General features: G+C 44.4%; 26 protein-coding genes and 32 non-coding genes across 102 annotated transcripts; 30 read left to right on the top strand and 28 right to left on the bottom strand.

The window, feature by feature from the left end:
• Positions 1 to 887: 887 nt before the first annotated feature.
• kdm4b (lysine (K)-specific demethylase 4B) lies at positions 888 to 17,588 on the bottom strand. Of its 7 annotated transcripts, none has more exons than XM_085927896.1 (22): positions 17,431 to 17,588; positions 16,053 to 16,512; positions 15,446 to 15,621; positions 15,158 to 15,272; positions 14,397 to 14,590; positions 13,100 to 13,149; positions 12,067 to 12,170; positions 11,623 to 11,760; positions 9,606 to 9,802; positions 9,268 to 9,515; positions 9,004 to 9,149; positions 8,772 to 8,907; positions 7,931 to 8,094; positions 7,368 to 7,572; positions 6,574 to 6,650; positions 6,392 to 6,447; positions 5,859 to 5,967; positions 5,201 to 5,389; positions 4,817 to 4,993; positions 4,481 to 4,600; positions 3,868 to 3,960; positions 888 to 3,266 (listed from the first exon to the last, which is right to left on the bottom strand). In XM_085927896.1, the coding sequence occupies exons 2-22, from the start codon at positions 16,482 to 16,484 to the stop codon at positions 2,691 to 2,693; spliced, it is 3,702 nt and encodes a 1,233-aa protein (XP_085784022.1). In that variant the 5' UTR covers positions 16,485 to 16,512; positions 17,431 to 17,588; the 3' UTR covers positions 888 to 2,690. The 7 variants fall into 7 exon arrangements, with proteins under 7 accessions (XP_085784022.1, XP_085784027.1, XP_085784029.1 ...); XM_085927901.1 differs by having other exon boundaries at positions 7,931 to 8,091; XM_085927903.1 differs by having other exon boundaries at positions 8,772 to 8,892.
• Positions 17,589 to 17,823: 235 nt separating this feature from the next.
• On the bottom strand, positions 17,824 to 25,833 carry uhrf1 (ubiquitin-like with PHD and ring finger domains 1). The gene is made up of 17 exons (XM_085928675.1): positions 25,640 to 25,833; positions 23,906 to 24,068; positions 23,533 to 23,799; positions 23,021 to 23,172; positions 22,244 to 22,459; positions 21,930 to 22,045; positions 21,642 to 21,828; positions 21,443 to 21,566; positions 21,111 to 21,218; positions 20,862 to 20,966; positions 20,599 to 20,705; positions 20,345 to 20,507; positions 20,125 to 20,262; positions 19,931 to 20,030; positions 19,368 to 19,516; positions 19,064 to 19,162; positions 17,824 to 18,966 (listed from the first exon to the last, which is right to left on the bottom strand). Exons 2-17 carry the CDS (start codon positions 24,056 to 24,058, stop codon positions 18,820 to 18,822), a joined length of 2,331 nt encoding a protein of 776 aa, XP_085784801.1. The 5' UTR covers positions 24,059 to 24,068; positions 25,640 to 25,833; the 3' UTR covers positions 17,824 to 18,819.
• A 428-nt stretch (positions 25,834 to 26,261) lies between these two features.
• LOC147046911 (uncharacterized) lies at positions 26,262 to 32,340 on the bottom strand. 5 transcript variants are annotated; one of them, XM_085927818.1, is made up of 10 exons: positions 32,121 to 32,340; positions 30,836 to 31,810; positions 30,096 to 30,518; positions 29,900 to 29,995; positions 28,965 to 29,383; positions 28,729 to 28,870; positions 27,932 to 28,042; positions 27,716 to 27,843; positions 27,411 to 27,480; positions 26,262 to 27,056 (listed from the first exon to the last, which is right to left on the bottom strand). In XM_085927818.1, the coding sequence occupies exons 2-10, from the start codon at positions 31,775 to 31,777 to the stop codon at positions 26,772 to 26,774; spliced, it is 2,616 nt and encodes an 871-aa protein (XP_085783944.1). In that variant the 5' UTR covers positions 31,778 to 31,810; positions 32,121 to 32,340; the 3' UTR covers positions 26,262 to 26,771. The 5 variants fall into 5 exon arrangements, 4 of the variants coding, with proteins under 4 accessions (XP_085783944.1, XP_085783945.1, XP_085783940.1 ...); XM_085927819.1 differs by having other exon boundaries at positions 30,836 to 31,792; XM_085927814.1 differs by lacking the exon at positions 32,121 to 32,340 and having other exon boundaries at positions 30,836 to 31,898.
• Positions 32,341 to 33,259: 919 nt separating this feature from the next.
• Positions 33,260 to 35,391, bottom strand: ccdc124 (coiled-coil domain containing 124). Its single transcript, XM_085927377.1, has 5 exons — positions 35,244 to 35,391; positions 34,633 to 34,810; positions 34,358 to 34,547; positions 34,123 to 34,228; positions 33,260 to 33,966 (listed from the first exon to the last, which is right to left on the bottom strand). Exons 2-5 carry the CDS (start codon positions 34,789 to 34,791, stop codon positions 33,762 to 33,764), a joined length of 660 nt encoding a protein of 219 aa, XP_085783503.1. The 5' UTR covers positions 34,792 to 34,810; positions 35,244 to 35,391; the 3' UTR covers positions 33,260 to 33,761.
• Positions 35,392 to 36,069: 678 nt separating this feature from the next.
• On the bottom strand, positions 36,070 to 44,336 carry LOC147046903 (clusterin-associated protein 1-like). 2 transcript variants are annotated; one of them, XM_085927376.1, is made up of 14 exons: positions 42,170 to 44,336; positions 40,266 to 40,403; positions 39,804 to 39,845; positions 39,547 to 39,658; positions 39,120 to 39,204; positions 38,842 to 39,021; positions 38,456 to 38,551; positions 38,286 to 38,369; positions 38,068 to 38,201; positions 37,679 to 37,820; positions 37,298 to 37,370; positions 37,062 to 37,199; positions 36,862 to 36,911; positions 36,070 to 36,380 (listed from the first exon to the last, which is right to left on the bottom strand). In XM_085927376.1, exons 3-14 carry the CDS (start codon positions 39,823 to 39,825, stop codon positions 36,210 to 36,212), a joined length of 1,287 nt encoding a protein of 428 aa, XP_085783502.1. In that variant the 5' UTR covers positions 39,826 to 39,845; positions 40,266 to 40,403; positions 42,170 to 44,336; the 3' UTR covers positions 36,070 to 36,209. The 2 variants fall into 2 exon arrangements, with proteins under 2 accessions (XP_085783502.1, XP_085783501.1); XM_085927375.1 differs by having other exon boundaries at positions 40,266 to 44,336.
• On the top strand, positions 41,420 to 41,533 carry LOC147046909 (U5 spliceosomal RNA). Its single transcript, XR_015068083.1, has one exon. It is a non-coding gene; the product is annotated as a U5 spliceosomal RNA (small nuclear RNA).
• On the bottom strand, positions 42,039 to 42,254 carry LOC147046908 (small nucleolar RNA U3). Its single transcript, XR_015068064.1, has one exon. It is a non-coding gene; the product is annotated as a small nucleolar RNA U3 (small nucleolar RNA).
• LOC147046907 (U1 spliceosomal RNA) lies at positions 42,719 to 42,882 on the bottom strand. The gene has a single exon (XR_015068081.1). It is a non-coding gene; the product is annotated as a U1 spliceosomal RNA (small nuclear RNA).
• On the top strand, positions 43,051 to 43,161 carry LOC147046906 (U5 spliceosomal RNA). Its single transcript, XR_015068105.1, has one exon. It is a non-coding gene; the product is annotated as a U5 spliceosomal RNA (small nuclear RNA).
• Positions 43,543 to 43,655, top strand: LOC147046905 (U5 spliceosomal RNA). The gene has a single exon (XR_015068096.1). It is a non-coding gene; the product is annotated as a U5 spliceosomal RNA (small nuclear RNA).
• LOC147046904 (U1 spliceosomal RNA) lies at positions 43,983 to 44,146 on the bottom strand. Its single transcript, XR_015068076.1, has one exon. It is a non-coding gene; the product is annotated as a U1 spliceosomal RNA (small nuclear RNA).
• LOC147046902 (U5 spliceosomal RNA) lies at positions 44,315 to 44,423 on the top strand. Its single transcript, XR_015068106.1, has one exon. It is a non-coding gene; the product is annotated as a U5 spliceosomal RNA (small nuclear RNA).
• Positions 44,424 to 44,804: 381 nt separating this feature from the next.
• Positions 44,805 to 44,917, top strand: LOC147046901 (U5 spliceosomal RNA). The gene has a single exon (XR_015068095.1). It is a non-coding gene; the product is annotated as a U5 spliceosomal RNA (small nuclear RNA).
• A 327-nt stretch (positions 44,918 to 45,244) lies between these two features.
• On the bottom strand, positions 45,245 to 45,408 carry LOC147046900 (U1 spliceosomal RNA). Its single transcript, XR_015068075.1, has one exon. It is a non-coding gene; the product is annotated as a U1 spliceosomal RNA (small nuclear RNA).
• Positions 45,409 to 45,576: 168 nt separating this feature from the next.
• Positions 45,577 to 45,685, top strand: LOC147046899 (U5 spliceosomal RNA). The gene has a single exon (XR_015068104.1). It is a non-coding gene; the product is annotated as a U5 spliceosomal RNA (small nuclear RNA).
• A 381-nt stretch (positions 45,686 to 46,066) lies between these two features.
• Positions 46,067 to 46,179, top strand: LOC147046898 (U5 spliceosomal RNA). Its single transcript, XR_015068094.1, has one exon. It is a non-coding gene; the product is annotated as a U5 spliceosomal RNA (small nuclear RNA).
• Positions 46,180 to 46,506: 327 nt separating this feature from the next.
• On the bottom strand, positions 46,507 to 46,670 carry LOC147046897 (U1 spliceosomal RNA). Its single transcript, XR_015068072.1, has one exon. It is a non-coding gene; the product is annotated as a U1 spliceosomal RNA (small nuclear RNA).
• Positions 46,671 to 46,838: 168 nt separating this feature from the next.
• Positions 46,839 to 46,947, top strand: LOC147046896 (U5 spliceosomal RNA). The gene has a single exon (XR_015068103.1). It is a non-coding gene; the product is annotated as a U5 spliceosomal RNA (small nuclear RNA).
• Positions 46,948 to 47,328: 381 nt separating this feature from the next.
• On the top strand, positions 47,329 to 47,441 carry LOC147046895 (U5 spliceosomal RNA). Its single transcript, XR_015068093.1, has one exon. It is a non-coding gene; the product is annotated as a U5 spliceosomal RNA (small nuclear RNA).
• Positions 47,442 to 47,768: 327 nt separating this feature from the next.
• LOC147046894 (U1 spliceosomal RNA) lies at positions 47,769 to 47,932 on the bottom strand. Its single transcript, XR_015068071.1, has one exon. It is a non-coding gene; the product is annotated as a U1 spliceosomal RNA (small nuclear RNA).
• A 168-nt stretch (positions 47,933 to 48,100) lies between these two features.
• Positions 48,101 to 48,209, top strand: LOC147046893 (U5 spliceosomal RNA). Its single transcript, XR_015068102.1, has one exon. It is a non-coding gene; the product is annotated as a U5 spliceosomal RNA (small nuclear RNA).
• Positions 48,210 to 48,590: 381 nt separating this feature from the next.
• LOC147046892 (U5 spliceosomal RNA) lies at positions 48,591 to 48,703 on the top strand. Its single transcript, XR_015068092.1, has one exon. It is a non-coding gene; the product is annotated as a U5 spliceosomal RNA (small nuclear RNA).
• Positions 48,704 to 49,030: 327 nt separating this feature from the next.
• Positions 49,031 to 49,194, bottom strand: LOC147046891 (U1 spliceosomal RNA). The gene has a single exon (XR_015068082.1). It is a non-coding gene; the product is annotated as a U1 spliceosomal RNA (small nuclear RNA).
• A 168-nt stretch (positions 49,195 to 49,362) lies between these two features.
• Positions 49,363 to 49,471, top strand: LOC147046890 (U5 spliceosomal RNA). Its single transcript, XR_015068100.1, has one exon. It is a non-coding gene; the product is annotated as a U5 spliceosomal RNA (small nuclear RNA).
• A 381-nt stretch (positions 49,472 to 49,852) lies between these two features.
• On the top strand, positions 49,853 to 49,965 carry LOC147046889 (U5 spliceosomal RNA). Its single transcript, XR_015068091.1, has one exon. It is a non-coding gene; the product is annotated as a U5 spliceosomal RNA (small nuclear RNA).
• A 327-nt stretch (positions 49,966 to 50,292) lies between these two features.
• Positions 50,293 to 50,456, bottom strand: LOC147046888 (U1 spliceosomal RNA). Its single transcript, XR_015068074.1, has one exon. It is a non-coding gene; the product is annotated as a U1 spliceosomal RNA (small nuclear RNA).
• A 168-nt stretch (positions 50,457 to 50,624) lies between these two features.
• On the top strand, positions 50,625 to 50,735 carry LOC147046887 (U5 spliceosomal RNA). Its single transcript, XR_015068107.1, has one exon. It is a non-coding gene; the product is annotated as a U5 spliceosomal RNA (small nuclear RNA).
• A 381-nt stretch (positions 50,736 to 51,116) lies between these two features.
• On the top strand, positions 51,117 to 51,229 carry LOC147046886 (U5 spliceosomal RNA). Its single transcript, XR_015068090.1, has one exon. It is a non-coding gene; the product is annotated as a U5 spliceosomal RNA (small nuclear RNA).
• A 327-nt stretch (positions 51,230 to 51,556) lies between these two features.
• Positions 51,557 to 51,720, bottom strand: LOC147046885 (U1 spliceosomal RNA). Its single transcript, XR_015068079.1, has one exon. It is a non-coding gene; the product is annotated as a U1 spliceosomal RNA (small nuclear RNA).
• A 168-nt stretch (positions 51,721 to 51,888) lies between these two features.
• On the top strand, positions 51,889 to 51,997 carry LOC147046884 (U5 spliceosomal RNA). Its single transcript, XR_015068098.1, has one exon. It is a non-coding gene; the product is annotated as a U5 spliceosomal RNA (small nuclear RNA).
• Positions 51,998 to 52,378: 381 nt separating this feature from the next.
• On the top strand, positions 52,379 to 52,491 carry LOC147046883 (U5 spliceosomal RNA). The gene has a single exon (XR_015068089.1). It is a non-coding gene; the product is annotated as a U5 spliceosomal RNA (small nuclear RNA).
• A 327-nt stretch (positions 52,492 to 52,818) lies between these two features.
• On the bottom strand, positions 52,819 to 52,982 carry LOC147046882 (U1 spliceosomal RNA). Its single transcript, XR_015068073.1, has one exon. It is a non-coding gene; the product is annotated as a U1 spliceosomal RNA (small nuclear RNA).
• A 168-nt stretch (positions 52,983 to 53,150) lies between these two features.
• Positions 53,151 to 53,259, top strand: LOC147046881 (U5 spliceosomal RNA). The gene has a single exon (XR_015068101.1). It is a non-coding gene; the product is annotated as a U5 spliceosomal RNA (small nuclear RNA).
• Positions 53,260 to 53,640: 381 nt separating this feature from the next.
• Positions 53,641 to 53,753, top strand: LOC147046880 (U5 spliceosomal RNA). The gene has a single exon (XR_015068087.1). It is a non-coding gene; the product is annotated as a U5 spliceosomal RNA (small nuclear RNA).
• Positions 53,754 to 54,080: 327 nt separating this feature from the next.
• Positions 54,081 to 54,244, bottom strand: LOC147046879 (U1 spliceosomal RNA). Its single transcript, XR_015068077.1, has one exon. It is a non-coding gene; the product is annotated as a U1 spliceosomal RNA (small nuclear RNA).
• Positions 54,245 to 54,412: 168 nt separating this feature from the next.
• On the top strand, positions 54,413 to 54,521 carry LOC147046878 (U5 spliceosomal RNA). The gene has a single exon (XR_015068097.1). It is a non-coding gene; the product is annotated as a U5 spliceosomal RNA (small nuclear RNA).
• A 1,100-nt stretch (positions 54,522 to 55,621) lies between these two features.
• LOC147046877 (U1 spliceosomal RNA) lies at positions 55,622 to 55,785 on the bottom strand. The gene has a single exon (XR_015068080.1). It is a non-coding gene; the product is annotated as a U1 spliceosomal RNA (small nuclear RNA).
• A 2,273-nt stretch (positions 55,786 to 58,058) lies between these two features.
• Positions 58,059 to 69,244, bottom strand: slc5a5 (solute carrier family 5 member 5). The gene is given in 17 exon segments (XM_085928033.1): positions 58,059 to 58,619; positions 58,621 to 58,680; positions 59,066 to 59,151; positions 59,408 to 59,505; positions 60,399 to 60,595; positions 60,693 to 60,779; positions 60,941 to 61,011; positions 61,166 to 61,278; positions 61,466 to 61,554; positions 61,805 to 61,934; positions 62,087 to 62,227; positions 62,956 to 63,110; positions 63,257 to 63,324; positions 63,391 to 63,442; positions 66,939 to 67,004; positions 67,420 to 67,789; positions 69,033 to 69,244. Coding segments are annotated over 16 exon segments (1,854 nt in total). The 5' UTR covers position 67,789; positions 69,033 to 69,244; the 3' UTR covers positions 58,059 to 58,547.
• A 1,963-nt stretch (positions 69,245 to 71,207) lies between these two features.
• Positions 71,208 to 80,099, top strand: jak3 (Janus kinase 3 (a protein tyrosine kinase, leukocyte)). Its single transcript, XM_085928032.1, has 24 exons — positions 71,208 to 71,241; positions 71,739 to 71,973; positions 72,066 to 72,183; positions 72,496 to 72,613; positions 72,724 to 72,869; positions 73,043 to 73,346; positions 73,597 to 73,713; positions 73,802 to 73,959; positions 74,024 to 74,135; positions 74,210 to 74,390; positions 74,539 to 74,663; positions 74,863 to 74,994; positions 75,099 to 75,186; positions 75,577 to 75,701; positions 75,782 to 75,920; positions 76,105 to 76,256; positions 76,330 to 76,480; positions 76,601 to 76,728; positions 77,477 to 77,666; positions 77,848 to 77,972; positions 78,574 to 78,746; positions 79,377 to 79,494; positions 79,574 to 79,687; positions 79,769 to 80,099. Exons 2-24 carry the CDS (start codon positions 71,775 to 71,777, stop codon positions 79,955 to 79,957), a joined length of 3,402 nt encoding a protein of 1,133 aa, XP_085784158.1. The 5' UTR covers positions 71,208 to 71,241; positions 71,739 to 71,774; the 3' UTR covers positions 79,958 to 80,099.
• Positions 80,100 to 80,390: 291 nt separating this feature from the next.
• On the top strand, positions 80,391 to 83,460 carry LOC147046874 (uncharacterized). Its single transcript, XM_085927748.1, has 2 exons — positions 80,391 to 80,671; positions 81,379 to 83,460. Exons 1-2 carry the CDS (start codon positions 80,479 to 80,481, stop codon positions 83,274 to 83,276), a joined length of 2,091 nt encoding a protein of 696 aa, XP_085783874.1. The 5' UTR covers positions 80,391 to 80,478; the 3' UTR covers positions 83,277 to 83,460.
• Positions 83,461 to 83,715: 255 nt separating this feature from the next.
• Positions 83,716 to 87,626, top strand: LOC147046873 (uncharacterized). Its single transcript, XM_085927747.1, has 2 exons — positions 83,716 to 83,967; positions 84,339 to 87,626. The coding sequence occupies exons 1-2, from the start codon at positions 83,775 to 83,777 to the stop codon at positions 86,267 to 86,269; spliced, it is 2,124 nt and encodes a 707-aa protein (XP_085783873.1). The 5' UTR covers positions 83,716 to 83,774; the 3' UTR covers positions 86,270 to 87,626.
• Positions 87,627 to 87,740: 114 nt separating this feature from the next.
• On the top strand, positions 87,741 to 112,204 carry palld (palladin, cytoskeletal associated protein). The gene is made up of 21 exons (XM_085927755.1): positions 87,741 to 88,195; positions 89,149 to 89,973; positions 97,202 to 97,377; positions 97,520 to 97,589; positions 97,662 to 97,779; positions 97,865 to 97,927; positions 97,995 to 98,136; positions 98,320 to 98,343; positions 99,608 to 99,727; positions 100,178 to 100,532; positions 106,092 to 106,769; positions 107,256 to 107,400; positions 107,532 to 107,633; positions 108,599 to 108,823; positions 108,922 to 109,071; positions 109,294 to 109,382; positions 109,726 to 109,858; positions 110,464 to 110,671; positions 110,883 to 111,048; positions 111,150 to 111,283; positions 111,531 to 112,204. Exons 2-21 carry the CDS (start codon positions 89,150 to 89,152, stop codon positions 111,692 to 111,694), a joined length of 4,086 nt encoding a protein of 1,361 aa, XP_085783881.1. The 5' UTR covers positions 87,741 to 88,195; position 89,149; the 3' UTR covers positions 111,695 to 112,204.
• Positions 111,613 to 115,036, bottom strand: LOC147046871 (centrosomal protein of 135 kDa-like). 3 transcript variants are annotated; one of them, XM_085927753.1, is made up of 8 exons: positions 114,809 to 115,036; positions 114,521 to 114,696; positions 114,285 to 114,436; positions 113,979 to 114,075; positions 113,763 to 113,847; positions 113,421 to 113,697; positions 112,957 to 113,091; positions 111,613 to 112,831 (listed from the first exon to the last, which is right to left on the bottom strand). In XM_085927753.1, exons 2-8 carry the CDS (start codon positions 114,631 to 114,633, stop codon positions 112,575 to 112,577), a joined length of 1,116 nt encoding a protein of 371 aa, XP_085783879.1. In that variant the 5' UTR covers positions 114,634 to 114,696; positions 114,809 to 115,036; the 3' UTR covers positions 111,613 to 112,574. The 3 variants fall into 3 exon arrangements, with proteins under 3 accessions (XP_085783879.1, XP_085783878.1, XP_085783880.1); XM_085927752.1 differs by having other exon boundaries at positions 111,672 to 112,831; positions 112,957 to 113,095; positions 113,425 to 113,697; XM_085927754.1 differs by having other exon boundaries at positions 112,644 to 112,831; positions 113,425 to 113,697.
• Positions 115,037 to 117,165: 2,129 nt separating this feature from the next.
• sh3rf1 (SH3 domain containing ring finger 1) lies at positions 117,166 to 136,631 on the top strand. 2 transcript variants are annotated; one of them, XM_085927745.1, is made up of 12 exons: positions 117,166 to 117,802; positions 119,045 to 119,520; positions 130,000 to 130,275; positions 130,619 to 130,714; positions 130,932 to 131,234; positions 132,608 to 132,718; positions 133,871 to 133,998; positions 134,494 to 134,664; positions 134,949 to 135,235; positions 135,362 to 135,645; positions 135,774 to 136,109; positions 136,185 to 136,631. In XM_085927745.1, the coding sequence occupies exons 2-12, from the start codon at positions 119,152 to 119,154 to the stop codon at positions 136,347 to 136,349; spliced, it is 2,526 nt and encodes an 841-aa protein (XP_085783871.1). In that variant the 5' UTR covers positions 117,166 to 117,802; positions 119,045 to 119,151; the 3' UTR covers positions 136,350 to 136,631. The 2 variants fall into 2 exon arrangements, with proteins under 2 accessions (XP_085783871.1, XP_085783872.1); XM_085927746.1 differs by lacking the exon at positions 132,608 to 132,718.
• A 2,775-nt stretch (positions 136,632 to 139,406) lies between these two features.
• rpl5b (ribosomal protein L5b) lies at positions 139,407 to 142,226 on the bottom strand. The gene is given in 9 exon segments (XM_085927756.1): positions 139,407 to 139,567; positions 139,645 to 139,733; positions 139,826 to 140,003; positions 140,827 to 141,029; positions 141,220 to 141,354; positions 141,427 to 141,542; positions 141,621 to 141,709; positions 142,130 to 142,202; positions 142,205 to 142,226. Coding segments are annotated over 9 exon segments (1,005 nt in total). The 3' UTR covers positions 139,407 to 139,467.
• evi5b (ecotropic viral integration site 5b) lies at positions 141,389 to 156,913 on the top strand. 6 transcript variants are annotated; one of them, XM_085927738.1, is made up of 21 exons: positions 141,389 to 142,828; positions 142,904 to 143,132; positions 146,668 to 146,882; positions 148,216 to 148,405; positions 149,324 to 149,548; positions 149,664 to 149,738; positions 149,833 to 149,958; positions 150,049 to 150,192; positions 150,366 to 150,455; positions 150,528 to 150,625; positions 150,718 to 150,778; positions 150,854 to 150,907; positions 151,570 to 151,602; positions 152,147 to 152,293; positions 152,787 to 152,918; positions 153,085 to 153,225; positions 153,434 to 153,592; positions 153,681 to 153,827; positions 153,894 to 153,989; positions 154,705 to 154,800; positions 155,113 to 156,913. In XM_085927738.1, the coding sequence occupies exons 2-21, from the start codon at positions 143,115 to 143,117 to the stop codon at positions 155,437 to 155,439; spliced, it is 2,574 nt and encodes an 857-aa protein (XP_085783864.1). In that variant the 5' UTR covers positions 141,389 to 142,828; positions 142,904 to 143,114; the 3' UTR covers positions 155,440 to 156,913. The 6 variants fall into 6 exon arrangements, with proteins under 6 accessions (XP_085783864.1, XP_085783866.1, XP_085783865.1 ...); XM_085927740.1 differs by lacking the exon at positions 151,570 to 151,602; XM_085927739.1 differs by having other exon boundaries at positions 141,389 to 143,132.
• A 1,060-nt stretch (positions 156,914 to 157,973) lies between these two features.
• Positions 157,974 to 162,045, top strand: gfi1ab (growth factor independent 1A transcription repressor b). 2 transcript variants are annotated; one of them, XM_085927751.1, is made up of 5 exons: positions 157,974 to 158,115; positions 159,070 to 159,306; positions 159,447 to 159,805; positions 160,260 to 160,397; positions 160,519 to 162,045. In XM_085927751.1, exons 1-5 carry the CDS (start codon positions 158,040 to 158,042, stop codon positions 160,861 to 160,863), a joined length of 1,155 nt encoding a protein of 384 aa, XP_085783877.1. In that variant the 5' UTR covers positions 157,974 to 158,039; the 3' UTR covers positions 160,864 to 162,045. The 2 variants fall into 2 exon arrangements, with proteins under 2 accessions (XP_085783877.1, XP_085783875.1); XM_085927749.1 differs by having other exon boundaries at positions 159,444 to 159,805.
• Positions 162,046 to 169,910: 7,865 nt separating this feature from the next.
• Positions 169,911 to 171,933, bottom strand: c13h1orf146 (chromosome 13 C1orf146 homolog). Of its 2 annotated transcripts, none has more exons than XM_085928597.1 (5): positions 171,244 to 171,933; positions 170,824 to 170,917; positions 170,550 to 170,706; positions 170,307 to 170,385; positions 169,911 to 170,206 (listed from the first exon to the last, which is right to left on the bottom strand). In XM_085928597.1, the coding sequence occupies exons 1-5, from the start codon at positions 171,301 to 171,303 to the stop codon at positions 170,099 to 170,101; spliced, it is 498 nt and encodes a 165-aa protein (XP_085784723.1). In that variant the 5' UTR covers positions 171,304 to 171,933; the 3' UTR covers positions 169,911 to 170,098. The 2 variants fall into 2 exon arrangements, with proteins under 2 accessions (XP_085784723.1, XP_085784721.1); XM_085928595.1 differs by having other exon boundaries at positions 170,550 to 170,712; positions 171,244 to 171,925.
• Positions 171,934 to 172,269: 336 nt separating this feature from the next.
• Positions 172,270 to 179,143, bottom strand: btbd8 (BTB domain containing 8). Of its 11 annotated transcripts, none has more exons than XM_085928592.1 (7): positions 179,044 to 179,123; positions 177,385 to 177,613; positions 176,847 to 177,293; positions 176,178 to 176,256; positions 175,999 to 176,111; positions 174,313 to 175,923; positions 172,270 to 172,960 (listed from the first exon to the last, which is right to left on the bottom strand). In XM_085928592.1, the coding sequence occupies exons 3-7, from the start codon at positions 177,214 to 177,216 to the stop codon at positions 172,479 to 172,481; spliced, it is 2,655 nt and encodes an 884-aa protein (XP_085784718.1). In that variant the 5' UTR covers positions 177,217 to 177,293; positions 177,385 to 177,613; positions 179,044 to 179,123; the 3' UTR covers positions 172,270 to 172,478. The 11 variants fall into 11 exon arrangements, with proteins under 11 accessions (XP_085784718.1, XP_085784709.1, XP_085784714.1 ...); XM_085928583.1 differs by having other exon boundaries at positions 172,271 to 172,960; positions 175,999 to 176,114; XM_085928588.1 differs by having other exon boundaries at positions 172,271 to 172,960; positions 175,999 to 176,114; positions 177,435 to 177,613.
• A 1,606-nt stretch (positions 179,144 to 180,749) lies between these two features.
• ephx4 (epoxide hydrolase 4) lies at positions 180,750 to 185,632 on the bottom strand. Its single transcript, XM_085928407.1, has 7 exons — positions 185,130 to 185,632; positions 184,698 to 184,783; positions 184,049 to 184,206; positions 183,597 to 183,725; positions 183,299 to 183,402; positions 182,468 to 182,616; positions 180,750 to 181,155 (listed from the first exon to the last, which is right to left on the bottom strand). Exons 1-7 carry the CDS (start codon positions 185,373 to 185,375, stop codon positions 180,915 to 180,917), a joined length of 1,113 nt encoding a protein of 370 aa, XP_085784533.1. The 5' UTR covers positions 185,376 to 185,632; the 3' UTR covers positions 180,750 to 180,914.
• A 167-nt stretch (positions 185,633 to 185,799) lies between these two features.
• brdt (bromodomain, testis-specific) lies at positions 185,800 to 193,852 on the bottom strand. Of its 8 annotated transcripts, XM_085928400.1 has the most exons (20): positions 192,994 to 193,361; positions 192,718 to 192,771; positions 191,534 to 191,795; positions 191,304 to 191,441; positions 190,646 to 190,784; positions 190,349 to 190,473; positions 189,881 to 190,210; positions 189,566 to 189,700; positions 189,131 to 189,343; positions 188,853 to 189,022; positions 188,396 to 188,772; positions 188,157 to 188,279; positions 187,960 to 188,012; positions 187,752 to 187,884; positions 187,585 to 187,643; positions 187,391 to 187,451; positions 187,099 to 187,202; positions 186,834 to 187,006; positions 186,544 to 186,751; positions 185,800 to 186,435 (listed from the first exon to the last, which is right to left on the bottom strand). In XM_085928400.1, exons 3-20 carry the CDS (start codon positions 191,714 to 191,716, stop codon positions 186,370 to 186,372), a joined length of 2,790 nt encoding a protein of 929 aa, XP_085784526.1. In that variant the 5' UTR covers positions 191,717 to 191,795; positions 192,718 to 192,771; positions 192,994 to 193,361; the 3' UTR covers positions 185,800 to 186,369. The 8 variants fall into 8 exon arrangements, with proteins under 8 accessions (XP_085784526.1, XP_085784528.1, XP_085784527.1 ...); XM_085928402.1 differs by lacking the exons at positions 192,718 to 192,771; positions 192,994 to 193,361 and adding an exon at positions 193,626 to 193,852; XM_085928401.1 differs by lacking the exons at positions 192,718 to 192,771; positions 192,994 to 193,361 and adding an exon at positions 193,412 to 193,578.
• A 4,935-nt stretch (positions 193,853 to 198,787) lies between these two features.
• tgfbr3 (transforming growth factor, beta receptor III) lies at positions 198,788 to 352,473 on the bottom strand. 3 transcript variants are annotated; one of them, XM_085928128.1, is made up of 19 exons: positions 352,068 to 352,473; positions 293,766 to 293,911; positions 245,262 to 245,390; positions 223,973 to 224,145; positions 216,340 to 216,530; positions 212,058 to 212,195; positions 208,893 to 209,079; positions 207,969 to 208,131; positions 207,729 to 207,876; positions 207,431 to 207,620; positions 207,054 to 207,349; positions 206,815 to 206,970; positions 206,196 to 206,339; positions 205,810 to 205,998; positions 204,963 to 205,226; positions 204,703 to 204,829; positions 202,373 to 202,414; positions 202,144 to 202,254; positions 198,788 to 201,194 (listed from the first exon to the last, which is right to left on the bottom strand). In XM_085928128.1, the coding sequence occupies exons 4-19, from the start codon at positions 224,034 to 224,036 to the stop codon at positions 201,055 to 201,057; spliced, it is 2,550 nt and encodes an 849-aa protein (XP_085784254.1). In that variant the 5' UTR covers positions 224,037 to 224,145; positions 245,262 to 245,390; positions 293,766 to 293,911; positions 352,068 to 352,473; the 3' UTR covers positions 198,788 to 201,054. The 3 variants fall into 3 exon arrangements, with proteins under 3 accessions (XP_085784254.1, XP_085784253.1, XP_085784255.1); XM_085928127.1 differs by lacking the exon at positions 245,262 to 245,390; XM_085928129.1 differs by lacking the exons at positions 245,262 to 245,390; positions 293,766 to 293,911; positions 352,068 to 352,473 and adding an exon at positions 226,069 to 226,280.
• On the top strand, positions 278,442 to 282,286 carry barhl2 (BarH-like homeobox 2). The gene is made up of 3 exons (XM_085928283.1): positions 278,442 to 278,994; positions 280,202 to 280,427; positions 281,932 to 282,286. Exons 1-3 carry the CDS (start codon positions 278,442 to 278,444, stop codon positions 282,284 to 282,286), a joined length of 1,134 nt encoding a protein of 377 aa, XP_085784409.1.
• Positions 352,474 to 352,795: 322 nt separating the features above from the next.
• lrrc8db (leucine rich repeat containing 8 VRAC subunit Db) lies at positions 352,796 to 362,930 on the bottom strand. Of its 4 annotated transcripts, none has more exons than XM_085927860.1 (2): positions 357,512 to 362,930; positions 352,796 to 356,902 (listed from the first exon to the last, which is right to left on the bottom strand). In XM_085927860.1, exon 2 carries the CDS (start codon positions 356,895 to 356,897, stop codon positions 354,390 to 354,392), a length of 2,508 nt encoding a protein of 835 aa, XP_085783986.1. In that variant the 5' UTR covers positions 356,898 to 356,902; positions 357,512 to 362,930; the 3' UTR covers positions 352,796 to 354,389. The 4 variants fall into 4 exon arrangements, with proteins under 4 accessions (XP_085783986.1, XP_085783984.1, XP_085783983.1 ...); XM_085927858.1 differs by having other exon boundaries at positions 362,494 to 362,930; XM_085927857.1 differs by having other exon boundaries at positions 352,796 to 356,899; positions 362,494 to 362,930.
• A 229-nt stretch (positions 362,931 to 363,159) lies between these two features.
• lrrc8c (leucine rich repeat containing 8 VRAC subunit C) lies at positions 363,160 to 368,217 on the bottom strand. Its single transcript, XM_085927861.1, has 3 exons — positions 368,035 to 368,217; positions 367,112 to 367,258; positions 363,160 to 366,558 (listed from the first exon to the last, which is right to left on the bottom strand). Exons 2-3 carry the CDS (start codon positions 367,247 to 367,249, stop codon positions 364,330 to 364,332), a joined length of 2,367 nt encoding a protein of 788 aa, XP_085783987.1. The 5' UTR covers positions 367,250 to 367,258; positions 368,035 to 368,217; the 3' UTR covers positions 363,160 to 364,329.
• An 824-nt stretch (positions 368,218 to 369,041) lies between these two features.
• LOC147046858 (kynurenine--oxoglutarate transaminase 3-like) lies at positions 369,042 to 372,321 on the top strand. The gene is made up of 11 exons (XM_085928240.1): positions 369,042 to 369,348; positions 369,513 to 369,654; positions 369,798 to 370,028; positions 370,108 to 370,230; positions 370,303 to 370,423; positions 371,009 to 371,085; positions 371,203 to 371,292; positions 371,353 to 371,539; positions 371,635 to 371,714; positions 372,031 to 372,117; positions 372,215 to 372,321. Exons 1-11 carry the CDS (start codon positions 369,251 to 369,253, stop codon positions 372,281 to 372,283), a joined length of 1,305 nt encoding a protein of 434 aa, XP_085784366.1. The 5' UTR covers positions 369,042 to 369,250; the 3' UTR covers positions 372,284 to 372,321.
• Positions 372,322 to 372,835: 514 nt separating this feature from the next.
• Positions 372,836 to 377,348, top strand: LOC147046857 (kynurenine--oxoglutarate transaminase 3-like). The gene is made up of 13 exons (XM_085927905.1): positions 372,836 to 373,284; positions 373,866 to 373,935; positions 374,011 to 374,075; positions 374,150 to 374,294; positions 374,489 to 374,725; positions 374,805 to 374,927; positions 374,998 to 375,118; positions 375,403 to 375,479; positions 375,753 to 375,838; positions 375,912 to 376,102; positions 376,320 to 376,393; positions 376,497 to 376,583; positions 376,686 to 377,348. The coding sequence occupies exons 2-13, from the start codon at positions 373,867 to 373,869 to the stop codon at positions 376,752 to 376,754; spliced, it is 1,344 nt and encodes a 447-aa protein (XP_085784031.1). The 5' UTR covers positions 372,836 to 373,284; position 373,866; the 3' UTR covers positions 376,755 to 377,348.
• Positions 377,349 to 416,199: 38,851 nt separating this feature from the next.
• lmo4b (LIM domain only 4b) lies at positions 416,200 to 424,482 on the bottom strand. Of its 2 annotated transcripts, none has more exons than XM_085928733.1 (5): positions 424,101 to 424,482; positions 422,387 to 422,645; positions 418,281 to 418,377; positions 417,780 to 417,935; positions 416,200 to 416,810 (listed from the first exon to the last, which is right to left on the bottom strand). In XM_085928733.1, the coding sequence occupies exons 2-5, from the start codon at positions 422,638 to 422,640 to the stop codon at positions 416,802 to 416,804; spliced, it is 516 nt and encodes a 171-aa protein (XP_085784859.1). In that variant the 5' UTR covers positions 422,641 to 422,645; positions 424,101 to 424,482; the 3' UTR covers positions 416,200 to 416,801. The 2 variants fall into 2 exon arrangements, with proteins under 2 accessions (XP_085784859.1, XP_085784860.1); XM_085928734.1 differs by lacking the exon at positions 424,101 to 424,482 and adding an exon at positions 423,715 to 423,802.
• Between the last annotated feature and the right edge of the window lie 12,190 nt (positions 424,483 to 436,672).

Here is a 436,672-nt window from a genome sequence, read left to right as displayed (position 1 = left end):
CGACAGTCGTGATGACAAGTTGTTTTTTAAGCAGTGTTTACCTGGCTTGTTTGTTGTTTTTAGATCAAGTATAGACAATGAGCAGTAATTGCAGGGGTTGCCTGCCTATGCACGCTTCAATGTTTTTGTTTTTCTGTCACACACACGGGAATCTACGGAAGAGGATTAGGGCCAGTGAAGAAAAAAAAAACGAGGGTGACAGGTTTCTGACTTTTTCTCAGAATTCCGAGAATAAAGTCAGAATTCTGACTTTAAAGAATTCTGAGAATTCCCACTTTTTGACTTTAAAGTCGGAATTCTGAGAAAAAAATGTCAGAATCCTGTCACGCTTCGTTTCTAATTTCTTCACCGGCCCTAATCATCCCGTAGGAATCGAACTCATCGTGTCGGCACTCAAGACAGGCAAATGTACCCCGACACCGTCTGCGACTCCCAGAACGCTTCAGTTTTTTTTCTTGTTTTTTTTCTCAGTTCATATTGACACGGGAATCGAACTCACGGTGTCTGCACACAAGACAGGCAAGTGTACCCCTGCACCATAAGCGACTCCCACAACCTTCTATGTTGACCCTTTTCCTCTTCAGGCTGTGACGTCATCCGGCCGAGCAGTCTAAAAATAGCATGTGCTGTACTTGTTTACCATCCAACAAAAACATACTCAAAACCTAGATTAATCTTTTTATCTACACGAGGCTACTATTATTTTGAATACTATTGTAAATGCATCTTGAGGATTGTCCTTGAAAATGTTCAGTTTCCAAGTTCAATGAAATTTCTTATATGTATTTGAATTATGAATTATTCATCTCCTCTTCACTAAGAGTTTTTGGTCCAAGGATATAAACAATTTTGACATCATGAGACCGTACAGACAGACATATAATCTGTTGATGTTCAAGCCACTTTAATTCCTAAGAAATAACTTTTTTTTTATGGTTTCATTTCAATTGGACATAAAACCAAACATGTTCTCAGTTGAGAGTGTATGGGGGTGGTGTTCATGTTTGACATATACAGATTTCAATCACAATACACAAGACCTATGCTATGTACAAGATGAAAGTGGAAAATAGTCCATCAGTAGTTTAAGATCTCTGCAACACAAACGGCCGTAGAAAACAAACACATAGGTGCGGCTTCAAAGTGATCTGCCTCAGTAAAGCCTGTAAAAAATTGAAAACGTCCATGTTTGCAACATCGATCCATAATATGATTAGAAAAGATACATGGTATAATCATACGACATAGAAGTTATACATTGCATCATACCTTCGGGTTCCTTTGTTTATACAACCAATTTACAAAAGGAAATCGATGATTTTTAATGGACTAGATCACCAGAAGATCCTCACCAGTACAAAGCCCTCAACTTTATTTTGTGAATGTAGGAACCCTGAGACAAGTATTGCAAGGGAGTCACCAAATGACCATTAAATAATAATACATACGAGGTCTTTTTTTATGAACTACCTTTACATGTTCACAATGCATTCTGTGGACTGCCTGAATATCTGAATACATAATCTATTAGACTTCATTCAATATCAAGACATTTAAATACTGACTTTACCAATACGATTTATACCCATTGTCCTATTTATTTACCCCTTGCTGGAAAACACTAGTGAAAATGTTCTGGTAAAGAACATTGTATATATGCGACTTTAGTTTTAAAGTCACAATTTGCTCGACTGAAAAATAGATCTTTGAGTTGCTGGTTACTCGTACATTTAGAAACAAAACGATTTTGTACAGGACGCCGCCTAATTAATAACTACCAGATCCGGCAAAATGATCTGACACATTTGTAGGTTTAATAAAATGCAAATTAAAGAAACAAAAAAGTTTTTTATTTTTATTTTTGAAAAGTACGTATAATGCCATTTTGTTTTGTTTCATTTCCGTTTCGTTTCAGTTGCTAACATGAATTGGACCGGTGAGCATCGCGCTTTCATTGTGGAAACGTTTATCAAGAACGAATCAGTAACTGCAACACAACGAGCGTTCCGTTTGTGCTTCAGACTTGGTAGACATGATCTTGTACCTGCTCGAAACATAATCTTGTTATGGGTTACTAACGTCAGAGCCAGTGGATCAGCATTGAAACAAAAATCAACTGGCCAACCTCGCACTGCCAGAACTCCAGAAAATGTGGCAGCGGTAAAACCAAAATAACATTATTCGAAAACTAACCGAAAATGAGATGAAACGCAACAAAACAAAATGGCATTATATGTACTTTTCGAAAATAAAACCTTTTTTCGTTTCTTTAATTTATTTGCATTTTATTAAACTTACAAATGTATTAGCTTTCTGACACCAATAAAGTGAGCCAACCATTAATTAAACATTGTAACGAGGTACTGAGTTGATACCACCCAGAGGCAACACAAGTAACAGAGACAGTTCAAAATAATAATAATAATTAAAAACAACTGGAAAAACTGCCTTCCACCACCACCAACAAAAATAATAATTTTAGCAGAACAAAATGGCGGGGAGAACCCACCCCCACCCCATCTTGCTGCTACAAAAGCGTCACTGCAATGAATTTGTCAAAACGTTACATGCATTAAGAGTTCTTTCATGTCTGAGCGCTGTTGAAACACACGTCCAGTGTTTGCAGCACCCGCCACACTTTCCCTCTATTAGCATCCATTCCATTGATAATAGCAGAGTGGAGCTGTTGTCTAAAACAGAGTTCCTGGCGCCTCGTCCTGGGGGAAATGTGAATGCAAGAGGGTCTCCATGTAGGACACGTAGCCGCTGCTCGGTATGTAGCTGTCCGACGTGTTCTGCGCGGGTGGGGGCAGTACAGAGGATTGTGCCGACAAAAGGGGATCAGAGTTCAACTGGCACTGGAAAGGGTTGGTCTGGGGAATAAGTGTTGGGTCAGAGGCCAAGTTCAACTCTGTCAAAACGTGGGACAATGCGCCGCCTGTGTCCATCGGAGCCGCCTCTGGAAGCATGGGAGCAGCACTGGGGGGCTCTGGTATCGTTGATGCTCTTGCTCTCGTGGGGGACAGAAACTGGGAGACTGGCAGTTTACTTGTGCTGCTATACTGCATTGATGCTGGTGTTGCTACACGGGTGGTCGGGTGGGGTGAAGATGTCGTCGCCGAAGGGGTGTTGGCGTGTTGGGTGGACGTAGATGGCAAGGCGCTGGTGCACTGAATCGGAGTGGAGTGAAGGCAGCGACGCTTGGCTGCTCCGGCTCCGTTCGCTCCATCGGCTAAGGAAGTCTCATCTTGGGATGTGGGAATGGCCTAAAACACCCAATCGTGCAGTAGTTTGAATACATTGCGTCCATTCGTGCATTTTTGCCAAGTTTATATAGAGAAACAAGAGCAGCTAATAAATATGTTCAAAAGCTTGACGAATAAGGAGATTGTGCATTTATTTCATCTAAAACACCTGATGTGATGTCATAAGAGTTATCTGACCATCTGCCCTCTAAATAAAATAAGGATAAATAAGATTTTCCTTAGGGCGCCTCGGTAGCGCACTGCCGCCTCATAGTTAGGAGGGTGCGGGTTCGATTCCACCTCCGGCCCTCCCTGTGTGGAGTTTGCATGTTCTCCCCGTGTCCGCGTGGGTTTTCTCCGGGCACTCTGGTTTCCTCCCACATCCCCAAAACATGCTTGGGAGGCCGATTGAAGACTCTAAATTGCGAGTGCGGATGTTTGTTCGTCTCTGTGTGCCCTGCGATTGGCTGGCAACCGGTTCAGACTGCTGGGAGAGGCTCCAGCACGCCCGCAACCCCCGTGGGGACAAAGCGGTTCGGAAAATGGATGGATGGATGGAAGATTTTCCTTACTGGGTCCCAATTAAATAGAAGCAAACAACAGCCCCCAGAGAAATACTCACAAGACGAGTCCTGACCCTCTTGGGCAGTTCTTGGTCCAGCAGATGGATCTCTGATTGTTTTAGCAACAGCTGACTTTTGTCCTGAAACTCAACCTGCAGATTATAATAAAATGTAATTGGATGATGGTAAAAAGAAAAAGATCAAGAACATCAAATTATTGTTACATAATGTGAGATGATCAGCTGACTTAAACAGTGGCAGTCATTGAGACCAAAGAATTATAAAAACATAGTAACTCATTTTCTGGCGGCTCGGTGGTACACTGGTTAGCACGTCCGCCTCACAGCTAGAAGGGTACCGGTTCGATTCCACCTCCGACCCTCCCTGTGTGTAGTTTACATGTTCTTCCTCCGGGCACACCGGTTTCCTCTCACATCCCGAAAACATGCTTGGTAGGCCGATTGAGCACTCCAAATTGCCCCTAGGTCTGAGTGCAAGTGTGGATGGTTGTTTGTCTCTGTGTGCCCTGCGATTGGCTGGCAACCAGTTCAGGGTGTCCCCCGCCTACTGCCCGATGACTACTGGGATAGGCTCCAGCACGCCCGCGACCCCCGTGTGGACAAGGCGGTACAGAAAATGGATGGATGGATAGTAACTCATTTTCTTTTTCACCTGGTAAAACCTATGGTTGTGTTGTTTGACAAAGGAAGCATTGAGATCTTGCCCGTCGATTGTGCTGACCACGATCAACTCCCCCACATCAGGAGGACCTCGACACAGGCAGTCATGACTCTAACGGAGAAAGGACATGAGAAGATGAGGGGTCATTTTCTAGAGGACCTGATTCACTTGCACTTCACTGAAGTGCTATACGATGCCGTGTTCTGCTGTTTAGGGCTATTTTATTTTGTGCTTTTCGAAAACAGCTACAATGACACATTTGTGTTAGTTTCGGAAACTTTGGTTTGTCCCTACGATCTAACACTCCCTCGGCTGTAAGGCACTCACTGTTATGTTTTCTGGGTATATGTTGTCACAGTACGAGCCGTCGTCAAAGTTGACCTCGTAGAAGGTTTGCGTTGCCATGCCGATGATGGTACAATGGTAATACCAGCTATCGGTGTTGCGGCCAATTACCCTTTGACCCAGTGTCGGGCTCTTGGGGATTTTGGCTGGTGCCCGTGGCTGGGGGAAAGAAAAAAAATACAGTACTATAAAAACATTTCTTCAACAATGCATCCAATGCAATGATGTAACTATAAAAATGTCTGGAAAAGCTTACTAGAACAGCTTAACTTCATTTGAGGTTTATTAGAGGCATTGTGAATGTTGTGTGAAAAGTTGCCATTTACATCCAATTAAATGGAAAACTGCTGTTAGATTAACCCTTACCTTTGGAGTTACTTCTCTATGCCTGTGACAGGTGACAGACACGACGTAAGGCCAGTCGGCTGGTGTCATGACAACTCCAGCAATTTGGGCGCAGGTCACATGAAAAGATGTTGCGCAGTTCTCTTCCGAACACTGGATGCATGCACCACGGTTCTTATTTCCACTCGTGCTATAGCAGAACACGCAAATCTATGATGGGGACAGAATGTAAAGACAATAAGCACACTGTCAGTTTTCAGAATTCATTACTGCCATCATGCCATCAAAGTAAGAGGAGATTGTCCATCTTGATGTCCTTTTTGGAAGACTTGCATCACATGTTCCATCACTGTTACCAAGCACCCCTTGGAGAGAGTATCCATTCTACAAATTGCTTCATTTCCTCAGAAGATTGAGAATATTAAACCCAGCCCAAGCCTGCCACAATTCTGGTTTTGCAGCAATTTGAATCTACTTTTAATAAGTCCATGGCGCAAACATTTTCCAGTCACTAAATATCCTTTGGTGTCTTTAATGCTCCTTTACCTGCCTTATGTCAGCTCAGCAGACCCGCATCTTTAACTTGTACCTTGATCCATGTTTAACCAGAGGCTAAACTAGGGTGGAGGCTCAATATTGTTGAAATCAACAGGTGTACTCGAATTGCATGTTCACTTACCAGATTTTTCCGTGTTTCTGGAACAGCACTGACGTCCACTGGCTCCCTCTCACTGGGATTGAGGAAACGAGCTTCGGCCACAGCAATAACACAGATGATGTGGACCCATCTGGAGCAGACACGCCAATGGAACTTTAACAATAACCACTGGTCATATAAAGTGAAGCCCCGCCAACAACTGATGTTAAGATGTGCCAGTAGTTTTGCTTGCATTACATTACCAATTTTAAAGTCAAACCTCAAATGGCTGACAGGTTTAAATTTTGAACGGTTCTACAGTTTGACCTTGAAAAAGATGAGTCTTGTTTCCATTATTTCCTATGAAATGCAAATAATTGTTTTTTTACCATCCAGGATAGGGTCTTACCAATCTGTGTGAGCGAGTGAGTGAGCGAGTGTGCGAGAGAGAGAGTGTGTGTGTGTGAGAGAGAGTGTGAGTGTGAGAGTGTGAGTGTGAGAGAGTGTGAGTGTGAGCGTGGGCGAGAGAGCCACACACAGTTCCCTTCTTGGCAATGTCGCCGACCACAACCTACCTGTTGTCATTGGTAACCTTCAAAGCTCCTCCCCGCAAGTTGCAAAGACAACACTCCTGAAAATGTAAATACATTGACAGGACAGAAATGTGTATTAATTCAGTTCATCCAATACTCCATATCTTGGCCTTATTAAAAACAGTCACATTTGCTTTGGGAATTAAGTAGTAAGTGTCACATACCACTGCCCAGGCGCCTACGACACATCGAGAGCATGTCCACTTTTTTTGGACTGTGTCTGGGTTGACGCCATAACAACCTTTGAGGGAGAAAGGTAATGTGATTTAACTGAGCGACTGCTTTCATCAACAATTTAGAACAAAAGTAGTGTTTGACAGTCGTTCGTAGAAGTGCTGTCTCCCCCCCAGCTGAGTCCAGCTCAGCCGTTGACTGCTAATGAACATGTATTTTCAAGGCCTTACTGCACCTTGAGGTGTAACAGCTGAGGATTGTTGTTTGTTTGTGACACTGCCTCAGCCTGAATGTGTTTGGTCAAACACGCATTTTTGCCGTGTACCAAGGTATGACTCAATCTGAAATTACACTATGCCTGCCATTTCTTTTCCAAATATAAGACAAGGAAGAGTTTTCTAAGCATCAGGGTTTTTTTATTTTCCTTTAGCCGCTTTGCTACTAAAGTCAAATAAAGAAGGACATCACATCACATTCGTGGCTCCCCATCAAAGGAGCTGTTACGAATCTTCTAAGTTTCTAAGTTTCAGCCTGCCACCTTAAAATTCAACACAGGCAACATTACAAATTTCCATGTCGGGAACACAAGATTGGCCTCTCAGATGTCCACAATTCATGCATAAAACGCGGTCCATTGAAGAACTGTGTAATACCGCCAGTGTGCATCTTGTTAAGCCATAACAAAAGCAAACAGCTATGTGTCACAGATGGTCAGAAAATTTTATAGGAATGCCGATGAATCACAAGTGGTCCTTCTGGTTGTTTGAAATTCTTTAATACTTACTGGCATGAACCTGCATGTTGCATGAGGAGCAACATATCAAGACGCTGGTTCCATCCTCCTCAATGTAGTTGCTAGTTGGGAGAGGCTCAGTGCTCCCTGTCCCAACACTAAAGCACATCTCAGGGACGATTGGACGAGTACGATCTCCATGGCATGGAATAGGGGTGGGTTGGCTGTCATTTGCATCGGTGGGCTCATTGTGCGGCTAAAAAGACAAGACAGAAATATAAATGTGTGTACTTAAGGTGCAATTTATACAGACGACAAAATATCAGGCTACAAAAGTGGTTAAATGTGACCACTTCCTATTCTGATTTCCAATTATTTTTTCCCCCCGCAAAAACACTATTGATATGGTGCAGTCCTTTTTCCCTTTGGAGTGATTGCTAAGCGCAAATGCAGCAAGAGTAATGCACCCCAGGTTCCAGGAGCAACATTCTCATGAGATTAAAAGAATTGCAGAAGCGTTCGATTCCCGGATCATTTGTACCTACACACCATGGCTCGATAAAAACACTATTTTCCATACGTAACCACAGTAACTTGCAGAATTGTGTAGGTACCTTTTTATAAGGACAGAAGAGGGAGCATACAGCGCAGTATGGCTGAAGTATTGACACAGCAGAATTGAAGGCCTTCTCAGCCAAGAAGTTGCGGGAGCGATTCTGCCAGAGGTGCTCTTGTTTCTCCATGCTGCTTTTCAGTGCCTCAGGTGAGGAAAGCTCTGCTGATAAATTGGGACAAAGTTAAGTATCTGAAAACGGTAGCAAGCATTCAGCAAGAAAAGCATTCCGTTTGGGAATATGGGACACTTAAATATAACTAGCTAATGGATGACAAATAGCAGAGGCTTCAACAACTCGCTCCCATCAGTTGAGAATCAATTTTTTTGTGAATCCCCGGAGCTACTGATCCAGACAATTTGTCAACTTTGAACAGGACACAGGAAGATTTCTCAGGTTTCCATTTAATAACAATTTTCTTATACCAGTCATGTTCTCATTTTCGTTGTCGTCCATCCACTTTCTTTAGGACAAACCTTTAGTTGGGTCTGCAATCACAGATCTTAAGTGACTTTTCTGGGAGTTTATTAGAAGTTATGAACCCTAATTTAATAGCTGACAGTCAGCACACAAAAACAAAACATAAAAAGCCAAGGCCTTTTCAAGATGTTAAGACATCTTGATTTTATTGTCACTAAAGAGAGATGAGACTATCGGTAGTTTGTTTTTCTCGCTCTGAAATCAAAAATGGGGGTGAGACAATAGCCGTAGGTGGAAAAAAAGAAAATCAAAGATGAGGAACAAGTAAACAGTTTAATATGGGTTAGCAGTAATCAAGGTCAAAGTTGAATTTTAACTTTCTATGAGAGTAACAGTAAAAAAAAAAAATATTCAATCATACCTTTAGAACCACTCGGATCTTGCTTGACAACAGACAAAGGAGACCGCATGGGTGGTTTGGTGAGAGGGTGGCGTCGGCTCTTCTTAACCTCTGTGGTCACCTTCATGTTAGGGTAGGTTGCCTGAGAAACAGTTTTCTGTTTCATTTGTAACAAACCACAAATCATCAAATTTAAAAACATGCTTGTATACTACAATCTATATAATAAATTAGAGGAAGACTTATATCATACCTTGTCGCAACTTATTTCTTCTGTGTCATCTGACAAGACAGACCGTGACGCAGCAAACTGTTCGAATGCTTCTTGAAATCCAGTAATGGCGGTAGTTTTGGACATTACATGACCATCCTCCGTCGTGCTCTGCTGTTGGGCCTCTGCTTCAGGCAAAGATGAGTGAAGAGGAAAAGAGTGTCTTATTTAAATTTTGCAAGGAGAAAAAAAAAAAAAAAAAAAAAAAAAACCTTTCACGCTTAGAATAGCTTTCAAACTCCTTACTCTCTTGAGCTGAGGTTTCAGTTGCTCGTGAAGCCGCTTCGGCAGCCTCCTGGTCCCTACGCTCCATGGCCTCAAGGGTGATCATGGCCTCTCTGGCAAGACGGTTCTCTCTCTCCTGCTTCCGCCGGGCTTCCCGCTCTTCTACTTGACGTTGGTAGTCAGCAGCGTTTAACTCAATGCCCTCTTCTGCCAGCACCTTCACCTCCTCAATCTTGAGACGGCGGAATTGTTTCATTTTATGCATGGCCCTGGGATGGTGAAGACAAAGTCAAACCACATATACATACAACTTGTATTTTCTGTGCAACCACACACTTAAAATAGAGACGCGGCTTCACCTCCGCAGAAGGTTGGCTCTGTATGCGACACGATGCTGTCTCCAGCGCTCCAATTCTGGGCTGCTCAGCTCTGTGATCCGACTGTGGTCCAACGTTATGATGTCTTTTCCTTGCTTCCACAGATCATAGCGATTCGGTTGAAGGCAGCGTACAAAAACATCCATGGAGATCTTGACCATATCTTTACGGCAGGTGCACTGGAGGAGAAAATAAAAAGTTTAATCAATCACTTTAGAAAGAAGTGTCTATGAGGTTATGTCACGCCATTCTCAATATGTTTGAAGTCCCTGTAAAGTGAAAAAGAAATGTCTTCTAAATTTGACACACTTTGCCAACTCAAACAACATCAACAACTTGGAGCAGCACCAAATTGTCCACACATTCTCTGATGCTATGTCTTATTTCTCTCTGATGTCTTTTACCTCTCGGATGTCTTGTACCAATAGGAATGCTCAAGTCTGTTTCACCAAAATTATAATAAGACAAGAGTTTCAATAAAGTGACAACTCTCGACTAGGTCCCAAAATTAAAAATCCCACCTATATTCAACCCTCCAAAACTATAGATGTGTTAGTTTGCGGCGGCATGCAAGAATCTTCTTCACTGCTGGAGGAGGAGGAGGAGCAAATAATCAGTTTTACTGTCCAAGAGAAGCACAAGTTAGAAATGCTTACTCTGAGAGTGTAATATCAAAAGGGCAAAATCTGAGCTATAAGGAAAAACATCCAAATGAAAAATACAATTGGGAGAGAAACGGAGACAGATTAAAACAAGATGGAGGACTAGAGGTGGATGAAAATATTTTGTTTCCTGGCTTGCTGTATTACATTCAAGTTGTATCAATTCCTGAGCTGTGCAGAGGAGCCTTGTGTTCAATTACAGAACAACAGAAGGGGCTGCTCTGCCCAGCAAAACAATATCTAACCTACACTGCATTTGAACACCACTTGAGTGGCACAAACATTAATATAAGCTGTCTTGTGGATGATGAAGGAAAACGGTGTGTGTGGGGGGGGACAGAAAGAGACAAATGAACATTGTTTCCGTCATTTAGTTGGCACTTAAAAAAAGGATTATTAAATGCCTCTCTGCTCTCCAACACAAATAGTCTCTTGCAATACTCTGAAATTGGCATCTATCACTGGCCATAGAAAAACTGGAGCATGCCACACAATAAGCCTCCACTTCAGACACTTGAGTGTGGGTTTGGTAGATTTCAAATTATTTAGTTTCACTCTTGGGGTGAATAAATAATAAATCTGTCAATGCATCTAAATCAATGCCACAGCTTCTCAACTAGCCACACCCATCTGGAGAGTACGAAATGTTGACTACAAGTGTAAAGAGAATATAGTCTTTCATAAGGTACGGGATTTAAAAAGAGCACGGTTTCCTCTCAAGACCACATAGTCCAATCGAGGTGGTCTCAAGAACAATTCCAATTCAGAAACTGCAAATTAAAACAGCTTCAAGTCAGATTTGCAGTATACAGAGTTCTAAGAGACAGGATAATTCTTTTTGTTTTATTAGGCTACAAATTGTATGTATGATATACATTTTGGATCATGACAACCAGCAGTACATCATAATCAAAGTTCACAGTAGGACAATATGTTTTGATGTCATATATACCGTAATTTTCGGAATATAAGTCGCTCCGGAGTATAAATCGCACCAGCCATAAAATGCACAATAAAGTGGAAAAAAAACATATATGACGCACCAGAGTATAAGTCGCTCTTTTGGGGCAAATTCATTTGTCAAAATCCATCACCAAAAACAGACATGAACGAGCAACAACAGGCTAAACGAATCCTTTGTCCCTTATGTAAACAACCGCCGTGCGGCGCCGGTGACATCGCTTGCAGTTCAAATTACAGTAATCCCTTGTTACATCGCGGTTCGTTTATATAAGTCGCTCCTGAGTATAAGTCGCCCCCCCAACCAAACTATGAAAAAAAAAGTGACTTATAGTCCGAAAATTACTGTACCTAGAAAAAAATCTGTATCATCTTACCTGAGAAGCTGTTTTGCCGTAGTCAACCCAACGCAAAGTGGCAAAGTTTGTGGATTCAGCACAGTTGAAGCCATGGTTGAAGCCAGCGTGGTAGCCATAAGGAAAAGTTATCATGAATTCCCCTTCATTCTGAGTAACCTGCTCACACAGACAAAAATGTACTTAATTAGATGCTGTACACAATATTTACTGAATGCACACACAAAGCTTCTATGCATATACAGTCAGTGTCAGTGTGCTCACTCCTGAGAATGTTCTAAGTTGGCAGTTGGTGACCACCCAATGCAAAGGACAGTTGTCAAACAACACAATTTTGCCAACCTCAATTATAAGTTGAAACAAGTGCTGCATGAATTTTGGCTGAATGAATTGTAAAGAAAATTTAACCATAAAATGTGATGATTACAGAAATGTCAATTTCCAATTTTTGAAATTGCTTCTTACCCTGTCAAAGGGAATACTATATTTCTTCAGGATTGATGGAGATATCAAAGTCATCTTGTGGCGAAGAAAAGCATCACACCCTTGGGAACTCCCAGGGAAGAAACCTGCAAGGGAATACAAACAACACAGGGTGTTGTTCAAGTCTATGTCACTTTGCAAAAACTCTGATCTTGGCAACTGGGCAAGAGCAGCAAGATAATTCCGGTTTGGCTTGAAAAGTGAAATCATTTTCTTAGCGGCAATCTTGCCAGGCCACTGTTATGTCACAATCAATGTTTTTTTCAGTTTATGTAAAACGTGGTTTGCGCTGATTTCATTGCTATTTACTAATGATGCCATTCTCTGGAAAGAAGGTGTTTTGTGTCTTAGAGTGTGATAGGAAGAATGAGTCATGGAAACGTGCAGAGAAATCACTCACTGCACTAGTCCCCAATTTCTGCCTACTACAGCCAACTGGTAGAATGTAGATATGTGAAGGAGCAGATGAAAAGATAAGGGCAACAACTGCCATTGTGGCAAATGCCAAAGGGAGCTTACAAGTAACTAGACCATTGTCACAGCCCCATTAGGCAATCCTAGGACACTCGTAACTGTCTCTTTTAGGATCCCATAAACCCTGAGACAGCCAGAGCAGGCCGGGGCTTTAATAGGTCAATGGATGCTTGTTAAATAATGTTGGTGCCCCTTTCCTTCCACTTTGTACTTTGCACTGCCAGCTGCTTTGAAACAAAGAGGAAGGTCGTAATCGGCATCTACCTAAAGCCTCTCTGCCAATATCAAACCTGATTGCAAAGTTCCTCTCGATATACACACCTAAATCTCAATTTTATGCAGATTTTGGGGTCCAGAATCTGAGATTCGCATTAACCCCGAAAGCGCATTGTATAGAAAGTATTTTCTTTTTTTTTTTTTTTTTTTTAGAAAGGCATACATTTAGACAGCCGAAAGGGTCCTTTGTTACATTAATTTAAGTCAGGAATGTTGCTTGTCGTGTTACAAAGGATTAGAATAAAAACAACAAATGGTGTCTTACCTTGTGCAAGTCTCTCCAGTCTTTTGCCATGCTCTGGTGGGATACAATACCTGCAAAGACAAAAGGCACTTCAAGTTTTTGGTTAATATTATTATGCATCATTTTAACTTAAAGAGCAAAAGAAATATGTGTGCTCTATACGACAGAGATTGTGAGACAAAGCGTCACACTGCCATCTATTGGCCTAATAAACAACTTCAGCTTTCCAACTGGGTTTGTTCAACAGCGTTTAACTAAAACCATCCTGTGGAATGTTTGGGACTATTAAAATGTAATATTGTCTGTGTCACCTTTTGTGCGCTTGATGAATAACAATGGTATAACACTGTGTGATATACCCAGAGGTAAAAAGTTGTGAAATTTATAATAAATTAAATTAATATAATTAAATAAATCAGATGTTTGATTTTTACAAATACAACAGTCTAAAAATAGACATGAGCTACACATCAAATTTCCCCAAAGAATTTAAAAAAGAAAAAAAAAAAAAAAACATCAAACCATTCCTGCATTCATGCTTAGGGCCACAGTTGCTTGGCAACCGAATGTCTTGATCCTGACTTTAAAGACATAGCACAAGCTTGAACTTTTACAAGTCTCTGAGGTTCTTTCTCTGTGGAACGTGTACTTTAAGTGCAGGTCATGAGAGGTGGCACAGCAGGCTATGATGTGCTTTTCTACCCTTCCAGACATAAAACAGACTGTCCACACTTGCACAATCAATACAGTGTGTAATAGTGTACCGATCCCTGTGATTACAGTAAACTAATCCCTTTTTTTTCCCCAAACTATCATTTAGTGAGCGAGACTGATTATCTTGGTGTTTAATCAAAATAAAACATTTGCTTTTACTTTGGGAAAACAAAGATCAACATTTTGGCCTAATTTCCAACATGTTACGGACAAAACTGAGTCATAATTGATCTAAGTTTTTTGTACAATAAATTTGAAATAATGTATAAAGTATAATAAAAGGGATGAAAATTACAAATAATTACTTGACTCGTCGATTGTCACAATAATTGGCAGATCAATCATTTATGAAAAAAATCATTAGTTGCAGCTCTATTTCCAAACAATTGTCGTCCACATACTTTTTAAATTCAATGTTTCATCTGGAAATCAAATCACATTCAACAACTTGTCTTTGGGGTTAGTAATTAGTAAATTAATATATGCTAAATAACACAAATAACTTTAATACTAAACTTTACTTCACTTGCTCCATGAAGCTACATCCCACTACTGTAGCGCAACATGTAGATATTGAGCTATCCAATAAGGAAGAGGGACTGACCAAGACTTGGACTGGCCAAAATGCAGGTAGTTGATGCTGTAGAGATCCATGTCCTCAGTGTGCCAGGCAAAGGTGGTCTTCCACATGCCAAAGTACAGATAGGGAGTGTTCACGCCATCGATGACAATACCACACTCCTGCTCCACCATGTCGAGCAGCGTGTTCAGGTGGCCGATGTTCCACTCATTAATGTCCTGATGAGGGAGGGAAGCACTCTTAACAGCATCAAACCAAGCAATAGGACAAATACACTTTATAGTCTACAGATTGGGCTTTCCTACCAAGGTAATCATAGACTAGATGATGTTTCAGATACTCCAGATATCATGGTTACTCAAAATGCCGGTGCAGCCTGTACGTTTGTAGTTTTACCACTAGATGGTGCAATAGCTTTGAAGATCCTTTATTGGGATGGTGTTTTAGGGCAGGACTTTTTGTATTTTGACCCCATTTCGACCTCTTGAAGCGCCTCCACATGCATATCCACAAAACCCTGACTCGTGTCTGGGCTGCCGGACCTTAAAATAATGCAGTGGGCCTTTGTTTATCTGGTAACTGGCTCGTATTCAGTCATGTTGAGGGTTGTACAGACATGACAGGGAGCTCAACATTGAGTCACATTATTGACTGATAAAAGGGTTATGCTTTGTTTAAGACAGTGTCCAAACCATTTTTTTCTATGCCTTAATTTAATTTGTGTGAGAATGAATGACATCCTAAAACTGACTGATGCACGCACACACACTTGACCAAACACAAACCTCATCATAGATGGATCCACTAACATCCGCCCCATAGATGGGAGAGACAAAAGTTAGGTTCTTCCAGTACTTTCTCTCTAGGTCATCAAAGTCTTTATGACGTGGTGTGCAATACCTAAAAACAAGACCCATTAAAACATATTACTGATGAATGGGCTGAGGTTTAGAGCAGTAAGCGAAGCATTTCAAGAATTTGAATGATTTAGAAAGAAACAGCAACAACCATTTATATATCCAAAAAGAATATCAAGTTGGCTTTGAGACCCTGTTGTGTGAATGCTAACTTACTTTTTACTGTTGGCCAGCTTGCGGTACTCGCCCACTGTCATGGATTTCTTCTGGATGTTGTACTGAGTAAACAGACCAGACTGACCAGTCACCACTTGCATGATGGGTGCTGGGATCACCATATCCTCAATGGCCTCGTAGGACTTCCGTGGTTTCCAACCTTCCGGTGGAATCACCTAGTTGGGGACATGATATTTAGCGTTTTCATACATTTATATTGTCGCCATCAGATGAAACATGTCTGCAGAGTGGCAATTTATTTAGTTGCAGCCTTATTTAGGAATTTCTCAAGGAATATATTCAAGCAGTTTATTCCCCAACTCCTCTCAAATTGAAGGTTGTACCCTGACGTATAAATTGAAGATGGTGATTTGAATTTGGCACCATTGAGACATAGGATTATGTATCATTGTTTAAAGACCTGCTCACATTGTGGTTGCTACACGCCCACTCTATGTGTGTCTTGACACGTGAAGAAATTGACGATAAAGCAGACTTTTGACTTTGAAAAGGAACCTGACCTGCCTGTTGGAGGTTTGCTGGAAGCTGCTTGGCTATCAAACATTGAAGTTAAACAACTAAATATGTGTTTGTGTGTTGTGCTCACCTTGGCCAAACCAGCACGATGAGCTCCTTCACTCTCCATGTAGACAATATATTTGGCAAAGTCTTTAAATTCCTCCATGGTTGGACGAAAAGTCATGATCTTGCAGTTGGGGTTCTTAGTGCAGGACGGTGGTGGTGGTGGTGGTGGTGGTGGTGGCGGCGGCGGCGGCGGCGGATCCTGGGGCAGCTCAGAACCAGAGGCAAGGCTATTAGCAATATGTGGTTGTGGAAGCTGAGGCTCAGTGGCAGCCGGGCCAGGAATGGAGTAGGAGGTCACCACTGTCTCGTGTATTTCAGTTAGCAATGGCTCCTGGATGGGAATCCCATTTTGAACTTCTGGCTCCTGGACTGGAAGCCCTTTTTGAGCTGCAGCCCGTGATGCTGGAACAGGGTGAGGAGGCACCATTGCATCCATGGCTATGTTGTTCGCCATTGGGGACACCTAAATGGTTGCAGGTAAACTTGAAAGAGAAAATGTGGACAGTCAGTATTTTTCAGCTTGCAAATTGCCCAAAAAAAAAAAAAAAAAAAACTACTAAGCACAGCAATTAAAACAATAAAAACTGTGCAATACCATTTCATGAAACAAATCAGACTTAGATATATATAAAATATATAATTTTTGCATTTTTGGACATAAAGAGACGACAGCTATTCAATGCTGATGGCTTGTGTTGTTGCCAGACCCATGTACTTGAAACACAAGAACACGCACACATATACATATATATATATATATACACACACATATATATATACATATATATATATATACACACACACACACACACACACACACACACACACACACACACACACACACACACACATAAATATACCTTATCTGCCTTTTAAATGAGTGGCGTTCCCCGTTCTTTAAAACCAAAACAAATGAGGGCCTACACCAGCTAGTTAACGACGATTCAACATAGTGAGTCGTTTAGTCAGTTACGAAATATTTTCAAACTATAGAATTGACCAAAGTATTTGATTCCAATTTAGATCACAGTGGGTTGGACGTTACTTTTAAAAAAAAAAAAAAAAAAAAACAGTTGCTAATGATAAGACTAGCAAAGGGGAACTAGAACTACTATGAAAGCTAACGGTGTACAGGACAAACAACAAATATCAGTTTAAGGCAGCTTCTGCTTGAAAAGCATGCATTTCAAACACATCCTACATTCCAATTAGAATTGGTCATGGAATTACGTTTGACGGCGATCTTCCATTGCCAACTGAGGTTAGCTCCCATTTAGCACAGCCGTACGGGCAGTTAAATGGAAGGAGGGGGGAAAAAACAAAACATCACGACGACTACACGTCGATTAAACAATAAAGGGGAATGATGAACATGATGGCACAATTTAGAAACGTGTTACCTCCTGCAGCAGCGTGTCCCTTTTCTCTTTTTTTTCTCAATAGATTAAATGTCGTTTTCTACCAAATTTAGTGTGCCGAGCTGCTTCTAGCATTTAGCAAGCTAAAGCAATTCGTGTCACGCCCACACCTAGACCCGAATTTTACAATTGGCTGAATTACACCAATAATACGAGTTTACCACAAATTTGTCGTCAATACGATTGGCTCTTTGGATTGCAGACAGAAAAGGTAGCCAATGAAAGCCGGCGATGATATGCCACTTAACGGCGTATATGTCGTCAGCTGCTGATTATGCCGAGCACGTACACACTTCACAAATCTTAAAGAAAAAAAAAAACCAATACGAACACGTTGAGTTTAAATTTCAAAGGGAAACAAACGACACAAAACGATTTCTTCTTTTATTTTATTGAATTACAATGCAACGACAAATTTGCAAAATGTGCAAGCAGTTCTAAAACTATATCAAAACTAAAATGGACATTATACAATTTCTGACAATATCAATTCGATCCATTCTGCAAAACGTAGCCTCAATAACAAAGGCCAGCTGTCGGATGGTCGATGGCCAAACTGCTGCAATTCATTGCAAATTATCATCGAAGGCAAGCATGTAATTCTGGTCCCTTCAGGAGGGCAAATGACTGGATAACAACAAATTAATAAATTGTGAGATAGAAAAAAAAAAAAAATACACAAGACTTCTCAACTCAACAAAATAACAGCTAAATGAGGGTTTGACACAACACTTTAAAAGCACATGTTTTAGGATTCATTCCAATGACGTAATTCAGTCAGAGGGAAAATGCAGTTTAACAAGCTAAAAGACAGCTGGTCTAGTTGTGACTTGGTTTCTTAAAAAATAAATCAGAGCAGGGTAAATAAAACAAAATATTAAAAAAAGATGAAATTAAAAACAAATTAATCAGTGAAAGAGATGCCTAACAGGATAGTGTAATGTGCCACAGCCAGTTAACTCATGCCTGTAAAATTACCCGTTATAAATGAAATGGAAAAAAAAAAAAAAAACATTACAGAGATTAAGTTGACATCTCTTAAGACCAGAGAAACAAAAAAAATGTCACTACTATCCCAGTGGCGTTACCAAGATCATGGACCAAAAAAGTGTCAAATTACATTTTACGGTTGCAACGACATAGGGATACAGGCAGCAAGTAACAAGGGGGAAATAAACAAAAAACAACAATTCATCATTACCGACATTTCATGGAAGATAGGAGCACTGAAGTCCATAGCCATGGTAGATTTATAATTCAAAAAAAATATATTAAGAGGAACAAATTCTTTATCGTCTCTAAATGAAAATTGCCCTTACATTTTGCATGTTTTTTTAAATTCTACCAAGTCCGAGTTGGAGGAACTCTTGATCATCGGCCATTGCTATAACCTGGGAAAAACTGATGAAGGATCTTTTGCAGATTCTTGTTGACAGTCATGGAGTAGTTTTTACCCAAGTCATGTCTGCAGGCCGGGCAGGTGTACACATCTGCCCTGAAGGAACGCTGAAGGCATTCCTGAATGTTGAAAACAAAAGAATTAGCAAGTTAAGAAATTCTTTATAGCCAGCTTTTTTTTTTTTTTCTTTTTACAAACGTTTTTTCTTTGATTTACCTTGCAGACATTGTGTTGGCACTCAGTAGTGATGGGCAGATAGACTACTTCTTGGCAGCAAATGCAGAGGAAAACCTCTTCGACTTTGTTCAGAAATTTCTGGAGGAGCAAACCATTAGGATGATTACGAACAAAATTGCAACACTATTTTTTTGCCAACAACCCATTTATTTTGCATTTGTCATTCTCCTATCCTGTCCAAGAAAAACTTGAATCTTCACAAATCTTGACCAGTTAGTCACTTTCACCAACTACCTTGCTGCCTTACCAACGTTAATTGTTATGTGATTGAGCAGAAACTGACCGGGCCGAGTGACAGCGACTCCATGGCTTCATCCCACACTTTCTTGTTTTGCCTGTCATCCTTGATGAGCGCTTTCTGCTCTCCAGACAGCTTGTAAACTTCCACTTTCACTTTCTTGGGATTCTTGGCTGGTGAGGTCTTAGTGGATTCTGTCAGATGAACAGGAGAATGCTGAATAGTAAGTACATTAAGAAATTAATTAGCACTGGGAGTATTAGACTTTTTCTTTGAACCCATCACTGAGGTAATAAAAAGAACAGATTTGTTTTGTGCACAGGGAAACTGATCATCCCAATAAAATGTTTTCAACTAAATGTCTTACTATAGAATTGTCTTTTGGGATGTTATCATTGCATAACATTTACATACATTCCTGAATGTATGGATTATAATCACATGAGGATGGGTTAAATGCAGAGGACAAATTTCACCACACCCAGATGTGTGTGTGACGATGATCATTGGGGAGGACTTTAATATGAGGTGCTGATCTTTTACAATTACACTCAATTTAATGTTAGGAAATATTTATCAAACTACCCAAATGGAGAAAGTCATCTTACCAATACTCTGAGACTCCCTCTTTCTCTTTGCCTTGCTGGGTGTTTCCTCCTCTTCGCCTTCATTTTTGTTCTCTTTCTCCTTCTGATAACCAGCAGGATACTGTCACAAGATTGAGAGGATTCAACATTGAAGCAAGGAGGACAACAGTGTTGTAAACATCAGAATATTGAGATGAACAGTATATTTTATTTACCTGCATGACAAGACCAAGTTTCTTGATACGGTCTTTGCCATCTCTGGTCCATGGTGCTGGCTCATCATCATCCCGCTTAAGGAGGTAGCGCCAAACCAAGAAACCAGATTTACCTTTGGCTGGCCAGTATTTTACGATCTGAAGTTAAACACACACCAATAAATATATGAATACAAATCTGTGAAATAACTGCTAGAAGCATTCTGAATTTAAATCTCACTTTGTATATCCCATCATATCTGTTTCCTTCCTCAGGGCAGTATTTACTGTGCTTGCGACCCTTCCAGCTGCGAACCACTCGTACTGGTTTGCCATCCTTCCAGTTCTTTGCCTGAGCACCATTTTTGCAATTGACAGGAACATTGCAATTGAGAGCAAGTGCACTGCAGAGGACCAGAGCAAATCATTTGATATATACATTTGAAATGTGGCTGATTAAGATTTTGCTTACGGTAGAGCATACTGAAAACGTACCGGTTCATGTGAGTAAGTGTCTGATCACATGATTGCTCAGCAGTCCTCTTGTTTCCAGAGAGATCTCGACCTCCAGAACCAGTGTAAGTAAACTCATTTCCATCATCCTGCAATTCGATCACAAAACATGGCAGTTAATAAGTTTAAATGCACAGGTCGATATTAGGGTAAAGTAGAGGAATGAAAATGACAACATTATCTGGCTAGCTTTAAAATCACTGTTAATATTGTATTGATATTTTGGGAGTGGGGATCAAACATACCACATCATCCTCATAGCCTCCTGCTAAGACCAGAGAGTAAGCACCGTCATTGTTTCTGCCATGGATCCCAGCTACATGTGGTCTGTGGACACCAGACTCACTAACCTGGAAACAACAAAAGAGTAAAGTGAAATCCCTCGAAAAGATCACAAAATCCGTCAGCATGAACGACTAGTAGAGCCAGGGCCGATTTTATTTAGAGCTGATATTGCTCTAGAACACCCTCAGATGCAGCCTTGATAAACTTACCTGTACTCGGAATTTCCACAATGAACCAACAGGAACACCAGGGATTGGGCCATAGTGGTTCGATGGGACAATGGTACACTGCTTGGTTCGACCAACGCAGGCCATTCCCTATGGAGAGGATACAATAAAAAGTGTATCAAGACAAAACTTGATACAAAACACTTGATACAAAACTTGATACAAAAAAAGACAAAACACCCTAATTGTCTAGGAGAGGTTGGCAAGCCTAAATAATTCAAAAAAGCCATTGTGGACATTGCCCACAGACAGAGAAAGGATATTAAACCTTTTATGATTCAATAATTTGAAAGAGAGTGAAGTTATGGACTCACCTTGCCCCAGTCCCTCTGGCTTGAAGAGCTGGCAGAAGCCATTTTGGCTTTCTTCTTACTCTCCTTTAGCTTCTCTCCAGCACGCACAACCTCATTGGAGTCAGTGCGGCATTTTGGGCAATACCTGGGTCCAGTCACACGGGAAATGTTACATTATGACTCAAATTCAATGAATGACAGAATGTTTGATCATACTAACCAGTCTTCATCCTCTGGGATGGTGGTGAGTGGTGGGTTTAGGCAGTATGTGTGGTAGGCATAGTCACATTCGTCACACAGCAGCTGTTTGTCAGGATCTTGCTTGATGCCGCAAATGTTGCAGTTACACAAACGGCAATTTTTATCGGGATCGTCCTTGCAGTGCTTGCACTCGGGTCCATTTGTTCCTGGAAGACACAAATGTGGCCTTACGCTGCAGCCTTGATACCAAATAAAAAAACACGTGTCCATGCTACATGCTTTAAATTGAACCAAAAGTAATTCTTACTTTTTGGTGGACTCTCTAATCCAACGGGTGTATCATTTTGAGAGCCAGGTGCCTCAATTTTGTAAATTTCATCTACAAACACAATTCGGCAGTCATTGAGCGAGTCCCCTGCATCTCTACAAAAGAATGAAACACATTCTTACATTGTCTCAGTTGTATGCAACAAAACAGCACAATAAATTTGACAATTTGAAAGTTTTCAATCAAAGTTTCGCAAACAAATCTTGAGATTTCAATCAATTTACAGTTGAGCAGATGAAACCGTAGCGACAATCTATTATTTGCAACATCACATTTCACAAAATTGAACCCACCCTAAAATAATCTTTGCATAAACCTCTCGCAGGGTACGTGTCTCCCTTTTTCTCTGGATCTCAGCATCGTACCAATAGCCACGCTCCGTGGGATCATCTGGGTTGTAGTTAATCATAACGACCATACCAGGCTCCAACTCATGCCACTGATACACAGACCGGGCCCTCGGGCGAACATCCTTAGCCAAAAGAGGTATCACATCGTTGTCTGGATAACTGTGAAGGAAAATCGTAACACTGTCATGTTAATGGTTCATAATCACTAATGAAATCAGATTAACACACTGGCAACACTTTAACAGATGACTGTATTTCAGGTATGGGCACATAGGGTTCAATCACAAATACAAAATGTGGCCATAATTTAGTGCAGTAGTGTGAAAGAAATGTGATGTAAATGTGTTTAACTGTTCAATGCAACACAAATTATTAGGTAGAAAAAATGGTCTCCATTTACACTTTATCCAAACAAGAGATCAAGCTCAAGGAGTATAAATTTCAAACAGTTGGTATAAACGGAACGGTTCCGCAGATCCTTCATTCCCTCTGTTGTCAGACTTTACAACATGCGTGGCACCTGATAAAATTAATGCGTTTCGTCTCTACTAGCGGCTCTTGTGTTTGTCCTTGTCTGTTATCTCCCCTTCTTTGGAATTTTGGCACTTGCTTTATTCTTGCACCCATATTATTCTTGCACTTATATAACAAGTGAATTTCCCTGCTGTGGGATGAATAAAGTTCTATCAATCAATCAATCAAATTCATATTTACGCTTACTCCTCATATTTGACGTGGTACAGTATCTCGTCTTCGTCCTTCACCTCAACCACATCCTCTTGGGGAATGATGGGGCTCTTAGTGACTTTGACGATCTGGCCTTCAAACCACGCGCCCATACTCAAGTCCCTTGCGTCCACCATTTCATTGACCTTGAACAAATAAAGAGATTTAAGCATGAATCCAGAAACATCATGCAACCTTCCAATATTCTGCTGGGATTAGTGATGGATAAAATAATTGATTAGTGGTTTGAAAAAATGAATGATGGCGTGCCACAGAGCCAGGAAGTTGCAGACGTTATTAGAACGCTGGAATTAATATATTACAAACATGGAGCTGGCGGGCTCTCCTGCAGCGAGGTAATACAGTTATCGATTTTAACACAAGACAACTTAAATGTACCTTACTAGTTTTCCACTCATTGTTTATTAAGAAAACATTCTACACTGTTTCTATAAGGGTTAGGTGTGAGACTCCAATATAATTTTAATTCCAGGTTTAAAAATTACCTTATAACATCCAAATCCCGGTTCCAGGAGCTGCGGGGGGCTTGTTTGGGCTGAGGTACCAGCGGTCTGAACCTCCATCTCACCATGAGTCGAGCTCTTGTCAGACTCACTCTGGGTGGAGCTGCAGCCAGAATCAGAGTCGGAAAGCTCCGCTTCTTTGTCTTTGTTTTTGGTAATGCCAACACGGGGTGTGTTCTGTCTAATGAGCAACTGCACGATGTCATTAAGGCCCACACTGTAATCAAATATTGTGTGGCCATCCTCCATCTAATGAAAAGAATTTCAGACATGAATACAGAAATGTATGCAACAATACAGAAATGTATGCATGTCAATTAAAACATTCCTTAATTCTAGTGTGATCACTCCTTACCTGCTTGCCACGGTAAAACAACCTCTGCCTTTCCGGCTCCACTTTAAATAGCTCTGAAATCTTCTGCCGCAGCTCATCCACCTTTGTAAGTTTGGACAGCGAATCCACCCTATGGGTTTCTTTGCCATCCATTGTTCGCACTTGAATCCACATTGCAGCTGCCCTGTGTTGAGATGGACTCCAGATTAGCTCAAAAACATAACTGCCTACTTAACACCTTGCAAGACTAAATTGAAAGAATAAAGTATGATTTAAACAACAAAACAAAAACGATGAACACCTTCAGAAGTGCCAAAGTAATTTCCACTGTTTACACAACCCACATGGCACCCAACAGAAAGGTGTTTACGAGAGGCACAGTTTTGTCAGTCACGACACGAGTAGTTTAAGATTTGAAATGAAGACAGGCGGCGTCTAATGTTCTGTCGTCAACAAAGCATAAAATGTACCTCCCTCAAATGAATGATGCAGCCAAGAAATACCAAATGCAAAGTGGATTATACTTGCTTCGAGTTCTGCATCGGTTTTTGAAATAGGGATCAGCATTGTAACATGCAAACCGGGAATGCATTACGCCTGATGCTGCGCAGTAAACGGGCTTTTCTTTGCGCCTGCCAAATCAGACACGTTGAAATGCATTGAATTACATTTGATTATCTGCACTGTGGAGGTAATTACAATTGACAGTTTGATTACATGTGCCAAATGAACATTTTATTGAGGGAATGTCTCTCTTTCCACAAAACGTACAGGCATTCAGAGCTGTATTGTGCATTTTAAAATTTCATAAACCAATAGAATGTTGTCCCCATACAGATGGAAATATAGATGGTACTTAAGCGATCGTTCTCATTATCCCTACACAATATACAGTACATTAGTGTGACGCAATGAAAAAATGGGCTGTCGCTTTTACACACCACAAAAGGAGGGCCCAATCTCATTTAAATACAGTGCGGGAAACTGCTGAGACCACGCCCAGATATTTTTAAAAGCAAGGACATCCGGACGCGAGGGAACACCAGCAAATAATGTGGCGTCGCCCTGACAATGAAACCAACCTAAATATTACTTTCCACTCCGATTAAAACGACTTATCCCAAAAATGAAATGACCGACGGTGAATGTACGGAAAACCTCTCGGGATGTTTGGCGTGCACTTTAAGATCCATTCTCAAGTGGTCCGCTACACCCAAAAGCAGAGGATATAAATTCGGGACACTCGTAACAATAGAATAGCCCATTGATTGCCATGATTATGGACGCATTTCACTTGGACGTTATTTCGACTGCATGGGTAATTTACGTCTTTGGAAAAAGAGCAAATCAGCATTTTTTTCTTAAGAGTGTTTCGCTTTCACGACAGGCACAATCGTGTGGTAAAACAAGTACATTACATGATTCTTATTCATTAGTTAGTAACCGTAAACATAGCAAAGCAATTCGCGACAGCGGATCATTCACTCATTACGAAGTTTAACTTTACAACAGAGTGACTCGCACAAAGTTTTAGGCAGTTTGTTAGTTATAAATATCAGCTTTCGATACACGGCTAGAAAAATAAAATAAAAATAACTGGAGCAAGCGATGGATCATTTGTCTTAAGTTTCACATTAGTAAGTCATTGTGATAAGTTCTCAAGTAACGATCAAGTAAGCTAACTAGTGTGGTCGGCTCTGGCTTTAAATATCCAAAACATCAAAAAGTGGTAATCGACGCAGAGCAATAGGATACCTGTTTGAGTGTCCACGTGAAAAAAGAGAAATGGTGATTAGTTTGTTTAATTCCTGTGATTTATCCGCAGCTCCAACAAGCCCAACTCCTTGTTGGCTTCCTTTCAATGAGTAGTTCTTCAAGACTTTGATATCCCGCCTGATTTTACCATTGCTTTTCAACTATTGGCTGCTTGTCTCCCACTCGATCACTTCATTGGGTGGCAGCACCGTCAATCTTTAAAGTAAATGGCGGTCAGTTTCAGCGCGCGAAATAAAATTCTCGTGGGCGCAGCTCACGTCAGAGGACTTATCGCGAGATGATGCGGTACTCTGTATCAGCTATGGCAGATGGTTCACCCTGGTTGTGGTAAACAACATTATGGCGGATGCGTCGTATGGCGTTCCAAGGCCGCAAGTTCAAGTTTCGCATTACAGCTGTCTGGCCTCTATCTAACAGTTCAGTTAAAAAAAAAAAAAAAGAATTCGCAAAACTGTCAACAGTCTTGATTGTTCTTAATCAGCACCGCACCGTTTTGTGTTTGAATATATGAAATGTTTAAATTTACTTCAATCGTTCCTCATTTTATGTCAGTAATTACACACACGAGATATACAATAGTAATTTTAATTGTAGTCACCAAATAACTTGAACATTATACAAAATAATATAAAACATTGAGATGCATGACAGGATTAAATTGAGTTTAATCATTCCTTATTTTATGTCAGTAATTAGACACACTAAAAATATATCATAGTATTTTTAATTCTAGTCACCAAATAACTAGAACATTGCACAAAATAATATAAAACAGTGACCAGGAATGGACCAATAATGTTCTTAAGTTAATCGCAAACAATCATGTATTTACTATTTACATTTAATGCAGCCCTTGCTATTGGTTTAATGCATTCAAACAGTTTACAAAATAAGATGACTACCGTATTTTTCGGACTAAAAGTCGCTCCGGAGTATAAGTCGCACCAGCCATAAAATGCCCAATAAAATGAAAAAGAAAAAAACATGTATAAGTCGCTCCGGAGTATAAGTCGCACTTTTGTATGTTGACTAACTTCTCAAAGTTTTCAGAATGTTTTTGTTGTTGTAAAGTTATCCAAATCATAAGTTCTGCCTGGGTTTTTTATTCCTATCATCCATATGGCGTCTGTGACGAGATGGAGCCTTGACAGAGTGGCCTGGCGGGAACCGAGCAGCATTCAGAGCTTCGGGAGGACGATAGGAGGTGGACACGGCAGACCAAATCATCTAAAAAATCTTTTTGTATCTTTGTTATTGCTTGAGAGAGCACATCGGGCAGCGAGTGCATGTTGAGAAGCATCAAGTCCAGTTTGTCTTCCAAGGCCACAATCCTCCTGTCTAGCTCCTCACTTCGATGCTGCAGGTCCGACACCAGATCGTACATCATGTTCTGAGTCTAGAGAGTGGAGAAAATATGTGGAAAATTACCCATTTACTGGCCATGAAGCTGTACTAGCAAACTTGGAAGAGCTTTAAACGGGATCATCCATCCATCGTTACAGAAAATTCAATTATCATTTGTATACGTACAAATAGTTGGTAGTTAAACTGATTAAATAGTCTAGTGTGTGCCTAGGGCAAGACAAATAATAAGGTGTGCAAATTGTACTATAATTCTTGATCCTAGAGTATAAGTCACAGATATGGTATTAAGACAGCTGGGTACTGGTTTAAATTGTGATTTAAAAAAATAATATATCCCTTTAAATGCTTTAAAAAAAAAAAAATACAACATTGTAGATGCAAGTACCTTTGCAAGATCAGCAATGGTGTTGGCCTGGTCAGTTAGTTTCCTTTGCTCCATTTTAACTTTTCGCAGTCTTAAACATGAAAAATAAAGTGCACTTATTTTATTGCTGTCATACTTTTGACTTAACTGTAAAATATAGTCAAACAGTTGTATAATCATATTTTAATATATTTTTCAGCAATACTAAAATTTGGTAAGATACAAATTTAATGACCTCATTAACCTTACAACCAAATTACAGACATTATATTATGTACTGTACATGGTACACGGTACACAGACTGGACTGTGACAAGTTTACCCACTGGTGAATAGCTTGCAGGAATTTACGTTGATGGTGGCGTACCCTCGCACGATCAACTTTCTTCACCAGCTTGGTGAGTTTGTAAATGAGCCATGTCTCTCTCAACACATTGGCTGCAGTGTTTTTTACCTGAGGGCAAACAGGACTAAAATTACGTTCAATAAAAAAAATAATAAAAATATATTTCTCGGTGTTTGTACAATAGAACACAACTGACCTTTTTATAGAGCTGAGTGTCCATCATAAAGTTATGGACGTGTTTCTCAGCTCTGGTGAGCTCTGACTTCCTTGCAACCACGGCAACCACTAAAGCTGTACAACCTGCTCCCTGAGAAAAGGAGCAGTGGATAATTAGATTGTGACTCACTGTTCACAGTAGAGATGATTTTGCGGAATACATTTGCTTAATCGACTGGGGTAGAACTAAATGATCAAAAGTTTTTGTTTTATTTTTAATATATTTCATAGGTTTTAATCTTTTCCAGCCAGTCGTGAATTCAGGAAGGGGATCCGGCTGCAGTCAGTTAATGCCTCCGCCATGTTGATAGTGAAAGGAGCTAACTGTGTTCTCTCTCACAGCGGCGCAAAAGCCCGTTTGTAACTGTGCATGGAAATACCAAAAGAAAAAAAAATGTGTATGTGTACATTTAGACCATGCTAGACTGGGCACAAAAATAAGGCCTTCGATTTTCAGGAAGGAAGGGCAAAATACAAACAAAAAATTGCCAACCTTACTGAAGGGAAAAAAAAGTGGCAACATTAGAAAGAAGACCAGAAATAAAAATACTGCTGGTCCAATTCCAAAATATGCACAAAAAGGTTTACTCTTCATGTTTTTGTCATTAAGGGGATATTTGTAGAGCAGATTAGAATACCAATATGAATCCTGTTCTGTATGTGAATTTGATTCCTAAGTGTGAACTGTTTTTTAAGCGGCCATTGTGGGATTTTCTCCCTTTAATAGAAGGGGACCAAAAACTTCTGCTTCCGGTGAATGGTTGTCATAAATCCTACCATGATGCCTGTTAACAGGCACACTCCTTTTCCGCAGTAAGTGTGAGGCACCATGTCACCATAGCCGATGGACAAGAAAGTGATAGAGATCAGCCACATTGCTCCCAGAAAGGTGCTGGTCACTTCCTGTGCATCGTGATACCTTTTGGAACGTAATAACATCATGTTAGAAGTCTAGCAATCAATTTAGTAGCGTGTACAATGAGGAAAGTAAATAAGAAATAAACACTTGATACCTCTCACAGATGCGTACAGTCCATGCAGCAATAATCCAACAGGATACGCTGAACACGAGTAGGACAGTGCCAGGGCAGATGGTCATCAGAGTTTTCATGACAAATCGAGTGTCAAAGCTGATCTTGTTTAGCGCCCCGATGCTGCGAGAAGATGCATCTGTGAAGAGCTTGCTGTGGAGTAGCATGACCCGGCCAATCAGGTAGAGGCGCAGAAACATGGGCACGGACAGTATAATGTCGACATCGGCGTCCGCCACCAATGTGGTGTAGTTGAACGCCAGTCGAGTAGTCCAGCTGAATAAATATCGACCTGGGATGGGATGGATGGCACACACGAGGAGCTCCAACAAAATGAAGAGAATTCGCTCAAAGGTCATGGCGATCCGCCAGTCATCTGCACCGTTGTTCACCATGAAGAGCTGAAGGAAAGACGTGAATGTTTCTTTTGTGTACTTGTAATTTCCTGATCCCAACAGCAGTAGAAGATCATTTACTAAATAAATAATTGTTTGAAAGAAGGTTTTAGTCCAATGTAAAAACTTACCATTGAGTTTAAGATGAGTTTTAGCATTCAACACAAACATTTTGACATTCATTGTCAACTTTAGCTTTTGAGATTAAGATCTCTCAAGTATTGGATTTTACTTTGTACAATGGAATTCTGGATCTGTATTTAACATAAAATAATGTCCTTAGAACAAAGGAGAAACATCAACAGCACTTTCTATTGGCCGACTTCACCAAATGAAGAATAGCCTCAATGTGTTTTTTCAAGTTTGGTTTGTAGTAAATCCATCAATTTTCCTTTCCACAGGTTTCCATTGAGGGCACAGGTGAGCTAGAGCCTAGATCCCAGCTGACATTCGACCCCCCCCCCCCAAAAAAAAACTTTAAAAACAATGTCTACAGATAACTAACAATGTTTGCATATTTACCTGGATTTCCCTCGCATGGTACATGAGAATAAGGCCAAGTAAAATAGTCGTCGAAACACTGATAAGACCTTTTAGTACATATGAATATGTGGACTCCTGGAAAAAAAAAAAAAAAAAAAAGACAAATAATTACATTAACACTGTGAGTGTAGTTTACACTAAATGTTATCTCAATTAAAACCTGTTTTTTTAATACCTTGCTGTAAAATCCTCTTGACAGCTCAGTCTCAATCACCATGACAACAATGCCAAACATCCCACAGACCAAAGAGTAGTCACTCAGCTGTTTGCGCTTCCCAAAAAGAGCTCTACGTTGACCCAGTCTGAAGTTGATGTCCTTCTTCGGCGGTACGCTACCATCCTCTCTAATGGCGTTCTCACAATTGGTCTTACTTGAATCTTCTCTGATGACTTTGGAGAAGGCATCCTCCAGGAGGGTGCTGTGAAGAAGCTGCTGGCCCGATTGGATTTCATCCGCAGTGGATCTCGCAGTTTCATGGCTGGCCAGCGACCCCACGGCATCACCATTGCCGAGAACGCCTCTTTCTGTGATTTCAGATGGAGTGATGTGTTTTGTTGGCGAGAGTTTGGATCCACTGAGATGCTTATTGGTGTTTGTCTGCAAAAACAAAGGACAATCAGTACATAATAATGCTTTAACATTGTTTATAAATAGGGGCGGGACTAATTTGTGGAGTCGAATGTTAGTACAGCTGCCTCAGGAAAAAGGTTTCTGTGTTACAAATGAAGATTTAAGAACAGAGCTGGCCGGGCCATACTTAGCTAACCACATCTCTGCTACTTCACAAGTATCAAAATGGTTCCTTATCTAATGAAGTGATACATCAACTTCAGGGGTCAAAAGGATGCTGACCCCCTGAACTGGTTAAAAGAACGAAATATAATGACTTCATGCGATTGAAAATAATCGTGTACCTGACTATATCTTCTCGTTGCCTCCTCTACTAAGTCTTGATGGTCAAAAGAGCTATACTGACTGGTGGAGAAGGACTGCACACTGTGGTTAGTGGCTGGTGTAGAGGACCTCTGGGTACTGGGTGTTCTGGTCATATGGTTGGATGAGAGATGTTGACATTTGAGGATGATGGGTGGATCGTCGTGGGACTTCCAGGTTTCGCCACCACTGACAGAGTAACGTGCGTGTTGCTTTTCACCATCCTGACATCTCTCTCTCCAATTGGGCTCGCCACTCCCGGCAGGTAGAGAATGTTGGAAAGGTTTCCCGATTTTCACGGGACATTCGTTGGCGGCATGCAGTGGGATGTTGAAGTTTGAATTGGCATCTTTGAAATGATTGCAAGTTTGTTGTTGTGGATGAGACTTTTGCTCTTGTTGGTTTCCGTACTGTGGTATGAAACAATCGGTACTAAACTTCTGTACTGAGGCATGGAAGATAGACGTTTCAGGATGTTGCTGCTGTGCACCAGAACAGGAACAAGCACACGTGTCATTGTTTGGATGTCCCGTACCTGTGCCTGGTCTCTGGACTGAGGATAAGGAAGAATCGGCCCCTTCACCGCTAACTTGGCCACAAAGCAGCAGCCAGTCCTGATTCGTCCTCTGAGATATGGTTACGTTTTCTGTTTGTAGCGGTAACATCTGAGCGGAGACTTTTGAGGATGGAATGACTCCATTGTAAGTTTCATGGGGCATTGAAGGAGCATCATTTGTCTCGTGCGTTAGTGAAGTCGCCTTCATAAATGCTCCTGAGTGTTGTCCATGTATCCCCTCAGGAATTTTGGTCGGGAGTGACTGACCTCTTGAGGTGCAACCCTCACGTTGGTCATCACGGAATACTTGACCCGTTGTATCGAGGCGTCGGGTTGCATTTGTGGGTTTAACCAGAATCAACCGCATGGTATTTCTGCACAGCTGAAACAATAACGCAGTCTATATGGAAATAAAAGAACCATCTATTGCAAGCATGTGTTCTACTTTGAACTCATCAGAATATGCAATCAATACTAATATACACATCTCTCTCCAAACAACACAATTCTCACTCTATCTTTGCAGGTTTTCAGTAATTACTATCTGAATTACTATCTGTACTATCTAAATTCACATTAAAAAAAAATAATATATATATATATATATATATATATATATATATATATATATATATATATATATATATATATATATATATATATATAAATAAATAAAAGTAACAATTATGCGCACTAAAGCTGGTGCCTACCTTCGTTTAAATCAGTAAACAGGGTCCCCAAAAAAGACAACAAAAAAAGTCACAGTCTATTTCTTATTTTTCAGACGAGAAATGGAGGGTTCCTGCTTGGAAAAGCTCCGGAACCAAAGTGTTCAGAAGAGGCGAGCGAGGGCGCGCTTCCTCCTATGTGCACACTTGATCCTGGTACTTTGGAGACGGTCTCCTTTGAAAGTAATGATTAGAATTCAGTGTGAAGAAAGAAAAAAGGGCAGCTGGTAAAGGGTTGCCATGCAAATTGACGGGAGTGGGCGGGAGCTAAGTTAAGATGCAAACAACAGCGTGCATCAGACTGGACAGACTATGAAGATCACAAGTCCAAGGTAAAAACCCATCAGCGTTTCCACTGATCAGCAAAACCACCTTGCTTTCAAAGCAAAGTGGCAAATAAAAGATGAGTTGCGCTCGTCATTGATGCGTCATGGTTCAAAGGCCTTTGCCAGATTCTCTTATCTGCCCGGACACAAGCGTTAAGGCTGGACAAAAGTGTCCCATTATTAAATCAGCTTGTGAATGCATCAGATGGGTTAGAGCAAAGCCGACCTGCAATGAGTAAATGTTGCCACGAAAGCGGTTATTTATACCAGGGGATAAATCCCAACTGTGATACCCAATAAACAAGCGCATGAAACATTTTCATTTTTGTTTTTGGTGCTCGAACATTTGCCATGGTCATCGAATAATTTCACCCAAATTTTTGTCATATATATATAATGCAAGTTTTAGTGTGATAGCTGTCAAGCAATTTTAATGTCATGTTCTTTTTGATGTCCAAAACGGAACACTAATCATTTTTGTCCACTTAGTATGAGGCAAAACGACAATGCATGCAAATCTGCTGCCTCAGCAGCTATGTGTGTGTGAACGTTGTCGTGTTGTAGAAACAAACAGAAATCTTTTGTGACGGCAACACTGTAGCTGACCTTTCATGAAACCCATTCAGGATGTATGTTCTTTTCTTCAATGTTTGGCAAATACACAAATCTTTTTCTACAGGCGAATTTGGTGGCACTAGAAGGGAAAGTGGAGTCTTTCAAATTTAAGATGTTTACCCACCCCTTTAATCTTGTATTGAATAAGTAATCGGTCAATAAGACGTTCATGCAGCAGAATTAGCTCAGATGTCAACGTCCACTTTAATCTCTGGTAAAATGAGATTTTAAAATCAGAGCAAACTAATGGCCACAGTCAGGTAGAAGATGCTCAACTCAGCCACTCAAACACAAAGATGATCTTAAAGGGAGGGGGAAAAAAAAGTTCATCATTGAATTTATGACAATTTGTTGGCTGAGACAGATCATTCTTTTGTAAATTAAAGAAAAAAAATCATCATCACACAGTACCAAGCTCAGCATTTATCCTCACCTTTGGATGTTTCACTTGAACACATTGTTGTCAAAGCATGTGAGATCAACCTCTTACTCTTTAAGTGTTAACACGATGCTGTGCGAAAGTCATCTCAGGTTGGTTTGACACATAGTGGCAAGTATTAGGACGACCGATTTTTGATGAATGAAGATGATCTTGCACTAAAAGTCTCCAAGGTGCAACAGACAGTTTTCCAATGGGAGTTGGGGCGCTTCAGGGGAAATGTGAATAGGACGTTCAGTGCCTTCACTTTGAGTTGTATGCCGCAAACTTTTGATTAAGGGGATTCTCGGGAGACTTCATCCACTCCTTCTTCAGCAGCTGCTTCAGCTGAGACAATCTCATGTTCGGGTTTTCTTTCTTCAAGCGAGGCAAGTTAGTCTCCTCGTATAACGTGTAAGCTGCTTTTATACGCCGCTCCGGGTGGCGGTCCAGGTCCTCAGGTGTAATGCTGAAACAGGAGAAAAGAAACACACCTATCGGGTAAGTAAATATATTTGTACAGACATCCAAATAATTGGGCTGAACTTGACCACGATTTGCCACCTATGTTGTGAATGAGAAAAAAAGCAAGTATGAAGGACGCTGTCATGATTGTTATTGTTACCTGAGCACAGCGATGGCATCTTCTACAGTTCTAGCTTCCACAGTTCCTTCCTCCTGGAGAATTCTGTTCACGTTTTCTTCCAACGGAATCTCCAGATGGCTCTTGTCTGTGGATTTAATGTGGGATTTATTATTTGAAAATGTTATGATTTGGAAGATGAGCTAATTTCATGGAAATACAAACACACGAAATAAACAGTTGGTTTTACATCAACTTCATATTTGAGTTTGTTTACCTTTTGGCTTGAGCTGCTGAGGTTGGGGGACACTCTTAATAGACTCCTCTATCTGGGCCCGGGTCAATTTTTCACCACCTCCACCCTCCTTCAGGGATTTGCCTTTTATTCTGGCATTCTCTTCATCCAGGAGTCGCTGGGCCTCCTTTTTCCTCTCCAATAGCTCAATCCTCTTTTTCTCCTTATCATCCTGCAAATGCAGAAAAAAATAGACTAACACGTGTTATTTTTCAGAACAGTTAACAACTGGCAAACCTTCTGGCAACTGGGTTTACCTTCCTCTGCTCTTTTTTCAGGACATGTTTGTCAGTTTCCTGCCACAGGGCATCATCCTCTTCCTGCTTCTTGCGTGCATCCGCCACAGCCTTGGCCTCAGCCTTGCGGGCTCTGGCTGTGGCCGCCTTGGAGTTCTCGCTCTGGAACTTCTTCGGCATCCCAGCAGCCCCCGTTCACCTGACATGAAATAAGAACACGCTATCACTCACCATGATACGTCTTTGATCATCTAAATAAATTGTAAATTAATCTAAATGAATTGTAAATTGATGAATGATACTGTACATTTTATATAAAGGTTCCTCGTAGCATTCTATCATTTTTGAAGTCGTTCAACGTTGGATGTTAAAATGCGAAAAGGGCAGTTACAGCCTAACGCTGTCACAAAATAATGTCAAAATATAACCCCAAAAACAGTCAACACTCCAATATAATATGCTTTTGTTTTCAAACTGAGGCATCAATTCCATTTGTCGAAATGGAGCTATTGCTCGCAGATATTTACTGAATAAACATGTCAAGCTTGTTTACTTGTCACTCTTCTTTCCTGTTCACGCGAATTTAGTGACGATAAGAAAAAGGAAATAGAACAAGATTTAGTATACCATACCAATATGAAATGAAATTCAGGTCGTAGCTAGAACAGTCGTTTTTTGTAGAGGCATCTGCCATATCCCGTCGACGCTCGTTGATGACGTAATGGGCAACGGAGTCCACTGTTTTTAACGTCAGAAAATCCGGTCACTGAATAAAAGTGACAATGAAATAGTTTCTTGTTGGCTCCAGTGCGTGTGAATTAAAATGTTTAAATGAAACTATTAATTCATTTTCTGAAAGCTCGTAATGTTTTGCTTTGTCGTGGCTCAAAATTACAAAGAAGAAAAAAAAGTGACAGGTGCCATTACGCAACAGCAACACCTAGCGGCAGCAGCGCTTTTCTTTCAATATGACGCTAATGTCAAGGCAATAATGCATCAACAATTACGCAATAATGCATCAACAATTACATTTCATTACGACGTCAACGCCAAAGAAAAACGTCACAAAGATTGTTGCGTGGTTGATTTTGCACGAAGATCACATAGTGATGGGAAACCCCACATCCCTCGAAGTCTAATTGTTACTACTGAACGCAGCAAGTCAAGGTAAAATATTTTAAATAAATTAATCGTGGACTAAAGTTCATAAATAGCAATCCTCAGATCTGATGCATTGAATGCAAATAATTAGTAATTTCAGGAGTTTTGAATCAAGTCTATTTGCTTCAAATATTTTCTGAACTGCTAAAGAAAGGCGATCTAAAAGTTATATACCTAATTACTGCTCCTGTATTGTTATGATGTTATGACATTAATGTTTATGAAAGTAGTACACTTGTTTTCCTTATGCTAAACCGGTGCAGTATATAAGAGCGTCAAGGTACAGAGAACCGATGCTGTGCTCCCATAATGAATTCTTTAAATTTTACAAGTCAATACAACAAAAAAATAACATTTACAATGAGCTGAAATACAAAATAGAATATATGACAGACCACATCTGTATTTGAGTAGAAATAAACATTTGTTTTTGTAGTTCAGAAGTCGTTGTCACTCTCGTCGAAAAGAGGGGGTCTCGTGCGTCCCCTGGAGGAGCGAGGTGCTCTGCCCACACGGTCCTCCAAACTGTCATCATCTAATTCTTTGCTCTCATCCTCGCCTTCCTCCTCTTCATCATCTTCATCCACTTCTATCTCACTGTCTTCTGACTAAAATAGAAAAAAGACAGAAAAGCCATTAAAAAAAGGCCATATCGTATTTCATAGTTGTATCTTGACAGGAAACACACTAGGGAAAAACAAGCACTATTGATGGTAAAGAATTTTTGCTCATATCCTGAAACTACAAGTGCAAATTAAAGTGTATACTAATTTAACGGGGGAAATCTTACATGGGAACTCTTATATGATCTGGATGACAGAAAATGTCAGGGTGGATAATCTAATTGAATTGCACAAAAGTATAAGAATAAACTACTAGGCCTTGGCCCTGCACAAACCTGTCCTTTCAGTTGTTTTGGCCTTCTGGAAATTGCTAACGCAGGCTTTAAACACAAAGGTGGGTGCAAAGAGATTGGTGAGATAGAAATAAAAACGCAATCTTTGAAAGAAAAATACTTGAGGAGGTTGTTCTTTGGATAGAGATAGCAGCTGTACGTGCTGGAGACGACTTTGTGAAACTACTATTTACCTCATCACTGTCACCCCCCTGCATGTTCCCGGTGAATCTTGTTCCTCTTCCTGGAAGAAAATATATGGACATAAGTTAGTGATAAATCAAAACATACACTTTTAGTTTTGCAATTTACATTTGGATTATTCTAACATTCATCAGATTTCGACCCACACGATCGTTAACGCTCAACAAATAAATAGCTCAAGATGACATACTGAACAAATCGCTCATCTGTTTAGCAGCCATCGAGCCATTTCGAGTGGGTCGCGGATTCGAGGGTCGAGACTCTTCCAAATCACTGTCCATATCCCCTTCATCCTCAAGAACATCCATGTCGGAGTCGACATCTTTCACTGAACAAAATTCATAGAACGAACGCAACATGACACTTGTCAACTTCATCCTATACTTAAGTGGCTGCTTGGATATCAACGTTATTGAGAGTTCTCACATGAGCTCCTCATTAGATCTCTGTCTTCCTCCTTCAGATTTTGCTGCATCATCCTCAGAGTGTTTTCAGCTTCCTGCGAGGGGGAAAAAAAGACATCATACAATAGATAGTAAGAAAAGTGAGGACTTTAAATACACTCTTGGAAAAGTTCCCATCTTATTTACTACTTTGAGTATGTTTCTGTTTTTAAATCTTTCCCATACATCCCATCGGTTAGTTTAGATAGCCGTTAAAACTCAAATGTGACACCAAAAGAAAACTCAAATGTGCCACTAAAAGAAAGTTGGACTTAGGAGAAAATACAATGAGTGCCACTTAAATGGAAAATTCCGATCTGTATCTGATCTAGAACCACCCACAATGTGAAAGCAACAAACCCACCTCAAACCGCTCTTGCTCTAGCTGATGGTAATCCTCAAGTTGAGACTCCAGGAAACAAAGGTTTTTAAACTTTGCCACGTAGATCTCATACTGCTTCTGCAGGTCTTCTTCGATCTTTTCATATTCATCCATGAAAGCTGGTCTAACACAGACAAGCATGAAGAAAAAATATTTTAAGAATGACTTCTGTTCCTATGGACCCATCAGACTTTTTTCATTTAACAATAAATAAAAAAAATGTACATTTTTATTTTCATTTTCTCTCATAGGAAAGACATTTATCAATTCATTTAAATTCTCATTTGCACATTATGCTCTTTCGTTGGCTTTTATTGTGTGAGAGGAGAGCTCTGCTATCTGATCCATTTACGGCAACATTGTTAACTGACCGCACGCTTTGCAGCGTTTGAAGTCTTTTCCGACTCCTCTCTAGTTCCTGTTTCTTCTTTTCGATTTTGGCATCTAGATTGGCTTCATCAGACACAATGTTATTCAGCATTTCTTTGGTTTTCTCCACCGTTTCCTTGAGAACAAACACAGAATACATGTCAATTCCCAATTTTAAACATATTTAGAGAAATGGCAGTAAAAGAAAGAGAATACTGACCAAGGCCTCCCTGATGGCTATTCTCAGGGCCTTTTCAGTCACGTCGATCTCCAGAGGTCTCGCAATGGCCGCAGTTCTCTTTTCCTAAACAATACGCACACACAGGGACATTCTTAAAGATAACAAGGAGTCAACATCGATTAGATGAGATACTGTGTGGTTGCATTCACCCTAAGTTCCACCTCCTTGCCCAGTAAATCGTACAGAGATGCTCCTTTTGATGTGACCTCCGAGGCTAGGTGCCGAGCTTCTTTGAGGTCAGAGATCTAACAAGAAGACAGAGGGAAAAGTACACACTTGTGATACAATTCCAGATGTTACAGATTTTAAAATAAGAACAATGTGGGTGCGTGCGGGTAGGGGCATACAATGTGCAATAAAAAAATTATTCATTTTAAAATGATCTGATTTGTTTTAATTGTAGTAGTTTTCAGTGGTGTGTAACTATATTAAAACATGCAAACTCTCTTGGAAATACTGCACGAGAAATAGTTCTTATTGTTTGGGTGGGAACCCAACTGATTAAATGGCTTCATATTAAAAACAAGCATCTTACCCTTGAACTAATGTCAAACTTAAACTTGCTGCTGTCCTCTTCTACTTGATCTTCCAGCCCCATCTGCTTGGTCTTCATCGCGCTGTACAGCACTGATGTGACCTTTATCATCTCTTTGACTGCATAGCCGTCAGCCTGGTAGAGGCGCTTGGTGTTCAGCTTGATGTGTGCTTTGGTTGCCTACAACAAGTTCAGAGAAGTGAGCAACAGGTCCAACATTGCACAATGTTAAAACAAGTTCCACTGTATTGTTTTATATGCTTAAGATGACACATTACCATGAACTGAGCCACGGCCTTTATGAAGAATACTCGGTCCGACTCTGTCTCTACATCTGGAGGAATATCCATCTGAGGTTCATATCTACATGTTGGAATAGGGTGCAAAATGATAAATTTCTTCATGGGGACCTTTTACAAAAACGAATTAATTATGTGTTTACACTCCTGCCTCTAGTCTACATATAAGATTAAGATAAATAATTATTTTACAATACATTTTATGTTTTGATCTAATCACAACAATGACTCACTCCCATAAGCTGCAATAAAAATGCGCCAATGATCAAAACAATGAGGTAGAACATAATTTCAGTTTATATTAACCAAAGTGTTAGTCCTTGTTTCAGTTAGAGATGGACTAACATTCCGATTAGATGAATGGATGAGTGGATGGATCAATTGACAGAGAGGCAAAAGGATGTACCTTTTAACGAGCCATAACATGATTTCTGCCACCAGATTGAAGTTAGGTGTTCTGAAATTCTCCATTGAAATCAAGCGGGGATAGCCCAAAGCTCTCATCATTTCTGTGAAACCTGCCATTGGAAAGCGTTGAACATGAACAAATGTGAGAACATACGCAAGAGAGCAGAAACATTAACAAATGTGAGATCACATGCAAGAGAGCAAAAACAAACATTTCTTGGGTCTGGTATGTGACAGATGGTGAGGATGGCTTACTTCTCAAATCTCTGAAAGACATTGTGACCCGTGTTGTCCTCACTGGTTTGCAAAGGGGTTGGAAAAGCACAAGTGTAAGTGACAATGAATTTCAGTTCTAGCAGATGTTAATAGCAATTGATATGTTCTATACTGTATAGAAAGAATGCTATCCAGCGAATGCTTGAAAGCCAACGTAAAAACATCGCTCGATCGTTAACACGTCAACTTTCAATGCGCGAAAACAATATTTTTTTTATTAAGACGATTTTGTGGCCAAATACATTTTTAAGGCACATTACCGCATGAAACTATAGAGACGTTTGTGCCTTTCGAGAGACAAGGTTCATGGAAGAAGCGAATTGAACGCGTAGTCGGTGAAAATGCACAACCGCCTGTGTACAATTTAATATCCTTTTAACCGTTAAAAATTTGTTAATAGTCATTTGAGTGTACTGTTTACAGGGAGTCGCTAGGGGTTACCTGTTGATGATGAATCTGTCGGTCAGTCGCCCTCGGAGATCTCTACACGGACGAACAGTGCCGCTCGCCCAATCAGAAATTGCTTTGCTTCATTCGAGTCCAATGGGAGACGAGGATATTGAGCTATGCACTGTGTCACTGTTTTTGGAATTGTGAGGTAAGATCAAGAAATCAACTCAAATGTTTAGCGTGCCTATGCGTTCCATATTTGAAACATGTTTTGCATACAAGACATATTTATTTGTAAAGCGCATCTTACAACAGCTGAAGCTGCAAAAAAAAAAAAAAAAAAAAAAAGTTACATGGCCCACCCTAATACCTAATTTGAATTAGGGTGACCAAATTTGGTTTCTGAAAAAGAGGACACAATTTTTTGGGAGGCAACAGTGTAGGAGGGTTGCCCTTTCTAGTGGTTCGACATCTGGTCACCCTAATAATTAGGCCTAATTTAAGGGAAAGCCAATCGGGTATGTTCATACCCGGTGCAACAAAAATGACATTAACCCTCGAACGCCACCATCGCAGTGGAGGTGAATTACACCCCAACCCATGCCAGAAACTCAACCGTTTGCGTCTCAAGTTAGATACATAACATTTCTGAAGACTGGTTTAAATTATCTTGGTTGACCAAATTACGATTGTATTTTGTTTCCAGATTTGTGTAGGTTAAAGTCATGAAAGTACATCAAATACCAGCCGTTTTTTGTTTTTACATTTTTTTTCTTCAAAAGAAAAGGTTTGATGTTAGTTGTTTTAATACAGCAAAACAAAAAATCGGATCATTTCCCCTTCTCCATTTACCTACACTATAAAGAAAAACTAACGGTCAAAAGGTACGTGGACCCGGAGATAGAACTGGGTTTACATGCAATAGTTAATCGATAGGCGACGCTGTTGAACAAAACAAACAAACAAAAAAACCCGAGTGACGTCATTGTGTACCCACTATCCATTGCGCCGACAGTTTACGAGAAGGAACTACATTTCTGAACACCAAATACTAGTTTAAAGTTGAGTGTTAAGCCCTCCTAAGTATAGCAAATATATGAAGATCTATTATTTTTATTAAAAGGAAATGGTTGGTGGTGTAACACCGCTTGTTAATTTGGTGAGACCAGCAATGGGGTGGCTCGTTCTGGCAGTCTGGTTTCAGTTCACTCTTGTTTCTCTTCAGATCGTATAAATCTTTCGCCTTTTACTAAAGATTTCCGTGGGGAGGAACAACAAGAGTCTATCTCAATTTTTTGATGCTCTGCGAAAGCGGAGCTTCCTAAATCTGTCAATGAAATTTCAATAGTTATTCAGAATCAGATCTGCAGACCAAAAATCATGTTTGATGTTGTAAGTAGGTCCAGTGATATCGGTTAAGCTTTTGAGACAGTTTTAGGGACATCCACCCATTCAAATATAAAACTGTCAATTATACTTAAAGCAATAAGTTAATACATTTTCTACAAATATGTGTAAGGAACAATAATCGAAGCCATTTAGCTATTAAAGCATTAATTATTAAGAACAGAAAATATGCCCTCGTGTGGCACAGAAGCTAACTGCAAGTATTATAACCTGCATTTACAACATGGTCAATTCGTCTTTTTAGCATGTGTCGATGTTGAAGTTGTAAAATTTAAGCCATGTACTTATAGTTACGAGGTAAAAGTACTTCAAAAACACGACAGGTTACTGTCATTGTTACTTGAATTTGACAGTACAGAATCATAGCGTGATTTTGCCCTAAATACCCTTTTCTTTTTATTTAACCAGTTTCAAAGAATTACACCGATAATGTTCTCTCCCTCAATGCTCCACAAGGAAACAGGACGTTCATTCATCATTAGAGAAGAACGCGTCAAACCCATTTTTCTCCACCAGTTTTACGCTCAGAATGAAACGTCATTACTCACCATCGTAGTTGATAAGACTAAACGTTGGAAGCGTATTTCTCAAGTCAAGAATTACTGGAAAGAAAAATTTCTGAAATAAACCCTTAACTCTGATGGGCGGCGGAAACTCATCTGCGAGTGTACTAATTTTACCCAGGGGGAACTGTTGTCCAAATTCACTAAACCACGACTAGTAAAGATTTAGATTGGATTAGAAAGGGTGCCAACGTCATTAAGGTATTTGGCAACACAGCTATGATTGGCTGAGCGCTCGATCACGTACCCACGATCCTTTGCGCCAATATTTAGAACAACCACATTTTTGAACACCAAGTACACTTATTTAAATTGTCTAAATTGTAAGGCTTTGAAACTGACTTTAGGCTTTTATTTTTAAATGACCATGTAAAGTAAAGGTTTTAAAAAAAACGAGGCTTTTAAAAACGCCTAAAGTAGCCAAACAAGCATTGTAGACACGTTTCAGAAACCACCTGCTGTGAGCACTGATAAGCATAGTCATCAGCTTCTGCTTTTATACAATTGAGCTAAGTTTGTTGTTCACATTTTGATCAGGGGAGAGCGCGTACGCAGTCCCCCACTATCAGAAATTGTGCAGTCGAGATTCCCACATTTGGGGAATTCGCAGGGGTCAGCACGACCGGAGTGCAATGGTTGGGCCTCACCCTGGGTGAACCACCTGCTTGATCGTGGTATCGCCCCTGCCAGGTAAGTATGAGTTGTTTACGTCGGCAGGCCGAAGTCTTTACGGCACACACAGTCTCCAGTCATGGTCCAATCCTTTTATTATTTTTATTAAAAGGAAATGGTTGCTGGTGTGACTCCGCTTGTTAATTTGGTGAGACCAGCAATGGCGTGGCTCGTTCTGGGGGTCTGAGATCAATTCACTCGTTCCTCTTCAGATCGTACAAATCTTTCGCCTTTTACTAAAGATTTCCGTGGGGAGGAACAACAGTCTATCTCAATTTTTTTTGATGCTTTGCGAAAGCGGAGCTTCCTAAATCTGTCAATGAAAGATTACTTCAATAGTTGCTCAGTATCAGATCTGTTCTACTCATGTTCTGCAGACCAAAAATCATGTCCGAAGTTGTAAATGGGTCCAGCGAAATCGGTTAAGCTTTGGAGACATCTCTAGGGACATCCACCCATTCAAATATAAAACTGTCAATTATAATTGAAGCAATAAATGAATACATTTTCTACAAATTTCTGAACACCAAATACTAGTTCAGGTTGAGTGTTAGTCCCTCCTAAATATAGCAAATATATGAAGATCTATTACTTTTATGAAGAGGAAATGGTTGCTGGTGTGACACCGCTTGTTAATTTGGTGAGACCAGCAATGGCGTGGCTCGTTCTGGCTGACTGACGTCAGTTCACTCTTGTTTCTCTTCAGATCGTACAAATCTTTCGCCTTTTACTAAAGATTTCCGTGGGGGGGAACAACAAGAGTCTATCTCAAATTTTTGATGCTCTGCGAAAGCAGAGTCTCCTGAATCTGTCAATAAAAGATTACCTCAATAGTTGCTCAGAATCAGATCCCATCTACTCATGATCTGCAGACCAAAAACCATGTTCGAAGTTGTAAATGGGTCCAGCGAAATCAGTTAAGCTTAAGGAACATCCACTCATTCAAATATCAAACTGTCAATTATACTTAAAGCAATAAATTAATACATTTTCTACAAATGTATACTAGTAGCCAAACAATCACTGTAGCCAAGATTCAGAAACCACCCGCCGTGAGCACTGATACGCATAGTCATCAGCTTCTGCTTTTATATGATTAGGCTAAGTTTGTTGTTCACATTTTGATCAGGGGAGAGCGCGTACGCAGTCCCCCACTACCAGAAATTGTGCAGTCGAGATTCCCACATTTGGGGAATTCGCAGGGGTCAGCACGACCGGAGTGCAATGGTTGGGCCTCACCCTGGGTGAACCACCTGCTTGATCGTGGTATCGCCCCTGCCAGGTAAGTATGAGTTGTTTACGTCGGCAGGCCGAAGTCTTTACGGCACACACAGTCTCCAGTCATGGTCCAATCCTTTTATTATTTTTATTAAAAGGAAATGGTTGCTGGTGTGACTCCGCTTGTTAATTTGGTGAGACCAGCAATGGCGTGGCTCGTTCTGGGGGTCTGAGATCAATTCACTCGTTCCTCTTCAGATCGTACAAATCTTTCGCATTTTACTAAAGATTTCCGTGGGGAGGAACAACAGTCTATCTCAAATTTTTGATGCTCTGCGAAAGCGGAGCTTCCTAAATCTGTCAATGAAAGATTACTTCAATAGTTGCTCAGTATCAGATCTGTTCTACTCATGTTCTGCAGACCAAAAATCATGTCCGAAGTTGTAAATGGGTCCAGCGAAATCGGTTAAGCTTTGGAGACATCTCTAGGGACATCCACCCATTCAAATATAAAACTGTCAATTATAATTGAAGCAATAAATGAATACATTTTCTACAAATTTCTGAACACCAAATACTAGTTCAGGTTGAGTGTTAGTCCCTCCTAAATATAGCAAATATATGAAGATCTATTACTTTTATGAAGAGGAAATGGTTGCTGGTGTGACACCGCTTGTTAATTTGGTGAGACCAGCAATGGCGTGGCTCGTTCTGGCTGACTGACGTCAGTTCACTCTTGTTTCTCTTCAGATCGTACAAATCTTTCGCCTTTTACTAAAGATTTCCGTGGGGGGGAACAACAAGAGTCTATCTCAAATTTTTGATGCTCTGCGAAAGCAGAGTCTCCTGAATCTGTCAATAAAAGATTACCTCAATAGTTGCTCAGAATCAGATCCCATCTACTCATGATCTGCAGACCAAAAACCATGTTCGAAGTTGTAAATGGGTCCAGCGAAATCAGTTAAGCTTAAGGAACATCCACTCATTCAAATATCAAACTGTCAATTATACTTAAAGCAATAAATTAATACATTTTCTACAAATGTATACTAGTAGCCAAACAATCACTGTAGCCACGATTCAGAAACCACCCGCCGTGAGCACTGATACGCATAGTCATCAGCTTCTGCTTTTATATGATTAGGCTAAGTTTGTTGTTCACATTTTGATCAGGGGAGAGCGCGTACGCAGTCCCCCACTACCAGAAATTGTGCAGTCGAGATTCCCACATTTGGGGAATTCGCAGGGGTCAGCACGACCGGAGTGCAATGGTTGGGCCTCACCCTGGGTGAACCACCTGCTTGATCGTGGTATCGCCCCTGCCAGGTAAGTATGAGTTGTTTACGTCGGCAGGCCGAAGTCTTTACGGCACACACAGTCTCCAGTCATGGTCCAATCCTTTTATTATTTTTATTAAAAGGAAATGGTTGCTGGTGTGACTCCGCTTGTTAATTTGGTGAGACCAGCAATGGCGTGGCTCGTTCTGGGGGTCTGAGATCAATTCACTCGTTCCTCTTCAGATCGTACAAATCTTTCGCCTTTTACTAAAGATTTCCGTGGGGAGGAACAACAGTCTATCTCAAATTTTTGATGCTCTGCGAAAGCGGAGCTTCCTAAATCTGTCAATGAAAGATTACTTCAATAGTTGCTCAGTATCAGATCTGTTCTACTCATGTTCTGCAGACCAAAAATCATGTCCGAAGTTGTAAATGGGTCCAGCGAAATCGGTTAAGCTTTGGAGACATCTCTAGGGACATCCACCCATTCAAATATAAAACTGTCAATTATAATTGAAGCAATAAATGAATACATTTTCTACAAATTTCTGAACACCAAATACTAGTTCAGGTTGAGTGTTAGTCCCTCCTAAATATAGCAAATATATGAAGATCTATTACTTTTATGAAGAGGAAATGGTTGCTGGTGTGACACCGCTTGTTAATTTGGTGAGACCAGCAATGGCGTGGCTCGTTCTGGCTGACTGACGTCAGTTCACTCTTGTTTCTCTTCAGATCGTACAAATCTTTCGCCTTTTACTAAAGATTTCCGTGGGGGGGAACAACAAGAGTCTATCTCAAATTTTTGATGCTCTGCGAAAGCAGAGTCTCCTGAATCTGTCAATAAAAGATTACCTCAATAGTTGCTCAGAATCAGATCCCATCTACTCATGATCTGCAGACCAAAAACCATGTTCGAAGTTGTAAATGGGTCCAGCGAAATCAGTTAAGCTTAAGGAACATCCACTCATTCAAATATCAAACTGTCAATTATACTTAAAGCAATAAATTAATACATTTTCTACAAATGTATACTAGTAGCCAAACAATCACTGTAGCCACGATTCAGAAACCACCCGCCGTGAGCACTGATACGCATAGTCATCAGCTTCTGCTTTTATATGATTAGGCTAAGTTTGTTGTTCACATTTTGATCAGGGGAGAGCGCGTACGCAGTCCCCCACTACCAGAAATTATGCAGTCGAGATTCCCACATTTGGGGAATTCGCAGGGGTCAGCACGACCGGAGTGCAATGGTTGGGCCTCACCCTGGGTGAACCACCTGCTTGATCGTGGTATCGCCCCTGCCAGGTAAGTATGAGTTGTTTACGTCGGCAGGCCGAAGTCTTTACGGCACACACAGTCTCCAGTCATGGTCCAATCCTTTTATTATTTTTATTAAAAGGAAATGGTTGCTGGTGTGACTCCGCTTGTTAATTTGGTGAGACCAGCAATGGCGTGGCTCGTTCTGGGGGTCTGAGATCAATTCACTCGTTCCTCTTCAGATCGTACAAATCTTTCGCCTTTTACTAAAGATTTCCGTGGGGAGGAACAACAGTCTATCTCAAATTTTTGATGCTCTGCGAAAGCGGAGCTTCCTAAATCTGTCAATGAAAGATTACTTCAATAGTTGCTCAGTATCAGATCTGTTCTACTCATGTTCTGCAGACCAAAAATCATGTCCGAAGTTGTAAATGGGTCCAGCGAAATCGGTTAAGCTTTGGAGACATCTCTAGGGACATCCACCCATTCAAATATAAAACTGTCAATTATAATTGAAGCAATAAATGAATACATTTTCTACAAATTTCTGAACACCAAATACTAGTTCAGGTTGAGTGTTAGTCCCTCCTAAATATAGCAAATATATGAAGATCTATTACTTTTATGAAGAGGAAATGGTTGCTGGTGTGACACCGCTTGTTAATTTGGTGAGACCAGCAATGGCGTGGCTCGTTCTGGCTGACTGACGTCAGTTCACTCTTGTTTCTCTTCAGATCGTACAAATCTTTCGCCTTTTACTAAAGATTTCCGTGGGGGGGAACAACAAGAGTCTATCTCAAATTTTTGATGCTCTGCGAAAGCAGAGTCTCCTGAATCTGTCAATAAAAGATTACCTCAATAGTTGCTCAGAATCAGATCCCATCTACTCATGATCTGCAGACCAAAAACCATGTTCGAAGTTGTAAATGGGTCCAGCGAAATCAGTTAAGCTTAAGGAACATCCACTCATTCAAATATCAAACTGTCAATTATACTTAAAGCAATAAATTAATACATTTTCTACAAATGTATACTAGTAGCCAAACAATCACTGTAGCCACGATTCAGAAACCACCCGCCGTGAGCACTGATACGCATAGTCATCAGCTTCTGCTTTTATATGATTAGGCTAAGTTTGTTGTTCACATTTTGATCAGGGGAGAGCGCGTACGCAGTCCCCCACTACCAGAAATTATGCAGTCGAGATTCCCACATTTGGGGAATTCGCAGGGGTCAGCACGACCGGAGTGCAATGGTTGGGCCTCACCCTGGGTGAACCACCTGCTTGATCGTGGTATCGCCCCTGCCAGGTAAGTATGAGTTGTTTACGTCGGCAGGCCGAAGTCTTTACGGCACACACAGTCTCCAGTCATGGTCCAATCCTTTTATTATTTTTATTAAAAGGAAATGGTTGCTGGTGTGACTCCGCTTGTTAATTTGGTGAGACCAGCAATGGCGTGGCTCGTTCTGGGGGTCTGAGATCAATTCACTCGTTCCTCTTCAGATCGTACAAATCTTTCGCCTTTTACTAAAGATTTCCGTGGGGAGGAACAACAGTCTATCTCAAATTTTTGATGCTCTGCGAAAGCGGAGCTTCCTAAATCTGTCAATGAAAGATTACTTCAATAGTTGCTCAGTATCAGATCTGTTCTACTCATGTTCTGCAGACCAAAAATCATGTCCGAAGTTGTAAATGGGTCCAGCGAAATCGGTTAAGCTTTGGAGACATCTCTAGGGACATCCACCCATTCAAATATAAAACTGTCAATTATAATTGAAGCAATAAATGAATACATTTTCTACAAATTTCTGAACACCAAATACTAGTTCAGGTTGAGTGTTAGTCCCTCCTAAATATAGCAAATATATGAAGATCTATTACTTTTATGAAGAGGAAATGGTTGCTGGTGTGACACCGCTTGTTAATTTGGTGAGACCAGCAATGGCGTGGCTCGTTCTGGCTGACTGACGTCAGTTCACTCTTGTTTCTCTTCAGATCGTACAAATCTTTCGCCTTTTACTAAAGATTTCCGTGGGGGGGAACAACAAGAGTCTATCTCAAATTTTTGATGCTCTGCGAAAGCAGAGTCTCCTGAATCTGTCAATAAAAGATTACCTCAATAGTTGCTCAGAATCAGATCCCATCTACTCATGATCTGCAGACCAAAAACCATGTTCGAAGTTGTAAATGGGTCCAGCGAAATCAGTTAAGCTTAAGGAACATCCACTCATTCAAATATCAAACTGTCAATTATACTTAAAGCAATAAATTAATACATTTTCTACAAATGTATACTAGTTGCCAAACAATCACTGTAGCCACGATTCAGAAACCACCCGCCGTGAGCACTGATACGCATAGTCATCAGCTTCTGCTTTTATATGATTAGGCTAAGTTTGTTGTTCACATTTTGATCAGGGGAGAGCGCGTACGCAGTCCCCCACTACCAGAAATTGTGCAGTCGAGATTCCCACATTTGGGGAATTCGCAGGGGTCAGCACGACCGGAGTGCAATGGTTGGGCCTCAACCTGGGTGAACCACCTGCTTGATCGTGGTATCGCCCCTGCCAGGTAAGTATGAGTTGTTTACGTCGGCAGGCCGAAGTCTTTACGGCACACACAGTCTCCAGTCATGGTCCAATCCTTTTATTATTTTTATTAAAAGGAAATGGTTGCTGGTGTGACTCCGCTTGTTAATTTGGTGAGACCAGCAATGGCGTGGCTCGTTCTGGGGGTCTGAGACCAATTCACTCGTTCCTCTTCAGATCGTACAAATCTTTCGCCTTTTACTAAAGATTTCCGTGGGGAGGAACAACAGTCTATCTCAATTTTTTGATGCTCTGCGAAAGCGGAGCTTCCTAAATCTGTCAATGAAAGATTACTTCAATAGTTGCTCAGTATCAGATCTGTTCTACTCATGATCTGCAGACCAAAAATCATGTCCGAAGTTGTAAATGGGTCCAGCGAAATCGGTTAAGCTTTGGAGACATCTCTAGGGACATCCACCCATTCAAATATAAAACTGTCAATTATAATTGAAGCAATAAATGAATACATTTTCTACAAATTTCTGAACACCAAATACTAGTTCAGGTTGAGTGTTAGTCCCTCCTAAATATAGCAAATATATGAAGATCTATTACTTTTATGAAGAGGAAATGGTTGCTGGTGTGACACCGCTTGTTAATTTGGTGAGACCAGCAATGGCGTGGCTCGTTCTGGCTGACTGACGTCAGTTCACTCTTGTTTCTCTTCAGATCGTACAAATCTTTCGCCTTTTACTAAAGATTTCCGTGGGGGGGAACAACAAGAGTCTATCTCAAATTTTTGATGCTCTGCGAAAGCAGAGTCTCCTGAATCTGTCAATAAAAGATTACCTCAATAGTTGCTCAGAATCAGATCCCATCTACTCATGATCTGCAGACCAAAAACCATGTTCGAAGTTGTAAATGGGTCCAGCGAAATCAGTTAAGCTTAAGGAACATCCACTCATTCAAATATCAAACTGTCAATTATACTTAAAGCAATAAATTAATACATTTTCTACAAATGTATACTAGTAGCCAAACAATCACTGTAGCCACGATTCAGAAACCACCCGCCGTGAGCACTGATACGCATAGTCATCAGCTTCTGCTTTTATATGATTAGGCTAAGTTTGTTGTTCACATTTTGATCAGGGGAGAGCGCGTACGCAGTCCCCCACTACCAGAAATTGTGCAGTCGAGATTCCCACATTTGGGGAATTCGCAGGGGTCAGCACGACCGGAGTGCAATGGTTGGGCCTCACCCTGGGTGAACCACCTGCTTGATCGTGGTATCGCCCCTGCCAGGTAAGTATGAGTTGTTTACGTCGGCAGGCCGAAGTCTTTACGGCACACACAGTCTCCAGTCATGGTCCAATCCTTTTATTATTTTTATTAAAAGGAAATGGTTGCTGGTGTGACTCCGCTTGTTAATTTGGTGAGACCAGCAATGGCGTGGCTCGTTCTGGGGGTCTGAGATCAATTCACTCGTTCCTCTTGAGATCGTACAAATCTTTCGCCTTTTACTAAAGATTTCCGTGGGGAGGAACAACAGTCTATCTCAATTTTTTTTGATGCTTTGCGAAAGCGGAGCTTCCTAAATCTGTCAATGAAAGATTACTTCAATAGTTGCTCAGTATCAGATCTGTTCTACTCATGTTCTGCAGACCAAAAATCATGTCCGAAGTTGTAAATGGGTCCAGCGAAATCGGTTAAGCTTTGGAGACATCTCTAGGGACATCCACCCATTCAAATATAAAACTGTCAATTATAATTGAAGCAATAAATGAATACATTTTCTACAAATTTCTGAACACCAAATACTAGTTCAGGTTGAGTGTTAGTCCCTCCTAAATATAGCAAATATATGAAGATCTATTACTTTTATGAAGAGGAAATGGTTGCTGGTGTGACACCGCTTGTTAATTTGGTGAGACCAGCAATGGCGTGGCTCGTTCTGGCTGACTGACGTCAGTTCACTCTTGTTTCTCTTCAGATCGTACAAATCTTTCGCCTTTTACTAAAGATTTCCGTGGGGGGGAACAACAAGAGTCTATCTCAAATTTTTGATGCTCTGCGAAAGCAGAGTCTCCTGAATCTGTCAATAAAAGATTACCTCAATAGTTGCTCAGAATCAGATCCCATCTACTCATGATCTGCAGACCAAAAACCATGTTCGAAGTTGTAAATGGGTCCAGCGAAATCAGTTAAGCTTAAGGAACATCCACTCATTCAAATATCAAACTGTCAATTATACTTAAAGCAATAAATTAATACATTTTCTACAAATGTATACTAGTAGCCAAACAATCACTGTAGCCACGATTCAGAAACCACCCGCCGTGAGCACTGATACGCATAGTCATCATCTTCTGCTTTTATATGATTAGGCTAAGTTTGTTGTTCACATTTTGATCAGGGGAGAGCGCGTACGCAGTCCCCCACTACCAGAAATTGTGCAGTCGAGATTCCCACATTTGGGGAATTCGCAGGGGTCAGCACGACCGGAGTGCAATGGTTGGGCCTCGCCCTGGGTGAACCACCTGCTTGATCGTGGTATCGCCCCTGCCAGGTAAGTATGAGTTGTTTACGTCGGCAGGCCGAAGTCTTTACGGCACACACAGTCTCCAGTCATGGTCCAATCCTTTTATTATTTTTATTAAAAGGAAATGGTTGCTGGTGTGACTCCGCTTGTTAATTTGGTGAGACCAGCAATGGCGTGGCTCGTTCTGGGGGTCTGAGATCAATTCACTCGTTCCTCTTCAGATCGTACAAATCTTTCGCCTTTTACTAAAGATTTCCGTGGGGAGGAACAACAGTCTATCTCAATTTTTTGATGCTCTGCGAAAGCGGAGCTTCCTATATCTGTCAATGAAAGATTACTTCAATAGTTGCTCAGTATCAGATCTGTTCTACTCATGTTCTGCAGACCAAAAATCATGTCCGAAGTTGTAAGTAGGTCCAGCGAAATCGGTTAAGCTGTTGAGACAGCTTTAGGGACATCCACCCATTCAAATATAAAACTGTCAATTATAATTGAAGCAATAAATGAATACATTTTCTACAAATTTCTGAACACCAAATACTAGTTCAGGTTGAGTGTTAGTCCCTCCTAAATATAGCAAATATATGAAGATCTATTACTTTTATGAAGAGGAAATGGTTGCTGGTGTGACACCGCTTGTTAATTTGGTGAGACCAGCAATGGCGTGGCTCGTTCTGGCTGACTGACGTCAGTTCACTCTTGTTTCTCTTCAGATCGTACAAATCTTTCGCCTTTTACTAAAGATTTCCGTGGGGGGGAACAACAAGAGTCTATCTCAAATTTTTGATGCTCTGCGAAAGCAGAGTCTCCTGAATCTGTCAATAAAAGATTACCTCAATAGTTGCTCAGAATCAGATCCCATCTACTCATGATCTGCAGACCAAAAACCATGTTCGAAGTTGTAAATGGGTCCAGCGAAATCAGTTAAGCTTAAGGAACATCCACTCATTCAAATATCAAACTGTCAATTATACTTAAAGCAATAAATTAATACATTTTCTTCAAATGTATACTAGTTGCCAAACAATCACTGTAGCCACGATTCAGAAACCACCCGCCGTGAGCACTGATACGCATAGTCATCAGTTTCTGCTTTTATATGATTAGGCTAAGTTTGTTGTTCACATTTTGATCAGGGGAGAGCGCGTACGCAGTCCCCCACTACCAGAAATTGTGCAGTCGAGATTCCCACATTTGGGGAATTCGCAGGGGTCAGCACGACCGGAGTGCAATGGTTGGGCCTCACCCTGGGTGAACCACCTGCTTGATCGTGGTATCGCCCCTGCCAGGTAAGTATGAGTTGTTTACGTCGGCAGGCCGAAGTCTTTACGGCACACACAGTCTCCAGTCATGGTCCAATCCTTTTATTATTTTTATTAAAAGGAAATGGTTGCTGGTGTGACTCCGCTTGTTAATTTGGTGAGACCAGCAATGGCGTGGCTCGTTCTGGGGGTCTGGGATCAATTCACTCGTTCCTCTTCAGATCGTACAAATCTTTCGCCTTTTACTAAAGATTTCCGTGGGGAGGAACAACAGTCTATCTCAAATTTTTGATGCTCTGCGAAAGCGGAGCTTCCTAAATCTGTCAATGAAAGATTACTTCAATAGTTGCTCAGTATCAGATCTGTTCTACTCATGATCTGCAGACCAAAAATCATGTCCGAAGTTGTAAATGGGTCCAGCGAAATCGGTTAAGCTTTGGAGACATCTCTAGGGACATCCACCCATTCAAATATAAAACTGTCAATTATAATTGAAGCAATAAATGAATACATTTTCTACAAATTTCTGAACACCAAATACTAGTTCAGGTTGAGTGTTAGTCCCTCCTAAATATAGCAAATATATGAAGATCTATTACTTTTATGAAGAGGAAATGGTTGCTGGTGTGACACCGCTTGTTAATTTGGTGAGACCAGCAATGGCGTGGCTCGTTCTGGCTGACTGACGTCAGTTCACTCTTGTTTCTCTTCAGATCGTACAAATCTTTCGCCTTTTACTAAAGATTTCCGTGGGGGGGAACAACAAGAGTCTATCTCAAATTTTTGATGCTCTGCGAAAGCAGAGTCTCCTGAATCTGTCAATAAAAGATTACCTCAATAGTTGCTCAGAATCAGATCCCATCTACTCATGATCTGCAGACCAAAAACCATGTTCGAAGTTGTAAATGGGTCCAGCGAAATCAGTTAAGCTTAAGGAACATCCACTCATTCAAATATCAAACTGTCAATTATACTTAAAGCAATAAATTAATACATTTTCTACAAATGTATACTAGTAGCCAAACAATCACTGTAGCCACGATTCAGAAACCACCCGCCGTGAGCACTGATACGCATAGTCATCATCTTCTGCTTTTATATGATTAGGCTAAGTTTGTTGTTCACATTTTGATCAGGGGAGAGCGCGTACGCAGTCCCCCACTACCAGAAATTGTGCAGTCGAGATTCCCACATTTGGGGAATTCGCAGGGGTCAGCACGACCGGAGTGCAATGGTTGGGCCTCGCCCTGGGTGAACCACCTGCTTGATCGTGGTATCGCCCCTGCCAGGTAAGTATGAGTTGTTTACGTCGGCAGGCCGAAGTCTTTACGGCACACACAGTCTCCAGTCATGGTCCAATCCTTTTATTATTTTTATTAAAAGGAAATGGTTGCTGGTGTGACTCCGCTTGTTAATTTGGTGAGACCAGCAATGGCGTGGCTCGTTCTGGGGGTCTGAGATCAATTCACTCGTTCCTCTTCAGATCGTACAAATCTTTCGCCTTTTACTAAAGATTTCCGTGGGGAGGAACAACAGTCTATCTCAATTTTTTGATGCTCTGCGAAAGCGGAGCTTCCTATATCTGTCAATGAAAGATTACTTCAATAGTTGCTCAGTATCAGATCTGTTCTACTCATGTTCTGCAGACCAAAAATCATGTCCGAAGTTGTAAGTAGGTCCAGCGAAATCGGTTAAGCTGTTGAGACAGCTTTAGGGACATCCACCCATTCAAATATAAAACTGTCAATTATACCTAAAGCAATAAATTAATACATGTTCTACAAATATGTGTAAGGAACAATAATCGGAGCCATTTAGCTATTAAATTAATTAGGAATTTAAAAAAATGCCCTCATGTGGCACAGAAGCTAACTGCATTTACAATTTGGTCAATTCGTCTTTTTAGCATGTGTTGAAGTTGTCAAATTTAAGCCATGTACTTATAGATACGAGGTAAAAGTACTTCAAAAACACGACAGGTTACTGTCATTGTTACTTGAATTCGACAGTACAGAATCATAGCGTGATTTATCCCTATATACCCTTTACTTTTTATTTAACCAATTCAAAGAACTACACCGATAATGTTCTCTTTACGCTCAGAATGAAATGTCATTACTCACCGAAATAGTTGACAAGAGTGTGAACTTTTGAAACGTAATTTTCAAGTTCAGAATTATTGCAAAGAAGTATTCCTGATGTAAAACCTTATCTTCGATGGGTGGCGTGAACCCATCTGCGAGTGTACCAATTTTACCCAGGGGGCACTGTTGTCCAAATTCACTAAACCACGACTAGTAAAGATTTAGATTGGATTAGAAAGAGTGCCGACGTCATTAGGGTATTTGGCAACACAGCTATGATTGGCTGAGCGCTCGATCACGTACCCACGATCCTTTGCGCCAATATTTAGAACAACCACATTTTTGAACACCAAGTACACTTATTTAAATTGTCTAAATTGTAAGGCTTTGAAACTGACTTTAGGCTTTTATTTTTAAATGACCATGTAAAGTAAAGGTTTTAAAAAAAACGAGGCTTTTAAAAACGCCTAAAGTAGCCAAACAAGCATTGTAGACACGTTTCAGAAACCACCTGCTGTGAGCACTGATAAGCATAGTCATCAGCTTCTGCTTTTATACAATTGAGCTAAGTTTGTTGTTCACATTTTGATCAGGGGAGAGCGCGTACGCAGTCCCCCACTATCAGAAATTGTGCAGTCGAGATTCCCACATTTGGGGAATTCGCAGGGGTCAGCACGACCGGAGTGCAATGGTTGGGCCTCACCCTGGGTGAACCACCTGCTTGATCGTGGTATCGCCCCTGCCAGGTAAGTATGAGTTGTAATGTAGCCAGGCCGAAGTCTTTACGGCACACACAGTCTCCAGTCATGGTCCAATCCAGAATTTTGAAACTCCCCCCAGACATTTTTATTTGTCTCAAAAGTAGGACATGTCCGGGAAAAAGATGACGTCTGGTCACCCTAACCTGAATCCAATCATCGAGAAAGGTGGGATTAATTTGAAGCTGTCGTTGCAAACCAACGCAAAGTATTAATTAGATGCACACACACACATACACAATACACACAACTTAATTTTCTGATTGTAATTGTTTTATTTTCTTCGTATTTTTGGATTACTTGGGTTAATGGATTGTTTCCAAGATTTGGTGAAAATTCCATGTCAATTGGAAAGATATTTACGGTGCAATTTATTAACTGCATAATATTGAGTTCTCTGCTGGTTGTACACAACAGTTGAGTAATTATCTTGTTGGCCACAAGACGGCGACAGCGCCCAGTGTTTAAGCAGAACTGTTTCTTTTTCTTTTTTTTCTTTTTTTTTTTTATCCGCATTGCTATTAGCTGGTCTTAAGCTCAGCACCATGGACCCAAGCGGTGAACAGCCTCAAAACAACCCTGCGACAGGAAACCAATCTCCCGTCCCTGTCCTCGACAGTAAACGATTGAAAGAGCTGGAAAATGCTGCTTTGCAGACCACATTGATATCACAAATGGATTCAGAGTCGGGGACGGAGGTCGCGAATTCGACCGATCTGCCTGCCGAGCAAGAGCAGCTGAACGGCTTGAGCTTGAACCACCGTGCGGAAGAAGCTGTGTCGGCAAGAAATACGGAGACTGCGCGCGTCGAAGAGGAGAGGACCTTGACGGACCATTTGAACAAACGATTGCTGTCGTCTTTCCTTGAAAAGCTCAACAAAAGTGACCTGGCGCTTCCCGGAGTGGAGCGTCTCGACTGCGCCGTAGCCGACGAGGACTCGAACAGGGCCGCAGAAGAGTGGTGACTCACCGGGATGCCCGTCCACGCGGAAGTTGCTTCGGGCTCCACCAAGAACAATGCCCTGTCCTTGAAGGCACACAACATCACATCCAAGCTGCACCGGCAATTGCTGCAAAAATTGCAATGTTCATTTTGTACTCTCGATAATGATCAAATACGAACTAAAAGTTTAAAATTATGCTTATGTTTTAAACATGCAGTTGTAAATTCATTTACTACACAGTTAGCCCATTTATTTATCACACCAGAAATTATATCTGAAACCTTTGAAACTATTTGCAAAATAAAGCTTTGAAATATCAGAGTGGAAAGTTTGTTGTTGAATATTAAGGGTAGAAAAGAGCTCCAACCATGGCACAGAAAGGTTTGCCTAGTTCCCAAACAGACGTAAAAAGGAGCATAAAACATGAAAATACCCGAGCAGAGCTACACCATCTACCAATTTATCCTTATCCTAATGTGACATTCAATTCTATCCTTTTGTGATTAGTGATTTTGTGCAATACAGGCGTTTAGTATTCTGTCTTTAACATGCTGCTGTTTTGTACTTATGTAAATAATTTCTAATGATCATTTAGTAGATTAGTTTTTTTTTAATCACAGAAGGCAATTTTAATTTATATTTATGTATTTAAAATACAAATATAGATTACACCTAAAACAATATTTTCAACCTTTGGTTTCAATCTGGCGGCACGGTGACGCACTGGTTAGCACGTCCGCCTCACAGTTAGGCTGGTGCCAGTTTGATTCCACCTGTGTGCAGTTTGCATGTTCTCCCCGAGCCCACGTGGGTTTCCTCCAGGCACTCCGGTTTCCTCCCACATCCCAAAAAACATGCTAGGTAGGCTGATTGAGCACTCGAAATTGCCCCTAGGTGTGAGTGCGAGTGCGAATGTTTGTTCGTCTCTGTGTGGCCTGCGATTAGCTGGCAACCAGTTCAGGGTGTCCGATGACTGCTGAGATAGGCTCCAGCAAACCGTGACCCCCGTGGGGACAAAGCGGTACAGAAAATGGATGCATGGATGGTTTCAATCTACTTTTGTAAACAGAAGGTGATTTGAATTTCAATGTATACTTATCTATTCAAAATACAAATACAGACTAAACCAATATTTTCAATCTTAGGTTACAACCTACTTTTCTAAAACGTGTTCAATACATACACTCCGGGTCAAAAGTTAAGAAGGGTCACCCATACAATTTAATCTAAACTTTTCAACTCACTAAAGGAAAGCAAGGGATAAGACAAGTGTCTGCTTGTCTTACTGTGGCCACAAGAAACTCGACACTCCGAAATAGCCTCATCTCTCCGCCAAATTTCATTTTTTATTGTGACATTAGATAGCCTGGCCACACATAACATTCCTAATCAATCATCACCTCTCTTATATTCATGTGGTTTGATCACTACCAACATTCTTTCAACATTTTGTCAAGAAAAATATTGGACTCATTTACACTAGTAATAGTCTTCCTTGAGGCACTTGGCAGTTCTAATATAGAAATTTCTATTGGAACTCCAAAACCTTGACAGCTGACATAAGGCTGGCACAGAGAAAGACAAACGGACATTGTTTGTTGAGTCTGCGCTGTGACTCATTACAGAAATTGACTGAAAGAAGAATTTGGTTGTTAGATTATATTACGTAATCCCATCAGGAAAAATAGAGAGCACACAATTAGTTCTGAAACAATACATATATACAGTATGTTCTTGGGATAAAAATCTATGTTTACACTTGCACAATGGACTTAGTAGTGTTAGTATCCTATTTCTTTTAAGTGTTTTTTTTTTTATTTATTCTTTTCTTGCAGCTCCAGCACAATGGACTTCCTAATGTTAAGGTTTTCCATTTCTTGTATGTGAGTTTTCGTCACTTTGTTGCAGCTCCATCATAGGGACACACTCTCTTTCTGTACACATACCCTGAAAAAGGAAAAAAAGGAGTTGTAACTGATGTTTTCTAGGGTCACTGTCAGTCGTGGATAGAGCAGCCAAAATTGTATTCTGTATTGTTGGCTTAGAATAATATAACTCAAGCATAAGTAAAAAGTAGCAAAATGATCAGTTTCTCTAATTTTGCTATTCATAGGTATATGTGAATGAGTTAGTTTTACACTATAAACTATGTCCTGACAACATAATTCCAAATATAAATATTTTTGTATAAAATATATGTACAAAATATATATAAATATAGATACAAAATGGTAGAAGTTTATTTTTTATTTTTATTTCAACAAGTCCATTAATCCATCCATTACTATTTATTATTCTTGAGAACTCAAGAGAATATGACATCATCACTTACCCCATCCTGTGTTTGGATGACTGCTTGTTTCTTACCCAAGTCCCACCATAATAATCCCTCTTTAAGATCGGCTCTCTCCGTTGGTCCTGCATGTTGGGAGAAATATGATCACTTTAACAATAATGTGATGTAATAAATAAATAAATAAATAAATACAATTAAAATAAAGAAACACCATAAAACGGATTCAACCTCCATAAACGCATCCCTCATATTTACACTTCCTTTTGCCAAAAGACACATAAGACACGAGAAGATATGCGCTCCAAGCAAATATTAAATAATCACATTGCTTAATCTATTTATTATTGCACCCTAAGTGTCTTTATAGTGTATGCTTACCTGTCACATAGCTCACGAGGAGACCAACTAGTACAACTGAGCTTGTTGCCAGGGCACCAAAATAAAGATAGGAGATGGAGTACAAGTTATGCAAGCCCCTAGATGTTGGAAAAGATATCCATAAATATCTTTACTGTCTGGATGTCTTGGACATTACTGAAATCATCAGATCTACACACATATTTTTTACTTGTGTGTATTTACCGTAATTCTCGGACTATAAATCGTGTTTTTTTTCTTAGTTTGGGGGGGGGGGGGGGGGGGCGACTTATACTGAGGAGCGACTTATATGTAAATTTTTTCAAAAATTTTCAAAATTCAAAAAAAAAAAAGGGAACCCGTGATAAACAAACCACGATGTAGCAAGGGATTGCTGTAATTTGAATTTCAAGTGACGTCCGCGGCGCAGCGGTTGTTTACATAAAGGACAAAGATTCGATCACGGGATGACGAAGATTACGAACGCCCCACGTACTACCGGCATCATTAACGGCTTTGTTTGTAAGTGACACGAAGGACAAAGCGTTTCAAAGATTTAATAATTTGGAGTGACACAGAAGGTTTGAAAAACTATTATGGCTTTTACGCACGCCCGGTCCTACTCTACGGAGCTCTCTTTCAACTCCGTGGATGGAAGTCGGGGGTCGGCGCTCGGCCGGGGACGGTGGATGGGGCTCGGACATGTCTTTTACGCACGCCCGGTCCTATTCTATGGAGCTCTCTTCCACCTCCATCGTTTATGTCACGTTAGCATACCTATCGTTTAGCCTGTTGTTGCTCGTTCATGTCTGTTCTTGGTGTTGGATTTTGTCTAATAAATTTCCCCCAAAATGCGACCTATACTCCGGAGCGACTTATATGTTTTTTTCACATTATTGTGCATTTTATGGCTAATGCAACCTATATTCCGAAGCGATTTTTAGTCCGAAAAATACGGTAATTAATTTCAGTATGGCAAAACAATGACAATTGCTTGTTAGGTATAACTGACTGTGGGTTGTCGTTTTGAGGTTGGGTTGACATCGCATGTTGATGCTGAGTGCCATTCAGGGTGATGTTTGCAGGTTCACACTCGTCTGCATAATTAGGCAGCACGCCCATGATCCTTGGACTGGGTGGGTAAAGAGTGGAACCAACGGCCAGCCACAACGAGACACAGTAGCCAGTTGCTATTCCCAGGTATGTTCCCTGAAACGTCAAAATGTGCAATTGTACCTCAAAATTTGGAAGAATTACTGAAGTGTTTTCTAAAGCTCCCTCATATTGTACAAAAACAAAACCTCACCACTCTATTTGAGGTAGGAAAAAACATCCCCAAGATGAATACACCTAGTAATGGACCACTGACCACACCCATGATTGTAAAGGACCCCTGAGGAGAGAGCACAATTAACATTTAAAATAAAGAGTCTGTAATAAATGAGAAAAATACCAAGGAAGTACAACAATTTGGAAGTCAACCAGCATCACAGAATGGATTTAACTTTCGAAGGTGATGCCATACACAATATTGGTAATTTGATTAGTATTTACCTGAAGAACTCCCCAGTCCATGAATGAAGCTAGAACAGCTACGATTATACAAGCAACTCCATAGAAAAAGGCTTGAAAAAGAATAAAAAGAAAGAATCAGCATTATTTTGACATCTCGTACCACCAGCCTGTTGTGCTCACACTATACCCAGTTTAGTCCAGTTTAAACAAATAGGACTAAGGAAATGGTAAACGAATGAAAGGATGAGTAGTATTCAACCTTACACAGCCCTTTGGAAATGAGGAGTTGTTTCTTCTGGCTCAAGTGGCGCACATATTGTTGAAAGAGGTCCTCCATCGTGACTGCAGCCATTGCATTGATACTCGTGGAAACTGTGCTACATAAGATACAATATAGATAAAGAAAAATCTTTCAACATTTCATTTTTGTTGTTGTCATTGCAGTACTACAAGTGATTCCTAACCTACTGTATATCTTTGCTCCCCTAAGGATGCCTGTTTCATATAATGACGGACAGTCCTATTAAACACTTAATTCTTTTTTTTTTTTCAAGATTGAAATACCTCAGAGTGCCACTGTATGCACAGGCCAGGAAAAGACCCGGAAAGCCAGTATAGTTCTTGAATATATCCAGCACAAAGTATGGCATATACTGCAGCATGAAAATGAGGAGAGATACAAAGCATTAATGCCAACTCATTTTGAATGTATTATCATAATGGCTAGCTATATCGATCAGAACATTGTACTGTATAACTTCATAGAAACTGAAGCACTTATACAAATGAACCACTAAATTACATTTGTTTGTTTTTCCATCACACTGGTTTGTCATTGATAAAAGCCAAAAAGTGAAAACTTGGTAATACCAAGAAGACAACACCAAGCAGCATTCAACTTACTAGATCAGGAGAAGACAGTCTGCCAGACATCAGTGGATCACATTTGATATAATAAGCAAACATGACGATGCCGCAGACAATTGCACTCCCCGCAATTAGGAACAAACCTAATTGGTTGATGAATATTGCCCTGCAAGAAGTCATAATGCCAAATTTAAGACTAGCTGCAATTTTTTTTTGTGAAGCCAGGATTAATTATAGGATGGGATTCCTGTTCTGTTTTATTTATGGTATATTTCAGCACTAGTGGAAATTACCATAAGCATTACCAAAATGACTCACCGCTGGGCCTCTCTTTCAGTTCTGCATGAAACGTAACGTTGGACTTGAGCTTGGTTTACTCCATACATGGATAGCCACAAAAGTGAAGCCCCAACAGTCAAGCTCCAAAAGGTGTAACGTCGTCGTGGGTCGATGTCAAAACTGTACAAACGTGATCCAAGGATAGGCAACTAGAATGAGCAATTTCTGGAGAAATTACGTGTGAAGGCGAAGAAGATGAATAAATACTAGGGGAATGCTACAGAAGAAAGGGTTGAATCGGTCAAAAATTGTAGGAATTAGAAGGGAAAACCAAAATTTGGTAATATTTGACATAAAGTTGAACATTTTGAATTTTTGGTGAGCGGAAAGTTGTGGCATATTTAGGCATAAAATGCGCAGTTAAAAGTTGGAACGGTTGAACTCGGTGTCAAAATGGAAAAATTAGGGAGCAACAAAATGTGCGGCACTTCTGGTTTGTTTGGGTGCACTTCTGGTTTAATTGAGGTCACTTCTGGTTTGTTTGGGGCCACTTCTGGTTCAAATTAGGTCACTTCCGGTTTATTTGGGGCACTTCCTGTTTGTTTTGGAGAACTGGTTTAATTGAGGCCACGTCCGGGCCAATATAGGTCACTTCCGGGTTATTTGGGGCACTTCTGGATAAATTTACGTAACTTCCAGTTTGATTTGGGCACTTCCGGTCATTCATTTCTAAAGTAAAAACAAGTGTTTGTTTTATTTCCCAAACTCAAAACTTAACCAGATAAATGCAGGTAATGCTATGCTACATAGCGCTCCACACATATGCTATGCGGGTCCTAGCAAAAGATCAGCTGGCTCTATCGTCATACAAATATTACTCTTTGACTAAGGAAGTTGTTTTCACTTACGCATCAAAATTAATCCGCGATCCATTGTTTGCAATTTCCAGCACTGCTGCAGGACCACCCACCAGAATGATGCCACGGATATAAATTGCCACAAAGCCAGAAAACATGACAGCAATCTGGAACACATCTGTCCAGATCACAGCTTTTATGCCCCCCTATAACAGACCAATAATACAAGGGATACTTAGCCACACAGGAATTGCTTGAGAAGTGTGTAATGAGTGTCTAGTGCGGTATTTCTCAACGATTATTGAGCATGGATAGGAATGACTAGATTGATGGAAATGATTATTGACTTTACCAGGGTTGTGTACACGGTGCAGATAAATCCGGTAGAAAACAGGGACATCCACATATTGAGCCCAGTTGCTGTGAAAGACAATAAAGAGAGGAACCTTGGGTGGAAGCCACTAATTGCTAATATGCGGTACCCACCTTGGTTGAGGATCAATGCTGGTGCAAAAATGACTACCCCTGTGTACAGCACCTGAGGAAAGCAAATAAATAGAGAAACAATTAGTCGATTGACCACTCCAAATTGCCAGTAGATGTGATTGTGAGCGTGATTGTTTGTTCATCTACATGTGCCCGGAGTCAGCAGAGTTGTTTATAAGTCCAAGATTATCGGTGTTTATAGGTCAAAGGTTTCCATAGATTTAATGATTTGGAGTGACACAGATGGTTTGATAAACTTGTTATTCATTGTTGGAATCATTTCGGTGAAGCCTTGGCCTGCCATACCTGGGGGCCTCGTCTTTTACGAGTTGAACTCCTTTCCGTTTAACTAAGTTCTTCTTATCTAGTTCCAGGGATGTCCTTTGACCGACCCTCGTCAGTTTTATGTATCCTTCCTGTCCTTCTCTTATCTTTCTGTTTTGTTTCTGTAAGAGGTCTTAACTAGCAATGAGCAGAGCTCCTTTGCACAGGCAAAATGTTCTCTGTTTAGTTCAAAGGAACTTATTTCCTTTTAGTTAACTGTAGCTTTGATTCATAGATTGTTGGTGATTGGAACTGTTTTTCTTTGTGAAGTGTTATACACAGTTTGAAGTAGTTGCATATGAGTTATCCCATATTTACTCAATGTTTGTTTAAGGAACTGCATACAAGTTACCTCACATTTACTGTGTGTAAAAGTGTTTCGGGCTAGTTACTCATTATTATTGTGTGTTGTGTTAGTTTACTAAGAAGATAAACTTAGCAAAGGTTTAGTTGCATTGTTCCACAGGAAATAAATAAATAAAGATTTTATTTATAAGGCGCCTTTCAGGACACTCACGGTCGCCGCACATAGGCATAAAAACAATCCAAGAAAGGACACAGTTTAAAAAAGCCAAGAGCGATTGCAGCAGAGCATCAAGTGTAGTAGGTGGTCAACTTGGGTATGTCTATCTAAATAAATGGGTTTAGAGGTGGGATTGAAATGAGGTGAGTGAGTCAATGTTTCTGATGTCAGGGGGGAGGGAGTTCCAGAGATGTGGGGCGGAGCGGCTGAAGGCCCGAGCCCCCATGGTGGATAGGCGAGCTGGGGGGATAGTGAGGTTGATGGAGGAGGCAGATCTGAGAGACCGGGTGGGGATATTGTTATTGATGAGGTCAGACAGATAAGGGGCGTCCATGTTATGGACTGCTTTGAATGTGTCGAGAAGGATTTTGTAGACTAGACGGTATTTGATGGGAAGCCAGTGTAGTTGGGGAAGAACGGGGGTGATGTGACTGATGGAAGGGGTTTTGGTGATGATACGAGCAGCAGCGTTCTGAACCAGTTGGAGTTTATGGAGGAGAAGACCTAACAGAAGGGAGTTGCAATAGTCCAAACGGGAAGTGACAAGTGAATGAACCAGGATTGCGGCGCTGTTGGGAGTGAGTGAGGGGCGGAGACAGTTGATGTTTCGGAGGTGGAAGTAGGCTGACCGGATGGTGTTGTTGATGTGTGACTGGAAAGATAAAAGTGCTGTCGAGGACGACACCCAGACTCTTGACCTGGGGGGAAGTGGAGACGATGGAGTTGTCGGTGGTGAGGGTGAAACTGGGTTGCTTGGAGAGTATGGATTTGGACCCAATGAGAACTGTCTCAGTTTTGTCACTGTTCATTTTGAGGAAATTGGAGGTGAAGAAAGTTTTGATGTCCTGTAGACACGCACAGAGGTAGGAGGGTGGGAAGGTGGAAGCGGGTTTGGAGGAAACATAGAGCTGGGTGTCGTCCGCATAGCAGTGAAAATTGATGTTGTATTTACAGAATAAGAGACCAAGTGGGAGGAGGTAGATGATCAACAGGATAGGGCCAAGGACAGATCCCTGGGGAACACCGAAAGATAGGGGTGAGGGATCGGATGTGAATGATTTTAACTGAATGAACTGATTACGGCCAGAGAGATATGAGTAGAACCAGTCTAGGGGTGTGTCAGATATGCCGATGGAGGCTAGTCGGTCGAGGAGGATGGAGTGGGAAATGGTGTCAAAAGCTGCGCTCAAATCGAGGAGAATGAGGATGGATATTAAACCAGTCAACGTTGGAATAATTATATGTAGATGCACTGTCGGCCTGACCGGAGGCCTCATATCCTTGCTTAAACAAAGATCTCTGTCTAGCTTCGGGAGTTCTTTAACTCCCTTCCTTTCTTATTTTTTGGTATGCGTCAGTGAGAGGCCCTCACAAGGTACGAGCAAAACACCTTTGTTCTCTGTTTTGTTTCAAGAGAAGTTCTTTCCCTTTAAATAAGCCTTGTAGTTTTTATTCATAAATTGTTGTTGACCAAGAATGGTTTTCTTTGATATAAAGTGTTATAGAAAAGACATACATGTTGAAGTATGTTGAAGTATGTTGAATATAACCAACTCAGGACAGAGTCTGCATTCCTGGGTCACAAATCGGCCAAAGCGTCGCAGCACACAACATTGTTAGTTAGCTAATCAGCGTTGCTACTGCCACAATCTCCCCTCGCTTTAGAGTAGCAATGCCTTTTGTAACCAGGGCAACCCAAAATAAAAAGAGGAGATAGCGGAAGAGGAGCTCGGAATTGGTGGAGGACTGTAACTGGGCCTTCTACGTAATTCTCCTCGCGAGCAAAAGGAATACTGGTTGTCTTCTCCTCTTTGTTTTCAGTGTGTGAATTAATGTGTGATGGTATTTAGACCTGACAGTCAGCTGCCATTAGTAGGTCATTTGTGATTTTGATGAGGGCTGTTTCTGTGCTGTGACGGGGGTGAAAACCGGACTGAAACTGTTCATAAAAGTTATTTTTGGAAAGGTGGGCCAGAATCTGTGATGCTACAGCTTTTTCCAGAATTTCAGAGAGAAATGGCAGGTTGGAGATTATTGAAGATGTTGGGGTCTAAACCAGGTTTCTTCAGTAGAGGTGTAACAGCAAGTCTTGAGCGATGATGGGACAGAACCAGAGGTGAGAGAGGAGTGAATGATGGCTGTTATCGGGGGTAATAGAGAGGGGAGGGAGGCTATAACCAGGGAGGATGGGAGGGGGTCGAGTTGGCAGGTAGATGACTTGGAAGTCCGGATGGGTTTTGATAGATCGGTGACAGAGGGGAGTTGTAAGTAGGAAAAGTGTGTAGAGATGGGGGGGTTGAGAACAAAAGGGTGTGGACAGCTGGATGAGTGGGGGTCCAGTTGCTGGGGAATGGTGGATATTTTTGAGTTGAAGAATGACATCAGAGAGTTACAGGAAAGCGGCATTCAACTTGCTTCAAGTTATCTGATCACAGTCGAGGATGAGTCAGCCAACCATGGAGAAGACAGTTGTACTAAGTTCATTTTGTTTCACTTGTCAATTACTTATTAAAAACGATTCTACAACCAGTTTAATATTGTTTGTTCAACCACAACGATGGTTGAACAAATTATTCATAATTTCTGTTGGGAATATGCTGATGTCAATATTGGTGGATACGATGATGTGTAAATTTAACTTTTAAATTTTAAACATCACTGAAGTACAAGTAAAAAGAAAAAGTGAGTGTGCTTGTCTTACTGTTGCCACAAGAAACTGGACACTCCCCAGCACCTGCATTGGTCTGCCGAACCTCATCTTCAGATACTGTGATGGGCAGACAAGCCACACTTATAACATTCCTGATCATTCTTCACCTTTAATATGCATTTGGTTTAATCATCAGATTCATTATCAACATTTGTTCACTTTGCTAGACGAACAATGGATACATAGTCACATAAGAAATAGTCTCCCTTGAGATACTTCGTAGCACCAAGCAGGTACACTGGTCAACATTTTAGTTACAAAAATTTTAAATAAAAATTTTGAAATACATTTTAAATTGATTTCAGTAAACTGTTGTAGATTATTTTTATGCGCTGATTCTGATGTTTTGTGGTCTAGGACATCATGTTTTAATAATAATAATAATAATAATAATAAAATTACGCTGTTCATCTTGCGTACAATGCAATATATACAGAATTTACATTTCATACAGAAGAACGTCAATTACAACCTGATTGGTGCTCGTGATTCCAAGCCGAAAGAAAACCGGCAGGAACAAGTAAGCAGTCATCACAGAGTTGATGCTTTGTCCAAGGCACATGTAGAGGAATTTGGATCCATAGCGATACGTTTCTGAAGGAACTCCCAAAACCTGAACCGCTGACATAAAAGAGGCACAGAGTGAGAGTCCGACAGGCACCGCTGACATACTGCGACCGCCAGTGAAGAAGTCATCGGTGCTATCATTGTGTGGCTGGTTCTTCAAAGCCTGATAGAGTCCTATGGCCATGGAGATCAGGAGCATCAAAGCGAAGACTACATAGTCAGCCACAGCAAATGTCTGTGTGGTCTGCTCGCTGGCTGATTCTTCTTCCATCATTCTACGGGACAAAAAACTCTCATTTTACAATTTGAAATTACATTTGGACATACCGGTGGCACAATACGCACTGGTTAGCACATCCGCCTCACAGTTAGGAGGCAGCGGGTTCGATTCCACCTCTGGCCCTCCCTGTGTGGAGTTTGCATGTTCTCCCCGTGCCCGCGTGGGTTTTCTCCTGGCACTCCGGTTTGCTCCCACAGCCCAAAAACATGCATGGTAGACCGATTGAGCACTCCAAATTGCCCCTAGGTGCGAGTGCGAATGTTTGTTCGTCTCTGTGTGCCCTGCGATTGGCTGACAACCGGTTCAGGGTGTCCCCCACCTACTGCCCGATGACTGCTGGGATAGGCTCCAGCACACCCGCGACCCCCGTGGGGACAACCGGTATAGAAAATGGATGGATGGAATTATCAACATAAAGTCCACCTCCAAGAGCATCTTGCAAGAATAATTCGGTGTGATTTTGTGTGCACATATTATTGTTTGATTTATAATGCGTATGTGCATGTGTTTTAAGTGTTGGGACTTTTGTTGGGTCATGCATGGACTGTTGCTAAGAAGGGTGAAAGTAGAGATAGCATTGGCGGAGAGATAAATATCACATCTGCATCTGATAAGAAAATTATGGACCTCTTCTCTGTCATATCTTTAGATTGTAAAGTAATGTGCAAATGTACAGTTAATTTAGATTTTGTTTATATTATTTTGTTTCAGTGAGGTACAAGCTAGTAATTTAATCCATTCTAATAGTTGGGCGTTGATTGTTTATTCAGACGAATATTGACTTTCGGATTCAGAGATACATTATGCGAGTTTTTTAACCAGAAGCTCCAGTGGGCCAAAAATTAGCAGTTAATATTTGAATGTCATTGTTGTTTTTTTCTATCTCGTGATGGAGAAGTAATTTACATCAAAAACATTTGAAATAACATTGCAGTAAGTTCTGCAATTAGCTGCGATGAAACTTGGGGGTAGTCAGATATCAGTAACACTTTTTGTACTTATTTTATCATAGGAAACTAAATTATTAGAAAACTGGTCGACTGTTTGACAAATGAAAAATGAAATTCAGGAAAAAGTATATAATTGAAAAATATACTCGACTTTCAAGTGCATCAGATTATCAATTAATACTTACAATTAGCATTATTATTATTTTGCAAGCAATTGGATACTTTGATAGGCTCCCTCGTAACTCACATGTAGTTAAAAATGTGAAATAAATGAATGATAAGACTCACCGTTCTTGGGTAACAGCTTATGGAGTCTGTAAATTGGAATGTGTGATTATCTGAACAGCTGCTCTCAAGTGTGCTTGTCAAGGTTCACAAAGCTGCAAGCCCTTAGGGAGAGGTTGGTCAACCCAGTATCAAGCAAACCCGAGGATGTTGAAACTTTCTTCTTGTCCATGTAAATGAAACTATTCAATAAAGCCAAAACCAACAGTCTTTGAACAGATGTTATTCCTGAGTGTGAACATTCAGAGATGACACTGTAACTTTATATATACAGTACCGTAATTTTCGGACTATAAGTCGCTCCGGAGTAGAAGTCGCACCAGCCATAAAATGCACAATAAAGTGAAAAAAAAAACATATATAAGTCACACCGGAGTATAAGTCGCACTTTTGGACTTCGCTGCGGACGTCACTTGAAATTCAAATTACAGCAATCCCTTGCTACATCGCAGTTCGTTTATCGCGGTTTACCTTTTTCTTTATTTTATTTTTTTTGAATTTTGAAAATTTGTGAAAATATTCACATATAAGTCACTCCTCAGTGTAAGTCGCGCCCCCACCCAAACTAAGAAAAAAAACGCGACTTATAGTCCGAAAATTACGGTACATAAAAGAGCTGCTGAATGTTTTCCCAAGATAAACATGATTGAGGTGTATTTATTTAGTATTCTGGTCTGTTGGTTCCTTGTCACTAAATGACTTCATCCTTGTTGTTCATGTTGTTGATGTGGATTTCATTGCATGATTAACATTGATGTATTTATTTAGTATTCAGGTCTTTTGGCTCATTGTCACTAAGTGACGTCATCCTTATTGTTTATGTTATAGAAGTGAATTTAATTGCTGCTGATTTCTGGATTTTGAATTTCAAAAAAAAAAAATAATAATAAAAATAAAATACTTCTATTTTCAATTTTTAGCCAAAAATATGAGAAGCTCTGTGGGAGTTTTGCATTCCCCAACATTTGTGAGCCAAACAGAAGGAATATATATATATAGCTATAGTTTACAAAGCCAAACAACAGACTTGCTTGATGCGCATAGAAGAACGGCACTAGTGGCAACGTTCATGCACTCGTACCCACCCTTCAATGTGGAAGTTGAATCCTGTCTGCGTCACCTTAACCTAAAGTTTCATAAATATTCAGCAAAATTAAATACTGTACAATATGATTTGGATATGCTCAGAAGAGTGAGTAGATCAGTAAAAATACAAAATGGTTACTAGTAATGTTGCTTATCTGGACGATTAACATGAGTGTATTTAGTTTTTCTGGTCTGTTGGTTCCTCATTTATTAGATTAAACATGTGCCTTGGTATCATTGTGATGACTTTGTTTTAACTTCCACAAATAATTTAACAATACATGGAAAACAGCCCCCCAAAATTTTTACACAGCCATGCTCCAGATGAGAAAAAAAAAAGGGGGGGGGGGGGTAAATAAACCAAAATACACAAAACCAAGTGACTTGATATTGTTGCGCTGGCCTTCTGTTACCAAACGGACTCAGAGTTTGTCTAGTGGATAATGAATCATGTAATAACAACTCCCACAAATAATTCAACAACACGGGGGCACGCTCTGGATGAGGCAGTTGGCAACACCCAAAACTGACAAAAAAACAAAACCAAAACTGCCAGCTGTAACTTCACCAACCCTAACCTTTTGGAGACGCTCTTGGAGTAAAAAGGTCGACTATAATTGAGATGCAATCAAGAATGAATCAAGCACAAAACTGATGAGAAATACAGTAGCTCTAAAAATAACATTTAATATACAACCAGTGAAATGTTTACACTTCAGAAGACACATTTGATGCTGTGACAGGAAACGTCTGAGAACCTCTATGCTGAACGGGGAAACCACAGTGGTCGGTTACTTCTGTTTTCCGGTTCAGATCAGCGACAGTAAATTAATTCATTCATTCGCGGAACTAAATTTTCATACAGTGGTTGACTATGATCAGGATTACACCACAAATCCATCTGAAATTACGATAAAAATCAGAAAAAAAGGCGATAGAAATTACTTCAAAATTCAATTTACATTCAGAGCGGAGAAATAAAAAAGAGCTACTGATCACATGATGTTTGCTCGTCTATAACAGGAAAACCAAAAACTTCCTGCCAACTCAGACACACAGGCAAATATAGAAAAGAAATCCGTGAGCAAATTATGAACCATAGGACCTCTGCCATACACATGTAAAGGTAAAAGACGCTTTGTTTTATTCTTATTGTTTTTGTGTTTTATGTTTATGAAGAAAAAGGGATCGTTTGCTTAATTAACACCTGTATTTTATTTATTCATCAAAAGGTCAAAGATTTTGTTTCACAGTATTTGAAATATGTGGGAATTTGAATTTTGCATGGGTATTATATTAATGACATGAAAAAAAATCCCAAGTGTGGCATTAAATATTCTTATAATTATCTATAATGGAATCTTACAATGATGTCGTATTGTACTATGTATTTTTCTTAGCATCATACAGTGGTTGTAATTCAAACCAAGTCACTGATTTAATCAGATTAAATAGAATTGTACCAAAGATATTAATTTATTTGTTTTTCCAGACATGAGAAATGATTGTGAAGAAAAGTACCTGTGTAAAAGAGGGGGAAAAAGGCAACGTGGGCTGAATATAAAGGAGCTTTTGATGACTTTCTGTGTCTACTCATATTTACAATTGTCCCCCTATTATTAGATCTTCAGTGAGTTGATTTCATCCTCAGAAGCATTCATGAATCTTAGCGAGGAGGAATGTACTCCTCTAATGATCAGAGACCGTGGAGGCAGCCAGAGGTCCAGTTCAAGCACTGGTGCTAGTCTGCAAGTACACTTGTACTTCTTCCCTCCAACTAAAAATCCAATGACAATACATATATCATCTGGCCAAGTTTCTGCTGAAAATGTTTGCATCCAAGCTGCCAAAAGATGCGGTAAGATGACAATATATTGGTAGTTAAAAAAAGAATTCTCCCTCCTATAGACATGCTACATTTTATGAATGTGCGTGTGTTTATTTCTCAAGGAATCTTACCAGTTTATCAAAGTTTATTTGGTTTGGCATCTGGTGGTATCTCTTTCTGGTACCCTCCATCACATATGTTCAACACAGAAGAAAACATACAGGTCCACTTCAGAGTGAGGTTTGTATATTTAGTTGTATAGTTCTTACCTCGGTACTTCAGAAATCAATAATAAACAAAGGAACAATCAAAACCCCTCATCAATGTGAACCTAGCAACTTTAAGTCAGACATGCTAACTGCTATCTATTCGATTTAATTTTTCCGACACTTCTACTTTAAAAGTTTTTCTCTCCATGATGTTTTGGCTTCAAAATCTCAGGACCTCGGTTAAACCACAATATTGTATCACACACTTAGTTTACTTTACTTTTAAAACACAATTTGTTTTTGGTCAATTTTAGACCTCGAGTTATCTGTGATTTCGATACAGGTTTTTCTTTGGAAGCTGGTATGGACAGGGACCAAGAATGTCATACCGCTACAGTCTAACCAGAGACAGAATTAGTCCTGTGCTTGACTACTCTGTCATTGACTATCTCTTTGCCCAGGTAAAGAAAACATGAGCTGTAATATATTTACTGGGAGGCCTTATGTTGAAATAAAATGACTTTCATATTTTTTTTTAATTCATATCTGACTGATTACTTTGGTTACGTAGGTACGAAATGATTTCATCACAGGTGAAGCTGGAGTGGCTCCACCTTTGAGTGTTCAAGATGAATGCCTTGGCTTGGCTGTGCTGGACTTGTGGAGGATAGCAAAGGAGCAACATCTGAGTGTAAGAGAGCTCTGCAAGATCTTTAGGTAATTGCAATATTTACACACAAGTGTGATTCTCTTAATTTGAGGGAGTGGTCTTAGAACTGAATGGTACTTTCTACTTCAGAGTTAATTTTCTGTGCAGCAGTTTCTACCGACTACCTGTCAACTGGTTTCATTTGAAATAAACAAGAAATGTGTGTTATCTATATCCTCAGCTACAAATCTTGCCTTCCTGAGTCACACCGCCATGACATCCAGAAACGCAATCGCCTGGATCGCTATCGAATCAGAAATGCTCTCCAACGTTTCCTAAAAAAGCTTGGAAATAGCTTTGTGGACGAATACAGCCTGAAACTGAAGTACTTGGTTCAAATGGCTGGCATCGTTCCCACTTTAGGAAGTGAAGTGTACCACGTCAGCGCTGGGTCTTCCCACTCCACTGGAATGTTCACCCATGTGAAAGTCTCTGGGGAAATTGGAATTCAAACCAGCGGAAGTTGTTATCCTGATGGTTCTTTGGTGAGCTCAAAATTATTTCACTTGTGATCCGTGCCACAGTCTTGATGATTTGATTTGTTTGGGGCAACACAGTGACCAATGGCAGGTGGTTTGCAAGTCTATATCAGAATTTTATTGGTTCGAAACCCAGCTCCATTCTTCCCTCCTGTTATGTACTTTTCATATTTCCACTGTGCTTTTTTTCGGCCTTTCTCAGCTGGCAACTAAATATGAAATCAAATGTACCACATTTGCTCATCTTTCTCTGTAGGAGTGGCAGAGTTTCTGTGATTTCCAGGACATCATTGCCATCAGTATGAAGCGGGTAGCTCATGAGCAGGGAAACAGCAGGATGGTGACTGTATTTCGTCATGATGACAGATACATGGTCAGTCGGTTTTTAGTGCGGATTGTGCCCAAACATTATTAAGAAAAATGTTAAATTCCCAAGTATTACTCTTTGATTTGCATCAAAGGAAGCTAATTTCCAGAGTCGCAGAGAAGCGCTCTCATTTGTGTCGCTGGTTGATGGCTACTTCAGACTGACCACAGACTCCATCCACTACTTCTGTCACGACACTGTGCCTGAAAGTATTCTGGAGGGTATCAAAAACCATTACCACGGCCCAATCACGTAAGTCCTGTTGACAGATAATTGAACTCCGACCACATCACCTATGAATGACATTTCCAATCAGATCGGAATTTGCAGTTGACAAGTTGAAAAAGTTCAGTGCTAAAGGTGGAACATTTCTACTCCGGCAAAGTCCCAAAGATTTTGATAACTTCTTCCTCACTGTTTGTATTCAGGTAAATTGTGCTTTAAAGCCATACCAAAATACCAACCACAAGATTGTAACCATGTTGTGTTTATGTTTGTCAAGACTCCGCTTGGACTTGATTACAAAGATTGTCTCATCGTTAAGAATGAGCACTACCGTCTTCCTGGTGTCCAGAAGTCCTTTTCCAGTTTGAGAGAGCTCACCAGCTTTTATCAGCAAAAAAAACTTGTGCTGGATAACGTGCCTACCAAGCTCGGCCATTGCTGTCCTCCCAAACCCAAAGGTTGCATTCTTCTGAACTGAATATTCTATGACAAGTATACCAGGAATATAAAATATATACACATCAAAACGTCAAGACTTCCAAGTCAATTTTTAGAGATGTGCCTTAAAATTATCCAATATAACAATCGATTTCGGTTTATTTGTAGAGCTTACAAATCTCGTCATCATACGCAACGGTATCTCTGTTGAGGTCCGAGGGTCCCCAACACGTGAGAGGAAAAAGTTCAGTCATATCCAGTTCCACATGATCAAATACAAAGACCTAAAATGGGTATGTTATTGTAGCTGCAAAACTGTCTTCCGATTGTATTGCTTCCTGGAAATTAGCATAATATGCTACCTCTGTTATGAGGATTATGGCATTTTAAACATTTTGAATGTTTTACTGACAGATTGAGTTTTAGGTTCTGGTTTTCTTAACTCTCATCACTTGACTTAATCTTAATTTATCTTATGCTTACTCTTCCTAGCGGGAAAGCCTTGGACAGGGATCCTTTACACGAGTTTTTAAAGGTTCTAAAACAGACATTCGTGATGGGGAGAAACATGTGACTGATGTTCTACTTAAAGAACTTGATGGGGGTCACAAGAACTGCTGGGAAGTGAGTTTAACTTGATCAGAGAACATACATACTAGATTGCGATATTGAGCTATCAATCAAGTTGCATCAACATTACGTGTGACTTTGTATTATCTGTCACTCAGTCCTTCTTTGAAGCTGCCAGCATAATGAGTCAAATCTCACACAAACACCTCCTCTTGGTTTATGGCATCAGTATCCATGGAACAAAAAGTAAGTTGAAACCTAAATGCAGGTTCAGGACCTTTCCCTTTACTCCATGCTGTTCCAAATGTATCTGACATGTTGAAGTAAGGTTTTGCCAAATGTCTTCATAAGAGGTTCTCAATGTGATTTGATTAAAATACCGAATTTTCCGGACTATAAGTCGCTCCAGAGTACGTGGCACCCTCAGCCGGCCAAACTATGAGAAAAACTGTGATTTATAGTCCGGAAAATACGGTAGATTCGTTTTGTTTTTTACATCTGCAAAAATACACATATGCATTGATAAGTTTTATTCTCCAAGATTCACTGCACATTACTGAAGCTGTGTCCTGTAGCTTTGGATGAGCATATCTGAGTCCTCGCAGCTGATAACGAAAACCTTCCTACTCTTTACAGATATAATGGTCCAAGAGTTTGTAAAGTACGGGGCCCTCGATCTTTACCTGAAGAGGGGACGATCCGTGTCAGTGAGCTGGAAACTTGACGTAGTCAAACAGCTCGCATGTGCTCTCAACTTTCTGGTGAGTAGAGATTTTCAATGTGGATGATGACACGTTTAAAAAAACATGACGTTTGTTATTGAAATACATTGTTCTTGCAGGAGGAAAATAACATTGTCCATGGAAATATCTGTGCAAAAAATCTTCTACTGGCCAGAGAAGGTGACACATCTCAGGGCATCTCTCCTTTTATCAAGCTAAGCGACCCTGGCATCAGCGTTGCAATGATGGGCAGGGATGGTGAGAAACTCCTCTCGTCTCCTAGTGACGGAAAAAGGTGGTCTGAGATAAGATTTCCTTAATTGATGCTGACACAAGAAATGCAGAAAGTAATACCTATCACAGAAGACAGAGTGTACTATTTGTGTTCCACATATAAAGTAACACATTGTAATTTTCTATTGACACTATATGATAATTTCAGTTATCCTGGACAGAATTCCTTGGGTTGCCCCTGAGGTGCTGGAGGCTCCAGACAAACTGACCTTGGAGTGTGATAAGTGGAGCTTTGGTGCCACAGTGTGGGAGATTTTTAATAATGGCAATGCTCCACTACAAGACTGGGACCTTGAACAGGTACATGACTTCATACCCCAAGATTAAATATGTATGTATTTGTATAAAATGTTTCAAATGGTCTTGTTTGTAGAAGCAGCAATTTTATGAGAGTTTCCAGCAGCTGGCGCCCTCTCAGTGGACAGAGTTGGCCGAGCTGATCAGTCAGTGCATGAACCACAAGTCTGTCTTCAGACCGTCATGTCGTAGCCTCATCCGGGAGCTCAACAGTCTCATCACATCAGGTGCTGATAAGATTTTTGTCCTACTTCAGGTTTAGGCCTCTTCACACATCCTGCTGACACAGTGGCCCAAACAAAACTCTTACAACCATTACTGACATTTATTTTCCGTTTTCTTTACAGATTATGAGATACTTCACGCCACTGAGCCTGTCACCCTCAACCCTGTGTGTCAAGCATCTAGTCATGCACTGCAGGACCAGACTTTGTTTGAGGAGCGACACCTACGGTACATCTCCCTACTCGGAAAGGTACACATGAAATGACTTACCGCATTTTCCGGACTATAAGGCGCACCGGACTATAAGGTGCACCTTCAATGAATGGCCCATTTTAAAACGTTGCCCTTATATATGGCGCACCGGACTATAAGGCGCACCATTAATGCATCATGTCAGATTTTTAATCCAAATCATTCTCCATTTTATCTTTTGTATTTCAACTTCAGATGCAACAAATTACTTTATAATTACAAAATAATGATCCGTAGTCTTTTTGATTCATGATTCATGGTCTTCAGCGGGCCACTTATGATTGATTTCATGACACAATGCTTCGGGCCAGTTTAAATTTAGGAATTTGGTCCATATATGAGGCGCACCGGACTATAAGGTGCGCTGTCGGCTTTTTGAGAAAATTTTAGGTTTTTAAGTGCGCCTCATAGTCTGGAAAATACGATAAGTAGGCTCCATACCACAGAAATATGTGATGGCATAACAGGGTTCTAGACTCATGTTTTTTATATGAGCACAGTGGCCACCGGCACAATGAGAAAATTTCGGTGCATGGACTATAAATCAATTTGTGAATAAATATTCACATTTTCACTCACCTTTACTATATTGCTGCAATGTATCATCGACAGAATATAAATACATTTGTAAAAAGAAATACATTTTAAGGGTATAAGCAATTGTAGGTATGAATAATTTGAGTCGAAAATTTACATGCATGACAATCACCGATCAAGTCAATCTGATGTCTTTTTTTAAACCAAAGGGAAATTTTGGAAGTGTCGAACTGTGTCGTTACGACCCACTGGGAGATAACACAGGCGAGATGATTGCTGTGAAGAAGCTCCAGCCTAATAAGCAATCAACCTTGGAGGACTTTCGTAAAGAGATCAAAACCCTCAGCATGATGTGCTGCGACTACATCGTCAAGTATAGAGGGGTCTGCTACAGCATGGGTAACACTGTCAAAACTATTTTGCTTTCCATGTGACAAGTTTGCGAACAAACACGTCATGGTACATATATAGCACCTTTTCACGTTTCTCGTCTTTGCAGCATTCTGGGTTCCGAACTTCATTGTAATTTAGAGTGCTTGAAGCAACATAGAAAGATGGTAACCTTGACTTGTGTTTTCAGGGCGGCTCACGATGAGTTTGGTGATGGAATATTTACCACATGGAAGTCTTATTGTGTATACAGAAATCAACCGACACAACATTAATACCAGGCGCATGCTACTCTTTGCTTCACAGATCTGTAAAGTAAGATTTAAATATATCATCTTACATGCAGTTGTCTTGCTTGTGTGAATTTAATGTTGACTATGAATGAATGCAAAATCTTGACTTTCTGGACAGTTACAATCATCAAGATCTTCATGGTCTTCCAACTACTATTATAATGGAAAATAGCTCTCTAAATGTTTTAACTCTTGTATCCAGGAGGACACGCACCATATTCTATGACTACAAAAATGCTGCTCAGCCGCTCATAACTTATCTTGGATATTGTTCTTCTTTACCTCCAAGAACTAGATGAGACTAAATTGACAGCGCCTCTGTTGGTTAGACCCAAGTAGTGCACTCCATTTTCTGGAGTGACTTGATTACTCAACATCAATTCCACTATCGGAGTAATTAACGACTTAATATTTAAGTAAAAAATTATTATTCCTATACTTGATACATATAGAACAATTTTCATTGAGGGGCAGTCCAACAGAGATGTTCAAACGATTGGAAAGATAGTTGTGGGCAGTAAAAGCTTATCTTGCTTGTTTTTTCCCCATGCAGGATGTGTAGGCAGGGATGGTGATAGCGATGTATCAAGGGATGTGATATGATCAATGTTTTTATCTTCCAGGGCATGACATACCTGCAGACATTACGTTACGTGCACCGAGACCTTGCTGCCAGAAATATCCTTGTGGCTAGTGAATCACTGGTTAAAATTGCTGATTTTGGACTGACCAAGATTGTTCCTTTGGACAAAGAGTACTACAGAGTCAAACAGCCTGGAGAAAGTCCCATCTTCTGGTAGGTCTCTTCATTTTGGAAAACATGAAGGGTGGCCAGTTTTTGGTGAATACTGAAAACATTTGAGTTTTCACATCAGAATATAAAACAAGATCTTAGCATCTCAATTTTTACTGCCCAGACTTTGCTTCTTGAACTTGTGTTTTTTTTTTAAACTCCTCTAGATAGCTAGAGAGTGTTGGTTTAAAGAAAGGGGTTGAAGAAGTTCAGGTTCAGATTTGAGTTTTAACCTGTAAAGACTACATTCATACTTGTTAAATGTATAATCAACATTAAAGTCCAAGCGCTCTATGTGTGGAAAAACAAGCTTGTGATGCTGAAAGATAAGAAATAATCAGAAGCATTGCAATATTGTTCATAGCCGTTACAATCATAAGGAATGCCCTAAGGAAGAAATAAATCACTTGTGTACTAAGTGAGAGTCAATCATGGAAAACATCAGCAATTGACAAAACATCTTATAATCAAAATAATAAAATATAAATTTGATAAATTGTGTAGCAGGTCCAGATACTTGAGTCCAGATACCTAAAATGTTGAGCTCTTGTCTCGCGTGTATATGTTTTGATGTCACCTCACTGTGCATTTGGAGGGGCATAATAGTCAATTATACATTTGTGTTCAATGCAGGTATGCCCCAGAATCCATTACTGAATTTAGGTTCTCCCAAAAGTCAGATGTGTGGAGTTTTGGAGTTGTTCTTCATGAGCTATTTTCCTACTGTGATGCAAACTCCAGCCCCAAAAAGGTGAGCCCTTTTACACGTGTGGTTGGCCTAATTCATCTCAAACCATGCATGGTTAATTGATCATTTGTGCATGTTTTAGCTATGTCTGCAGGAGATTGGAACTAATGTGCATGGATTATCCATTTCAATGCATCTGCTAAATATCCTCAAGGATAACTGGAGGTTCCCTACCCCTCCAAACTGCCCACCCAAGGTAAAGGGGGGGTTAGCTGTACACACTGTAGTATTAGTGCATCCACATGCAATGTCAATGAAAATGTCATTGTCGCACCAGGTCTACGGTTTGATGAGGCAGTGCTGGGTTTACAACTTTGAGGAAAGACCGTGTTTCTCCAGCCTGGAGGATCAAATAGAAATCATCATGCAAGAAGAGGCTCAGAGGGAGATCCCGACAGGGAGATCCTCTCACACTGCTTCAAAAAATGTCACCACATCATGTTTACAGCTATTGAGTGAACATTAAGATCATCTGTATAAGCGCTTTCCAGCAGGATCTCAATGGTTAAAACACAAACAGGAAGGGAAAGTGTGGCAATAATCTTAAAATTTTCTCCATTTGTTAAAAAGTTTGAGTCCTGTTACTATGTCACAATAAAGTCATTTAAAGAAGACAATCTCCAGATCTGGGGTGTTTTTAATTGGCTTCTTTAGTTAAGGAATCTGTATCTGAATTAAAGTGGTATTATAGAAATTCCGAAATTCACTTAAAAATCAGAAAGTGGGAGTCAAAGTTAAAGTCAGAATCCTGAGGGGAAAAAAAGTCAGAATACTGTGACCCCATTTTTATTTTTTCTTCACTGGCCCCAATCCTCTTCCGTAAATCCGGGATATTGCAGTGTCCCGGATTATTATTTTTTTAAAGCCAAACCATGAAAATCCGGGACAGATGGCAACACAACGCGCAACCACCAGCCGAAGAAGAAAAAGGCGGAAGTTAGCACCAAGTCGCTAAACGGCCAATGGGACTTGGTCCGATGTAGAAAAATGTGTAAAGTCAAAATCCTTCGCGAGCTCGTCAAGCAGCGAGTAAACGTGGCCATCGAGGAGATATTTAAACTGTTTGACCAAACCCTCGCGGAGTACGAGGAAGAACTTTGCCGAACTAAAGCGGAGAACGTGCGACAACGCGAACTACTGGACACTGTTCTCAAACCCCAAGTCGCAGTGCACGCAACAGGTTTGCGCAAATATGGTCCCCTCCCGTGTTCAATGTGAACGATGTATTTTCTTAGCAAATAGTCCCCGTAGCTTGTACATATTGGAACGAATTGACGATTAGTTTCAGTCTGCCATTGTTCGCCTGCCTCCATCTTAACTGGCGCTACCTGCTTTTACGGTCAGCGTTCGTAAGGGATGCACTCATTTCCGACAGAGACGTGCAAAATATCACGCCATCTTGGTATGTGCGTAAAATGTCAAAGGTTAATTGACATGAAATCACAAAAGAGCATCATCAGACAGGTCTTTTAATGACGATTCAAATGATAATCATGATCAAATGCAGAGGACAAAAAACACCACACCCAGTGTGTGTGTGTGACAATCATTGGGACTTTAATAATTTAATTTTGAACAGAAAAAATATATTCAAGTTTTCTTTCAGTAAGGTAATATGACATTGAGCAAATATGAATGTAGTAAAAGTCAAATAATGACTATTATTACCGAGTGAACAGGGCACATGCTCATTTGCTTCAACGGGAAAAACAATCGACCACATGACAGCTCATAATTGGTAAACCTCATAATATAGCACCCTTGATTCAAGATACTACTGTATTGTTTTATTTCATGATGAGACTGTTACAGTACCCTAGATGACATGTGACAAGTATGAGAAAACCCTCAAATATATTCATTTGTCATGTCTTTTATGCTTTGCAGACATCCAGCAGGTGTTGGTGCAGAGTCAGGAGGCAGCCATTGGAGAGGGCGAGCTTTCACGGGCCCCACACATTAAAGAGGAAGCGTGGAGTAGTCAGGATGGGGAGCAGCTTCAACGGCAGCAGGAGGAGGCTGATCTCAAGGCCTTCATGCTGACCGTCAGCGTGCCTGTAAAGAGTGAAGATTATAGCCTTGAATCTCAGCAGCTTCATGGTGGGAAAAGTGAGCAGAACAGAGAAGCCGACACTCCACTGTCAGATATGGACAAGGCGATGTCACAGTCGTCCGATACGGACCACCGGGAAAGCGCCAAAGAAACTTTGGAAAAGAACTCCCAAGGCTATGCAACGCATCACACAGACAACAAACAATTCAAGTGCTCCGAATGCGGCAAAACGTTTACACATAAAGGAAGTTTAAAAATCCACATGCTCAAGCACACCGGAGAGAAACACTTTGCTTGCTCCTGCTGCTCCAAAACCTTCTACTTGAAGCATCACATGAACCGACACATGCGAATACACACGGGGGAGCATCCCTACTCCTGCTTGGTTTGCGCTAAAGGTTTCCGAGATAAGTACAAGCTCATGAACCACATGAGGACGCACGTGACAGAGAAACCTTTTGCATGCTCACTTTGTATGAAACAATTCTCCAGTCGGGAATGTCTGGCCTTGCACTTGCTGACCCACACGGAGGAGAACCCAAAAGCCTCCAGTAGATCCAATCAGGGTCAGTCACAAGTAGTGAGCAACTTTGCTCCGCTTTCAGATCCAGATGACAAAGACGCAATGGCTCAGTCGTCTGATACGGATCACAGCGACGACAGCCAAGAGGCGGAAAAGAAGCCTGACGGCGACGACGAAAACAGTCATTTCGTTTGCTACGAATGTGGTAAAACCTTTGACCACAAGGGGCATTTCAACAGACACATGATCACGCACACTGGAGAGAAACCTTTCAGCTGTTCGTTTTGTGCCAAACGCTTCACCCGCAAGTCTGATCTGAAGGTGCACGTGCAAATCAAGCACACGGGCGACAAGCCTTTTAAATGCACCGTCTGTGCCAAAACCTTCCCCATCAATAGATATTTGATCACACATATGAGGAAGCACAACGCCGACCTCCCGTTTAGCTGCTCAGCATGCGGGAAGGGTTTCTCCGCCAAAGAAGAATTTGAAACGCACACCGCCACAGATGCTGAATGCGGCGGATCGCAAGCGGACAACACGCCGCCACACTCTTCGGAAACGGACCGCAAAAAGAACTCTAAATGTGCCCCTGCGCAACAGGCAGGCTTCATCTGCTCCGGATGCGGCAAGTCCTTCGTCCAGAAGGCCACGTTGAACCGGCACATGCGAATCCACACCGGGGAGAAACCTTTCGGCTGCGCCGTTTGCGGCAGACGCTTCTCCCGAAACGGAGATTTGACCATCCACATGAGAACGCATTCGGCAGAAAAACCCTTCAACTGCACCCTGTGTAGCGAATCCTTCTCCCTCAAGCACTACTTGAACGTGCACATGAAACGACACTTTGCCGACAAGCCTTTTGCTTGCTCTGTGTGCACCAAACACTTCAACACCAAGGCACACCTGAAGACACACATGAAGCGACACACAGGGGAGAAACCTTTCAGCTGTGAGGTGTGCGGCCGCTGCTTCTTCTGCAAGCGTGACGTCAGGACACACATGAGGACACACACGGGAGAGAAACCCTTCACCTGTCCCGTGTGCAATAAAGGTTTCTCCACCAAGACGTACGTCTCCATGCACATGAGGACGCACACCGGCGAGAGACTCTTCAGCTGCGACGCCTGTCACAAAAGATTCACTTTTAAGACACAAGTCTACAGTCACGTGTGTACCGGATATAAAAACGGCAATAACACGCCGTGACTTTAAACGGTATAACAGACTGAATATTAAGTTGTTTAAAGTCTTGTCGTATTTTGTGTTTGACTATGGAGAATGATTTCTTGCCAAAACCAGACTGGCGAAAAACATAAATGGGTAATTATGTCATTACCCTGACGTTAAAACACAGCCTGTGCAGCTATTTTATTTATTATGCTCACATCCTCGATCTAATTAAAGAAATTGAAAAAAAAAGTGTTGTGTTCGATAATGATTGTACTTTGCATGTGTTTTTACATTTTTACATGATAGTATTCACGTTTTAAATGGTAGGTTTCATGTCCTAACATCATTACGTTAAAACGTGGAATGTCTGTTGAAAGTGTAATAACGTGATATGGCACCTTTTGTTTCTAATTCAATCCAAAAGAGAGCAGCAAACCGCTGCCGTGGATCTTAACTTCCGCCCAACTACCACCGAAGAAGAAAAAGGCGGAAGTTAGCGTCGCATCGGTTAGCGGGATTTGGGCAGTGTAGAAAATGTGTAAAGTCAGGATGCTGCGAGAGCTGGTGAAGCAGCGACTAAACGTGGCCGTGGAGGAGATCTTCCAACTGCTCGAGAGAACCATTGCCGACTACGAAGAGGAACTTTGTCGAACCAAAGAGGAGAACGAGCGGCAACGCGAACTACTGGACGCTGTTCTCAAGCCACAACTTGGACTACACACGTCTGGTTCGTTCTCGAGTTCGTCTTCTTTCATGTCCGACAATAACTATTTGCTGCATCGTTTATTTAATATTTTATTTTTTTATTTAGCCGGATGTAGTTGGCGTTAGCGACCACAATTTTGGCTTGCGTGTCTGCATTACGGTAATTTCAGTGGCGTTTTTATTTTAAATTTTTTTTTAACAGAAGCTACTCCAGTAAAATTTAAGTCGTCCTGTGTTAAAAATTAATCATTTGATATTGTGCAGCCGGAAAGTATTTCCCATAGAAAAATGACTTTTCCCACATTTACCTAAGACAAAAATGATGACAGCCCAATTCCCCTAAATATATTTTTAAATTCACATTATCGTTGATGTTTTTATGTTGTTCTTCAGAAATACGGCAAGTGTTGGTGGAGAGTAAAGAAGAGCAGCAGGAGGAGCCAACAGATCTCTTTCGGGTTAAAGAAGAAGACGAGGATGAGGACGAGTGGACCGGCTTTGCCGTCAAGAGTGAAGACGACAGCGTTCAACGCTGCGAGGAGAGCCAAGGAGGCACAAGCTTGGAAATTGAAGCAAAAGCCGATACACAACAAGCAAACACCCGCTTTGCTCCACTATTAGACGGCGACGACGCCTTCTTCGCCTCTTCTGACACCAAGCACAGCGACGACGCCAGCCAACCTTCGAACCCTAAAAGTGACAACAGCCCATTAATCTGCCCGGAATGCGGCAAAACGGTTGCCAATAATTTAAACACGTGCATGAGAACTCACAGCAGCCAGAAACCGTTTGCGTGTTCGTTTTGCTGCAAAAGCTTCTCCAGGAAGTCCGATTTGAAGTTGCACATGCAGATCAAACACACGGGCGAGAAGCCTTTCAGCTGTGACATCTGTGCTAAAAAATTCCCCGTCAAGAAATACTTGATGATTCACATGAGGACGCACTCTCTGGAGAAACCTTTTGCTTGCTTGACTTACGCGCAAAGTTTTGCCATCAAAGGCGAATTGGAAGCGCGTGGCGCATCACAAGCGGATATTGCCGCCATTGTGTCGCACTCCTCCGAGACGGACTCGAACCCCAGGTCCTCCAAAGACGACCCGGCGCAGCCCGCCGACAACCGAGGTGGCACAAGGTTGGAAATCGAAGCTAAAGTTGATGCACGACCATCAAACGCCTGCTTCGCTTCACTATCGGACGCCGAGGATGCCATCTCCACCTCTTCCGAGCACAGCGACTACGCCAAAGAACCTTCGGACCTTAAAGGTGACAACAACCCGTTAATCTGCACGGAATGCGGCAAAGCGTTTATTCAGAGGGGAAATTTAAACAGACATATGAGAACGCACAACGGCGAGAAACCGTTTGCCTGTTCGTTTTGCAGCAAAAGCTTCACCAGGAAGTCCGATTTGAAGGTACACGTGCAGGCCAAACACACAGGCGAGAAGCCTTTCAATTGTGACATCTGCGCTAAAAAATTCCCCGTCAAGAAATACTTGATGATTCACATGAGGACGCACTCTCTGGATAAATATTTCGTTTGCTCGACTTGCGCTGAAAGTTTTGCCACCAAAGTTGAACTGGAAGCGCACGGCGAGCGTTGCGGCGCGTCACAAGCGAAGGTCACAGTCGCCGCGTCGCACTCCTCCGAGACAGACCCGACCCCCAAGCCCCCCAAAGGCGACTCCACGCAGCCTGCCGACAACGCGCAGTTCATCTGCGCCGAATGCGGCAAAACATTCAGCCTGAAGGGAACGCTGAAGCGACACATGCGCACGCACACCGGAGAGAAACCCTTCAGTTGCGCCGTGTGCTCCAAAAGCTTCTCCACTAAGTCGGACATGAAGACGCACATGGCGACGCACTCGAGCCAGAAGCCCTTCGGCTGCACCATTTGCAGCGAGACCTTCTCGCTCAAGCAGTACTTGAAGATCCACATGAAGCGCCACTTTGCCGACAAGCCTTTCAGCTGCACGGTGTGCGCCAAGCGCTTCTTCACCAAGGCGCACCTAAAGACGCACATGAGGACACACACAGGGGAGAAACCTTTCAGCTGCGAGGTGTGCGGACGTTGCTTCTTCTGCAAGCGCGACGTCAGGACGCACATGAGGACGCACACGGGGGAGAAACCCTTCACCTGCCCCACCTGCAATAAAGGCTTCTCCACCAAAGCCTACGTCACCATGCACATGAGGACGCACACCGGCGAGAGACTCTTCAGCTGTGACGTCTGTCATAAAAGATTCACCTTCAAGACACAAGTCAACAGCCACGTGTGTACCGGCCAGAAAAACAGCCGGAAAGGCTCGACGGCGCTTCAGAAATAATAGCAGCTATTTTATTTAAAACAATTTAAAATGGTCCCTCACATTCTCTAGATGAACTCGCCCGCTTTACACTGAAAAACTCAAGTATTCACACCCATTTTTGCCTTTTATGTTGTTCATGTAATCGCCACTAGATGCCGCCAAAGTCCTGGCTAATAGGAAAGTGGAAATTAGTATCAACGCGGGATTGAAGTAAATGGGACACTTCACTCTCTGACAATGCTACTAGCAAACAAACAAGCGCTGCAACTAACTATTATTTTAATCATCTGGCAGACAATGAAAGCAAAACTGGAGTGAAACGGTCAAATCTTTACATATGAATTGTCCTTTCTGTATACTTTTCTAAAGTAAAGTATTTCATAATGCATTTTTTAATTTAGCAACAAATCCCTGAATTCACTTTACATGGTCAGTCACTAAGTTTACATGTGTATTTGAGGTTCCTCCAAATATTTCACTCTAAAGCTCATGTGTACGAACTTATGTGATGTAGGTCAAGCTGGGTGTAAGAATAGAAAAATATTCGAGCACTATTCTTACACCCACACAGATAAAGTAGGCTATCGGCTATACATGTTACAGTGAAATCATCTTGCTATTTTAAACCTTTAAATACATGACACTCTTGTGGCGTGATGACGAGTACACGTGTTTCATGGGTGCGTGTTTATCAGTGGAAATTCCTTTCCGGGCCTATCTCAAGCCCACTCCACTGTAATCAGTAGATTTGACGAAGAACTGGGAATAGCTTAGCAAGAGCACTAAATGCAATAGTGTGGGCCCACAAATAGATGAGAAGCGAGGCTCTCGAGCTGCTTCCCTTACCTCTGCTGTCTCTGGACTTGCTCCAAAAGTTGCCTTTCTGAGCCCTGGGATGCTCCTCATATGGTCACAGTTGCCCTGCAGCCAAGCGTAGAAGCCCCTGGCTGGCACTCTGGCTCACTGTCTGATTTGGAAGTTCAGTCAGTGTCATCCAGGCTGCGATTTCCTCCTTAAATGACTATAGTAGCTTAAGAAGTGTCATTTTTGCTTGGCGGGACAAAGATCTAACAGTCAGCAGTGAAAGGAAATACAATGCCTTCTTAGGATGGAACTCAGGCACGGCAAATACAATGGGGCCCAAAATTGAGCCCTGTTGAACACCATACAACCGTGAGGCAAACATAGAAAGTCCTGCCTGTGAAGTAGGATCTTTAGCCCTCGAAAACACCACCACTAATGCGTGTTGCTGGAAATAAGCCAACAGAATAATTTGGTCGAACGCTGCGGTCTGGTTCAACAGACCAAGCTGCTGAATCGAGCTTTGCACGAACGCCTGTTCAGAATTCAGTTTTGGGTTTTTTTTCCCATCAGTTGTGGTAGAACAGTGATGCACGAAAGTCATTAAAAGTGAATGACGTGTCTATTAGGACTTGACCTTGACCACCCAATAGTGCTGAGTTCCCATTTCTAAAGTCCCCCCCATGTCCATTTACAGATGAAACAGTGGGAGCATGTGGCTCGGCACTAAACAGAGCATTATACAACCGTAACACCGACACCGTGACATCACGGATCTTGTCGTCTCTTTTAATTGTACACTCGCTTGTCCACAGATTATGTTTGTTTGTGTGACACATTGCAATCATCCATTAGGTGCAATACCTTAATGTCACTTCCCTCCTTGCCAGTAGCCCGGCTGTGAAACCCGAGTCGGGGGAGAGCCAAATTTAGCCCCCCTACCACCCCCCACCACCATCACCACACACACGCCGGGGACCGCAGAGGCACATCGGACCCTGAACACGAGAGGTGGTCCCGCTAGCTCCCGTACGGACCAATAAAGAAAGGCCGCTTCTTCCTTTTTGGGCTCATTCACGAGGCAAAACTGGAAGGCCAAAACACAAGAAAAGAAGGAAGTTTGGACGAGAAGCTCACTTGAAGGTGAGTGTGTGTGTTCTGTTGGGATTAATAATATTTCACATTTTGATCAGGTGTTTCGTATTTAGTGTCAGGGCTGGGATTGGAGAAAACTAGCAAAATCCTGGTATAGCATTAACACAGGCTACCATTCAGGTGTTTTTTAAAATGCGCAGCAAGGCTGCAGCTAACGATAATTTTAACAGTCGATTAACCTGCCGATTAATCGGTGAATCGGACAAAACTTTGATTTGACATCTTTTTATTCATTTTATTTAGATTGAGAGGACAGAAAATGCAAATCGAATTGGTTCATAACATGTCAATGTCATAAAAGACAATGTGTCACAAAAGTAAAAATATATTAGCGTAACCTAGCCCACCCATAATCTTCTGCTGATTACTAAAGAATGAAAAATGTGACAAAATTATGTTTGTGTGCTATCTCTTCCTTTTAAATTGTGATAAATTTCCATGGAATGTTTTCTTCTCATGCGCAATACAAATTGATCCCATTTAATATCCTTCACCAAAGGCCCGGCAGGCTTAGTGTGGTGTCGTGTGAAAGTTTCCGCATTCAAATTTAATGCTGTCCTCCATCTTGTGGCCGCTGACTTTGCATTCTGTCTTCATAAACATGTTCTGCACTATTTTTCACGAGATGTTCACCATCAGCCCTGCCCCCCTTCCTCTGGCTTGGCCCATCGTCCGGGCGGGCGTCGAGGTGCCTGCGGCACGGCCCCGGCGGGTTTAAAAATAAAAGCAGCTGCTCCTCGGGACGCCATCAGGCACCCGAGCACGTAGCGATACGTACACGGTTGTTTCGTAACACCCCACGCGTTCAAAAGGTTGCCAAAAAGGCTCTGTGAAATATATATAGGCCTGGGCCATGTTTTAAGTAATGTCTTTGTGTTTAAATACAGTACGGTACTGGTCGATAAATCACGGAACCCAACGCCTGGTTTGGTGTTTTGCAGGATGCAGGACGGGAGTTGGAACCAGCCACTCTTCCCAATCTCTGTGCTGCTCAAAGACTCTGCAGAAGGTGTAGCCGCGACCCTGGAGGGGGATGCCTCCCTCCCGGCTGACCTGGACACCGGCGACGGGGAATTCGCCGACCTCACCGCCTTCCTGAGCGCCGATGAGATCAACCGTAGCCTGGACCTGGCCAGGGAGGCTTTTGAGGAAACGGTGGAGGATCAGCACCTGGACCATCAACAGACCTGCTCGCAGGATAGTCAAGTTATCCAGGAAGCAAAAGCTTCTAGCACGGATGACAGCACCCCGCCTCTTAGTCGGGCTGATGTGTCCTCATCTGAGAAGGTGGGCCGGCTCAAGGCGGGCCCGCCGGTTTACAAGCAGGACAAACCTCGGCTACTCCACGAAAGCTTGGAGCTTAACGACCGCGTGTCTTCGGCCTCGGAGTTCTGCAGCCGCGCCGCGACCTTCATTGAGGAGCTGTCTTCCATCTTTAAAGGTTCCTCTCACCAAGAGCTCGGGGCGGAAGCGGAGTCGTCCAGCCCGGATAGTGGATATCTATCACCTGGGAACCAGCGGCCGGGCCCTCGTGGGGCTCCAGCCGTGCCCGCCGCCTCTTGCCAAACAGAGGAGACGCAGCAAGCGGGCCCGCCGGAGGGAGCGCCGGCCGCTCCCGAGCGCCAACACCCTGGGACGGCCCCGGCCGCATCGGGACCTTTGTCACCGCCGTGCTTTGTGCAGAAGCTGAAGAGTCAGGAGGTGGCCGAGGGCAGCCCCATTCGTCTGGAATGCAAAGTCAGCGGAACCCCGCTGCCACTCATCAGGTACGCACGCACCAGTTTGAGTTTGCTTTACTATTTGGCAAGGATAGTACAATTCTGTGCGTGAGTGTCTGGGTGTGAGCTGTGGCCAACATCAGCTTCTGTGTGAATGTGCTGATTGCGCTCGTTGTGTTTGTGTTTTGACGGTTCCCCACTATTTGGCAAGCAGTTGAATGTGACTTCGCTGTTTGGGGGGGGGGATCAGTATTTGGCAAGCGGTTTAATGTGGCTTCACTATTTGGCATGAAGTAAAACAATACAGCTACATGTGTGTTCATTATTTGGCAGAAAGCAAAACAGTACCGTCTATTGTAAGTGTGGGGTCATTATTTGGCAAGTTGTATAATTCAACTCAATGAAAGTCTGCCAGTGCCAAACAAATACAAGAATACATTATTATATTATTATTTTGCTAAATTTACAGGGGTGTACCCAATGACCTCCCAGTTTAGTGACCTCAGAATGTGCTAGTGAGCGTTCGCAGACTGTCATGACAGCGGCCAAGCAAATGTGCAGGTATCAGTGACACAGTCCAGACTGACCGCTGTGCTGTCCACCATAGCGATAAGGCCCAGCCAAAAAGTGCTCATGTCCACGGGGTCGCTTGACTTTCACTTTCTCTATAACACGGTACAGTAATGTCATTACCAGATCCAGTTGAGTCTGGATATTATTCCATTTGAGAGGACACACACACTCATATACAAGTAAAACGATTCACTTAACAAAAACAACTTGGGTATTCACAGCATGCTAAAAATACACTTTGGTCTTTTTTTCCAGACGTGTCAAACACACTCGCAAACACTCCCACACACGCCATCTATTTTTCTCTCGAGAGTTCATGTCAATTGGACTGCACGTCTAAACAGTGACCGCTAGAGGGCAGCATATTATTATTATGAGTCCGTGTGTCTGAAACAATTTCTTTCAACAAATATCTTCAGAGTGGTTTTATCTCACTTTTCTTGTATGAAAGAAGTTTCCAAAGAGGCACTTTGGATTTCAGACTTGCTAGAGTCAAGAATACCTTCAGTAATATCTAGAAAATCCAGTTTGCTCAATTGTAGTGCATTCTGGTGAAGGGGGTCGGTCATCATCTCCGCCTCGACTTCCCCATTGAAGCAAGAATGACCTTTTGAACAATTGCCTCCGAGAAATGCCACTGGTGTTCGATCCCTAAACGATGCTGCGCTTCAGTGGCTTTAATTAGCTTTTGGGGGGGGGGGGGCTCATTTATTTCTTCATCCCCACATTTGCTTTCACGCAGACGAGCGCCATGTGTTGTTACTGTACAAGCAGATGGCCCCGAGCAGTGAGAAGTGGAACAAGTCGAATGAAGTCATAGCAGGTGACCGGGTGCTGACTCATGACGCAGCCCCTTTGTAATGCTGACTCTTTTAACGACTGCGAGACTTCACTGGAACTCCTCCTTATGTCTGCAGGAGGAAACACGAGAAAAAGAGAGGAAATCAGAGTACTCCCTGATGTCATTTTGCCTTTGACGTCCAAGTAGTGAGTGGGCGCTCCCATGGAAGACAGTTTTTAATTAAGACTAGACTGATCTGGATTTAGATATTTGGCAGAAAACAATTCCGATAATTGTTTGTTTCAAACAAAATACTACATATGAGTAAATTATCATGATGGGGTCGGTGTGATTTGCTTTGGCTTTTGTCAGTTCGCACGGGTGGAGAATCCGGCGAGATTTCGCGAGAGGATGCGAGCCTGTCACTTTGACGTATTGTTTGCGTCTCACCATCACGATAACTGATGTGTGTAAAGATATCGGCAGTAAAAAAAAAAAATAGCTCAGATGCTCACCCATTGCTATTTCTCGCCGGCATGTCAACAGCAGTCTTGACGGTGGAATCCGTTCCGTCTTAGAGACGCGAGTCGCGTCTTCCCCAAGGTCGCCTGAAGACAGGGTGTGAAGTTTCACCCAACAAGGTGAAACTTCTACACCCCCTTCCTCCAACCCATGAGATTGTTATTGCATACTGTTCCAGAATCCCCTCTAATCCGTCGCTTGACAACAATCCGATCTTGGGCATCATAGTGACACGAAACACTTTGAGGCTGAGCCTCGTAAACTTGAAAGAAGTCTTTGTGAGCGCTAATTGTGACCGCGAGATGACAAAACATCATGAAAAGCAAGTCTGAGCCTTTAATGCGTCCAGCAACCGCTCGCTGGGAGCCACATGACAGTTGAAGCGCGGAGAGGGCCACAGAAAACTTGGGAACTTGGCCAACGTGACGTCACGGCTTTTGTACTGTTGCGTTATCTCGGCTTGGCTCGACTCGGCTTCGCATCTGCTCGCCCTCACCTGTTCCTTAACCTTACGTCCATTCGGTTTACAGTAATTGGCCCTTTGTTGACTTCTTAGAGTCTTTTCCTGGATGTGCCAGGAGGCAGCGTTTGATGTGGAGCTGCATTCATTTTTTTTGTCTTTTGTGTCTCGACATCTTTAATACAGCCATTAAAAAAAAAACAAATGTCGGGTCTGTGCATGTTTTATGAGCAGATGAGGCAGAAGTGCAGTTGTTTAAACGCTCCACATTGACAGTCCAAAGTTGCATAAAATACAAAAAAGAACGTTCTCAGAGGGTCCTCCAAGTCCCCGCATCACCGTGACCACAAATCGATTCGCTTTTTGATTATTGTTTCCCAGGACGTTAATATGCGGGCGCATTCAGCCAGCTGCAGGCACTCCATGTCAACAAGATGGATGAGCTCGGTCACGGAAACCGTCCGAACGTCCAACAAATTGATTGTGTTTGCCCATGCGGAGCAGTAAATTGGAGCAGGCCCGTTGCTTTTCGGCCAACTGTTGATCCCGGTCGGGAATGGGTCCTAAAAGATTTGTAAGATGGCCTCCATCGCGTTCGTATGCAAAGTCTTGGGACTAACATGTTGACTGCCGTCCGGCTTGTATTCAATCAATACAGTGACCTTTGCCTTCTGTCTTATTTTTAGCCACTCAAGCTGCTACACAGCTTCACAGATGAAGTGTGGCCCCTCCTAGTAACAAGTTCCACAAATAATCTCACTCTGGGGGGTCTCCCCTGAGCAAAATAGAACCCCCCCCTCACCCCAGCAGTTGTGTGTGAATGGATGTAATCCTCTACAAACAGAAAGCGAGCAAGCGAGAGAGCAGCACACTAACCACCAAAACTATTTTTTGCGTGCTGACGGAGGAAAATTCACTTTTAGACGGGCTTTTGGGATCACTCTCTGCTCGAGTGCTCGTGCATGTGCAGAAGCAACAAGGCTGCAGCCATCTGTCCTCCGGTTGCCAGGTGCCGCCCCTCCAAAGTGGTCGCTTTAGATGGGGCCTAATCCCGACCGGCAGCTATTTCGGTGGCATCCTTAAGAGGACTGTCTACTTGTGCCATGCGGGATTTGACAAATTTGCGGGACAGATGAGGAGGAAGGATGGGCTTCCCTGCTTTTTTAGGCTGTTGCAAACTGATAAGTGGAACAAAATGGATTTGATTTGTATAATTGTATATATTTGGAATATTTGTCAAATATTTTATAGAATTTTTTGAAAATCTTTTTGTATTTTTTTAACATTAATTTTCTTTTTTTTTCAGTACTTTTGTGTTGAAAATCATTTTAATTTTGATTTTAGATCTTATTTTACATGGCTTCAGCTTGCATTAGATCAAGTGCACCAAATGGTTCATCCAAAAAGGAACAAACATACTCATGGTTAACAAATTGAATGTCTCACAAGATCTTTCTGGCTCATCAACGCCAAATCCAAGGCATTTTTTCCCCCCCAGACCAATTTCCAAAATTGGAAAGATTCTCTTTGATTTTGTTCATGTCTATTCTGGCAATCCTTTTTTCATCTCGTGTGGAATTTGGCGACTCGGGGTGAGGCGGGTCGGGGGGGCTCCCACGCCCGCCCTCCTCACCCAGTAAATCCGGGCATGTGTCACTCTCAATGTGTTTGTGTGTGTTTGTGTATGTGTGGTTGCGAGGCTGTGAAGTTGACGACAAGAACGGGGAGCGGCACTGCACGGCTCAGCGCAATATTTTACGTTTGTGAGTATTTGATTAGACATATTGATTATGTATTGGCACCTTCAATAATAAATTCAGGTGAATGATGGGATGAGAAACGATCATGTTTGGCTTGAATGAAACAGGAAGGCCTGTTTTCATGTTTAAAGGCCAACATTAAATTTGCTTGTTAAATGCAAGTTTGCAAGTTAAACGTCTGTGTGTTTGTTTATTTGGTGACAAGCGTGTGCTCGTGTGTAGATCAGCTGTTGCGTATGTCTATTCCTATTTTAGTGGTGTGTGTGTAACGCTCACACACATACATTGTAGCCGAGTGTACCTTGACGTTTGAGTTTTAAATTGCAGCCTAACAATTTATTATTTTTGCCAGATTGTAAGGATTATTAGTTCACTCCTTGAATTCCCCCACGAATAATGCGTGAATCGTCGGGTCTCGGTCGCCAACTCCTATTCTATCCTCTGTCCCAGCTCGTCATACCCCAGCTGTCCACCGAGTCCAGAATATTCCGCCTGACCCTTCGTCTGTCATGAAATGTCTTCTTCTGTTTTACTGTGCCGCATTCCTGCGTTTATCATCTCTGGCCGCCCTGAGCTTTGACGCACAAGTTGCGATTGTCCCTATTACAATAATTACAGACAGTGCGGAAAAATCTGTCATGAATTATTTTCAAGATCAGAGACACAAATGTTTCCTTTTTTGTTGGTATTTGAGCAAGATTTTGGAAACAAATGACAGTTTGGGATCTGTTGGTGCATTCGACTCCATCTGTTCGATGAAGAGGATCGCTGAATTAAAAATGGTAGACTGCTGCGTTAGCTTAGCATGTTTTCCGCCATTTTCTTGTCACCTGAACAAAAGGTGCCGAAGCTGGTTTGAAAAGTTTAAAGGACTTGATCTGCATTATCTCTTTAACAAAAAGAACCGTGGAGTAAAGACATATGTTAATGTTATGTTGACTCCTTTTTTTTTTTAGAATGTTTGACCTCACATTAGCACTTGATTTTATTGTTTACAGTGAAACATTGTTTGTTGTGATGAATTCATTCCAGAAAGTCTGACTAAAGCAGAATGGTCCAACATTCAAAGCAGTATTTCTAAACCTTTGTCGTCCAACATTTGGCACTTGAAACTTTCTTTCATATTGTATAAAAAGGGTTCAACACAGGGTAAAGCGTATTGCTCAATGCGAGCTTTTATTAACAACTCCAGAGCAACAACAGGACATCCTGTCACAAATCAGGCCTTCAAAATAGAAGCATCCTTATAATGTGTTTGTTTATTGATTGCGATTGTTAATAAGCCGCCCCGTGGTCCAATTACGTGAAAACCATTATGCTGTGAGCTTTTATTTTGAAAGTCTTGATGTGCCGGCGAGGTCTTTTGCCTGGTTAATAACGACTTGCCATACCAACTGTTGAACCCTAAAAAATGAATGTGCATTGATTTTGGAATTTTTGGGGTTCTTTTGCGTGAAAAACAGAACAATCATCTGCCTTCTGTCGGAAGAGTCTCTCACAGGCTCTCTCGTGCTCACTCTCTTCGGACGTCTCTATTGTAGTTTGTAATTAAGTCTAAAGAGCAGCTCTGCGGGTCCAAGTGCACTTTTCTTGAACTCGTGCCGTTCGCCGAGCTTTGCAACGTTGGAGCCACAACAGACAAACACATATAAGGACGTCCTCTTCGCTTCCCCCCCTTTTTTTTTTTGCATCCTACATCGATTATAAGAAGTGTGTTTGCTCGTGAACTTTCTCCCACGCTTCCTGTCCAGATCACATCGCCACCATCTGGCATGGGACACTTTTTAAGGTTTGCGGTGAAACGGGAGAGAGCCGCTCCGGCAGATTTTTCCGTCAGTGGCGGAAAAACTAAAAACAGGGCGAAGGCAGGCCAAGGTGGCTCTTTGCACGCACTCGGACGGCCGGTGCACGAAAACGTATTTCAGTTAGGGCAATCTTTTTTTTTTTTTGTTCCTCATTGGTTGGAATGTTGCCTGTGTGCCCTCTTGTTGGCAGGAAGGTGGATGAGCAGGATGGCACACATGTTGGGTGTGTGTGTCACCAATGTGGAGGTGAATGGCCCTTCACTCAGCATGTCTTGAATAATAGCTCTGGGAATGGCATTTGTGCGGAGAGGAAATGGGTGGTAAGGCTACACCGAGGCCAAGAAAAGAATCTCCACCTTTACATTTACGCACCCTCCCTTCCTCTTCAAATGAGTCTTTTTTTTTTTAGGGGAGGGGGGGGGTAGATGGTTTACTGCCGCACGCCATACGGAAATAAACGATAACATCTGTTTCTCGCCAACATTGTCTGAGTAATTATGTGCGATGATGCCGGACCATTAAAGTTGATTCATCCGGGACGTTATTGTTGGCTGCTTTGGGACATTTTAGTTGTCGACTCTTTGGCCTGATCAGTTTTGCCTACTAGCTAGTCGCATTCTCAAAGTTGACAAGAGTGCTTTTGCACATATTACTTGTCTCACTAGTCTTCTGTCAACAATGTTTTGTGACACTTAGATATCCTCGCGAATAGGTGAGTTTTTAGCTGTTAACTTCTCTTGAACGATTCTCACTCGATCACGTTCCCAAACAAAATGGGATTTTTTTTTCCCATGGTATTATGTCACCTGTTGAAGTGCTTTCTATCCCTCCTCGTAACAGGTCTGTTCTCTATTGTGTTAACGTGCTAAAATGAGAACGTCGGCCAAGTCTAAGCACTTCCTGTCGCGATAAGACGACGCAACACGCCCGGCCGGGTTTTGCTCCACCTGTCATCATCATTTCCACATTTTTTTCCTCTCTCGCCGCCGCCATTTGACTAATTCTTTACGGGCACTTTCTCCCGCTCACGCTGTCAGGTGTCAATTCTTGCAGAATGCCTCTGTGCGTGTACCGTCTCTTTAAATAACCCAGATTTTGGTCTCAAACACAAACCCTTCTGTAGCATAAATCAACTTTAGGTAAGGTTAGAGGGAACAGGGCGGAAAGGGCGTACCTGCTTCCCATAAATGCGTTCCGGCCTCGGGCTTGGCTGGTGTTGGCCACTTGGTGTGTGTGTGTTTATGTGAAGGCTGCGAATGAGTTGTTATTAGACCAGCAGTCATCTTTACCACAAAATAAATGATTATTTTTTTTGACATATTTTTATTCCAAACCAACAGTTAAATGTGCATTTTAAAATGTCCTGCTCGTGCAGATGGTTCTGCGAAGGTCGCGAGCTGCACAACTCCCCCGACATCCACATCTTGAGAGATGGCGAGCTGCACACGCTGGTGATTGCCGAGGCCTTTGAGGACGACACGGGCCGCTACACCTGCGTGGCCTCCAACAGCCTCGGGGCGGACAATACCTCGGCCGAGGTTTACATCGAAGGTCACTCACCGCCTTAGTTTGCGTGTTGCCACTGTTCCTTTTTTTTTTTTTATTCTTTCAAGCATATTTGGGCAGTTGCTTGATAGATGGAGTAAATAACTATAAAAACACAAATCAAACTTTGTTCTCAATCTCGTCTCAGGAGTGTCTTCCTCAGACTCGGACGGAGAAAGTTCGCCGTCAAAGTCCAGATCAGCCAGCAGCATGCCTGTGTACGTCTTATTTATGATTTGATGACCTTGCCATCAATTTTAAAAGTAAACATGGTTCACATGGTCTTTTAGACTACAGAAGAAAACGACGTCCATGTCCCTGACCATACGCTCGTCGTCCCCCAAAACTCCGGAGGTGCTGCCTCATCGCACCACGCTGGTCCAGTCGCTGTCGCAGCCTCCGCCACGGGTGAAGATCCGGTTGTGCTGTGTTGCAATACGATAATTCAGGGCCACGTCCTCAGATTTTTCTTGTTTGCATTTGGTCCCCTTAGACGCAGAGCCCGGTGTCGTCACTGTATGGCGGCGATGGTTCGGGTCCACCTACCTTCTCAAAAGTAAGTGACCCAAATTTTCCCACTTGTCAAAATGAATCTACTTTTTAAAGACACGCTTTGTTTTCAGATGCTGCAGGACACTCAGGCCTCCGAAGGTCAGGTGGTGGTTCTGGAGTGCAGGGTGCGTGGGGGCCCACCTCTCCAGGTCAAGTGGTACCGCCAAGGCGAGCAGATCTTGGACTCCCCGGATTTTCGAATTCTCCAGAAAAGTGTGTAACTTTAACTTTTAAAGCTAACAATGCTCATCATAATTTTATGCTAATCATCATATTATATCATCTTTTGCACAGTCAGAACGTAGAAATTATTATATAAATATGTTCTGTGTCTTACTTTGGCCAATCGAAATGATAGATTTTTTTTTTTCTTTCTCTGTATGAAAAATACACAAGAGCCCCGATCGGCGGCAGAGTCAGGTACGTTCTATGATCATCTTTCTGACTTTACAATTTCCAACGGTGTTGTCAGATGACGCAAACACTCAATTCAGGTGTTTGCTGTTCAGACTATGACTCACCTGCACGGACGCTTGTTTTGACTCACCGGTGTGCAAACGACAGAGAAACTGCCGTCGTCCACTTGTACGTCTCATGCGTCTGTCATGTCTCATTTGCAAACGGATAGCGTGTCAGCATTGGAGTCGGTGTCTCGTTTCCACTGCTTTAGCCCCGAGGCCACATTTACTCGCCGCACGTTCAAATGGTGCAGCCGATCCCAAAAGAGTCACGGTGAAAGATTTGCACTTGGGAAAAAAGGGAGATTAACCAGAGTCAAACTAAAGTGAGTAGTAAGTCAATTCTAAAGTAAATTCTCAAACTGTATTAGGCAGATACAAAAGGAAGGAAGGAAGGACTACAGAAAAACATATTTTGTTAGTTTCCAAACTTAATGAATGTAAATCGAGAAAATCAGATGACCTAACAATGATCCCTGTGGGACACCACAGCACACATTACTTGTATCCACACTACATTTCTTCCAGTTGTCTAATACAGTGGAGCCTCGGTTTTCAACCACATTCCATTCCAGAAGGCTGTTCGAGAAGTGAATCGTTTGAAATCCAAATCATGTTTTCCCATTACAAATAATAGGGAAAAAATTAATCAGTTCCAAGCAAAAAAAAACCCCGCTTTTTTTAAACATTGTTTCATTTGCGCATTTTTGTCCGATCGCACAACTGCAGTGCAACCGTAGCGCGTCGCCGACCCCGCAACTGCACCGCGCTAGTCGCATTATTGTGACAGAGCCGTCGCTGAAATTTAGAAAATATTTTTAAAGTCCTGATGTACTTTCCAATATTTAAGTGGACCTCAGTGCGCAGGGAGCTTAATTTTGTCCAATCGCGCAACTGCAGCACGCAGGGCGCTCACTGTCGCACTGCTTTAGGAGCGTCTTTGTGTTTTAGGATGGCTTTACTGCTCCCACTTGCTTCCTTTGGAGGCATGGTTAGAGTTGATGCAATCCTCAGATTAACGAGAATGTAATAAGTCAGTTGGCATGCGGGTCTTCTCGGCTCATTTTACGAGGTTCGACAACCGAATTTCTTCTGACATCCAAAGCAAAGAAATTTCTAATTTATTGTTTGAATACCGATTTGTTCGAGAACCAGGATGTTCAATAACCGAGGCTCCACTGTATTCCAAATATTATGATACTGTTTTTTTCTTTTTCCGGCCTCAGATGAGATCTGCACCCTGGTCATTGCCGAGGCCTTTCCGGAAGACGGTGGCTTGTTCTGTTGCACCGCCTCCAACCCGTATGGTTCAGTAAACAGTTCGGCCCAGCTAACTGTAACAGCAGGTTTGTCCAATATTTTATTTCAATTGGGACTCAGTATCAAGACTAAGATTGGAATTAGGATTGGAATCAGGGTTAAGATTGACATCAGAATCTGCATCAGATTGAGAGCAGTATCAGTACAATCAGAATCAAGTTTAAAAGTAACATTAGAACCATGTCCAGATGAAATTGGGATCATGACTGAACTCAGAATTGGGATCATAAACTTTAGAACCTTTGGGAAATTTTCCACCCCTCAAGTGTACCTGATGTTAGGGTTCATTTCGTGCCAAAGTGAGTGCATCACACAGTCAGATGGGGGAGGACTGACTAAACAGGAAGTGCCTGAATTTGAGTGGGGGCTGCTTGAGATGAGATGATACACAGACACTGACTTAGATGAAAGCCAAAGTGAGGGGGGGGGGGATAAATAAAATATTCCCATTCTCCCTGATGTTTATTTCCCCTCAGGAGCCGAGGACTCCTCCTCCAGTAACGGCATGTCTGGAGATAGTTCTGCACTGGATGGGGTGTCCTTCCCCCCACCGCCCCCGCCCACTGAGATCAGCCTGCTGGAACTGCCACCCAAGATGCCGCCTCAGGAAGTGGCGCTATGGCGCCCAGAGGCCGAGGGAAGGCCCGAGGAGATGAGCGGCGTGCCCAACGGCCAACCCACCTCTCCGCCGTCTCCACCTGCGGAACCCGCACCACCACCTCCTCCTCCTCCGCCGCGATCTGACCGCTCTGTTATCCGAGTCCCATCAAACTCACCTCCCACCCCTGGAAAGCTGTCGCCCGCCCCGCCACTTCCCACCAAACCCAAACTGTGAGTACCTGCCCCCGCCGCCTGTCTGGGGGAAGGGTGCTGAACCGTAATCATAACCGCCGCCAGGGAGACGCCGCTGGGAGACTTGATCGCGGTGTGAAAGGGTTAAAAAAGGAAAGCGGGGAATCCCGGAAACAAAAACATTCCGCTGCCATGACAATATGCCAGCTGCCGCCTGTACGCGCATTTACAGCAGAGCCGTGCTTCAGCATTTGAATTTGCAGACTTCAAGTTCGAGTGTCTGATTAAATTGGTCGTGATTACGTGACTTCAAAGCAAAGTTACTATGGTTAACAAAAAATAAGTAATAATGCATAAAACTGAACCTGATTTTGTTGCTTTTATTAAACTGGTTCAGATTCTAATCTTCAATCTTGATCTTGTGTGCTAATTCAGGTCTTGACTCTTCACTCTGACCTGATCGGGATCTCAATCTTGATCCTGTTTTCCGATCCTACATTTGATGATTAAGTTCTTAACCTTAACTCTGATAAATCTTCATTCTTCACTTTATATAAGGATTAACTTCAAAATGATATATGGTGCCGATTAATTTGTCTCTTTGCAAATAGCAACATTTGCAAACACGAACCAATTAGTTGAGTTGATGTCGTGTTACCGATGAAGTCTGCGTCTTTGGCTGCCAAGCATTGGTGAAATATCTCCGCAGTGATTCACAGTGTGTTTGTGGAAGTGGAAGTAATGAACTCTCTAATGAAGTCTTAACAATGGCTCCTCGCTGAGGTGTTGTTTGTGGTTTTGGATGCAAAAGCAGCAGCATGTGTGCTTGGGTTTCTCCGACCAGCAAAAGTGAGAGTAGCTCCTGTTCCTAAAGGAAGACAAGAGAAAGAGGCCCGAAAGGGGGGGAGAGGGGGGCAGAACGAAAATGGAGAAAAATCATATCCATGGCCTTCTGTGTTGAGAGATGGGCAGTCCTTAAATGGACATGGAAAGCCTGCCATTGGCTGAGACACAAGGCCAACTCGCCACGCTATTGGCCACTCAGGCGAGAATGACCTGCATGGAATGGAGAAAGTTTCCAAAAAAGGAAGAGAGCTGTTGAAGCTGACCTTACTCACAGGACGGAGAAGGGGGAGCAGTTTAAGGGGGTGGGGGGGGGTGCACAGAATGATGGAAGCGGGTCACAGAAGACCTCAGTGGACTCGTGAGTTGACAGAATGGAAACTAAACAGCAGACAGCAGACGCCGTGGTTCCCCGGAAAGAACATTCCGGTTTGCTGAACGCGAAGCACCACACACACACATCAGTCAAGGCAATTGCTCAAGTGAACTGAACTGAAATGATGACAACAACTTTTTTGTTTTTCCATCTTCTGATCTTAATGCAACACGTTGATCTTGATCACAATCTGGATTTGATCCTGGTTCCAGTTCTGGTCCTAATTCTGACATTAATTTGTTAACGTCAATCTGAATCCCAAGCCAGATTCAAATGTTGTTTCTGATTCTATACACCGATTCTGATCATGAATGTTAATCATGATACTTGTCCAAAATCTGATCTCAATTTACATTCTGGTTCTGCTCTATATTCCAATCTGTACCGAACCTGGTTTCAATTCAGGTATCAATCCTTGTCTTGATCTCCTTATAGACCTGAAACTCATCTTGTATGTTATGTTTGCTGCTCGTCTGCTAATCGAAGATATTTTACACTTTTCCCACTGTAGTGAGTAACAATGGCAATGACTCAGAGACCCTGGCCTCATGTCACTTTGACCCCGGACCCCCTGCCCCAATACACACTCTCACCGACATCCACTTGGCCCCCCTATTCCCATCGACATCCATCCACACTGATTCATCAACAGACTGGAACACATTAAACGTGTGGGTGGGATTACACCCCAAAATAGAAATGAGTCATACCAAAAAGTATTGTTGAATTGGGGTGACCCTTTTAACTGATTTATAAATGTTATGACAGTGACACTTACATGTTTGTGTGTGAATGGAGAATCTCTACTCTGCTTTGTTGTGATAGAGGAGGATGCGATCTTGAAGCATTTGCTCTCTTTGTCAAGCGACTGGAGGACATGGCAGGGAAGCTGTTTTATTCTGAAAGGTCTTTTATTGTGAAGGCTGAGGGAGGAGGAGGCCCTTGTTGGCAGACAGCCTGACTCATGCAAAGGGCGGGAGGGCTAACAAGTGAGCAAGGGAGGGAGGGAGTCGGAGCGCGTCTGTCAGCGTCTGGGCCGCCGAGCGCTCCCTATATAGGTCGCTGCTACCTGACAGGGCCGCAGACATCTGCACGCTCCTGCACGGAAAGGAAGCCGAGCACTCAAAAAGGTAAAAGGCATCTCAAGCGTTTGCTATGGACTGTGAAAGTTGCCGCTCAAGTTGTTGGACAGACTCTGGGCCTTGATTTGGACTTTTGGAATAGTTTTTTCTGAGTTTGTGTGTTTGGGATTAGACTAAGGTAGCGAGCGTCCTGCTTTGTTTGCTTTTCTTGTCATGACAAACTCTTGGAAGTTCTTCTTCCTCCTTCACCTCCTCCTGCTGCTGTTAATCCAATTTGATGGAGATGCTGTTGCGTTGTGATCCGAAAAAGAATGCGTCCGGCATTCCTTGTGTGATCGAGGGAGAGAGGAGGAGGATGGATGAAGCGGCAGAAGGATAGTGGTGGACGTGTAATGTGAGAAGCTAAGGGAAGAAAAAGCCTCTCTTGTGCTGCCTTTGAAAGGAAAACAGTCTGGTTCTATTTTGTGTGTGTTTGTGCGTGCGTGCGTGCGTGCGTGCGTGTGCAATTAAAGGCTGCGCAGAGCCAAGAGGCGGGTTTGAAGGGAACGGGGAGGGGGGGGGGGGGTCCTTTGGAAATGGGCCTTGTTGGAGAAAGTCTTTTCCAAGTCAGCTGACAAAAGCAGGCAAAGTGAGGAATCAACTTTATTTGTTTGCTGCTTTCCAAATGTGTGACATGTTGAGTGTCCCGTGTTTTTTTTTTTTTGGGGGGGGGGGGGGGGGTCAACGGTCAGCCAGGATTGTCCCAGAACATTCCTATCAGCAGAAATGTTGCCAAAGCTGTCGGTGAGGATTTGAACTCCCACTTTCAACTGAGTTATGACTTAATTACATAAGCGTTCCTTTAAAAAAAAAAAAAAAAAAAAGTAAAACTTGCAGCAGTTATTTTCAGGGTCAGGATTGAGGCAAGGAACCATATTTGGGAACTTTAGCAGGGCTAGCTAAGGGGGGGGGGTTATGAAATATTAGAAGGCTTTAGTATTCATTTTATTATGTGCTTGTGGATATTGTATTTTCATTCATTCAGCCCTTCTTAGAGCCTTGAACCAATCAACAGTTTTTTTTTTTCTATTTTATAACGTTATCATACTTTATATTGCTTGTAAGGATGTATTTGTTGTTATTTTTTCTGACGGATGTGATGGTTGGAGAAATGATGACGCGTTTCCTGTCCGAGGGCCGAATCAGCTGGTGCAGCACTTTGGTGTCGTCTGACTCACCTTCAGGAGTCTGTTGTTAGTCAACACTCACATTTCCTATAGCCACTGAATGTGGCGCTTGTCTCGCCTGGCTGGCCTTGTTTGCAAACATTCAGGAACGGCCTCATTAGCGGCCCGTGCATGCTTATCACCCCTTCCTCAACATTTCCTGTCATCAGCTGGCTTGTAAAATGAGGCAGCCAGCTGCGGCCATGCAGCTGCGGCCATGCAGCGGCTATTTATACTGAAAGCAGAGCGAGACCGAAATGCGGTGTCACAAGTGGAATGAGGAGCAGGGAGAGGGCAGCGCCTTCAAAGTCACTTGCCCGTCCCGAGAGCGCAAACACAGCTGCGTTGTCAAGGCGACGGAGGAACTCTTCCCTCTTTTAGTCGGGCCTCGGGATGTTTGAGCAGCAGCGGGCATTATAGTCACACACGGCAGCTTTGTCTTGAGTCACAGATCTGGGGATTATATCTATTTTTTAAAGATAAAATCTTATTTTATTTCTTTATTCAAATTGAACAATATTTTAGCAATATTGTTTGACTTGAATACTTTTAACATATGATGCGTTCTGTGGTATTCTTGGATAGATGGACGAATAGATTATTTAAGGTCTGGAACGTCGAGAGAGGAGTGCAAGAAAAAAAGTTTCCTCTCTGCTGGTGCTAGAACGTTCACATTCGAGCACAGCCAAAAAAGGAAATCAAGCTGCTGCAGAACGCCTGCCAGCTGCCAAACTATTCCAGTAAAAGAACTCGTTTGCTCTTTGGGGAATGCAAGGAGCAAATGCATCTTATCCACGCTGGACCGAGGCGAACGTGTGGTGATTTGAAAAAAAATAAAAAATAATATGATGTAGGATTGTTGGGGAAATGATTTTCAGGGTTGCTTGATTGTGTGATTGTGATTGTTGGACATCTGGAAAAGATTGGGGGGGGGGGGCACTTGAGCTCACCCCTCGGGGGACTTTAGATTATCTTTACCTCTGGGATGTGCCTTGGATTCAACAGGCACTTTCAAAGTTCCAACCTTAAACTGACCTACATTCAAGTTTATTGCAGTTTTTTTTTTTTTTTGGTGTTCAGTGGCTGTTCGAACCATCACTTGTCTTGCTGGTTATTCATGAGAGAATAATTCACATTCAAAAGAAATCGATTCAGACATTCTGGCTCCTTTGACCACTTTTAATGATGACCGCCACCATGGACAATAGAAATAAACAAAAACTATATAAAACATGTGTTTCCCTTTTAAGCAATGCAAAGTCCAACACAGTTGGGCAACACAACAGACATCAATAGCCACAAGCATATATTCTTTATCCCCTGCAAAGAGTGATGACTACATTTACGAAGACTGGCTCCATGTACAGTGCATCATTCAATTCTAAAGTTATATTTTTCATCACATTTGGCCGGTTTAACGTCATGGTCCGTGTCTGACTTGTGTGAAGGAAAGTCAGCACGGTGCTGATATCTTATCAGCCCGCCGCTGTCCACAAAACGTGTTGACAATGCACAGAGGAGATAAGTGTCGCATCAGCGCTTCCTGATGTTTGCCACTCGTGTGTCGCTGCTGATGCTGAAATGTGTGTGTGCGTGTATGCGTGTGTGTGTGTGCGTGTGTGTGTTTTGCACCCAGATGGCCAACCTTTGCGTGGTTTCACCTGGAGTGCGGTCGTCAGCGTAGTTGACGGGCTACGTCACGATGAGATCGACCCGTGGGATGTGATTGCAATCGAAGCAAACACGTATATGACAACAACTTGGAAGTGTCAAAACCATCCAAATTGATCTTGATTCCGCTGCCGATACTCATTGAAATCACTTTGTCTGGCTACTCTTGAGAAGATGCAATAGCAGCACATTTCCATCTTTTTTTTTTGGTTTTAATCTAGTTTCTTTTTGTTGCAATGGGTGAGAGGGAGCCATGTTGTTTCCGAATCCATACTGTTGTCCCCCTTACACGAGCTTAGTCTTCCCCCTCTTCTTCTGTGGAAACAGGATGTTGTAAAATGTGACCCGGCGGACTCCTGTTATGACAACAACAACAAAAAGAAAGTAAAAGAAAATTCTGATTGTTATTGTTTGAATGCAGGAACGCATCGCAGCTAAAGCATCTTCAGGAGCAGATTCTATTGGAGCAGCAGGAAGCCGCCCTCTGGCAACAGCACAACCAGGAAGTCCCGCCTCCGCCGCAGGAAGCGCTCCCATCCGACTCGCCGTCCCCGCCCCTCCCTCCTCCTCCCTCCTTCCAGGAGCTGGAGAGCAGCACCGCCATGCAGGCCAGCACCTTCAACTACGCGCGGCCCAAGCAGTTTATCGCCGCCCAGAACCCCGGCGGGGTCGTCGGCGGGTACACCGCCCACTCTTCAGGCTCTTCGGGTTCCAGCCTGTCGTCCCCCCTTTCCCCGCCCAGCTCACATAAAGCCTTCAGCAAGATGGCCACACCGCCGTTCTCCAAGGGCGTGGACTCGCCCGGCTCGCCCTCCTTCCCACCCCCGCCGCCGCCCTTCTTTGTATCCGCCAACCTGCCTTCGCCGTCGGGTGGCGCCCAGGAATTCCCTCCTCCGCCACCGCCGCCACCTCCTCCTCCCCCGCCGCCTCCTCCGCCCGCGTGCGTGTCCCCCGCCTTCTCGGACGCGTCCTCGCCTTTTTCCTCCGTCCCGCCGTCCCCGGCTTCCAGCTTTCTGTCCTCGATGTTGCCGGCCACGCCCACCATGATGGCTAGCCCCACGGTCAACGCATTGGGCCTCCCCAAAGGAAATGGCACTGTGTGAGTTCCTAAATCCAATTCTAGTGATGCAGTCACAACAGGGGCTTGGTTTGACTCTCTGGAAATTATTTTTTATTTTATAAGTGGCGCCTAGAAATGCTAACTGCAAAGAGATGGTGCAATAATGTACCTTTGTGTACATTATGCCTTGGACTATTTTTTTCCCTCCAAATTCAACATGCCAGTAAATATTCATCAGTTCACTTCCCTCCCTTCATCTTGGCATTCCTGCTTTCGACTGTCAGAGATAAGACGACCACTGAGGAATGTCGGAGCTGGACAAGGGGGGCAGATAAAATGTTTGGACTAAGAAAAGTCAAAGTAAAACTACTCATCCTTCGCTCAAGCATAATTTTAAGTCTATAGAATAATCAAATCTAAATTTACCACTTAAGGTGTTTACTACTAATCTATTTGTCTGTATTTAGTGGAATAAATTTTTGTATTTGAATTTTAAAAAGAGTGTTTGTGTTTGTGTTGGAGCAGCAAAGCCTTCCCCAAGAAGTCGCCGGCAACCCGCACGCCTCGCATGGCTTCCGACTCAGACATCCAGGGCTCCAAGGACGCCGTCATCCAAGACCTGGAGAGGAAGCTGCGCTTTAAGGAAGAGCGTGTCAGCAACGGGCAGCAGGTGTGTGCCCCCCCCCCCCCATTTGCAAAGCCTCCTTAACACACAGCTCCTAACAGTGTTCAACTAGGCGTGTGTGTGTGCGCAGCGCTACTCACATACTAACCCGCGCTGACATGCATCCATGCTTGCAGAAGCTAACCTACGAGGAGAAGATGGCCCGCAGGCTGCTGGGCGCCGACAACGTCGCCACCGTCTTAAAGGCGCAGGACTCCGAGGAGGAGCCCACCACGCAGGTATTCATACACAAAGGTCGGGGCTCCCAAGGACTTTTCCACTCCAAATATTTTCCATTCCTGTTCTTGTCCCAATACTTTTGCATAATTCGTAACAGCATAACTTGTTCAGAGTCAATTTTCCACTTCCACTAGCTGTCCCAATACTTTTGCACACTACATAATTGCATACTTGAAGTGGTTTTTACAGGCACCACCTCGATGTTTTCATCCAGATACACTTCCTGTGTGTGGGCCCAATACATTTGCACAACAAATTGCGCATGTGCTTTTCAATCTGACCATTGATGAGGTGTGTCAACTCTGGACAAGTGGCTGTGCGTGCAAGCGTGTATAAAGTATAAACATTGTAAAGTAGAACAGCAACCTCCCTCGAATGGCATGTTGATGCAAAGAGTGTGTCTTGTAAATTCAGAGGGCACACACACGGCCTCCGTTTTGTGCATTCGGGGCAACACCGTTCAATGGAAGCATTCAGTAGGGTCAAAGTTCAAAATAGAATTTCTAGCCAGGGTTGGGTTTCAAGTCAAGATGGTCCAATTTGGGGGCAACACCGTTCAATGGAAGCATTCAGTGGGGTCAAAGTTCAAAATAGAATTTCTAGCCAGGGTTGGGTTTCAAGTCAAGAGGGTTCCTTCCTTCCTTCCTTCCTTCCTTCCTTCCTTCCTTCCTTCCTTCCTTCCTTCCTTCCTTCCTTCCTTCCTTCCTTCCTTCCTTCCTTCCTTTCTTTCTTTCTTTCTTTCTTTCTTTCTTTCTTTCTTTCTTTCTTTCTTTCTTTCTTTCTTTCTTTCTTTCTTTCTTTCCTTCCTTCCTTCCTTCCTTCCAGGCACTTCCTGCTTCTTGAGCACCAAGCATGTTCACCGCTTTGCTTGATGGGAAGTTGTGGTGCAGTTTGAGGTCCGTACACGGCCACTACATCAGTATGGCGCTAATGGTTTTGTTTTTCTCATGTGTGTGTGTGTCAGGAGTACAAAGTGTCCAGCTTCGAGCAGCGCCTGATCAGCGAGATTGAGTTCCGGCTGGAGCGCTCGCCCGTCGAGGAGTCGGACGACGACGTGCAGCACGACGAGGAACACGTGCCCGGCAACGGGGCACCGCCCTCCTTTCAAAACAAGCTCAAACACTACAAAGTGTTTGAGGGCATGCCCGTCACCTTCACCTGCAAGGTGCATGGGGACCCCAAACCAAAGGTCAGCGCCAGCCTTTTGTAACTCCACCTGGATGTTGACAAATTGAAATGTATCATATTAGCATTTATTGCCTGTACATGATGAGATGGATGTTGCAGGTGTACTGGTTCAAAGACGGCAAACAGATCTCCAAACGCAGCGAGCACTACCGCATCGGCCGCGCCGCCGATGGCACATGCACGCTGCACACGGCCGCCGCCTCCCTCGACGACGACGGCAACTACACCATCATGGCCGGAAACCCTGAGGTACCAAAATGACTAAATCATACCTTCTCAGTATTTGACGTACACCAAGCATGTCAAGTTTACTGAAAACATTTGACTACTGGGGTGCGAATGTGCCCTTTCTTAAAAAGAAAACAACCTACAATCAATATATAAATAAATAAAACCTGCTCTCCCTATGTCACGGAGGTGGATGTTTGTCTAGTGGCGCCTCCTAGTGACTTCTGTTTGTATTACACACAGGGCCGTGTGAGCTGCACAGGCAGGATGATGGTGCAGGCAGTCAACCAGCGAGGTCGCAGCCAGCGCTCGACGCCGGGACACATGCGCAGGTGAAAGACAAAACACACACACACACGCACGCACACACACGTGTCTGGGCCTGCAGCGGCTTGCGGGATTGCGTCACACTTCTTTTGTGGACCCGTTGTGCTAATGAGAGGGCACGTTTGTTTGCTTTTCCTCCTTCTTCACTAAAGTGCTTGGTGACAGAATGAAGATGAGGAAGAAATGTAGTTAAAAAGTTGAAAGAAGTCATAATAATAAATCAAATAAAATCAAGTACATCAGGTAAAATTTCAAAGTACAATATGAACCAAAGAAATAATAAGAGAATACAGCTCTATGTCAATAAAATATTTATTTATTCATCGAATGATTCTTTTCGACATCCAGGCCAAGGTCGCGTTCCCGAGATAGCGGTGACGAGAACGACAACATCCAGGAGCGCCATTTTCGCCCGCACTTCCTCCAGGCACCCGGCGACCTCATCGTGCAGGAGGGACGACTGTGTCGCATGGACTGCAAGGTGAGATATTTTAATCATAAAACCAAAATCTTATTTGAGTCTTAACTCAACTAGTCCTCGCATTATTGGGCTAATTCTTACTTTCTTTCACTTGTTTTTGTTTGTTTTCCACTGGCATGTGGTCTCCCTGTCTCGCCTTCAGAGATTCTTTAGGAAAATGTCAGAAGATAATAAAACACAAAGTCTTCCTGCTGTGATTCCAGCCCGGTGTCTAAATGTCAGCGCTATTTATAGCACACATTTATTTATTTCCACGCCGCACCAAGGCTGCCAAAACTTTCCAGAGAAAATTCCAGATGGCAGAAACTCAACCAGTCTCACACACACACACTCAGGTTTAGAATGCTAATTTTCAATAGCCTGTCAATGGTGTTTCATGTGATATGTTAACATTAAGCTAGCAGGCTTCAGTTTTTAAATGTTGTGAAAGTTTTGTTGTTTAAATATGACTTGAATATTTTTTCTTTTTCTTTATGTGCCGCTTTGAAAACAACAAACACTGGTTTTGAAATGTTTTTCTCTTAGCATCATGATGCATGACTCACTACCCTTTGCACTCTCTTGTGAAGATACATGCAGACTCAAACGTGGTGCCTTGATTGCAGGTGAGCGGACTGCCCACCCCAGACCTGGTGTGGCAGCTCAACGGTCAGACCATCCGGCCTGACTCAGCCCACAAGATGCTGGTGCGCGAGAATGGTGTTCACTCGTTGGTCATCGAGCCCGTGGGCGCCCGCGACGCCGGCATCTATACGTGCATTGCCAGCAACCGCGCCGGGCAGAACTCCTTCAATCTCGAGCTCATTGTCGCAGGTAAGCTTGCTTTCTGTAGGCATAAAAAGCAGGATTGAAAAGGGAGGATACGATGTTCATAATCTTCAGCAACCTAGGCTGAAGTATTTCTTTTCTTAGTCAAATGGACAATATCAAATTAAATAGTGTGTGGCCATCTGGTGGTCAACGGTGGAATTACACCTGAAAGAAACAGCACTAATGTCATTTCTTTTACGTGTCGCCCATGCAGCCAAAGAACTGCACAAACCTCCGTCGTTCACGGAGAAGCTCCAGAACACCACTGTGGCCGAGGGGCACCCCGTCCGCCTGGAATGTCGCGTCAGCGGTGTCCCCTACCCGCAAATATTCTGGAAACGTGAGAACGAATCAGTCACGCACAACACGGACAGAATCAGGTGAGCAGGCGCACCGGAAAAATAATTAAATACATAAATAAATGCTTTTCCTCTAACTCTATGATGTTTGCTGTTTTTTTTTTTGGGGGGGGGGGCGACAGTATGCACCAGGACAACTCTGGCTACCTGTGCATGATCATTCAGCCTGCCTATAAGGAGGATGCCGGTTGGTACACAGTGTCGGCCAAGAGCGAAGCGGGCATCGTCTCCAGCACCGCCCGCCTTGACGTGCTTGGTGAGAAACAAACAAAAAAAAAAATAGCACAAACAAGTCCAAGGTTGTTCAAGGGGATTCATCATGTTTGAATTCCAAAGTAGGAAAATGTAGTTGTATATCACAAGGAACTAGATTATTAGTATATTAATGCTAATTCTTCTAGAAACAAACCATAATATCGCAAGGAAAGTTTTAATTGAATTAAAAAGTCAAAATAATCTTATGTGTGTGTGTGTGTGTGTCCCATCCTCGTGGGTGTGGCCAGGTCAGTGGCAGCACCCAGCAAGCACACGTAAGGCTAAACCGCTGCGACCATCCAGCAGCCGCTACGCCGCCCTGACAGAGCGCGGCGTGGACGTCAAGGCGGCCTTCTTCCCCGACTCCAGCCCTTTGCCTCCAGGATCCCTCGTGGAGAGCGATGACCTGTAGGGGCGCACATCCATCCCTGTCCACACCTCCATGCTTTTTTTTTTTTCTTCAAAGTGACTGGCAGGTGCAAGATGGAGAAAGCGAGTGAGCAAGCTAGTGAGGCCGGGCCTTAAAGGAAAAGTACCAGAAAGTTGTGTGTTGGTTTTGGTTGTTGAAGAACGGACTGTTTTTTTTTTTTTTTTTCAGTGCGACGTGAACGCTTTTCAGTGTCACAGATTGTTCAGTTTATTTTTGTATTTAAAAAGAGACTATTTCCATAGCCAACATTTTAAATTATATCATTCGTCTATATCACAACACTTTTTTTTTTTTGCATGTGATCGTGAACACTCGCGTGTGTACACAATGCCAAACATAATTTTCTGTTTTTCCTGTCATAATCGCATCATGGTTAGTAGTAATTCATCATCAAGCGTGTTTTCCATGCCCACCCGTGCCTGTATATGGATTTATCTCCGCCGCCGATTAGTTTATGAACCTTGCAAATAAAGATTCTTATGACAGCTCTCACTTTCTGCATAAAACGTACAAGTCAATTGTATCAGTGTAAAAAAATAATGATCTAAAATATCTTCACCAGAATTATAACTGTGTTAAAAGAATCTCGTGTTTACCTAGAAAAGTGAAAGCGTCATTACGTGGAGCCGTGTCATGTACCTACATGTAGGTCACTCCGTTGACCGGTAGATGTCGCCAGTATGTTATGAGCCTATTTCAGGGGTAAGTACTCATCAGTTTTCAGGTGAAATTATTCAGCCAATGCACTTATTTATTTATTTATTTATTTATTTGTATTTATTTTCAATTCCGTAAATTGGTTCTTGGCATAAAGTGCTTTTGCTTGAGGTAAGTTTTGTCTGTGTTGAAAGAAAAGGCGCGTTCACTCTGCCCATTTGCCGTCGCCCTGGAAAGTGGCAGCCAGGACCATTTTGTTCCCTCTGGCTTGTGTGGGACTGAAAATGGTGGCTGCCGCGGGCGCCGTGATTCTAAGGAGGCTTTTGTAGCGGTGGGCTTCACGGCGGTAACGATCGCGCTCCTCCTCCAAGCTCTTGATGACAACGGCCAGGCGACGCGTGGGCTCGGCACTGCCGTCTATGTTGCATTTGCCACGGCCCAAGCCCAGCACCAGGTCTCGGTCTGAACCACACACAGCATGTCAGTCAACACAATATTCGCGGTTCGGCACCCGCAGAAAAAAAATGTTTCAATATATTATATCCCCCCCATTTCTCCCATATTGCTGATGTACAATAAGAAGTTACCATTGGCCATGATCCTGTCCACTTTTTCCTGCAGTGCGCTCTTCTCTGCCTCCAAGAAGGTGAGCAGTCCCTCCAGTTGCTCATTGCGTCCTCTGGCCTCTGCCAGCTGCTCCTGAAGACGGCTTTGCTCGCAAACTTCCTGACCGGCAAAAGATGTCGCACAAGTAAAAAGCAGGTTTATAATCCGTCTGGTGTATACCCAAGAAAACCTTTTGGTGGCTGTGGGATGTGCGTATGGGAATTTATAACATTCATGGTTTGTCTGTATTCTAGGACAGTGCACACCGATGGACAATCTAGAGACTTGCATGTTTTGGGAATGTGCGAGGAGGCCAGAGCTTCACATGAATGCCTAAACCCAGATTTGAACATTGAACCTCACCACTGTGAAATTAATTTCCTGTCCGCAAATGCACAGTGCTTCCCATGAAGCAAAATGACATACAGACTGTCCAAACCATCACCTACTGCTTTTATTTTGCTAAGGTTCCCCTCCAAGTCCTGGATGACTTCCTGCTGACTCAAGATGACGTCCTTGGAAGCGGACAGCTTCCTGTAGGCCATGTTGAGTACGCGCTCCTTCACCGCCACCATCTGAGCCACCGTGCCGTCCTTTCGCGCCAGCTCCCGATGCGCCTCCTCGTTGCGGGAGGCCAGCTCGGCCGCCTCATCGCTCTGTGTCTGCCGTAATTCCTCCAGTTTCTGCTCCAGCGCCTGCTTGGCTTCCTGCGCCTCTGCCAACTGTGGCACACGCACGGTTCTAGAGATGCCCGGATGACACCCGTGGATGCCACTCGTTCGCTTACTTGTCTGGCGATGTCTTCAATGTGCCCGTCAGAGATGTCCAGCTCCGATTTGAGTGTCAACACCTTTTCCTGTGGTTCAACCAGCCTACAAGTGATCAAAGTGACATAAACAGTTAACCCTGGACAAGATGCCAATCACCATTCACCTACCTGAAAAATCAACAAATATAATTATGAAAATATGAGGATAACCCCATACTTGATGAAACAACAAACCTTCCAGATAAATCTTCATCACCACCAAGAGGGGGCAGTCTTACATCAACAGTCTGTGTAGACTGGTCGACCAAATTAATTCTGATGTTTTTATCACCTGAACGCAAAAAAAAAAGTTACAGAAGTCCTATGCACCGAAGATAAAGAATATATGCTGGTGAGTATTGTCATTTGTCTTTCTACATGTGTTGCTTCACTGTGTGTACAAATATTACTGAAACACAGCAACGTTGATGCTAATTTTATTAGCCAGTCTATTTTGGATGGTAGATTTAGTTGTGTCAATTCCATATGGTAACATCTGACCTGTACTGAGACAATGGTCGCCAGAGTCCAGTTGATGACCCAGCACAGTCCTGTACGGTGGCTCAGATGAGACACATGTGTGATAGTATCGCTCAGGCTTTCCCGCTGACAGTTTAGCATCGCGAAGGCTAACTGTGGTGTGCACCAGATCGCTGCAAGCCATACAGAATGTCCACTTAAGGGTTATTTATTTAATGTTCTGCATTTTTTTCATTCATCTATAACAAGCATCTCACCTGAAGAGTTTAGCAACCAGTGGCACTGAGTCAATTCCAAAATGGTGTTGGTAGCCCAGCTGGTCCAGACGCTTCCTGAGGTGGCTCCTGGTCTTGTCAATGCTGCTGTCCATGGTTCTGATCCGAAATCATAGGCTTGTTGAAACTATTTCCACTTCATAGTATTCAATACTGTCCTGTAAATGGTGACCAAAGGATGTCACTCGGATACACATAGGCACAAAGACATGCTCTTTATGACTAACATCAAAGTTTCAAACACTGAAATCATCACACATCAAATTGCACCTTTTGGCTACTGTGTTTCCAATACTGCGCAGGAAATTTCCCAAATGTTTCTCATAAATCAAAACTATTTAAACCCCTAAAACGTTTGCAGGTTAGAAGGTAGTTTAATCCCTTCAAATGTTTCAATTATATTGCCTTTTAAACCCCCGAAATGGTGCTGGTTAAAATCGGAATACTGTAATTCCCCTGACAGTTGCGAAGATTAAAATTCTTTGAGTTTGGGGGACACATTTGACACATTCAATATGGCGAACGCGCTGACGTATCGTACTGAGTCGATCACGTGACTCTACGTCATATGCTATCATGATGTACTGCTCGCTTTAGGCGCCAGGGGGCCACGTTGAGTTTATTTTGACTTGACCTCTCCGATGTAATAAATCCAAAGCACATTAAGAGCCAAAGGTCCTATTTGAAATAAAAATAAAAAAAAACGTTACTTTCATCCGTTTAATTTAAATGTAACTTCTCTTTGTGAATTTTTGTTTTCACTTTTAATTACAAATTGAATGCCAACTCCGTAACAGCATGAAAATATAGCTGCTGGCTGTCCTCTATTCTCATTCATGTCAGTGTATAAAAAATCCTGTGACATTCCATTACGAATCAATGATTAGAAAAGATTATTTAAGGGGACGTAATGTACACACTGACAGCAGAGGCCATTTGGGAGCCAAACGTTTTTCAGGCCTCGCCGCTGTAATACAATTGCATTTTCGCCGAGTCAGCAAGTCATAATTCAGTCTAAATGCGGATCGCGGGCTATGCACAATGTGCACTAAATTAACTCCTTGGCGCTTTGTTGTTTGGTGTGACATTATTATAGGCTGCCTTTGGCATCCTAGCCCAGTCTTATCTGTTTCATTAGCGGCCAGCTTTTTACATTTTGGCTGCCCCTGACTTTGCGGGGGGGGGGGGGGAGCAGTGCTTTGTTTTTTCTCAACTGGAAAGGTGAACTCAGCGAGGAAGTCAAAGAGACGGCTTGGCGGATGTTGGGGTTGAAATTAATGTGACTCGTTTCCCATAAGACCTTTGGTTCTGTTCCCCTGGGGAGGGCAGATATATGCACGCAACCACCATTAGCCAGCAATCGGCCCTTTGTTACCTCGGGCTGGCTTATTAAACCTTATTAAAAAGTCTAATCTTGATAGCGTCGTAAGCACTAGAGATTTTGGTCCCCTTGGAGTAAAGCTCAAAGTTGTTCTTTGATAGTTAATAAATGCACACTTGTCAAGCAGCATTACAAATAAAGGCTCTGTAATTACTTGTTTGCTTTTCTTAGAGTTCCAGAAATATCACAGATTTGAAAGCACAGTGAGCACCGGAATTAATAGCAGCAGTACGCCACATGAAGGACATTTCTGCGCACTAGTAGAACATCTTTGGCATACTAGTTGGACAACATGTTAGTAGTGACAAATGCGGGGATAAAATAGTAGATGGGCCTTGAGCTGGAAATCAAGGATGGTGAATAATTTTCCAAATGCTCAAGTAAATGTATGGAGGTCAGGCAGGAAAAAAAAAAAAACAGCATGACGGTGGGGGCCATTGTCTGAGTGAAGGTACAATGCATTGTAGCAATATGAGCCGGGGGATGGGGAGACGGGGGTGGGGGACTCCTGCCAGCTCCCATGAGATCACGTGACGGTGGAGCGCCACCTCCTTATAAATCTGTAGTTTTATTGCGCCTTCTCTCCTCCCTCTTGTGCAATATCTTCCAAACAGGATCAAAATAAATGTTTATTGTCTGGTGTGCTGCATGACCTCGATGGAATTTTGACACTTAACAGGCGAGCAATCACACTCAACGCTCACATTTTAAATTTTTTTTTTTTCAGTTTTTCCTGAAGGGGAAATGTATAAAGCAGTGGGACAGTTTCACAGTTTGGAAAAACATCCAAGAACTAGATAAACCTGGGTTGTAATTTGATAAAGAGTGAGGACCAAGAGTCAGAATAATCTCGTCCAATAGGACTTTGCTCTACCTTTAATGGTGTTTTCGTCTCACACGTCGTATTTTGCAGTCTGTACCCTGTCAAATGTGTTTTGAAAAATCCAGACACAATAATTATATTAGCCTTGTCTGCATTTTTTTTAATGGCTTTTATTACAGTATTTGTACTAGTAAGTCTGAATTTTGAATTGTAGTTGTTGTAGTAAGATGAAACAAAACAAAAAATGAAGTCTGTTCTCCTTCTGACAAAGAAATCAATTCAGCACTATTTTCAGGCATTCTGTAGAAAAGATGACAGATTAGAATAAAAAGTGGAGTTTAACCGCATCACACAAAACACAATCACATTAAAACATAATAAAATAAATACTGGCATGTGCGTTTTAAGCGATTAAATGGAATTAAAAACAAGTTGACACATGGTGGCATGATTTAGCTCACGCCCTTATAACAAAGCTTCGACGCCCGCTTCGGGTGTGCCTCGGAAATCAGAACACTCGTGCATCGAGCGTAAAATACCCTCAGTATAAAAGAGGATCGTGAATTGTGCGTTTAATTGGGAAATAAAGAAATAACAATATAAAGAGTATTTTCAACAGCATTTTAGTTGGATGCGCTTAATCGTGCGTGCCCTCCCTCCCCCCGTTAAGAACTTGAAATTCTCAGTGTCTTTGAACGCCACACAACTCCCTCCCTTCTCAGTGTTTGCAGGTCCAACAGAACAGAACAGAACAAGCGAGTAGCATGGCGATCCGTTGACGCGCTCCGACTTGTTGTCGCTCGCCTCTCCTCTTCGTCTAACAGAAACTGCATCAACAAATATTTGGAGACGCCATACACCGGATTAAAACCCCCACCCGACATAACAGAACTCCATTTTCGATTTTTCATAATAGGTGGGGGGTGGGGGGGGAGGCTAGTAGTAGTAGTAGTAATAATAGTAGTAGTTGTAGTACTGTAGTAGTAGTAGCGGGGAAGCTTGCTATCTAGTAAAGGTAGCCACAACTGGTCGAAGAAGGACACAAGCGGCAAACGAAGAGGTAAGTAAAGTTTGTACATTTGCTTGTATTTTCTGTGATTTCTGTCTAATTCGCCACATTTCGAGTGCTTTAAAACTTGGTAACGCCACCAAGTTACCGCTAGCTGCTGAAATGTAGTTTTCCCCAATTCAGTTTAAACGTTCGAGAAAGGATAAAACAGCAAATTCAACCAACGAAAGAGTTCAGATTCTAGGGATTTAAAATAAATAAATCATATTGTTATAGTAAGTTAATTAAAAATGACTGGTGCAAACTATTCTATCAAGCTAACAATATTGTGTTGTTGCATGTGTATGACATGTAAATTATATATATATATATATATATATATATATATATATATATATATATATATATATATATATATATATATATATATATATATATATAATACTTCCACACTTTGCTTTTTCATTAATATAATGAATTAAAATAATTAATAATGCTGTACGTTATTAAAGTCCTTCTACCTTGTTGTATAAAGCTTCATGCTATTGCCTAGGACGTGCAGTGAACTTGCTGTGGAGATGAGATGCAAGCTGAAGTATCCTCTGGTGATGTCACATTGCATTGGGCTTACTACAGTACACCAGTTAGAGCCTACAAACTAGCATGACGCGGCCAATCACGTCAAATGGCGGAGTAATATGAGAGAAACAATTTTCTCCGTATTTCCTACTAGGTGTAATTGTGTCACAATCCGGCCATGGGAGTAATGTGCCAGATTGCAGGTTGCAGGTGCGTTTGTTTATCCGCCTTGTGGCAAATTAGATTAAACGTGAACTTTAAGCACCTCAGAGTTACGCTAATCATCAATCCTACGGTTGGGGTTTTAAACGCCATTTTCTACTCCTGTGTATCACTTCATGGATGAGTGAGATTTTTTTTCTTCTCCTTTCAAGGTGGATTTTTCAACCGTGTGGAGCCACTGAGAGCCATTCCCTGTTGTTACAAAACAATAGAAATGCAATTAAAGTATTATTACATATTCAGGGTCTGGCCTGCCTAATCATAGAACTTTTTTATTCAAATCCAGGAAAGTATGATGTTGGATGTATAGAAAGGTCGCAAAGAACAAAAATGTATGTTTGATTTGAATCTGACTTGAGATGAGACTATGATCAAATTCCAAACGATATGTGCGCCAATATACTTGAGCCATATGTGATTGTTGTGCACGCATTCTGTGACCTGATTCTCGATTGTGTTGACTAATCTGCACATGTTGACCCTCTTTTGCAGCTCATGCCCAGGCCGTGGCCCTAACCAAGGAATGGCAGAGACGTGACACGGGTGGAGCGAGCGTCATGTTTTTCTGCTGAAGCCACCGGGGCCGAGCGCTCGCGAGCATGGATGAGTCGGTGCTGTTGGACCTGCTGGAGTGCCCGGTGTGCCTGGAGCGTCTGGACGCGTCGGCCAAGGTTCTGCCCTGTCAGCACACCTTCTGCCGACGCTGCCTGCAGGGCATCGTGGGTTCCCGAGGCGAGCTGCGCTGCCCGGAGTGCCGCACGCTGGTGGAGTGCGCCGTGGACGAGCTGCCCAGCAACATCCTGCTAGTGCGCCTACTAGATGGGATCAAGCAGAGGCCGCGCAGACCCTTGCCCACCAACGGCACCGCCGGAGCGGCGGCGCGGGTGCACGGCGGTGGATCCCGGAACGACCAGGGCGCCCCTGGAGCCCAACCTCAGCGGGCACAGGCCAAGAGCACTCTTGTCCGGGTAAGTCTCCAAGGCATCGCATACTGTGTCTTAATTGCTTCATTTTACATTTGTTACACTTTTTGTTTGTTTGTACCCTCCAATTTTGGCTTGCAATGCAAAATAATTGGCCTAGCGACAAGTGCTATCACCATTAAGTGCTGCATCCACCCAATGCAGAGTTTGGCGAAACTATCTTGAGGCAAAGCAGCAGACGTGGGTGCGGCTGCCTTATTATCTGTCCGCTCCTGCTGACTGTCAATAATAAATTCAACACGCCTGCGGTTAGATTTGTGATTGGATGAGCGAGTCCGCAGCAGGGAGTGGAGCGAGGTAGCACGAATAGAAGTTGAACATTAACTTTCTGCTTGTGTGGACAACAAGTTTTTCTGTGTTTTTGACATTTGGACCTTTTTTTTTTTTTTTTAGCTGCGGCCATATTCTGTAAATCATCATTTATTAATAATAATATTCATCCCAGCGCCGATATGCGAGTCGAACTTAAAGGCAGAAGCGCAAAGCGCACGACCACCGCGCTGCCCCCTGAGCTGAAACAATACAGCGCAAATCCGCACGGATTAAAAGCGGCACGTTGCATTACCGCCGCTAATCTTTGCCGCAGATTAACTGCGATCAGAGTGAAATGGAAAGCAGCTGGTTGACTAACGGACGTGATTGAGATCAGTTAATAATTTAACGCACAAGTTTTACCGCCTTCTGCTCCAGCCAGGAGTTTTCCGATAACGAGATTTCGTGCTTTTTATTTCCTCCTGTTAGTCTTGAGCACTGGAGGTCCATTCGTCAATATTCGATTACATGTGGTCAATATTAGATTTTAGATTTATCTTATGTCCTTCATCTATTTCGATAGCATTCATTAAAACATTAGTAAACCGCCGCCGGAGAACGCCACGACATTTCCGAGTACTTTTTTGTGTTGAAACTTGTTTAGCGTGTCAATCAACTGAATATCGTATGTTGACATCTGAATCCATGTTTGACACTAATGACTCCAGTTGTCGTGTCTTTCCAATTCCTCGAGAATTCCCCGAAAAAAAACAAAAAGGCCAAATATTTGAATGGCCCCTTGTTGTGACCTGCACCAAAAAGGGAGGGATAGGCTTGATGAAAAGATGTCAAGGCCCTGTGTAAAATCATCAGAATGTCAACAGGCCGATAATGGATCGCACCGGCCCGAGATCAGAGGCCCTCCTGTAAATTGCTACTGGGCGACCCGCCTCGCTGGCTACAGTATCGCTCTATTCATTCGTGCTCCTTTCAAAGCTTGTTTGGGCTTTGGGGAATTTCCCTTGGCTCTGAAAAGCCCGGTCTCAGCGGAGCTCTCTTCGGCTTTCAGGCCGTGTTGACATTTGACACGTTCCGGTCCGGGTCAAACCAACGCCGGTGCGACTTTGTCTGATGATGCCGCTTGTTTGATAAATTGCGACAGGAAGGAAGTTTGAGTTTCGCTCTCGTGAAAATAGTTTCTTGTGCGTCGCGAGGTAGGCGTTCCGCTAATGACAGACCAAAGCCCGGCTGTGCAGGTGTAAGGTCTTCACGACATGAAAGGGGCTGGATCAAAGCCGGTGCCGATTGGCCGCTCTGATCTCCGACCGCCCCGCCTCGGGCCCTCGAGTGCTTCACTAACCACGCTCGACATTCTTAGCTTCACCTCTTCATTGTCGGATGGCCCAAAATGTCTGTCTGGAAGCAGCTCATTTTGGGTGTCCCGCCCCACCTCTGATTTTTGTTTGGCTGAGAGCCGCCCAACGGGTGCACAACAGGGTTTTGTCTCGGGCCCCTTAGTCATCTTACCGCTTAGCTGAATGACTGGTAACAGAAGCCAATGGGTGTTAAGTTGTGGCGTCGTGACCAAAGGGGACAAATGTTTAGTACGGCAGCGGCTCAGCGTTGCCCACCCCCTTAAAAGCATCTCCGGGGTTGCGGCAGTTGTTTGACACTCTTTTCTGGCATTTGCTTTAACTTAGTTGTTTGAGCGGGTGGTCCACTAGAACCCTTCAGTTTGATGACTCACATCCCACGGTGCTGGGTAACAAGGATGTTTTGAGTTCCCCTTGCCCTCATTTTACTCATATAACTTATTTTTTTTGTCTTTTTTTTTTTTTTTTTTGCCAGCGTAGATTGAGAACAGACGGCCGGCCGAGCAATGCAAAGAGCCGTTGGGTGCTGTCTGGGAGTCAAAGATCCGGGTTCAAGAGTCATTGTAGTCAGGGGGGGGAGGGTCTGTGTGTGCGTGCGTGTGTGGGGGGGTTCAAGTGGGAGATTTGCGTGGATGTCTTCACTTATTATGGTCAAGTGGCGAATTGAGGCTTTACTCGCATAGTGGAAACAACAGTTTGCCGCTTGGACTTACAAACGCGACCGCAAAGACTTCCTCGTTCTCACCAGCTGAATATTATGAGAAAGGATTTATTGATTAATTGTAAACAGATTCTGACTGGTTTCCCCTCGACACGGCGTGCGTAAATCGTGGGCGCGAGGCCGATGGCGCTCATCATGGGTGTTCCGGCTGCACACGTTCACGGCATCGGCCGCAGCTGCTCGAGATGTTCTACGCTGTCAAAATAGTGATGGACGATCTTCTTGTGTTTCCGTCATCGTTAAAAAGAAAAAAGTTGACTTGACCCGCGGCAGAGGGAGGTTGTTACTTTTTCCACCGTGTTCTCGACGTGAACACGTGGAGCCTCTTAAGTCATTTGTCGCAGCTCTTTGCCCGCTGACGGGAAACAGGAAAATATTTTGTCGGCAGGACGTCACCGTCTCGTGTAATGAAAGCCTTTCACAAACAGTTTGTTTTTCTTCGTCAAGGCCTCTCATAGGCACATCAAACAAAACGGGACGCCGGACGGTGGATTCTGTTTCCCTGTTATTTTTTGTCATTCATTTTGTTGTCGATTTATACTGCGGGCAAAAAAGAATGTTTGTGTTTTTCTTACGCAGAGGTTCTCATTAAAATTCCCGCACGCCTCCCTCATCTGAGGTCGGTGATTCACGCCGGCCCGCTTTGATGACGTCAGGCTGTTGTCGAAGCCGCTCCTCGTGGCTGGCCGGCTGACCTCCGTCCGTGTGACACAAGCCCGTCATTACGCCGTCACGCCGCGCCACAAAGCTGGCAAGACGTACCGTGGAAGCTTTCCATCGCTGGGATGTTTTCCCCCCCAAAGGCTTTCGGGCCGCCCTATTTGTGAACTTTTGAAATGATGTCACGCTAATTATGTAGCTCATACCGCTATCATTAGTCACCTTGGAAACACGAGCCAGATCGGATTTTACGATTACAAATTATACCACGGTGACCTGAAGTGAACTTTCCCTGTTGCGTACCAGGCAGTACCTGTTACCAGTCACCGTGTTTATTCGAGTAAAATTGGGTTGTTAGGTTGGTGATACTCTTCTTCACCCACACAAAGACCGTCGAATTGTTTACTATTCGGGAATAGCTCCCAACATACCACGAATAACAAACACATGTTGCATGTCACCCCCTGACACGATACTCTTAAGGCGGCCGAGCCGGCAGTCCATCATACGCAGCCGAGCTCTTTCGTCATCGCCATAAATCCCGTCTGTGTTTTGGAAAACATGCGAGGAGTGAGCGGGCGAGCGGCTGCTTATGCTGTGGGTAATTACCGTCCTCGCCATGTCGGGGTTTACGTAATTCCCAAGGAGAGGTTCAAAAGAGCAAATCATGTGATTGCACCCTGGCGGAGGGGAACGCGACTCCCCCCCGGTGTGGACTTTGTGTTTCCCCTTTGTCTTGTCTGTTTCCCTTTCAAGACATAACTCGGAAGGACTTGACTTTTTTTTTGTTCCGTCCCACCTTAACCTCTTTTTCTCAATCAGAGAGAGATGTCGTGCGTCTGCGTGAGCGGCTCTGAGGAATTCCATGAGTAGTTGCAGGTCATCCCAACCCCCTCCCCTCTCATGCCCCCACCCCCATAAACGTGTCTAATCCTGTCCAGCACATCCGTCTTCTGTACAACTTCAAGCTGGAGATTATTTGTATTGTGCCGTCATTGTTTTTGGTAAAAAGAAGCAACGTCGCTCTTTGCCCGATGAGCAAACGCCATTTGTAAAGATGCTCGGGGTCTTTTACGATAAGCTACGCTCTCGTGTAGACAAGGCGACGTGCGGTGACACGCTTCTGCACCTGAAAGCCTTTGAGCCGAGTCATGTTTTTTTTTTTTTTTTTTTGTCTCCTTGCAAGAATGTTCGTCTTGACGACAAACTCTTTGCCCGTCATTTACCCGTACGTCTCGGCCTTTGATAAAGCCGTTGTCACACGCGGCGGGTTAACTCTGGGTGGTCCGCCGACCAAACCGCATTCACCCTCCCCCGTTTTCCCTCGGTCTCATCTCTTGCAAGTCTGTCAGCATGACTGTGCCGGTGGAAGCAGTCATTAGCCCACTCACCACATTCCAATCGCACCTTGAGGCTACCACAAAATGGTTTTGTCGTCCAGGAGAAGAGGGTAAACAATTAGAGAACGTGTCACTTCTTTCAAGCATGTAGGATAAAGATTTTAACTTTATTTAGCTCATCAAATATTTTGGTCATACGTGCTTGCCTAGTGATGTACTGTTGACTGATCGTTATAAGGAAAACCTCACAAAAATTTTGTTGAAAACAGAATTGGACAAAAAATTATTTAAGAAATCAGCTGGCAAATACGGATAAAAAATCAGACAACAAAGGCACTCAAAAAGGAAATCTGCCAAAAAATCTAATAAAAGGAATCTGACCAAAATAACAAGCCTGACCAAAATCGGCCAGAAATCCAACATGAATCAGGCAACAACAACAAAATCGGACAATATTATGAGAGAAATATTTATTCATAGAATACATATTGGTACTTTTTTTTTTTATCGCAGACATTGGCATCGTTTTCAAAAAAATCCACATTAATTAGGCCCTAAAAGCGTCACTCTGTCCGACTACGACACGTTCTGACTTGTATACATTTTGTCTTATGTAGCCAGCAAACTCGGCAACGCCACGTCTTCAGTGGGGTTTTCGCCTGCAACTATTTTGCCAGCTGCCGGCCACTCTAACTTTTTATTGTGCGGCTGCCCTATTCCCCAAGAGCCCCTATCGTACCCATGAGGAAAACTTTGACCTTTCACCCTTTGTTGTGATTGGTGGAGCGGCCGTGATCAAGCACGGGCTGTTTGGCTGCTGGCATGTTAAGTGTTTTGTTCCCGTCCCCGGGGCCAAATAATGATTTGTGGAGAGTTTTGTTTTCAGTTGTTTGACCTGCGACCCCCGCAGCTATTACCGGCTCTGGATGCATCTTTGATACGCTCCTGCTGGTCGCCTCAGGCTCACCTTGAGTGATGCGCCCTTTCAGACCTCCCATAAAATAAGTGAAACTCTGAACATTAGCAACATGAAAGTTGCTCGGCTTGTCTATCACGAGTAGAGCCACAAAAAAATATGTCTGTAGCAGCAAATCGAAGGGTTCAATTACATAGATGAACAAGATTTCGAGCGTCCGCTTTTAGCTACGGCTCTGTTGCCGATAGGTGTGATTAATTCTGGAGAACTTGAGCGCTGACAAGAGTCGCGCTCAAGGCGGTCGGCCATTATCACGCCCTTGTGCGCAAACACCCTGCCACCACTCCAGGAAAACGCTCCGGCTGTTTGCGTCCCTTCCTAAGCACGTCTGATTATCTGGAAGTGCACTTTGAGCCCATTTGTCTCTTACAAACACAAATGCGGTCCTGACGTGACCAAATGGCCGTCGTGTTTGCTTTAATGAGTCGCGGGCGAAACACAGGGGTGTTATCCAGCTTTTATCCATCTGAGCAGTTTCTCCGTATAACCTTGGCAGAAGAATCCCGTGATGTCCATAAACTTGAAGGCGAGCCAGCGACTCCATGCTACATCTGGACTCGGTCCAGGTCGGAATGAACAAACACACTGGCGCTTTGTTTACAAAAGTGGAAATTTGGAGAGAGGAAAAAAAAAAAAGCTCCTTCTCGCGGCCATGTTTGTTTCTCGGACCCCTTGCCAAATCTCTGTCAGTACCTTTTGTTTGTTGGCCCTTTCCAGGGCCGTACAAATACGAGCCCACCCAAGCAAAGTTCTTCACTTGCCAGCGACCCAGGAAGTGAACAGGTACCGGCCAGGACAGGAACCGAGCATAAGTAGAAGCCAATATAACGGCCCTGTAGAGTCCACTCCCTTGACTTCCGCCCTCCTAATGGAAGTCGGTCAGAGCGGGGCAGGTGGCTCCCGCTGAATGACTCCGTGGAAACAAACGAGCCAACAGTGTTCGCTTTTAGCTGCGCGGCGGCCAAGAAAGCGAGGAAACGCTTAGTATTCAGCTGCTATTGACTGGCCGCTGCGTTCACTGTTACTGTGACATTTGCGCACCAAAAGCCTCTCTGTAGCTTGGATACGAGTTTGTTTCTTATGTGCAACTCGTCTCTTGGTACTAATCCACCAAATTCAATCTGATCTGATTGGGACCTGAAATAATGGCCCCTTTGTAAGATCAGAGGTTTCAACAATCTTATTACTTCATCATGCCCACACGAGTCTAACACTTTGGTAATGTCTGGTGAGGCCATATATAGCCCGTGTGTCATTTGTTTGCCATTGATGAAGGTTTGGGTTAAAGGTCATGATCCAGTAGTGTGTGTCCTCTTGTTGTGAGAGCGTAACATAAATAGTGTGACTCACGAATTACAAAACTGCTCCACGTCAATATTTTTTGTCGTGACGCTGGTTTAGGATGGCATGCCACGCTGTCTCTCTCATCTTTGCCGGCAGCATTGTAGCTTGCCCTCCACACCGGCGGGCCCCCGCGGAGGCGGTCCTTAAAGCTCACTGGACTGTATGAACTGGCACGCCGTGAAAGACTTTTGCTCTCTCGGCCTTAAGTCAGAAAAGCAGAGCGAGCCGTCCGCTGGCCCACCCAGAACATCCTTTGCCCTCCCGGGTAAAGTACCCCACTTGGGTTTAGACAAAGTGCTGCGCCAGTCCTGCTTTTGTGTAAAAATTGTACATCCCAGCAATAAACCCACATGAGAACCACATGTGTGTCTGTGTGTGAGACATCCCATAAAGCCGTATTAGCTCCCTGCTAAAACACTTTCCTTTGGTCGGCTCAGCTATAGCTTAGCAGCCGGACTCGCCAGAAGAATGTTATTATAGAACTCGGTGCTTCCAAGCGTTTCTTTGTAGACACAAAATCTCAATGTAATTCCTGCTTTTACACATGGCAACCTTATGGGGCCAGGTAGCCCACTCCGGGAATGGATGGCTTTGATCACCGACCCGCTTCCAGGTTCTCATGAGCGAGCTCCATCTGAACTTGAGCACCAGGTCAGGACCCGGCAGTAAAACCGGAGCAGGCCGAGGTCAGCGGGCGGTTAGCGCGGCGATGCCTTTTGCGACCGGCAGGGTGAAAATCTGTAAAGTCGTCTCATTTGGAATAGACAGTTGGACTTGCATCTCTTGAAGTGCTATAAATGGAGTTTCTGTTCCAGCGCTTGGTGAAAACCTCCCGTTCTCGTCGTGCGATCCATTGAGTGAGCGAGCGCGTTCGTGCCTGCAGTAGATGGCGAGCCTCATTTGCCGTGTGGCGAGTGACAACAAACAACAGAGCGGGGAAATTGTTGTACAGCAAAGTACTCGGCCAAGCTCGAATGGCTCATTGCAACTTCCTCCCCACTAGATCAATTAGTCCCACAACACTGAAGCTGACCTCAGCGTTTTATGCTTTTGGCTTGTTTGCTTCCACTGCAGAAAAAAATGTAAAAATGTATTTCCCTCGTACTGTGGACCAACCTCTGAGTTGGTCATAATGCAATAGCATTAAAGGAGACAAATTACAGTGGCACCTTAACTTCGTTCTTTCCCCCTTTACTTTTCCTTCAAAAATCCTTACCACGTAACAAATACATTTTGTGACTCGCTTGTTACTTGATTTGCTCTTCCGACAATTCTAAACGCTAACCCCACCCAAAAAATTGTTTCCATGGAAACTAGAGGCAGACGACTCTATTTTTAGCAATTTCACTTTTTGGCCCCTGGTGCGGTTGTATCATCTCACCTCAAAGTTTTCTTTCCAGACTTTTCTTTCTATTTTAATAAACCTGATACCCCGCCTTCCTTTGTCTGCCTGCGTGCTTCCGTCCACGGCCCAGTTCCTGCGTTTTACACAAAGAAGCCCTCGGGATGCAAAGGCGGAATGGCAGAGCGCTGAAAGGAGCCCCCGCTGTACAACGGTCATTAAAAAAAAAAAAAAACGCCATTAGGAATCAATTTCATGCAGCGCTAATGGAGTCAAGATGCCCCCCCCTACCTCCCTTCCTCCCTGTCTCGTGGGCGGCTGCAATCGTTGGGCGGCAAATGACCTGCTAATGAACAACAAATGTCCCGACAAATGACCACCTGGCCAATATCTCGGCGGACGTTTGGGCTAGCGCTCAGGCGGTCACCTGCGGAGCCGCACAAGCGAGAACGTAGACACGATGGGGGTCGAGGTTTCTGTCTACTTTAGCTAGATACCGACTGCTGACTGTGCAAATGTGGCTATAAAAATATGGTGGATGCGCGGTCTGTGCAAGCACATCACTCGATGGCAATCTAGTGACTCGGGAGGAAGCTGCGAAATCTCTTTAGCACACTCTTGTAATTGCATTAGCCGCGATAAAGGCGCGATTGTGCACAACAGCTGAGCAGTGTCAAGTCTCCCGTCCGAACAGACGAGTCTTTGATTATTAGAAATCTCTCTGCGCCGCTTCCAAAACCAAAAGTATATTTTTAAAGCCCATGTTCCTCAGCTGACTGTGTGGAAATGGCGGTTATTTTTGGATTGCACCGCACTGAACATTTCCTGTGTGGACAAGCGCGACGATGCGCTCTGTTTTGGGACCGTGGGCCAATGAGACCAAGCGTGTCTTTAGCGGGTGTCCCTCCCTGTGCTGGTACAGGAATAGATGACATCACCTGGAAAAGGAAAATCGTTGCATTCTTACACAAGACATGCCCACTCTAAAGAAAAAAAGAAAATAGTACAAATGAGAGTAGCAAATGGAGTCTCATGTGGCCATTGTAGCCAATCGAGCGGACACATTTGTGGCCATTATGTAACCGCAGAGTCCTTAAATCTTGGTCACGGTTATTTCTTATTTACCGTGTCCTCACATCTCATCAGCTTTGTCATTTGCTCCCGCTTTATTATTTGGATTTTCATCACAGTCCTGAGCCCCCCCCCTCCCCATCCCCTGAAAGGAGGCCCAGTTCCAGTACAAAATGAAGGGGTACTGCCCCCCCCCGCCTCCCCTCATGGTTCTTGCTCCCGGCTGAGGCTAGGCAATCGTCGAGGCCTCATTGGTTGTGTGCTTCGGTGTGTGTGATTGTGTGCAGCGGGCTAACGTCAGAGCGGCTCACCATCAGCGCTCGTTGTGTACTCCGTCCGCTCTCCCCGGCGCCTCCCCGACGCTTCATTAGCCTCCAGCGAGACCATCCAGTCTCCTCCCCAAACTCTGTTTACCCCTTCGCTTCACAAAGTGTTTGGGATTCACATCACTGGCAACGATGTCCAGCAATCAGCGGGATAAATGGTTGTTGTTGTGTGTGTATGGGTGGGGGGGGGGGGGGCTTGGTTGGAGCTGAAGCCTTCCTTCGAGACACCCCTCCTCACGCTGAATGGAGAACATTGATGTTTCTCCGGCCTGCTACCCCCCAACTGGCCTGGCCCTCTTTCCTTGGATTGTCATTCCCTGAATGGGCCTTTCAGGGCTTTGGAAGCTAAGATACAAAACCTCCTTCGGGGGGGGGGTGTTAAAGGGACTGGACATCTGAAAGTCTTAGTCGGACACAAATGTTTGTCCTTGACAGACTTTGGAACGTCAGTTCTTGAGCGATGTTCTGTTTTTTGGAGGGAAATAAACATCTTCCAATCTGGTTTGCTTTAGTCTGAAAATTTGTGGGGTACCTTCCAAAAATGTGTTTCAGCAATGATTTTTTTTTTTAGATATTCCCCCCACAAAGCCAAGTTCAGAGAAAGGAAAATATTCTTTCCAACTTTGCCTAAGATATCCTGGATTTGTCTTGTAATGTTTTTCAGCGTGCGTCTGTTTTATAAAGCTTAACTTTTGAACCTTGTTCCCACGTGTTCATGTCCCAGAGAATCCCCACATAGAAATTAACAGCTTGACTCTTTTTCTTTGTTTATCAGTTGAGAAATCCATCAATGCTGTTTTACTCAGGCCAAAGCAATCAACATATTCCTTTGGTCCCATTTTCCGACATCTTGGTAGCAAGGAACTATGTTGGATTGAGCTGAGGTGTTTCATTTAGACAAAAGTAATGCTTTGCTGCCCTATTGTGGCACATGTAGGCAATTATATTATCATAGAAATCTTTTTAGAGTGGTGTTAATCCGTCAAGTCATGTTTGTCACGTAGTCTACCAAGTAAAGTTGTGTGCTAAATTTATGGTGGCTCCACGTTGTGATTTCAGGCCATCCCGCAGCTGCCGTGCGCCAAAGCGCTCTACAACTACGATGGCAAGGAGCCGGGCGACCTCAAGTTCAGCAAGGGCGACGTCATCATTCTGCGCCGGCAGGTGGACGAGAACTGGTACCACGGCGAGATGGGCGGCGTGCACGGCTTCTTCCCAACCAACTTTGTCCAAGTCATCAAGCCGCTGCCGCAGCCCCCGCCGCAGTGCAAGGCACTCTACGACTTTGAGCTCAAGGACAAGGAGGCCGATAAGGACTGCCTACCGTTTGCCAAGGTAGCCAAAGACTTAATTGCGTTTGTTTTTCTTTGGGTTGAAGCACCCTAAAGAAATGCATGGTAATTACATTTTGTCTGGCTTCTTGATGAACGGCTGTAATTAGGCGAGGCGGGACCAAAATAAAACGAGTGCATATATAGCGAGAGCGGGTCCATTATGTGAAGGCAGGTTTAGCTCAGCCTTTAACCGTGTTGTATCTCCATCTTTGAAGTGAAAACATAACAGCAGACAACTGTGCCAGATCGTCGAATAACATGAGCAAAACTAAAATAAAATTCATTTTTAAAAAAAAATGCTTCAGAATCAAGTAACACATTTTCATATTCATGTTGTTCTCCAGGACGACATTCTCACCGTCATCCGCCGCGTGGACGAAAACTGGGCAGAGGGAATGCTGGGAGATAAAATTGGAATTTTCCCCATCTCATACGTGGAGGTAAGAAAAACAGGATGCAGTAGAATTAATATTCGTCGAGATCCAGGTCACCGCGTAGGTGTTCAAACACTTGTGTTTAGAATTATTCTTTGACAGTTTGAGGTGGCGAGCTCAGAAATAGCAGCACACGGAGCTATTAAAAAATTCTGTCTGATTGTTGGCATGCGAGCGCCACACTAAACCCCGCCCACCATTTCCATTTTCTCCTCCCTGTTAGTTCAACTCTGCCGCCCGGCAGCTCATCGAGTCGGACAAGCCCTCCGACCACCACAACGGCGAGTCGGGCGAGGGGGCCTCCTCAGGGTCCCAGAGCAACGGCGGCCATCGGGACAAGAAGAACAGCAAGAAGCGACATTCCTTCACCTCCCTCACCATGTCCCACAAACCCGTGCTGGCTCCGCCCCCGCAGCGCCACTCTATGGAGATCAGCGGCCCGGTACTCATCAGCTCCAGCAATCCCACTGCCGCCGCCCGCATCGGTGAGATCAGCGGTGGTCTCTCCTGCAGCGCACCTTCACAGGTAACAGGACACACCTCTTCCACCATAATTGGGTATTGTTTTCATTATCCTTATTTCCTACAATGGAAGTGTCAAAGTGCTAATTTTGTCCAAATGAACCGGTTAACACAGTTCCTTGGTGCCAAGATGCCACAAGATGGCGGCAAAGTAATTGGCCTGATCTTAAAATAATCTGAAGAGGTGATTTTTAAATGAATCTGCCCCCCGCAGTGCGTTTATGAACTCTGGTTTAGTATTTCCTGCCGATATGACGAATCCAGGGCAAAACATGATAAATGACTTCATGCAAACAACGCTCCATCCGAGGATTCAAGCAATGCGTGGCTGCATGACTCCACTCGCCCGTGCAAAGCGTCCTCAGGCCCCCTCCGGGTCCCCGCCGAGCGCGCCAGACATGACAGCAGCTGCTTTATGGTCGGCAGCTGCCGGAGGTTTTGGACGTGGTTAGACACGCTCGCAAACGTGCCAATTTGTCTGAGGCCGCCTGCGCTGCGAATAAACCCAAGTAAGGCGGCCGGTGTCAGTTAAGGTGTTTAAAGAGCACTAAAATAATAAAGAGGAGCCGAGGAATGCGCTAATCGTCCTCTGAGTTGCAGTGAGGAAAACCCAAAACATAAACAACCCAAACTCACTAAAGTCAGAAAATAGCCATTTTGAGCAAATTCAACAACTTCCTTGATGAGCGTCCAATGTGCTGCGGAATGTCACCTGATTCAGTTCTCAAGTCTTAAAATGCCCCACCTCCACCTTACTGAACCTTCCAGCAGGCAGACAAAGGACAACAAAGGTCGACTACCGTCGCCCAGGGGCGGATTTTTTTTTTAGAGCCAACATGCCTGCCATCATCTCTTTTCCTCACAGTGCCGTGCTTAATGCTATCAAGCAAAATCACATCAAGTCTGGCAGGAAAATGACTTGTCGAGACGGCTTCAGTTGGAGGTTCACCTCAAGAGGCGTCCCAGCTCGGTGCACTCATGCGCGGGGAGAGCGAACCGGCAAGCCAGCGAGCACGCGGGCCTCGGGGAGATATTGTGTCAGCGACACTGGGGCCTCGTTACCACGACACCGCCGGGCTGTCACGCGCGCGGCCGGCCAATCGGCTGTCGCTCGTGTCACCTGATCTCGGTCAGCCAATCCCAAGAGTTGCGCTCGCCACCTCGGTGAGGAGCAAACTCACACAATGCGACGCCCCCGGTGAAAAAATGTCTTCTGTCATTACGCCCTACATTGTATCAGGAGAGCGCAAAGTGTGTCCCAGAGGCCACATCTTGCACTTTGCTTATCCTTCATTTTCAAGAGTTGTCAAATATTTGTTACAACTACCTGTAGTGGGAATCATATTTGTTGAGCCCCATTTATCCTGTGTTTGAAAGGTACACATTTGCACAACCGGACTGATTGTGACTCCGCCCCCGAGCAGTCCCGTCACCACAGCCACAGTCTTCACGTTTCCTTCGGACACCTGCTACGCACCCATTCCGCTGGTACGTGCAGACCTCTGATAAAGTGTTCCAATTGTTTTACGAATATTGCAAAGCTATATGGAGAACTATGAAGATTTGATTTTGAATTGCCTAGATACAAATACAGTAGTTGTCTCTGGAGTGCCCGCCTAATATTGAAGTAAATATTTTGTGTTCACTGTTATATAAGAGTGGAAGCCAGGACATGCTCTCCCTTCTCAACAAGGGCTGGTAAGCGATGTCTGCCACCTAGTGCTGAATACTGTTACTACAACTCAACACCGCTCACAAAACATTTTCAAAAATGAATTGAGCAAATCCAGGGGCAGGATGCCAGTTGCCCGTCCCAGCTTTAGCTGTTTGCAAAATCAACCTCCTTCTACAAATTTAGCCTGATTAAAAAAAAAAAAAAAAAAAAGAGGCAATAATAGCTCTCGGCCGACACAAAAGCACACACAAACGTCCCCTGCGTGTGTGTGTACACGCTGGCGTGGCGAGTTAGTGAATGAGCAGGAATGCACACACAAAAGGTGGAGCTCTCCGCTTGGCTTGGGAACCCTACACGATGTTTTTGTACAGATGATTCCTGTAGCCCGCTGGCGGCCTAATTATCTCAGCTTCAGCGTCGCCAGTCGACCGTAACACGCTCGCACCCTCGTGCACATACCGCTGGGGGGGGCGAGGAGGTCTCACGGTTGCTCGGTTTGTTGACTTCTAAACAGGTTGTTGGCGACCTCACTGTGGTGGAGCTGCAGTACTAGGCAGCCATGTGGCATGTGGAGACAATTAAAGGGTAAAAGGGGGATTTTGCCATCGTTGCAAGCGCCAAGAAGAGTCAGAGTTGATCCGAGTTTGTCATTTCATATGGTCCGCGTTAAAGTCTGGGACGGCAGCTCTGCCGCTTGTACAGCTGCGCCGTCTCCTAGCAACAAACAAACAAGCAAAAAAAATGGAAGGCAAAGTGGAGGTCAGCTGGACTTGCTTTGTCACTCCTACACAAACTGGGCTCCAAACTTTTTTCCACTGACGGCCAGGCCATTTGGTTATTCTTCACATGATGGTTATGAAACATGCTCAAAGCCAGCTAAGCTCAAGCCTGAGCCGGTTTCCACAGAACGTCCCGCGATCGATAATCATCATTATCTTTACACTCCTCTCTCCTCATCCCGGCAGGACGCTCTCCCACCACCGCCACCTCCTCCGCCGCAGTCGTCCGCCGGAGGCGCTGGGTACTCGCCGGTGGCGGGGCAAAGACCCTCCCCTACCGTCAACGATCAAGGCAGCAGACAAAGACCCACAGTGTGAGTTGGGTAAACCGTCTGGACGCCTTCAAAAGCAGCCACCTGTTTTCATCCGTCTCGGTGGGCGGCCATTTTGTCACTTGCTACAACTGACTTGCCCTTTGAAAGAATGTCTCAGGGACTTTATTCACATGCGATAATACCAGCGACGATGCGTTGAGGTTCTGTGAGTCAGCCTTGACTTGTAAAGCTTCCCCCAAGGCAGCAGGCACACTCATGCTGTACCTATTTAGAATGAGATACCCCGAGGCCCGGTCTCCCGCCTCCATCTGTGTCGGCTTTTGCACACACGTCCCGAGTCTCCCAAGGCTCTCATGCTGACAAGTTACAGCATCCCAGCTGTGACTCCTCGCCGGCCCCAATAGAGACATGACCCACAAATTCCGGGTCACACGTCTCTCGCGCGCAGGGTTGGCCGCATTGCGAGCAAAGACAAACTTCCTGTGCTTGCTTCTCACGGGGCGTGTCTTTGATATGTTTGCTTTGCGGCTGCAGATATGTGGCCATGTTCCCCTATGCCCCCCGCAAGGAGGACGAGCTGGAGCTGAGGAAGGGTGAGATGTTCCTGGTGCTGGAGCGCTGTCAGGACGGCTGGTTCAAGGGCACGTCCATGCACACCGGCAAGATCGGAGTGTTCCCGGGAAACTACATGAGTCCAGTCAGCAGGTAGGTCGGACTTTAACAGGTTGTGTTTTTTTTGGGGGGGGTGAAGAAATGTTTGATGCACAGTGGGAGCTTTAAATTGGGAGGCAATGCATCCAAAATGTTGATTTGGCGCCATCTTGTGGCAATATAACCAACTCTTCAGGCTCTGTCTGTTTCCTAATTTAGGTTTACAGTCAATCTGTCTTTTGATAAAACAACCATTTAGCTTAATGCTAACAAATGACTGAGATCCTATTCAGTCTTGCGTGCTGTGTCACACTTGTAACATAGCCTCAACATTTTAGGACTGCGTCGGGGAGCAACCAGGCCAAAGTGCCCATGAGCCTGTGCACGCAGGCGGGCAGAGGGATCACCATCGTCAGCCCCTCGTCGGGCCACCACGGAGCCATCGCGGCGGGCCCGGACTCTGCCAAACATCCTTCTGCCGTGAACACCGTCACCGGCGCGCCCACCGCTCAGTCAGCAGTGGCGGTGACAGCAGCTCAGACGGCCACTGGTCAGCAGCCCAAAGTGCCACTTCACGTCAACTCGCAGATGACGGTGAATCAGGCTCGCAACGCCGTCAGGACGGGTAGGTCCAAAAGGACTGGAGGTCTCAACCACGATCCTGAAAGATGGAGAACTTCACATATTATTACCAAGTGTGGCTCAAAACAACTCTATTGTTTTTTTTTGCATTCGGTAATTGTGTTTTCAGCCGCTTGCCACGGTCAGGACCGGCCCACCACAGCCGTCCCGGCTATCCAGTCCGCGCCAGCCGGAACCTACCTCCCACACCTCACTTCGTGCTCCCAACCCGGCCCCGCTCAGGGCTGCGCCCGGGCGTCGGTGGCTCTCGGATGCGCCGCCGCCTCCCTCACACCGCCCAACGTTAGCGCCGCCTCCCTGGACGGTGACACCTTGAGGCCCGTGCCCGTCCTCGCCGGGAACGCTTCTGCTCTCAGTGCTGCCCTTGCATGCCGCCTGGACAAGGACATCAAGGTAGGCAAAAAAAAAAAAGTTTGCCTCCTTGGGAAAATGCAACATCCAAGGATTTTTTTATTTTTGGCTGCGTGAAGGCCACAAAGTTTTTAACGTCGCCTTCCAATGGTGTTTTGTCGTTGCCACAGAGGGAAAAGAAAAGTCTTCTAAAGCTGCTGTCCAACAAGAAGAAGTCTCGTCAGTCGCCACCTTCCTCGCCCACGCTGGAGTCGGAGCAGGCCGCCGCCGGAGAGTCAGGCCAAGGCGGCTCGGGTCCAGAGGCTTCCCTTCCCTCCGGCTCAGATGCCGACGCCGCCGTGGCCGCCTCTCCGTCTCCTTCCTCCGCTTCCTCGTCAGAGCCCGCCTCTCATCGGAGGACCGGCGCTTTGGACGGAGGCGTTCCTATCGCGCCTCCTCCTCGCCAGCCGTGCTCCTCGCTGTCATCCCTGCAGCACGACGCACGGCCCATCGTCTGTGAGAGGTACCTGCCCCCGTAAATTGCATCTTCTTTCAAGCTGAATCTTCTCAATCCTTTTTTGTTTTGCATCTGAATCAGGTACAGGGTGGTGGTTTCGTACCCACCGCAGAGCGACGCCGAGCTGGAGCTGAAGGAGGGCGACGTGGTGTTCGTGCACCGCAAGCGCGAGGATGGCTGGTTCAAAGGCACGCTGCAGCGCAACGGCAGGACAGGACTCTTTCCCGGAAGCTTCGTGGACAGCATCTAAGCCTCTCCCTGCACACAATCCATTTTTTTATTTATACCCTTAAATGTGTGCCTTGTACTGTTTATCACTTTATTGTACATAAGGACACAAACAGGATTTAGTTCCGGACAATTAGTTAATATAGATATGTTACCTTTTCTAACTTATTTCAACAAAGACTGGTCTTTTTCTTTTTTTTTTTTTTCCCCCAAGTGGTTCAAAGGGTTAAACTGGCACGTGTCCTCTCTTTTTTTTTTTTTTTTTTTTTAAACGGGCGAGGCAGTGCGTGTGCATCTCAGTAAACTCGAACATGACTCAATGTGGCATTTATTTCACTAGATGAATTTAAAAATTGAAAGTCATTAATTCCACCAAAAATGATTTTCTAATCTTGATTGACAGACTGAATGGGATGCAACTTGTATACGGCCCCGCCTTGAGACTTGGAAAAACAAATCAAGCCTGAACGGAACTGCTTGTAAATTCATCCGAAGTTTGCTTTCCTACCATTGTGTTGGACGAGCTGTGCTGCTAATCAAAGACACCCCGACGTAGCGCTGCTGCATCAGAGTGAATCGACATTTCCATTGCAGTAACCTCACACTCCTTAATGTGACGCTGCCACCACGACACAACATAGAACATTTGTCTCGCTTTTGTGAACATGCTGGAAGTTTTTCTAATATATATTTCGAGAGAGAGAGAAAGAATTGTTTTGATTGATCCCATTTTGATCGTATTTTTTTTTTTTGTCTACTTGAATTACCGTAAGATTTATTTTGCAATCCGAGAGATTTATTTGTATTTTTTAGTAAAATGAACTACACTCAGCAGTTAGCATTAGCAACTATTTGTTGTCCATTTTAGCTGTGCACTATTTCTGTTTGTCTTTGTAATACAGTGAAACCCTGCATTTTCCTGCTTGGACTTTAGCAACTTCATGCCTCCCCCGTTTGCTGGACCTTTTTTAGTGTGAACAAAGTGAACCACTGTGATTATTTTGGAATTCACTTTCTTGTTGAAGGCTTCCTTGCAATCCGACACAAATTATTTTCCAAGCGGCCCTTTTTTTATTTTATAAGGGACTAACAAGGCCACAGAGATGTAATATTACGAGGAAAAAAATATAGACAAAATTCATATGTTGTAGTCTTAATACTTTGTATAGTTGGTTTAGCTGCACACATTCAGATCCAGAATAAATTAGGCTGGCAATTCAATCTTTTTTCTACATTTTGAGGACAACAAAACAATTTCACAATTCTCCTGCTAAGCACTTGATACACTGTATATGTATTTGTTGTTGTTTTAGTTGGTTCCGGGGGAAGGGCTTTAGTTTCACTGTCTGAAATTGAAATCAATCTTGTGCTCTATTATGAAATTCAGAAATATTTGAGGGAATCGCACATTTTTAAAAGGCAGTTTAACAATAAAAGCTAATGATTTCCATGATTGTCTTTGCACATGCGCTCTTGATATAATTAGGACAACTGGGAGAACGCTGACGGGAAGTGACGGTTGACGGTTACCATGGAGACTATTTATGCCGACCACTGGGTCAGCGCTGCTTGCCTTGTTGGATCTTAAACCTTTTCAGCTTTTTCATGACCATTTGCAGATATTGTGATATTGGTTTTAATTTGCACAGCAATCCAGATAAATTGATTGCGTTAGCAGAGAAGTACGTTTATGCATTCTGACACGCTTTTGGTTAACACAAATCACCAAATCAGTGACAACTGGCCACTCTCAAACTTTGTTTAGCTTTGCCGCTGAGATCTCCGGTTGTCTGTGTCCTGACAGATTCAAATAGCAATAGTTAGGAGGCTCATAGCCAGAAAAGCCATCCCATCCATCGAGCATCCCTAGCCATACTTAATTTAAGTGCACAGCGAACGGAACGGAACCGAAGTGCCACCAGCTGGATACTTATGCTACATTCGAGGAAAGTGAGAAGTCGGACCTTTCCGAGGTCGAAGTTACGAAGACAGAAAAAGAGGACCCGGAATAAATAAAGCTAAGTATGTTTCAATCTTGTAAATTAAGTTTTGTCATTCACGGACTGCGTCTCCTTTAAAACCATTATTCTACTGAACTTCAAAGGTGGAGTTAATACTTCAATTTCTGTTAGTATTTTTAAATAAATAAATAAATTTCTACTTGAATAATGTACAGAAAATCCAAGAGAACGACAGAAGGAGCGAACATGGAGTATCGATGCTGCAGCATTATTTCTCAAAGTAAAAGGACGTTTGAATTATACGAATCGATTATCCTCTGCATATAGCAACTAACACTGCAGCTAAACGAGAAGTAGTGAAATTCCACGTGTAGTTTAATTGCATTATACTGCCCCTAGGTCGGCCAAAGTGCACAATGTATTTAGGGTTGGGATGATTCTCCGATATGCATCGGAAAATCGATACGACCTGTAAGATGCAATTGAATCGTATCGTATCGCACGGGATCTCATTGTTGTGAAATTAAATCGTACTGAATCGCAGGAGATGGGAGAATCGTATCGCATCTTATCATTGGCAATTCCATGAATTGTGAATGCATCGAATCGCTTTAATGGTGAAGATTGCCATCCCTAATTTATATAGTATTTGAAATTGCTGGGTTTAGGCAGTCTGAGTAATTAAAGTCAGTATTATACTGCCCCTGGTGGTCAATGTGCATAATGTGTATGTTTACCAACATTGTACATCCATCCATCCATCCATTTTCTGAACCGCTTATTCCCTACGGGGGTCGCGGGTGTGCTGGAGCCTGTCTCAGCCGCCATCGGGCAGTAGGCTGGGGACACCCTGAACCGGTTGCCAGCCAATCGCAGGGCAGACAGAGAGAAACAACCATTTGCACTCGCACTCACACCTAGGGACAATTTGGAGTGCTTAGTATATAGTGTATAAATATATAGTATTATTTTAAATAGTTTAAATTTGTTTGGGGCTGGATTTAGGCAGTCTGACTAATTGAAGTCCCTGAAAAGTAAAAACAAGTCTTTGCATTTTTTTTTTAATCAAGTTGATGAAATCCTATAAGTATGTGATAAAAGCAAGAGAGGCAAGTGTGAACATTTTCCATAGATTTATTAGAACAAAATTCTGGCTTAGAAGCAACATAGAGCGAGGCCTCACTCTGCTTCTTCCTTCTCCTGAGCCCGAAGGAAGCTGGCTTTCTTCTGGGCGACACGGGCTTTCCTCTGGGCCAGAGACATCTTGGGACGATTCCACCTGAGGAAAAAGACCCCGTTAGTAAGGTGACATCTGGAATCAAGACCCCTTACTTCTAAATCTCGTATCTTGCTCACCTCTTCTTCGTGACCTCCCTGGGAGGCTTCTTTTCATGGACCGGGTTCTCACGAATGGCGGCGTGAGCTTTTTTGTACATTTCCTCAATCTGAAAGACATGTTTTAGAAGAGATGACTTAAAAACCGCACAAGACGATCCAGAGCGTTTGCTAGCTGCTTATGCTTTAGGGCGGCACTCGCCGATTCGGGGGTAACGCCGTTCTTGATGAAGCGCGAGAACTGCTTCTTATAGGCATCCTCGTCGTCCTGCATCAGCAGGCTCATGTACTCGGACACGTTGATACCCAGGATGTGCTTGCGGTGGACCTCGGCGTTGAACTCTTTGCTCTCCGTGTCGTACCCAGGGAAGCGCTTGGTGCTGAGGAGACGGAAAATATGGAAAGCAAACATTGAGCACCAATATCACTTTTATGCTTACAGGGTATTTCAGCAAGCATTTAATACCACGCCACGTCAAAAAGGACACATCAAGCAAGTAAGATTCTAACCGTAGCCAAAAATATTGCACTCACTATTACAGATCTAAACTAAATTATTTCATAACTGAGTAAATATTTTTTTCCCATTGCAACAGTCTCAAACTAATCGACAGACAAATGATTGAAACGTCAAAGCAGAAATGCATATTAGCCATGCTAGATATCGCCTCAGAGCATAGCAAGTATTTATTTTTTAAACATCAACTCACCCAGCTGGTTGCCAATGTTCATTTCAAGATAGTTATAGTCATTTATTAGGAGTGTGTGTGTGTGTGTGTGTGCACTCAGACACAACGGTATTATTTCCACCTTTAGCAGCATTTGGCATACTTTGAACTTTCATCAAGGGGAAAGTGTAAAAACAGCAGGAGGGGTGAGGTCACGCAAATAAACACTCATATGGCTGACGGAAGTTATTTACCGGTTTTAAAAAGGTGGAACTTAAAATTAGCAACCAACTGGGACCCAAACCCATTTGTGTGAATTGACTTTAAATTAATTTTGCAAAACATAATGGATAGATTACTTCTGTTAGATCCATAACACTGTCCTCAAACAAGAACATTTGTGCCATTAATCTGAGCTACCCAAGTCAATTCATGCCATGCAGTTTACAAACTATTCTCAAAATTGTAATCACAACCCAAGTATCTTCTGTTAAAACGATTTTTGAAAGCACTTTTCGATGTTGGATCAGCTGACCTGTGTGGGATGCTGAGGCCTCCGTCCACAGCGCCCTTGAGGGCCCCAAACACCTTGTTGCCGGTGGAGGTGCGAGCCAGGCCGGCGTCCAGGTAGCAAGTGAAAGCGCCTGGCTGGCCGTCGATGCTCTCCACGTTGAACTCCTCGCCGTTCACATCCAACTGGCCCGCGTACACCTTGTCAAGGCCAAACTTGTTCAGGAGCTGCAAGAGGACGAGGAGGAGAAAGGTTAGCGACTCTTTCCTAAATGAGAAGATGGGTGGGGACTAGATTGACCGCAAAATTTGGTAGACAATACTTTCGGCCTCAAAACTAATCAGTAACAGGTACGTCTGGTGCGAGCGGTCGCAAAGAGGCCTTGGCTTCACACGCCGAGCGGTCGGCAATACGTACCCTACGGGCCAGCAGCAGACCGGTGCAGTAGGCCGCCGCGTAGTTGGTCAAACCCACGGCAACACCGTACTTGGGCAGCTCGTGCGAGTACGCCGCACACACAATCACGTCCCCTTCGATTTTGGCATAGGCGATCTGTACCCAAAAAAAAAAATGACTTCAGTACTGAAATCGCCATTGCAACACAGATAAATCAATGCAACCCACCTGGCAGATGATATCCCGGTTGGTGAAGCGGACGATCATGCGGTACTTGGGTGTGTTGTACTTGTTCTTGTCTTGCACAACAAGGCGCTTACGGGCGAAGTAGTCCGTTTTCCCCTCTAAGAAGAAGCACAAGCATGTGATTTGATTACTTAAATTTTGAATAACAATCAAACAAGTGAGTGTGAGAACTTTACCTCTCCTCCTACGGAATTTGACCTGGTACCTCTTGAAGTAGGCCTTATTCTTTACCACTTTAACGAAACCCTTCAGGAAGAACACAATAGAAGGTAATTAACTGCAGTAAACACAAATGCCAAAAATTCAGGAGACTTAACGGACTGTCAGTGTTGCGGGCTAGTTAGCACGTAGTCCCGTTGGAAGTGAACGTAGTGATAGCAGCATGCTAACCGAGCTCAGTTGAAATGACGCGTCAGGTGTTTACTGTCAATGACGGTGTGTGGTGTTAAAACTAAACCCGGGGAAATTAATGAGCGTGAATTGAATTGATATGCGACAGGAAGTGGTGCGTTTGTTCGCACGGCCATTAGGCCACGTTGAGGCAGAGCCGGCGAGCAAGCACTGGGACCACAATCCACGTTCATCGTTCACACATCTGCGTGTTTTGATACAAAAATCGACACCGAGTGCAAGATTCACGTCTTAGGTACGCATGTAGACACATATTGGGAGAATTACAAACCATTTTTGCAGTCTTTCTGGCCTCCTTATGAAGGAGCCCGGAGCCAAAGACTGGGAATTGACTCCGCTGCACGGGAAAAAGGAAGTCGGCTTGTGCGCATGCGCAGTAAATAGCTTGTCTCGGGATGGGGGGGAATGAGTCAAGCAATTTTATTACACTGCCCTCCCTTGAGCCGGGGCGAGACTGCAGCAGAGATGTTGGTACCTGGACCGCAACCAAGTCAAGTTGCCAAAAGCAGGTTTGCAGAGTTTTATCTTTTCTCACAACTTTGACACTTAAATCATACAATGTCACACATGTTATTTAACTGTTCTGTTTTTCTCACCCAGACTCTTATCTACACGGAAGTTGGGTTTGAGACACCTGCTTTACAGCAAACTGTGACAGTTCTTGTCAGGTCTTCTGTTTCTGATTGTTTTGTTAAAATCGGAATAAAGGCACAAGATGACAGGGAGAGTTTTTCTTTTTAATTATTTTTACTTATGTAAGAAACTTCAGGTTCTCAGTGTACAGGTTTTACTTCAAAACTGTCATTAAGATGGATCAAAACATGTCAGAAACAGTGCAGGATGTGAGGCCTCCTCTACCCATGGAGTTTTTCTACGTCATCTTCTTTTTTGTTTTTGTTTTTTCCCTTCAGGAGTGCCATGCTGGCCGGCGACAATAGACGTGCGTCAGCGTTGCCGGTGTGAAACCAGAAAAGTGGGTTTCATGACTGATCATGTGGAATGTGAACGTAAGGTGGAACTTAAATTAGTCACATTTTCACCCCGGCAGGTAGTGAGGCTGTGCTCCCGGTGGAAACCTTCACCTGTCACTTTTTAGCCACTGGGATACATTTCCATTCACAGATTGACAAACCGAGACCGTATACTACACCATAATTGTGGATTATTGCTTATTATTGGGACTGATTGAGACAATGTGCCTTCATTTAAGGAGCCACCCGTAATCTGACACGAGTGTTCCAGTGATGTCTGTCTTTTAAATGCCATCTGAACTTCAGGTAAGGCATTCTCGGGAGTCAGGTGCCGATCAGATAAGGGTAACACACAAGAGTGACTGTTTGTACATGCTGTGCATTACGCCTTTTGAAAGGCCAAATGCAAAATATCATGAAAGTCTTTGTGTTTAATGATTGAGTGATATGTTATGCTATTGTGCATTTTGTCTTTTATTTAGAACTCAAAGTAGGGTATAACATTGTACTGCACAAAGTCTCATTACAATACGACACAATTCTGACAAAAACAAATGAACACTATGCGATTGAATACAAAATGTTGGATTGTTCTCGTGATTTACGTTTTAGTTTTTCAATTTTGTTTGATTAAAAAACTTAATACTATTATTATTGGACATGGTGACCGCATTCCTTCTGTCTGGTTTGATGGGTGTCACTGCATTGAAGAATGCGTTTGGCCTACTAGTCAGTATTTCTCTCATAAAACATTGATATAATTCAGAAATACATATATTTAAACTCATTTGGCGCATAATGATTTAAATATATTGACAAATGTGATTTCAATCAGTTTCTCTCGTCCTGACATATTTGAGATGTAGTTGCGCACTCCGCCCAAGAAGTGTCGCTGACGTCAAAGCAAAGAGTGAGTAAGGGGCGCATGCGCAATGGCATGTAAACACCGCCTGTCCGGCTGTAGGCCGCCTGCCGGAGACATTGCTGTCCACGTATTAGACGGCCGCGATCTCACCCAGCCCATGCAAGGAGACACCCAACAGACAGTAAACGCTCAGCAATGCTAACGCGTCACAGTAGAAAAGTATCGAATAAAATAACTTTTACTTGCATTGTTTCTACGCGAGAATGCGGCGGACGATAACTTAATGCACGGGAAACACGCCAAGCGAGGAAGTTTGGCGCGGCGTGTTAAATTCGCTTCAAGGTAAATGGATGTTCCTTTTTTTTCCATCCTCTCCTTTTCGGGTCTGTCTACTTGCTGAAACTATTTATAAAACGCCGGCAATTAATGATTAATTAGAAATGAGCACTACGTGTATTTTTTTTACAAGATAGCTGCTAGCCAGCTAGGCGCATTGTTAGCTTGGGATACTCTTTTGAGAAATTTCAGACTAGTTCTTACATATAATTAAGAATTCAACTCCATAATTTGCTAAATTGTATTCTGGGATATTAATTTAACGCAGGTTAGTGAGCTAGTTGGTAATGCTCGATCCTGAGTATCTCCTTTCAACACTCAACACCAGGCAGCCATAAAAGGAGCAGATGAGTCTTGCATTGTTGTTTCCAAGTTGAACGCTGCTCTACTCAAAAGAAGAAAGATGAAGAACACAATGATGACAAAATGATCAGTCACTGTGTGATATAAAGTGAGACGGCTTTTGAATCTGCTGTCATTTAATGAAACTAATCCTAATGAATTACTGGTGTCACCAGCAAGACCAACAGCAAAAACAAAATAAGTCAGCCAAGATTCAACCAGCCCAACTTTTGGTCATTGGCCAACCTTCTCTTTGAACTGAGCCGCACAGCAGGACCTGTTGATGGGGCCTTGCCAGCAGTTGGAGACCAACTGTAGTCATGCCGGTGTCACCAGTTAACAGCGGGGGGACAACCGCATGTTGGTCTTACTGGGTTGTTATGGCTCAGTTGGTCTCAAGAGAAACACTGCAGAATCAGCTTTGCTCAATTCACTTGCTTCCCTGAATCGAATCGACAGTCTCAGTGGAAACACGGCAAAGTCTGATGATTTGGTTCAGATGATGGCGACGGCCGACATCAGACCACCATCACTTCACATTGTTCACTTCGTAGTGAAAGTATAGCAAAAAAACAACTTATGTGTTTTATACATTAGGAACCGGAAATTACTCAATTGACTTGAATCATTTTAGTGAGTGACTCAGCGTAACCCGAGTCTGTGAGATGAAGCGATTAGCCCAGCATTGGTCTGCAAGTGGCAACATGCGCTACTGCCAGAGCAGATTCAAAAAGTCCTCCATGGCTTCTTCTTTTGGCCATTTCCCCATGAGAGTTTAGCGCGACGATGATGAGGCAGCAACAAAGGAGGAAATAAAAGTGTTCATGTGGTGCAGTGGTCAGCATTAGTGCGATGACTCCAGAATGTTATCAGAGTTAATGAAGTCATGATTCGTGTATCTGCTTGGAGAACCAAATTAAAATGTCATTTTGTTTGAACAAGGCGTGTCCAATTGCTCTGCATCGCACTGGACTCAGCTGTGTGTTTGAGTAGTTGAGTGATATCTGTAAAGACTGTACAATATCGAAACATCAATCTGTTTTTGTGCTTTTCTTTTATGCTCCACAAGAGAGCGCCAGTGTTTGTGTTGGGGAAGAGCTAAGTGTGGCCTGGGTTGTTAGTGGAAGTTACCAAGTGTCTTTTATATTTTTATTGTTTTGCTGGTGCGTGTACAATTTTAAACATTTTTGGGGTGGGTTTCAATTTCTCTGAGTGGTTATTTACACAGTTTTATGATCTATTTTACACCCCTAGTAGTAAAAATAAGGCAAAAATAAAAGTCAAGTATGTGTGTACATTGTGGGTTGTTGATATGCGTGGAGTGCAGGAAGAGGAACAAGCTGCAGTAACAAATGTCCTCTGGCTCGTGAAACATTTGAATAAGTGGCTTATACACTACTCGCTTATTAGCCATGCGAGCCACGTCTCTACCCCCCGAGCCCCCGCTTCGCCGCCTTCTTTTCTCTTTTTTTTTCTTTCGAGCTTTCCGGCACACAAAAGCCAAGCCGCTCGGGCGTATGGGGAAGCCTCGCAAATGGAATGTCCGACCGACCACTAGTGCCACTTGGCTGAGGCTGAAGAAATTGACTTTTTCGGACCAATGTTTTCAAAAGTGCCGTTTGGGGAACTCCTTGGGTTCTGCAAATTTTTAAAAACGTTCACAGTGTTAATGCTAAAGTAAATACAAAATCCCATGAACACGCTAACCAAAAATTAGCATGGATTTCAAATAAATATTCACTCATAAATGCTGTAAGAACACATACATACAGGCATGACAATAATTTAATGCACATCTCCTTTTTAATCTTAATCTTGACAATCCCTGTTCTGGACCTTTTATTCCTGGCCGTCCAGGTGAGTGCAGCGTTGCACTTCCTGTAACAGGGAGGTGCTATCTTAACCGCAGCACTTTGACCTGTCAGTATGATCAAGCATATGACTACTTGAGCTCCGTTCAAAAGCGGTCGAAGGTTCCGAAGCAAAATGTCATGCTGGTGCTACGCTTGACTGGACGCTACCGTAGATACTGGCTGGCTATGCTGTCGCCGAAAGCTGGGGCAGAAGCCGGCGAATGGCTTGGAATCATAGGTAGGGAATTTCAGAGGGAGATATGGAGACTCCTTGGTTCCTGTACTTGGTTTTTTCCTAACCCCAATTATCTGTTCATTAAAAGTTTATTAGCGTTCGGGGCCAATAGATTGGGGGTGCGTGGGTTGCATCATTCATTTAAGACGACTAAACATCTCTGTCTTTTGCAAATGACATTCGTGCGTTCTCAATCCTTGATGTGTGCAGGTGGCGACAGACAAGGTTTCTGGTAAGCTGAGTTCCACTCTCTCATGGGTGAAGAAGTCAGTGTCGCACACGGTCAGTCAAATGGCTAGCCAGGTGGCCCCGCCCACATCCCTGCCGACCTCTGCTTCCGCGCCGTCGCTGTCTTCGCCATCCTCACCGCCTCAGCCCAGCCCCGATGACGTGGAGCTGCTCGCCAAGCTGGAGGAGCAGAACAGGTGAGGAGAGAAAAAAAAAGAGCCATCCTTACTGTGTTTCAATGTGACTTTAAAAGGCGGGGCCTTCCTCGGCGAGTGATGTGGGTGTCAGTGAATAAGAGTGTCCAGTTGGCTGGCTGGCTGGAAACTCATTTGCCTGAGTGGACTGACTTCATGGTGCCCATCGGTAGCTTCCTTATGAATTTTCACACGTAAATTGTCCTTTCAGTATCAAACTTGTGAATCCCACTGAGCAATCGACTTGCTGAAGCGGCAACTTTGCAGGTTTTCTGTGTGAATTGGAATCAAGCGAGTTCATAAGGGCAGAATTGCATTTGGACAGTCCACTGTGTTTGTGATGCGTTTTTTTTTTCTGGTCTGAGGCCTTTGGACTTTGCAAACGCAGATAAAGCGTCATCCAACAGTGTAGTTGAGCAGTACACGAGGAACTTGTCTGTAAACCGCTCCAGATCTTGAAGATGCGAATGAAGAGCACATCATGAACTGGTCCTGGTATGCTGCTTTTCTTCTCAAAGCTCATTGTGGACTCCAGGGAGGTCCAGTTGTTGTTTTTTTAATTACAAACTAGAGTCTCGTGCTGGTGAATTATTACCCCAACCGCTTGTGTGTTTGCATACCAGCGGGTCCACGGAACCTTAAGAACTCTTTTGAGTTTCTTTTAAATCCAAACTGCCACGAAACATTTTAAATCGGCAGTGAACATTTTCGCATGTCCTGTCTGTACTAATTTATTAATGTTGCTGGTCGTGTTGGTTCCATACAATTGCCTGTAGTTACTTTACAATATTAACAAAATAGTGACATCAACTTTGCATTTGACACAATTGTTGAACTTGCTTACAAGGAAACGTAGTGTAGCGTCACACACAGTTGCTTGTGTTTGGGTCCGAGCTGAATGGCGGGCATTGCTTTTGTCGAGTGGGAAGCCCTCCGGCCGGCTTTTTGCGGCTCTGGGTTCCGCCCACACGACCCAGATGCGGCTGAAACTCGAGCCGTCCCCGTGACGTCAACGCTGCCGCTGCTGTTTTCCAAGATGGGCTGCCCATTTGCTTGAAAATACACGACAGCAACGAGAACTTTTATTTACTTGATTATTAATTTAAATTGTGAAGTTGGTCAATAAAAAAGGAAAATAAAATAAACCTGCTGGTTCTTTCAACCAGCCTGGTAATTTTGAAGGAACATGAACCTTTATTGACTGCAGTTTAAAATGGTGTTTTCAAAGGGGTGAAATATAAAATCAAACCAAAATACAGTATACATAAAATCCAATTTGAAGAGAGAAAAGGGCCTCCGCGGTGCTTGCCCTCAATCCATTTGGATTGTCTCACAGGCTCCTGGAGACGGACAGCAAATCCCTACGCTCCATGAACGGTTCGCGGCGGAACAGCGGATCCTCACTGGTGTCCAGCTCCTCGGCCTCGTCCAACCTCTCGCACCTGGAGGAGGACTCGTGGATCCTGTGGGGGCGCATCGTCAACGAATGGGAGGAGGTGCGAAAGAAGAAAGACAAGCAGCTCAAGGTGAAATACGCCGCCACGCTTTCCTGAGCCATCGTGAACGTGATAACTTAGACTTGTAGACAAATGTAGTGCTGTGCCGCCATCTCGTGGCATCTGTAGGCAATTATAAGCCACGTCAGTTACAGATTTTCGGGTGCAGACCTGTCGAGTTTTTACAAAAGCAAAAAGTGAAGCAGTGTCTTTCTAAGCTCATCAATTGCTGGAGGAAAATGAAAAAAAAAAAAAACTCAAACTGGATTTGCCTCGTGTGTATAAACCATGGTATACCATTGATCCTCCTTTGCCTTTCCTTGTATATCTTGAAGAGAGCAAAGTATTTCCCGTCACTATTTTTGTACGAGTCACCCCCCACCCCCATTGAGTCCTTCAACATCCTATTTTCGGAAAAGCTAATTCAAGATCACCTTTCCGTTTCAAACCTCACTTGTGCCCGGAGGAAGTCACACGCTGGTGTTGATACCTACCCGACACCCAATGGTAGAGTGGCAATAGTTAGGAATAAATATTTTTCGGAATATACATTTTTAACACAATGGCGGTGCACGTGTGTGTCCATAGCAGCTGTCTGCTCTAAACTCGCAAAAGTCCTGGTCAAAGTCAAGCTCTGACCTAAATGCACCCTGGCCCGAGCAGATGTGCGCACACGCATAAAAACACACGTGCGTGCATCATAGCAGGAAAGAGCAGTGTGCTCCGTCAGCACAGGAAATTTCTTAATCACGTTGTGTCAGCAGTAATGTATGGGGAGAAAAAAAAGTCCTACGCATGTTCTAATAACATCATTAAATGTGTTCCTTATCGTGGAACAAAAATGGAGGGCAGCTGTTGGTCCAAAACGACGACGACCACTTCTTTGGCCGGAAAACTTTCAATTGACGAGCACAAGTAGCAGCATTGATTTGCAAAGTGCGCTTCCAGGATCTGGTCCGAATGGGGATTCCGCACCACTTCCGGGCCATCGTGTGGCAGCTGCTGTGCAACGCCCAGAACATGGCCATCAAGGACCAGTACTCGGACCTCCTGAAGATGACGTCGCCGTGCGAGAAGCTGATTCGCCGCGACATCGCCCGCACTTACCCAGAGCATGACTTCTTCAAGGAGAAGGACAGCCTGGGCCAGGAGGTTCTCTTCAATGTCATGAAGGTAAACAATGACGAGGCCCTTTGACACCGCGTTAACAGCGTTGCCACAGTGTTGCCACTGGATTGCCACAGCATTGTCACAGTATTTTGTCCCGCCCATCTTGTTTGCTCCTCAGGCTTACTCCCTGGTGGACCGCGAGGTCGGTTACTGTCAAGGCAGCGCCTTCATCGTCGGCTTGCTGCTCATGCAGGTAATCGTCGCGCTCTGACGTCGCCCGTGTGAGAGAACCAAAGCTGGAACCCTCACGGGGGACTTTTTTTTTTTTTTTTTAAATATATATATAGATGCCCGAGGAGGAGGCCTTCTGCGTCTTTGTCAAGCTGATGCAGGACTACAGGCTGCGGGAGCTCTTCAAGCCCAGCATGGCGGAGCTGGGCCTCTGCATGTACCAGTTTGAGTCCATGATCCAGGTAGGAGGCTATAAAAATATGGTTCAGATGTTTTCACAACCCAAAACATCACTGATTTTGTTGATAATCTCGACCATCTCGTCCTTCCAGGAGGATCTCCCCGAACTCCACATGCACTTCCAGGCTCAGAGCTTCCACACATCCATGTACGCTTCCTCCTGGTTTCTCACCATCTTCCTCACCACCTTCCCATTACCCGTCGCCACCCGGATCTTTGACATCTTCATGTGCGAGGTGGGTACTTGCAAGAGACGAGACTTCAAATGAATTTTGTTGCTTGTCCATTGGCGCTATCTGCTGAATATTGAAAAATAAATTTCCAATTATAAGTTCTCGGGCTATTTAATATTCCCATTTGCTCCTGTTATGCTTTGCACCCACTCACTTGCGATGCCGTCTGTGCTCAGGGCTTGGAGATCGTCTTCCGAGTGGGCCTGGCCATCCTGCAGATGAACCAGGCGGAGCTCATTCAGTTGGACATGGAGGGAATGTTACAGGTGCAACTGCGTTCTTCATGTAGCGAGGGCGTCGTTCGTGTCATTTGGTCTCACTCGATGGATCCTCCGCAGCTTTTTCAGAGGGTCATCCCGCGCCAGCTGGACACGGGCCCAGACAAGGTCATCCAGGCGGCCTATCAGTTCAAGTACAATGCCAAGAAGATGAAAAAGTAAGCAGAGGCCCATTTCCCTTTCTCTGTCGCCACCTTGTGGCCGCTTTTGGAAACGCCACCCTGGAGACCTTGTCTTTTGCTGGCCTCAGGTTGGAGAAGGAGTACACCACCATCAAGACCAAAGAAATGGAGGAACAAGTAGAGATCAAGGTGAGTCCAGCCACACACTTTGACTGCTTTTTACTTTTGATGTTTAAAAAAACGTATTTCACTCGCTTCTGGCAGAGGCTGCGCACAGAGAACCGCCTGCTGAAGCAGAGGATCGACACTCTGGAGAAGGTGAGTTCCGCTCGCGTCACAGCAGAACCGTGATGGCCGCCTCACCTCGCACTAACCGGCTGTTTTGAGGGTCGGCGCGCCAGTCGGTCGCCACGGCGCTGCCGCTAACTGAGGCCGGGCCGCGCGTGCATGTCAGGTTTGCGCCGTGTCCACGCCGAGCACGAGGCGGATGCTCGGATTCTAACGCATTCCAGACGTCGTCATCGCAGGCACTCGATCGCTAACACCGTCGAACGTTTGGAAGCTCGTTTATGAGACCCCTCATCAGACATCCTCTTTTGCTCTTTCTTTCATTCTCACAAGTTCCTCTCAATGTTGCTAGCACATCTCTATTTTTTTTCTAATGGCATGCTCTCTCACTTTCTTGCACGTAATGTTCCTTTTTGCACCCCAAGATGTGAACATGCTCGTACTGTTTCCCAACCAAGTAGATTAAAAGCAATAACATTAAGACTACTAATCAAAAAACAAAATTAACTCAAATGTTGGTTGGGAATCATTGCCTTAGGAGGTAAAAATGAACATTGCCTTTAACGCTGCATCTATTTTTTTTTTTTTCTTAAAAACAAAACAAAAATCATTAAGTATCTTTTGTGTGCTTTAAACTGTCCTCTGGATTGTCTCTCTGCTCTCTATTTTGTGGTTATCTCTGTTTTTTGTAGGAAAGTGCTTCCTTGGCAGATAGATTGATCCAGGTACTTTTCCCTCACTTGGTTTTTCTCGCTGCACCGCCTCCCTCCTCCCCGTCTCTCCTCTCTGCCCCTTTCATACTGATCAGCATGAATCAGTCCTAAAGGGCTAATGATGCACATTTAGAGGAGTTATCTAGGAATTCACCAGGTAATTATCACTCATGACAGTATCAAATACATGCATGGAATCCTCAAAAGACAGAATCCAAATAAAGGATTGAATGTTGTTCACCTGAACAAGCCAGCACACTCCCAGCATTTATGAAAGTCAGAAAATGCTGATTGGCAGAAGTTCAAACTGTTCATATCATTTTAAGGCCAGTTTGATGCTCCTCTAGTGCCTCCGGAGGTGCAATGTTGTATGACAAGCCCACTGTGCACTTGTTTGTTCAGGTGTTTGATGGGGAAAAAAAATTCAAAGCAGCATGTCCCTTCAGACAACCCCAATCTTTTTTTCCCCTTCTTCTGTCGTCTTCTTTCACTTGCTGTCGGGCTCACCTATCTCACTTCCCACCCCTCGTCCACCCTCGGTCGTTTGCGTCCAAAGGGACAAGTGACTCGGGCTCAAGAAGCGGAGGAGAACTACCTGGTCAAGCGGGAGTTGGCCACGCTCAAACAACAGAGCGAGGGGGCTGCCGCTCAGCTGGAGCAGGCCAACCACATCATCAGGCAGCTTCAACAGCAGCCACAAGCGGTAAGGACGGCCACAGGGAGGCGCCACCGCCCTCCGGAGCCAAGCCAGATCAGGGTCACGCAGCAAGTCGTTCAAAAGCTTTTTCTGAGCAGATCCGCGACTAAAATCCACAATCAAGACACGATCACGTTTGGTAATCGGGCCTAGAGAAGATGCTCTCGTTTGGCCTGCTTGTTGTGGCACGCATGAAGTCCCACGTGGACACGCTCCTCACACGATGCTTGTATGCAATTACAAATGTCTTCACACCCCGCACATCTGCTCTCTTGCCGTCATTATGTTTAGTTATTAATTCATACCAGCGCATGTTTTGCATAATGTGACATTTGGATGTTTTATTCATAAGGCGCCATTCTCCCGCTAAATCTATTCCACCCACGATCGTGTCAGGCCAACTCTTTGCCAATTATTGTGGGAAATCTTCAAGTCATGCCGAGCGAAAAATAAATGTGGTGTGTTTTTTTTTTGTTTGTTTTTTTTTTGTGCTTGTCAGAAGGGGGCACTACGCTGCTCGGAGGAAGCAGTACTGCAGCTGGAGCGAGAGTTGGTACAAGCCCGGCTGAAGGAGGCCGAGTCCCAGTGCGCGCTCAAAGAGATGCAGGACAAGATCCTGGAAATTGAGAAGGTGATGCATCAAAAGACAGAACACCTTTCATATTTATTTCAACAGTAGATCAAATAACAAAATGGCTTCAAATAACGATCTAATATTTAGGTCAGGGAAGCCTTTGAAAGGTTTACATTTGGCTTCAGACTCCTAAAATGTAGTCAAATGTTGTTGCACAATTTAGCGCAACACGTCGCTGCCGGATGACACCAACGTGGCTCGACTGCAGGAGGAGCTGATGGCTGTGACGGTCAGGGAGGCTGAGGCCCTCACGGGCCTCAAGGAGCTGCGTCAGCAAGTTCGAGACTTGGAGGACCACTGGCAGGTGGGAACAGAAAAAAAAAAAAAAAAAAAACAGTTACGCCACAGCTTTCTGTTTGAGGTCATAAGTTGACACTTAAGTCATTTCTTACACTGCAGACACCACATATTTTTACAATCGTGTGGCCTCCCAATTATTCCATCAATTATTGATGGTTTTATTGAGTGATTCTGATCCCCCCCCCCCCCCCCCCCCCCCTGCACTTTTGCAGCGCCACCTCGCGCGAACATCCGGCCGTTGGCGGGAGAGTCCCAAGAAGAACACGCTGAGCGAGCTGCAGGACGAGCTGATGAGCGTGCGGCTGCGGGAGGCCGAGGCGCAGGCCGAAGTGCGAGAGACTCGGCATAGGATGCTGGAGCTGGAGACCCAGGTTAGAAAAAAAATGTTTTGTTTTGGGAGGGTTTTTCTTCAGTTTTTTTTTTTTTTTAAATAATTTGACTTTGGGGGGTATTTTTCAGAATCACATTCACGCCAACCAGCTGCGGCGAGCGGAGCTAGAAGCCCGAACCCTTCAGGATCGCGTTGAGACGTTGACCACTCAGAACAAGGATCTCCACTCGCAACTCCAGGATGTCAAGCGGCGACAAGCGGAAATGGAATGCAAGGTACCGCATGGAATCTGTGCTAATTCGCGCTGGGAGTCGAGTATAAAAATTGTCCCCCTCTCCCAGAGCAAAGAGGAGGTGATGGCTGTGAGACTGCGGGAGGCCGACAACATAGCCGCCATGGCCGAGCTGCAGCAGCAGATCTCCGAGCTGGAGATTCAGGTGATGCAATTCAGAGGGTAAACAAAATGAATCAACGATAGTGGACAAGCACTTAAACAGAGATTTTGCTCTCTATAAATTTATTTTCAAAATTTCAATGACTGCATAATTGTTTCACTTTCAATTGACTAGAAATGAACTTTGGCGCTCGGTCGTTATCAGTCCCGGCGTCTGTGCGTCCCAGCAGGAAGTGGTTTCACTCTCAACACCACTGCGATGCTTTATTTTGTAAGATGTTACTGATGCCATATCAAATTTTTTTTTTTTTTTTGGGGACAAACATTCTTTGAGACGTTAAACGGCCGCCGCTTGCCGGCTGGCTGCCACCTGTTTAGCATCGCAGCTGAGATCCAGGAAGCTGTGGGAAAAAAACCTCAAAAACATCATCAGGCCTGTTTTTGGACCTCCTTGCGAGGGTCTATTGGGACTCCTCGGTGATGCAGGAAGTTATTTTTAGATTACCCACCCCCACTTGATATGGGCGTCGTGTGAGCAAAGCATGCAAAGTTAATGAATGATTGAATTTGTTTAGTCAGTGTTACCTTTTTCATGTTAAACTGTATTCAGATGCCGTCCACAGTTAGCGTTAGCTTGAGCTGCATAGCACAGTTACAAAATGCACCTCTGTTCCTTTGACTATTTGACATTAGCACCCTATGTAGATATTAGAGAATTAAAAAAAAAAAAGCTTAACAAGTTGTTTTTGGCGATCTAGAAAGAAGAAGGTAAAGTGCAGGGCCAGCTGAACCACAGCGACTCCAACCAATACATCACAGACCTCAAAGATCAAATTCAAGAGCTCAAACATGAGGTAATGACCAAGATTTTCACACCTTTACTTCTTTTTTCATCCAAGCTCTGAGATTTGTTTCCTGGTTTGACTGAGATAAGTCGAAGTGTCAACTACACCCAAAGCGCTTCCTGTGCAGTGCGGCGACGTCACGTCGTTATGACAACGCGCACAACCGATCCCTCACAGAGTGGAGGCCAAGTATTGGCGAAAGCTGAGAGGCGATCGACACATGCTAAGCTAACGTTAGCCTCAATCGATGTGATTCACTGGAGTTTGTTCATGTTTTCTTTTTAACGATGTCAGTCATTCCTAATTGTCTGACTTGCACAGATCTGCTGTCTAAAGGGACAGCGCGGCGTCACCTCCAAACCAGCCGCCTTTGACGGGATCCACATCATCAACCACTACACGCACCACCGCGACCCCGATGACCCTCACGACGAGGGCTCGTATCACTCTTCAGACGAGGATGCCACCAAGGACGGCGGCGACAGCATAGGCGACAGCATAGGCGGCCGCCGCCGCACGTTGCTCCATCCCAAACTGGGCGGCACGGACAGTGAGGAGGACGACGACGATGAGGACAACGAAGCTTTGAGGCTCTCCGTACCCGCCGCCGCTGCCAATGTGGGAAATCGCAAGTCCACCACTGTGTGATGCATGGAACTTTCCAGACTGGGGAAGTGATTGTGACTTGGACAGTACTGATCCTACAGAGACAGGGTCAAGAACAGGTAAGGAATTAGTACCCAGTAAGAGACAGTTCAACATTTTATTCTCTATCACACTTTTCATTCAATGGGATTTTATATGAACATGATTTTATAAATCAACAACTCTAAGCGTGTGTGTGTGTGTGTGTATGTGTGCATCGTGGTCTTTTTTTTTTTTTTTTTGCCCTCACATGAATTAAATGACATTTCAATTATTTTTAAATCTACCCGGAGACAAGCCATCATGAGAGGAAATAATCTGAAATGGACCTCGGAGGCCTCTCCAAATGGGCTGCGTGGGAGCGAAGAGGGGCATCACACAAAGGAGAAAGGCTTGTTTGTGTTGTGTGTTTGTTGATTTAATGACACTTGGTTGTATCGCCAATTTTGTTCTTTTTTTTGTTCACTCCATTTCACACACTTGGACAGGGAATTGGAACCACACTTTCTTTTTGACCTGGACTAGTCTGGTGCTGGACTTGTAGCCGTACTTTGGGACTTTGGCTTTAACTTCAACCTGGAACAGGGCTTCCACTGGGAGTTGTACACAAAGTGGACTTGGATATGGATCTACACTTGTGCCTGGATTCGGATCTATACCTGATTGTTGACTTGTAACTGGACATATAACTTTACCACGACTCCAACATCTACTTGGGACTGAACTTTGACTGGGCTTTGTAAACAGACCTTGACTTCAACCTGGACTGGATTTGTGAACATATTTGTAATTGGATCTGGACTTTGACTTGAATCTGCATCTGGAGCAGGACTTTTACTTGCACCTGGATTTGACTCAGCACCAGGATCTGGACTTGTTCTTGTGTCAGGATCCAGGCGTTTACGTGAACCTCAATCTGGCCTCTGAATTTGGACCTACGTCAGAGCTCTAAAGCTGGATCTGATGTGGTTCAGATAATTTTATCAGCTAGGTTTCAGTGATGACATCACATTTATCTGGTAGATGTTTGGACAGCATCAATGTTCAACATATTTTTTAAAGCTCTTTGGGAGTCGGCCATACATCGCACACTCATCCACGCACAATTGAGTGTGTGGAAGGAGTTGACAATATAACATTTGTTGAATTTTGATTATGAACTGTTTATAATAAAATGCCAGGCAGGAAATAATTGGAGGCTGCTGGTGATTTTAAACACCAAAACCACAAAAGTCTGATAACAATCTGTCACTCAAAAATCGAGTGCGTGTGTGTGATTATTGAGTGCGCCTTTCGATCTCAGCTGTGATTTACTGACATGGATTCCGTCAAAACTCTGAATGTTACCCCTTATGATCTCAGACTACAATACTTATTTTTATCCATTCACGATGGTTACTTTTTGGGACTACAAGACAAATATGTTCTGTGTGATGGGACTTATTTTTTAATAAAAGCCTTCACGTTTAAAATAAAATCCCCTCTATACATGGTCATTTTTAAACCCTTAGTCATTTTTAAAAGCTACACATGGGCCCATTTGAAGCCTTATCATTCTTAAACTGAAAGCCCTATTAAACTTGGTCATTTTTTTGGTAGTCATTTTTAGTGACGTGTGAGCACTTGCTGGCAGGAAACGCTGGCGTGTGTACACGTACACGTTTTTATCGTCCATGTCGTCCTATCTGCGGGCTTCTCGCTGAGCGGAAGTCTAATCGAGCTCAGGCACGTGTCCCTACTCGCATCCTGTCGCGATTCTGCTCCTTCTGATTGGCGACGTGCATCCGTACGGCCATAATTTGTGCGCACCTCCAGTTTGGATATTTTCTGCAGCTTGTAAGGATCCTGTTATATAAAGGTCGTGTGAGATTCACAAAACAGACTGAAAGACAGACACACTTCCAGGCGTTTATTGAACGGGAAAACAGGCAAAAAAAAAAAAAAAAGCAGTCGCAACCGTAAAACTAACCACGTGATTGCTGCCCCTGACGTCACACATCAGGCCGTGCGCCTTTCCTTGTACACTAAATACTTTATATTCATGTACATTCGCTTTTTTTATTTGCTGAAGTTGAGAAGCATCTTGAAAATATTCTGTGAAAATTTTGCCCTTTTAGTCAAAAGACTTTATCTCTGCATTACACTTAATCTTATAACTGGATTATAAATGCCATTTTCATTTCTAAAAACACAATTGGTCATGCACTGTAATGTAGGCTATAAACGTTCCAATTAGATTCCGGTGAAAAGGATGATTTTTATGAAGCATCCCCGCTTATAAAGTATTTTGTCTACAGTGTTAATAATCATAAAATAATCACGATAATTGCTGTTAAACCCACAGGTGTCAAACGAGTCCCCTCTCGTCCCCCTATACTGACAACAAATAAATAAATAAAGCTTCTATTGTGTGCGGGATAGTGAAAGCGCCTGGGGGGTTCATCTTCCTCGTCCTCCTCTTCTTCCTCGGCGTCACCTGTGCGCGTGACACCTGGCGGGCGGCTGGCGTCCTCGCGCATGCGTACCTTGGCCTCTAGCTTGAAAGGCAGCAGCAAGCAGAAGAAAGAAAAGAGGAGAATTAAGAGAAGAGCGCAGCGGAGAGGATGCCTCGCTCCTTCCTGGTGAAGAGCAAAAGGGCTCACACCTATCACCAGCCACGAGCGCTGCACGACTGCACAGGTAACAACCACACGCATGACATTTCCTTTCAAACTTGACATTTTCTCTGAGTTATGGTAAAGTAATGAGACACTAAATACTTTTTTAGAAACTGTGACACTGTTAATTTTTCTCCCAAGATCTCAACGCTGACTGTAAAACAAATATCTTACACGATTTTTAAGCACTGTGAAGACATTAAAATATGACACTGTTTGTATTTTTCGCTGTTATATGATTAAAAATGTATTCCCCAGTGGAGGGGGGAAACGCAACTCTACTTGTTTTACCCATAAATTAAATTGAACGAGTTAACAGACGCACGTATTTTCACGCTATTACGTTTAAAATGACAATTTGTACATTTTTTTTTGTCGCTCTAATAATAAAAACGATCAACCATTAAACCAAATTACAACTGTTACAAATTACTATTACAATATTAAAATTTGACAAATTGTTCATATTCTTGTATTTGTTATACTACAAAATGATTTGAGTGAAGTCAAGTGGAAACTGCTGGGGAAAAACGTCCACTGTGGAAAAAGCGTCCACTGTTGAAATAACCACGTCGATTCTAATGTTCTCGCTTAACGTTAAAATATGACAAATTGTATTTTTCTGTTGTGATGTTACAAAAATGTAGTCTCTTAACACTGAAGCAAAAAGATGACGTTTTCAAACTTCAATTCAATTGTTTTATAGTTAAACACCTTTACGAGGTTTTGATTAAAAAATAAAATGAAATATTGTTTGTTATATAAAATAAACATTGGTTCTAAATGGCCCTGTGTCTCCGCACAATTATAGCATATTATCGGGATAAAAAAAAAAAAACTGACCTTAGCGGGGAATAAAACTCATTATTTTTTCTTTGGTTATAGTCGTGACCAAATTATTATTATTATTATTTTAATTCGTTTCGAGAATTATTCAAAACTGTCCAAATGACTTTTTGCATTGGTGGCGGAGTAGGTCCTTGGAGTGATGTTGGTGTGTATCCTCCTGTGGACCCGTCCGGTTCCGCGTGGAGCTTTACCGCAGAGGAAGCGGTAGTGACCGCGGACGCGTCGTCTCTCTCTCTGGGTTGCCTCATTCCGAAGGCGGCTGACTCCTCTCCCAAGTCCCCGTCAAGCTGCGCGGGCAGTCTGTGCGCGTCCTCGCCGGACTATGAAGGCTTCTGGAGGCCGCCGTCCCCGTCTGCCTCACCTGGTACGCACAATGATGGAATTATTTCTGATTTGCCGCTAAAAAAAAAAAAAAAATCACTTGTATGATTTTATATTTTTGTGGCCAGAGTCGATTGACGTTAAGTCTCCGTTTAAAGTTTGCTTCCTCTTTTCTTCCAGTAGATTCGCTCAAGTCTTTTTCCCCTTTGATGGACGATACGACGGCCTTTTCAGTTCCCTTCCGGCCGTACGATTGGAGCGGATACTCAACCACCGTTGTGCAGGGGCTCTATCCAGCCACAGTCCCTTCGGTGCACGGCTTTTACGCGGAGCCGGGCGCGCAGGTGCTCCAGCAGTCGTCCGCGTACGCTCAGCAGGCACTGCGGACTTACGGCCGCCACGCCGTCGCCGCCGCCTCACTGCTCTTCCACGACAGGGGGGCCCTGCACGCCCACCACCTTGAGGCCCAGCGCGAGGCCCCACCGGATGTTTGCGCCAGCCTGGCGCTCCACGGCGCCTTCAAATGTGTCAAGTGCAGCAAGGTGAGACTTTAGAGGAAGTGGGGCTGCAGCACCACGCACTCATAATTGGTGGGACGTAAGAAGCAGGTTCAACAAATCAACAAAAATGTCACAAAAAAAATAATTCTGCCATCTAGCGGAGGACCATTTCATTGTTGCACCTGTCACAACACGTCACACTTGGAAGAACTAATTAATAATAAATTTCAGACCTATAAATTGAAATTGGATCATTTACTACTCAATGATCTCTGATGGCACACTAGATTTTTCAGGTTCTTGAGTATTTTTTTTTCTTTGCAATTTACTGACCCCTACATTTGAAAACAGCTATTTCTTTTTTTTCTCAAAAGAAACTGATTGCTACTTTCAACCTCAGCAGATGACGACATGATCAGCAGATAATGATCATTTGTCTAAATGGAGAAAAAAAATTGCATCCATGTTATTACAGCAAATGATCAAATTTTGCCAGGTCTTCTCCACGCCGCACGGGCTGGAGGTGCACGTTCGCAGATCCCACAGCGGGACCCGGCCCTTCGCGTGCCCCGTCTGCAGCAAAACCTTCGGACATGCCGTCAGTCTGGAGCAGCACAAGGCCGTGCACTCGCAGGTCAGTCTTATGTTGTCATTTTTCTATCTGCAAAAATATATACGGATTCTATATTAAGGCCGATTAATTAGTTGGGCACGAGTTGGTGACTCATGCTTGACTCCTGACCGCCCCGCTGCAGGAGAGGAGCTTCGACTGCAAGATCTGCGGCAAGAGCTTCAAGCGCTCGTCCACGCTTTCCACGCACCTCCTGATCCACTCGGACACACGTCCCTACGCCTGCCAGTACTGCGGCAAGCGCTTCCATCAGAAGTCGGACATGAAGAAGCACACCTTCATCCACACGGGGGAAAAGCCGCACAAGTGCCAGGTGTGCGGCAAGGCCTTCAGCCAGAGCTCCAACCTCATCACGCACAGTCGCAAGCACAGCGGCTACAAGCCCTTCGCCTGCCACCTCTGCAGCAAAGGGTTCCAGAGGAAGGTCGACCTGCGTAGGCACAAGGACACGCAGCACGGGATCAAGTGATGGCGAGGCGCTAACAGACTTTTTTGCCAATGCTTGTTTGTCTTCTGTCCTGGGACCTGTCTTCATCTGTTACGCCACCATCATCAAATACGTTGCTATTGGAAGGACAACGATAGACTTCTCAAAAGCACCAATATCGCAGATTATTCATGTTGAATGTGTCCTATACCAAAAATGTCCATATTGATATATAGAGATGTTAAACACTAAAAAAAATATAAAAAAATACATGCATAAAATACGAGAGATTAGAATCTTGTTTTGTTTGTTGTCACTCAACTTCTGAAGTCATGCTGGCAAAATATCAAGTCAGATTTGAGCATTTTCTTTTTCTTTTCTCACCATTCAAATGTTTTCCCTTCCTGCTTTGACCAAACTGCAATAAATGGCTGAATGATTGAATGAATGAACGAACGGATGAATGAATGGATTAATCTAATTAATCATTTATCTTATTTGACCAACCTACAAAAGTTGTTTTCAACCAAACTACAATACATGAGATGATTTATTAAAGAAAAATAGAATGCCATTGAAGGAGTCGTCCCAATTTGTGCATAAAAGCAATGAATGGTTGGTAAATCAACATTTAAAAACTATGATTTTTATGTGGATGTTATTGTGTGCCTTTTTTGTTGTTTTTCATGTTTTTTTGGGTTATTTTTGTGGGGTTTTTTTCATGTAGATTTTTTTGTGGGCGATAGAAGAATATCAGCCTGGGTTGGGATTCCAAGACGCAGAAGGTCATGTTGGCAAGTGGTACAATGTTAGTCCCCCAACTTCTGGTTGACATGCAGCCTTCCTCTGATGGAATGCTTTCTTTCAGTTGTACAATAAAGGCATTCTTTTTGTGTTTTTATTTGTTAGATTTTTTTTATGTGGATTTTTGGTGTGATTATTTAATGTTGTTTTTTTTTACATAGACGTGTGTAAAATTTTAATGTGATTTTTGGCCTGTTTTTTTATGAGATTTTTTTTTTTATATTATGGCTTTACTAAAACAGATTTGACCATTGTTTCTTTCCAAGTTGGTATTTTTGCTGTGATTGCGTGTGCTGTCCACATGTTTGTTTTGGCCACCTGGATCATGTGTTTACACCATCAACAACACGCTGATTTCTTATGTTTGTTTTGAGTTTTTTTCTTACGGTTGCCAATTGGGCCCCTGGCCATCAACAAGAAGATGACGAAGAAGGCTGAGTACCTGGTGAGCTGCAGCAAATCACCTTCCTGATAACAATGATATCAAAACAGTGAGAATCAGAATAAGAGTGTTCTTTTCTGTGCACTTGGTGATTAAAATCAGTGACTGACAAAGATTTTGGTTGCTCACGCCTCATTTGGTCAACATGCGGAGGCATTTTAAATATTTTAAAGGCCACAAAAAAAAAAAAGGGCAGGATGAAGACGAGGATGAGGATGGCTGCGTGGGCTTGGGTGTCTTGCAGAAAGAAAACAGCACACTAGTAAAATAAGGATGTTAATATCTTTCAAATATTTGTTTAATTAACATTTCATGTTCCCCAGAGAGTAGGAGGAAAAAAAAGTCAATCTCAGGGAAAAAAAAAAAAAGAAGCTTCCATTAAATGTAACCACATTCCCGTCATGCCCCGGGCCACGTGCACAAAATCAATCACGGCTAGGCTCGGGATGGACGGTGTCTTTTTTTTTTTTTATGATTTATTAATAAAACCTGTGTGTTGCTTGTGCCTTTTAAAAAGAGATTCAAATAATTTTTTTTTTTGCTGCACATTGCAAAGTAATAAAAGACAACATGGGCTGTTCATCAACTCATTGTGTTGTTTCAGATGTTTATGCAAAACAGAGGACAGAGGTTTGCGCTTGTTTAACTGTAAAGAGACAAGATGCTGATTAGTGGAAAGCACAAAGAGTATGAGCGGGACCAATGCCCTCCAGTTACCCGGCACCTCGTTATACTCCAGTGTGTGTTGTCATAATATTTGCTCGGCTTTGTTTTGTACAGGTCTGACGACTTCTGCGCATTGAGCTTGCAAGCTCACGGCAGTGATTAACTCAATGCCGGATTCAAAGAGTTCTGCAAAGTTTGGATCATACACATGGCACCCCCCCCCCTCCCATCTTTTCTTCAACATGGAGGCTTATTCATTATTCACCTGATGTGACAAACAGTGCAAAGCAGCTGTCAGCGCTGCAACAAGGCGCATGCACAAATTATTCATGACGCAGCAGTAAGAAAAGAAGGGAGAGCATGAAAATAATAACAAGAGACACACTGAGCTCCATAACACCAATTTAACACCGCCACTTTATACTTTTGGCGAGCGACGCACAACAAACATACAAAACACACACACACGTACGCGACACAAAACCCGCACACACACACACACATAAAACAGATACAAAACAAACACACAAAACACACACACACAGGATTATGGTGCACCCAGATTTGATGGGAGGTAGTGATGTATTGTTCCTTTCAGTTTTTAGACTTGTTTCTAATGGCACGTCCCAAGGTGCTTGTGTGTGTGAGTGATTCTAAATCCAAGGCCACATACACACACATGCACTCTCACACACACGGTCACATATTAGAAATCGGCGGGGGCCAAATGATGAGGCCACCTTGAAAGCTTTCCATTAGTCCGGTCTGGGGCCCTGCACAGCGTGAGTCAAGGGGGGAGGGGTGTGCACGGGCGTGTGTGCATGTATCTGAGTTGATGTGTGTGTATGTTTAGCCGCTTCATTTAGCATCACATATCAGAAAACGATTGAATGTGAGCTGAGCACCTTACCGACGGTGACCAGATCCGAGTCATTCCGGGATCATCAGACATTCTGCCTCCTCCAGTTCTCTGTCCTGTGTGTGGGTTTGTGTAAAAAGACAAAGAGCGAACACTACGGGTGACATTAAAAGCACGCTTAGGAGGAGCGTGACGGGATGAAGCTTTTCTTGTCTTCAGGGGCAATAAAACACAAGTTTGAGCACAAGTGACAAGTTGGCATGTTACGGCCTTTTAGCGCCCTCGTGTTCTTGCTCTCTGACAAAAGCCCTCGCATGTTTTTCTTTTCTCTTTTTTTGGACATCAATGCTGTCTTGAAGTGGCTTTTAATCACTAGTGAGATACAAGCCACTTTTACATCACCTTTGTAAGAATCAGAGGCATGAATTTAATTCTCTGAAATATGACTACAATCTGGTAAGATCATTTTATTCAACTATACCTAAGATAATGTTTTTTTTCTAGAAAAATTGCAACTTTTTCCATCGCAAGTTTACAACTTTTATTCATTAAAAGATCCATCCATCCATCCATCCATCCATCCATCCATCCATCCATCCATCCATCCATCCATCCATCCATCCATCCATCCATCCATCCATCCATCCATTTACATTGTAAAATTAAAATACTGAAAAAATACAGATGTTCTTATAGTAAGTATGCCAGGCCAGTAGGTGGCAATATCTCCAATAACTTGTCTTGCAGAGCCTTATCTGAGACATTTCATTCATTTGGAATTTGGTCTATATAAGCCACAGTGTTATATTAAATGTTCATTTTGTTGGAGACATGAATAATTTGTTGTGTTGTCAGCAAGTGTCATTTTCAAATGTTTGTGTTTTCGGGCAGTCATGAACACTTCACGCCATGTACATCCACACTTGCGTGATAGTGATGTGAATTCCAGTTCTTTTAGGTGAACTGAATCTTTAGAATCAGTTCACTCAAAAGATTCGTTCAAACGAATTGTTCAACGAATTGATGTTTTTATTTTGTATTTGTTGGCTTATAGTTGATGGTGTTATTATATCGAATGTATATCGAAAAAAAAACGTTATGCCGACATTTGTTAATCTTGGGGACACCAATTCATATCACAATGTAAAACATATTGTCATATAAAGCAGTTAATCAAATGTCAGATTTTTTTGTTTTAATTGGCGAATATAAAAACAAGAAATAAAACACCAGACAAGTTATAACATTAATGTTTATTAAAATAATAATAATAAAAATAATAATAATTAATAAAACTACATCTCAAACCAGCAATCTAATGTGAAACTGCAGTCGATATATTAGATGACAATATTTAGGCATATATATGCATACACGTTATATAAAACCTACTATAAGTAAATCGTAAATCTACATTCTTGCTTACATAGTTCCCGCAGGGAGACGCTACTCGTTCACTGACTGACCCGTTGATGCACGGGAAGGAAGGCAGTTCACCCATTGACTCTTTCGCGAACGGGAAAGTCAGGACTCGTTCCCTCACTGATCCGTTTGTTCTCACGATGAACTGGAAATGCGAATCACTCAATCACTGTTTCGTTCACTCACAGATTCGTTCGTTGGTGAACGGGAAATTCAATTCACGACTCGTTCGTGAACGCGAAGTTACGTCATTTTCTTCTTCGTTTTGTTTTACGACGAGGTGGCACCAGCTTCAATGGGCATTACCGACACCTACTGATTCAAGTCATATGAACTGAAAAAGAAGGAATCATTTAGGAAGTGATTCGTTCACTCTCGTTCACTGAAAGGATTCGTTCTTTTGAACGAATTGTTCACTCAATTTTACACACTATTGCGTGCGTGTACATTAGCATGCTCAAATAAATAACTCAAAGATACGTATGTAAATGAGGCCGACGTGGCTTTGCGAACCGGGGCGACGATGTTGCCGATGAATCTCCCTAAAATATTCATGCCGACTGTCAACAGCGCTCCCGAAGAAGGCCGATCCATAAGAGCCTCGCCGCAGCCACAGGAAGCAGTGCAAAAATGACAAAGATTCATCCTCAGCCGCCATGAAATATTGATGGGCAGGCATTCAAGTAAAGTTACTTTTTGTGTTCTGATTTAATGAATGATTTGAGCGGCGGCGGCGGCGAATGTTGAGTGTGCTGAAGCTTGCGCTAATGCCCATCCGGGGGTCTTGTGTGGTCATGTGTCACACTGCGGCAGGATCAAAGCCCAGGTGACGGATCCCGCCATCGGGTAAAAGTACTTCCACGGGCCCAGAGGCCCAGAGAACCAGGGAGACCCTCGCCGTATTCCCTTGGTTTAAATCTTGCATCCAAAGGGGACTTTTTAGCTGGGGGGGGGGGGAGAGAGAGAGAGAGAGAGAGAGAGAGAGAGAGAGAGAGAGAGAGAGAGAGAGAAAAGGGCCAAACGGCAGTGGAGAGAAATGGATCGTGGCAGTGCAGCGGCTCTCCCATTCTCCCTCCGGCATCCTTTGAAACATTGATGAGCCCAACCGGAATCTGATCCCGCCCTGCAAAGCTTTCGTAATTATCACAAAAACTCATTTTGCTCATAAACCTCGTCAAATAGTGCTGGTAAGCTCCGCCCACAAGCGATGGTAAAACGGAAACATTGTGCTCATCACGAGACAAATTAAATAATATTTAAGAGAAATCAACCTAACGTGGCCGCTTCATACCAAAAATGGTCGACTTGCTTTGTTTTTTTTCTGACATATTTGTGGGCATACTCGGGACACCAAATTTCATGGGGTTATTTCTGTTAGAGCATTGCAGCAAAAACTGACCATTTGGTTTGAACTCCAGTTTATCCCTGGAAGTCTTTCATTTCAATCAGCCTGCTCTTAACATGATGAAAAAAAAATGCTGTATTTTTTGAAGCAAAAGTTTGAGGAGAAAAAGTCTTCAATTAAAGTCAAAGGGGTTGCGGACACATGACCTGAAAAGGAAGCCTTGAGTTGGCAGGAAGTGTCAGGAGACGTGTGTGGCAGGTGAAACGGGACTCGGCGCACACGAGTGAACATTTAAACGGATCAAGGCAATTTGTGTGTGTGTGTGTGTGGGGGGGGGGGGAAAGAAAGAAACGGGACTAAAAGCCTGCCATCACTTGCAACAAGACGCGGGTACCCCAAACATGGTGTGTCAGCATCTTTAAACAGCGTCTGACGGAATCGTCTTGACAGCCACTTCACATGTAACATCTTCGATCGGCCTCCCTCGGGGAGGCGCTGGGCAGTTTAAACTGCAGACGGCGCTACAAATTTAAAATTTGGCTCTTTGCTGTCAAGAGTCACAATTTTACTGGGGTCAAGTCAGATTTTTGGGAAGGAGGAGTACATGGTTAGAGAGGAAGCCACATTTTTATTGTCAAACAACAAGTTAAGATTCAAAATGTATGTGGGCATTTGGAAAAATGTTGGTTCGAGAATAAAGTGTATTTTTTATATTTTAATTACGTTGCTGTTGTCATAAAATACAGTCAGCTGGCAACCTTCCAAAACATACTAGCCATCTTGTTTTATCTCAGCCCAGAAACAAAAAAAGGCTTTTTTTTTTGTTTTGGCATAAAGCATCATTTGATTTCCATCGCAGTTGATTACTTTTGACGATAGAGCGAAGACCCGAGTCTGCAACCAGTTGTACCAAATGGCAAACACTCTCGACTGAGAGAGGGATTCGGAGCGCAGCCATATTGATCGGCACTTGTCAGGGATCCCGCTGCAGCTGCTAGCTTGTCTGGCCGAAGTGTGTATTGATCGGCAACGAGTTTACAAGGAGAGTCACAAGTTAGACGCGGCGAGATCGCACACTGTGTCGGTATCGCTCGATGGCAGACGGATGCCGTCGCAGTCGCCGGGGAGCTTTCGCCTCGCCGCCAAAACATAAAGCGGCATGACAAGGATGTTGAGAGATGCGGAAGATGATTCTCTGTCCGAGCTGGCCCCTCCCTGCAATTGTTTGCTACAAGGCTAAAGCTTTTACAAAAAGGGGGCATAGGTGAGTAGCATCCCTGGTGAGAGCGCTAACTCCATTAGCTCTCAAGGCCACTGGGGGAGTCTCTGCAAATGCCCCCCCCCTCCCATTTCAAAATGATATTCTGGCAGCAAAAGACTGATGTCAAATCATCTCGGTTACACTCGACTGGTCGTCTTTTTGTCACGTGTTGTGACAACAAACAAACAGTGCAAATGAATGCGGTAAAAGCAAGAAAATAAAGTTTGTCACATTTGAATTACAATGCTATGCATTCCTGATGGAATGTGATAGGAGTCATTTGAATTGCTTTTACTTGGCAGTGACTGCAAAGCTTTGACGAGATTTTTAGAAAGCGACATGTATCTTTGGCGGATTCCTTCGAGAGTCTCAGTGTGTGTGTGTGTGTGTGTGTGTGTGTGTGTGTGTGTGTGTGTGTGTGTGTGTGTGTGTGTATGCGTGTTTTTTACTCGCCAAGCGAGCTGCTGGTGGTCTGCTGAGGCCAGTGAGGGAAGTGGACTGGATAAAGCGTTCACTTAAAACCTAGCTCTTGCTAAAAGGTCACATAGGACGCTTTCTCCCACTCCCGTAGGATTCCTCCCAAGACGGTGGACTACATAAGCAAAGCAAATCCTCAAAATAGAAGGTGCATCAGAAAAAGGACTCAAGATACACAGTTTGGGGGGAAATTGGTAGAAATGGTCTGTCAGGTGTCCTGGCTCTCCCTCAGAGATAAGGTGAGAAGCTCGGTCACCCGGGAGACACTCGGAGTAGAGCGGCTGCTCCTCCACGTTGATCATCTCATCAGGATCCCTTCTGGACGCCTCCCTGGGGAGGTGTTCCGGGCATGTCCCACCGGTAGGAGACCCCGGGGACGACCCAGGACACACTGGAGAGACTTAATGTCTCTTAGCTGGCCTGGGAACGCCTTGGGATTCCCTGAGATGAGCTGGATGAAGTGGCTGGGGAGAGGGAAGTCTGGGAGTCCCTCCTAAAGCTGCTGCCCTCGCGATGGATGGATGGATGGATGGATGGATGGATGGATGGATGGATGGATGGATGGATGGATGGATGGATGGATGGATGGATGGATGGATAGGCAACCGATACGGGTACAAAAGCAATACGTAAGCATAATAAAAGCACAAACAAAACTCTCCATTCTGACAGCTGTGTGAAAACAAGAGCTTGTCAGGTCCTAATTAAAAAGGGACAAGCTGCACTTGTATTTGCTCTGGTGCAGCTTTTGTGGCACGCTTTCATCGCACTGTACCGAGTCTAGCGGCAGATGGTTCTCAAATCCCATCGTTCAAACACGCATCAACGCGGCCCATTCATGGAAAATCAGGACGGTGGGAAGTCTCTGATTGTGTTTCTATTGTGCCCATAATACACACGCACACACGCACACACACAAAGAAGGATGAGCTGAGTCTTAGTATCTTTTGTGTTCAGTGCAATATGCTGGAAAGTCATTTTTAATCCGCTATTTTAATCTTTGTGCAACAGCTTGCCCATTGCATTGAATTGAAATCAATCGTGCTAATGCCCAATACCTTACGCATCTTGCAAAAGAAAAAAAAAAAAGTCGATTCACTTATTATTTTTGTACGACGTGTAGTTCCTTAGGTCAGCACAAGGGGACGGAGTGAAGGACTACTTGTCGCGCGAATGAATTCCTCATTTGGCAAAACGCCAACGGTACGCTCCTTTGCCCGAGAAAGTTGCACGCCAGCTCCCTCTAGCGGGACGATCACGCTCTTGGCGTAAACGACTGACTACGAGTCCCCACGAGTCTCTACCGCTACTAGTGGCACTTGTCTTTGCCCTTGTTTGTTATTTATCCATTTTTACATTTGGCACTTGTTTCTTGTATTCTTGCACTCTTGTACGTTGCTGTAACAAGACAATTTCCCTACTGCGGGATAAATAAAGTTCAATCAATCGATCAATCAATCGAAATGTATATACCATCAATGTCTGCAGACAGAACACATTTTGTTTTGAAGGGCTGCTGTGATTTAACAATGACAGATGTGCTTATGGATGAAGATGACGACTTGTGATTGTGCAACTGAGGGGGATTGTTGTTATTGGTTTTGATTGGAGAACAATGTTTTTTCCACGGTCTTGGGATTTAGGCGATTTCTCCTCTTAGCCCTCTTGCGTGACGTTTCTGCCCTCTAGCGGCCAGAGCGTCATCCTGCACCAGCATATCCCTCCAAAGTAAGTCACAATGTCTTCAGAGGTGCAGCGCCAGGTTAAAAAAAAAAAAAAAACACGCACACATGCATACACAAATCACATGAGGTTTATTTTTTTTATTTTTTTTTACTTTGAGCTTAGGTTCTACAGAGCACTCTCGTGACCTTCGACCTGATGGAGATATTGTACTCAACAGAGAAAAATTGTGGCGAAAAAAACCTCAGACCGGGTCAACCCGGCCACTTCATTTGTTTGAACGATAATGTTTTAAATGTTTAAAGCTCTCCCTGGTGTTTAGGTGAGCTTTTTAAGCATGTCCCACACAGGGCTCCTCTCGATGATGTGAGTTTTAGAAAGAGTCATCCTGTGCCGGATGCGGTTCACATGAGGCTTGCTCGTGGCCTGTGCGGGGGGAAAAAAAAGGTATACAATTGGAGGAACAAGAATAGCTTCGGTGAGCTAAGTTTCAGGCAAAAGGGACTAAGTGCAAATGTAGCCTAACCTTTGCAATAGTCAGCATTCCTTTGAGGATTTCGTTATTGTTTCGCACTGGGAAGATGCGGAGGTGACTGCCAAAGAACCTGGAAAATAAGAGAAAAAAAGTCCAACTTCTGAAGCGGGAATAATAAAAAAACTAATTTCCTCCACATTTAGTTTGGCGGCTCATTGCTTAACAAGCCAACTCTGGAAAGCTCCCCCAGCTTGAAACTCGTACCCAGGCTAATATTCTGTGACTTATTCTTACTTCTGCTGGATGAGCGAAAGAACGTCCAGTTGTCTTTTCCCGTTGAAAGGAGCGTCCAGCAGCACAAAACTATTGCGGTGGACCTGCGCAAACTTTTGGATTTGCTCTACGAGCGCCGACTCATCTTTGACATTTTCAGGCTCCACCAGTTTGAAGGCTGTACCTATGCATAGTAGCACACACCCGTTTATATCTATAATGCAAACGAATCTACAGAGAAACAATTTTGACTTTTGCTTGCGTTAATAACATGAGCATTTAGAAATGTTTGCACCAGACAGAGGAAAAATGAAGGATCCACACTCCACACTGTCTGACAGGCGAATTCGGTGTTGTTGAGCTCGGAGAAGCTTTATGATGTCATGACTCTGTTAGGGGAACCAAAAGAAAACATTAGTAAAGTCATAAATGCCTTCAAGTCATACTGAAACTTCCCAGTTTGATACTTGTAGGAGCAAAAATGACTTATTCTCTGTCGAGTCAGAACTACAGAAAGTGTACTTGGATTTAAAAAAAAATGTAAATTCATTTTCTCCAGTAAAAAGATATATATGCAGGTCAAATATGTCTTCTTTTTTTTTTTTACCAGGGGGTAAAAGTTAAAAAGTTATCAGTTAAAAAGTTATCATTGACTAAGTACAACGGTAAAGCATAGATATCGGATACAGTCAACAAATATTTGACCATTGCGTACCTGCAGTGAAGTGCTAATGATGATAGTTGTTGTCCACCTCGTTTCTCCATCAGCCGCCATCACCAAAAGAAATGAGATAATTTCGGTAAAACAAATATCCACAACAAAGTCTTTAAAAAAAAAAAAAGAGCTGTTTGCTGCCCTCTGTGTTAGCCGGTTAGCTTTCCAGCTGTTCGTTAGCTACGGACGCTCCCTCAGTGTTATGGAGGACGATTGGGATCAAAAGTATTGTTCTTGAAATGACTCGTTCTTGGAAAAAAAAATTGGAACTAAAAATAAACGTGTCGACGTTGAAAAACTATATATGTATTCAAAATAAGCGAGCTTGAGAATTGTTTAGTCTATCACTCTACAACATGGCCACGCTGGGAAAGAGCTCAAGATCACTAAGAATCACCGTTGATTAGAAACGATTGATGGCTTACAATTGAAAATGGGAGGTTCTTATTTTCACGGGTTGACTTGCTGTGTGTCTTGTGAGTTGACAATGTTATGAATATTTCGTATCTAAGTGTTGAGTTTCATTTGCTTTCGTTCCTACGCTCCTTGAAGACGCTGTCAAGCGTTCTTGTTCAACTGTCACTCGTGAGTCCCATGCCTCGCTCAGCAAGTGTCAGATTTTTATATTTTATATATATTTGAAACTTTCAAGTTTCAAGCTCAACACGTTTATTTTCAGTTTCAAGTTTTAGTTTTTGGCGGCTCGGTGGAGCACTGGGTAGGTAGCACGTACGCCTCACAGTTAGGAAGGAGGGCGCGGGGTCGATTCCATCTCCGGAACCTCCATGTGTGGAGTTAGCATCTTCTCCCCGTGTCCGCGTGGGTTTTCTCCGGGCATGCTTGGTAGGCCGATTGAGCGCTCCAAATTGTCCCTAGGTGTGAGTGCGTTCGTCACTGTATGCCCTGCGATTGCCTGGCAACCAGTTTAGGGTGTCCCCCGCCTAGCCCCCTTATTCCGCCATTTGACCGTATTACGTGTCTTGACCAAAGGAACCATTCCAGCTCTATATAAACACATATCTTTAATTTGGTAACATAACACACAATGCACGGCTGTAGCCAGTTTTCCCGAAAAGAATCGATTAGAACACAGAATGATGAGGACGATCAGGTGTGGACATGTGTATAGATCAGGTGGATGAGCCTGCCTGAGGTTAAAAAATAAATAAATAAATTAGAATAAACAGGGACCAAGATAAAATATGATTTTACTTTTCACACGTGTGGATGCAAGGTCAATGGTGTGTTTCTAGTTCCACGATGGTCCACTCCCCTTGCGGTGAGGCGGCGTCTTCCGGGGAGAAGCTGGTCACCGTGATACTGGTGGACGAGTCCTCCATGGGCGAGATGAGTTCGGCCCAGCGCTTGAAGGTTTCCCTCTCCGGGGACAAGAAGGACCTGGCGTCCAGACAGTCTCGGGACAAAGACAGCGTCTGCTTGATGAGGTACTGAGCCAGGTTCAGTTCCTCCGGCACCGGGTTGATCACGCCCAGATTGGACTCCTGCTCCGAGAGGAGCTGCCTGAGAAGACTCCAATCCCGCTTGGCAAACTCGCTGCCTTTGTCCTCAAAGTTTCCTTGTCCCGTTGTGTCCTTGTCCGAGCGGCGCACGAACGTGTCGCCCGCGTCCGTCTCGTAAATGGGGGAGAGGGCTTTGTTGGACGGCGTCCGCTCGGGTTTGCCGTCGCATAGATCCAATCTGTCACAAGCAATGTCGCCTAAAAACAATTGACAATATCGCAAAATGACTAACTGTGTCACAGCCCTGTTGATCTTTTTGTTTTTTTAACATTTCAGAGACAAATCACTGTCAGCCACACACAAATAAATAAAGGAATAATAATGCCTGGGTTTAAGCAGGGGTTGAGAGGGGGGGGGGCACAAAATGGCCCTTGGGACTGAATTTGCACACCCCTTTTACAGAAAAAAAAGAACACCTTTGAAATCGTTTTTTTTTTTATCCAAATGCTCAAACAAAACAATAAGCCATGCATTGAATGGAAATTATGTGTCACAAAATATAAAATAAAGTTAGTTTGCATGACTATACTCTTCTCATTGGCAAACTGTGTTGTAGTTTTCGGAGGATTTCGACAGAAAGGAAGGAGACAAACTGGTTGATACAAGAGGAACACTGCCAGCATAAGCAAACAACAACACTGTTTCTTGTCTTAAACACCGGGACACAAATCTAATACCAAAAATGACCAACATAAACAAAATGGATGTAAGGGAAAGCAGCAGCATGCATGTGTGCAGAGCCAAACAATAAAAAAACAAAAGACAACTTGGTGCACAATTTAAACAAGCAGGAGATTTAACATTTTCTTTAGTCCAATTGACTATTTGTCTGCTACACAATTTAACATTTTTTTTTTCAATAAAAATACATAATCTATTTGAAAGATGTTATCACGTATAGCATTTTAACAAGCAATGTTTTTTTTATTTTGCTACTTATACTGTAATTTGCTAGATGGCAGAAAGAGGAAGAACTGACCTTAAAATATTTACATGGGTCAAGATTTGATATCTGTTCATATATTTTCCAGCTTGTTCAAAATTGTTTAAAGCTGGGTCAGATTCCGTAATCGCCTAAAAAGCCTCGAGGGATGTTCCCACGCTTTGCTAATGACCTAAAACAAACAACTCAGTCGGAGGCGGAGCCTCTATTAGACAATTTAACATAAGTGTCGTTCGTGGGTTTTTCTGTTGCATTTCACCACCAAAATGCTATACGGGGCAATCTCGGACATGGAAATATGCAGCGTGGTCTGAAATGAATCACAAAGAGAAAGCGTTTGTATAGAAAGGTGCTTGTCAGAAAGGCCCCGCCCCTTCACCGGCAGGATCTGATTAAGGATATCGGTGTTGCAAATTCAAATGCATTGCGATGATGAGAGCAGATGTTTAGCCGTGGAGATGTGAGTTGATTTGAATTTGAACCTGAATGTCTGAAGTGGTAATATCCTTCTTTCTACACAAGGGATGGTGGGTACGGGTCTAAGAGTCAGGCGCAGAGAATGGTTTTGGGGGAGGAGCAAGGGAGAGTCCATAGATCATACGTTACCTGCTGGAGACTGTAAGGGAGGTTCCCCCATCATGTGCGGCTCTTTTAAGTCTAGGTGTAAGTCAGTCTTCTTGGTTCCGTTGTCGTATGGTGGCCGCAGGTCTAGGTGACACGGCCGCTCCTGGGGCGGGGGGTCTCTTGTGGTATTGGTGCTCGGCGGAGGGCCGTTGATCCCTTGGCTTTGAGTCTCCTGAATCTCCGTCAGGAACTTCAAGGGCCTTTCTTGCGGTTCCTCACTTTGCGGCTGGTGCGCAGTCATGGAGTGTTCGCACGGCGAGTGGGAAGGGGCGCGGTGGCATTGCGGAGTGACGGAATCCGACTCAAAAACGTCGCCCGGAATGACTCCGTCGTGGTCTTGAGGAGTTTGGACACCGCCTTCCTCAGAGCCCAATTCCTCGCACTCATCCACAGAAAGCAAAACAGAGCGGCGGAAGTTGGATGTAGACTGAAAGTCCGGCTGCTCGTTCTCTGGGTCCGCGGCATCATCGTCGAAGGCCGGGTTGATGATCCCTTGAAAGGGCGGCGAGGCTTCGGTCAGACCCTGATTAGGGATCACCTCCACTTCTGACCTCTCCTCCTCTGTCTCCTCTTCATCATCGTCCTCCTCCTCTGAAGTCTGGCGCTCAGGGACGCTGGAAGGCGTCTCGGCGGCCACTGAACGTTCCTCCCTTTGCAACCACGACCGAGGACGTGGCCTGGCGCCTTCCTCCTCGCTGGTGGTCTCCACCTCCCGGCCACGCAGCCGGACTTCCACTCTCAGCCCCGTGCCGGCCTCGTACATCTTGATTTCCTCAGGCGTGCTGGTATCGCTGCTGCTGCGGCCGAGGAAGTCGTGGCAGCGCATGGTGCTGCACTTGGACACGCCTCGTTCGTTGTACCCGTCGTCGTCCTGCGAACCCCCTGCGTCGTAGTCCTCCGACCGGGGCTTGATGTCGTCCGAGGAGGTTGAGTGCGTGCTGCCCGTTTCTGATGCGGGGCTGACTTGTGGGTGGATGCCGCCGCTCCAGGAGTCCTCTAAGGGAGTGCCGGTACTTGCCCCACTGCAGGGGGTGTCCCCAGGCGTACTCGGTGACTGAAGCCCCGTAAGGCTGTCAGACATTTTAACCACGGCAATGGATCTTACTGATGGCGGCGCTACGCAAGGTTCATTCGCGCCATTTGTGGACTGTTGGTCAGTCTTCTGGACAACGGAAGAAGTTGAGTCCAGATGTAGGCTGAGGGAATCTTGACCTTTGAATGGCAATGGTGCCACGAATTCCACAGCGCCATAGGCTCCTGCACCGCCGCTGTCCAGCTCTTCAGTTTTACAGTCTGAACTTTTACCATTTTCCTTAGCTCCCTGATCTTTAGAACTTCTGATGGTTACTCCAGTTTTTGGTGATGATCTTCCCGATTCTGTGGTACTTTTAAGTTTTGGTGCTGATTTGTTGAAGGGCTGCTTCGTAGATGTGGGAGACACTTTGGTTGGTTTAGAAGAGGATTTAGCTGAAACTGAGGTTAAGACCTTTCTGGCAGTTTCCCCGTGTGGTTTGCTCAGTGCAGAGGATCTCGGGCCATCTAAATCCTTCCTGGCCAAAGTCTGCTTTTTCCCAACAGATCCATACTTGGTGACTAAATGCCAAAAAGAGATGGTAGCTGTTAAAAGCCCATTTTGACTCAAAGGAGTAAAAGAGCACCAAATCTGACCGTTACCGTCTTGGACTCCTTTGCCTTTGGGGTCCACTCTTGCTCTCACTGCTCCAGCCACAGGGGCCTCCACTGCTCCAGGCGGTACTTTCACCTTGGACCTGCTGCCGGGACTGCTGATGGACAAAACCATTACAACCATCGGGTTTAATTTCTAACAATGTATTCCGCAAACTCACCTGCTGCTTTGCTTTATTGCGTCCGATTTGGTGGCTGCAACTTTGTTCGTTGGCTTGGCCTGCTGTTTGGGCTTTGCTCCTACAACACGGTTGTAAACGGCAAGAGCGCATGTTGAGGACAAAAGATGGACAGTTGCTGTTCATCTGCTCTGACCTGATAGCAATAGAATAGCCAGCAACAAGATGTCAAAGTGAAGGTTGGTTGACCAGTGTCCCAGGACGGATTGTTATCAGCCCCGGAGGTTTTAGCTTTGTGTGTTTCAAATGCTTGTGTACAGAAGGCCTTGAATAATGCTATCAGGGATGACATCGGGATTAAGCGGCTTCTAAAACCGCAAACGCTCAAAGTGCTCAGTCAACCCCCCCCACCCCACACACACACACACACACACAAAGTCCCTGCAGTCTGGTAGCAGCTGTGCAGGGCTTAGGCGACGTCTGCGGTTGAGCAGCTGCCGGCAGACCGACTTTATCTCTGCTTGCTTACACGCTGTAGTGACACCACTTGCCAAATTTAAAACATCTCTTGTCATAAACTTAGAATGCTCTACTTGATTGACTTGGCCCGACCTGACCTACTTGATTGACCAAATTAATTTGGGATTTGCTTATGACTTATTCTCACCTCTATCATTCAGTTTCAATGATGTCAAGATAACAACTCAGCACCTGGAATGGAAGTCGTGCCATTTCGAGGGCTCCTGCCGCCGCCGTTTTCTGGCGAGACGCCGCTCGACGTCGACGAGGCGGCTTGTTGCGTAGAACTTCTTGGAGCTCTTGACACGCAGCTCGGAGGGGAGGTCTTGGATCTGGTCACGGGATTGGCCTTCTTCTCAGGCTCCTTGGCCACACGAGAGCGAGCCGGACCGGCGACATCCCGCCTGGCCCCCACAGCGGCGCCGTTCAGAAGCGGTGTTCCGGTTGATGTTGTCTTTGACTTTGCCGTAGTCGTCCGCTCTCCGGGCTTCTTGGTAATCTTCACCTTGGAGGTTTGTGCATCTCCCGATGGGTGAACGGTTGTCAGAGAATCCGACTTCATGGCAGGAAGTGGAATCAGTGCACTCAGACACTCTTGAACTCAGCAGACGGAGAACATCTTAGAAGCGATTCCTGGTGCTCAAGACACAAAAGAACAGAGACTGTGTGAGAGTCACAGTCAATGGTGGTTGGCGACAATACTTTGTGAACAAACACGTTTCACACTGACCATCTTCCTGCTTTTGAGGTGGTACTTATTGTAAAAAAATTGAGAATTACTGAGTGCTTTTGTGGTACTAATGAAGTGGCCGCTGAGTGTTTCTGATACTCAACGTAGACCAATAAAAGACTGCGAGGTGCTCTCCATCCTGCCTCATCCGCCTTGGTGGCACATCTGCTGCTCATTCCACGTTGATGCGCTCAAGCTGGCTTTGCTATTTGTGTCACGTGGCAAACCTCTGCAATCAAGGGCTGGAATTAGTACATGCGCTTACAGCGCGCAGCATTGTCTGCCTGTCAAAAGACGCACTAATGTTAGCATTGATGCTAATGCATTATTAAAAAAAAAAAAAAGAATTTTTGAATTTTGATTGATTGCTTTTAATTGTGCTTTAATTGCACAAAGGATTCATATTCAACTTTGTCTGCCTGTCAAAAGACGCACTAATGTTAGCATTGATGCTAATGCATTTAAAAAAAAGAATTTTAGAATTTCTATTGATTACTTTTAATTGTGCTTAAATTGCACAAAGGATTCATATTCAACGTTTTCTGGATGGGTGAGATCGCTGGACCAAACAGTTGAGTTTTTTTTTCTTTCCTGGCAATATTAGAACAATGATGTCATTGTTGAGTCAAACAGAGAAAACGGGGGACACCCTGAACTGGTTGTCAGCCAATCACATGGCACACTGAGACAAACAACCATTTGCACTCCCACTCACACCCAGGGACAATTTGGAGTGCTCAATCGGCCTATCAAGTATGTTTCTGGGATGTGGGAGAAAACCCACGCGGACACGGGGAGAACATACAAACTCCACACAGGGAGGGCCGGAGATGGAATCGAACCCGCACCCTCCTAACTGTGAGGCGGACGTGCTACCCAGTGCATCACCGAGCCGCCATGCGAGAATCTATTTGGGGAAAAATGACTACATTGGAGAAACAAACAAAACGAAGGCAGACTGGGTGGAATCGATAAATCGGAAGCGTCCTGGGACGGAAACGTGGATGCACACAACATTGTGGAGCGACCGCACGATGTGCTGTACCAACCTTCCACTTTATTAAGTAACAACTAGCAATGAGCTACTGACGACATCTGCAGGAACATCATTAGTGAACTAACTAGCTTAGCTAACCTTAGTGTACACACACACACACACACACACACACACACACACACACACACACACACACACACACACACACACACACACACACACACACACACACACACACACACACACACACACACACACACACACACACTCCATTGAGTTGAGAAAAAAAAAACAACCCTTCACTCAATGAATTGATCGGCATGCTGCAGCCAAAATGCAAATTCAGCAAATCATGTAATGTAATGACAATATGAACAGTTATTAAATACGGTGATAACAATAATAAGCCTCGTGACGTAGTCTGTGTTTTCCATGCGGTGTGCACACGATAAGATCCATAATGAATTATTCAGGAGTCTACTTCAGTGTCGCCTTAGCACGCACAGACCAGCGTGTGGATCATGTGCACCATTTTAGTCACCTCCCCTTCACACACACACACTTTTCCTAAAATCATGCAGCAAATAATAATAATAACAACCATAAAAGGACCAAGCTAGGCTAAGCATCAGAATCTCATTCCACCACCACAGACGTCTCACCTACTCCGATTCCTCTCCAGAACCCACGAGAAGCTCCAGAGGAGGTGCAGTACAGCAGCGTGGAATGCATCTGGTGATTGGACCGCCTGGGTGAGGATGGGGGGGGGGGGGGGGGGGGGGGGGCGAGGAGGGGTGTGGTAAGAATGGCAAAATGGTGCTGAGCTGTGTCAGCCAATCAGCAGCTGCTTGGAAGGACCTTTCATCGCCATAGCAACACACATCCCCGCCCTCCTCCGATTCACACTGGTGCGGAAGACGCATCACCGAGTATCAGATTAGCCGTGACCGCCACCGGTTTAATCCGGCAGGGCAGCGTCTACTCACCTCTCAAGATTAGCGGGCCATTACCTCCGACAAGGACTTCAATTGCTTTGTTTGTTTCCGTCAACTGCTGTTATTCTGTCACTCACAGTTGACGTTTACTGTAAAATGTTAAAATCAAATTGGGCATTTGACATGTTCAACTAAACTATACATTGTACAGTATGACGAAAAGCAGATAGCTTCATGCTAACATGTAATGCAAAACACGACAAAGGAGCTACGTAAATGAGCATATATCAGTGTTTATCTGAATGATTGGAAATATTGTTGGTAATTTAGACATTTTTGAATAGAATTGGCCATCATAGAAAATGGGTAAAACTTGAAAGGAAGGAGACAGAGTCAACAAACGTTTACAACAGGGACTCGATACTGATTGTAATGAGCACTAATTGAATCAAGGTTCTCTTAGATCGGATCAGCTTCATGTTTCCTTCCTGTGGAGGAAAATGGAAAAAAACGGCATAACGAGTTGGATGATAACGAGCTAATGATATATGGCTCAATTATGCAGAAGCGGATGAGATGGCCGCCTGATACCTGACCTGGCTACTAAATAGTGAACACCCTTGACTGCTTGTCTCTGAAGATATTGCTTGAAAATATTGAATAGTGTCACATTTCACCGCATAGCATCACATTTCGCCTCAGTGTCACATCGCGCCACATATCAGGAAGCAAGTGAACTTCTGGAGTTTCCTTGGTGAGCCCGAGGCCACTCCAAGAGTTCGCTGGCTGGATGTCAACGCGCGTTAAATCGAGCCAGGTCAAAGTTAAGGACAGCACTTTGTCTCTGAGCCCGGAGGGACAAACATGGACTCCACTGGATTGTGCTACTTTGGAACCACTACTGGGTCTGTGGATGCTCAGCAGGAGACCGGGCTTTATTTTCCTGACCCCATTTCTGCTTCTTGTCCTGGCCCAGTTGTCAAGAAAGCAAACAGTGAAATGTCGGAACGGTTTGAATGTTTCTCATGTGACTGATTGCGTGACTTGAAATAGGACAAAAAGAACTTAGAATTGATGTGAAGTGAAATTTGAGTGATGGCACATAAAACATTGTGGAGTGTGCATGTTGTGTGTGTTTATTTTTGTGTTACTCTATTTGTATCAGAACCTCCAGTTCTGTTCCTGATGTTTTGCTTAGAACCTCTATTCTTAATGGTGTTTACTTTTAGAAGAACCCCACAAGAAGTGACAGGAAGTGTGTTTATTTATAAAATCAAAATGGCGGCTCTGTGAACTTTGGAATGTGTGCGGTGGTACAAAGCAGGAGGTATTGTGCACCCCCAAATAGATGACTAAAGTGGGGGGGGGGGGGGGGGGGGGTGGATTAAATTCATTTTTTTGGAACGCCCTCCAAAAAATGAATTCAATCCATTTGAAATAAAGCCGCAATATAACAAAATGTGTATTCCGGATGCACTGTGAATTAAAGTCCCTGCGTCATTCTCAGCCACATCCGCCTCAAAGTGTGCTTTGAAACTGGCAGTTGCATCATTGCTCTGTTGCCTGGCAACGCCAGTGCCTGCCCGTCCGTCCGTTCGTCAGTTCCTGTGGCCCTTGCGGCTGTCGCCCTCCTTGAGGAAAGTCCACATGAGCGTGTTGACGATGTCGGGCTGGTCTTGTTGCAGCCAGTGGCTGGCCCCCGAGATGACGTTGAGGCGGAAGTGATTGCGGATGTGCACCCGGCACTCCTCGGCCATCTCCTGCTCTACGAAGGCGTCGCGCTCGCCCCACAGCAGCAGCACTGGAGACCGCACCTGGTTGTGGCTCAGCGGCAGAGAGCTGCGGTCATATCAAAACGTCCTGTTACAAGTACGTCAAGCGGAACTGGAACTTAAAACGAACGCTGTTCAAAAGCACTGTTTTTTTTTCAGACTGATGTCAATACGAGTACTTACCGCATTTTCCAGACTATAAGGCGCACCTTCAATGAATGGCCCATTTTAAAACGTTGTCCTTATATAAGGCGCACCTTCAATGAATGGCCCATTTTAAAACGTTGTCCTTATATAAGGCGCACCGGACTATAAGGCGCACCATTAATGCATCATGTCAGATTTTTAATCCAAATCATTCTCCATTTTATCTTTTGTATTTCAACTTCAGATGCAACAAATTACTTTATAATCACAAAATAATGATCCATAGTCTTTTTGATTCATGATTCATAGTCTTCACCGGGCCACTTATGATTGATTTCATGACACAATGCTTCGGGCTAGTTTAAATTTAGGAATTTGGTCCATATATAAGGCGCACTGAACTATAAGGCGCACTGTCAGCTTTTGATTAAATTTTAGGTTTTTAGGTGCGCCTTACAGTCCGGAAAATACGGTACTCTTACCAAATATCGAACATGAAATTATTGAACAAAAATCACAAACGAGACAACACATTTTCTCCTTTCCACTGTTCTGTGCTATAAAAAGCAGCAGCAAGATTGGGTAGCAGATGGTTGGCTCGTTCATGTGTGATGAGTTTGTTAATTCAAACGTGCTCCGAATAACATTTGCGCTCTTTTTGCTCAGCTTTAATAAATGTTTACTTTCTTTCTGATCCTACACTAGAGGGCGCCATGCAGGACAACGGCAGGGTTCGTTCTCATTTAGAGTGGGTGAGTTGAGTTTCTTTCAGCTGACTTCTGATTTGGGGTGAGAGCCAAGGCACACACACCCTTGACTGGTGGATAAATGTATCGCTAGCCAATGTCAGGCCACACAGGAGGGCCGCAACTGAGAATCAAACCCAGGACCTGTGCGGCAGACCTGCTATCCACTCCACTCTGCCCCCACCACCGCAAAAAAAAAAAAAAAAAAAGCCAGATTCTTTTGCAGGACAGCACCTGTTGGCGACGTGTTGCCATGGCAACGGGTGCGATGAGGTGTTCAAGGTGACACATGAAGATAATGAGCCGTGTCAAAGCACGCAGAGCAACATCTGACCCTCCTAAGCAAGGACACTCGAGGGATGCAAAACAAAAGCAAAATGAAAACTCAACCATGCACTACTTTGACGATTTGTATCATCAATAGACATTAGATTATTATTACATTAATAACATGAATATTATATTAATCATTATTAACCTCCACACCTGAAAACATTCCTGAAGTAGTTGAGCGCAGCTGTCAGAGCTCCAGGCTGCGACAGCGCGTACAGGTATGCTTCTAGCTCTTCCGCCGTCAGCCATCTTCCTTTCCGGGCCATTCCGGTGCTCCGGCTGGTGAACAAGGCCTTCAGAGCCTTGGTGGCGGGGCAAAAGAAAAACGCACGTCAGAGAAAAAGATTTGGCCGGAAGAGCAGCGTGTCCCCACTTTACTTGGCCCACTCTTGACCTCCTGCTGATAACACAACAAACACACACTGAATCAGCTCCATATGAACCTGTTATGTAATGCTACCTTTTAGTTTCACTGGGGGGGTGTTCGTTGGGACACAAACAAGGAGTTCCACTCTTCTGGTAAGACTCAGATTTTGGTTGAACGTGGCTTTTCAATTTAGCATTTTAATGGCAAATTCTAATGGTAGGACATCGTTCACGTACTATTTGAACATCTAATCAGAACCGAAGAATATTTTCGTAGCCTTTTTTTTATTGTCTTGTGGGATTTTTTGTCCATTGGTGATCATAGAGAAGTAGCTTAATGCAGCCTTTTTGTGAGCAACTAAAATGACAACTACCCTGACAAAATAGACTGTTTTGGGGCGCTGCATTATAAAAGCTTCAAGAGGCTAGAAATACTCATAAGGATAAAGAATTTTCCACAGAAGATTGCTGATCTTTTTTTTTTTTTTTTCTCCCTCTATGCGTCTATTTTTAGCCTACACTCTGATGCACTCTTAAAATAGAACAGACGATAGGAAACGCACGCACGTATGCACCAGAGCTGTACCCTTGAAAAGAGTCAAGGTTGGGGGAAGGCACCTTAAAGTCATTGATGGAGAGCATGAGCTCAGGCAGCCGAGGTAGCTGGAAGAAGAAGAAGTGACTGCATTTCAACATCTGGCTGGGGTGGCGCAAGGCATAGTCTGAATGATGACAGGACAACAAGAAGAGGACGGGGAGGGAAAGAATGAGGAGAAGGCAAGGGCAAAGAGGAGGAAGGAAATAAGATGACAACAAAGGTGAGGATGAGAAAGGAACACAACATTGATAATTAGTGCACTTAGTGCGCCCAGCCTCCTCCTTGATGAGCCGGAGAAATAGAAAGATGGAGCGTTACCTGCGTGGACGGATGGATGCGGACAGTTGAGGACAATGAGCTTGGCGACCATCTCCGGGTAGTTGATGGCAAATAACCACGCGATGGTGCCTCCCCAGTCGTGACCCACCAGGAAGCAACGGTTGTAGCCTCAAACCCAAAAAAAGACACAGGAAAAAAAAAAAACACCATCAGGGAGGCAAGGAAAAACCAGACAAAAGGAGGAAAAGAAAGAGAAAGATGGGGGAAAGAGTGGAAGGCATCAGAGATGCGACTTGTCAGGAAAGGAAGGCCAGAAGAACAGGTGAAGTCAGTGCTTATTATTGTTAAGCCGTCACATGATGACCTTGTAACCACGGCAACCATATTTTAGTGCATTCTGTCACTTGTTTCAAGGCCTCAAAGCACCAGTCTAACTGGTCGCTATGGTTACCGCCTCCTCACACCATTAGCGCCCGACTCTGCGAGCTCACCGAGGTGCTCCACCATGTCCTTGACGTCTGTGAGCAGTAGTTCAGGTCTGTAGCTGTCCACGGCGAGCGGCAGGTCCGACTCCCCGTAGCCTCGCATATCTACCGCCACCACACGGAACTCGCTCTTGAACTCACGCAGCTGGTAGCGCCAGGAGAACCTGTGGCACGACAACGCACTTTTGAAATGTGGGGTGGAAAGAAAGTTCTCGAGAACTTGTGGCGCTAACACATACAGTTCCTGGGAAATTCCGAATAACATTTGGCAAGATAAAATATCTTGCTACATACTGTTGACAGTATGATTAGATCCATCGCGACAGCGACATTTAGGAAATGTTTTTTACCAAGTTCTTTCCAAGTTTCCAAATGACATGTCCATTTCTGTCGTGAAAGGAAAACCAAATTATCTTGGCATGTCTTCTGCACGCTGCGAAGAGACAACGATGCAACCTGACAACGTCTTTGACCCCAATCCACAAGGGCCTTACATCATATCATAATCCAAACGGCAGCTGAGACATATCTTCAAGGATTTGCACCCGTGGGGGAGAATGAAGAAGTAGGATGAGCTAAGAAACATTTTTTAAACAGTTAAGGGGAGAGGAAAAACCAAAGGCGCCCAAAGGTGCTTGTGGACCGGCTCACGTACCAGAACTCGGGGAAGCCGTGCAGGAATAGCATGAGGGGCTTGCCTCGCTCGCCCGCCGCCACATAGTGAAACCTCAGGCCCGATTCCTGTGGAGACGCGAGACACACGAGATAGATGTGACATCATCACTTTTTCAATTGAGTCTCACAGATTTGCGCTATCATCCTACAAATCAAAGGGTGCCAAACTTGTGGAACCTAGTTCAAAAGTGTACCTAACAAGGTGGACGTCATTGCTTAAATCGATGACGCAATAGCAACAACGCTTCTCGGAGTCGAGTTGCACACGTGTGCGCGCGCCGCAGACGAAAACAAAACTCGCACGCGCACGGCCAAGCCATCACGACTCAAGGCGCACGCACTGCGCCACCCAACCTTCGTACACACGCCCCCACAACTCGTGCACGTGCCTCTCGCCCCCTCCCTGACTTACCTTTATGCGCACGTAGCAGTGCGTGCCCAAGGACGTGTCGTGCAGACACGCCGGCGGCGCCTCACGCAGCGTCCAGCGGAAGGTGGCAGTCGGCCGCGCGATGGCGCTCCAGCAGAGTCGCAGCAGCGCCGCGGCACCGCAAAGCGCACAAAAGGCGGCGACCAGCGACCAGTAGGCGCAAAGTCGAAAGCGCAGCGCCAGGCGGACGAGGAGCGGAGGCAGCGACGTGCGCAGCGGATGCGCCATCTTTGCATCGCGTTGCCAGCCGCGTCTCGGACGGATGAAGAGGATGAAGACGAAGAAGAAAAGGAGCGGGAGGGAGGATCCCGAACGACGAGCTGCTCAATGGGACGGATGACTGGGAGGAAAACGGGAAAGGAAGGGAGGGAGGGAGGGAGGGGGGTGTTGTTGTTTAGGGCCAATCAAGAGTTAATGTTCCACCTCGCGTCTATTCTCTTATTGGTGGCACGCAGTGTGCACAAAACACGTGGACCTTCTGCAAGAATAAAACATACAGTACACTGAACTCAATTTAAAAACACTCGGCGTAATTAATGTCAGACAGATGGGCCGGCTCATTAACGAAACTCACCCAGACTTTAGACCTTCGCATATGCGCAAACAATGCCAAGGCCACGTCGATTGCTTAGTGAAAATATTTTTTTTTATTATTTTCGGGAATAAAAAAACCCCAAAACAACTCAAACAAGCCTCTTTTTGTTCAAACGTATTCAAGGCGCAACATACAGAAGAGGCTAACGACTGTATGGCCAACAAAGTGCGGTGCATGTCATACAAGAGAAAAGCAGTGAATGGAAAGCATACGCGCAAAATCGTGTTCTTTGTAAACAAAATGGCACACGTGCATAGAAGCCAACGTATGGATGTATAACTGCACCATCTGACTTTGGAATTTGAATCTTTTTTTTTTTTTTTAACCAATAAATATTTTATCTTTATCACCAGGCCAGAATTTTTTGATGGGGAAGGAAAAAAATCTGAAATTTAAACTTAAGATGGCACAGACATACTTCCGTATGTGCATTTTTTTTTTTTTTTCAATAACACAAACCTGCAAGAAGACACTATGCGGACAACAAACAGCGCACGTCCAGGGACTTTCCCCAGACGCAGAATTGCCAAAAGTGTAGCAGTGCGGAAGTTTAAGGGCAAGGCTTCACCAGAGGAGATTCAAGGCACTGCTTTGGTTTCAAGTCAATCTCATCAGGAGTTTTGCATTTTAGTCCAGGTTGAGTTCAAAAGTGGTCATGATGTCCTGCTGCATGGTCATGTCAATGCATGACATCTGCCAGGGAAACCACAAAAGTAGATGAAAGTTAAAAACATCTAGTTGAAGAATGGAATAAAGACGATTAAAAAAAAAAAAAAAAAAAGGTTCTCCAGCCTTTCTCACCGCTTCGCGTCTGCGACGTTCCTGCTCCTTCTTCCTGGCCAGCTCCCGCGCTCGACTTGCGGGGGACCAGGCGGTCCCGAGCCAGGTCTCCACGGGTGATGTGGGCTGCTCGCCGCTGCCGGGGACGTGTGGTGTCGTCTCTGCCAGAAGGACGCAGCTGCCGAGAGATGGAAGCTCTTCTTTGCACGGTAGCAGATTTTTGTTCAGACTGCCGTTGAGAATCAATGTGTGAAATTAGCAAAAGGCAAACTTTTTAAAGGGTGCGGTTATTATCAAGAATTTTTTGCCACCGCTTTTCTGGAACCTCCAACTGTTTCTTCAGCGCCTTCTCACGCTCTTCCTTCTCCATGGCAGCCTTCCGGAACTGCTGGAAGCTCTCTTTGGACGACTTGATGGTGGTCGGGATGGCGGCCGACTGCTTCATCAGTCGGGCCCATGACTCGGCATTTTTCAGAATGATGTCCTAAGATTAAAACCAAACCAACAAAACCATGAAATTTGAACTACAATTTAAAGTCCACCCATGTTATGTCGGGGGCTCCCGCAGGAACTTACGCTTTTGGGATTCTTTTCCTGTAGGGTTGATTTAATGGGAGAATTGGAAGATGACGTCACATGTGCCACTTGACTGTCAGGAACATTTTCAGGGCATTTGAAACCTGGATGAAAACAAGTCCAGTTTTATTTCAATAGTAAAGCTATTCAATATTTTCATTTTGTGTTACTTGTTAGTAGAGAGAAACTCTTTTCTATGGTTTCTTCAATATGCTCTTTGCGTTCAGTAGCGAAAAATGCAAACAATTCTTAAATCCCCAAAGAGAAGGAATTGTTTTGTAAGATGACTTGCCAGTTGCAATGTCATCTCTGGCAGGCAATGGACTCTTCCCCAACGGTGACAGGATGGGGGCCTAAACACGAGCCAACATGAGCAATATGGTTGTTAAAAAGATTTTTATCCCATTTTTTTTTTTTGTGTTTTAAATCTTCCAAAAACATAGTTTTGTTTGGATTTCCCTTGTTCAACATATTTAGCAGTGTTACCTCAAATCCAGTGGTGGCCCAGACCAGTATAGTTTCAGGAGACGGCATTTGGTACAGGTCTGTTAAATACACACAAATATTTACAAAAAGGTACATAAAGGTTTACTGCAAATGCATTCGTTCAATACAACCCGACTGCATTTAAAATTCTTAGATGTAAACGTCACCTGGAGGTGGCAACTTCTTGCCAGCATCACTCCCCCAATGGTGTTTGGCCTTTGTTAGCTTGGAAGCAGCAGCTGGAGCAGAGGAGTGTGTGTTACCAGAGCGCCCCCTGTGGGTCAGCTTGCTACTGGCAGCCTGCAGCGTGACAAGCAGTCCAACGTTGGCACCCTGGCAGCTTCAAAGCCTCAACAGCCACTGGGAGAGGTTTACCTTCACAGTCAACTTTTGACATCGGCCTTTATCGCTCTTCTGGAGTTTGCCCGCTGGCAGACAAGCAATATAAAGTTTGGAATGAATACAGAGAAGTTATCCATTTCACCATTTCACCATTTCACCATTTCAATTGTTATCCCCAGCTGGACTTGCATTCTCTGTGTTTGATGTAATGCAACATCAGAGAAGCTTACCAGAAGATGAGCGAGCACTGTCAGAAGACGGCGAGCTACCGCCGCTACAACATGAAGTAGGTGACAAGTTGCTAGCGCTGAGCGCTGACAGGCCGATAAAGTCAGGAGAAGCAGCTTGTTTGGCTGACAGGAAAAGAAGAATGGTTAGTTTGTATTCATAGATGATCAGAATAGTTGGCTGCTAATTAAATTCATCCTCATGTCAAGTGGAACAGGCAAAAGGTGGAAACATCTCTCACCGGCTGCATTCTTCTTTTTCACGTGGGGCAGCGGCTTCATGACCATCTTGCATCTCTTGGCTTCTTTCAACTTGCCTGAATGTGTTGCTTCAGCGCTTCTCTCCATTTGCGTCTTGACAGAGCAATCCTTCTGGCCAGATTTCTTCCGCCGGCACGCCATCACGAACCTCTGCAGGCACCTCTGCGCGGACATTTTCATCTTCTTCGGGTTCACCGTCGGCATCTCCCTGGAGGTCAAGCGAGGCGACGGGACGTCACAGGCCTCGATGATGTTTGCCAGCTTGCCCGAGGGCAAAGCAGCCAAATTCAGCCTGAGTTGCTGCTTCTCCTGGTAAGTCAGCGATGTCGTCTTGTCTCGGAAAGCCACGCTCCTGTCGCTGTGATGCCATAAAATACTCAAATAACCAGCGAAACACACACATGCGCCCATTAAGAAAAAATATGAAAGCGTACGTACAAAGCAGAATTGTTGATGTTTTTCTCCACGGTACATTCATACTTGGAAGATTTGTGTCGAGTGATGTCCTTTTCTTTGGCCCTTTTCTCTTTTCTCAAATTGTCCCTTCTCTTGGGAATCATCAAGGGGTCCTCGGTGAGTCTCCTAAGATGGGCACTCACTGCCTTTAACTACACACGCCAGAATGAAGAATGATTTCACTTGTGCATTCTCTGCTCCCGAATCACTGTGGAAGGAATTTTAAATGATGGCGGGCAGATCACGGCTATCCGACAGACCTTCTCCTGCAAGTTGGCCAGTTGCGCGGCGACCTCCTGTGATGAACTCTCCGTGTTGGAGGAGCTCTCGCTTTCGGAGGATGAGGAGGAACGGGTCGAGAGGGAGCGGCTTCCCGCGCACTCGCCTTTGGGCTTATCGAGGCGATGAGGCGCCACCACGCAGCCTCCCGCCGGGTCCTGTGGAACCTTAGCGTAACGTGCCTCAAAAACCTCCTGGTTTGTGACAAGAGGAAACCTTTCAGTAACGAGTAAACACAAAGTTTCTTTACATTTGAAAATAGGCAATTTTTGGTATACACTTTCATGCGAAATAAAATTTGATCTGATTAACTGATGGAATAATTAAGAAGAAAATCAATTGGTGACATAAACCATTCTGGTGTTCCAGTAGGCTTGTCTTGACACTTTTTTGTGTTGTGGTCATGCTACACGCACGTCTACCTGCAGCTTTCTGGCCATGTAGACGACCTCATGTGCAGGAGGGTTGTACTTGAAGCAGTTGGAGAACACCAGCCTGACATCAGCAGCAAACTCCTTCGCAGCTTTGTACTCTCGCTGCTCCATCTTTTTCTGGAATAAAAAAACAAATCAGGCTTGCTTTTTCTTTTTTTCTTTTCTTTTTTTCTTACTTGCTCAAAGACAAAATTGAAATCCTGCATTGAAACCTTAACCATAATTATAAACTCTAAGATTGTTTGAAACCCAATACATGTAGTATTTGAAAGGCTCAACTGAAAGCCTAAAACTTGCCTTGATGGTGCCCAGGTCCATGGGCTGTTTGATAATGTCGTGATAGTCGTGCAGTGCCAGGCCCACGGTGTCCACGGGCGTGTAGAAGGGCCACGCGTAGGCGTAGTGCCTCTTAGAGAACATCTCCTTCAAGATCACGCCGCAGTGCCGCAGGGGCTCGGACAGTTTTGGCTGCGTGTTTTCCAGAGGGGTGAGGTCTTTCTTTGGCACCTTGATGGGCCGCCCGCTGCCTGTCCTCACAGACGGCGCGCAGGACACCGGCGGCTCGCTGACGCTGCTCGTTACCGCTGAAGGGACAGGGTCCAGTTTTCTCTTGTTAGCTGTGTTGATCTGAACGGTGGAAAGAGGACAAAATAAACACCAAAATTATTTGAATTAAAACTAGGAGAGTAAAACTATTCCAAATTGATCAATTGCTTGTGGCAGCCCTATTGGTGTGGAATTGAAATGTGCCGCTTCTCTACTAACACTTTCATCCATCTGCGCTGGAGCTGCATCAGGTAACTCCAAGCCAGGTGCATCTGGCTGGATGAGCGTCGCAGTCTGCTGGAGGACCACTTTTGACACAACAGGTCTTGGCTTTAACGAACCTGCTGGACAATAAGCAGCGCCAATAGGTTAGCACAGGAATTTCATTTTATTGCGTTCTGTGACTCACATCAAATTATTTTATGGTGGCATGCCGTGTTGCTCTATGTCAAAGTCTTGAGTCTGTGTCCCCCATGTGAAAGAGACCCAGAGTAAATTGTTTGTCTCGTAATTTACCAGCATTGCTTTTCTTTCCTTTGGTTGCTTCTTTTGCAGCGTCTTGCAGGACTTCACATTCGTCTGTTGGCATTTTAGCGACTTCAAGCAGAAAAAGCTTTTCCAGCGTCTGGGCCATGAAAACAATGTCATCTTCGGGCTGAGGACGGGAATACATGGACACTAACCATCAAAACCAAACACAGTCAATCCAGTAAAATATTCACAACCTCATTTTAATCCTCAAAAATCTGCAAACACCCAAATGATGAGATTAAAAAAATACATATATTTCTGCAAATTTAGTTAAAAATAAAATCCTTTAACGTCATGCTCTGTTTGTGCACTGAAAAGCACTTTTTAGACAGGTGTGCACTTTTCCAAATCATGTCCCATCAACTGAATTTACCACAAGTGGACTCAAATGAGTTAGTTTTTTTTTTTTTTTAACTTGAAAATATGTACAAATATTGCTTGGTTACTATTTAGAGGACTTTCTTGGGATTGGGCAGCAATGTAACCGCTGCAATAAATGAAGGATTACTGTGTTTTGACAACCAGTTTGTGGTTAAGAAATAAAAATGAATGAATAATAGATTTCAGTTTTAAGGGGTAAATTAGTTACAGTTTTTTTTTTTTTTTTTACTCTTTTAGGTGTGTAGTAGTAACGCTTTCTCACCTTGTTGTACACATAGCAGTTAGTGAGCATGGTGTTAAAATCTTGGATGCACTCCATTGCTTTCCAGTAATACTTGTTCTGAAGTCGCTTCTTTATGGTGCCCATATCCATTGGATTCTTGATAATTGTGTAATAATCCTGGAGATGAAACAGCAAGAGGCGAGAGCATGTCAGCACAACTTGACGGATGGGAACTTGGAGGAAAAAGTCGCAAATGAGGTCCAACTCACAGGGAGATGCAGCTCTATGGCATCTACGGGCTGGCGGAAGGGCCATGAGAACTGGTGTCGCCACAAAGCTTTGACCACCGTCTTCTCCAGGTACTGCAACTGGTTGGTGGTGCGTCCCGGTCGCTTTGGGTTGACCACCTCAGGCGGAGGTGGGTTGCCGGGACTGACTTCCACACCAGACATGGTGCCGGCCAAAGGTCATTAAAAGGAGGGGTCTTGCATGCACCTCCGCTGCGATGAGGCGTTCACATCACAGGCACAACTGGAATGAGAAGTTCAGTCTTTAACAACCACACGATTGCTGGATGGTAGAAGGTAGATTCATCAGGAAAATTAGCCCCCTAAGCATTCTTCCTTCTCATGTCGCTGGTTTGTGTGGAAGGTTTTTATGTTGACCAATTTATTGGTTGATTGCCATTTTACACACAAAGCAGATGATACAATTAAGAGTATTATTTTGTAATCTAAAGACAATTGAAGTGACTTAATTGACATTAAATCCAAGAGGACCAAACACTATTTAAAAATATGACACATTTGTTATTAATATGGGATTTAACAGTTTGACATGTTGAATATTTTGAACCCTTTACATTTTAATGGACTGAATGATTTAGAATAGAATGGGTCAACTTTACACATACCTTTCATACAAGTTATTAATCAAACTTGACCTATTGATTAGCTGCTAGCGAGTAGGCCAAAATCGTTGAGGGAAAGCCTCCACCCGCGCCTATGACATTTAGCTTTAGCTCCGATACCACTCAATCAAACGAGTCTTTATTTAGCCATACAATCGCAAGATCTGCGGGAAATGTTGACTTCAAACTTGAGCCCTTAGCCTCAAAACCGCGCCATGACTATTGTTGCGTTAGCTACATTAGCCTTCCGTTTGTGACAATTTCCACAACACGTCTGCAAAGAAAAAACAATTAACGCTGCCAGGTTGACTTGCTATTAGATTTCTTTCACCGTTTAATGTGCACAATATACGTTACTGTAATCTTTCTGTGTATTTATCGAACACCTGACTATCACTCTCCTCCGGTTGATGCAAATGAAAGCTGGCGATTAGAGGTGGACGGCTTCGTTGAGGGCGCACTACGATTTTTTTTTTCAATGTAGACTTTCACCGAGGTAAACAGGTGTAAATGAAAAGTTCTCAAAGTCTGAGTCAAGCTTACCGAGCTCGCGTTGACTTTACACGTCACTTGACTCCCTCTCGGTTGGCCGCTGAGCTAAGGAAACGGTGAAGATTTATAGGCCGCCATTTCTAGCTATACGACTAATTGGTCCAAATTGTACACCACGCGTCTGCTACTTTACGCTTCTGCATCCGAATTTAATGTTATACAACAAAACTAGAAACAATTCGAAGCCACTGTGTCACACCCTACTTTTAACATAGCGATAGGATGAAACGTTGAAATGCATTGTTGGAAAGAGTTTAAGAGTGGTACATTGGAGAGAGAGCCAGTCATCTGGAGAGGCTGTCACGATCGGTACGTGAAAGTACAAAAGCGGGTTGAAGGCTGAAGGCTCGACGGCGGAGTTCATCATAGCTACAAACTGTCAAATTATTGCAAACTCAGGCAACGAGCCAGGCCGGGGCGACACGCATGCCACAATGGAAAAACTCTTAATTATTAATTAACTTTACATAAACCAATAAATAATTCAATAAAGGTACACCAACTTGTTAAAAAAAAAAAACGTGCACAAGCTTTGCATTCCACCACTGACATTGACGTACACGCGTGTGCACTTCCAACTAAGAGACAAATGAAAATGAGCCCGCGGTACTCTCGCGGCCTAATGTATTGATAAACAAACTGTCAAATGCAACAAAATACCGTTTGATGGAAAAATAATACTGACCTGTTGATTCTCTCTTTTTTTTTTAAGCAGGTCTAAACTTTTGAAACGCGCCATTCTTGACGAAAACAAAGATGGCGTCTCCTTGTGACGCAATCAAAACATGACCCCAACCAACATGGCTGTCCTACATATCACCCAAATCCGATTTATTCATATTATATCACATTTAAAGCGCTACTGACATTTACAGTGCCAACAAATGACTGAAACTCACAATGATGTTCAACTTGTTTCTGCGGACGTTTTCCTGTTGTGTTTGTATAACGATTAATTACAATACGTAACATCATATTAAGTATCAACTCAACTAGCTAACGTGGCCAAAACTAGTTCGCCCTTTCTGGTGGCCTTATTTTAATACGTAGTTACATGCTTACTAAAAACTAATCAAGTCCCAACATTCTTAATGGCTAGTTAGCATAACCGGGATGGGCAAATAAATGTCCCCTCTCTATGACGTCATACGATGCGTCTGTGGTTTAAAAAATACCTTAAACTAGCAAACTGGCAGTTTTTTTTAAATATTCAAACATGTATTCAACTATCTCACATATCAACAACTACACAGATAAAATCAAAATAAAGCAACATGATACTGAAAATAATACACATTACAGGCAACTCCCCATTTTATCCAAAGAATATCCAGCCAGAGCAAACAGCTTACAAAATAGCATAGTTTTACAGCATTCTTGGTGTTAATAAGTTTTAACGAAATGTTGTAGGATTCATTCTTCCAATGAAGACGGTTTATTTTTATTTTATTTTAAAGAAGCGGCATTTGTGTATATATTCTTTGGCCAACAAAATTGTTAATAAAAAAAGTCAAATTTACTATTATAAAAAAAAGCCCTAACATTAGAGATACTAGTATACTAGTATCACACAGTAAACCTTTTGAGTAAGCCCAATGTTGAAGGTCAAGCCAAAACCTTTGTACAGACTCACACCAAAAGAAAAGGTGGTCTAAATCTTCAACTTCACTTTCACCAAAAAACAGTTCCCTACATCCATTTTAAATTTCATCTTCAACATTTTTTTAGTTGGGTAAATATCATTGATAATTTTAAATTGATGTTCCTTTGTTTTTGCTGGTACCTGGAAAAGTCAAATACTTGCATCTAATCGAGTGGACTGTCTAATAATTATTATTATATATATTATTATTATTATAATTTGCTCTTTTGTGTGCAGAAGTCACAATAAGTCAGTCTGTCCACAAGATGGTGGCATTGTGGTTGCGCAGATTTTGACAAGAGACAAAAGAAATAAGCCATTTTAGGCAGCGTTACAGCGATAGTTTTATGAAATATATAGTTTTAAAATAAAATTTAGGAACCGATATTACTTCAGATACAATTAAATTATGTCATAGGAAAACTATTATTTACACAAGTGCTTGATAAATCTCAATGCAGTCGGGATGCAAAATGGCATCCAATTCTGGAATGACCCACAGACTGATAAATAAACACACCAAAAATATAATTAATAAAGGTCATTGACAGTCCCACAGAATAAGAATATTTAAGTGAGGTGGTTCCAGTCACAGGGAGGCTCAGTGATGCACTGGTTAGCACGTCCGCCTCCCAGTTAGGAGGGTGCGATTCGATTCCACCTCCCAGTGTGGAGTTTGCTTGTTCTCCCCGTGCCCATGTGGGTTTTCTCCAGGCATTCCGGTTTCCTCCAACATCCCAAAAATATGCTTGGTAGGCTGAGTGAGTAGTACTCCAAATCTCCCATAGGTGTGAATGAGTGCGGATGGTTATTTGTCTCTGTGTGCCCTGCGATTGGCTGGCAACTAGTTCAGGGTGTCCCTACTGCCCTATGTCCCTCCTGGGATAGGCTCCAGAATGGCCGGGACCCCCGACTAGACAAGCGGTACAGAAGATGGATGGATGGTTCCAGTCGCTAAAAGTTAGCATCAGAATGCTAGTAGTACAAAAGGCACATATGTAAAATGGAGTTGGGTAATGAGGGTCACATGCGGTTATTGAACGAGACACTTCTACGAGGCTTCCATCTGAAGAGTCCGGTGACGAGGGTGGAGGTGGATTTGGGAGGTGGGGTGGGGGGGATACATCTGGATCATACATTAGCCAGCAGACCCAAACAAAATGGAGTCAAACACGTCTGTCTTGTGTCAACTGGTCTGGAAAATATCGTGGTTGTGGCGGCTAGCAAGGTCACCACACGTTCTGTTCTCTATGTTCTGTCCGCCAATTATTATTATAGCAGCTAATTGTTTGGCTAACTTTCTTTAAAATGGTAAAAATTGTCACATTTCATCAACGTCACGTTAATGAGTCTGATCGCTTTCAAAATTTGATGTTATCATTAAAATGACACAATGGTGAGATGTGAAACATTAAATTTTTGGGTCAATTCATGTGAATAAAGAATAGCAGCAAAATTTGCTATTTTTGTCTAATTTTTGTTATTTCCAGGGATCCTACATAAGTACATGTTCTTATAGATCTTGTCTTATGTCTACCAAATAAGAATTTTGTGTACAGATTGACAATGCTAAATTGTGGAAATCGGAGTTTTTGGCATGAGCGAAGTACGCCGACAAAATTAGCCGTTCATTTTGGCCATTTCCAAGAATCCTTAAAAATGTTGTTGCATTGCTACCAAATTTGTTTCTCGTGTAAAAACATACAATTCAATTGGGAAGATTTAGATTTCTTGTAATTGTGGATGGAGAATGCCACAAAACTTTCCAAGGGTTTTTCAAAGACAAATTTGCTCATGCGTCTACTCCACACATGAGTGAAAGGTGCAGAAGAGACCATTGGAGGGCAGTTCAGGTATTCTAAAAAGGGGAAGCGTGTCTGTTTTTTTAAATGGAAAGACAAGCATGAAAGTGGGTTGTGGTCGCCTTGGCGACGGTGTCGAGAGGTTCAGTGGTGCCCCTCAGGGAGAAGGGGTGAGGATGAGGTGAAGAGTGGGACAACTTGAGTGTGGAAAAACCATCCCGGCGTTGTTGTTGTCCTTGACAACGGGAAACCATCAGGACCATTTGTGCTCGTTTTTTGGAGTTCATTCTGCTGCCAGATGTGAGCAAACGGCGTCCTTGTCGGCGTGATGAGCAAAGCAGAGTTTTCCAGAAGCTTTACTTCGTGTAGATAATATCCAGAGCAGAAAGCAGACTCAACCGCTAGCATATGTTTATAGTTTATGACAAGCATCTTGTAAAATGGCAAAGTTCTTTTTATAGTGAAAAAGAAAGTTGCACAATAACCTCTGAAAAAAAGGTGTAGTGTGCATGCCAGGTCGCTAGGTGGCACTATATATGTATAGCTCGAAATAACCGGTTCAAGGAAAATTTTGCATTTGCACCTTATACTGCAAAACATCCATCCATCAATTTTCTGTACCGTTTTGTCCACACAGGGGTCGGGCAGTAGGCAGGGGACACCCTGAACTGGTTGCCAGCCAATCACAGGGCACACAGACATGAACAACCATCTGCACACGCGCTCACACCTAGGGGCAATTTGAAGTGCCCAATTGGCCTACCAAGTATGTTTTTGGGATGTGGGAGGAAACCCACACGGGCCTGGGGAGAACATGCAAGCTCCACCACACAGGGAGGGTCAGAGGTGGAATCGAATCGGCACCCTCCTAACTGTGAGGGCGGACGTGCAAACCAGTGCCCCACCGCGCCGCCTACTGCAAAATAGTTCAGTCCTATACTTTACTACACTAGCTAGCTAGCAACGAGCTTCGTCTGGCCTTCTGAAGAACTGAGAAGCCATGCTAATTGCTAAGCTATCCTCAGTGCGACATGTGTGTTTATGCCAGTTTATCACCGGAATTAAAGTTTGAAAATGTACAAAATTTGCACATTCACTGTTTTGCTGGGGATATCAGCAAGAACCATCTGAAGAACAAAACCATGTTGGTTTGCTGTGCTTTTTTTTTTCTTGAGCACAGTTTGGCTATTCTATTTGTTTTTAACATGATTTTTTTTTAGCATATATAATATAACAGCATTATTCCTGTTGTGTTTTTTTGTACTTTGCATCATAGCTTAGCCCAAGTGTTAGCTGCCATTCCAGTTGTGTTTTTCTGGAGTACTCACCTTTCAGTGAGTCCTTAGGCTATAAATCTCACATGTGTTTTTGTGGATGATGACGTTGCCTGATCAGCTGCTGCTTCCAGGCGACCAATCGGAGAACGTTCTCTTGGATGGCAAGCCGACATCTGGATGCGTTTAGGAGGAGCGAGCTTGGCCTCTCGTATTTGGTTTAGTGCACTCTGCGGCTGGTGTGGAAAAACAAACCCTAATGAAGTCTTGGCCCGCTCCCGAGCCTCTCGTTGGCTGCAATGTCGTGATTTTCTTCATGTTTTTTCGACCGTGCATCAGTGGAAAAGTTGAACGTGCAACAATTAGCCATTTGGTGGAATTTGTTGACATGTTTTTGGAATTATATTTCCTTAAAACAACACCAACCTGACTTTTGTGCATTTTGTTGATGTAAAATGGACAAATTATTAGGAACAGGAGGATCTCTCCGGATATTGTCCTCATTTTATGTTCCTGTAGAAGCTATGAGTGAGAAAAGTTTGCCTTCTGAAACAGAAAGACAATAATTCATTATCAATTTTGAAATGATTTCTAATTTATTTAGCTTTAATTAACCAATATGATCAGAGAAAGTGTTAGGACATTTCAAAATTTTACAGTTGGTGAAAGTAATAACACTGCCATATGGACATTTTATGATCATAAACAACCTAAAATGGGTCAGCAGAATTCCAGATTGTCAAAATGTATTACAAAGCCCAGCATCGACAAGACGGAGCGTGCAAGTTAGGGGGTGCCCCCCCCCCCCCTCCAAAAAAAAGCCCTCCATTTTAAAACCCAACTGGCTCCACATGGCCTGCAGCATATTATGGGCTCCTAACAGTCCAAGCTCCAAAGACGTCATTTTAACAGCTCATTGTTGTCAACCGCAAACTCACCAACCCCCTCCCAATCCGCAACCTCAAGATCTGCAGACCCCCCCAGCCAGTCTGTCCAAAACACCACAATCATGTACGCAACATGTTTTCACAATCACATCACAACATAAAAAGTCAACCTTTTGATTTTTTACTGTGGAAAAGTAGAAAAAACACAAAAACGTGGATTTTCTTACACCTCCTCCTAACAAGATTGTTTGTGATTGTTTTTTTTTGGTGACTTTTTGTTTTGTTTAGCTATTTTTATATTTTCTCTCCTGCTTTTTAAAATAAAGCCTTTATTCTTTCATTGCACACACACACACACACACACACACACACACACACACACACACACACACACACACACACACACACACACACGCACACGCACACATTCTCGTATTATTTACTAAGACATTGAAGTAGATTGATTATCTTGGTACATTTATTTTTGACTTTATAACAGTTTGAACATGAAAATATAGAAAAGCAAAACTGATTAAAAAGTTTTATACAATTTGCATCATGGTTACATTGAATGACGATGTAAAAAGTAACAAAACTCCCTCATAAAATGTGACGATGGGCAATTCACAGTACTTCAAAATAGCATCGTAAAATTCCTCTGGCTAAATATATTCCAAAATATATTTTTATCCACAAATATATATGTACTAGACTCTCTTCCCTCTTTATACATGTTTACATATGACAAATACATGAAAAAAAAAAATATTTGGTGCAAACATTCGTAAAACTCCGAGGTGGTGCTTAGCTTTTTACTTAAAAGTCACGTCTGGTTTAGTAAATTTGCTCACTGTAGCAGAACAATTATCAGACAAACCCAAATATGTTTTAAAAAACAAAACACATAATTTGTTACTTTGTGTCAGGTTTTTGTCTGGAAAACTCATCAATGAACGGTTATGATTTTGATCTAATTATCAATTAAACTAGGCAACCACTGGCTAAATTAATCATGTAAGGCAGTGTTTTTTTTTTGGCTTAACTTAGTTTTTCATTGGAGCTGGCCAAGCAAAAGTAGACTGTATGGCATTGGCAAATTTTCAGAACAGGGTTTTTATGCTAGTGACAGAATAAAGCTATCCCTCCATTTAGGAAAAAGGACGTAAGTAACAGGATGTGAATTGCTACATCACCAACACGTAAGCATCACAGTCAACCTTTTTAACAACTATTTACAATACCGTATTTACACACATGTACAACACAAAATCTATATATAAAAAAATGACACTCATGACATTTTTGTCTCATTTTTGTTTTTTTCCCAGAACAAGAATATAAGATTGGTACCACTCTTTAAAAAGATGGGTGGGGACAGTTAGCTTAGTTTAATTTAGCATAGGCGAAACAGCTTGACTGGGTCAGCCCTGTGAAATGAAATGTTAGATTAAAAGAAGTGGATGTATTTTTTTAAGAGTGCAATGCTAATAAACAATGCTAAATATTCAACATTGAATGGCAAATCTTTTTATCCCATTTTAAAGAAAATAAACAAAAATAGCAAATTTGCAAACATTTTTCTCATTTTGTTTCTTTCCCAGAATGAGACTAGATTGGCACCAACTTTGAAATGTCGTGTGAAAATGGTACGCGAGGTGAGCATGAGAAAAACAGATGGACTTAATCCATCTATTAAGAGATGTACGTTGAATTGAAGGGAGTGTTTCACCTTTTTTTAGTGGAGAAGCTCAGAATGCTTACAATCTGACTTGGAGTGGTATCAAACATTTGGTCACATTTTGGAAAAAAAGACAAGAATAATCTTATTGAAAAAAATGGACAGAAAAAGCACACATAAAAATTTGGCCTCGCTTTCTTTCCAAGAATCAGACGCGAAGATCGGCTCTGAGCTTAACACATTAGAAACTCTTTGGGGAATGCTAATCTGCTAACAATGCTAATGATCCGACAGCATGCTGTCCACCTATTTGTCTCGGTCTGGGAAAAAAAAGGAAATCTATAAACACCAGTTCAACAGATTAAAAAAAATAAACATAAATCTAGATAGCCTAGCTTATCTTTTAACTGCTGTATCGAAGGCACTTGTTTACAATACGGCGAATGAGGAATAAAAAAAAAAAAGACGTATTAAACTGTTTTTTTTCTTATCAGTATATCTTCACATGTCTTTCACATTATTTGGCATTTTCAAACTTCTGTTTACATTCAAAACCGATAGCTTTCTTGACATACCACGTTGAAAACCATTTTTTTAAGACCAGTAGTGGTTCTTTCGTTCCTATTATATTCTGATCTACTACATAAGCTTGCTAAAAACATCCTGTTCATGCTACAAGCCGGCGAGCTAGCTTTGCAATTTAGCAACACAGATTTATCTTGTACACTAAAGGTTTCAATTGGGGCTTACTCCGAAAAATTTCCCATGCGAGAGTTTGTTAAAGTGCCTATTTGTTATGAGAATTAAAATTTTCCGGTCGAATACTGTACTCAAAATTGTCATTAACTTTGCAATTTAACAACATGTATTTTTCTTGAAAACTAAGTTTCAATTGTTTCAAGATGTGGGGTGAAATTTAATTTTTTTTTTTTTGGAGAAGGCCACAAGTCCCGCCTTCCCCGGGTGTCACAGTACCCTGAGTTCTTTAGTCTTTTGGACCCAGGCAGAAGGGCGGGAAGGCTCCGGCCCGGGTTAGTTCCGTCCGCTACGCCGTGCTGCTACTGGAGCAGGGTGTGCTCTGCGTGCTGCCGATGCTGTGGCCGGCGCTGCTGTTTTCTGAGGCAGGTGGACAATTTTGGACCTCCTTGGTCATCTCTTCTGTTGCAGCTGCTGCAGCAGTTCTGCCTGGAAATAACAATGAAAAGACAAAATTGACTGATGATCAATGCTGATCTAGGATTGCGGGTGTTCCTCATCTTGTCCGAAGCACTGACGTCAACTCGTGAGCGTCAGCCGGTGAATGGCATCCGGTGGTGCCGCTATTAAAAGGTAAACGTTTTCATGAGATCACTGCGCGGTGTTTGGACTTCTGGCCAGACAAAGTCTGACAAAAAGTATAATCAAAAAAATTGTTAAGGACTTAACGAGCAAAGTGTCAAACATTCAGCATCTTGAAGGCTGAAGACCTTTTATGGTATCCAGCTGTGACGGGTTAACAAAAAAAAAATTGCGTTTATGTCTCAAGGGGGGGGACGGGATGCTCACTCGCTCTGTTTTGGTGCTTAAACATTCAAAAAGCCTGGAGGATATTTTTAGATGGGATCAATATTGCCTTGTAAGGTCATTTCATGTAAGATGGATGAAAAACTTTGTCTTCTTCTTGCACCTGTACCTTGTCCACGATCACCGTTCCTTATTTATGGAAGCTAGCTTTCATTATTTAAAAACCTCTCCTGCTGAACTGAGAGAAAGAGAGGAGAGGAGGACTGGACAGGACTAGTTGTTTTGTTTTTGTCAAGTCTGCTCGAGACCTTAAAGCTACCAAAGGTAACCTCTCACTTCTTGGTCACGGGTCTCAGGGGTGAGGCAGGAAGAACAACATCTTGGTGTGAAGCGGCGAGATTGTGACTTTTTTTTTCCTGCGATAGCCTCACGCAATTCAACCGGAGGGGAATTTCCACGCAGAGAATATCCTCGACAACAATCAAAGGCAGGAAAGACGAGCGGGCCCTCGCCGCCGTGAAACGGGAAGCCACCGCGGTTCGTGTTATTGTGCGCCGCAGGATGTTTGGCCGCATTTCTACCACTCCTCGCATTCCTGCCGCGAGCTTCTGCGTTCCTTAAAAGAACTCACCTGTGTGCGAGTAGATGAACCAAAGCGCTCCTGTCAGCAGAGCGCCGATGGCGAAGGCGGCAAAGGCGATTCCAACAACGGTCGGCGTGTCGAGCAGGTGCGCCGCCGTGTCTGGAAACAACAATGGAATGATCACGGACTTGGACTTCCGTCACCTTTTTTTCGGGTGTTTGTACATGTACACGTGTTTGTGACATGTTCCGATTCACTGCCCCGGAAAACAACGTACTTTTATTCGTGGAATCATCCGGGCCTGCGTGTGGAGGTGGATCTGGGAAACACAAATGAACACATTTTAAATAAATACACAACGTGGTATAAATATATCATAAGTACAAAAACAAAACACAGGAATATTTATTAAATAAATACAAACACATAGAAACATACATATATACATACACACTATATACACACACATACACACACACACGTATACACACACACACACGTACACGTCTATAATACAGTAAAAACTGAATTATATTTCTTTCTATTAAAATTGCATGTACATAAAACCCCGCAAACATGAACCATGTTGGTCAACAATGTGTTCTTCTAACAGTGCTGATGAAGCTGTTCTTTGGAATGTGCCTTCGGGGTCTTGAGCGATGAACCTCGCCGGGTTGGCCGTGATGTCGCCTGGCGCACGTCCAAGCTTGGCCAGAGCACAATGGCCTCTATTCTTAGATCTTGTTTTTTTCATGAGGCCAGCTAGATGACAGGTCATCGGTGGAGGACGCCCTCATTGCTTGCATCAATAGCAACCCTGTGTTATCTGTACCATGCAAACTTGGAATGCATGCGAGTCTCAGAAACACGAATGTTGCAGTGATCAACGAAACGCAGCAAGTTTTGCAAAAACTCCATTTGCTTGTTTTGTTTTATGGAGACTCATCAAATTTTTCAAACAAACTGCTCCCACATAAATATTCATTATGTTGTTGTGAAAATTTCTACATTACGCAAATCCCTGAAGGCATGTTATCGTCATCTGGTGATTGGAGGAGAACCAGGAAGTGAGCGCTACGCTGAAGTCAGAAGTCGCTCCGCACTCCCTGGAAACTAAATCCTTGCAAGCTAAAGCCAAGCCTAATGCAGACCCTTTTTCCAGCTAGCTTAGCAACACGCTAACCACTGCCTTTTCCTGTCATGTCTTCCCCAGGAATCGAACGCCACCGTCAACGCTGGCACGATCGCTGGGAGGAGGTGGAAAAAATAAAAACGCCGTAAATCGAGCAATATCGGTATGCGACGTTCCTCCAGGATTCTGCTCACGCTACGAGACGTCCTTAATGGAAACCTTGACGGCTAACGTCGTAGAATTACAACTTTTCCTACAGTCAACAATGGAGCAAGACTTAATATTGGAATGCGGTGGTCCCGAAGCTCACATCAATACTCGTCACTGCCATTTTAAATAACATTTTAAACAACAACAAGAACACAGCGGGGTAAAGTCAAGGTAGAGTAGTAAAGTAGACCAAACTAGTAAAAGTCGAGCAAAGCAAAGGAAGACAAAAGCAGCGTTCCGTCGTGTTGATGCCTCAAACTGGGGGTGCTTGTGGTGGGGCGCTAGTGACATCATCACACACACACACACACACACACACACACACACACACACACCTCCAAAAGGTGATGGCTGTTACCTTGGGGGGGGGGGGATTGGGGAACAAATGATCTCTTGACAGACTGGGATGACTGGCTAAATAAGGAGTGTTCTTCAAGAATTAACACACACACATGCACACACAAACACACACACGGTGTGGAGTGGGTTGTGATTAAACGGGGTTGGGGGGGGCAAGCTGAAGCTGCTAAGTGAAAACAACTGGAGCTTAGTGCCTTTTTCCAGCCCTCCCTCATCGTGAGCCAGCAGCCAAGAGCTAGGCCTCAGCTACACACACACACGCATGTACATGCACACGCACACACACTTGTGTACAAACGGTTGATGTAAACAGACAGATGATGACACGTAATGAGGAGCAGATGTGCGGGAGGCGATGCTCATTGTTGTGACTTCACTTCTGACTACACTTTGCTTATCACACACACACACACACACACACACACACACACACACACACACACACACACTCACTCACTCACACAAACACACACACACACACGAACAAGATTGAAGTCGAGCAAAGTAAAGTAAAATTAATGTAAAGTAGCTTGAAGTTAAAGTCCAGCAAAACAATGAGAGAAGTGAAACAAACTTAAGAAAATAAAGGCAGAGTGAAGTAAAAATATGACAAAGTAAAGGAAAAGTAGAATAGAGTAGCATGTAGTAAAGTCAAGCAGGGTAGAAGAGAGTAAACTAAAACTCTGTAAAAGTATTGAAGTAAGAGGACAGCCAAGCAACCAACTAAAATGGACAAAAGCAGACTTAAAAAACCTGAAGAAAAAGCAAAGTAAAAGAAAGCACAGTAGCAGAAAGACAAGAGAAAAGTAAAAGTAGAATAAAGTTATTTAAGAGTAATTCAGTGGAGGGAAAAAAAAAAGCTGGAGCATCTTGGTAATACGATCATGTCACATTAGTGTCCTGACCTGTCTTGTGGGGCGGGCGGTCCCCGTCCAGCAGGATGAGAGCTTTGCTGCTGGTCTTGGCGTTCATCATCATATTCAGGATGTCCTCCACGCGCAGCGAGTCGCACAGCCGGCTCCCATCCACACACTAACCAGACAGGAAAAAGCACAACAACAAAAAATTGTACTTCGGTCCACTCGGAAAGCGCTGAAAAATATTCCACTGACGACTAAGTAGCGTTTGAATAGGTTTGGCCTGCAGGGGGCATCGGAGTGCGTACCGGTGCAAGGTGCGGATTGGCGTGGGCGCACGGCGCCATCTTGCAGTGCAGGAAGAGCCGCGATGAGTTCAAGTCGGACTTGAAAGTGAAGCTGAAGCTCTTCTTGTCATTCTGCGCGTGTTGACGGAAGTGCAGCGACTCGTCCGTGGGGCAAACGGTCTCGATGAGCGCGTAGGACGACTCCATCTTGGGGTTGGCGTCAGGCGAAATGAAGCACGACAGGATGTTGAAACCCACGCTCGCGTCGGCTGACATAGACGTGATCTGAAAGAGAAGATCAAACATTTTCTCCTTTCACTTATTTTCATTGGATGTCAATTTAAAGGGTTTTGCAAAAACAAAAAAACACTTGTTGCGTCTTAGAGCCAAATTTCATGGACATATCTGGGTAGCTAATGACTTAAATTTTATGGAAGGCCGACAAAAGCTTCGTCCGGTAAACTCATGAAAAAAAGCGGACGGAACAAAAGAGGCCCTTTTCCTGCGAGTGCACCTTGCGTGCCGGGGTCAGCTCTCAGCACGCTGCCACTTCTGACGGCAAAGAAGCTGGCGGCAAACACACAAGAGCTCTTTTGTTGGCTCCCGCCGATAGCGTCATGAATAAGAGCTTCAAAGGCCGCGGCGTGCCACCTCCCTTGACCTTTCTCCAAGTCAGTAAATATTTGCAGGGATACCAGGAGGTGAACCAATGAGCGGTGGTGGGAAATAACCACACACACTTAGTTGTGTAAGATTTCAAATGTCTGTACTTTGCGAGCAAACAGTTGACTTGAAATAAACATCACAACATCAGTTGATGTTTTTTTTTTTTTGGGACAAAGTGAGCCTTTAAGAGATGAGCACAAACCTCCACGAAAAGCGGCTGGTTCTGCGAGACGGTGTTGAAGGCCTGTCGGGACGGCTGGTTGGATGGCGGCGCGTCGTACAGGTCCATGCTGAACGCCATGTTCACAGGCCGGGCCGCACCGCTTGCTGGGACCTTCTTGGGCGGTGGGTCAGGGGTTTTCCTGCTTTCTTGTCGGTACGTGCAGTTGAACTGGGAGGGAGGAGGGAGATTGAAAGACAAGATGAACATCAGATCAGATCTTGCTGATCCAGCAACATTCTTGAAGCCCCTGATGGGAAATTTGGCGCATTGCGACATTTCTGCCAGGAGGGGGAGCGTGAAAAAAACAAATATTTTTCAAGTCCTCAGGACACATTTAAAAATGACCCAAAAATCACATTTGTTACCGTTATGATTGACAACTGATCTTTGGGTGGCATCCTTTCCAGGTCCACAGCCTCCCTGGGGAAGAAGACCTCTCCAGATTCCTGGTCCTCGAACTCCAGAGGCCCGCCACTCCCGTCCTTCGACTCACCGTGACTTATCAGGACCTGACGACAACAACAAAAATGAGAATCTATCCTGGCATTCCTTTACGTTTTTACCTTCAATCAGTCCAAAACATTAATGAAATACAAATAAACTGAGCGAGCCCCGAGTGGGGATAAGCGCTACGGATAATGGACGGGTGATGATAAACGAGCGTCACACACGATACGCGTTGAGGAATTCACCAGTTTCCTGTTGCCCTGAACCCCCCCACAGGAGGTCATGCGGGATCCACTCCGCGACAATTCATCTCGATTCGGGTAGAGTTCAAAGTTTATCCTCGCGCTGCACCAAAGCGGCGCTTGGACGTACGCCCGGGTTGTTAAAATTGCAGACCGACAGACGGCGAGCAGGATGAGCAAACATCCCGGATGTCTTCCACCGTAACGCAGATAACAGAAGTCGAAGTCCACAAACACGCCAGAGTTCATGACACATCTCAAGATGAGTTTGATGATTTTAGGGTGGTGGACTCACAGTGTTGATGTGGAGTGCGTTGGACGTTCCCATCAGAGGGTACACGGTGGTCTGGCACCCGTTGGGCGGAGTCTCCAGTGTGTAGTGGGTGGCGTTGACTGCCGCTTTGCATCGGGAGTCTTGAAGCGTCAGGTTGGCGTGCGCAAAGCCATTGGCCTGATTGCGTAACAGCAACAATAATGACATTTTGTTCATGGGAGGTGTACCTAATAAAGAGTCCAGTCAAGTTGTGGACTCACTTGCAGGCTCTCCTTGCTGATGCTGACCACCATCTTGGTGTCGAGGCACTGCACGGCGAGCCCCACACTGAGGACGGCCCGGTGCTCCTCGGGCTCCGTCTTCTCCCAGGGATGCTCGTCCAGTAGCGAGGGCAGCGGCAGGTGGGCTAGACCCTCCGACATGGGCGGAAAGAAAGGGAAGGGCGGGCCGGAGCGGCGCGGAGAGGCCCCGCCGCCACGTCCACCCATGGGAGGCCCGGTGTCGCGTAGGATGGACAGCTCCGGGGGTAGCATGCTCTCGGCGTGGTCCAACACGTCTGGAAGACAAGTACCATCACGTCGTTGCCGCCTGCTTGTGTGCTCCTCGCGAGCGTTGTCATATTAGGACCCGGTGTTACCTTGCTCTTTGAGCCACACGTTAAAGTGGTTAGCCACGGGTGTGTTAGTGTAGGTGGTGACCGGGCCGTAGCCGTGCTCCTCGGCCCACTGGATCAGCGCCTGCGGCCCAGATGGCAAGTGCTGCTTGGGGGATTTGGACACCTGCATGAGCCTTTCTGTGCCGGAACTCATGCTGATGCTGTCAGAAGCCTACGTGGGAGGGAAAATGTTTCTTACGTTCTGTTATAGTCATATGTTAAATGAAGGAGCGATGTCGAGTGAGAGCGGTCATGAGCTGAAGATGGGGTTGCTTCTTACCACAACGGTGAGCTTGCCCACCACGTTGTGGGACTTGATGACCCAGTTGACCGACTTGACACACTTGAGCAGCAAGACAACGTCGCGGTGGAGCGGAGCGTCGTCTTCCAGCGGGCGCAGTTCCACAATCACCTCCACCTGGAATGCACTAGATGACCACAGGGCGCTCCATCAAGAAGTCTGTTGTCAAAGTCGAATGTCGCAGCCAGGATGTGGTGTGGACGTGTCTGGTGCGCTGACCTGCTGGAGTTGGGCGCCTGTAGCTCCACAATGTGGACTTCCTGGTCGTGCTGGGCTGCGGAGAGGACGCAACCTTTGGAGGCTTGAGGTTCCACGTAGCCGCCAAGGTAGTTCAGGGAGAGGAACTTATTGTCGATCTTGCACGTGTCGGAAAAGAGAGGATCTGAGAAAAGAAATGGTGCTTAGACCGGGGTCCTTAGGGGCCTTTTTTTAGGTCAAAAGCAAGGTTAGCATCTGGTCTATATTTATTCCTCTCCAGGTTGTCTTCTGAGCTGGAGTGGCCGACCTTTGGTTTGACGTGAAGCGTTAAAGACAACAAACCTTGTGTTTTTAGCGTCAAAGAGCAGCTGAAGAGAACGTGAAGAGTTTGACTCCTCCTTCGTGCAGAGAGACAAACGCCTCCTTATTTGGCAAAATCAACCTTGTGCAAATTTCATGTTGGGTCTTGTGACTAAAATGAGTCCAAAATGTCCATACTGAAGCAAAAACAAACGAACAAACAAGACGAACCTTACGGTAACCTCTAACGGCAATGACGAAAAGAACAATTATTTACAGCCTACATCTGTTTAGTGTAAGTGCTTTAAAATTTGTAGCAGCAGACCCCAAAACAGCTGCTTCAACCCAAAATGGTAAACAATCTCGTCTCTTTTCAGGGTTGGCTTAAAGAGACTTTTTTGTAGGTCTTCTAAAAATTGCAAAATGTTGTGCTGCTAAGTGAAAGTGTATTTGGGCGGACCACCTGAAAATGGCCGCTTCAAACCGAAATAGAACTTTCTGCCTCTTTAGGGCATGGGTTCCATAGACCTTTTGGAGGATCTCAGGATAGATATTCCTACCAAACTTCACATTGCATGCCACGACCTTAAAAAAAGAACTTTGGGAACCCCGCAGGCATGTGCTGCGGAATGTTGGCAATTTCACCTTCTCCGACTTTGATGTAGATATCTTGAGTCATCCTGAGCTCGGAGAAGGAGGTGACGGCCCCGTACATCTTCTGGGCCCAGCTGAGGAGGTGCTCGTTGCCGTGGGGAAGCAGGAGCTCCTTTTGGACCTGACAGGAGAGCGAGAAGTTTCCCGGCTGGAAGCGAACCTCCGAGCCCTCTGGGACCTGGAAGAGGAAGGGAAACATGGTGTGTTACCACAAATATATACCCGTACTTCATCTAGTCGATATGAACACAAGGGGGCTTAAAAAAAATACCTTTGAATGCTTTTTGGGATGAAATGCTGATGAAAGTCACACAAAGAGTAAAAAAAAGTAAGGTTCAGAGAATGATAGGAAGATTGAATCTGCGGCGGGCCCGGACGCGCTTCATTTCGCAGAGATAAACATCGTTCATTTGTTCAAACATCACTCTCTGAGCGGCCTCTGCGTCCTTTTCATCTCGCGGCTAGCTAGCCAGCGTCACATTCCGGGACAAAAACACACTGGATATAAGATGTTCTTGTTGGCGTACGGGCGGTCTCATTGACTTTATGTTTACTTGACATTGTATTCTGAAAATACATATATTCAAGACTCTGATATTGATATTTCCAAGTCGTCAGGTTGCGCAAATGCAGAAACCATTTTGGTTAGGTGCGTCAAACTCAAAAATATGCACTATATCCACGTAAGATGAAATAGCTTTTGTTGCTAACAAAATAGACAAACCAGACAAAATAAATTCTTTCATGTTTGGGAGAATGATGCAAGAATGTTAGATTGTCTTTGATATGTACAAAATCCCGTAAATTAGCTTCATTCAACAATTGTACTTGACGTTTGTAAAATACGTACATTTGGCCTTCAAACTCTGCCGTCTTGTAATGATTAAAAACACATGAGGTGGAATACAATGGAAATTCAAAACGTGCGTCTGGGCTGTCTGCGTTAAGCCATTCAGAGTTTATCAGTTAATTTGCGGCAATGAGGCCATAATTAGTTGGAATTAAAGTGGAGGGGCGGCCTGAACGCCATATTAGCCGCAAGCTTTCCAACCTCAGGAATCTGACTCAACGAAGCCAAGGAAGCGCTTGAACACATTTCCTTACTTTTGCGCTCTGGCCCGCTGCACGCCCAGCCGACGGACCGAAGGGACCCGCAATGCTGGGAAGCACGGCGGCAAACCTCCAGTTAGTTCCACTTGAGTAAGGTTCATAAATGGGCTGTACTCTAATATACTGCAGTATGTTTAGAGAAGCAATCATGACTACAACTATTAAAAACGGTAGCACGGTGAAAAGGGTGGTGAAAAAGCACTGGGTCTGAATCTTGCTCTTGGACAAATCCATGTGAAGATCATCGGTGTCAATATTTTGTAAATATCAAAGACACAAACAATTTGGAGTGTTTGAAGGAGTCTAATTTTACACACATCTACAAATATAAACAACAAATGTCCAATTGTGAGAGACAAATTATGTCTCATACACTTAATGAAGTGTTTTTGTCGATATTTTTGAAGAAAAAAAATACATATCTGTTGATGGCAAAGACAACTTAAGAGTCTTTGATCAATTGTTTTGAAATTATCTTTGAAGGTAAAAAAAACACTTATTCCACATCATGGTTGGCAACTACAATCGGGACACGATGCTAAAGGCGAACACGCTAATTGAATCCGACTGCAGACAGAAAACAAAGCCATGTGTTCCAGCGTTAACTAATGCTGTCTCCAATAAAACATTGCTTTGTTTCCATCACAGCGACGACAAATCCAAGAGCTGAAACAAACCGCACGTCTTGGCCGACAAACAATGAGCAGTGCTAGCAAGCAGTGAAAAAAAAAGAACGTTTATTCCATCAAGACTCGTAAAAAATCTTAACCTCCTTCTCGCCTGAACGCAACAAGACTCGGCCCCAAAAGTCAACAAGGCCGACGCGTCCCTAGAGAGAAAAAATGGCTGGCCTTGTGTCAGCGCGCGCTGATGGACGGCCAGTGCTGGAGAGGACATGTTTTACAACAAAAAGCTCACTTTGGCTTGTTTTTCCAGGAAGTGAAAAACACAGACAGTCAGCCAACCGCAACAACTTTGGCCTGTGAAGCGTTTCAAAAGGCGGTCGAGCGAGCGTCCGCCGAACTGGACAGCAAGCGGCGACTCGTGGACGTCCAGGAAAAACTCCCGGTCCAAAAATCGTCTCCTTTGCTGAGTGTGTTGCTCCATGCGCTCACCGTCAAAACTCTTTTGTGACACCCCAAGGGGCTCCGTACTACAATGTGTGGGAAGACACTATGTCGCTAACATTCTGTTTGAGTGAAATCCTGTCTATTTGTGGTTTGCTACTCACAAATTTGCCAATTTGTATTTTCGTCCACAAGTGATCCTCATTCTTTAATTTTCTTCTCAGATTTTCCAGTTTAGATAGGATTCACTTGAGTTACGATTAGTACGAAATGTGCTCTCTCTAGTGGTACAACAAAAAACACTAAATTAAATGGTCAAAGTGAGCATAATGTTCCAATGGCTGATTTCTTTTTATATTCCATACATTGTATTTAATATCACAAGTTCAGTAGTATTTAACTTGAAGTGACACAACGGTTATCTTTTGTATTTTGGCCGAATTTGTATTTAACTGATCGGCAATCTATGCACACGAGCGGGAAATTGTCAAATAGCGTGCATGTTTAAACGGTGTTATAAATGCACATACGCGTGATTAGCTTTTATCAAATTTCCCCCACAGACCGCATTAAACGGTTAAATAATGAAACAGTGCTGCTGGCTGAGCTTGTGTGGGATTCTTGAAGGAGGCGTCACAGCCGCGAGAAGCCAAAAAGAGCCTCAAGCATCTGGGATCTGCTTTGACTTTTCACTGGCAAACACGGAATAACGTGTGAGTCACCACCGTGAGCGACTCATCAGCATTCATTTGTAAAATAATTCAAATAAACATCCTGAGTATGTAACCTGGAGTAAAACAAGCTAAAATGACAGAGACGACCCATTGTGCTTATCAAAGATGGCCACCGGCTGTATTCCATCCGTTGTCACCTGTTCGGCGTTGACGCCCGATGATAGCTAGCTGGCCACTCTCGCCCCCCCCATCAATTTCAAGGCATGGGAGGAGATAAGTTGTCATTTTGGGGAAGCTCAACTCACGTGAAAGATGCGCCTGACGCCTGGGGCGAGACTCTCCGTCTTCACCTTCCACACGAGGGCCGCCGGGGAGTTGAGGACCAAGACTAGAGGCTTCTGGTGGCGCCGCAGAGACTGGATGGGCTTCAGGTGCAGCTCCACCTACACACAAAAGAGGCTCATTAGGTTTATTTATTATGATCATCAGATGGGATTTGCTTTGCTTGCTCTTGTCTCTGTTGTTTGTCTGCCAGCTCGTTCGCTCCACTGCGGCTTTCATGTTTTGCTTTGTTTTGTTTTGATACTCAAAGGCGTTTTTCACTGTCTGCTTGTAAGATGAGAAAAACAAAAGGCCATCACAAGTTGCGTAACTTCTGCTGGCCAGAGATTTATATATGTCGGCGAATACTTGTTCTAGGATTACCACTACAACTAGTACTGCTACTACTACAATGACTAAAAATATATGATATAGTTTGAGTCACGTGACCACACAAAAAAAAAGAGGCAATTAAAGCTTAATTAACGGCACAAAAAGCCCCCCAAATTATCAGTAAAAGTTCCATTGAGGGAAAATAAACATCTAAACTATCTTTAAAGCAAACCGAGACAGGCTCCAAACAAGTAAGATAAGAGACTTGATGCTTGTGTGTGTGTGTGTACATATTTTGAAGACTCCTTCCCTCCCTCCCCTCTGCCTACGGTGGAAAAACCCTCTCATTGGTCCTCGGAGGGCAACAACAAAAGCAAACAACAAGCGTCAGATATCATCGCCAAGCAAGAGAGAGCAGATGAAAAGTTTTGGAGGAGCAGACAGAAAAGGCAGAGATGTGAATCACCTGAATGACATCAACAAAAGAGCTGAGAGGAGCCATTGTGTGTTCCAAGTGGAGCTACAAATGACCAACCGCAAAGTGCCAGGAGGAGACCCGCTTGATTGCATCAAACTAATGGCAGCTAACACGCACAAAAATACCTCCCCACACACACACCAAAAAATAAATAAAAAAACGCTACGACTTTTGATTATAACTTTCGGGCGCATTGATGGGGAAGCTAACCAGCTAAGATTGGGTGAGTTTACCGAAAAGATACATGGACATGGTTCCCTTGAAGGTTTTCATTTTGGAGTTGCCGGCAGCATGTAATGGATGCAGTTTTGCTGACCTCCTGAAAGAGTTTCAGTTGAAAATGCAAATGGGAAAGTTATTTCTTCACAAAAGTTGTTAAACACCAGCTGAGAGGCAAAAACGGGAAGTAGCAAACCACCAATGCCTTTTAAACATTGTTCTTTTAATGATGTGAAGCACAGTGTGTACCTTGTGCATGAAATGTGCGATATAAAAATAAATAAAAAGATAAAAACAATCGCATTACTCAACATCGCAGACAAATCCTTTGTCCACAAAAAGTTGAACTCCAACTAAACATGGTCAACAGCTGGGGAGCTTCTGCCATCGCTGATATCGAGAGTTCCCGCCTAGGGAGACTCGGGCTGCCCGATTGGTTTGCATTGGCGTAAACGAGCGGGAGACTTTGAGGGTCGTGCCCCGGGTCGCGTCTAGACCGATCGCGTTACGCAAATTGAAATTCCTCTTGAGAGGGGAGGGGCGACAGCTGTGAGCCGGATAATCAACTCGCTCCGCATCCCACCAGTGGTGCTGGCGCTTTGTGAACACAATTCGTACCCCTTTCGCACCGAGACCTTGCAAAATAGCTCGAGCTGTACAGTTTCATACACCCATCCTGCGCAAGCGTAAAACAAGTGACACACAGATGGCAGCTAGTGTGAGAATCGAACATAAAGCTAAACCGCATTCGTCACATGAGAACAAAATCAAAGTTCTTTGTTTACAAGAAGTTGGTCAATGAGAAGCCAAATGGAATGGGGACAAAAACAGGAAGTACAATCCTTAGGAGGACGACATGAGGTTTTCGGACTCCATTTGCAGTAAAAGTGTCATTCATGTTTGTTAATGTTTTTTTGTCGGTAAAAACAGGAATTTCACAACTTATTGTTGTGGCGGTTGCCTGCGGGAAAAGGGAGTTTCCACACTATCGACTGATGATTGAGTGGGGGGGGGGGGGGGGAATCCAAGCATACTTTAAGCCTTTAAGTATGCTTGAATTTTTTTCGACGTTTAAGGAGACACCAGAGGCCAAATGAAGGGAGGCGGGAAAAACAAGTGGACAGTAGAAGCATCAAGTAGCTTTTTGTCATTGAAAAGGAAATGCCCAACCCAAAATGTCTAGAATCGCATTCGTTAATAGTTTCAAATTGAAAATGTCCCCAAACTTTAATGCCAAAACACTACATTAAAAATGGCGGCTTTGAAAGAGCAGTATGGTTTGGCGCCATCTTGTGGTTTTTCAGCAAAGAGATTTCAACCAGGTGAGTTTGCGTATCGGAGCGGGTTCACGATATTTAGTCTACCGCAAAAAAACAAAAAAATGTCTGCTGCAGCCGACAACCAATCTTGTCTGTCTGGATCTTGGTTCTTTCCGGGTGGCTGGAGGAGCAAGAGGGGCGTTATCGCTGACTCCGCCCACATTCTTGACGCTAACCTGCTGCCTGATGCTAATCAGCACGCTTAGCTGCAAATGCAAACAAACAGCAGCGGGAGGGAACGTGTCAGATTGTACACGCTGTAGCCACAAACACCTTCAAATGGCCTTAAAATACAAAGACAGATTCAAATCAGTCATTTGCTCACAACATTTTAAAAAGCCGCAGCAACGGAACACACACAGGACGTAGCGACCTATCAAAATCAGAGCAGCCGTAGAGCCAAGACTGACGCTCACAACAATCACAAAACAGCTAAATTAAATGATTTTCAATTAAATTATTGACCATCACGTCCAACTAAGGAGACACTCAAAGACATATACCTGTTTTGCCCTCAATATGTTGGAATTTGAGATGGTTTACAAGCTTTTCAGTTCAAAAGTAATTGGAGGAAACGGTCAACGTTCGACTTCGCCCCAGCAGTGATCGGTCAGTGGCTTTAGCGGTCCTTAACAATTTGGAGCTCTCGCTCCTCAGACGCGGCCAAAACCAGCTTCTGTTACTTTGATCGCAGACAAATGCAAAAAACACCCGATGGGCAGAGAAAATAGAAGAGATTTGATTTCAGCCGGTCACTGTTGCAGAGTCTATAAAAGCATCAAAAATAGTCGACATAAAGTCTGCAAACAAAAAGAGCCTTTAGCGGTCGCAATGTTCACATTCTGTCTGGTCACCACCCACACGCACATATTGTGTAAAAATACCAAAAAGGAATGTTTTTAGTCATGAAGGCGCTCAATTGATTGTTGACCTTAATATGTGGAATACAAAAAGACGTATTTGTTAAATAGGATGAGTTAGCAAAGCAGCCAAGGGATGCTACATGAATACAAGGCACCTCGACAGGGATTTAAAATAATGCCTTGTATATATTCAGGTGCGAGAACTGATCAAATGCTAATATGTTAGCAGGATAATAAGAACATCACATGACCCATATTCAAATGGTGAGTGAGAGCGAATAAAATGCTAAGAAATTCTAAATATTTTGTATTGCATCATGTAGCAAGACGGCCTTTGGAGTACCGAAAGGATGAGAACCTAAAACAAAAGAGTGATGGGATTGGATAAAATGCAAACAGCTGCTCGTGCGTTACTACGTTGCCGTTTGCGGAGGTTGCGAGCGGGTCAGAGCGCAGTTAGCGCACGTCAAGCGCTGAGCACATTTCCAGCGTGAGGCCGTTGTTGTTCTTGGGCCACGGCGAGTGGAGCAGTAAATCCAGCAGCTGGGGTGTCGCCTCTCACCTAATGAACGGCGTAGGGCCAGCTGCCAGTCACGTGCGTTTGGCTCCGTTCCAGCTCTTCCTTTCTGACCGTAAAGTTGACGGCCGTCGCGCAAAACTGCTGACGGCCGTGGCGTCTTGGCTGTGAGGCCGCACACGTCGCAGCTGAAGCTCGCATGTGTGGCGTGCGTTTGCAAATTCCCATCTGCACTCTGTCGCGCGCTGCTGCGGTTTTTAGTGTTCCGGAGGCCCGGACGAGGTTTTTTTTTTCCCACCAAACGGGCCGGGCCTCAGCCGCAAGCACCTCGAGGACAACGCCGAGCCGTTGCCAGACACCACATCCACACGCAATCACTGAGCAAAGATGACTGCTGACTGGAGGATCGAGCCAGCGCACACTCAAATATGGGTAAAAAAAAATGGACTGTCCTTACTCTACAAGAGTGACCAAATGATTTGCTTTTTCACAATCGTAAAAAAGCAACAACACACAAAAGTTACGTAATGGGCCGACCTCCGCGAGGGTGTTGCCGCCAGGTCTCAGGGGGATGGTGCCTCTCAGGTTAACCACGTGGACTTCCTGCGGGAGGGCGCTCGTGCCTCGACTGGCGCAGCCCGACAGGGCTGTGAAACTCTTCCTCATGGCCTGCACGGGGTGGGCCAAGCCCACCGGCAGCAACTCGCATGGACTGCGAAACAGCGGCCCTGCGATGGAGCAAAAGACAAAGAATTAAGTTTGTGGCAAGCAAATAGTGTGGTCAAGTGAAAAAAAATAAAATAAATAAGCCAGACATATTTTCTCGTCCACACAATGTAGCGTCACACAGTCTGAGCATTTACAGGCAGTTTAATGTGCAATAAACACACAATATTGCCAAAGTGCGCTGTTTGGTCATATTTTCCCTCGAGGCGAGCGAGGCGTCACTTTCTCCTCATTGCCGCACCTGAGCTTCGAGCGCCACCTGTTACCTTGGAGACGTGACAAGCACCACCAATGAGTTCACACCGCAAAAAAAAAAAAAAAAAGCCATAAAAATGTGCTGAATTGAAACCAAGACTGTATAATGTGGATTGGAAGAATGAAATGGATCTAGTATATGTGCTAAACTGCATGAACCAAGAGAAAAAAAATGAAATTAAATAGATATAAATTAATGACTTGAAAATAATTAAAGGAAAAACAATGAATACAAATATTACAACAAAAATAAAGAAAAAAATCAAAAGGAGAAAAAAGGAGTACATTTAAAAAGAAAAAAGAGAAAACAGAAATCACAAGGTAAAGGTTAAGACAAAAAAAACAACAACCGCCAATCAAGCCATCCAGCATGAGAAAAATATGCAGACTGTTAAAAAAAAAACAGAAGACACTCCCACCCATTAAATGCAATCTAACGTATGTTACAAAAAACAAGCAATCCCAAAAAATAACTTCCAAGTGATGACACACGTGCACTCTCCAAATAAGCAAAGAGATTATTTACGTATCCACTGCAGCGTGAGAACCGAGAGTGACAGTAACCCACGCTGAATGTGACATGACGCGACACTTCCTCCTCGTCGGCCGCAAAGGTGCCGCGACGTCTTTACGTGACCCACTTAGACAGCAGAAATGAGGCGCTGGGAGGCAACAAACAACCGAGGTCTGTGGTCCGGTGGGGGACATTGTGGAATTTTATTTTTTTCCCCACATTTTGTGTTTGAGCCAGCAACATTGCGCTCACAGAGCTTTACCTAAAACACGCCGAGGTTTCAACATTTGGAAATGATTTGAGGCTACGTTTCAATGTTCAAGTCTCTCAGCGTGAGCCAGCGTGTGCTTCAGTCGACTCACTAGCTCTTTTTTTTTTTTAATCTCTCCTCATCCTCCATTTTTGTTGAGAACACAATGCTATTGTTTTCTCTTAGCCTTAACCCAGGCCGTGGCCATCTGTCTTTTTCTGCAGTGTTGTGATTGTTTATTTGCGTGGTTCTGCCTACATGGAGAGATTTGCAATACACACACACAAAGGCGTGTACACCAAAGCAGCATTACGAGGATTATTATGTTTAGCAAAATATGATAATGATATCCTTTTGTTGTTGTACATTCGGGACCACGCGCTTGTACGGCCAAGATCACAGGAAGTGGATGCTGGAGATCCTAATTAGGGCACATAGCCCATGTCAGTGTGTGTAGAAGGCCCGCTTATAGAGACCTGCGATAACCATAAAAATAATGACTTTGATTTTTATACAAGTGCTTTTTCATGGACTCAATGACCCTCAACAATAACTTAGCAGTAATTAAACGTGTAGTGTAGTAGCTTTGTCGTGATAGCATAGAGCCAAGTTTGTAGCGGTCGCGTAGTAAAAGTGTCGTCACCCAAGAGTAGATGAGATAATAGATCTATTTGTGTGTACTGATCTTTTTTTTTTTTTGTTGACTCGATGTCACAGAATATGAGGACCGAGGATGGACTCCGAACGCTCGCCGCTTCCTACAGGGTGGCGCCCGGCCAAGATTTGGAAACAGGAAGTGATGTCAGCTGGTGTGTGCCAGTTTGGGACGACTCAGATATTCCCACAAAGCCATTTCCCAAGATAAACAAACACAAACGCACACGTACACACACGCACAAAAAAGCTGGTCCACTCCCACTCCCTCTGCGCAAGCAAAAACTTGCCTTGAACTCTGCGCCCTGATTGTTTTGCTTCAATGTAACAAATTGTAGCACAGCATAGTATGAAGATAGCCATGATAGCCCTAAACTTTAGGACAGAATGTTTTTTTCCTGAATGAAAAGAAGGTTTAAGTCTACTCCTGGTCGACGTTAAGGCCCAAAAGCGCAGGTCCAAACGGGCAAATCCTTAATAAGGCCACTTTAATTACAGTGAATATGAATTATTATTGCAAAGTTCAACAGATCTCCTCTCTACTTCCCACAAAGGATTAAAATGATCCTCTGGCCTCCTTTTTCTGTTGCACCGCGGGGCAACGTTCCCACGCAAAATGCAACATCTCCTGCCCACTTTCCTGCCACAGGGAGGCGTTTAAAAAAAGTATTTTCTTAACCAGCTCACAATAACCAGCAACCCTTGCTATCCCCTGCTCACTCACCCCTGAACCCGCAGCCGCTACTCCAGGAAGCCAGCAAAGCCCTTTATAAGGGGGCAAGGAGGTTCGCGTCGCCAAGAGGATTTATCTGCCGTAAAACAAACTGCAGACAAGAGAAACGGAAGCCGGGAGGGGATGAAGCGAGGCGTGCACTCTTGCTCGATGAGGGAACTCCAAATTTCTAAAATGAGTGACACATTCAAAAGCAAATAAGACAGACCTCATGTGTAAATAAAGTCACTTATGACCATCTAAATTTTGTTTTTCTTAACTTTTTCTGCACAAGATTTACTTTTTTGTGTGACATCATGACTGTGTCTCATTTTTAGAAAACAAAAAAGTTTAGTTACGCAATAAAAACACAAATGTCTTATTGCTTTGGCGCCATCTGAAGAGACTGGGAAATGGCTTAACAAAATGCTAACATTAGCATCTGCTATCTAGTTTGAAATGTGCACCAACTAACAAAACCACAGCTACAACTTTGGGCCCTTACACCTAACCGCTGACGAACTGAGCAGCGGAGCTATAGCTAGCAAACCTCCTAGATGACAAAGTGGTCCGTTGCTTTATTTTTTTCTCCCCAGCGGGATGACGACATCACTGTTGCTAATAAGCTAACGCCAGTTGCTACAAAACAAAGAGTGTCATGTTCACGTTGGTCATCGATCGCTTTCTTGGCTCGTCAATCAAAAGTGAGCCTGACCACTTTGTTTGGGTGACGCCACACAAAAACACCATTCGTCATCGCAGATGGTGAGAGGCGCTTTTACTTCTTTCTAAGGCACCAACAGAAAGAGTGAATCACACTGCATAGGAGGAAAAGTACAAATGATGTGCTGCTCTTGTCATCTTGCTAAACAAGCAAAGCACACACAATACAAACAATCGTGATTTGACAACATGGGGAACCTCTTCAAAATTACTACTGTTATGCTACCCTTACAGTCTACGTGTAAAGAAGTAATTAACTCAAATAAACAATCACGATAAAATCATTTAGCAAGAAAAGAATGATTTAAAAACCATTAAAAAACTACGAATGGGTGAGAGAATCACGTTGGGGACAATTTTCATTTCTGAAACTATTATGCTAGGCTACCTTGGATGGTAATCTTACTGGCAATAGGTTAACAAAAGCCCACAAACAATTAAAAACAATAAAGTTACACAAAGACGGAAACAAAAAAGAAGGCATCCCATATGATGCATGAAACTGCTGACGCTGCACTCCTTGGCGGAGGTAATGAAATTGTCGGGGCAACACTTCCACTCGGTCAAGTGCCATCATAAAACTTCTTAGAGTGGTCCGGAATCGGCATTGTTAAAATAAAAATAAAAAAAGTGTGAAGGCTGAGGTCTTGGCGTTTGTCTTGACTAGCGCGCGCCTCCTCGCTAGTAAAGACGTGTGTGGCGTGTTTAGATTGGCACGTTTCCAACACGCCAGGAGAAAGAAAAGAAGGGCGGGACAAAAAGCCTTCAGGCTTATGTCAATAAAAGGCCTGCGAGTCCCCAACTTGAGTGAAATGAAATGAAAGGTCAACCGTTAAACAAAATGGAGATGGGAAAGAAGACATTAGAATGTAGCTTTAGCTTTCTTAGGCTACTTCAAAGATTCTGAACAGTTTTGAAAATGAATATCTTCGGCCAAATTCCTCTTAGCTAGAAAATAAAAGGAAAACAAAAATACACGAACGGCTCAACCAACGATCTTGAGCGGGCCTGCTAACAAAACCCAAGTGGAGCCTCAGTCGCTTTCTGATTTTAACGACTTTAATTGCGCAACCGCAAACTCGCAAAGGGATCGTCCGTCTGGTGAAAGTGTGCCGCTTTCTTTTCTTTTTTGGAGCGCAAACAACTTTCTTTCTGTCTGATTCTTTTCCCGGTCTCTGCCAAAACCGCGAGCGGTTGCCGAGGCTCATCTGGAGAGGACCGCCGCGAGGCTTCAGATTGTGCAAGCGCTGTAACCGGAGAGTTGCGGCGTGGGCGAGAGGAGGAGGAGGCGGGATGGGTCGCCGCACTCGAATCGACGGCAGCGGCGACCGGGTTTCTTTCGGCGGGCCGAGCAGATGTTGAGACGTCGCTAGGCGCAACGCTTTGGGCTGTTTACATAGTCAAGCTCAGGCCAAGACTTTATCTTGACAGGGAGGCCCCAACGCCAGCCCCCCCCCTGCTGCCTCGTGTCACATAACACTCGGACTCTGCTCATTCTTCCCGTCACTCTGTTTATTTCTATTATGCAAAGTGGCACTTATCACGGCTCGTAAATGACTGCGAGAGGAGACGCGACGTTGATATTAAACTCGTGAAATTACAGTTTGTAAACTGACGTCCGTTGTCAGTGTCGCTCATGCCGTTTCTTCGTTCTTATATCTTGAACGGATTATTTTCCTGTCAAGACCCAGTCTTGCTTTTTTTTTATGGTGTGAAGTATCACAAAGGCATCTCCAAGGTGATGGACACTTGGGATTTTTTTTTTTTTTACTCGAGATGATTTCAAGGTGTTGTGTTTATTTCTGTCGTATGAGCCAGGTGGCGAGAGGAGTCGCGAATCACACGACACGTCCGCTGCCATCTTCTGCCTGCAACATCAACCGCTATCTTGTTTCCAGTTGTCTTCGTATCTCGCCGGCCTTCCTCTTAAGAGCTCGCTTACGCAAATCTACGGACCTCCGCTGACTCCCACCCCCTTTCCTCTCTCACTCTCGCTTGCTCTGTCCCTCCGTCTATGGTTCCAGTAAGCGGGCGTACAAATAAGTGAAGTCAGAGTCAGTAATGGGAGACAGCTGTTGGCGATTGTGAGCTTTCCATTGTGTTTCTCAACATCGTGAAGAAGAGAGAAAAAATCTGCAACAAGGGGGAGAGAGTTGGCGGGTGTGATATTAGAGAGGACGACTTACTTTGTATTCACTTAACAAACTCTTCAACTTTAAGTTTTAAGTTTTAAGATAAATCAAACCACTTTTTGTTCAAAATGCTAACATGCTAATAGCGGGAGCCCTCAGCACTACATGACTTAGCCAGCTAAGCTAGCAACTTCCTACAGAGATAATCCTCATTTCTATCCATTGTGCGAGTGAGTTTAGCCAATTTAGAAAATAGCTAACTACTCATTGGGATCCTTTCAAATGCAACAGGCAAAGTGCTTTTGCTAATTTCATTGAAGTTATCTTGCCCAACGTGTAATAGAAAATAGAGCTAAGACCATGTTGCTCTCTCTGTAATCGACTTGATGCTACGTTTGCTTAGAATTCTGATAAAGAAATCACTAATGTAATATTTTGGAGTTAAAATCCTTCCCTCCTGCAGCAGCTTGTAAGCGAGCACGTTGTCGTGCGTGTGCTCTTACTGTCACGTGACGCTGATGATATCATTAAAAACACAACTCGTAAAAAAGACCACAAGGCACTTTTTTTGTTTTATTTGGAGATTCAATCTCCAAGAGGATATTTTGTTTTTCTTCTACTTGGAGCCAAGAATTGTTACTCAGAAATGACGCAGTGCCAAACTCTCGCTTCTCCGAAGGTCAGAACAAGATTGAAAACCTGGTTTCTATTGCTAAAATGATTACAAATGTACATTTTATGACTGCTGAAAGCCTCTGTGCATTTGTTCTATTCATTTGCTGTTTATTTCTATTTCTGTTTCTAAATTCCAAGCGAGAGAAGCGACTGCATTTAATCATATAAGCTAGCAACAGTTTTTTTTTTTCCTGGTAAAAGAAGATGGTCCACAGGTCACAATATTGTGCAGGACTTGAAGGATCAGTGAAAACGCTCGGCTCCGTTCCCACACCGAGCGGCTCCGACTTGAATATCTGGCGGCTTTCCCGCACGACTTCATTTTCCCGCAAAGCTCAAAGTCTGGCCAAAAAGTTTACTATATATCCATCAACAAAGAGCCGTGCCGTGGCGGAGAGGTGCTTCATAGTGAGAGTTATGGGACGGCGGATTGCATTGCTCCGAGAGAAAAGGCTAGCTTACGCAAGGCGGCCGGCCGTCGGCCAGATGGGAAACGCTTGCGCAGACGCGGCACGCGTTCCTACGGGACGCCAAATTGCCGCGTTGAAAGTAGATGAAAGGAAGCCAGCGCACTGTATTGAACAAAAGCGACCTTTTAAAACTGACCTTTTCCTGTTAAAATACACAAAAATTGGCAGAAAAAAACATATTAGATGAAAAATACACGATTAGGATGTTAAGACAAAGTAATGTTGGCATTAAACTCGCAAGAGGCGGCCCGAAACCCGTCAAGTGTTTGAGCACGACCGGATGGAGCCTTCACTGTCCAGAGACAAAGACGTCTTGTGATTAGAAGAAGAAGCTCCGTAATGAGGTCGAGGTGACGGCGGATGGACGGCGCGCAGCACAGATCTTCTCATTCAAGCAGGAAAAAAAAAGCTTCTCTTTGTACAGCCAAGGTCACGACGCGCACATTCCTCAAAGCCACTGAGTGCGGTTTGGGTCCAGTCCACGTCTGACATCATTATCGCGAGCTTTTTATTCACGACCACTGGGAGCGTTCCGACCTCCTCGCGTTCATCTTTGTCCACCGCTTGACCATCCCTCGTCTTATCGGGAGCTCGTAAATCGCGCCGAGGCACGCCGTCCCCGCTGACTGTGCTCCTCGACCCTGCCGTGTCAGCATTTTCTCGCATGTAAATCCCCTTTTACTCAACTGACAAATACACTATCTACAAAGGCGTGGTAGGAGAAAGTGTGGGAAATCCCACAGATTGATGTCATCATTATAAAGGGCAAACAAAGCCACGATATGTTGCGTGTCGTTTTTTCCTTTTCACTCTCTCACTGTCAAAACATGAAATACGTTTCTGTCAAACACGTTCACCTCCAAAAATCTTCTTCAAATTTCTGCAGCATCACAAAAGTAAAACATCTCAAACCACAATGAGTCATATCTTCTAATCAGCACCAAATGAGAGCTTTCCTCTTATGTCATTATTTTGTCAGTCCGGTCACGTACGAGGGCGTAGTGATCTCAAACCTCAAAAACGTCACCGTTCTCGCACAATGACTCGATCATGACGTACCTGCAGATGCCAAGTGCAACGTTGTGAGAAGCAACAACGAGGCGAGGGCGCATCTCCTGGCCATTGTTGCAAGCTGGCCGCCTCCAATACACGGACAATATTTGGAAGTGGACGGAAAAGCCTCTTTTTCCGTCTCTCCCCTCTCCAAGAGGCCTGCTTGCAGGAAGTCAGCCCTGCAAACAAAAGAGGAGAAAGTCAAGCAGCGCTAAGAGAGAAGGGGGGATTCGGGTTGAACGCGGGCCCCCCCGAAGGCGACCGAGGAAGCGCTAGATTGGTGAGTGGGGATTAACCGAGGAGGTTAATTGGGGGTCGCGCACACTTCAAAAGCAGAGGGGGAAAATGCCACCAGTTATGAACACACTCGCGCCGAGGAGAGGCTTCAAACGCTCACCTCTGTGACAAGTTCAACACTCCTTTGGTGCACCAGCCGCACAAAACTTCACTTTAGAGCATTGTCAAGTAAAAATCTACTGAACAACAGATCAATAAGAAATCAATAATCTGATTAACTGGACAGAGTAAACAGACACTTTTTTTTAGGTTAGGTTAAAGGTCAATAAAAAAAAAAATTGCCACATTTTTGCTTCAATTCAATGAACATTGTGCTACTCCCTTCAGCCACCTGGGGGCAGTATAATATAGCTGTACATAGAAACAGTGCCAGCTCCTAAGTGAGCTGCATTAATACCACTCGTTCTTCACAGAGGGTAAAGAATATATGCTTGTCAATATTACTATACTGCATGCGGCATCACTTCAATTAGTCTACGGCGTTTCGGAACTTTTCTATTCTGTTCACAGTAATCATATCGCCAGAATTGAACTCATATCAACCCATGCCTAGTTTTTTTTTTTTTGCATCTTGGTGCCACGTGGTGGAACGTGGCAACAGACCCTCCGCTATCAGACCCTCCGCTATCTGTCAGGCGGCGAACCGCGTCGGGAAGCGGCAAAGCGTGGAGGTGCGCCAAAACGGCAAGGTGCGTCCAAGTGTGGAGGCGCGTCGCGGCTGCACAAACAGTTGCGGGACAAAAGAGGCTTTCAGCGCGCGCCAGCTGCGCAGCCTGAGAAGTCATTTTGGAGGATCATGACAAATATTACACATTTTGAGCCACTTGCTCGTGATTTATCTTCCCACTTGACCATCCCGTCTGGCCTCAGTGGAGCCGCTGAGGTTCACCTCGGATAGGCGGTGCTGCAGCGGCAACTAGCATAGGCGAACATGGGACAAAAAAAAAAAAAGCTGTGTTTTGGGTTCGGAAGCATTTTTGTTGGGGCAACACTCAAATCACCTCACCTGACTTCTCCTCACTGCCCACCACACAAACAGATCAATGTGGTTGCACAAGTGTGCACACCCTCTTACAGCTGGGGATGTGGCTTTTCGGAATGAACTGTTCAAACTCGTGTTAAATGGGCATGAACACACCTGTGGATGTTCTAGTTAGCTTTTCTTAACATATTTTTACTTTTCTAGCAGAAGCCTGATGCCTAACTGCTTTTGGGAACTGTCCATAATTTCAAATCTACTGTACAGGCTGATGTATTAAATCAATCAATCTAAAACTGTGGCGAATTTTGTTGAGTTCTGCTACTTTACTCAGCAAAACCCAAAGCAAAGATTCTATCAAAACAATTCTCCATTAATTTATATTATTGTAATCTGTGTATATTATTGTGAATATGTTTTTTTAGACATGGATAAATGTACACAGTTTTTACTTAGCGTGTTATATTTTGGTGAGAATTACACACTCATTTATTCTTGTTGTATTGGGTGAGTGTACCTAATAAAGTGGCCAGTGAGTTTGACGGGGTTCCCAAATGTCATCTGTTGTAGAACTTAAGTTTAAAGGGAATTCAATAACAAATATCATAATTACTTAACTAACAAGGATTCATAACTTGGCAACAAACTGACAAGCTCCAAATTCCACTCGTTTGACTCATAACACATAAAGACGTAAAATGAACTTTTTGGACACTTCTTGACGTCGTTCGGTAGTTGCTTTTGATGGCAAAGTGTTCACAAATAAGCATATTTTACACACAAACAAATTCTACGGTGGACATTTTGACAGAGCAGCGGAGCGTACCTCCAGTCAACGAAGTGAAACGTCCGTGAAAAGTGCTCCGCGGGCGGCGAACGGAGTTCCTCCTTCACCGGGGTACAACGGTCCCTACTTGACCGAGAATGAAGCGACTTCTGCGGGGCATGCGGGAGGGAACTCCACGAAAAGCGGTGGTGAAAACAAAAACTCAGGAGTCCTTTCTTCGCACCGGAGTTTTCCGCACTTTTTTGCTGACTTTCCTACAGCACATATGGGCTTATCTGAGGGGGGCGCGGTGAGGGGGCGAGGAGTCCCCCATCACAGGGGGGCGGTCGCTGGTGACGTCAGAGTGTACTCAAATCTGTGTCAGTTGAGTCAACTCAAGTGATTGGAGTGCAATTTTGGACCTGGGTGCTTTGCATTCTTTAAAATATAGTATTTCTATTCATTTTATTCCCAAAATAAAAGTCATTTTTGAGTAGGGGGAAAAAAGTAATGATCATTTATTTCATATAATATAGTTGCCTCCACCCCCAAGAATACAAGTTACTGTGATAATTAAGTTATATTTTTCTAGATTAAAGTTTTTGTTTTTGTTTTCCTGGTCAAATCAAGTTATTTATTTATTTTTTTCCATCGCCACCGCTATTTTTTTTAAATCTTTTTAGAAAAAAAGTGTTATTCTTGTGAAAAAAAAAAAACGTGTGTTATTCCATCCTGGTATTTTAAGTGTCCCTAGCCCCCTCCTCCCCTGTCCTTTTCTGTACGGGACTGTTTTTGCTCTCTGCTGCAGAACCAACTGTCCTCCAGGGACAACTACAGAAATAAAGATGAAAGTAGATGCTAAATTTGAAAGATTTGGAGTTGTCATTGCATAAAGGTGGAGGACAGCCATGTGTAACGATTGAAGCAGTCACTGTTGCATCATTTTGGCAATTTCCAAAGATTCTCAAAGACAAAGGTGTCCCAGAGATTTTCTACCAAGGCAGGGGTTGGTTTGACACTTGATTGAATTTGGTAAGCAGCCAAGGCACCAGATGCATGGCCTGGCATTACATTTTTTTTTTTATGTCGAAAATGCAAAAGAACATCGTCAAAATGTCATGTTGGGCTTTTTAACAAAGATGCAAACATCCTTTGTGCTTTTCGACAGCGTTTGCTGATCTTCCTGATTTGGGTTGCAAAGGACCAAGAAGAAGAAGAAGCAAGCAAGCAGCTTTGAGACAACATCAGACAACAAACGCCTGATCATCCGTCACTCGCCTTTGGTCATTTCCATACGTCTGTGATGTGAAATTGTCAGCGACACAACGCTTTCATTCCTCCGTCGAATCGCAAGAGCCCGATCGTGCTCCGAGTGATACCTTCGTGTGAAATGGCAGATTCCCGTTGAAAGGAAACACGGTAAATGTCACGCGAGATGTGATGTGGCACTAACGAGACAAGAGGGAAGGAAACTTTTGTTGTGGAAAACACACAAACGCATTAAAAAAAAAAGAAGAAGAGGAAGGAATGCTGACGCTGACAAGGAAGCGCTCAAAGGGATCAAATTATCTTCCATCTCATCCATATGCATGTCAGACTTAAAGTGTGTTTATTTACACCGTGTCAGGGTGGGAGATGAAAGCGCGCCGCCGCCGCTTCTCGTTTCATTAGCGATGCTTGGAGTTGAGGCTCCCATCCAGCGGATGGCGAAGCCTGTCAAAGCCAAAGCGGCTCTGTCACGACGACAGCTCATGATCGCAGATTATTATTTATTAGGGCCAGTCATTATTTTTAGGCCACGGATGTCACTTTTTGGAGTACTCTCACATACACCACACAGTTTCCCATGATAAAAATGTGCATTTTTTTTCTCCGTAATTTGTTCGACAGTGGTCCAATTATGGAACAATTCTTTTTTGAAATTTTACCGTCAAATTCATTTGGCAACATGAAATTTTGTAGGCATGTCTATCATGAGTAGACCCACAAAAAAGAAAGATCCATAAAAAAAAAACACAAGCCATTTTGGTTTGAAGTAGTCGTTTTAAGGGTATTTTGGCTGCCTCTTATGGTCTTTGAATTGTGTGTGTGGGGAGGTTGAAGCCAGTTCCAATGAACATGAAATTTGGTAGGCATGTCTCTCATGTTTAGCGGTGCATGCCAGAAAACATGAAAATTTGCAGCCACAAAAATGAGCTTCACTCTGCAAAATCTAATTTGGTAAGCATGTTCCTTCCTCATGAGGTGACCCACAAAAACGTTTCATGAATCCACATCTGAAAAAAAAAACCCCAACAATCTATCATTTTGGTATAAAATGCAATTGAGGGTCATCTGGACCATTTCCAAGAGTCCTTCCAAGAAGATCTCCGGATTCTGTCCAATTTGCTATCAAATTTTGAAACACAGATTGCCAATAGTGTGAGTTTGGGGAATTGCGTGTGAGAGCAGAGAATAAGGACAAAGGTTGATGACTGAACAGAAACCCCAAATTGTAACAAGTCAGCTCCACAGAGTCAGAGTTGGTCTCCAGCGGGTCTCAGTCGTGGCCTCTGTAGCTTTTAAAAGGACTCAGACAGTGTCTCGCTTGAAGTTTCTGTCAGTAGCAGGAAAGATGAGCTGACTTTCATTGTTGTAAAAGTCCCCGTAGGCGTTTCCTGCCTTAAATCAAAAGCGGCGTCATATTCAAAGTCGGACTTCCTTTTTCGAAGTGTTTGAAAAGCAAAAGCGTATGCCGACGGAAGACCTCAGATGCTTTTGTATGAATCCTTATGCTACATTTCACTTCCTATACCGCAGATCAAGCTCATAAACATGCTTGTGTCAAAGTCATCCAGCGTATTAATAAATCTGCCATCTTGCTTGTTTGAATTCAATGTTCAGTGTGCTGCTCCTGGTTTGTACTTGGCCACCAGGGGAAAACGTAACACTCCAACAAGTCACTGTAATGATTGTCAATTTTTTTTTGCAGAGGATAAAGAATGCTATCGCTCATCATGTGTTGCTCCACTGGTTGTGTTTAGATATTTGTTGCTTAAAAGGTTATAAAACTAGGACACCAATGCAATTCGTTAGCCCATTGATAGCATTTTGCATTGTTTGTTTGCATTAAGCTAAATGTACTTTATCAATTAAGTGGTTGTTTTAAATCTGAAACGTGTAATTGTCTTTGGCAATAAACAGTTTGAAGCCTGTTTTTTTTTTTATATTTTTTTATCTATCTTCACCGCTTCTTTGAAAGGTTATTCATAACATCTGCCTTGCACTAGTCAAGAAATCATCCACAGTCCTAAAAAGTCTTCAATCAATCAAATGTTTCATGTTTAATGACGCCTCTTTAATCAGAGAGAGACAACGTACAGTTTTAATATCGACTCAAGCGAATTCTTCAAGAGCAGTGGTAAAGAATTGCTCATCTATAGCACCCCCTAACGGCCATCACATGTTAATACTCGATGACTGGAGCCTCAATTCGGGTCAACCTATCCCATAGAAGAGCATTTAACAGGTTGTGGACAACCTTCATCAAGTCTGTTTGACTTGATATTTAACATATTATTCTACTTTAATCAAAAACAAAATCATTTGGGTAATTTTGCCTTACTGCGATCAATATCCTAAATTACAATTTTCTAACACGATGAGTGTGTCTGAGGATTTCCCAAAGTTGGTCAGAGAAGGATCAAGAAGTTTGAATGACATGAAACGTATCATACAAGTAAGTCCACTTGATATTTCCACAACATTATCACTAATTGTCGATATAAATTCAAATCCTATACTGCAGTACCCTGGAGTGTAAAACATTGCCAGATGGGGGCGCTGTTATCAAGCGCATAGTCTAAACGTCTAAATGACTTCACAGTTAAATGTGTAAATTGTGCCAGATGGGTTTACAACCTCAAAATAAAATGCAGATGGAGGCACGGTTATTAATATTTTTAATTACAGCATTTAAAGGAAAGTGCCCATCATTCATCTAATGTGATTGACAAGAAATGTCTTCTACAAGTCTGCTTTAAAATCCCTTGACGATGCTTTGGGCAGCAGAATTTGAAGTTTAATATTCCTCATTCAAGTCTGATTGACTAAAAACCTCTCTCCCATTTGAATACAAAAGTATCTCTGAAGTCACCCTTGAAGATTGGATTTAAAAATGTATACTTTTACACTACAGTACTTTTATAATCTAAACTTCTTTTTGAAATCTTGACTTAAAAGTTGAGCGGTGAAAAGCAGCCGCTATTGACCAAAAAGTCCTGAGGGCGGGTTTAGCAGCTAATTGCCTCAGCTCATTGATGTTTCGTTGGCTAATGCTACATGCTAACGTAACACAGAATTGAATGAGACGAGTTGAGATTGACTGGGGGCTTCACTGGATGAAGTCTTCTTAGTTTCTGGATGAGACGAGCGCCTTTTGGGGCATCGGGCGAGGGGGTTTATTAATGGCGTCCCATCAGCGGGCCCCCCTCAATCCTCTCCCCATCCCCCGTGTACCCGTTGGCCTTCAGTTTCCCAAACTCGAGCAAATAAAGTGTGTCAGCTTGAAAGCTGAAGGACTGTCAATCAATTAAGTCGTTAGCCAGAGCCTTGTTTACTGAGTGTAGTGTAACAAGGCGCACAGGGAGGCAAGCAAGGGGGGCTCTGGGGGGGCTCTACCTCACCGTGATGCCTTGTCATCGGCTATTCTCTTTCTCTAGAAACTTCTCTGAGCTTTGAAGGCTACAAACTCATCTTTATTTGTCTTCCTCACAAACTAACGTAGACCCCCCAGCCTTCCATTAGCACACTGAAACAAAAAAGTGCCTTGAAAGAAGTCTTTGCCGTCCGTGTGTGTTTTATAGAGCGCAACAATCCCCCAAAGTGTCATGGCTGACATTTTTAATAGCGTTATCACTTGGAGCCACATGGCTAAAAAGACAAATAAAGGCAACATACTCTACCTCGGGAGGCTTTTAGCAACAAGCGGCTCATGATACATTCCAGACTGTGCGCACTTGAGAACCTTCAAACTGGGCCGACTCATGCTACCAATAATAACAGACACATAAACTCATCATGGACACATAGCCGATGGAAGAAATAGACTAAAGGACACACACCTACACAATGTTGGACATATAGCAAACTTGATGCATGATAAGATAGTGGGTACGATGTCCTTAGTCTGTAATTATCTTGAAACGAGCAAGCGTCGTCAGCAACTCATCAAAGAAACATGTCCCGCTGCTCTCCCAGCAGCAGATCTGCTTCGCTGATGAAAAATTACATCCACATCAAAGAAGTGCTCTTAAAAGAGCAACTTTAGGAGAATTAATATTTGATCGCACACTCACACACACACATGCACACACACACACATTGCTAATCTCTTAAGAATATTAGAAGACTTAATGTGCCATATTTACCCGTATTAAGGACTTTTTTAAATAGCATATCATATGCATTTAAAAAGCGTTTTGCATATCAAAATGCAATTTGTGAGCAGTGATTTCACGGCAGGTCATTAAAAGGGGCTAAAGCACAGGCAGATTTACTCTGCCACCTAGTGGTCGTATGCTCCCGTTGCAGGCAAAAAGCAGCTGACGTTTGACACTGACCCACTCACACACATTCAAGTCAATCTTGTACAATAGAATACGTTTCATCATAATGATCAACGAACCTGCCGTATCTTTATGGCTGCGGTAGGAACCTTTGTTACACTCTGAGATATATCCAGGAGCAAATTATGTATCGAGTTGTGCAACCGGTGTTATGCTCACAATACCATTCGGGCATCCTCAGGACAGCAAGGTTCTGAGGGCTAATTTCACCCAGAGTTGCACCCAGAAACAAGTAATGTCCTGAGTACTGTACCCAGATTCCCAATCACGTGTCCAGTGGTGGACCCATTGAAAAACCCACAAGTTTGTCGTAAGCTAATGCTAAAGAATAGCGCGAGTGCAGGCTCGGCACACAAAGCAAAAGGAGATAAGAGGCATCGGTGCGCCGGCGGATAAATATTTATGCACAAATATTTATGTCTTACAGTTTCTCAATATATCACTATTAATCATTAAGTATCCGCATTCCGCCCACTTAATAATTCAACGCGTATAAATAAGTCATATTTGCCCAGTCAGTGCATGAATATTCAAAGCGTTTGGAGAAGATTTGGCTTCACTTCTGGCTGATAATTGAAGTGGTGTTCAGTCAAAGACGTGTTAGCGCTTTGCTTAGCCCCATCAATATTTCATTTCTTTATGAATATGCCAATTAGCAGCCAATTAACGCACACTGCCACGCATGCACAAACATGCACACGTTTTTTTTTTTTCCCACAGCACACTCAATGCTCAGGTAGCATCTGATGAATTGCTAATTGCTAAACAAGGTAAGCGAAATATGATTCTATGCTAACATGCCTTTCTGCTAAGTTTCACAAAACAAACCCCCCCCCCCAAAACAAGATGTCTACTATGAATAATGCATTGTGCGTTGTACAATTTAAATGAGGGTCAAAGTCGGTTGCTTTAGCAGCACACCAGCGACTCTCCGCATTAAAAATAGACGAGCGGCACATTTTCAACACTTTCATTAAAACCAATTTCACATACACGCAGCACGACGGACACGCTTAACCCATTCTCTGCTGCTAAGACATGCACACACACAAGTACGCCCGAGTACAAAAGGATGCGCGTTATGAAGATGTAATTGTATTGTACATGATTTGTCAACATCAAACAATGAGACAGAGTAAACATCGTACACATTGTGGCTGCGTAGTACACATTTTTGAACACGTATATGAACCGGTAGGAGTACTTGGTGGGCACAATACACATTTGGCATGGCCACATAGCAGCCATTATGGCCAAATCACAGTCACATAGCACACTTAATCGACACTATGCTCAACCTCACACCTCCTTGCAACACATGGTACACAATATGGCTACTTAATAACCAAGACAGACACATAGCATACATCCAGACCACATCGCAAATGTCATGCACCCATTATGACAACATCTTGGATCAAATTGGGTCCACATTTTAGATGCAGAGAACACATGATGGTCATATTGAAGACACCCTGGTCATATAGGTAGGCAAGATTGAAAACATCGTGGAATTCTTATGGTCTTATCAGGACTATACACAAAGCACACAGACCAGCATAGCACACATAAAAGCGGCATAGTAGCCATCAGGTGACAAGCAGTAGCGGATGTTGTGACAACAAGTCAGCGGCGGTTTATCGGCCTTGTGCAGGTTTAAGAGCAATGCCGGTCGTCCCGCTGAGAGTCAGCGAGTCAAGCGCTCCGCTAAATAAAGGCGGCCCGGCCGAGCCACGTCATCCGCGTATCGATTTTATGTCAGCAACGAGGTCGAATATGTGGAGCAGCCACCGCATGGTAACGAGCCGCGTTCAAATGACGACATGAAGGACTGTTTAGTGATTACATGTTTCCACAAGTCGTCATTAATTGTGTGAATGCTCAAGAGCGAGAGTAGCCTACAATATTATGCCCAGCATTTTTTTGTCTCTGCTTTCATATTTCGCAAACAAGTCAAACTGCAAAAAACGGCATCTGACAATTGTCAGATTTTTACAAAAAAAATTGCCAAATTTATCCCCAGTTCAGCTTCAGCCATCACATGGAAATTGAACAAAAACTGCATTTGCTCTATTATCTTTGCAGCTTTAACTGTGCAGCCCAACAGGAGTGGCGGCTTCACTTTAGTACGCCGAGTTCTCAGGGATGCCATTGTAGCAGCAACCCAAAATGTGTTAGCATCCATTTATTGCTTCCGCCTCGCACCTAAAGTTGCGAAAATGGCGCCAAACTGCGACGGCGTGCAACTGTTGGCCAAATTAAACCTGCGATGTCACATAGCAAGGCAACACTCGGTGGGTTGCGCCATAGTGAACAATCAACAGCTGACATTGTGTTAGCTTGGAAGCGCCTCAATGCTAACATGCTGCGTCTAGTTAACAGCATACAGTAATATGATTAGTTTTGTGAATATCATCACATCTTATAGCCTAAGAAGATATCTTCTACTTCTTATTGTTGTTTTTGTTTTCTGTAATTGCTAAAAAAAAAAATCTAGGCAATTATGCTATTACACAAACGATAAACATGAATTGATGTAACTTTTTGCTGCTTTAAGGAATATATTGTAGACATTCGAGACCTCTTTACGTATTTTTATAAACATCAAAGAACACTGACTATTTATATTGACAAGATTGTAATTTATATCAGCATAAATAACAAGGGATATTTAAAAATTGGTTTCATGATTTGCCTTTTAAAAACATTTTGAACCTACTTTTTACAGTTTGTTTGCATAACTGAGGTAAAAAAAAAAGATTATTTATTTAGCTGTATTTAAAGCTTGAATATGAACACCAAATAATTGTGAGTCAATTATTAATTAAATAAATAAATAAAAAATCATATAAAGTGTCCAGCGTGGTGGTGGTGGTGGTGATGTGTGTTTCCTCCACTAAGGGGCACAATGTGACCACTGATGCTAAGGTGGCTAAAGCGTTACTAATACTGGGATGGACCAAACATCACCTGAATAATTGATGGACAGACACACACACACAGAGCCTCATTAATCATCGTCGTCATGGCAGACATCCTGCAGGCGTATCATCATCATCATCAAAATGTATCACAAACATATTGAGGCCTCCTATTAGTATTCATACATGTCTTTAAAGTGTGCTGAATTTCTCTGTTTGACACCTCGCCTTTGTTTACTCATACGCTGGCTACCCGTCCATCTATTGTGTCTATTTCTGTTGCAGATACTCGGTGAGCACGACATTCGCTGGACGCTTCCTTCAATATACTTGCTGTCTAAAACAACAAATAATATTTGTTTGTTTGACTATATATACACACACACACAAAAATACAGTATACAAATGAAGATACAAAATGTTTGCCCACGTTCAACTATGTCAAGCAGGCTAACGAGCCCGTTAGCCGTGTGTCAAAACGCTAACTATGCTAATGGCGCTAATGGATAAAAATGCTAATGGCGAAATGTTAATTGCAATGAAAGGCATTCTCCTCCTTCACACTTACTGTTTCATAAAACAATAATTATTCATGCATCTCGAATGTATCCGGGTAGCCTTTTGCTCCAGGGGCACCCCCCCAACCCCACTAACCATTGCCCCCACTCGCCTCCTCCCCTGAAGCGGCCGCTTTGATTGGGCTGTGATTTGTTTTGATGTGTCAAGTGAGCACTTTTTAAAACCTCCTTAACTCCGCAGGCCAGGCTCAGCTCGGCTTGGCCGGCCTCCCTCGGGGCCAATGAAGGCCGCCCGGCCCCCTTTGCTGAATAATACCGGCCGCGCCCCTTATCCCAGTAGCCCCTTCGTTGATAAGATGCTATTAATTGGCGTGAATAGCGAGCCTGCGCGCCCTTCCCTTTGTATACATTTAGCATTACACTCATTAGCTTCCTGCCGCCTCCCGGCTACTTCCAGCTCCTCTGGTGCGCGCCTCCCCTGGGAGGCAATTTGCATCCCACCACGGCGTCTCTCCGGGCTTGTTGAGGAAATATTAGCTCCTTTTCTTCTGTGGCCGAACCTTTGATTTATTTGGGTCTGGCGCTGATTGAGTGGCGCTCTCTTCCCCTTGCGTTAATGAGCGGCTCTGATGGCCGGGCCCGGGCACATTGATCTGGGGTCGAAAGGGGCGGCCCGTTGACGAGAGCGACGGGATAATCATGCCATGGCGAAACCCCGGGAATGCCACCGGGGAATCCTGCCGCTGTCACGGCTCGCGAGGGATGGTGTTAAATAGATAGACCCTCGCATTTCCGCGTGACTTTTTGACAGCTAGCAGAGCTCCGAGTGTTGTGGCACATATTCTGTGTATTGCTTGCAAGGAGGAGAAAGGAGAGAAGAACATGCACGACACACAAGTTTTACAGATGGTACAAGGTGTACAAAAATAGCTTATCGATCTGCATGACAAACATGCATTTGTTACTTTTAGCAGATAGCTACTATCTGGCAGCTACTTCAGTCCAAACTTTCATTTCGACTGAATCACATGAATACTCCGCAAGCTCATCTTGGTATCGAGCAGAGAAAGTATAGTTTCGTCCAGAAAAAGACAATAAAAGGTTTGGTAAGGAGAGTGGGAGTGAAAATGGGAGGGGGGGTGCCAAGGAGCTAAAAAGGCTGTGAAGTGGTCTCGCTGATGAAAAAAGGTGAAGCGGGAACACGGGCGACGGGCGGGCGAGTGACAGTCGGGTTAAGACGGCAGGCATGTTCAATCGCAGGTGGAAACATCAAACAGAGCCTCAACCTGCGATTCTCAGATTAAATGTGCTGACACGGCCTCGTTTGCGGCGGGACGGATTAACGCACATCAGCGCTAAAGCTCCAAACAATACCTTTCCAAATTAAACGGATTAAGGCGCCCGCGTCTGACAGAGGAGGATTTCTCTTACTTTTAAATTCTTTTTTTTTTCTCCTTTCAAATAAGACAAGAAGACGAAGAAGAAGAAGAAATGTTCTCGCCGGGGCATGTGAGCGCTTTGGCCATGCGGCTCTCACGGAGGGCGGGGCCGAGCAGATGGGGACCAGTCGGATACGGAAAACAAACACGGCCGCTTCCAAATGGCATATTTCCATTTCCCAACATGTACATCACCTCTCGTCTATGATAAACATGCAGCCGCCCACGTGCTCTTTGTCATTATTAAATGTTATTATTAGCACAGCGACTCCGGGCGGACCAATAACACGACTTTTTGGGGTCATGTTTTCCTTAAAATAAAAGTGAAAGCTTCCCCAACAATCAACAAAAACACCAATAACACCTATATGCGTCAAATATGTTGAAAGTGGTCATTTTACTGGTACTGTATCCGAACGTTTGCAGCTAGCCAGGCTATTTGTGTTAAATGCTACTCATAGCATACTAGCAACTCAAGGCTTTGCTTCCAATGTTTTGGGGTCAGATGCTATATCACGTTAGCTTTGATGTCTGTTGTCCCCCCAAAATACAGAAGTCCTAAGTTTTTAAATAATTCTATTTAAATTTCCCGACTTCACCGAGCTACTGATTTGAAAGATGCAGCTCCGATCTGGCTGACATCGTTGTTAGCAAACATATGTTGTTTGTAGTTGGAAACGGTTCAAGTTTGTGTCCCGCTGCTCACGGTACCGAAGATGTCTTCTCTGACCTTGTCCTAATAAATTGAAGCTGAATGCGTATTTGGACCTGGACGCTACAAATGAACTGGGGTTTCACCAGGATCAATAAAGTTGTCAGAATCGGAATCAATTAAACAATAGCGGCTAGCAAACGGGGAGGGAAAGGTCTGATGTTTTCCCCTCTTCTACTCGGTTGATTCCGTCGATGGCATCGGCGAAAGAAGAGGCGCCGCTGTTCAATTTGCCGGCCCGACGAGCGGCGTCTGCTTGCCGGCAAGCTAAGTGACACGAGCTGCCGGGCCGAGTAATGTGAGTGTGTACTCGCAGTCAAGCAGTAAATTACATTGTTTAGCTATCAAAGGCTCGCTGTAATTACATCTGTGCGACGGGCGAAGACGGGCCGCATCGCCAAGACGCCGGCATACATAATCACAGGCGGAATCCCATTAGGGACGAGAGAGAGCATTATTATGGAAATGACCTTTGGGCGACGGGATTTCAGCGGGATAAAAGAGAACATCATCCGGGCGGGGGGAAGGCGCGGCGTCTCTTTATTTTCCATCGCACAGATTTAAGAGGCTTTCTGGCTTTATTTCTTTCTTTCTTTTTTTTTTTTTTACGAATCTCGTCGCAGGAGGACGGATTTAAGAGTGTGATGCATGGCTAATCTGATGCTTGAACGCCAGCCAAACAGGGAATGTTCTCACCTTGACGTGAAGGAGGAGTGTCAAACAAATGCTTTTGCGTCAAATTAGCTGTCGGCGCAGAAGGGAAGGGGGTAGCGGTGGAGGGGGGACGGCAGTAGGGGGTCTTGATCCTGCAACCTTCCACCTCGGAAAACCGAGCCGGGCACCTGATACGCTCGGACAGCTCCGGCAGCCGGAACGCTTCGGCTGACCGAAGCCACCGGCTCCCACCGTATCGCCAGCCGGACCCCTCACGAGAAATTCACTTGGACATTTGTGCTGAACTAAATTTTGCAGTGGTCCGCAGGTGGTAAAAATATGTAAATTACATTTTTACTGTCTCTTTTATACTGTGATCCATGCAAAGGTATCGACCTTTGACCTGATATAAAAATCAAGTGTCAGTAATGGACAAAAAAAATGCTGGTCAAACCTAAAATTACGAATTTTGTGGTCTACATATTTATATTTGGGGAAAAAAACAAAAGCAGAGACGAAACCAAATCCTACCCTGACTTCTGATTGGTTGAACTTTTAAAGCGGACTACCAAACGTCTACGGTGTCCGGAAGTACGTACTTGCGCCTGCAATATCAGCAAACTCCTAAACCTAAAATTTGGTGTGTTTTGGGGGCTCATTAGATCTATATAGTATTTGAAATAACCTAAAAGATCATACATGGCTGAAACCAAGTTGGACCCGGACTACTTTCCAACAACACCAGCTCTGATTTAGGAAGTACCCCAAAGGCAAAGATCAAATCCTGAATCTCGAAGTCGCTTGGTGTGGCCTACGCAAACGCTTAAAACATTCCCACGTCAAATTTTGTCATTAATTGAACAAATTGACCTCATCAGCCAGGCATACTCACAGAAGCTCGGAACAACTTCGTTCCTTTTATCTCCACAAGGCAGACTGGAGAACAGAGCAAGAATTATAAATAATACAAGTAAAAATAGAGTCTTTAGTAGATAACTGCAGTTTGTTTTGTTGCTTGTCAAAAGCACAACATGATGCAGTAATCAAAGCGGGTGAGTAAAAAAAACTGCTTGCAGATTGATCTGCGCATACAGCTTAAGTGTATTAGGGCTGCTAATCCCTGTAAATATCTGCAGGCAAGGCAAAGGCAGCCTTTTAACATCCACTAAATCAAGCAAATACAAGCAAATAGATAAGTAAAAAAAAAAAAAAAAAATCAGCCGGTTAGATATAGACGTATGCCGCTAATGAGGCGCGCGCTCGGATATTTTTGATGCCTTCGCCACCCCGTCGCGTGAAGAGGGTGCATGCGGGCGACGTTTTTGCTGTAAATGGGGAGCGTCTGTTCTCGGCTAACACGGCGACAGATGGAAGAGGAAGAGGTGGAGGAAGACGAGAGCGTGAGAGCTTTTTACCTCCGAGGAGGTGGCAACAGTGAAGCCACTCATTAACACTGAATTTACCACTTCGTTAGCAAAGCGGCTCCCCGCGGCGGCAGGCAGGAGCGCTCGATCGCTCGGCCAATTGATCAGGTATACTAGACTGGTTTTGTCCAAGGGACAAACCAAGAAGCAACTCGTGGACCACTGAATATTATTTTATTTTGCACCGAAGGAGGCTAGACCTATACAGGCAATCTGTTTTGGAAATCTCAGCTATATTTGTTATCATTTGGATGAGTAAACGATTCGCTGGAAAATTAGCTGGAAAATAAATGAAGTCTAAATAATAAATCCATTTTATTAAAAAAAAAAAACAATTATTTTCCATTTCCAATTTCCTGGACCACCTGTAATACCACTACGGACTACTAGAGGGCCGCGGACCACAGGTTGACAATGGGTGAGGTACACCGATTCCTATGCGAGTTACATGGAACGAGATGTTGACCGTTTTTCATGTGACACAACATTGTGGAGTCACCAAATGTTAATAAAAAAAAAAAGGGACTATTGTTGGAAAAATCAAAGTAGATGTCATCTTAAACTAGACTAGGCTGAAAACACGAATGGACATACACAACATTGTTCTTTTATGTAGTTCTGTTATGTACCTAATCAGGTGTCCCTGGTTGACTCACATCGCTCCACGTGAGAGGAAATCAACTGTATGCGTGTGCAAGTGTGCACAAAATGGAGAAGTTCAAATGTATCTTTTTTTCCAGACAATCTTTTGTGTTATAAGGCCAAAGTGGAGCGGTTTATACAAACTGCAACTTTTCCATGGTTACTTACAAATGTTTTTTTTCAAAGTAGCTTGGTTACGAACAAGCGTTTTTTTCAAAGTAGCTTCCCCTCTTTTTAACTTGAGAGTGGGACGGCAGCGCCGCTGTGGGAGTGGCCACGGCCGACTAATTATCATCAGAGTAGCTAGCGCCTTTCATTCCCTTTAAATGCGCCACCAAAGTGTGGCCATGTCAAAAATGGTCACAGGAGTAGTGCAGTAACAAGGTAGCTGTACTTGGTTCCTTCCCTTCCCACCACTGCCAATTTGTCGCCATGCGACTAACAAGCAACCCTTTCCGAGGTGTTCTTTGTTGTCGTGGAAATTTGCTCCGTTTTAGCGCCGCCGTGGAGAATAGCGGGCCCGGGCGAGGCCGCGTCCCGGAGGATGGCCGGCGTAATTAAGCGTTCTCGCTCGGGGGCCGCGGCGGGCTAACGGTGAGGTTTGTTGTGAACACAGGTGGCGGGAGAAAAGAGGCGCTTGTTAAATCACAATTCGCCACCCCCAATAATCCCTGGCTCCTTTCCCGCGGCGGCGGTACGAGGAGAAGAGTGTGAATAAACACGCGCGCCTCTCGCCGCTGTGTGGACAAATAGCTTTTTGTTTTCCACCATTGCCAGCGAAATGGAACAACTGACAGAAAGTCAAAAGTAAACAATACGGCGCCGTAAACACTTTTTGTTAGCGATGACGACAAAATATTCCAGTCATGTAGCATTTGGGACACAAATTCCAAATTTCAGTACAACTCGGTAGGAACCGGTCGCACTGTTGGAGGCCGAGACTCCAAAATGGGCCAAACAAAAGCATTTTCATCTGTTTTTAGCGACAAACAAGCCGGTGTCAAGAGCCGCCGGGTGTGATGTTGGGGACAAAGATGTCTGACAGTCACGGGATGCGATTCAGCATCTACCACAACATGACAACAACCACGGCAGAAGCCTTTCAAAGGGCCCCGGTCCACTCTATGGATGCGCCCCGCTGTTCCCCGAGCAGCCTTCAGGAGAACCTGTTAATGGACCTGCTTCACACCCCGGCTCAGAGGTGCGCCGTGTCCTGAACAAAGGCAGCCGACGATGTCCCGCACGAGAAGGCCTCGGGGCCTCGAAGCGCCTCCCGCCACCCGGCGAGCTTCAATCTGACGCCTGCCGGAAGCTTGAGAGTCCAAATGGGGCCCGCATTAGCGAGATTTGACGACACAAACGAGATCTCGACGGGGAGGTGCTGGCGGCGTGGCAGAATATCCGATTTTCTGCCACGACTCTCAAAGCGGTGCGTTTCATCTTTGATGATTTTCATTTACATTTGATGAGCTATGAATCGGAATTGAATTACTTTAGCAATTCTCTGCCATCTTTTGAAAGCATAGCAGCTCATAATTCCATGAAGTCTGCAATTTAAGAAGTGAACCAAAACTGGACAAGGACGACACTAGTGCCCAGGCCCAGACTTTTCAAAAGATTCACTTGGGCTTGGTAAGACGAGCGAGCTGACCCCGAAGAACGACGCGGGGGCTTCACCTCCGGGCAATGAAATATTTCCGTAGATATGCGATATCGTGACTCGCTCGTTAGAGTCCCGCAGCGTGGGCGGCGCACCTTTGATGGCAACGTCTTCTCTCCACCGCTATCAATATTCACCGTGACGAGACAGAAAAAAAACTTTCATTCATCCAGTGAGCAAAAATTATGGCACTGGCGTGCGTATAAAAAGCACGGAACAGATAAAAACTGTTTCAGCAGATCGGAACAAAAAATAATTCTTTTAACTCAACGAGACAACTTCCCTTTGTGAAGCTGATGGTCGATGTGAGTATAACGCCAACTACTGCCGAGGAGGACTTACTCAATGCCAGATTTTCTTAGTATCGGTGGTTTGTATCGGCATCCCCCACAGGATTAAATGATCTAAATATCTAAAACTCAAACATCACAGCATTAATTTGACGTATGTCCTGAAGCGGTTTTGTCAAAATGACATTTTTCAACCAGTTATTATTGACCTCAGATGACTTCCTTCAGGGCTTCATCACTTGAGTAACTTGCAACCATAAACTCCAGCGGGTGTACGGTTGATGACATCATAGGAGGAAACTATTTATGTTTCTTTGAGTACACCTTGACAAGTGCGTTTGTGCCAGCGCAACCCGCTGAAGTCGAAAGACTTATTAGCAAGCGCGCTCTTTCCTGTGATAGGCCTCGCCAATGTGCAAATGTGTGTGCGCGCTTGTGAAAACACAACACCCTGAAGACGGTGGCATTGCCTTCAATTTCCGCGGTTCTGCTTGGGGAGCGTGGAAGGCACACCGGGACTCACAGTTGTGCTTCATAATATAATTACCGCGCACTCGGCTCCACACGCCGGTACGAGGTATGCCGCTCGGCATAATCGGAAGAATGTTCTGAAATGAACATCAGGAAGTCGATTTTTTTTTTTTTTTTTCTCCTGTCCAAAGTTTTCTTCTGGAGAGTTTAAAGGCCACAAGGAGTAGGTCCACAAAAAGTCTCAAAAAGTCCATGACATAGAGAAAGTCTTTCCTTTATTTATAGCACACCAGGTTTTTGAGATGTTTTCATTTTTTAAGCTTGACCTAAAAGCTTTTGATTTTATGGTGCGTTGTAATTGCTATCGGATGTTTCATTTAATTCATAAAAAAAAGAAATGATTATTATATTTATAAAAATCTGGGAAAGACACTCATCTACAAAAGTTTGGCTTGCATTTCTGATTAAAAATGTCAAAAATTGTTGACCTGTGTAATTAATTGCACTATTGCCTATGGGAATGCAGAGAGTTAAAAAAAAAAAATCCATAAAATGCACTTGGACATGATTCGTTTGTGTACCTAATGAAGTGGCACATTTCACTGCCGACCTATTGCCATTTTTTTCTGCAATTAAAAGACAATTTGTTGCCAAGCTGGCTGGTACCAGCGAGTCAGAGTGTGTGTGCACGAGTGACGGTCACACATCATATTGGCAAGGGGGGAGTTTTGGGGGGGGTTGGGGGTCCCTCAGCCCGCAGTTGATCCCGGCCAGTATTTAAAGCAGCGATCAAAGGCGTACAAAGCAATTGTCATCACGCGTCCTTTCCCGGGGGAATTGTCGAGTACATTAACGCTGCGTCTTTGGGAAATAATTGTGCCACTCTGTGACTTCATTACGCTCTCCAAAGATCTCCTCTCCGGAGGTTGAAAGGCACATCGCTGGCAGACAGCCTCCCAGGGGGGCCCAATGAATAAAATAAAGGGGAGATTATAATGAGATTGAGTTAGCCATGACCACGGTCGGGCTTTTCATTATTCCGCTGGCTGGAGCGCGCGGGGGGGGGGGGGGGGGGGGTGTAGATGGATAGAAAGGGACGACATGAAAAAATGTTTTGCGGCCAGAACCATACTCGCCATCTGCTGTGGGGGTCCCGCTCCCCAAACTAATAGACATCAAATACAAGTAGCACTGCCATTCATTTGTCTCCTGATGTTGATGATGATGATGTCATCGTTGTCGTCATCTTAACGAAATGTCCTTTGTGTTTTGAAAAAAAATGAATTTCCAAAACTTCAATGAGATAACAATTAAGAATATTGAATACAACTTTGTGACCTTTTTTGTTATCAATTGTTAGAGGGAAAGGAAATATTTAAACATTGCAAGAAAAGTTTTTGCACTTTTTTGGGTTTAAGTTTGCAGTTGTGGTGGACTTGTTTGTCCAAATGTTGCTGGAGGCTTAACATGGGCTAGGAATGGAACATTTCGGAGAACGTTTACATGAAAACAACCAAACAAAACAAAAACAATGACAAATTGAGGAATTTCTTTCCTTACTGGTGGCAGAAAAAAAATAACACTGCAGCCACTTCATTAGGTACACTCGTATTGATATTTCTGCTCTTGGAAACAGATTTGTTGGAGTGTATTTGTGTGTTTAAAAAAGAATAAGTGAGTTTGCATGTTCTCCCCGCGTCCGCGTGGGTTTTCTCCGGGCACTCCGGTTTCCTCCCACATTCCAAAAACATGCTTGGTAGGCCGACTGAAGGTAGGCATGAGTGCGAGTGCGAATGGTTGCTCGTCTCTGTGTGCCCTGCGATTGGCTGGCAACCGGTTCAAGGTGTCCCCCCCCCTTACTGCCCGATGACGGCTGGGATAGGCTCCAGCACGCCCGCGACCCCCGTGGGGACAAAGCGGTTCTGAAAATGGATGGATGGATAAATGTCGTCCATGCTGCAGGACCGGGCAGCGGCGTAGCAACTGGATGGATGTTGCACTGGTGGCATTGAGTGTCACTGATGCAGGAATGATGAGCATTGATCAGCACACGTCCTTTCGGGCCTGTTGCTTACATGCTGTGACACCAGACAGTGTGCGAGTGTGTGTGTGTGCGTTTGTGTATGACAATTGTGTGACGTATGTCTGTGTGTATGTGTGACATGACGATTTCTATGTGTGTCAGAAACAAGCTGTGATTAAAGTGTGGGACAGAGACAGAGAGAAATGTGTGTGTGTGACGAGACTGTTTTTGTGTGTGTGTGTGTGTGTGTGTGTGATGGTGGCAATCAATATGTTTCCATTATGTTGTTGGCCAGTGTCAGCATGGTGCGGATGGCGGCGTTACACGGGTGAGACAGGGGCCGTGACACCGGGGAAGACGCGGTGTCAGGCGGCGAGAACAAGACGCTACAAGCCTTTGCACTTCCACGAGGCGTCACATGACCCACAAAGGGGGCAGATGGTATCAGTGAGAGTTGGGGGGTCCGCTCCCTGGCCACCACCGATGCTTTTACCCCGACATCAATTATTCACCTCGGCGGTGATTGCAGCCAGACAAGCAAAGACGCATTTCAGTGCACACACACCTCAACTGGCAATCAGGGCTTGAGCCTGCAACTGATTTTGGCGCCCTGGCATTAAAACCTCTGAACGGGATGCCCCCCCCCCCCCAAAAAAAAAAATTAAGCAACAAAGGGGCCCTTCAAACTTAACATGACCTCTCAAAATGAGCGTTTGGGGATTGAGCATTGAGTAATGAAGTCGTCAAGAAATCGATACATTTGGACAAGAATACGGGAAAGTCAACCTTTTGGCCTCCTGCAACAACTATTGTTCTTCTCCTGTCACTACTCTTTATTTTTATTGATGCGAGCGTGTTGTGTGTGTTTAATGATCAGCTGTCTCATGACTCACCCTGTGATGTCATCTGTTCTCCTCTTATTGGACAGCTTCCAGCAGCAGGCAAGCGCATTTGTTTTAATACGCACAGTTTGTCACACACTGCTTATTTTTATTTGGACGCCAAAGCCCCCGGGATCATATCTGAAACATAGCAAGGCAAAAAAAAAAAAACATGGCATTTTTTTATTTTTAAAGAAAGAGGATATATATATGATAGAGTAAAAAAAAAAATTATGCCATTATGATTAATTGGCTACCAATAGAAAAAAAAATTAAACAGTAAAATTTGAGTAAAGAATAATTTCAAAAAAAGAACTGCCTGGCTGCCTGCGATCAGTATAACACAGACAGGGACACAAGACTTAAAACTGTCTTAAACTACTCTTTACGGAAGACAAAGAATGTATGCATGTGAGTATTGTCATATTTTCAGTCTAGATGTGTCGCTCCACTCTTTGTATTCAAATATCGCTTATATAACACAGAGACCGATGTGATTCATCGGCTCTTGTATGGACGTTATCGTTATGCGTTAGCATGAAGCTAACAGACAAATTATGCAACGTGTAATTGGGTTGTTTTATATTTAGTTTGCCAGAAATCCTAAGTGGGAGTGAAATTAAATATCTTGAAGATTTTTTATTTCGTCTGGATTTTTTTTTTTTTTTTACACTAACTGCTGCATGTTGTCAACATTACCAAACGACTCGAATCTCGAAAGATTTGTAAGTCGGGTCACTCGTCTCTGAAGGCCACACTATGGACAGATTCTTTTGTTGTCGATTTAATTACACGATTAAATTGATGTCAGATGTTTTTATTTCCCCCATCCTGCAGGCGGCGGTGGCGGCGGCGTTTGTAACGACTTGGGGGAATTCAGGTTAATGCGTTGACAAGGTTTGAGCACAGCGGGTCATGTCGCACGACACGCATGGTCGCTCGCGTTCACTTGAGCAGCTGACAGGTTCTAATCACATGCTGGCGGCCTCCAGGCGCCACACACTGATTTTCTTTTTTAAATCATCATCAGCCTGAAATGAGAACACCATGATGACACTCAAAGTCGCTCTAATTGTTTGGGCTAATTGGGATGACACAGCTCGCTTACATGAGCCGCTGTCATTCACAAACAACAGACACCACAGTTCTATTGAGGCACTTTATTAGGGACACCTCTCATGACACTTGCGCACAAGGAAAGAATTACACCCTGTCAGAGTCAGAAACGTGTTTTCAGCATTGAGAAAACAAAAATAGATCAAACAACAATAAAATAGATTTAAGTGACTTACAAATGAAATGAATCATTGTTTTCATAATACAAGTACAGTTTGCTGTAGAAAACAAGACAGTGTTTTCATCTTGAAAACCAGTGAGATTAAGGGCATAAAAAGGGAGGGGGAAGCAAGAGGACGTCCAATCTCCTCAGGCTACGCGATGTGCTTGTTTGCCCCCTAATGAGATACTGTAGAAGGACGTGGAGGAGCGTGGGGGGGTTCCGAAGGGGGAGGGTCCATGTGGTGGTCAGGTGGTCAGGAAGCAGCTGGCCTGCATCCCGCGGGCGCGAGCTGACCTCCTTTTTTTTTTTTTTTTTTGTCTACGTCATTCGAAGGGAACACAATGGACGGCCATTGCTGATCAAATGACCACCTTTTCGGAATGTATTCAAAAGTCGTTGAGTCGTTATTTTCAAATTGTCCGCTCATCCTCTTGCGGTGACTTGAGTTTATAATGAAGGGTCATTGGCTGACTTAGCGGCGCCGCTGATCAGTTGCCGTATTGAGTCATAAAAGTAAAAGAGAGATGTTGAATGATGACAAGACTAAAGTTGGAAAGTTATTTTCAGGACAAAAGTGTCGCTCACAAAATGCCGCCGACACCATTTTATTGCCATAAAATCACAAATGAATCAAAGTCGTAGGTTAAAGTTGTACAGTTGCAATATTGCAGCTGTAAAATTACCAGATGGAGATTTATAAATTACAAAAACATAATTCAAGCACGATTAAATTAAAATCGTAATTTCAAAAAACTAAAATCATGTTTTGCTTTCGCAAAACAGAGTCCTGATACGGCAAAATGATTCATAAACCAATATTCAAATTTTCAAATGAAACAGGCAATGGGGATGCAGGCGCCTGCCTGTAAGGGAACAAAGCATAATTTGTTTTGCTGGGAAGCGTCTTCTGTCTGTTTTTGTTTAGCGGTGGGAAAGAAGAGAAAGAAAAAAAAGAAAGGGGTATGCGAAGGTTAGCAGGGAACACGGCCCCTTGAAAAAGATAGCAGACGTGACGGCGGCGTGACACGACAAGGCGACGTTTACCCAATAAATGCAAATGACGACAAAGAGACGAGCCAGCCCACGGGTGGGCGCCACCCGTCACCGCCCGCGTTTCTTTATTTAGACGCCAAAAGCCTGAAATGTGTCTTAATGTGATAAACGTCAACGTGACGCATTTGGAGCACAAAACAAATGTTTGCGCTTTCCCTGAAAACAGAAAAAAAAAAAAAAAAACGCGCTGTGAGCGCAAACGCTTTGGTTTTGTTGTCATGTTAGCGGATCGAGGCGACGGAAAAGCAAACGCAAAACAAAAATACAAGCCCGTGTGCTCAAAAATATGTTTGTAGATAGAGACACAGAGATGGGAAGGGATAGAAAGAGCAATGGAGAGACAGAGAGGCAGATCAAAAGCTAAAGAGAGGGCGAGAGAGCCAGAGCGAGAAACATCTAGCACAGGTGTCAAAGTCGTGTCTTCGCATAGCGGCCCTATGCTGCACCTTGGAGATGTTTCCCTCATCCGACATGCCCGATTCAAACAATCGGCTCATCAGCAAGTTGCCTGATAATGATCTTGATCATTCGAATCAGGTCTGTCGGAGGAGGGAAATGTCGAAAACACACAGTTCTCGAGGACCCGGGTTTGACACCTGCGCCGCGGCGACAACACCATTGAAGATGGAAGCATGGCCCCCGTCAAGGAGAACGCTCGGTTGGGGTTTTAAATGCGTTTCAAGCAACGGTGAAGATTTGAAATGAAGGTTTGATCAGCGTTCGCTCGGTCGGGCCTGAAATGTCGACATTGAAGGTTGACGTGCCGTCGAGGCGGGAGGAGAACAAAGCCGTGATTAGCATGATTAGCGTGCTGCTAAAGAAAGGTGTCTCACTTAGCATTTAGATTAGCGTCTGCACCTTCAAAGTTCAATTCACTTTTCTGCGAGGAGGTGGGGGGGTGGGGGTCTCACAGAGGGACAGGGTATGCCCGGGGGGGGGGGATTAATCCAGCTTCCCCCATACGCTTGATTGAATGTCTCATTAGCAAACTTTGTATGTTGGACGGGATTGAAGCTTAGCACGTTTAGCAAATGTAGCTTCACTGCCGCTTCCCTGCATTTGCCCCGCCCGCCACTTCGCTTCATTTAAACCTCATCAAGTCGGCCAGCCGACCGGAAGAGGCGCACCGCGGCTGCCGGGACAATGGAAGAATCTTTGGCGCAATCCGCAGCTGGGTGGCGCTAAAGCTCACGTTACGCCCTGGTAGAGTCGCTTCGTATCAGCTCAGGAAAGGAAATTCGTGCAATTGGGATCAGCTTATCTTGGCCGGCTCATAACAATATGAGGGAAAAAGCGAAGCTAAAAAAGTCGCAATGTCCTGAGAGGGAAAATAAAACCAAATATCAAATAAAAAAAGTAATTGTACATAAAAAAAAAAATTAAACAGCATTTTCAATTTGACAGGGAAAAAGGTAAATTTTCACATATCTTTAAAAATTCAGATGAACTTATCCTAATGTCTTCATTTATACAGTAGATTTTGTGCCATTTATTTGGTTTTGTGCCAGGAGCTTTTTCTCATGTACAGGTCTGGAAACTCGAGTGGCTGCTCAACGCTCGCCGCCGTTGCGTCCCTTTATTGTTCCAACCGCCTGCTGATACCGACTGCAGCATATTGCCAAGCGGCTGCCCGGTTAATGGCCGCCACCGTCGGGGGACGGCTGGAGCCGGAAGGGCGGGCGGGCGGCACGAGGGGCTCTCGGGCCTTGTTTGCTTTCGCCTAAATTACTGTTGTCGTTTCTCGCCGCGGCGGCGTCCATTAATCTTGGGAGGCTCATTTGGACGTTTTCTGCCGTGGCGCGGCATCCCGAGGCCCGTTACGGCGGCCGCTTCATCATCTTTATACGGCCACCAAAAGGCCCATTCCGGCGGGAAGCGAGGCGCGCTCGCCATCTGTTGCATGCTCGTAAATATGCCCGCCTTTCGGAAGCATCCGCCGACCTCGCCTGTGATGGAGTGCCGAGCGTAGTGTCTTGCCATCAAGATGTTTCTTTGAAAGGTTTCCCCACAGACAATCATTGTCACATTTATTTCAGCGCCAGCGACGGCAATTTACGACATGCGCAAAGTCGTTCGTGTTTCCCGGTGGGAACGCGCCGCACGCGAAGCCAAACAACAAAACGGAATCAATTGAAAGTTTGCGTTTGACAAGTAAATAGTGTCATAATAGTTCAAGAAAAAGTCGGAATTTTATGAGATTCAATGTGTGTGGTTGGAAAAAGTCCTTAATTCAACAATCGAAAAACGAAAATGAAATTTTGTGCAGAAAAAGCCGCCGTAATTATGAGGAAACTCAGAAGTTTGAATTTTGAAGGGGAAAAAAAATAGGATTGTGCAAGGAAAAAGTCAAACCTGTAAAAGAGGTAAAGGCTAAAATTTGACAAGGAATTGACACACGTCAAGGAATGCTTTGAATTAAAAAAAAAAAAAAAAAACCCTGAATTTTCCAAAAGGCAGAATTTAAATAGTGGAAGAACAACTTTTATTGGTAAAAATTTAATTTCACAAGGAGGTGGAAAAACAAGCAAAAAGTCAGACATTTACACAAAAAATAATTCTACAACAAAAAAATGTTCATAGTTCAAGGAAAAATGTCAGAAATGTTCATATATTTAATAGTGGGTATATTGCATATATAGCTACGTATTTGTATGCAATTCACTCGTCGGACTTTCTATGCTGTACTTCTTTTGTCCTAGTTAGTTGTTTGTTGTGAACTAACATAAAAGTTTTGTATTTTCCACTATTGTTGTTTTTTTCCTTTGATGTTTTGCCACTAAATAGCTTGTGATTGGCATTGTAGAATCCAACCCAAGGTGAATAAAGAGAATTTATGCATCAAAATGAAAAATCAATTGCTTCAAGTGTTGCTGCGCCAGGGTTTCGTGTCCATCGGCTGGGGGCAGTGGTGGAGGGGGTTCGGGGGGGCCCCGATGTCTGATGTGCGTCCAGTGCGTCCTTTCGCTCCTCAACATGCTCGCCGCGATGGTGGCGAGTAATGACCTGAGGGGCCACTTTGTGACAACCGGGGTCCAATAATGCCGGCAGCCGCGGACAAAGAACACCCCGGGGGTCCATATTTGAACACTTTGATGTTTTTCACCGCCGTCGGACCGTCATTTGTTTGTATTGTAGCCAACTTGCCCCACAAACGCGCGGGGAGGCGCACAATCGCGCAAAATGTCACAAAGTTGGAAAATGTTATCCAGTAGGCATTAACTGCCATTAAATAAAAAAAACAACTGAAAATTTACTTTTCCAATTTGCTGTCCTAATCATAGCTAGGCTACTTGTACAAATGTCAGGGAAGTAGAGCAGTCAAAGTTTCTTAGTGTGTGCGTGTTGTTGTTATGCGATGTGTGCGTGTGTGTGTGTGAGCACGTGTAAAGATGCGGCTCATGAAAGATGTCTCCTAATAGGTTAATTGGTGTTATTGGCCTGGTGAAGCAAAGGAGGATTGTGGGAAGTGATGTCAAGCAAGGCTCTCTTTCCTTCCCTGCAGGAGTCAAATGCTCGCCGCTCCCCCACCAAAGCCTCCTAACAATCAATTTCCCTCCTCGGGGTCCATGAAGCCAAAGATTTGACCTCACAAGCTTTACCCCCCACATCAACATCCTTCACACCTCAAAGAAACACACTTATTACAACACACAGCATCAATACTGTGGATGATGTTGTGTGTCGTCATGGCAACTGACCCACTTTTGAAGGTTATGAAAAAGTGCAATGTTTTCTCAAACAAGGTTGTTTGCATTTATTTGCACTCATCTCAAAATAATGTCCGTGCATATGATAACAACATCGGCCAAAATATATTCAAGAATACAAACACATTATAAAAATATGAACCACATAAATTAAGATTGAGCACGTCATCTTTTAAAGGCCGCCCTTACTTCCTGTATGAGGCACGTGCTGGCAGCAGGGGTTGTGCTATTGCTAACAAACTTTAGCCAACTACCTTAGCATGAGACGCGCATATTTACAACACAGATCTGTCTAGAAATTCAGAAAGACACTCAAGGAATCAAACTGGTTAACATCTTACAGTTTTCGTTCAAACAAAACTTAAGATGTATTCATCCCGCTGAATTCGCAGATGTTGCATTTTAGTGAATTCTGTATTTTTGTTGTTGAGTTTGTTGCAACTAGCATTTGGCCTTGCTGAGGGCGAGGCAACATGAAGGATATACACAGGGTGGCGGGGGGTGGGCGTGCATTAATGCACCTCGGCTGGAGTGGTCTACCTGGAGGGTAGTGGGAGGGGGGGGGGTGCTTGAAGAGTGAGAAGGAAGCCAAAAGAGCGAGCAGACATTTTTGCCTCTATTGATTGAGTCCATAGCCCTAAATAAGATGAGGGCACTTTAAGCCGAGGGCGCCGCTCACTGCTGGACGGACGTCCAACAGGAAAAAGGTACCCGGGAGAGGCGGCGTGCTAACTGTCAGCTTGTAGCAAAGGTTGCATACCTTAAAATGTTTTGGAAAGACATAATCAGAGAATATATCTGAGCTGTACGAGAATCTGAAAGGCGCCCTTTCCCCATTGCATTGCAACTGCGACAGGATCATTTTGTGAAAGGGGCAACTGCTAGCAAAGCCCCAGTCCCTGTACTTAAATGTCATCAAACGCAACATTAAGCGGAAAATAAACATCTCGGCCTAATAAGCCGGCGAGTCGGATCACGGGGATGTTAATTTACCAGCTGCCAACGTTAAATCAGATGCTGCTAACGACCGGGTGATGACCCGGTTGCGGCCGAGGACGATAAAACAACAACACGACGGTGTCATTAAAGCAAATGTCGCAGACAAACTTCCCGGCGAAGGAAGCGGGAGTTTTATTCCGCCAGGGCCTCCCGTGTGGCATCGTCAGCTTTGTAGCGCCACGCCGTCGACGCGTGGAAAGCGCTTGTTTGGGGGAGGTTTAGCCGCTTTAGCTGCTAATTGCTGACAGAAGCTGTCAAGTTGCCGGCTCATTCTTCTGTCAGGGTTACGCTGTTTAGACGGCAAAAACACAAAACGGCTTTCTTCTGCCGGAGGAGAGACAATGCGACGGCGGGCTGGCGGCCCCCCTCCCCGCATCCCGTGCGGGATATTTACCCACAAGACATGAAACGTGAGAGCACCGGAACAATGAGTGCGGGATTACGGGCCCGTCACGCTCTTTTGTCTCCGTTTCTGTCACTGAGTTCCGTGCTTGTTTGAAGATGCTCGCCGTGTTTACCCACACACATTGGCAAGGCAAGCGCTGGATGGGGGTGCGCTAAACCAGGTTGTAAACGGGGGTGCGTGGCCTTGGGGAAGAAAAAAAAAATAATAATAAATAAATAAATACAAAATTAATTATTTCAAAATTTGCCCAGTGAATAGATCCATTCACATATTTGTTGTAACTTTTTGGGGTTATATAAGGTGAGTTAAGAGAAAAGCGGTACTCCAACTCTATCCGGTTATAAAAGGGGGTCGCAAAGAATGGATTCAACCATTTGTGGATTCTGTAATTAAATTAGACTGTATTAAAATTGGATGATGTGATTAGATTATAAAGTGTGAACTGTGGTATGTGCAGCCCGAGTGTGTGTATGAGTGTTCTCCACTTGATTTCGATTTTTTTTGGAGGTTATTTTCACTCACTGTCACAATCCAGACCACGGTCTGCATATCAAAAAGTATGCGAAAGACTGAATTAAATCAAATAAGAGTTCCCTCACAAACAGATTAGTCTGGAGCTCGGCAAACCGTGCGCGTGGATCCCTGCGGGTGCGTGAGATTAAAAGGGTCTGTGATAACGATTACAGATTTTCACTTTTTGGGTCAAGACATGAAACAGAAAAAGGAGCGGAACAGTGAGTGCTGGATTACGGGCCCTTTGTCTCCATTTCTGTCATTGATTCTTGTATTTGCCAAAGTAGACGCAAGCAAAAAGGTGGGGGGGGGTGCACCCCTTCTGTATCTCAGCAGCAGCTACGAGGCTTTGATTTGCTGGCAAATGAACAGTAATCAAGCTTTGCTTTGATTTTTCAGAGCGTGTGTGAGTGTGTGTGTGTGTGTCAGGGGAGGGGGGGGGACGAGAACGGGGTGGAATATATAAGGTTGTATGTGCCTTAAAAAGTAGGCAAAAAAATTGATTGGTCCATGATGTCAAATCAGTCAAATGAGTTTTTATATATATTTAATGCCTTCTTGCGAGGCTGTGTGGGGAAAGGGTGATTTGGTTGGGGGGGAAGTGGGGGGCGCCAATTTTGTCAAGAGGCAGAAGGGGGGTGCATGGCTTTAAAAGTTTGAAGGATATTGGATGAGTCCAAAAGTTTAAAATGTCTGGACTTTTTGAGTGCGTGTGTGTGTGTGTGGGGGGGGGGGGGGAGGTGCACTAACTATAAACTAACTATAACTTATAAAGTACAAAGAAAAACTAGTTTAACAGTTCTCACGGCTATGATTGTTTTCATTTCTGTCAGTGATATTGAGCATACTCACAAAATGGCAGTGGGCGTAAGGGGTTGGACAAAAGCGGAGGGGGAGCGCCCCCTCTGGACCTCAGTAACAGTAACTAGGGTTTGATTCACTGGCAAATGAACAGTAATTATCCTGCTCCGCCATGGCGCAATATCCACACCGAGATTAGCGTAGACCCTTGCAGATGGCGGTGGAGCAGAAGTGTGGGGGGGGGGCGAATGCGGGCGGATCAGGCAGCTAGGTCATCCCCGGCGCGGCGCACCCTCTGAGGGGATTTTGCGGTTATTAGATGGCTGCCAGATGATGGGGCCAATTATAAAAGAAAAGTGTCAGTCATGGCGAGGCGACGCTGGCGTGATTAGCGGCCGGCCAAGAAATCAGGTGAGCGAGCGGCTTTTTCCTGCCGGCGCCTTTGGTTTGCTAATAAGAGGGCGAGCGAGGGGAGCGGTCGCCAGCTGCGGCCCGCCGCTTGGCCGTGACCTTCGCCCGCTTGCAAAGACGCAAAGAAGGGCCCGCCGCAAATACCGTCGGAGGTGATCGTCATCCAAATCTAATAAAATCAAGTTGATTTTGTCCCGTGAGCAAATAGGCACAGTAATTTAATTACATTCGATTTTGGAAATGTTACTCATCACAATTGTAGTTATGTGGAAAGAATTGGCTGTCAAGACTTGGATATTTTTCTTTCGGTCTTGGCTTCTGACTTTTATGAATGACAAATTCTGCTTGGCTGTTTCTGGTCATGTAATATTTTAAATATTGTTGACCCACATTCTTTCCCGTGTTTTTTGAAACAACGTAAAATAGAAAAACAAATCAACTGTTCTAGAGTGACATTACTGTAAGTGTATTTTTTCTGGGTTGCTTTTAAGGGCCTTGTCCTGGTGAGTGATGTCAAGGGTTTGTCAGTGTTGTCATTTAGTATTTGTGTGTTGGACGCTCTTCCTTCGGTGCAACAGGGGCCAAATGCCGCTTAATTAGCGTTAATAGTTTTCAAGATTATCTAGGGCGGGAGAAAGGAGGGCTTTCTCAGAACGGCAAAAAAAAAAGCAGTTTCCTCATTTAGCCGCCTGACACGGAGGGGGCGTGTTTGGGGGGTGGAGAGGGGGGGGGGGGGGGGTGCGGCGAGTGCAGCACTGGGGCGGCGCTATAATGAAGCGAGTCCAGACAGCGGCCATGACAGCTGTGGCAGGTGATGCATGGGGCCCATGCTAATTCCTTCAGCCCCCTCCCCAGAGTGATGGATCCTCAAATCTTGACCACACATCCCATTAGCCCGTCCCGTGACAGTGGGATAAAGATATTTTATACCCCCCCCCCCAAAAAAAAGACAGCAAGTTGGGTGGAGGAGGGTTTCACAAGCAGTCAAAGGCGCAAAACCTTGCGAGTCCTCCGCAATATTTCCAGAAGCAAAGTTATTGATGACTTCACCTCGGGGGGTGCGGCACGTGGCTGATGGATTTGGTGCACACCCCTCGCACCCCACCCAAGCCATGCGAAGCAGCAGGATAACAAGGCAGGCGGTGAATCATTGGCACCCAGCGGGTAAAAATAGCCGCTTGACATGCTCCAACATTCCCAAAGACAAAACACACATGCACACACACTTTCATCATAAATACATTCACCCAAGGATGGCCAAATTCTGGTGCGCACAAACCTGGTGTTGCCCTTCAGAGTGTTTCAATGATTATAGATCTGCATATAGAATAGATTTGGAATTGTGGGGGGTGAAGAAGATGGCATAAAAAGTTTGCTTGACCGGATCCGACTGCGCACCCACTCTAGAAGGCAGGGGGAAAAAAAAAGAGCTGGACCAAGGTGGCACTCAGGTGCGTTTATCATAAATCTTTTGTCGGGATCTGGCTAATACCTGACAACTTTCCACATGGAATACAAACGAGCCGGCCTGGATGCGAGCAGGCCCAGGATGGTGACAAAGGGGGGGGTGGGGGGGTGAGGCCCCCCCCTCACGCCCCGGCTCGGCCCGTATAGACAAATCGCCATGGAGGAAGCGTTGGGGGAGTGTGGAGCGAGCGGGGTTACGGTGACAGACAAGGAGCACAATTATCATGGCGTGATGAAGGAGCGGTGGCAACCGGCGGCGGTGCACCGTTAATTACCGTCCTCCTTTTTTTTTTCCCCCTGCATGCCCGCCTCTAATGTGAGCTAGAGAAAACACGGCGTGACAAGTGTGCAAAAGAGCAAGCAGTAAATTACTGTCGAGAAAAAGTAAACGCGGGACGACGCGGACCCGCCAGTGATTTACGGGGGCAATTAGGCAACCGCCCCGCCGAGATGCTGAGGACAGCAGTGTGGCGGCATCGCGGCGACGTCGGGACAAGAAAGTGGGAGAATGTTCTCGGGGTGACCTTTAAGTGGCAGAGGGCTTTTCGATGAGTTCCGCATCGGGATAAATCGACACAGCACACTTCACATCTGGGTTTTATATAACGTCACTGGGTGTTATGGTGGATTTGGGTCAGTCTCACATCACCACTGGGCATCAAAAGACATTGTGACCAGCTACGTGGTGGCCTTGCCCCCCCCATCTGAGTAAGTTGCAATTTACGTTTTTTTATGCTAAGCTAAACAGTGTCAAGCCAAGTTACACTAAACTAAGCTCACTGAGGTGTCTCGCCTTGTCCAAAACCTCTCCAGTAAGTCGTGCTAAGAATACACAATCACATTTTTGTGAAATGATCTTATTTTAACATCATGACAGGAAACAGATTTGGGATAAGCCGGGTTCAGTTTAACTATCCAAAATGTTATGATGTGCATTAACATGTTACCTGTCTAAGGATATTCTGTTACGTTATTCATGCTAAAATAATCTAAACTAAGATAATATCCGGTGACACATCTCTTCTTTTCGCGCAAAGACCATTACAGTCACTTAGGAGCAAAGCGTTCACTTGGCTTAACGTGACAAAATGTGCCATGTCATGCCGGGACATATTCCGAGTGAGCATTCGCACATGTCTGCTCGGATGCTAACGACGCCGCCGGCTAACTGAGGAAGTGGGAGGAGAAAGGAAGGAAGCGGTATGCGGAAGACGAATGGGGTTAGGTGGTGGGAGGTGGGGGGGGCTTCGTGATGGTCTCTCCCGGCCATACAAAATCCAGTCGGGGGGCAAAGTGAGTGGGCTCGCTGGTTTCCAGGTCAGTGGCCTTGAGCGCCTCGTTTGGCAAAAGGTGCCACGAGACGGCCAGTGAGCCATATGCATGTCCACTGCTCCACCGCGCCGACACCCCCGGGCGCCTTCTCCTCCACCTCGGTGGACGCTGGACCACCTCGAGCTGTCAAGGCCCAACCCCCTCTCCCAAAAACACTGCCAAGACTACGCAATGTGAGGTCAGGAAAAAAAACAGCTGGAATAAACACTCAATATTATTCTATAGGTATTGAATGCAACAGCGACATTGAAAATGATGTAAATATGGTACGTTTGGCATATAGACAATAAATATAATGCAAAATGTTGGGAAGCGGCGTAGATATTTAGGTAATGCTTTTACATTTTTCCTTTCGCAGGTACGTTTCGTTAAATTACGCAAAGCTATGCTTAACTACGGTAAGCTAAATTAAAGAGCAAATTATATTAGTGCGCATTAACGCATTACCGTCCAAGTACGTAACGTTAAGATATGCTAAATTATGCGAAGCTAAAGAGCTGTGCAAGGACAAATTCATTAGCGAGCATTAACACATTACCTCTCAAAATTACAACATGTGATCCGATAATAAACAGCTGATTGTATCACTCCGTTTTTTTCTTCTTTGTAATTACTGCTGGCAGAGCAAAACAAGCACATTGGTCCACTTGGCTGGATTTTTTTTTCGAGGGCGATTTTAAAAGGCTAGCGTGTGCGATAAAAGCCGTAACAACGAGAGTCCGGGAACAAAATGGGCCAAACGGGGGAGGAAGGCCGAGTGTCATAAATAAAACAATAACAAGCCTCGCTAACGAGATAGCTCCCTCTGCACGAATCCTGGCTAATCATCCTGGCGAGCTTGCGAATGATGAAGTGCCATCCGCCAACACCTGCACAATTAAATCGTCCCGCGTTCTTTCCGTGCCTAGTGTAGCGTAGCATTAATTTTCTCCTAAAAGGCCCGATGAGCGCACTAATAATTGTAGCGACTTGACTCCATGTCCACTGGAAACGGAGCGGCTAATTAGGCAAAGGTAATTAATTAGAGATAAACGCAGCTAATCGGAGCCTGTTGGTGAGCGACTTGTGTAGGTGGCTAGCATTGGGATGGTTTCTAACAAGATGCTCGGCTAACGGCGCTTTTAGCCACAGGATAATTTGGAAATGAGCAACTTTAATTTTCTATTTTTAAAAGCAACTCACCACCAGGGGTCGGCACACAGTAACAATTTGCATATTTAACAACAAATCAGATGGAAATGCGAATGCTAATTGTTCAACTAAAAAAAAAAAGCCGCAAAAAAAGTTATGATTAATGAGCATTAGCACACTCATATGCTAAAATAGGCTTTATAAAAGTCATTTTTTTTTTGTTGAAAAAAAAGTTTATTTATTTGTAAATCCAAACAATTCAGACAATCTACTAAGAAAACAAAAGTGGCAGCTATCGAGACATAAGTGACTGTGAACACTTCTTGGAGTCTTGTTGCCATGACAGCAACAAAGAAATAACCACAGAGACGTGCGTCGTGTTTCTGTGACGCATTCCCATTTTAAACAAGGAACTGGATTAGGGAAAAAAAGCGGGATGTGAAGTTTGTCTGCAAATTAGAATATGAAAGGTGCGCCATGTTGGCACACACGCACCACTTCCCAGGCATGCCTGTGTTCCCATCATGTCCAATATTCGCACCCATGGCACGGCAGAGAGCGGGCGGGAATTTAATGGTTATCATAATCAATGTTGACTCTGCGGATCAGAATGGGAGGAGGAAGAGGGAGCAAGAAAGAAGGAGGAGGTGGGGGGGCGCCTTTGTTTGGATCCTCTGTGATTTGGATTGTTCTCTTTTTTTTAGGTGGTAGACGAGCGCAGAGGTTCTTAAACTGGATCCAGAGATTTTTTTACGGTGTAATAATGCTAATGCCAATTAAACGTAACTTCCAATGTCAAACTGTTTCGCTCATTCAGCAATGTTTGAGCATGATTCCCAATGTTCAAATGTTCATATTTTTTAAATAAAATTCCCAAATAAAGACATAAGTAGGTTCTCCTTTCATAGTTTTCTAACAATTAAAATCATTCTAACTTCAAGCGTCAATAATATAGAAATTGTGGGACCCCATTTTGAGAAGCAGTGCACTGGGAAGAGATGGAATTGCACACTCTGGGCCCGCATCTTCAGCAGGGTGTTCTCTATTTGTCTGTCGGTGGGAAGTCACGATGCCGACGCTGCATTGACAGTGCTCTCATGCGTTTGTCGATAGTGAGAGGCGTCCAGGATGGGAAAATTGGCGGCGCTCTGCCCCGACGCGACTTGAACTTTGACCTGGCGCGTCACTTGTCAGGCAGGCTAAGCTTTTTCTGGGCAGGGGGGCTAATTTGATCGCTTTTATTGATCCGGACTGACAAATGTGTAGAATATGAGCCGGAACAAAACCTTTATTACTGTTACAAGGCATGAGGCCCACCCGATTGCTATCCAACAGTAGAATAAATAAATAAATAAATAAATAAATAAATAAATAAATAAATAAATAAATGAATGAATGAATAAATAAATAAATAAACTACAGCTGCAATGTAGCGTCTTTAATTAAACATGTTCTAAAAGTTATGATACACTTTTTATTTTTGTTCATTTTTATGTATTTATTTATTCATTAATATTTATGTATTTCTATTATTTATACATTTGTATTTATTTATTATGTTATTATTTATTTATTATTTAATTTTTATTCATCGAAGGAGTGAGGAAAACATGTCCCCCCGAAAATAAAATCTGAACAGACATCGAGACCTTCACGAAGGCTGATTGTGACACATGGTGATGATTATTGTCTCTTGGTAAAATGTGCTTGAATTGTTGTTTACTCTTGTCCTATTTACCCCGCACAGTGACACGACCCCCTCCCTCCTCACCCTCGCCTGCCCCCGGCGGTTGACGTGTGTTGAAAAGAGAAGACGAGCGGGAGACATCACACACTGGGATGGCTGCCCTACATGGAGGCTTTTATTGCAGCGAGCGGCGAGCTCACAGGATGTGGCTGACGGGACTTCAAGTGGTCACATTTAGCACACGTGAATGTCACAACGCATCCAGCACAATTTAGCCCGGCGCACCCCCACTCACCCCCTCGGGCTCATCCTGCTCGCCAGTGACACCGTCACTAAGCTATTCGTGGGACAATACAGAATGCACGACTGACGTGCAATATTTACTCGATATATTCGTTTTTGACGAGGACGAGGCAGTATCTACAAGAATGATGTCAAGTCACACGTTATTGAAGAACTATTTGGAGGAAAAAGATGACACAATTGCACTTTTCCCTTTGTTTAGTTTTGACTTATAAAATATTTGAGAAAACTACACTGAAAAAATGTTTGACTTCATTTGGACAAAGTATGGATTTTGGCAAAATGACAACTTGCCAATAAGAAAAATACAACAAAGTCCAAGAATGAACATATTGTTAAATAAATAGTACCTCGACAACATGTCACTCAAAATTGTTCTTTTTTTAAAGGCACGATGTTATCTAAAGCTCATTATATCGCCCAAGTGGCGGGTTGGTGTTTACATCCATAAAATCAGTCAACAAGCTGAATATTTGACATCAAATGCTTTGAGTATATTCTTGTTTTGCGACTGGTTGACAAAGTGCGAGCGCTCTAATCAAGTGGTTCTTTTTAAACATCTAATTATGTGTCATTTCTCCCTTTTAATCAGCTAACGACATAATAGATCATGACTAATTCAACGAAAACACACGTATTATACCAATTAAAATGGAGTACGCACACACAGACAAGAGCGAGAGCATCTTTTCCTCTTGAAGGACGAGCTTGGCCCGCAGCTAGCGCTTAATTGCGCGAGCTATCATTACGCGGAAAGTCAACAATTTTAAAAATACACGGAGCACCTTTCATGTTGCTAATGGTAGCAGCCTGGCACGCCACTACTCGCTAAACAGTGCCGCCGGCAGGATGGCGAAGGGGGGGGGGGGGGGCGGGCGCGTGCGATGTAGTGGGGGTGGATGAGTGGGGGCTGGCAATCAGCGATGCACTGATGCTGACACTTTTCGACGCCGCTGCCATCTTGTCTCCGGCAGGAAATCGCATGCCTCGTTGTTGCGGCGAGGCCGCGCTAGCCGCCGCCGGCCCTCGGGGAAACGCTATAATGAGGATCTACTTTGCGGCGTGACAGTCCATCATGTCCGCACATGTGCCACTTCACTTTGCGACAGCCTCCACGCATGACAGATTTTATTTTAACCCTTACATACTGTTGGGGTCAAATTTGACCCGTTTTGACATTTGACAGCAATAAAAATACCCTCAATGGCATTCTCTCTCTCTCTGTAATGTAATTTGTTTACTTATGTGGAGACACATCAAATGTAGTTTCTTTACTGTCTAAATCATTGCACACCATGCTAGCAGTGAGTTCGCTGCACTGTGCAAAATGCTAGCGGTTAGCCACCTGTTTCCACATGTCTCTACCCAAATGAAGACCACAGCAATTGTAAAAAGTTTCAACATTGTAGAAAATATTGTTGGCCTTGCCAGCAATTAACCTTTTACTAGCTTGGCCTAAGAGGGACCTAGTGTGGGACAAGAATTTGAGCTAAGACAATGAAATGTCTTCACGGAGCGATAAAGCACTATCGCTCCTAGCCTAGCATACATGCTATCGTGTTGCAAAGAGTCCAAACACGAGCATCTTGTCCACCTTCAGGCTTGCCGTGTGAACTTTGGACACTTAAACGCTGAAACGCGACTGATCTGTGCTGATAATGGGCGGCGTAATAGAAGCTGATCCTTGGCAATGGCTGGCTGTCCGGCGGCACGCTAACTTAACGCAATGTGAGCGGACAGTTGGCGGGGTAAGGGAGCGAGGGAGCGCAAGAGAGAGCGAGAACGGCCGACGCTTTTCTCCACGAGGTCGAAGGTGGGTAGCGGGAGACGACGGGCTGGGAAACGTTAAGCCGACTTGGCAGTGCGAGTATCCGGGCCAAAGGGGGTGCGCGCCATAGTGTCAGGCGGCCCGTGACCCCCCCCCCCCCCCAACCCCTCCCTTACCCACCACAGCCCCCTGGGCGGCTCTTAGGAGGTGCTCGGACGCGCGGACGGATGGAGGCGTCGGGACAGGACGGAGCGGGAGGAGGCTGCGAGTCAGAGACTTGCTGGAGGTTGACAAGAGGCGAGGTCAAGCCGCCGCGTAAACAAGCTGACGGGAGAAAGCCAACAGGGCCGCCAGCGACGCGTTGCCGTGGAAACGCACAGCAACGGGCTTGTTGGTGTAAAGGACGCCTGCAGTGTGTCTGTATTTTCACATATGCGTGGATATCTGTGCTTCGTCTCAGCCAAAAAGCAACTCGTGTGTACTTTACACAATGAAGCATTAGACAAGGTAGTTAATAAGTCATCGTTTGTCTCGCAAGACTGTATTCAAACTTTTTCAGACTCTTACTCCCAGTTTTGTTTTTGCAAAAGTACCGAGACGATACTTTACAGTTGGATCGTTTATTCAAAAGTTGACAGAAGTTTGACTGAAACTGACCTTTTCTTCCTCCGTATTCAAGTCTTTGCAAGTTTACTATATTTTCCAAAATTATTTCCTCTACTTATGCCGCGTGGTTGAGGGAGTGGTGGGTATTGAAATATTTGTATGATAATGCTCCAAATGTATTTAATAAATTGATTTCTACAACGATTCAATTAATTTAATGCTTACGTCTCACTATGAATCACCTACAAGTTGTCACGCGACGGTTTAAAAATTTCAGGCTGTCACTTTTTGGTGTGTTATTCAAAATCAATAGCTGGCTCGCTGCCATGACAGCAAGCTGATCAGTCTCGTCACTGAGGATCAATATATTTCTTTGGGTAAGCGTGAAAGTAAAAGCACACGAGGATGTTTTGTTTCGCATCCTTCCTGCTTTGCGCCGGCGGCGTTGCGTTGCGGCGCCTGCTCGTTAGCGTTCTTATTATTATTTTTGATGATGCGTTTAAGCGCCTTTGAAGAGCGTCTTTGGGGGATTCTCCGGCGTTCTCTCCTTTGCCCGCCGTCTCCTCTCAGACAAAACTTTGTTAATTAGTACGCACCTGAAGGCAGCGTTTTCCTTTTCTGACTTAAAGCGCGCTTCCTCTCCCTTTTCTTGTTTTCGTCTCCTCTAAAGACGCCGTCGGCAGCATACAAATCCAGGCCAAGCGTTTTCCCGCATCCTCCCATCCTGTTAGCGGCCCAGGGTCGTCCCTCTCAGCCACCTTGGATGCTTCCGCCCACTCTGAGTTATCTCACTGGAGTTCAAAAACGTCAGACAGCAAATATTCCACGACACCTCAGCTTTATCGGTACCACTTGTAAACGAATCGTATCATATGATTTGACCAAAGCAGTACTATTGAGAAAACAGGCTTAATCATCTTATCTTTCTGCTGCGTGTACCGCAGGTGAAAGCCAGAAGGCCGGCCATGTTGGCTACCTGCTAACGGTGCAATAAAAAATAAAAAATAAAAAAAAAACAAGCAGATGGCCACGAACAGAATACAAAGCGATATTTCATCCCTTGAAACAGGCTGATTTTACGGTGTCAAACGACTTTTTTTGCTCCCTTTTGCGTTCAAGTCAGCACAGAAACAGCGTTAGAGCTCCTCGGAGGAACTTCACCTTTCTCGGCGGTTTGCCGGCTGGTACAGATGGATATTTACGGAGGCAATTCGGGGTTAAGTACCTCGGATGCACAGAGGCGTCCCAGATGGGATTCGCAGCTTCTGGTCACAAGTCTGTGCTTTTAAACATGTCTGCTAATTGGGCTGTGGCCAGAACAACTTCACACAATATGTTTGTTTATTTTTAAATCCCCCATTGGGTGATCAAAAAAAGTGGAATCCAGACTTTGTGCGACTAAAGGAAAGGAAAACTTTATGTTGCTATGCTACACTGTGCTAGCATGCTAAAGTACCCTATGTTGTGCTACATATGAGAAAGCTGAACATGTTATGCTTACGATTATGAGTGGCTTTGGGTACACATTTAATAACAACACCATAATAAGTAGCCAAATAGTAATGGAATCGTGCTACATAGCTTCTCGTACATGACTTTATCACACGTGTACGAGCACGTGCACGCACGCAGCCACACAGAGCTGCTGGAGATAATTTGCGAGCGTGTGTGATGCGGCATGAGAAGACCCTTTAACCTCTGCATCTTGACTGAACTGTGCATAATTGGTTGGTCAGCTCGCTGCTAATTAGCGTAGCATTAATGTGCACTGCCCAGGGCTAATAAGCTGGTGCCAGGGGGAGGAGCTGGGGTGTGGGGGAGGACAGGCGGTCCACTTGAGCGCCACCATTAACGCCGGCCTGCTGGGAGGCGAGAGCTCGGCAGACCCGATGCAGTCCCGCCGGTTCCGGACCCCCTGCCCCGCCACCCGCCGGCTCTGGGACCTTCCACGTCCTTGCGAAGGAGAGCCGCTTGCGCGTCCGGCTCATAGCGGGGCCGCCTTCGGTGCTCGAGGGGGAAATCAAGCGGTGACTGATGTTGGCATGAGCCGTGCTGCCAAGTGCTCTGCCCACCACCGCCGCCGCCCACCCCGGCTGAATGTTGATTTCAATTAGCTCCGTCACATGGACCCATGCTAACGACCTCGCCGGTTCAAGGTCTTTGCCGGCCAGCGGCGCCCCGGGTCAAACAAAGCGTTTGTCGACATGTTGGCGCTGGTGGCCTGCCAGGCTCGCTTGGTCATCGGGAGGTTATGGGGTGGAGCTAATGAGGACCGGTGGACAGCGATTGGCTGGTGGGACTGATGAATGTTGGCGTATGAACCCCCGCCATGCGGATGCTCGCTGTGAAAAGACTGTCACCACCGTGAAGCCTTTCACGGCATCAGTGGGTACATGGATTAAATATGATGGAAATATGCTGCATTAGCCATACAGTCGACCGCTATTATTCGATAGGAATGTGGACTCGGTCAGCCCGTGAATACAAAAAAGGATGGTTTAAAAAAAAAAGAAAAAAAATAACTGACAAACATTTAAAGTATATATAATGGTCTGTTAAAGGTGTAGTCACTAAATTATAATATTAGGTATAGTTTACATATACTATATTACTTGTTACACAAATGTTGCATTCGAGTTGCTGTAAATACGGTAGACTAGATCCACATGGACATTCAATGGTTTTCCAAAGCATGATCATGAATGTCAGTGGCATTGTCCGAGGTGGGCTTTGGGCCCCGCTAGGACAGCCGCTCCGGTCCCAAGCCGTAGCGCCGAGCTCAGCTTTAGAGTTAAGTGCTCCTCCTGAGATGGAGGCGGAAACGCTGAACATGAGAGCCACCATCCATCACAGCCAGACAGTCAATTAAATACATCATTCCCGCAGGCGGGAGCAACAACGTTGCACAATGAATTTCACTCATCACCACGGTTGATGCGGAGTTGTGGTGCAGGCCGATGGATCGACTGCGTGAATGCAAATTGCCTTGTCCGAGCCAACACCGGACTTTATGTTTTATTGCCTTATCAGAGATGGACGAGTATCAGTGCTATATATCGGTACCGGGGCGTTATTTTAAAGTATCAATACTACTCGAGGCTGCCGACACCAGCCGCCGATACTCAAGGCAGAAAGAAATTTGACGTCAAATAAGTCCTCCTCTGCAGTAGTTGGTCCTATATTGCGGAAGTTTGACACATGGGCCAATATTGTCAGTGGCATCAAGAAAGCTTTGTCATTGTTTTAGATGAAATATATCAAAAGTACCACAGGCATCGGTACTAAAAGATTTATCCTGTAACTTTGAGAATATACAATAAATATCTACTGATAATTATGGCTATTTATTCCTCGGGAAATACAACCTAAAAATGAATAATGGGATATAGTTATAGTTTTCCATCCGATGGGCTTTACAATTCCACGAAGAAGAATCGCGAGTTCTCTTGTTTCGGAGTGAGCGCCAGCTTTCAGCCCATCAGTGTTCTATGTGTCAGTGCTTCTATAGATAGACTTGTCAAGTCGGACCTGCGGGTCGCGGGGGTCCCGGAACCTCTTCGCCGGTGTTGACCTCTAGACAGACGCTGTCAGGTCCCCCCCACCCCTCACTTCGGAACTCCTCTCCCCCTCCCACCCCTTTCCCGTCTTCCACACTCGCGGCACCTCAACAGATTCTTGGTGGAGCGTAATAAAGACGTCCCGCTCGGACCCTGACGTGACTGGTGGCTCGGCAGGTAGTTGCGCTAATTGCCGGCCTCCCATTGGCCGAGAGGGCTTGTAGCTCGTTTGCGGCTCGTTGGCGGCGTGACGGCGCGCAGTTTATCCGCTTGACAGCTTAGTTAGCGGCGGCGGGACGTGTGAAATGTCACACATTTTTTTGTGCCAATTTGAGAGCATCACGCAAAGTGAGAGGAACGTTTGCCATGAAAATGATGTGCCTGCAGATACTCGCACTCATTTCACAAACCAGAGAATTTTGTAGCTCGTTAGAAAGTAAATGCAGAAATATGTATTTGCTGGTATAGCACATCAGGTTTGAGAGATATTTTCATTTTTCATCATCAGAATATTCAGATCAGTAAAAATGTTGACTTCCTTACATTTGATTTTATTGTTATTATTGCATATTTTTTTTACAACACAGTAATGTACATTATATTGTGTACTGTGATTTTAGCATTACAATTATTTTTGTTGTGAGACCACATCAATCCACCAGCTACATTCTTCAGTATCAAAGGTATCGCTACAAATGTTCCAGTCATGAAGACAGGACCCAAAAGAGCAGGGTTAACGCTAACAAGCTAACATGACCGGGTGCTAGGCTAGTGTGTTAATTATTAATTAGGCATGAGCAAAGGCGCATGGGGGTGTGCTCGCTGAACATGGTGATCTGAATCCCTGGAGATTTCTGTGGTCTTGTCTGCGGCCACAACGCAGAGTGGCTAATTAGCTCGTTGCTAGATGATGACGCTGACCTTTTAACTTCACCCGCGCCGTATGGGGAGTAGGCCAGGTTCAGGTCGGGGGGGGGGGGGGGGAGGGGTTCAGCTCAATGCACCCCGTTGAATGATGACCAGAGTGGCTACAAGTTAGCATTACTAGTAAGGTACAACACATTTGGATTTGTTTCTTGAAACAAAGCTCTTTGGAGCATGTTGCCATGTTAGTTTCACCAGATAAACTTGCTAGCACCATGGACAGTGACAAGGCCTCATGTCTTAAATTAGGAGGAGCACTGGGTAGCACGTCCGCCTCACAGTTAGGAGGGTGCGGGTTCGATTCCACCTCCGGCCCTCCCTGTGTGGAGTTTGCATGTTCTCCCCGTGTCCGCTGGGGTTTTCTCCGGGCACTCCGGTTTCCTCCCACATCCCAAAAACATGCTTGGTAGGCCGATTGAACACTCTAAATTGTCCCTAGGTATGAGTGCGAGTGCAGATGGTTGTTCGTCTCTGTGTGCCCTGCGATTGGCTGGCAACCGGTTCAGGTTGTGCCCCGCCTACTGCCTTGATGACGGTTGGGATAGGCTCCAGCACGCTCGCGACCCCCGTGAGGACAAAGCGGTTCAGAAAATGGATGGATGCATGGATGGATGGACTTGATTAGTGTTTTTGTTTAAATTTCAAAACGTTTGAATTCAAGGGTTTGGAGTTTGAAGTAGGGTTTCAAGTTAGGCTTGTTGTTTCAAATTAAGATTTCAAGCCAGGGTTAAGGTTTTGAACTTGTGTTTTACGTCACACAGGGTATTGAAGTAAGGTTTCAATATTTGGTATTGTGTTCAAGTATCCAAGATGAGATTTAGGTTTCAAATTCCGCTTTCAGACCTGGGCGAGGTTTGAAAGAAAGTTATTAAAATCTGGTTGGGGTTTCAAATTAAGGTTTCAAAATGGGGAGTGGGTTTCAAACTTGTTTTCAGAGCCAGATGAGGGCTATGAAGTAAGCTTCCAAGCTAAGGTTCGGGCTTTAACGTAGGATTTTAAGTCAGGGTTTGGCCTGGCATGTGACTTTATCGCTCATTTTCTGCCTCCCATTTCTGTGCAGTTAGAGCTCATTAGTGTAATTTGATGTTTTGGAGTGAATTGCTGCAGGCGGGATGATTACCCCTCCACCCCCCTCGTCCCCACTCCGTTTTGGGAATGCTAATTCATGCCTTTGAAAGCAACGTGTGTATTTATTGATTTTTCACTCTCCAAATCTCTATCCTTCTTAAATTGTCATGGAGGGGGGGGGGCACTCTTTATTTTTTTATTTTTATAAGAATACCAGCAGTTGTGATCTTGGCATGCTCTTCCTCCTCCTCCTCCTCCTTGGTGTCGTTACACTTTCAACGTGGCATTACGCAGATGTCCTATCAGCATATTGTGAAGGAGGGAGGCGGGCAGATTAATGCCTCTCCTCTACTTGAGTGTATCAGGACAGGGATTAGGGCGCTAACAGCTGCGTCCCCTGACTGAGAAGAATTACAAGTATTATCACCTCCATCATTAAAGAAGGCCGCGCCGCTTCAATCAATTCATCCCGGGATAACACGCCGCCAGCTGGACCCCCTGCGTGAGAACTTGACTTAATCGGCCAATAAGTGGCGGGGAAGGGCGCTCGCTATTTGATCAAATTACGCCCGCTCGGGGTGGAGGGATTACCGAGGGGGCTCGCTGCTGAAAAATGGCGGCCCACTTGGCGCTGGAAGACGAGCGCACTATCCAGGTCAGAATTTTGCTCGGGGAAATGTGCTCGTTCATCATCACCCCCCCCCCCCAACACACGGCCAAGAACCACCCTCCCAGCATACGTCCCCCCCCCCTTTGGCCTCATTTCTGTCTGCTGTAAACTAATAACTTCCTGCTTGTGTCTTGTTTCTAGTCGTTGTGGACACACCTCCCAACACTCGGATTTATCGTTGTTGAGAATGCGTTGGTTGGACATGTACCGGTTGGGTGTCGTTGTAGAAGCGTGTCGTTATGCATGCTGGTTAAATCCCGTGTTTAATACTATGCGTGTTCCCTGTGTTGAGTCACGACTATTTCCGCTGATTATTCAAATGTTTCATTAACATCCAGACGCAAATAAATGTGCTCCAGTAACCAGACGAGCGTCACGGCCACGAGAGGAATTTACAATGAGGGAAAAGGCCAACGTTTGAGAGACATTTTCACAACCACGTCCGAGTCATGGCTGTCGGTGGCGTTGGCTCAAGGTGACGAGGTGGGAAAGGTGTGGGGGGGTCACCTTTCTGCCACGCTAGGCTAACGACACGCTAATTAGCGACACTGTCCTCAAGTCATATAAGTCACACTGGACACACAGCATTAGTGTCTTGATGTTTTTGTGTGTGTAGGAGTTTTGCTGTGTAGGTGTACACGAAGCAATTCCTCAAGATAATTTCTTACTGGAAAGTGTGTGTTTGTCATGGCGGCTGGCATTAATTCAGCGTTGCGCTCCCTCCAGGGGGTCCGGCGTGTGGACTAAACTAGCGAGGCAGAATTAGACTCTTCACGGCGCTGTTAATATGGAGGCAATTAAACGAGATTTTAACCTCACAACCTCACTGCGGTTATTAATGAAGAGCTAATTATGTGGGCTGTCGGAACCGGTTCTAAAATGGAAGCGTTAGCAATGCAACGTTTTTTTTTTTAAAGCGTTTATTTGTTTGCGCAGGCCAACCAAGCCGCAGGGGAGAGGAGGTCCATTTTGTTTCAGCACGTGATGTTGTAGCAGGAGACTTTTTAGCATCTGAGTGAGCAGATGGTGGCACAATGACAACTCTTGTTAGCATTTGCGTTCGCATTGGAGTTTTAAGTCTCGGCCTATTGATAAAGAAGAAAAAGGTGATGATGGCCATAGAACAGGAAATGGAACTCATCACGACTCCACACGAACAAATCAAATGAGACAGGATGTCAGCATTAGAAAAGCATTCGTGCTACTGTTTTTGGGGAAAAAGGAAGACAGAAAAAAATTGGAATCCGCCTGAAAAAAATATCGAAACGTGCGAGTGTCAATCGTGTTGGTGTGTCGATTGGTGACAATTGGTGAGGAGGTTGCCGTAGTCACGCTTATTTGAGGTAATTAGCGGCAGCAGCGCTTGCTAACGAGCCCCTTTGATCGCTCGCTGACGAAACTTTGATTGTTCTGCCACGGTCTTTGATTGCCTGCGATGGTCTTTGATTGCTGGGCGATGGTTGGGCGCTTGTTTGCTCTCCCGCTCTGGGAGGAGTTTGACGTATCAAAGGCGTGCGGGTGCTTTATGAAAGTTTAATTGTGTTATTGATTTAGCGGAAGGTTTGACGCCCGCAGTGTCAGCTCCCCTGGCGGAGCTTAGCGCATTCAAATGCTCATCAGCGCCTCGCCCTCCCTCCTTTTCTCCTCCTCCTCCTCCCTTCTTTCTTTCTTCCTTTCTTCCACACAGAACAATCGCCACAGGCCAGCCTGGCGGGCTCGGTTTAATTGCCATTAATTAAAAGCATAAATCTTTTTTCTCTTCACTGACTGCTGCTCTTAAACACGCCTTTTGCGTCGCTCCGCTTGTCAGGATCCCTCCCGGCGAGGCAAGGTTCATCCCCCGTATTCCCTTCGCCCCCCCGTCCTCTCTTACCAACACACCAGACGGTTCCGGAATGGTCTTTTTAGCGCGTGACGCCATGTTTTGCAAAGGGCCTTCCTTTCTTTATCGATGTCTAATGAGGTCAAGTGAATCGGCTCGTATGTTTTGTGACCACGCGGAAGGAACAGCCGGCACGTTGAACGCAGGCTCCCACAGTCGGGGCCCGGCCGTCTAATGAGATGGTCATTAGCCTGTTTGGCGCTAGCCGGACGGTATGGCGGAACGGACGCCCTTTCGGGCCTTTAATGGCACGTGACGGCTCCATTTAGCGGAAGGAGATGTGACTTTGGTGTGGACAAGGCCAAATTTTCACACGAGTTCTGCTCCACTTGTGACGCGTTTGCGCAGTTAGCTGTCACGGCCCGCAGCTAAACCGATGTCAACAATGTTAGCATGTGGGGGAGACAGAGATGCTTTCTTAATGGTTTCCTCTAACTGGATAGATTTACTTTCAGTTATATGAATCTGTTCTCAGTTTGTAGATGTATTTTCAATTGTTTGAATGAATAAATGCTTTATTTTGTTGAATGTATTTTTTGGTATTTTTTTTGTTCATATATGTAATTTTTTTTAAATTGATTTGTCAATGTATTTTTATATGGTGTAGTAAACCTGTGTAATAGTTTGTATTTGTTATGTTATTTTTAGTTGAATTTTATATATATTTTTTTAACATTTTGGCAAACACGATCGTAGCTCCACCATTTTGGCCAAGCCAACCCCCGTCGGCTGCTTAATGAGATGGCCATTAGCCTCCTTGGCGTTGGTGGGCGAGTGAACGCCTGACCGAATGCTGGAATCAACATGTAGTCGGGGCTTTAATGGCACGTGATGGCTCCATTTAGCGGAAGAAGACGTGATTTTTGTCTGGATGAGGTCGATTTTCACACGGTTTCCGCTCCACTTGTGACACAGCCCGGGATGAGAGCTAACCTGATGTAAACAATGTCATCATGGCAGTGAATGAAGACTGCTTTTAATTTGTTACTTCTCATGCCATTGTCAAAACAAGTTAACTGTTGAATAGTAAAGATTCAAATCAAGTAGAAAAAGAACTGGAACATTTTTGACATTTCTTTCATTTTTAAAATATCCATCCATCCATTTTCTGTACCGCTTTGTCCCCACGGGGATCGCGGGCATGCCGGAGCCTCTCCCAGCGGTCATCGGGCAGTAGGCGGGGACACCCTGAACCGGTTGCCAGCCAATCGCAGGGCACACAGAGACGAACAACCATCTGCACTCGCACTCATACCTAGGGACAATTTAGTCTTCAGTTTTTAAAATAAACATTTTACAAACATTTTCAATTTTGGTTTATTTTTTTAAACTTGTTTTGAGTTAGTAAAAATCAAACATTTCATTATCCTTTTCAATTTTGGTTTATAGTTGTTTTGAGTTAGTTTAATCTTCAAATCTTGTTTTGATGCATGTAATATTTTTTATGTATTTTCAATGAAGTCGTTTCTAATCTTGTCTTTCTAAATGTGTTTTTACATTTGTAAATCTGATTTAAAGGTTTTATATATATATTTTTTCTTTTAAATGCTTCAATATGTAGTTTCAAGTTTCTCAGACTTCTTATTACACTTGTAAATATATTAGACATTTTGTAATTGTTTTTTTTTCTCCACATTTTATAACCATTTAAAATTATGAAAATTGCAGGCTCTGAAACGGTCCATGTGACCTTATTAAATGTGGGAACGCTGCATTCATGGTCACGGCATAAAAAGCCAAAGTCGTTCACTTTAGCGCAGGTGATCGACGTCCTTCCCAGCGCAAGCATTTTAAGCGGCGACACTTAATTGGGACATTTCCCGCTCACGTTCCAATGTTGATGATGACGTCCCGAGGAGGACTTGATCAGGCGAGCTGTCAATTTGACCCGCCCCACAGCGCATTTGTAATCCGGCACAGGAAGCAGGAAGTTCCAATTAAAATTAAAATAAGCCCTTTAAGAGCCTCTTAAATTGACAAGTCCGCAATGATTTTGGAATCGGTGCCTGTCAAAGGTCTCGGAAAAACTCGGTCTGATAAGGCCCAACGCTTCCAATTAGCGGCCGAGCAGGGCCTCAGCCGCTAATGATTTTCGCGTCCCTAAAGATGTGGCGCCGACACTTATTGCAAATTACCGACAAAAGAGCCGCTTGTATTGATGAGCGGGCCAACAACCCGGCGTTCTCCAGTCACGCCGCGAGGGTCCGCAGGCCGTCCGCCCGGCCCCCCCTTGACGCAAATGCTAATGCTAACGCGAGGGAGGGGTCATCAATAACGTCTGGCCTCGTCTAATTATAGACGCCATCTCTCAGGGCCACGGGAGGCCGCAGGGCAGCGGCGTAATTGAGCCGAAGAGAATCTCCTTGGCCGCCGTTGTTTACAGTCCTTGAAACGGATGGAGAGGAATGGTTCCCAGACGGGATTCCCGGGCGGGGGGCCGTGTTTGCTGTGCGGGAAGTGGGGATATCGGCGGATGATGATACGCTCCCGGTCGGGCCGGGATTTCAAGTTGAAGGCCAAAGCTGTTTGCCGGCAGGGTCACCTCGTTTATTCTCCGCAGAAACAAAATAGACGAGTGTTTAGCGGCGGAGAAAGAGTCAACATCGACGGTTTTGTGCTCCCGTGCGCCTATCACCTTAAGAAAAAATGGGAAGCGGTTGGTCGGCGTTTAGCTACAAATGTGGTGGTCAAGTGTTTGTATTCTGCTGTGCCATTCTTTTGTGAAATTCGGATTGTTGCAAATTTGTTTACAAGACAAAGAAAATGGCCGAAATGACAAACAGGAGTCACTGGAAACCAAAATAGCAGAATTTCTGCGTCTTTCCGGACATGGTTTCTTGAGATTTTTTTTTTGTGGGTCTGCTCATCATAGACGTGGCTACCAAATTTCATGTTGCTAAGTTAAACTGGACCCTGCAAATGGCCCAAATGACCTTAACAGATCTGCTTGAATCTAAAATGGTAGGCTTTAAATGTTTTTTTGTTTGTTTTTGTGGGTCTACAAATGAAACACATGCTGACCAAATTTTGTCTTACTGACCATGTTGAGGGAGTACGTTTTCCAAACACGCATATCTCTAAGTACAGTTAACGGTTTAAAGATGTATCTGGGTTGAGGCGCATGGTGCGGTGATGCGACAAGAGACGAGCGCAGTCATGAAGCGTTAGCGGCGTTCGGCACTGACGAGGGCAGCCCAGACCCCCGCCGGTGCCAAAACGGCTCGGCTGGCAGAGCTTTTTGCCCTTTTGGAAAACACAACCTGAGATGAGAATTGAGGCCGGCGGACACGAGACGGCGTGAAGGGATGGAAGGGGCGGGGCTACCACCTCTGGCGCGGAAAGACAGAGAAAGGATTGAGAAGATGGCGGAAAGTGAGAATAAAAATGGGATGTTGGCGATGTTTTAACACTACTTTAACACTGGTCAAGCGTCGTCGTCCGCTTTTCAAGTTTGACCTACAAAAGCTTTCACCATGCATTCTAATGTATAGCTAATAAACAAAAAAAAATCTTCAATCTGATGCTCAACCTAACACTTAATTCATAACGATTATTTAATATTATATATATTAACTGCTAAACTGGCATTTTTGTTTCCGAGTGTACATGCCATACGACATCAGATATCGTTGCGTGAGCATTTTGACTAACCACAAACTGTACATATGCATTTTTTTGGGGGGGGGGGGCAGACGTTTGTTGTGCGTTTACTAAGTGGTTACAAGATCTTCCATCTGGCCAATTTCTCCCCTACAGCAGACACGACCCCCCCCAGGCCTCGCACCCGGCCCCTCCCTCACCCTTTGCATCATTTCAACATGCAGATAATAGGCTTTGACTTGTGGCTGCACGTTTATGGCTCTTTTCGTGTGGTGGTGCACCGTGACAGGCCAGCCAGTCAGCAGCCAGCCAGCCTGTCAGCCTCTCTAATGACCCCCCCCCCCTCCTTTGCCTATCCTCCCACCCCCTTTTCAGTCTCTTTTCTGTCTCATTGGCCGTTTCCTTCAAAAACAAAATCGCTCATTTAAATTCTCCCGCCCGGGGGCGTTTTTTGGGGGTCTTCAAATATTGTTGGAAAGTGAGCGGATTAGGCAAAATATGCTTTTTTAAAATGTTAATAAATTTTCTGGTTCACTCCGGGCTCCTCCGAGGCCAATTAGGCGCTCTCTGCCGCCTGCATTAATGTCAAGCTGACATGGCGGCTGTAATTACTCGCGCGCTTGAAACAGCCCAACTTTTTTTTTTTTTTTCCCTCCTTCTTCTCTCCTCACCCACTCGTGGCGAAGACGAGCGCCTGGCGGTGACACGCCGGCCGTTTGATCATTTAATCATCGCTCGCTTCCTCGCAAGAGAGGCAGTTCACCTTGTGTTGTGCACGGGCTTGCAAAAAGGCGCCGTTGCCAGGCTTGTAGACGGCGGTCATTAACGGCAGAGCAGCGGTGTGCAACGTGGACCAAAGTCTTGCTACGCCAAAGCTCTTATCTGACTATTTTGGTGTGACCTGGGGGGCAGGATAATACTGACAAAGACCACAGTCCTCAGTAATCCACGGCAATATTAGTTGTTCTATGTCGAGGTAAAAGAATATATGCCCGTGTTACATGTATTGGTCCAGAGATTGAGTTCAAATATTTGTTTCTTAAAAATTAACACTGCCACACAGATGCTATTTGTCAGTCCATCGACCGCCAATGAAATTTTGCATCTGTTGTTAGCATTAAGCTAAAGAGACTTTTTGAAAGCAAAGATGAGGTTGTTTTAAATTGTCTTGTGGCTGCATGACAGGAAGTGACGCATCGCCCCTTGATCGGCCTTTTCCGGGTAATGCCAAACCCTTCCCACCGCCTCAACCCCCCTCCTCAGTCCCCCCTTTCCGATTACCTTGGCGAAGCGCGAACGCACACGTCAGGAGCGTGGCGGTAATTATTTGTGCGATGCCATCAGCATGGATCAATCAGTCAGGAAGGCTGCCGGCGGAAGGCGGCGAGCGCCGCTTGATTGACAGCTTTGGTAATGATGGGATTGAACCCCCCGCCACACACACATACACACACCCTTAGACACACACGCGCCCGCTTGTCAAGACCACATTGGGAAACGCTCCGATCAATGCACTCGTCATGTCGGAATTATTTGCCGCGTGGGGAACGTCACTTCCGCCTGGGTCATGTTAGAAAAATCCAACTTGCCTGCGCTTCACATCACTCAATGCTACAAATGACTGACACCGATTTTCCTGAAAAAAATCACACAATTTAGTTGAGAATAGTCTCGAGTAAAGTGAAGAAACTTTGACATCAGAAACGAACTAAAAAGACGTGTGCACTCTGGCTTTGATGTTTCAAAATCACTTTTAGGCCCACTTAATTAGGTACGCTGTCCGAGTATCTTGTTATATGACATAAGCCAAATAAAGGCTAGTGTAGCTTTGATGAAGAACTGCAAAACATACACGATTAAGACACTTCATTAGGTACACTGCTGGGAATAACACTCTTAACCCTTAAAGGTCACAATCTGGAAGATGGTGAAGTGAGGTGGGAGTAAGTATGGGGAATAATACACTGCATGTGTTAAAATGTCACGTGTCTTTGGCGGCACAACCTTTCAAGAAGTTCTGTCAACGAAAGAAACCTTGAATAACTTTCATCTTGTTTATTGCAGCTGTAATCGACCTTTACACGCCACTTTTGGATCATGTTGCAATCATTATGAGTTTGTGTTTTCCTCAAAAGTCATTTACCAAACTGGAGCCCCCCCACCCCACCCCACCTCACCCTCTCCCTGCCTCCTTTATGGGGTTTGATTGACAGGCTAAATGACGCAGATGCTGCTGCGCTCTGAAGGTCGCCAACGGTGTGAGGTGACAGCTTACACGCCTTTGCCGCCGCAGCAACCACGTCATGCCGCTGGGCCACAATATGCACATTCAAATAAATAAATGAAATGATTACTGTCATCAAAATAAATGGTTGGCTGAGCTCCAAATGTGTTCCATATTTATAGACTCATTTTTATTTACTATATATTTTCTAGTAGTCGTAATATTTTTGCTCTTTAAAATATGTATTTTTCTTTGGGCAATTTGTTGCAATTAAACTGTTTATTTTTTACTTCGATTTGTCGCCCTCGTGTGGTCAACTACGTTATAGCACCTTGGGTTGAATCTCGTAATTCCCTCTGTTGTAGAATTTTCAACAGCTGAATAATACAACATAACACCTCCTTATTCAGTGAATAGGGATTTTTTTAATTCAGCATTTTTAATCGAGTGTGTTCCTTTGATTTATTTTTAAGTCAGAGTTCATTTTTAACCGACGAATCGTCTGATGTGTTGCTCCCATTTGAATAAACACAAAATAGCCTTCTTAAATATGGAATGTTAATTCTTACAGATTACTCTGCAGGACTGACACCATTTTAATGGTGATAAATGCTAAGAGAGATATTTGTCAGCCCGGATGACTTGGAATAATTCAATCTATAGATGAGGGAAATCATCTTGAATTCATAAACACAAATATTTATTAGGTTGATTTTCTTTATAACGAATTCCACTAGAGCGTTTATGCATCAAATAAACAAGATGTCCATTTAATAAGCTGCATTTGACAATGTTGACATCTAAAGTCTGACCATGAAGGAAATAAAATGCATTAAAAATGAATATTGCTGCGGGATTAAAATGAATTTAAAAACTATTGCATGATTCAAATATTGTGTGGAAATGATGCAAAAGTGCTTGTCAGCTATTCTGGCGCGCTCATTAGCAGCCCATAATGACTCGACTAATTATAAGATGACAACCTCCATTAACGCCATCACTGCTCCACACACACGCGGAAAAATACACGCACGAGCACATATTGAAGAATATTCTTCAAAGGAAAACAAAATGACGTGGTGGGGTGGGGGGTTCCGACTATGACGCCGGAATTAAATCTCCCTTTTTTTTAGAGAGAAAAAAAAATCCTGTTTGAGTGTTTAGGAAATAAAAGCTCGCCGCTGAGGCCTGCCGAGGAGAAAAAAGCAGCTTCATTTCTCGGGCATCGAGAACAGGCTTCAAGAAGCTCTGCGCTGATTGGCCGGCGGGGTCTGGGCGCCAGCCAATGGGGACGTAGGAGCAGGTGGATGAAAAGGAGCAGAAAGAGGAGGAGGAGGATTTTCTTTCTTTTTGGAGTGCTATGAAGAGAAGCAGCGTTGCGGTATTTATTAGAAAGGAGAAGATATTAATCACCCCACCCCCTCTTGGCCGTGGGCCGTGACGTCACCTCAGGAAGTCATTGTAGCGCGCAAGTAGGGTGATTAGCGGCAAAAGGTTCGAGCGAGTGTGGAGTGTGATGCGGCAGCCGGACGGAGCTGCAAGCCAGCTGCGCATTGACGCGCAACTTTCACGCAACTTCCAATAAAAGCCAAAGAAGAAAAAAAAAACCTGGAAGTGGGGTGGGGGGGCGACCTGCGCGCGGATGCCGTGGAAGTTCACCTGCTGGATTGTGGACTTATTTGCCTTTTTTTTTTCTTTTCTTTTTCTTTTTTGATTTTTTTTTCTCCAGTGTGCCAACTTTTTGGGGGTTGTGCATGTGAGGAGAGGCGCGCCAGGGCTGTTATGACGACCCCCTCCCGCTAAGATGGAGGCATCGAGCGGCTCCAGCTTCGGAATTGACACCATCCTGGCGGGCGGGCGGGCCACGCCGTCGCCGCCGCCGTCCTGCTCGGACGCCGATACGGTGGCGGATACGGCGCCCTCGTCGCCGCTCTCCGTCACCGCGGAGCACCCGTCGGACCCCGACGCCAACCCCCTTCACCACCACCACCTCCACCATCACCACCAACAACATCATCATCATCATCATCACAACCAGCACCAGCACCACGGGCCGCCGGCGCAGCCTCCCCCTCCTCCGCCGCACCACCACCTCCTCCTCCCCGCGGCCGGCGCGGGTTGCAGCGGCCCGCGGAGCGCCACCTCGTCTTTCCTTATCAAGGACATCCTGGGCGACGGCAAGCCACTGGCCGCATGTGCGCCCTACAGCACCAGCGTGTCCATGTCACCCAGTAAGGCCGCTGAGAGCGCCTCGGGCCCGGATGGCTTTCGGCCCAAGATGGAGCTCCAGGACGAGCGACGGGGCGGCAAAATGGAGCGGCGGGATGAGATGCTGCTACACGGCGACAAGTGCAACGGTACGGAGGCTCGGAGGGAGGATGTTGATGCGGGGAGGAGGGCTGCATGGGAGAGGAGCAAAAGGAGGAGGGGGATTTTGCTGGTGCATGCATGGGAGAAGGAAGAAGCTGTGCGCGGAGCCTCCCTGGTGGCTCAATTAGAGAGATGATTGTTACTCCTGGAGGCAGGAGGAGAAAAAAAAGGGAGGGGGTAACGCAGGGGGGGCTACAAATAGATTGACATATTGATTTTTACAACAACACGCGCCTCAGCTCAAGTTCATTTAAAAGTTGACGCAAGTGATTTGATTTGGGCGTTGCGGACGAAGTGGAATGCAGACCGCTGGACTTTTGCTTTCCAACTTAATCCAAAAAGAATTTGGACTCAACACAAGCACGCACATTTTGAAATAATTGAAAAAGTAAGAACAATGTTAAAAAGATGAACCATGCAAACTGTACTATTATGATATTCGTTACGCATCATTTTTGTTGTAGCTGCAGATATTTCAACGTCAGATAAATTTATTGTTAAAACGCAGTGAAAAAACGCGACCTGCAGCTAAAATGTGGCAAGTGGGTTGTTAAGAGTGTAGAAGGCGTTTCGGCATAAATTCAAATGCTTCTTCGGGTCTTGAATGTTAAGGACTCGGTCATATTTTGGAGAAAAATATATATATTTTAGATTGAAATTTTTAAATATATAAATACATATATATTCAAGGGGAATGTTTTAAAAGATAAAACAATATATTTTATATTCAATAAAAAGTTAGTTCGATAAACAAAATGTGTATTCAAAAAATATGACCATTTTCAAAACAGAAATCACTCGTTTAATTTAAAAGGTTGTTTTGGCAAAAACAAAATGCATATTAAAGAGTATACATATATTTATTTAAAAAAAAAACTATTTCGAAGATCAAATAGAGCGAAAACGTAATACTGAAAGAAAAATGCAATATTTCAAGAAAAAGCTAAACTTATATTATGTTCACGGAACACGTTCGTACATTTTTCTTAAAAGCTACAGTATATATTTTCGAGGAAAAGTTGACGACTTCTAAGATGGGAAGCGTGCATTTTCAAACGAAGGGGGTCATATTTTTTTTCTTCCGCGTATTAATAAACTCGCTCGCCATGCATATTTTTGCCACGACCGCCCGGGAGTGGAGTGCATGTGCCGCCATTAATTTGATGCATGTTGTGATGGTGGGTACGCACGCAGGCAGCAAGGAGGAGGGCGAGCGCGAAATCTCGAGCAGCCGCGACAGCCCGCCGGCGCGCACCAAGAAGCCCCGCAAGGCGCGCACGGCCTTCACCGACCACCAGCTCAACCAGCTGGAGCGCAGCTTCGAGCGCCAGAAGTACCTGAGCGTGCAGGACCGCATGGACCTGGCTGCCGCGCTCAACCTCACCGACACGCAGGTCAAGACCTGGTACCAGAACAGACGGTACGACAATGCGCCAGCTTACGAAAAAGTGGCGACCTCACATATAATCAAAAGATACTTTTTTTTTTTGTTAACATTTATTTTACTTTTACATTGTCTAATATATGTTGATTAAATTCTGGTGGATTTCCCCAGGCAGACTTTTGTAGCTGTAGTTGTTCATTGAAATGTCGATGATTATTAGTGTCAGATGGGAAAACATTCCATTCTTGTCTTTTTTTATTTATTTATTTTTTATGTTAGACTCTGCACGGGGTGGACTATTTCCACGTTAGAGGCAAAATCTCCTCTTTGGAATGGGTTTAATGTATGGCCTGTCCAAATGTATTTTGTTATCAACTGGTTAAGTTACTGTTATATCATTTTCATTGTAGATTATAAAATAACAGAGATGTCAATGGTTAGTTTGAACAGATTTTGATTTATTGGTTTCATAATTTAACGGTAAAGGCGTTTTAGACCTTTCATATCTTCATGCAAAAAAAGAAGAGGAATGTACATTTGAAAGAATAAAAAAAACAAAATGATTTTTCAAAAATCTGTCAAATTGCAGGTTGACGGGATAATGTCTAAGTATGGTCAAAACGCCACAGGTTGGCCAACGAAGGTTTTAGCGGTTTTTTTTTTTTTAAAGATGAAAATAAGATGCATGCATGTTTTTCCTAATTCATCGTGTAGAATGAAAAGAAACACCAAAATATGGCCCCTCCCCCCCCCAAAGAGTTATGAAATCGCACGTGACCGGATGCAGCCCAAATATGGCCCAGATTCTAGAAGTTGGCCACTGATTTTTAAGCAAGCAACTTTTCTTTTTTCAAAAGTGAAAATGATATCAGCATTTTTTTACCTCTAATTCGTCGTGCACTGCAGTGCCACATGCCCAATTTTTTAGATATCAAATTTCACTTCAGACCATGTACACTGGAAGTTGGCCAGGTTGATTTAGGCACTGTATTTGTGCACGAATTGTTCATCTGATTTTGAAGCCTATTTTCCCATGTGGAATGGAATTAAATTAATTCATCTCAGATTTTATTTCCCACAACTTTGACAGTATTCTATGGACATGCCCCCACAATGGAAGTTGCCCACCACTGGCGGATTAAGAAAGGATTTAAAAGATTTTTCTGCCTTATCATTCACAATTGATCCATGATATTTAGATATTTGTTTAAAAAATAAAATAATTCATGCATTACACGCTTGTACTGGATTTTTGCCTGAATGTGGTTGGCTTCAGCTGATTTAAAAGCCTTTTTTGCTTGGTTGTTTTTTTCACCAATTTTCATCCACAATTCAGCATGCATGCAGATTTAAAAACCAACAACTTTTTCTTCCTGCAAAAAAGATCAAATAGCATAGTGTGCCAAATTCGCGCAATTCGATTATTGTCCACACCTATTTAAAAGTGTCTATATTTTTTTAATCACTTAATTTTATGATGCTTATTGTATGTATGCATTTTTTGCAGCGACTAACTCCCGTTGTCGTTGGGCCTCTGCAGGACCAAGTGGAAGCGTCAGACGGCGGTGGGCTTAGAGCTGCTGGCCGAGGCTGGCAACTACTCGGCCCTGCAGCGGATGTTCCCGTCGCCCTACTTCTACCACCCGAGTCTCCTGGGCTCGGTGGACGGCAGCACTGCGGCGGCGGCAGCCGCGGCCGCCATGTACAGCAGCATGTACCGGACTCCCTCCGCGCCGCATCCGCCGCATCCGTCGCACCCGGCGGCCGCAGCGGCAGCGGCAGCGGCGGCCGCGGGCATCCAGAGGCCGCTGGTGCCCCGCGTGCTCATCCACGGCCTTGGACCAGGGGGCCAGCCGGCACTGAACCCTCTGTCGAGTCCGCCGCACGCGCGGTAGGGACGCAAAAAAGAAAAACTAAAAAACAACAAACCAACCAATTAAAAAAAAAAAAACACACTAAAGACATTTAACCCCACGCACACGTGGCGGGAAAAGGAGAAAAAAAAGACTGGAACACGCGGACTGCTCGCGTCTGATTGTCCGTTTTTGCTTTGTCTTTTTGTACAAAATCCACTTAACATTAGCAAATAAACAGTTAAAGTTTATTATTAGATGGAGAAGAACGGAATGAATAAAGACGTAATGCAAGCGTACAACTTTTCTTTTCTTGTTACGCGGCCGTCCCGGCCGTCTAAAAACAATTGTGTGTTTACAAAAAAAAAAAAAAAAGTCCAATTTACTTGTTAAACCTTGCAGGTTTAGCTTGGTGACTGACATTTGCGCGTAGTGGCGGTGAATGCGCGTGCACGCACTTGAAAACGTAAACGCGCAGGGATACGGAATGTGGCCCTGCAGCTGCTCACACATTTCTCCACTTCTCAGCGGGACACGCTGCAAAGGAAAAAACAACAAATTCTACAAAAGCTAGCAGGGCTGCACGGGAGCCCTTTGGAGGGCCGTGCTCAATTGTATACATTATGTGATTATTATTATGATAATGATTATTATTATTATTATTACTGAAAGTACGTTCATATTTAGCCACACGAGTTTACCCCACTGTTGCAATGACGTAATTATCATTTCCAACTCTATATCAACTTCATAAGAAAATATATGTTTCCATTTTAGAGCATAAACTCAATAGCACTTTTAGTTGGTTTCAGAACTATGACCCCGGAGGTTTTTATGCGATGGTATTAAGATAACTTGCATCATGGCCACTTGCACAAACAAACGTGCTTATTTTTACTGCACACGAAGGAGCAACTATCTGATATTTCAGTTTTAAGAACCCCCCCCCCAAAAAAAACCCCCAGCTCAAATCTTGAAATGTGACTTTTTCACAAGAGGCGCAAATTTTGCCATCTTGCATTGCGGCAGATCCAGCGGCAGCGCGGTGCGTTTTGCGCACGTTGCTCACATGCATGACTTCTGTGCCATTATGATTTATTTATTGCACTCCGCGGGTGGATGGAGGAGGGAGGGGACGGCGCGGGTTTTGGTGTGTGTGCGCTTCATTAACAGCCTGCAAGCCAAACAGAATTAATGTGGCAGCATAGATACCTGCTCATCCATTAGGCAGACGCCTTTAAAAAAGAGAGAGGAAAAACATGATGAAATATTAGATGTCAATGATTTTTATGAGGAGTTAGTTACGTGTGGTTTTTTTTTTTTTTTTTGCGGTGGAGTGATGGCGCAAACAAAGCGGCAAATAAAAAAAAGTGGCAGCGACTTGTTTAAAGTGGGTCACACTTGAGTGTGAGTTAAAGTGACAGCGTGAAGCTGACTGGCAGGTTGAGCTTTTCACACGGGAAACACTCAATGCAGTCCAGATTTGCAACATATTTTACATTAGCATTCATGTTTGGATATATTTGTGAAATTTGATTTTGGATTTTTTTTTTGCTAACATAATAGCAGAGGATAATTAATCAACTGCAGCTTCAAAATTAGCTTGGGAAAAAGGTCCAATTTCATTGTAATGTCTGCCCAGTACCTAATAAAAATGTTCAAAATTATTATTTTACCAAATAGAGTACATGAAAAGATAAGATAAAATAAGAACGTAAGCAAATATAATTTTTGAAGTTGCACAACAGTCTGGGGCTTTAAAATGAGCTGAAAAGAAGTTTGAAAACATTTACAATACTAAAAGAATGCAAAAAAAAAAAATAGGTTCAAGGCATCAGTGGACTAAATACAAATGGAGACATCTGAGCTCTAGTATCACCTGTGATGTCACTATGTAGCTCACACTGGGTAAAAATGATTTTTTGTCTTTTCCCCTTTAAAAAATGTTTATTACAAAATCGGTAAACATCCACCTGACAGTTCAAAGGTTTCAGGTTTGAATCCGAAGTAGTGTTTGCATGTTCTCCCCATGCCTGTGAGGGTTTCATCTCTCATTCCAAAAACAAGCAAGTGCTATAAAAATGCATACGAAGTCTTCACACCCCTGTTCAAAAGTCAGGCTTTTGTGATGTCAAAAAACCATATAATCATTCCAAAACATTGATCTGAAAAATGTAGAACTCAAAGCTGACGAGAACATGTGAAGTTTGGGGTGAATCAGATGAGGATGAAATTTTGGCAAGCGATTGTTGACCATTTAACATGAGCTTGAATGTGAACCACATACCGCTTACAAGAGGGTGTGCACACTTGCGCAACCACAGTTGTTTATTTCCAGCACCTCTCTGGAAAAAAAAAATCCCTTTTCTCTCAGTTGAGTTGTTCAGGGTCGGCTAAAGGTCACGTCAATGGTGGAAAAAAATTCAAAACGATTTTCTTTTCTATGTTATGTCATAAACACTTTTTAATGTACACCTATCTTGTTTTCAGTTTCCGTCAAAACATACAAAAGAATGTAAATGTATTAAATGTAAACTAAAAGTAGGCGCCATGACTAAGTGCGACATTGTTACGCAAATTTTCCCGTCACTAAGTGGAACGCAATCGGAGGCCTGTCGTTAATTTTTTGCCGTCATTTTTTTTTTCCGCAAGATGACGGCAGGCCGCTGAAGGATTGCGTGTAAATCGAGCTGGGAGGGCAGCAGACGTGCAGAAAGCGGATTAAGGCCTCTTTCCTTTCTTTCTTTTCTGGCTTATTGACAACAGATGGGCTTTCTTGGGAGGGAGGCTTTCTCTCTCGCTCTCTCGCTCGCTCATCTCCTGCGCTCGCTCGCTCGCTCGCCTCTCCTCGTCGGTGTTCGCCTGCAGCGGGAACCTCGCGAGGCTCCTTTAATTGCCACTTTTCTGGGCGTTCGCTGATGTAACGCCGCCATATCTTTTTCATGACAATAATGAGCTAACACTTGCTCTGCTTGGCCTCTCATTATCACATCTGCCGACATCACTCACTAAACAGCGTCTTAACCCCGCCCCCTCTCCACGCCGCCCGCCCGCCAGCCCCCTACCCTTCCCTTCCTCTTCATCCGCCCCTGCAAGCATCCACCAAAAATATCTCAGCAGCATCTTCCACATTGTTGCCTTCAGACAACACGGCTGACCGAGTGGACTAAAAATGTTCAAGAACAAGAAACTGTGCTGGCAGACGTCGTCCATCCATGAGTAGTTTTAGCTTGAATTCAGTAACTCGGAAAAGACATCTGGTACTTTTATTAAATGTAACTTAAAGCTGGCTATTGCACCGAGTAACTACTAAAATGTGTAAAATGAGCTTTCCCTATCTTATTTTATTATTGATTTTTTTCATTCAAGTAGAACATTCCAAATTTATTTATTTTATGAATGGACCTCAATTCAATTTATTATGATTTTATTGGCCTGATTAAAAATGTAACCAAGTAAATTGCGATTCATGTATAATAATCCCTGACTTGGGAATTAAAAATAAAAAAGAAAGTGTTTTTTGTAATTTACCACATAGTCAGTCTTAAAACTGCTGGCTCAAAAAACTAATTTGGGTCACTGACATGGGTCAACTTGACCCAACTTCTACAAAACTGGGTTGTTTTGTACAGAATAAGCCAAACAGGTGAGTCAAAATTTTGACCCAGCAGTTTTAACAGTATACTCGCGTACACAAATGTGGATAGTGTCCTCGGGCCACCCTTTGGGAGAGGACGGCGGGCCGGCCGACAGCGAGCTGCCGGTTTGAGTGATGGCCGACATCATGGTGGCTTAAACGGGCCTCATCATTTGGGCGAAGGCAGCCAGTTTGCCTCGTCGGCTCGCCGTCGTCGTCTTTGTCATGTGACGGGACAGCTGATGGCACCGAGGCTACGCTATCTTTCAAGTTGCAACCGGGCCAACCGCCAACAAGGGATGGAGGAGGATGGAGAGGAGAAGGAGGGGAAAAAAAACGTCTATCAGCAGTGATGTCAAAAGCTTCATTTTTTTTTTTTCCTCATCCTGCAGAGCAATTAGAGGTTTCATCACAGCGGAGTGATGTCAGGATTCATTACGCCTCAGCCGCGGCTAATTGCTTCAAGGTTAAAGTAACAGATCTGACGCCGTCCCATTTTGAAGTGACAGCCCCGCCGCACGTTCTGCTGCCGTTTGGCGGAACGCAGACGCGATGACACCCCGACGCCGGGAGGGGGAGGAGGGGGAGGAGTCAGGAAGGATGAAGGCTGACAAGCCAGAGCACATCAAAAGGCCGCCGTTGGTCAGCGTGCCGCGTCGGAGAGTTGCCGGCCTTCTGTTCCCCCAAACCGCCCAATTCCGAAGACTAACGATTGGCAAATGAATAATAGCAGTCATCATAATATTTCAAGTATGTTGCATGAAGACTTTTATTTAGTCACAGTCAAATTCCAGTCATTCCAGAAAGCTAGTATTGTGCATCAAGAGCCGTGGCACAAGTCCCGTCTTAATGTCATAGACGAGGACAATCTTATTGGCAAACAGGATCTTGGCACAAAAGGATACGGGATCATTTCCACCCACTCCGGAATGCCAACTCGATTTGTCTTTTTGCCGCTCACTCGCTCGTGTGATTTCCTGTGCATCGCAACTGTGTCGTCTCTGGCTGTTACAATAAGCGCCGTTGTCTTCCGCAGCTAGCTGCTAATTGCTAATGTTTTGCTGCCAAGCCGCCTTTTGGCTGACATCCACAAAGAACACTGGCGTGATCTACGGGCGAAGAAAGCAAGACAACAACTGGCTTTAGATATGCTAAATCTCAAGCGTAGATTGTCTGCTCCGGAATGTCTTCACATTTGACAAATTGGAGAGAAAGTCTACAAAGAATAGAACGAGCTCCACAAAATTGAACAAATTTACCACAAGGTTCGGAAGCTTGGCTAGATTAATGACTATGTTGTTGGGATTCGCCAAAGTTGACTGTAATATTATCATATTTGTTTTTGCTCTGAATGAAGTCAAAAGTGTAAACGATAGTACTATTAATGAGTCGGTTAAAAACGTGAATAAATGCTGTGGGAATATTTTGCCACCGATTCCAGTTTATGGTCGGTGTGGCATCCCTTTTTAATCCACCCCGTTCCCCCGTCTTCAGACCTTCACGTAACTTCCTGACCCGAGCGGAGAGAGAAATCGAAACCAGTTAGCATCGGCGTCAGGGCGCCGGAGACGAGCGGTTGTTTACCCTGCGCTTCTCCGAGTGGAACACCTGATCCTTTGCACCGATTGTTTGCTTAACCGCTGCTGGGAACGGAAGAATCCCCTCAGGTCTGAGTAAGTGTTGATCTAAAGTGGGATTGGAAATGGCCTAATGAGGAACTCTTTGGATAATTAGCTGTAGCCGCGGCGCTTGTGCATAATTTGAGTTCTTCGCCAGCGAGGAGGGAGATGACGACGAAGAGGAGGAGAGGGGCGGATGATGAAAGCGCCCAGAGATCGGGGTTAATGAAAATTAGCCTGTCAAGTTTGTCTCTACCTCGCTTCTTTTTCTTCTTGGTCTTCTTTTGTTCTTCTGACGCCGCCTTATTGTTGATGTAATGGAACAATTAGTGTTAGCGCAGTTCATGGCAGGGATAAGGTGCTGGCTGGCGGGCAGGACGCCGCCTGTAATTAGGAGGCAAGCTGATGACATTCAGAAGGAAACGGGAAAAGGAAAAAGGAGGGATTCGATGCTGCGTTTGTTCTGGAGAAGTCGGGAAAACAGTGAAAGTTTGTAAACGAAAACAAAAAACAAAGACTGTGTGTGTAGTCAATTGAAGTGATGCACGGAGAAAAAGAATGCTAATTTTAAACGTCATAACAAAGCTAACTATCATCTGGCTGCCGTGAAGCGTGCAAATGAAATTCAACAACACCTTGGTAATAAGATGGCGTCCCAACCGAAACTAGCGTCCGATGAGACAAAAGATGATGTTAGTCTCGATTTGGTCATGTCGTTTTTTTGTTTTGAACAGGAGCATTAGCCAACGAAGCGGGTGTGAAGACTAGCAGCTAGCGCGAGTCCGGGCTTGCCGAGGCGCTAAGTGCTGCCGGACAACGCGCTCGCTCAATATCCGCACCTGAGATTGAGTGTTTCGTGGACACAAATTAGCATTTTGTCAACATATTAGTCACTGGAGGACACAAATGAGCATTTTGTCTGCATGTTATGTCTATTGTGGCCATAAAATAGTCTTCCGTGTGGAAGTCATGCCCACTTTGTGACCATAGATTTGCTTTTGTTTAAGCAGAATTTACTATTTGGTGGCTTGAAATGAGAATTTGAGTCAAATTATATCCGCATTTAAGTATATTCTGGACACCCCTCCCCCCAATCGTGTCTGGAACGGCGTACAAAGTGGTGAGAAATGCATCGACAAAACCGTGATGGATAAGGAGCCAGTGTTACAGAGACTATTGTGTTTCCTCAGCTAGCCGCAACTAAAATACGCAGACAAAACTGGTCTTTCTGCGCATTAGCGATGCTTATGCGTTATTGTGCCCGCAGCCGCACAAAGTCGCCCCCCCCCCCCGCGGTTGAAGCCATTTGCTGCGCACAATGCAGCAGCTTAACCAGCTAGGTCAGGTCAAGTTGACTCTGACAATGGAGACTTTAGCACGGCACCCACAGCGCCGAGTGTCGCCCGGACAAAGTGGAGCAAACATTTCATCGAGCAGCGGCCCGAAGTCCATAAATGTCCCGTCCAATCTGCTCGCTCACATCAACCTCGTCTTTCATCGCCCGTCTGCTCTTCTTTACGCAGCTAACTCAAGGCCAAATGTGAAAACAAACTGGCCACTAAATATGGAAACACAAAACCAAATATGGCCGGGCAAACACACGAGAATTTTTCAATTTCATTTTTTAGAGCCCACATATAAATACAGACAGTTAAACGGCATATTTGACGTGTATAGTCGTCACTGGCAATGAATGAGTTTAGATTCTGCTTTGGCTGCAGCTGGCACAACGCAGCCAATCGTTTCCGAGCAGCTCCGGCGACTTTCATTTCATTTTATCCCGCTAGCGAGACGAATAGGCGACATGCTAACAAAAAGACAAAAAAAAAAAAAAAAAGCCCAGCACAGGATTGACACGCAAAAGGTAATTTATGCTGGCCCTTTATTTACCGGCGTGCCGAGAGTCGTTCTTGAAGGCTAATTTGGAGCGAGCTTGGCACCTCTTCTGAGCTACGAAACGTCGTCATTTGACACACACAAAAAAAAATCTTGAACAGGCATTGATCAGCTGCTTAAGTGCCCGAGCTTTTGTTTGTTTTGCCGGCAACGACGCTGTCAACGCTTCTGTCGAGGCTTCGCCGAGTGTGTTCGGTAAGACGTAATGCTCGCGTGACACCTTGCGGAGCGGGAATGGCGGGTGGGGGAGGGTTTGATGGTTAAAGAGGGGACGGCATCTGGCGTGACAATTATGGGAATAGATTACCTGAAAGCAAAGTGCTGTCACATCCTGATCATTTCCCGCACAACAACAACACCCACGACGACGCACTCGTCCTTCTTGATTCCGCCATCTGCCTGCCTCGCATTGTGAGAGGAGCCCACTTTCATTATCTAATGCCTTTTTTTTTTTTTTGGTTTGCTACCGCAACATCGAACGCGGAGCTAACGGTCACTTGGTTGGAGTAGGCCGCTCTCAAAAGGAGGCTTTGAAAAAGGTCGAATGGCGACTAAGTCGACGAGGAAGAAAAGGTCCAATTAGAGATGATTTGCCAAAGAGGCTTTGGATTGCTTCCGTCGGCCTTTTTTATTAGTTGCGCTTTTGAGGAGCTCGCACGAGTGCGCTCGTTTACTTTCATCTAGCTAGCGGCGGCTCTTGTCCGACCTCGGCGGCGGCGCGACTTTGCTGTCGATTGAAACAAATGAAATGGAGTTGCGAGTACCAGACGTTGTCGGGGTTAATAAAACAAACTGCGATTGGCTAACGTCTTCACATTATTCAGACGGACATGTATCGTCATTCTCACCCATAAACTCGTTAAAACAAAATAAGCGGCATCGGCTCTTGTCACGCATCACATTATCTTTTGCCAATTTCACGTCAGGGCAGCAACATGCGCTCACTGGCATCGTCACTTTGTTTTCTCAAATGTTCAAAAGGGAACCTATTGAAAGCTTTTTGTTGAAAATTGCAAAATTGACGTGACATTCAAACAAAGTATCCGTGCTGGCTCGGTTTTCAAATCGCTCGGAGGAAGAAAGGTGCAATTAGAGATGATTTGCCGGAGAAGCTTTGGATTGCTCGAGCTGACGTACGATTTGCTCTTAGACTTGGGCTGAGTGCGCTCGCCGCTTTCATCTGGCATTTGGAGGGCGAGCACTTTAATCAACTTAATGCTAGCGATAGCGCCCCACGGCCCGACTCAGAAAAAGGAGCGCAGATGGCCTCTGCCGAGGCTTTTCCATCTAGCAAAAAGATAGGGGTCGGGTCGCGGCACCGGGCGACGACGCTCGGGCGAGCCGAAGCAAGCCGCGCCGGTTCTCATCTCGCCGGCGTTTTTCCCGGGGCCGTCCGACATCAAGTGTAGGTGAGGGACCTTTGTTTATTTCAAAGCTGTTTTCTTCCCTTTGTGGACTCTTGGGCCTTAAAAAATGTATAAGTGTCCTTTTGCAGACATCTGAGGGGCAAATCAAAGGCGGAATCACAGTAGCGGTAGCGGCGGAGTCGTGGGTTCTCAAGCCGCCACCTGCGCACGACCCGCCTGACCTCAAATACGAGCAACCTTCAACACTGACGTCTGTGCTGGCAACATCAATGGCGTGCAGGTTTGAGCTTTCGCTTCAGTTAGATTGCGACTCGTCACTCCGGCCCGGTCGCTAGCTTTCTTGTGTTCAACTTGAAGTTGCGTCTGTTCCGTTGCGGTGCACATCGGTGTTCATCTGACAGCGTTGCTTTTTCCGAAATAGAAATGGAGTCCGACTGTGAATGGTGAGTGTTATCTTTTTGTTGCTGTTGTTGTGACTCATTAAAACAAAACACCGAAGCCACCATATAAATATATTGGAATTGTAAATCCTGACTACAAAAGGCTCGTGGTTACTCAGTTCATTAAAACAAAGTAACAACAATCGCCATTTTTCCACACTGTCCAACCTTGGACGCCCGAGTGCTAATTTTAGCATTAACACGGCTTTTTTTTACAAGTGACGCACTCAAATAATTTGTGTTAAATAAAGCTGACAGTTAGCGCCGCTACCTTTTGGTAAGGAAGCGCCGCAGAGGGCTCGGCAAAGGACACGGAGACGCGAGGGCCTCGCGGGCATGACATTGTTTTTGACTCGGCAAAGTGCTGAGCTCAACAGCGCGGCCGGCGAGCGAGAGAGCGCTAACGAGGGAGGCGGGCGGGCGGGCGGGCGGTAGGCGGTGGGGCCCTGAAGGAAGGATCAGCGAGGCAGAGGGGCTCGTCTTGAAAGCCAGTGCCACTTGGACGCGGAGGTCCACCAGATGCTTTTCATCCTTGCCACCAAGATTCCTCCCCGCTATCAATAATTGACTTGGAAAAGAAAGACACAGGCCGTGTTCAGGTTGACTCCTTGTACACTGTGTCGCCATTTTGAATGTGTGGCGAGTAAAGCTTCTTGAAAAGTAGTCGAACAAATGCTACGGTAGATTTAAGAGCTTGAACATAAGCAAACCGACGATCACAACAACTACAAATCTATACAGTGATGAGCGAATCGGGAACGACCGAACAATTCCAAACAGCCGTAAAAAAGGAGGAGCGACTCTTCAGCCCTGGCGGAGCTTTTGTTTTGACTCGGACCGGGGTCGCCTTTTGCTGGAGGTGCGCTCTCTCTGGGGTCAAACCGCAGATTAATAGGTGCGCTAATGAGCTCCCTGAAGTACCCCCCCATCCCAATCTCACATTCCCCCGAGTGTCCAGCGTGTCCTTCTGTGATGGATAACAGCGAACATCACTCACGCTCAACCATTTGTACCAAGAAGAAACATCATCTGGCATGACAAATGCCTCCGCCAAGACGTCACATCCACCGTCCTTTTGTTTGACGCTTTCAATCCGAGGGAATTTGGGCTTTGACAGTCAGGGAATTAGTCTACTTTGATTCAATCACAAACGCCAGGACGGTGAGCTTAATAAAACACTCCATGCTAATTCCGCCGTCAGTCACTTGAGGATGACTTTGATTGGGGGCGAGGCCAAGATTTGGAAACGATTCATGTCAAATTAAAAGTGGAGGCTGAAATGAAAACAGAAACAAACTATTATGGTGAGGAGGGCAAAGCTCCGTGGACGCATATACATAACATTGTGCAGCAAGCGGAGAATCTACCGGGGGGGGGGAACTACGAAGGAATAAAATGGATATGACAGGGAAATGAGGCACTAAGGAATATTAATAATCGGTGCGCAGGTACGCATGCTTACTGAGAATTTTAATGAGCGCGCCAAATTCAAAGACAAACGGACTGGCCTGGTAAACGGTAACTACTGTAGTAAAGTAAAGAAGTAAAGATTGAGCGGGAATAATGAAGCAGTTCAGAAAAATCCAGTTCCATTTTAGCAACTGAATCATGTGATCGAACACCAACTTGCTCGGCTAGCTTTGTTAGGTCGCGGCATATGCTAGCGTGTTAGCGGGGCAATTAAAGTGAGTCAGACAGAAAGACTTATTATACAGGAAGGCCAACTTTTTTCGCACCTTCCCACGACATCCTTCATTGGTCCGTCTTTGATGAGCAGCAGGGCATGTTCAAAATCCTGAACAGCGTTGTCCCGGTCATCCGGCCCAGTTGATTAACACTTGTCGGCGGCGAAGCCTAATCAGCTTCCCCGGTCGGAAACGCGTGTCGGCCGTCATTAAGTGACCTCACACTCGCGGCGAACGGCGACGGGGGGGAGGACAGATGGTCCGGCGGTTCTCGGGAGGTGATTGCTTTACGCTGGTGCATGGAGCGATGCTAATGACCTCTGTGGTCTCGCATTAATGGCCTCCGTCGCCGCCCATGAAGAGCTACTTACCTCCAAGACGGGATTCTCTGGCCCGATATTATTGCCACATATGTTTAAAAAACGCTTCGTGATTACGATGTTGGCATTTCTTTTTTGCTTAGTTCTCTTGATTTGAGACTAATATATGATAAGAGTACCAATACAAAATACGTACAAGATGAAAAAATGCATAATACTGTCGACTAAAATGACTCGTGAAGCCATTTTTTTAGCATGATTGTTTCAAGGCAAAAATGTGTGAAATACATCTGCTTCAAAATTATTCACATTTGTACTGCAAAGGTACAAACTGTACCTGAGAGCAATTTATAGGCATCACCAAAATATACACAAAACTTTGCGTTAAAGTAGCACAAATACATTCAAGATAACATCAGATTAGCATTTGCGCTTTTAGCTTTGGATCCAACTTGTGTTTGAACAGAAACGTATCAATGGACTTTGTTCAGAAGTTGTTGGTCGAACAATTGCATGTGCACACGGGTTTAGCAAGAAAAAGAAAAATCTGCACTTACCACATCGAAGAGATGTGCTTCCAAACTTGCTCCCTAGTGAGCCATCAAAAGTAATACAACAATATCCAAAACAAGGATGGTAGGACTATTTTACAATGTTTGGCCACATTTCCTCTCCGGGGAAGTGTCGTCCATCTTTGTTTTACCTACAAAAAAAAAAACACAGCAGAGGGTGGCCTTTAGGTCATGACCTGTAAACACCTATCCTGACAATCACCTTCCTGTCAGCCACTTCCTGTTTCAGGCTCGGCTGACGCCTGCTTTGGACAAATATGCTGTTTTGCGTTACTCAATGTATTAGCTTGCATTTTTTCCATCACTTAGGCTGGGCATTCACGCCGCATTCCCCTTTGGTGTCAAGTGAGTTGATAAGCGACGCATTTTGGGTCATTTGCTCGCCGGCCGCCGCCTACGTCGACACGCTTATGTCCCTTAGCTTGGGTCGTGAGCCCGCCAGGCAAATGTGTTTATTTATAAGGTCGAGTGGCCCGGTCGCCGTTTTGGGCGGGAGAGAACAGCTTCACGTTAGATTTGCGTCGGGATGCTCCCTGCGTAATAGGGTGCTTGGTTCAAATGGGTTAAGAGCAATTTGGATTCAGTGAATGTTCAGTTTGCGCTTGGCCAGTCGAGCAGAAGGTGCAGCTTTAATGGCGGACCATAGACCGCTGCTCTCGTGGATTACAACTTCATCCGAGTCATTTTATTGTGAGACGACGGTCTCCTAATTGCAATGGGTTGAAGAATTTAGAAAAAAATAGGAATTTGTATTTTGTTTTGTTTTTTGGTTGTAAAAAATTAAGATTTCATCTGGAAAATAGGGCATTTTTGAATTTTCATTTGCTTTCTAAAGAAAAAACATTATTTCTCAATTATGTTGGACTATTCTTGGAAAAATAAGATTTGATAGCAAAATGAAGTTCATCTGGGAAAAATGATTATTAATCTTGACTTTAACTTGATGATTAATTATCTTCAATTCTTAAATATAATCACTTTTTATCAAAATAAATGGAAAATAGGATCTATCATCTGGTCACGTCGCTAACTTTACGAAATATAATTTTTATTAGTCTAAAAATGTTTACACCATGTCACATTTCCGCCTGTGTTCTTGTCCCTGAATGTATTTTGTTCTTTTTTTGTGTGAAACCTTCCATTATTACGTTTGTACGCCGGAAGGCAAGACGTGACTGTCTTCATCCTCGCTGCCACTTGCCTCCTTGAAGTTTTTTTTTAATGGCTAAAAAGAAAGGCGGATTGTGCTTCAAAAAAAAAAAAAGGAGGAGGAGGTGGGTTCTTTTTAATCTGGGGAATGAGTGCTTGGCCATGCAGCCGGCGGATCCGCAGAGAGCGCCAGAGTGCCAAGCGGGGCCGGCCAGTGTATTAATATTTAAATTGCCGTCCGGCTAATCAATGGAAGGGCCTACTTGTGCGCGGCGCTCCCCTCAGACGGGAAGCGATAATGGGGGAGAAAACCTGCTGATTAGCTCTCTGCCGTGTGTAGTGCCGCGTACTTGAAAACTCGATGCAACGCAAACCCAAAAGAGCAGTCGCCTTGTTCGCAAAATGGCCGACTCACTACTTCCTCTAGCGAGGTTTCTGAAAACGTACGGCCATCTTATATTTTGTGCTTCTTTGGAAAAGAAGGAGAGAGAGAGAGAGAGAAAAATCCAGGCTTAGGCCTTTTTGTCTTTGTAAAGCTTTGAACTCTTTGAGCCTTTCGGGCCGCTCGCTCTTCTTGTGCCGTGTGCATTGACTGTAAAGGCGCTCAATGCCGCCAGAAGACCACCGCAAGCAAAACGCGGCGGACCACCACCACCGGCACGTTTGCATGAGTTGGCCAGGCGGCAAAATGTCTTCATTTAGCCACAAGAGACCTCGCCTGACCTCGTTTGGGACACCTCGCACCATGCGGTAACTTTTGTTTTGGGGGGGGTTGAATCAAGCAACTAAATGCAACTTTGCAAAATATTAGTACTTTTCTTGAAGAGTGTTAAATTGTATCTACAGTTTTTATCCACAAAACCTTTCTTAAACCCCAACTTAATTTTTTATTTTGTATAAAATATTTTTTTTTTCTCAAAAAGTTCTGCTTTCTTTTGGCAATATCTTGCTTTAAAATCTTGAAATATTGCAACTTTTTTCTTGAAACCCACACAAAATCTCATCTTTTGTTCCATTTTTGTTCCATTTGCATACTTTACCGGGGGGGGGGGGGGGTTGCAAAACTGCTTCATTGGACCTCTCGACCTGTCAGCTTGGTCGCTGGCTGCCGTTTAAGACCAAATTTTTCCCCTTTAGTGCCCGACGGTGTTCTCATAACGCGGCGGCGGGTCCGAGACGAAGGGTCGGGATTTCTTTGCCATTGTCCTCGCTTAGTTAAAGCATCGCTGCCAAATAAAGAAGGGGGGTGGGTTGAAGTGTGTGTCGGGGGGGGGCGGCATGAGGATAATATGCGGTTTGAAGGGCTGGCGAAAGAAAGGGCGAAGGAGCCTGAAGAGGTGTTGAAAGGCAGCAAGGCCAACGCTGAACTGCTCAGTTCATTTTCCGGCTCAGTGGGCGCCGTAATCCATCTTTGGCCAGCTGCTAACAAGATGGAGGCTCAAGTTGACCTCCACAATGACTTAATCAGATTAGGACGCACAAAGATCACATCATGACCCAAGTTCAGCAGCCACCTTGATGGCCTTGTGTGGTCCCATTTTGGGGGCCTCGTGTCCACTCGTTAAGAGAAGTCGTCCCAAGCGTCTTTTTAATTAAGTCCATGGGGCAGAGAGAAGCTGCGCCAACATCCCATTCAGACTTTGTTTTGGGGATGTTCATCGACTTCACTCTCATCATGTTAGTGCTTCATTCCTGTAATCTTGCCAGCCTGACTCGATCGGTTTCAAGTCAGATCGTCTAAAGTCCAAGCCAGGGGCCATTTTGCTATGACGTCGCGGTCATTCAAAGTGTTTTATTGTATTTATGTCTTAATTAGGGCAAGTTGGGGCATTTTTCTCGATGTGGCCTTCTCTGGAAAAGCTTCCTAAGTGCTGTATAATTGACACGTTTGTAGCGCTGCATTCAAACAAGTCTTAATGGTGGAGGGGATTATTCAGCGAGCCCCCCCCCCGCACAAACACGCACGATTGTGTCTCGGCAGATGGTGGCACAAAATGCGTCACCTTTGAGAGAAGTTAATTAAGGCGGCCATATTGTTCTGGCTGGATACTGAGCAATCAAACGGAGAGCCGAGCAGGCCATTGAGTTATGAGACGGGTTCACTTGATTCCCAGACGCGGCTGCATTCCCACGTCGCCCCAAAATGTGTGTACACGGCACGCTACAGACAAGGCCGGCTTGTGTTCTGGGCTGCTCGGGAGGGAGCTGTCAACTATTGACTTGACGTTGTCGCTTTTTGAAGAAATACATCATTTGATACTATAAACCTCAACATATTGTTTTAAAGGTTGTAAAGTTATATCAGAGAGGGGATTTGGACTGGCTAAGAAAAATATATCTTTGTGAAACAGACATCTGTGCACATCTGGGGCTACACATTAACATGTCTTGATTGGGATGCTACAGGGCTCCACATTAGGTCCATGATACATGTGTGATTTGAAAAAGATATGCCTTTTTCTTCCAAAACAACTTTATCTTGTACTATTGACTTTTTTCAGCATAAAAAAAACTTGTCTTTTTCTAATTTTTATTCGCAACTTCTTAAAAAGCAGCAAGGCAGTGCTGTGCTGCAGCGGGAGAGAGGCGTCAACAAATGACTGGAGTTGACCTCACTGGAAAAACTTGCAGCAACATGCGGTTTTGTGGCACTTCAAAGTTTCCAAAAGAAAAGCAAAAGCTCGCTGGCTTTGGATTATGAGAGCGCAGCCCGCTTGAAAGCGTCCAACCCGCTGGGCGCAATATAAGATCGCTCCTTAAGCTTATTGGAGGTCCATGTTGCTTCACATAGCGGGAACTCGCTCGCTGCAAGCCACTTCCGTTCCGCTTGATCTTTGCTAATTTTTTTTAAACCCTCCATCATTGTGTGTGTTTGTGTCACTGCCTCACACCTCTTTTTGATCTCCCTCCGCTGCACTAGACTTTTTGTATTATTATATGTATATCTGGGGGGGCCACTTGAGCCACTTCCTCTGGAGTTTAATCATCTTTCTCTCCTTTTTTCAATTGGTCTGATTTCTCAGCTGAAAGGAAGCAACAAATACTTTTGCAGCGACACAAATGAGCATGATAGCATCAACAGCTAAAGTACAAGTTAGCATGATTCGTCCATCAAAATTTATGATACACAATGACTGTAATAAGAACGGTAGGCGAGCGTGTGGTCGTCTGACACTCATTAAAGTCTCTCCAGCGCCACGGGGTGTGGGTTCATATTAGCGGGTGGGAGTGAGATCTCGCGGGTTCATGACGAGCTACACTGGCGACAGCCCCACTTCTCTGTTGGCTAATGACGGCCAGGCCTGTCTTTTAATTAGCGCCCCCTTTCTTTTAAAAGAGCACAAAATGCCAACAATTTCAATCCTGACAAAGATCGTCATCACATCCTTGACGGGACATTTTCCCAGTTCGCCACACAGTCAAAGCGAAAAATGTAATATTCAACTATAAAACTAGTATTTTAAAAAAGAAGAAGCCGCTTTGGTGGATTTTCCTGTGTTTGTCTCTTAACAGCCACAAAAATGTACATTTATATTCAACTGGTTTTAATATGAAACAACACGTCATCAGGTGTTATAATAAGACATCTAATCATCTTTTCACATCCAAATTGTTCTATGGGATTTTTTTTTGTTTGTTTTTTCATTTTCAGACACGCCGTTCCCAAGTGGGGAGCAATGGGAGGGGGACTAAAACGCTAACAGCATTTGCAAATGAAGTGGAAAATTGCTCTTTGAGGTTTGGAGGCAGTAACAAAACAATCCTAATAATAAGCTCCTGGTGATGATACATGTGAGCGTATGTGAGCGTGTGCGTATGTGTGTCGAACACCCGCTCCCGCCATGAGTGCATTAGCATAATACGACTAAACAAGCTAGCATCCACAAAATGTGTCACGACCAAACTTGAACGCATGCTCGTGTTTTTCACATCACAGCATTCAAACAAAACAAAAAAACAAACAAACAATGCTACGCCGCTATTTGCTCCCCCGCCTGTGTGTAAATGACAGCGAGCGCACATTTGTAGCTCGCAGGTAGCGCTGGGGCTACACGCTGAAGCTATGATATGTGACATGTGTTGCAAGCAAGTCTCCCAAGGACCTGTCAGAAGCTGCAGCGCCGCACTTAAAGCCCCCTTTCATACACACTTTAATCCTCCATTTAGGTCATACTCCCGCCGCCAAGGAAAGGTACTATCAACCTCCTTGTATTTTTCACTGTGTAAGTCTCCCATTTTAATAGCAAAAAAAACAAGCAGCGGGAGCTAACCCGCCCTGGCGCCGCACCTCAAATCTTTTCCATTCGTCTCTGTGATCAACACGCAAAACTTGCTTTGTGATGCTCATTTTCTCAGAATGACACGCATCGATGATTTCACAAGGTAGGAAAGAGATACGGTTTTAACATTTAAATGATCAATTCGACAACATTCCGAGGATATCAAAATTTCCCGTCACTGGCAAGCTATTTTTAGAACAGGCCCGCAGGCTGCCCTGATGCCTTTGGGGTACCATGTCGGGAACTCCTGCTACATGTAATACTTCAGTACATATAACACTCAAACTAACTGAGGACTTTGATTTCCAAAGAAACGTTCGTCGAAAAAGAATTTGAATACAATTGTGACATTTTTAAAATCTATACTCAAAATGAATTATTTTTTATTTTCGAAATGATCAAGATTGAGTGGCATTGATATTTTTTGTTCAATTTCGCAATTTCTTGTTCTCAGTTGAGGCCTCATTGCCTCATTGCATTACTTCTTTCCTGTTCTTTCCAAGTTTAAATCATCATCCAGATGCGTAAAACGCGGGCAACGTGCGTAATCGTCGTCCGTTACGCCCCGTGAGCTCGTGGCCGCTAGCCCCCAGATGCTGCTCCCATTATTCACTCAAGGTTGCGTCATTGCCGAGAGCTCGAGCCGAGGCTGTGTCCGATACACTTTAGCTCAATTGCTAAACACGCGCTTAGAAAATTGCGCTTTAAAGAGCGCGCTTTTTTACGCACGTGTCGTATTTACGCCTGGATGTGCTTTGTGCTGGCAGTCAAAAGATCAGGAAAATGAGGGCTAATGTCTCCATGTGTTATTCACTCAAGTTACACGCCGGCGTATTATATGCGGTCACGATGCTAGTGCAAAAGGGACCAATTGGTTATTTGAACTGCTTTAAACACTCGGACGCATCTTCTGAGAAAAACAGGCCATATGAGACAAACCTACTCCGAAAGGAAACAATTGAACAATTATTTTAAGAAACAATTTTTACAAACGTTAACAAAATGTGTGCGATAAAGTCAAGGCTAACTAACGTTAGCTAAAGCGCCCCGTCCCCACCCTTAACGATCAGATTTAACAGTGTTTGTATCGATGTCACACATTGTTTGTGATTTGTTTGGAAGAACATTCATGAAGACATTGTGACCTTGTACCTATGGCACCACTAGTAAACAAATCATTTGACCAAAAATTTGAAGTCTGTCATATTGCCACTGGAGTGAAAACAAGCAAGCTAACATCGTTCATGTTGCTAAAAATCCACAAGGTGTGTGCGCTGCAAGGGCACAAGCGGGATAAATGACAAACCACCAGGCTACGTTGTGACCTACAGTACAACTGCTGCCTGTTGGCTGTCGACGGGTGTTTTTGTGCGAGCGAATCTGCTAAGAGAGGAGTAGCGTTAGCGAGCTAGCCCACCGCCCGCAGCCCACCGCTGCTGCTGAGTAAGCCCGGCAGAATTAATGGTCCTTGACAGTAAATGTCAACAGAATTTAAATTACACGGCCCGCTCCCTCTCATGAGCATGAGAACGTCTTTAGCTTCTCTGGGCCGCCATCAACACGACCCCGCCGGCTTTTTCAAGGCAGGAGGTGGGGGTAGGCGGGGGTTTCAAGATGTCTGCAAAGCACCAGCTCAGTGGTTTTTTTTGTCTTTTCGTTTTTAAAATTAATTGCGAAACCAGCAGCAAGGCGACGGGGAAGGCTAATTAGTGGAATTTAACAGCAGTGATCATCAGACTTGTCGACAGAACTGCTGGCGTCACGGACTGCTACGCTAGGCTACGCTACGCTGGCGGCCAATCATGCGAAACCGTACTCGGCAGAGAACTAGAAATCGTCTCTTCCGGAGTCTAACAGCAAATTAATTGTACAGAATGCGTTTGAAGTAACCCTCTAAACTGTCATGTGGTGACAAGTTGACCATGGTCGTGCACAATTAAATTTGACTATCCAACTATTTTCTATCGCGATTATCTTCACTCGGGTCGATTATGAGCTAGGGCCAATCGCAGCTAACACGCTGGAGAACTGACTAGTGCTGCGACTAACAAGACAGAAGACAGAATGTGCACGTGTGTGTCAGTTGAGCATGGCAGCAAATTTTGCTATTCTGCTTTGAAGCGGCCATTTTAGGCCATTTTGTCCATTTCCAGGTGTTCTGGGAGATTTTGTCTGCGGCAAATTTGACATTTGGGTTCGAAACATTCATGTGATTAGGTACCTTCAAATACGAGCTTGTTAACAATAGTAAATTTGGCAACTTCCGTGCCTGGACTGGAGATGCAAATTGCAAGTGTTACCAAATGTAATCAGAGTGTGGATTACACGTCAACGACACCTTTACCTGAGAAGGCTCTAATAAGCTGATTGACCTTTTCCCGTCGCCGCCGCCTGTCTTCAAATTGAGACGAAAGCATTTTTTTTCCACTTTTAGTGAGAACTGTGACTTTTTTTCTTTCCGGCCAAGGAGATTTGACTTTAATGAGCGCGCTTTCCACTCGGCCGCCAGAAGCGTTCTCGTCGAGCGGCGGGCAGATGGCGGGCAAACGTCTGGGCGCGTTTGTTTCTGCGTCGCGCCCGACTTTCATGCGGCTATTTATAAATGGCAGTTTGAATATCCGTACGTCGGATGGGATCGCGTCGCCGCCACGCCGACCATGTGTTCCGGTGTGGCGCGGAGAGGGCTGCATTAGGACGGATAAACATCAAAATTCCAGAGTGGCTCCTGTTGTTTGTGCTTCCCAAAGTGCATTTGTTTAATGCTCTTAAAAGCTTGTCTGGCCGTGTTTTCGTGACATGTCTCTGCCACAGAATCGCGGCGATTGCCAAGAAAACAAAAACAAACGTCAAGACGCATCGCGGAATGGCCAGCGGTCGCAATTCCCGGTTTGTTTCGGTTTTGCCTTGACTTACGACCGGCTCGAGTCGAGTTTTTGCGTTGTGTGCGAATGTTTTGTTCTTCGCGGAGGCAAACCGAGCGCGAAGCGGAAGAAAAGATGACGCTAATGGAGTCTGAGGGCTCAGTTAGAGACGAGAGCGTCTCCTCTTGTCCTTAGGTCATTTCGCAGACGCTTCTTCGTGGCCTTCTTCGTCTTCTCCTTCCCCCTGATGCCTTTTTAATGGGCCACCGACGCGTACGCGGCAAACGGGAGAGTTTTGCATAATCTCCCGCATCCCGATTCCCGCCCGAGGGACCAAGAGACGATCCATACTTTTGCAAAAGTGCTACAAAATGCGGCGCCGCCGGGCTGGGCTATGGCGTGCCGAGATGGACGCAGGCGCCATTTTCACATTCTGTTAGCATCTGATGCTAATGTATAAGAAGCTCTACTGTACAATACACGATACCATGTACAGTAGACTCGAGTCTAAATATTTCATTTTAAGGGTTTAAAGTAGTTAAGGAAGGTCCAATCAGGAGTATGACTAGGTTTAGTGTATTTGGGTCAGAGCAACTTGGTGACTTTTAAACTAAACAATGAGTTGAACCGATGTGTTTTCAAATCAAGCATGTTTTTTTCTTTTTAAAAACGTGGTTACACGCCGGAGTTAGTGTTTCAACCCGAGATTACGGTTGTAAACAAGGATTAGCGTTTCAATTTGAGGAAGGCTTGCAGGACAGGTTTAGGATTTCAAAGTAATGCGGAGTAAGACTGAGTTTCAAATGAGGGTTTTTGACTCGGGTGTCTGACAAGCGATGAGGGTTTCAAACTAAGCTTTCGAGATAAGGTGAAGAGTCCCAGTATCCTTTTTTAAATCTAACATTTAAAACAATACAATGCCGCAAAATTGTAAAGAAAGACCTTTCTCGTCGATGTCAATTCGATAATGTCAACGTACTGCAGTGCAGTGCCAACGACTTGACAGATTTTCTTACCTTAGGTATCAGTGCTGGTATTGATACAGATTTCAACCCTGGCCTATGGTTTCAATCAAGGGGTACATTTTGGGTTTCAAATTAAGACTAATGGCGCATTAATAACATGGTTGTCCTGAGTGGAAGGATCAGAAAGCGTGAGGACTGGCTGTCGTGATATAAATAAAGCATACAGAGTAAAGCAGACGACCGGAGGTCAGAAGAAATGTGCGAGTTGTGTGTGTGTGGGTGCATATCAAGTTTAATGCATAAAAGTGCTTACACAAAGTGGCCTGAAGGAACCCACCAGTAATTATGTCCTCCTTGTCATCTTCGTCATTAGAACTCCAGACGCATCAGCATTCACTCGTTAATTCAAAAAAACATTGTGACGGTCCGGCTGAGCTAACACACTTTGAAAAGGTTCCAAAGTACAACATTCAAGACAGGTTTAGAATTTTGAAAGAAGTTTTAAAATGATTATTGTATTATTACTATTATTATGAAAACCTAAAAAAAAAATGAGGGCAAATTGGGATTTAACTCATTGAGCGGTGTAAAATTGTCGCCTGTGCTGCTAAGTGCGAATATTTCCATCGTTTCCCGCAGGAGAGCTCGTGAGGCTCTTTATAGCAAAGTAGAGCAAAGTGGCTGTGACAAGGGTGGCCTCCTTTTTCTCTGGCTGCTGTCCTGATGCTTGGCCAGGTTAACGTCTCCGTGCGGCGTGTCATCGCGAGCCGGCTCCCCGGCTGGATGCGCGCGCCGGAGTGACGGCTGGCCCGCCAAACAAAAAAGGAGAGCAATTTGTAGGACTGCGAGGGTGGCAAGCAAATGAAACCATATTGAGCCAAATACGCCATCGTGTCGCTCCTATCAAATTTCATTTATGACAACAATCAGCTGAGGATTGTCTCGACGGTTTGAAAGTTGTACGCCGGGCCGCGGTGGGTCCGTCCGGTCCGGCGATGAGGTTTGCTTAGCAGTTTAGCGGCGTCTTTGAAAGCGAGATTGCACCTCTCTTGGGCTCATTGTGCCGCCGTGTTTGGGCCCTCTAATCTGTTTAGCTCGACTTAATTTGCTCCCCCCCCCCCCCCACTCCCGTTCCCCTTTCACGTCACTTAATATGCCATTTGGTTCTCCCGGGGGACAATCATTGAGTTTAGGAGAAGTTTAACCAGCTTAGACGGCGGCCAATCCAGATGGGCATCTCGCTGATGAACAAACTCCGGGCCGAGGGTCTCAGTGTCGGCCCGGCGGATTAGGACATGACGCGGAGAAAGGGCCAGCTTTTTGCCCACTTTCTTCCCTCTCAATAACATTCTTTCACATATTAGCTTGGTTCCACGCCCCTAGGTAGGGACTTTATCATGCAGAAGACCTTAATCCACTGTTGTTGAGTCCATCTCTGGGCGGCTTTGATGCGCACCCCCCTTGCTAAGACAAAGCACCCGTGACTGAGACAATGGCGGGCGACAAAAAGGAGGTTTGGCGCGCTGGAGTGCGGCCGGCGGGCCTTGTCCAGCGCAAATGAGAAAGCGCATCAAAGGCGGCGGCGGCGCAAATGTGGCGCAGTTAACGCCGCGTTGATGAGGACCCCCGGCCCCACTGATCTCTTGTTTGGCACTTTATCTTGGGCTCACCTCTGAACTCGCCGATGAAAGGCCCCCCTCCCCGCCTGATATGATGAGCGTAAGCTCTTCTTTTGAGAGGCGCTATCAGGGCTCGGACAAAATTGAAAAGGCTCGTTTGCCGTGCCGGCGAGCCACTTTATCCCGTCAGCGTGCATGGGAACGGCAGATTAGCAGGACGGGGCCCCTCCTCACAAAGCCCCCCCCCCTTCCACTTCTGTTCTTGTAAGATGACCACCAAAGGTAAGTGACAAAAGTCAGCACTCTGCTTCTTGGGCCACTTTTTGTCTTCCTGGCTGAACTGATACACTGACAAACAGAAGATATGCTGCTTATAGTAGTGCTAGAAGAAGAGCGTATCAAAGTTGGCTACCAAGGTGCACCTTCGCTCAGGGCCCATTGCCATGGAAACGGTGACAAAATGTGAGGGCTACTTTTGAAGGCTGTGTAAATTGGGACATGTGTCATGTGGCCTCCAAATCCAATCTTTGGAAGACAAATTTGTCTTCATGAAGAAAAGGATATGCATTGATTTCATTTAATATTACCACTTGATCAATAATTTCATGCTTAATTTTATGAAAGGATGCTGTAAATGGTTCAATTATGTCATCGACATAAAATTTCCAAATTGTACTCAAAATATTTGAAAACAAACATTGCCTCACGTTTAAATGCCAATTTATCAAACTCCAAAGTTAAATACAACTGAACTGTTTTGGTCTGAGAAAACTAAACTATGTAGGTGTAAATCGTTTTTATTCCACGATAAATAGAAACAGAATGTTTCGGGGCGGAATGTTTGGCACGACGACGACAGCACAAAGGCCATTGAGAGCTTCATTGAGCACCTCCCAAAAGAATCCTGAATTCGGTCGGTCACCTGTCTCAACTTAAGCTGCGCATTTTATTGTCGGCGCGTTTCGGTCAACAGATGGTCCCTTCGGCCCCGGCCCGCTCGACTCGGCTGGGCTCGACCCGGGCTGGGAATCGCAGACAGAGGGGTAGGGGAGGGAACTGGGGGTCGGATGAAAATCCCCCCTAAAGAAGAGCATAAGCTTGAGCAGAGAAACAGAAAGGGCCTGCGACTGCTGCTAATTACCCAGAAACCACACAGAAAGTGGCCAGTGAAGAGGTTCACATCCCTGCTTACGCACATAAAAGGCGTAGTACCAAAACATTTCGCGCTGGGACAAAGGCGGGAAGATTACCATAATCTTTGGGTTTGTATCCCCTGTAAACCGTCCTCCCCTCGGCTCTCTCTCCCGCTCGCTCTCTCAACCCCGAGTCCGCCGTTCCCGCTCTCGCCTGACAGTCTCGTCGTTCTTCCCGCCTCCCTGTGATCATCCCCCGGCCTAATGGAGACGATGGCGGGCCAAGGGAGGTGTCAGCAAGCTGACAGAAGCTCTCTTCATGTTGTGTCATTCGTAATCCTCATCCATCAGCGAACCAGACCGCCGCCCCGTCCCGCATGACGCCTTCATATTTCTGCGCATCAAAGCGACATTTTTTTTTTTCTACGACTCCAAAGAGCGTCCCCGGTCACGGAGGAAGAAGCGAGCAGTGGACTGAACGGTGCATTCAAGACTGTTGGAAGTTTGGAAGCATCTCAAAGTGCGAGCAGGGCTCGGCTAGCATTTTATTTTGTTTGTGATTTGACAGAAAGAGAGATGAAGAGGACACCATGCGGCGACGACGACGCCACGCCAGGGATCTTTTGATTTATTCTCACAGATCTGCATTGGGGTGACGCCCGTTTTGAATCGCATCCATTTTCTGTGGCGCTTTGCCTCAGCCGGGTCGCCGGCGGGGCGGGGCGGGGACTTTAGACGAGAGGTGGGCTCCACCCCCAACTCATCCATAACAATAACAAACATGACCGTAAAATGGCCGGAACAACCAAACAACAACATATGTCCTACAACATCCCTAATTGGCAATAAAATGACGATTGAACATAAAACTAGAGCAAATGGTACAGATGAGCTGAATATGAACGATGTGACGAGTGTTCATTTCTGCTAACGACAAGGTGGCACGTCTGATTTTCTCTCGGTCCCGTGCACGTGTGTACAGTATGTGGTGCCTGCCTGCATACATGTTGCCAGTTGCTATTGCTAAACCAAGCGCGCTAATCACCGTGCACTGATGCGTGTGGTAAACATGTGAGCGTTAATTATACGGCGTTAGAGCCGAATAAAAGAATGAGGGAGCGAACGGATGCGTGGAAGAGGACCAGATGGTGATTGACACTCACACACAAAAACAAAGAAGATGCATACAATTTATTTGGGGATGTGCATTTTTGTACGTAACTTTCAAGTTTGTGGTCTGAGACCAGGTCACGAAAATCAGTTGTATCCTAAATTAACTTTTCCTATTTTAGTAGTTATTTTAAGATTATCTTAATCTTAAATACATTCAAACAATATATGAAATGAGAACAACTTTGGGTGGTTTCCAGTATCAAAAGACGTGTTAGCGTCAGCGCTAACAACAAGCGCAGCGCTAAAGAGCTTTGATGGCTGGCACAGGCGGAACAAAAAGGAAGAGCACTCAAGCTCGGCAGCCAAACACCTTTGGACAGCAAATCCCGCGACGATGCCAGCTACAACCTAAATCATTTCAACCAACTCTTGTCACAAAATCAAGCGCACAAGCACTACCCAGCCACCCAGCCAGCCAGCCAGCCGGCGCCACCCGGGCATAGGGCCCCGGTACGCTGGCATCTTTTGTCAGCCAAATAGAAAGCCAAATGGGAAGTGATGCGCCACCATTTTGCCTGATTTTGCCTCTCAATTATGGATGGTGACGGTAACGAGCGTCGATGGCAGCCAAAAACGCCGCGCTGCTGTGCCGCCGCTCCGCTTTTCCATACATTCTACCGGCATCGCAAAGATGAAAATAAAGTAAAATTGTTTTTTTAAGTGGGTGCCTGGTCAGGAATTGAGAATTGAGTTGAGAACATTTGAAAAAGTTCTTAATTGCCTCTACAAGTGGTTCTCGAACTTTTCACTCCAAGTTACACCTACAAAAAACTACTATAATGATTCAAATGTATTCTTCAACCTATGATTATTCTAATATTTCAGTGAACTTGTTCATTATTTTGTTGATGAATCAATGAGTCAGTTGCAAAGGTTTCATCCCTTTAACGACAAAGTAACAATATTAGTATTATTTCTAAATTGACAGAACAGAAAATCCACACACAAAAATCGGTTTTGATTGGTTTGGTCCAGAATATAAAATGTGTCATAAAACGTGCAAAAATGTCAATCATTGCTTTCCAAAGTAAAAAATTAATGAAAATATGATCAGTCCACTTTCATGGACCAAACAATTGATTCCTAAAAATAATTATTGATATGATAATTGATGGTCAATTAATCATTGCTCATCTCAATGTCAGAAGTGTCTCCAATTGTCTGCAGTTTGGCAAGCTTGCAAGTGACGCCCTCCGTAAACTTTTATGTATTTTACATACACATTTCAACTTTTTTTTTTTTAAATCTCTGACTGACCTGGCGCATCTCACAGTTTCCCATCTCAAACGTGGCCCCCGAGCACAAAGGTGAGCCCACCCGTGGCGTAGGAGCACAATTTGGCAATTGAAAGGCACCCAAGAAGCAGTGAAAGCAAACTTGTGCGCCATTGTAGTGAACTTGAGGGTGTTTATCGGCGTGCACAAAAGTCCAACTATCGATTTGATTTTGGTTTTATTTTATGCGCGTCTCCTCTTTTGGCTGGAGGAGCAAGTTGTCGGTGGGGTCGGCGCTTTTTTCCAAAAGCTCTCGGATTCGGGGAGCGCGGCCGGCGCTCGTCCCACGGAGAGGCCGAGCCACTCGGCCGGGGTCGCCCGCGTGCCGCCGAGGTCGGCGTGCGTCGGATTCCACCGTCAATCACGAGCTGTTTTAAGCGCAAAAAATTACAAGCTGCCCACTCTCCAAATGTAGGAGGACACCGCTGCTGTTTCTTTAGCTCCGGGGGCCGAAGCGTGTACATTTGGCATTTACAATCCAGCAAGTGGGAGGCTAAAGATTTCATTTTTATTTTACATACAAGCTAACTTGTAACACGTGTAACTTGTCCCCTATGTCTCCAAATCTTTGGCTTGACTGTGATGCGGCGCTACACGATATTTTTTCAAAGCACTCAACTTGATGTCTAAATATATAAAGCGCTTTTTTTTTTTTGTAAATAGATTTTTTTTTTAACATTGCTGTGTGTTCTCTTTAAGAACGAAAACCAAAGACGTCGTGGCCCGACTTTGAGAAAATAACACGAGTCGTTATACTCCGGACCGCGGTCGAGCTGCCCGACTTCAAAGGGGCCTCCTGACCTGTTTGCCGAGGACCCCCCCCACCCCCCTTTCTACTCCTTCACTTACATTATTAATATGTTTTCTCCGCGCAGTCTCTCTGACCCGGGACATTAAATAAAACATTGTGCGCTTCATGAAAGATTATCAACGAGCAGAATGTAAGCAGCGGGAGGTGTAAAGTCAGCACAATTCATTCTACGATACAATGTCAATGCCGGCAGCCCCCCCCCCCCTCGGACCAAACTACCCTCACCCTCCACACACACACATACACACACACATAGACGCTCACACTCAGTCTACCGCCAACGCCCCGCAGGCATATCGGCAGAACTAGCTATGGATGCTAAGCTTTTTCCGACAAAGCTCCAAAGATAAAGTATCTGCTTTTATGGGCGCCGCAAATCGATTGCGAGGCCTTACAGCCAAATCCCATAAAATAAATTCAAACGCCGGCAAAATTTGTATTACGGCCGAGCGGCTTTGAAAGTGCAGCTCCGCTTTTGCCGGGGAAAATGATTTAAGCGTTATGCGCTAAGACGTCGGCGTGTCAGCGCTTCGCCTCAGTTTTGCTTCACGTGTCGACGGCCGGCCTCGTAGCGCTTTGCCAGATAAACGCGAGAAAGCGGCGCTGGTCGGAAAACATGGCGGCGGGATGGGGTGATGAAAAAATTTTTTTTTTGGGCTTCAATCATCTTCAAGGTTGTCGAAAGCGGGGCGCCGAGGCCGGCAACATGACGAACCGGCAAGTCGAGTGCGGCGCTACCTTGACTCAACTCAATTTACTTGTGTAGCAAATCGATTTTTCATCGTTTGATGCCCACAAAAAAAAAGTTGTTCTTGCGAACAAAAAAATAGCACTGTATTGTATTTGAAAAATCATAAGATACACATAAGAAATGTAAAGAAATAACTGGTTTGACTCTACAGTTTTTTGGTGGAACTCTCACCTTCTGCTCAATACTGGTTGTATTTGTGCTCAGGCCAGCGTAAAACATGCCCTTGCTTTGCCATCATCTGCTGGCATCAAAATTAAGCTTAACATTCCAGATTTAAGACGAATGTTGTTAAACAGGAAACTTTTTAACGGTATTGAACTTTTTTTTCCCCCCGCTCTGGCCTTAGTGGCGTGCCACGGTGCACACATCCGGGGTAGGATACTCCAAATTTGTTTGTATTCCCTCTTAAAGGCCGGCTTGCTTCTTAATTGCTTAATTACATCCAATTAGTCTGCTGGGCACTTTTTCTTTCAGTCTTGACACCTCGCCGGCCTTGCTGGGGGGGTAGAAACAAAGATGAAGTAGAGGTTATGTTATGGGGGTCTCTGGAGGACGGACGGTAATGCGCGCGCGCACACACAGACACGCACACACACACACACACACACACACACACACACACACACACACACACACAGAGAATGAGAGGCGCGTGTCTGTGGGACATTTGGGTGCTATCACATGAAACAGCTCGGTGTCAAAGCCTGGCCGCCTTCACTCGGAGGTCCGGGGGGCTCCGTGACTTATTTATGACTCCTGTCCCGCGTAAACCCCCACTATGTGCCCCCCCCAACACACACACACACAAGCATACACACCAATACAACTTATTGGCTTTTCATACGCGGCTGCTGGTGCTGTTTAAAATGTAAACAGCAGGTCTTGTGTGTGTGGGGGGGGGGGGCACAAATAATTGATTTATACACAGTGAGAGAGAAAAAAGTGTTTCTGCCAGGAAATGACAGGAGCCTTGACGCCTCACCCTCAATAGAATTGACGCGGAAAGCTCTTTGTACACCTCCAATGGAAAACAAACACACATTTTTTTCAGTCTGTTTATCTAAAATGCAGAATTCTTTTATGGAACACATGCTCCATTATTTACTGAAAACTCACCTATTTGCTGTTTCTTGTGCTTTCTTGTAATATCTGTAGGCAACTGCAATAAGCAGATTTTTTTTTTTTTTTTTTATATAATATTTTTCTGTTAATGTCATTTTTCCAATATCAGGCTGAACGGCTGCATTGCATTTTCCGAGGCTTCCCCCTTTGCCTGCATTGGGCCTGATTTGTCCTGACATGTCTTTACGGTGACTCATTGCAGCAAGAAATACATGTGACTGTTTAAATGTATCATCAAGCTCCTGCTATGTGAAATAGTTTCAACGTTTGCATCATTCAGCAGCATTTTTCTTCCACACTTTAGTGGCCCCCCCACCACCATCGGCACAATCTTAAATGTTTTTTTGTTTTTTTAATCCTCCTCCTTTGTGTAGCAGCTTTTTGTTGGTGAAATCTGTTACTAATGGCTTATGAATTAATAAGAAGTCAAAGTGATTTTGACTTCCATGCGAGGTGATTTTAAAGAGCTTGAAAGCATCCGCGCTTTTTATTCAGATTTCAGCATTTTCCGGCCCAGCGCATTTTCAGGCTACATAGCGCCCCCACCTGCATTTGTTGGAAAATTCAACCCCAGGAGCCTGTTTTCACTTAGCAATGTAACATTTGGAAGGCATCTCTGTCTCGAGGGGACCCACAATAAAGAATCAATAAGCCATGTCTGGAAAAGGGGGTCCTTCGATGAGAAACTCCTCCAAGAAATTTTGTCTGCTTTCTACCAAATGTATATCTGCATGAAGATGAATTTAAATTTTGGCCTCTGTGCATGGGCAGAACGCGCCAGATAAATCCGAGGACTGGTCCTAAAACACAAGAGTCGGACATTTGAATGGGTTTTGCTTCAAACTCTGTACTCTAAATGTTAGCGGCTCTTTCATTGCCTTCCTTTGTGTAGCAGCTTTTTGTTGGTGAAATCTGTTACTAATGGCTTATGAATTAATAAGCGGCCAAACCGAATTAGACTTCCATGCGAGGTGATTGTAAAGAGCTTGAAAGCCTCGGCGGTTTTATTCAGATTTCAGCATTTTCCGGCCGACTTGACTTCTCCCATAATGCATCCCTGGGTCGCGGGTGCTCTTTGGTATAATTTACTCGGGCCGGCAAAGAGGCATTAATTTTCTATTATTGTGAAAAGATGATTCGTGTTTTGGGGGCTGTCGCCATGATTTATTTACATGCACAGCAGGCAAAGACGACTAATGGAGGCTACAGTGGCGGGTACCCCTGACGTTTAACTACAGCGGCGGCACATGTGTTAATGTGTCCTCCCCGGGCGCCTCCCTCCTGCTAATGGAACGTAACTTAACACGTAAATTCACTCGTCTGCGACTTAAATGCTCCACCGCTCGTCTCGGCGGTCCGCGGGGGGGGGGGGGGGGGGGACGGCGGTAAATCACGGCTCGTCATATTTGTTAAGGTGGCGCTTGAATATTGCAACAGCCGCGAGACACGCAAGTCAGGACCATATTGACTTTATTCAACATCTAAGATGAGAATATGACATCGCAATCGGGAATTGTGGTTTTGTGATTCTGCGGGGGGGGGGGGCCTTAACATTCCCCCAAACTCACCACAAGTTCATGTAACCTGGTGAGAATAATTTTAGGCTTTCAAGAGGAACAGGGGAACAGTTCCCCGAGAACTCACTCAAAGTGTGAACAAAAAAAAATGGCCTTCGACAACAGTTTTGATCATTGACTCTCTGGCTATCATAACAGATTGCAGACAAAAATTTGGCTGGAACCCAAAATGTCAAAGTTTGATCAATCGGGCCTCCAGCACAAAATTGGGCGTACCTCGCCATGCGGGTAGCAAAAACTAACAAAAGTCTTTTGTTACCTAAGTTTGCCAACAACTTCAGGATGAAGAGATTAGCACTCGGCGGAGCACTGAAGGCCAAGTGAGCCACTAAACAAAGCAAATGTGCTGATGTACAAATGACAGCTCGCTCAACAACCCGCTCATCATGTGACTCACCGATTTAGCCACGCTCGAATGCGAGCGAGTGTCGGGTCGAGGGGCTAAAAGCGTCATGGAACTCTGCTGAGTGGCCAGAAATGTTTGTTTTTAGCCAGGCGTCTTGGCTGTGAATCAGCGGCTCATTATGACGATTAATGACAGCAGCTCGTCTGCGTGACTCAAGGGTCGGGTCGCCGGCGCCTCCCCGGGCCTTCATCCGGACGCAACGCGACTCCTCCGCCGCCGTCTGGCCGGACCGGGTATAGCTTCCACAAGTCACGTATCTCTTAAGTATTTGTTTTTAAAATGTAGGTCGTAAAAGTAGAATTCAGAATAAGTGCACGAGTTGAGTACAAATGTCGGGAATTTTGTTTTTGTCCTCGAGTACACTGAGCTAATACTAACACATTAGTACTTTGTTACCTCCCACTAGTGGATGTCAGGAATAACAGCCTAATTAAAGGAGGTAAAAAGAAAGAGGTGACAGCGTGTGCATGGCCATTACAAGGTTAATTAGGCAATAATGAAGAGGATACATCAGGTGACTGCGGGCTTTGCCGCAATGTGACTGCATCTAATCCCCACGTATTAATAGCCAACACTTCACACGGTCCGTCGGAGGATTCCGAGCAGGTTCCGTTCGCCGCCTGTCGACTTGCATTAAGTGCGATGAAGCCTGTCGAGCTTTGAGATGGACGAGATTTGCCTTCGACGTGTAGCTGATTAGCAAAACTCGAGTATTGCATTTAGCGACAAGCACGCTTTTTCAATATTAGCCCCCCAACAAGTCAGTTTGACTTGGCAATATGACATTTGGTAGGCATGCCTATCAAGACTAGATCCACTCAAAAATGACAAAAAGTAGAGAAAGTCCATACTCGACCAGATACAGAAAATCTACCATTTTGCTTTGAAGCAGCCATTTTAGGGCTTATTGTTTGATAACTCGCCATTGATTTGAAAACTCTAACAACTCCACAAGGGACCAAACAGCAAAATATCGGCTGTTCCATTTTCAGGTGCAAAGCTATTATTAAAACCAATCAATATAAAGATTGCTATGCCAGATGTGACTTTGGACTTGCTTAGCTAACTCGGGTTGCACGCCGGCTTGTTGAAAGGTCAACGCGACCATGTGACCCTGCCACATCCTCCACTCCCCCCTCCTCCCTCTAATTGATTTACAAACGCCACATCAGTCTATCCTGTAACGTCAATACGACTTGATTAGCCGCCGTTTGTCATTGACAGCTCTCACTTGGCATGTGAACTTGTTGAGATGCCGAGGTGCCGTCGTCATCACGTCACATCCCCTCGCCGCCCCCCCCGCGAGACTGGGAAAAGTCGACAGTGTTGCCGCTCCCGGGAGGGGCGCATGGGAAAAGTCAGATAATCCCCAAATCCAACCTCGGCTTTAAGGCGCAGAGTGCGAGTGGAAGCTAATTGGATGCTTGCTAATAATTGGATTTTTCTCAAGAAAAGGGGAAAAAAAAAAACAGTAACAATGGAGCAAAAAAAAAAAGTTCGCAATGAATCAAGTGCCGATGGGTCGCCTGTTGTTATAGATTAACTGTCAAAATGGACTTTAATAACGTCACAAAAAAGCCTAAGTGGCTCATTATTAATGCTCAGTGTTGCTAATGGCTAATAGGTGCTAGCAGGGGTCACTCACATGGTCCCCCCGCAGGCATCCAGTAGCCCGATATGACCACATTAAGCAGTTTATGCAGTGTGACACTCACTGCTGACCTAGTTGTATTTTCATTCCCCAGATTTTCAAGTAAAATTCACATTTCAAATAATTATGCAGAGTTTTAGTTAAGATTTTCAGCATTCACACACTATTTCTATAGAAATTGCGCTCTCTCTTTTTTGGGTCTTTAACCCGACCCCAAAAAAAAAAAACACTGGACTCCCATTCAGTGAGTTGAAAAGTTCTCACGGGCCAGGTTTTCTGGTTTTAGCTGTCGTCGGGCAAACGTTGCGGAAATGAGTGCACGCACCACATGTCGGGCTTGTGTGTGTAGCGGCGGGAGAAGTAGCGGGAGGAGGTCGAGACAACAAAGCTCTCAACCGAGATTACCGCAAAGCACAAGCTTCACGTTGTTTGTCGGGGATCGGGGCCGGAAGGAGCCGGCGCGATGGCGTCGTGCCTTTTCCCAGGTGAAGCCATTAGGCGGCCGCCATCATCTCCGAAGGCTTTCGCTAAATCCACTGGCTCCCGTCCGCGTTATTATCCTGCACGCTCCCCGCTGGGGGTTCACGATTCCGCCTTTACCTCAGCGCAAACACAACAAAGACACTGGAAACACACAAATCCTCTTGAGAATCGTGTGTGGATGTCGAGGTAGGAAATATGACAAAGACGGAAAGGAACTCAAAACACGACCATGTCCGTTCCCTTGCATTTTTATCTTTTTTGCATCAAAAGTTGGATATTTCTGCTTCTACTGATAGGAGGCATCATGACATACAGCGCAATTTCCATCCTTGAGATGTTAAGATATATTTATCGGAGTCCACCTGTGGTAAATTCACTTGATTTGGAAATGTGTGTAAATGTTTGTAAATAAAGTTGTATTGTATCCGATTTTAAATCATTACAATGGGAAAAAATAAAATCAAAAACTAGTAAGAAACATTGCATTCTTTAAACAGTCACCTTTAGCTATCAATGGATGAAAATCTGCCACCAGCTTGGTTGTTGTTGTTGTTGTGTATGCGTGAAATTGTGTTGTTATTATTTAAATGTCATCTCGGTCGGGGGGGGCTTAGTTTTTGGGGGGTGGAGGCACATGCTGCTATTGTTTGCTACAAGACAAAAAGGCCAAGCCACGTCGCTAATGTAAAAATAAACATCACACTACAGCTAGCGTGGAAAGACAACCACATGCTGGCTGTATCGCTGACACTTTTCCATGTAGGACAATTATGTCGCTATTAGCATATCTTTTATTAATTGTCCCCGGCATGCATATTGCCGTATCTTTTATTAATTGTCCTGACGAGCTCGCTAACTAGCATGTCAAGTGGCTTTGTTCTCACAGAGCGTGGCAGCTGAAGGAATCAGGTCAGATTAGCGCGTTGGCTATCGATAGCTGCAATCAATTCAATTAGTTTGTCATTTACGCTCTAATATATGCATGGATTTCTCTTTCAAAAATTTGCCTTTAATTTCCCCTCGCTGGCGTAACCCCATTCCTCCTCCTCCCGCCAGCGTCCAGATAATTAAAGGCCGCTTCCTGTCTCGACTATGTCTGAAGCGCTAACGCTAATTAGAAAGGGCAACAGTTGCGCCGCGTCAATAGCGGATTAAGATTAATTAGGATAGGAAGTGACAGATGAGCGTCAATGACAGCATGGAGGTCAAAGCAGTAAAAAAAAAAAATGTTGGTGTTGACAAATTAGCAGTATTAGCATCAAGACGTCAAGAACAGTAGAAATTGTTTTGTCTAATAATTTCTAGCTAGATACTTGTAAATAATCCAGATTGCGCAGATTACTGTTGTTATCACGTCGCTTTAACTTCCTAATTGATTGTGTGAGTAATGACACCCCAGAAACAATAAAGTTATTGATGATGAGACACGTGACTCAGCAAGCCAGACCCTTTGTCCTTTATGCACGTGCCACCATCACGTGTGCTACCATGTATGGAGACCACTGAAAAAAAAAGCACACTAAAATTAAAATGAATAATTCATAAGAATATAGTGAAGGATTTTTAAAGAATAGTTATGTAAAATGTCAAGCATAGTTACTTTACACGGGCAAAATTCTCTCTTTTAGAATGAATCGATTTTTTTCACATTTTATCATATGTTTGTTTGCTACGCGACTAGCTTGTTAGGACATTAGCTGTAATGCTCCTGACAAGCTCTGTGTTATTCATGAGGGCGGTGCATCCATCCATCCATCAGAATACTTGTCGCCGTTGATCTAATATTCTATAGTTGACACTTAATGTGTTGCGCTGCGACTCTCGGGAGGACACTCTCTTGTGTCCGGCAGGGGCTGCACTGCTGGGGGGCATACTTAGCCCTCAAGCCCCCCAGAGGAGCATTGTTATTATTGTTAATAACAAGTGATAAATAGTGTACATGCAGTGCCAGCCCAGTGCAAAAATAACAAACACGCCACTCAGCTGGAAATCTGTCTGAAAAATTGATTATTGTGTTGGACACACAACAGAGAAACATGTGGTGGTAGGGTAGCTAGTTTTGTAAAATGAACTTTCACTTTTTTTTTTTGGACTTGTCAATCTGAATTAGCATATTTAAATTATTTTCCATTTTAAAATGCTCTCAAAAAAGGTCAGGAACACAAAAACTAAAATGTAACAAAAATATCCAATGGGTAAAATCTGAAAGTAATATCGTATAAAAGTCGATTACAGTATGCACAACTCTGTGACGTTTCGCATTTATTTTCATATCAACGTATAGCTTATCTTGCAAGTCACACGGCAGTATATCCTGAAATGAAAATAAGTGATTATTTGTTTCACGTAAAATGTTTCAGATTGAAAAGTGCTTTATTTGTGCTTGAATATAATTGTATAAGCTTGAATTTAGCCATCATGAGGTCGAATGATAGCAAAAATGAGGATAAAATCACCTGTCAAGACCAATATTTCCACTCGAGTCCACTTTTACCATGGAGAATAAATCCTATAATGAAGCAAGAATAAAGAATAAAAACGTGTCAAAGTGTTTCTGGGCCTTGGGCGGAAAACGTTCTGCTTTCCTTAACGGACACAAAGACAAGACAGCGCATGCCTCCGGGGGGCGCTCTTTTTTATTATTCTATGGCTCATGTGACCTGGCTGAATGGACATTTTTCCAAATGCTTGGAATTGCCTCAAAGAAAAAAACGCGGCCTGAAGAAAGAAATGTGAACGGGATGTCCACTTTCTTCTCCCGCATTAGCCATTAGTTTTCAAGCTAAAGAGTGCTCACAATAGAAGTCGCTTCAAGACCCCGGGCCACACTTTGGGGGGGGGTTGTCAGACGTGTGTGTGTGTGTGAGGAGGGGGGGGGGGGTCATTTTGGAGCCACAATGGAGTGGTGTGTGCATCTAAACGCCCCCTTTTCGGAGTCACTTTTGCCGCTGTATTCCTTAGCACTTATTCCGTTCTTTTACGCCGGAATCTCACGGCTGACTTGGCCCATCAAATATTCACATCTAAGGTCGACGTTTTCTTATTGCCACTCAGATGCCGCTTTACGTAAAGCGGTCCAAAACTTGCAAGTAAAGGAAAAAAAATAAGAGATACATTTGATCAAATTGAATTATTTACTCATGGATGTGAATATAATAGTAGGTCAGTAAAATGGTTTCCTACCGCCAACCAGATTGAGATTGTTTTGTTTTTTAAATTATTTTTCAAGAAAAAATGTCATCGTGAAGATTCTTGAAAAGAGTTTTTAAATTTGTAATTTATAGATGCCGAGTAGTCAAAAGTTAAAAAGCTGCCGCCCAGATTATGCTCTTGTAGCAAAGCAGCAACACATTTCTGACGTTTATGACATGAACGTCGATTAAGACTGCCTACAGATGGTAGCAAAGTCCCATTAGACAAGGTTAGGGCTTAACTTAAATGAGGCTCATCCCCCTCACTTTAACATTGTTGCTTGACCACAAGATGGAGCCAAAACAAATAATTTTACATTAGCCATACTTTGGCCTAAGCACAATAACAAGCTTCGCTAAAAAAAAATCCGCAAAAATGTAAATTGGTGAATGCCAAACCACAAAGTTTACCGTATTTCGACATTTTTTCCCGATGGTCAACATAACTATTGTTACAAATGTATCTCATCGGCATTGTCACGCTTATTCCATCGCAATTGAATCTCAGCATTTTACAGCCGACTGATGAAATATTGAGGTCGGGGGCAGCACCAAAGGGGAGTTCATGTCCAGCGTCCCGTCTCCGACATCCCGGCAGGAATGTCGTACAGGGGAAGAAGAAGAAAAAAAAAAAAGCGTTAATAAAAATTTGATGGCAATGAGCTGGGATATTGCTAGCATTCTCCCCGGCGTCACAATGAAATCTTAATCCGAGTTAATGGAAGAGATACGAAAGCCTTTCCCCGTTCCTCTGCATTATTTATCAATTATTGTCAGGAAAGTGATTCCGCTCTGAGATTTCAGAGGCAAGGAACGCTGGGAAAACATCTCTCGTCTTTTTGACCTCTAACGCTGGTGTATTTTACAGTAGAGCTAACATCGCAATCAGGTAAACTCGGCGGCAAATGGGGTCTGCGGTCAGGCGGGTTAAAAAAAAATATCTAGCCGGAATCTTTGTCCTGAAGGTCGGCACTTTGCTAAAAGCTTGTTAATGTCTCAAAACATGCCATGATGTTTGGCAGCTTCCTTTTAAGAAGCCTCTTGCAAAGACGCCACTTCTATTTGATTTCTTTTTTTTAATCCACCAATTATACGTCTGCATGACCTCTTTTCATCTTAACTCGACGTGACAGGCTGCTCCTGCGCAGCGGAACAGAAACGCTCCGCCACACTGCAGAACACGGCGCGCTAATGCAGCTACCTCATGTCCGGCACGGGTGCGCCACCGGTGAGGCCGTGTTTCTGCGCCGCGACATGGCAGCGAACAGGTCTTGATTAGCATTAGCACGTGTAGCCGGGGCCTCCCTCAAGACAGCCTCACGTCAGTCATCCCACGAATGCCTTGTGCGCTCTGCTCAGTTAACACGTTAACACGCTACTTCATATTAACACACACAAGCGCTCCGATTATTAAATAATAGCAGACTACTTAGTAGGCAAGGGGAGGCAGCGTTCTGGGCCCTTAGGGATACCGTACAATGTTTCAAAACATCACAAATCAATTGTTCTACCTTACACTGTTGATCTAATATTGAAATTAGCAACTTTCTTAGCATCACTACAATAGCCTCTCTTGCCAAAGAGACCAAGTCAAGTTCATGCACATTCTCACAGCCAATCATTTTATTCACTATTTGAATTAGCAGCTAACATGCTTGCTAACATGTTTCCAACTCAATAACAGCCAGATACTCATTGATTGTGTGATCTGCTCTGTGGTTATGATTGAGATATTAACTTTTTTTTCTTGCTATGCATTCCCACAATATCAATTTTATTGTTAAATGTTGTTTGCTTTTGCTCTTGAGCTCATAAATAACCTAAGAGCGCAGTGTTTGTTAGCTCTCAGTTGGGTGATTCCGCCAGACGCTAAACGCTAAAAGCCAAGCAGTGACGGTCATGCTAAGAGGATGTGTTTTACTTTGGCGGTGGGCACAAATGCGTTTTACTTTGGCGGGCGGGGTCCTCACTTATGAGGTGATAAAAGCATAAAAAGGAGGCATCAATGTTGGATGCCGCGTCGCCCGGGAGGATACGCCGCTCACGTAATTTAGGACGCCGAAGACGACAAGCGTTTTCGCTTTGGCGTGTCCGGCTTTCAACACCCGGGAAGTTATGGGGAAAAAAGTAGCTTGGCGGGAGTGTCGTTAAGCCGCCGCGGGTTAACGCAACTGGACGTGTTAGCGTTTGAACAGGCGGCACAATACATTATTTAGCCTCACGACAACATTGCTTCCGTGTAAGTTTGATAGCTAGGATGCTAACTGGTGAACTATCTCATTATTAGATGAGTGCAGTACTCAGCGGGATCGTCCCTGAGTGACAATCCATCACTTATTGATGTCCCGCCTTGTTCTTAACTCACTTTAATTATGAGCCCTCCTTAATTAGAATCTGAGGGGGGGTCGGAGCGGCTGGTTGGCGTCCGAGGGGAGGCGTTGTGTGTCGCTTAGATGTCGCACAACTTCATCAGCAAGTCGCCATCCATAATTCAGTCGCCCTTCGTGTCGTTTTTTGAGTTTAGTGGGTAGTTATGCGGAAAAAGGTCTGTGGAGGTAGTTGGATCGCCAGGCGTAAAAGAAAGGGCCTTTTTCTTTTCTGATGATCACGTGACCCCGGCCCCATCACCACTACCGACCCTAGTGGGAACGGGAGGGGGCGGGTGCAATGGGAGTAATTTCTTGACCTTCTAACCACGGACGAGGTGATGCCGTTAATCTTCGTGAGGCTTCCTGTGTCAGGGGCGCCCCCCGTGGGGGGTGGCGGCCAACCACCCCCGCAACACCAACTTGCACATGAAACGTCTGCATCGGCTCAAAGTTCTCCTCGTCTTCTCCCCTGCCTCCTTTTTTGTACATTCCATCCATTTTTCACAATCGCCACTGCCTCAAAGCTAACTCCCTGATTGGGACCACATAAAGTAAACCACGGGTACCGACATTTAATTAAAACCCAATTGACATTTTTGAAAGCCATGTCAGGAAATGCCCTGGTGCGGATGCTGCAGAGCTGACTTCCACTTGAAACCTGCAATATGGGAAGTTCTCCAATAATTTACTCTTGCCTCTTTTTTTGTCCATTCCATCCATCTTTCAGGATTTTTTTTTTTTTTACGCCACTGTTTTCCCGCTCTGCTGCTGAACATCAGTCCCCATCCCCAACTATATGTGCGAAAGAACCTCTAATTGCATCCCGCCTGATATTTTGAACGTCCTGGCGTCAGGTGGTACTCTGCCGGGGACGCCGCCAACCACTCTCGTTCAGCCAACTTGCACTTGTAATGTCTGTATCGAAGCCGCCGTCCCCCCATTTCACTACCCACCAGCTTGCACTTGAACCCCGCGAGATGTCTGTATCGACTCGTTCTCCTGTGCCTTCTTCATCCGTCCATTCCATCCATTTTTCACTTTTTTTTTCCCCCGCCGTTCTGCCGCGGCCGCCAAGCCGGGCCCCCGCGCGTCCATCTGTCATCCATCCGCCTTGCTGTTGTTTTTCACCTGCTGTTGGCAGCCTTCAAACCACAGAAGACACTCTTGTATCAATTACTCACACCTGACAACCTCGGGATAAAAATGCAGCAAACTTTTTTTTTTTTTTTTTAATCACGGGGTTGGCAGCCGCCCCATCTGTACAGCTGGCGAGCTCTTTATTTACTAACACAACCTGGAACGTGCAACTGGCTTTATTAGCTTCGCTTGCTAAGCTTGCTCTTGAGCAAAGACTAATTTTAGCATTGACGCGCGTACTCATAAGTTGTTTGCACGCCTGCCTCCGCCTGGGCTTGTTTTGGCGTCCTGTCAAAAAACAACAACAACAACATCACCATGCATGTTTAATTAGGACGGGACACCCGGGCTCCTTTGAGAGGCGCTGCCCCGCCCTCCTCCTCCTCCTCTTCCTCCTCACCACCCCCATATTCATTCTTTCCATTAAACTTTTGACTTCTTTTGCCGTGCAGATTTAGACATCTGGACTTTTGTTGCCGTGGCGACACTCGTGAAATTATCGGCCACTGTAATGATGATGATGCAATAGTTTGAAATTGTTTGTTCATCTCCTTCTGGCGGCTCTCGTTTCCTTCGCTAGTTTGACCCATCTAATTAAGCAAAAGTCCTGACTGAAAATAATAATACATTTTATTTGTAAAGCGCTTTTCATAAAAGAATCTCAAACTGCTACAGAAACAAGACTAGAAATAAAAGCACACAAGAAACCAGAATAAAAGCACAGAGGCAATAAAAGACACCTATGAGGAGCCGGGGAAAGCCTTTCTAAACAGAAAAGTTTGAAGCCCCATTTTTAAAAGTGTCCACAGACTGGGATTGACGTAGGTGCACAGGGAGGGAGTTCCAGATGTGGGGGGCAGCGACGCAGAAAGTTCGGTCTCCCATGATGCGGGAGTACATACAGGAGGCAGCGAAGGAGGAAGGAAGGTTGACCGAGTGGAGAAGGTGCAGGGAAAATCAGGAGGAAGAACCAGGAAGATGAGGCAGGTAGAAAAGGGGAAGAGAGGGAGAGGGAAAAAAGAGCAAAAAGAAAGGAACTAAGAAAGGAAGGATGGATCGAGGGGCGTTAGGGTGTGTTTTGTGGCTAAATTAGCATTAGCAGCTGTTAATGAACACGTGTGGTGATGACATCATCAATGCTTTGAATTTCGAGGCAGCGAAAAAACCTTTTTCTAGCGAGCAAGACGTTGCAATCAAAGACGGGCTAATTGCAGGTTCAACTTTCAAGTTGAAAAAAACCAAAGCCTGTCATGTTAGTACATCCATTGCACACGACGAGTTCAGAGCCCCCACAAATTATATCGCCGATCATTTATACTCTTGGTTGGCTGATTAAAGTTTTGGAGCTAATCTGGTGCTACTCCCTACGGGGACCTAGCAGGAAATATTAAGGTTTCAAGTCTAGGTTTGAGTTTCCAGACAGTGTTTTGCATGAGGTTTCCAAAGCAGTTCCAAATTAAGATTTTGAGAGAATATTTGGATTTTGCATGAAAGTTTGAAGCCATTATGTCCATAAAATGGAAAATGGAATGATTTCTGATGTTAATGAGATGCCCTTATTTGCATAGCATCTCGTTCTGTTGAAATCAAGCTTTCTAACGATAGTTTTACGACAAGATTTGAGTTTTCAAAACCGGGATGTCAAGTTCAATCAAAAGTGTAACAATATGATCTTCATATTTCTTTTATTAGCAGGTGGTGCTAATCAGGCTTGCTAGCGCGAGACGAGAATGGCTTCATTTGCATAACATCTGATTGCAGTGACAGCGCCTGTTAGCGAGCCTGCGTTAACGTCGTGGTGGCGCCATTGGAGATGAAAGCGACGCATTCTCCTCTGCAAAGTTGTAATGGGACACGCTGGACATTTGACGCCGCCGCGCATCAAAAACGCTCGTCCCGCTCAGGCCATGCTTGGATCACATGACGCCTTGTCGCCTTATTATTCAATTTGAGAGCTGCCAGGTGGGACAAACGTGGCGACAAGCTCCTCTGGGAGCAGACGCCGCCGTGTTTTGTCGTCAATTTGCTCATGTAATGAAACGTTTTGACGTCTTTAATGTGTCGCTTACCGACGACAAATGAGTGCCGTTCACTTGAGACCGAGTCAATCAAATAAGAAGACCGGACGCTAATTTAGCTTTTAATTGGTGATCGTGAAGACTCGGATCAGGATTAGGGTTTTAAGGGTTTGGCATTGGGCAACTGTTATATGTATATATAATATGCTTAATATGAGCGTAAATTCTTGTTCCGTGCGTTCTGCGATTGGGTGCTGATCAGTTCAGGGTGTACCCATATCTTGCCCAAAGATAAAACATCCATGGAAGATCTCAACCACGACCCTAATGAGGAGAAGTAGTATAGAAAATGGAAATCTCCTGAGTAGCTTGTAGCCCCTAGTAGTAGGGGGGTGCATGTTTGTTACCATATGGTCCCCCCCCCCACTTGCTAACGAGGATTTTTTTTTTTTTTGCTAACGCGATAAACGGGGCCCGGGCTCAGCACAGCAGCGAAAAGCGTGCTGGCTGTAAATGATTCATACAAGTGCGAATTTTGTCCGTCTTTGACGCCGTCACGCTGTAGGAAACAAATAGCAGTTTATGCTGAGGATGAAATATTCAAATGAGACGTGTAAAATAAATAAGTAGAAGAAGCCGTATACATATTTACACGAGACGGTTGCCATGTGTGATATTGGGAGAAACCCGAGTGCAGACGTGAGGAGAGGAAAAAAAAAAAAAAGATGTACAATGAGGCAAAAAAGTGCTTTGGGATATTTAGCGCCAATAATTTATGAGCAGGGATAAATCATTTATTTAGCGTCAGCTTCCAGTATTTATCCGGCGTTGGCCATTAGAGGAGGCCGGTTAAAGCCTCGCTCCAGATATTAGCATAAATGCGTTCATATTGCTCGACTTTTTACGATAGTACGTCTCTGCTTTTAAGGCTTCGGACCACCTCTCGGGCCTCTCGCCGTGCGCTCAAAGTAGTCCAAATAAAATTGGAACGGCTTATTTGGAGCATTTAGTGTCAATATATACTCATTTATTTTTATATTTCACCACCCCAGGCGAGCAGAATTGTTGATTTAAATCTGCAAGCTTGAATCGGATTAGTGATCTTTTGGAAAATTGAGCAAGACCAATAACGATAGCGTTAAACTGCTATCATTTATATACCAAATGCATGTTTCCTGACGTTTTAGAGGGGGAAGGGGCGAAAATCCTATCATCTTACTTGGTCTCTGACAGATATTTTGAAAACATCAATCCATTTATTTTGGAAAACAACAGAAGGTTCTCACCGCCGATTAGCCGGCAACATGCTGGCGGGCTGCGCCGGCATCGACGTCACGCGAGCGCGTTTAAAACATTTAACCCACTTCTCTCCGCCGCCAAACGTCTCATTTTTTGAAGCCGATTCATAACTGCAGGCTGTGCTTTGTAGCCTTTTTAACACACCGCCGTCACCCCACCCCGGCACTCCCGGCACTCTCGTTAGCGTTACGCTAGGTGTTAGCGCTACGGTGCAGAAGCAGGCAGAAGCCGTAATAATAAATCCTGCAGGTAGCCCGTGGCTATCTTTCACATTAATCGTCTGCCTGCCACGTCTTATGTGCACTTTTGAAACATTAACAAGACCTTTGAGAGCAGGCCGGAGAGCGAGAGGGGTTGGAGGGTGCGGGGTGGAAGCGGGCCTGCGGGGCGCTCGCGAGCTCAGGACGCGGCTCAGTGCTCTTTAATGTTTTATTGAAGAGAAACAAATTATTTTGGCCTTCACTGTTTGGCTTCAAAAAAGAGAAATTGGAGAGACACGCCATCTTGAAACGTTAGCGGTGCTCAAAGCCAAACTGCGTACGAATCTGTAGTCACGACATAGCGTGTTGAATCGCTATCTCGGAAGAACACAACAAACTACAACTTGGTCTTCTGCAGCTACGAAAGATAAATCAAGTAAGAAGCTGAGGTGAACAAGCGACAAGAAGTAAGCAGTGTAATGAAGCCAAGAGTCTTGCACAAGTTCATAAATTTGTGATTTGATGTGCCTTTAATTGCCGTGGCCTAGAGAGTGACATCAGGAGCCTTGAATAAGTCATGTAAGCGGGTGTGAGCCTCTCCTCCACGAGGGTTTTCATTGTGTATTTGTGTTTGCACTGCCAAAATGGCAGATTTCTTGCACTTTATTGTGCGTCCACTAGACCAGTGTTTACCAGCCACTGTGCCGCTAGTGATATTCAGCTGTGCCGTGGGAAATTGGCCAATATTAATTACAGAGCGCATTGTATAATAGGATCACCGAACCACTAGTCAGTTAGCACAAGGCCTGGTCAGCCACTTGCTAATCGCGCATGCGTGGTTAATCGGAGCATCTTGAGATTTCATGTCGGGTCGGTCTGATTGCGCTGCGTCGGCACATATTCATTTGCTCCTGTGACGCTCTGACGGATGGATTGTTCATTTACACCCACGCAAAATACTAAGTCAAGTTGTGACATCTTGACCACTCAGCTTAAAAATGGGACCCACCGCCTCCCTGCTTGGCACTCAGCATTAAGGGTTGGAATTGGGGGGTTAGATGACTAAAATGATTCCCGGACGCTGCCCACTGCTCTCCTCTCCCCCAGGGGATGGATCATAATCACATGGGGATGGGTTAAATGCAGAGGACAAATTTCACCACATCCAAAATGTGTGTGTGACGATGATCATTGGGACTTTATAGGAAGAGAACTTTATTTACATAGCACGTTCACGTCTTTCGTGGTTATATAAATAATTTTAATATAGAAGTCGGTGTCACGCCTAACAGATTTTTGTTGGTAATGTGACTCGAAATTTTTTTCCAAAGATAAGAAAGGTGTGCTGTAGATGAAAAAAACGTTTGAGAAACACTGCACTAGACATGTCTACAGATTTCATGCTTAGAAATGAAACTTTCATTTTCCAAACTTGCCGGGTGCCGATATAGTTTTCTCTTTGCCGAGTTCTCAAACTTCAAAATAACCTTGGCGAATGAACCAGATGCTGCTTCACCAAGTCTCAAACTATTCTTCTGATGTGACCAGAGGTAGCAGCCTGTTCCTGGCGCATTCATCAATTAAGCAAGCACCGACGTCCTGTTCAGTGATCCCGCTCATGTGACGCAGCCAGCAGATGCTAACAACGCTAAATCACTTGTGAGACGGAAACGCTGATGAAGGCACGCTAACGTGAAGCGACACCGAAGCCAAACGGCGTGTTAGCTAGCTCAGGCAGCGCCCGCTCCGTCGCCGTCCTCCCGAGTGCACTCCGCAATTTATGCATGATTAGCGGCAATAATGCTAGTTCCATTCATGTAACAAGTTCCAGTGCCTTCGGTTGTTGCCTAATGTGCAAACGACACATTAGCGAGACGCGCCAGCGATTCCTTCAGGACACATAGCTAATCGCTAACGGAGCGTGATTGGTTGCATCCAATTAACTTTGGACGCAACGAATCTTGCGAACGCTGCTGTTTGTCTATCCCAACATGATAATAACAACAATGACAGGCCTCTCCCTCCAACTCATCCACGTTTCTCCCGCCCGTGTTAACAAGTGGACGGGACCTTTGGTAGCTCCGGACACTTGACACTATTGATTTGGTCCCGGCGACTGGTCAAGGGAGGCGTAATAAAGGGGCCGAGCGACTCATCGATTCTGACTCCCGCTAGAGACGTCAGGCTGACAAATCCTTGCCAAGCCTCCTCGGGGGTCAATCAACTTGTTCGTGCTCCAGCTGTGAGAGGATTTACATGCTAATGTACCAGAGTTTTTGTTTATATGGCTCTAACATAGCCTCTATATTCAGGTTTTCATGTTTCTCGAGGAAAGACGTCCATAGCTGCTCTATTGCCGTCTCCCGCTTGAATCTGTTTTGGCCGAGACATCGACATCACGCCATTGTCGTCGTCATCATTGCGAAGGATGCTTATTATTTATTTTTATTCTACGGCACAAAGCAGAGATGAAAGCGAGTGCTTGTCACATTTAAAAAATATCTCGTGACTGAAGCCGCCATTCGCTTTGTCGTCTTTTCGGCAGACGGAAACGTGTCAATAGCAGCGGCGTGTACGGGATAAACTGTCACCATTTCTTCCCACCGCTCGGGGAGGATGACTTGTCACGTCGCGTTAGCACAAACACGCAAAACTTATGCCACTTTTTCTTTTTTTGTGTGCATGAGCGTGCGTGTGGCTTTTGCTTTTTGCTCCTTTTTTTCTATCGGAGACGATTTAGCTCACAAACGTCTCAAACGAGCAAAATGGAGCGTGACGTGTAGCAAATTGTGTCGGAAAATGTTAGCGTCACGATCGTTTTCCTTTTTAAACGCAATTCAAAAAAAACAATGCGCAATGCCCAGGTGGCTAAAGATTTTTGTTTAATCTGACATTTTAGTTTAATGAACAATTCTATACAATTTGAGAAATAATACATGTTTCAAGATTCCAACCATTACTACTCTGCTACTGTAAGTGTTAAAATGTTGAAAATAAAATCTAATGCTGTTCTTAGCTAAAATGCTAACATAATGCTAACGCTGTGAGGCATAATTACTACCCATCAATGATTGCTTTGTTAAGTTGAAAACAGGAAACGAGGGTCGAATCATTCTCATGCACACAATCATAAATAAACATGGAGGTAAATATGATACTATAATAATAATAAGATATATCTCTAAGTGAGATAAATATCAACGAGAGTGATATTTAATTGGCATTTACGTGTCGCGGAGTTGGCGGGCCTCAAAAAATTAAAGCACAACTCTTTGATGTGCCGCATGATTTCCGAGGAGCGCACATTTGAATATTTAAAAGTTGGTGTGTGCAGCAGCTTTTTTTGATGTGCCAGATGATTAGCGAGCGGGTTTGTTCGGGAAACTCACGCTAAATGGACGTGGGAGAGGCAACCTGGTGTAATCGCGAGGAGGCGTCGTGGCTAAATTGCACGTTTTTTTGTTGTTTTTTTTAAGCCACTTCATAAACAGTTGATTCGAAATTCTCATTTCTTTCCGCCGCTTTTATGTCTTAATGAGACGAGACGACAGACGCTTCAAAGGCACGTCGGCGGGAGAGCGACGTGCAACGAGAAAGGAAAAGGCGGGAGAGAGGGCGGTGACGCTCCTGCGCTTGATCACAATCGCTTCTTTGTCGCCAAAAAAGAAAAGAAAAAGCGGCAAGACGTGATGGCGACTATCATTTCTGCCAAGTGCGCTCACGACCCCGTTTTGGCGATGATGAGATGACGTTTTTAACATGACTGCGTTTATTTGAGAAGCACTCGTGCTATGCTACGCTATGCTGCAACAAAACCAGCAATGTCCTGAGATGCCAAGCTATGAATCGTAAAAAAAAAAAAAAAAAAATGGTGGGGAGTGATTGACAGGCGGGCCTAGTGAAGCGAAACATAAGCGTCTTAGCGTCTTATCCGCCGTTAACGTCCAAATTGTCCAGCTGAGGTACTCTCAGACCAAACTGATCAATTTTTTCTTTCTTTGTTTTTTTTTACGGGCGATGTGACGGAAGCCCCCCAAAGAGGCTCGCTATTGACATTCGCAGCGGAGGATCGATGGCAACCGCTCAAGACGTCTGACTGAGCACCAGACGTCAACGTTGTTGCTCAATTGATTGATTGGTTGATTGGTGCTGCGTAAATACACTCTCTGGCCACATTATTATCAACACTCGACAATGACGGCTAATAGCAAAACACCGTTGACTCTGTTCCAGTGCATGGTGTTGTCTTTATTTTTTTCTGCAGCTCGTTTAGGCGGCAAATGAGTCTTAATTAAAGGTTGCCTGGGTGGTCGCCTGGGCAGAGCGTGACGGGTCTGTCGCGCCGTTAGCGTGTGGCACTAATCAAAGTGACGCTTTGTTAAATAAAGCATGAAAAAAGCTTTTGCCGTCACCGCCGTGATTCATCAACACGTCGCCCATTTCCCTGCTAAAACTCTTGGACTTTAAATAATCTAGCGCTGTTGCTAACGTTAGCACCGCCGCTAGATTATTTAAAGTCAGAGTTTTACCTCTTAAGAGGAAAATAAAAGCTCCACTGATGGATTTTGATAGAGATGAGAGCTGCCAGGAAGTATCAGCACATGCTCCACGTCTCCACTGTCAGCAAGATTCAGACATGCACCACTTGGCGCTGTCTTTTGGTATATACTGGAATAACAACTCTTAGCGTGTTAGCATTTTGATCCAGTTTTATCTTAAATAGTACCCTACTACAGGGGATATTAGCATTTCCCAAGTCATGTCTGAATGAGTAAAAGACTAGAGCAGGATGTAAGAAGAATTGAGGATTTGACATACAGTAATCACTCGTTTATTGCGGATAATTGGTTCCAAAAACCACCCACGATAAGTGAAATCCGCAAAGTACGGTCACCCTCTCATTTTTTTTTTTTTATCCGTAAATTTTTTGTGTCAATAAATGTATATGAAACCATTTAAGTGCATATTTTATGATTAGAACATTAAATAATTGTTTCAAACATGTAAATAATTTATGAATAGTATAAATAACATACAGAACATGTATGAAACCGCGATAAACGAACCACGATTTAGCGAGTAATTACTGTGTTCTCAACTGTTGAAATCTGTTAGCATTGCTTGATGTAGAATCTTTATCAATCTGATTTTGCATTTTTGGTAATTAGGTTGTTATCCTGCTACAAATTAGTTTCCCAATTGTTAGCAATTTTTTAATTAGCAAGCTACCTGTTACCATGGTAAGAATCTGATATAGAATTAGTCGGCTGCTTTTGTTTTTAACCAGCTCACTCTGTGAATGAAAATATTGATTGATTGGACAGATTTTTCCTAGCTTGCAATGGTGGTTATTTCCTCGTTCATAAGAAGTGGCAGGTGGTCCGTATATAAGGTGGTCCATATTTCACCTTATCAGAAGGACAACGGCGGGACTGAAAAGGTGACATGCCCACAGGTGGCAGCTTTTCACATGTGCCAATAAATGGCGATGAAAGGCGTCCCAGCTTGTTTGGTGGCGGTTGAGCAACACCCGGGCCAACAAGGTGCGATCGTACACACAATTAGCTCCCTGGCGCCCCCTCACAAGAAAAAAAAATGGACCCGGGGCCTCTTCGCAAGCCGAGGCGCATCTAAACACTGCCTCTTACCGGGAAGTGTGAGGTAGCCGCGTCACGCCTGTTTTGACACTTCTGACACACAATTACTGAGCGGCGAGTCCACACAAGCTCGCCTCCAGGAGGACATTGAATCCTAGCATGTAAGCAGCCGAGAAAAACCTCCTTTGTGAAAAATATCAATCAGATTAACCAAAACGTCACATGAAAAAGAAATATCTCCTGACACCCTGACAAGTGCTAGTTGTAATACTTGTAACTGAAGTTGCAGATTCACTTGATTTTGTTGTACCTAAAGTTGTACTCATGTATTAGAAATTAATACTCTAGTATTAGTAGTAATTGTGTAGTAGCAAAAGGTAGTAATACAGCTCACAGAAACATTTTAGTACAAGCAATTGTCTTGTAGTTAAGGCCTTGTAGTAGCAGTACAGAAGTATAAGCACTAGTTGTTGCTATCTGGATTTTTAAATACTAAAAAAAAAAAAAAAAGACAAAGTTCAGCATCCCTTCTTTGGTGGTGAGGTAAACACAAAACCAAAATGATTCCCGAACGCTGCCCACTGCTCCCCTCTCCCCCAGGGGATGGATCAAAATCACACGGGGATGGGTTAAATGCAAAGGACTAATTTCGCTACACCCAGTTGTGTGTGTGTGACAATCACTGGGACTTTAACTTTTAACTTATCTAGTCGTCGTAGTGCTGGTCATCGTAGTAGTAGCAGTCGTGTAGCAATAGGAGTAGTAGCAGGATTGAGTAGTCATGAAGTACCAGTGCAGAAATAGTAGTATTAGTTGCGGTTGTAGTGGAGGCATAGTGGAAACCAGCTTGACCGAATAAAGCATTATATCGTCGCAAATAGATACGCAAGCACACACACTCATACGCAGGCATAAACACTCACACACGCGCACACACACACACACAAGCAAGTAAACTTGTCATCAGTGGGGAGGCCATCTTGTGTGTGTGTGTATACGTTTGAGTGTGTGAAGTGATGCGCTGACAGGAAGGAAGCCAGGATGGAGAAAGTAACTCTCGGTGTGAGGGAGTCAAAAAGTGTGCAGCCAAGTCCTCATTAGCCCCTCTGCACACTTGACAAACACACACACACACACATTACATGTTTCCTAACGTTACGACACGTCTGTCACCCAACGTTTGTCACGGCGCTCCAGGCCTCCCATGTCACTTATCGAAAGCATTCCGACGGCGGCAGGCAGGGTGGAGCTTAATTACCCACTTCTCGCCACCACGAACCCTCGGACGCCCCCCCAACAATCTTCCCCATCGTCGCCTATCCGTAAACAAACAAACACACACACACACACACATACACAATGCTGGACTGCTGTGATGTTACTGCCTACAATTGAAACTTTTTTGCGCTCGGGGTTGAAAGTTGAGCTGGTGATGTCACAATGATGTCACGTCATCGCCAATAAAATCCAAACATTTACTGTTGATTTTCCTTTTTCAATTTTTTCTTCAATGCAAATGAGATATTTGCAGCATGACGGAATAGTCACGGAAATCGCCCACTGTCCTCGTGTTAATATTGGTAGAAGCAGAATATTAGTAGTTGGAATGGTAGAGTAGTAATCAAAGTCGTAGGAGCAGCGATGTTGTGTGAGGTACTAAGATGGTTTCTCGAGCAAGGGGCTCCAGCGTCCGCGGCCCGGCCTGGTGCTCGTCCTCAAAGAAGAAGAAGAAGAAGAAGATGGACGGAGGCTGCCGGTGGCTTTGAGGCCGAGAGCGGCCTTGCCCATCGTCTTGTTCTGGTCCTTCCGTGTGATCGTCTTGATTTTAATGAGGCCACGCGGACCGGACCCCCTGTGATGCAGCGGGGCGAGGGGGGGGGGGGGGTTCAACAGCCGTGACCTCGTCCTACCCTGCCGACTAACAACCCCCCCTACCTCTCGTAGCACGCGCTGCATCACCATCCTCATCTTCATCCTCCTCATCGGGCCTCTGGGGCCTGGCGGGCCCTCTGCCTGCTTCTAATGTTTTATTAAGCAGCTTGACTGCTTCACACACTTCTGAGGAGATGCGGTAGGCTGTCAATCACGCCGCCGGCTAAAGTGGACCGCTACTCCCCACCCCCCCTCGCCAACCGCCCGCCCCTACGATGGCGCCTGCCGAGCGACGGATGGACGGCCATGTTTGCGACGCAGGAGTAGGAGCGGTCGTATTCACTGTTGATCGTAGTACGTGCGCAAGAGAAGGCGGCCAAGCTCGGGATCGTTCGGGGCCGTGACATTTTGAGGGGCGCTCTGAACAGCGGCCGGCTAGCGGTTCTAGTGTCTCGGCAGACGTCTTCTCAACACGCCTTTTCCATCTGCGACCCGACTCAAGTGCACTAAGTGGGCATGAAAGAGCGCGGCGCTCCCCCGAGCGTCACCGGGGTAAACACGCCAATGTGGCAACAGCTCACCTTTACCACACGCCCGGACATACTTCTTTCTCAAAACAAACACTTTTGGTCAATTCGAGTTGTTGATTAGCACGATGGAATTTACTTGACATAATTATCTTTCCTGGAATATAAGTATTGTATTTATATATTATAAATACATTTCAACATTTACTCCTTTTTTGCTCCTTTTTTGTTGAATGATTATTGTTCCCGTTGGGCTTCCGTAGTAGTCAAACTTTGCCTAACAGCCGCATTTACATGCAAGAAAGACCCTTTGGATTAAAAATAAACGTTCGCTAACAAGAGCCGGGTACAAAAAAAAAAGCAAACAAATATTTTCCGTTAAAAGAGGTTGATAACGTCCCGCAGCTCTGATTTGACATCCTGTCGCATGAATGATTGAAGGCGCGGCGTATAAATATTACAAGCAAGAGCTCGACTCTCCATCATTGGCTGAAATGATCATGAAAGATTCAGAGCCTTTTAGAAAATTTACACACTCGTCTTTGAGGCTGTCAGCTCCTGCAAGCTTAAATAATAGCGGAAAGATGTTTACGGGGACGCGCTTCATTTATTTATTTGCAGTCTCCCCGGCCAACAAACGCCAGTTAAGGTGACTCGAAGACGGGTGAAGGGGGGGAAGAAAAAAAAATAAATCAAAGTTGGACACTCAGTCGGCAAGATGCGCAAGGTCAATCAATGGCGGGAGCGGAGAGCCTAATGGATTGTGGGGGGAAAAAAAAAAAAAAAAAGGTTATGAATTTTTAATCCTTCTTCATGCCAGACCTCCATTAATCAATGAGGACTTATCGGAGACAATCAATTATGCAAACTTAAAAACATTTAATGACACATAATGAAGATGTCCCTTGGGTGGAACGGGGCGGGGCTTTTAGAAGTGGGGGATGATTGTATTGTTGTGGCCCGAGTGTGGACTAGAACACAAACACAGACCGAATGAGGTCAGCCACACCAGATTCAATCTTTTTTTTTTTTTTTAATCAGTTATTGTAGGGTATTTTGGGAGGAATTATTCAAATAATACTTTGGGTTAATTTTTTATTTTATTTTTTTCTTGGAAAAGCTTTCTTCCCTCATTTTTTTATAACTCATTGTCATTTTTGTTTTACCTTTTTCCCCTCTGATGTATTTTTGTTTGTTGCTTAGCATGGATGTAACTTTTAAAACATGCGTTTTGACTTATATTTTTATTCTTTGGAAACATTTTCAAAACTTTTTTTAATGCACAATTGTGAGTCAATAGATAGCTAGCTATGTTTCCAATTTTGTTGATCACGAGTAGAGATCAATCTTTCTCAGTCTTATTTGAAAGAGTTGCCAATAGAGGTTCCTCCTTCCCCGCTGAAGTTAAGTCAACATGCTTGCGTGGTCGCCAAGGCTGAAATGTGATGTTAAATGGAGTTGAAGATATAATGGCGATCTCATGGCACACAGCGGATGCCCTCAGGCCGCCCCACCGCCGGCCCCCTCGGGGTGGCAATCTAAAAAAAAAAAAACAAATCACGGCGCTCTAAACAAGCCGCAGATCGGTTCCCTTGCCGTCTCTGCATGCTTTTACGCCGTCTGCTGCCCTTTGCGACCATTCATGTTTAATGCATCGCCATGGCGACGCAATAACGCAGACTCGGCGGAAGCCTTTAAACTGGTGATTCCTAACCGCCGTGTGGGGGAATGAGCCAATTCTAACTTGATAACTTTCCGACCAGTGACGTGCTTTTGTTCTTCTGGCTATTACGAAGACGTCTTTAATAATTCAAAATTGACAAACAAGTTCATTCACCTGTTGTCATTCTCACAACAGAATAACGACTGTGTTCTGTATTACGCACAAAGATTTTCTCACTTATTTGCGGATGTTTGGCTCGGGTCGTTTGGTGGTGTTTACATCTCGACGGGAACATTCATTTTTCATCACTCGGAAGATCCCGATCAATCCCGATAGGGAATTCTCCAGATGTTTGGGTGTGCCACCCCGGGAGGGCTGGGGGGGGATATCTACATCTGTCCCGCCTGCCATCATCCAGGGGGAGCGCTTCTTCCTCCTCATCAACATCATCTTCCTCGGGGTGACTTCCTGCTCTGGAACGTGCAAAGTGCTCTCCAACTTATGAGTGACACCACCCTCCCCTCGCCCTCCCACATCCATCCATAATGGCAGAAGGTGGCCTTGAAGGAGGTAAAGAGGCACTTAGCCAGCCGTCACTAGGCTTTAGCGGTGATTGCTTTGCCCCATTTCCTCTCCATTTTCCCAAATGTTGTTCAAGTCGGATAATGAGGTGTCATTTGGGATGACATTTGCACCGCTCACAACTTTTCTCCACATTGCTTCAACGTGTGTTGCCACGTCCTGGATGACTTGCTGCCCGAAGGCTTTGTTTACATTGACTCTTTTTTTGGGGGGTTTGAACCACAGCTCCAGTTATAACTTGTCTTTCCCGCTCTTACGATTGCAATCGTTATGTGTCATAAAGCTTCGGAAGTTGCCTGACCACGTCCCGATTCCCGCAAGCAGTCATGTCCGCGTGGACGAGCATTTAGCGAGGAGCCGGCAAGGCTAAAAAGGAAAGTTGGAAGTCGGCGAACAGCAGGTACGCGTTCACGCTCGGCCGAACGCCGAGACCGCAGATGACCCGCGGTGGAGCCCAAATGTTTACTGGCAGATGCCTTTTAAGCCAGCGCTGCTTAGCTGCTCACGGCAGCGGAAAAATCCCGGCGACGGCCGCCTTCCACCTGCAAAATCTTGACCTTTTCCACGAATGACGGATGAGCTGGCCGCACTCGCCGTGATGGCATCCTTTTTTTTCCGTCCCATTGAAGATGGGAGTTGGTCTAAAAAAAAAACTCCGATTGACAAGGCGCCCACTCACTTCGGCTTTGGCCTTTTTATTTTCTTTGACTTTTTTTAAGTTGCTTTTTTTTTTTTTTCTTTAAATATAATCAGGGTTGTCCAGGACTTGTCATACTTTTTAGGATCAATGAAAACAAGCGCTGAATGGAGCTCTTGCGCCTTTGCCAAATTGATGATTGGCGCTTGGCTTGTGCGAAGCAGTTGGCGTCACGAGTTTCACCGCTTGCCCGTTTGCTGCTGGCTAAAAACGTGATGCTGAGGTTTTTGTTGCTGGTTCTGTGGATTATTGCCAATGTTTCGTGCTTTCTCTCATTAATATTTTCCATCACACTACTACAGATAATATGAAGTTGTTTATTTTTTTAGGATTAAGTTGTGTTTTCTTTTCAAATAAAATCGTTTTTTTCAAAAACAAATGCAGTAAAAAAAAAAACGTGTTTTTTTTTCACCAGTTTAAGACATCCCTTTTTTTCGACATAAAATGTTATATTTTGAGATTTACAAGAACAAATATTTTCAGGTATATATTAGAATGCAAATTGTCCATATTTGCTTTCACAACAAGATTGTTGCAATCTGGCATCTTGCTGATGTTAGCTTATAAATGCTAGCACACTCCTGATTGTCATACGTCTTTGATGTTAACAATCCTGACGGCGTCCAAATATGGGCGAAGTGGCTCTAAGGCTGCGCTTTGAAGCGCTAATGCAACGACACTCTGCTATCGACTGCTCCGCTTGCGACACTGGCGGCCCACGGCAAGGTCAACAAGTCCTCCGCTGTCACGCAGGGACCCGCCAACTCCCGACCCGCGGTCGCCGGGAAGGTGTTAGCCAGCCTGTCAGGAGTACTGACGCGACAAGCGGGACCGGCCGCATCCCCGAGGCCCTACCTTTGAACTGTGAACCCCACACCGCCGCCCACTCGGACCCGCCGCCCCCGGGTCCGACCTTGTCCGAATAGATCAACGGACGTCGACAGGGGGTGAAAGGTAAACAATTGGCTTGGGGGGGTCTTGAAGAAGACTAGCATCGAGAAGAGCTACCTATCGGAATTAGCACCCAAAAAATATCCAGTTATATTTGTCTTTGTGATGAAATATTATCTTATATTTGGATATTGTTTGGGGTTTTATTTTATTTATTTTTTTGAAACATGTACTTTTTCAGTAAGTGACAAAAAAAAGTGATTTTTATTTTTTACAAAAAAGTCTGTTTTTCTTTTCAGAGCATATTTTTAACTGCAGAAGGAAAACATATGAGTGAAATGACAATAAATGAAAAATTCATTTTCAAGAAAATCATTGTTTTCATAAAAGAATTAGCCAAAATATCCTATTTCTTCTTTTTAAAACTATCTGGTGTGGGAGACTTTGGTCTGTTGGAGAGTGATTTTTCACAACTCTCTGACCGTCAGACGGGTCTACGAAAGCCCCCCTTGATGATGCGGCTTAATGCCACGGCAAAGGGTGGAAGGAGAGTGGGGGGTGAGGAGTGGGCTCACATCACATCACCAGGGAGCCGAGTGGACCTGCTAAATAAATCAACTTAGGTTTGAGGGCCCGTCGGTGTTGCTTCGGCGGCCCGGCGAGGAGGTGCGGGGCGAGCAAGTGAGCGAAAGGGGGCGGGGGGCTTCTGGCTAGAAGGGATGCTGTTGAAAGTTTGACTGGTCGGCGCTCGGCTCCCAGTGGGCACAAGGACCAAAGACGCCAAACACTCTGTGATTCTTTCAAACATTCAATATATTCGCTTGGTGTGAAAGGGCCCCTTCTCCATCTTCTCCTTCTTCTTCTGTACATTAAAGTGGCAGGACTTTCCCATTGGCTTTCCATCAGCGGCGCTTTGAAAAGTCCCGCTTAATGATTTCAAGCTCTTTTAAGAACTTACTTTGGGACAATTTCTTTTCATGTGGAGATGAGCGAGGGGCAAGGGGGGAGGGAACACGAGGGACTTTGGAATTATCCGACTTTAGAAGGAACATTGCTTCTTTGCCGTCTAATTGGACGCGACTGACTTTGGTTTTAATCCACTCGCCACTGGTTTTATTTGCACGCTGACTTATTTATCACAGACACGCCTCGCCTTTGGCTGCCGCCGTCTTTACTGCGGTGAAAATGAAGGATGCCAACCGGATCAAGTGCTCATCTTCCCAGATCGGATTGGATTTTTTTTTTTTTTTTATGACAGAATATATTTGCAATTTTTTTTTTTAAACCAGGCAAACTTGGCATTTTTCAAGAAAAAGAGATTCATAAGATGATCGAATTGTTTGGGGGCTTTTGTGGAGTAAAAAGTAAAGTTTGTAAAGAATTTAAAACATTTATCAAGAAAGTCACATTCTAACAATATTTTATTAGAAAATATATATATATTTTGCTCTGGATAATATCAGCAACCTCCATGAGTACAGGGACACCTCATAATAAGGCCAGTATCGGCGTGATACCGATACCTAGTATCGATACTCAGCCATCCCTAGTTCAGTTAGTTTGGTTTCCTGGTTCGGGTTTCACATTTCAATAGTTCAACAAGGGAACAAACTGACTTTGGAAATTGCTGGTTTACTGAAATCAGCGATCCAAGCCCCCCGACGGCGTTTGGCATTTTGACAGCGTTTGATGTGATCGGTGGCTCCACGTTGACATGCTTTCGGCTGCATTTTGTCAGCTGACGCTCCAATTAAACGCTTGACTGAGGGATGCGTCACGTCGGCTGCAAGCGTGCGAGCGGGAAAACTAAACAAAAGGTGTGTTGGGACGAGAAACAAAAGGACAAATTCCCCGCGTGCTTCCTCCCAGTTAGCAACTTAATGGTTGTGTTTACCTTCGCGCTCGCACACAATACACACGCACACACACACACACATCGAAGGCTTCCTCTCAAGGCTCTGCTTCAACATACTGTATTTGACTCTAGGAAACATTGCATCCCGTCTCATTTTCCCCGTCACTTGCTCATTCCCTTTGTTCCTGGGCCGCTGTTAAGTTTGCCGCACTTTGCCGAGCGGCGGCAGACGTGTCTGGAGGCGTATCGCCGGCTGACAGAGGCTGCCGTGCACCGGGGCTGACAGGCGGGGAAACTCTTGTTCTTGCTTTTTTTGTGCCGGCGCTAACACAACACCCCTGTGATTAGAATCTCCTTCTGATATCACCCGCAACATTTCCACGCTGCGGCGAGAGGCTGCCAAAACCGACAAGCGAAGGCGGCGTGAGACGGGACGGGAGGGGGGGGGGGGGGGTATGGCGCGAGTATAGCGGGTATTTAAAATATTGAAGCCCTGACTGCTTTATTGTGGGTATGTTTGTTGATTGCACGCTTTGGAAAACAACGTCAGTGTCCAGCGGCAACACGGTACTACACGTTGCTACGAATGGATATCGCTAGGCGCAAAACCAAACCGCGGAGTCCAGCCTAAAATAGATAGAAATATTTTCATACATCGTGTGTGCAAGCATGTGACCTTGAAGGAGAACTTTGCAATTTCCACATTTACACTGACCTACTATCTTGGGTTTCTGGAGAGTTGCTGAATCTGTGGCAGAATATCCAACTCGGGAAAATACATATATCCATTTCCTGAATCACTTCATATAGTGTGAAGCAGTTTGAATACTTATGGACAAAAACAACAACAACAAAAAACAACTCTGTATAAGATGAACAATCAGATGCAGCGTGAATAGAAAAAATAAAAACAATTCTTGTTCGGGACAAGTGGCACCAGTTGTACGCGGCCAAAATACTCCCTGCTTATACAGTTCAGTTGTATTTAACCTTTTATGACTATACATCTAATGTTTTGAGAAATATATTTTCAAACTTTTATTTTGGTGTACTGCCCCTCCCAAAATAGCAAAGGTGAGGGGGGGGGGCTGCCCCTCCCCCACCCTTCGCCACTGCAAACGTCACCCACCATCACACAACAACAACGCCCGCAGACAACAATTTTTAAGTGGCGCTTCTTCACCGTTTCGCATTTCCACCTGCGTCCCAGACAAAAGAGTCATTTACATTTCCTTGGGCAAGGCCCAAGCCCCCCATAAAGCCCCCCCGCCCATGCAGTCACCTCCATGTTTCACTCTGCTCCCCTGCTAACAAAAGCTTATTTAACCCGAGGTTGGATTACACCGGCGAGGTGATTGCCTGGCCCTCTTCCAACACCCCCCATTATCAAAGGGGCGGCCACCTTCATTAATGTATTATTAACGAGCGTGTCACAGTGTCGTCCCCGCCGGGCCGGGTGTCGGGGGGGTCCGTCGGGGTAATGGCGAGCGAGAAGGCCCGGGCGAAGCGGTCCCTCATTCGCCGTCATCCTTCGTCTAGCCCCGCTAGCAATTAGCTAAATTGCATATTTGCACTGTTAAAGACAGCGGGCTTTAATTGAAAGCGACTCCCCCACTGAGACACACACACACACACAGGTGGCCAATCTGTCAGCACAGGCCACCTCCCTCAACCTTTTATAATAACAAACGCTGCTAACAAGCACCTCGCAGACGAAGCAGCGCATCAAAGAGCTTCTCAACAAAGCGAGCATGCGGAAGACATGCTCGCGGGGCATCCGAGTCGAGTGGAATTAAGAGTAAATAAATGATGAAAATGCAATAAGTGACAATTTGGCGAACAGAAGCGAGACGGCCGTAATTAAAAGACATTGAGAAGGTGCGGCAGGAAGCAAAGATGTCGTGACTTCTTTTTTTTGATTCAAGATCTAATGAGACTTTGTTTGATATTGCATGATCCACTTTGAGATATTTGTTGTTGTTGTTGTTTTTGCTTATTTAGTTGACGTTAAAGTTCACATCGTCACGCGGCCAAACCCAGAAAAGGGGTGAACCATGACTTTTCTTAAACACAATATAGGTAACAATAAAATCAAGCTGTTATGCATTATTTTATTGTTTGGTGGCCACTAGGTGGCGCTTTTAAAATGATTTTTCTGCAAGAAAGCTCTGCATGTTTTATTGCTCGATACATAATTCTGGTGATTCAATTTTTGTATAAAATGCTATTTTCAAATAAAGTGCTATTTTGCCTTTTAGAAAACATTACGTTTTTTTGGAGGCCTAGAACAGATTAATAGCATTTCTACTCATTTCAATGGGGAAAGATGATTTGAAACAAGTATTTAGGGTTGCAAGTGCAGTCAACAAATTGAACTCGTATCTCAAGTTGTCACGATATTTTTTTGGAGTGGTACTTAAAAGTTTAAGAACCACTGGTCCCTACGGTGTAACATTGTTCCCAGGTTTTTGGATATAAAGCACTGGGGGGGGGGGGGGGGGTGGAGAACCATATTCAGCCCCTGATCGATAAGGAAGTCATTTTCAAAAGAGTCTAAGTTAAGCCTCTTTTGCAAAGGTGCCCCCTTTCACTCCCCTACTCCTTCCTTCCTGTGCTCTTCACACTCCCGCCCGGCCGCCTAATTGACTTCATGTCTGTTCACGAATGCGACGGCGCCCTCCACCTGCTCGCGTTCCATTCACGGCGTAACACCCGAATTCTCCCGCGCTCGCACTCTATTAACGCGCACACAGCCAAGTTCAGCTCCCCGCTATTACAAGATCCAATCTCATTTTCAACCCAATTTAACCCGGACCACCTCAGAGCGGGAGGAAGGGGAGGGGGGGGGGCTTCGCTAGGTTTACACAATAAGTCAGAATCAAGAAGATTTTGGTCCGAACCATTCGCCCCAATTACAACACAGTACATACAATACTGCACATTGACATCCTCGGAGTGAGTCGATTCACTTCAATAACGACGCGATCCAATCCCAACACTAAGATTCATGCCAACTGAGTGACCTAGGCACAAAGATAAGATAAAGATACCATTCCCGCCAATTCACCCCGACAACGAACCATTCACAAGGTAAATATAAAACGACTCCCGTGAGATGTGATTTACTCCAATCACTATTTGATTGACTCCGATAACAATACTGTGATTCACTACAATTCGACTCGCTAAGATTTACTTCAATTCGAATGCTTTTTGCTCAATCCTGACGAGACTGACTTCAGTGACACGATGCTCTCAGAAACTTTATAAGGCTACTTTTGAGGTTTCAAAACACTTTGATTAACTCCTGCAAAGATAGAACCAGATTCGTGCTTATTATAATGCTATAAATTTCCAATACGTAGAAAGCTTCTGTGAAGTGATTCACTTAAATTAGAATGCAATTAGATTCGCTCCAATAACATTAAGCTAGGGCGTAATTCACTCGTATTACTATATAATAAGATGCATAATATCTAATATTCAAGTGATTCCAGCATTTTGATTCAACCTTCGAGGTGCCCAAATTATGATGAATAATTCAGTGGTCTTAATGCACTCACTTCAAGTGACCTACATAAATGCCTTCAATCAATGATCATGAGTTTTTTTTTTTTTTTTTACAAGCAAATCAGACACCAATTAGGTCTGAAGACCTTCTCTGAACAATCTATTCTTTCTTGCACTGCACAATAAACAACTTTACAAAGCATTCCGTGCTTCAGCTAGGCATTTTCCGACATACGAGTCAGCCTTAGCACGCTAGCGGCCCGGGGTGGGAGGAGGTGGAGTATCACGCCGGGACTTTGCTCCGAGCTCCCCTCGAGCGCATACAACAGATCGTCAGCCGCCGCGCGGCGGATCCGTGTTTCGCCGGCGCGCCGACACCGGCTCGCGTGTGATAGCGACGACTCCCGTCTGCTCTTCTCCATGGCGGTCGTCGTCTTCTTCCTCGCAGCCGTGGTGACGTACTTAGCGAGCCATCTGTGACTCAAGTGCGGCGCAGTTAGCCCACTTTTACACGCATTAGCCCGTCACGCCGCGAGCACTTTTAGGGTGGTAATGAAGCCAGCAGCTTTTTACTGTCAATCAATAATTGAACAGCCAATGAGGGCGAGGCTAGAACTTGGAAGTTAGAGATTGAAGAATAGATTGTAGATGCCACAGCGAATTGGCAGCAAAGCACGAAGGTCTGAATGAAACGCCTCAACTCGCTTCAGTCTATTTCCTAGACACAAAAACAGCGCATAGGTGAGTTTTTCCAACGAATCACAGAATGCACGTTTCCCTTACAAATACGTAAATAGGCAAATTTGTAAATATTCAAGCGGGAACACGTGGGCGTTCCCATTATTTGCAGTTTGACACGACATCAACACGACGCGACCGTTGTCGCGGGGTGAACACATGGTCTCAGCCGCTCGCACCCAGTCCTCATTTTCACCTCATTCGCACCCGCAGGGGAGGCGGCGTTGACGCCGCGCTCGGGTCGTAGCCCGACGGCGCGCCCCCCCTGCCGTAGGTAACACCTCCGAGCATCTGTCAAGCAGCGCCCGGTGCCTATTCATGTCGTTTTCGTGACGCAAACACGGGGATGGGGTTCGTGGGGGGAATCGTTGAAATTGCGCTCAGACTCCATTTTTTGAGTGAAACAAACAAATGCTGCCGCACTCAAGTCAAATATCAACCACAAAAACTCTTTGGCAGCAAGATGCCACAAGATGGCGACACGCATGGAACACGTTGAAGGCAATTCGAGGCCTGTTTGTCAAAGTGCTGCTAGCAGCTAATCGCTAATAGCGTCGTTCAGCTTCCCTTTAGCGGCCGAGAGATGAGTTATTTTCTCCACCATTCTGTTCGTATTCCCCGAAGTGGAAGCGTGTCCCCTCCGCTTGCGTTAGTCCTTTTTATCCCGAGACTTCCACAGCGCCGAGACCTTCGAGCGCTTTGCGACATGTCGATGCTGGCGCGCCCCGGTCGTGCATTATTCATCATCTAAACGCTGCCGTCTTATTGCGGTGCAGTGATCCCCAAGTCTGGTTTTCCCCGACCGGTCCCTGGCTGGCCCGATCCTTCATTAGTTGGGCCTGATTGGAAAACATTATTGTTGTTCCGAGGGTGGCGTTTGAGTGACAAGGTTACGCTCTTGACTTGCGTTGAATTAAAAGCGGATCCACCAGTGCAGGTTTGCCGATATTGGAACGTACATTTGCATATTTGCTGCGATATTAAAAAAGGATTAGCACAGCAGAGCACAACAAGTGGAGGGAGGGAGGAGGGGGGGTGGGGGCTTCATATCATAAATGACGGAGGTTGGAAGGAGGGGGTCGTGCGGCCCCCACATTCCCGTCTGGCAACCTGATTAGTGCTTCTTAATTAGGACAGCTTCTCATCTCCGTCCTCATGTTCGGCAGGAGTTAAGTCCCCACATTCAATATTTACTCGGCACTCCCGCACTTGTAGCGCCACTTTCTACGGTGTGGGAGGGGCGGAGGGGCTCCTCGGCAGGTTCCTCGCGGAATTATCTCGGAATGTGCAGGTGCTAGCCAATTAGCGAGCTGGCATTTGAAGGACTTTTAATTAATATTTAGTCATACAGGTAAGGTCGGAAAAGAGCGGGAGAGCAGCAGGCACTTGACGGAAATGGAAAAGTGAAGGGCGCGTTGGAAATGTCACTCCGAGTCACATTGGTGGAGACCAATTTTCCAGTTTTGTTTTTTGGGTGGTTTGGTATTGCACTAGTAACCACCGCACTGCAGGAGTCAACACTGACTGACTTTTTGCTCCGATTTCAAATCAGCCCTCATTATTTTTCATTTGATTCTAAATTAATCATTCAATTCGGTCACAGTGCAATTCCCTAAGATTATGATGCAATACTATTCATTTCAGTTATGATACAAAGTATTTAAATGTGATTTGGTCAAAAATTCCTCTTCGGTATCGGTATAGTCCTTGCTTATGGTGTTCGCACGCAAGTGGCGATGTTGTGGAGACGTGCGGCTAAACAATAGCACGCTAGCCCGGCAAAGCTATGTACGTAAACACGAGCGCGCAGCCTGCGGCAAGGCGTCACGCTTTAGTGGCCGGCTAACGTGCGCCTGCATTCACGCCCCGAGGCAGCCGCGGGGTTCCCGGCCGGCCCGGTCGACGTGTTGGATTATTAGGGGGCGGGGGGGGGGGATCCCAAAGAGCTTCACCCGGGAGGATGGCGGGCGGCTGCTGCAGCGGTTGAACTTTGACCCCGGTCCCTCTGGCATCCCGACCATGTGGAAAACATGATGAGGTCACGGCCTCCGATGTGATTGGGAAAACGTCATCAATGTTTCATATATGCTCACCGGTCCATTATATTAGGTACACTGTCCAATGAGAGCGAGTCAACTGTATGGAAGTGGGTTTTATAGAACGAAACCAAAATATCAAAGTTGACAAAAAAAAACATGAAAATACAAAGAGAAAGGGATGTTTTTGCCACGGGCTCTTCTTTTTTCCCGGGCTCGAAGTCACATTGTAACTCAGCGATGCCTTTTCCTCCTCCCCAGTTTACGTGTAAGGGGAGTGCATACTAAGTGCGTGCTGATTGGAAGTCGCTTGAGCACAATTAAAATATGTTTGCTCTCCCTGTGTTAGCGCCTACTGACGAAGAGGAGGAGGAGGAGGAGGAGGAGGAGGAGGAGGAGGGAAGGGCGGGCGGGGTGGAAAAAAAGTCATATTAGCAAAAATAAATGTTGGCGGGCAAATTGTGGCTAATGAGTCAAGAGACTGCGCTGGTTCACATGCATTAAAAGAGCCATCATTAGGAAATTAGGGCCCAGATTAATCCCGTTAATGACACGCCGGCGCTCCTGGGAGGGATGAGAAGAAAAAGATAGCGGGCCCAGATGTCGGCGTAAGACGGCTCCCCCCTCTCTTCCACTTGAAATGCAAAACGAGAAGGGGGGGAAGGCGGGGGGGGGGGGGGGGGGGGACTGGGGTCTTGTAGTCGACTGCTAATGAAAGCACATCCTGGAGATGAGGGGCGAGAGACGCTGCAAAGAGGATGGAGAGAGAGCAAGAGAGAGGAGGCTGGATAAATGAGAAAAAGAAGAAGAAGAGCGCAGGATAAGACTCGGCAGCGGGAAGTGTGATGTCCCCAATTAGGTGGGATGTCGCCCCCCCGTCTGGGCCTGCCGTAATAAAGCCGTCACTCGGTATTCGCCGGCACACGGCTCCGACACTGTTAACATTCTAATATGTCGCCGGCGCGTGCGAACATTAATTACTTTGGCCATTTGGACGCCGCTCGCTGTTTGCTCCCCGACGGAAAACGTGAGCTCGGGCTTAGCGGCGCTACATTAGGAAGTAATACGCCCTATTTACCCGCCCAGCACGCCTGCCGCCTGTTGACTTTTGCGTGCAAGCACCCACACGCACGACGACTGCCTCGATTTGAACTCCATCTTCTTTCTACATGTGTAATTTATACACCAGTGCTTTGATTTCAAAGGAAATATTCAGAAAAATTTGATGTACGGTGGGGGATATGTTCGTGAAGGTAGCAGGCTGGGGAAATCTGCGCTTTGACACGGGCCACGCTACATTTACATTTCATTACAACTAATCTCAGGCCCATTGGGCCAGGCTGATAACGCCGTTCGCTGTCACCTTGGTCGGACATCTTGTTCTCCGAATCTTATTAAATCGTAAATGGAGGATATCGTGTTGTAATTGGAATGAACTGTAGTCAACTCGTAATAGGCGTGAATTGTATTTCTATTGGAGGATTGGAATTGGAGTCAATCAAATCTTCTCGTAACTGGAAAGAACTGCGCTGCCGTTTCGTTGGATAAATTGAATCCTTTTGAAATTGTAGTACATGATAATTGGCAGATATCGGATTCCCCGTGGAATGAGTCGTATTGGAATATTCCTATCTTTTAATTGGTGTTTTATTGGTGTAAATGATATAATTGTTTTAGATGTTACTGTAATTGAAAAAGATTGAACTGTATTGTAATCCCTACTCAAGCGCCTGACGTCACGCACTCAGCCACACCCCTTAAAGGCACAGGAACAGTTTGGCACTTTCAAAAACCCGTTTATTTACAGTGCATACTGTACTGTGTTTTTGCTTTGTGCTGTGGCCATGCTTGTCTTGCATGCATTATTGATGCAGCGGGCGGAGGCAGGTGCGGCGGCCCAGGAGAGACGGCGGGCTTGTGCAGCAACGACGGCGAGTCTTCTGCTGTTCAACCACCTAATCGATGTTAACTCGCTCTTTCTGTCAGCCACGTGCCCACGATTATTGCTTCATTGCGATGGTGAAATACAGTTAAGAATTAATCCGTTTTTGCTACATCTTGTGTGTGACTTGGCCACTTAGGGGCAGTATAACACACATCCGTATTTACGGAATACTGTATGACAACAAACCAACAACAATCAACAAAATTGCATTATTGTTTGAAAGTGGAAAATTCCCCCTCCGTTGGGGAGTTGCCAAGGCCCAGATAACCCCCTACATTGCACCGCCCCTGCCTTGTACGGACATATGCGATGTCTGTGGGCATGATTCTGGAATGCATAAGCGTGTCTAAAAGGTAAAATACTCAAAACGGTGTTGAGCGGACGAGCGGACATCCTTCTGCATGCTGGTATGTGAGATGAGATGAGATTAGGATTGAAATGGGCTGCCATTATGCTGCGAATGATGCTTATAGAAGAGGATCACACCAATTTCACTTCAAATGGACCCGATTCATTCATTGGCTGGAGCAAAACATGCATCAGAAGTCACACACTGCCCCCGTGTGGTAGAAACTATTTATAGCTAACCACTGCTGCCACAGTGGAGAGGGAAGACTTTTTAAAACACGATGGAATATTTTTCTTAAAGATATCACAGGGTTTTTTTAAGACATGAAATACTTTCATGGTGTCATGGACTTTTTAACATCTTGGGGATTTTTTGACATGGCACAATAAATATTTTTAATCTAAATGAAAGTGGTCAGAGCTCAAACGTCCATTAAAAAAAACAAGATTGATAATTTTAAAACAGAAAATATGTCAATGATGTGAGTTTCTAAGCAACATGTTTTTAAAAATCTAAATGTTTTGAATAAATGTAAAAGATTTTGTTGTACTTTTTGAAAAGCAGAAGAATATCACAAATATTATGACACAAAAAAATATGCGTGTTTGAATAATTGATTTTCTATCCTGGAGCAGCATATTTTTAGTCCCTCAATCATTTTCGGACAGAATTTGTGGGCCAAATGTGCATGTTTGCACATGGCCTGTGTGGTCATGTGGTCAATCCCAGTACGGGTTAATGGACTTCCTGATTGAGGTGGAATACCCGCCATTCCTTTTGTCGGGATGGATTGAAAAGAAAAGCCTTGTGCTGCAGTCAAATCTTCTCATCCGGGCTCACGAATGCTAATGAGATGCTAATGTTGTCCGATTAGACGCGGCATTACGGGACGGAGATGTAATAAGTTTCGCCTGTTAGCTGCAACCATTCTGATTTGGACTCGCGACCGATTGGGATTGTGGGAGCAAAATAAAAGCATGCTAGTGATAAACTTGCAGTACATGGGACAATCACTTTATAGTTGTTTTAATCAAGAGAGGGCGTGGCTTGATGCCATATGTTTAGGCGCAAACTAGTGGAATTAACTCCTGTTATTTTTTTTTTCCTTTAAAATATAATCTTGGTCTAAAAGCCAACTAAAAAGCCTTGACAGAAACTATTGTCAATCCAAAGATATGTTTTGAGCGAAGTATATCGCAACCTTTCTCGATAAAAAGTAATACAAGGCACCAAAAGTTTGTTTGTTTTGACGAAAAAAGTGGACTTTGACAAAAGTCTTGATTTCGGTGCGCCGCGGGTTGAACTGTCAACTGTGTGACGTCAAACATTTTGGACGTGAACCCTCGCCAAAGCGTCAGCATGGCCAGTGCAAAGTAAAGAAAAGTGGAGCAAAGCGCCCAAAAGCGACCTGTCATCGCGTTGAGCCGAACAAAAATAAACATTTGTCGAGTGTGAGCCAAGAATTGATCGTCAGTCTTCGGGTGAGATGGGGAGGGGGGGGCAACGCGCTCGCCCGTCGAGCTTGGCCCGAGGCTGTAGCTTAGCACCGCTTTTATACATAGTTTATTTGTACCTGTTTCTCGGACCGCTGCCGTATTGGCCGTTCCCCCTTCTGCACCCGCCCGCGCGCGCGCTCGCTCTCCTTTCAACGCGCCAGCTTGTGAATAAAACAAAGCGCTCGGCTTGCTGCTGTATAATGCACCGCCTCGCCATTGGACATCAATTGACACGCGCAGGATTGGGGGGGGGAAAAAAGGGGGGGGGGACTCCGGACCGGATCGCCACCAGATCTGTGGATGGAGTCGCTGCAGCAGGGTTAGGCTTTTAAATATTTCATGGCCCCTCCGAGCACAAAAAGACTACAAAAGTCACTGAGCGAGCTGTCTTGGAGGTCGACGAGCGTTCAAGGTTACGCAAAGCCTTCTGGGGGGGAAAAAAAACGAATGCAAAGATTGCGCTGGTTCATCAACGGCGTCGTTAAAGCAATCGTAAAGTTTGTAGCGCCGACTGAGACGAGGACTCACCGAAAAAAAGAACGTACAAGAATGGAGCTGTAGTTTTATCAAAAATAGTCCAGTAAAATTGTAGTAATATTGCAACAATAATGACATTTTAGAAAAAAAGCAAAGTAATTTTTTGATGAAAACTACACACATGAAGGCGGTGTGCCAACCCCTGCGACCTTCAAGTTCAACAAGTCCAAATGTAAAGAAAAATAAATCTAGCCAAGTCGGATTGATTGACCATCATATCAGAAACATGCTCCACAAGCATTTTTTTTGGTCTTGAAATACGATCATTTTCTAAGACGAAAGCTAGCTGGCAGAAGTGTGTGTCAGTGGTGTAATGATGAGCCCCTGGGGGTTGAGCGTGCTGTCACGAAGGACCCCGCCCCCCCTGCTTCCCTCGATTCCTCCGTGAAAATGAAAATGAGGACATTGGCATTTCAAAGAGAATGGGTGCGGGCCCCTGATCACAGCGGTTGGACCCCCACCCTCAACACGTCCACGGTGTCTAAACGGGCATGCGCAGTACACCAACTCAAAATCTACTCGGCAGAAATGCAAAAGTCGGAGTTAGCGGGCTATGCGGCGAAACAGTTGAAGCGAGCGATATTGCGTATCGATTGGCGGTTGCCCCTTCAAAGCTGCGAGAGCATCGATCATCTCCTAAGTGGAGTCATTAACATACACGCTGTTAACAAGCGGCGGCGCGGTGTAGCACGTCCGGGCATCAAGACAGCCATCGACACGCGCGCTTAGCGGCTAACTCACGCTCCCGCCGAGTGGATCATCTTGAGCCTCCAACCTTTTTACTTCAGCGTGAGAGCGCGCCCATCACAAATTCAGAAGGCAAACGGAGGGGAAAAGGATCCAACAAGCCGGGCCAAACTCAACGCTTTAGACTCGACGCAAACAAAAGTGACCAGAATAACCCCACAGAACGCTAAAAGCATCACTACGCCCGCTAAAAGGAGCTTTTAGCATCAAACGAGGGCTGCGAAATGCGTCCTGCAAAGAATACGAGAAGGACACAGGAGCATTTCAAGTACTGAAGACCACACATGAATAAAATGTAGCATTATTTAGAACAACTTTAAATCGTGTCCAAAAATCCCATTTGCGAATGCAATTAAATAATTAAAGCCCTGCAGAGGTTTGGAGCATCCAATCCTTGCGTCTGCTGACATCATATCAAATCCTGAACGGGCGCCGCTACTTCCTGTTCGACATGCCCAAATATCAGCGGGAATATTTCCCGCCACGTGGATACAATTGTACTTGTAATTCTCCCATTTTCCCTCGCTTCACTTCCATAAATACGCCAACGTGATTTACGGTTCCTCCGAGGGCTAATTTAGAACAGGGCCCCCCCCCCCAAAAAAAAGCGCATTTATTACCGCAGAGAGCGGGGGAAATCCCGCAGTCGGCTCGCATCAGCCGCGATTTTCTCCTTCAAAGGCACCGCTGATAGATGCCAGCGGAAAGCGCAGTACGATCGATATACGCTCCCGAGGACGTAACGGCCTTCCCGGGATATGTCGACCTCTTTCCAAGGCCTTTTAATGCCCGACGTTTAATTGCCCGCTGCAGAAATATTAATTGGCCTTTTTTTTTTACGTTACGTGTGTGTGCTTTTTTTTGCCATTTTGTGTTTGTCCATTCTCAGACACATCAATATTATATTTTTTTGGTGCATTGGAGGAGTAAAATGGACGGCATCAAGCCCTTTATGGATGTATACCCGCGAGACATCGCTGATGGACACTCAGGTTTGTGGCCGATGGAGGGCGCTCCCTCCCTGGAGCTTACCTGCCCCGGTCACCTCCACGCTTCCTTTGTGCCTCATCGCAACATTTTGACAATGACGAGCACCTTAACGGAGGCAAAGTGCTCTCGGCGCCAAGAGAGCAAACACAGAAACTGCTGGCAGATGTGTAAATGCATCACCGCCGCAAGGGAACGCGGCTTTTTATTTTTTTTATATCCCAACTACATGTCACGTTAACCACTGAATGCTAATGCTAATAGCTACCAAGTTAAAAAGTTTGATAGGGCTTGTTCCGTGCTGTTAAATGGAAAAACATTTTTTACAATAATTTAAATAACATATGCACAGTTTGCCGAGGACCTCATAATAAAATAGTTGTTTCTTCCATGGAATATGTGATTGTTCTCAGCATTTGAGTACCCAAGTCAAAGTTATTATTGCACTTTTGTTCCGGAACCTCCAATTTATCAACTATATGAATTGAGATTAACAGATCAACTGTCTATTTTTTAAATAAAAAAAAACATGAATTCACCATACTTTGAACCAACACATCAATTATAGCAATTGCAACAATAAACCACAGATTACAATATACGTATTTATATATATTCCTTAAATGAAAACTCCTTAAATTGATAGTTTATCATTTACCTTCCTATTCTGTCAACACACAGTATGACAAGTACTACGCCAGTATATTCTTTGACAAACCTGCTCATGCCAGCAGTTAGCGCCAATTAGCACACTAGCTAGTTAGCTGTTACCACAAAAAGCAAACTCACCAGGAGAGTAGAAAAGTAGTCTTAAATCCTGTACACAGTCTCCAAGTCGGTTCTTGCTGAACGTCCTTGTGTTTGTATTCCAAGAGTGATTCTTTGCTGCCATCTCTCTTCCATCCGCGTATAAACACGCAAGTCTGTATGATGGCTCCCTCCCCGCGTTTTGGGGTCACTCCGTTCAGCGAGAACGGTTTACTCCGACACGTTGTTTTACACCTGGAGCGCGCGTAAACTTCTTTCAGGTGTCCAATTCAGAGCCTCCATCTAACATTTACTATAGATTTTACCTCCAGCGGCGGTAAGGGGGCTCACTGAGACCTTGCCAAGGATCTTTTTCAACGAGTTATCTGTTGGACGTTTCTTTACCTGGTTGATAAGAAGCACCTGTGGCTAAAGCCAAACTGTGGCAACTGACTACTTCCTAGGGGAAAAGTACTGACTACTTCCTGGGGAAAAAAAAAAAAAAAAAAAACCTACATCTTGGGTAAAAAAAAAAAAAAAAAACGACAGTATAATACAATATATCAAGTCAAGTCAAGTCGTAATATATAGGCTCTCAACAGCAAATGTTGGTCATTTTTAAAAGATCGTAGTAACCACGGCCTTCCACTAGATAGCAGCATTCCCCAAGGAATTAAATGACTTTCACTCAGGTGCTTTTTTTCTTTTTTTAAATTCAACATCTCATTGGAATTACGTTTACTAAAATAAATAATACGAAATACAACAGATTTGTTCATTTTCAGCATTTTTTTTCAACAAGCTGAACTAATTTATTCAAATGCCACACTTGGTACAAGCAGTTTGTCAAAGTAAAACATAAAAAAATAATAGAACACAAAAAGTGGTCTGTTTTGCAATCATCATTTCGATGGATATTTGGTCTTTTTTGTCAATTTTTGACCACACAGAACGCGGTGGAATGTATAAGCTTACACAAATAAACCTTTTCACAATTGAACAAAACGATTTACTATACTGTTATTCTTGTTCCCTTGCTTTTGGTCTTTTGGGTTTCCTGCTCTTGACACACAGTGAAGATTAGTTCAATGTGGACGTGTGTGCCAAAAGAACTAAAGACACACACAAGCCACAACAATTTGGTACACCTGAACAGGTCAAAAGGTTCAATGCTGACTTTTGGTTACCTTCACAAAAAATGAAATACAGGACGTTTATAAATTGGGCTGGAAGTCTGCAGTCAAAGTTTCAAATATTTGGACCCGCTCACTTAGCGACAAGAATAATCTTTGTCAAATTGACAACAAAAAGTGCAATTCAGTATTAGCAGTGACAATACTGCAAGTGGGGGGAAAAATACGTAGTATGAATAAAATTTAAAAAAAAAAAAAATAACCACCGCCTACAAAAGTAATTAATTTTAGAAGAATCAGTTCAATTTTATAGGATTACTTTGAATATTAGTACAGGTAGAAAATACAATTCTGGGAGGCTAATCTTGATCAAATGAAGTTGCAATATTACATCTACAAAGTAATATTAAGAAAAATTAAGTTGCATTTTATCTACTAAAGCATCCCAAATGTCGTGAACGAAACAGGGTCCGACATTTAACACCTGACAGAAAATTCCTGCTGGGAAAACCAAAAGACGGTTGAACACCGACTTGACAAACTTCAACTGAAATAACTTGAAGTCTCCAGACTTTGGTGATCTTGCCGTGCCTCGTTGTAACGCTAATGCTAAGTTGCTACATGCAGAAACATGAGGACAAACAACATGATGACAGATTTTTCATCCAAGTGGTTTCTAACCTGGCTTTCCCAGTGCTTTAACTTTCGCTTTGTGACTGTCTTCATGGCCCTTTCTGTACCGAGCTGGCAGCAGATACCTACGATAACCGGCAAAGGGCACTAGACTTCACTAACGTGTATTTGGACTCTACTTCTTTGTTTCCCACAAAGCCAGAACACAAATACCAGGAGCACCATTAGCGGCACCACTGGTGCTTGCGCTAGTGCCACCCAATCGGAGGATGCTGCCCATGTAACAGAATCCTCCTCTGTGGGCCGGCAAAGAGTTGCCGCTTGTCAACAAAGCCCTGGCTGGTGAAGAAGCGGCACCAGCAGAGTTCTGCTAGGTCTGTGAGCTGCTGTATCAAAAAAAAAAAAAGGAGGAGAAATGGAGGAAATATGCACTACAGGCTTTGATGTGGTCACTAGCAGGAGGCAGAGGGGTCTTGAGAATACTACTACTGCAAATAATACTATCTGCAGTATTTAAATGTAGGCACACCTTTGTTTGCCCCCCCTGCCCCAGAATCAAAACTAAAAAAAAAAAAAAAAAAAACGATGCCATGACGTGCTATCGCCAATCCGTCAGACACCTGCACCCGTTTGCGAAAGCGCCGGCAGTTTCCTGGTTGAGACTCTCCTTGACCTCCACGGGCAGCGAGTCAAAGAGGTGGTCCTCCACCAGCAGGCAGCCCCGACGCAGTAGCGGGCACTGACCCAGCTGCGGCGGCAGACGGTCCAGGCAGTTGCTCTTCAGCTCGAGGTGGCTCAGTTGACCCAGCTGCCCGACCCGCTCCGGCAGGTTGGCGATGCAGTTGTGGCCGAGGCACAGCGTCCGCAGTTTGGTGCACTTGAAGAGCTGCTTGGGGACCACCTCCAACTTGTTGCCGGTGATTGCAAAGTGCTGGAGGTTCTGCAGGAGGCCCACCTCGGGGGGGATGACGGCGATGGAGTTGTGGCTCACGTCCAGGTGCCGTAGCTTGAGCAGGTTGAAGAGGGCGCTGGGCAGACACTCCAGCTTGTTGTGCGACAGGTAGAGCGACTCGAGGTTTTTGACATGGGTGATGGACAGAGGGATGGAGATGATCTTGTTGTGCCAGAGCTTGAGGCACGTCAGCCGCTTCAGATGCTGGAAGCTGATGACTTCCTCGATGGTCCGGATGTGGTTGGACTTGAGGTCCAGTTCTTGAAGGTTGTTGAGGCTGAAGATGGCGTGCGGGATTCGCTCCAGCTCACAGTTGTTCAGTTCCAACTCGGACAGGTTGGTCATCTTCTTCAAGCTGTTGAGCACCAGGAGCTTGGTGCCGTCGTTGTGCACCACTAACTTGACCAGGTGGGGCGACAGATCCGTGATGTTGGTGGGGATCTTGGTGAGGTTGCTCTTGAGATGCAAGACCTTCAGGTGCCGCAGGTCTCGCAGAGACTCGAGTCCAATCATTTTGTTGTTCTCTGAGTTCAGGTTGCCCACCAGGTAGAGTTCCTGCAAGTTCTTCAGCAGGTACAGCCAGCTGGGGATCTCGGCCACGTCCGTGAACTTGACGTGAAGGCATCGCAGGTGGTCCCGCAGGAAGATGAATGCCGTCTGCTCCACTTTGGCTGGACAGTGGTAAAAATGGAGCTCCTGTATGTTGATCATCTGCGAGATCTTGGCCGTGATCTTGGCCTCGGGTATGAGCTCCAGCTTGAGGATCTCCAAGTCGGTGAGGTCAAACACGGCGTCAGGCAAACCTGACAGCATGAAGAGGTGCAGTTCCAATTTCTCCTGAGCGTTGCGGGTCACATGCTGCCGGAGCTTCTCGAAGGTCCACTCGTGGTTCAGGCTGATCTCCCGCAGTTTGTTCTCACTGACCTCTGACAGGAAGACGCCAAAGCGTTTGGAGTAGAGCTGGTCATACTGGTCCACCATGTGCAGCAGGAAGGCAAAGTCGTTCTTAACGTCGGGGATGTCGCTGAAACTGCTCTCCTCGCGGACCTTCTCAAAGGAGTACTCCTTGAGGGGGCGGCGGAAGAGCCAGAAGAGCGTGTAGATGCAGATGACCCCGTAGACGCAAATGAGAGCAATGTAGCTAACCAGCAGCTTCTTCAGCATAAATGCCATGTTGTGCGTGCAGTGGAACTTCCCGTATCCGATCAAGTGTTTGACTTCTGGCTCGCACAAGTGGTAGAAGTTGATGGAGGTCACAAAGTTCATGGTGTAGCACAGGATGACGATGAACTTGACGGTCTTGATGAGGGTCTGCAGGGCGTACAGGCGGTAGATCAGGTCGCTGTCCTCCACGTGGGCACGGAATTTGCGGACCTTCTCGAAGAGCGCCTTGGCTTGCTCGCCGTCCTTCTTGTCGAGGATGGTCATGGAGGGCGCCTTGCTCACCAGCTTCTCGGTGGAGAAGGTGACGCCGGACTTGCTCAGCATGGGGGCTGACTCGTTGGGGCTGCCCTCCTCACTGCTGGTGGAGAAGTGCTTGTGCTGGCCGGTGGCCCCCGCCAGACGCTGCTTGTTCTCCTCTGAGTCCTCGCACGCCGTCTCCGAAAGCGCCTTGGTAGTCCAGGGAGACTCGAAACACTTGCCCAGGATGGACACAAAGTGCTCGATCTTGGAACTGGTGCGGGGATACTTGAACCAGAAGTTGCTGCTCACCATCAGGATGAGGGTGTGGATCAGCGCCAGGTAGGGAAAGTATTTGGAGTACCACGGAAGGGCCATGTGGTAGCACATCTGATTGACAAAGGCGTACTGCTGGAAGTCCAGCTTGGTTCGGATCCCGGCGGGGGGCGGCTGCTGCGTCGGTGCTTGATCAGGGGCTGGCGTCAGGGGCGCCCCTTGCTCCACTGCGGCGCTCTCCTTACCCCGCAACCTGTCAGGCGCCTCGGTCGGCAGGGGCGCCACCTTGTCGGGGTCCAAGTCCAAGTCGGGCAGGCAGACCACCTGGTCGCGCGTCAGCTGCATGGTCCCGGCGAAGATGGCCAGCATGAGCATGATGATGCCCAGGTAGTCCATGAAGACGTCCCACCATGGCTTCAGGATGCGGTAAGTCGGCTGGATGTCGTTCAGGGAGGCGACTTCGGTGAGGGTGAACATTCCTACTGAACGGAAAAACAAAAATGATGATGGTGAATTAGTGGCTCAAACATCTGTCGCTCTAGTATATCGGTATTTCCTCGTGTGGGACAAATAGAGGAATATCTCATTCTTTCAACTCCTCCATGGACATGCTAATGCTAACAGGCCTGTGCCTCTTATCTGTAAATAAACCTGTCATACTGTACACAGATGTGCTTTTCCAAAAGGCGCTGTCATCAGGGCCTTACAAACGGGATTTTACAAAATGGAGGCCTTGACGTTCATCAGAAATGACATATGAACTCATTTGCTGCACTGGTTTGTGTTATATCTTTACTATTTTCCGGGTTCTGATGTAGCAAGCATGGTTCGGACAACGACGTGATGGATACTGCTTTATTCCTTTCATCACAGTCAGTTCACTGGCCGTACATCACAACACTGAACGTCCCCGAAGCTCCCCCTCCCACATCCGGGGTTTTCCCACTACGGAATATGAGTTAGCCCAAAATATACAACATCTAAATATACAACATCTCCTCCCCCCTTACAATGAACGTGCTTTATGCATGAACAACACAGAATTACGCACCTAGAACTAGACATCCCCATAACTCGGGTCAACCACGAACCTATAAGTCAAAGCGTGCAGGAGCTCGCCGCTCTCTGATAGGATATCTCCTATCTGGGGGCACAGGATCAGCTCCATGGTCGATCAATGGCGAACTTGTTGCAGGAGCTTCTGCAAAGGGAGATGTCACAGTCTCTGTGTCGGGCACATCCTCAGCTGGGACTGTTGGCGCGAGTGTGATTGAGTCCTGCACTCGGGTGGGTATGTGAACCGGTGTTTTGACATAGGCAGAGCTATCAGGAAAATCTTTGAGGGACAGCTCTGCTGGCCCTAATTGAGTCTGCAGGAGTTGATCAACATGTCTTCTCCATACACCATCAGACGTTTGGACAGTATAAGATACTGGTCCCGTTTGCGCAATAACAGTGGCAGGAATCCACTTTAGTTCGCCACGGTAGTTCCTTGCCAACACAGAGTCTCCTGGCTCGAAAACTCTTCCTTTGCCCTTCTGTCCTCTGCACCTAACCTGTTTTTCCTGTTGACCTTGGACAATGTCCTTCACTGCCGAGGGCTTCAAGAGGTCAAATGTGGTGCGCAGGTCTCTCTTTAGCATCAGGCTAGCAGGAGATGTCTTGGTGGTTGCATGTGGACTGTTCCGATAGGTTAGTAGGAAGTGGTGCAGTCTCTGATGTAGTGTTCCTTGTCCTTGTGATGTTTTCAAGGCATGCTTCATGGTTTGAACAAACCTCTCAGCAAGCCCATTTGTTGCGGGGTGGTAGGGGGCTGACTTAATGTGTTGGACACCGTTAGCTTGCAGGAACACTGCCATTTCCTGTGAGACAAATTGGGGTCCATTGTCAGAGATTAGCTGGGCAGGAGATCCAAACCGACTAAACAGTTCCCCTAACTTTTCGATAGTCTTCTCTGCAGTGGTTGATCTCATGATAGCCACCTCTGGCCATTTACTGTGTGCATCCACAGCAATAAGGAACATCCTGTCCTCCACTGGTCCTGCAAAATCAATGTGCACCCGGTGCCATGGTCCTTGTGGGAATTCCCAGGGGTGAAGAGGCGCTGGTGGAGGATTGTTCCTGACTTGGTGGCATGATGGACATCTTTTGGCCAATTCTTCAATTTGTTGATCCATGTTCGGCCACCAAAAATAGCTTCTCGCTATTTCTTTCATTCGTACTATTCCGCTGTGTCCCGAATGCAGTTGCTGCAGCACTTTTGTGCGAAGTGACCGTGGTATGACCACCCTCCTACCCCAGAGTAAACACCCAGACTGGACAGACAGTTGCAATCTCCTCCCGAGGAAAGGCTTCAGACTCGCATTATCGCCAGCAGATCGACCCTTGACGACAACGTCCATGACCGCCGATAACTCCGGGTCATTCCGAGTTTCCCTTTTTACCTGCACCTCTGAGACAGGTGCTCTCTCCACCTCCCTGAAGTAGAAAAGGTCCACCGTGTCCGACTCCGGCTTCGTGACAGGCAAAGGCAATCGGGACAAGCCATCCGCATTGCAGTGGAAGTCTGATTTGCGATACCTGATGTCATACGCATGCGCCGACAACAACAAAGCCCACCTCTGCAGTCGGCATGCAGCAAGAGACGGTATTCCAGTGTGTGGACCGAGGATGGTTGTGAGGGGCCGATGGTCCGTCAGGAGCGTAAACTTCCTCCCATACAAGTATTGATGGAATTTCCTAACTCCAAAATCAATGCTCAGTGCCTCTCGTTCCAGTTGAGCATAGTTAGACTCTGCTTTGTTCAATGTCCTTGATGCAAAAGCGATTGGCTTTTCCTCACCACCCGGCAGGACATGAGAGAGAATCGCCCCTACTCCGTAAGGAGAGGCGTCACAGGCGAGCTGCAGTGGAAGTGATGGGTTGAAGTGCGTCAGGACCTTGGACGTAGTCAGCACTCCTTTAGCCTTTTCAAAAGCCTCCTGACAGCTGGCTGTCCACTTCCACGTTTTGTCTCGGCGTAACAGTTCGTGCAGGGGTTGAAGCAGTGATGACAGATTGGGGATGAAGCGTCCGTAATAGTTCAGCAGCCCTAAGAAAGATCGTAGCTGGCTGATGTTTTGGGGTGGGGGCGCGTCCACGACAGCTGCCACTTTTGATGGTGCAGTGTGCAGCCCTTCTGCATCGATCACATGCCCCAGATATTCTACAGATGGCTTGAAGAAGTCACATTTGTCCTTACGGACTCTTAAGCCGTAATCCTTCAGCCTTTGAAGGGTAGCATCCAAGTTGCGCAGGTGCTCGTCATCGGTAGATCCAGTGCACAGGATATCGTCAAGGTAGCACTGTACCCCAGGTAACCCACTAAGGATCTGATCCATCGCTCGCTGAAAAAGTGCCGGGGCTGACGTGATGCCGAACGGCAGTCTGCAGTATCTGAAGAGACCCTTGTGCGTGTTATGGTCAACATTTCACGTGACTCTTTTTCTACATGCATTTGTAGGTAAGCCTGACTGAGATCTACCTTACTGAATTTTTGTCCCCCACTCAGTCCAGCAAACAAGTCATCAATTAGGGGAAGTGGATATTGCTCTGCTGCTAACACAGGGTTAAGTGTTACCTTGAAATCTCCCCAGGTCCGAATTCCCCCATCTTTTTTTGGTATGGGAACGATGGGTGTGGCCCACTCACTGATGGTCACTGGCTCCAAAACCCCATTCTTGACCAGGGCGTCCAAGTCAGCTTCTACCTTGGATCGGATGGCGTATGGTACTGGTCTAGCTTTCATAAACACAGGCTTGCTATCAGGTTTGACATGTAACTTAATGGTTATATCTTTCATGCTGCCTAATTCATCACGGAAAACCTCTTTGTGTTTCTCGAGTATTTCTTGTAGCGGAGTGGAACCGTGTGACAGTTTCCTTATCGCTTGCCAGTCCAGCCGGATTCCCTGTAGCCATGTACGCCCCATTATAGCAGGATGATTTCCCTTGGTCACATAAAGGGGAAGCTTTTTGGTTCGCCCATGGTACTGAACAGTCACATCGGTCATCCCTTCCATGTGCACTCGATGTCCCGTATATGCCTTAAACACTGTGTCTGATGGACGTAGTGGGAGGTGCCTCATGAGTTTCCGGTAGATCTTGTGTGACACTAGTGATGCCTTTGACCCTGTGTCTATCTGCATTTTCACCACATGTCCCTCCAACTTGGGTTCAGCCCAGTAGCCATCTGAGCTCCCACCTACATTCATCACTCGTATCGTATTTACAGGCACTTCTTCCTCCGAAGAATCACTATTTCTTTCATTATCATGGCAAATGGTGCGAACATGCCTTTTTTGTTTATATTTCACATTGTCACTTTTGTTCCCAGCCCTTGAGCTTTTGTCCGTGCCCTGTTTACTTCGGCACGCCCGCTCTATGTGCCCTTTTTTTCCACAGTTTCGACAGTCCATCTCTTTGCACCAGCACGTCGATGCAAGATGTCCAGATTTACCACAGCGAAAACATGGCCCTTGCGCGTTCGGTTTATCATTGTAGAGTTGGTGCACTCTTTCTGTAGCACTTAGTTGCTGGGCCTCCCGTTTTGCCATTTCCATTGTTACACTGATGTTAAGGGCCTTTTCCAAAGTCAAGTTACTTTCTGTGAGTAATCTCTTCTGTGCTGCTTCGTTTCTAAGTCCACATACCAGCCTGTCTCTCAAAGTGTCATTTAACACATCCTGGAACTCACAGTGTTCAGCCAGCTTGCGTAGGGCTGCCACAAACTGGGTGACCGACTCGCCCTCTTCTTGGCTGCGTCTGTGAAATCGGAATCTTTCCGCGATTACCAGGGGTTTCGGTGAAAGATGGTTTGCCAGTACATCCACTATTTCTTGGTATGTTTTACTGCCGGGCTTTTCTGGTTGAAGTAGGTCACGTAGCAAATTAAACGTTTTCGGCCCCATTACACTCAAAAACGTGGGCACCAGCTTCTCCTCCTTTATATCGTTGGCCATGGCGAAGTAATCGAAACGCTCAGTATATGAGCTCCATTGTTCAATACTTTCGTCAAAGGGACCAATTGAGCCAATCATACCCGCCATTACAAGTTCCTGTTCGTATGGCACTGCTTTCCCTCACAGACGTTGCCAACAGTCCACCAATCCACTCCACCCTTCGAGATGAAGCCGGCCAACACGCGTCAGTCCAGACGTCCTCGTCGCCAGTTTTGTTATATCTTTACTATTTTCCGGGTTCTGATGTAGCAAGCATGGTTCGGACAACGACGTGATGGATACTGCTTTATTCCTTTCATCACAGTCAGTTCACTGGCCGTACATCACAACACTGAACGTCCCCGAAGCTCCCCCTCCCACATCCGGGGTTTTCCCACTACGGAATATGAGTTAGCCCAAAATATACAACATCTAAATATACAACAGTTTGTTTCACTTATTATACAGTAATACACCATATATACCTGCGCGGCTTAAAAACCAGTGTCTGGAATTTATCTATTTATTTGACGTCAATATTCCCCCTTTCACTGAAAATGAATATCAGCTCCATCATACTAGTTATTGGCCTCTTTGTCTACTAATAACTACATAATTACTGCATCATAATTAGACTACATATATTATCAAGCTCATACCAACATGTAAAATCCTAATTTGAGGATTTATTTTTTATTTAAGATTAGATTTGGCCTTTGTTTAATTTCTTGTCAAAGTTGCTCTTGATTTTTTATAGTACTTTATGGGTTGTAATATATTAATAAGATATCTATCTAGCAAGCTCAATAGCTAGCACTACAATAACAGTGTTTTTTTGCGTGTATAATAGGTTTCTAACAAATTACTTGTATGGTCACATTTTCTTGGGTGGCAGTGTGTTCAGGGGACAATGAGGAAGGTTTCCTCATGTCCGAGTCGTCCCTAAACGCCGCACGCTCGCTTCCGCATTAGCCGGGTTGAAAAACACAGTGTACTCGCTCCAATGTCTTTGGAACAAATAAAAGACGCAAAAACAATCAACTAGCTGCTTCAAAGGCGACTATTTAGCATTTAATAGAAAATAGTAACACGAACCTTCGCGGAGGTCTGCTCGACGCGCGTTATTGTCCTCCTGCTACGCCAGAACCGAAGCTGGTCGCCGGTCAACCACCGTGTCGAAGCCCGTCCATTCTTCCTGGTCAAGGCGCTGCTTGGGCCGCTTCTAAGCAGCTTAGGGCGGCTGCTGCCCCCCCCCCCCCCTACCCCCACCCCCTTTTCCGCCTACCGTCTGTCCTGCTTCGCCTCGCCGCGGATGGTCTGGTCCGGTTTGTTCCGCCGCCGGTCACGGGTGGGGGTGGGCGGCTGGCGAGGTGAACTCTCGGCTGTGTGGACAGTGAAGACCGCGATGGTGTGGGTACGCGCCAATGTTCTTGTGCTGCTTTCCGTTTGCGGACGGCAGGTGAAAGCCGCGTATCGCGTGACGCCCAAAGCCCGCCGCACCCAAGGGAGTGTCAAGCAACGGCAGCTGGCACCAGATCAACATAACATCAACGCTACAAGCAACAAAATTTAAAAAATCTGTTGGAAAAAAAAAAATCAAAGCACCTTGTAAATAAAGGCACGTAAAAAGAAAACATGAGAAATGTGATAGGACAAGTAAGCGCATAAACACAAAACAGTAATAATGGAACAAGTGGTATAGAAAATGGAGGGATGCAAAGTCAGGTATGAAATGATAGCAGTCAAGAAAAAAGTTCCCAAAGTTTTATTTGACCTTGTAAATAATCTTTGTGTAATATACAAGGCTTTAATTAAGGCATGGTTGGATGTAAAATATGCTATGTCCCTTTGTTGTCAATATATGTGTATAAAATAAATATCTATCCATAAATGCTTTCTAGTCACCTTAAGTATCAATCTTAGCAAGGACCCGTACAATAAAATCTGCATAGTTACAGAAGCAAACATGAAGAATTTTTTTTTAAAAAATCATTCATGTTATGATATAATAATACTGTTTGCATTTCTTTGATAGTTACTTACACGCAGAGGTGTCAAATCCAGGTTCAGAAAGTTCAACTGTGGCAGTTATTACTTTCCTTATCTGGATTTGCTACCTACATGTTTTTCTTCCTTTAGCTACACAAGGTAACAAAATTTATTGTACGCCAGTGACAACGACAGCTTGCTGACCAAAGTGAAGATTTTTGTCTCATCATTTTGAATGCAGGTCTTATTTTGGGTCACCTTACATCATGCAGGTGTACCTAATGCTGTGACCAGTGACCATCGATGTAAATTAGGATTGAATCGGGTCAGTGCCTTTAAATAGTTGCGGTAAAAATCAAGGAGCCCTATATTCAAAGCTCCAGAGGATTGCAGCAATATGTCAAAAGCTGTTTAACAAGAAAATGAGGTACTACATTACGTATTATTTCATCTTTGGTATTTTTTTTTTCTTCTGACTGAATTCCATCCGACACAAAATAGAAATGTTTCGTCAAAGTCAGAGGATGTGAATTTGACGTTTGGTGTTTTGTGGGGACTCATCCATCTTTGCCGCCATTTTCTAACCTGAGGCGGACAGACACAAATTGCTTGACTTGTCAGCAATCTATCAAGCAAAAGATTTGACATGAGTTTGTTTTTTGAAGGCAAATGATTTAAATGTCCATAAAATAAACGGCGAGATTTTCGGTATTTTTACAGGCGTGACCTCCTGAGCCTTTTTTTAGTGGCTCTGGCCAAAATAGACGTAGCTACTAAATTCAACGTTGCTAAGTGAAACTGGCCACGGGGGCTTAAGTACGAAAACGGGTACAGGAAAACAGACGTAGTAAAAAAATAGTGCACATCGGATGCGCCCTCGTAAGATCCTACAAAAGATGGGAGGAGGCAACCAGCAGGCACGGCGGTAAGAGTAAGGCGTCTTCACTCCGCTTTCATCTGGTCCCTGACGTCCGACGGCAGAGTCTCAAACAGGGCGTCCTCCACCACCAGACCGCTGCGCTTGAGTGCCCAGCAGCAGCCCAATTCCTGCGGCAGGAGCTCAAAGTGGTTCCCCTTCAGCTCCAGGTGGACCAGCTGGGCCAAGTAGGAGATCTTTGGCGAGAGGACAGACAGAGAGTTCTTGCCCAGTTTCAGCGTCTTGAGTTTCTTGCAGAAGAAAAGCTCATCGGGCAGGTTCTCGATCTTGTTGCAGGATACCGAGAAGTACTGCAGGCTCTGCAGGACGCCGATTTCCGGCGGGATGAAGCGGATGTCGTTGTGGCACAGGTCCAGGTAGCGAAGCTTGTTGCACAGGAAGAGGTGCGAGGGCAGGATCTCGATCTTGTTGTGGCTGAAGTAGAGGCGCTCCAGGCTGCCCAGCTTCTTGATGTGCTCAGGGATGTACATGATGCCGTTGTACCAGAGCTTCAGGCAGGTGAGCTTGCGTAGGTGCTGGAAGCTTACGATCTCCTCGATGGAGCGCAGGTTGTTCTCTTTCAGGTCCACCTCCTGCAGGCCGCTCAGGCTGAAGATGGCGTGCGGGATACGCTCCAGATCGCAGCGTACCATCTCCAGCTCGCTCAGGTTGGTCATCTTCTTCAGGTTGCCCAGCATCACCAGCTTGGTGCCGTCGTTGTGCAGGTAGAGCCGCTGCAGGTGACTGGACACGTCCACGATGGACTGCGGTATCTTGGTCAGATTACTCTTCAGCGAGAGCGTCTTGAGGCACTTCATCTCCCGCAGAGATTCCAGGATCATGTTTCTGGAGACGTCCGGACACAGCGAGCCAGTGAGGTGGAGCTCCTCCAGGGTCCGGAGGCCGTACAGCCAGCCGGGGAACTCCCTGCTGTCGTCGAACTTGACTCGGAGCACCTTGAGGTTCTCCTTGAGGAAGGACGTGGCCGCCGTGTGCAGCTTGATGGAGCACTGATACAACGAGAGCTCCTGCAGGTTCTCCAGCTTGGAGACGGAGGCGGGGATGCTCACGTTGTTGATGATCTCCAGCTTGAGCGACTGCAGCTCGCTCAGCTCAAAGACGGTGTCGGGCAGACCGGGCAGCATGAAGAGCTGCAGCTCCAGCCGGTTGTTGGCGTTGACCTGCAGCCGCTGCCGCAGCTTCTCTACCGTCCACTCGTGGTTGAGGTTGAGCTGCTTCAGCTTGTTCTCGCTCACCTCCGACAGGAAGACGGCAAACCTCTTGGAGTAGAGCGGGTCGTACTGGTCGATCATGTGCAGCATGAAGGCAAAGTCGTTTTTCACGTCGGGGATGTCGCTGATGCCCGTTTCCTGGCGCACGTACTCGAAGGAGTACTCCTTCAGGGAGCGATAGAAGAGCCAGTAGGACGTGTAGAGGCTGGTCAGGCCGTAGAGCGCCACCAGGCACAGGTAGCAGTAGGAGAGCTTGGAGAAGAGGTGCGCCATGGTATGGTTGCACTCAAACTCCTTGTAGCCCGTCATCTCCTGGATGTCCACCTCGCAGGGCACGCAGTTGCGTACCTGGTCCACTAAGGAACTATTGTAGATGATAATCACCAGGAACTTGAACACCTTGAAAACTGTCTGCCGCACGTACATAATGTAGAGGATGTCGCCCTCCTCCACGTGCAAGCGGAACTTCTTCACCTTTTCGAAAAGCGCCTTAGCCTGCTCGCCCTCTTTTTTATCCAGAGCGCTCGCCGACGGTTTGTCCGCCACAATTTTTTCCGGGATGGAGCGCAGCGACTGAGTCTTCTCCAATTCCACGCCTTCAGGGGACACCACCGCGCCGCTCTTCTTGCGGTCCGTCTCTTCTGGGTTTTCTCCCGAAACCTCGGACAGAGCCCGCGTGGTCCACGGGGAGTCAAAGCACTTGCCCAGCATGGAGATAAAGTGCTCAATTTTGGAGCTGGAGCCCGGAAACTTGAACCAGAAGTTGCTGCACACCATGAAGACCAGCGTGTGGATGAGAACCAAGTAAGGGAAGTACTTGGCGTACCAGTGCAAAGCCTTCTCGTAGCACATCTGGTTGATGAAGCTATACTGCTGGAGGTCCAGGTCCGTCTTGAGGCCGCTCATTTCTCTGGTTCCGGTCGAGACGTTGTAGCGGAGCTGCAGAGGCTTGGCGGCCACTTCACTTGTGTTGTCGTGGGACGCCGTTCTGTGTGGGAGGCAGATGATCTTGTCTTGCATGACCTACAAAAGAACGCAAAGAAAATGGTGTTGGATTACTTTGAACATCTCGATTTCTTTTCTTTCCAGCCTGATGCGCAAATCGGCCTATTTTGGGGATGGAACCAAAACCGCCATTCAGTTTTTTTTTTTTTTTTCCCAAAGTCTCATCAAAATTGGCTGTCAAAGCTCCTTTTCAACCCACAAATTTGTCTACTGGGTTGATCACCACATTTTATGGCTTTGGAAGGTCCTTCAAAGCCAGATTCAAGCCATGTCTGCTTTTCCATGTGAAAAGGACCAATACACACAGAAAAGCTGGGCCGCTTAGCACACTCCATCTATCTGAATGTGTAAAAACGCGGCGTACTGTTACGTTGATTGCTGCCAAGTTTCTGTTAAAATAACAAGAAAAGGCACACAGAAAAAAAGGTCAAGCATTTACAGTTTGCAGCCTCGTGTTTACGAGAAGAGACTGGGCGGGGGTAATTTTCCGTTGCTGAATGGTTCCTTTGCTGCCGCATTCAGGTTGTACCAAAAAAAAAGAAAAAAAACGGCGGCAAATGAGCGGACCGACCTGAAGCGTGCATCCAAACACGCCGATCATAAGCATAATGACGGAGAGGTAGTCCGTGAACACGTCCCACCACGGCTTCAGAACTCGGAAAGCGGGCTGCTGCTCCGAGAACTGGCGGAATTCCATCACGGGAATCATGATGCCTGCCTGCAACCAGAGAGGACAGTCGTTGGAAAAGCGGAACGCTGGCAGGAGGTCAGATTACTGACGGAATGCCTCGCACAGGATGCTTCTATTGATTCTTCGGAGAAGGATGGGATACTCCCCGGAGTGCCGTCAACAACAAACCAACATGCTATTGTTGGAAAAGTCAGCGAGTTGAACTTCAGAGGAAATTTGGTGGGCTGGAAGACTCAAGAAGAAATGCATGAAAACAAGCAGGCCGACTATTTTGGTTCAGAAACGGCCCCCTCTGTGGTGATAAAGTGCGGCCGTAACCAATGAATTTCCGACTTACTCGAGCAACACTATTATGCCAATTTTAGCTTGTTATGACGGTCACAAGAGTGATGAGGCCAATAAGGTCCACTTTGTCTAAAGGAAAATTCCCATTCCTGCCCGATGAGTCAGCCAGCCCAGCCACACATCCTCCACCTCATCCCTTTCCTGACAGGAAATTTGTCGCCGATCCCAGATGAATCCAAAAAAAGACATGTTTGGAACACACCCAGACTTCTTACGACAAAGTACACATGTGGACGTGAATGAGTGTGTCCTTGGGGGAGGTATCAACCCCCCCCCCCTTTCAAATAAATAAATAAATAAATAAATAAATAAATAAATAAAGGTACTACACAGTCTAACCGCAGTGCAGAATGAAAACGCTCACGCAGACTCGTGGAATGGAAACGGCTGAATTGAACGAGCGCTATCAACGAGGATGCTGCAATGAATAAAAAAAAAATAAAAAAAAGTAACGTTACCTTGGGGGTTGGGTCACCTTTCTTTTGAGGGTCGTCTTTTTTCTCTCAAACAGCAACTAGGTCGGTTCTCCTCGTCATCGTCATGCTCCGCAGTGTCCGATCCCTTAATGTCTTTTCCTGGTCGTCTTATTGAAGCTCGGCGCCGTAGTGCAGGGCAGAGCCGAGCCGAGCACGCGCTGTTCGGGCGTGGGTGCGCGCCGTGAACGGAGGCGGGCTGGATGTGGATCGGGGCGTGGACTGCCGCGCGAGAAATACAAGGCGAGACGAACCGAGTCGAGCCCGGCCGAGCAGGTGGAGACTGGAGGTTCTCTCTGGTCACTATGAGGAGTGTATTTCTTCAAACGTAAACTTAATTGCATCTTGTTGTTTATCACCCTAACGTTGAATATTGATGCGTCATTTATCTGCTTGCATAATTGTTTTAATGGATCTAATTGCGGTCTGTTAAATTATAATTAACGCATGCAATTTCCAATAAATATTAATTAATCAACGTATATTTCCTATTTTTCAACTTTAATCTATGCGTTACAGCACTCTTTTAATGTGTAATATGGTTTGCAAAATCTTTACAGGAATCACCCGATTTATTTATTTATTTATTTTTTTATTGCTCTGAGTTCCCACATTAGCATACAGTAACATAGTATTGGCCCTTCAGACATTCCATCTTGAAACACGTCGTCACTGGTAGTATACTGGTACCTGATTAAGTACCTGATTAAGGTGCAGGAAACCTGCTTCAGCACCACTGGTCGTCTCGGTGCCACCGACTTGGTGACCAGTCCAAAGTGAGGTGTCGTGCGCCATTCCACCAAAGTCAGCTCGGACAGGCTGCAGCTCCAAAAATGATTGGATGAATAATTGCACACCAAATCATATAATTTGGTCTGCTATCTTAATGCTAACATATCATATCAAACGCATGCTATTCATTATATTGTATCTCTTCCAGGACACTTGGATCTGCTCGGAAAATGTCTTCAAAACTCGGCAATACTGTTGGAATTAACGGAAAGTACATGAACTGTACTTGTGTGTTTTATAATTCTCTTCATGTGTAATTTGCAAATGATGCCTTACCAAACCTCATACATCTCATTACTTCCAAACAAATATCCGGATGGGGTGGGTGTGTGCAGTCGATTTCACTTGATCGCCAGCTCACTGAGATCCAAGTCCAGCAGCAGTAGAATTCTGTCAAGTTGCTTTTAGCATGACAACTCTCGGAATGAGTTTTTCTCGCCTGTACACATCATTGGCGTCCGGACGGGGAGTATCCCGGAGAATCCAAGGACTGAAGACGAGCCTCTGGTAAGTGCAGCGATGATGACGACGTCGAGCTATGGTCATGGACTCGTGGTGAGGATTTTAAAGAGGAAACTGGAATACGGGTTCTACCACTGGGAAAGTGAGCTTCGGATGTTCTGTTGACTCGTGGCTTATCGATGAAGAATACTCATTCTGATCTTTCCCAGGTCACAAACGTGGTTGCAGAAGGACTCCGGAGTGGTCGACCTTGGCCAAGGATTCCCGAACACAGAGGTGCCATCGCTAATCACAGAGGCCCTGGTGAAGACCGCCTCCGTCAACTGGATGAACCAGTACACCAGGGATGCTGTGAGTCTTGAGTAGAATTTTAGCCTGGAGTTTCAAATCAGGATATGGGCTTGACAAAAAATAACCCACCAGCAACACTTTTCCTAATGTCTAAGAATCCAAAGCCGTCCCTGTTAGCTTGTCTCGTCTGTTTGACGTCTCAGGGGCACCCATCGTTGGTGAAGGCACTCTCTCTGGTTTACGGAAAGGTGTACAGGCGCCCCGTTGACCCGCTCAAGGAAATCCTGATAACAGGGGGCGGCTCCTTGTTCAGCGCCATGCAAGCTCTGGTGGAGGAGGGCGATGAGGTCATCATCATAGAACCCTTCTATCAGAGTTACGTGCCCATGGTCTGCATGGCGGGTGGCAAACCTGTGCTCATACCTCTTCGACCTGTATGAGCAATCAGACACTTCCCAAAATGTTTAAGTAATAGATGAAATGAATTCATACGCACTTTTCTCCATGTGACAGAAATCTGGGCAGAAAACCAACTCCAGCGCCGACTGGTTCCTGGACCCGGAGGAGCTGGCCAGTAAATTCAACTCCAAGACCAAAGCCATCGTCATCAACACCCCCCACAACCCCATCGGAAAGGCATGTTGGACAAAAAAAAAATAAAAAAATTGGGGTGCCAACTTTGACAAGATGATTTTCTTCTTCCTGCAGGTCTTCACCAAAGATGAGCTTCAGATGATCGCCAACTTGTGCGTCAAGCACGACACGCTGTGCTTCAGCGACGAGGTCTACGAGTGGATGGTCTATCGTGGAAACCGGCACCATAAAATTGGTACGTGAGGTGAGAATCTGCTTTTATTAAGTAGTGTCGTTAAAAGATGTTTGTAAACTCATTTACGAATATGCATGTATTTTATGAAATTGTTGCTTAATCTGGCTGCTCGGTGGCGCACTGGTTAGCACGTCCGCCTCACAGTTAAGAGGGTGCCGGTTCGATTCCACCTCCAACCCTCCCTGTATGGAGTTTGCATGTTCTCCCCGAGCCCACGTGGGTTTTCTCCGGTCACTCCGGTTTCCTCCCACATCCCAAAAACATGCTTGGTAGGCCGATTGAGCACTCCAAATTGCCCCTAGGTGTGAGTGCGAGTGCGGATGGTTGTTCGTCTCTGTGTGCCCTGCGATTGGCTGGCAACCGGTTCAGGGTGTCCCCGCCTACTGCCCAATGACCGCTGGGATAGGCTCCAGCACGCCCGCGATCCTCGCGGGGTCAAAGCGGTACAGAAAATGGATGGATGGATTTTGCTTAATCTTAATTATATGGATTATTCCAAATAAATTGCTAAAGAAGATTGAAAAAGAATGTTGTAATGGTAGCTACTACTAACGAGCAAAAGAGACAAATTTGACATCTTTGCAGCCACTTTCCCAGAAATGTGGGATCGAACCATCACCATCGGCAGCGCTGGGAAGACCTTCAGCGTCACTGGATGGAGGGTGAGACATTGCCGTCTGTAATCCCTCACAGTTCAAAGTCACCAAATTTGAACCTTTGTGTGATTCAGTCATTACTGTGCAGTGAGGTTGCTCTCCTGTAACTGTCGCCCAACCTAGCTCGGTTGGTCCATCGGACCAGAACACCTGATCAAGCATCTTGTGACCGTCATGCAGAACGTGTTAGCCAGCTGCCCCACCCCATTGCAGGCAAGCGTCCAGAACGGTAACCACACATAAATGGCACTGTGACATCACGTTTCCCCACAGGAGGCGCTGGCGGAAGCGCTCCTGCACTATTACGAGCTGATGGGTCAGCCCAAGTGCTTCTTCAAGGCCATGGCCTACGAGCTGCAGGGGAAGCGGGATCGCATGGCAGCCATGCTACAGACAGCCGGGTTGTCGCCCGTCATTCCCGAGGGAGGTTTCTTCATCATGGCGGACGCGTCAGCGCTCTGTGAGTTTTCGTCAGACCGATATGAAGACCAAGCACAGGTCGCAATCTTCGGTTGCTCGATACGCAGCTGATCAAGACGCGCTTCATCTTTTAAGATAAAGACCTGCCACATGGCAAGGATGGCAAGGATGAATCCTACGACTACAAGTTTGCAAAGTGGATGATTCAAGAAAAGGTGAAATGAGTTGACGTGATGCACTGAGAAAACAACTAAGCTGTCCCGTGCGGCGTCACGAGTGTCACATTCTCTGACGCCTCGGGCCGATACGTCACCGTGTGTCAACACGACGGGAAGACGAGCGGATGACAGGCTCTTTTTAACCAACTACTAAGTAATTAAAATAACTAGCCAACTAAGTAATCATCTGACAATAGTATACAGTCAACACACATACCAAATAACAAGCCAACTAAATACCAAAATGACTAAATAAACAAACTGACAAGCAAACTAACAAACCAACTTCATAACCAACCCACATTTTCTGTAGAAACTGTTGGCCATTCCTGTGACAGCGTTTGCTCATGAGGACTCCACTCAAGTCTTTGATAAGTATATTCGATTTTGCTTCTTCAAGGTAAATGACAGACACCAACAAACATATTTGGACCATACGTATACATATTACAATTTGTAAACTATTATTTGTTCCTTTATTTATTTATTCCCAACAGCGTGATGACACTCTGGATGCAGCTGAGCGCATCCTGAAAAAGTGGAAGTCAACCAGAAGCAGTGACTAAATACGATCAATATCAAAGATCATTAAACTCTCTCAAAGCTGTTTTCTTTTTTTTTTTTTTTTAATAACCTCAGGAAATAAACTATAGTTATACGTATACGAGAAGCAGCTCTTAATGTATTGTAATGCATTTGTACACTACAAAGACTGTCAATTCATGAATCATTTTTATGCAAAGACACCTTTGCATAAGAAAACGTTTTTTTCTCCATAATTGATGAATCATTTTTATGCGTTAAATTATTTTCATCTTTTAATTTAAAAAGCAAATATCACGACAAACTTGACTTCGGCCGCTCACGTGGTACTGCGGTGGTGCCTTCACGTGATCGCATAAAAACAGAACGGAGAGATTCGCAATCGTTACCCGTCGATAGAGAAGAGGTAAATCGTTTTTCTCGCCCCTAAAAAAATCGTCAGTCCCACGGTATTACGTTGCAATACTTCATCGGCCCTCTGTTCAAAAATATATTTGTAAAGTCATTTCAAAAAAGTTCAGGTGGCTGTGCATCCTTGTAATTCCTCGATTGTATATGAACGCATCTATTTTCCTGTTCTAGGTAGGAGTCACCCCAGACGTCTTTGTCGGTCTGTTCTTTAAATAAACATTGCAAAATATTCGGAGTTTATTTTTGTTGGAACAGGAGAGGCGCCAGTATTACTCCGATTAGAATATTTATAAATGACTTTAGCGCTTAGTTGACGGTTATTTCCTAAAAGCCTTCAAACAGATCGTCTTTAGCGGTCAAGTGGGCCGCATTGTGCCAATAATTACGAATACACCTTTTTGTCGTATAACGAGGGAGTGACTTGATACATTTTATTTTGAAAGTCTCTGCGCCCATGAACTTATATTACATGTACATTATATACGTCCGTATATGACCCTGTCCATGATCTGTCCGCGCCTGCAGCACGGTAGCTACTTCCTGTATCTTTTTTCATCGTCTTTTATGAGCATTTAATACGCAGCAGTGCCGCCCTTTGGATTTCCACGTTACTGTAAGTTATGACAATGAAGCGCTCAGGCGAAAGTGACGCAATAAAAAAATAATAATAATAATAACATCCAAGCCTTGTTACGGACAGAAAAAAAAATACATTTTAAATATGTATGTCAAAACAGAATTTTCATGTAGTGAAAAACAATGCTCAGAAAATCAAATGATGCATTTTGCTGTCACAGAAAAAATGATTTTCCTATGCAGACAAATTTCCTTGTCGCTTGTCCGACTTAATCACTGACTGCTCACTGACTGCAAAGTAGAAATTATTCTTATTAGGCTTGGATCTCTTAAATACATCCCCCCCCCCACCCCCATATAAACAGTGACATCTGACATGACATTCAGCCTTGTTGTGCTTGATGCTATTGTAAAGCGTGACCATAACCATTGATTTTTATTTTACTTAATGATAATTACTTAGTGCAATAAACACAATTATATTGACAGACACCTCCTAGGAGACAGTATAGCTCTACAAATGAAATCTTGTTCCCCACATTATGCTAAGTGTTCATTATGCTAGTGGTTTTGCTTTATTGTAATTGTCAAATGGTTAACTAAATGATGAAATTTCAGAATGAGCCTTGCCAAGCAGCTCAGACTCTGCTGCAGGTTACCTTTCCGAAGAAGTTTTTCTACCTCACAGGTAAGTCACTAACAGTGGCCGCAATGCTTAGCATGGCAAGAAACTACCCCAAAACAAAGCAAAGATGTGTTGCAGTATACACCGATGGCGTCCCGACATGGTAACACCAAGAGGATCCAAGGATTGGACAAGAATGTTTGGTGAGTGAACATTAGCCTTTTAGTATTATTATTATTATTTGACAAGTTAATACAGTACCATGAATAAAACCCAGGGTGGCGTTTACATCGTTGGCGGCGGATCCTTCGGTAGTCAACCTGGGTCAAGGCTTCCCAGATATTTCACTGCCACCATACGTTAAGGATGCTTTGGTGCAGGCAGTGTCGGTGGACAAAATGAACCAGTACACCCGAGGCTTTGTGAGTAGCACCTCTGGTTAATAGTCAGTTAGCGTTATTCCTCTACCATTTAGTCAACTATCAGTTGCGCAACACACTTCTCTAACATTCACCATTAACTTTAGCCAGCTAATCTGCTCAAATTACAATTTTTACACATACTGTTAGCTTTAGCTGGCTAACACAACCATAATTGTCTGTATTGTTGACTTCAGGGGCACCCTACATTGGTAAAGGCGCTCTCTCAGGTTTACGGCAAAGTGTCCGGGCGCCCCGTTGACCCGCTCAAGGAAATCCTGGTAACGGTGGGCGGCTACGGTTCCTTGTTCAGCACCATACAGGCTTTGGTGGAGGAGGGCGATGAGGTCATCATCATAGAACCCTTCTTTGACTGCTACGTACCCATGGTCCGCATGGCGGGGGGTAAACCTGTGCTCATACCTCTTCGACTTGTAAGAGCAATCAGACACTTCACAAAATGTTTAAGTAACAGTTGAAATGGATTCATACGCACATTTCTCCACGTGGCAGAAATCTGGGCAGAAAACCACCTCCAGCGCCGACTGGTTCCTGGACCCAGAGGAGCTGGCCAGTAAATTTAACCCCAAGACCAAGGCTATCCTCATTAACACCCCCCACAACCCCATCGGAAAGGCACGTTGGACAAAAAAAAAAAAAAAAACGGGGTGCTGCCTCTGACAAAGTGATTTTCTTCTTCCTGCAGGTCTTCACTAAAGATGAGCTACAGATGATCGCCGATTTGTGCGTCAAGCACGACACGCTGTGCTTCAGCGACGAGGTCTATGAGTGGATGGTCTATCGTGGACACCAGCACCATAAAATTGGTACGTGACGTGGGTATTTCCTTTTTTTTTTAAGTCGTGACGTTAAAAGATATTTGTAAACTCATTTACAAATGTGCATGTATTTTTATTAAATTATTACTTAATCTTAATTATATGGATTATAACAATGTGCATGTATTTTATTAAATTATTGCTTTTTCTTAATTATATGGATTATAAAAATATACATTACTATAGTATTGAAACAGAAAAAAAAATGTAGTTATGGTAGCTACTACTAGCAAGCAAAGGCTAATTGACTGAAACTTTTGGCATCTTTGCAGCCACTTTCCCAGGAATGTGGGATCGAACCATCACCATCGGCAGTGCGGGAAAGACCTTCAGTGTCACTGGATGGAAAGTAAGAGGCCATTTTGAACAGTTCAATGCTCATCCATGGCATTGTCAATTGATTAAAACTCTGAATTGGCTACTTGAGCACCAAACAGTAAACTACGTCACGACGAGGGATGGGCATTCTTGCTTCCAGGGCTGTCCCTATCCAATATTTCAATATTTTTAGAATTGATTATTCTATCAATTAATCGAATATAGTTTCGTTTGCATTAAAATGTGTTTTTACTGTTTGATTTCCCGAATTGAGTCATGTTGGAATTGTCGCCTCTTCTCTCAGCTGGGTTGGTCCATCGGACCCAAGCACCTGATACGCCATCTTCAGACCGTTATGCAAAACACGATGTACACCTGCCCAACGCCACTACAGGAAAGTTGGGGAAAATACGGCAACATAACCTAAGAAAGCTTCGAATAATAACCGTCAGTTGTTTTGCTGGCAGGAGGCTGTGGCGCAAAGTTTACTCCTCAACTATGAGCTGATGGGTCAGCCGGAGTGCTACTTCACGTCGTTGGCCGAGGAGCTCGAGGGGAAGCGGGACCGCCTGGCCACCATCTTGAGGGAGGCTGGGCTGTCCCCCATCATCCCCGAGGGGGGTTACTTCATGTTGGCTGACGTCTCAGCACTAAGTGAGCTCGTGTGCTAACGCTATCCGGCCAAATGGGAAAAAAAAAAAACTATGCTAACAACTATCACAGCTAGGATGAGCGTTTCACAATATTCTCTGATCAGGCTTGGGCAAAAATGAACCATCAATGAATCGATTATTTTTAAGGATAGCATTTCTAAGGGTGGAAGGAACTGCAATTGACATCTGTCTTTTTGTTGTCGTTGTTTTACCTGTAGATTTGGACCTGTCTGACATGGCCAGCGACGAAGCCTACGATTACAAATTTGTCAAGTGGATGATTAAAGAAAAGGTAAATTCAATTTCATGCTGCAAAGTAAAAATTGCTTCTAGGGCTTGCTTTTTAAAACACTCCGAGGGCCGCTACATTAATAATAATGTGATATTTGATGTAGAAACTGGCTGCCATTCCTGTCACTGCGTTTGTTGGGGAAGAATCCACCAAGGCCTTTGAGAAATATATTCGTCTTTGCTTCATCAAGGTAGACATCAAGCTGATGACAATTTTGTTGACAGCACAAATGTATTTCAATCTTATTATTATTATTTACAGTGTATATTTTTCTTGGAATTTGTGATGACAGAGAGATGAAACTCTGGATGCGGCAGAACTCATCTTGAAGAATTGGAATTTGTCTGGAAGCAACAGCTGAAGATCTATATTTTTATATTTTAACCCTGCAGGGGTCATAAAACATCTTTCTGTTTAGCTATTGGAAACCTCTGGAGTGCCTCAAGCTTTGATTCTTTGCCCTATCCAATTTTGCAACCGTGCTGCTTCCTCTTGGCCTATTAATAGTCAAAATAATGAATTCTAATGTCATATTCCTAAAACAAAGTAATACTTGAACTACTACTATAAATGAACTTTTCTACACTAGGATTTTATACAGATGTGCATACTTTATATGAAATGTCATTTTCAAACAGTCCAATTCAGTATTTAGTATGTGGTGTCCCAACAAGTCAAGATAACGTTCAATCACGACGTTCTTGTCCTACTTTGTTGCCTAGCATTGGTCGTCTTGAATCTATTTTCTGCTTGCAATGTACCTGCCAAACCACTGGAGGGAGACAAAGCACAACAGTTGCAAAGAAATAATGTACTGAACACTACTGTACTGTTTTGTTTGAATCTGGTTATCTTGTGATACCTAATGGAAAACAAACCTTTAACACATCAATGTAAAGCTAAATTGTAAAATTTAATCATACTTTAGAATATAATAAACCTGATGAAAGCGGAAGTACGATCTGAAACATGTCAGGTAATGCAACCTAAATATCTTGTTTGTGATAAAAGAACCAGTAAAATAATTGACAAGCGAAAACAAAATGAACATAGTACAACTAATATAATAAACCATTTGTCTCAATGGTTATTATTAATTAAAATGACATTTTTGGGCTTGGCTTGTAAAATCGACAAAAGTATTTATTTCTATAGGGCACATGTGAACTGATATGAAGATACGCTGGCCAATGACATCATCACAGAAACAACAGAGGTGTATATTTATGCAAATATGGTAATCCATTTGGAGTGAATAATCCATGTATTAGGCGGCGATGCTGTCATTTGATCCCCTTTTGCAATCGTGTGGGAGCGACGCATCTTAATTGCCGTGTAAAGTCAAAACTGTGCAGCAGATGGCCCGCTTCGTGTTTATTTATGGACAAAATAAACAAAAGAGTTTTGTGGCCTACGTGAGCTCGCCGCCTCGACACTTTCCACGCATGTGGTGTCCGTTTTGAGCGGGGCCCTTGTTGTGTCATCATGTTGGACACAGTTAGGATTGAAATTCTTGATTACCGTTTCAATTTCAAACAATGGTTAGGATATCAAAGTACGATTTTGTAGCAGCTAGCATTGTTTAATGCACAATTGACACAATATGTGTCACCAAGAAGTTTATTTGCGTCTTTCTCAGACATGTAGCGTGCAGTCATCACACGCTGGCAGATTAGTTGTCTGCCACCGCCGTAATAATCCCGCCGTCGTTTATGCAAATTACACTGATTGTGCCAACAATCTGCTATCACCGCCAATGAGGTTAACTGCGGATCGCAAACCCGACAGCGCACGCTCGGTGTCCTCCAGGTGCATATTATGTTAAGGCCATTAAGTAGGGTATCAAGACAGGGTTGCGCTTTCAAGACATTATTTGGATTGCAGATTAGAGTTTCAATACGGTTGGGCAGATTTCAAGACAGGGTTTAGTCAAGCTAATGTTAGGGTGTCAAGACAATGTTGGGGTATGAAAACTTGGTTAGGCATTTGAAAAAAAAAAAAGTCCTTCAAAAGTAAGGTTTCAAGACAGTCTAGGTTTCAAATCAGGGTTTTCAACCTAGGCATATATTCAAAGTAAAGTGGCATGACATCTTTAAAACCCAGTTTGTTAGCGAATTAGCATCGCAGAGTATAATGTTATGGTTTCAGGCCTCAAATTAGTCTTTCAAGCTATTGTTGGAATTTCCTGTGTGGGACAAATAAAGAAATGATGAATTGAGTTTAAGCATCATGATGAAGTTCTTGTCGACCTCTCAACATGTTCATCCGGCTTTGCCAACGTCCATGTCCTGTTAGTGGTGAGAAGGTCCCGCCCTTAAATATCTGTGAGAATTTGAGGCCGACATGCAATCCCCAATAAAGCCCCCCAATAATACACGTTCCCACACTGGCCATATGGCCCACCGCCCGACAGCTTGCCGGACGCATAATTAATTTGTGCTGGCGTCTGCCTGTTTATTTTCCAACCTACATTTCCCTAATTGCGCCGATGCTGTTCAACTCAAAAGGGATGTCGTCCCGGCGCCGACGGGATTTATGGGACAATACGGCAGTTAAGGGGTGACGACCCCGGCACTTTTTGACGCACATGATGGAGGCTGACGCTTGACACTGCCTGCCATCGCGTCCATGTCAAGGATCCATTATTGCCGATTTTTTTTTTTTAACTGTTTCAGGCAGAACTTTGAATATCAATGGGAAAAGTAGAATATGGAATTCCAAAGTTGGCATCTATTGAGACAAGAACTTAAAAATGCAGCAACTTTGGTTTTCAATACAACAAAACTAAGCACTGAGTGCCTTTGCACTCTCGTTCAATATTTCCATTTCAGATGAACTGGTTGTCAAAGTTTTTTGTAGACGTGCTCTAGTCGTTGCAGGGGGAGGTCATTTACTTGCAGTACATCTTTGAACCAGCAGAGAGAGCGCAAGCACAGACAATTTCAACTCAGCGTTAAATCAGAGGAAACTATCATGGATTTAAAAGTAGAGAAAGACGTCAGCTGTCGTCTCAAAGCCTACTCATGTGAAATTAGATTATGAATTAGGTCAAAAGTAGAAAAAAAGTTAACACTTGACATTTAAATCAGAGCAGAATTTGCGTGGCACGAATGCAAATGGAGGTTGCTTTATCATTCTGATTATAATTGTGTTATCTGTGTGATCAGCGAGATAGACGAGGTTGCGCGGAGATAACTTGTTAATTAGAAAAGCTGAATATGAATGAGGCGCTCTCATTGTTTTACAGTAATAAGTTTAATTGGAGGCCGTCATAGCGAGTGATTACAGATAGCAACTAATAATAATAATAATAATAATAATAATAATAATAATAATAATAATTAGCGAATCTAAATCGTTGACACATCTGCCTGTCTGGTATGAAAATTGGAGGGGACCCGTGCTGCTGTTTTGGTTAGCAACAAAAGTCAAATGAGGAAACGTGAGAACAGGAGCCTCGAGTTTTAATCACCTGCCTCCCTTGAAGATCTTGCAACCCCCACCTTTAGCGCCCCCCCCCCCCCCCCCCAGCGCTGATTTGCAAGAGCGGATTAATCAGAGCGTGCACCGGGCCCTGATGAAATTTTGCTGTTATTGTTCCCAATTTTAGCCTCTTTTATTGTCTTCATCACTCATCGGTGGGGGGGCGGGGGTGCCGAGCGGGGCTGGGGGGGCTTTACACATGCGTCAATTATGCAAATGAAGCTGCACACTTTTGCAGATTACTTCACTCGGCGGCTGTTGTTTGCGAGGGTTTTGATTATTAAATATTATTACGTGTTTTTTTTTTGTGTGTGTGGCCCATCTGCTGCAATCAAAGCAGTGCACAAACTCCATTTGAGCGCTTCAAACTGGCACAAAGCAGACACACGGAGAGCGAAAGAACAGACGGGCCGCGTTCAAGCGCCCTGGGAATTGAATTCAAGTTTCTTTCAATTAGAGGGCACCTAACCATATTTTAATCTTCTGCCTTTCATTTCCAGGAAGCAGCCCGTTGAAAGGGTTTCAGGCCGAAATAAGGAACACACAGATCGACGTTCAGATCTCGGACGACGATAGCAAATTAAAGCTTTTATCGCCGCTGTTTTCTTGCTAAGACGCTTCAGTCGCTATCTTTCTCAGTGTACGATAAGAACATGAATCTTTTTCTACAAATGCTCTTTTCTCGATTTATTAAAAAAAAAAATGGATTCGGATTTTAGAAACATTTCATTATGGTAGTTTATAACCTTTGACCTGGCAAAAGTTCCACAAAACATCATTTCAATAAGTTATGCTGTGTTCATATGACGCTATTTCCTTATTTTTGTAAATAGTCATTGTGAGTTCTTTCAATCACTAACAATAATTGAATTTATATACTAATGCAGACTTTACTAAACAAAAACAGCTCTCCGTAGGGTTGAGGTCGGGGTATTTACAAAAAATGAAAACAAAACATTAGCTATTGTTAAGAAATTCCATTTGGTTTATGATCTTTCAGTAGACAAGGTTGCTAACAACATTGCTTAATGAAGACACGCTGCTCATGAATTTTATTGCACAAATTATTCAATGCGTGCTGTTTTTTTATTTTCCGAAATATTCAAGGTGGAATGCAGATTTTAGTCTAAAAGAATTCATCTATAATACTTTATACACTAGCCTGGATTTTATTGAACAAACTCCACAAAAATGGTTGAGTTTCATTTTCTTAATTAGTGAAGGCGATTTATGGTTAAAATAACTTTTTTTTATGTTGTAAAATCTGTCTGTCTATTTAAAAAATCGTGGAAGAAAAATATCAATCAATTTTTAGGAGCTAGCTGACCATTCTCGTGCTTCAGGACAAATCAGAGAGAATATTTCACGTCTGATTGTGAGGCTGACTGGTTTCATTGCTGTGGGTTTTGTGTGTTCATTAATTCTATTTATGTCTCGGGTGGTGGTGAACGTTTCGGTAGCGGTGGTGGAGGAGGAAGGGGAGGCCTCTGGTCATCGCATGCCAGCCCCCTCGAACGCGAGACCTTCCTGAAACTCTTGACAGTACTTTGACGTGCTCTGTGTTAATTACAGTAATGGCAGCCATTCTCATTAAGTCATTGTTTACGTAGCCCGGAGGTGGGGGGTGGGGCATATATGCGTGTGTGTGTGTGTGTGCGCGGGGGCCTCAACGAGCCCGAGTTAGGACCCCCGCCTCACTAGCGCCGCGCAGCTGTTCCTGGCGGCCGGAGCGATGCCGGACACCGCGGTCATTTTCAAGAATAGAAAAAAGAGCGATCCCGCCAGGCAAAAGAAAACGCTCGACCACGCCCCCGTGTGGAGGTTCAACAGCGTCGCTGACGTCATTTCCAGCACTGATCTAATGCGTGCGCGCCGCAGCACAATCCGTCCTAACAGGTGACATTATTAACAGATAATCACGCAGGGAAGGCTTTCATAATGGCCTCATTTCTACCAATAGCAGACTAATTATCCGACGGCTGTGAATTACCTTTGCGATTACGGCGTCGGCGTCTAATGTGCACTTTATGGTCTGGGGATGACTTGTTTGCATCCGGCACCACACTCACACATACTCACACACACTGTGAAGCTCAAGCGTGGCTTAATTAAGAAGGTAAATTCTTAATAGCCCCTGCCATCAATTGCCATGTTTTTCCTTTTTCTGTTTACTTTTATCTTTTGCTAATTAATGCTACTTATCAAATATGACTGTGGGTGTGTGAGTGTTTATGTTTGTGCGGCAAATAATCTTTTAATCCTCCATTCCTTGTGGAAATATGTGTTGCACTTAAACAAGTTGTTACGACCCAGGCTAGGGAAAAAAAAAAAGGAAGAGAAAGAAAGCTTTTCGTCTGGTTCATTTCACATAAAGTTTGTTGTTTTGCTCAAATTTATTGGACTAATAGCGGAATGAACTCCGGACTATAGTTTTTTCGAACGATCATAAAAATGACGAAACTATTATGATGCTACTCATGACCGGTCGCTCAAGTCAAGGAAACATATATATATATATATTTTTTTTTTTCATATCACAAATAAAAGAATGTATTACACATCCCACACAAGGAAAGCAACACAACTGCGTGTCAGCGATTGATAACAGAGAGGCCCCGAAAGTGGTTGTGTACGCTGGTGTCTTAATTAGCGTTGAATTATTGCCACTCACGCAAATGTTGTTTGCTTTGCTTTCAAGGCTTTGGGGGTGGTTAGAGGCAGTGTTTTTTTTTTTTTTTATTTAGGGAGAGCTGGGCCGTTCTGGCCTCATTTTTCCTCCTTTTGCGCATCACTCGTTTGTTCTTCTTTACGTTGCATTAGCGCCCGGCTAGCTTGCGGCGTAGACATGTTTATGTTACACGGTGATTTAAGCCTGTGGTCATTATAGCCACGAGTAACATCGACATGTTCATACAAGCCTACGGTCATTATACTGGGCGGCATGTTTGTGATGAATTTAAAATTTGGATTTTAAACAAGGGGAAGAGATTCAAATGCAGGGTTACACACTTGGGTTCTGGATTTCAAATGGGTTAGGGTTTAAAATAATTGGAGTTCATACCTGGGTTAGGGTCTGAAATTAGTGTTTCAAGAAAGGATTATGATTACAAAACAAGTTTGAGTGTAATCAATCTAGTTTTCTTGCCTGAACAGTCTGTCAAAAATACCTAAAATGGCCATATTGGCGTTTCACAAATGTTATATGTGAACGTTATTATTTTTTTTTGTCTGAAGATAATCTTAACCCAGATGGTGTTTTATCTAGCCTGCCCCCTATAACAGCACTTTGTCTCCTTGAGAGTGAAAGGAGGCTTGGCTCATATGACTAAGCGCCATATTAGCTTTAATTAGCCTGTTGCTATAACGAGGTGTTCACGTCTAATGGAGGCGAAGAGGAAGAAGAAGAAGAAGCAGTCAGAGGCAATCAGCGGTGCAAAGTGCAAATGAGACTTACTCACAAATGAATTATATGCCCTTATTTTCTCTTTCTCTCTCTCTCTCTCTCTCTCTCTCTCTCTCTCTCTCTCTCTCTCTCTCTCTCTCTCTCTCTCTCTCTCTCTCTCTCTCTCTCTCTCTCTCTCTCTCTCTCTCTCCAAGCCCATTAATTAAATCCTCTGGCATCGGAGGTCTTTTTCTTAATTTCAAGTCCCATTAGCATAATAAACAGCATGTGCGTTAGCTCTATGTGGTGGCGGTAATGGAGGCTATTTATTTGACGTTATTATTTAAAGCTTGGCTAATGGGAGGAGAAACAGAAATATATCTTTGATGCAAGGGGGGAAAAAAATCCGTTAGGCGACGGTTGTGACGCCTCGGTCGCCTTTTAAAGAGTCACTGGAAAGGTTGCCACGACAATAATTTAAAACTGAATTATCTCAGCTCTCTGGTTAAGATTTAAGACTAAAACATTTCCACAGTGGAAAAAAATAAAATAAATTAAAGGATTACGAAAGAACAATTGTTCCTGTTAGACCAAATGCTGAACTTGTACTTGAGCCTGTTTGGCTAAAATTTCTTTTTGCGTGTGACAGTCATTTGAAAAAAGTTGTGGCTTCAACTTAGGGAAAAAAAAAAAAAAGCAGTGATAGCCAACGGTTAAAAGTTCAAACTAGAGAAAAATCAGTCGACCATTAAATGTACTGACAGATGGCGTATTGTGTTTTTCTGTGTTAAGTGATAAATTCTTCCAATGAGAGAGCAAATGTAAAATTTCATTCAGACAAACGCACGCTGTCAGAGCGAGTCCATTCTCTGCGCATGTAGACTTATTATTATTGTTATTTCCTACCCACAATAAATTGCTTGTTTCAGTACGTTTGCTGTGTCGGGTGTCGTTACAACGACAGCGGATCGATGCGTCGCGAGGTACTCGAGGCTCGCCGGTGTGATCGGCTTACCGCCCTTTCTTCCTGGAAGCAACTCTCACTTTGTTGCGCTGAAATGAATCCCCCCCCAAATTCATAACTTACGATTGGCAGCTCCCAAAATGATATCAATAAAAGCCTAACTCTGCTTTGTCATTGATGATCGACGTGTAACTCGCTAAAGTGTTCCATCGAGTTTGTTTAAGTGTTAGCTCTAAAAAACAATTCCAATGTTCAATTAGTGACAGATGATAACAATGTTTTTAAATCTGAATAAACTTAAGTTCAAATCAAGTTATGCTAGATACGCTAACAGAAGTGGGATGCAAGCTGGGAAGCTTTTTGGGCACGTCGTCGCAGCCAAGTGACACGAAGGCTCAGGCAGAACATTCGATTCGCTCCTGGCCGTAATCCGTCACGTGGTGGCTGGAAGCAAAGCGTAATGGAGCGGACATCGATCCGTCCTCGCCGTCTTCAGCTGATTGAGTCGGATAATTAAAAAGCCTCTCATATGCTGCCTCCATTACAGATTGTTTGTCAAAATGCTTTCGTCTCTGTCTCGCTGCTGCCAACGTTGAAGGCACAGCTTTTGAGTACAAGATCCGGGGCAGAATTTTTGCTTGTGATGTCCATTATGAGTGAGAGAAACCCCATCACTTGTGCAATTTCATTAACTATTGCTGTCTTTCTAAGTTAAAAAAAAAAAAAAAAAAGTTTAATAATGACATAATAGTGCCTTGGCGGGGGTCATAATTAAAAAATCCAGTCATCACAGGAGCGTCGCGAGTGGAGCGATGGCCCATCGGGGGATCAAAAGGTGACCTTTCGCCGTACGAATGTGTTGCGACGTTGTCAACCTTCATGTGGTGGTGCGCTGTGATGGCTCAGTGAGTGCAAGGAAGGAAGGAAGGAAGCAAGCAAGGAAGGAAGGAAACTGGGAATATAGGAGGGGGGGGTGAAGAGTTTTGATTCCCCATCATGCACTTTGCTTGTTTATGTGACTTTTTAGTCTCTGTGACAAACACAGTGAAAATGAGTGGTCCTTTTATGGTTTGATAAATGTGCACGTCCGGGCGTTCCTAATCCAATCAGCGCCACCACCACCACCACAACAACAACAACAGTGACGGCGGCCGTTTCCTCTGCTTGCTTTTTCGGCTCTTCTTTGAAAAGGACGTGAGGCTAATGAGCCACGCGCAATGAGCTCGCGCCGGATACTTTGAAGCTATCAATACACGACCGCTGCCAGTGCATTAGCAGCGTGATGTCTTCCGACTCGCCGCCCACCCATTGGCCTGAGATGGCTCACGTGACCGCCGGTTATATTTCATCATTTGCCTCGCTATCACGGCCCATTTGGAAATGTGCAAATTCTAATTAGCCGCGAGGCCTCTTGTTCCTTAATGCCTTGAATATTAAATTATTCCTGCTCTCCCCCTCTCTCCGTGGAAGCTATGCAAATGTCCGCTCATATGTCAACGGCTTTCCGAGGGCCCTTCTCGTTTTGTTACGTTTGGCGCGGCTCTCTTTTGTTTACGCGCATTAGCGCTCGTGCTATCGGACGCGAGCTAAGTGAGAGCGCGGCCCGTGTTTGGTACTCGCCGTCCATTAAGCTGCCGCTCGTTTGAGGGCTCAAACTGTTGAATGCTCGCAAAGCGACTTTAAAGTGCACACACACGCTAAAAGATGTTAACGTCCCACTATTTGTATGCACTAAAGCAACGCTTAAAGAGCTCCAAAGCAGTATATACTGTCTGTGCTAAATGCACAGTCGTGACGGAGGACACGTCCAAGAAAACAACAGGAATAGGAGGGAAAAAAAGCAAAAGTCTGCCATAAGGTTTTTTTTTTTTCATCCTTTAAATCGCATCTTGTAGTTTTGCTTTGCTCAAATAAAATAACATTTTGAGTGCTCCGTAGCCTCTGAAAGCACTTTCATTTGGTAAATGTATCTGAGTAGATCCACAAAAAAAAATCTAATGAAGCCATGTTTCATGCTGAATAGAAAATCTGCAGTTTTTGTTTTGAATCAATGCTTTTGGGTCATTTTTAGTAGTCTTCCAAAGACAAATTTGGATTTCAGATTGTATCCGATTGCCACCAAAATACAACTTGCAAATACATTTTAAGCAATGAAATTTGGTTGGCATGTCTATCATGAGTAGACGAATCCCATAAAGGCATAATTTAACAAAAATATGAGCTTTTCAGGCATTTTCCTTGAAAAACATTGGCCCCTGTTTAATGTGTTCAGTCAGCATTTTGCAACGGCTGAACTTTGATTAAAAGAACGTCAGAGCGTCTTTATTGCGGCCAAACAAGTTCTGTAATCAACTCGTTGTAACGCTTTCCATGCTAATTTTCTCCCACTCGCTGCATCTTAATGGACTTGTTACAGCTCTGCGCCGCCATTATCCAACGGAGGGACGGGAATTAATCTTGCCGGTACAAGCGTGCCGATCTCCCGCGTTAACAGCTGGATCTCCAATATGCTCGCGGCTCGGCTAATTAACAAACTGCAGCAGATTCGGGCTACTCCGCCGAAAAGTTGTAACAACGGAACAGAGGTTGGAGGCCGGGGTATATTCTCAGGGGAAATTGCGGTGGACTGCACCCCCCCGCCCCCACCCGCCTATCGCCATGCACGCCTCATCCTTCATATGCGAGCGCTCGTCATGTCCCGTCAGCGTCGCGGTTACACCTGAACACTCGACTGGTGCCAAACACCTGGCGTCGGCGTCACTCTGTCCAAATGAAAAATAAGCATAATCTGCGTCCAGCAAATGAGGGAGCTCGTGACAAATTGGACCCTTGTTTATGCATAAACTGAAAGGAGAAACGCTGAGTGTCTGGAACAACTCTGCTCTCCTCTTGACATCTTCATTCTACCACTGTTAGCATAGTTAGCACAATTGTTACATTAACCTTGGTGAGGATATATTCGAGGATTAACTTCTTTGGGAGATCTGGTCCATTTTGAGTTTAGTTGTGAGTCTGTGGGCTCCTAAGTCTTCTCCGGTGTCCTTGTTTTTTTTTCTCCCTATTTGTCATTTTCAGGGAGCTCTATGTTACCCGCCAGCTCATATCATGTGACCGTGCCGCCACTTGAAATATCGACTTCAATATCTCATTTGGAGGGAAAAAAAAGGGAATCGTGTCATCTGGTGATGTTAAATCCATACTCATTTGCGCGCTGAATGTCGGCGGAACGTGCCAGAACAGGGACGATGGGAGACATCCCGTCTTGGAACGCCGAGCTCGACTCCTCGACGAGGGACAAAATGGAGGCGAGCATTAAGGCCAAATGAAAAGAGCTATTGATTGTCCGCTTACTGCCTCACTTTCTATTTGCTTCATTTCCTAAATGCACGATAAGAAGAGCTCGCCGCAGCTAACAATGCTCCTTAATGAGCACTCACAACCAAAGAATTAGCGGAATGATTCACAGATGTTCCACTCCTCTTAATCCCGGTCATGATGCAATCGAGACGTGATTTGATGATTTTAAAATGCCATCATATCGTGTTAGCGACGAGATGGATGATTGGTTGCTGACGAGATGGGAATGAGTTTGTCAATCAAATCAAAAGATGTTCTCTTGATATCGTCCAGATGGCAAAACAAAATAAAGTGAATTGATGGATTTCATCACTGTGATGAGTTTTGATAACAAAGACAGTCGGGAGTGAAACAAGCCTGGCTCGACGGCGAGTCGCAACACAAACTAACTGTGGGGAAAATAACTCAAAAGGCTCGGGCCAATCAATACGGTTTATATCATAAAGACTAAGAATACTTTAAGACCAAAATAAATACAAGGTATGTAAGTACGAGTAAGAATCAGTGGTGCATGAATGCAAATGACTGGGTGAATGTGAAGGTGTTGCCCTGTGTAAATCAAAGATAACTGCAACTGATAACTGTTAGCATTAGCCAGCTCACATGTCCACTTCTTTTTTCACATATACAGTAAGCATTATCTTTAGCCACATTAGCCAGATAAAACCACAACACGACAGAGTCCTAGTTTACATGTTGCCAAACTTGGCAACACGACAACCTTTTTTTTATCAGGTTATCTATGTGAATTTAGCAGTGTGGTTAACATGTATAAACATGAAAGCCAGAGCAGGTTTAGTGTAGGTGGCTTTGATGTCGTTAAATCAAGAGTTGATTATCGACGTGACGCGATCGTATCGGCTGATGCTATCACCGTGTTGCCTTTCCTGAGGCCACACGTTTGCATAATAAGTCAAAGTTGTTTTAAAGTATGAAGCATTATAATGCAAACTTTTATCTCAACACTTTGTCATGGTTGGTCATATTCTCAATGCAAATGAGATACCTAGTCAATCCAGTCTAAGTTGAATGCGTATATAATTCTGTGTAGTAGAATGATGGCCCCAAGTGGACAATATCATTTTTTATTCAATTGGTCGATGGGCTAATAAATACTTTGTTGTTAGTTACTAAAATCCCTTGTTGGTTTTAAATATTCTCTCTGCCTTTTGATGACATTATCCATAAAAGAGTTGATCTTTAAGGCTGGTTTTCATCGAACGGTACACTTTAACTTCCTGCTGTTCTTTTCTTTTTCTTTTTGCTGACTGCGCTTCTCCTTCTATCCTGGGACAGTGGCATGCCGGGGACCAGATGGTTTTGTTCCTCTCCAACTGGGAGCGTCGCTGTGCAGTGCATCCGGAATTGGGCAACCACACATTGCCTGGACACTTCATTAGGCACGCCATCCAAAAAGTGCCAATTCAAAAATTCGACCTTGCAGAGATGATAATGTTGGGTATTTGTTTAACTGTTGTCTTTCACCAGGTATATATATATATTTCTACAAATATTTAATTTAAATTAGGCTTGTTGAATCTTTCTCATTTCTTTTAAAATAAGAATTTGGGTTTAAACGTTAACTTCCTAGCTAAGGTGAAGGTTTTAAATAAAAGTTTCCAGGCCGGGAAAGAGTGGAAATTACGAGTAAATAACGCCTCATTTGCGTGAAAAGTATTCGGCGATAGTGTGGAGGTTCACCTTCACCTTGCGCCGTGACACCTTGCAATTCTCTGGAGTTATTTGGCAAAAAATCCAGCGTGATTGTGACTATTCATCATCCGGCCCGACGCTCCTAATTGCAGCTCGGTCGACAAACTCTCAGGTGGGCGTCGATGACTATTAAAGGCCCAAAAAGCCTTGCTCTTTCCTCTTCTCTATTGCTTTTTTAGAGTGTTACTTATTTAGCCACTTCCATTAGCCAGTTAGCCTCCTGTCACTGCGACTCAGTCCCATCATCCCTCACTACCCCCCCAACCGAACCCCCTCCTTCCCCCTCCTCCGAATTAACAGGTAATTTGTAAACGTCACTTTGGGTTAGACGCCTCATTTTGTCGCCGGCTTTCTCAACAATCCGCTTGACGCCGGCTAATTTTTCCTTGTCGCACGCGTTCCGAATTCGGCGGCCAAATAGAGTTATGCTCCGTTAAAGAAATAAATGAGAAGCACTGACGAGCTCGTCAATCAATCAGTGATAAGAAATGTTACATTCGTTTAAACAGCATGACAACTTAACGTTCCTTTTTTTTGTCTTTGACTTCTGGTAAAAAGACATTTTTATTTTCTTAAATGAATAGTGTGTCGAAATTTTACAATGTTTAATTTAATTTATATTGAATTTTTTCAATTTTACAATCTTGGTTGATTTTTAAAAACCCACCATTAATTTCTATTTCACACTGAAGTATTCAATAGCCTCGCGTAAGGTCACATGTTCAAGGTTGGGAAGCTCAGGGAGGTGGGAGTTTTTCGTCCCATTAGCGAAGGGGACAAACGTAATTAAAAAAATGTGATAAAATAGGGTACAAAATATGCAGAAAGAGAGTAGGAAAGAAAGGAAGTGGTCCAACGTGGATGAGTGTGATTGATTTAGTACAGCAAATACCCTTGTTGTAATGATAGTTTCATAATGAAGATGAAAGAGCAGCGAATACAACAAAGACACCCCAGTCGTGTTAAGGGGCTTTAACGCTAATGCCCGGAAGCAAGGGGAGAAAGAATTTGTGGGTTTAGAGCAATTTGGCTGTTATTGCGACTCACCAAACTTCCTCGCCACATTCCGGCTACACACAGTTATGAAAATCTAAATTGATCACAGTTTAGCCTAATCCGTTTTATATTTGAAGGACCCCTGAAAATGGGCAAAATAAGGCCGAAATGGCCGCTTCAGAACAAAATGGCAGACTTGTTGTGTACGATTACATAGAATTGAGCAAAAAAATGAGGTGCAAGGCATGTGTTGAACAGCATCTGATGTGCGATGACGAGAATGATGACGATGAGTCAGTGTTCACATGGAGGCAGATTGGAACACCATCTGTCCCGGTAGTGCCGCCACAGCCTGGTGTCCGTTGCTAATGAGCTGGGCTGACAGAAAGACAACAACTCGAATACAAATATAGAGAGAAATGGGTCATTCCAGAATTGGAGGAGCCTTTTAGGATTTTTTTTTTAATATTTTAATTTTAAGATTTTAAGTATTTATTTATTTATTTTTTTAGATTTGTATATATTTCTTCCAGGAAAAAAAGCCATTATATGTCTACCAAATCTACTAGGGAAAAAATATATTTTAATCATCTCAGCCAGCCTACGATACTTTTTTTTTTTTTTTTTTTTACAAAAGAAAGAAAAATCAACACATTGGAAGAAAATCCCATCAAAAGGTGTCGTGTCAGATTTAAATAAGCCGTTTTTTAAACCAGGAAATCAGCATACTGGCTGGCTAAGAGGCTAACGTGCTAAAGCGCACCACTGATTTGATTGAATGTAATCTGTGGTGTAGTAGGCTAATCTTTAGCATTGACAAATTGGCGCCAAGGTAGAAGGTGTGCGAATGGAGGTGCATGCTTGGAGCTTGCTGTCTACATTTACTAGCCATGATATGCTAGCTCACTAGCGAGACTAGCTCTTGATGCTATGCCAGTTCACATTGAAGTTGTAGCGTACTTCCTACTTCTCATTCACCTTAAATGCAGTACGTGTTTCATTTTGGCATGTTATCTACTTTCATCAGGCTATGCTAGCTAGCTATTTTTACTTGCTAACACTGCAAAGTGGTTTCCAGCCCAGCGCCTTGTCGCGACTTCTTCGGGACACATGCACTATGACCTTTGCAACATGGCCACATTCCCTCACCATGTTGTCTCGAATGTAATTTGTCGATGATTGAAGGCAGTTTCATTTGGACATTTTCTAAGGCTGAGTGCTCTCAAAGAGAAGATTTAATTTTAAAAAAATGTAATAAAAATCCTCTTTTCTTTTTCTTGAAATGTCATTTTCTGACATTACCTTAAAAAAATCGGATTGATCAAATTTTAACGGGCTATGCTATTTGCTGGAGTGGATTTTGACCTTTGATGACATTTGGTCGGCGGGGTGGGGATGGGGGGGAAATCACCCAATAAATGAAGGGAGGTACCCAATAAAAGTAAAAACTGGCATAGTGCAACAAATTCGATTAGACTGCCAGGTCCGTCCCTAACGGGTTGCACGACTGCCTCGCACTTCTGAGGTTCCCCGTTTGTTTTTCACAACACCGACCAGTATATTCTTTCCCCCTGTGCTTTGATGTTGGATTGCAAGGTATTCTGGGAAACGAGCGCTGCCCTGCTTCCTTGCAAGAGAGCGACAAAATTGCACAAAGCAGACACCCGCAATGCAGCTGACGACAGTTGCGGCCCCCGACTCGCACTGTAGCGGCTACTTTCCGATGACGCCTCGATGTCAACGTCCACTGTGATAGATGGCCAAAAACATATCCTTATGTGTGTGTGCGCGAGCGTTATTTAGCGCACGGCATGCAAATGTTTACAGACGTGGAGCACGAGATGAAGATAAGCGTGGAAGTGCGACGTGTCCTTGAGGCTTTGAAAAGCAGATCCATTTAGATAGAAAGCAAGACAACGACAACGAGGACGCCTCTCATATCTACGCCGCCTTTGGAGATAGCATCTTAGCAAAGTAGCCTGAATGTTGATGACGATCCAATTACCACAGCTGCCGACCGAATTTGGAGGCGGGACTACTTACTTTTTTTTGTAACGGTTTTAGTTAATGACTGCTTTTTTCACAATAAGTGGTGACAATTGGCGAGAAGTTGTGAAAAATAAGTGCATTGTACAGGGACAATTAAAAATAAAAATAATTATCCATCCATCCATCCATTTTCTGAACAATATAGTGTTCTGAACTCTATTTTTAGAACAAAACTGTAATTTCACAGGGACATGGTTTATCTCGTAACTGTACGTCAAGGTACCTTCATGAAGTTCCTTGAATGTGTCGCTGACTATTGCCAGCTTCTGTCAAATCCCTGCTGAGAGGAGGACACAATAGGGACATAGGGGGGAAAAAAAAGAGGCTGCCGAGCACCCGCTCCCCTCGTCCGGTGTGTCAAAACGTACTAATGTATTCACGCTCATGTACGGCCGCCATTTTGTGTACGTTTGAAGGTGAGGACGAGCGCGGCATGCTAGCAGCTAATTAGCCCCGCTGAGCTGGCCAAATGGGCCTCAGCGGATGGACGTGCATGCCGGCCCTCATCAATACAATTAGAGAAATGCCGTGCCTACAAATACACAAATCAGATCTCATTGATTGACAGAGAAGTTTTCTTTTTTCCAAGAAATAAGTCTGACACTTGCCCAGGGAATCTAATGCAGTTTATACAATGCGAAGGAATAGTAAAGTCACACGAAACAGAAATGTCTAAGATATATATATATTCTTTATGTTTTTTTCCTTGCCGGCACTGAGTGGACACGGCCAAAAGTTGTTGGTGTTGGTCCTCAGCGGTGCCCGACACGAGCACGAAATGACCTGAGCAGGTCAGCGTCTTAAATACCTTTTATCACCTAAATTCCCTTTTTAACGCCATTAAAATATGCAAAGAGGCTAACGCTAAGCGCCGCTGCCTACATTATTTATTCCCCTGAGAGAAAAAAAAAGTGTTTTATCAGCGCTTAAGCTGGGCTTTACTTCACTTTTTGAAAATGTTCACATTAACCAAAAGTGGAGAGCGGACGTTTTTTTTTTCCTTCCCATCGTTCCTCTTTCCCATGTTTGCTTAAAAAGCGCAAGGCGGACAGTTTTGAACGGAATCACTGCAGGCAATGCTAAAAGCCAACGAGTTACATCATGTTACACGTGATTAAAATAGTCTTCCTGGTCAAAGTGTCCCCTAGCTTGATCAGCCCATGTTACCAAGTAGATGTTTATATGCGTATAAATTTTTTAATTTGAATAGATTAAAAATATATTAAAATAAAAAGAAAATGGGGCGGCTCGGTGACACACTGGATAGCACATCCGCCTCACAGTTAGGAGGATACGGGTTCGATTCCACCTCCGGCCCTCCCTGTGTGGAGTTTTCTCTGGGTACTCCGGTTTCCTCCCACATCCCAAAAACATACTTGGTAGGCTGATTGAGCACTCCAAATTGTCCCTAGGTGTGAGTGCGAGTGCAAATGGTTGTTTGTCTCTGTGTGCCCTCCGATTGGCTGGCAACCAGTTCAGGGTGTCCCCCCGCCTACTGCCCGATGACGGCTGGGATAGGCTCCAGCACGCCCGCGACCCCCGTGGGGACAAAACGGTTCAGAAAATGGATTGATGGATGAATAGAAAATGTATTCAAATGATTATCAAACTCAAAAAGTCAAAGTCGGCTTTATTGTCAATTTCTTCACGTTAAGACACACAAAGAGATCGAAATTACATTTCCTACCGTCCCACGGTGACTAGACACATTACATAACACATACGAGCAAATAGCACAAAGAGTAAAAACAAATAGACAAGAGCGATGAATAAGTAATAAGCGAATAACCCAAATAAATAGATAAATAAGAGGAGCAAAATGGCTTTAGCTTTTTATGGCTTTTTTGGGGAGCTGATATCAAATCAAAGACTGAACATACGACAGTGGATGTCTTCAATTGTAAAACACAGACAGACACTCACACGTGTGCTTGCCAGCCATGGTGACTGCAAAGTGACAGGTCAATTGGTCATTTGTGTTCGGTTAAAAAGGCCAAAGAGGCTCGCTAGCAGCAGTGTGCTAAAAGCTCTCAACTGCAAAGTAGTCTCTTCAGCGAGTGCGTGCGTGCGTGTGCACACGCGTGTGCGTGTGTGTAAAGACTACTTAATGGAAGTGGCTCCGCACTCTGACAGCTGAGTGGAGAGCATCAAGCATGGGTGGTGAATCCAACATACACAGAAATCAGCACTTTGACTCTCAAGAAAAGTTAGTCGTGAATTAGCCATTCATTGTTAGCCGTGACTCAGGAAGGTCATTTTGTTTACCTTCATGACAAGGTATAATAATAATTATAATGTGTACATTACATACATGAAATTTATCTAATTTTATTTCATTCAATGTTTGGTTTCTTGTATTTTGATCTTGTGCAAATTTCTTTTTATATTTGATGATTTTTTTTTGTTTTCTAAAATTGTATGTCTTTATTGTATATATTTTTAGATATTTTTCATTCGAATTAAATATTTATATATTCTTATATTTTGATTTATTTTAAGCATAGCCTATGAACTTTACGACAATGCGGCGGGACACAGCTTTGCGTGTGTTCCTTGGACGTGTTTTTAAAATGTCAGGTGGTTGTGGAGGTGTCAGATGAGACACGCGGCGGTTCGTTATCCGAGCAGCGGCAACATGTCAGGTTTTGCACTAGACGAGCAAGCGTCTTTGAAGCGAAGATAGCAGACAGCTTAGCCTGGGGCCATGAGCAGGACTTCCATTCCATAATAGTAATCGTAATAACAATACTAAAGAGCCGCTGTCACGTCAACCCGCTGCCATCTTTTTCTTCCCCTTCTCATTGCGGGCCTTTCGGCAAAAGAGCTTTGCCTCGGGTAAAAACGTACGCGAGGAATTCTTTGATCAGGTTTTTTACCTTCGAGTAACCTCTCACAATATTTTGTGCATGTAGGCGCTTTTTATTTTTATTACTGACCACGCACTTCCTGGATGTTCCATCAAAAGTACTTTCTGCAACTTTGCATATGAGCATCACATTTATTGTGCCACACAACTTCAAAATCATTCCATGCAACTCTAAGAGTCCATTTGTACTACAATTGCATACGTGCGGTACTTTATCATACATCCGAGACATTTTATGTCTATCCATCTATAATGAAGCATATTTATACCATATTTAATAGCTTTCATGTTGGATGTTTACATCGCACTTAATGCCAGCGTCGCTTATTTACTTCATGGTTCGAAGTCACGGCCATGGCAGCAGAGGACTATGTGAATAATTATCATGTGCGCTGAGGCGAGCCATACGCTTTCTTTTTTTAGAGCGACTCATTTGTGCACACCCACTCCCTGAACACCCCCACCCCCTTTAAAAAGACAAATAGCACGGGCCAAAACTAATTAGCAACCAGGAAGTAGTTAGACGCCCTTTAAAGAATCCGACCTGAGGCGGGATTTCATTGTAGAGAGAGCGAGGAGATGAACCCACCCTGTTTCATTAAAGAGGGGGGGACATTCCTGGAGGGGTGCAAGACCTGACCCCACCAAATCCCCCCCCCCCCCCACATCGACTCCCTCTACCCCCTTCGGCACAAAGTGCAAGGACGCATGTGTTGCGAAGCACCAGCCTAGTCGGGCCTGACGTGTGCACCACCTCTGGCGCTGGGGAAGTCCACACGGACCTCTAGGAGACCAAGGCAAGGACGCCAAAGTTGCTTCCTCTGCTTCACCGCCAAATTAAAAGTGTCCAAATCTTGCCTCATGGTCAAAACAAACACACAAAACAGCTATGGTAGCACAGAAGTGCAAATAGTAGACGCGGCTATCCGTTTATGTGGCATGTCTTGGCAGCACCGCTGGCGTCATGCCACCCCCGTTGTCCCTGGCGGCCGGCTCGTTCTCGTGGCGGCCGAGGGCCTCGCCTGGTGTTCATTAGCCCCCGCGCTCGGCAATCAGGCCACAGGGCCGGGGGGTGATGCCCCTCTTTAGCAAATCACGTTCCCTCTAAGTGGCGGACTTCCTTAATTAGGCGCCATTAGCATCTAGCATGTCAAGCATGGATGCCGCGACTTTCATTTGCATAGTAGCATGTATAGAAGAACAAATGGCAAAAGGGCAGAACAAAGCAAACCAAAACAATGCTTTCATGGTGCAAACTAGTTTGGTTTGAACTAACAAAATGCAATTTTTTTTCAGTGAATATTTATTTGGTGGACTTATTGTTGTCTTCCTCTGGCAGCCTATTTCCTGTGCGACATCGGTCCGACTCCCACATCCGCAATTGACTCTTTTTTTTGTTTTGCTACCCCGCGATTTAGCCCATTTTCCCGCCGCCTCGTCTTCCTTATGATTATTATTACCACAAGCGGCCTAATGACAAACTCGCCATGCGCTTCACGTGCCGCGGCTAATGGCGCGTTTGCCTCCCTGGTGCTAATGCTGGCGCCGCTGCGGTGTTTGCGCGCCTTTTATTTGGCGTGCCGACGTGGCGCCGCAGTCGAGCCGCGTTGATGCCTCGCATGTATTCATGGAAGCGGCGCGGGTCAGAGCGTCACCAGCCGGCGGCCTGCTGTTTTTATTCAGGGCGCGGCGGGCGTACGCGCGCACCTGATACCAAATGAAACAGGACGCGCTAACGTGGGCTAAATGAAAGGTTTGCTATGGCAACAGGCGTCCGCTCAATGTTGACGTGGCTGGCTGGGCAAAGGGCAGCTGCCTGCTTAAATTGTCTTTTTTTTTTTTCTCACTTGACATTATTTGGATTCACATAAAAGAGTCAGGGCGCAAGATTCCATGTGGTGCGCTGTTTATTGGCATGATACCGGTCTCATTGCACCAGAGCATTGGATACATTTACGTTTTAACAATAATGAAGGTAAAGGTTTTTCTTATGCATTATGAAAAAAAAAAATCTTGCTTTGCATTTGGACAAAGTTTGTTCTTGTGTGTGTTCTTGTGATGACTTTATCTCTCAATATAATCGCGTTTTAATGTTGCCACTTGCACAGGCGGCAGATGAAGGCCAGCAATGACCATCATGATCATAACGGGCGGCCATCATTACTCGCTCCATCCAGCTAATGCTTAACATTAAGAAGCCGCCACGATCATTAAGATGTTTGTCCCTTTTTCTTTGGTGGCTGCTGAATCTGGGCCATCGCCGCTAGTCATGTGACCGTGTGGCGGCGGCAGCAGGCGGGGTTACGTTCATGTCATTAACATTTTGGCCTCACAGCAATAATTAGCACAGTAGCTGTGTCACTACACAAACTAATTTCAAGACATTTTGCCGGACGCTATTTCTGAGCAAGATTTCAGAATTGACAAATAAAATATTGAATCATGCAATATTTTGTCAAAGGGGTTGTTTTGTGTGGAAAAATGTAAATTTAAATATTGAAATGTAAAAAAAAAAAAATCACCTTCACAAATCACGGAATTTTTAGCGCATCGCTAAGCCTCCCTCTTGACGATCTCGTGGATGTCGAATGTGGGCCACATGAGGCAATGAGTTATGTTAATGCATGGGAGGCGGTGGGGGGGGCAAGGGAATGCATTCATTTCATTAGCACTTTGGCCTTACAGCAATAATTAGCAGAGTAGGTGTGTCACAAGCAATCATGTTGCCGCGTTGCGCTTCATTATTCAGATTTTTGTCGGGAGAGGAGTGGAGGGGAGGGGAGGGACGCCAACCCCCCCCTCCACCCCATGTGACACAAGTCGCCCACGGACGACAGGATGGAGATGGCGGTCGCGAGCACGTGCGGGGCCTGCTGGCAGCGGCCTGGCATGTCCGCGGCTCACGTTGGTCACTAATTAGCACAAAGTAGCTGGTCAGTGCAGGAGGGCGCGGCACTAACGAGCGGTCGTGGGACTCCGGCGGCGAGGAGGGCGGGGGGGGGGGGCTATTTCCTGTCTTTGGCCCTGATTAGCGGGGCTGAGGGGAGGACTGAGGGAATGACATGCCACTGATGGAAGAACAAACAACAATAGCGCTCTTATCAACAAAAATCAAACATACTTTGGAAGTTTTTTGTTTTTTCAAGGAACATTTCTTTGTGTCTCGTCTGTAGCAAACGTGTTGTGCAGGACGCTTAAATGGAGCATATGAAATTGCCAGCATACGAAATGTAGACCGCGTAATTACATGTGGATCCAGATAAGGACGCTTTTTCATTCTCTGTACACTCACAAGGTATGCAGATTTGTAAAATAAGCAGTCCCCACCCAGCACCCGAGGACCTGCATGATGGTGTCATTGCGAGACGATAAGTTGCACAAAAGTGAGCTGGCGCCGTCCGAGGACACTCGAGCAGCGGCGCCATCGCCTCGGCAGCCAGCCCAGGATGACCATTATCAACGATACTGATGATGAGAATGAAGATTAGAAGGAGGAGGATGGACAACTTTTTTAATTAAATAATGGTTTTAAAAAATAGGACTTTTAATGAGGGAATAAAAAATCATGCTGGTATATGTTGAAAAAATGTGAGAATAAAGTTGTAATATGTATTTCCTAATATTAAGTAAGTAATTTTTCATGCAATTAAAATTTATAAAGATGATTTTCTTTCTAGAATTTTCTTTAAAATTTTGCATTTTCTTCTAAATATAGTTATTTTCTCAAACAATAACCATCTTTTTCGGGGGTCATTTTTCATGGGCAAATGAAAATTGATGAAGATTTTCTTTCTAGAAAAATCTATGGGGCACGATTGCTTCGTCCAAAAGATTCATTTGCAGGCATGTAAAAAAAAAAAAAATGTAAGCAGAGACACATTTTCCTTAATTACGCTGTCGACGTGGACGCGTGCGCGCATACAAATAGCTCATCAGACCGCCGCTTCATTTGAAAAAGTACGAAGACGAGCGTTTGTTCGCGGGCTCCGTGACGAATGACGGGGCGCTCTTATGAATAATTCGCAAATCCTCGGCCATCAACTTTTAAAGATATCGTAAATCGTCTTTAAGTAGCCCGCTTGGTTACGGCGGGGGATGCGCCGCGGATGCTAATCAAGCCCAGACGGGCTACCTTGATGGAAATGTGACCTCAGCGAAAAAAGGAAAAAATGATTAATTAATGAAAAATAACATCTTGATCAAATTTCAACAGCACGCTTGCTACCGATTGCCATCACTTCTTGCGTGTTATTGCTCTTCTTTAACGGCATGAATCTTCAAAACGAGGTCATTACCGGGTTACTGCCTGTCACCAAAGGGAAAAATAATTTACGGCGGGTGACATGACAACACGACTCATCATATCGAGCGAAGACGATACGAACGGCGAGCAAATACAAGCTAAGCAGAACTTTTACAGCGGAAGTCAAACTACCAGCGGACATCGGAATTTGATTGGCTTCAAAATTTGGATTACAGTTGACCTGCCTCAATTGCATATAAATGTTGTTTTTTTTTACTTTATTGTGCATTTTATGGCTGGTGCGACTTATACTCCGGTGCAATTTATAGTCCGAAAATTACGGTAATCACATTTAAATGTGTACAAAAAAAGTTGTATTTTGGAGGAAACGATCTTCAAGAAATATTAAGAAGGATTATGAACTTTTTCAAGTCACAAGTGAAAACTTTTACATGACAAAGTCTGTCTTGTTTCTCCCCGAATTCGTATTTATTCCAGAATTTGTGATTTGTGCACTGGTTTACCATCTGCACACCGGCAGAGCATTGTCGTACTTCGCGCCTCTCGAGCGTTCCTCATTGGCACCTTCAGACGCTCCGTTTAATTAGCATGCTTGTCGAGAACAAAGGCCAGCCCAGAAAATTATTTACTCTCGTCAATGGAGGCTCTCTGCCGCCGCTAAAGGTTAACGCTGCCTCGTCATATCGTTTACCGGAAGAAGTGTTGCCGCTTCACCTTGACGAGTGTGGGAATTTTTAACAGCGTCGCGTTAAACCTTCGAAAATTCGGCTTCTTATGCGACCACCCTCGTCTTTATCGATACTCCGGTGCGCCGGCATACTTTTCCAGAAACTTCCGTTTAATCCCGGCATGTAAAACTGATCCGTTTCATTTGAAGCGAGAGAGTGCGATTGGTGAGAACTGACCCCGTCTTTGTCTTGGTGGTGAGCCGGCTGATTAAAAGCGTGCAAACGTTAACCTGGAGACTGAATAAAAATGGAAATGAAAGCGCTATCTGATATAATCCCGTCTAAGGAAGAAGAATTTCAGAATATCCTACTATGAAGATAATTTCTTGGGCGTAATCTTCCGACATTTTCCTTTGTGTGATGCTTACCTGCAAAATAGCTGCATTCAGAAGAGTTGTCAAGCCTTCAATGATTTTTTTTTGGGGGGGTGACAAGTCTTCTTTTCAGAATATTTTTTTTTTTCCTTCAAAAGCTTTTACTCAAGGGCCGTATGACTTATTTCTTGAATTTCTTTCGTGTCTTTAGAGCACTGATTTGTAGAAAACGGTCACAATAGCCAAAAAGTATCTGATGCAAATAGTAACTGAACACAAACTACAACTAATGATTAATTTCACTTGTGAGCGGATATTTTTCATGAACGTTTTGAGTGACAAATGGAAGTCGGTCTTATCCGAACTTTGCTGTTTGTTTTTTGTGCTTTGTTTGAGTTGTCTCTAAACGCAGTTGCCGGCTTCTGAGAATGATAACTTGTTGAGCAGCACACGTGTTGCCGTTGTGAAAAGTCGCGACAGATAGTGTCTGCCCACCGCGACTCGGCGCATTTTTCATTCTCCACTGAAAAGGAGTCTTTTTTTTTCTTCTCTCTCTTTTAGGATGGTCCCCCTCTGCAGGCTGATAACTATTTGTGCAGGATTAATGTCCCAATCACTGCCTTCTTCTCCTCCCCCACTCACACATCAGCGTTAATGACCTTGATCTAAATCAGCAGGAGGCGTGGAGAGACGCTCTTATTACTCGCAAACGTGGCCGTACATCAGACGCCCGCCCGATCACACGCTCGCTCGCTCGCCACGCCGACGACGATATCTGCCGCATCAGCACATCTTTTCGCAGCGTTACCCTACCGGCCAAATGGAAGCCAAGCCACGCTAACGCTAAGAGTAATCAGCAAAACTTTACCGTCACGTTCCGCTCATACACAGTGACCAAAACGATTCTGAATTTGGTGGCAAAGAGGCAAATGGCTATGAGAAAGTGAACTTGGAAGGAGATCTCAGAAGGACATCTTGAAAGGACCAAAGTGATCAGACTTTTTCGGAGACTTAGAACCAAAATGGCCGACTTCCTGTAACTTTTCAGGCTTGGCTTTTCAAGTCACTAACAGTGAACCTTTCTGAATGTCAGCTATAAGTACGCTCATTCATCAGCGAGCATATTTTGTTATTAGCTGTTAGACATGTGCGAGCTAATTGGCGCTTTCAACTACTTTTAATTGCTTTGCTCTCCTTGAGAGCGCCAATAACAACAATTAGGCCAGCGCTGATTGCTGTGATGGCAGCAGTATTTCACTCAAGACCGCTCCAAGGCCAGCTTTTATGAGCCTTGCTCCACGCAAAAGTGCGCTCATTAGTGAAAAAACAAGAGTGCGGGAAAGAATAAAAACGAGAATCCACACGTTTGTTTATAGATTAATTATTGGTGCCGATTGTTTTTCGTTGCATAAAGACTTTATGTCATCACACGCATAAAGGCCGGATCAGTTTTCCGACAAGCGGGAGGGTAAATGAAAACAGCTCTCAGCTAGCGGGGTTAGCGATACCTTGGCACGTGTACATTGTTGATTTTTATTCCGTGGCATGAAACCATATCTACGTTCGAGAAAGCTTTCTTTGTGAAAACATCTTGATGATATCCTTATTTACCTAATACAGCAAAGCCATACTAATTACATTTCCATTTAAAATCCGACTTCTAAATGTAACATTTATTTAATGATTAACTTATGCATTTGACAGTTCTTTTAAAGTGAGTTATTACGATTCAGGTAAGTGCCTATCCCTGGGATCAATAAAAATCACTTTGGTTTGTGCGCGTTTTAGGCACTTTTTGTTAAAAAAAAATATATATATGTATATAAACTTTCTCCAGAGTAGCAATTTTCTATTATTATAACCAAGTGAATTGAAATCACTGTGAAGGTGATTATTTCTATTATACACGTTGATTCTCTCTCTCTCTTTCTCTGTCTCTCTCTCTCTCTCTCTCTCTCTCACCCATCTCCTTTTCTTTGGATTTCTGTTCTCTCCTTTGATATTTCATAATGCTTATTATCGCCTTTTCATTTTGTGGCCACTGATGAGCGTCGGGCTGCAAATGAACAGTAATTGCCACCCCATTGCTTTGATCCCATAATACGCGCAAGAGTCTTTTTAACAGTGACGCGCATTAGCAAAAGCGCACTTTGTTTCTTCTTTTCTGTGCTTCCAATGCACTCATAGGACAATCGATATGTCCATTTGTGCCTCTTACTCCAATGAATGGCATTAGTACTGCGAAAAATCACACAAAATTTGCCAACCTGAGCTTTGATTATTATGAAAAATCAGGGCATATTTGGCCACCTTCCCTCACAAGAATTTGCACCGAATTGGCTCCTTGTTGAGCGACTTCCGGGGCTTGAAGCTTTTTGGTGAATGACATGTTGGACCAAGTTTTTTTTTTTGTTCAACAGTCAAACTGGTGCCAGGGGTTCGTTGTTTTTTGTTTTTTTTTACTTTTGAGCCATAATATTCATCACAAAATGGCTGCTTCAAATCAAAATGGCTGCCTTCTTCAATTTTTCTAATTTCATTTTGTACATTTATTTTCAAACAAATTTTCACACATCCTATTATGTCAAACTAGTGTCCGGGGCTAATTTTTTGCTCGATTTGTTGTCATATATCTGTTTTGTTTTTGCTCATGGCCAACCACCAGGAAGCATCTGCTGACTGACCTTTAAAGTTGTTCCCATCTGAAGGTGATTAAATGCTTTACTAAGGAATTAACGCACAACAACTGTTTGGGGTTTGGCTCCCATATGCACTTTATCTCTCATTCCAAAACAAAGTAAAGCAGAATATATTAAGATCATAAAATACAAATAGAACATACTGAAGAAAAAATAAGCGGTAATTACCGTACTCCTAACTGATTATAAATTTCGAACATAGTGTTTACCATTTTACTAAAGACCATATTTCCTGCTACATTGTCAGAGCAAACTATTGCTAACTACTAAAGTTATTCAAATCGCTACAAAACTTTTTAATAAAAAAAAATATAAAAATACAGAAATATCTTGGTCCGCACGAAGGTAAACAATGTTGCAAACATTCTATAAAATATTGATATGATTTTAGCTAATGCTAACATTATGCTCCTAAAATGGGCCTGGTATCCATCTGGAAATGTGATCTAAAAGTTAGTTCCTCCTCGTGTGGTAGTGTTAGCATTAGGGGTGGCCTTCTGGCAGGAAAGATTCTGGCAAAGACAAGCAATGTCTCAATCTAGCCGCCGTTGATTTACCACCGTCTTGGCTCATTAGGCTTAAATGCATTGCTAGCATCACCATTATCACCATAATGTGTCATAAATAACTGCGGGGAGAAAAAAACATGAGCATCATTTGTGCTAATCACTGATTTGTAACCTTGTGTTGCTAATAGGCGAATTAACCGCATCATGCAAATATTGTGAATATGTCATTATGCCAAAGCTAAATATTGAATTCTTGGTCATTGTTATCCAGAAAGCATGTTGAAACGTTTCATTCGCAGCCTATGCTAACAAGTGACGACTTATTTAAAATAAAAAGTTCTTCATCCAGTAAAGTACCCTCAAAATTAATAATCGATCTAAGTCATCATATTTAGTATGTTAAATAACAAGCTAACATCATCCATTCATTTTCTGTACCGCTTGGTCCCCACGGGGGTCGCGGGCGTGCTGGAGCCTATCCCTTTCAACATGTACGCTAACATAGTAACTAATATGGAGAAGCTGGGCTAACATAAAGAGTATGCGGAGGGGGAACAGAGTAAATCATGCGGTTTTGGTCAATTAAGATGTGGCTCCAATGTCGGGGCGTCTGATTGCAATAGTTACGACGCGTATCGGCAGGATCCTGATTGAACCTTTCACGATAAAACGTCAGCCATCACGTCGTTGCACATTATGAGTTTTTAAATTACGTGGACGTGGGCGGCTGCCATTATGGCCATGATGACGATGAGGGATGATGATGAGTGTTGGTCTCAAAAAGTTGAAGAAAAAAGTAGATCTGATGTGACTCTCTGAGCTTGTGATTTATTTTTGCAGCAAGACTTTGTCAAATTGGAGTCATCATTAAAAGTCCTAATCACACATTCCCGTTTGCTCAGCACTATTCTCACATGATAAAACATGGCATCAGGTTATTTAGACTTTGGCAGGTAAGCCAGCAGAGAGACAGACACAAGCATTTCAAACGTTACTGTTTTCAAGCTAGCTTGCACACTGATTTTTTTCATTTTTTGGAATCAAAGCGATTGAGTTAGTTAGCTGGTTAATTAGCTACTTAGCTAGCAAGTTACTGTTTTGTTGGTTGGTTATTTGGTGTGTGGATTCATTGTTGGAAGACTTAGAATTGTTCCTTTGATGTATTTTTAGTTGTTTAAAAATTGAATGGTGTCCCGATATGGCCAACGGCCTTTAGTTTTCCTGAAAATCTTTTGATTGATTACGAGGTTCCTAGTACCCGGAGGCAGGACAGAACTTCCGATGCTCCAGTGCCAAAGCAAACGTGTTTTCAACTTTTTCATCAAACAAACATGACGACTTTCCCTCTTTGTCAGGACACGTTAGTAAAAAGGAGCTTGTGTAGCATTTGCGGGCGTGTTTTTCAGCAGGCTACGGTAGCTCATGCACCAGCAAGTCTGAGTGTCTTCAGCAAGAATGCACAGCTGCACACTCAAACCTTTATCCGTTCAAAGTGTATCGCAGCTTGTGTAACGCGTTTGCCTCTGATGTGACTGACTAACCCGAACGCGCTACAAGAGGCACATTATGATATACGATAATGCAGTACAAATCTATGTGCGTTTCACAACAGCTGCAGTTGTAACAAAGCAGTTTACATATCTCATAAAATAATACAACTACAAAGACAATAAAAATAGCATATAAAAAGATAAATTAATGACACTAAGATTTACAATAGACATCAAGAAGCAATAGAAGGAAGCATCGTCCCTGAACCGGGAAGTGGCCGGCTAGCTAACAAACAAAAAAGAGGGTGACTATTAACAGCTCTTACGCAGGCACTGATTATTCTTTTACTCATTTGTCAGTTTGTTAATTAAAAGTGGGACTGGGACGTCATCTTTTATCAACCCGAAAGTAGGCTCTCGCTAGCAAACAAACTAAAATGATGAACGCTAAAACTAGCTGTTAGCTTACTTTTATGTATTTGAGTGTTTAAGAATTAATTCTTATTAATTCTAATTATTAATATTCTTGCGTCCGAGAAAACGCTAGTCATGTGGGTCAAACATGCCTGAGCCAACTCTACCACAGCGGCGGCTAATTAATAACATGACGGTTGTGTAAAATATGCAGAAAATGTATTTGGGTTGACTGTCCAGATATTAATAATGATTGTGTGGGGATAAACCGTGGCCTACTTTGGGAATCTGCATATGTAAATATTCCCAATAGGCTGCCTCCCTCCCATATTGATTGATTAGTTTAGCGCATAAAGGTCAGAGTCATAAAACACATACCTGTAATTAACAGCACCGCATTTCGAACCGCGACTTGGTCGGACTTCTTATTGCGACGCTAGCAACAAAAAATACAATACTTGCCAGCATGAGTATGCTGGTTCGAACTAGTATCAAGTACCAGGACAATATTATGTACTGTATAATCCAAGACAGGAAGTAGTAAATGGTTGAAGGAGGTAGTCTGAGTTAGTAGACGGAAGTCGTACCGTGGGTCTACCCTGATGCGGTCTGTCAGGGAGGGATGGGGGGGGGGGTCTCGTTGCAGCTCCCCAAGGGGTGAGTTGGATGCAGCCTGACATCCATGACATGGGGCAGCAGGATGCTGGCACCAGTGCCGCAGGGAGCTAGCAGGGGGGGCCTGACTGTGAAGACCACCTCTCCTAATAAGGACCTTTTACCGCACCGGCCATGTGACACCGCTGGAACTCATTGTCCCGAGACTGGGCATTGGAGAAATACTTTTCCTGAGTTTTCCAGATTCTGGAATGCTTGATAGGAATGAAAGGGTAAAATAACTTCAACCTTTTAGAATACAGGCTGTCTGGCGGTGTTTCGGTTAAGGTCAGCGGTAGCAAATACTTTTTCTGCCACCCGGAAGTACAAACATTTTGAAATGTACGATAGGAGATGGGAGGAGGAAGTGCTTTTCTCAAACACTCTGATAGTCTTTCTACTCTTTCCTTTTAGCAACACCTGAGCGGGACAAGACAGCTAATACAAGAAGAACCCCGTTATTAGGCACATACTTCCCAGTCACATGACATCAGTCACATGACATGAGTCAGGCTGCTCTTGGAATTTCCATTCGCCGCCATCGCCTACAGCCCCCCCAGCACTCATTAACGCCGCCTCGGATTTATTAAAATAGATTATGGAAATGTTAATGAAGTCATTAATAACATTAGTTAAGCAGCATTGACGTGGTAGTGCTGCATGTGTGTACGTGGGTGTGTGCGTGCGCGTGATTGGTGACAGGGACACCGCGGTGGGCGATGGTGTCCAACCGCCAGCGCTGATGTGATCCAATGTGGCCGCCGCTGTCCTCGCACCTCACGTTGCTGTCGACAGCACTTTGCACGGACGCCCCGGGACGAGCGACGGCCTTTTTCTCGGGAAGAGAGCATACTGGAAATTGACCCAAAATGGACGCTTCAAACCAAAAAAGGATGACTCCCTCGTCATGTTTTCTGTCCGCAACTGTTGGTGTAATATGTTGCAAAACCACTCCAAAGAGGTGAAAATTGCCAAGATTCAATCTTTCCGATCACGATAAACATTTAAACACGATTTTGTAATACATTTCTTAACGGCTGTTTTAACTCTTTTGTGGTCAAGAAATGAGATTACCATATAACATCGCCTGCGTATTTCATAATAATAACAACAACAACAACGACGACGACGATTGCTTTCTACGTGTATAGATAACGCTTTTCGGGAAACGCTCTCCAAAAGATGTGTGCTTGCTTCAAGCTGTTGATCTGTTTGAAGTACCCGTAGGTAGGAGAAAGTAGCAGAAAAACCGAGAGACCCGAGAGGTCATTTCAAAACGCGCGTGCCGGTTAGCAGATGTTAGCATTTCCATAATAGCATGCAGATGCTATTCAGCGCCATGCTAATGCGCTACCAAGTTTGCGATAGCTAATCGTTAATCTACGTTTATGATTGAGGGCGCCGTCATAAAAATATCAAGAACAATCGCGCCGGGCTCTGCGGCGGGAGATAGCGTAGCCACCGCGTACATCACACCAGACAGGCCCGTTGAGGTGGAGTATCGGGGGGGGCAGCGGTCTGGGGGGCAAAGTGGTAGTGCGGGGGGAATAACTGAGCAGCTGCCGGGACAAGGTGACACTCCCTTATGGGTTCATTGAAGACTCTGAGTTGTCCTTTGGTGCTAATGCAAGCCTAATAGTAGTAATGGGGATAGGCCATATGGATAAGGATTCAAATTAAGAAAAAACTTTGAGACAACTTGAGACAACCTTAAGACATTTTTTGAGATAGTCATTTTTTTTCCAGTGCATGATAGTTTTCTTGAAAAGGCAAAAAAATAAATAAATGAATAAAATAAAATGTAATTTTTTTTAAAATAGAAAGTCCCTGAATCATCCTCCGATTCCGAAATGACCTAGCTAGCGCCACAGATAGCCGTCGTGGTAGCATTTTGCGCTACCAGCAGCAAACTGTGATCTAGAGCGTCTGCTAACATTTTTGCACCGTGAATTTTAGCCTCAGGGCGTTGGGGGGCATCGCTTGGCAAAACTTGCTGAAAATGTCACAAGCGCGGCGTCCTGCTTTTGTTAGCCCTGCGGCTCATTTCCTGCGGGAGAGCACGCTAACAAAGCCGCTAATTCTCCCGTTAATTAAAAGGAATCACAAGTCAGCCAGCCCTTCAAATGAATCTACAAGAGTGTGTGCGTGTGTGTAAGATGCCGCCAGCTGAGCATGACGCCGCTGTCTAAAAGCGACACCGAACAAGTCTGTATATTTGGGTTAGCAGTGAGCTAGTGACAAAATTCTCTTGGACACATATCCTTGCCATTCCTTGGTTTTAATGATACAAGTGTCCAATAACCAAAAACGCAAACATTCTTTTTGTCTTAATGAATCATGTACCTGGAAGCAGTTATCAAAACACCAAACAATCATATAAAGAGAAATTTCGATGGAGTTTTTTTTTTGGATACGCCAACAACTTTGAATAATGGACAGCTTGCACATACATATTTGATTTAATCTTTTCAGTCACGCAACATCGACCAATCACGTGGACGTCTGCATCTTAAAGGGACAGTTGACTCATTAGCTCCGAGATGACGAGAGGTGTAACAAAAAAGAACCACTTCAAGTGTCGAGGGTTACAAAAATTAAGAGTAACACTTACATGCCATGACACACGAGCTGCAACGTTTTGCTCACAAATGTTGTCAGGGCAACGATGCGGCTAATTAGCTCCGGCAAAATGTCGTCGCTGGCCGTCGGCCACGCGGATCCCGTTTGTTGCGGGAGACGAGTTATAAATACTCCTCGGCGCGGAGAGTGATAAGGCGCTAATTAGCAACTGTTAGCAGCACACAGAAAAACACATAAAAATGTTACCCCTCCCTTGATTGCTTTTAGCACGTGTAAGCGCACACGGGATTGCGAGCCAGCTTCAAAGAATTTGCATACCAGGCGCTACATGCTACATGGTACACTGTAGTAAGTTACACGATACAACATATGCGACGTGGCGAGCTTCAGTTGTTCACACTCCAGTCTGACAAATGAAAGCCGGCCCGGTCGTTAGATGAAGATAAGAACGTTATCTTCTTGACTTTTATCAGCGTCGTTTCTCTTTCCTTGGGCAGGTTGTTAGCGTAATTGCAACGTTACGCCGTGCGGAGAGGGGGAGGCTACTTTTTAACCCCTGTCAGGTGCATTGGCCTCGAAATAAAATCTTGATATGTTTTTGCTCATTTCTTCCCGTGGCCGACATGACCTCTGTCTTGTTCTCTCAATTAAGCGAGACGAGTACTTTTGCTTAAGAGATCTAAGCAGGTCTGAAGCCGTTTCATAGTTCAGTCACTCTCCTGAAACACGGGTGGGCCAATCAGAGTGAAGCACACAATTGATTTGACATGTTTTAGTTATTTTATGTTAATGAACTTTAATGAACCAAGTGTCCAAAATCCTAAACATGATGTCTGCTACAGGCTATAAGCTACATGCTAGAAATAATGCGTACTCGGGTGCATTTCATTGCACAGGCAACATGTTACATTGTGTTCTACCAGCTACATTGTATGCTACAGGCTACACGCTACACATTATCACGTTTGTGCCTCCCCTGTGAACACGGCGTCACGCCCCAGAGCCGCCGAGCCATGGGGCGTGTGTGTGTGTGTGGGGGGGTCTTCACTAATAGGCTAACATGAAGACCCTCTCCGGCTGTGGAGCAGGTCCTGACATGGCCTTGTGGCAGGGCTCCCAACCCCACCACACTCGCATCACTTTCTCCCGCTCCTGGTGTACAAACTGGGGGCATCAATATATCAGAATCCCAGTGAATGACATAAAAAGTCTAAATTGTGACATGTGAAAGATATTTGACCAAGATAAATAAGTTCATGGATAAAATAAGTCTAGTTCAAGTCATTAAACGGGCGGCAGCACATACTACCTTGATGAGGGGTGTGCAGACTTTTTATACCCAATGTTCATTGCGTATTTTGTATTCTAGAGGCTACATGCTAAACTATATGCTACAGGTTACAAGCTATGTGCGACTATTGAATGCTACAGGCTAAATTCTTTTTAGGTAGGGGGCGGGGGGGGGGGGGGGGGGGATTGCTGTACCAGCATTCTGATTGGCTGAGAGAGCCACATCTTGATTGCAATTGCAAATACGCCGCCCGAGGCTGACGGACGAGTCTCCGTCCGTCCCTCCGTCCAGCGTAGCTAATTAATTTCATTAGAAAGTTAAGTCATCTTCATATTTGGAGCGTTGTGGCGTTGCTAATTTATTTCCAGATTTAATTAGCTCACAAGTACGACAACGAGAAAGAGAAGGAGGAGGAAAAAAAACAAAACAGCTCGGGCAGGAGGACTTTTTAATTATCAGCTGGGATACATGTGAAAATGTTGACGCCTCGGGGTTGAGTTAATTAAAACCTGCATTATTTTAACATTAATTAGCTGCCGTCTTTGTTTTCCACTGCCATATGGCTGTGTCCCGTAGTCAAATGTAGTTAATTAAGCTCATTAAGATAATCATTTTAATTACTCCAGACAAAGTGATTGGATTGAGAATGACGAGTTTTAAGGGCGAGCGCTTGTTGTTTTTGAGCGTGATTGGCGATAGTCGGCCAGCTGCTCTGCGTCGTTGCGACTCATAAGCCCATCGTACTTTTTTGGGGACAGCTCCCATCACCACTTGGTGGCACACTAACAAACTATGGGAGTGAAGATCCTTTTTTTTATTTATAACACTCGCGGTCCAGATTGGAACTTGTGGGTCCGAGTCCAATAACAGCGGGATGTCATGTTCGTTGTTCAGAGAGCGGCCGGCCCACTTAGGTAATTTGTTTGTCTTTAATCCTATTTCCTGCCATCACAGTTAAACAACCAAAAGCTATTTTGTGTGTGTGTGTGTGGGGGGGGGGGGCTATAAATAAACGGGTTGCCGTGCGGGATTTGATTAGAGGGCGGGCATTTAATGAAGGTGACCTTGAGCGTCAGGTGACCGGGCGCACATACGGAGCGCTAATATTGCTAATGTCCGGCCCTGATGCACTGCTGCTGATCCGCAGCACTCGGCAAATTGCTTGGGACAAATGTTGATGCTCGTGTGTGTGTGTGTGTGTGTGTGTGTGTGTGTGTGTGTGTGTGTGTGTGTGTGTGTGTGTGTGTGTGTGTGTGTGTGTGTGTGTGTGCGTGTGTGTGGTGTAACTTAGAGCGCAACATGAGAGCCACTTTGCCGCCGTTTCCTGTCAGGACGCAACACACCAGAATGAGCATCAAACTCACCAAATATCCTTTGTCAACTTCTTACTAACCCCCTCTCAGGTAATTTTTTTTTTTGGCCGATGAATTTTTAACGATAATCGAGTAAAATGTCAATGACGTGCTCGATGAGGTCCTTTTGGTAAAGGCACAACTCCTCCAATGATGACATTTGAGTCAACGTATCCTGTTGATGTTTAATGATAACCAGGTAAAGTTGAAAAATGTCAAATTGGTACTCAATTCTTGTCACTTTTCTCATTTTAATTTTCCAGATTTTCTTCAGATAGCATTTGAAGCTAAGAGCTTGATGGATTTTTAATGAGAAGAGGATAAAGTGTCGGTAGAAGTTGAAATTAGTCCACGATTCTTTTCAACCAGTTTCAATTATCCTTTGACTTTCGGGAGACATTTTAGGCCAAAAGACGAATTGATTTTTAATGAGAAGCGGCTGAAGCGTCAATGGTAGCTGAGGTCAAAAGAGACAGCGTTCCTTTCTACCACTTTCGATTTTTTTTATGATCTTTATCATTTCAGGCCAAGTACCTCATTTATTTTGAATGATAACCGGCTAAAGTTGACGCTGAAAATGTCTTATTAGTCCATGTCTTCGTCCTCTTTTTTTTTTTTTTACTCCAGACTTTAATTTAATAACAACCAGGTCAAGTGTCTAGGCTTGCTGAACGATCTTTATCCACACTCCCTTTTTTCCTTGGATGGTCTTTTTTTTTTTTTGCCTTTTCCTTTTCATTCACACTTCGTGTCTCAGTGTTTTGACGTTACGCAGTCTCGAGATTATCGCCATTGCTGGAGTCCAGCTGGCGAGCCAAGAAGCAAAAGGATCAGCGCCCAGTGAGGAGCAGCTTAATAGATTTACATGAAAGGAGCTGCTGGAGGTTAGCATCTGCTCCAAACGGATGCCTCCCCATGCCCTCATCATCGTCATCATGATCTTCATCTTGTTCGTCTCCGAAGTCGCCACCGTGCCGGCTAATTAGGGCCATGCATTTATTTATGAGGCGGCTCGTTATGCTGAGAAACAAGACGGAGAGGACACGCGGCTTTTCTCCACTCACCAGTTATTCATGATAACCGCCGCCGCCGCCACATTAGATGTGAACACAAACACACAAAACAAAGCCAAAGACTCCAAACACGTCAAACAAATCATGTACGAGGTATCAATTAATCAGACACCACATTGCAAACCTGTCCATCAAATACACAAACATGTAAATTGAGATATGAAAACATGCTCATCCAAACACCTATTTGAATGACACCAACGCATAAATCAGGCGACACAAACAAGTAACTCCATCCACTGCGCCTGAAAATCGGTTCTGCAAACACATTAGGAGTGTACCCAAAAATCGTTTGGAATCGGAAAGTTGCTTTTGATTCAAAAGGTGCAAATCAAATCGTTCCACTTGCAAAGACCTCAATATCTGACATCGAATCCTCTTTGTTTTTTCCACGCCTCAACTCTGTACTAGTGACCTTCTTTAACACGTCAGTTAGTAAAAGTATCCGAGCAGCTGTTTTTTTTTTTTTTCGTCCACCTTCAAGCGTGTAAGAGGAGCTTCAACTTTTTTGTCAGCAGCCTTTTTAGTAAAAAGCAGACATAATGGACAGGATCCAGTTTCCGTGTCCTCCTCGAGGCCAAACGCACGATACCTATTTTTATTTTATTTTTTTTAACGGCACCTCCTCCACCGCCAGACAATCATCAAGCGCATTAAGGTGGCCATTAAGGGCGTCTTTGCGGGTGTCGGCTTACGCCGCCAGCCGGCTTCAAAGCCGACGACCTGACGGATCGCCTGTGGGAAGACGACACTCGCTAGCTGACTCTCCTTACATACCTGAATCGTTATGTGGTTTTTTTTTTTTTTACTCACCTGATTTTTTCCTTTTTCCAAGTAAGTGTGCGCCTCAGGGCTCACAGCTAACACCACTTTTATTCTTCAAATTACACAAATAGGTAAATACTAATGGTAATGTACTCATGACATAATTAAATTCCAACACAAAAACACGCATGAGACGATCATTCCCAAATTGACATATAGAAAAAGTAGTGTGAAAACGTGTGTCGATGTGTGCGTGTCGGCGCAAACAGCTTAATGGACGCAAGCAGATCGCTTAATGGAAAAATCCAGCTTGCTGCGGTACGACATAATGCTGTTAGGACGTGGATTACAAGCTAAAGCCAAAAATCAGACCCAAAATAAACATGAAAGATTATTGTCAGCATTACTTTTTCCTGACCTCACACTGCCGCAGCCCGTCGAGTCGGCACCTGAGTGTGTGAGCGCCTGGTGAGCTTTTTTTTGGTTGAGTGGTTGAAATCACCTTAAATCACCTTAAATGTAAAAGCAGGGGGCTCAGCTAAATGAGGATGATGCTTCTCCGAAGTCATTAATGTGGAATGATGAATAAATAAATAAATAAAATAGATAAAAGGGCAGTTTTGGCGTTAAGTGGTCGCTGGACGCTGCTGCCAGAGCGCCATTTCAATGCGGAATTATCCCTTTAGATTGTTTGATTTGGGATCAAGTCGACCTTAATGCATTTGTGACTTGGCTTTTTGCTCCATCGGCTTGTTTTTGTGTGCCTTTTATTTGTGTGTTTTGTATCAAGTCCATTTGGACTGCTTTGCAAGTCCTGCCTCTTCTGAGAATCACAATACCAATAAACCGCTCAGTTCACAACACGTCTTTCGACAACATCGCAAACACTTTTAACGTTCCTGTCTGGGTGGCAACGCTGTTTTTTTAATAAACTTTTACTTCCATTTTTCATTTAAATTAAATAATCTTCCATTATTATAATTTCCAAGAGTTTATATATACTTTTTACATTGTGTCTTTGTATTTATAGGGTTAGGTTAACTGTTTAACAATTAGGTTTGAGTTTAAACAAGATGACACTTCACAGGATTAGCATCTATTAGCGGATGGGATATTTGTCCAAAACTTTTACGAGTTAAAGTTCCAATGCCGAATTCCCATCCTGTTTGAACAATTGCGTCTTATAAAAGATCTTGATTCGGTTTGTCGTGAAGCAGAAACCAAAGTGTTCTTACCACGTTTCGCTGGTTGAAGAAATTCTTTCATTCTTGACCTACATGGGCCATTTTAACCAAAGCGTGTCACTTTTTTTTCTAAACACATCTCGGAACTGCTTTAATTGTAGGAAAAAAACTGTTGAGTTGCTTAATGGCTTGTAAACAAAGTAACCCATCGATAAATGTGCTCTTACCACATATCAAGCGGGGAAGGCTTCGGCTGAAAGCAGATTGCTCTGAGTCTGAGCAGGTGCAGTAATTAGTGAACCATGCGCATGTCGGCATTGAAGAAAAAAAAGGCTGATTTTGTGGAAAAATATGTACTTTTACAGTCCTTTGAATGTTTACATGACAAAAACAAATACGTGTAACGTCAACGGAACATGCCCGAGATGTGACACGCATGCTTTCAAAGCATATATATATGTGTTTACGGAAGTAGGCGGTAGGAGGAAAAGAAAATTGGGGATACAAGCTAGGAGACCCTCCATATTAAATAGATGTGTCTACAAAATAAGACGTTACGTCATTGCCAAGCGGACCACATCAAATGTCCACTTTATATGCTTCATTTTTCACGTGGGATTAAAGTAAAATCAAATGTTAAGAAAATGCCAATATGTGACATCTGATTTTTTTCCCCCCATGCATTTGGAACAGGACGTTTTTGATCGGTCCACTTACCAAGTATTCTTGCCGTTTGTCAGTCAGTGAAGGAGTTTCATTCAAAATCCAGCTGCTCTGAACAGGGGCCATTTTAAATAAAGCATGCCACACATCTATTCCAAACTACTGGGAACTCATTTATTTCACAGGTATATGTCTCCTTGAACTGAGTGCAAAGAAACTTCTGTACGTTTGAAGTTCTATTCCCAAGAATTCCCATCAAAAACCAGCTACTCTGAACAGGGCTGTTTAAAAAAAGGCTTCTCTCATTTTGACCCCTGAGCCATTTTGATCAGACTTTTCACAAAACACTCAGGAATAGTGTCGATCTCGGGTAAAATTCTAACATAAGCATCCACTAACCGAGCGCAATGAATGCAACCCATCGTTTGGCGTGCCGAAGCTGCTCTTACCGCGTGTCAAGCGGCAGCGCACTTCACATGGAGGTCTCGTCCTACGCTAGCGCCAGATAAGCGTCTGGCCCATTAGCGGGGGTGCTCCCCCTTCAGACCCATTAGGTCCTGCGAGGACTTCAAACAGCAATTTGTTGTGCAAATAGGACGTTCAATTTGCGGCTGCCAAGCGAGAGTGCCGAAGAAAGGGAGCGGGAGAAAGACACGTCCCTCTCACTCTAATTGAATTTTCAAAGGGACATTTTCCTCCATTTGTGTCGGCTGGGTCGTGTGATGAATGGCCGAGAGCACAAAGAGGCCTTGCGTGTTTATCCGTCTTCACCGCCATTGCTAAGATTGAGTCGGAAAAAAATGGCTGACGCGCACGGACCACCTCTGCGTAGCGAATCGCAGAAGGCAAACTTTGACGTTGGCTACCTGGTTCTGCTCATGACCCGAGTCAACACGCGAGCGCTGGAATTTTGGTCCGAGCAAAATGGACGGATGCCAATTTTGGCCTGGGATGGTCAAACTTGGACCGAGGAGTTTGGCTGCAAGTTTGTGTTGTTAAACAAAGTCATCTCAAAATACAATGAAACCGTCCATATTTTTTTTTATTAATTAAATACACCATAGTGGAGCAAATGTCTCAGAAAATATCACAAATAAATTCATCTCTTGTCGGGCATTTAAATGTTGGGAGAATCTACACCACTGAATGACTGACAGGGAGCATAAAGTTGTTGTTTTTTTTAGGTGCGAGAGGGAAGAGAGTGGTGGGACAACAACATTAACATGCATGCTGTACATACAAATACACCAAGTGTGTGTGTGTGTGTGTGTGTGTGTGTGTGTGTGTGTGTGTGGCCATATTTTGACACGCCAACAAAGTGGGTGAGAAAGAAAAGAAATCACAATCCAGCAACAACATCAACATCAAAAATGATATCATGTTGCTTCAATAGAAAACACGACGCCGTTGGAATTTAGGAAAAAAAGTCCCACTCTCTTCCTGGAGAGTCTTTTTTTGTTGAGTTGTCCCGCCTCTTTAAGTGCAAGTATCCCGTCCAGGTTCAGTGAGAGTCCAGAAAACAGGTCCACAAAATGTCTGTGGGGAAGATGAGTAAGGGGGGGGGGGGGGGGGGGCTAAAATGAAGGCACACATCGCTGCTTTCCCGCGTGGCGTCCGTTTAACACACCTGAAAAAAGGAGGAGAGGCGTCAGTCCAGTCTTTTTCCTTGATGATCAGACAGCAAGCCGCATTTACTTTAAGTTTGTTAGTTACCAGCTGAATTACTCCCTCCGACCAGTAGGGGAGGAGATACACGCTGGCGTGACAACATGTGTGTGTTTATGTCATACTTGTATGTGATTCAAGCAGCGTGGGCAATCTCCAGCAGCACGCTTCACTTTGACATCAATAATGCAAGCACATTTCACTACAATGGATGCGGAACGCATCAATAAGCAACGAGGTCTCGCTGTTTACCACGACTTAAACACACGTCCGCAATTAAGCTCCGGAGCGCTTTCGATCCGCCGGCCCCTGAAAAGGCCGGGGAACGTCGGCCAGGATTTAGAGGCGCGCAAGCGCAACCGCCGCCGCTCCAAAGCACTCAAGGTGAACCCGCAATGCAATTTCTCTTTCTGGCCGACGTGATTACATCTGCCGCGGGCGTAATGAGGAACTGGCGCGTCCTTCGCGTATGATTAGGCTTCTGTTTGGCTTTCAAACGGCAGAGTACAGATCACGCCACGCCGCCCCCGGGCTATGGATCTTAGCCTAGGTGAGTAGAAGGGGAAATCAAATAAATAATAACGGTAAAAGTCGCTCATTAACGAGTCATTCAGCCGCCACGGTACAGTAATTCCAGATATGACCTTGTGAGGGTTGAGTTATTAAGAGTTTCGTGCTTTAAAGCGAATCCTCAACATTTTAATCAAACGTTATGCTGTTGTTCAGTTTTGGGCATGGGTCTTTCAATCTTTTTGGTGTGTCCTCTTACGATAAACACGTCCACCGAGTTTGATGTTGATTGAAGAAATGGTGTATCCCCTCACCCGTGTTGATGCAAAATGGCGGCTTCAACTTGACAGCCTTCGGCCATCGTTGATCGGCAAGGTTACTTTAAAGTGAACAAGTTGCCGCGCAGGTGTGAGGGTCTCACCTTCTGGTCCGGCAGTAGCGGGTTGGTCTGCAGCGAGCTCAAATGGCCGTTGATGAGTGCTGTGGGTCGGTCGTGCTCGCAAAACAGGCTGCCGTTGACGTAGTGGAAGCGATCGCCCGGGACCAGACGGTTCCGGCAGGTGGAGCATGTGAAACACTGGCGAGACCAAATAAAAAAAATAAAAAAAATCAAATTAAAACGGGGGTCGAGATGCCTTGGAGCAAAAAAAAAAAAACAGGGCCACCTCTGACTAACGACCTTAAATTGGGGAGCCACTAATGAGGCTCATGAGGGGTTTGCAGCTAAACGGGTCACCTTCACGCACCAGTTTCGACTTCCACGGCCACACAAACTCTTTGGCCTATTAATAGATGACATCATTGGCACAGAAATGTCCAAATCTTTTTTGTTAATAGACCTGCTTAAAAGGGTTCCTGCTGTCGAGAACTGAAAACAAGTGTTTGAGACGCTAAGCTAACTTTCTGTCGTTAGCACGCTAACCTTGAGATGGTAGACGTTGCCTTGCGCCCTCATGACCAGCTCGCTGGCGGGGATGGACTGACCGCACGCACTGCAAGCGCCGCTGTTGCCAAACAATCTGAGGGAGGAAAAAAAAAAAGAGCTACGGTTAATCTTACTGGGGGCTAACTCGTAGGAGTGTCCGCAGCGACATATCAGGACTGCTAAATGTGTTCTAAATACAAATAATACATCCGATAAATACAAACTGCCCGTTCGAAAGCTGCCGTTTCTCATCGGCGTGACGCCGTACCACAAAAATGTGTCGTTCCTCCGTCTAGTCGATTGCAACCATCAGGAGCTGCGTTTCCATTAGCAAGCTGTAGCTAGTTGGCTTGATATATCATGTGCACGGGTTAACCTTTTCAATCACGGTGTCAACACTTTAGATTTGCTTCTACTCATCTCTTTCGACACCCCCCCCCCCCCCCTTTGCCGGCCCCTCCCGATAATGAAATGCTTGCTGCGGCTTCCTTTCTATCTTCCTTCTGAGTCCACAATTTAGATTACTTCATCTCAGCGAGCAGCAAACTGAATGAAATTTCGATTTGAGCAGAAAGTAATTTACTGGGATCTGGAGCCATTTGTCATCATATCTCAGCGGGTGTTTGCTCTATCACGCCACTTTTCCTAAGCAATCAAATGAGAGCGTGGCATCTGACATGCTTCGACGGGAAGGGCGGGAAAAAAGAAAAAGGGGCTGAGGTAGGAGAAATGGGGGGGGACAGAGGCGATCAGATTAACTTGTTTGGCGTAAACAACCACAGAAAAGGGCTTTTTACGTGAAAGTAATGAGCTAAATCGAGGTTCCGCAACCCGTCCAAACAGGAGGGAAGAAAGCGGGGTGGCTGCTTGGGTCTGCTTTCAATAAGACAGCAACAAATTTAGTCTGGGAGTGATTTGGAAAGGCTCCATCAAAACTCAATTCCACAAACTAATTAACTGGAGGCTGATGGTGACAACGGTGCCAGCTCGGCGCTTTCACTGGGACAAACGTGACGCAAACGTAGCGGGCCCAGCAGCCTCCCTGCCTTTAAGCGATTAAAAAAAAAAAAAAAAACATGCTGCCTTTGAGCCACTCAGGTTCAAATTAAAAACAACAATACACTTTAAACAAGAAGATGGGGAATTAAGGTGGAAGATAAGTTGGACATCAAAAGGAGTCTTGGCGGCCGCCGCTCGTCAAAACAGGACGCTCTGATATTTGGAGAAGAGAAATGAAGCAGTTCTATCCATCTCGATGTGCTACCATTTTGCCTTGCTGACTGAAAATGACATCAGAGTGCTCAGGTTTGCTCGTGTGAGGTTCACGGACATCATTGTGCTTCAAAGGACTTGGAACATGTTGTTGTTCCTCTCCACTGACAGCAGGCGGGACAAATCTCCATCTTGACGCTGTCCTGACGCATTTTGAACTGGGGCCCAAAACCGTTGCGCGTCTTGTATGTCGTGAGCGAGAAGCTGGCATTAGCATGTCTGGTGCCCAAGCGTCAATTAAGCGGTCATCCATATTTGAAGTCAGGCTCTAATGGCCTCGAGTGCCACTGAACTCCAGCTCCCGGGTGACGTGCCACCGCCGGGATGCCGTAATTAACGTGGAGGGAGCCTTTAATTGCGGCGTGGCATCTGTTTGTCTCGCCCCCCCCTCGCCCCAGACCAGATCCCCCCACCGCACTAAAACATGATCTTGACTGATGTGAGGATTAAATTAAAAGAAGGAAACACGGCGAGTAGTCTGTCAACAGAGTGGCTGTCAGGTGAATGCTGGGCTCATTCAGTGCTGCCTTTGAGTGGGGTAAAATTACACACTCGCTCACCCCCTCCCCTCACACGCAGTCCATTAAAAAGGCTTCTGTGCATCAGCGGCCAAAGCACCTTAAAAGCATGAGGCCATATTGAAACTGAAGCACGGCTTTACATAATGGCAGAAGGTGCATTAGAGTGTGTGGGGGGGGGGGGTGTATTTGTGTGCGTGAGGGTGGGGGGGGGGTGCATGTTGCGCACGTGTTTCAGGAGGACGGGTGACGTCGGCGGCCAAATTACACGCGGTTAAATCCGAGTAACAGATCGGGCCCCCACCGAGCGAGTGCGAGGCCCTCGGAATTAATTCCGTTATGACAAATCAAGATAAACGCTCCCGCTAAATTGCACGGCCATTTAATTAATTCCCCGAGATCTCGCGCTCGCCCGGCTCTAATAGTTCACGTCGTGCCGCCGCTGTCATGGCGCTCGGGCAGGCTTCAGAGTGATATTAAATAACCAAGTATTAGATTTACCTCGCACGTTCCATTGGAAAAGTGCCATTTAATTACCTCGGCTTATTCAATTAAGTGGTGAGAGGGGGGGGAGGGGGAGGGGCAGGTGGTGCTGGGAGGTTCTCTTCCGAATCCTGGAGCAAATTAATTCCCTCAGAGACAGACGACGTCACCGTTCCCCCAAAAAATGTAATTGTGATGGCTGTTGATGGGCTTGGAGGCTCAACACACTTGATTGCAAAACATGTTGCAATGAGCACAGAGGCCGGCGCTAATGTTTGGCTAGCTGGCCTCAGTAAGTGGCCGTGAGAGAAGAGCAATCATTCTCACATACGGGAACTTTTAGTCAGGTCCAATGTGGCCGCCGTTTGAAGTGGGAAAACCCGGGCGAGTACTTGAAACGCGACATTACTGTCCCTTTAAAATGAAGGAGAGAGGAGCACAAAAAAAAAAAACACAAGCATCAAATGGCCTTGGCAATAATCCGTCCTCACTATCTGCCTTTCTCTGCTGCTCCCTCTCAAAAGCCAATTTGCTTAATTAAATGTTTTGTTTGCCCGCGCGCCTCTCATTCATTTCGGACACGTCAGCGCGCGAGCGGATACAAGCCAGGGAGCAGATCTCATTAGATAAAACCCATCAGGACTAAAAGGAAATGGGGGGGGGGGGGGGGGGGGAGTGGCGGCGGCTATAATTAAAGCATTTAATTGTGTAGACTCACTGTCAGATGCCGGCTTTATCTCCGCGGAGATCGCACGCTTCCATCACATGCATTTAGCTTTGTTTCGGCTCGGCTACAAGTGGGAAGGTGCGCGTGTGCGTGCGTGCGTGGGGGAGCCACCTCCCGCTTGCCATCGTGGCGTTAGCGTCCCATTAGCGATAGAGTGTCCCTCGACTCCCTCTTCATGCGATCAAGTTGGCTACAGGGCTTCTCCGCACCCCACGGATGTGAGCAAGCAGAAACAACATGGTGGAGCTTCATTCATACAAGAGAGCTGGTGCTGCTGTTTTGAGCGACAACTGTACACACGTGTCAACACTTTCGACAAGTTGACAGAATTGCTAATTGTTGCTAAGCTGATGAAAGATCATCTTCATTAATGTGCTCTGAATCACACCCGTTGTCTGATAGACCCTTTCCTGTGCTGCTGTTTTGGTTAGCGACAGGCTCGGGGTGGCTCTAGCATTCAACTCTTTGCCGTCCTTATCTATGCAGCCGAATTTAATGTTAAGGATTACGTCCACACGCGTTGCCCCTGAAGACAAATTTGGTGTGCTGTCGCGAGCCCAAAAGCATTCAAATGCAAGTGCAAACATTATCGCTTGTAATACGTCTTGTCTCCGTGGAAGCAGATGAGTATCAGGACAAAAACACTTTGTTGTCTCCCCCACTTGCAAGAATCATATCACCGTGATTTATTTATTGACTCTTTTAGCTCGGAGGGAATAAAGTTAACTTTGGGGAGCTTGCTGCTCACGCCTCACCACAAAGACAACGCAATGTTTAAGACGGTTTGTCTCAGTCGTGACAGATACTTTTTGTCAGCCAATGAAAACGCTTATTTAAAACAGGATGCAACTTTTGCACAAGAGCGACTTTCGGGCAAATTCAGAGCAACGTGATGCAGTGGATGCTGCTGTTTTAGTTAGCAATTGAACACAAGCACAGACACAACACTGTGGAATGAGCGCACATCAGAGCCAGAGTACGATGTTCAAGATGCGCCGAGTTCATCAGAGACGAGTTTGGGCTCGCGACGGAACGCTACGTGTCGCCGGATCTCTAGCTCAGCCTAATTTAGTGTTTTTTTTGTTTTCGTTTTTTTTTTATACCTGATGTAGTCGTTCCGGCAGAGGATCATGCCGCTCTTGGTGTAGCACGACGTGCCGATCTCGCCCAGCTGCGCCTGGCAGCACGAACACTTGAGGCAGCGACTGTGCCAGTAGCCGTCCATGGCGTACAGGAGGAAGCGGTCGGCGATTTTGCCGCCGCAACCGGCGCAGCGCTTCCACGGCAGCGAGCCGGCTGACATCGACGGCGGCGGTGGCTGTTGCTGCTGCTGGACGTTTCCTCCGGGGTTCACCATTGTTCCTGCGAGGGAAAGAAAAACATTCAGCACTACCGGTTGACACTTGATTTGAGAGAATAAACATAGTGGCGTGATAAAATCACCGTCTAGTGGAATACTAAATGTCATCCATACTAACTGGAAACATCAACATAGATAACAATCTGAGACGACCCCATTTGAGTCCAAGAAGAAAAACAGAATGGCGGTGGACTGATCAGAATACCAACGACTTAACTTTACAGATCTTAAACACAGACGCATAAAACATTGTGGGGCAACCATTTGTAAGAGTCAGTTGGACAAATAAAGGAACTCTTTTGGAAAACTGAAGAGAGATGTCAAGAAGCGAGACAGATTGAGGTGACACACAACATAAGCGGAAGATCTCTCCAGAACATAAACAGATCACAACATTGTGGAGTGACCATCAGAGTGCGAATAATCTTGAAAAATTACATATCCACAAAAGAAGGATCATCTTCTCACAAGCAACACTTATTCATCAGACCTCAACAGGTGCTGCTGTTTCTGTTATCAACGGGGCACAAGGATGAACGTGCACAACATTGCAACGGGAACCCATTAAAAACATGCCAAAGGTCACCAGAAAGTCTATCTACATTCTTTTTGTCATCATCTCATTCATCACTAGGTTGTGTTGTTGGGATCCACTAGCTCCACTGTCACTTTCAAGATGACACTTTTTGTTTTTCTTTGTTTTGAGGGGAGGGGGCAAAAAACAACAACAACACTTTCCTACAAAGCACGTACCAGAACTTGGCACTCAACACCAGAAAAGAACTGTTTTGTTTTAACTGCTACGGAAAAGTGAGGCGTTTATTGCAAGTGAGGTCTTTGTCATTTCTGACCTTCTTCGACTTGACATCACATTACTCTTCCAAATATGACGTTCCTGCCAAGCGTTCTCACGTCAAGCTGCCATTAAATGTCATTTGAAAGTGTAAGCGACAAATCCTTTGCTACAGGAAGGTAGACAAATTAAGTTGGAGGAGAGTAGTGTTGCGGTGGTGGGGGTCCATTCACTAAGCCATTAGCGATGGCTTTTAGGGACAAAAGCAAGCAGCCTACCTTTAGAGCTGATTGCATCTGAGGAAAAGGATGAGGGAGGCGACCTGAAAGTGACTCCCCGGGTAAACAACACGCAGCCATCGTCAAGTTTCACACAGCGAAGAAGAGAGGAGAGGAGGGAGAAGGGGGGGGGGGGGCTTTTAACTTTACTCAGGTAATTAATTACACGGCCGGGCAATTCGAGATAAGATCGCTTCGGAGTCAAAGTCATCAGAAGTGCGTCGTTATGTTCGGATTGAAGGAAAAACATCATGCTAGCAAATGTCAGCTAGCATACTTTCAAATACAAAACGTGAACTTCGCCCCCACCAAGATTCCCCCCCAAAAAAAGGCTGTCAAGCACGTTTTGACATTTTCTAACGGAAGAAAAACAAAAGAAAACTCACCTGGTTTAAAGTGGTGTGAAGTTAACAAACTGGAAAATGGTCCCAAAAATGTGCACGTAGATTTATTTACAAACGCAAAATAAAAAGATTTTTTTTTCTTAAAAAAAAGTTGAGTGATAGTATTTCCTCCGTTTTACTGCCTCGGAGTTCGGTTGTGGAAGGAACACGCAGAGTCCATGGCGGAAGGAAGATCGGATCTCTGCCACATCGCCGTAAGGTCCTCACACCGAGTGGAGCGTGCCAGGTTGAGAAGCGCTGAGGATGTCGGAGCAGCTGCTGCTGCTGTTGTTGCTGCTACTGCTGCTGCTGCTGCTGCTTCTCTCCAGTCCGAAGCTCCTGCGCCTCACGTTTTTCTGTCTCTGACAAGGAAACCAGCGCCTGTAGAAATGACCTCTGCCTGCGTGACGGAACAAGGCTTCACCCAATCGGGGCCAAGATAGTGGAAATGAGGGGTGGGGTTTAGTAACAGTCAGCCAATCAGAGCGAGGCAGAGCGCGAACAGTGGGATGGATGGAGAGAGAGAGCGAGAGAGAGAGAGCAAGCGAGAGAGCGAGAGTGAGAGAGCAAATAATCAACAGCATCGGTTAATATTGACCATGCATGCTTGATTAATGTCCATATTAAATTCCCATTTATTATCTTCTGCCTGGGATTACATGGTCCTTCTTCCCATTCTCAATGGAGACATACAGAATGCAGAGGTAACCTCGTGTCTGACTTTAATTACCTGACATTCCAGAAGGGTGTCGCGTACCAAGTCCTGGCACCCATCAACGAGTATACTTATTATTTACGTGTAATAGCGCCCTCGTCTGGCAAAGAGTGTAATTGTAGCAACGCACTCGGCTGTCATTTGTGACCTCATTCAAGACCCCTGGGGAGTTGGGTTCAAGCTGGTTTAGGTGTTGCTGTGCAGTGGGATGGGACCCTCAGAAAATTGATCATCTCCTTTCTATTCTGAGATCTTTGAGTCCCGTGGTACTTTTTTCCCCCCCAAGCTGCACGACGAAACACACAAAGGCACCGCCAAACAATATGGCCGAGCCGGCCTCAGATGTTTGGATGCTCCCCACAGGGCTGATCTCACCCACGTGAAAAGAAACCGCGGTGCTTCGTAATGAAGACACTTGTCCTGCCGGGTGGGAGGAAGGAAGAAAGAAGTAAAGAGAGAAAGAGAATTTATGGTGATGGCGCGCTTCACACTGGAGTTAACATGCTAACTAATGCTAACTTCAACAAAGTGAGATTGAAGCGCACTGATGGAATGCTCAACAGTCACCCAGAAGACTTGAAATAATTCCAGAAATTATTTTCTTTATTCACTCTTTCGTCGGAATACTAAAGACAGCACGTTAGCTTTGCATCAAATACAACTACAGATTAAAACAGGCGCTTCAATCCCTCAACCGATCTGAATGAAGAAAAGAGACGATCAATTTTCAGAGAGGGGATGCCCACCCTTCTGCAAACACATCTCCCTGACCTCACCGCCTTCACCCCCCCTCTTCCTCCCACCCTCGCAGCGACGTGCCGTAATTATTCCGTTAAAAAAAAGAAGAAGGCCACTCAGAGTAATTCCTCTCTGCTCTGTGTTATGAGAAGCTCATTAAAGGCGGCTCGGAACAAACACAAAGCTTTTCGCTGCGAGCCCCCCCCCCCCCCCTCCTCCTCCTCTTTTCAGACTCATCTCGTAATTTCCCTCTGTTTTAATCATTGAAATCAATTAATCATCGCACAGTGGAAAAAATATTCTGCACCATCTTTCTGCCGTGTTTTTGTTTCGGCTGATGAGATTGTCAAGAGAGCTCCGGAGCAAAGTGGGCTCGCGTCGCCCGCTTGCCAAAGGGGAAATCAGCTCGGCGCAGCGGCGTCTCCTTGGAGCTCCAGGAATAATAAAACAATTAAAGTGGAGGAAAAGATTGTCTTTATACATCTGATGTCTTTCCGATGAGGCCGGGGGCATCTCATAATGAACACATTTTGTCATGGAAAACCCACCTGGCACATTCAAAGTCCCCCGATAACTTTTCTTCCAGGCGTGACTTGCTTTTTGACTCATTTTGTTCAGTCAAGTAAAAACTTCCCTAAAACCAGGCCAGAACTAGCGGCCAAGCCAGTCTTAAAAACATCTCCAATGGTCCTCTTTCGGGAACTAATAATTGAACCAAAGCTGGAACAAGTACCTGAATGAGTTTTTTTTTCTTTCCTCATTGAACTAGTCTTGTTTTTCCTCAAACCAAGCCTGGAACTAGTCTTCTCTCGAATCAACATCTGAACCAAGTCTTCTTACCTTGAACAAACACCTGAACCAGACTAGTCTTCTAACCCTGTTGTCTAGAGACAACTGGTTCTGGTTTGCTTTTAGGGAGGTCTGGTTCGGATATTACTTTTAGAGAAGACAACATCCTTAGGTCTTGATTTGAGTGAATTCCAGGGCTGGTCAAGATCAAAGTTCAAGACTTGAAGTCGCCTCATGACACCTTTCAAAGCCGCCATCTCAACGCTAATCAAAGTGTAGCGAACGTCCCCGTAAGTAACGGAAGGCAGCCAGTCGACCCCCCCCCTTTAAGCGCTTTAATCGACGGATAATTAATTCCACACACTATTGCCGACTCCCCGTATGCGCGTAGGTACAAACACACAAACAGCCGCTAACGACGCGGCCTTAATGAAACGTTGTGAATCCTTAACGAGTCCCGAAGCCTGGTGATGAATTTCATAATTATTCAGCCCCCGCACGAGCGGCGCGGGAAAGCCATCAGTCAAGGCAAATGAGTTGGCATCCATTAAGGGTTTGCGATGTCTTGTCGGGACGTTGCCTTTATTAGCTCCTTACAAGCATTGCCATAATTGAGAGCATATTTCATTTGTCTCCCAGTTCACTTTACTAAATGACTGCTTGTTTTTTTTCCCCTCTTTTTTTTATTTATTTATTTACAACAGGCCGCGAGCTGCTTCCTCAAGCACTGAGCCAAACTCCACCAACTTTCGCCGTCTTGCGAGATAATTAAGGGACGCAAGAACATTCAGTATATTTTGTCAGGATCATGCACGCCTTAGACAAAACAACAAATCTAGCCGATCATTCAATTGAACCATCGACGGGATAATCTGGTCTAAAAACACAACCATGCAGAAGTGACAGACAGTTAGTGTGAAGAAACTTTGTACAATGTGGTTAGCATGGAAAAAAGTTGTGGTTAGCATGAAGAAAATTTGTATGAGATAGTTAGCTTGAAGGAACTTTGAACGATGTGGTAAGCAAGAAGAAACTTGGTATGACTTCAAGACATGTATGCTTTGTTTAGCATGAGGAAACTTCATACGACATAATTAGCATCCAGAAGCCTTGGCTTTTTTCATGAAGAAGCTTCGTACGATGCAGTTAAACGAGAAGCTAACTTTTTCATCTCGCTCCGCCTGCATCACCGCCATGTTTTTCTGTAATTCTCGACTGCTCGCGGTCCTTATTAGACGTTAATAAATAAGTAATTGAAACTCTAGACAGGCCAACAAAGAAATAAGTAAGAGAGAGTGAGAGAAAATGTCAGCCTTCCTTATCATCATTGAGACTTGATTGCTGTGGGATTAGAATGCAATCAGCATGGCGTCACTATAGCGACCACTGCTTTTAACTCTTTATCATTGCTGCACATCTTAATTTAACTTGGAACACTTGGGATCACTTTAGATGGGAAATTGACCAAAAAAATGAAGAAAGAAGGCGAGGGGAGGCAAAGGGGGGGGGGGGGGGGGGGGGCCGAGGGGAGAACAGACATTCTTGTTCTTTGTGTTCTATTTCAATTTAATTTGTCTTTCAGGCTGAGAAAATCAATTTATCAAGACGTGTGTGGGAAAGTGGTGGGGGAAGACTAATCTTGTCAAAATGAATGCTTGACACATTATTTGGACATCTGTGTTAGTCTCCCCCCCCCCCACACACACACCCACCTCTGCTTCCCCCAACCCATTTTAGGAACTTATCTTCTGGTATTTACAGCAAAACTCGCCAGCTTGTGATTTTCTGTACTGTGGCAAAAACAAATAAGATTTCTTTTCAGGTGGCAAAATATTGTCACAGAATCTACAAATTGATCGTACTATAGCCTCTTTAATTGAGACAATGACCATTTACCGTCAGCCATAAACACAGCCAAAAAGCCCATTAAACTGGTTGTACACTCAAGAAACTGCCACGGAAGGAAGAAGGTGGTTTTGTGTGTAAGTGGAAGTTCTACCTACAGCACACACACGCATTCAAATCCAATCACAAATCGAACAGCAGCTACGTCACATTTGTGGTGGCAGTCAGTGGGAGTAGAAAGATAAAACGGGTGGCCATGTCTGACCAGCAGCTTTTGGTTCCTAATCATTTTGCCAAACACAGCATTCAAAAAAGTGGAATCGGTACAAAAGCTGGCATGGGACGTTATCTTGTAGCATGTTTCTGTTTCAACTCTTCAGAAGTTTATAGAAATGCCAGAAATAACGCTAAATGGACTAGCATGCTAGCTAGCTAGTTAATTTGTGTTTTGACAAAATGGCAGAATGTAACGTGTGCGAATTACGGACCTAACGGACACATCGCACGCAAATAGTCACTATCGGAGCTATGTTTTGGCATTAAAGGCAATATCACACTTAAGATTTTGATATATCATCACCACCGCGATTATCTACATGCAAATTACAATCGTGATCGACTGTAGATGTGCCATGTGCCGGTTCATTCACATACACAAACAGGAAGACAGTACATTTGTGTTCATCACGTGGAGAGTTGTCATCCGATGTTTCCACCACGTTAGCACTTAGCTCATACAAACAAACCACCTCCAGCCGGGTCCCGAGTCGGCTGTCGGCAGAAATCCATAATCCGCGGCCACAATTTAATGGCTGTTTTAATGAAAGCGAGCGTTTGGGGAGATAAGAGCGACGGGCCCACTGTACGCCAATGTGCCAAATGGAAATAAGTGCAAGTGGCAAGGTCACTAATCAATAGCCAGTTAATTAATGAGGACTGCGCCACAGTATGGATTTGCAAATGCCGGCCTTTTTTTTTTTCTTTTTTGCTTCAATCGTTGAACGACGTCAGCGCGCGAAAAAAAAAAAACACTCCAATGCTGAATCACCTTGAATGTCTCATTTGAGTCAAGGCAGGAAATATTTAGCGTCAATGACCAACCTGCCTAAAAGACATCAGGGGAAGGAAAAGTTTGTCCATGTACAGTGGAAAATGAAAATTGTTGTCATAGCGCACAAAGCGACAAAATTCATTTTACAGATTCAACCCGGCCAAAGAACAACAAAAAGCGATGACTGCTAACTGGTATCTTTGCGACATCTAATTTATTTTGTAAAAACTTTGATGATAAAATGAGCTACAGTACATTTCTGTAAAGACATCCTCGACAATTTAGCGTCTGATCAAGCTAATGTCCGGAACGTATAGTTTCACAGCTTTGGAAAAAAAAAAAAAAAAAAAAAAAAGCATTTCAAATAGTTAGTGCGAGATGACGCAAAATTCATGCAGCTGAAGGAGAAGATAAAAAAAAGCAGTAGAAATTAAGTCGTGATTACAATTACAGGACATGACACTTAGCTGATTTGAAACCAAATTTGACAAAGGCCGTCAATGGCGTCAATGGCGCCTCGCTCGCCAGATCCCCAATCAAAAGTTTGCTGGGTATAATTTGACGCAATCACATTTCTCCACAGTCATCCAGCGCAATCAGGTAATCAGAGGGAAGCATTAACAAGACAAATGGAGTTGGAAAAAAGTGGGTGCGCTCTGTTTGCTGGAACTTCCAACCGAGAAGCCCCCCCACCCCCCGATCCCGGACCCCCCGCCCCTCCGCCTGATTACCCCTATCACCCTCATACGGTGCCGCCCCACCGCCGCCATGTTGGCTGCTGATTGACTTATGTGTAAAAAGTCGGCAGGTAAATTATTACTCTTTGGGGCCATTGGTGTCAAGTGATTAGTTGGCGCTGTTTCTGACAAAACCTCGTTGGCTCGTTACGAGCGGTTCGCCACCTCTACCTTGATGTCTGATTGACTCGCTTGCTTCTGGACAACACGGCCAAGCTTATTTCTACGTTGAATAGCCGAGTGGCGCCGTTTAACTACTTGGAATATCAGATGATATCCCTTCTCGTGTGAATGACAAACACTTTGAAGTTTCCTCAACAGCAAAACTAATTAACAGACAGAAATAATTGTAAACAATGAAATAATAAACATTTAAGTGACAGGTGTGAGTGAGCAAACTGACAGACAACGTTTGACGACCTAATCTCGGGAGGCCTTCTCCTGGGTTGGTAGGGGACACCCTCTCAATGCTCACTCTTGATCTTCTTTAATTCTCAAATAAAAAAAAAGAAATAAAAAAAATAAAAAAGAAGAGGAGGAGGAGGACGTGAGTACAACAAAGGCGGCGAGCAAAGCGTAATGGGCTCTCTGTTTGGCTGTGGGGCTCTTTACAGCCATTCTAATTAAGGCCATCCAGAAACAAAGAAGCTGGATTGAGGCACTTTCTCATCAGAGTCTCTCCATGAGCCTCTTTTGTCATGAACACACAGCCAATTACAAAGCTCCACAATGGGTGAGCGGGGAGGCGACGAGTGTGTGTGGCGTGTGTGTGTGTGTGTTGGTGGTTGGGGGGGGATGCTGAAGGAGCCCCCCATCAAGACTGTGCACAGATCGAAAACCTCCAAAAGACTCCAGTGACTGTAGTAAACACTTCAATACTACCCAAAACGTTCCCACATTTAGTTCAAAGACAACTTCTAGACTCACTTGTCAACGATAGGTACGAAAACACGAATGCTAGGTTAATCAAATCTCATCGGAAACATAGAAGAATTCGGTGTAGCTGGAAATTTGGCTTCCATAGGAACCTCTTATTTCAACTATAATGCTCGCTATGCTAACACTAGCCACAAGAGGACTGTTTCCTCAATTAGACTATTTAATGATGATGACGGAAGTATTGGAGGCGGGGCTTGTAGATCCGACACGATACCCTCCAGAGATGTGCCATTGATGACACAATTACTAGCCAAAGTCAACGCGCTGTTGGCGGCACCTTGATTCTGTACCCAAACCTCAAAAACAACCTTGGAGCCAAAGTCAAGACAAGCACTTCTTTCATTTCCTCTGCACCCCCGGGCCTTCGTAATCCCCCGAAAAAAAAATGTGTCGCGCGGGCGGTCCGAGCAAACACAGATGGGCTCGACGCTCCCCGTCGATGTTGACATTCGGCCGCCGACACGCAATGAGAGGAAACAAAGTTATGGCCGCCTAAAGTCGGACAAATGAACGAGCGCAAACTGGTTGTTCTTGGGAGACGTTTGCAAGTCCAACGCAGGGCAACAATTTTGATTATAAATTACAAAATGGAGGCATAGGCAACGGCATCGAGCGATTGTGGACGATCCCCCGAGCGTGAAGGCTTAACTACCCGCAGACGAGCGTGGCTTCATCAATCTTGTCAAAATGGCGCGGCGGGACGGCGACGGCGGGGCGGGAGGCCGCTTGCCCCGACAGTCGCGGTCGGGCGGCTCAATCTGTCAATCAGACACCAGATTTACCAACGCAAAGCTCGGCTGCGTTTCTGAAATACGGTGAGCGTATGCCGTCACGGTCACGAGAGGAGACAGTAAAAATTGACAACAGAGAAAGAAACAAGTGAACAGGGAAACAACAATCAAAGACTGTGATGTATTCATGAAGCGTGGGACATATGAATACTGCCTGCAAAATGAGCAAACTCGCTCGCAAATCCTGCTCGTCTTTTGCCCGCATATTGTCGACCTGTTTGCGGACAAGAGAGTAGCGACTCGTTTGAGCTGGACCGGGAACAAAACAAGACTTTCTTTTAGAAATAAAGAAACACGAGATGGCGGCTAATGTGGTGCAAATGTGCGACGTTAGCGAAGGGAAGAGGTAGGCCTTTGTTGGACGCTTCCTGGCTGACAGGAAGCGAGGGACGCGCTCACGTTTTTGATCACGGCCCGCTGACGGACGAAAATGGGGGATCACAGAAGATCATAGTGGCCCTCGATGACAACAGGCCAATTTGGACGTCCCGGCGCTTCTGCTCCCGAGCCAAAATCTGTCTGAGAATCCTGGGAACGCTGCGAAGCCGCACGCGTGTTCCCACTGGCTCAAAAGCAGCATAGACGAAAGGAAACGGGGAAAAAAAAGATGACTATTTTGGCCCAAAAAATCCCACCTATTTCAAATAGAGCTTTGACGTTTATAGTCGTCAATGGCAGTGAATGAGTTACTCTTATGTACAAAAACTTTTTTTTTCTAGAAAAGATACAGCTATTGTCACGGTCTGCAAAATACTGACATTGGTAACGTGAACAATTTCTGTCAGGTCATTTCTGATGCCGTGCGACCAAACCAGAAAAACAAGACATTCCAAAGTGTCCGTTTCAGCGGTAGATTAGCCGGCCAAAAGTAAAACAACGGCCAGCGCGCTAACAAAAGCGTTCTCGCCCGCCCGCTCATGCCTTTAAGCAGGCACATCTGCAAGTCATCCACGGTTCCAGGTGGGACACGCCGGCCCACCTCGGCCTGCTCGCTACACTCCACACTTTGCAGCGTTAATGCATAGCAAACACGCTGTGGCCTTTGAGGTGCACGGCTAGTGTTTCCCCTGACGTTATTGAATTAAACAATCGAAAGCCGGCTCCGTGTTTTGCTTTGCTTTTCATTACGAGACGTTACCTTGCCGACGCGCAAGTCCTCCTCCTGCTCCACCTCCTCTTTTGCTTTTCTGAGAAGTCATGGCAAGTATTTTCTTCCTACATGATGTAAAATAGATTGAGGAGAAATGCAGTTAGTTTAGTTTGAACATTTTTTGTCATATTAAAACGTTTTATATCAAATTTTTGAAATACTGTTTAGTAATTATATTTCAAGAATATAGTTGCATTTTTTTCCAAAATTAAAACTAAAACAGTTTTTGGAGAAACTAAAGTAATATTGCCTTTATTCCCATAATATTACTCTTTCTCTGTAAAAAAATTAAAAATAAAAGACAATTTTATGGTAATATTAACGGTTTTAAAAAATCTGACTCAATTACAATAATATCCTACCTTTTTAGAATAAAAAAAAGTGGCATAATATTCCAAAATTAAAGTAATATTTTCATCATATAAAATCAGTTTCCCTCAAAATACATTCAATGACCACAACATTACGTACAACTTCCCAATCTAATAAGATCCCTAAAATTGATAAAGCGGGATCATGGAAATCCCTCCAACCGATGGAGTAGGCGGCCAAATCAAAGATCAGCCTCCTTTACAAAACTAAAAAATCTGCTTATGCGCATCACGTATTTCATATCGGGTAGATTATTATTCCAATTTATCTCCAAGGATTGGCTCCATCGCCACGAAATGCATTCAAAATCTGAAAGGAGGGTACGACCATGCTCTAAATTTATTGATGATACCGAAAAAATTGCCACTTTGTGTCGTCCTTGAACAAAAAGTCATCTTTTAAAAAAGTTCCAAAGCTAACATTTCACTCGTGCTCTCGTGTTCAGGCCAGTTAGTGACAACAAAAATCAAAACAAAAAAAACCCACAAAAATGTTCGTGCTGAAACTGAGGTCTAGCAAAACTTGTTTTTGTGTGTTCACACACAGGACTCCACCAGGGAATTACTGGAGGGGAGAAAAAAAAAAAAAATCCTGATTAAAAAAAAGAACGTAGGAGGAAATCCAGTGTGGGGATATCGTAATGAGTTCCACCTGTTTCCTTGAAGCCGGCTCCAGTTTCCCTGTACAAACGCATGCAGATTAGCCATCAAAGACCCTCACCGCCGCCGCCGCCACCACTCAATGGGCCCTTTGTTGCCCGCTGTCAGGAGGGAGGAGGCGTGGTGGGCCGCGCCAGAGGAGGAAACACAAACAGGCCGCGTGGAAGCGCACTTACGGTGCAGGCAGGACTCGGCAAGTCTGACAAGTCATGACACGAAAAGTCAACCGAGTGACCACGTTGAGGTCATGTTGAACATTGCGAGGTTGTCAAAGACAAACTCAAGCATGCCTGAGTAAAATCAAACTTGAAGGAGCCATTTTGGATGAATTCCATTCCTCGTTCTTTAAATGATTAAATGCAAATGTGTTGGAATGAAAAATTAACCACGACTGAACTGGCCTAAGGCAGCTTTTCTCTCCCGTGTCACAAAAAAAAGAGAAGACAGATGGCCGATAGTTTTTTTTCTGCTTACGTGAAGTTTAGCGAACACGACGAGAGACTGGCCCCGTTCTCGCCGCTGTGACAAGTTCCCTGATTAGATGATTAGTAGAATCATTTAAGGTCGCCACAGAGGAAGGACACCGGCGCTATGCGGTGTCATGGAATGCATCTCGCCGAGAGTACCGAGGAGGCTGAGAGCGGGAGAGCCCGTTTGGCATTCAGGCGCTAATTAGAAAAATTAGATCTATGAAAGGCGGCGAGTGATCAAGGCCTTCAGCCTGCGCTTGTGTCGTTCTGCAGCGGCACAAAGAGCAGGCAACAATGAGGCGGAATGGAGGAGAAGGGACGGCGGGGGGATAGCAGATAAATAATTTAATCCATTATCTGCTCTGCAAAGCTCATCAGCACCGGCACACAATGGATTCAATTGCTGATTCTCCGCCAGCCTCCAGCAGGAGGAGCAAATGGAGGGGGGGGGGGACAACAGAATAGCAGAAGAGCAGCAGCAGTGTTGGGTGTCTTCTTCCGCCAAGGTCAAACGACAATAGAGCAATCTAATTAAGAGTTTCCCGCACGGGGTCAGCCTCGTCGCACAGGCTCGTATTGTCCATTAGCTATTACATCATGTCCCGCCTGTCAGGGAATGACAGATGCTTATTAAATGCCCCCCCCCCCCCCCCGCACCACCCTTTTTCCTCCGCTGCGTTAATTGATAAGTGTTTCCGTAAAGTCGTTCGCTTTGTATACGCCAACGTTTCTTTTGCTGCAAACCGACGCGGTAAAATGAGTTACAGTCGAGTTATTACCAGATCGGTTGCTTTGTAACAAGGCGACTTGCTAGCAAGCTAGGTTGTTAAGTAGCTCGCCAACATGTTAATAACATAGCTTCCTGACGAGCTAGCTATCAGGACTTAGTTAAATAGAAACTAAGTGATATCGGATAGGAATCGCTTGAACATCCGAAATGGGAACTATGACGTTAGCAGATAATCAAATGATTAGTCTACTGATGCTAGCATTTAGCTCAGTACTGCTTAAGTGCAGCCTTAGCATAGGCAGCCATTAATCCTATTGGGGGCCTTTAATGTGCATCAGACCAGAAGGCAAGTATCCATTAAGGGATGAATTTGGCCCAGCTTTATGATGGCGTCCATCATCTTTTTCCCCCCCTCCCCGGCTCCATCCATCATCTGCACCGAGGCTTTCTTGGCCCGCTGCCTCCGACACGCCGGCTTCCATTTTGCCTCCCGTTCGGATGCATTTGCATAAAACACGAATCGTACACGCCACCCGGCGACCCATCCAGCGACCGGTCGGCGGTCCCCTTTGGCCACGCGGGGGCCCGACAAGCTGTCTCGGATCTGCTCTGTTTGCTTTATGGAGCAAGAAAAGCTCGCAGTGTGAAGACTGCACACAGAGGACCAAAGAAAAAAAAAAAGAAGATTTTTTTTTCATTTTAAATGAGGCATTAAATTCCATGAAATATATTGGAAGGACTATTGGATCACACTCAATTATCCTGTATAATGGCTTATACACATTTATGTAACATTGAGAATGACGTTGATGACAGTCACCGAGACAAGAGGAGCCATCTGAACACTCTGAGACCATGACGGACGTAGAATCTGATGAGTTGTTGTCACCCATGGCGTTTGTATCATGTTGTTTTCGCCGGTTTATACAATAAAACAACTGCATCAATGTTTGAGGTGTCACAAAAGTGAATGTGGCATAAATCTTGCAATTCTGCTTCCAGTTATCTTTCTTACTGGGGAAAAACGTCAGAGTTTTGTCAAACTTTGACCTATTGCTGATTACTAAATAAGGGAGATGGATGGAATAAAACTTTTTTCCCTGATGGGGGAAGGGAGTCTACTCTTTCACTTGTTAGATTTGGTGTAAACGTAAATGTAGAACATTCTGTGGGTCCTGTAAAACCAGTCAAAATGCTCTAAGATGTCTGGCACTCCAAGGTTTTTTTATGTTGAAAATGGCTGGCAAAGAATGAGTTCATAAAAAATGAATACTATTTGGCAAATTGGACCTATATGGAGGAACAGAGCTAAAATGTCTTAAAATCAAATGTCACAAAATGTCCCTAATATGAAAGTGCGACTTAAAGTGATCCATATAGCATGTGTTGACAAAAAAAAAGGTCCTTTCAGTGAGATAAAGCGTAATGGAGCCATTGTGCTCATGTTGGAGACTTTCGTCATTATTTTATATATTTTTTTCAGTCTGGTCACAGAACATTCTCCCAATTCTACGCCAGTGGTATCATTACACGCAAAGCGGCGGAACAAATTGTCCGGGACCAAGTGAGAGTATTTACGTCCAAGTGAG

This window comes from Syngnathus leptorhynchus, chromosome 13 (genome assembly GCF_054491065.1).
Source record: "Syngnathus leptorhynchus isolate UIUO chromosome 13, UIUO_Slep, whole genome shotgun sequence".
NCBI classification, from domain to species: Eukaryota; Metazoa; Chordata; class Actinopteri; order Syngnathiformes; family Syngnathidae; genus Syngnathus; species Syngnathus leptorhynchus.
The sequence above is the reverse complement of the archived record's forward strand: the minus strand, read 5'-3'. Positions and strand labels throughout refer to the sequence as shown.

Coding starts and splice junctions, on each gene's coding strand:
- kdm4b (XM_085927896.1), bottom strand. CDS start 16,484: ATGGCGAACAACATAGCCATGGATGCAATGGTGCCTCCTCACCCTGTT. Junction 12,171..13,099: donor ACTGGAGAGACTTGCACAAG/GTAAGACACCAT, acceptor ATTCCCTTGCAG/GTTTCTTCCCTGGGAGTTCC. Junction 6,448..6,573: donor TCGTAGGCGCCTGGGCAGTG/GTATGTGACACT, acceptor TTACATTTTCAG/GAGTGTTGTCTTTGCAACTT.
- uhrf1 (XM_085928675.1), bottom strand. CDS start 24,058: ATGTGGATTCAAGTGCGAACAATGGATGGCAAAGAAACCCATAGGGTG. Junction 23,173..23,532: donor CGGGATTTGGATGTTATAAG/GTAATTTTTAAA, acceptor TATTTGTTCAAG/GTCAATGAAATGGTGGACGC. Junction 22,460..23,020: donor TACCACGTCAAATATGAGGA/GTAAGCGTAAAT, acceptor TTTCCTTCACAG/TTATCCAGACAACGATGTGA.
- LOC147046911 (XM_085927818.1), bottom strand. CDS start 31,777: ATGCGGTTGATTCTGGTTAAACCCACAAATGCAACCCGACGCCTCGAT. Junction 29,384..29,899: donor ACCATGCGAGGGAAATCCAG/GTAAATATGCAA, acceptor TCTTTCCTTCAG/CTCTTCATGGTGAACAACGG. Junction 27,481..27,715: donor TTCCTGCAAGCTATTCACCA/GTGGGTAAACTT, acceptor TTCATGTTTAAG/ACTGCGAAAAGTTAAAATGG.
- ccdc124 (XM_085927377.1), bottom strand. CDS start 34,791: ATGCCGAAGAAGTTCCAGAGCGAGAACTCCAAGGCGGCCACAGCCAGA. Junction 34,548..34,632: donor TGAAAAAAGAGCAGAGGAAG/GTAAACCCAGTT, acceptor CTGCATTTGCAG/GATGATAAGGAGAAAAAGAG. Junction 33,967..34,122: donor GATGCCATCGCTGTGCTCAG/GTAACAATAACA, acceptor CTCCTGTTTCAG/CATTACACCTGAGGACCTGG.
- LOC147046903 (XM_085927375.1), bottom strand. CDS start 39,825: ATGTCTTTCAGAGATTTGAGAA. Junction 39,205..39,546: donor ATGTTATGGCTCGTTAAAAG/GTACATCCTTTT, acceptor TCCAACATGTAG/ATATGAACCTCAGATGGATA. Junction 37,821..38,067: donor CAAACGCTGCAAAGCGTGCG/GTCAGTTAACAA, acceptor TGTCTGTGTTAG/ACCAGCTTTCATGGATGAAT.
- jak3 (XM_085928032.1), top strand. CDS start 71,775: ATGAATCTTAGCGAGGAGGAATGTACTCCTCTAATGATCAGAGACCGT. Junction 72,870..73,042: donor GAGCTCTGCAAGATCTTTAG/GTAATTGCAATA, acceptor CTATATCCTCAG/CTACAAATCTTGCCTTCCTG. Junction 77,973..78,573: donor TTGCTTCACAGATCTGTAAA/GTAAGATTTAAA, acceptor TTTATCTTCCAG/GGCATGACATACCTGCAGAC.
- LOC147046874 (XM_085927748.1), top strand. CDS start 80,479: ATGTGTAAAGTCAAAATCCTTCGCGAGCTCGTCAAGCAGCGAGTAAAC. Junction 80,672..81,378: donor AGTCGCAGTGCACGCAACAG/GTTTGCGCAAAT, acceptor TATGCTTTGCAG/ACATCCAGCAGGTGTTGGTG.
- LOC147046873 (XM_085927747.1), top strand. CDS start 83,775: ATGTGTAAAGTCAGGATGCTGCGAGAGCTGGTGAAGCAGCGACTAAAC. Junction 83,968..84,338: donor ACTTGGACTACACACGTCTG/GTTCGTTCTCGA, acceptor GTTGTTCTTCAG/AAATACGGCAAGTGTTGGTG.
- palld (XM_085927755.1), top strand. CDS start 89,150: ATGCAGGACGGGAGTTGGAACCAGCCACTCTTCCCAATCTCTGTGCTG. Junction 98,137..98,319: donor TTTTCGAATTCTCCAGAAAA/GTGTGTAACTTT, acceptor AAAATACACAAG/AGCCCCGATCGGCGGCAGAG. Junction 99,728..100,177: donor CCAGCTAACTGTAACAGCAG/GTTTGTCCAATA, acceptor ATTTCCCCTCAG/GAGCCGAGGACTCCTCCTCC.
- LOC147046871 (XM_085927753.1), bottom strand. CDS start 114,633: ATGGACAGCAGCATTGACAAGACCAGGAGCCACCTCAGGAAGCGTCTG. Junction 114,076..114,284: donor CGACCATTGTCTCAGTACAG/GTCAGATGTTAC, acceptor TTTTGCGTTCAG/GTGATAAAAACATCAGAATT. Junction 113,698..113,762: donor TTGAAGACATCGCCAGACAA/GTAAGCGAACGA, acceptor CGTGTGCCACAG/TTGGCAGAGGCGCAGGAAGC.
- sh3rf1 (XM_085927745.1), top strand. CDS start 119,152: ATGGATGAGTCGGTGCTGTTGGACCTGCTGGAGTGCCCGGTGTGCCTG. Junction 130,276..130,618: donor ACTGCCTACCGTTTGCCAAG/GTAGCCAAAGAC, acceptor GTTGTTCTCCAG/GACGACATTCTCACCGTCAT. Junction 133,999..134,493: donor AGCAGACAAAGACCCACAGT/GTGAGTTGGGTA, acceptor TTGCGGCTGCAG/ATATGTGGCCATGTTCCCCT.
- evi5b (XM_085927738.1), top strand. Junction 150,908..151,569: donor GGATCGACACTCTGGAGAAG/GTGAGTTCCGCT, acceptor TGTTTTTTGTAG/GAAAGTGCTTCCTTGGCAGA. Junction 153,990..154,704: donor TCTCCGAGCTGGAGATTCAG/GTGATGCAATTC, acceptor TTGGCGATCTAG/AAAGAAGAAGGTAAAGTGCA.
- gfi1ab (XM_085927749.1), top strand. CDS start 158,040: ATGCCTCGCTCCTTCCTGGTGAAGAGCAAAAGGGCTCACACCTATCAC. Junction 159,806..160,259: donor AATGTGTCAAGTGCAGCAAG/GTGAGACTTTAG, acceptor AAATTTTGCCAG/GTCTTCTCCACGCCGCACGG. Junction 160,398..160,518: donor ACAAGGCCGTGCACTCGCAG/GTCAGTCTTATG, acceptor GCCCCGCTGCAG/GAGAGGAGCTTCGACTGCAA.
- c13h1orf146 (XM_085928595.1), bottom strand. CDS start 171,303: ATGGCGGCTGATGGAGAAACGAGGTGGACAACAACTATCATCATTAGC. Junction 170,918..171,243: donor TCATTAGCACTTCACTGCAG/GTACGCAATGGT, acceptor TTCCCCTAACAG/AGTCATGACATCATAAAGCT. Junction 170,207..170,306: donor GAATGCTGACTATTGCAAAG/GTTAGGCTACAT, acceptor CCCCCCGCACAG/GCCACGAGCAAGCCTCATGT.
- btbd8 (XM_085928584.1), bottom strand. CDS start 177,216: ATGAAGTCGGATTCTCTGACAACCGTTCACCCATCGGGAGATGCACAA. Junction 176,115..176,177: donor GCAATAAAGCAAAGCAGCAG/GTGAGTTTGCGG, acceptor TTTGTCCATCAG/CAGTCCCGGCAGCAGGTCCA. Junction 172,961..174,312: donor TCCCTTACAGTCTCCAGCAG/GTAACGTATGAT, acceptor AATTGTTTTTAG/GCGACATTGCTTGTGACAGA.
- ephx4 (XM_085928407.1), bottom strand. CDS start 185,375: ATGGCGCATCCGCTGCGCACGTCGCTGCCTCCGCTCCTCGTCCGCCTG. Junction 184,784..185,129: donor ACTGCTACGTGCGCATAAAG/GTAAGTCAGGGA, acceptor GCGTCTCCACAG/GAATCGGGCCTGAGGTTTCA. Junction 183,403..183,596: donor GCATCCATCCGTCCACGCAG/GTAACGCTCCAT, acceptor GTCATCATTCAG/ACTATGCCTTGCGCCACCCC.
- brdt (XM_085928402.1), bottom strand. CDS start 191,716: ATGTCTGGTGTGGAAGTCAGTCCCGGCAACCCACCTCCGCCTGAGGTG. Junction 187,203..187,390: donor CAGAGATGACATTGCAACTG/GCAAGTCATCTT, acceptor GTTTTCATCCAG/GTTTCAAATGCCCTGAAAAT. Junction 186,752..186,833: donor TTGGAGGTTCCAGAAAAGCG/GTGGCAAAAAAT, acceptor TCTCAACGGCAG/TCTGAACAAAAATCTGCTAC.
- barhl2 (XM_085928283.1), top strand. CDS start 278,442: ATGGAGGCATCGAGCGGCTCCAGCTTCGGAATTGACACCATCCTGGCG. Junction 278,995..280,201: donor ACACGGCGACAAGTGCAACG/GTACGGAGGCTC, acceptor GTACGCACGCAG/GCAGCAAGGAGGAGGGCGAG. Junction 280,428..281,931: donor ACCTGGTACCAGAACAGACG/GTACGACAATGC, acceptor GGGCCTCTGCAG/GACCAAGTGGAAGCGTCAGA.
- tgfbr3 (XM_085928127.1), bottom strand. Junction 216,531..223,972: donor GTTGCACTTGGCATCTGCAG/GTACGTCATGAT, acceptor GCTCCATCGCAG/GGCCGCTGTTTCGCAGTCCA. Junction 206,971..207,053: donor TCAGCAAGGAGAGCCTGCAA/GTGAGTCCACAA, acceptor TTACGCAATCAG/GCCAATGGCTTTGCGCACGC.
- lrrc8db (XM_085927860.1), bottom strand. CDS start 356,897: ATGTTCACCCTCACCGAAGTCGCCTCCCTGAACGACATCCAGCCGACT.
- lrrc8c (XM_085927861.1), bottom strand. CDS start 367,249: ATGATTCCCGTGATGGAATTCCGCCAGTTCTCGGAGCAGCAGCCCGCT. Junction 366,559..367,111: donor TGTTTGGATGCACGCTTCAG/GTCGGTCCGCTC, acceptor GTTCTTTTGTAG/GTCATGCAAGACAAGATCAT.
- LOC147046858 (XM_085928240.1), top strand. CDS start 369,251: ATGACAACTCTCGGAATGAGTTTTTCTCGCCTGTACACATCATTGGCG. Junction 371,086..371,202: donor TCAGCGTCACTGGATGGAGG/GTGAGACATTGC, acceptor CGCCCAACCTAG/CTCGGTTGGTCCATCGGACC. Junction 371,293..371,352: donor GCTGCCCCACCCCATTGCAG/GCAAGCGTCCAG, acceptor GTTTCCCCACAG/GAGGCGCTGGCGGAAGCGCT.
- LOC147046857 (XM_085927905.1), top strand. CDS start 373,867: ATGAGCCTTGCCAAGCAGCTCAGACTCTGCTGCAGGTTACCTTTCCGA. Junction 374,076..374,149: donor GGATTGGACAAGAATGTTTG/GTGAGTGAACAT, acceptor AATAAAACCCAG/GGTGGCGTTTACATCGTTGG. Junction 376,584..376,685: donor TTCGTCTTTGCTTCATCAAG/GTAGACATCAAG, acceptor TTGTGATGACAG/AGAGATGAAACTCTGGATGC.
- lmo4b (XM_085928733.1), bottom strand. CDS start 422,640: ATGGTGAACCCCGGAGGAAACGTCCAGCAGCAGCAACAGCCACCGCCG. Junction 418,378..422,386: donor TGCCGGAACGACTACATCAG/GTATAAAAAAAA, acceptor TTCCTCCCTCAG/ATTGTTTGGCAACAGCGGCG. Junction 417,936..418,280: donor GCAACGTCTACCATCTCAAG/GTTAGCGTGCTA, acceptor TGGTCTCGCCAG/TGTTTCACATGCTCCACCTG.